We start from the raw sequence: 576,716 nt of genomic DNA, 5'->3' as shown, positions 1-576,716 counted from the left end.
GGTTTCCTACGGCACACCGTAGTCAACCTTTACTGATGTGCTCCTCCTACAATACTGTGGCAGAAATTTAGACTCTTGATGTTTCCACCAAGAAGTGCCCTCATTTGAGCTTCAAGAACCACTGGAGATACTCAGAATAGTATAAGGTCACTTTACACAACTTTGGGCCAGATGTTCGAAAGCATTTACTGGTCGCAAACCATGCAATTCGGTAAATCAGAGGGTTTACAACCAGTAAGTGTGGTCACCTCACATTAGTGCACTTCACTTGTCAATAAGGCAAGAATAACATCCAGTGTGCAAGACAGGCAACAAACTTGCAAGCATAACACATACACTTACACACTAACACACTCTCACACACTCATTCTCTCACACTCAGTATTACACACAAACTAGGAGTGCTGCTGCCCCTACTATACCTGGCTTGCCTTTTAGTGAAGTTCGGATAAATCTTTTTCTCCATACAATATTCAAAAATCAGTGTCAATGCTTGTTACAAGTATGATGTGAATAAAAAAGTGAACTTCCTTAAAATAGCTGTACAGGGCTTAAGTTTGGTTTCACATGTGACTCAAGCAGTTACAGTTATGGAAAATGAACTCATCTCTTTTCTAACATGTAATATCACAGCATCCAGTTGATCTTATGAAATACTTGACTCCTTTGGCAACCTTTAATTTTTACCCAGTAACACTCTTTCAGACCTACATACAATGCAAAAAAATTATAACTACCCGTCCCAGAATGAAGCATTGTGGTGAAGGTGAAGGGAGAGCAAGGACTGGGTAAAGGTGTCTCAAAAGACAATGGGCAACTATGTTAAAAGTTTATTAATAAGTTCCAGGTTGTGATTTTCCGACTATATTTTTGGAAACAATCAAAGACTAATCAGTGAAGAGGTGAAAGTGCGAAGATTAGGAAGAGGCTCATGAATTAGCATAAAGTTCCAAACGGAGGAGCAAGATGGCGGAGTGAAGCCGCAATGGAGCGCAGTCGAGTGGAGGCTTTTCCCGCACCTACGGCAGAACTGGAGATAAGCGCTTAAAGGTTTAAATGGATTCCGGACAATAGACGCATTGCCAACTGAAAATTAAAAGTTTAAGACTTTTTTCAATTCGGAGCACGAATGAATGCCACTTATGGCTCGGATCGGGCGGTTGCTGTGGGCGTCTCGGCTGCCTACTTAGAGACTGGCTGGCCGGTCGGCGCTTGACTGGTCGGGCCTGTTCTTCACAGTGGCTCCGGCAGTGGTTCCAGTGCCTGAGGCTGCGGTTTAGGCTAAGAGAAGGATGGTGCCCCCTAAAACTGCCCCAAGAAACACCCGTGCCGGTAGGAATGCCGCTGCAGGGGAAGCAGGCACTTCTGACGCAGTGAGTATTTTATTTATGTGTTTTTATATAGCGCGGACTTTACCCAAAGGCGTCAGAGCGCTTCACAATAGGAACAGAAAATTACAAATGAACAAAATTACAAAAGCAGACGATAAGTTACATGAGGTAAAAGTGACAATTGTGAGCAAAGAAAATACATGAGGTAGCAAACAGAGCAATACAGGAGGAAAAAGTGACAAGTGTGCAGGTTACGTCGAGTATGGCTCTCGGTAAGCCGCTATAATGTTTGCTACAGGTGAAAGTAGCAGAGCTTCTTGCTGCTAACTCAGGGAAAGATCTCACTGGCAACAAAATTACTGAGGCTTTACGGTGATTCCATACTGCAACAGTGTCACCACTGATACTATTATTGTTGATATGACCCCACTGGCGGCTGGAACTTTGAACACGGTACAAAAGGGGGTGGTGATGGACGGAGCATCTGAATCAATCAAACACTCACACCCAGTCAAAAGATCTGTGTTTAATCCATCACCGTTCTTTAGCCCACTCTGCCACCCCTGTTCAGACATGGCTATATGCAAATCAGTCTGACCCTGTGCCTCATGGGAACAGTCCAGCCCGAACTGCCAAGCCATGTCTTCCCTGGACCGGAAACAAGCTTCTGAGGACCGGTTTCTGGCATTCCAGCCATCTTCAGCCCGCCTTGCTCACTTTGCCACTGGATTCAAGCAAGCCCGGCTGAAGACGGTTGTAATGCCAGAAACCGGTCCTGGGAAGCTTGATTCCGGTCCAGGGAAGACATGGCTGGGCAGTTCGGGCTGGACTGTTCCCATGAGGCACAGGGTTAGATTGATTTGCATACGGCCATGTCTGAACTGGATTGGTGGAGTGAGCTAAAGAACGGTGATGGATTAAACCCAGATCAATTGACTGGGGGTGAGTGTTTGTATTGTCAACGCTCTGTCCATCATCCCCTTTGGGCTTTCTTTGTTCGCCCTGAGTTGGCAGGGTATGCTCAGACGTGAGTCCCTTGCTCACTTTGCCACTGGATTCAAGCAAGCCCGGCTGAAGACAGCTGTAATGCCAGAAACCGGTCCAGGGAAGCTTGATTCCGGTCCAGGGAAGACATGGCTTGGCAGTTCAGGCTGGACTGTTCCCATGAGGCACAGGGTCAGACTGATTTGCATACGGCCATGTTTGATCTGGGGTGGGGGAGTGAGCTAAAGAACGGTGATGGATTAAACCCAGATCAGTTGACTGGGGTGAGTGTTTGTATTGTCAACGCTCCGTCCATCATCCCCTTTGGTTTTTCTTTGTTCGCCCTAAGTTGGCAGGGTATGCTCAGACGTGAGTGCCTTGCTCACTTTGCCACTGGATTCAAGCAAGCCCGGCTGAAGACGGCTGTAATGCCAGAAACCGGTCCTGGGAAGCTTGATTCCGGTCCAGGGAAGACATGGCTTTGCAGTTCGGGCTGGACTGTTCCCATGAGGCACAGGGTCAGACTGATTTGCATACGGCCATGTCTGAACTGGGGTGGCGGAGTGAGCTAAAGAACGGTGATGGATTAAACCCAGATCCAGTTGACTGGGGGTGAGTGTTTGTATTGTCAACGCTCCGTCCATCATCCCCTTTGGTTTTTCTTGGAACTTTGAACAATGGCAATACAGATTCACGAGATTGGAGTGGAGCTGTAGTGGCAGAGTCCTCACCTCTCACACTAGCTCAGCCCGTGTTCATGCCTGAGGTATCCTGCAGGAGCCCCTCTAATACACTTAATTCTTCCAATACACTCAATGTATCTAGTATATATGAACCTGCCAAATCTGGGAGACTGCCCCATTGATATTCTGAGAGTTGATGAGGTGGCGGAATTAGGGGCAAAGGTCTGTGCTGCTATGGCATTCTGGAGGAAGAGGGTGAAGGCGATGATTGGGGCTCAAGTGAGGATTTTGAAGAACTAAAGGAGCTCTCCACACAGGCTCCTACAGATATGGCTAAATCACTTATGGGTAAGAAAGGGAAAAGGAAGGCCAAAAATAAAACAAAAAATCATTTGGTGGGCAGAGCACGACAACTCCACGTGGGAAAGCCGTTTCAGATAATAGCCCTGTACGGAAATGGGTGCAAGCAAAGGGAGGCGTTAAGACTATGGCATTACGGCTTTCGGGCACTAGTACCACAGATGGCAATCTAATGAAGGCTCATCCTGAGGTTCTGTGATTTTGATCTTGTCCCGTGAGGTTATGGTTCCGTCACGATTTTGGTGATGTCGAACCGTATTTAGTAAGTTCGGCTAATATGGAGTGAATTTGTCACGTTAACTAGCGAGTTCATTACGTATTCAGAGACTTTGTCTCGAATATGGGTTCACATTTTGTTTGAGCCTCCATTTTGTGTTGCCATCACGCAGGCCGATAAATGTGGTCGAACGAATGAAGCGACCTGGCCTTCTCGTGCTGGTATACATTGACTAGGTTCTTCTTGACTTTAAGGTGAACTTGAGGACCTGACTCCTTCACCTGAAACTGACCCTGCCAAGCCAATTTCCTTGGTTGATCATTGTCTGAGATTGCCAATCAATGTTCAGGACATTGTTAACCTTTAGGTTCTCTACACATGCCTTATCTTGCTCGCTATCTGTCATTGTTTCCTTTTCTATGCTCCTTTATTACATGCATTGTGCTTTCAATTATGGCTTTGTCCGGCTTGTGGAGATTGAATTTGGGACATTCCTAATAATTAACTTTGGTTTGGGACACTGCAAACTGAGTTTTTTGTCATGTGATACTTTTTTTGAGAATGTACCTTATTGGTTAGAATTTGGTGCAGTGGGCGTACATTTATAATGTGAATATTGTGTATAAAAAGAGATGTCTTGCCTTACAAAATTGAGCAGTCTCCTGAGAACTTACGCCATACTGTACTTATAGGATCACTGTTACTTGCTGCAGCTAATAAATTTGGTCTTTGACGCCACCCAGAAGTATTCCGAGTCTCTGTATACCAAGACAGGTGAATCCAAAGACTTTGGGCGTGCCCCTGGCGCCGCTGGGTTTAAGACCCGGTTCTTCAACTGGCACCCAACGTGGGACGACTTCAGCGGTACCGGTCCAAGCCTGAAAATTGTGAGGAGCTTCGTGAGGAAATTCTGGAGGAGGGCCCCCACTTCATCGACCCCTGCATGTCGAATGTGGACTGAAGGTTTTTGCTGCAAAGCTTCTCCTTTCCGACTGCTACGAAGGACTGCTGCCCTGACTGTCGCCCTGTCTTGGACCCTTTTGTGATGATTTGTAAGGCGAGACGATAGACGGTCTTCTGGTGGCGTGACAGACATTTTGGTTAAGTATAAGTGGGTAGCTCCCACAACTTTGTTTTGTTTCTTGGGTTCTTAGATTTGGTTTTTGCAAATACCAAAGCCGAGGGGCTCGTATATTTACGAGTGTATCGTTTTTGATAAACCCTTGAAGTTTGAAGCTAGACTAGTGAGCTATAAGATGCCTGGTCTTAGCAAATTGAGAAAATGGTTTTGTTGTAGTTGTAACACGGATTCCCGATTGGAGGACTCGTGTCTGATACCTCTGGTTGGAACTCCGACTTATGAGCTCTATTCAAAGCATGGCTTGGGTCCCATTACGTTTAATGAAGTATGGGTCCGCTATACAAAGAAAGATGGTGTCTTACAATGGCCCCAACACGGTAGTTTTGAGTCAGATGTTTTAGACAATCTAGACGTTGCGCTATTTAGGAAGAAAGCACGGCCGGCGATGTTTGACTCTTTCCGCCTCCGGCGTAAGGAAGCCAAACAATCTAAAAGAGATAGGAAGCAATCTAAAAGAGATAGGAAAGAAAAGAATATATCGATAATACAAGCTGCTAGGCAGTTTAAAGAAGATGAAGAAGATTGTGCGATTGAGGTGTCAGATAGACAACATTGCATGGCCATTGACAAATGTTATCCGGCTTTGCCACCTCTTCTTCCAAATGTGACTAATGACCCTGAAAAGGATCCTTTGATGTCGCATTTGTTGAGATTACCACCCCCTTATGTGCAGTGTGCTACGGCACCTCCGCGCCCCCCAGTTGTTCAACCCCCTGCTGTTGTCCAGCCACCCGTTCCTCCACAGGTGTTTCTTCCTTCCCCGGCGCAGTCCTCTATAGGGCCGCCACCTTTGCTGACAGTTCCGCCTCAAACTCCTTTGTCTTCTTCTCCTTTACCTTCGACTTCCTTTGCTACTGACCCTACGTCTCTGTCGCCTCAAAACACTTTGTCTCCTGTCCTCATGTCAACCTCTTCTCCTTCTGCTCGACAACGAATGGCTGAGACTGTCACTAGCCTTTTGTCTCCTCTCTTTGGGTCACTGAATATGACCCCTGTTTCTGTATGTAAACAAATGCGTAGTCAGCTCCCTAGTTCCGAGGAGCGGACAGTGTTAGATCTCCTTGCTCGTAGATGGGTTTCGAATGCCTCCAAGTATAATTTACAAACGGTTATGGATGTCTTCCTGCAGTGGGAGGCATCAACACAAAGGTATGTTTTTGATATTATGTGTACTTTCCTTCGTGAAGAATGGGAAGATAATGAATTGGGTCTAATTCCATCAGAACTACTTAATGTTCAGTCTGAATTTGCTAAAGGGACGATAGTGGGTCCCAATGTTGAGGAAGCGGTAGAGACGCTTCTTGCATTTAGGTGTAGACTTCCTTCTCAGTCGTTGTTTTAAACTGACCCTTCTGTTAGGAGAAAAGTGAAGCAGTACCCGATGAGAGAGGTTCCCCCTGTATGGAGAGAGGAAGTTGTGGCTAATCTTAATCAGGGTATTCAGGGAGTACCGGCTCATTTTCAGCGATTGTGGGTACATGTTCCTTGGAAGAGGGCTGAGGTCCTGGCTCTTAAACAGACTCTGCCTGACCCCCGTAAAAATCTTGCTGGTTATTACAAGGAGTTGTCCCAGACAGTTGATGCGTGTGTTATGAATCTGGCTGACATAGATATGTTGTTGGGTAATGTAGTCCCTCAACCTTTGTGGGCGAAGATCCGTCACGAGGATCATGCGGTGGAGTTAGGAGATACGTGGGTTAATATTGCTGCTGCAGATGGTCGGCAGGTAGGAGGAGCCAAACCGGAGCCTTTAGTTGCAGATCTACCTGGTAGGATTATTAATTTAATGAAAACTTTGATGCCTCCTATGCGAGTGAATTGGGACAAGTTAGCAGCATGCATACAAAAGAAAGACGAGAATGTGTCTGATTTCTTCACTAGGTTTGAAGAAACATTCATTGATCATAGTGGTCAGGACATGAGTACAGAAGGTGGTCAAAGGTTGCTTGTAGATAAGTTTGTCTTTAATTTGCTTCCTGAGCTTTCTAATAAGTTAAAGGACTCTCAGAGTTCATGGGCTGTTTCTTCTTCGGCCCAGATATTGGCTACTGCACAATATTATGAGAACAGGGATAAAGATGAGAAGGAGAAAGTAGAGAAGAGGACTAAAGAATTAAAAACGAAGGTTCTTCTACAGCAGGCGTATCCGCCTCGCCCTAATCAGCGTCAGTTCCAGCAACCTTCCCAGTTTCAGCAACCCCCACAGTTTCAGAGATTGTTGCAGAAGCCTGAGTCTTTTCCTCCGCGACTTCTGCTAGGTCCTAATCAGTGCGCTTATTGTAAAGCGGAAGGTCACTTTAAGAATAGTTGCCCGATTCTGCTACAACGTACGAATGGTGTGTCTGGTTTGAGAGGTCGTGGTGTCCAGCAAGTACCTAGGGGTAGTGGACGTGGTGCGTTTCCCCAAAACGAACGTTCCTTTCCCCCTCAGAATTCTATGAATTATTTTGATCAACAGAATGTTCCGTCTGTTCAGTCTGCTCAATATTACACTGATGATTATTATGTTGAAAGGAGAGGGCTGATTTTAATGATAGCTAGGACAGCCATGGACAAAGGGAGGGAGTAGTGTCAGTTCCAGTAGACCAGAGTGGACCTTATGTTGAAGTAATTACATCAGGTGTGGCAGAACCTTTTCTTTTGGATACTGCAGCAAAGAGTTCTATCATGCAATCTAAACTCCCTGGCGCACCTTTGTCTGGCTTGATGACTGTCTCGGTAGGATTTTCTGGTGCCCCAGTTCGTAATCCGGTTTCTTGTCCTTTGCCTCTTTCTATTGGGCCTTGTGAATTGGAAGCACCCCTTATTCTAACGACAGATTGTGGTGAGAATCTGTTGGGTTTGGATTTGTTGAAAAGATTAAATGTATTTGTCTAAAGATTGGGTTCCACTGGAATTGCGTTCTCTCCCTGATACTCTCTGGGCTACAGGTCCTAATGATGTTGGCCTTTTGCAGATTCCACCCTACGTTGTTACCCTCAAGTCGAATGCTAAGTTACCTCGCATTCCCCAATATAAGATCTCTAGTGATGGTGAAAGAGCTCTTTTAGCGATTATTTATGATTTGGTTGAGAAAGGTGTGATTGAAGAAACTAGAGGTAATGTGTGTAACAGTCCTGTTCTGCCTGTTCTTAAGCGTACTGACTCTTCCCAGCCACCTGTGTATCGGTTTGTGATCGACCTTCGAGAGGTCAATAAGATTGTTGTGCCACAGTTTACTGTTGTCCCGGACATTACTGCTTTGCTGACTATGATCCCTGCCTCAGCTGCTTGGTTTTCTGTTATCGATCTGAAGAATGCTTTCTTTAGTATTCCAATTGCCAAAGAAAGTAGGGATATTTTTGGCTTCTCTTTAGGAGGCCGAAGTTTCCGGTTTAAGCGCGCTCCTCAAGGTTATTGTGAAAGTCCCTCCATCTATAGTCAGGCTTTGAAAACTCAGCTTGATACTTTTGTCTTGCCTTCTGGTGCGACTCTTATTCAGTATGTGGACGATCTGTTGGTCGCTGCTGATGATGAAGAGATTTGTAAAGAAGTTACCCTTTCTTTGTTACGCCACTTGTCTGACCTTCACCATAAAGTGTCACCTTCGAAGTTGCAGTATTGCGACAAGAAGTGACCTACTTAGGTCATCTCTTGTCGAAGGAGGGAAGACAATTGACCCCAGAGCGTATACAAGCGATTGCTCAAATGACTGTGCCACGTACGAAGAGAGAAGTGCGTGCTTTCTTAGGTATCACCTCGTATTGTAGACAGTGGATTCCGAATTTTTCTTTGTTAGCGAAACCTCTGTTGGCACTTACTCTTAAGGACATACCGCACCCTCTTCCTTGGTCTGACGAATGTCGGAGAAGTTTTTCTGAATTGCGTGATGCGTTGTGTTCTGCGCCGATGTTGGGTACTCCCGACTACAGTAAGCCTTTTACACTTTACGTACATGAGAGAGAAGGTTGTGCGTTGTTAGTGTTGACACAACAGTTTGGAGACAAGCAGCGCCCTTGTGCGTATTTTTCGGCTACTTTAGATCCGGTAGCTAAGGCGTTGCCTAGATCTTTGAGAGCTACAGCGGCAGCGGCTGTTTCTATCCGACAGTCTGCTGGTTTGGTATTGGTTGTGATGGTGCCACATGGAGTGGATACCTTATTGAATAAAACAAAGACTCAACATCTTACTAGTGTGCGTTTGTCAGGTTATGAGTTGACGCTTTTGGCTAGTCATGTGCACATAAAGCGGTGCAACACATTGAATCCAGCTACGTTGTTGCCGATTTCTGTAGAGGCAGATGTTCAGGAACAGCATGACTGTTTTCTCCGGACAGAGGAGGAAACGAAGGGTAGAGTTGATCTGAAAGATACTCCTCTTCCGGATCCAGATGGTACCTTATGGGTAGATGGTTCGTGCTTTAAGCTTCCGAATGGCGATACGACTGCAGCGTATGCGGTTCGACTTTGCACACGATTGTTGAAACTGCACGTATTGCACAGAATTCAGCTCAAGCAGCAGAGTTGATTGATTGCACTGACGAGAGCGTGTGTGTTGTCGAAAGCAAAGAGAGTGAATACTGATAGCCAATATGCATTTGGTGTTGCTCATAGTTTTGGGTGTTTGTGGAGAGAGAGAGGATTTCTTACTTCCTATGGCACGAAAATTCAGCATGGGCAGTTAGTGAATGAACTTCTTGAGTCACTTACTTTGCCGGCACAAGTTGCGATTGTGAAATGCAGTGCACATAGGAAGGTTACGGATGATGTTGGTCGTGGCAATGCGTTTCCGGATGAAGTAGCGAGAGAAACGGTGAAAGATGCGACGAGCCGTATGTATGTTGCAGGTGCTGCTAGATGGGTTATGGCAGGAGGAATGTGTGAAGACAGTAGAAAGTGTGAAATCGATTCAGGCTGAAGCTACTGAGAAAGAATTGAGTGTGTGGAGAGAGACTACAGGAATGTTGGATTCGACTGGCTGTTGGGTTGAGTTGTCAGAACACCAGCGATGGTTGTTGCCTGATGCGTTTCCCACCAGTCCCAGGCATCCGCCGATGTGGGGAAAAAGTGAGTCTTGTCGTCCACTACGACTCTCAATTTAGCCGGGAAGAGCAGGGAGTATCTAATTCCTTCATTTCGGAGCTCCCGTTTTATAGACAAAACGGACGCCCGCAGCTTTTGAGTCTCAAAGGTGTAGTCCGGAAATAAGGTCACCTTGCTGTTTGCCACTTAGAACGGCCCCACTTCCCCGGCCCGCTGGAGCAAGAGGTCTCTTTTCGGCATCCTCGGCCCTCCTCTCCAGCATTTGTATCCTCTCCATGGCGTCCGAGAGCCGTGCTTCCATTGTTTTGTGGGCCGGGGCCAGGACCTCCAGAGTCACTACCGTTTCTTTCACTCTGTCCTTGAGTTTATCATGGTCAGCTCGCAGGAGCCCCAGGCCCGTCACCACCTGCGCAATGTCGTGTTGCAAAGCATCCATGGTTGCTGCGATAGCCTCAAGGATGCGGTCCTGAAGCTGTTGTAAGTCCGTTGAGCCCGTTGCGCCCCCTTTCAGGGCCTCGGCGGCCGCAGCCCCCTCGGTCTTGCCCTTGACTTTCCCCATGCCGCGATAGGATCGTCGGACCTCCGCACCTCTCAGACTTCTCCTCCGCCGCACTGCACTGGCAATTTGCTATCAAAGGAGGCCGTCTTCTTTCCCAGCCCAAGGCGGTGCCGTGGTCAGCTGGAGCCCCTCCACTCCGTGCTGCAGTGCCCGTGGGGGGTGTCACCTCCCGAACGTTCGGGTCAATAGCAGCCCTCCATGTAGTCCTTCATGGGCATAGTGCGTTATCTCGCCTCCCGCAGCACGGGACCGTCCTCTCGCGCAGCAGCTGCAGTCCAGGTCCCCACGATCCCGGGCACCTGCTCACCATGCCCGGCGGGGCGGCTCTCCGGCGGCGTCCCGCAGCCGCCGGGCGCTTCCAGGACAATCCAGTCCAGTTCCACCTCAGGGTCTAGTTCGCCAGGCCTCGGTCCTTCCCTCACTTGCAAGCGTGGCCCCACTGTCCAGGCAGCCCCACCTCTGCTCGGCAGAAATCCGCGATCCCCCGCCCGCTCGAGGTGCGTCGTCGCCTGGGTCCGAGGTCGCGGGAATCCTCCGCCGCCGTGTTTTGTCTGTCGGCCTTTGAGGTCTCCGGGTCTCGGGAGCCAGTCCCCGCCCTCGGCAGATGTTCCGGGTGTAGGACCCCTCTCCGCAGCCTGTCCTCCACTAGGGCAGGTGAAAACAACCTCTGCCCCCTGGGATGCTGATGCTAGGGAGATCCGCCTGTGCGCACCGTCGGGCTCCTGCCCTCTTCGCCTGAACAGCGGTCGTCTCCTGTGGTGCGTGCCAAGGCGGCGTCACGAGCACCCCCCGCACCCCAGGCGAGCCAATGCAGCGGGCCGCTCACCTCTGTTCCCGGTGACCGGGGGGGGGGGTGTCGCCTTCTCTCGAGAGCCTCCTCTGTCAGGGGGCCGGAAGGGATCACCGCCCCCGACACCCCTCGGTGTTCTCGCTCGTTCGTCCGGCGCCAGGTCCCAGCTCAGCCCAGATCAGAGCGCCTCTTTCTCTCCGCCGATGCAGGGTCCGACCCCCAGGTCCGAGTCCTCCTCGCTGCCGGTGGACCGCAATCCCGCAGCCCAGTTCCAGCCTGCACCACTCCAGTCACTCTGCGCTGATGGATCCGCTTACGGGGGCATCCGCCATTTTGTTCAGCGGCCCGTCCCGGCCTGCGACGAACTTGCCTCGTCCCGGGGGGGCCAATCCTTCTCTCCTCCACGCTACCGAGGGTGCCTACCACGCCTCTCTCCCCTCCGGTCTGCTTGGGGAGGCTCCTGCGAGCGCCACCGCACTTTTATCAGGATGTATGCGGGGATCAGGCGCGGAGCTCCGAGCTCACGCCGCCATTTCCCTCGGCTCCGTAGCCACGCCCAGGAAGCTGCGCCTTTGTATGTTACTCATAGAGGTGAGGGAACAGATGATGATAAAAGTTCTGCCGATTCTAAGGATATTTGGATATTTGGAGGGGTATTTCTAAAGCGCAGACGTTCGCTCCGGAGGGAGCATCATGGCGCTGTGAGTCCTGAAACCAGTTCCCAGAGTGAAAGGAGGGGGGGGCTAGATGGCAGCTTTAGTCCAGTTGTCGGAAAGATTAAAAATCCATGTTTTGAGGAGCTTCCTAAAAGGCTTCTCGAGTGTCTGAAGTCTGAGATGCCTTGGCATGCTGTTCCAGGCTCTAATAGCCAGGGTGCTGAGAGTTTTTCCGCCTTTAGACTTCAGGTTGAATTTGGTGGGGGTCATGAGGTTTTCTTGTGAGGATCTGAGGGAGCGGCAAGGAGTATAGTGGGGGAAGCGTTTAGACAAATAGGACGGACCGGATTTGTTGAAGGCTCGGAAGGCTACAGTGAGAATTTTGAAAAGTATTCTCTTGTGCAAGGGGAGCCAATGTAAGGTTTTAAGGGCTTTAGAAATCGAGGATTTGCGTGGAAGTTTTAAAACAAGACGGGCGGCAGTGTGCAGAACACTTTGAAGTTTCAAAAGAGTGGACTTTTTGGTCCCTGCCAGGAGACCATTACAGTAGTCTACTCGAGAGAGTATAAGGGCCACTGCCACAGTCTTTCTGGAGTCAAGCGGGAGGAAATCAAAAAACTTTCTCAGGGACTTGATTATGCCGAAGCATTTTCCTGCTACGGTCGATACGTGGAGGTCGAAGGAGAGCTCAGAGTCGAAGAGGACCCCGAGGTGTCTGGCCGATGAAACTGTCTGAGGTGGAGCAGCAGAATTATCAGGCCACCACAGGGCAGGACAGAAAGAGGCATTCTTTCCAATGGGAAGGATCTCGGTTTTATTCGAGTTGCAGCGGAGGTGGTTAGCGTCCATCCACTGAAAGACTGCTGTTAGGCAGTGTTTCAGATTGAGCTCTGCCAGGTTGGAGTTGTCGTCAAGGGGGATGATAAGCTGAGTATCGTCGGCATAGGAGGTGACGGTTATGCCGAACGATTCTATGAGGGTAAGAAGAGGGATGAGATAGATATTGAAGAGGAGGGGACTTAGGATGGAACCCTGGGGGACTCCACAGGACACCTTTTTCTCATTAGATTGAAAGGGGCCAAGGGTGACTGTTTGGTACCTGTCGCTGAGGAAAGAACTAATCCAAGATAGGGCAGAGTTGGTAACGCCGATGTCCATAAGTCTATTAATCAGAATGGAGTGGGAAATGGTGTCGAAAGCTGCCGTGAGGTCAAGAAGGATCAGAATGGCCTTCTTCCTTTGATCTTGAAGGATTTTGATGGTATCGGTCAGTTCGATCAAGGCAGTTTCAGTAGAATGTTTAGACCGGAACCCGGATTGCTGGGGGTGAAGTAGGTTATGGGAATCCAGAAAGGTCTTGAGCTCCTTGTGGACTACCTGTTCAGTTATTTTACCCAACGCAGGTAGTAGGGTGATGGGGCGAAGGTTAGTCAAATCCGAAGGGGGTTTGTTCGCCTTTTTCATGAGTGGCTTGACCACACCTTTTTTCCAAGAGAGGGGAACAGAGCCGGAATTGAGGGACAGATTGATTATTTCATTGATGATGGGGTTGACTTCATCAATGATGAGGTGAAGGATCTTTGGGGGACAAGGGTCTGAGGGGGAGCCAGATTTGCAGGAAAGGATCGCTTCTCTGGTCTGAGTCAGAGTCACCGGGGTAAAGTTTTTGAGATTACTTTATTTATTACTTTATTTATTAAAGGGTTACTTTATTTATAATTGGGTCTATACTCCTTGGAATAGAGCGGATGTTATGGCCCCTAAAAATGCATTGCCTGATCAGCGCAAAAATCAGCAATAATGAAATTGCTCACACAAGTTTGGGAGCATCCAGAGATTGCCGGTACAGCAAAAAGAATAGTACAATCCTGTTTGATTTGTTGGCAGTATAATCCTGGAAAAGGGACATGAACTCCTACAGGAGGGTTTGCTACACCGACTGCACCTTTTGAAGTCTTGCAGATGGATTACATCCAACATGAACGCTGCATCAATCTAAAATATGTCCTAGTGGTGGTATGTGCCTTCAGCAAATGGATAGAGGCATACCCTACAAAGGATAATACAGCTAGTCCTGCATTTAAAGCGGCCCTTCAAGCGCGCAGCATTTGCGCGTAGCGTTTGTGCCGTAGTAACGCCGGAGTCACGCCAGAGTTCAGCCCGTCTGCGCCCGTCCGCGCAAAGGACGGGATAATGGACGGGACTTATGGGGAGGTAAGTGGACCTGGTGTAGCTACCCACATAACCTTTAAATATTCCCATCAGGATATATGTGCCTATAAACCTTTTTGGTTATCATGTCATTTTTCTTGCCCACCGGAGGTTTTGCAAGATTCCCCCTGCAGCGGCTGCTTTGCTAGTCATTGCAAGTCCCCGGTAGGTGATCTCCCTACGCCTCCCCCTCCTATAACTCTGTCCCACATCACTAGTTCCACGAATGAAAGTGGTTTTCTTATTAACGCAAGATCCTTTGGTGAAAAACAACATCGCCTTTAGTGACTTTGTTTTGGCAAGAAGGCCCACATGGGTGTCCATTACTGAAACCTGGGCATCTGACTCCTCTGGCCCTGATCTGGTGGCTGCGATTCCGGAAGGATATGCGCTTGCCAGACTGGACAGAGTTGGGCGTAGAGGAGGGGGATTAGGGCTCCTCTATAAGATATCCCATACTTGTCGTACCTCTGAACTGTCTGGCCCTTCAGATCCCTTTCAAGCTCTTCATTTCTCAATTAATTCCCCCTGTGCTGCCCCTTTTATGGGCATATTGATCTATAGACCTCCGGGTCCCAGAACTGATTTTAGCCAGTCTCTACTTAACATTCTGGAACCCTATTTTGGCTGTTCCCATCTGACGATTCTGGGCGACCTAAATTTTCATCTGGACAATTCTGCTTCCAGAGATTCTCTTATCCTCTTGGACTCTTTGTCCGCCTATGGCCTTCAGCAGTTGGTTAAATTTTCCACCCACCAGGCGGGTCACATCCTGGATGGGGTGTTTACAAATGATTCTAGGTTAAAAACCGACCAACCTATTCCATTGATTTGGTCCGACCATCTGGCCGTTCCATTGGAAGGCTCATCCTATGAACCTTAAGCTGACTGGTCCTAGTAAAATGGAACCTAGAAGAAATTTTAGGAAGGTTACTAACTCCTCCCTCGCCCAGCTAATTCAAAAATCTGCTATTGACTCAGCCAAAGATGTTAATATAGCTGCTATCGAATTAACAAATGCTATTACGACAGCAGTAGATCTACTAGCCCCGGTAACCCTTCGTTACTCCGCCCGAAAGAGACCATCAGCCCCGTGGTTTTCTGAGCCTTTAAGAGTCCTAAGGCAGGGGTGTAGGAGGCAGGAAAGGCTATGGCGGGTGAGTTGGAGCCCCCTAGAGAGGGAGAAGCACAAATCTCTCCTTAAGGAGTATAAGGTGGAGGTTATTAAGGCGAAACAAGAATACTTCGCCCATCTAACGACTACTCTTACCTCCCCGAGAGAACTCTTTAAGATAGTTGACTCGCTATGTACTTTACAGATGCCTGATCTTATTGTGTGCTCACAAGACCTCTGTGATAAAATCGCAGGATTTTTTCACACGAAAATAGCGGACATTTATTCGGCCCTTGATTTACAAAAGGCCCTAATGCCCCCCCTTCTCCCAGCCCAACCCTCCTCCCTCCCGAAGTTGATGCCCCGACTACCACAATGATTCAGAAAAGGGGGTGGTGATGCACAGAGTGTCTGAATTTAGCAGACCACTCTTACCCAGTCCAAAGATCAGGGCTTGATCCATCACCGTTTTTCAGCTCACTGCACATTCCCAGCTCAGAACTTGGCTATATGCAAATTAGTCTGACCCTGGCCCAATGCATCATGGGAACAGGGCAGACCAAACTACCAAGCCAATCCTTATACTGGGAAGGAAACAAGCTACCGGGGACCGGTTTCTGGCATTTCAGCCGTCTTCGGCCCGGCTTGCTTGAATCCTGATGGTGCAATGAGCAGGGACTCACATCTGAGTATACCCTTCGACGCTTATGGTGGACAAAAATGATTCAGAAAAGGGGGTGGTGATGAACAGAGTGTCTGAATTAAGCAGACCACTCTTACCCAGTCCAAAGATCAGGGCTTGATCCATCACCGTTTTTCAGCTCACTGCACCATCCCAGCTCAGAACATGGCTATATGCAAATTAATCTGACCCTGGCCCAATGCATCATGGGAACAGGGCAGACCAAACTACCAAGCCAAACCTTATACTGGGAAGGAAACAAGCTACCGGGGACCGGTTTCTGGCATTTCAGCCGTCTTCGGCCCGGCTTGCTTTAATCCTGATGGTGCAATGAGCTAGGGACTCACATCTGAGTATACCCTTCCACGCTTATGGTGGACAAAAATGATTCAGAAAAGGGGGTGGTGATGAACAGAGTGTCTGAATTAAGCAGACCACTCTTACCCAGTCCAAAGATCAGGGCTTGATCCATCACCGTTTTTCAGCTCACTGCACCATCCCGGCTCAGAACTTGGCTATATGCAAATTAGTCTGACCCTGGCCCAATGCATCATGGGAACAGGGCAGACCAAACTACCAAGCCAATCCTTATACTGGGAAGGAAACAAGCTACCGGGGACCGGTTTCTGGCATTTCAGCCGTCTTCGGCCTGGCTTGCTTGAATCCTGATGGTGCAATGAGCTAGGGACTCACATCTGAGTATACCCTTCCACGCTTATGGTGGACAAAAATGATTCAGAAAAGGGGGTGGTGATGAACAGAGTGTCTGAATTAAGCAGACCACTCTTACCCAGTCCAAAGATCAGGGCTTGATCCATCACCGTTTTTCAGCTCACTGCACCCTCCCAGCTCAGAACTTGGCTATATGCAAATTAGCCTGACCCTGGCCCAATGCATCATGGGAACAGGGCAGACCAAACTACCAAGCCAATCCTGATACTGGGAAGGAAACAAGCTACCAGGGACCGGTTTCTGGCATTTCAGGCGTCTTCGGCCCGGCTTGCTTGAATCCTGATGGTGCAATGAGCTAGGGACTCACATCTGAGTATACCCTTCCACGCTTATGGTGGACAAAAATGATTCAGAAAAGGGGGTGGTGGTGAACAGAGTGTCTGAATTAAGTAGACTACTCTTACCCAGTCCAAAGATCAGGGCTTGATCCATCACCGTTTTTCAGCTCACTGCACCATCCCAGCTCAGAACTTGGCTATATGCAAATTAGTCTGACCCTGGCCCAATGCATCATGGGAACAGGGCAGACCAAACTACCAAGCCAATCCTTATACTGGGAAGGAAACAAGCTGCCTGGGACCGGTTTCTGGCATTTCAGCCGTCTTCGGCCCGGCTTGCTTGAATCCTGATGGTGCAATGAGCTAGGGACTCATATCTGAGTATACCCTTCCACGCTTATGGTGGACAAAAATGATTCAGAAAAGGGGGTAGTGATGAACAGTGTGTCTGAATTAAGCAGACCACTCTTACCCAGTCCAAAGATCAGGGCTTGATCCATCACCGTTTTTCAGCTCACTGCACCATCCCAGCTCAGAACTTGGCTATATGCAAATTAGTCTGACCCTGGCCCAATGCATCATGGGAACAGGGCAGACCAAACTACCAAGCCAATCCTTATACTGGGAAGGAAACAAGCTACCGGGGACCGGTTTCTGGCATTTCAGCCGTCTTCGGCCCAGCTTGCTTGAATCCTGATGGTGCAATGAGCTACGGACTCACATCTGAGTATACCCTTCCACGCTTATGGTGGACAAAAATGATTCAGAAAAGGGGGTGGTGATGAACAGAGTGTCTGAATTAAGCAGACCACTCTTACCCAGTCCAAAGATCAGGGCTTGATCCATCACAGTTTTTCAGCTCACTGCACCATCCCAGCTCAGAACTTGGCTATATGCAAATTAGTCTGACCCTGGCCCAATGCATCATGGGAACAGGGCAGACCAAACTACCAAGCCAATCCTTATACTGGGAAGGAAACAAGCTACCGGGGACCGGTTTCTGGCATTTCAGCCGTCTTCGGCCCGGCTTGCTTGAATCCTGATGGTGCAATGAGCTAGGGACTCACATCTGAGTATACCCTTCCACGCTTATGGTGGACAAAAATGATTCAGAAAAGGGGGTGGTGATGAACAGAGTGTCTGAATTAAGCAGACCACTCTTACCCAGTCCAAAGATCAGGGCTTGATCCATCACGTTTTTCAGCTCACTGCACCATCCCAGCTCAGAACTTGGCTATATGCAAATTAGTCTGACCCTGGCCCAATGCATCATGGGAACAGGGCAGACCAAACTACCAAGCCAATCCTTATACTGGGAAGGAAACAAGCTACCAGGGACCGGTTTCTGGCATTTCAGCCGTCTTCGGCCCGGCTTGCTTGAATCCTGATGGTGCAATGAGCTAGGGACTCACATCTGAGTATACCCTTCCACGCTTATGGTGGACAAAAATGATTCAGAAAAGGGGGTGGTGATGAACAGAGTGTCTGAATTTAGCAGACCACTCTTACCCAGTCCAAAGATCAGGGCTTGATCCATCACCGTTTTTCAGCTCACTGCACATTCCCAGCTCAGAACTTGGCTATATGCAAATTAGTCTGACCCTGGCCCAATGCATCATGGGAACAGGGCAGACCAAACTACCAAGCCAATCCTTATACTGGGAAGGAAACAAGCTACCGGGGACCGGTTTCTGGCATTTCAGCCGTCTTCGGCCCGGCTTGCTTGAATCCTGATGGTGCAATGAGCAGGGACTCACATCTGAGTATACCCTTCGACGCTTATGGTGGACAAAAATGATTCAGAAAAGGGGGTGGTGATGAACAGAGTGTCTGAATTAAGCAGACCACTCTTACCCAGTCCAAAGATCAGGGCTTGATCCATCACCGTTTTTCAGCTCACTGCACCATCCCAGCTCAGAACATGGCTATATGCAAATTAATCTGACCCTGGCCCAATGCATCATGGGAACAGGGCAGACCAAACTACCAAGCCAATCCTTATACTGGGAAGGAAACAAGCTACCGGGGACCGGTTTCTGGCATTTCAGCCGTCTTCGGCCCGGCTTGCTTTAATCCTGATGGTGCAATGAGCTAGGGACTCACATCTGAGTATACCCTTCCACGCTTATGGTGGACAAAAATGATTCAGAAAAGGGGGTGGTGATGAACAGAGTGTCTGAATTAAGCAGACCACTCTTACCCAGTCCAAAGATCAGGGCTTGATCCATCACCGTTTTTCAGCTCACTGCACCATCCCGGCTCAGAACTTGGCTATATGCAAATTAGTCTGACCCTGGCCCAATGCATCATGGGAACAGGGCAGACCAAACTACCAAGCCAATCCTTATACTGGGAAGGAAACAAGCTACCGGGGACCGGTTTCTGGCATTTCAGCCGTCTTCGGCCTGGCTTGCTTGAATCCTGATGGTGCAATGAGCTAGGGACTCACATCTGAGTATACCCTTCCACGCTTATGGTGGACAAAAATGATTCAGAAAAGGGGGTGGTGATGAACAGAGTGTCTGAATTAAGCAGACCACTCTTACCCAGTCCAAAGATCAGGGCTTGATCCATCACCGTTTTTCAGCTCACTGCACCCTCCCAGCTCAGAACTTGGCTATATGCAAATTAGCCTGACCCTGGCCCAATGCATCATGGGAACAGGGCAGACCAAACTACCAAGCCAATCCTGATACTGGGAAGGAAACAAGCTACCAGGGACCGGTTTCTGGCATTTCAGGCGTCTTCGGCCCGGCTTGCTTGAATCCTGATGGTGCAATGAGCTAGGGACTCACATCTGAGTATACCCTTCCACGCTTATGGTGGACAAAAATGATTCAGAAAAGGGGGTGGTGGTGAACAGAGTGTCTGAATTAAGCAGACTACTCTTACCCAGTCCAAAGATCAGGGCTTGATCCATCACCGTTTTTCAGCTCACTGCACCATCCCAGCTCAGAACTTGGCTATATGCAAATTAGTCTGACCCTGGCCCAATGCATCATGGGAACAGGGCAGACCAAACTACCAAGCCAATCCTTATACTGGGAAGGAAACAAGCTGCCTGGGACCGGTTTCTGGCATTTCAGCCGTCTTCGGCCCGGCTTGCTTGAATCCTGATGGTGCAATGAGCTAGGGACTCATATCTGAGTATACCCTTCCACGCTTATGGTGGACAAAAATGATTCAGAAAAGGGGGTAGTGATGAACAGTGTGTCTGAATTAAGCAGACCACTCTTACCCAGTCCAAAGATCAGGGCTTGATCCATCACCGTTTTTCAGCTCACTGCACCATCCCAGCTCAGAACTTGGCTATATGCAAATTAGTCTGACCCTGGCCCAATGCATCATGGGAACAGGGCAGACCAAACTACCAAGCCAATCCTTATACTGGGAAGGAAACAAGCTACCGGGGACCGGTTTCTGGCATTTCAGCCGTCTTCGGCCCAGCTTGCTTGAATCCTGATGGTGCAATGAGCTACGGACTCACATCTGAGTATACCCTTCCACGCTTATGGTGGACAAAAATGATTCAGAAAAGGGGGTGGTGATGAACAGAGTGTCTGAATTAAGCAGACCACTCTTACCCAGTCCAAAGATCAGGGCTTGATCCATCACAGTTTTTCAGCTCACTGCACCATCCCAGCTCAGAACTTGGCTATATGCAAATTAGTCTGACCCTGGCCCAATGCATCATGGGAACAGGGCAGACCAAACTACCAAGCCAATCCTTATACTGGGAAGGAAACAAGCTACCGGGGACCGGTTTCTGGCATTTCAGCCGTCTTCGGCCCGGCTTGCTTGAATCCTGATGGTGCAATGAGCTAGGGACTCACATCTGAGTATACCCTTCCACGCTTATGGTGGACAAAAATGATTCAGAAAAGGGGGTGGTGATGAACAGAGTGTCTGAATTAAGCAGACCACTCTTACCCAGTCCAAAGATCAGGGCTTGATCCATCACGTTTTTCAGCTCACTGCACCATCCCAGCTCAGAACTTGGCTATATGCAAATTAGTCTGACCCTGGCCCAATGCATCATGGGAACAGGGCAGACCAAACTACCAAGCCAATCCTTATACTGGGAAGGAAACAAGCTACCAGGGACCGGTTTCTGGCATTTCAGCCGTCTTCGGCCCGGCTTGCTTGAATCCTGATGGTGCAATGAGCTAGGGACTCACATCTGAGTATACCCTTCCACGCTTATGGTGGACAAAAATGATTCAGAAAAGGGGGTGGTGATGAACAGAGTGTCTGAATTAAGCAGACCACTCTTACCCAGTCCAAAGATCAGGGCTTGATCCATCACCGTTTTTCAGCTCACTGCACCTTCCCAGCTCAGAACTTGGCTATATGCAAATTAGTCTGACCCTGGCCCAATGCATCATGGGAACAGGGTAGACCAAACTACCAAGCCAATCCTTATACTGGAAAGGAAACAAGCTACCGGGGACCGGTTTCTGGCATTTCAGCCGTCTTCGGCCCGGCTTGCTTGAATCCTGATGGTGCAATGAGCTAGGGACTCACATCTGAGTATACCCTTCCACGCTTATGGTGGACAAAAATGATTCAGAAAAGGGGGTGGTGATGAACAGAGTGTCTGAATTAAGCAGACCACTCTTACCCAGTCCAAAGATCAGTGCTTGATCCATCACCGTTTTTCAGCTCACTGCACCATCCCAGCCCAGAACTTGGCAATATGCAAATTAGTCTGACCCTGGCCCAATGCATCATGGGAACAGGGCAGACCAAACTACCAAGCCAATCCTTATACTGGGAAGGAAACAAGCTACCGGGGACCGGTTTCTGGCATTTCAGCCGTCTTCGGCCCGGCTTGCTTGAATCCTGATGGTGCAATGAGCTAGGGACTCACATCTGAGTATACCCTTCCACGCTTATGGCGGACAAAAATGATTCAGAAAAGGGGGGGTACCACAATGAGTCTGTCTGCATTTCCACCGCTCTCTCTGCAGGAACTTGACTTGCTTTTAAGCAATATGAGGTCAGGGTCTCCTTTAGACCCTTGTCCTCTCAAAGTTCTCAAGGACTGCAGAGATACCTTGCTGCCTCTGCTTCTGGACATCATGAACAGAGCAATGAAGGATGGGATCTTCCCTTCCCAATGGAAGAGTGCTGTAGTCAAGCCCCTCCTTAAGAAGCCCACATTAGACCCTGAGGTACTTAAAAACTTCCGCCCCATTTCTTTGCTCCCTGCACCTGCAAAGATGCTGGAGACCCATCTAAACCAGCATTTGGCAGCGTTTTTGGACTCCTCGGGTCCTCTAGATAAGTCCCAACACGGTTTCAGGAGAGGACATAGCACAGAGTCGGCCCTTACGATAGTGCTTGATAACATCCGCACTGAGGTCGACCAATGCCATACCTCCCTGCTGATCCTTTTAGACCTGACAGCCGCCTTTGATACCCTGTCCCCCTCGGTTCTTACATCTCGGCTGAGGGAGATAGGGGTAGAGGGCGCGGACTTGAGCTTATTAGCTTCTTTCCTGGATCAGAGGGAGCAGAGGGTCAAGCTGGGAGAATGTCTATCTCCTCCCACACCTGTGCAATCTGGGGTTCCACAAGGGTCGGCATTAAGTCCGACCCTGTTTAACATCTATGTGGCCCCACTTGCCAGGCTTGTGAGATCGTTTGGAAAGGAGGTAGTCTCCTATGCCGATGATACCCAGATACTGGTGTCCCTTTCTCACTCAATGAACGCTCCCATTTGTAATTTTAGAAACTGCATGGAGGCGGTTTCTAAGTGGATGATTCAAAATTCACTTAAGCTGAATGGGGAGAAGACCGAGATTCTGGTCTTTGGTGGAAATACAAACATCTGGATGGCCGAATGGTGGCCCCCCTTGCTGGGAGTCTGCCCCACACCAACAGATTCTGCGAAGAATCTGGAAGTGATGATCGACCCAGCTCTCTCAAATGCACACCAGGTCAATAGAACAGTTGCTACTTGCTGGGGCATCATTAAAATTCTCAGGAAAATTAAATATTATTTGTCCCCTCAGGCTCGCAAGCAGGTCGTTCTTGCACTTGTTGCTTCGCGACTTGATTATTGCAACGCCCTATACGCTGGCGCTAATAAAGGTCTGGTGCAGCGCCTTCAGACTGTTCAGAATGCGGCGGCCAAATTTGTACTGGATGCTCCTAGACTCTCCTCCGCCACGGCTGCCAGGAAAAGCCTGCACTGGCTTCCTATTGAGTCTAGGATTGTTTTTAAGACTCTTTGTTTGACCTATGGGGCGCTTACTGGCAAAGGGGCTGATGGCGTGAGGAAACTGTTGCGCCCATATGCACCGGATAGAGTCCTCCGCTCCTTAACGAAGAGCTTGTTGGTGGTGCCTCGTGTTCGAAGAAGTAAATGGGGCGGGAGGGCGTTTTCAACGGTAGCCCCCAGGTTGTGGAACAGCCTGCCTATAGAAATTAAATCCCAACCGTCGGTCCTGAATTTCCTGAAAGCTCTGAAAACGTGGCTATTCTCAAAGGCGTACCCGTAGTGCTGGTTATTTGGTCATTCTGATTTCTTTTATGTCAGGCGTCTTGATGCCTTCGGGCTTAGTAGCGCAATATAAGACTCATTTCATTTCATTTCAGCTCTCACTACAGCGAAGGCGCTTCTGAAAGAGTTTTTCCCTAGATATGGTGTTTGTAAACTTTTGTGGAGTGACAACTGACCTAATTTTATTGGGCAAGTTGTTGAGCATGTCCTGAAAGGATTAGGGATCAAGCAGAAATTCCATGCAGTCTTCAACCTGCAATCAGCCGGATTAGTGGAGAGGTACAACGCTACTTTGAAATTGAAGTTGGCCAGATGCACTACCCTTGGCATTGTTGTCAATAAGATCTGTGCCACATTCACGATCTGGCCTTACCCCGTATGAAATCGTATTTGGAAGACCAATGAACATTTTGGGAGTTCCTAAGCCACGCCCCATACATGATATACCTTGTGTTCTGATGAATGATTATTTGGCACAGTTAACCGACAGTTTAATTTCTATTCATCAACAGGTTCGAGAAGCGCTTCCTGACAGATCTACAGGTGAGGCCCACGAACTCCGTCCTGGAGACCATGTGATGATCAAGTCTTCGAGAGGTCGAACAGTTTGGAACCAAGGGGGCGAGGATCGGAGCAGGTGCTCCTAGCAACAAGAACAGCAGTTCGAGTGACGAACAAGAAGAACTGGATCCACAGCACACATTGCAAACGTGTGTCGCCTACCTTGGTGGAAGTGGAACCTGCTTTATTGACCATTCATCGAGAGATCCTAGAGATGGAGAAAGGTCAAGGCATCTCACCTGACGAATATGCGGAAGTCTTCCCGGACCACGCGATCGCTGGAGAATCCCAATATCAGCTGTGACCAAGGAAAGAATCTGCTTTGCCAAAAAAGAGTGGTTGAGCTACAACCCTGGGTTAGTGAAACGGAACGCCAATGCGGCAAGGGGGGGGATCAGTACTGCGTAGTGTAGTGACACCCGTCTTGTCCCGTGGTGAAGAAATCAACGGCTGCCCAGGGATAAGAGCTCCAACGATTGTTTAAAGGAGTTTGTAGGTAGATCAATTACCGCTGTTGTTAAAATGCATAACAAAAGAATCATTTGTGCTGTAGTGTTTGTTGTTGCTCTGGTGGTTATGGCAATAATCACCTGGTTTGTTGAGAAAGTGGCTTCTGCTCAACAGCTTTTACTGAACCTTCAGATTACTAGTAGGAGGCCTAGGGGACTCGGGTGCATAGTGTGCACTCTCACGCGGGATGCGGGACAAAGTCTATGGAGGCTAGTAAAAGCAAAGTTAGTGTTCTCGGGCGAACCCGACTAGATAGGCTGAAAAACGAAAAGGATCTGGACCCTTGGATAGTGAGGCTATGCTGGGGCACCGAAATGCAGAAGTTACCTAGCCCAGGGGCTGCAGCTGCATAGGTCTGAAAAGACATCGGGAATCCTCGTTGCAGTCTATGGAACCTGAAGAAAGAAGTTGCTGGCAGGCGACCAGTGAAGATTGTTCGATGGATCCAAGCCTGGATCGAAGATGGATGACACCTGAAAGCAGAGGGGACCAAGTTCTTTAATCACTAGCCAGTGATTGTGTGGGCACCAGGATCAATCAATCAATCAATCAATCAGTGACACTTATAAAGCGCGCTACATACCCGTAGGGTCTCAAGGCGCTGGTGGGGGGGGGGGGGGGTGCCGCTACTGCTCGAACAGCCAGGTCTTCAGCTTCTTCCTGAAGGAGAGGTGGTCTTGGGTCCGGCGCAGGTCGGTCGGGAGGGAGTTCCAGGTCTTGGCGGCCAGGTAGGAGAAGGACCTTCCTCCTGTAGTCGCTCTTCAGATGCGGGGGACGGCGGCGAGGGCGTGGTTGGCTGATCGGAGGTGGCGTTTGGGAGCGTAGAAGTTGACTCGGCTGTTGAGGTAGCTCGGGCCTTGGTCGTGTAGGGCTTTGTGTGCGTGGGTGAGGAGGCGGAAGGTGATTCTTTTGTTGACGGGGAGCCAGTGAAGGTCTCTCAGATGTCCGGAGATGTGGCTGGTTCGTGGGATGTCAAGGATGAGTCTGGCTGAGGCGTTCTGGATCCGCTGGAGTCTCTTCTGGAGCTTGGCGGTGGTACCGGCGTAGAGGGCGTTGCCGTAGTCCAGTCGGCTGGTGACGAGGGCCTGGGTGACGGTCTTCCTGGTCTCGGTGGGGATCCACCAGAAGATCTTCCGTAGCATGCGTAGGATGTTGAAGCACGCCGAGGAGACGTTGTTGACTTGCCTGGTCATGGAGAGGGAGGAGTCCAGGATGAAGCCCAGGTTGCGTGCATGGTCTGTCGGTTTGGGTGCGGTGCCCAGGGCGGGAGGCCACCAGGAGTCGTCCCAGGCGGAGGGTGAGGAGCCCAGGATGAGGACCTCCGTCTTGTCCGAGTTCAGTTTCAGGCGGCTGGTCGTCATCCACTCGGCTACCTCTTTCATCCCTTCGTGCAGGTTGGCTCTGGCGGCGGCGGGGTCGTTGGTCAGGGAGAGGATCAGCTGGGTGTCGTCGGCGTAGGAGATTATGCTGAAGTTGTGTTTGCGTACGATGGCCGCGAGGGGGCTCATGTAGACGTTGAAGAGGGTGGGGCTCAGAGATGATCCTTGGGGGACGCCGCAGATGACTTCGGAGGCCTCTGACTTGTACGGTGGTAGGCGGACTCTCTGTGTTCTTCCGTCGAGGAAGGAGATGATCCATTCCAGCGCCTTGTCCTGGATTCCGATGTTGCTGAGGCGCCGTACTAGGGTGCGGTGGCAGACCGTGTCGAATGCCGCGGAGAGGTCTAGGAGGATGAGGGCCGCTGTTTCTCCATTGTCCATCAGGGCTCGAATGTCATCGGTGGCGGCGATGAGGGCGGTCTCGGTGCTGTGGTTGGCTCGGAAGCTGGACTGTGAGGGGTCGAGGGATCCGTTCGTCTCGAGGAAGGCGGCCATCTGCTTGTTGACGGTCTTCTCGATGACTTTGGCTGGAAACGGGAGGAGCGAGATGGGGCGGTAATTCTTGAGGTCGGTGGGGTCCGCTGTTGGTTTCTTGAGTAGAGCGCTGAGTTCGGCGTGTTTCCAGCTCTCAGGGAAGATGGTGGTGTCGAAGGATGTGTTGATGATGTCTCGCAGGTGGGGTGCGATGACAGCGTTGGCCTTGTTGAAGACGTGGTGAGGGCAGGGGTCGGTCGGTGATCCGGAGTGGATGGAGTTCATCGTGCGGATGGTGTCTTCGGTGCTGATCGGGGTCCAGGCGTGGAGGGTGGTGGTGGGGGGTGGTTGTTCGGTCATGGTGTGCGTTGGTTGGTTGTTGAAGCTGTTGTGTATGTCCGCGATCTTGTTGTGGAAGTATGAAGCGAGGGAGTTGCAGAGGTCTTGCGATGGGGTGATGTCGTTGTTTCCTGCGCTGGGGTTGGAAAGCTCTTTCACGATGTTGAAGAGTTCCTTGCAGTTGTGTGCGTTGTTGTCCAACCGGTCCTTGAATGCTGTTTTCTTGGCGGCGCGGATCAGCTGGTGGTGTTTCCGGGTGGCATGTTTGAAGGAGGTCCTGTTGTCCGGTGTCGGTTCCCTTCTCCAGACTTTCTCGAGGGCTCGGCAGTTCTTCTTGGAGCTCTTGAGTTCGTCGGTGAACCATGGGGCCTTCTTGCTGCCGGGTCTGCTAGGCGGGGTCCTCAGTGGGGCGAGTTCGTCCGCGCAGTTGCTGATCCACTTCGTGAGGTTGTCGGCGGCCTGGCTGGGGTTCGCTGAGCTGGCAGGAGGGTGCTGGCTCAGGGAGGTGGCGAGCTGGTCTGCTGTGATCTTGTTCCAGCTTCTGCGGGCGGCCTGTTGCTGGTGTTGGTGGGTCGTCGTTCTCTTGAAGGTGAAGTGGATGCAGCTGTGGTCCGTCCATTGAAGCTCTGTGGCGTGGCTGAAGTCGATGTCTGTGCTGGAAGAGAAGACTGCGTCGAGTGTGTGTCCGGCGAGGTGGGTGGGGGTGGACACCAGTTGCTTGAGTCCCAGGTTGGCGAGGTTGTCGAGCAGGGTGCTGGTGTTGCGGTCGTTGTTGTTCTCCAGATGGAAGTTGAGGTCTCCCAGGAGGATGTAGTCAGCGGAGGGGAGGGCATGCGGGCTGACGAAGTCGGCGATGTCCTCGCTGAATTGCGTGCGTGGTCCAGGGGGTCGGTAGATCAGGGTGCCTCTGAGGGGGGTGTTCGGGTTGGTGTGGATCTGGAAATGCAGGTGTTCGGCGCTGGTCAGGGTGTTGTCGGTGCTGGTCGTGAGACGGATGGTGCTCCTGTGGATGATGGCGATGCCTCCTCCCATCTGGTTGGCGTTTCGGTCCCTCCGGACGATCTTGTAGCCATCTGGGATAGCGATGGCGATGTCGGGAGCTGAAGAGGCGTTCATCCAGGTCTCCGTGAGGAAGGCAACGTCCGGGGCTGTGGCGTCTAGGAGGTTCCAGAGTTCGATGGCGTGTCTGTGGACGGAGCGGGTGTTGAGCAGGATGCACTTGAGGTGGGTGCTGCTGGTGTTCGACTTGGCGGGTGCTGGTGCGAGGCTCGTCCGGATGCAGGTGAACTTGCAGGCGTGGCAGCTGAAAGGTCCGTGGGTACGTCGTGGAGTGGCTTGATGGCATTCTGGGAGTCGGCCGGTGTTGAGAGCGGTGAGGGTGGCGGCGGAGTACGTCAGGCGGGTCGGTCGGGGTCCTCGTGGGCCAGGGGTCCTGGCACTGGGTGCGGTCCAGGCGCGGACGGGCGTAGACGGGCTTACCTTTGGCGCGCCTTCGGTCGCCATTTAAGGCGAAGTGCGCGGGTGGGTGGAGCAGCTGGGAGGCGGGAGCGGGGAGGGTACAGAATAGAAAAAGGGGCGGGGAAAAGCGGCGTTGGCGGGAAGGGAGGGCGGAGGGCGGCGAGGTAGGCGGACAACAAGGAAGGAAAAACCAAAACACGGGCAAAATGAAATATAAAAACAGGCACAAATTATCGACAAAACAAGGCAAAAAACAACCGCAGCGGAGGCAGCCGGCAACCGGCAAACGAGGCAGCAGCGAGGCAGAGGGCAGGCGAGGGGCACACGCAGCAGCTGGTGGCCGTGCGGCGCGGGGGTGTCCCACAAGTGGGTCACACTCACCTGCGTCGCACGGTCGCCATTTAAGGCCAAGTGCGCGGGTGGGCGGAGCAGCTGGGAGGCAGGAGCGGGGAGGGTACAGAATAGAAAAAGGGGTGGGGAAAAGCGGCGTTGGCGGGAAGGGAGGGCGGAGGGCGGCGAGGTAGGCGGACAACAAGGAAGGAAAAACCAAAACACGGGCAAAATGAAATATAAAAACAGGCACAAATTATCGACAAAACAAGGCAAAGAACAACCGCAGCGGAGGCAGCCGGCAACCGGCAAACGAGGCAGCAGCGAGGCAGAGGGCAGGCAAGGGGCACACGCAGCAGCTGGTGGCCGTGCTTCGCGGGGGTGTCCCACAATGGGTGTCCCAAAAAGGATGGCACCGGGCAAAGTCACCTCGACCAGGTGAGTGGGCGACGCTGGGCTCTGCAGTCTCACGGACCAGGAGGCGTTGTCGGCGACCAGGATGGAGGTGCGAGCTGTCCCACGATGGTTGATGCTGTCGACGTCGTTGGACCCAGGATTGGGGCAACAAGTCTTGGCAAATTCAAGCCCACGCGGTGGACCGAAAATGGCGTCTGGAGTGGACCAGGAGGGTCCGGGGTGCTCCTCTTTTGGAAGGGAGCAAGGGCCAGTCTGGAGCAACCAGACCAGCAGTGGTGATGTCGTCGGTCGTCGTCGGGAAGGCCACAAGCCAGCAGGCTAGTAGCCAGACAACGCGGTGAGCAGCCACAAAGCAGAAGGTACCCACGCAGATCTCGGGGAGGCTGGGGGGCTGGACTTCGGTGCAGGAGCTGCTCAGGGTCGGGGCTTCTCGGACCCCAAAGCACTCACCAGAGGATCCCTCGGCGGTCGTGCTGGATAGAAGTTGTGCAGTTCTTATGATGGCCGGTCCCTCGAGGTCTCGTTGCACCTACGGTTCTCAGCTTAGCTGTAGAGGTAGGTAGAGGTCAGAGGTGCCAGGGAAGCCGGGTCTCATTGAGCTGGTCAGTCGGATTCCGGAGGAAGGGCGTGCAGCAAACGGCAGAGTTCTTAGATGGTGCCTGCGGGTGCAGGGTGACTACTCCTTAGTCACAAGGGAGAAATCTTGAGAAGAGTCGAGAGTTCCTTTCGTGGAAAGTAGTTTCTTGATTCAAAGATGATCTAATTTGGAAGGGTCCCCGCTCCTGCCTTTATCCTAAAGAAAGGAGTGGGTACGCGACTAGGTCCTGCCCTAGGGGTGGGACCAGGAAGGGGGGTGGTTACACCCCTCTCCCATGCCGGGCTTTCCCCAGGCCAGGGGCTGGTGTGCCCCTGGAACTGGTTCTAGCCGTCAGATGCGTAGTGAGCACCGGGGTGCCACTTGCAGTCACCTTCCTGTAAAGCCCTGCCTACCCTGGATACACAAAACCCTGTCTGGGATGTTGCTAGCACCGCCCCTGACAGGAAACCCTTTGTCCAAGCTCTCCTCGCTGGAAGGACTCCCAGCAGCAGGAGGTCAGACTCGTGTCTGTGGTGGCAGCATCCATTTTGTGGAGCTGAGGCTTGAGTTAACTTTAACCGGGGTTCACAGTTACATACATGTCGTGTCCCTCTAGAAGGGTGGAATGCTAACCCCGCCGCCAGAATTGGCGAGGGGTTAGTATTCCAATTCGTATGACACCTTACTCGACATGTTTTGATAAAGCGATACCAAAGATAGCATTTAACCGCGAGGATTATAATGCACTTAAGAGTATATGGTATGCGTTATCATGGAACAGCTATTAGGACTTGGTTCCGCAAGCTGAAAACGGGCTCAGCTCATGCCAGAGCACCATCTCACACGATTCCAAGCACTCTGCCTTCAGGATTGTCAAGGCCTGCCATAGGAGTGACTGATAGGAATCTGTGTGTCCATTTTTAGGGTTAGATATAGGTATACTATATCTAAAGCAAAGGGTGATTACACCACCTTGCCCCAGCTGTCGTGCAGCCAGTTGTGTCAGATTTAGATGGCCATCCAGGGGTGGCATAATACATGCTTCAGCCCCTGGTAGGCCCTGGGAACACCTATGCACTGAGTTACAGGGTCTGATAAGGTGGCCCAGTACCAATTGGATAATGCACCTAAGGTACACATGTCAATTTAGTGAGAGAACAGCTAGGCTGTGGGTCTGATTAGCAGGCCCACAGCCAGAGAAAGTCGTAAACCAGTGAAACAAAAGCAAAAAATCTGGGTGATCATAGGATTGCAGACCCTACTCTCCTACAGGAGGGCACTGCGAGAAAGCTGCAGTAGTGGCTCACGGACCGCGATTGGGTTAGCGGCAGATCCCATTGGGTCAGCAACAGATCCCTCTCCATTCCCCAGCCGGAGCACGTGGTTGTGACGGACTCGTCCCTCCAGGGCTGGGGTGGCCACATGGGAGAGAGGGAGATAAGAGGCCTCTGTTCTCTGGCGGAGTCCCGGCTCCAGATCAACCTTCTGGAGCTGCGGGCGATCCGTCTTGCACTGAAGGCATTCCTTCCCTCTGTTCGGGGAAGTGTAGTGCAGGTGTTCATGGACAACACCACCACCATGTGGTACTGCAATAAACAGGGCGGGGTGGGGTCGTGGACCCTCTGTCAGGAGGCTCTCCGCCTCTGGACATGGCTGGAACACTAGGGCGTCACCCTGGTGGTTCAACATCTGGCAGGTTCCCTGAATGCCAGGGCGGACGAACTCAGCCGCAGGTGCATGATGGATCACAAATGGCGTCTGAACTCTGGTGTGGCGCAAGGTCTCTTTCAGCAGTGGGGAGAGCCTTGGTTAGATCTATTCGCCACCGAAGAGAACGCGCAATGTCATCAGTTCTGCGTGTTGGAATTTCCAATGCGGCACTCGCTCAGAGACGCTTTTCGTCGCAAGTGGAGCTGCTGTCTGTTGTACGCCTTTCCGCCTATACCACTTCTGCCCAGAGTGCTGAAGAAGATCAGGCGAGACTGGGCCCAAGTCTCTGCCAATGTGTCAGCCATGTTGCCACCCCTGGGAGGGTATACTGGGAACTGATGCCAGTGTGCCTTATACAGACCAGTGACGTTATATTTTGGGTGGATCCTTGAGCAGAGTCAGAGTTTAGGTGGCATCTATTGGAGAGTTATTTCAGATTTTTGATCTAGTCTGGCACCTTGAGATTCAAGAGATGAGAAATTCATAAACATGCATAGTATCCACAAGAAGAATCATCACAGATACTAACTAACTTGTTCTTTGTACTTAGAGCAATCATAATTCTGAAACTGACACGGTAGTTGTTGCTTTGTCTTTCCAACTTCAGATCTTTCTGGAGTGTGCTTTCGAAACAGAATAAGACTGTTTGATTCAGATTTTAATCACTCATTATTTAAGATGCTGAATTAATAACTGAGATCACTGCACCCTCGTATCCCACACTTGGTTTGAATATAGTTCTGCTAACAAATGTGTTGGGCTTCAGCCTTCCCACAAGCAATCAGGATTATTGATTGAGCAAATGTTGCCTGTTCCTTGACTAAAATGGTAATCAAAATGAACATGAGGCCAGTTTTTCCCTCAGGATAACAAGCAGAGTAGCATAGTTCTTATTCAATTGGTCGGTATCAGTAGGGACTGCTTTAGAATGATAAACCTCATCAGTTTAGTTTGCTGTAAAATGTGATAACAAAATAACTAAGTAAAACGATTGTGTCCAGCAATAGATCATCGTTGGATTTTCATCATTAATGTGTACATTTTGCTACTGTGTATATTTTACAGAGGATAACATCCTGTTTTTTGCGCACCTAGTGGCCTATAGAACAGAATCAGCCGCATGCAACAGTGTTTGAATACTTTGATTAACTATTTTGGAAAAAGCAAGCATTGCTACAAAAGGTTCCCCAATAAAACTTACAATTAAGACATGCCATTTACTTAGTTTGGTACTTTATCTGCAAAAATCAGTAAACAATCTTTTTTCCCTGTCCGTTTATTTTTAAAGAATGAAGAAATGGAAGTAGATCTTCTTTTGAATGACTCCTAATTGTGTTATTCATTACTGCCAGGCCAACAGTTGTTAAAATGGACAGCATGGTGCGTTATTAAAAAGATAATTTTTTTAAGAACAGTTCAGTAGCTCTGGATGTTATGAGGTGATTGGCCTACAATATTGTTGTTTTCAGGTGAAAGAATTGTTCGAATATATAAATAGCTTTTTATAGCACCAAAATCATGTGGGCATCCAATACTTGTGTGTATGTTTAACTTATGAATAAAGGTGGAACTACACTAAGTACAAGTATATTCCACTGAGCACAAACATAAATATAACTAAATACAGTGACAGGGCCAAAAATAAATCTAGATACAGACCGTAATGTCAGAAAAATAAATATTTTTAGCCCAGAGTCCTACTTATAAGATCTAAATTAAAGAGAAATGCGGTCAACACACAGCCTTGTCTCGCGCCACTCATTGATCTAAAGTGTTCAAGTAGCTGTTTACAGTAGCTGCACACCTGATTATAATTTATAAAGCTGAATGTAAGCTCAAACTTAAAATCAGCAAAGATTTTTTAATATAGCTATGTCTGTGAATATTATTTTTCCTATTAACCAGTAAAAAGCAGAACGTGGGTCGGTCCATTAGTGCGAGGTTCAGTGATCCAGCTATGTTGACAGTCTGTCTGGCCACCAATAGAAAAATGTATTTATATATTGCTCCTACATTACTTGGCCTTTATAAAGGTATATGTTTATCATGGGTACTTCTTCCCACAGATTCCATATATTAAGAAGGTACTCCTAAAGTATGCTGGGATCCGAGAATGTTTTTCCCGGTAGTAGCTCTCCAGTGCACCATGCCTAAGATTTTGTGGTTGAAACCCTGTTGCAGAAGCCTTAAGATGTCCCTGTTGGATCCAATCAACATCTTAATTGCAAAAAACTCCTCCTCATCCTGTGACTCCTGTTCATTGAAAGACCCGAAAGCCAAGAGAGATAGCGAGAGGCCTATGCCGCTGGTATGCACTAAAGCTCTCTTCTTCCCTTCAAGTGCCCCTGACAAACAATGACCTCCCAAGTTAACTTACCACAAAAAACATCAAATGTCATAGATAGGAAAACCTATTTTATTCTGGGTGAAAATGGTCCCGCACAATTGTGCTCTCGGGACAGTTTACATTTCTGATGCTGTTAACCAGGTTCTTCCTAATTGGAGTTTATTCTGATGTTGAAAAAGAGTAAGACAGAATTCCCATCAGTCAGCACAGAGCACGTCTTCTGGCAGGTCATGTTCTATATTATCAAAAGGGCCTGTTACCCCCTGCAAGCTATTCCGAATGGGTTTGGTGATATTAGTGTCTTTGACGAAGACACAAGTCACTTCTGAAACTCCACAGGTGCTGACAAAGCATATGCCCTGCTAGGCACCCAACCCTGTGCACATGCCGCCACCTATAGCACCGGCATCTCCCTCTGTGCCCATTTCAGCTCCACCTTCAAAAGCCTTGAGGTTGGCAGACATTAACACAGTCCCAAAAGACAAATGTTCTGGTCAGTTTTTGATGATGAACATGTGGCATAACCCATCCCTGTGGTCAAAGAATGTGCTCTTATGGAGGAACTCTTTGAATCTGAATGCAATGCTTTAGTCATGCAGAATAAAGATTCTTGCTGTTCAGAGGATGATGATTGAGAGGCAGGCGATCATCTTCTTCCTTCTTGCTACGCAGATGCTACCCTTTCTCATGACTCACAAAATGCAAGTGGTTTGCATACATCTCCAGAAGGGGTTAACTCTTAACCAGTTGATCCACCTACTTAAAGTTCTTGTGCAACACCTTTGAGATGAAAGTCCTTGGGAGACTGCATTAGTTCTGTCTGTGATAGATGGCCTCTTACCCTCTCCATCCTTAAGACCACCATAGCTAATACAAATAATACCTAGTACCATTATTAGAGGAATTTTAGGGCAATGTTGAAGACATTGAAGCAGGTTAAGGGTAGGAGTTTGGCTGAGCAGTTTTTCCAGCAATGTTCAACTTCTGTAATTGACCAACTCAAGACTTTCCAGAAGACTTATTATTATATTATTATTATTATAGGAGTTTATAAAGCGCCTGGTGACGCCTCCCGGCGTGTCCCCGCGCTTAGGAGAGAGTATTACTTGGGCGGAAGAAGAGACAGGCAGCAACCAGTGAAATTAGCTGATGAAAAGATGTGTTTTTAGAAGTTTCCTAAAAGATGTTTCGCTTTTTTCCTGTCTAATATTCATGGGGAGGGTGTTCCACTCCTTGGCCGCAAGAGTGCGAAAGGACCTGCCTCCAAGTCTGGCTTTTTTTGGGCGTGTGGTTTTAAGCAAGCCTGTTCCCTTAGAACGTAGAGATCTGGAGGGTTCATAACGGGAAACTAGGTCGGACAAATAGGAGGGTGCTCTCTGATGAATGATCCTATGGCACCAGAGGAGTGCCTTGAAAATTAGCCTCTTTCTAATGGGCAGCCAATGCAGAGCATCCAAGGAAGGTTTAGATGGAGCTCTGCGCGGGAGTCTGAGCACAAGGCGTGCCGCTGAGTTTTGCAGGACCTGCAGCTTTCTAATGTTTTTTTCAGAAGTGCCCAACAAAAGCACATTCCCGTAATCAATGCGGGAAGTGATCAGAGCTTGTGTCATGGTGCGCCTGGAACTCAATGGGAGTAGGTCCATGGTGCGGCTGAGCGTCTTCATAACTCCAAAACATTTTCCAACTGTTTTTCTAACATGACTGTCATACGAGAGTTTGTTGTCAATCCAGACACCCAAATTCTTGGCCTCCTGACTGGGGGTAGGTATTGGTCCGAGACATGTAGGCCACCAGTCTTTGGTCCAATTGGTGTTGTTTCCCCCTATAATGAGCACCTCTGTTTTTGTTCCGTTTAATTTGAGACAGTGCTCATTCATCCATATGGCCAGCTTGCACATACAGGATTTGAAGTTATCGGCCTCCGAGGAGGGGGATTGGGACAGGGAGATCAGGAGTTGTGTATCGTCGGCGTAGGAGACAAGCTCCACGCCGAACGATTGGACCACCTCTGCCAAAGGTGTCATGTACAAATTGAACAGGGTGGGGCTCAGGGCCGAGCCCTGAGGTACCCCCTGTTCTAAGGTTAGGCTGTCCGAGAGACAGGTCCCTCTTTGGACCTGAAAGCTTCTGTTGGTTAAAAAAGCTTTCAGCCATCCTAGAGCCTCTTTTGTGACTCCCGCTCTGTTTAGACACTGTAGCAGTATGGAGTGGGCTACAGTGTCAAACGCGGTACTGAGGTCTAGCATGATCAAGGCCATGGTTTTGCCTATGTCCGCTCCCTCCCGCAGAGTTTCAGTAGCTCTTAGGAGTGCTGTCTCTATGGAGAAGCCTGATCTAAAGCCCGATTGTGAGGGATGGAAGGTTTCTTGTGTTTCAAGATGTCTCATAAGTTGGGCATTAGCTACCTTCTCAGCTAATTTAGCGAGGTAAGGGAGTAGAGAAATTGGACGTAGATTCTCCAATATATCCTGGCTCAGGTTAGGTTTTTTCTTAATAGGGAATACTATAGCTCTTTTCCAGTCCGCGGGGAGAGTAGCTGTAGAGAATGATACTTGCAACATATGTCTGAAATGCGGTTCCAGGGCCGGGAGACTGGCCGTTAGAATTTTAGGAGGGGCGGGATCGCGTGGTGAACCAGACTTAATACTCTTACAGATTTTAGTTAGAGTTTCGGTTGGAGGTACAGAAAAGGTACTTAGATGGATGGGAGTGCTTATATAAGCATCATTCTCTATGAAGTCATTGCCAGATTTTATGTTGCTAGAAAAATTAGCATAGATGTTGGTGATTTTGTCGGAGAAATACTTGGCAATCTTATTGCAAATATCCACTGAATCATTCTGGGGAGTGGGGTTGGACTCAACTATAGAGATCTCCTTATAGATCAGAAAAAGCTCCTTAGAGGAGTTCTCAGCTTCCTGGATCCGCTTATTATAGTAGGAAGCTTTAGATGTACGTACCATTCTGTAGTAATCTTTTTGTGCTGTTTTATATCTGGTTTTTATTTCAGGGCAGAAATTGACACGCCAATCTCTTTCGAGCTTTTTGCACGCTGTTTTCGCGATCTGGAGCTCCTGACTAAACCATGGGGCAGTTATGCAGCGTCACAAATGGGAACAGATCCACAGACATAGACAGAAACAACAGAGGCTAATGTCTTATGAGGTGAAACTAGAACAGATCGAATCACAACTAGCTGTCACCAAATATACCCCTGTTTCTGTGATCAACCCCAACCACTCAACACTGGGCGTGAGGCTGCCTCCTGTGAAGACTTAGCTGCTTTCTTTATCCAAAAAACTGACAACATAAAGAGCGATCTCCTCATTGACGCAAGCCTCTATTCCAAACCCCAGTGCCCAGCAGCCACTGAACCAAAGAACAAATTGGCAAACTGCTCAGCACCCTGAAACCATCCAATCACCTCACGGACCCCCTTCCTGCTACAGCAGTAAAAGACTTTACCCCGTTGCTTATCCCTCTCTGGACTAAAATTATCAACAGCTCTCTCCAACAAGGAAGCATACCTGACTCCCTCAAAGTTGGTCAGGTCACACCTCTACTAAAGAAACCTACAGCCGACCCCTCTGATTTCAACAATTACCGTCCCATTACCAATATTCCCACTCTCGCCAAACTGCTGGAAAAATGCGCACAACTACAATTGACTAAACACATTGAACAATTTGATCTCCTCAACCCTCACCAGTCAGGCCTCCGAGCAGGACACAGTACAGAAACTGCTATGACTCACATAATTGACGATGCACTTCAAATGCTAGACCAAAACGACACCTGGAGGCAATTAGCAGCAGGTGTCCAAGTTGAAGTTAATTTGTTTGTAACCCTTTTGTAAAAGGTTACAAAGAAATTAGGTTCAACTTTTGCACCTGCTGCTGTAACCCTTGCTTGGCTGAAAATTCGTCCCCGCTGATTCGAGGATTTTACCGCGATTTCTCAAGATTTGCGGATGGCGAAATCGCGGAAAATCCGCAAATTCGCCCGCGAAACGGATTTTACGCCCACCCTTAATGGTGCTTAATAGCAATCTCACGTCATTCATTGGGGGTGGATATTGACCATTGCGCAGTGCCTAGGGGCTTGCATGGTGTTAGTTGCTGGTTTTGAGCCCTCGCGGTCAGGAGGAGGGTACAAACCCCAAGGCCTCCGGCAGGGCCACGGGACAGAGGCTGGGAAGCACATGGCCCAAGCGGCGCATGGCAAGGCTATGCAGGCAGGCATACAGGCATACCAGGGTCGGTAAATGGAGAGCTGTGGGTTCGACACTGTTTCTGGCAAGGTGCAACCACATCGCACGTGTTTTGCCTTTATGTCCTCGATGGGGGTTTGTACACCCACTCAGATCACGTGGGTTTGCAAGCATGTAATTTGGGGGTAGGGAGCATAGTTAACTATGGTCTGCAGGTTGCACGTACACCCTACTGGCATTTCTTCACCAGTGACGCCAGTGACGCCTGAATCGGGTTCGTTCAGGGTGCAGACTGTGTTTTACTAGCCCTTCTACCCCTCGAGGTGAGCTCGGGACCCGTTGAGGCAGTTTAATTAGCCTCCTGTGGCTGCACCTCTTCCCCCCAATCCTCCCTTTCCGGGCCTGCTTCACCAGCAGTATGGGGGAACAATTCAGCTCTTTACTTCCCATGAGCAGCAGCTCCAAGGCAAGGTTTCTATGCTGGTCCACAGGAAGGGTTCAGGTCCCACTGTGGGCAGAAATATGCGGAAGGATCATCAGAATTTTTTTTCGGGCCAAGCTACTTCTAATCCTCCAATCCCCCTTAGAAGTCTTATTTGGCTCTCTGCATTCAGTAGATGCACTCTTGCGTAATCTCCTGTTTTATTTGGTTTCCTTACTGTGTCCTCCTGACTCCATGCAATACCCTCAGAGGAGACTGGAGATCTTTCCACCATTTGTGGAGCATTTTCACGTGCGGTTTTGCGGTCTCACTGTCCGGGTCAGTATACATGGCCAGGATTTGTAAAGGAAGGAATTCATGACCCATAGTGGTGTGCGCACACTTTTTTTCTGCACTTTGCAAAAACTAGGGAGCGCAGACTCTCCTAAGCGGTGGGGATTGTTCAAATATGCCAGTTCGGTTCTGGAATGGGTAAGTAAGGGATTAATCTTTGTGGAGCCCGTATACCGCACAGTTGAATTATCCTATTTATTGACAATGTTGTTAAAACTAAGGGTATATCAGGATGTCTATGACTGTTACGCTTAGGAAGGCCAGATGGAGCATTGGTAAATTAGTGTGCCGTTAAGTCTGCAGCACTTCGCCCGTTTAAAGCTGAGACACATGACAGGGATAGTATACACCCTTTCAGCCCTACTGGCTTTGCGCGCCTGGTCTACACTCATCAGCTGGACTGTTCCTTCATACTGGACAGTGCCACTCTCCGGGAACAGAATTCACCAACACACCCTATGATGTCCCCTCTGCCTACAGCAAGTGGTCGCGTTTGCCCAGTTGGTGCGGTGACTTCTCTTGAGGTCTTGTGGCGTTGACAGTCCGACATGACTTCTCCCCATTCCTTACAGGAGCTTCTTTTCCTGCCTGTTCATAATTCTTCAATCTGTCTCAGTGGCTGCTTGGAGCTTTGCTTTGATCGTCTGGCTTGCCGCGTCGCGATCTTTCACCTGGGTTGTTTTGTCATGCTCATTCAACTGAATTGTACTGTCACTCTGTCTCTTCTAAGTTGCCTTGTCATGTTACCTTGGCTAGGTTGCTGTGTCATGCTGTCTCGTCTTGGTTGCCCTGTCATGTTGCCTTGGCTAGGTTGCTGTATCATGCTTTCTCGTCTTGATTGCCCTGTCATGTTGCCTTGGCTAGGTTACTGTGTCATGCTGTCTCGTTTAGGTTGCCTTGTCATGTTGTCTTGGCTAGGTGCTGTGTCACGCTGTTTAACCACAGTATTGTCTGTTCTATTAGGCCATGAGAACATAGCTGGCAGTACTTCTTAAGCACAGGCAGGCCTCTTGTTTTTTTGTTTTATATATAGCAGGAACTCGACCCAAAAGTATTGGAGACCTACACGTGCTACACGTGTGCCTCAGATAAATTACACAAGATCACATACATTTTTTTTAAGGTACAAAGGAGATACAGGAGCATATTAAACAAAAGGTCACGCAGCACCGTGCAACACACCACTTTGCTCTGTGTATGACAGGGAAAGGGCAGGAATGTGTCGTATTTAACATAATACGGCCATTTCTGTTTTGATGTACCATTTATTGCCTAGTGCCAACGTAAGCACCCTTGCACCCTGGTGCAAGGGTGTCTTTTTGTAGGCAGGCTTATAAAACAATCCCGTTAGGCATTTTCCTCTTTCTATATGTGCTGTAGAATGCAGTACATATAGAAACAGGTAAATAAATAAAGATATTCCTCCTATTTACGCCTCCCCTGGGAAGGCGTAGCATTCTGATGCATTCCCAGGGCTACCAGTAGAGGTAAATCTGGGAATGCTTCAGAATCCATTGGTGGATGAGTGGGAACACCCAAGCTCCACCCACTGAAAGCCCCCAGGGGCAGAGTAACGCAACACAGCGATTTGCTCTGCTTTGCGTTACTTGCCATTTAGGGCCAAACAAGGTGGCCTTGTGTGGCTTGATAAATCAAGCTAATGAGGGGTTGCATCACTTTTGTACCCCATTGCGTGATACAACTGCAATGAAACCCTATGATAAATATGCCAATAAGTGATTTTCCCAGATTCACAGGGTGTTGATCTGATAACAAGACTTGAACCTGGTTCCCCAGGTCCAAAGTCGACATCTTAAGCCATAATGCCACATCCTCTCCCTGAGATAAAATAAAAAAAATGCATCTTGAGTAACAGGTTGCTCTCCTAACTGGATATATGGTCAGAAGAATACATCTAACTCTCCTGACTGCACGCTGATAATCCACATTTATTGTGCCAAAGTGCTTTGAAGTGCCTGAAAAGATTTGTTGGATACTAAACAAAACATGTACTAAATATGGCTCAGAGCAGAGAGGCAACAGAGGTAGAGAGAGACCCCTCCAAAAATGTGCCTGAACCTTACCTGGAGCTGGGAGTCTTGAAACCGATGTATCGTCCCCTTTCTAGGGCCTTTTTCTCACAGACTGGGGTAATCCAGCACCTCACGTTGCTCACAAGTCTGCTACAAATGGAGTTGGGCAGTCAGGTCTGTGGGGCTGTCAGGAAAGGAATGACAGTGTTTCATGCCATTATGGTGTGTGTTGGGAGAGAGTGAGTTTGTTTGGGCCCAAATGATTATCCTTTTCAAGGTTGCTGAAAAACACTAGGGCTAGCTCTGGGCACGCGTAGATAGCAAATCCATGTGGGCCTTGCTGGGGCTGCTGAACTGCAATGGAAGGCCCAGGGTAGGTGTAGGGTAGAAAGTGTTTGGTCTTCTTTGGATCTGCCAAAATAGGGGAGATGGGTAAGCCCTTTGTAGTCACATCTCTGATCCTGCCTCCACATTGTACTCAGATCACAGTTCCCATAGTTTTTGTATGCATACAATTGCTCCGCTGTTCCCTTTGGGGCGGGCCTTCGTAACAGCAATCTCATAGTGTGACCCGCAAGGTAGTCATAAGTACTGCAAGCTGTGTCAGGCTGGGACAGAAAACTGGCACGAGTACCAAAATAAAAGTAGACCCAGTAGCGAATCAAGTAGCAAAAAAAGTATCACACATTTGCAAATCGTGGCAGAACTATATTTGTAAAGATGTTTTGCAAGATATGGCCAGGGCCACAGGAATTATGCGACAGGGAGGGCCAAATTACGTGGCAGAGTTCAGTAAATTATGTAGCAAGAAAAAGCTAATTATGCAGTGTAATGCAGCACATTTTATAATAGTATTACTTAATTATTATGTCCTTTTTGGGCTTAACCCTGTCTGGGAATTGGTTGCACCTCATTATTACCAATTAAAAATTTCCAAATACAGCAGTAAGCAACAAAAAGGTGACCAGTCAACTTTTGCAAATCATGTCACTGCGGTTTTAGTAAGTTTTGAACAGTTTGAGCTACAAACAAATTTCCTTTTAATTAAAATCTACAGATTATGCAGCAGATGATGGATTATGTGGCAAGTGCGGCAAGTCCATGATTATTCGAAAAACACTGCAGCTGCGCAAGCGCATAATTTCAGTGTCTTTGGGTATGGCAGACTGCATGCATGTGCCCATGCGACAAGCAATTTTTGTGATATCAGGGAAATCCACAATAAAAACCAGCAACCAGACCATAAAATCGGCCCACAAACAGCCAAACACCAGCCTGTTGGACCAGCTCTTCTGGCACTGCCAGATTGTCCTAAAGACCAGTCCAACCCTGCCAACACACCACAGCAGAAAGCACTTAAATCAGAGAGATTTGTTAACTTTTTAACCCCTTGCATGCTGGTGACAGCTCCCGTCCGTCATGGCACACAGTGCTCGTGTGCTGATGACGGCGGGAGCCGTCACGACCACGCCCGCGATCGGAATGTGCCGCACAGGAGCGGAATTCCGACCGCAGGCAAGGGGTTAAACTGCAGGCCATCAGTTTCACTTATTTGGTTTGAAAGTGCTTTTATCCCAAAAAGGAGTACATGATCAAAATGGAATCTGTTTGATAAATCCAAAATGCTTTATTAGGGGCATCTTGGTCGACTTAAGTAATTGAATGCTAGACTGCTGTACCCCTAAGGCACAGCAAACACATTGCTCAGGGCATCTGTTGGCCATGCACTTCCATTAAGTGTCAAATATGAAATAAACATAGTGCCGATATCAACAGCCCACCCCTGCAAAATGGTAAATGACTACTTAGCACACAAAGAATAAAATAAATCAAACAACAAATGGCACATGGCTACTTAGCACACAATGAATCAAATAATTCACACAACACATGGTTTGGTGGAAAACAGTTTGCTGCAGGTTTATTTCATAAATGAAATATGCCAACATGGTGTGTTTACCCACATTGCCCTTATGTACCAGACTGCTTCCGGATCCTCCTGCCAAATGACCTGCAACCCGCGCATACCGGTGCCTCTTGCAGGGCCAAGTCTATATCAACCTCTGACAGGCGTACCCCGTCCTTATCAAAGTATAGTGGTACTTAAATTGATTAGGCCATGCCTTATGAAACCAGAGTCCCTCTGCTCAGTGAACTTGTGCTTGGCTCTATTTACCCTTCTGCGGGGAACGTTCAACAGCATCCCCAGATCTGGCCCTTGCAATACCCTGTGCAGGATTATCTCGGACAAGCCTAACTCACAGGGACCCATGAATTAGCAGATTTCACCCATGGTAGACTTCATTGACTTGATTAGCACCCAGCGCCCCAGGGAGGTGAGGACCAGCCACCAAGGTGAATTACTAAAACTAGAGGTGGGGACCCCACCCCCCCCTCCGCAAATCTCTGCTGCAGCTTTGTGACCAAACAGCACCAATGCATGCGGGGGAGACTCAGTCATGCTATCCGAGTGAGGGAGAACGCTTCAAAGTGTCATAACCAAATTTGTTCATAAGTTATTGCTTGCAGTCACCCAAATCCTTTATCTTTACCCGCCACTGACGTTTGTCCGCTTGATCAGGAGTCCCCTAGGGACCAATTTGGAGCTACTGTTCTATTTGTTAACCACAGTTTCGTGTTATATACTGCATTGCATTGCTCACTGTGTGAAAGTGTGTGCCATTTCATTTAGGGATTGACTATCCCCTATGTATACCCCCACACTTGACAAGGCCCAAAGATCTGGGTTCAAACTGATAACCATTTGCAGCACCAGCAAGTGACATAAGGACCCACTGGAGAGGGTCAATGGGATGGGACAGGGTAAAGTCTAGTGCCAGATAGTTCCCGCATTGCTCGGACTGGCACCTGAGGCATGGCCCTCCCAATCATAGGAATTTGATCATGTTCTCAGAGAATTTAAACTGTTTCATGTCCTTTCAAAGACATAGCCTCATGCTCGCCCTGTGCCTTTAAAGCGCAGCAAACATGACAAGTCAAATACAGAGACGTGTATGTGCGTGTGTATGTGTGCCTCACCCTCCGTAGCTTGTCGTGGCATTGTCAACTCAGGCTCTCAAAGTTAAGAGGAGACTAGATGGGTGGCTTTCGAATTTTGCTAATGCTAATTGTTTCCAAACCTGTTTCAGGAAAGAACTTTGGATATAACTTGATGTATAAATAACACGTTGCATTACTAAGGAACAACTCATTCTCTCCACCCTCTTGTTACAGTGTGAAGTTGTTCTTTCTCCTTGCAAGAAACAAACTCCCACCTCCAGTACATCACAGCCAGGCACAATTCTATCATATGGAGTGCTTCTCATCTGCAAGTGCTGACTGTCACAATAGAAAGGCGCCTGGGGAGCAGTTCCTGTGCAGACTCCTGGGCTCCTCAAATCCCCAAAAATGCTAACCCAGTGAATAGGTGAGAGGAGGGGAACACACTGGTAAGGCAGACTAAAAACATACCAACGCATATAATGATCGCATATCCCAGCAGTCACTATTCAGGCGGTTCTTCTCTGAATTGTGATCTCAGGTGGCCCCACACATGTGTATACCTGGTATTTACTTGCCGGTAAATGACAAAGGATGCTCAGTGGTGTTAAAAGGTGGTGTGCACCAGTAATGTCTGGGGCTGTAAACTTTGACAAGTGGGTGTAACTCTACTCCGGGATTGTACAAAGTTATCCCCTGTGCTTAGTTTCATGTTTGGTATCGTCTTTTGGGGAGACAGACACTACAACGCGGCTTTTACTACGCATGCCATTACGTCGCTGTAACAACGCATACACATTACGAAGCGGGCCATTACATCGCATGCGCATTTAAAACGCATGTGATGTGATGGCGTCGGAGCACAGACGGCTATGCTGGGAACGGGAACGGAACACAGGAAACAGGAGCAGAGACGACCACGAGGAGAGAGAGGTAAGGGGGATTAGGGTTTAGGGTAGTCTCAGGTGGTAGTAGTGTAGGTTTTAGGGTTTAGGATAGTCTCAGGGAGTTGTAGTGTAATCTAGTGCTTTAGGATATAGGGCTTAGGGTAGTGTCAGGGGGTTGTAGTGTATGCAAGTATTTTAGGATTTGGGATATAGGTTGTAGTGTAATTTAGTGTTTTAGGATTTAGGGCTTAGGGTAGTGTAAGGGGGTTGTAGTGTATGCAAGTATTTTAGGTTTTAGGGCTTAGGGCTTCGTGTAGTGTCAGGGGATTGTAGTATATGCTAGTGTGTTAGGATTTAGGGTGGTCTCAGGAGGTTGTAGTGTAATCTAGTGATTAAGGCTTTAGGGCATAGGGTAGTGTCAGGGGGTTGTACTGTATGGCATTGGTTTAGGATTGTGTAAGCAGGTCCGGTATGGTAGTGTTTCATGTAAAGGGGACAGTTTGTGCATAGCGGTAGGGTCGTGTTTTGAGTGTACTGTTTTTTACTGTAGGGTATTACTGTGGACTGTGTGTTGTGTAGGGTAGTGTGTTAGTGTTTGGGGGATATTTTGCGTTTTAGTATGCATTTCAAAGGAAATGCAAACTAATGCCATGCGATGTAAAGACATGCGTTGTGACGGTACATGCGAACTAAAAACCGCGTTATAAAAGCACGCCTTGTTTTAGTTTGCGATGTATCGTCATACATCCGTCTTTTCCTATCTGTGTGTCTCAGCCCTTGAGACTGCCTCCGTGTAATACTGTAATCTAGTGTTCCTACCACTGGCTAAGGCAACAACTGTTTTGCTTTAACCAGTGCTTGCTTTCTAGCCTGTGGTATCTTGTGCTTAGCACCAGCACTTAATTGTCAAAAATCGACACTGACGGTCCGCCCCTGGTGGGACTGTTTTTCTCATGTACAATTAAGTACAGCATCAGTTGTTTATGAATTTAATATACATAAAATGACTAATACCCGTCACCAAAGCCATTGTTATAGCTTGGTGGCCTGATATAGTCCTAATTGTTCCATTTGTAGGACTGTGATTGTTAGTGGTTGTTGTGGCACTGTCATTGGTAGCACTGGCCGGTGCAATAGGTGGTGCAAGGTAAAGAGGCCTCCAGACTGGCCCTAACCCATCTGCATGTGCAGAGTTAAATTACAAGAGGGGGTTTTCCCTTGCCTCTGTGGATGTGGTTGTTCGGTGGTTTTCCTGCCACTTGAGTGAAGAAAAGTGAGTCACCTTTGTTTGTTAATTTGCATATGACCTGCTTCAAATAATTGCATGTGTGTTGGTCTATAAATACATGACAGTGGGCCCGATTCACAGAACTAACTTAAGACAAAATCCTAAACTTTCTACTTTTGGTATTCACAGAAGTTAGGATTTTGTCTTAAGTTTGTCTTAAGACAGATTTAAGACAGGCTTAAGTTAGGATTGTGTCTTAAATCTGTCTTAATTCTGTTTTAAGACAAACTTAAGACAAAATCCTAACTTCTGTGAATAACAAAAGTAGTAAGTTTAGGATTTTGTCTTAAGTTAGTTCTGTGAATCGGGCCCATAATAATATGTAACCTATAGCTCAACAATGATAAAAATGGTGGCAAGAGCTGCCCCTCTGCAGCTGCTCAATGCCAACCTGGTGGGCCAGCCCCACAACAAGAGGCTAAGAATGTTCTCTGCGACACATCAGCATGCCAAGAACCTTGATAACCCCAGTATGACTCTTCTCGCCTGGGCTGAGGGGGCGGGTAGTGACTAGCCGGTACCCAAGTGAATGCTTCACCCCTATCTCTTATGTGCCTGCCCCATGATAAACTTCCACCCTATGCCTCACGCTGAGGGGGGAAAGGCAGGGCCCGGCTGAACTGAGTCTGTGAGACCCAAGGGGAGGCTTGTAAATTCAGAAGTGATGCAAGGAATTTGCCTACTTTAAGTGGATTCAAGCTCTCAGTGGAACAGCAAACTACTGGGGCCTGAAGACCAATGTTGCTATCCCAGCACCACAAACTGTGCTTGATTCACTGATCTTTCAGTGTGTAAAACTGAAGCTGGTGTCCCCTGGAATGTCTCCAGCTCCAATGAACCCCCCACTGATGTGTTGAACTAGTATTGCAGAATAAAATGACAGATACTCTGAGGTAGTAGGGTGCAGAACGTATAATGAGGACCACAGAATAGCTGTTGGCCCTTACTGATGAGGGATTTGGCCCAGAGCAGAAGATACTGTGTTCCCATGGCGGTGATGCACGCTTTGCACAATGAAAAGCATTTCTGCCACAGGAAAGATACCAAATCAGCTTTATATCATGGTGCCATACAGGTGTTCATGAGAACATTAAACTTTAAGTGTCTCTGCAGGTGGGGCAGCTGAAGAACATAGACACAGGCAATATGCAAGAAAATTAGGATATAGCAGGGAGGGATCTCCTTCCGTTTGCAAATTGGTTACCACTACTTTGCAGGAATCAGTAAAATATTAACGTTTTGCAAATGGATTTCGGTCTCAAAACATTACTACTTACCACAAGGAATTGGCATTTAAAAGGGACTCCCTGAACAGGGATTTCCAAGTACCGGTTCAATATTGTTTCCTAAACCAATTTAGAGAATTGGCAAGCTGTTAACACAGGTTTACTACATTTGAAAAACAGATTACAGGGCTAGCGACCAGTATCACTCATAATTCAGCACCACCTCAGTATCACTCAACATCACCTCAGCATCAGCACAACACCATCTCAACATCACCACAGCACAACCTCCATCAGTGCACCACCAACTCAGAATCAGTAGAGCACCAGCGCAGCACCACTTCAGCACCAGCGTAACACCACCTCAACATAAGCACAGCAACATCTCAGCAACAGCACAGCCCCACCTCAGCACTAGTGCAGCATTACCTCAGTAGCAACTTAGCACCAATGCAGCACCACCTCAGCATCAGTGCAGCACCACCTCAGCATCAGCGCATCACCTTAGCACAGAACCAACCCAACATCACTAAGCACCACCTAAACACCAGCTCAGCACCAGCACAGCATGAATCAGCACCACAAAAGCATGACTCAGAACCACCACAGTATTACTCAGCACCCACCATCACAGAATCAGTACAGCACAATCTCCGCATCAGTGCACCACCACCACCAGCACAGCCTCACCTCAGCAGCAGCGCAGCCCCACCCAAGCATCAGAGCAAAATCACCCCAGCACAGCACCAACTCAGCATCACTCAGCACCACCTAAGTCTCAGCTCAGAACCACCTGAGCACCAGCGCAGCACCACCACGAGAGACCTATTGCATTGCAAATGCTTGTTCTAGGTGGAAGTTGGAAGGGAAGTTGCCATGGTTTGACGAAGTTTATAGTTGTTGGCAGTTCAGGCTGAAAGGGAATGGATAAGCAGGTTCACAACTAGATGAGTGCAAAAGAAACTATTGATATACGGAATGCTGGACAATGCAAACATTGACCCCCAGTCACAAGGATCTGGGTTTAATCCATCATTCTTTTGCTCACCACACCACCCCAGTTTCGACCCAGCCATATGCAAATCAGTCTTGACCCTGTTCCTTGTGGGAACAGTCCAGCCCGAACTGCCAAGCCAGGTTCTCCCTGGACCGGAAACAAGCATTCTGGGACTTGTTTCAGGGCATCACCCTTCATCAGTCAGGCTTGCTTGAATCCAGTGTTGTAGTGAGCACAGGACCAACGTCTGGGCATACCCTTCCCACTTAGGGTGACATATGCAAAAGAAACTATTGATGAACTGAATGCTGGACAATGCAAACATTCACCCCCAATCACAAGGATCTGGGTTTATTCCATCATTCTTTTTCTCACCACACCACCCTAGTTTGGACCCGGCCATATGCAAATCAGTCTTGACCCTGTTCCTTGTGGGAACAGTCCAGCCCGAACTGCCAAGCCAGGTCCTCACTGGACCGAAAACACGCATCATGAGACAGGTTTCAGGGCATCACCCTTCATCAGCCAGGCTAGCTTGAAACCAGTGGTGTAGTGAGCACGGGACCCAAGTCTGGGCATACCCTTCCCACTTAGGATGAGATATGCGAAAGAAACAATTGATGAATGGAATGCTGGACAATGCAAACATTCACCCCCAGTCACAAGGATCTGGGTTTAATCCATCATTCTTTTGCTCACCACACCACCCCAGTTTGGACCCGGCCATATGCAGATCAGTCTTGAACCTGTTCCTTGTGGGAATAGTCCAACCCGAATTGCCAAGCCAGGTTTTCCTGGACCGAAAACAAGCATCATGAGACCGGTTTCAGGGCATCACCCTTCATCAGCCAGGCTAGCTTGAAACCAGTGGTGTAGTGAGCACAGGACCCACGTCTGGGCACACCTTCCCACTTAGGGTGACATATGCAAAAGAAACAATTGATGGACAGAATGCTGGACAATGCAAACATTCACGCCCAGTCACAAGGATCTGGGCTTTATCCATCATTCTTTTGCTAACCACACCACCCCAGTCTGGACCCTGCCATATGCAAATCAGTCTTGACCCTGTTCCTTGTGGGAACAGTCCAGGCCGAACTGCTAAGCCAGGTCCTTCCTGGACCGGAAACAAGCATCCGGGGACCAGATTCAGGGCATCACCCTTCATCAGCTAGGCTAGCTTGAATCCAGTGGTGTGGTGAGCATGGGACACACGTCTGGGCATACCTTCCCACTTAGGGTGACATATGCAAAAGAAACAATTGATGGACGGAATGCTGGACAATGCAAACATTCACGCCCAGTCACAAGGATCTGGGTTTATTCCATCATTCTTTTGCTCACCACACCACCCCAGTTTGTACCCTGCCATACGCAAATCAGTCTTGACCCTGTTCCTTGTGGGAACAGTCCAGTCCGAACTGCCAAGCCAGGTCCTCCCTGGACCGGAAACAAGCATACTGGGACAGTTTTCAGAGCATCACCCTTCATCAGCCAGGCTAGCTTGAATCCAGTGGTGTAGTGAGCACAGGCCCCACGTCTGGCCATACCCTTCCCACTTAGAGTGACATATGCAAAAGAAACAATTGTTGGACGGAATGCCGACAATGCACACATTCATCCCCAGTCACAAGGATCTGACTTTAATCCACCATTCTTTTGCTCACCACACCACCCCAGATTGGAGCCTGCGTGCTCTCCATGCCACTGGATTCAAGCTATCCTGGCTGATGAGGGCTAAAAGCCCGAATCCGGTCCTAGGATGCTTGTTTTTCAGTCCAGGGAGGACCTGGCCTGGCAGTTCGGGCCGGACTGTTCCCATTGGGCGCAGGATCTAGAATCATTTGCATATAGCTCGGTCCAAACTGGAATGGCATGGTGAGCAAAAAAAACCCTGGATTTATACCCTGATCTCCGTACTGGGGTGAATGTATGACATTGTTCTGCATTCTATCCATCAATTGTTCTTTTTGCATTTGTCACCCCTAGTGGGATGGGTATGCCCCGCGTGGGACCTGTGCTCTCCATGCCACTGTAGTCAAGCTATCCTGGCTGATGGAATGGAATGGAATGGAAATGTGTTTTGTAAAGCGCGAATTGCTGCCCTGAGGCGTCCAAGCGCTAAAAGAAAAAGGTGCTAGCTGAAGAGGCCGGTGGGCCAAACAAAAAGAGATTCTATTTGGTGAACAAAAAAGTTTTCAGTTGTTTGCGAAAAGAAGGCAGATTAGGGTTAGATCTCAGGTGAAAAGGGAGTGAGTTTCACATCTTGGCCACATTATAGGAGAATGACCGACCTCCTGCTCTTGATTTCCTAATTTTGGGGACTGTGGCAAAAAAGGAATGGGAAGAACGCAACTGTTTTTTCGGGTGATATGGAGTGATTAGGGAGTGATTGATCACTGGGCCTGTTTCCCAAATGGCCCGATGAGCAATGCACAAAGATTTGAAGTTAATTCTCTCTCTAACGGGAAGCTAATGGAGGCTCCTCAGCCCGGGCTTGGCTGAGAGCCTACGGAGGAGCTGATGCAACATGCTCGCAGCACAATTTTGAATTAGCTGGAGTTTCCGCAGGGTGTAATCAGGGGCTCCTAGATACTGAGCATTGCCAAAGTCGAGGCGAGACTGGATCAGGCCTTGAATCACAATTTGTTTGGCTTCAAAAGGTAGAAGGGGCAGGATCTTCTTGAGAAGTCTAAGAAGACCAAAGCAAGTGGCAGACAACCTGGTTGCCTGGCTGTCAAACGTCAGGGACTGGTCCAACCAGACCCCAAGACTCTTTATGGTGTCTTTAGGGGCTGGTGGCAGACCCAGACAGGGAGGCCATATAGAATTAATTGTAAGTGGAGCAGAGCGGCCAAGAAGCATAAGCTCAGTTTTTTCTCCGTTGAGCTTGAGGCATGACGCGGTCACCCAATTTTTCACTTCCTCTAAACAACCTGCCAGGTCAGTCTTTGCTAGTATGTTGTCTCCCTGCGCAAGGGAGACCACCAACTGAGTGTCGTCCGCATAGGTAATGATCTTAATACCGTATGGGCGGACAATCGCAGCCAGTGGTCTCATATATACATTAAATAACGTAGGGCTCAAAGATGAGCCATGTGGAACCGTTTGCTAAAGGAGATTGTGTCTCCTTAAAAAACTTGAAATGATCTGTCGCTCAAAAAAGATTTGAGCCAGGTTAACGCCCTGCCTGATACTCTTAGGCTAAAAAGTCGCTGCAATAAAATGCTGTGATTTACCGTGTCAAATGCAGCGCTTAAATCGAGGAGGATGACTGCAGCCGATCCCCCTCGATCTAAGACCTCTCTGGTTTCCTCCATCACTGCAAGCAGGGCGGTTTCTGTCCCATGCTTGGGGCGGAAACCCGTCTGGGTGTTATCAAGTAGATGGCTGCTCTCGAGGAATAGCGTTAAATGCCCATTGATATATTTCTCAAGGATTTTGCTCATCCAAGGAAGCAGAGAAATAGGACTATAGTTGTTAAGATTATTAGCGTCCAGATTGGGGTTTTTCAAAAGGGCTCGTACCATGGCTTGTTCCCATTTAGGCGGTACCATGCCTGAGGAGATGGATGCATTAGGTACATCCAGCATGGTAGGGAGAATAGTATGGGTGGCGTCGACCAGAGTGCGGGGAGGAGCAGGATCGAAGGGAAAACCTGATTTTACTTGCAGCATTAAGGGTGCAAGTAATTCTAGATTTGACAGGGGAAACTGATCCAGGATGGGTGATAAATGACACATAGTTTTCTGAGGGGACGGAGATAGTACTTCAATGTGGATATTCATATCCACACCAGGAAATGATGAGTGTATTTGGTAGATTTTTTGGGAGAAGAACTCTGCCAGATCATTGCAACGGGATTGTATATTATAGTTGGCTGGAGAAATTTGGGGAAGCTTAGTGAGGCTTTTCACAATTTGATATATTTCTTTAGGTTTGGAGCTTGCCGCAGAGATTTTACTGGTATAGTAGCAGATTGCGCCATCTTTATCTCCTGTTTATAAAATCTTATCGCCTCTCTATAAATAATGTTATCTGATGTGGCATACTCCAGCCGCCATTTCCTTTCCAGTCTTTTACACTGGCGTTTTATCTCCCTGAGCTCTGCTGAATACCAGGGGCAGTGTTCCTGGATTGTTTTACAATGGTTTTACGAAAGGGGAGTGTAGCATCGAGGGAATTCAAAATCCAATCATTGTAATTATCATTGGCTGACAGGGGCTCCTGATTGGTAGGTGGTCTGGACAACTCTAGATCTTTGGTCCATTGTTCTAGCGGGAGTTTGGACCAGTTCCGTGTTTTTCGTAGTGCAGGGTTAAGGAGGGGAGTTTGTGAATATCTCAAATAAGAGGGATCAATGAATGATCAGTCCAGGGGAGATAAATAGGAGAGCCTACCTTAAAGTTCGCACAATTGCTGAATACAGGGTCCAGAAGATGGCCTTTGGTGTGGGTAGGGAAAAGGACGAGTTGGTCCAGTTGTAATGCGGAGAGACCAGCTATCAACTCTAAGGCAGTACGATCAGAGGTACTATCAAAATGAATATTAAAATCACCCAGCAACGTAAAGTTGTAGGGAGTGGTTGCTAGATCGACAACAACAGAGGGAAGAGACTTGTGGAACTGATGAGGGCTGAAAGCCCAAAACCGGTCCTCGGATGCTTGGCAGTTCAGGTTAGACTGATCCCACTTGGCGCAGGGTCAAGATTGATTTGGATATGGCTGTGCCCAAACTGGAATGGCATGGTGAGCAAAAAAACAATGGATTTAGGCACAGATCTCTGTACTGGGGTGAATGTATGACATTGTTCTGCATTCTGTCCATCAATTTTTCTCTTTGAATAAATAACCTATAACATACCATAACACTACACTAACAGTCCTTTGTACAACCCCCCTCAGGCCTAAAAGCTTTGGGTAGACTATGCTTCTGAGACACCTTTATCTAGCCTACAATATTCCCCTCAGGCACAATTGTATGCCATTAGTATGAGCATATTGCCCAAATGTCACTGGGCTGCAGAGTCCAGCATAAGATAAGTAGGTACCAAATGATGGATTTAGACCCAGATCTCTGTACTTGGGTGAATGTATAACAATGCTGTACATTCTGTCCATCAATTGTTCTTCCTGCACCAGTTTAACTATGGCCTAATGTATGCCCCCCTAAAATTTGCTTCTAAGGACACTACAGATAGTTCCACTAGTGATATTCTAGACAATACATACAATAAAAAACGCATGAAGAACATAGTGCAGATGTCTGTAATAATCCACACAGGCATGGGTAATTGCTGATTTGGGTAATACATTTAAAATACTTGTACTTGTATTTCCTTTTCAATGTACCTGCTTGGAATGAAATATATTACGTCCCCACACAACCAGTGCTTAATTTGAGCTGCTGGTTTCCGGTGGTCAACACTGGATCTTAATTTGTTTCCGGTGCTCCGCACCGGCACTTAATTGTTAACACCACACTTAAGACAGTCTGCCACATGGTGGCGCTGCTCCTCTAATTTAGAGATGAGCAGAACAGCGGTTGTTTATATATACATAAAAAAATTATTATTATCTGCTGCCATAGTCATTCCTTTAGCTTTGGGGTCCTCAAATAATCCGAACTGTAGCACTTGCTGGTGAGAGAGATGGCTATTAGTTGTTTTGGCAGAGATGACAGGAGCGATGATTGGTGAAAGTTGCAGTGGCCTCCTGGTTAGGGCCCTAGCACTTAATATTTTACAAATTAAGCACTGCACACAACACCTCCCCTTGGGTGCAGAGGACACCATGCCTGCATTTAACTATTTAAAACAATGCTATCCCTGTCCCCTTACAGCAGACCATTAACAAAACAAGATCCCTGTGCAAGGCACAACTGTGCTTGTCATTGAGAAAAAGGCTGGTGTTGTAGGAGAGCCTTTTGGGGGAGGGGGTCCACGTCCTTAGCGCTCACCTACTACAATCACTCACATGCAATCACCCCTCCACATCCTTCACCACTTATTCAACATTCCAGCTATATTTTGTCCTTCCATTGCCCCTAGGTAGAGTCCTGGTTATGTTTCTGCAGTTGCACACATACTCTTCCTATGGTTGCTATCTAATGGGTTTTATATGGGTATGAGCTGTATTTTAATGTCCCGGATGGTACAACAATTAGAAAAATCAGATTGGTATTTTGTTCCCTTATTAGTTCATAGTTTAAACAGGAAATGTAAGAAGAAAACACTTTAAGTGTGCTCTACAGCTGCCCTGGTGACCCCGGACTGACAACGCCAGAAATGCCATATTCAAATGAATCACCATGATTTTTTATAAAGTTCTATTTCAGAACCATACTGGGGCCTTTTTGCAGAATGTTAAATTGTTAACAGATGACTATATTTGTCTGTAGCAATTAAAGGTAGCAACCTTATCTCTGCCCCAATAAGTTCTGTGCATCCTCTTCCCCTCTCAAACAAGCAGTGCTCTAAGGAAGACGCTTTCTTGAGGAGGAGTGGGAGGGAGGAGGGGGGGGGGTATCTGCTCTTGTAAGGTGCCTGGCAGGCTGTGAGTGAAAGAGAAACAAAAGTTGTTATTTTGTTTCTCTTCACTTCTGAGTCAGCGCAGAAAAAGTTCCACGCAGGCTGCAAACTACATCTGCTTTACAGGAGATACACGCTGGACAAATAAACTGAGGGGGCCCCCCTCCTTATATAGAAGAGTGCCCCTCTCTCCCCTCCCCCCTCTCCGCCCCCCGCACTGCTATAACGCCATAGCGTCCATAACGCCACTGGGAGCAACCCAGAAATAAGCAGACATTTGGTCACACACATTAATTTGTTCAAATACCTTTCACTACAAAGCAGCATTGTTTGTTTAAAAAGTTTACATTCGACTGTTTATTTGAAGAGCATGTGCATTTCTCAGCAATGGGGCAATATATTCAGGGGCAATGGAATTATGCGATTCTGTGGCCATTACTTTTTTAACGCATATTTATGCATGTTCCTCATTTGCCACATAATCCATCATCTGCTGCATAATCTGCAGATTTTAACCAAACTTTAGTTTGTTTCTAGCTCAAACGGATCAAAAGTTACTAAAAACGTGTCAACGTTGGTTCAGGTAGTGGAAGGCTGTCTGCAACAATTTACTGGTTATCTTTTGGTTGTTTTTTCGGTATTTGGTTGCTAAATTCGTACTAGTGAGGTAAAATCTAAGCTTAGACAATATTACTGTGTGTAAAAATGATAAACGAATGAAGTAATAGTACCAAAAGTTTGCCTCAATATGCTGCTTAATGTGCCTTTTCTTCCTGCACAAATTTAGTCGACCCTGCCGCATAATCTTGTTCACCCCTGCGGCATAATTCCAGTCAACGGGAATATATTTAAAGGGAGAGTACTAGAACTTCTCATGAGCACAAAGTGTGAAGTCTGTCTTAAATCCGCGGGGATATTATTATTTATTTTGTGTCTTTTGTAAAGCGCTCAGCTACCGCAACGGGGTGTCCCGGCGCTGATTGATTGGAGATCTCAGAGAGGAACCAGAGATGGGCGGTAACCCACAGAAAAGAAAAGTTTTCAGAGCGCGACAGAATTCTGATTCAGTCTCACTCATGCGTAAATTGAGAGGCAGCTTGTTCCATCGCTGGGCGGCGCCTAGTTCAAAGGTTCTTCCTCCAGAGTGATTTTTTTTATTAAATCTTGGCGTGACCAGTAGACCTTTAGAGTTGGAGCGAAGTGAGCGGAGAATTGATCTGAGATGAGCAGATCCGTTACCCTGGGTAGAGCAGTAGGCTAGTGTCATAACTTTAAACTCAATGCGTTTGCTCATGGGTAGCCAATGCAGTTCGCGGAGGTATGGAGATATATGCTGTCTACGTGCAAGGCCACCTATCAAGCGACCTGCAGCATTTTGAACCGTTTGGAGTTTGTGACAGAGGCCAGTGGGTAGTCCTAAATCGAGTCTATTCGCGTAGTCAAAGTGGGAGATGATCAACGCGTGTCTTTCCATTGCAACAAGGTAGGTAATTAATGAGTTTTTTTAGGATTTTAATCTTGGATAAACAAGCGGCTGAGACTGATTTGACTTGATAGTTCAGCCATAGCTGTTGGTCCCAGCGTACTCCAAGATTCCTAACTGAATCTTTAGGGGTGGGAGCTTGACTCAGATCTACCGGCCACCAGATGTTAGAGTCGAGAGGGGAGGGCTGATTGAAGAAAAGCACTTCTGTTTTAGGTGTGTTCAATCTCAGGGAGTTAAGATCCATCCAGTGAGCGATGTCTCTGATACAAGATTTGAGGGGATCAAAGGTGAAAGTAGATGGGTTGTCGAAAGTAAAAAGCAGTTGAATATCATCGGCGTAAGAAGTGGTTTTAATGCCGGTGTTGGAAATCATGTCAGCAAGCGGGGAAAAATAAACATTGAAAAGTAGAGGGCTCAGAGAGGAGCCCTGGGGGACACCTCCTTTCAGTGGCTTGGGAGTGGAAGTGAAAGGGGGAGTGTGGACCAATTGTGTGCGATTTGACAAAAAAGAGCTAATCCATTTAAGGACATTGCCCTGGATTCCCACGGCTTTCAGTCGATCCAGTAAAATTGGATGGGAGACGGTGTCGAATGCTGCTGACAAATCCAGCAGCACCAACACCGCCCGGGATCCTCGGTCCAGTGCCCATCGGACAGAGTCCGCCATCTCTATAAGGGCCGACAAAGACTGAGGAGAAATGGTCCTGGAATTGATGCCCGAGGCACCCAGCAAGGATAGGGTGTGTTGTTGAGCATTCATGTCCTATGGTCACGTGAAAGATGCGTTCTTGCAAGTAATTAGTCAAAAGCTTTACCACGTAGGTCGGAAATGTGAGCTAAGTGAGGTTGTAGGCCAGTGTCATACTTGGTCAAAGGCTTTGACTACTTATGCCAGTCTGTGCATCAATTTACTGGCCTGGTGATGCATAAGGAGTACCTCAAGCTTGAGTTTTCAAACAGGGGTTTGAGACTGCAGAGGCTTGACAACATACCAGGTAGCACAGACACCCAGGAAACAAGCATTGGCAAAGACAATCAGTTTGGTATTAGCTTCCAGACTTTTGGTTTCGTCACTGCTTGCTTTGCCATTTTTTTTATAGAACATTATTGATATGGGTGCTGCCGTGTTCTGGACAATATAAAAAAAATTGGAAACAAGCAAACCTATTTTGTTTGTCTCCAAAAGCACATATTGCCCTATTAGTCCCTGGAAATGAAAGAAACTAATTTGCTCCGGGTATGCTCCTTGTGGAAGAGCAGAAGGCTTTCAATCACAGTGAAGTGGGCTGACCCACTGCACCCTGCTGTATGTGGTAGTGGGTGGAAGAGAAATCTGAACTACTCAACAGCAGCCCAATGCATGAAGAGGGCTGGCTGAAAACCCTTATTAGTAAATATATTATATGTGGAATTTTACTAAAATCTAAAAATCTGGACTGTCGTCTGGCTTAAAAAGGCTGCATTTACAAGTAGCTCCTGTCGCTGCATTGAAGCAGTGGCCTCTCCTCCGCAATGGCAAACGAGCACCACCCCACTGGCTCAGAGCCAGCACCTGAAAAATAAAACAACATACTATAATCGTTTTATTTTTCAGTTGCTGGCTGAGCCAGTGTGCGTGGGGGGGGGGGGGGGTCAAGGACATGGGAGGAGGAGTGGTTGAGCACTTCTAAGTGCTCATGTTTCTTTGGCTGGCAGTCTCAGGCCGGCCTAACACACATGCGCACTTAGGTTTCTCCAACCGGGCTGTATTGAACAGCTGGGTTGGAGAAGCAGTGCAGACTCCCTGTCCTGAGTGGAGCGTCAAACCAGCCCGCTTACGCCAATCCCCGCACTGCTCTCCTTATATGAGATCAGCGTGGGGATTGGACAGGGAGTCTGTGATGCTGTCCCAGTGTCTGCTGGGACAAGGAAGACCGAGGCGCGACACGGGAGGCAGCCGGCAGCTTTAGGTACGAGTTCCTTCCTTTATTACATTTTTACTAACCCTCTTTCCCATGATCCCTGTCCCCCCCTCCCGCACCACCTCCACCCGCCACCACTTTAGTTTGTGGCGGCCACCACTGAATTGAAGACTCCGCTCTGTCATGTGCGACAGGGCTAATAGTGGATTAAAAAGAAAGGCCAACCGGCCCACTCGGATGGCTTTGATTGTCCCTAATTAGGCAGCAAAATTCCCACCTGACACTCTTTAGACCATTAGGTGGAACAAATGGAGGCAAACTGCACCATGGCTTCAATAGTTGTCCAAGGTATAACACAGATAAGAAGGCTTTCTACATCACCAAAAAAAAGAGTTACAAAGAAACCGTGTGCCTTGATACCAGAATAAGAGCTGGAGCCGATATCTGGGATCCTTTTTCATTCCTTCAATAATATCCAGTGCATCACCATGATATTTATAATCATTTCAAGCTGTTATTTGTATAGCGAAAACGTTTTTTTGGCACTTAATAACACTGACTTTAGATGCAATGGTTTTCATGTTTTCAACGTCTAATGAATGACGTTTTATAAGGATTCAGACTCACGCCACACACATTAGGCGCAGATGTCTGCATCACGTGCAAAACCCATAGAAACATTTTCTCAAAACTGAAACCTGTCACCTGCAGCTCATAGAAGGTACTGTGCGGGAAGCATTCTAACATTACTACTACAAGCCTGTAGTGACGAGTGCTGTTTTCAAAAGCACGCACACTCACTGTGTGAGATTGGGGGGGCTTCAAGTCTGCATTTGATTTGTAGTAAAGGCAGAAGGAGGTTTGGCAAACTCACCATGCAGCCAAGGCCTCCTGCTCATGGCCTTCATCATCAGGCAGTGATGGCTGGCTACAGGACCGGCCCTATACCCCATCCTCACATGCAGTCCACCAAGCTGCCAAACCCTGCTGTGGACAGCCTTTGATACTGTGCATCAAACCTATGTCAAAGGCTGGCTACACAACCTCTGCTGTGCACTGCCCTCTGGCATCTGCGTTAGACTGCAGGGCCCATTCAGAAGTGGTTGACCAAAGGGCCTGCCCTGTGGCCAGACCCTTTCATCAACCCAACATTCAGTCAACCTGACAAGAATGACCGAAAGCAGGGTGAACGACAAAAGTATTGAATCAAAAATACGGTGTGACATCCTTTTTTTTGCTTGTCTTGTTTAAAATTGAAGTTTTTTTTACTTTCTCGTGATTGCATCATTTGTCACCTGTTTTGCTTAGAAATTTGTGGTTTTTACTTGCCCGTGCCTCTTTAATTTTATCTGTTGAATTGTGGGGTTTGCAGTCCAAAATCTGTTGTTTGCTGCACTGATAGTTTTTTTTAAAAAATGATAGTTTCCAAACATATATTTAGAAATATTCTTGTTTCCTACCACTCAGACAACAATGCCAATAGTGAACTAAGAGGCTAATCAGTTGTCATGTGCATCCTATCGGTGGCCTGGGTTGCTATTAAACATGGACAACATTATGATGTAATAAACTAAACTCAAGAGAAGGTTTTCTACTGCATACGTCCTAAACTCATCTATTTTGAGGATCTCTTATATGTGATAATGAAGAAAAATGAGGCAAAGTAAAAAATATAATTGCCAAGGATCACACAAGTTAGTCAAGTGGGGAAGCTGGGTTGATCCCAGGTTTTCTGATTTAACATTGTGCAATTCAGGCACTAGCTGTACCCACCTTACACACATTCCTCAACCCGACCTACACCTTGCTGGCATCAGTGCGGCCCTTAGTCACTTCATAGGCCATACTTTGTGGCACCTGGAGAAATGTTTGGAAATACCCATGTCTTACACTAACCCGCCTCTATCCACAACCCTAACTCCGGGGCTTATTACCAAGGCGGGCGATATGTGATTATCGCCGCTTTTGCAGCTGTTTTCGGCCGCTAAGCAGCGATAATTTTATTGCCCTATTAGCAAGCTGTCGCTAACAGCAGTTAGCGACAGCTTGTAGGCGATAGCAAGCGGTTTGGGGCCCGCTTTGCATGTCAGCGATATTTATCGCTAATGACATGCAAAGTGGGCGTACCCAACCTGTTAGCGACTGAAATCAGTCGCTAACGTCGCTATCGCCTATTAGCAAGGCAGGCGTAGCGATGGAAATATTTGCGCTAAGCGGAAATATCTCCAAAAACTAAAGCCTGCTCAGGCCAGTTCTTAGCCATTATATCCAATGGGAGGTGGATATAATGGCTAAAACCCTGTTAGCGATAATGGGTGAATATCGCTGTATTCTCAGCGATATCCACGGATTTCGCCGCTATCGCCAGAAATATTGTCGCTTTTGAGATAAACGTTGCTAATAGCACGTTATCTCAGCGATAATATACGGCGATGCGCGGCGATAAAATAATTGCCGCTAAGCCAACTTTGCGATAAATATCACCAGTTGTTGGTAATATGCTCCTCCATTCCTAATAGTAGCTCTTACACCATCCCAAACCATCACCCATTACCATAAGATCTTATCTTAGACTACCACTTACTCTGACCATAATTGTAACCCCCAAAAATTAACCCATGGTTTACATTTTCCCAGATCCTAACTCCTACAACTTACCTTACTTAATACAGAATACACTAACCCCAACCCATAAACATAACTTAAACCTACCATTAAACGTCTTCGTAACACCAACCGATACCCACATTCATTTTTACAATAGTTTTTTAAAATACTGCAAATTGTACTTTTTTGTTACAAACTGCTTTCATACTTCTCTACACTTACCATTTCTCATCGTGTGTGCAAAAGTCAGCTGACATCTGCTGTAAAATAAATGTGTTTCACAAAGGGTTAGTTAGGTGAATCCCAAAACATTCACCTCCATTTTGTGTGCTGCAGTTTTCCTGTGCCCAGGATTGCTGTGAGCCAAGGCCCACAAGGTAGTAAGAAGGCAGACTAGTGCTGTCTCTATCCCGAAATTTAAAAAGCAATTTCCCCTTCCTGTGTTTGCATAATTTACACCTTTTTTTTCTAGATTAAAATTGACGTTTTTTTACCTTCCCGTGATTGCATCATTTGCCACCTGTTTTGCTTAGAAATTTGTGGTTTTACTTGCCCGTGCCTCTTTCTTTTTATCTGTTCAATTGTGGGTTTTGCAGTTAAAAATCTGTTGTTTTTTTACTTTGCCCGTGACTACCTGTTTTTTCCTCCTACTTTCTCTCCTGCTCTGTGCTCAAACCTGTGTGTTAAGCAATCCACCGCCAGCTTCCTTTTTGTGTTAGCAAGTAAGTGAAACTGGATCCCCCCCACCTCCTTAGCAACAGAGATATTATACATCAGAGAGTGAACAGAGCGTGCTCTGTGACAGCAGTCATCTGCTGTTAGCTTTTTAAGATGGGTTTTTTAGGGATGGTACACTTGTTTTTTGGCTAGGAGAGTGAGTAAAGTTTTGTACAAACAGTATTGTTAGAGGGCAAAGTTTGCTAGGCCCTTACCTGCAGTACTCGAATGTGTGGATTGAGCCTGTCTGTCTCCTAGGAAATTCTTAATTGAAGAACAGCTTTCCAGCCCTCCTGGGCAGCAGCCTGGGCTTGCGGGTTTGCTCCCTAGCTACCAAGCAACCCTGAGTCCTCCTCTCACACCTGCCCGGGCCCCTTGAGGGTTTGTTGGGTGAACCCCAAAACATTCACCTCCATTTTGTGTTCTGCAGTTTCCCTGTGCCCAAGATTGCTGTGAGCCATGGACCAGGAGGTGGTAAGAAGGCAGACTAGTGCTGTCTCTTTCCTGAAATGTAAATAGCGATTTTCCGTACCCGTGATTGCATCATTTACACCTGTTTTTCCTTGTGGTTGTTACAGTTTAAAATTGAAATTTTTTACCTGCCCCTGATTGCATCATTTGTCAGCTGTCTTGCTTAGAAATTTGTGGTTTTTACTTGCCTGTGTTGGTTTATTTTTAGCTGTTGTATTGTGGGATTTGCAGTCCAAAATCTGTTGTATTTTCACATTGCCAGTAACTACCTGTTTTCTCTCCTATTTTCTCCCTTGCACTGTGCTCAAACCTGTGTGTTAAGCAATCAACCCCCAGCTCCCAATTTGTGTTGGCAAGTGAGTAAAACCAGATTCCCCACCCCTCTTAGCAACAGAGATATACATCAGAGAGTGAACAGAGGTTTCTCTGAGACAGCAGTAATTTGTTGTTAGACGTTTAAGATGTGTTTTTAAGGTATTGTACACTTGTTTTTTGGCTAGGAGAGTGAGTAAAGTTTTGTACAAACGGTATTGTTAGAGGGCAAAGTTTGCTAGGTCCTTACTTGCAGGACTCCAAAGTGTGGATTTAGCCTGTCTGTCTCCTAGGAGATTCTGAATTGAGGAGCAGTTTTTCAGCTTCACTGGGCAGCAGGCAGCGCTTGCAGATTGGCTCCCTAGCTAGTCCTCCTCTCACACCTTCCCATGCCCCCTAAGGGTTTGTTGGGTGAACCCCAAAACATTCACCTATATTTTGTGTGCTGCAGTTCCCCTGTGCCCAAGATTACTGTGAGCCTAGGACCGAGAGGTGGCAAGAAGGCAGACTAGTGCTGTCTCTTTCCTGAAATGTAAAAAGCAATTTTCCCTAACCATGATTGCATAATTTTTAACAGTTTTTGCTTGTGGTTGTTACAGTTTAAAAATGTACGTTTTTAACCTGCCCATTATTGCATAATTTTTCACCTGCTTTGCTTAGAACTTTGTGGGGTTTACTTGCCCATGCCTGTTTCTTTTTACCTGTTTAATTGTGGGATTTGCAGTCCAAAATCTGTTGTTTTTTCACATTGCCCATGACTACCTTTTTCCCCTCCTAACTTTTAACGACATTCCTGTGGAAATAGGAGCTTCACCTTATTAATAAGGTCCCCTTTCACGCTTCACTTAGAGTGAAATATTAATAAGGTACCCTTTCACGCTACACTTAACGTGAAAGTGGTGGGCAATGGGTGAAAAACCTGGTCTTAACATGGCGAAACGAGGAGAATGCTTTATTTTTCCTCATTTTTTATGTTTCTATGTTTGTTGCATTGTGCAGCACACATGGAAATAGCAAAATGCCATGAATGATTGTTTATGTGCAGGAAGGTGCCCCTTCCTGCACACAAACATTTATTTAAAAATTACAATTTGCAACTTCTATGTGTGCTGCACAATGCATGACACATAGGAGTTACAAATCACCATTCTCGATTGTTTATTTTCAGGAAGGAACACCTGATTTTAGTGCCAGCGCATGGAGAAATGCAGGGGTGAGCTGTATTATTGTAAATACGGCGCATCTCTGCTTTTCTAAAGTGATGGAGCACGGTGTCAGCAATTTTGGAGCTTACCCGTGTTCCACCACTTGATTGTAAATATTTCTCAAACTGTTTGTATTCTGACGTCAAGCTTCATTTTACCTCTGTGATGTTTTTCCAAACCGCTTCTGGTATACCAAAGCCTCCCCATGCACCTACCCCTGTTACTATCCACCAAAATAGCTGACATTTGTACAATGTTGTAATCTTAGGTGCGGCCTATGTATTTTTTAATGTTGAAAACACAGTTTAAATCACTACACCATGTCTGTTCTGTACACCTACGTGCTCAGGGTAGAAAGGATGCACGAGCCCTGGGGGCTTCTTTACAAGCCCCTTGCACCACCGGTGCCTCACTTTTAATATAGGAAAAAAGTGACATACTGGCGGCTTTACAAGCCCTGTATACCGCTGTAATGTCACTTTTGAAAATGGGAAAAAAGTGACGTACCAACGGCACAAGGGGCTTGTAAATAAGTCCCCATGTCTCTGCAAGAGGGCTCACGCAATCGTGAGAGCTGTTACTCGCTTTGTCAACCAGCCGGCATCACAGGCCCTTCGTGACTTGGGAACCACAGTAGTGAAAGGAGACTTGGACAGCCAGAAGAGTGTGGAGGAGGCCATGAATGGGGTCATGGGTCCTTTTTGGTGACCGGCTTCTTTGACAGTTTTAGCAAGCAGAAGGAAGTGCAGCAGGTAAGACCAGAACATCTTCCTTTAATCATCGTGCAACATGCCAGGTACCGCCCTTCCATATCCTATGATTATTTAAATTGCCATCAATGGGAAGCTTTGGACATGTTGCACCCTGAGATGTGTCAAGTAATTAGTGTTGGACCACTTCCAACTATGAAGCAGCCTTTTTTTTCTCTTTGATGTACTTTTTGGAATTAGTTTTGTGTTGATAAATTCTCCCTCTAGGGTTTGGTACTCACACAACGTATTCGGTTCACCTGTTTTACACTATTTTATTCTGTATTATTACGATATTTTGTTGCAGTAAGTTATATGATCTAATATATTACTTCTATATCCTGCAGGAAAATACTTCTTTGTAAGCGACCCTGTCATCTTTTGTGATTTGTGTTCACTAAACTGATACTAAATTAAAACACATGGCATGTTTTACAATGGACATGATGCAGTCACACATGCAGTAATTATAAATCACCCTCTGGCCTTAAGTTGTGAATAGGAGATTGGTCAGTATGTATCAAAAGGGAGCCAGCTCTGCACTAATTCAGCATGAACGTTGTGTATGGCTATGAAGAACTGAAGGGTTTCTTTGAGGAGAAACCCAAGACAGCAATATCAAGAGTGGATTGGAAGAGACTGTGTAGTTTATTCACTCAGGTCTCCTTCTAAGAGGCGGAGTCATAGCTCAGAAGCAACTCAAAGGTTAGCCCCTCTCCCCAGGTCCTATGGATAGATTACTGAGTTTAAACAACGTTCTTCTCCTTAGGCATGGAGGACAGAAATTACGCTTTCACAGTATTTAAACTTCAGTGCCCAGATCCGGTTTTGGTGGTGATTTTCTGAACTTCCAAAACTCATAGCTAGATGTGGGCCTAATTTTTGGGCTAATATACTAGCCCCTTGCACCGCTGGAGTGTTACTTTTTATGATGCTCTGGCAGCTCTGAGTGCAGACCCATATCAACACGGCCACGCAAAACCTCTTTGCGTGGCTTTTCATGACTTCATAGATATGGTGAAAGGCAACGCAGCACAAGTCAATGCGTTGCATTACACTACACTGTGTGTCAGGGAGCAGTGTTCCATGGGCATTGAGGTTATGTTAGTATGAATTTGTAGAGCGCACTTTCACCCCAGGGTTTCTTGGTGCTGTGTGCCGCTGGGGAACCCGTCCTGGCTTTCCCTGTGAGATGGTCCCTAGTGGGCATCCCCAAGGTGAAGCCAGGCATCCCCGGCAGCGAGGGGGCCGTTGTGGAGATTAAGCAAGCTATTGCCCAGAGTTGCAGCGTGGGACCCATGGTTAGAGAGGCACCGAGGCCAGATTTATCGAGCCCGCTGACATTGGTTCCGTACCCTGCCGCGTCGGGAATTGAACCCTGGTCCCGGGCCGACCTCTGCTTCTGGGTCTGCCGCCTCTAACCGGTGAGCCACACTTCTCCACTTTTTCCCATGCAACACCCATAGGTTTTGACGCACTGCAACACAGATAGAAAAGGGAAAAAGCCTCCATGGATTTTATTTGTGCAGGAAGGTGTCTCTTGACCTGCAGACCTTCATTGCCTTGACAGTGGCTTCAAGGGAGCGCCCTAGTAAGCGAAAGGTTGTGGTAAGGCACATGCCACCCTGAGGGAAGGAAGAAGGGGATGGAGAGTGGTACTGGTTTGTTATACATAGAAGTCAATGCCTTTCACTGCTAGTGTCTGTTCACTTGGGCCCAAATTATGGACTGCAATGACCGTATAAAATTATACTATGCCTGATTCGGAGAGGGTCAGTGTTCCCACACAGGTTTTCCCAGGTGTTGGAACACCAGACCATATTTTTCCACATGATAATTCCATCTGGAAAAATTGCATACAGCTTTGTTTGCAGCAGCAACCAAGCCAATTTCTTGTTTTATGTATGCAGTGCACCCCCTACCAGAACTTAGCTTTCCCTTCCCCTCCCACTCCGATAAAACCTCCTAAGACCCTCCACTACCCCAACCAGGAGATGAAGCGTATATTTACTACCTGCTTAGGTAACTTACACCTTAAAGGTATGTATATTGCTACCGTATTATATATATGGAGTGAAGTAGAGTAAACATATACATACCTATAGGTACTGTTGATATTTTGGTCTTCAACATTTTGGCTACAATATTCTAGACAATAAAGAGTCTCTTCAAATCTTAGTATTTATGTGCAGGCCATGTCAAAAACAGTGACATCACTGCATTGATATCCCACAACATTGTATTGTGACTTATGAGGCCTTTTCAACCTCACACTTTTAAGAACCCTGCATTCCATAACATTTCTGCCCATTGTTATTTTATCTACATGTTCATGACCCGCTGAAACTGCTGACATGTGACAATTAATTTTTTCAAGTCTATTAACCCCTTTTCAAATGTCTCCACTAAAAAATTAATTACCTCAACTACAGGTGTCTCCATGAGATCCAAACTCCTTTTCATGCACCAACTAGCCCTTATTCTCCAAATCCCACTATACCTACTTCTAGTTCCTGGAGCCCAGGTTTCTTCTAGTAAACTGCAGCCTTACTCGCAAGTCACTTGAAACAGTTCGATCTCCTGATACCTTCCAAACAAGAAGGTTCAGCAGCTTGCTCTGAACTAAAGGATGTCCCTCTCCTTCTGCGTTCCGTAGAAGTTCTTCCCTTGCAAGATTAAAAAAGGCTCTGCACAAGCTAACTCCATCACCGTCGGAAACCAGACCTGCGACACCCAAAATGGTGTCACCGATACTATCGGACACTTCGCCTGTCTCAGTTTCAGGAGCACACTCTGTAACATTGCAAAAGGGGAAAAAGCATAAGCTCTCCTCCCTCTCCATCTTGGAGCCCACTGCAGAAGCTAAAGGATCTGCTCTCAACTTTGAAACTCCTTCTACTGGTAAATCAACTGATCCGCAAAAAGGTTCACATCCAGTGGACTCGGCAAATGGTAAAAATAACTCCGGTCTAACGTCCAATTGCTGAAATCCCTCATGTTTCTTGAATTCCAATCTCAGGTCAAATTCAATTTTCCAGAAAGTACTTTGCCTTCACTAATATCTTGTGCTCCAAGCAAAAATTCCAAAAATCCTTTGGCAAATCATAGGATCTCATTCCTCCCTAATCTCTTGACATATGTCACTGCTGACACATTGTCCATCCTCATTAACACAGACTGTCCTTTCAGTTCTTTCTTTCTTGAAGCTCTTTAGTGCATATAAACCTGCTGTCAGTTCCAAGCAGTTTATGTGCCCTAACTTCTCTTCTCTTGTCCAAACTCCACCTGTTTCTACTCGCCCTAAATGTTCTCCCCATCCACTCAAACTTGCATCTGTCTCTAAGACAAAATCTGGAGCACTTCCAGATATCGCACGCTCATTCCAGGCCTCCCCATTGTTCATCCACCAGAGCAACTCTTTCTTTGCCTCTACACTCCAAGAGATTCTGTCTCCATACCACAAACCTTTCCTCAATGCTTCCCCTTTCAGCCTCTGCAATGCTTGATAATAAAGGGGACCTGGAATAATGGCCTGTATTGAAGAAGAGAGTAACCCTATTATCTGTGCCAATTCTATCAACTTTAAAAACTCTCTTTTCAAATTCTGATGGATCTCTGTCTTTAAAATCTTTCTTTCCTTTTCTGGTAACTGCAAAAGACACTCCACTGTATCCACTTGGAAACCCAAAAACTCAATTCTCTGTGACGGTCCTAAAACAGATTTTTCTTCATTCAGTAATAATCTTAAGTCGTTCCCAGCTGCCTACATCAACTCTCTTTTTTCCTCTCCTTCTGGTCCTGTGACAACATGAGAATGTAATGTGAGAAACTTATCATGCAAACTCCCCTCTGATGGAAAAAAGACACATCCACCATCATCACCTTCGTGAAACACCAAGATGCTGAGGATAATCCGAAAGGTAGACACAGAAATTGATTAATCTTCAATCGGAACTGCAAATATGTTTGACTCTCCTTCTCCATTCCAACAGTGAAATAGGCAGCTTTTACATCATCCAACTTCACTAGCTATTCCTTCTCCATCAACAAGTCTCAGATAATGGATTCCCTCCATTTTGAAATGTCTGTAAATTAAAAACATATTCAGCTCTCTGAGATTTATGACCGGACGTCATCCTTTGTCCTTCTTCACCACCAAAAATATGTTGCTTACAAAGCAATTTGCTGACTCTTCTACATGCTCTATCGAACCCTTCTGTCTAAGGGACTATCTCTAAATCTACAATTTCCTCTTGATCCTTTGACAATCTTATCTCTCTTTGTTCTCCTTCCTGTTGTGGACAACCCACAAATTCAATTGCCTACCCTTGTATCGTTTCTAACAACCAAGGATCCTGAGTTAAGTTCTCCCATTCTTATTTGAAAATGTTAAATGTCCCCCTACTCTATTCTGGAAAGTACCAATAAAAGTTCCCTGTACTCCCCTTGTCCTCCATTCTGCAACAAGATTTTGGCTTTCTCTACCTAATGATGCCATGCAAGGGAGTTGCCAGAAAATTAAAATGCCCCCCTTTTTAGGTCGAGCCTGGGAACACGCATCCGAAGGATGCGGTCCAGGTGGAGAACTATAGCTAGCTGACACGGGGGAATGACAGACAAGAAACTGCCACGCGCTTCTCCCCGGCTGGATTCAGCTGCGTGCACGCGCACCCACACTCACGCATGCGCACATCACAGCCACACGCATACACAGCCACACGCATACACAGGTAACCCCCCCCGCACCTACACACACACTAGCGCACCTACACGTACACACAGACACCCCCCACACACACACCAGCGCACCTACACACATGCACGCACACATACAAAGACCCCCCTCCCCCCGCCGCCGCCGCAATCGCACACGCACACATACACATACACACACACACACACACCAGCACCGGACCCCACTCACCGGCTACGCAGGATTTCTCTTCTCTGTGGCGGCCCCGGGGCTCTCCGTAGTTCCGTAGCTCACGGGAGCCGCGGGAGGACTCGGCTTCTTTGCTCCATCCCGGCGGGCAGCCAATCATAGCCCAGCAGCAGGCGGGACTTCCTTCTTTCTTCTGGCCCGGCCTACGTCTTCTCTCCCGTTGCCTGGCTTCCTGCCTCAGGGGTCCACCAATGGCAGCGCTGCCCCGAGCAGGGAGGCAGTCTGCACTAAACTAAAGGGGGCGGGAGGGGGAGCGAGAGGCGGTGAAGGGAAATACTGCGGGAGGAGAAAAGTTCAGAGCGAGAAAACACACGCGAGGGTCGTGTGATGTCGCAGCATGCAACTGTTTGTGGTCCTTGTGTTTGAGACGGTGGCATGCTGCTAAAGGGATCCGCTTTGGAGTGCTTTGATAAGGGTGGGGCGCAGTCGGCCGGGCTGTCTCCCTGCCCTTTGAAGACCAGGTGCTGCCTGACCTGTGACTGACCCTGCTCCAGCCCTGCCGTCCTGTAAGTAAATCTCTTCGTTTCTCGATGGGTCGGTTTGTTGTGTGTTTCCGGTGTGATGCACGGTGGTTGGCTCTGTCGAGGAAGGCCGGCCCTTGTGCCGGGCAGCGCACCGCTAACAGGACGGGCAGCCATCGAGCCACCAGTTGTCTGTCGATGGCATGCCAGGTCTGTGCCTGGGCGCGGTTCAGCAGCCACAGCGAAGCATAGCCCGTGGGAGTTCTTAATGCCGGCGTGGACTGTGTGAATACGTAACAATATTATCTGCCTGCAGCAGCGGGCGCGGCCCATCCGCAGGGTGAGGGGGCGCTCGGCAGGCATGACCCCCAGAAGCTGCTAAAGCCAGGAGTGTTCATTGGATAGCGTGTTTCTGATGGTCTGGGCTATTGGACAGGGTAACATCGATATCCAGCGGCAGTGCACTCGCTTCATCCACCTCGTGAGCATGAAGGGCTGAGTTGGCCCTGCCAGTGTCACACCTGTAAGTACTGATCCTGGTTTACACGTCTTGCATCAAACTGCACCAGTCACCAGAATGCAGATGAGGAAGGAAGCTGAGTTTCTGACAATCTTCATAATTAAAGGGTCAACTGAATGTTCAGCTTTTTTGCCCCTCCCCCCACCCCCTCACAGATTTCTAAAGTGAAATCCCTGGTCGCCCATTCTTTACTCCTGCATCCAACCACATCTTAATCCTGGGACGTCTCAAAATCTGGTCCTTAAATGTCAATGTTTTAGAGATCACTCAGGGACTTGCATGTCTGCCTGGCCCGATTCCTCCCCAGCTCCTCCAGCCCACCAAAAGTCCGCCTGCCGCAGCCTATCAGGACTTGTAAACACTCACTTGGTATGACTGACTCTTACCGCAGCCCTCCTGGCCTTGATGGGTGAGCCTAAGCCCTGGCTGAGCCAGGTAGAGAATGGAGATTCATTTCAGTTTCACACTCACAGTGTTGCCGGCCCGGTGGGCGGGACCCTGATTTTGGTTCTGTGGGGGTTGGGCCGGGCTGTGGGGCATCAGGCAGTGTGAGGCGGCATGCGCAGATTGTTTCAGATTGCGCAGCCGTGCCCCAGCATAGCCACAGGGTCGTACCCCACCACCGAGTCCCCAACGGCTGTTGTTAAGGTCTGGGTGTGTGTGTTCCAGGCAGCCCGACCTTACCCGACCGTCCGACGATGGCGTGAGGACTGGGACTGTCCCTGGCACATTAGCAATAGCGCCCTGGCCCCCGCCAGTACTTGCAACAGCACCATATGAGGCTGGCAGGCGGCAGGCCTAATCAGTTAATAGTTGAAGCAAGGCAGTACCCCGGCCCACCCTGAGCGAACCAGAACCGGTAAGTCACTCTGTCTTAACAAAGAGCTGCAGTACTGAAGAAGACATTTAGTGAAGTAACTAGTAGTAGTGTAGCCCGGCCACAATGATCCCAATAATATGCCGTGGGTGGGTGGCAGAGGCTGGTGTGAAGTTGTTGTGTATTTCACCTCTTTATTGTGTGTGTGCGATTAAGTGCGTACCCGGGCCATGCATTTTGCACATGTGACGTCACAGCCGCCGCAGAGGCTGATAATATAATATCCGATGTTACTGTCGCTCAATTTGCCCCATTCAATTCACCCACTTTGGAAGGATTAACAGGCAATGAACAAAATAAATTATGCATTCTGCAATTAAGTTAAGTCAGAACATTCTAGGGATCATCCTGCTTAAATACATGAACTCTGTGTTTGTAGATGGGTTATAGGCCAGGGTGAGTGCTGTGTGAGTGCAGGGTGAGTGTTGTGCCTATATGAGTGAAGGGTGAGTGCTGTGTCCTGTATGAGTGAAGGGTGAGTGCTGTGTCCTGTATGAGTGAAGGGTGAGTGCTGTGTCCTGTATGGTGTGAGTGTTGTGTCCTGTATGGGTGGGCGTGCTGTGTCTTTTATGGGTGCAGGGTGATTTATGTGTCCTGTATGAGTACAGGGTGAGTGCTGTGTCCTGTATCGTGGGAGTGCTGTGTCCTGTATGGTGGGAGTGCTGTGTCCTGTATGGTGGGAGTGCTGTGCCTGTGTGGGTGGGAGTGCTGTGTCCTTTGAGTGAAGGGCGAGTGCTGTGTCCTGTATGAGTGAAGGGTGAGTGCTGTGTCCTGTATGGTGTGAGTGCTGTGTCCTGTATGGGTGGGAGTGCTGTGTCCTTTATGGGTATAGGGTGAGTGCTGTATGCTTGTTTGAGTGTAGGGTGAGTGTTGTGTCCTGTATGAGTGAAGGGCGAGGGCTGTGTCCTGCATGGGGGGGAGTGTTGTGGCCTTTATGGGTGTAGTGTGAGTGCTGTGTGCTTGTATGAGTGTAGGGTGAGTAGAGTGCCTGTATGAGTGTAGGGTGTGTAGTGTGGCTGTATGAGTGCAGGGTGGGCGGTGTGTGCCTGTATGCTTGCAGAATGATTGCATTACAAATGCTATAGGTGTCACATTTGCGAAAGTTATAACTATTGGCATTGTAAATGACAAAGCTATTAATTTAGCTATTTTCAAAAACAACACATAAATAAAAAAAATTGTCATTTACAAGACCAATAGCTCAAACTTTCCTAATGCGAGACCTATTGGATTGCAAATGCTTGTTGATCCTTTCCTCTGAAGCAAGTGATTGTAGCGAGCAAACTCTACCCAGTCTAGGTGAGATACCTTCATACTGTCTTCCATCCTTCTATCTCTCCATCCTTTAAGCCTTTCATGCATCCATCCATCATTTCATGTATCCACCCCTCCTTTTACCATTCCTTCCATCTACCCTTTCATCATTGCAGTCTTCCATCCTTCCACTCATATGTCCAACCATTCATCCATATCTTTCCCATCCATCCGTCCATCAATTCACCGTTCTTTTATCAATCAACCAATTTATCCTTTCAACCTTCCATTCAGCCGCCCATTCATCCATCCACCCATTCTTCATCCTTTCATCATTCCAGCCACTTTCTCACACCCACCAATGCAAATTTTGTTTTTCCCTTCCATCCATCAATCCTTTTACCTTTGCATCCATCCTTTCATACCGTTTCTTCCTTATTTTCAAATGCCCTTCCTTTCACTCTTCCTCCCAGTGGAGAGTTTGATGTCACCATGTTAGGCTTTTTTTATGATGTATTAACTATTAAAGGTAGGTCTGTAACAAACAAAATATAAGTTACAGAACGCGGAAGGAATATTGTTGGATGGAAGAATTTGGCGAGTCTGGGAATTATTTTAAAACCTGGAGCAGATGACCCTATTGTTCTGGGTGAACTTGATATTGCGAATGTACATATTTCTACAGTAATCAATGATTGAAAAACAGTTAAAAAAATATGATTTATTATTTGAAGACCTTATTGGTTGTGTGAATGTTTTTTAGCATTCTTAAAAGTAAAAAAAATGCCATTCCAGTTAAACATAAAGTAAGGACTGTCCCATTATCTGTCAGGAGTGATCTGAAGAAATTACTTAAGAAATTAGCAGATGAAGGAGTCATTGAACAAACAGACTCTGCAGAGTGGGTTTCTGCTATTGTAATTATTAAAAGAAAATGGAGAAATACGTCTCTGTGCTGACTTGTCGCAGGGATTCCGTGCTCAGACAGAACTGTACATAGAGGCTTGGAACCTCAGTGAATTAGGGTGTGCCAAAACTCACCTTAGTACCCACAAATCCCCTACCAGACTAGCTAAAGTATCTCATTGGTTATCACAAACTCCCAATGCTTTAGACAAACCAGAACATGGACTTTGTACACCTCAGGTAACGTGGAACACATGAACACTCTTTCGTTATACAATCATTTCAATCCAGAACAAGGAGTAAAAGAGGACACGTGCATATTTGAAATGTTTATTCACTAATGCAGTGTTATCAAACACAGTATCTTAGCTAATACAAGCAAACTTATTACAAGAAACAAAGTAATCAGCATAGTCACTAGTCCACAGAACACAAACGGTGCAAGCATAGTATTATGCTAAAATGAATAGGGTTTAACAAAACCTAATTCTCACCCTCCCTAGCTAGTATATTATATTATATCATATCTAAGAAGCTCTCTTTGGGTTTTAGCAGAGCGGCCCCATACCTCAAGATCCTAGTGGTAAGGGATCACATCATCAGCAACCAGCTCTTCTGCATGCGAAGCACCATCAAGTGTGTGTGTATGCTCTTGTGCAAAGCAATATAAAACGCGCCTAAAGTCAGAACTTGGCTGCAGCTGCATGTATGTTATGTCTAGGAACGTGCGAAGATCAGTGCTCACAACAACTACTGTGTTGAGATATCCTTGAAGGTTTCAGCACTCACTGTACAGACACAGCTTGCCAAGCAAGGTTGATATCAGTGTAACAACATATTATTCCCGTATGAACCGAAAACATTCTACTAGGCTCAAAGCTAAAGCAGCAGCTTATGTGTCGTGTGCAAAAGCAGCAGAAAGGTAAAATGGCATTTAAACTCCTAAAAAGCTCATGCTAACTTAACACAGCATACAGGCTCTATATATCTATATATCACCCTCCCTTGATCCGAGCACGTATCAGATAAGATAAGATAAGAAAAGGGACTCAATTTGTTGAAAGCAGAGTTCAATAAAACTTTCAGTTCGAAATTAAGTAGGTGAGGAAAAAAATAATTTAGTCCGCTTAAAAATCCCAAAATTTTATCTGCATGACATTGTAATGTCCAATGTTAGTAAAGCCAATAGGTCTGATTTAAAAAAAAATATCCATCATAACTCGAGAAATTGGAGTCAGCCTAAAACCGAGTATGCAAAATAATCAGCAACTGCTTCCAAAAGGAAGTCACTGTTATCATCCGAAAGTAACTCAGCCATCCAATTTAATAATGAGAAAGAACATACATGCTCTTCAATTACCGGAGCCTCTTGTACCATCAGAGGACAACTTGGTGGGTTCGCAATGAAGCTGTGTGGCAAGAAATCTTGCCCCACTGCGAATATATTCCAACGACCCAGAACTCCATGCATCGCTGCAAAAGCCATAATCCCTCCGTCTGAACAAAGCAATTCATGAGTAACTAAGGGACTCATGAGATGATCATAATCCACATCAGGAGACACCAAATTGCAGAGACACAAATCCAGGGCCCAAATGAAATCACAGCTCAGGCAATGAAACACAGGCTGGACACAGGTGAAATAGGAAAATCGAAACGATAATCCATACGATGCACTTAAGGTGACAAGGGGCAGCACACCATAGTATTCAAGCATCCTTTTGCGAAACAGTGTTAACTGCTCCCGCTCGTTTGCAAAGACAGGACGGGCATCCATTCTGAATTAAACAAAACAGCAACAAAAAGCCAGCAGCCAGCGCCAGTATCACAGGAAATCCACCAAATAGGCTGGAGAATATCGAATGGAAGAAAGCAAGAATGACTCCATATATCTTTTGGAACGAAGTCACTAGATCACTGCTCACTACTTTAAAAAAATGAGCCAGCCCCGAAGTGGAGGATGCGTTAAAGATTGTATGAATTAGCTCACCAAAATGTAAAGGAAGGTCGGTATTTAATAAGGCATGCACTTCTGTGCAAGTGTTAGCCATGTGAAGGACAAATGTTTCGCGAGCTGATGTCAGGGCAACTTCTTTTTGTGACAATAAGGCTCTTATTCTGCTCATCTTATTGAACTCAGACTTCAAGGCCGGAATTCTCGGCCAGATGGAAACATCCAGGTTCCCATGCGGGAGTGGATACAGCACATTTTTACAGCAAACCACACGCTCACTGACTGTTACAACAGAAGCTATGCCTTTCAATAACCCACAACAATCCTCATTATTCAAAAGTAAATAACTCCCGTTTGCTAACAAAGTGAAAGTCGGGACTACAGCAGGCACTGGTGTAGCTTTCAAAATACAAGCCAAATTTGGGCGGTCCTGGTTACAGGAACCATGGAATTGGATGTGGCTACACATCAATGAGTGATCTGGTGTTTCTGTACACTCATCTCCTTTCAGATAAACCTCTTTCCCGTCCCTAAGACACCTATAAGTGAAAGGGAGTGACCAGGCTTCATGTAAGTAGGAGGTGCCGAGCAAAATAATTCATGCAATTTGTAAACTGAAAAAGTGCAAAAGGTAAAGTTATTAACCCGTGGATAAGCCACGTTGCAGCTGTGGCCTCTGCCACCGAAAAAGGCAAAGACTCCAAGCGTTCAATGTTTAACATGGAAAAAGAAGCATCTCTCATTGAAAGTAAACGTTGTTTTTCAGTTAAATTAAAAGGTGCAAACAGAGACGTGACATTAATGTAATTCCAAGGCACTGTTCCATTTTTTAGTGTATGCAGGGTCCACGCAAACTGAAAACAGAACGCAATTGATTTTGACCATGGTACAAAACAGACACTTCATCCTGAACTATATCAACAACAGATGAGACAATATTATCCAATGTATAAATTCGGGAGGAAAGGGTATTTATGCTATTATCCACAACCGCAAGCACTTTTTCTAAATTAGCTTGATCAATAGCCCTAAGGCGGGTAGCCGCTTCAATTTGTGATGTTTTCCAGAGTTCATTATAAATGGCATAGATCCATCTTTTAGATCTACCTGTAGCCGGGCCCTTTATGAAATCATTTAAGTCAACTTCGTCAGTCAGCTTAGACAAATGTAATTTTACTGACTCCAATGTAGAGTGTTTGAGCCAATTCTGACATAATTTACCAAGTGAATAAGTGGTTACAGAATGGTCACTCTCAAAACGGGGATCTACTCTGACCTGAGCAAAACCCTCAGCCAGACCCAAAAACAATGTTGGCACCAATCTGCACTTCTGTGCCACATCAACCAACCCTTGGGATCCACACTGGATATGTTAAAGGATGAATTTAGCAAAAGGGTCTGCAACTCTCTAATTGAAAATGTAGTTGAATTTCCCCAACCCGAATATTCTTCCAAATCAGGGAAGGAAGGAGTATTTAATTTTTAAGAAGTAGCCAATCCAAAGCATGTTGTCTGTGACATGCTAGAATTCAAAAACAACATATGATTTGGGATGAGACATGCAGGGCGCAAATCCTCGGTGCCTTGTACCTGCCAATTCTTAGAACCCCAAACTGATTTAAGGTCAATGGTTTACTTCCACAACTTGTAGCCACAGACAGCTAGCCGGTCTAGTAAGGACTTTGAATATAATAACTTAGTATCGGTAAGTCTAACCTTGGACATGGATTTGTCTGTCATTTTAAAATAAAATGAAGCGGGATTGGACTGATCAAAGTCAGTAAAATATGTGTTTGAGCTGCCTCTTAAAGGAGCTGGGCAATGTTCCCATTGGGTGTAATTCACAGTATCTCTCCTAGAATTAGACTTATGCAGGAAGTGATTGCCAAAATGTTGGAAGCAACACATATCACCATAATTAGCAGATTCTAAATATAAATCTTCAGCATCAAAGGCAGCATAATACTTTAAATCAGCAAACAAAGCCTCTACGGCCTGAACATCCCAATCATCAGAACGTATGTTTTTTGAACCACATCCCCCATGTTAACTCTAAGCACATTAGGAACATTAATAACTTCAGTCGGACCATGGATTTGAAATTTAACTGCATTCCAGACTATTCTATCCAGTCTCTTTTCAATCTGTGGGCTGAATGTAAAGAGGAGAGAGGAGCCAATGTTCCATTTAGATGACTAATGCATGTTCTCTCTTCGACATAATGTCCATTTATAAATTGAAAAAAATAAAACACAAAACTAATTGAAATAAAAAGATAGAGAGCAAAAAGCCCCAGCCAAATGTAAGTCCAAGGGAGTATTAAAAAATGTTTTTTAAACAATGTTGCGTAGGCTCGTAGCCTTGTGGGCTTCTCCGACGTATGTGAAACAGTGTCAAATGAAAATATGGATTCTGTGGCTAAACAAGTTTGCAAATCAGGCATTGATAAGTCAGTTGGATAGGTGTAGTCTGTATCATCAAGGCGAGTACCAGGCAAAGCATTCAATAAAGGACTGGAAATCGCAGGCATCTCGAGGGCCACCTCCGGTGCATGATCTGAAGCAGTTGCCAAAACAGAATTTCTCACTATCGAAGGACATGAGACTGGCGGTGTCATGCTAAGAAGAATCGGCCACTCTGTGTATTTTGACATTGTCAATGGAGATATACCTGTTCTCTTTACGACCTGGAAGTGGTGGTAAAATGACTGTTCTTGTGCCCTTCACTCCAAGCACGGGAACCAGAGCACGGTACGACCAAATTCCTTTTTGTTATCGATCTTCTCCCAAACCAGTTCTCCAACTTGGGGTAGCCAGCCAACTACCGGGATCTGCAACGCATCATCCGAGGTGGAGGACAAGTGTTCCTTTGCAAGACTGTCTCTGGTCTCTTGTAGAGTCTGTAAAACATTGCAATGTTCATCTACGTCAAATGAGACAGCCGAACCGACCGCGTCTAGACGGTCAAGGTCCGGGACATACATCTTGATACCAAAGAGCATTTCGTATGGGGTCCGCCCACCCAGAGACCTTCTAGGGAGATTATTAAGGGTACGCTGCATGCCATTAAGATGGGCCAACCAGTTTCTGCCAGTGCCTATAACTCAAGCTGTCAGTGATTGCTTTAAGTCACGGTTCATTCGTTCCACAACACTATTACCCTCAGGTTGGTATGGAGACTAAACTTGACTTGGACCCCCATCGAAGTCATGGCATCCCTATACGCCTTAGAGGCGAAAGCAGGACCCTGATCCGAATGAATCAGCACTGCGATGAGGCCAGACCCAAACAAAGCGTGTGCATGTATCAACTGCTACTAAGATGTACTTATACGCAGTATCAGAAGAAATAGGACCGCAGTGATGTAAATAAACACAACCAAACAGTTTATTAGAAATGAACAACTGTGTTTGGGGCGGACGCGTAGCAGTTGAAGGCTTAATCTGCTGGCAATTGTCACATTGAAGGACATAGTCACGCGTCTGTTTGTACATTCCCCGCCACCAAAAACGTTGTTGCAACTGAGACACAGTAGCTGAAACGCCCGCATGCGCAGACGCAACCCCTTCATGGGCCGCTGTGATCCGTGTATGTCTGCGATCAGAGTTGGGAATCAATCTCTCTCAAACTTCAGGTATTTTCACATAAGGAACCTTATCAGGACTTAAGTGGCATGTGTACTTCGAAGGGAACCCCGTAGGATATTTATCTCCCTTCTCAGTGGCAGCAACAGCCGCCAAGATATCATCATCAATCTTACTTTTGGACTGTGTGACTGCTGCAACTAAATATGTTGATACCGCTGATTTCGCTGCTTCATCAGCGAGCGAGTTGCCGACAGCGTGGACTCCAACGCGCTGGTGACCGAGAGTATGAATTACAAACACGAGTGGCAATTGCTCTTTAAGTTCAGCCACTCGGACCCAGATCATTTTATGTTTTATTGTGCTACCCTTGGAATCACGAAAATCATTCTGAATCCAAAAGAACAAGTTCTCATTGTAAGACTGGGCACAGTAGTAAGAATCACTTACGATAAGTGTAGTCACACTAGGATCAGCGTACTCCAATGCAAGCATCAAAGCACGAAGCTCTGCCAATTGTGCAGTGCAGTCCCCTAGAGTCTGCGTATGCATGACCCTGGACTGGAACTCATCGTTCACCATGGCACCTACCACAATGGCGCAAGCGGAAATGTAGGCGTGTTTAGAACCATGCGCAACCTGCGCCGAACCTTCAGTGTATATGATGCAATGGAAATCCTCCAAAGGCCACATAGCCAAAGGAGCAGGATGAACAAACTCATATTGCAAAAACTCCTGCGACCGTAAGGAGGCATAAAAAATGAACGTGACATCCGGAGACGTCAATGATGCAGCCCATTGTATCCACCGAGGATGCAAAGCTTTAGAATTTGGTACACTGGCTTTCGTAACTGCTTCCAAAGCAGGACACGGGTAACAACCAACATGCGTTTTCCCTGTGACAGAGCGCGTTCCTTTAGAATCGCCATCTGCACCGCCGTCAAAACTTTTTCCACAGTGGAAAATCGCATTTCAGCCGAAGTGTACAAGTGCAACTTGTAAGCAATAGGTACTGTATCTCCTTCATTAAAAGTAAGGTATGTGAAACCCACCGTCCCAGGGATGATTCTTATCACCAGGTTGGTGTGATTATCACAAGTCAATAAGTATTTAGAAGCGAGCAGATCAGCCTACAAAGACTGCAGGATTGCTGAGTGCTCAGGCAGCCAGTTCGATTTTGTAAAATTCGGTTGTATCAAAGCATACAAGGGCTTGATACGCTGAGCATATTCCGGAATGTATGTCCTCCCGAAATTCAAAAAGCCCAGCAAAGATTGTAATTTTTTCAGAGTTGTCGGAGTGCACAATTGTGCGAATTTTTCCAAGAAGTGAGGAGCCAATCCTCGACCTTCATTGTTGAGCTCGTAGCCCAGGAACAACACTGTGTACTATGCAATGTGCGATTTTGCAAAGTTGAATTTGTAACCAAAGTCTTCAAAGCTACAAATTAAGCGGTCAACTCGACACAGATGCTCCCACAGTTCGTCAACCGTGAGATAAATGTCATTCACATATGAACAAGCATCTGGGTCAACTCTCTCCAAGAGAAAAACTATGCGGGCAGCAAACACTCCAGGACTATTCTTGTAGCCCATCGGTAAACGTTTGAAATGTTGTGGACACCGCCGCAAGTAAAGGAGGTCCATTGAGAACTAAGACCATCCAAATGGTGGGCATAAAAACCGTTGGAAATGTCAAGCGTGGTTTTAAACCGCTTACGCACAAGACTATCCACTAAAGCAGAGCCGTGAGTATTCTGTACTGCACAGGTACAGCAATGCGAGTTTAAATGCCGGTAATCCAATACCAAACGATACGAACCGTCAGGCTTGGTTACAGTAAAAAGAGGGTTATTCATTGGGGACACACAAGTTTCAAAAACACCCTGATATTCCAATTGTTCAAGGATTTCCTCAACGGAAGCCTTCGCTTCGTGCTTCAAGGGATATTGAGGTTGAGGCTGAGGCATGGACTGTAATGGAATCTCATGGTGAGGGGAACATTTATCCCATCCACAGTGAGTACGGTACAGAGCCAGCGCAAGGGCCTTAGCCCACTCTTCTGCAAAATTCAGCGCATGCTCCTTCGAGACTGTGTGCGCGAAACTAGGGAGGATTACCTCCTCCCCTCTCGGAGCTGCGAACACAAAAGGGGGAGCTCCTCTCGTGTCAGCTGTCTCCACAACAACATAACGGTCAGTCGCTGTCACCTTCAGCAGTAGACGCAGGGCCTCTCGCAATATGGTAATCTCCGCTGCGCTGTCCAGCAAGGTCAGAGCCCATGTCAATCAATCAATCAATCAAAGACATTTATAGAGCGCACTACTTACCCGTAGGGTCTCAAGGCGCTGGGGGGAGGGGGGTGCCGCTACTGCTCGAACAGCCAGGTCTTCAGCTTCTTCCTGAAGGAGAGGTGGTCTTGGGTCAGGCGCAGGTCGGTCGGGAGGGAGTTCCAGGTCTTGGCGGCCAGGTAGGAGAAGGACCTTCCTCCTGTAGTCGCTCTTCGGATGCGGGGGACGGCGGCGAGGGCGTGGTTGGCTGATCGGAGGTGGCGTTTGGGAACGTAGAAGTTGATTCGGTTGTTGAGGTAGCTCGGGCCTTGGTCGTGTAGAGCTTTGTGTGCGTGGGTGAGGAGCCGGAAGGTGATTCTTTTGTTGACGGGGAGCCAGTGCAGGTCTCTCAGGTGTCCGGAGATGTGGCTGGTTCGTGGGATGTCGAGGATGAGTCTGGCTGAGGCGTTCTGGATCCGCTGGAGTCTTTTCTGGAGCTTGGCGGTAGTACCGGCGTAGAGGGCGTTGCCGTAGTCCAGTCGACTGGTGACGAGGGCCTGGGTGACGGTCTTCCTGGTCTCGGTGGGGATCCACCAGAAGATCTTCCGTAGCATGCGTAGGATATTGAAGCACGCCAAGGAGACGTTGTTGACTTGCCTGGACATGGAGAGGGAGGAGTCCAGGATGAAGCCCAGGTTGCGTGCGTGGTCTGTCGGTTTGGGTGCGGTGCCCAGGGCGGGAGGCCACCAGGAGTCGTCCCAGGCGGAGGGTGAGGAGCCCAGGATGAGGACCTCCGTCTTGTCTGAGTTCAGTTTCAGGCGGCTGGTCGTCATCCACTCGGCTACCTCTTTCATCCCTTCGTGCAGGTTGGCTCTGGCGGCGGCGGGGTCGTTGGTCAGGGAGAGGATCAGCTGGGTGTCGTCGGCGTAGGAGATTATGCTGAGGTTGTGTTGGCGTGCGATGGCCGCGAGGGGGCTCATGTAGACGTTGAAGAGGGTGGGGCTCAGTGAGGATCCTTGAGGGACGCCGCAGATGACTTCAGTGGCCTCTGACTTGTACGGTGGTAGGCGGACTCTCTGTGTTCTTCCGTCGAGGAAGGAGATGATCCATTCCAGAGCCTTCTCCTGGATTCCGACGTTGCTGAGGCGCTGTACTAGGGTGCGGTGGCAGACAGTGTCGAATGCCGCGGAGAAGTCTAGGTTGATGAGGGACGCTGTTTCTCCGTTGTCCATCAGGGCTCGGATGTCATCGGTGGCGGCGATGAGGGCGGTCTCGGTGCTGTGGTTGGCTCGGAAGCCAGACTGTGAGGGGTCGAGGGATCCATTTGTCTCCAGGAAGGCGGCCAGCTGCTTGTTGACTGTCTTCTCGATGACTTTGGCTGGAAACGGGAGGAGCGAAATGGGGCGGTAATTCTTGAGTTCGGTGGGGTCCGCTGTGGGTTTCTTGAGTAGAGCGCTGAGTTCGGCGTGCTTCCAGCTCTCAGGGAAGGTGGCGGTGTCGAAGGATGTGTTGATGATGTCTCGCAGGTGGGGTGCGATGACAGCGTCGGCCTTGTTGAAGACGTGGTGAGGGCAGGGGTCGGTCGGAGATCCGGAGTGGATGGAGTTCATCGTGCGGATGGTGTCTTCGGTGCTGATCGGAGTCCAGGCGTGGAGGGTGGTGGTGGGGGGTGGTTGTTCGGTCGTGGTGTGCGTTGGTTGGTTGTTGAAGCTGTTGTGTATGTCCGCGATCTTGTTGTGGAAGTAGGAGGCGAGGGAGTTGCAGAGGTCTTGCGATGGGGTGATGTCGTTGTTTCCTGCGCTGGGGTTGGAGAGCTCTTTCACATGTCTGATTCCGAAGCTGGGTTCTCACTATCTGTGGCATATCTGTGTGCTGTTAAAGCAGCGACTTTCTTTTTCTGAAACTGGGGTCTTTTCGGTGTAGAATTGTCCTGCTTGCCTTTGCCGTCTTTTGGGCGGGGCTGGTCGCGTCCTTGCTGGCTGCCCGACCCCTGCCGCCTCCTCCACCACCGGATGAAAAAGCTGCTGACTCCTGAAAAGAACGAGGAGAGCGTTGATCAGAAACCTGAAAACGATCAGGTGATTTTATCATCGCGCGATCGCGCAAGTCATAAACACGTTCTGTGGGCGCAGGCAATGGAGACGCCGGACGTGACTCCTGTTTCTGTTGTTGTTGTTGCTTTCCCTGTTTCTGTTTTTTAGGCCAATTCTGTTTTTTGGACTTGGGCTGTTCATCGGTTTCCGACTTCTGCCCTTGGGGTTGTTTTTTCTCTTTAGTAAAAAAAGGCTTGAGACCCCTACTATTGCGGCCCACAGTTTTATAAGCCGCCACAATAATCCTCGCCAACTACCGGGGGTTTTCGGCATCGGGAATCGCCTGCAAAGCATTGGCAACCGGAAAGTTCACCGCATCTCCCTTGACATTAGCAAGTATGAGATCGGAAACCACATCAAAGGTGCCACAAAGACGCATACCCAATTCAACCGCAGCCTCCGGTCTGTGTTCATCTTGAACACGTTTAAGGACTGTCGGCAGGACAGTCATAGACGGAGTGCCGTAACACCTCGCGTAGACCGCCGCAAACGTTTTTCCCCAGGTCTCACAGTCACCGATTTCAGGGGTTAAGTCCTTTGGTAAGCTAATTGTCAGAAACCTGTGTTTTTCGCCAGGAGACGTGTTAGGAAATACTGCTTCCAGTTGGTCAAACTTTTCGGCAAGCCAGAAAGGAAATTCATCCTGCTCCTGGGGACGCTTGCCCATCACAGCGTTGACCATAATGGGACTGAGCTTCATTCCGCCCTGTCTGGCAGGAAGTGTCGCACCACCCGGGGCCCCGCCCGGGATTTTGCAGGTAATGTATTGCACTAACGACCTAATCACGCTAATTGCGACCACATGTAGTCGTCTTAACTCAGCTATGTTACATGCTCCATATAAAGGATGAGGCGTAAATCCAGCCAAAACATGCCAAGTTGCGCCTGGAATGGACAAAGGACCTAACCTCGGAGCTGCTAAAGTATGGGGTAGGATGCCATTAAACCAAACTCGATGCTGCCAAGTATCAATAGGAATCTCCTGTGCCCTATATGGTGCATATTCTGCTGGCACAGCCGTGGGAGTGTACGTGTCGAACACACGAGTATTTGCATTCATAGCTGGGAAGGTCACCCATGAGTAGAAAATCTCATACGGGTAAGCCACCTCTGCACTCACTACCATGATCACGGCCATACCATCTTCGGGGACATTATAAATCTGCAAATGATTGCGTACCGCTATGCGGCTATGTTGCGCAATGTCCACCGCAGCCATAGTGACACAGAAAGAAAAAAGGTACAAAGGAAACTTTGTAGCACAACTGGGTAGTAACTCAATGAAATCGTTTAGAAAGATTCAAGCTTGAAAGGACCTATACGCATACAGGTAGGTTTGTCCGACACCACTGTTAACTGGAAACATTAGTGAAGGGGTTAAGGACCGAATGATGTACTACTCAAGTATCATGCTATAAGACCACCAACGATTGGGCGCCATGTCGCAGGGATTCCATGCTCAGACAGAACTGTGCATAGAGGCTTGGAACCTCAGTGAATTAGGGTGTGCCAAAACTCACCTTAGTACCCAAAAATCCCCTACCAGACTAGCTACAGTGTCTCATTGGTTATCACCAACTCCCAATGCTTTAGACAAACCAGAACATGGACTTCGTACACCTCAGGTAACGTGGAACACATGAACACTCTTTCGTTATACAATCATTTCAATCCAGAACAAGGAGTAAAAGAGGACACGTGCATATTTGAAATGTTTATTCACTAATGCAGTGTTCTCAAACACAGTATCTTAGCTAATACAAGCAAACATATTACAAGAAACAAAGTAATCAGCATAGTCACTAGTCCATAGAACACAAACGGTGCAAGCATAGTATTATGCTAAAATTAATAGGGTTTTTATAAAACCTAATTCTCACCCTCCCTAGCTAGTATATTATATTATATCTAAGAAGGTCTCTTTGGGTTTTAGCAGAGCGGCCCCATACCTCAAGATCCTAGTGGTAAGGGATCACATCATCAGCAACCAGCTCTTCTGCATGCGAAGCACCATCAAGTGTTTGTGTATGCTCTTGTGCAAAGCAATATAAAACGCGCCTAAAGCCAGAGCATGGCTGCAGCTGCATGTATGTTATGTCTAGGAACGTGCGAAGATCAGTGCTCACAACAACTACTGTGTTGAGATATCCTTGAAGGTTTCATCACTCACTGTACAGACACAGCTTGCCAAGCAAGGTTGATATCAGTGTAACAACATATTATTCTCGTATGAACCGAAACCATTCTACTAGGCTCAAAGCTAAAGCAGCAGCTTATGTGTCGTGTGCAAAAGCAGCAGAAAGGTAAAATGGCGTTTAAACTCCTAAAAAGCTCATGCTAACTTAACACAGCATACAGGCTCTATATATCCATATATCAGACTTGAGGTCGTTAACTAAAAATATAGTGGTAGACTGCCATCCTTTACCTAAAATACAGGAATTATTGGCAGCTGCTTCTGGATCTAAATATTTTTTTTGATAGACCTCAAGTCAGCCTACCATCAAGTACAATTAGCTCAAGATTCCAAAGATTACACAACTCTTGTCACACCCTTTGGTGCATATAGATTTATCTGACTTCCATTTGGGCGTGCTCCTCCAGCTAGCGTATTCCAAAAAATGATGGAACATATATTAAAAGATGTTAAGGGAGTTAAAAAATTCCAAGATGATATCCTTATACATGCAAGCACTGTAGAAGAACATAATAGAATACTTGACTCTTTTCTTCATAATTTAAATAAAAGAGGCATGACAGTGTCAAAGAGCAATTGCAAGTTTCTAAAGATTTTTTTTTGAATATTTAGGACATGTTCTAATTTATGATGGAATAAAACCAAAACTAGATTTGGTAAAAGCTATTTCTGATTCTCCTAGACCTGGTGATAAAGATTTGCTAAGATCTTTCTTGGGTCTTAGTGAGTATTATTCACGCTTTATGGAGAATTATGCGGATAAGGTAGAACCCTTGCGTGCTTTATTAAGAAGAGGCAAAAAATATATTTGGAAGGATGAACATGAATTTGCATTTTGTGAAATAAAAAAAGCAATTGTTGAAGCACCCACTTTAAATCCTTGCAATTCAGAAGGCAATAATATTATTACAGTTGATGAAAGATCAGTTGGTATAGGAGTCGTTTTTACTAAAAAAGTAAAGGAACGTGTACATACTGTAGCATTTATTTCCAGCTGTTTACACAAGGCCGAACTCTATTATAGCACAATAAAGAGAGAAATATTGGCTTGTGCGTGAGTTGTGGAGAAATTTAAAATATATCTATGGGGAAAACATTTTGAATTAGTAACAGATCATAAGCCTTTAGTATCCATGATGGACGGATGTGGAAGAGGTAATGAGAATGCATTTTCTAGACTTGTAAGATTGTTAGCTAAATTACAAGAATTACATTTGACTATTAAACATATTTCAGGAAAAGAACATATTAGAGCAGATTGCTTATCAAGATTACCAGTAACAGATTTGGAAACAAACATTGAGGAAGACACTGATTGTGTAGTAGCAAGTATTGAACATTTTAATCAAACAGATTGTACATATTCTGAAACAGAATGGATAGATTTGAGTTAAAATACCCAATATTAATTAAAGTTAAAGAATATGTCACAAGTAAATAGCCACTAATAAGAAATTTACCATCTGAACTTAAAACATACCCTAAATTTTCTGACAAATTGAGTACTGAAAATTGATTAATATTACGTGGAGATCTTATCATACCACCAACTAAACTAAGGAAACATTTAGTTGATTTAGCTCACAGAAGCTACTCAGGTTCTTCTTCAACCAAAAAGTTATTGAAAATGTACGACTGGTGGCCAGGACTAGACACAGCTGTTAATCTATTTATTGACAAATGTTCCGTTTGTTTAAATTCTGATAAACATTGGAAACCTAGAGTAAATGAAATGCAATTAGTTAGTATTCCAGAAACATCCTGGAGTACAATTACGATAGATTTTGCTGGTCCATTCAATCTTTTGGAAAGAGATAGTAGATTCTTAATTGTTTTAAGTGATTATTACAGCAAATGGATTTATTTAGAATTTTTAGATAAGATTGACACAGACTTACTGATTACATTTCTAAAGAAATGCTTTGCTAGTGAGGGTTTACCACACATAATGGTAAACCATTTACTTCAGAAAAAACGTTTTCATTCTTACAAAGTAATGGAACTAAACAGAAAAAAACACCATTATATTCGCCCAAATCTAATGGACAAGTTGAATGAATTAACAGGTTCATCAAAGAGGGAGTTCAACCTGCTCTTGAATCAAATTTCCTGTAAATGAATTTATACAATAAAAAGTGATTTGTTACAACAACACAACCAAGAACGTTAATGGTTATACTCCTTTTTTTCTTATGAGAGGCAGAAAAGGTAATACACACCTCACATCCAAATTCAGAGCTAACATCAATGAAAGTAATAAACTTGTTATAATTGATGATGAAATTCTAGAAGTTAAAAAGAGAATTCAAGAAAAACAACTTATGTCTTAAATTTACCATGACAAGATTCACAGAGCAAAAGACAACATTTTTGAAAAAGGTGATTGGGTTATTGTGAGAAAACCTTATAAAGTACAAAAAGGAGAATTTAAATATTCTGATCCATGAAAAGTAGATGAAGTTGCTAGAGGTTCAGTACGCTTAACTAATGAAGGTTTGAGAAACAAAAGTGATGTAATTAGGCTTAAACCTGGTCAAAAAGAGCCTATTGATACTCAAAAAGATACTTATTGGAGGCGAATGATGGATATTTGTGGCATGAGTTAGTTTCTATTGATAACTCTAACAAGATTTTCGTAGCATTCCAAATTGTGAAAATTCGGTTGCATCTGCGTGTTCCAGAAATATTGACAAATGTATTTCTAACACTCCAATACTATTCATAATGATGAATTTAAAGATATATCAGAACCTAGTATGAATAACATGCAAGTAATTTGTTCATCTATAACTGAGCCTGGAAGCTCCAATGTTATACCTGACAACTGCATTTCTGATTACAGAAGGTTATCATCACAAACTATTTATGACACTACGTCCACCAATTCCGGAAGGATTTCTCATTTTCCAAATAAGTACAACGATTATATTATGTTCTAAATGCCTTTAAAAACAAGCATTGGCATAGCCAATAGGTCTCGCTTTTGGGACCTTATAAGTGTTTAGCCATGCAACACTTGATGTTGTTGCACCAGGATATTGTGCTGGATAACGAAACACTTATAAGGTCCCAAAGGTGAAACCTATTGGCTATGCCAATGCTTTTGTAATGTGTAAACAATGCGCTTTCAAAGTGAATACTGGCATAGCTCTAAAAATCGCTATCGCTCTTGTGACTTGCATCTGGGTCTGTTTTCGGATAGTAAAGATTCAATGAAATGCCCTTAATTACAGGATTGGAAGCTTCCCACCGTGGGAGGAAACTTGTTTTCAAGTAGTAACTAGGTTTGATATTGCTATTAAGCCTTATGCTGTGTTCTTTTTGTATAGGTTATTTTTTCAAAAGTAAAATGTTAATGTGCAGCAGAGAAAAAAAGAGCATGCTTACACTTTGCTACAGCAGAGGCACAAACAAAAGGTGGTTGTATTTTACTAACCCTTCATTTAAAGGACAACCTATGTGCGGATATATACGGATGAAAGAAGCATGTCTTTTTTGTAGTGGTTTATTTGTTATATGCTTTTTGCAGATAAGAAAGAAAGCTTGTCTTTTGTTTCTAATGTATGTATTTTATTTGCTAGGCAGTCAAGGGGTGGTCTGAAAACGCCACCCCCAGCCCAAGGGGATTTCAATCACTGGTTAAGCCTGCTGAAAGGCACACGTAGATTCTTGTATGTAAAGCATTAAAATCTGCATATTATACCACATTTTTTAAGGTCAGACTCCAAAGTCAATAATTACAGTCCCCGATAGCTACAGAGCTGCGGCTATCGGATTTTATTGAGTCTAATGACTTTTATAAACAAGCAGAGTGAAGAACTATAACAGGAGGAAGCATACGTTATATGCTCTCCGGGGCATACTAAGATGGAAGAAAGATGAATATCGAGAAGGCATTGATTCCAGAGGAGAGTGACAAGCTCATCGAAGAAGCAGAAACAAGGTGAGACACAGGAGGAAAGAGTACAACAGGGCGAGAGGGACAGGTTGGCTAGCCCGGGGGATGACTGTAAACTGCATATCTTAAATCAGCATATTTGAAAAGAGCTGCAGATATACTTGAGGATGTATGTATATGGTATTTACATAACACAGACCTAGTAGAGAGGTCGAAGTGAGTATAACATAGAGGACAAGGCAGTGGGTATTCGGGTTATTAAAGCTAGTTTAAATGTAAATTAATACTTGTATAGCGCACTACTCACCCGCAAGGGTCTCAAGGCGCTTGTACGAATGCCGCTGTGGAACCCATCCTGGCTTTCCCTGTGAGGCATCTACTCCTGGGCACCCCCAAGGTGGAGGCCAGGCATCCTTAGCGTTGTGGGGGCCGTTGTGTAGATTAAGCAAGCTATTGCCCAGAGTTGCAGAGTGGGACTCCATGATTGGAATAGGCACCGAGGCAAGAATTATCAGGTCCGTGGAATTTTTGAGCCCAAGACCCGCTGAGGCGGGGAATTGAACCCTGGTCCCGGGCTAGACCTCTGCATCAGGGTCCGCCGCTCTAACCATTGAGCCACACTTCTCCAAGTGTGATAAAAATGTGGGGTCAATAGAAAGGAAAGCACAGAGTGCTTAGGTTCAGAAGTTTGAATCTGCAGGAAAAGGGGAGGGTGGGAATGTGAGCAGAGAAAAAACTACATTAGAGAGAGGGAAGACGATAGATAAAGGCACAGAGGAAGGAGGGGTCAACAGGAGATGGGAACTTAATAATTTCAGGAATGGTTTGTGCTGAGCTACAGTAGAGAAGCTGCAAGCATGATAGAGTGGGAACAATGGATCCCATACAACAACGAGAGAATAAGACATGTGAGGAAAAACTGAGTCTACCCGGGGTTTGGATCAGGAAACTGGGCAAGAAATAGCACAATAGCTAGATGTAGCACAGAGCTGTCAAGCATGGCTCCAGGAGGGATTGCCACATTCTCAAGATATTCACATAAGAAGATACATTTACATATGTTTAATCGAACAGAATTAATTTACAATGTGTTGTATTCCTAAAGATATGGAATTTATTAGGAGGTCCTGGGGTCTTTATTGGAAGCCATTTTTGAAATAAAAGTCAAAACTGTTTTTAATAAGGAGGGAAACACATCTCAAGAAAGAGAATGTTGGCCAATGCAAATTTCCCAACTGGGAGCACTAAATCATATTTCTTAGAACAATAAAGTTCATGTGCCAACTCATTTGCGCTTCCACAACCTTTTGGAGCGTGGACTCACCTGGTAATAAGCCACTCATTGCGTTGGTGATCTCACAATTATTTGGGGGAAGCTATGATCAAAATAAAATTTGGGGCAATTTTTCAAACAGGCAAGTACTGTAAGTGAAGTCACAGTGGCAGCTCTGGCATTCCCTAAAATACTTCACAGTTTTTGACCAAGACGACAAAAGACAGCATATGCCAGAAGAAATTTCTCATAAGCATTTTTTGGTAAGCAACCCAAACTTCCCAGACCAAACAAAGGTAAATACTTAACTCACGTTGGGTCTACAAGATGACTGTAGTTCTTTCTTACTCACACACCACAAAGAAAACAGCACCTGCCATCATTTCGTGTTTTGAAAATCAAAGTAATCAAATATCGGTAATTAATCTAGTATAACATGCAGAGCAGGACAGTTGTTCTTTGAGCATCTTTACCATAAGCTAAAAGAGAAAGCAGTCAGATAGTTATCTACAAATGTATACAGGTGGTTCACATTCCCGTTGGAATCAATGCGTTGCCGACACACGTGGCACGTTACATGCATAGAGACCCCATCAGTATAATGAAGGGGACGCGTGGCCAAGCCCCGTCTCTTTTTCCAGCAAAGATGAAAGCCGGATGTGAGACTGCATTATAGTGGAAAGCAGATGCTAAGAGGGGATTTCATCGGGATGCACTGGTAGATAAACCTGGGGAGCTGTTAATATTTGTGCTGAAAGAAGTGCTGGGGTCCTTTCAGAGAGAGCAACCTGCTATTGAGGAATGAATCAGACCTCTAGTGCGTTGAAGCGCCTTCTCTTGCCCATGCCCCGCCATAAACCACAACCAACAGATACAGTGAATGCAGGCCCAAGAAACAAGCAGCTAAAATACTGCACCAAGGGAGAGTGTAGTGACCTTCTCAGAATAATAGCAATCCACGAAGTAGTTGTGAAAGTATTTAATTCAGAATAAGTAGAAAACAGGAAAAGTGCATGCAGCAGATCAGGCCGGTAACAGAAGAATGAGATGATAACATTCTTGCAATCTCTACAGTAACTTACATTCCATTCTATTATATACTACGATTCTAGCATTTAAAGAGACATGAAATTACCACAGAGAGCGTGGAAAAGGCTGTGCACTGTCATGTACACAACCGCAAGTGTGTTCCCTCAGTGGTCTCCAGTTACTTTCCGTGTGCAGCATTTTCACCACTCACAGATGTGAGACTGCACTGTGTAAAGTAAAACGGCAAGCTTCAGATGCATAGGCATGCTCCTTGCAGAGGTACAGGCTGTTCGCAGAGTCAGCTGCCCCGGGTCGAGTTGCTGTTTTTGTTGGCAGCAGAGAAACGTGCCATTTGCAGTAGATAATGAAAGGCAAAGATATGGTCGCCAAAACGGCTATAGAATAAGTTGGAAAGCCGAAAGGAAAATGCAGAGAGAAGACTGTAAAAAACATGCCAGAGCACTCGTCAATGAAACAAAATGGTCGAGCCACGCATTTTGGAAATATTACGCGCGCCGCCATTGCAAATGCGCATTATTGCTTTGCTTTTCTGTTTTTCGAGGAACTCTGCTTAGCACCTTTCATAACTCCTGTATCTGGAATGTTCAAGATCAACAAGAGAGACAGAGGGCATGTGAGATGTTTTCAGCCTATGTAAAACATACGTTATTGGCAGCCTCGCAGAGGCCCTGCACCCTCCCTGTTCCACCAAAGGAAGTTTGGAGGTGCTTTACTAACCTGCACTTTTATGTCCCGTGTCGCCGAGAACAGGGGTGTCGTGGCACCAACACTGGGCCTCTTCAGCAGTAGGAGAAGGCTGCACCTCCTGTGCATGTGTGCTAAGAAGACAATGAACTTTTCTATATGGCTGAGATACCCGCCACCCCCTCTCAACACACTCCCCAAAGGAGGGAAACCGGAAACAGTTCTTGAAGTTTTTGGAAGAGGGAGGGAGTGACCCTCCCCGGCCGTATTTATTAAAACAAAAATTATAACATTAAACAGTTTCATATTAATGTACAATTTCATTACCATATTGCGATGTTTGGCTAACCTTAACAGATTCTCTAATACAGAGGTTCTCCTAGCCGAACTAACAACCTACAAAACATTTTCTTGAAATATTGAAATTGTACATCCTAACGTTTAAGGGCCAACGGCAAGGTCGTAACCGGTGTCAAGATCCCTAACCAGAAATACCCCCCCCCACTTGGGAGGGGCGACAGCACTGAGGCGTACCTCAAGTGCAACTACCAATTTCCCTTGACTTGACGGGGGCCCCAATAAACTCGACGCCACTTAAAGGTCGTTCGAGGACTCGTGTGAGTATCTAGAAGGTAGCGTAGACCTCCCCCCAAACCCCACACAACTTACCACATCTGCCGTCGCAGACGTCACTGGCCCCGGGAAATTCCCCAGGAGGGGGCTGTAACCCCTCCTACACAGGAAGGGGCCTTGACCGCCTTTCCTTTCCTTCCGGCGGCCTCTCCTTAGACAGGACCGCCTCCCCGTTGAGGGGCCAAAGGCCACCTCTCCCGAGCGCTCCCATCCGTGTTGGGTGACGCCCACTCATAGGGATCTTCCAATTACTGCTCACCGATCATGACCTTACCGCCACAGGCCGGATAGTTGACCGGCTATCCGGACCCCCCAAAAAGCTCCTACCTAAAGGTCATGCTTTAACGTTTTCAACCATGCTAAGAAGTCTCCTATGAGTAAACCATTCCCCACCCGAGACAAATGCACACCATCCCCCGAATACATACTGTCATCATTAATACAGCCATGCGAAATAGAATGCAATGTCCTGGAACGGAACAACCTACTCACTTTGTTATTAAGCTTTCTAACAGACTGATTCAAAGCAGGAATAGAAATAGCCCCCCGCCACACCTTTCGTGGGATCATATGGGACCACGCAATTGTGCACCCCGGAACTCTCCGCGCCAACCAATTTACAGTGGAAAGCATTGCCTCCAGGAGAAGTCGTCTACCGGTGGTGACCAAATCATTGCCCCCTAAATGCACTATGACTATAGACGGCGGTGACCTCGTCCGCCCTAACAAAACCTCAAAATATGCTTGAAACTGGTCAATACAGAGACCGCCTCTTCCGTAGAAGGACACCCTGTACCCGTATTCCCCAGCTACGTGACTCATATCACCTGCTTTGAATACGTCCGCGGCACGCCTCACGTATGAGTGGCCCACAACCCACACCTCCTTTTTCACAGCCGGTGATGTCTGACCGCTGGCCCGGTGTTGGGTCGACTGCATAGTCCGCCCCGCCTCGTAGGCTTGCGCAACTGAAAACCAAACAAAAACAAGAGGCGTGAGTACGACATTACAGCTTTACAACATGTGCAACCGCACATACCTCTTATAACAATTGGAGGACCAACGCCCCACTCGTTTCACTTGTTCAACATTAAAACCCCTGGCTGTAGCTTCCGCAGCAGCCCCTATCCGAAAGGAATGGGTCCCAAACTCGCCCGGGTTCAAGCCCGCAGCGGCAATTGACATCGCAAGCACCCGCTGGAACTGAAATTTCGTCAGTGGGGTGGCGTCCGCGTGTCTCAACAATGTCCCCCCCCATAGTGCCACCCTTCGTGCTAGGTAATCTTCTAAACACTTTACCGGACACATGGAGGACCCGGGAATCCTGCGTATGATTATGCAGTCACCCATCCCGTCTTGATCGGTCTTGGACCTGACAAAGGAGATAGTCATTGCTTCTCCTCTGATCTGAACGTGTTCTCGGCACAAACCCCCCGCCACATCCTGTTTGTTCCTTGCCACCAGTTCGCTTACCCGCATCGCCCCGTGAAATGCTAGCGTAAAAGCGGCTCGGAACAATACCGCCTCGAACTGAGATGAACATGTGGCAGGGAGTGTAGCCAACAACTGGGTCAACCTATCCAAACCTATCGGGCGCCTCTCATCTACTCTGCGGCCCTCAAGGCGTTGCCACCCACGCAGCGCTTTCTGTACAACGAAAGACGCTGTCGGGTCCTGGATACTATGAGCCCTGGCAACAAAGGAAATAGCAGCACGATGCCTCTGGGCCGTAGCCACAGATTTCCCAGCCCTACGTAAGGACATTAGAAAATTCACTACCCATTCCTCGTGGCCCCAAAGCCTCTCTCTATCAGTCCCTAAAAAGGCTACGTAGGACCTAAACGCCCCTTCATATGCTTTCCTCGTCCGTGGTGCTAGACTCTCTCCCACGAGGTGACGAAGTTCGGGGCACCGAGAGACCAGAGAGCTTCGGGGAAGGGTGCCGGCTCTGGGTCCGCTGAGGGAAGGAAACCCGAGAAAGCCTGCATATGAAAACGAGACAGTGCATCAGCCGCCTGATTCATTACCCCTGGGACATGTTTTGCTCTGAACAGCACATTCAGTTGCATACACAGTAAAACAATTTCTTTGAGCAGTCTTAAAATCAGTTTACATCGTGCTGCCTGACTATTGATGCACTCGACCACGGTCATATTGTCAGACCAAAATATCACAGAGTGATCTTTGAACCCTTCTGGCCAGGTTCTCAGGGCCACCAAAATGGGAAAAAGTTCCAGGAAAGCAATATTACTTGTCAAACCATTGTCATGCCACCATGTCGGCCACCTTTGTGCCGACCATTTTGTGCCGAAGATGGCACCAAAACCTACGCTACCTGCTGAATCTGTCCATAGCCCCAGCTCCTCAGAGGATACGGCTGGTTTGTTCCAGATGATTCGACCATTAAAGCCCGCCAGAAATGCTAACCAAATACGCACGTCCTGGCGGACCTCAGCCGATAGCCTCGTGCGATGATGGCCCTCCTTTAGGCCGACCATAGCTTGGGCAATTGAACGAGAAAAGGGGCGGGCCATCGGTATAACTCTCAGGGCAAAATTCAACTGTCCCACCAACTGCTGTAATTGATGCAGCGTAACTTTAGATCCATTTAGACACACTTGCAGGGCTGCCCTGAACTTCCACACTTTGTCAGTTGGCAAACGAAAACAACCTTCTCTGGAGTCTAACTCGATCCCCAGAAACTCGAGGCAAGTCGCAGGACCCACCGTCTTACCTGGTGCCAATGGCACACCAAACTGCTTCATTAATACACAAAATTCGGCCAAGGCCCGTCCACATTCGAGATCCCCGGCTGCCCCAAGGAACAGAAAATCATCAAGGTAATGCATTACATGTTGGAAACCCGTCTTCTTTGTGAAGACCCATTGTAGAAAACTACTGAATTTCTCGAAATAGGCACAAGATATAGAGCACCCCATCGGCATACACTTATCCATGTAATAATAACCCTGAAACATAAAACCTAGGAGACGCTGATCGTCCGGGTATACCGGGAGCAACCGGAACGCTGACTCGATATCTGACTTCGCCATCAGCGCCCCGGGCCCCAGGCGATTCAAAATGGCTACGGCCTCATCGAAGGATGCGTACCGCACCGAACACACTTCTGGGTCTATTGCATCGTTTACAGAAAGACCACGTGGAGCTGACAAATTATGAATCAGTCGAAACTCACCCGGGTCCTTCTTGGGGACCACCCCTAAAGGAGAACAAACAAAATTCTGTACCGGGGGTACACTAAATGGGCCGGCGACCCGACCTCGAGTAACCTCTTTCCGGATCTTTTCCTGAACCACGGTCGTATGCTGCAGGACGGAAAGTTGATTTTTACACTTCTCCACACCCTGAAAGTCCCCTACCGGGATGCGGAAACCATACGAAAATCCGTTCCGCAGCACCCCAGCAGAAGTACGATCCGGGTATTCACTGAGCCAGGGAATCATCGCCAAGGTATCAATCGGGGTAGGTAAAGGCGCCCCTCGGACTACGTTAGACCTGTTTGGCGCCTCCTCTCCCCCCGTTATCACCCGTTTTGGCTCTGCACGTGGACTCAGGATGGGACGACCCGCACCCACTACATTCATGTTTAAATTTACACGATCCCTGGGGCCTGGTACATTTACCTTTGTTGAAATTGAAGCAGAACCCCCTTTTTCCTGTATTGCCGGCAGGTCTCGAGTAATCGTCGGTACTCGTACCTGACCGAAAGGGCGTCCCCCCATAATGGCGGGAGGATTCGCCAACATTACTTCCTACCAATGGCATTTTCAACATACCTGTCTCCTTCATTTTATCCCATGTCAAAGAATCATAACAATCCCAGGTTAAGCTTTTATTATGCTCTTTTGCCTTTCTAAAAAGATTATCGTAGCAGAACCAATGGTTACCCTGGTGTGATGTCGAGTACCCCATGATTCTTGACTGATAGGTCGGCAACTCGGAAAGCAACTCGGGCCTACGTTCCCCCAAGATAGACGTAAAAATTCCCCATGCATTGCCCCAATTGCCGATAGACTCATTTACTTTAAAGGCGGCCATTTTTGCGCGCCAAACACTCGGATGCATAAGATCTTTCTGACCCTTAACATGCTCCACCTCATAATGATCAACAAGCAACGAGAAGATGTTCACGTATTCCCCCGCCCAAATCTTCTCCTTAATTGCCAAAGGCACATGTTGACCCAACCTTTCTCTACGAGAGGGTGCTGACTCATCCCTCGCAATCGGCAATGGCCGCTTACCTGCACCGGACGCTGCCTCCGCGGTCACAATCGTCCCTTGTGGCTTGTCAACTGCTGCAGCCGGCGCGGACGCCTTGGCTGCCTCCCGTTTCTCGCGCAATTGCTTCATCAGCGCCTGGGCCTCGGCAGCCGTGGCGCCCTCACTACTGTCGCCCAACCACGCTGCAAGTTGTGCTGCCAGCTCGGGCGGCATATCCTCTTTGGATACTGGGTTGACCACCACAGGAATCCGATTCCCCTCTACTGGTACTGGGGTTGGCGCTTCGAGCGGGGTACCGGGAACCGGGGCGTCTCCCCCAGCTGGTACCTCCTTGGCCTCTTGGCTCTTCCTCCTGGAGCTGCTCCAGCCGCCGGACGCTCCGGCCCCCCTTCCCCGTCTCTCTCCGCCACCCGCTTCTTCAGCTCAGTCATCTCCTTCATGAGGACCCGAACCATCTGTTCGGTCGTCATTCTCTTCCCGCCTTTCTTGGGCATTTCTCCGACAGAGTATCTGTAAGACAAAAGAAAGATTACAACGCTCAAAATTGGCTCTTCGTTCCGTCTCGAGCTCACGTGCAGCGAGGAGGTGCAGCTTCAGAGCACAGGAACAAGAGGATGTCTTCTGGTCTTGCGTCTCTTTTTATCCGTCTTCGGGGCGGGCGTAAACCCGCCCCTGCCTGCCCCGAGGGCGTGGCCAGCCGCGTCAGTGTCTAGGCCAGCCCACTCTAGGGCGGGAAAGGGCGCGCCCCGGCTACGCCGCTTCGGGCATACCAGCCGAGACGCGCCTCCCGCCCAAAATGGCTTCCCGGGGGGATCGAGGTACTCTGCCATACGTTCGGGGGGACCGAGTGGTCGCCCCTTTCCACATGAGGGCATACCTCACAAACAAGCATTGGCCACGAAAATCACATCGCGATCACGATCGCTGTAAAAGCGAAAGTGATTGAGATGACACGCTAAAACACGCAAGGGATGCGCGCTTGCGCGCATTCTAGCAAGCAGGTGGGCCTTTGGGAGCACTTCCCAAAGCCTCTACTAAATGTCTCTCCGAGCAGCTCATGCGCGCTGACTCAGCAAGATGTTGTATATGTGTGTTATACAAATTACTAATAAAGCTACTGATGGAGCAAAGTAAAGAACAACATTTTGTTCAAACTTGTGAAGTTCATCTTTCATAACAAAAGTTATCAGACTAATAAGCTTGTGGTAAAATTATGAATCAACTTAGTTTAAAAGATACATTCACGGATATACACGGGACTGATGTGCTTTATGTTGCAAACACAAAGAAAAATAATAAACTAACCTTGTCTATTGTCTTTGTCAGTATTAAATGCGGCAGTTTTATTAAATGGCATGTGCTTATTTTATGTGCTTATGTTATGTCTTTTTGTGATAAAAGCTCTTGGAGTTCCTGCCATTCGAAAAGGACAAGTAAATATAATGCTGTCTTTGTGTGCTTTGCTAGGTAACATAATTAACAGAATTAATTAGTCATGGAGAGGGTAACAGAATGGGTCTCAATTCTTTAATTAATTGATGTTTTGTGTTTGTTTAATAATAGTTTCCAAAGTGAGGCCTAAAGATGATGCAGAAAAATGGCTGACAGAGTTACAGACGCTAAAGCTTGACCAGAGTGATTTCTTTTCATGCGCAGTTGTGAAAACTTGTGCTGCAAAGTCATTATGAATTTTGAATTACTTCTTTGGTCGTGTTGAATGTGCTCATGTATGTATTTATGCATGTATTGGCATTTATATAGCGCACTACTTACCCGTAGGGTCCCAAGGCGCTTTGACCGCTGCGAATCCCTTCCTGGCTTCCCTGAGAGATGGTCCCTTAATGGGTATCTCCAGGGTGAGACCAGGCATCCCCGGCGGTCTGGTGGGGCCGTTAGTGAAGATGAGGCAAGCTAATGCCCAGAGTTGCCGAGTGTGATCGCTGATCAGAGTGGGCACCGAGGCGAGAGAATTATCGAGTCCGCTGACCCTGGTCCAGAAACCTGCCGCGCCGGGAATCGAACCCTGGTCCCGGGCCGTCCTCTGCTCTCAGGTCTGCCGCCTCTAACCAGTGAGCCACACTACTTCACTCATGGAGAGACAGCCCAAGGACAGGAAACCGATATGCCTGCCAAGGTTATGAAGCAAATGTCCGAAAGCTCGAAGTAAAGTAACATTTTAAGGAAGCAGAGAGAAACGTGGAAATGAAAGACAATAGAGCTTATTTTGAAGCATGGATTTTGGTCAAGAGTCGAATGAATTAACAAATTCTTAATCGTGGACTGACATGGAACAGCCAATGAGAAGCTTGGATTGGTACAAAAGAATGTAAAATGTAGAAAGTTTAGCTAGAGAGAAAGGTATAAATTATGACACCATGAGCAGGGAAAAAAACTCTTACTTTCCGATTCCTGAGTGGTGTGTCAAGCCGCTGGACCTTTGGGGCATGTAAGGACAGCAGTTTTTCAATTATTTATTCTTTTCTAGGTAAAGTGAGATTTGGACAGGGAAATAGATTCAGGGAATGGAAACTGGTATTTTGCTAATTCTTCATGTTTCTGAGCTTGCTTTGAAATGTCAGTTCTAATTTCATTTCCTTATTAAAATGCTGTTTTCTAATCCGCTTTTAAAATAAAGTTTCTAAAACGTAAAATGCTCTTTTATTATGAAAATAAAGTAAATAAAATTTGATTCGAAAAGACAAGCTGGTCTTGTTTATTCATGATCTAGTTTCCATCAGTTGATCCATTTGCCATTAGTGGTTTGATTTTAGGTAACAAATGATTTAAACCTATGATAATGAAAAATAAACTGCAGTTGTATATATTAGTGCAAATATTATGTGAATAGATTATGAATCAAATCACCTGATTCAGTTGCTAAAAAATTGTCTCATTGGTGTTATGGGCCTGTATATGTGTTTAATAATTAATGGTGAGTATTGAGGTGATAGGTTGCGTTTGTGAGACAGTTTTTCAATCTGAGCACTGGTTCAATTTCTTGGTAGCAGAGGTACGGTTACTATGGTAACTAACATGTTACATGGTAATTACATAGGATTAATGTCTAAAACATGTTAAGTTTGTTTAGTTGTTATATGTAGTCGAAAGGTTTTTTCCAGCAGTGTGAAAAATCCTGTTTGTGCCGGCATGAGTAGTGTGACAGGTGAAGTTACACAGTGCATTTGTTCTGTTTCAAAATAGTGGTATCGTCGTATATCACTAGTGTTGCGGCGTACAGCACAAGTTTGGGGATTTTAGGTGTGTAAGGAAGAATGTATAGTGAGGATTATCTATGAAATCGTAGCTTTCAAGTATAGGGACCTCTGTCCTGTTTTAAAACTCACTGTGAAAAGAGTAGTAGAATTCATTCAAGCTTGAGTGAAGGGTAAGGAAGCGTTGTCTATCTTACTGGTGAGTAAGGATTTCTATTGGTGGGTTAAAGTCCTACTAAAGAATTATGTATGCATGGTCAGGGATTTTTTTTTTCCCGTATGAATGTGTGTAAATGAATTTGTAATATACGATCGAGTGAAACTCTAAATTGTCTCTAAGGAGGTATAAAATCTCTGTATGTGCATTTGGAGAGAAACAAGTTTGTTATTACTTGCTAGAAGGGTAAAGTAGCCTTACTTTATCGATCAATTTGAATATTCTGTGAAAATAGCGTCATATATTTCACGTATAAGAATACTTGAATGTTTGAGAAAGCTATCACTTTATTTTAGCGAAACAGTCAAATGCTTTGTTTTTTGTGGAGTTATTAACTGAATTCAATTGAAAGTTTTGTAAATATGGCGCTGTGACATTTTTTTGTAAAGGAGGGGTCAGAGTAAGGAGCGAGAGACAGAGAAGCTGCAGCGGTAGCATACGTCACTAGTGTTGCGCTGTGATTGACTAACATACGTCACAGTACTCGTGCAGCTGATTGGCTTATTTTGAAAAGCAATAAATCTATTTGTTGAGCAAGATAGTGACAAAGCTTAACCTGATTGGTTTGTTGGTGAGTTTTGCGCACGGATTGGTTGGTGATACGGAATAACAAGGAAATTGTTACGATCATTTCCGAAGCAGAGGAAATTGTTTAAAAACATGGATTATTATTTTATGAAAGAGAAAAAAAAACTTTCATGGTTTCAGAAATTGAAAAATAAAATTAAACTTGACAAGAAAATTTCAACGCGAGGCGGAAGATTAATTCATAAGTACAAAACACCTGCAGCTTATATGCTAGGTGAATATGGTTATCATACTTGTCTCTGGATTGAGAATTGGATGAAATATACTGAAAATGATGGTGTGTTAGCATGGCCACAAGACGGATCATTTAACATAGCGGTTTTAAAAAACTTAAGAGAAAGAATAATGAATCTTGTACCAAGGCCTAGACCTACTCAATTTGAAGCTTTTGTTGAATGGAAAGATGAAATGCATGAATTAGAATGAGAGAGTAGAGGAATACCAAAAAGATTAGATAGAGAAACACATCAGGATAAAATGCGTTGATGGAGAAGTGCAGATATGTGTGATGGTTTGTACCCAGTGAGATTAATTGATGAGGTAACTGTAAAAAACATTCCTGAAAGAGAAATAATACTAGAGAAGAGAGTGATTTAGAAGATGCGGTATTAGAAGAAATTTATACTAAGAAACCGCCACCCTATCAACCAGTTCGCACATGGACTTCTCCAAGTGCCCCTCAAAGAGAAATTATTATTGAGACATCTCCTGAAACAGATCTGAATAAAAGTAAAACACCTGAAAAAGTAGAAACAGGACGAAATTCGAATATATCAACAGAAAATAGTAATTTTACTGAAACCCCAGTTCAAAGAAATTAAACCCCAAGAAGTGAAATTAGAACAGAAAGGTATGAGGGATTACCAATACCAGATACTTCAGAATATATTTGTTCTGCAAATGAATGAATACAACAGTTAACTAAAAGCATGGAAGCCTGTAACGATTGGAACTGTTCTTCGAGTATTTGATCAAAAAGAAATTAGACATTCAGCTTTAACAGTTCCATTAAATTCTGAAATACAGAAAGTGACTGAAAAATTTTATTCAGATTTGTCTGAATTACATCGAGAGAAAATAATGATGCCCGACCTAACTTTTAATCAAAGTTTGTCATGTAAAACTCCTACTGGTACAGATTCTGATTCTGGAACTCCGGAAAAGAGTTTGAATAAAATAGATTTAACGGAAACCTCAGAATGTAAATTACTTGGGGCCCGATGTAGGTAATCTCAGATTACCGATTCTTAAATACCGAATCATACCGATTCGGTATTTAAGAACTGGCAATCCGGATGTAGGTAATTTTACCGATTTAATTACCGAATCGGTATGATTCGGTAATTACCGAATCGGTATTTACCGATTTGGTAATTGCCATTCATTCCTATGGGCCTGGAGGCCCATAGGAATGAATGTCAATTACCGAATCAAGATACAGATTCGGTAATTTTACCGAATCGGTATTTTACCGAATCGGTAAAATTACCGATTCAGTAAAATTACAGAATCTGTATCTTGACATGCCCCTACATCCCAAACTCCAAATACCTGTCAGTAACGGCCAAAATCGGCCGTTACCGACCGGTATTTGCCGTCCTACATCTGGCCCTTGATGTTGGAAAATTGAAAGCAGATTTAGAAGAATTAATAATTGGTACTATTGGAACTGACAGTTTGAAGGCATATAAGGATGATTAATTATTATTTCTTTGCAAGAGCATAACATGGAAAACGAAAAACAAATATGATCAATTAGAAGATATGGCTGCTGAATTAGAAGTAGATCTAAGTAAGCAGAAGAATTTGCAGAAAATTACAGGGTGGATTTCTCTGAAAAAGACATTGAAAATATGAATACCTCAGGAAGAATTACACATATAAAAGATTTGATTGTGATTTTGATAAATGGAGAGCGAAATCGACAAAGAAAAGAGATGAAGACAGAACAAGTTTAGCTTTTCCTGTCAGAGAAAAAGAAAAAGTAGTAAATGAGTTTCCAATGAGAGAAATAGCTGGAGAAGGGTATGTACATGTCCCATGGACAAGACAGGACATTTTACTGTTCACAAATGATTTTCCCCGATTGAGAGAAAAACCTGTGGAATGGTATCGACAGGTAGAAAGATTTGTGAAAGTTTCAAAAGTGTTGTGGGTTGATCTTGATGGATTATTTGACATAGTTGTTTCATCAGATCTTTGGACAGAATGTAAAACTGCTATAGATTGGCCCAGAGAGGAATATGAACGAGATAAAGTAACAGGTGCTCCTTCTCCAGAGGTAATGAGAGAGTACGAACAAGTAATTGTGTTTTTGAAAAACAAAATTCCTCTAAAAGAAATAGATTGAGTTAAAATAGATAGAACAATTCAAGAGACAAATGAATCTGTACATTCATTTTATAAAAGACTATTGCTGGTATTTAAACAATACAGTGGTTATGAGCATTTAAGTGATATGAGCCATTTTATATACAGATTTGTGTATGGCTTGAGACCTGAAATTAGTGAAATGGTAAGAACTGGAATAGTTGGTTGGCAATCACACACAGTAGATGATATTTTGAGAAAATTAAAATACTGTAGTGATGAAATAGAAGCTAAACAAAAGAAGCTGAAAGAAAAAGCAATGTGGGCACAGGTTAAAGTGGCTGAACAGCAAATAGCAACTTTAGGAAATAAAAATGTTAATCAGAATCAAGGAACATTTAAAGGTAATTATAATAAACCAAAATTGATGGGAAATATAGAAGAGTTGAAACAGAAACTCCCATGTTTTAATTGTGGCAAAATTGGACACTGGAAACGTGAGTGTAAGAATCCGCCCCGAACTTATGTAAAAAATACATCATTAAATCCACAGATGCAGAATGAGATAAATGAGCAGCAACAGCTACAGCGACAGGTAGTGAATCACCAAAATCAGTGACCACAACCGCCACTTCCAAATTGTGTAAATTTGCAGAGATACAGTGCAGAATCAGGATTCAGCGGAGGTGAACAGGTAAACAGATCATCAAGAGTGAATGTGTCGAACGTGTCTCAACAATATTGGTTGAAAGAAGATGGAGGGAGTGAATCTGAGGATTACTTCTGACGGTGTCTGAGAGAGGAGGAAGAGTGTGTGCTTGGAGCCACCCTTGAGGTAGATCAATCTGGTCCATTTGTAAATGGTAAAGTGAATGATGTAGAAATTGCTTTCCTAGTGGATACAGGTGCTACCCGTTCTACTGTTAGATCAGTGGAAATAGAAAACCTTCCTCTCCCTGGTGACAAAATCCAAGTAGTAGGTGTAGCTAATCAGCAAATCAAAACAGATTTAACTGAACCAGTTGAACTTGAAATAGGTAAATTTAAAGACATGCATAGATTTGTAGTTTGTGACAGCAGTCCTGTAAATCTGTTAGGTAGGGATATTCTTTGTAAAATGAACTGCGCAATATATTACTCACCGGATGGTATAGAGCTTCAAACTCCAGAAGAAGATGGATTTTACAAATTAACAATGTCAATGGTTGAGGCAGAGGAAATATTTCCTGTGTTTGATAAAAATAATTTACCAGAACAATTAAAAGACACAGTGAATGTAAAAATGTGGGATTTCACTGGAGATGAAATGGGCCTGATGAAAGTGTAGATCCAGTACAAATAACAGTAAAACAAGGAGCAGACTATCCAAACATTCCACAGTATAAAATGAAAGCAGAAGTGATTGAAGGAGTTAATCCTGTAATTAAGAAATTCATAAAACAAGGTGTTTTAAGAGAAATCAAGAGTAGCCCATGTAATTCACCGATTATGGATATCAAAAAGCCAAACGGAACCTACAGAATTGTTCAGGACCTGAGAAAGATTAACAAAATTGTTGTTCCATGTTGCCCAGTTGTACCAAACCCAGCGGTAATTTTATATCAGATTCCGCATGATGCAGAATGGTATACAGTTATTGATTTATGTAATGCATTCTTTACTGTTCCATTGCATCCAGAAAGCCAACATATGTTTGTGTTCCGGTTCAAAGAGCGTATCCTAGCATGGTGTAGAATCCCTCAAGGGTACACTGAGAGTCCATCTATTTTTAATCAGTTGTTAAAGAAATCATTAGAAAATCTGAATTTGCCTGGAAAATCTACGTTAGTGCAGTATATTGATGATCTCCTTGTTGCTGCGAAAACAAGAGATGATTGTGTAACAGATACCATTACTCTTTTAAATCATCTGGCAGATGAGGGACACAAAGTGTCTCCTGCAAAATTGCAGTTTTGCAAACAAGAAGAAAAATATCTTGGTCACAGAATTGCAAAAGGAATCAGACAAGTGACAACAGAAAGAATAAAAATGATTCAAGCAATGCAACCTCCAAAAACACAGAGACAGGTTAGAATGTTTCTAGGACTGGTAGGTTATTGTCGCCAATGGATTAGTGGATTTTCAGTAATTGCAAAATCATTGCAGAGACTGACAAAAGCAAACATAAAAGACCCGATTAGCCTAACAAAAACTGAATTAGAAGCTTTTGAACAGTTAAAAAGAAGTTTGTGTGAAGCTCCAGCATTGAGAATGCCTGATTATAAAAAAGAAATTGAGTTGTATTGCAGTGAGAGAGAAGGATGTGCATTATCAGTTCTGATTTAAAGACATGGAAGAATGAGAAAGCCAATAGCATATTTCTCAGCTGTTCTTGACCCTGTTGCAAAAGCATTACCAGGTTGCTTAAAAGCAGTAGCTGCAACAAGTGTATGTTTGGAACAAAGTGAAGGAATAATAATGGGATTTCCTGTAAAAGTATATGTGCCACACTCAGTTGAAATTCTTCTCACTAGAAGCAAAACACAGCATTTGACAAATAATAGGCTGACAAAATATGAAAAGGTGATTCTTGGATCAGACAATGTTTCAGAAGACTGAATCTCCTGAGGCAGAAGCCGGGAGCTTGACTGCCTATCTTTTTAATCTTTGAGAGTCACTATTTGTGTGTTGTATTTTAACATAATCTTACCTTCAAGCATGCTCCTAAGAAGCCCGTGCAGCGGATCTTAGCGCTGCTGCGGGAACCTAAACAAACTTCATTTGCCGCCATTACCGGCGCACCCTCAGGCCATGCCCCTTTCCTGAGGCCACGCCCCTCCTTGTCGTCTCCCATCCTCTATAAATTATGTGCTTCTACCGAACGCGCAGCGGACGAGTGCACGGGGTGCGCCATTTGCGCGCCGAAGGCAAGCCCGTCTGCGCCAGCTCCGGGCCAAGGGCCATGCTGTCAGTCCTCATCCTACACAGAGGCTGATCTGGACCAGGTCACAACTTATAGACCTAGGTAAGACTATTTGCACTTCCTCTACACCGTGCAACCTCTCTCTGACTAGCCCTCTCCTGTAACTGTTCAAATGTCATAGTTGCCCTTTTATTTTTTCCCCTTACTCTAATTGCCCCCATGACTCAGCAGTCAGACATCCCACACCCATGAATACATATTCTATGGGATTGTTGAATTGTCACTCTTTAACATGCCACGCTAGTGACATTTGGCTGTTACTGTCTTCCATGTCCTGGGACCTATTGTTCCTGACTGAGACATGGATTAAAGACTCCTCCAACCCTGACATTTCCCTTGCCTTGCCCTCCGGCTACCGCCTTACAGGAATAAGCCACGAGGGTTCTAAGACGGGAGGAGGAATTGCGGTAATCTTAAAGACTCACCCGACAATCACGTCTAGAAAAATTACGAACATAAAGCCCATAGAGGCACTATATTTCTCCGTCTCGGACTCTACTACATCCATTTTTTCAGGGATCCTGGTCTACAGCCCCCCTAATACCCCACATTTTGCCATTTCTGAACTACTGGCAGTCACCGCAGATCTGTCTCTTAAATACGCTCACTTTACGGTACTGGGAGACTTTAACCATCACGTTGATGTAAGTAGCTGCAATCGCGCCACTCATCTCCTAGACTCCATGCAAAGTATGAATTTGATACAAGGGGTAAGGGGTCCCACACATGTTGCAGGACACACCCTCGACCTAATCTTTTCCAACTGCACGAAGCTAAAAATCCTTCCTTCCACACCCCTGACATGGTCTGACCATTCTTTGATTCCACTCGAGGTATCTTTAACTCAAATTGTTAAGAAGGAATATGCCATCAGAACACAAGGCAGAAAATGGCACAAGATCTCATGTACTGCCCTAGAGCAATCGTACAATAATAGCTTAGACCCACTCCCTGACGATCTCAACGGAGTGGTTACATTTAATAAAGATCTCACGACTGCCATTGAGAAAATTGCCGCCTTACAAACACTTAGCTCCCACAGACTAAAACCATCAGCCCCCTGGTTTACCCTGGAACTAAGGGAAAACAGAAGCAGATGTAAAAAGATGGAGTGCCAATGGCGTCTGACATATGACCCTGCAGCCAACTCTCTTTACAGACAGGCCCTTAAAGAGTTTCATAAACTCAAACGTAACTCTATGAGTGTCTACTTTGCAGAAACTATTGCCAATGCAAAAAACTCTACTAAGGCCCTCTTTAACATTGTTAAAGAGTTTTCTAATTCCACTGCTCTGTCCTCTCCAGTTTCCCCTTCCCAAGCATTTAGTGAAGATTTATCAGACTTTTTTGCGAATAAAATTGCCAACATCACGGCAACAATTCTTCAGAATGGTACAGAGATCACTGAAGTCCCTATCACCATCTGCACCAAAGCATTCACTACTTTTAAACCACTCACCAAGGAGCATGCCCTGAACCTATTTTTAAAATGTAAATCAGGCTCACCATTGGACCCAGCCCCGGCCCTGATCATGAATGAAATTGCCCCGTTAGTTATTAACCCCCTGCTTGAAATCTGGAACTCCTCCCTATATTCAGGTGTTGTCCCTTCCGCTTGGAAACACGCATTGCTAATTCCCATTAAAAAAAAAGCAGGTATCGATCCAACTTGCTTGAGCAATTACCGACCGATCTCACTCCTACCCAAGCCAGCCAAAGTGCTCGAGAAGGCGGTACAAGAGCAGCAGTCCAACTACCTAGAGTCAAACTCGCTGTTCCATGACTCTCAATCAGGATTTAGGCCGGACTTCAGTACCGAGTCTGCTCTACTTGAGGTGTCTGAGTCGATTCTGGAATGCATGGATAGAGGAGAGGAGGCCATGTTGGTCCTCCTCGACCCATCCGCAGCATTTGATATCATCTCCCATGACATACTACTCACACGCTTGCTAGAGGTAGGAGTCGGCGGGACTCCTCTCTCTTGGCTTAAATCTTTCCTTACGGAGAGATTTCAACAGGTGATGCTGGATTCCTTCCTTTCTACCAGGAAACCATTGATTTGGAGGGTTCCACAAGGTTCTGCCCTTAGCCCGCTCCTGTTCAATGTCTACCTGAAGCCACTGGCAAAAGTGGTGGAATCCTGGGGCGTTAGAGTAATCTTTTACGCTGACGACACTCAGCTGGTGTTCTCCTTCGGGGATCACTCTGAAAATTCATTTCACAACTTTCACCACTGCATGGTGAATATTGCCGCCTGGATGTCCTCTAACAATTTAAAACTCAATACAGATAAGACGGAAGTCCTCTTTTTTAACCAGAAATCACCCATTTCTCCCAGTCTCTGGTGGCCGACTGAACTAAATCCTCCTCCGGTACCAGTCCAAGATGCCCGCAATCTAGGCTTCCAATTTGATACTACCCTCTCCTGCAAGACCCAAATTAACAAAGTCACAGCGTCTTGTTTTGGAAAACTCCGTATGATTAAAAAAATCATCCCTTTTCTGCCATTAGACTCATGCAAGACAGTAGTCCACGCCCTCATTACCGCTCATTTGGACTACGCAAATAGTTTGTATGTCGGAGCCCCGGCGTATCTCATAAATCAACTACAGACAGTTCAGAACTCAGCTGCCAGGTTGATTTGTAACATCCCCTACCGTCACTCCATCTCACCTCATTAGATTAAACTTCATTGGCTCCCAGTGAGATTTTGCATTCAGTTTAAATCTCTGACCCTGGCTTTTAGAGCTCTTAATGGTCGAGGCCCTGCCTACCTGAGACGTAGACTGAAGTTCTCACATGCACCCTGTAACCTCAGATCTAACCATCTCCACCTTATGATCTGCCCCCGTTTTCGCCTCGTACAAATGGGAGGAAGAGCCTTTGCAGTAGCCACCTCCAGACTATGGAATCACCTTCCTACAGAACTGAGATTCCTGACTTCAGAGCCTCTGTTTCGAAAAAAACTCAAGACCTGGCTCTTTTCCCTAATCTAATCTACTCCCTTCCTCCTGCACTCCTCTGAACCTTACGAGATATTGTCTTCAGCGCCGGGACACCTCCGTTGGAGGTAGCTGTGCGCTCTACAAATCCCTAAATAAATAAATAAATGAATACATTGCGAGATGTGTAAATTTAAATCCTTCCACATTGTTACCTGACACTTCTGAAATGGAAATCAGAGATGAAATCATTGATCATGAATGTCTGGATGTATTAGAATATTGCACAAAACCAAGGCAGGGCATTAAAGATGTACCGTTGCCTGAATCAGACTATGGGGCTCATTAGGATGGCGGACGGAAGTGCCTCCGCAGACCCAGAGCATGCGGAACATGCCTATTTTCCGTGCGCCCGTCGCGGACACTCCGTCCGCCAAATCAGGATACGAAATACGGGCCAAAATCGGTCCGCCGCACCACCACACCCAACCACGCGGCGGACGTAATCTATCCAGAGACTCCGCCGTACGGACTGACGTCTAGGACCGTCCTCCAAATCAAGATGGCGGAAAATACACATAAAAGCGCTGCGGAAAAACAACCTGCCTGAGCACTGCGGATGCCCCACAGCGACCATACCCACCACGAGCCGCTCGCCGACATGGACCCTGCACTACACGCTTACCCGATACTCTTCGCGATCCACTACGTCCTAGTCTTGGCCCACCATCGAGGACGACGCAGGTAGGCTACAAACCATTCGCTGTCTGGAGTACCTGCAAGGGCCGTGACGTAGGGAGGGGGGAGTGACATGTCCCGGAATCGACATATTCTTGTGTACGGCAACGCCTCCAAGGGTCGTGACCCAGGTAGGGGGGAGTGACATGTATCTGAACCCACCGCCCTCAAGTAAATACAAATCCACACTAGCATCACACACGCAAGAATGACTCCGACAACCCACGACACATGATTGACAATTTTATTTACGCATAATCGGAGTAACATCACAGTCTAGGATCGAGCATGGGCAGTGTGGACACCAGAGCAGGTACATCAGATGCAGTACATCAGTATGAGAATAGCAACAGGGCAGTGTGGACACCAGAGCAGGTACATCAGAGGCAGTACATCAGTATGAGAATAGCAACAGGGCAGTGTGGACACCAGAGCAGGTACATCAGATGCAGTACATCAGTATGAGAATAGCAACAGGGCAGTGTGGACACCAGAGCAGGTACATCAGATGCAGTACATCAGTATGAGAATAGCAACAGGGCAGTGTGGACACCAGAGCAGGTACATCAGATGCAGTACACCAGTATGAGAATAGCAACAGGGCAGTGTGGACACCAGAGCAGGTACATCAGATGCAGTACATCAGTGTGAGAATAGCAACAGGGCAGTGTGGACACCAGAGCAGGTACATCAGAGGCAGTACATGAGAGGGGCTAGGTGCATCAACAGTCCATGGCATCGAACAGCTACATCAGAGGCAGAACATGAGAGGGGCTAGGTGCACAAACAGTGCATGGCAAGGCACAGGTCCATCAGAGGCAGCACATGAGAGGGGCTAAGTGCACCAACAGTCCATTGCACTGAAAAGGTCCATCAGAGGCAGCACATGAGAGGGTCTAAGTGCACCAACAGTCCATGGCAAGGCACAGGTCCATCAGAGGCAGCACATGAGAGGGGCTAAGTGCACCAACAGTCCATGGCAAGGCACAGGTCCATCAGAAGCAGCACATGAGAGGGGCTAAGTGCTCCAACAGTCCATGGCAAGGCACAGGTCCATCAGAGGCAGCACATGAGAGGGCACAATGCAGTATCAGAACAGCAACAGGGCATTGTGGACACCAGAGCAGGTACATCAGATGCAGTACATCAGTATGAGAATAGCAACAGGGCAGTGTGGACACCAGAGCAGGTACATCAGATGCAGTACATCAGTATGAGAATAGCAACAGGGCAGTGTGGACACCAGAGCAGGTACATCAGATGCAGTACATCAGTATGAGAATAGCAACAGGGCAGTGTGGACACCAGAGCAGGTACATCAGATGCAGTACATCAGTATGAGAATAGCAACAGGGCAGTGTGGACACCAGAGCAGGTACATCAGATGCAGTACATCAGTATGAGAATAGCAACAGGGCAGTGTGGACACCAGAGCAGGTACATCAGATGCAGTACATCAGTATGAGAATAGCAACAGGGCAGTGTGGACACCAGAGCAGGTACATCAGATGCAGTACATCAGTATGAGAATAGCAACAGGGCAGTGTGGACACCAGAGCAGGTACATCAGATGCAGTACATCAGTATGAGAATAGCAACAGGGCAGTGTGGACACCAGAGCAGGTACATCAGAGGCAGTACATCAGTATGAGAATAGCAACAGGGCAGTGTGGACACCAGAGCAGGTACATCAGATGCAGTACATCAGTATGAGAATAGCAACAGGGCAGTGTGGACACCAGAGCAGGTACATCAGATGCAGTACATCAGTATGAGAATAGCAACAGGGCAGTGTGGACACCAGAGCAGGTACATCAGATGCAGTACATCAGTATGAGAATAGCAACAGGGCAGTGTGGGCACCAGAGCAGGTACATCAGATGCAGAACATCAGTATGAGAATAGCAACGGGGCAGTGTGGACACCAGAGCAGGTACATCAGATGCAGTACATCAGTATGAGAATAGCAACAGGGCAGTGTGGACACCAGAGCAGGTACATCAGAGGCAGTACATGAGAGGGGCTAGGTGCATCAACAGTCCATGGAATCGAACAGCTACATCAGAGGCAGCACATGAGAGGGGCTAGGTGCACAAACAGTGCATGGCAAGGCACAGGTCCATCAGAGGCAGTACATCTGAGGGCACACAACAGCAACTTACATCACACTATCAGGTGGATTGCGTGAAGTACCCGCATCGGACAGACTGCCAGCACCAGAAACCGGAGTGTGACACACAGCCACAGATGTAGTGACTGACACGTGAGCCACAGACCCAGATACACTGCCAGCACCTGATACATGAGTGTGAGACACAGCCACAGCCCGAGTGACTGACACATGGCCCATAGACCCAGGTACACTGCCAGCACCTGATACAGGAGTGTGAGACACAGCCACAGCCCGAGTGACTGACACATGGCCCATAGACCCAGATACACTGCCAGCACCTGATACAGGAGTGTGAGACACAGCCACAGCCCGAGTGACTGACACATGGCCCATAGACCCAGATACACTGGCAGCACCCGATACAGGAGTGTGAGACACAGCCACAGCCCGAGTGACTGACACATGGCCCATAGACCCAGATACACTGCCAGCACCTGATACAGGAGTGTGAGACACAGCCACAGACCGAGTGACTGACACATGGCCCATAGACCCAGATACACTTCCAGCACCTGATACAGGAGTGTGAGACACAGCCACAGACCGAGTGAATGACACATGGCCCATAGACCCAGATACACTGCCAGCACCTGATACAGGATAGGTCTCGACTGATACACTGCCACTAACAGACACATGCGAGTCAACTGCACCAGCGCCACTGGGACCACTGAAATGATGAGCCACAGGGCTGTATGGTCCAGGAGGCAGGGTGGCTCTGGGAGCGGGGGATAGTTGCAATTGTCCGACATCGGATTGTGCATGTGTCAATGCTGTGTGTCTACGTTTCTTTTAGACATGTGCCTGCACCCTGGACAGGACAGGACTGACAAGTGGGCCGGACTGAGAAGAAATTTCACCCACCCTGGGAGGTGCATCTGCTGGGGGGGGAATGCTCTCTGGGGACGTGCTGGAGCCTGCTTGTTGTTTGCTGTGTGGCTGCCTTGTGGCCTCTGCAACATGTGTCATGGGGGATGCTACTACAGGGTCCACCTGCATCCGTCCCTGACGGGCCCTGATGGGAGTGGAGGTAAGTGGTGACTCCACTGCGGAGACATCTGTATTCCGTTTCCCAGAAAACAGCTGCCTCAGTGCAACAATGGGTGATGTATGCCTGTCCCTGACAGCGCCACTGTCCATGGGAGATGCCTTGGGCCTTGGATGTTCCATTTCCGTAGGAGTACTGTTGTCTGCGGACTTTCCCTGTTCCCTGGATGGTGCCCTGTTCCAGGCAGCAGACTTGTCGTCTGTGGTGTACATATCCCCAGGACACACCTTCTCCCCGTGTGTGCCCCTGCCCCTGGGAGTGTCAGTGCTCTTCTTAGGTGCGTTTGTCTTGTGACTGTCCTTGTCCCTGCCCTTGGGAGTGGCTCCTTCCTTTCTAGTTTCCCTGCCCTTGGTAGAAGCTCCTTCCTGCCTAGTCTCCCTGCCCTTGGGAGTGGCTCCTTCCTTCCTAGTTTCCCTGCCCTTGGGAGTGGCTCCTTCCTTCCTAGTTTCCCTGCCCTTGGGAGTAGCTCCTTCCTGCCTAGTCTCCCTGCCCTTGGGAGTGGCTCCTTCCTGCCTAGTCTCCCTGCCCTTGGGAGTGGCTCCTTTCTGCCTAGTCTCCCTGCCCTTGGGAGTGGCTCCTTCCTTCCTGGTTTCCCTGCCCTTGGGAGTGACTCCTTCCTGCCTAGTCTCCCTGCCCTTGGAAGTGGCTCCTTCCTTCCTCGTTTCCCTGCCCTTGGGAGTGGTTCCTTCCTGCCTAGTCTCCCTGCCCTTGGGAGTGGCTCCTTCCTGCCTAGTCTCCCTGCCCTTGGGAGTGGCTCCTTCCTGCCTAGTCTCCCTGCCCTTGGGAGTGGCTCCTTCCTTCCTGGTTTCCCTGCCCTTGGGAGTTACTCCTTCCTGCCTAGTCTCCCTGCCCTTGGAAGTGGCTCCTTCCTTCCTGGTTTCCCTGCCCTTGGGAGTGGTTCCTTCCTTCCTAGTCTCCCTGCCCTTGGGAGTGGCTCCTTCCTTCCTAGTTTCCCTGCCCTTGGGAGTGGCTCCTTCCTTCCTAGTTTCCCTGCCCTTGGGAGTGGCTCCTTCCTTCCTAGTCTCCCTGGCACTGGGAGTATGCGAGCCCTCAAGAGATTTATTCGTCTTCTCAATGTCCTCGTCCAAGGTAGTGTCAATGGAAGTGGGAGTGAGGCTTGGCTTGGTACTACCTTGTGTGTGGGATGGCTGTGCAGCATGTGTAGCCATTACACCCAACCCCTCTTTTGCTTCACGTGTGTGTACTCCACTATATCTGACGTTGTCCTTGTGAACAGATTTACCTGACCTAGGGGATGGGGTTTGAGGCCTCCGTGCCTTGACGTGCTGGCTGACGCTGCTTCTAGTGCAATAACCTGTATTAGAGTCCTGGTCAGAATATTCACTCCCCCCTGAGACATCCAGTGTTGTAGATGGTGGAACAGAAGTACCACCCAGTCCATGCGACTGTACAATGGCAGACGACACACTGTTAGCCAATGACTGCAGTGTCCTGTGTACACCAGCCAGATCACCATGCATACCTTCCATGAATGCCACCACCTGCCCCAACTTCCTATCGTGGTCTTGGAAAGCATTTATCATATTGGTCTGCCCCACACACAGCTGTCGCAGCAGATCAACAGCCTCTGCACAAAGTGCATTTTGGCTCACCGAGGCTGGGGCAGCGGTGCCGACACCGAAGGCCACTCTGCTCCCCCTACTCCTGCGTGCACGAACAGCACATGGTGCAGTTGGCGGCAGGGTGGGCCCTGTGTGCTGTGTCCCGACCGAAGGTGTTGATTGCCCACTCCCAGTCTGTGACAACAGTGCTGACTCACCAACACTGTCGGAAGATGATGACGAATTTGTCTCCACATGCGAGTCCTCCGGGACGGTCCTGTCCCCCTCTCCGGCGCTGGCCCCTTCGGTGTCAGTCTGCGTGTGCGCGACGTCTGATCAGGATGCATTGCCTTCTATCATCTCCGCCGTCTGTGGCTGAGTGCCCTCTGCCAAAACTGAAATGCACAGGAAATTGGTGTAAGTCATGGGCACACTCACGTACAGTACTGCTACGGAATCCCTAAAGCCACTGATGACAATGTCCATCGATCCCCCAACCTGCACACGGCCCACCCCAACCAGTCATCCTCACAGGAATTAAGTGGCGTTGGCCGTAATACATGTACAGCATGCACACTGGGCATGAGGAACTACATCTGCACACAAGTGTTGCCAAGGGGTGACCGAGCACTACAGCATGTGCATGAAAACTGAACTGCTTAGCGGGTGCCGTCTCAACATGCCGCATCGGGAAGTGAAATTTTACTGCGCCAATGTCACCAACATGCCATTGGAAAGAGCCTCACGATCAACGGAAGTCCCTAATGTGTGTGGGCAACAATACATGCATTGCACTCACAAGCAACATACACTGACAGTATGCTTACCGCCACGTTGCTGTTCATCCACACGCAACCGCTCGGACAGGTCAGGATGCGTCACAGCTATGATACGGTGCATGAGAGAGGTCATTGAGCGTCGGGCCAGACGTGCCGTCCTTGGAATCATCCCTAGTGTCACTTCCGCTACATTCTTGCTCAGTCTGGAAATGTCGTCCCAGCGTTTGTGGCAGTGTGTATGTCGTCTATTGGACACCCCCGCTGCTCGTACATCACGTGCAATGCTCCTCCACACGTCCTTGCGAAGGTGCAGCTTGACCTACCATGATGGGAGACAAAAGGGTGGAAGTCAGTGGACAGTTGGCCAGTCACACAGATAGGGGCAACACATTTCTCTCTGCAGCCATGCACATTTCAAATCTTTTGTTGGTCACACATCACACCGCCAAGTTTCCAGAGCCCAGGTGTCATAGGACACCTCATGCACAACAACTTATCCCCCACTGCACTTACCACCTGTCCGGGTGCGCTGTACAGGCGTCCGTAGTTGCGGAGCACACCGTCCACGAGGACATCAAGCTTCGCGGCGGTGAAGGGACGAGACCGGATCTCTTTGAGTCTCGACATGCCAAGGTCACGGAGTATGGCACTAGAGCGGCAGTCGGTGGTCAGCTCCGCAGCAGCAGGTGGAGGTGATGGTCACAGGCAGCAGTCGGTGGTCAGCTCCGCAGCAGCAGGTGGAGGTGATGGTCACAGGCAGCAGTCGGTGGTCAGCTCCGCAGCAGCAGGTGGAGGTGATGGCCACAGGCAGCAGTCGGTGGTCATCGTAGAAGGTATGCTTTTGCACATCACACATATATAGGGCCCTGTGGCCATGTCAGTGGCATACGGCGCCAGCCATTGGTCAGCCGTGGAAGCGTGTTTGGAATTGGGCCAATGATTGGCCCTGGTGTTGCGGTGAACAGCATACGGTACTTACTATTGGGCACACGTGGCCCATGTCCACACCTCCCATTGGCTGCACGTGCACAGACCGTCACGCTCACACACCGGCAAGTGCATGTGCTAGACACCGGGACGGATGCATCATTTGCAACAAAGTTCTAACAGTGGCGCCACCATGGCGGGGCACGTATTCGGCGGGGGAGGTGCAGGCCAAAACATCCATAAGCTGATGTCAATGCACATGGCAGTTCATGACCCCCCTTACAGTGACATTGCATCAGCCAGCCTACACCGGCCGGCCCAGCCCTGCCCATGACCGCAGTGCCGGCCATGCCAACTACCGCCGTTTCAGGCCCCCTCCACTACCGCCGTGCCAGGCCCTGCCCATGACCGCCGTGCCGGCCATGCCAACTACCGCCATTTCAGGCCCCCTCCACTACCGCCGTGAGGACCGCCGTGCCGGCCATGCCAACTACCGCCGTTTCAGGCCCCCTCCACTACCGCCGTGCCAGGCCCTGCCCATGACCGCCGTGCCGGCCATGCCAACTACCGCCGTTTCAGGCCCCCTCCACTACCGCCGTGAGGACCACCGTGCCGGCCATGCCAACTACCGCCGTTTCAGGCCCCCTCCACTACCGCCGTGCCAGGCCCTGCCCATGACCGCCGTGCCAGCCATGCCAACTACCGCCGTTTCAGGCCCCCTCCACTACCGCCGTGCCAGGCCCTGCCTATGACCGCCGTGCCGGCCATGCCAACTACCACCGTTTCAGGCCCCCTCCACTACCGCCGTGCCAGGCCCAGCCCATGACCGCCGTGCCTGGCCCGCCAGGGCACGGCGGTAGTGGAGGGGGCCTGAAACGGCGGTAGTTGGCATGGCCGGCACGGCGGTCATGGGCAGGGCCTGGCATGGCGGTAGTGGAGGGGGCCTGAAACGGCGGTAGTTGGCATGGCCGGCACGGCGGTCCTCACGGCGGTAGTGGAGGGGGCCTGAAACGGCGGTAGTTGGCATGGCCGGCACGGCGGTCATGGGCAGGGCTGGGCCGGCCGGTGTAGGCTGGCTGATGCAATGTCACTGTAAGGGTGGTCATGAACTGCCATGTGCATTGGCATCAGCTTATGGATGTTTTGGCCTGCACCTCCCCCGCCGAATACGTGCCCCGCCATGGTGGCGCCACTGTTAGAACTTTGTTGCAAATGATGCATTCGTCCCGGTGTCTAGCACATGCACTTGCCGGTGTGTGAGAGTGACGGTCTGTGCACATGCAGACAATGGGAATGTTGAACGCGGGCCGCGTATGGCCAGGCGTAAACAGCGGAAGCAGTGCACCGCCATGGCGGGGTCAATGATTGCATGTCAGCTGACGATGCACCTTGTTTCATTGTCTGCAGCTGCATGATGACGGTTGTGTGCGTGATTGCGTGACTCCACACTTCATGCTCTATCCCATGTGTGTCCATACCATGCCCATTGGTGTGCCACAAATGTCCATCACATGTGCATGTCGACATCGGTTATTTCCATACACAAGTTTATCGTACCTCACATCTACACAGTAGATCCCGGATGTATTGCCACATTGTGATTCAGTTGTCTGTGACTGGTATATGTGTGATATTGACTATGGTGGGGGTTCACTTGTGTTCAGTGCATGCGTGTTGCCTATTGGGTCACCATGCATGTGATGTCCGTTTGGTCACCATTATTGGTGTTGCCATTGGTGCATCAAGAAATGGTGTGTGTATATTTTCGTTTGTGTGCATGCACTTGCATGTGTGTATGTCATGTTGCGCATACACATGTGGGTCATGTCACATGTCTTGTTGGCAGTAATGTTGAGGTGAGACAAAGTGCATTGCACATGTTGCAACACATCATGTAGCTAGTGGGTGCACATTGTTGCTACGTCAATCCATGTTGTTGTGACAATCAGAGATGTCACACATATGCTAATTGAACACTGCCTATTACATGTTGGATAGAGTGCGATGACATGTGAGTGAGTTGCACAGACATGCGTTGTATGTGAATTTACTTCCATTCCATTTACTCCCACACAGGAGGGCTCAAAATGTCCATCGCCCATACACTGTGCTGGAGGATATGGTGGACGAGGAGGTGATCAGGAAATTCAGGCTTGATCGACGTCGATTGCTGGAGCTTGTGAACCAATTGTCTCCTCACCTGCAGCCGCGAAGAACCTATCCAGGCTCCATTTCACCCACCCAAAAGGTGATGGCGGCACTCAATTTTTTTGCAACAGGCCCATTTCAGTACACTGTTGGACATGCCGGGGGAATATCACAGGCCATGTTCAGCACGGTACTTCGGGATGTACTGACAGCCATGATGCTGTACAAGAATGACTACATACATTTTCCACAGGCGGCAGAGTTGGCAGCGGTCAAAGCAGACTTCTATGCACTGGGTCGCATACCACACGTTGTGGGTTCCATTGATGGCACGCATATTGCGATCATTCCACCACGGGCACGTGAGCAGGTGTTTAGGAATCGAAAGCACTTCCATTCCCTAAACGTGCAGGTGGTGTGCCAGGCCGACAACATAATCTCACATGTGTGTGCAAGATTTCCTGGCTCTGCACATGACGCCCACATCATGCGGAGCAGCATTGTCCCCCAACTGATGGCAAATCTGCGTCCGGCACAAGCGTGGCTTGTTGGTGAGTATGCTGTGGTGACAGGAGTGATATCTGTGTGGCTTGGTGTGCCCACATGTTCAGGTAGTGATGTTTCTCTCTCTCTCTAATTTCCACAAACACAGGCGACTCGGCTTACCCAAACAGGCCTTGGCTTCTGAGTCCAATACGCAATCCCACTACAGCGGGAGAAATGCGATACAATGATGCCCATGGAAGGACACGTCGAGTGGTGGCACCAACATTTGGCCTGCTTAAGTCTAGGTTTCGGTGCCTGGATAAGACTGGAGGGGCCCTGCCTTACTCACCAGGCAAAGTATGTAAGATTGTGATTGCCTGCTGCATGCTCCACAACCTGGCCGTGCGCAATAACATTGAACTGCTCTTGGACCCAGATGAACAGCAAGTTCCTCGCCCTCCCGACCCACCCATGTCGACTGATGAGGATAGTGGTGAGGAGGAAGGTGTGGACCAGAGGCGCCAGCTCATTGAACGCTACTTCCCTTGATTGTGAGTGTGCCCCTCTTGTGCTGCTTGTGTATGCCCTGTGTAGGTTTGCTGCTCTTGTGTCATTGTGTTGGGCATCATCTATGTGTTTTGTTATGTGATGTATGCATGTGTGTGTGTCTCTTCATTTATGAGTACATGCACTTCTCCATGATGTGTGTAGTCTCATCCATTCCTGTAGTGATGTGTGTGGTTTGTTGAAAGTTGCACTGCAGTGCGTTGGGATGAGTGTGATGGTGTTTCCTAACGTGTGTTTGCGTTTTCTATGTTTCCCTAGGTAACTCCCTTGTGGCATGATTCTGTACCAGTTGGATCCCTGAACCTGGTTACGTCTGTTTCTGATGCAATCATGTGAATAAACATGGAGGCAACACATCATTGAGTGAGTAAGTGTTATTTATTTACAGATTGTGCATAGGTGTAGGTGCATATTTACAAATGAGTGAAGGGGTGGGGGAGTGAGTGTCAAAGGTTATGGCAGATGAGATGTCCGTGCAGACACCACATAGGGTGGTGTCTGCCTAGTGCAGCAGGCCTGTGCCAGGTGGGACCGGATAGTTGGCAGGGTGAATGGCAGGCTCAGGTACTCAAAAGAGTCATTGTCGGCTCCTCTTGGAGCGTGTGGCAGGAGCTTCGACACTGCTCTTGCCCACTTCCAGCCTCGGACGGCCCCTCCGTCTTTGTGTCGGGACGGAGTCAGCTGGGGGCGCTGGCTGATCAGGTGCCCCATCCGCCGCCAGGGGCGCAGGTGGCGGTGGCGTTGTTGTTGGCGGTGGCGTTGTTTGAGGGGGTGTGGGGAGGGTGGTGTTGGCGGATATCCTCGTGCTAAAAATGTCCACGAGTTGGCCAAGCCGCCTCTCGATGGCCCCCAACATCGCTGTGTTGTCAACAAAGTCCTGGTGGGCCCGGTCTGCCTGTGCCTGGCCACGTAGATAGTTTTCCTCCACCCTGGCTAGTGCTTCTAGACACTGTTGCACGGCATTGGGTGTAGTTGTTTCATCATGCCTTCTTTGTGCTGTGCTCCTGCCTGCAGGATCTGGCCTTGCATTTGTGGTTTGCCTCACACTCTCCCTGCGTGGCTGGGATGGCGCTGGCCCAGCGTTGGGCGGTGGGTTGGGCAGGGTGGCAGGGGCAGAAGTGGTGGTAGTAGTGGTGGTGGAGGTGGTGCTGGAGGTAGCTGTGCAGGTCACAGTAGCCGGTGTTGTGGTAATGCCAGAGGCCGTAGTAGTTGTTGGTGCAGGTGTGACCTCGGAGCCAGATGTCCCTGGCTGGCTGCTTGAGCCGGCACCATCCTCAGCCCCAGAGGTGGCTGGCCAAACGTCCCCTGAAACCTCTGAGTGTGGGGAGGCTGGAGGCCTGGTGTTTATTGCAGCTGTCAGATTAGGATCCCCTGCAAAACAAAAATGTGAGGATGAGTAATGTGGCCATTACGTGTACATTTATTTATATTTGACATTCAGTCGGCACTGGCACACACCCCACCAACCACCACCACCACCCTCTCTATGGACATGGGGGCCTGTTGGGAGTTGCAGTTCCGTCCCCTCACGCACCCCACCCACCACCACCACCCTCTCTATGGACATGGGGGCCTGTTGGGAGTTGTAGTTCCGTCCCCTCACACACCCCACCCACCACCACCACCCTCTCTTAGGACATGGGGGCCTGTTGGGAGTTGGTCTAGTGACCTGTAGCACACCCCTCCCACCACCACCACCCTCTCTTAGGACATGGGGGCCTGTTGGGAGTTGTAGTTCTGTCCCCTCACACACCCCACCCACTATACCACCCTCTCTATGGACATGGGGGCCTGTTGTGAGTTGTAGTTCCGTCCACCTAACACACCCCACCCACCACCACCACCCTCTCTATGGCCATGGGGGCCTGTTGGGAGTTGTAGTTCCGTCCCCTCACACACACACCCCACCCACCACCACCACCCTCTCTATGGACATGTGGGCCTGTTGGGAGTTGTAGTTCTGTCCCCTCACACACCCCACCCACCACCACCACCCTCTCTTAGGACATGGGGGCCTGTTGGGAGTTGGTCTAGTGACCTGTAGCACACCCCACCCACCACCACCACCCTCTCTTAGGACATGGGGGCCTGTTGGGAGTTGTAGTTCCGTCCCCTCACACACCCCACCCACCACCACCACCCTCTCTATGGACACGGGGGCCTGTTGGGAGTTGTAGTTCCGTCCCCTCACACACACACCCCACCCACCACCACCACCCTCTCTATGGACATGTGGGCCTGTTGGGAGTTGTAGTTCCGTCCCCTCACACACCCCACCCACCACCACCACCCTCTCTTAGGACATGGGGGCCTGTTGGGAGTTGTAGTTCCGTTCCCTCACACACCCCACCCACCACCACCACCCTCTCTTAGGACATGGGGGCCTGTTGTGAGTTGTAGTTCCGTCCCCTCACACACCCCACCCACCACCACCACCCTCTCTTAGGACATGGGGGCCTGTTGGGAGTTGGTCTAGTAACCTGTAGCACACCCCACCCACCACCACCACCCTCTCTTAGGACATGGGGGCTTGTCGGGAGTTGTAGTTCCGTCCCCTCACACACCCCACCCACCGCCACCACCCTCTCTATGGACATGGGGGCCTGTTGGGAGTTGTAGTTCCGTCCCCTCACACACACACCCCACCCACCACCACCACCCTCTCTATGGACATGTGGGCCTGTTGGGAGTTGTAGTTCCGTCCCCTTACACACCCCACCCACCACCACCACCCTCTCTTAGGACATGGGGGCCTGTTGGGAGTTGTAGTTCCGTCCTCTCACACACCCCACCCACCACCACCACCCTCTCTTAGGACATGGGGGCCTGTTGTGAGTTGTAGTTCCGTCCCCTCACACACCCCACCCACCACCACCACCCTCTCTATGGACATGGGGGCCTGTAGGAGTGGTTTAGACGTTGGTGAGTATGTGGACTGCATGCATGGCTTGGGGTCTGGGAGATGTGTCTTCAGAGTTGTGTAAGGCACACCGTGTTGGTGTGTTTGTGGTGCTTGGTTGGTACTTACCAGCCTCTTCTCCCTCATCAAGTCCATCAAGGGTCTCAGGGTGCAGCATGGTCAGCACCTTCTCCTCCCACTCGGTGTACGGTAGGGGCTCCGGGGGGGTTCCACTGCCTGTGTGGTTGGCCCGGAGAAAGTTCTTGGCTCTGATGGATTTCACCCGGGTCTTGAGGTCGTGCCACCGCCTCTGAATTTCCTGCTTCGTCCTCGGGACGGTCCCGGAGGCATTGACCCTGGTGAGGATCCGGTCCCACAGGCTGTTCTTCCTAGCTATGCTGGTCTGCTGCACTAGGGCCCCAAATATGTGGGGTTCGACACAAATAATCTCATCGACCATAACCCTTAACTCGGTGTCGGTGAATTTAGTGTTTTTCTTGGTTGCCATGGTGCTCGGGTGTGTGTTTGTGTGAATTAGGAGGTGCTGGTGTGTGGTGTTTGGGGATGGTGTGGTGGGTCTTTGTGTACAGGGTGTGTTTGGGTGTGGGTTATGTGTATGATATCTGTTTTATGCTGTTGGCTAAGTGGTGTCTCCTGCTAGCAGCTAGGCTGTGATGCAGAGGATTTCTGGAGTGGGTGGGAGTTAATTTATAGTCTGTGTGTTGGCCCTGTGTGAATGTTGATTGGCAGTCAGGTGATAGGTGGGTGTGTTGGCAGGTGTGGTTTATGCGGTTCTTGGGGGTGGGTCATTGTGTCTTGTGTTTGGTTTAGATGTGTCAGGTGGGTGGTCGTTCATTTTCCTGTGTTTGGTGATGAATTATGTCGCAATGTATGGCATTGGTTTGACTGTAGGGATGTTGTTCGTGTTGGACTTCCGCTGTGGTGCACGGTTTCTCGTAGCATTGGTACCGCTGCGGACGTGGATCGCGGTGGCTACCGGGGTACTTGCGGAGTTATCCTAATTGCGGACACGGACACTACGCAGGTATCGCGGGGGAGGTTGTTGTTATCCTGGTCATGTGCGTACGCGGCGGTCGGTGTTATTTAGGTTCCGCCCACCTGCCGCGGCCTCAGGTGTACTTCGACCGCCACGGACGGAGATTGTTGTGCTCCGTCCGCCGCGATCGGCGTTTCTATCAGATTTGATCCTAATCGCTATTGCGGTTTTTCCACGGACAGGTCCGGAGTATCTTGCCACCTTCCTCGGCGGACGGAACACGTTTCCGTCCGCGATCCTAATCGACCCCATGTTTTGTTTGTTGATGGTTCATGCTTAAGAACAGATGAAGGTGTTCTGAGTGCAGCATATTCGGTGTGTACGGTTGCAGATGTGATTGAAGCTTCCAGTCTCAAAGGAATTTGTTCAGCTCAAGTAGCGGAATCAATTGCTTAGATTCGTGCATGTGAATTGGGAAAAGGGCAAAAGATTACCACAGTGACTGATAGTCAGTATGGTTATGGTGTAGTCCATGACTATGGCCAGCTCTGGTCTCAAAGAGGTTATTTAACTTCTGCGGGATCACCAATAAGAAATGCTAAGTGAATAAAAAGATTGATTGATGTAATTCAATTACCAGAAAAAATTGCAGTAGTTAAATGCACGGCACAAAAGAGAGGAGAGGACTACATAACAAAAGGAAATTCAAATGCTGATGACACAGCAAAATGTTGTGCAAAACATAATGCATCAGTTAATCGGGAAAAAGAAAATTAACATGTTTTGAACTCACTTATGCAAATATCTGTAGTGGAGACTTGGCAAGGAGTAAAACAGTTGCAAAATGAGGCAAGTGATGAGAAAAAAGACACATGGTTAAAAGCAGGATGCAGACAAAGAGAAGAGGATGAGATTTGGGTTTACAAAGATGACAGAGCAGTAATGCCAGACAGCATGATTTCTGACATGGCACGCATGTACCATGGTCCAGGACATATTGGCAGAGATTCTATGATCAGGTTATTTAGGCAAATATGGTACAATCCAAAATTCAGAATAATTGCAGAATCCTTTTGCCAGAGATGTCTTATCTGCCAGCAAATCAACCCAAACAGAAAAACTGTTGTGAGCATGGGAACCATAGGACCGGAGGGTGGTCCATTTACCAGAATACAGCTTGACTTCATTGACATGCCACCTCACAACAAACTCAGATATGTCTTGGTGATTTTTTGTTTGTTCTCAAGATGGGTGGAAGCATTTCCAACATGTCACAATGATTCAATTACTGCTTTTGAGAGAGTTCATACCAAGGTATGGATTCCCGGTGTCGGTCGAGACAGATCACGGCACACATTTTGAAAACAGATTGCTAAAACTGATTTGTGAAGCATTGGGCATAAAGCAAAAATTACATTGTGCATACAGAGCAGAAGCATCAGGTGTTGTTCATCAAGTGAATGGTACAATAGAAAACGGATTAGCTAAAACGTGCTTAGCAACAGGAATGAAGTGGACAGATGTACTTCCACTTGTTTTGATGTCATTGAGAAGTATCCCAGATAGAAAAACAGGTTTGAGCCCTCATGACATTTTAATGGGCAGGGTCATGAGGCAAGCATTTGTTCCAGTGGATAAACTATTGAGTATAAATGATAGCGTGATTATGGATTACTGCAAAAATCTATCTGACGTGGTGACGTCTGTGTTCCATCATGTAGGAACTGAAGTACTTTCAAAAGAGAAAGAACAAGCTCATGATCTGTTACCAGAAGACTGGGTAAGGACAAAAGTGCATTGAAGAAGAAATTGCCTAGTACCAAGGTGGCAAAAGGCAAGACAGGTGATTTTGGTAACGACAAATGCAGTAAAGTGTAGTGGATTGAAAAGGTGGATTCACGCTAGCCACACCATACGTGTGCCAACACCTGAAAACCCTGACGAAGAAGGTGATACACAGCTGATTCAGATTCAGAAGAAGAGCCTGAAAGAAATCCAGATCCTGAAGATCGACAAGAAAGTCGACATCTGGAAGATTCAAATGCGAATGAAGTTTTCAATGAAGAAAATGAAGAAATTGTAATACAAGAGTCTGAGGAAGAAAATGACACGGTTCTGCTAGATCAAGAAGCAGAAAAAGAAACTGACCAAGAAGTGATTCAAGATCAAGATCAGGAGAGTATTGAAAAGCAGATTGAAAACTTTGGAAGAAGGAACGTAAATTCTGAAACTGGAGGTTTGGAAGTAATTGAAGAAGAAGAAGAAGAAATTCCAAGTACCAGCTATAAGGATGTTGTTCCTAACAAAGTGAAACTGCTGAGTAAAGAAGTACCTGAATCTGAAGAAGAAGAATCTGACTCAGAAAAACTGATCATTAATGAATCAGCTGAAAAGACAGAAAGTGAAACAGATGACAGTGAAGATGAATCTAAATTAAAAACATCAAGTAAAAGAGCTTGGAGAGTGGAATATAATTTGACAGAACCGAAAAAGAAGCTAACAAGAAAAGGAGATAATTGGCCAAAAGAAACTGAAGGCCTAAAATTCAAATTAGTAAATAGAGCTAGGGAACAGGTGAATGAGATCACAAGTCAAAAAGAGGAAGACTTGAATGAGAAAAAACAAGCAGGAAAGAAAATAGAAGTAATAAAAAGCAGAGCAAAAAGAGTTATAAAGCCAAATCAAAAGTACAAGTCACCTGAGTGGACCTACATAATCATCCCACCAGTAGTAGAAGTAAACAGTAGTCAAGAAAATGTTGATGATGCAAGTGACAACGATTGATTTTATTCGTTAAGTGACACAAGGTTGAAGAAATTGTGTTAGGAGACACAAGGTCGAAGAAATTGTGTTAGCTGGAAAACACATTTGATGTATGACATAAGGTCGAAGAAAAGCTGTTAGAATAAAGGCTATTAGAAAATAAGGTTATCTGTTAAAAAAAGAGGGGAGTATATTTAGTAATTTTTAATTTAATTTTTTATTTTTAGCTGTTATTTTGAAAGTAAAGGTGCCTTATACTAATAATATTTTGAGATGTTCAATTCTCATAAGATGTTGTAAATTGTCTTCAATATGTTTAATACTGATAATTTTAGTTTGGTTAATTTTAGCTGTTGTTTTTCCTTTTGGAATAGATAAAGAGAAGTATAAATCTAATATGACAAGTTAAGTTGTGATCAATTATAAACTGATGAGACTAATAGAATTATTGTACATAAACCAGAAATCCATCAAGATAGATCTGTTGGAGATTTTTCTAGCAATAGCTTTTCAAGACTTTTATCTGAATATGTTAAGGTGATGGATGCAAAAGATTGCTACATCTGTGTGAAGTTACCTACTTCTGTGTCTGAAGGTGTAACATATAATATGCTTCCACTTACTTATGGTATAACATGTAGTGTAATAGCTAGTTTGTTTTATAAAACTGGACGTTTGTAGTACTATTACTCAGATTTTGATGAGATTTTTGCAAATTTAAAAGTTGAAAATAATTTGAATAAAGTGACACCTGGTAAACAGATGAGGGAATTTTTTCTAACAACTAGTGAACTTACTTATGAGTATGCGTTTAGAAATAATTTGACATGTAAATTGAAAACAGAAGAAAAGTCATTCTTAAATATGGTTGAGGAGAGAAGAGCAATTTACAAGCGAAATGAGATGTTGAAAACTACTTCGTCAAAATTTTGTCAGATTGAACATGAAAAACTCAATGGTAGAAATGAAAATGTTGCAATTCACATAGATAAACCTGTTAGTGGAACATTTTGTAAATGAAGAGATAATACTTAATATGATAATTATTTTGTAGGTGCAAATCAATGTGAAGATACATATCGTATTATAGGGGGTTGGGGATTTAAAGGAGGCAAGGATCCAATTTTTCCTGGAATTTATTTTGTTTGTGGGAATAAAGCTTATTACAGTCTCCCTGATCACTGGTACGGGACGTGTTACGTAGGTTTAGTTTTTACAATTTTTTTTCATGTAGATAGAAATGCAAAAGGTTCATTTGAAATTAGCAATCATTTGAATAGATTTAGAAGAGAAAGCTTTACAGAGGTAATGGGAGATATATTTGGTGCATTAATACCTATGGTAGGAATAACCCTGAATGCAAACAAGATTAGAAAAATGTCTAAAATTGTTGATAGATTTTCAACAGACACTGCAAGCGGATTTCAATTTGTCAACACAGAACTTATTGCTATGAAGACAATGGTGATGCAGAATTGTCTAGCACTAGCCATTCTGTTGGCAAAAGAGGGTGGAGTCTGTGGAATTTTGCATGTTCAACACTGTTGCACATACATACCTGACAAGAGCCAGAATATAGAAATGTACATAAAAAATATAACCGAATTACATGAGGAGGTAGAACCTTTAGTAGATGAGATTTTTTCAGAACGTTTAAGTAAAAGATTTGCAGCAATTAAACACTGGTTTCAAGAGATTGGTAGTTCAATTATAGGTAAAATAGTTTTCCCTTTAATAATTATAGCTATAGTGTTACTTTTGTTAAAAATTTGTTGCATGTTACATAAGAGAAGAAAACATGTAATAGAAAAGAAAATAATTTATAAACTAAGAGAAGAAAAGGAAAAGGAAATAGAATTAGAAGAGTTTCGTAGAACTCAATATGAGAAATGCAGAAAAACAGATGAATCAAAAGTTTAGAAACACTAATATTAAGAAAGTCCAAAACATGTTCAAGGGTTAAAAATGTATAAAATTTTTGGGTATTGTTTGGTGATTAAGAAATCACCAGATGAGGGAGTTGATGGAGCAAGGTGAAGAACAAAATTGTATTCAAACTTGTGAAGTTAATCTTTCATAACAAAAGTAATCAGACTAATAAGCTTGTGGTGAAATTATTAATCAACTTAGTTTAAAACATACATTCACGGATACACACGGGACTAATGTGCTTTATGTTGCAAACGCAAAGAAAAATAATAAACTAACCTTGTCTATTGTCTTTGTCAATATTAAATGCAGCAGTTTTATTAAATTGCATGTGCTTATTTTATGTGCTTATGTTATGTCTTTTTGTGATAAAAGCTCTTGGAGTTCCTGCCATTCGAAAAGGACAAGTAAATATAATGCTGCCTTTGTGTGCTTTGCTAGGTAACATAATTAACAGGATTAATTAGTCAAGGTGGAGGGTAACAGAATGGGTCTCAATTCTTTAATTAATTGATGTTTTGTGTTTGTTTAATAATAGTTTCCAAAGTGAGGCCTAAAGATGATGCTGAAAAATGGCTGACAGAGTTACAGACGCGAAAGCTTGACCAGAGTGAATTCTTACACATGCGCAGTTGTGAAGACTTTTGCTGCAAAGTCATTTTGAATTGTGAATTACTTCTTTGGTGTGCTCATGGAGAGACAGTCCAAGGACAAGAAATCCATATGCCTGCCAAGGTTAGGAAGCGAATGTCCGAAAGCTCGAAGTAAAGTAACATTTTAAGGAAGCAGAGAGAAACGTGGAAATGAAAGACAATAGGGCTTATTTTGAAGCCAGGATTTTGGTCAAGAGTCGAAGGGCCTAACAAATTCTTAATCGTGGACTGACATGGAACAGCCAATGAGAAGCTTGGATTCGTACAAAAGAATGTAAAATGTAGAAAGTTTAGCTAGAGAGAAAGGCATAAATTATGACACCATGAGCAGGGAAAAAACTCTTACTTTCCGATTCCTGAGTGGTGTGTCATGCCGTTGGACCTTTGGCGCATGTAAGGACAGCAGACTTTTAATGATTTATTCTTTTCTAGGTAAAGTGAGATTTACACAGGGAAATAGATTCAGGGAATGGAAATTGTTATTTTGCTAATTCTTCATGTTTCTGAGCTTGCTTTAAAATGTCAGATCTAATTTCATTTCCTTATTAAAATGCTGTTTTCTAATTCGCTTTTAAAATAAAGTTTCTAAAACGTAAAATGCTCTTTTATTATGAAAATAAAGTAAATAAAATTAGATTTGAAAAGACAAGCTGGTCTTGTTTATTCATGATCTAGTTTCCATCAGTTGATCCATTTGCCATTAGTGGTTTGATTTTAGGTAACAAATGATTTAAACCTATGATAATGAAAAATAAACTGCAGTTGTATATATTAGTGTAAATATTATGTGAATAGATTATAAATGAAATCACCTGATTCAGTTGCTAAAAAATTGTCTCATTGGTGTTATGGGCCTGTATATGTGTTTAATAATTAATGGTGAGTATTGAGGTGATAGGTAGCGTTTGTGAGACTGTTTTTCAATCTGAGCGCTGGATCACTAGCTATATCCCATTAGTTTTCACCACACTAGCACATTAATTTGTTTGCGCATTGTGATGTCATTATAGAACCTTTTATTTGTATACAATGTGATGTCATAGAATATTGAAGCAGATTCTGCCAGCTGCTCTACTTGTTATCCACGCTTGTTGCTGGCTGCTTGTAGGCCTTAATATCAATAGATTTTTATTGATTTTACTTATGGTGTGTAGACCCTCTTTTTTCTGATGCTACAAGCAGCTCCCTCACCTCTCCTTGGCAGTGCTCCATGTTTCCAAAGGGGATGAACTTTGCAGAACAAGCAAAATGGCAGCGAAGAAGCTGATCACAGTGTTTGAGGCGACAGGTGAGAACTGCAGACTTGAGAAAAAAAGCTGAATGTGGATGACGAAGGCTTTAGATGTGTACTGTACAGGCAAGATTAAACAAGGGTGTAGGCCTGTGCAACCGCACTATTAGTCCTACCCCCCAACAGCACCATCGCAGCTGTTCAATGGGCCAGGAGCAACACAGAAAAAAGTTTTAAGAAAGCAGACGCTGCACCTTTGCCACACTTGACTTTGTTTAACTAGCTTTCACTGCAAAGCTGTGGTATTTGCTTATAATGTTTAAATCTTACTATGTATGGGGAGAATAAGTGCATGTCTTAACAATGGTATAATACTTTGAATGGGAGTGTACCACCACTTCTCCTTAGCAACCAGACACTCTGGGATAGTAAGTACCTAAACTTGTTTATTTCTATTTAAAACACTGGCACACACACATGCGCACACACACAGCTGAATGTGTGAAAAGTGATCAGGTGTACCCGTTGTTCTGTCGCAAAACCCATTTCATATTTTTTTTTGCTGCCATACGCAAGTTGACATTTTTCTGCAGCATCACAAATGGTTCATCTTTTGCAAACTCCTGCCCTCTAACCTGCCCGTCAGGTTTCATTTTGATAAAACATCAGCATAAAGTGTGAAGTCGGTCTTATGGCTGTTTGTCTATCGTTTGCAAAAAGATTGTAGATAAATGGTCCAAGAATTGATGCCTGAAGCACCACAGCTAGGATAGGGCATACTGTTGAACATCCCTCAATTCAGGCAAGTGAAAGGTGCATTCCTCCAGGTAGTGTCAGTGTTGTAAATAGGATGGTAAGTGATGACAGGATACTTCTAGTTGATTACATGTAGATTTATTGTTGGACACAGCTGAGCACACAACCTCGCTAGCTGACCAGACCACCAACTGACACTAGTGGCATTCTCCAAGTAGAAGTCAGAACATACATAGGCATTGTAGTAGCCAGAGAACAAGAAAACACAAAGAAAGGACTAAGACAAAATACAACAGTCAGCAGCTTTACTAGCTAGTTCAGAAACTTAAGCTAAATGAGCGTGTGAAACAGTGCTGTGTGTCGTACTTGGTCAAAGGCTGTGACTTCTTATCTCACTCAGTATATCAATTTACTGGCCTGGCGATGCCCAAGTAGTGCCTCAAGCTCAAGAGCTTTCAAACCAAGGGGTGAAACTTGAGAGGACAGACAGAATGCCAGGGAGCACAAGACACCCAGAAAACAAACTTCAGCACAGCCATTCAGTTTGGCATTTGGCTGCCAACCTTTTGTTTAGCTTGTTTTGCATGGCTTCTAAAGGATTGTATTGTATTGGGAGCTGCTGGGCCCGTACCGATATAAAGAAAAACATATTGGTAAAAGTAAACATACATTTTGTCTCAAAAACCCCACATTGCCTTTGTAGTACCCGGAACTGAGGGGGACTATGTTGTGCTCAGCTGTGTTCCTTGTGAAAGAGCAGAATGTTGTTAGTTACAGTGAAGTTAGCCAATGTCTGAAGTGGGCTGACCCATTGCACCATGCTGTTTGGGAGTGGGTGGAAGAGAAACTTGAATGACACAATCGACCAGTGCATGAGAAGGGTTGACTGAAAGCCCCCATAAGTGAGTATATATTTTGGAGAATTTGGCTAAAATCAACAAGTCTGGCCTAATGCCAGATTTAAAAAGGCGGTCCTTACAAGAAGCTCCTGTCGCTGCATTGAAAGCCCTGCTCTGTGCTATAAAACAAGGCAGAGAGTAGATAAAAGTGAAAGGACATGCAGCCCACTTGTTATTGGAAGGCTTTTACTGTTCCAAAATAGGCCTCAACATTCCAATCCAGATTCTTTAGGCCATTAGGGGAAACAAAATGATTCAAATTGCCTCATCATCTCACTAGTTGGCCAAAATATGACATTGGTAAGAAAGAAGGAGTTACTAAGAAACTGTGAGTGTTGATACCAGAAGAAGAGTTGAAGCTGATATCTGGGATCTTGTCTTCATTCGTTCAATTATATCTAGTGCATTATATTCATATGTGCAATTACACTAATCGGCTATTTATATGGCACAAATTATGTTTTTTTGGCACTTAGCAATATTGCTTTCAGGTTAAATGGATTTCATTTTTTCAATGTTCAAAGAATGAAGTCGTGCAAAAACAAAGACCCACACCACACACATCACAAGTAGACTTTTGCTAAAATTTGAGAGTAGATCTCAACTGGGAGGCCTTCTGGCCCGGCTGCCTTCCTGCCTTCCATTTTCTGGCATTGCACCCTAATATCCTACTCTGTAATCTCAGCCTCCAAAACCCTCTTTTGTTTGTTTCTTAATCAGGGCAGCTACGTCCTCTTTAGCCAAGCCTCTATACACTCTTTCCTGGGTTGTATATTGTTATGATCTTCTATGTCCATTATGGAGCATGGAGCTCTGTGTTGTTGCATTCTAAGTTCTAGTTATGTGTGGATGTTCTCTACCTTGGCAGTTGCTGTCTGACTGGCCAGGGGAGAGCTACGCTTTTCTTACTCAGGACAACTTATGAGAATAAAGCTTTTATTCTTACTGCAATACTTTGTCTTGCCTTTGGATTTAACTACAACATTTTTGGCGACGCTTTGGCCAGCTTTGCACAATCCTGAGTAGGAGTGGCGAGAGGACCTACGCGAAAGAAATATTAACAGAAGTGAAAGTCTTCGTTTTGATTCTTACCAGCACTTTCCTTCTGTAAAACGGACTCGTTGTGAGTAATTTTATCCTGAATTTCTTCTCCGTCAAGTTTGGAGTGTGACCGTTGCTTTGAAGCAGCTTGTGCGTGTTATTGAAAAACGCTGTCTCGAGCGGTTTGCGATCTCAACCTGTGTTTCTTCTACGTCACAGTCATCGCATCCAGTGTGCTCGATCAGCTGTAGAAACAACGCCACGCACACTACGCTGCTGCAACAAGGCCAACTTTCTTTAGAAACCAACGTCAAAAAAAGTAGCGGCCAATTTGTCATGTTGGTATTTTTAGCGTAACTCCAGATTTTTCTTTACTTTCATGAGGAATGAGGAGAATCGTCAGATAAACAGGTATTACTTGAGGGATTTTGTTTATTTTTGCAATTGACTTATATTCGCTCCAGCGTTTCATTCAAGGAAACAAATATTATTCTCTTCGTGTTGGTGGAGTTCTTTCTTTAAAAAAAAACTTGAGACTTTGGATTGTTTCATATATACACAGGATTACTTACATTTACCTTCCTTTTATAGTTTATCTTCCTGGGGTGCTCATTTAATGTATTGACTACATTTTTGCATTGACTACATTTTTGCATTCAGTTACTTACCTGCATATTTTCTATACATTATGGAAAGTCAAAGTTCCACAGTTGCTCCTCCTATTCAATACATTATGGAGAGTCAAAGTTCAATAATTACTCCTCCAATTTTTCTAGCTTCACCTGGACCTTTGTTAATAAAGTGGGAAGATTGGCTACCTATGTTTGAAAATTACTTAGATGCTTTAGATGGTTCAAAGTTCAGTGCTGCAAGAAAAAAAGCTCTACTTCTAAATAACATAGGCAAAGAAGGTCAACGCATCTTTAAGTATTTACCGGTAGCGACTTTACCAACTGGTAATGTAATTGAAGATGTTTATGTTGAAGCTAAGAAACGTTTAGAAGTTAGGTTTGCAAAGGAGATAAACATTGTCATGAACCGATACCAATTTTACACCCATAGGCAGGAAGAGAATCAATCCATAGATGAATTTGTATCCAAACTTAGAGAGTTATCGCTGAATGGCTAATTTGGAGCAATGACAGATGAGTTAGTAAGAGACCAACTCATAGTACAATGCAGATGTAAGAAGACGCAGGAACGACTTTGGGCAGCGAAGAACCCCTCCTTGAAGGATGCTATAGACATAGCCAAAGTTCTAGAACACTCTCAATATTGTATGCGTGAGTTGAATAAAAAAGAAGGAGGTAACGGAGCTGTCTCTTCAGTTTCCAGTGCAGATTCAGACGTAGCAGCTGTTTCCAGATCAGGAAGATTTTCCCAAAGAGGAAGGCAACAAGTTAGATCTTGCTTTAGGTGTGGGAACTCGTCTCACAATGCCCTGCCTTAGAAAGGAATTGCTTGAAATGTGGACGTAAAAGTCACTTTTCTAATATGTGTAGGAAATCTTTTAAACAACGAGTAGCAGTCATAGATGATGATAATGACAACTTAACCCAAAATGTTTATATTTCTGGTGCTACTAATGATATTCCTTTACAGGTTGACCGGATTTTACTTGTTAATGATCCCAGTGATGATCCCAGTGATCAGAGTGGCAGGAAAAATAGACCTAAAGCAAGCTTTAAGATTAATGATGTCTCTGTAGACTTGATGGTTGATTGTGGTTCAATGTACACCATCATACCAAAACATATTTATGACAACTTGTGGCCTAATAGTGCATTATTACCTAAAGATATAAAAATTGGCTCTTCGTTCCGTCTCGAGCTCACGTGCAACGGGGAGGTGCAGCTTCAGAGCACAGGAAACAAGAGGATGCTTCCTTGGCTTGTCGCTCCTTTTATCCTTCTTCGGGCGGGCGTGGACCCGCCTCCATCCGCCTCCGGGGGCGTGGCTGGCGGCTTCAGTGTCTAGGACAACCCACTCTTGGGCGGGAAAAGGCGCGCCCCGGCTACGCCGCTTCGGGCATACCAGCCGAGACTCGCCTCCCACCCAAGATGGCTTCCCGGGGGGATCGGGGCACTCCACCATACGTTCGGGGGGACCGAGTGGTCGCCCCTTTCCATATGGCTGAGATACCCGCCACCCCCTCTCAACACAATCCCCAAGAATGGGAATACGGAAACAGTTCTGAACTTTTGGAGGCGGGAGGGATTTACCCTCCCGGCCGTATTTATTAAAAATATGAAACAAAATTAAAACATTAAAATAACAGTTTCATATCATGTACAATTTCATTTCCACATTACGATGTTCTTGGCTGACCTTAACACATCTCTAATACAAAGGTTCTCCTAGCCGATACTAAACATCCTGCAAATGCATTTTTCAAAATTGAAATTGTACATCCTAACGTTATGGGCCAACGGCAAGGTCGTAACCGGTGTCAGATCCCTAAACCAGAACTCCCCCCTCACTTGTGAGGGGCGGCCGCACAGAGGACTGCACCTCTGTGCCCATTCCAATTTCCCTTGTCTTGACGGGGGCCCCTGTTAACTCGATGCCATCTTAATGGTCGTCCGAGGACTCGTGTGAGGTGTCTAGAAGGTAGCGTAGACCCCCCTCCCACCCCACACAACTTACCACATCTGCCGTCGCAGATGTCCTGGCCCCGGAAAAATTCCCAGGAGGGGCCCGTAGCCCCTCCTACCCAGGGAGGGGCCTTGGCCGCCTTCCCTTTCGGCGTCCCATCCTTAGAAGGGACCGCCTCCCCGTTGAGGGGCCAATGGCCACCTCCCCCCGGGCGCTCCCATCCGTAATGGGTGACGCCCCCCCCTAGGGATCTTCCAATTACTGCTCACCGATCATGACCTTACCGCCACAGGCCGGATAGTTGACCGGCTATCCGGACCCCCCCACAAAACTCCTACCTAAAGGTCATGCTGTAAACTCTTTAACCAGGCTACGAGGTCTCCTATGAGTAAAGAATTCCCCACCCGGGACAAATGGACCCCATCTTCCAGATACATATGGTCCCCCCTGATACATCCATGAGGAATCGAATGCAATGTACTTGTACGGAACAATCTACCAAGTTTGTTATTCACTTTCTTCACCGACTGATTAATAGCAGTCACAGAATTAGCCCCCCGCCACACCTTCCGTGGAATCATATGGGACCATGCAATCATGCACCCCGGAACCCTTCTCGCCAACCAACTTACAGTGGATAGTATCAACTCGAGAAGTACTCGTCGACCAGTGGTCACCAAATCATTGCCCTCAAGATGTACTATGATTATAGCTGGCGGTGACCTTGCCCGCCCTAATAAACCCTCCATAAAAGTTTGAAACTGGTCAATACAGAGCCCGCCCCTTCCGTAGAAGGTCACCCTGTACCCGTATTCCCCAGCCATGTGAATCATGTCACCTGCTTTGAATACGTCCGCGGCACGCATCACGTATGAGTGGCCCACGTCCCACACCACTCTCTCCTCAGCCGGTGATCTTTGACCGCTGGTTCCCAGGTGTCGGGTCGACTGCACAGTCCGCCCCGCCTCGTAAGCTTGCGAAACTGTAAACCAAACAAAAACAAGAAGCGTGAGTGCATGATATCAGCTTCACAACATGTGCAACCGCACATACCTTTTGTAACAATTCGAGGACCAACGCCCCAACTGTTTTACTTTTTCCACACTCAGACCCCTGGCTGTAGCCTCTGTAGCAGCCCCTATCCGGAAGGAATGGGTCCCAAACTCGCCCGGGTTCAAGCCCGCGGCTGAAATTGCCATTGCAAGTACCCGCTGGAACTGAAACCTCGTCAGTGGGGTGGCATTGGCGTGTCTCAGCAAGGTCCCCCCCCATGATGCCGCCCTTTGCGCCAAATACTCCTCAACGCATGCAACCGGGCACATGGGAGATCCGGGAATCCGCTGGACCACTACACTGTCCCCGATCGCTCCCTGATCGGTCTTGGACCTGGCAAACGAGACAATCATCGTCTCCCCCTTAATTTGAATGTGCTCTCGGCACAGACCACCCCCCGTATCCTGCTTGTTCTTTGCCACCAGTTCGCTAACCCGCATAGCCCCATGGAATGCTAATGCAAAAGCGGCCCGGAATAGCACTGTCTCTGACTGAGATGAACATGTTGCAGGGAGTACGGACAGCAACAGGGCCAACCTTTCCAGACCTATCGGGTGCCTTTCATCCACTCTGCGACCCTCAAATCGTTGCCACCCACGCAGCGCTTTCTGTACCACAAAAGACGCCGTGGGGTCCTGGATACCATGAGCCCGTGCCATAAAAGAAATGGCGGCCCGATGCCTCTGGGCCGTAGCTACCGATTTGCCTGCCTGATGTAATGACAGCAAAAATTTCAAGACATACTCTTCCTGGCCCCAAAGCTCCCCCCTAGCAGAACCCAAAAAGGACCAATAGGAACGGAACGCCCCTTCATATGCCTTCCTTGTCCTGGGTGCTAAACTCTCTCCCACGAGGTTTTGTAGTTCGGGGCACCGAGAGACCAGAGAGCTACGGGAAATGGTGCCGCCACCGGGTCCGCTGTGGGCAGAAAACCCCAGAAGGCCTGCATACGGAAACGAGAAAGCGCATCAGCAGCCTGATTCAGCACCCCTGGCACATGTCTTGCCCTAAAAAGCACGTTCAATTGCATACATAGCAAGACAATTTCTTTGAGCAATCTCAGAACCCATTTGCATCGTGCTGCCTGACTATTGATACACTCAACCACAGTCATGTTATCAGACCAGAACACCACAGAGTGATCCCGAAACCCCTCAGGCCATGTTTTCAAGGCCACCAGAATAGGGAACAATTCGAGGAACGCAATGTTACCTGTAAGCCCACACTCATGCCACCATGACGGCCATGTCTGAGCTGACCAGTGATTCCCAAATATGGCGCCAAAGCCCATACTCCCTTCCGAGTCTGTCCACAACCCCAGTTCTTCGGAGGACACCACCGGTTTGTTCCAAACCACACGCCCATTGAAATCCGCCAGGAATGCCAACCATATGCGCATGTCCTGGCGAACCTCTGCCGAGAGCCTCGTGCGGTGATGCCCTTCTATAAGGCCGACCATGGCCTGTGCAATCGAGCGGGAGAAAGGGCGAGCCATTGGTATCACTCTAAGGGCAAAATTCAGCTGACCCACAGTCTGTTGTAATTGATGCAAATTTACCTTTGCCTCGCTAATACATGTTTCGAGCGAGGCCTTGAATTTTATTACCTTTTCTTTGGGCAACCGGAAGCACCCCTCCTCGGAATCGAGCTCTATTCCAAGAAACTCGAGCGAAGTGGATGGCCCCACAGTCTTACCTGGCGCCAATGGCACACCAAAATGTCTCATGAGATCGCAAAACTTATTCAAAGCCTGTGCACATTCAGAGTCCCCGGCTGCCCCCAGGAACAAAAAATCGTCAAGATAATGCATAACATGCTTAAACCCCGTTATTCTTGTGAACGCCCATTGAAGAAAACTACTGAATTTCTCAAAATACGCACAGGATATGGAGCATCCCATCGGCATACATTTATCCATGTAATAGCGTCCCTGAAACATAAAACCAAGGAGACGCTGATCGTCTGGGTGTACCGGGAGCAACCGGAACGCTGACTCGATGTCTGACTTGGCCATCAGCGCTCCGGGCCCCAGGCGATTCAACATGGCGACGGCCTCATCAAAAGACGCGTACCGCACCGAACAAACTCCCGGGTCAATCGCATCGTTCACCGAAAGACCTCTCGGGGCTGACAAGTTATGTATCAACCTAAATTTGCCCGGGTCCTTTTTGGGGACCACTCCCAGGGGTGAACAAACAAAATTAGGAACTGGCGGTATGTCAAATGGTCCAGCAACCCGACCCCGGGTCACCTCTTTCCCAATCTTTGCTTGTACCACCGCCGTATTCTGCAGGACCGACAGTTGGTTCCTACATTGTGTTTTACCCTGAAAATTCCCCGCCGGGATGCGGAAACCATACGAAAAACCGTCTCGCAACACCCCAGCGGAGACATGATCCGGGTATTCAGTGAGCCAAGGAATCATTGCCATGGTATCAACCGGGGTGGGAAGAGGCGCCCCTCGGACTATTTCAGACCTGTTTGGCGCTCCCCCTACTTCCCGTGTCACCCGTCTTGGCTCTGCACATGGTCTCGGGATGCGAGGACTGCCCACACCCTCCACATTCATGCCTAAACTTGTATGACCCCTGGGGCCTTGTACACTTGCCCCTGTTAAAACTCCAGCAGACCCCTTTTTTACCTGTGTTGCCATTAGACCTTGAGTGGTGCTCGTTACCTGATCCCGCCCGAAAGGGCGCCCCAGACGAGTGGCGGGAAAACTCGCCCCCGTTCCCCCCCAACAATGGCGACTTTGCCATACCGGATTTCTCCATTTTCTGCCAGGAAATGGAGTCGTAACAATCCCACGTCAGAGATGTGTCGAACTCCTTGGCCTTACGAAATATGTTATCGTAACAAAACCACTGATTACCCTCATATGTCTGAGAAAACTCCATGATACGTGTCTGATACACGGGTAACTCGGCCAACAGTTCAGGCCTTCGTTCCCCCATAATTGCAGTGAATATCCCAAACGCTCTGCCCCAATTACCTATCGTTTCATCAACTCTGAAAGCGGCCATCTTAGCGCGCCAAACACTAGGGTGCAGAAACTCCTTTTGAATTTTCACATGCTCAATCTCGTAATGATCCGTTAATAAAGAAAACATGTTTATATATTTCTCAGCCCATATCCTCTCTTTGATTTCCATCGGGATATGCTGAGCAACTTTCTCCCTTCTCGAGGGTACTGACCCCTCCCCCGCAATCGGCAATAGCTGCTTACCTGTACCGGTAGCTGTGACCGTAGTCGCTGCCGAACTCACGCCCGCTGCGGGTTGTCCTACTGGAGCCTGCGGAGGAACAAAAGGACATGGTGCCTTCGCAGCCTCTCTTGATTGCCGCAACTGCCTCATCATTGCCCTGGCGTCATCTGCCGTGGCCCCCTCACTCTCTTTCCCCAACCATGCTGCCAACTGTGCAGCCAGTTCGGGAGGCATATCCTCCCCATTCACTGGGGTGACTACAACCGGAATTGGTTGCCCTTCATTCGGGACCGGGATCGGAGCCTCAGTCGGTGCATCAGGGTGCGCCGGCGGCGCCTCGGGAACCGGGGCCTCCCCCCCTGACGCTCCCTTCTTGGCCCTTCTACCTCTCCCGTTAGGGACTACTCCCGGCAATGCTGGTCCGACGACTCGCTTAGGTCCCCCTACACCGTTCATTGCCGCCATCTGTTTCTTCATCTCGGCCATGTCTTTCACGAGCATGCGGAGCATCTGATCGGTACCGACCCGCTTTCCGACCTTCTTGCCCGGCATCGTCCAACGCTGATCTTCTGAAAGAACAAAGACAAAATTAAATCGTTCAAAATTGGCTCTTCGTTCCGTCTCGAGCTCACGTGCAACGGGGAGGTGCAGCTTCAGAGCACAGGAACAAGAGGATGCTTCCTTGGCTTGTCGCTCCTTTTATCCTTCTTCGGGGGGCGTGGACCCGCCTGAAGTAAATCAGGGTTCCCAAGGCCTACACGCTCCGAAGATAACCCACTTACACTCAAGAACTGTTGGCACGGAAACTGTAAAAGGCAAAGAACAAGTTTATTAAAACCCCATGGGGTGGTGGTACACTCAAACAGCACCCTTCGGTAATGCAAGAGGTATCACACCGAACACCGGTGTGACCCCGTTTTATATACAGTTTTTGGGGCAATAAAAGATAGGCGGCACAAGTTAAGACACATTTTAAGGACATATATGGTCATGTTTTGGAATACTGCCAGCTCATTGGAGGGGGCACAACTCCGCTGGTCAGTTTGGTGCACATTCCTGAAGGCTTACTGGTCAGCTAGAACTGCGCATGTGCGGCTTGACCAGTACTAAAAATAGCCTGTTGCTGGGCAGACTGGAGTGGTCAGTGGAACGGACAACGGACTAAAGGGCACGCTGGCCACGAGGCCGCTTATGATCTAAGATGGCCGCCGCAACATTCAAAATGGCGTTTTCGTATATAGCCAAGTTAAGGAGGACAACGTGTAGGTTCAGCTAATCGCTAACGCGGCCAGGCCAATTACGACAGACGACCCTTTTAGCGTTTAGCTGAATCTACCTCATAGTGAACATAATCAGGATGTTCGTCCTCGATGTCTATTAACATAATTTGTGTTACCTCTTTGTGAAGCATCATTTTGTCATGGGCAAGAGCTCGTCTTGATGGTATGCAAGCTGATAAACACATAGAACATAAAGCTGGGCCACATTGAATACATAGGCATATGAAAAACATTGCTCCCACAAGTATACACAGAATCGTCAACAGTTTCCAGCCCCAAGTAGCAAGCATGGACCAGAACCATCCCGAAAGTGTCCAAGTTCCATTGTCCGGGTGTATTTCAGCTGCAATTTTGTGAAGCTTGGAGATAGCATCATAAACGGATGGAGAATTGTCCGGAATATATACACAACAGCTGCTTCCGATAATTCTACATGCCCCCCCCACGATCAGCCAAAACGACATCCAACACCATCCTGTTTTGGAGCGTAACAATCCTGGAAATCTGTAGTTCCTCGGTAATGTTCCCCAGGGCAATGGCAGTGTCATTCGCTACAGCCTCGACAACACGTGTCAGTCGTCTGATTTTCCGGCTGTTCAGTGCAGCCCCCACAAAGGAGAATAGTCCTAAATTAAAGTCCACATACTGTTGCAAAGCAGTGTCTGTCTGGTCAATGTCATCCAGAACAACAGTTCGCTTAACCCTATTCAAGACGAAGTCGTGATACAAGGTGTAATCATTGTGATACATTGGAGGGGCAATGAATACAGGAGGTAACACAAACGATACGTAGCACGTGCCCAACCACCCCAATGGAAGCTGATGGTAGCCCTTCGTTCCACAAATAAAATACGTATTTCGTGATGCAACAAATGAAATGCCATTCGGGCTATCAAAAGTGAGAGTAGTATTACATTCGCTTTTCCCCACTGCAATCGAGCCCTTATTCCTGATACATAAATCGGCTTTTGTAGCAATGACATTTATAACATGTGCACTAGATACATTAATATTTCGCTGGTTGCTGTACACACGTGGGGCAGACACATTATCAGGCCTATACTCCTCCCATTCAAATCGAGTGCCCTCAGCCCGTGGAAACCCATCCTTGTCATGGGAACATACTTTATTCAAGCGGAAAAGCACCCCCCCTTTAGTTGGCCATCTCAAAGTAAAGAGGAGGGTGTACCAAGCGTTGCATGATCCATTATGTGAAAACGGGAGTGGAATAAGTGGGGTGCCCCCTCTCTTCTGGTGCCCTGGCAACATCCCACACACCCAGCAATTTGAGGTATTGGTCATGTTATGTGTGTGGTGAAGAATCTGAATGAAGCTGTTATTTAAATACGTTTGTCGGTGTCGTTCTTCATGGAAGGGCAGTGTAAAATGAAAATGTTCAGACGGAGCCGGGGTAGTCGGCAGCAAATGTTCACGTACAGGCACCACAAGTTCGACTACCCAGGCTATGACAGCTATCACCACAATAGTCAGAACAAAGAGAAATGCACCCAATATTTTCTTATCACGAGATGCCGTTGATGCCATAGTTCAGAAATGTTCGTGCAAAGTCTCAAATAGCACAAATTGTTCACAAAGTCTCAGATACACGTGCGTGTATACCTAAAAAAAAAAGAAAAATACGGTGCTGAACTCCGAGGTAGCCGTTGTTTTCTTCTCCGGGCCAAGACGGGTGTTGCTACACTGGCAGAACTGATCCCCCACCCCTTGGAATTCCCGGTTTCCGTTTCACAAACCTGGAGCGGTAACCAACCAGTCTTAAAATGCAAAAAAAATCTTCTTATCGAGGACGCAAGTTGTAGCGCTCTCGTCTGGCAGCAGCTTGGTCCGGGAAGGCTCCCTCAACTTCAGTCGACGTCACAGCTGGGCTCTTTTCTTTCTCCAAGATCTCTTTGTAATCAGTCAGCACAGCAGGAGTCACCAGATCCGGAGAGACACGGCGACAATGTGTCGAATGCACCCACCGCTTCCTGTTTGTCACTCGTACAGCGGTGCGGGTTGCAAGGAGGACCTGTTCGGGGCCCTTCCACCTGGGCTCCAGACTGCTTGCTCTCTCAAACGAGCGAATCACCACGTGGTCACCAGGGCGGAGATCATGGCCCTCTCCAGTAGAGTTGTCAGGGAGCGCTTCTCGAACCTGTTGATGAATAGAGAGCAAATCATTTGTTAATCGTGCCAGATAGTCATTCATCATAACACAAGGCGCATCATGTATTAATCGCGGCTTGGGCACCCCCCAGATATTCATAGGGTGCCCAAACACCACCTCATAGGGTGTAAGGCCAGTTCGTGAGTGGGGTACTGATCTAAGAGAGAGTAGTGCTAGCGGCAAAGCATCTGGCCACTTCAACGATGTAGACGCCACAATTTTGGCCAGCTTAAGCTTCAGCGTCGCATTGTACCGCTCGACCAGACCTGCTGACTGAGGGTGGAATACAGCGTGGAACTTCTGCTGAATCCCTAACCCCTTCAGTACATATTCCACAATCTTTCCAACAAAATGAGGCCCATTATCGCTCCACAGAAATTTACAAACTCCAAAGCGAGGAAAGAATTCCTTAAGCAACACCTTAGCTGTTGTCAAAGCCGTGTTGTCTTTCGTGGGGTAGGCCTCAACCCATTTGCTAAAAGCACATACCACCACTAGGACATACTTCAGGTTATTGCAGCGCTCGAGTTGGATGTAATCCATTTGGAGTACCTCAAATGGTGCAGAAGGTGGAACGAACCCTCCTTTCGGAGTATGGGTCCCCTTTCCAGGATTGTGTTGCAAACATACCAGGCAGGTCTGCACTACTCTCTTTGCAGTATTAGCAATCTCGGGATGTTCCCAAACTCGTGTTAAAAGCCGAGTGATTGCAAGAGCTCCAACATGGGCCAGTCCATGTGTCATCTGGACCATCGCCTGTAAGTAAGCCACAGGCAATTTCCACTTCTCCATGTCTTTGCTTCTCCAACAACCCTCGTCATCTAGTACCCCATCTGCTGCCCATGCCGCGAGTTCAGATTCAGTAGCTGATTTTTGAATATCCAGTATTTCTGCTCTAGCATCACTCCATCGCTCAGCCTGTGATTGTACCACGTACATGGGGGAGCTAGTTCGGGACATAGCCGTTTGTCTTGCTATGCTGTCTGCAAAGGCATTTCCTTGGCCCACTTTATCCGTGATCTTTTTGTGGGCACTGCACTTCACTATCGCTACTTTCTTTGGGCCAAGCAACGCATTTAGGAGATCACGCACTAGCTCTCCGTGCATAATGTGCTCTCCGTGTGATGTCAAAAACCCACGTTCTCTCCAGAGTAGCCCGAAGTCATGGGCCACTCCAAAGGCATACCGGCTGTCCGTGTATATGTTCACACATAAACCGGCACTCAATTCGCAGGCTCTTGTTAAGGCTATCAGCTCTGCTGCCTGAGCCGACTTTTGTGGTATCCTAGCTGTTTCTACCACTGTCTTAAGCGTCGTGATCGCATAGGCTGCGAAAGTCGTACCATCTGGCAGCCTTAAACACGATCCATCAACCCACAGTTCCCCATCCACATCTGGAAGTGGCACATCCTGTAAGTCGACACGACCCTTTGTCTGTTCCTCGGTCAGGAAAACACAGTCGTGATGTTTTTCTTCCTGACCCTCCTCGGCCGGATAGGGCAATAAAGTGGCAGGGTTCAAAGTAGCGCATCTTTTCAGTGTAATATGTGGCGCCAAAAGTGTCAGCTCATATCCTGTTAGCCGTGCACTCGTAAGGTATTGGGACTTTGTTTGGTTTAGCAGGGCATCTACTGCGTGAGGAACTAACACCAACAATTTGTGTAATAACACTATTCCCTCACTCTGTCGTATAGCCACTGCTGTTGCTGCTACCGCTCGAAAACACCCAGGCAACCCTCGCGCTACAGGATCCAGAATGGCAGAGAAGTATGCACATGGTCTCTGCTTATCCCCATGTAATTGTACTAATACTGACAATGCGCACCCATCATTCTCGTGCACGTACAATGTGAAAAGTTTCGTGTAGTCTGGTGTACCTAACACGGGTGCGGAACAAAGGGCCTGCCTCAACTGCTCAAAAGCCTTCTGACATTCATCTGTCCACTCAAGGGGCATTGGTGTAGCTTTGGACAGTAACGCTAGCAGAGGTTTTATGATATGCGAAAAACCCAAGATCCATTGCCTACAAAAGGACGTCAACCCTATGAAGGCACGTACATCTCTCTGCGTGCGGGGGACTGGTGTGTCTAAAATTGCTTGAATTCGATCAGATGTTAATGCACGCCCCTCCTTAGACAACAGATGACCGAGATAGGTCACCTGGGGTCTACAGTATTGAAGCTTTTTCTTGGAAACCTTATGATTGTTTTGTGCCAAAAAGGAAAGCAACGCAAGTGTACTCTGTTCACATTGTGCATAGGAGTCAGCGGCAAGCAGAAGGTCATCCACGTACTGGATGAGCGCAACGCCAGACTGCAATTTAAAAGAATCCAGCTGCCTTTTCAAAGCCTGGCTGTAGATGCTAGGACTTTCAGTATATCCTTGGGGAACACGACAAAATCTATACGATTTATTATTGAGCGTAAAGCCAAACAGATATCTGCTATCAGGATGAACAGGGATGGAGAAGAACGCATTCTTTAAATCAATAACGCTAAATGTGGTGGCTGTTGGTGGAACCAAGGTAAGCAAGGTCGTAATATCGGACACCACCGGGTATTGGGGAATGACAATTTTGTTGATCTCTCGCAAATCAATAATAAATCGATAGACTTTGCCGTCAGTGTCTCTCTTAAGAATCGGAAGAATAGGACTGTTGCAAACATTATAAGGGACCTCCTCCACAACCCCTGCAGAAATCAAATCCTGAACAATATGTGTCAATGCAATTTCACCTTCTTTCGAAATCTTATACTGTGGCACTCGTGGTAGAGGGGCCCCCTCCTTAACAGTAATGTGTATTGGTGGAATACGCATCTCTCCCACATCCGTATCTGAGGTCGCCCATAATGTATGCGGTAGAGAGGCCAAAGCTGGAATATCTAAAATAGCATAAAACCTGTCGGGTCAGGATAATTGTCATTCAGGATAACCCGCACTCCCTCCGGAGCGCAACGTATTGTCGCTCGAAAATATTTAAGCAAATCAATACCCAGGATATTGTCTGGGGTATGGGGTGATAACAAAAATTGGCCAAAACTAAAGTATTTGTCAAGACATAGTGCAAGGGGCTTGGACAATGGGCTGGTCGAGGGTGTGCCATCAAACCCTACACACGTAATCATTTCGCCAGACAGGGGAGCCCTCGGAACCAAGTTTTTCGACAAAGCGCTACGAGTAGCTCCTGTGTCGACTAGAAATTGATCAGTAGAACCCAGAATGCCCGCTGTTACATATGGACCCTGCTGATCTACCAGCACTTCAACTGATTCCTTACCCCATCCTACGCAGTCCTATGCATGCACATAATCCTGGTGTTCCACATTCTCTCCCTCCGAAATCTGATATTGATTCCGCCTATCAAACGTATTTCGTTCATCCTGGCCACGGCCCCTCTCCTCAACCTTCCTACGATCACCTCCGCCACCTCTCGCTCCCGTATAACCTCCTCTTGACCTTCCACTTCCTCGACCACGCTGACTACGCTGTTCACGAAGTACCGGACAATCTTCGGCCCAATGCCCAAACTCCTTACAATAAGCACACTGATCCTCCGCTATGTCCGTACGACCATACGACATGTTTCCTCCACCCCGTCTACCTCTATCGTTCCCTCTACCCTGTGTTCCCCGAACCTGCGCCAACATCACCTTCGTTTTCAATTCCTTCGCCTTTTTCTCTACACTTTCTTTAGCCTCCAATTCCTGCCGCTCATAATACTGAGCCATAGTTAACAAGGACGCAGGGGTCGCCGTGGCCCAGGAACTTTCACTCGACTTCAATCGCTTAGCAATCTCTGGTAGGAGATTAGCCACATACTTATCTACAAACAGATGCCGACCCGTATCGTCTGTTAAAGATTGACCACTGTAATCATGAAATGCCTCCTCGAAGCGTGTAAAGAAATCTGAAACCGTTTCATCGGGTTTCTGTTTGCACGACGTTAACATGGTCCAATCAATCTTTTTAGAGGGAACAAGCGTTTTTAATTTGATCAAGATAGCTGCCGGAAGATCTAGAATTAACTGACAAGGCTTACATGCTGGTTCCCTCTCTAAATCTGCAGCATTGATATCTTTCCATGTGGCCCCCAAAACCGTTTCATCATTATTTTTACGAATTTGCCTCCACATATCGGGTGGTAGAATTAACCCAAAGAACAAATCTATATCCACAAGAGTCATCACACAAGACGATATAGCCCCTTCCACCCCTTCATAAAATGACGCCGGATTTTTTCGAAGATCAGGTAAAGAATTTTTCAATGCCATAACATCTGCTCTATTCCACGGCGTATATACCCAATTATACACAAAATACCCTTTCGCATCCTTTGACGATTTATCATCATCCGTACCTTCCCCTTTAGGTGGAACATACAAAGGCGCGGCTTCACGCATAGGCATAACATGCAATGCAGAACTCTTATCTGAACCACGGAGAGAACACTCCTTAATCTGCCCATTATCTCCCGAGTCGGACTCCTTTTGCCTCCTTTTCCGCTCCTCCCGCAATCCGGCTGTCTCATCCCGCAGCTTGATCAGTTGCTTGAATAGGTCGTCAACATCTGAAAGATCAAAATCACCTTTAGCCAAATTCTCACGATACACTGACAACGATTTAGGCTCTAACCTGTCTGAAAGGTCACGATACGCGCCTACAACTTCATCCGCCAAACTAGACAGAAAATACATTAATTCAAGATCCGACCACGCTTTCTTTTCCGTTAGCAACTGCTCCTGAGAAACACAATTCTTATTCACTTTACGGGCCCAACTACGCAAATGAGCGGACCTCGCCGTAGTAAACCTGAGAGCAGATATACCCTTCTTGTCCGACTTATCCTGTCCGTCGTCCTCTGAATCCGCAGCCGGAGCCGTCGGCGAAACATACGGAGGCGGTGACCGATCTAACAAAGAAAAATCATCAATTTCATTATTAAGGACAGGATAAAGTGGTCGGCGGATAGGGAATTGACCAGTCGTCTGCAATTTACGTTCCCGTTCCTCCCTTTCTTTCTTCTCCTGAGCCTCCTTTTCCTCAAGCTGTAAAGCCTTATCCCGAGCAGCCTTGCGCTGCTCTTTGTCCGCCAAGGCAACCTCACGCTTCATTCGCTCGCGCACCGCTTTCTCCCACATTCGCACGCAATCAAACATATTTTGTCTAGACCTGCGTTGAAACAAACATTGCTCTACAAACTGTACTTTACGTAAATCGAACGACCCATGTAGAGGCCATTGCAATTCAGGATCGGCCTTGGTGTACTTATGCCACAATTTACTGTACATAATAGGGGGAAGGCCATGTTTGATGTACATCTCCCGATTTGGTGTTCCCTCTGGGGGAGCCGGCTGTGCTTCTGCTAACCTAATTGAGGTACCCTCTCCAAGACAGCACATTCCTCGGAGTGTGCTGAAAACAGGCATGTTCGAAAAGTATCACGAAAGCGTGACACCGGACAAAATGGCACTTACAGTACTTCACACGATTGTGCCGCTCAGAGGAAAAAAACAAAGTTAGAGAAACATCTCTACATGCCTGCCTATGTGAAGTGCACTACACATATAAGTTCAAATATCACAAATTCACAATGTTAGCTAACTCAGATCAAAACGTATATCGTAGGACTTCGGCAAGCGTCCGAGGACTACCTTACCGATCACAAATCACAGAATTTCAGTAAGCGTCCGAAGACTACCTTACCGAACACAAATCATAGAACTTCAGTAAGCGTCCGAAGACTACCTTACCAAACACAAAGCTTACCCAAATTCCCAAATGTCCAGATTCCAACTGCCAAGGTCTTGTAAACCAAATCAGCCAAACGGCACTTTCTCAGCGATGCAGACACTCGAAAACTCAGTCGGAGACCGGCGCCACCTGGAAGGTCAGATCGGAAGGAAAGGAAAAGACACCGTGGCAGCCAAGACTCGGGTCACTCGTGGCAGCGCGCGTCCATGGCGAGTTTCCAAGCCTTCGTCACGACCTCTCCTTCGGGCATCCGAGTCACCGATGAGTCCCTTCGTAGTCGCCAATTTGAAGTAAATCAGGGTTCCCAAGGCCTACACGCTCCGAAGATAACCCACTTACACTCAAGAACTGTTGGCACGGAAACTGTAAAAGGCAAAGAACTAGTTTATTAAAACCCCATGGGGTGGTGGTACACTCAAACAGCACCCTTCGGTAATGCAAGAGGTATCACACCGAACACCGGTGTGACCCCGTTTTATATACAGTTTTTGGGGCAATAAAAGATAGGCGGCACAAGTTAAGACACATTTTAAGGACATATATGGTCATGTTTTGGAATACTGCCAGCTCATTGGAGGGGGCACAACTCCGCTGGTCAGTTTGGTGCACATTCCTGAAGGCTTACTGGTCAGCTAGAACTGCTCATGTGCGGCTTGACCAGTACTAAAAATAGCCTGTTGCTGGGCAGACTGGAGTGGTCAGTGGAACGGACAACGGACTAAAGGGCACGCCGGCCACGAGGCCGCTTATGATCTAAGATGGCCGCCGCAACATTCAAAATGGCGTTTTCGTATATAGCCAAGTTAAGGAGGACAACGTGTAGGTTCAGCTAATCGCTAACGCGGCCAGGCCAATTACCACACGCCTCCATCCGCCTCCGGGGGCGTGGCTGGCGGCTTCAGTGTCTAGGACAACCCACTCTTGGGCGGGAAAAGGCGCGCCCCGGCTACACCGCTTCGGGCATACCAGCCGAGACTCGCCTCCCGCCCAAGATGGCTTCCCGGGGGGATCGGGGCACTCCACCATACGTTCGGGGGGACCGAGTGGTCGCCCCTTTCCATAAATCCAGGAGGATATCAAGGTGAAACTATAAATATTATTGGTTATATGAAGTCTGTCATTGAGTTCAAAGGCAGATCCGTTGTAGGCAAGGTTTATGTAGCAAGTGATGGTCCACCTATCTTAGGTTGGGTGCACCAATTTGATCTATCGATCATTATTGATCCCAGAGCTCCAACTCAGGTTCTGGTGGTGGATGACTTGCCCTTAGAGAAGATTTTGAAAGAGAACAAAGAGGTGTTTAAAGATGAATTAGGGTGTTTCAAAGGGTATGTACACAAGATAGTGTTGAAACCCAATGTTGTTCCAATACAGCATAAAGTGGGAAGGACACCTTTAGTATCTAGAGAAGCAGTTAAAGAGATGCTTCAAGAGATGCTTACCTCTGGAGTGATTGAGCCGGTTGAAAGCTCATCATGGGTTTCTCCAGTAGTGATTACAGAGAAATCTGATGGCAAATTTAGATTTTCCATTGACCTCAGGTCCCTCAATCAGAATGTGGTTGTTGACACTTTTCCACTCCCAAATATTCTCTACCTTGGCAGTTGCTGTCTGACTGGCCAGGGGAGAACCACGCTTTTCTTACTCAGGACAACTTATGAGAATAAAGCTTTTATTCTTCCTGCAATACTTTGTCTTGCCTTTGGATTTAACTACAACATATATCCTCTCTATAAAGGCTACTCATATATCTTCACCACTAATATCTGCGTTTGTATTCAACAACACCCCTGATTCTGCATTGATCAAATTCCATATTGAATTTTTGGCTTTATGAGTTTTAGCTTTCCAAGCCAAAAGTGAGCTACGCCTTTCATCATATGAGAAATGCTGGAGCTTACTCACTTTCAAGTTATCCAATAATCTTTTATCCAACTGCCCTTGATATTCTGCCTGTAGCCCCTCCAATTCTCTACTAAGTATGGAAACTCTACCTGATCCCTCCATTGATGCCTTCTGAAGATCACATTCTCTGGCCTTGATCTCTTTAATTCGCTCTTCGTCTTCCTGCCTCACCGCTCGCCTCTTACCTACTATTATGGAACTTAATATTGCCCTTAAATATGCTTTAAAAGCATCCAAGGCTGTTTTTAATCTTGCAGAGCCTCGATTTGAGAGAAAAAAGTCAACAGTCTTATCCACTAAGTTAATTACCACCCTCTCATCTAATAGAATAGTCCTATCGAAAGTCCACATTTACATTTTCTGTCCTGTTTTTTGATAGTGTCTTAAGGATGAGACTGGTCTGAAAGAACAGCGGGGGCATCTTTTACTGCTTCCACATCTGCATACAGTTCCTGATCCACCAAGATATAATCGATGCGGGAATGATGCCCATACTTTTTACTGTAGAAGATAAAATCCCTTGCTCCCTCCATCTTACTGCGCCAAATATCAATCAGGTTAAATTCAGCCATCATATTTTTCAATCTAGTAGATTTTCTAGGGGGGGCTAACATATTTAGGCTGTAGCTATCAGCTCCCCCCTCCTCATTTACCAGACCATCTAGACCCTAACTATGTTCCACATCTTGCTTCGGACAATACTTCATTGCATGGTTGTCGAGCTGCATTAATTAACATGCGCTCACTCCCTTGTCAAGCTTCCAGGTTAATGAGTTTATTCTTGCTCATGACCTGGATTTATTGTTTGCTACTGAGACCTGGGCAGATGCCGGGTCAGGGCCGGATTTCTGCGACGCCATCCCGGATGGATATAGCGTCGTCAGACACGACAGGCCTTTAGGAAGAGGTGGAGGCCTCGCAATTATTTACAAGGATACACATCACACTACGCTCGACCCTATAAACTCTGCTAATTGTGAATCAGCTGCCTTTGCTATCAGCATCACCCCTAAGCAAGCTTTTAAGGGTATAATATTATACCGCCCTCCTGGCCCCCGTAATCTTTTTCTCTCCACTTTTTCTGACCAGAACAACAATGTCATAGGTTCAGACAAATATACCATACTGGGAGATTTTAACTTTCATCTGGAAGACCAGGATAACGCAGACACTATCCAACTTATTTCTGACCTCTCTAATTTAGGACTCCATCAATTAGTTAAGGGCAGTACTTATCAAGCTGGACATACCCTTGATGGTCTATTTACTAACGATCCTGACATCTCTGTGTTGGATATCATTCCCATCACATGGTCAGACCACAGGGCTATTATATTCCAGCTAGATAAAAAATCTGTATATCCCTTATCTTCCAGGCCCGGAAATAGGGTGGGGACCCGTGCCTGGAAAAATGCAGACATCCCTTTGATACTAGATTCCCTAGCCTCTTCCTGTACTTGGGACGGAAATACTCCTGCACTATCAGCTTCAGACTTTCAGGATTGGATCCGTACCGCCGCTGATCTAGTGGCCCCAGAAAAATGCACGAGACCTAACAGAGCATCCCCTTCGGCTGCCTGATATAATGAAGATCTCAGACTTCATCGCCAACATTGTAGGAACTTAGAAAGGCGATGGAGGAAAGCCTACTGTCCTATAGCTAGGCAAACTTATAAAGATGCCCTTGCAGTTTATAAAAAGGCGGTTATAACTCAAAAAACGTTTTTTTTCTCGTCGCAAATTGAGACTGCTGCTAACTCTGCCAGAGAGTTGTTCTCTGTTGTCACGACTCTGTCCACACCCCCCTCTGGCTCTGGAGTTGAGCCCTCACAGAATTTTTGCAATGAACTATCCACTTTCTTTACTTCAAAGGTGGTAGACATATATGCATCTTTTAAAGGGGAAACTGAAACTGAATACAGAGGCTGTATTGGGGAAGAAGGCTCCCACCATCATAATCATGATCTCTTTTCATGTTTCTCACTTGCCTCACACGATGATGTCACCAAACTCATTTCTCTCATCAAATCGGGCTCCCCTTTTGACCCATGTCCCCCCTCAGTGATGTCAAAACTCACAGAAGTGATCTCACGCCCCCTTATGGAGATTTGCAACCTTGCATTTCAGACAGGCCAGTTTCCCAATATATGGAAGAAGGCTGTCATAAAACCTCTTCTAAAAAAACCTTCCCTAGATCCTACGGCTGTTGCTAGTTATAGACCTATTGCGTGTCTGCCCTTTCCTGCCAAAGTATGCGAATGCCTGATGAATAGACAGCTCTCAGAGTTCGTCGAGATTCACCATCTTCTAGACGAAACGCAATTTGGTTTCAGGAAAGGGCATGGAACAGAGACCGCTCTGATAAAGGCCTCTGATGAGATCAGGGTGATCATGGATCAGGGAGGAGCGGCTGTCCTGATCCTTCTGGATTTGTCAGCGGCCTTTGACACGGTCGACCATGTCACTCTAGTCGACCGTGTCACAGCCCTGGGGATAAACGGTTTGGCCAGGGATCTTATTTCATCTTTTCTCGCAAACCGTACCCAGACGGTGAAGCTGGGAGAATTTTATTCACCTATCTCTGCTCTCCCTTGTGGAGTCCCACAAGGCTCCTCGCTAAGTCCAATGCTATTTAATATCTACGTAGCGGACTTGGCGAGGGTAATAAAGGCCTATGGGGTACGGCTTACATCTTACGCAGATGATACCCAGCTGGTCCTGGCTATCCACAAGGACGGCCTTGCTGTGGCAGCTAACTTCCAGAGAGCTATGCTTGAGGTCAGTACCTGGATGACCTCGAACTGTCTTAGGCTCAACTCGGACAAAACCGAGATTATGACCTTTGGAAAACTCTCCCCTGAATGGTCCCCCAGTTGGTGGCCGGAAAAGCTTGGCCATCCACCTGTTCCAGTGGACAAAGCCAGAAATCTGGGAGTGATATTTGATAGCAAGTTGGCTTTTGACCTTCACACTAACAAGGTCATTTCGTCATCATTCTTTGTTCTGAAAAAAATAAAGAAATTACTGCCTTATCTTCCTCCCTCAGCTGGGAAGACTTTGGTCTCCACCTTAGTCTTCTCAAAAATAGATTATGGGAACGCTCTCTTTCTTCATACTCAGAAGCGTGTCATAACTAAGCTGCAATCCATTCAGAATGCGGCTGCCAGGATTCTCTTAAACATTCCTCGCCGCAAATCCACTACTCATGGCATTCGTCAGCTCCACTGGCTGAGAGTTGAGAGCCGTATAAAATTTAAGGCCCTCTGTATTGCATATAAGGCAGTACATGGCATAGGACCCAGGTTCCTGACTGAAGCCTTTCAGCTTTATGTCCCCAGAAGGCAATTAAGATCGGCTAACATCAGTCTCCTCCCTGTGCCACGTACAAGAACGGTCACTTGGGGAGACAGGCGTTTTCTTGTAGCCGTACCAAAACTTTGGAATCTCTTGTCACATGCCATCAAAACTGCCCCGAATCTGATGAGCTTTCGCAGGCTCTTAAAAACATGGTTGTTTAACCAGTAAGAGGTTAGCTGAATCTAGTAGCTCCACAGCACCGAGACACCTCAGGGTATTTGTTGCGCTATAAAAGTTGCGTAAATAAATAAATAAAATAAATAAATAAATATTTAACTTTTTGATGTTCTGTCGAATTCCTTATTTAGGACTATATTAAAATCCCCTCCAAGTATAATTGGGCCGTAGTCCCCAAAAGGCACGTTTCCAACTTCATTAGGGCTTCTGGAGCGTCATTGTTTGGACCATAATACATAGCACATGCTACTGGCATACCCTGAAACATTACATTTGCCACTAACAATCGGCCAGAGAGATGTGATTTGTGATGTGATTCATGTTTTACAAGCCTTATTCCTGAGTTGTTTCTAATGATTAAAGCCACTCTTCTAGTATAGCCTCTCTGGTCTGAACACACTACCTCCTGGACCCAACCTAGCTTGCTAAAACATAACCCACACTCCTTCCGTTCCAAATGGGTATCCTGAAGCAGTATAATTTGCGCCTCACTATTCTTGAGGTAGTCTGTCACCCGGGACAATTTCTTCCTAGACCTCAAACCATTGACGTTCCATGATATAAATTGAACTATATTTGACTTATTCATACTCAAATCTCCACACTCTACCCCCGTTTAGCTCCTTTTGCATAGATTCATGTTTGAACCTCCCTTCCCGATAGGACCCAAAGACGACTATAACCATACAAAAATACAGCGAAATGAGGACCATTTTTTTCTTTTTTTACCCATGCTCCCACCACCCTGTGCACCCCGCCACCCACCCTCCCTGGGGTACCCTCTTTCTTATTCCTAGGAGATGAACTCCTCCCTTCACAAGCCCCCTCCCAAAGAGAGCTAATTATACGGGCGTATTAAAGAAAAAGAATAGTATTATTCTCAATATGTATTGACCCCTTTATTCGCAGACTCGAAAATAATCAGATAATATGGTTGCAAACCTGGGACACAAAAATATTGGCCTATGCGGATGACATCACGCTGGTTATGAGTGATCCAGGCACCGCAATAAAAGGAATAGAAGAGGAGGCCAAAATCTTTGGAAAGGTATCCGGGTATGAACTGAATCCGGATAAACCCCAGATAGTTCTTAATAACAAATTTACGATGAGGGATGATCGTGTAGTGGAGAAAGCCATATATCTGGGAGTCAACATAACAGTTAATCTGGACAACCTGATGAAGGCTAATCTGGACCCACTAATACAACAAACCGAAAAAGATCTTAATAGACTAAACAACTTACACCTAACTATTGGAGGTAGGTGTAACGTGATTAAAATGCTTTTTTTTCTCCAAAATGTTTGTATTTTTTCAGGACAATATGTTTGGAGTTTACACCACAATTGTTTTCGCGGTTCATATGGGGATACAAAAGACCTCGTAGGGCGCTTCGATATATTTCTCTCCCGAAAGATAGAGGTGGCCTAGCCCTCCCCAATTTTAAACTCTATTGTTGGGCTACGATTTTTAAATATTGTAACGTGTTATTGACTCTAAGCAGGGACAATAGGCCAAACAGGGGACATACCAACACCACAAGAACTTATTTTGGGTAATGAAGCTAGTGGGTATTCATGGTGACATGCATATGACTGTTACTTCAAAAAAGTGCGCTTCAAAACCCTGGTAGGTATACATAAAGCTTGGAATAATGTGCACAAACTTCTGGGAATCGGAAGGTTCTCTTGCTATGCAGTACTATCTAAAAACAATAATCTCCCAGAGATATTCAATGATGTTTGTATGAATAGATGGGTAAAAGAAGGAACCACTCAATTAGGCTATTTTTAGTCTACAGCATGGCTAAAATCATTCGAAGAATTAAGAAATAAATATATGCTAGACCATAGGGATTTCTTCAAATCAGGGATTTTTTAACAAAGAAGGGGGGATATATTAAAATTTCAGAAAATCCAAACCCTCGAAATAATAAAAAAGAATAAATCAGAGAAGATTGGTGAAATCTATGATAGTCTGATTACCATACTCCCTGATGATATGAATACATTTTCACTAAAATGGCAGGACAAACTGGGGATAACGGCAGACTCATGTCTTAGATCATATGAATTATCTCAGTCTATATTAATGTCTGCTAGATTACAAGCCCAATACTATAAGACGTTTTTTCAACTGTATTACACACCAAGTAGGATAGCTAAGTGAGGATCTGGCAAAGGAACAGAATGCCCGCGGTGTGCCTTGTACGAAGTCGACATTGTACATATAATTGCAACATGTGACGCACTGCAAGAACTGATAAGGGATATATCTAGCTTTTTATCTGAAATCTGTAATGTAAGAATAGAAATTACAATGGGAGGAATAATGCTGGGTATAGATGGAGATCTTCCACCAAACAATATAAGTGGATTGATATTCATGTCAATGGCAGTATTTAGAATATGTATGGTTTCCGCTTGGCTGGATCCGAATCCGCCCGTATTCCAACAATGGCGGGCGCGACTGCTGGCATCTTGCAGCCTAGTGGTAGCCATATATAGAAGGAAGGGACGGAAAAAGGGGCTGGAAATTTGGGAGACCCTGCTGCAGTGGATGCAAAGTCAAGAGAGTGCAGGTTACACTCCCAGATGGACCCGATTGTATAAATAATAAAATGCACTACGAAATGTTTTGGATCTATCGACAATTAATTGCTTTACAGAAACTCGCTATCAAGATGAACCTTATATGTGACACTGCAACGTCTCTGATATATGTAATATAATGAAATGGATGTGATATCTCAAATATATCTGAGCTGTGCAATGAAATATGATGCCTGAGTGGGGTGGGGGGGAGAAGGGGAGGGAAGTAACGTATATGAAAAATGAAATAATAAAGATCATTAAAAAAAAAGAAAGAAAAAAAATAGAAGAAAGCCTAACTACTCATAATAAACTTGTTTTGATGCACCTACGCTAATTCGCCTCTCAGGGGACCCATCGAGAACCCTACAAGCCTGAACTAGAAGCTGATCCCTCCATTTGAGCCAAAAGAGTGTCCACCTCCTCTGAATTACTAATATTGTGCATCTTATTTTGCCACATTATTTTTAACATCGCTGGGAATTTCATCTGGACCTGGGCGCCTTTACTCCGTAGGTCATTCATCCTTTTGCCCAGTTCCCATTGTCTCTGTGCAGTTCTCTTGCCCATGTACGATCTCACTTGGTAACTGAAGTCTCCGTATTTCAGTGATCGTTCCTTCAGAGCACGTCCCAACACCGGCTCTTTGACTGCATATGTAAGAAAATTAATCAGAATTTTTCTGGGAGTCTTCCTGACAGGATTTAACTTAAAGGGATCCCTATGCACTCTTTGGATCTCCTTTTCAAGATCAAGGTCCGGTCTATCCTGTAGAATCACCTTTCTTAGAAGTTTACAAATAAAACTCTTAGGGGTCGATTCCGATTCGGGGAAAACCGCTCTGAATAGCCGTTCGGAGCGTTTTTCCCGTATGAATCGTACCCTGCAACGTCCCCCGTATGTACGACGAAGTACGATTCGTACCAGGAGCTGGACTCCGTACGAATCGTACAGAGACCATACGAATCAAATCCCCGCACGAATCTTCCTCGGAACCAGCTGTAAGCGACATCTGTATGGTTCGCGGCTGGTTTTTCCGACCCAGCATGTACGATTCGTGTCGGGTATGCACCGTACTACCCTTTTTCTATGGGAGCTGAAAACAGCCGTAAAAGCACAAGTTCGCCCCGAAACAGGTACGGAACACCCCCCCACCCGGGTACGGTGCATACACCCCATGATCGCAGGGGTATGGTGCATACCCCTGTGATCATGGGGTGTACGCACCGTACCTCTGCGATCATGGGGTGTACAGACCGTACCCCATGTTCGCTGGGTGTATGGTGCGTACACCCTGCGATCACAGGGGTACAGTGCATACACCCCATGATCGCAGGGGTACACACCGTACCCCGAGATCATGGGGTGTACGGACCGTACGGTGTGTATGTGATTGTGTGCTTTTCCGTACAAATCGCCCTTTACCTGACGTGGACCGTACGAATTGCGTCCTCATACCCCGGTCCGGATCGTACTCGTCGGGTCGTACGGCATGTTTACGATTCGTACGGAGAGGGCTCCGGATACGAATCGTATGGACTTTTTTTTCCAGGATCGGAATCCACCCCTTAATGTCACCTTTTCCTGTACCTTCTGGAACATTGAGCAGTCTCATGTTGTTGCGCTTGGACTGAGTTTCAAGCTTCTCCAAGTCGTCCTGTAAAACTTTACTTTGGGATTTCAAAACCTCAATATCTCTAGTATTCTTGGACATAACTACTGACAGAGCCTCCACCTCGCCTTCCAAAATTGTAGTACGTTGTGTAAATGCTATCTAGTTTTTCCTCTAATGCCCCATATTTTTCTTGGATACCTTTTTGGTTACCCTCAGAGATCTCAAACTTCATAAGAATGTCCTGTGTCAGATTGAGTACAATTTTTTCCAACTGATTTTCCGTCGCACCTTCAACCCGAGAACAAGTCTCTGCTTGGCTTAGGTTACCTGCTGTATACAGTCCACTACTATCCTGGGGTTGTCTCAAACTTAGACTTAGAGCCCCCCCATCTTGGGCATCAACAGCCAAATTGTCCAACGGAGAGAAACTGTTTTCTAAAGAGAGCGCCGCTGTCTGGGTCTGCGTCTGATTTACACTACTCCTCCCTCCCTGAGTAGACGCAGTAACCTGCTTGATTATTCTGAAATAGGAACTAAGAGAAGGTGAGGGTTTTGGTAGTTAGCGCACCTCTTTTGGCCCGCACTGCTTTGTTTTCCCTGCGACTTTCACCACCTTTTTTACAGGGGAAACAGCTACCACCTCCCACACCGTCAGCTCCTTCGTTATCCCACTTTTATCTTTCCTCTCAGAGACTGGCCACCGTTGGTACCGATTTCTTACTTGCGGTACTCTATTAGCAGGGGTGTTAATTATGGGGTTTTTCTCCCTAGGTTCACTATTTGCTCCAGCACTCTCTACCTCCAATTTTTCCTTTGCATAGACCTTAGAGGAAAAAAGTACCTGTGGGCGGGGGTAGGATCTCTTTCCATCAGCCCCTACAGTAATTTCTTTAATTTCAAAAGTTGTTCAGCGTTCTACCCTACATTCTTCTCAGCTGCACCAGGATGCCCCATCTGCCCAAGCAGCTCCTCCACCAAGCCCTCAGCATGGCCAGCACGCTGTCACTCTTCCACATGCTGCAACCCTGTACTGCCTCCACCACGTCCAACCCGAAAGCCGGCCAAAGCTGTTGTGCGCGGGATCTCCACCAGAAGGCCACCGCCCAGCACCAGATCACCCGATGGCTGCCGGCGTTAGTGCACATACGGACTTTGCTGTTCCTCACACCAGGTAAGCCTACACTAATATCGAGTTTTTAATATCGTAGAGACAGAATATCGAAGTCAAGAATATCATAAAACAGAATATCGACTTTAAGGTAAGTAATATCCATTTTTTTAATAACGAAGTCAATAGTATCGTTAGCAAAAATATAGTTGTAAATAATATCAAATTTTTTAAGTGTTATGTGTTTTAGAATGTATTTTATATGTATGTTTAACATTTCTTTAATGGTGTTTTCATTATTTTTAAATATATGTATTAAATGTTTAGAAAATAGTAATTTAAGTAAATATTGCTTTTAGTATCAGTGTGGGTTTATAGGGGAATAGGGTGGGAAGTAATTTAATTATAATTAATTAATTAATGTTTTTATTTATTGTTAATTAATTATTAATTGGTAAATAATTTATATAAATTGGTAAATTTATAAATGTATTAATTATAAATAGTTTATTATTAATTTCTATTTATTGTTAATTAATGTATCGTAAATTAATTATTAATTGGTAAATAATTTTTATTAATTGATTAATTGATAATTAAATTAATGTTATTTTTAATGTGTGGCGAGTTGTGGGTTTATAGGGGAATAGGGTGGGAAGTAATTTAATTATAAACAATTAGTTAATATGTTTTTATTTATTTTTATTGATTATTATTTGTTAACTAATTAATAAATAATTACTTTTTATTAAATGGGTAATTTAAAATTATATGAATTATAATTAATGTATTATGTTCTATTTATTGTTATTGTTGATTACTTTATTGGTAATTAATAATTTATTGGTAATTCCTTTTTATTCATTGATTACTTGATAATTCAATTATTTGTGTTATTTTTTATGGGTAGCGTGTTGTGTGTTTATGGGGGAATAGGGTGGGAAGTAATTTAATGTTATTTAAGTAAATATGAATTTAATTCAATAGGTGTTTATTATTAAATTTGTTTGTAAATTAATTATTAATATTTCATTTATTTAAAAAAAAAGTGGATAATTATGTTAACTTAACCCCTACGCTATCCTACATTTTCCCTACTGTTGCACTCACTGGAGTTGGAATAGTAATTTTTACCCCTCTGCTATCCAACACTTTCCCTACTGTTGCACTGACTGGAGTGGGAATAGTCATTTTTACCGCTCCGCTATCCACCACTTTTCCTACTGTTGCACTCTCTGGAGTAGAAATAGTAATGTTTACCCCTAGGCTATCCAACACTTTCCCTACTGTTGCACTCACTGGAGTAGGAATAGTAATTTCATTTCTTCCGCTATCTAATATTATTGTATTATTTTAGCTAATGTACTGTATAATTAATTTTAAAAGGATTACAAATGATTTTTATTTGTTTGATTTGTTACATATTGTTGGGGTGAATGGGTATCGAGGTCACCCAATATCCTCAGGAGCGAAGACAGAATTCCAACTCTCCCCTAAGGTACAGCCAGATCCCACCCTAAAAAAGTTAACAGAAAACTGGCTAGTACCCCCAGGTAGAGAAGAGACAACTCAGGACCACCAGAAAGAAGGTGCAGCGTCGTTAGCCAAAGGACGGGAATGCTAGGGTTCAGGACTGCAGGACACAAAAGGAAAACAAGAAGAGAAACAAGTGTTTAAGTGCAAAACCTAGCTATCATCAATGTCTAAGCGAGGTTAATTAAACGTGTTTTTGCAAGCAGGTTGTGTGCCCCCCCCCCACACTCACCATTATGAAGAAGTGGTCCGCCCAAAAAGAAGTCTAAAAAAAAAACAAGAGAACGAGTCGAATTGCAGACAGTGCTCTGTAGGAGAGCAGTATTCCTTTAAGTAGCAGCTGTCATTAATTAGCAACAGGCTCCGTCACTGAGAGTGCTCTTGAGGAAATAATGAAGGTCAGTTTCCTGACTGACGTATTTAAATAACCATAAAAGAAGCCTTGTTCACAAAGCCTATCTAGCGCACATCAAACAAAGAAAAAACAGAAGAAGCTGCTATTTCAAGCAGCTGTGAGAGTGTTGAAAGATCTGAGGTTTTTGCGCATTTGCGTGCTGCCTTCACACATGATTGACGACGTATTATCCTTAAAACAAAAGACGTGTTGCCACACTCTTCAATGCGGTAGTGCTATCACTCAGGGTACTAAACTGAGGAAAACACATAATGCCAATTGCTAACACGCCCTCGCGCAAAAGGAAAACAAACAAGCATTTACAATGCAATGGTCTCGGCATTATTAAAGGTAGAGCTATTGGCATTGCTCATGACATTTTTTTTGTGTGTTTTTTTTTTAATCATAAATAAATAGCATTGCTATTTACAATACCAATAGCTTAATCGCTCGCCAATGCATGACCTATTGCATTTACACCCACACAGAGCCACATACACAAAGCACCCCACACACACATACAGAGCCACCCACACAATCTGCACTCTGCACTCACAATCTGCACTCACAATCTGCACTCTGCACTTTGAATCTGCACTCTGCACTCTGAATCTGCACTCACAATCTGCACTCTGCACTCACAATCTGCACTCTGCACTCTGAATCTGCACTCTGCACTCTAAATTTGCACTCAGCACTCACAATCTGCACTCTGCACTCACAATCTGCACTCTGCACTCCGAATCTGCACTCTGCACTATGAATCTGCACTCTGAATCTGCACTCTGAATCTGCACTCTGCACTCTGCATTCTGCACTCTGAATCTGCACTCACAATCTGCACTCTGCACTCACAATCTGTACTCTGAATCTGCACTCTGCACTCTGAATCTGCACTCGGAATCTGCACTCTGCACTCTGAATCTGCACTCTGCACTCTGCACTCTGCACTCACAATCTGCACTCTGCACTCTGAATCTGCACTCTGCACTCTGTATCTGCACTCTGCACTCACATACTAGAAATCATTAAATCTCCTACCGGAGACTGCGCAAGCGCAGCCTTACGGTCCTCGACCTAAAAACCACAGGAGAGGCGACGGAAGTATTTCTGAGTGCAAGTTCGCCAGGTAGCGCGTCCTCGCGCAGGGATACGATTCAAGAGGTACGGCTAAAATGTAACAGTATGTATTTTTGGTTTCATTGCAAATGAGGGAAACTTGGAAATCCAATTCCGATATTCTTGTTAACGAAATCCTGAGGTCATGCAAGTCAGAAGAGAGTACAAGATGAAAGGCAGTTCACCCATGCAGGCCTGGTCCATCAGGAGAAAGAAAGCCAAGCATTTGAAATTCTATGTCAGGACAGGAGGCTCTGATTATGCTTTCTCATTTCTTTATTAGAAATGCTCAGCAGCCAATTAGAAAACAGTATGAAAAAACAAAACTACAATACCCATGAATACTAGGGTATCACATGACAGATCATAGAGTCACCAGTATAAAACGTCACACAGAGAATACCAAATCTTCTTTCTTTGCTGCTCCGCAGCCAGTTAAATGCATTTCTACATTATTGCTTTGCTCTGTGTTTTCATACCTTTGTTTATGCTTAAAATGCTTACTGCTTCGACTGCTTTGTTTGCGCATTGCTAGCGCTGTATCTGTGTCATATTTCAGCCGGCATTTTCCATCATTTGTTGCCACTTTTCATTCACTGTTCGGCATTTGTGCTCGGCGTTTTTTCCGTTGCAGGGGGCGTGTGCTCGCCTCCCCGGTTCGGGCGCTACGCCTGCTCCTATTTACCGTTGTGGAGCAGAAGATTGGGGCTGAGACGCTCTTCCTCTATGCGCGAGTGCTTCTACTGTATTCATTGCGGGCGGCCGTTACCGGGCATGCGCGGCGGCCATTTTTGGGGTTTATCTCCTTTCTCACACGGAGTGCTTCTGAGATACCGGCGTTTTATCACCTGCTTTGCCCACTGCCTGCATATTTGCCCTAATTTACGGCCGAATACAAATTTATACATTGGGCTGTATAATTTTCATAGGCTTTGTCTAGAGTGGCTCAAATTAGCAAGCCCTCCCTCCACATTTTATTTGTTGTTTGCTCAGGTTTCTGCCTGTGTGCTGTTGGCTTGCTTTGGGGTTGGTCACTCCCCCTGCATTGTGCCTTTGGCCACTTTGATTTACACTCCTCTGTGGGCATTATTTATTGCACTTTGTGTAATTATGGAGCATTATTATGAGGAGGGTGACTATTACTATGATGATGACGCCTCTGGCTCTATGGAGCCGGATTTAGTTGAGGCATTGGACCAGGGAGTTCAACATTCTGTCAACAAAGTGCTTGTTCAAGCAATTGCTCCCTTGAAACGTCATCTTTCCGACTATGCACAGCAACAGGGTTGGTTGCCGTCCTCTTCCGGTCGTGCTTCTTCTAAGTCTCCCAGTAATCCCCATAAGTCTGATTTCCAAATGTTAGCAAGAGCTTTATCCTCTGACCGGTCTGGTAAGTCCTCCAAAGGGGCTTCGATGTCGCAAGTTCAACACACTGATACTGATGAGACTCATTCTACTTCGTCTTCTGATCAGGAGAGACCTCCTCTGTCAAAGAAAGCTCGTAAAGAGCATTATGTTGATGCTCCAGCGCATCCTCAGCTTCTTACTTTTGAACCTTCTGATATCGTTCACCCGAATTCTTCCTCTTGGCTTCCGTCCCCAGCTGTGTCAAGCACATATTCGTCAGCCTTTTGAGAAGGATATCAGAGCTCGCCTTCGTTCAGAGTGTTCACGTCCTGACTTGGCGGATAAGTTGGCCGACACTCCGGAGGTTTATCCCACTATGGTGACATACCTTAAAAAATATGCAAAGGAATTGACAGGGCGTGGTGTTCCTGCCAAGATAAGCTGTTGGATCTATTGGGTCCTCTTATATAGATCTTGGACCTGGGTTTTCAGGCCAAGGGATTATCGACTGTTGTGGATCCAGATGACTTAATTGAATGGTCAAAAAGGGCTATTTGTCAATTGGGGAATGCCAATTGCGTGATGTCATGCGAACGTCGCCGCTCTATTTTATTTCAGTTGGATCCGAAACTAGCGGAACTATCCTCATCTGAATCCGGCCCGTTGGCTCAAGGCTTATTGTTTGGCCAACCCTTCCTGAAGGAATTGACAAAATTTGTGGCATCCTTTAGTGGCCTGGATAAGGCTCAGGCATCTCTTTGGAGGGCCTTTCGCCTGGGTTTTGCAAGGGCCGGACGATACAGGGGACGATCGTTCGGCCCTGGGTCCAACCAGAATTCCCAACGTGGATTCCAGTCCTAACATGGCGGCGGACAAGATTCCAGCAACAATAGAGCCTCCTTCTATCCTTCCCGAAAAGGGAGAGGTCAGTATAAGAAAGGACGCTACGGCGGTAATCAAGGCGGACATCAGGATTTTAACACGTCAGGTGAGGTTGATCCCGGCTTATGAAAGTTGTATTAGGGGGCAGGATGACATTTTTTCTACCAAATTGGCATCTGATCTCCAACGATGCATGGGTATTGGAGACTGTTCAGGGTTACAGGGTAGAATTCTATCATTCTCAACATCAGTCCCACCCTCCTACCCCTCTAGTTTTTTCCCTTCAGGATCAAAAGTTAATTTCAGCGGAAATTGATTCCCTTCTGAAAAAGGGGGCAATTCTTCGGACTTCCCGTCATCCTCAGGGCTTTGCGAGCACAGTTTTTCTGGTCCAGAAAAAAGGGGGTGGGTCCCTGTTGGTACTCAATCTCAAGGATTTCAATGGAGGGGTGGTTTATCGCCACTTCAAGATGAAAGGCACCCATCTTTTGCGAGATCTTCTTCGGGAAGGGGACTGGATGGTCCGTCTCAATCTCAAAGACGCGTATTTGTAAATTCCCGTTTACGGTCCACACCGTCGGTTCCTGCAGTTCCAATGGCAGGGGATGTGGTTCGAATACAAAGTTCTCCCGTTCGGCCTCTCATCAGCACCTCGGTGCTTCACAAAGCTTCTGAGGTCCATTGTAGAATCCTTGCGAGCCCGGGGTGTTTGTCTAATTATCTACCTGGACGACATTCTGATCATGGCAGATTGTCCTCGAAAGTTGATGACGCACTTGGAGTGGTCCATCACTCTCTTACCGTCTCTGGGTTTTCTGGTGAATCCTCAGAAATTGGTTTTCCTTCCTTCTCAGGTGATAGAATCTCTGGGTTTCGAGGTCAATTCCCTCTCTTGCCAACTCCTCTTGCCCAATCAAAAGATTAATTCCATCAAGAGGGAGTTGAATTTAGTTTTATCCAAACAGAGTGCGTAATTGAGGTCTGTAGCACGGATTGTCGGTCTTTTGGCTTCCTCGATTCAGGCAATTTTCCCGGGCCCCCTCCATTACCGGGTTCTTCAACGTTTGAAGATCCCTCATCTCCAGAAAGGCCTTTGCTATTCGGATCTGGTCCCTCCTTCAGAGGAAGCGAGGTGGGAGATGCTATGGTGGTTGGAAAACATGGAAGCCTGGAATGGGCGAGCCCTGTTCGGAGTATCCCCAGAGGTGGTGATAGAATCCGATGCCAGCCTGTGGGGCTGGGGGGCCCGTTGCGGCCTGTTGTCGACGGGAGGTCGGTGGTCTCAGGAGGAATTATCTCTCCATATAAATTGCCTCGAGCTACTAGCGGGGTCTTTTGCGATCCGTTGTTTATCTCCACGCCAGACCAATTGTTGCATACTTCTCCGCATGGACAATGTTTCAGCGGTTTGGTATGTCAACAAGTTGGGCGGGACAAAGTCCAAGATTTTGGCGGAAATTGCCAAGGATTTCTGGCATTTTTGTCTTCAGAGGAAGATCACAGTTATTGCAGAATATCTTCCCGGTCGCAACAATCTTATTGCGGACTGGACTCGTGACATCTTCGGGACTTCAGCGATTGGAGGCTTCACCCTTGTATGTTCCGCTCTCTATCCCGTGTTTGGGGCCAGTGTCAGATCAAACGGTTTGCATCTCGTCTCAACGCTCAGCTTCCCCTGTTTTACAGCTGGAGACCAGATCCGGAAGCCCTGGCCACAGATGCATTTCTGCAGACATGGCCATCGCTCCTGTGTTACGCCTTTCCCCGTTTCTGATGATTCCCAGGGTCCTGGCTGCCACAAAGCATTATCAGTCCGAGCTGATTCTGATCACTCCTCTGTGGAGGGCTCAAGCTTGGTTCCCAGTTCTCCTGGAAATGTGTTGTGCAGTGCCGTTCCTTCTTCCACAGAAGTGGAATCTCTTGCTGGACCCTCTCGGCAATCCACATTTTCTGATCGAGTCAGGCCATCTTCTCCTAATTGCATGGCGAATTTTGGGGATCGCTGGCAGGTCCCAGGCCTTTCGCAAGACGCTACCAGATTTATCAGCAAGGCTTGGTCACCCAACACTCACAAACGTTATGCAGGGGCATGGAAACGATGGTGTGGTTGGTGTGCTCAACGGGAGGTGGATCCCGCTTCGGTGCGGAACTTGGGCATAACGTTGGATTCCAACCTGTCATACAAACCTCATGTGAACAAAATCACAGCTAGATGCTTCAGCATACTGAGGGTTCTTCGGAAGGTCCTTGATCTTCTTCCCTTAGACTCAAGAAAGACAATCGTTCATGCCCTGGTCACCCCCCATCTGGACTATGGGAACGCCCTGTTATTGGGTCTGAGCCAGAAGAGCACGCACCAGCTCCAATGTGCACAAAACGCCACTGCGCGCCTTGTGGCCAAGTTACCTCGAAGAGCCTCAGGGAGAATGGCCTTGACTAGACTCCATTGGCTCCCCATTAGGGAGCGAATTAAATTGAAGGCCCTTTGCTTCGCCCACCGCATAGCCCATGGAACTGGCCCAGACTATCTGCACAGTCTACTTACAATACATCACCCTACCCAGAATCTTAGATCTTCTGGCACGATGATGTTTAAAATTCCTAAAATAACCAGAGCCAAGATGGGCGGCTCCTCGTTCCGATACCTGGCTGCCAAAGGCTGGAACGAACTCCCCATCGAGTTGCGGGTGGAACCTTCTGAAACAAGATTTCGAGGAAAATTGAAAACTCTCCTCTTTCCCTGAATCTGATCCCCCTTTTTTTCTTCCCCTTGGCCCTGTCCGTTGTCCCCTGTATTCATTCCTCCAGGCTCCTTTGCAGTTTTCAGTCTCACTCTGTTTTGAGTAACCAGGCACTTTACAAATGGCTTCTATTCTATTCTATATAATTGCTCTACAGAAGCCTTTTCGTCCTGTGACCCCAGCTGTGTTGGCCCATTGGGTCAGATGGCTCATGTCTGAGGCTGGTATTGATGTATCTGTATTTGGTGCACATTCAGCACGTGGGGCTATGGCTTCTAAAGCCTTTTCGATGGGTATCACTTTAATTGACATCATGAAGGCCGCTGATTGGTCGTCTGATTCTGTGTTTAAAACCTTTTATTATAACCAATTGCACATATTGCTTCTGTTGTAGTGGATCAGCTTTGAACAAGCATAATCAGAACCTCCTGTCCTGACATAGAATTCAAAATTTGCGAACATAGGTGACAAGAATTTTCAATTCTATTAAGGACACGGAGGCGAGGATTATCCCACCCATTTTCTGCATTTTGCATGTGTTACCTTGGTATTTGATTATGGCTAATTGCATTTGGTATTTTGTTTATTACTGTTCCTTGTTTTTACCCCCCCCCACTAATTATTGATCTTCTCTGCACACAAAGAATGTGTATTACGGCTCTATATCTCTTTCAGGTTCTGACCCTAAATAGCGGCTTCTGTCCAGCCTGGTTCGTTCTGCCTGACGGTTATCTTCATTCCCCAGTTGTCTACGGCTGCAAGCATCCATTTCTTCCTCTCTATGGATTTCTGGTGCCGCTGGTTACTTCCTTTTGATCTTCATATTGGACTGCCTGTTTTTCATTTTGAACTGTTTTAGTCGCCAAAGAAAGAGGATTTTGTATTCTCTGTGTGACGTTTTATACTGGTGACTCTATGATCTGTCATGTGATACCCTAGTATTCATGGGTATTGTAGTTCTGTTTCTACATACTGTTTTCTAATTGGCTGCTGAGCATTTCTAATAAAGAAATGAGAAAGCATAATCCTCGCCTCCGTGTCCTTAATAGAATTGAAAATTCTTGTCACGTATGTTCGCAAATTTAGAACTGTAGGCGGGCTTCCTTTAAGCAGTGAGGTCAGCTGATACCTCCTCGGTGCACCGTGGGCTTACACACAACCTGACCTCCCACCCAATGCATTATGGTACTGGTAATGCTGTTCAGGGACATATAGACCAGGAGCAGGAAGCCTGACGTGTAACACATATATTTATTTAATTTTTAATTATATTATTGTTTTATGTTTATAGATGTATTTATAATTTTTTTTAATTAAACAATTTATAAGTTATTAAAATAAATATTAAAACATATCAATAAGTATATATATATATATATATATATATATATATATATATATATATATATATATATATATATGAGAGCACAGGATTCCCTCTCTCCAGCTCTGCGTACGCGGTCAAAGCCTCCACGCCAACCACAGGAAGGAAACACGGACCACCAATCTAGCAGGCAAATAATGTTTATTGCAGTTCACAAGCCATATACCAGCGACGCGTTTCGAGCACGGATGCCCTTGCTCACGCTGCAGTATATATATACAGATGTATTTGTTGTAGAGAGCAAGATCTGAGTGAGGCAGAGGAAAGTAGCAGAGATTCCATGAGAGGGGATACTCTGAAAAGATTATAACCAACGCTATCAATAAATCGGTGGTGCACAGCAGGGAAGAGCTCATCAAAGATAAACATCTAGACCCACAGGGAACAGTGGAAAAAGAGAGGGTAGAAGAATCCAACCAGTTTAGAGTCATAATGAGATATATCCGACAACAAAACAGTCTTCATAAAATCATCAACAAAAATTGGCCCTCGGTCTTAAATGACCTGGCGATAGGATCCACGTTACCATGTAGGGTGTCCATCACCTAAAGTAGAGCACCATCAATGAGGGATTCACTTGTGAACACTAGCCCAGAAATAATAGAAAATCAAGTTGGCTGCAGACCAACAAAGGGTTCTTTAAATGCAAAACTTGCAAGGCTTGTCAACATGGGGTGAATACTAAAACCTATAAAACCCCTTTTAGCAATAAAGAATTTAAGATCCAGAAACTCCTTATGTGTAAGACGGAATATGCGATATACGTACTGATGTGACCGTGTGGCCTCCAGTACGTGTAAGTACTAAGTTACCAGTACATAAGCACATATTACAACATCTCCGTGCTATTTCCAATTAGGATAATACGTATCCAGTAGCACGGCACTTAGGGACTTACATGAGAGTAATAATGAAGGATTGAGATTTTTTGTCATAGATGCAATTACACCAAGTAGGAGAGGGGGAGATAGGGAATCGAAACTGCGAAAGCAAGAAACAAGATATATTCTGCAATTCAATTCCAAGACCTTCTTGTGAATTAAATGCCATGGAAGACTTGCATACCTGCTTAGGATGAATGAGCAGACCACCTTGCGAATTACATACTACACATGGGGCCCTTTTAGAACTTAACATATTAGCATCTATGTAATCATCTATCAATTACAATCATTTTCTATTTAAGAAATACATTTTAGATGGTAAACTATGAAATGTTTTTATTCATTTTTATGAAAACGGTATTTATATTTTTGGGTAATTTTGTATGTCATATTTATATATTTATTTATTTATATGAGAAACAAGTTTGTTGAATATAAACCTTAGGTAGAGTTGCGATAGGAATATTTGTGACATAGATGTTAAAGCCAGATATAGCTCGATGGTATACTGGAAGGGATAACTAAGGTCAACAACATTATTGAAATATTTGAAATGTACTAATTATGCAATTAAGATATCTCTTGAATGGGATTACAATGACTGATCTAGATGGACCCACAGGCACGCAATTAGTCGAAGGTAAAGCACTGAACTAGCATTGGGAAAACAGAAGGTTTTTTAACAGATCCACACGTAAGGTTGAGTTCATCATACACAGTTTTTTACACCCAAAACTAAAATACACATCAAGTTTTTATGTAATACATTTACTACTTAGACTATGTGCATTTAACCACGATATTAAAAGTCGGGTACAGTTATAGGTGAATTTCATGCAATATTACAATAGGGAACAAGATGCCGCCACGGAAAGGCATGCAGTCTGACCCCAGAGTGAAGGAGAGGTAGGGGGTGCACATGGGGGGTACCTGTGGTACCCCCCAGCGTTTGCATACATGAAGCAGCAGGTACCGTGCGGTGCCTGCCGCTTCGTGTAAACAAATGCATACATGCATTTTTTGCATTGTGACGGGTGGTGCAGAGAGCACCGCCCACCACAATGTAAAAAATGAGGGATGCGCCCGCCACTGTGGCGGGCGCATCCTAATCCCCACCACGGGACCCCCGCCCTTATGGCTGGCGGTATCAATCCCCGTGAGGATGGCGGGCGGGCAAAGTCTGCCTGCCATCCTAATGACCTCCCTTGTTTACGTGCGTGAGAAACAGAGTTCAGTATCCGGAATGCTTAGGGATACTTTTACTCTGCAGAAGTGCAAACACATGTTTTTAACATCTTGTACATGAATTCAATATATATATGCCAACAATTAAGTGTTGTTCAATATATCACGCCATAAAAGTATTTAAACCTGTATTTAAACTTGTATTTAAACTTAGATTTTAATTGATATTGTAAAATAGGTAACGATTAATGAACATGAACTTGTCACTTTAAAACCGGTTACAAAATGCCAGTACAATGTCATGTGATCATGGCTCGGACGAGCCGAAAAGTTATAGCGGCATTGCAAAAATATAATACTAAAACAAGCACAAATTTGATGGTCCGTGTCTGTGTTGGAGAAGGAATTCTGATAGAAGCACGGAGTGAGTTGATATTATATATTATATGTATATGTTTAATGTATTTTTAAGTTATATATACATTACTTATAATTTTTAAGCATTTTAAAATATTTTTTAACTATGTTTCTTTTAATTATATGTAATATTTACTTCATTTTACATTACTTTTTTAACTTAAATAAAAAACGATATTTTTAACAACTATATTTTTGACATCGATATTTTTTTCCAATATTTTTGTACTTACCATGATGTAGATAGGATGTCGATATTCTCGACTTTTTGCTGCAATATTTTTGTAGGTCGATATTGTGACCTTCGATATTTTGTCAGTGATTCCCCTGCCGCATATGCTACATACAGAAATGTTTACAGAAATGTTTACATATCTTTTAGCGATTTCTGCCTTCTTCTTTTACTTTTCTCTCTCCTCTATCCGGGAGCCCCCGCGACGGGCTTCAGCCTGCCAACATGTTTCCCCCCCCTATTATTAGATTCAATGCAATATATATATAGAAGGTTAAACAGTTCCTAGCTCTTTGGCAGAGGAAACAGTAACGATGAAAGTAGACTCATACAGACCAATATCGCTCCTGAACTCAGATTACAAGATTTTTTCAGGGATAGTAGCCTCAAGAGTAGCAGGTCATCAGGTGATTATACATTTGGACCAAAGAGTTTTTATTCCTGGGAGGCAGCTCAATGAGCTCACGTACCTGATGTTGGGGTTTATAGACATTGCAGAGGCCCGAATTTGCCTTTGACTGCATTGGCTGTAGATGCAGCTAAGGATTTCGATCAAGTACATTGGGCCTATCTTTGGGAAGCCTTAAGAAATATGGCAAGGGCTGGGCAAAACATATACTATCTCCCCAGGGCTAAAATGTTGGTGAATGGAGAGTTGTCAGAGTGGCTTGACATCACTAGGGGTACAAGACAGTGTTATCCCTTGTCTCTGCTCCTATTTCATCTGTACATAGAGCTTTTAGCAAATCTAATTAGAGCGGATCCCACAATCCCCCCCTTTAAATCTGCCGGTCTACTGGCGAAATGGGCTCTGTACGCGGATGATCTGATTCTCCACACTATCAACCCTCAGGTGCAATCCCCAATTTAATGGCAAAGGCGCAGAGTTTTGGTACAATATCCGGATACAAGATGAACGTAGAAAAAAACTGAAATTATGGAACAGAATCAGGATAAGAGTAGTTGGAAGCAAAATCTCAATGCATTACCTGGGTGTATTAATCATGCAGAAACTTGAGGATGTTCCCAGAATAAATTGGAAAAACGTCAGCCAGGAGATAGGGAGCTTGTTGGTTAGATGGGCTAACTTACCTTTAATATATATACGGCAGTGTGAATCTTATTAAGATGATTGTCCTCCCCAAAATTACTTTCCTTTTTTAACTCTATACTTCTAACATTTGGGAGAGAAGATATATCAGATGTGAATAAGATGAAGAAGATAAATAAGATGTGAATAATATCAAATTGATATTGCATGAGGCGAGAAACCATTTTTACTATCCTAGGAGTGCAACAATTATTGGTGCTAAACCAAGGATATTGACCAAAGGCTTGTGATCAGTTCTTAACAGAAAACGTTAACACAAAACATATGGGCGAAACTTTTCTACAGCCCAGAGACAAGCCAAGACGGCCTTCTCAATGACGGAATACTGCAATTCTGCATCTTTAAGGACTCTCAAAGCAAAAGCAACTGTATTTTCATCATTAAACAAATTTTGCGTCAACAAAGCACCTAAACCAACATGGCTGGCATCAACAGTTATGCACAAAGGGAGGTCAGGATCAAAGGGCTTGAGGGCTTTACTTTAGCTCAAAAATTCCTTAACACTCTGGAAGGCAGAAGCACACTCATCAGACCAAACAAATGTCACCCCTTTCCTGAATAGACTGCTATTGGGACGCACAATGGTAGCAAAATTCAGAATAAATCTAGAGTAATATTCAAAAAGTCCAAGTAGTGATTTCACCCTAGTTTTGTCAACAGGCGTGGAAGCTTCAAGAATGGAATCCAAAAGACCCTTCCTCAGTCTAATCCCTTCTTTCAAAATGAGATGCCCAAGATATTCTATTTCCTCACTCAGAAACTTACATATCTTGGACTTAACCACAGCACCATTTTTCTAAAAAATGTCTTAACACATTGCACAGGATGTTGTCATGCGATTTAACATCCTTAGAATGAATTGAAACGTCATCCTGAAAAACTAACGCACCTTCACTACCACCCAAGAAATTTTGCATAACTCTCTGAAAAACAGAGGCAGCTGATGCCAGTTCAAAGGGCATCTGCATATGCTGAAACGTCCCTAAGGGTGAAACAAAAGTTGTCAAGGGACGTTAATCAGGATTCAGCTCAAACTGATGTTAAGTGCCAGCAAGATCTAATTTGGAGAAAAACTTTGATCCTCTAACATACACAAATAGGTTGCAGATCTTGGGTAAAAGATTGGAATCCACCCATATTTCCTTATTCAAGGACCTTAAGTTAAAACAGACGCGTACTTTTTCACACCTGTTGCGCGCTACAACCAAAGGTGATAGCCACAAAGCTGACTCTGTAGGTTCGATAATTCCTTGGACACACAAAGACTTCAACTCTTTGTCTAAGTCATCTTTGACGCTAAATGGGACACCTCTCAATTTGTGCTTATCTGGCAAAGCACCATCTTTCACAATGATTTTGTAATTGAACCTTTAGATCTTTCTTAGACCATCACCAAACACAAAGGGAATCCTTTCCTTCCACTTCCACAGTTGATCATCACTGTAAACCACTAAGACTTGTTCCTTGGAACCTGGTCTGAGGACCATACTGAACAACCCTTGATGATACCAGCCTAAAATATATATACCCATGAGGGCAACATAAACTTTGCCTTTCATCTTCCAACCTTTGAAAACAAGCACATCTTCCAAATAGTCTAGAAGTTCAATCCTCCGCCCTTCATATTAAACCGGGGAACGGTCAGAAGGTTTGAGTACTCTCTCACCCAAAGTCTCTTTGAACAGGTTGTGAGTAATCATATTAATCCTGGCACCAGAACCAACAAGTAATTTGAGGGATTTACCTCCGACACTGATTTCAACAATGGGATCAACACAGCTTGATGGATCACCCTCCAAAGGTTCAGAGTCATCAGACAACGCACATACATCAGTGACAACTGAATCTGCTTCTGAGTCAGATTCAGAGTCAGACTCTAGCACACATGCTACAGCCTTCTCTCGATTCTTTTTCCTCAGACACACCTCAGCAAAATGTCCCATTTTCTTACAATAGTTGCATACAAAATTTGCCCCAGGACATCTTCCTCCTTTTTGATGGGGGGGATTACCACAACAAAAACACATAGGTTTTGAACTGGTATTGTCAAATGGATTTCTACTTTTGACATTTGCTGGAGTGAGAGTGCGAAAATGGTTTTTCTTCCCTTTTCCATTTCCAATTACAACATTAACAGATTCAAGAGTTTTGCCATCTAACTCCTTCAGAGAGATTTGTGAAATTTCAATGCTCTTGGCAATTTTGATCGTCTATTCTAATGATGGGTTTCCCAAAGATAATTTTTTTTATCTGATTTGCTTGTCCTTACACTGGCAAACAAATTGATCTCCGATCAACTGGTCAGTAAAAGTTTCAAACAGACAAACATAAGGCAGTCTACGTAAAACTGAAATATAAGCATCCACATCTTCACCTTGTTGTCTTTTGAAAAATGTGTGTCTAAGGACCATGAGACTTGGCTGCTTATCGAACCTGGTCTTAAGTTTTGTCATAGTATCTTGATATTCGTCTAGATTGTCCTCATGATGATGTATCAGCTGGGGTAAATGTTTAAAAAAGGACCTTCCCTCAAAACCCAAGAAGTGGAGAAGAAGGCATTTTTTCCGTTCAGCACTGAATCTCAAAGCTCCAATAGCCCCAAGATAGGTTTCAAAAGCATCAAACCATACCTACCATCTGACAGAAGCTTCGTCAGGACTATTTAAAAATGAAGGAGGAGGAGCAACAGCTTGCATGGTACACATTATAAGAGAAATAGAAAGAAAGAAATGGAAGAACGAACAGTAGATGAGACAGGAAGCAAGGTGCAAAAAATGTGTGGAATTGATGTAACAAAATGGAAACAAACAACAAAAGGCTAGTCAGACACCTTGAACCCCAACAAGGGCTGGCAAAGGCCAGCCTTTGCCATGCTGTTCACACCAGTAAGAGAACACATAGGCCAGCTAATGGCCAGCCTCTAAAGCGAGCAAAAGTGTAAACATTTTTTATTGCATGTAGTTAATTAAAAACATTACAAAAATCACAATCAGCAACGATGTTTAAATTGATAGAAAAGAATAGAGGAGCATATGGGTGTTTCCCAAAGATCGGAATTCATCATAATTAGTCAACATTGATCAATGCACAGGTTATTACTCAATTTTTGGCTTCCTTTATCCTGTTACTGAAAACGTGTGCAATATTGTGTTTAGTACCAGGTTTTGCTAGTCTACTACATCATGGCTAGAATCGGGATTTTAAAGTGCAGTCCTATGGTGCAGTATGTCTCTCATTGCAGGCGGTCATCATATTTCATTGCGGCAGTTATATACGAAAAGTGCTGGTGTGCATGAATCCTTGACTACGCTGCTGTGAACATGGACAGTGTGCAGATATAAACTAGGTGTTACAAGATCTCAGATCGCTGTGCAGTACCATGTGCATTGTGAATTTTAAAACAAGTTGATTTCTAGAAATTCACAGTCGTTTGTCTCCTGTTTGAAAATCATGTGAAAAATACATACATGTTGGCTCTATGTCTTTGATTTAAAAATATAAAGGGCTGACCTTCTGCAAAAATGTGGTTGCCCTGCAAGTGGTCTGAAGCGAATTGCAGTTCAATAGTTGCATGATGGTCGGTCGACAAGATCTAATTTGTGAAACGCGAAGTGTATGGAGTATATATTGCCGTCTCAGCGTATTCACAGCTGAGCAAATGCACACTAGATGGATGAGGGACTCCTCGGCTTGGCCACAAAGCCCGCAAAACATGGTTGGCCATGACTGTTTGCATTTTTGAATCTGGTCTTTTGTGGTAAAGGCTCCCAACCTGATCAAAAGTAGCTGATGCTGGGTCCTTGGAATGATGTTCTGGTCCGAAGTACGGTTGAGGCAATTGCATCTCATATGAGGATCAGACCATCCAGCCGTGTTTTTTCTTTGAAAGGGCAGCTTTATCCATTATCCAGGCCTTTTGCTTTGCTGCCTTTTTGATTATTTTTGGAATGCATTGAAACTATTATCTGTCTTCCAAGCGTCATGCGTGTCAAGCGTTGTCAATGCTTGTTCGACTCCGGTGTGCAAAGCTTTTCCTCCTTTGGGTTGGTTCTTTATTTCTGTCCAGCTGTACCCCAGCAGGGAGTCCTCTGGTGCTGCTTTTAATTTCCAGCACATTTTTATCACTGCCACTTGTGTAATCGGATGTTGGTTTAATAACTCTAATTCCAAGCGGACTTGGGCTTGAGATGTTACTGCGGAATCCAGAAGAATTGTTTAAATAGGTGTAATTGCAATAGGTTTAAGAAGTTGGCATCTTGTCCTTTGTAGGATTCAGAGCCATATGTGAGAGTTGGAACTTGGCAGCAATGACTTTTAATAGATGAGCGTTAGATGGACACTTTAATTTCAGTTTTAGCATGTTCAGTGCAAACCGTAATTTATTTGCTTGCTTGAGCTTTTCTGGTGTTTAACCCTTTAAATGCACCCGTCGGCCAACGGCCCTCGCGAGCACTACCTTGGTAGTGCTGCGCACGTTCGTTTGCCGACGTGGCCCCACCCACTCAATGGATCGCCCGCACCGCGGCGAAATTGCAGCCGCAGTAAAAGGGTTAAGTGGTCTTTGAGTGTTAACCTTGTGTCCACTACTACTTCCAGGTATTTATAGGAGGCACTCTGCTCAATTCAATTTCCTGCTGCATGCCATTGGTAATTTCCCCTATTGGGCACCGTTTTTGCTGAGAAACACATGACCTTAGTTTTCTTGTAGTTGAGAGACAACCCAAGCTCCTTGGTGTATTCCACCAACTTTGTAATCAAGCGCTGGAGTCCCACTGGCGTCTGACTGCATAAGACGATGTCGTCTGTGTACTGCAGACTTCTTATTTTGCGGTTTGGGTTTTTCTGGATGTCACTTTGCACTTCTGATAGCCTCCTATCTAAGTCTGTGGTAAAGATATTAAAGAGACTAGGTGCCAGCACGCATCCCTGCTTTAAGCCGGTGCACGTAGGAATCCTTGCTGGGGTACTTTCTCCATTGCCCAGTTTTATCTGGACCTAAATGGATGTGTACAGTTTAACGATAGACCGTAGTAGTGATGGAGGAACACCCCATTTTGCCATTTTTGATCCACAGACGTTCTCTAGGTACCATGTCAAACGCTGCTTTTAGATCGATGAAGCAGGTGTACAATTTGGTGGATTTTCGTTTGACATTTTCTACGAGGAGATTCAAAGCCAAAAGATTGGACAAAGCATTTGTACCGGCTCTAAAGCCTGTCTGTGTGACTGGGATGATCTTATTGGAGGAGACCCATTCTTCCAGGGCTATCAGGAGGTTTGATGCATATATTTTTGCTTCTACGTCGATTAGGGCGATTAGCCTAAAGTTCGCAGTGTCTGACCTGGCGCCTGCTTTGAATATCAGGTGCAGAACGCTACCTCTCCAGGATGCTGGTATACTATTTGTTTGGAAATCATGGTTGAATAGTGGAGTGAAAAATTCTCAAACAACAAAAGGAAAACGTCACTGAACTACAATATATACAGTAGCAAATAGTGTGCAAATGACTGATCAGGAAGAAGTGTGCGAATCACTGATCCGCAAGAAGTTAAGACATATACAAAAACCACAAGTGTGCAAATCACTGATTTGCCAACTGCACGTAATAAATTGTGTGGTGGTAAAACAATAATTAACGCCACTGCACACTACCCTGCTGCAATCTACACCACACCACTCTAATCTATGCCACTGCACGCTACTCTACATTACTCCACTTTCCTCTACGCCACTCCAGTCTACTCAACTCCTCTCTACTCTACTCTATGCCACTCTGCCCTAACCCACTGGATCCTATGCCATTCCACTGTACTCTACGGCACTATGCAGCATTTTACGCCACTCCACTTTACGCCACTCTTCTTCAATCTGTGATTCTCTATTCTGAATCACTCCACTCTATGACACTGCACTCAACTCTACACTACTCCATGCCACTCTACAAAATTCTACTTTACGCCAATCTACACTACTCCACTATACACCATGCCACTCTGTGCATACCTCTATACTCCACTCCAAACCACTCAACTCTTCACCATTGTATGCCGCTCCACTCTGCACCACTCCATTCTACTCTAAGCCTTTCCTACACCACTTTGCACAGCTCAACTATACACCACCCTACTCCATTCCACTCCACTCTACGCCACTCTACTCTATGCCATTCTGCTCAAAGCTACTCCACTGCGCACAATGCTACTCTATCAACTCCACCCAGCTCTACTCTATGCCACTGTACTCAAATCCACTCCACTCTACAGCACTCTTTGTCACTCCATGCCAATCTACTCTGCGCCACTTTACGTCACTCTACCACACTCCACTCTATGCCACTCCACTGTGCACCACTGTACTCTATGCCACTTCATGCTACTCCACTCTATGCCACTCTACTCTGTGCCACTTTACTCCACCCCCCTCTATGCCTTCCCACTTATTGCCACCACACTCTAGTCTATACCACTCTTCTGTGTGCCACTCTACACAACTTCATTCTAAGCCTCTAAGCCACTCCACTCTATGCAACTCCACTCTGTGCTACTCTGCTCTATGCTACAACACTCTACACTACTCCACTTTGTTTTCGTGCCACTCTACAACTCTTCACTCTGCGCCACTCCATGCCACTCAACTCCACACGACTCTACTTCCATCCATCACACTCCATGCTCCTTTATGAAACTCTACTGTACACTCCTTCTACTCTTCAGCACTCTATTCAACTCCACTTCATACCAGTCTACTCTATGACACTTTAAGCCACTTTATACCACGCCGTTCCACTCCAGTCTATGCCACTGCATGCTACTCCATGCTACTGGACACAATGCCATTCTGAACCACTCCACTGAATGCCACTCTACTCTGCACCACTATATTTTACTCCACTCTACTTTACTCTGCTCTGAGCCACTCCACGGTATGCCATGCTACTCTAAAGCACTCTACTCTATTCCACTCTGCTCTATGTCGCTCCACTCTATTCTACAACCCTCTACTCTTATTTATTTTATTATTTATTTAGCTTGTAAAGCGCACTGTCACCTAGCAGGCATCCTGGCACTGGCAGATTCAGACTAAAATGAAACCGTGACTAACAACCTCCTAAATCATAGGAAACAACCAGGTTTTTAGTCTCCTTCTAAAAGGGAGGAGATCACTGACTTGCCTGAGCTCCAACGGGAGTTCTTTCCACAGTTTAGCGGCAGCTACACCAAAGGATCTACCCCCTGGCTTAACTTTCTTGAACCTTGGTATCCTCACCAGTCTCGCCGATAAGGAGCGGAGATTTCACGCAGGGACATACCACGCAAACGTCCTCTGCATGGGAACTAGTCCCAGCCCATGGAGGGCTTTAAACACCAGCCAGAGAGACTTGACCTGGACTTTCTATCTCAATGGGAGCCAGTGCAGCTGTGCCAAAGCCATGGAGGAGGAGGACCTTCTAGGCCATCCAAGGGCTAACTTGGCTGCCTCCGACTGGATTCTCTGCAGTCTGTCAAGAAGATATTTCAGGGACTCAAGCAGAAGGGCATTACAATAATCTAATCTACTAAGCATGGTGCTGTGCACCACTACTGTTCACGCTGGAGGAGGCAGCAAAGGTAGAATTTGCCTAAGTAATCTAATAATGGCAAGGCAACAGGCCACCGTTTTCAAAACCATAGTAAGTTTGCTATTAAACATTACGCCTAGGTTACGAACCGTATTCACTGATTGAACCGAAGAAGAAGTGTCAGTAGGCCACAAATTGCTGTGCAGCACAGAATGAACCCTGTCCCTTGAGCAGTAGAGCACCTCTGTTTTACCTGCATTAAATTGCAGCGAGTTTACCTTCAACCAGAGCGCCGTATCTCGCAGGCAGTTATGAAACACTTCCAGTGAAGTCGATTGATCTCCCTCAAGGGAGAGGATCAACTGCGTGTCATCAGCATAATTTACGATGTCAATGTTATGTTCTTTGATGACCGCAATCAAGGGTTTCATATAGATGTTGAATAAAATAGGGCTGTTTGCCGAACCCTGTGGTACGCCATGCAAGATATTAGTAAAGGCAGATTGGTAAGGAGGGAGGGACACAGCTTACTGTCTATCCAGAAGAAAGGACTGGAACCACCTAAAGGCGCTGTCCGTAATCCCCACCTCTCTCAGCCTTCTCAGCAAGGTCCCATGGTTGACCGTGTCGAAGGCGGCAGACAGGTCACGCAGGATCAGCACAGCTGCCTGACCCCTGTCTGCCCGCCTCCGCAGCTCATCCATCACGGTCACCAAGGCTGTCTCGGTGCCATGGGCCGGTCGGAAACCAAACTGAACTTCTTCCAAGAGTTTATGCTGTTCCAAATACTTGGAGAGAGTACTAGCAACCACACATTCCACAATTTTAGCTGGAAAAGGCAAAAGAGAGATGGGCCTATAGTTCTTCATACACCCAGGGTCGAGAGAGGGCTTTTTTAACAAGGGCGTCACCATTGCTTGTTTCCACTGAGGTGGAACCACTCGGGTAGAAAGAGACTGGTTGCAGACCATGCGGAGTGTGGGAAACAACTCTGCCCCAAACTCTTTCCAGATTTTAAGAGGAAACGGATCAAGCAGAGACCCAGATGGAATACCAATTGCCAGCCTACTAAAATATTTTGTGTCAGAGGCGCAAACTCAGAGAGATAATTAACGCCCACCTGTTCAGAAATGGAACCGGGATCCACCAAGCCCTTCTCCACAGTATCCCCTCTGCCAATAACCACTGAGGATTCAGCCCCAGGCTGTTGATGCCCCCCCCCCCCAAGTCATCAATGATGGTTTTGATTTTATCATGGAAGAACCTAGCCAGGTTCTCGCAGAGTTCTTGAGAGGGAGGTATCTTCGTTCTTAATACCGTCAGGACTAATAAAGCTGTTCAGGATGTTAAAAATACTTCTGGAGCTGTCGGGGGCATTAAGAATCGCCTTAGAAAAGTATTCCGTCTTAATCCTGTTAATTTCCTTTTTGTAGTACTCTATGCCTCTCCATTCTACTCTGCCACTCTAATGTATGCCATTTTACGGCACGACACTCTAAGGCACTCCACTCTACGCCATTTCACTGTACTCCACTCCAATCTATGCCACTCAACTGCCCTCTATGCTACTCTACTTTTTTTTGTTAGCCCCCTCTACATGTCTCTCCTCTATGCCAATCCATGCCACACCACTAACTTTTAGCCATGCTAAACAGCACCCACCCTTCTATACAATAATGCTAAAAGAAATTGGTAAAAGCAGTAGCTCTCACATAGGCAAGATCTATTGGCTTAAGTAGTTCTAATGGTTTACTGCAAGCTGCTTTCATTATTCTCTATACTTTCCTTTTCTCATCGTGTGTGCAAAATATTTTCTTGCACTCGCCTAAACCTCAAATTTAACATAAGTTGTGAACTCTTTTTTTCTTTCTTTTTTTTCTTTTTTTAAAGTTGTGAACTCTTATTTCATGTCATTATATTAGTCTTATAAACACTTCACTATCCCTGGAGTGCCTGATTCTATTTTATTCCTGTCATTATTTGTAGTTTGTCTTATACTGTCTTATACTGCTTTGATATGATGTGGACATGTTTGTATAAGGTCTGTGTAGTTGAATGAGTCTCTGTGTTAACTCTGCATATTTTCTGTGTCTCTGAGAAACTTCTTCAGATGTTCATGCTGTGAAATAAATATGTTGTTCCACAAAGTGTGCTCTCTCTTACTGTGTTGTAAACCATATCTTGTAAATGTGGTACTTGTACAATAACCTACATTTTGATTTCCTGATGGTGGGTAAGTGGTTGACTGTGATTTTGCCGAAAAATTGTTTTCTCAAAACAGTAAAAAAAATAAAAATTGCTTGATATAATGCTGGGGCGTAAGTAACACAATCTCTTCTTTCCCAAATGTTTCTATGCTCCGAATCATATGGGGAGCCCTCAAACTCTAAGTACCTTATTTATGAAGGCTTTGCGCCACCGGTGCGTCACTTTTTCCCATGTTAAAAGTGACGCACCGGCGGCGCAAGGCCTTCATAAATGAGGCCCTACATTTTTGGGCAGTTTGGAATTATTACTATCCAACCTAACAGCACCAGACTGTCCTTACGGGACCACTGACACTCTGTAGGCTAATGCACCCACACAGCCCCATTAACTGGCTGTGGCTCTTTCTTGCGTCTCTTTATGGGTGGACGGCTACAAAGCTGGCCCCATCTGCACTCACTTCTCTAAGCTGTTTGCCTTTGTACATCTCAGTTTCTTGCCCTGGCACCTGTGCTACCACAGCCTGCCCATGCACCTACCATTGTTACTGTGTGCCAGACTACCTGACATTTGCACAACTTGCTCTTAGGTGTGGCCTCTACATTTTTTATGTTGAAAAACACAGTTTACAACTACTACACCAGGTCTGTTCTCTGCACCCAGGTCCTGAGGGTGAGGTGGTCACCCGAGCCCTCTTGCAGAGACCTGATTTTGCAGTGAGAGCCGTCACTCGCTTTGCCAACCGCCCATCATCACAGTTCCTTCGTGACTTGGGAGCCACAGTGGTGAAAGGAGAACTAGACAACCAAAAAAGTGTGGAGGAGGCCATGAGCGGGGCTCATGGGGTCTTTTTGGTGACTGACTTCTTTGACAGTTTCAGCAGGGAGAAAGAAGTGCAGCAGGTAAGACCAGAGCAGCTTCCTTTGATCGTCGTGCGGCATGCCAGGTACCGCCCTTCCTATAAAGAGCCTTTTCCCGTGATTATTTATGGGACCCTCTAGACAGGTTGTACCCTGAAATGTGTAAAACCCTTAGGGGCATATTCACAAGACCCTATTGCCACCACAATATCACTTTCAGTGACGTTGTGGTGGCGATAGTGGCTTAACGCTGCCATGTGAATAGGCCCCCTTGAAGGCTGTGTTTAGCATGAAAGGGGCATGGAGTGGGTGTTGTGGTGGGCGTTCCACCACAACACCCATTGATATTTATGCTGCCCCTATTCACAAGGGCAGCATAAATAGGAGCTAACGCCAAACTCAAGACCAGGAAAGCCCTGGTCTTAAGTTGGCGATACGAGGAGAATTGCTTTATTTCTGTTCGTCTTTGCTTTTTCCATGTGTGCTGCCTTGTGCAGCACACATGGAAAATGCAAAATGCCATGGTTTGTTTATGTACAGGACGGTGTCCCTTCCTGTATATAAACAAACCTTTTTTTTTTAAATGCCTTTTTGTAACTTATATGTGCGCTGCATGAAGCAGCACACATGTAAGTTACAAACTAGCAGTTCAGGTTTGTTTATGAGCAGGAAGGGACACCATCCTGTACATAAACAAACCTCCCTGCTTGCAGACACCCTTGCACTCTGGTGCAAGGGTGCTTGCGTTGGTGCTAAGTTGTGAAACTCAGCGCCATCACAGGGGGAAAAGCAAGGCTGAACCATGTTCTTGTGAATATGGTGCAGTCTTGCTTTTGACGAAGTAGGGGAGAGAGGCTTTAAGCTAAGAAGACTAACACCTCTCTCTGCCACTTCATTGTGAATATCCCCCTTAATGTTGCACTAGTTCCAGCTTTGAAGCAACCTTTTTATCTTTCATGGAACTTTTGGGATGAGTTTTGTGCTGATAAATTCTTAACCGAGGGTTTGGTACCCCTTATGCACATTCGGTTCACCAGTTGTTTCTGTTTTACACTATTTTATTTCATATTCTTAAAAGTTATTGTGTTTTATTGATGTAGCTAATATGATTATATATATGACTACTATATTTTCTACTGCCTGTAGAAAAATGCAACATTGGTGGGTGGCCCTCAGTTGAACGGGTATGCCCAGACATGGGTCCCATGTACACTGTGCCACTGGAAACAAGCTATATCTGGCTGATGAGCCCATAACTAGGGCTAAACCGGTGCTGGGTTGCTAGTGTACCAGTGCAGGACCTGGCTTGGCTGTTCGGGCTCTACTGTTCCCATTGCAGCAGGGTCAAGACTGATTTGCATATATAACTAGGTCTACACTGAGGTGGTGTGGTGGGCAAAATAACAATGGGTTGGGATGCGGCCCGAACAGATGCCAGTGGCTGAGATTAATTCAATCATTGCATCCATCACTATTGTATTCTTTACTAAACCTATACATACCTATAAGTACTGTTGATATTTTGGTTTTCAATATTTTGGCTGTGATATTCTAGGAAATCAATATTCTCTGCTTGTTATTCGTTACAACCACCCTTCTCAAGCAGCAGGTTCAGGATAGAAGAGCACCAGTGGGCCTGGACATTTTTTTATGAGACCAAAAGTACACAAAGTAGAGCTACTCAGGAGAATCATTTGTATGACATTCAGATTACATATGTGTTTGTAAGTCTAAATCAGTGCAGCAGAATTAAACCAATCTAAAAAAGAAAGTTTCTGCTACAGGTTATTTGCATAGAACACCCCACACAATCTACATCAACACGTCTTACTCTGCAAGAGCAGTTTCAATGGAGGATGGCTGGCCTTGGACAGATGGACGTATTTGCAGTTACAAAGTACTTCTGCACTTGGTGTAGTTTCTCCATGCTGCATTGTCTTCTATGATGATATAAAGTAGAGTTGCATCTGCAGTGAAGTTGCATGTAGTGGTGATGTTGTGAGAGGTGCTATATCATTCACTATGTTTGCATAGGTGAGTCAGGCATCTGCAGAGATGGCCCATCCAGTGCTGTGAGCTTTCTTTGTAGAAGGGCCAATATTGTCAGTTGGTTGATGAGCTCTAAAGTTGGCATACTCTTTCAATGCCTTTTTTTTAATCAAAAAAATCCTTTTTATATACGTCAATGCTGGAAGTAATTCATAACATGTTCTCTAACTGAAGATATGTCTTCTTTCTTCTACAGGGCAAAATGGTGGCTGATATAGCGAAGCGACTTGGCACGAAGCATGTGGTATTCATCGGGTTTGAGAATGTGAAGGCGCTCACAGGCGGAAAGCTGGAAGTGTTGCATTTGGACGGCAAAGGCGAGGTGGAGCAGTACTTTTGGGACATAGAGGTGCCCATGACAAGTGTCCGTGTCAGCTTCTACTTTGAGAACTTCTTCACTAACGCAAAGCCATTGAAGGCAGCGGATGGAGACCATTATAAACTGGGTATGGGACATACAAGGTCCAGGTTCTAGAGCTTATGTAGGCAGGACCGTAATGATTGTGAGAACCTTCCCACGATCCAGGAGAAAGTTGAGCAGTCGCTCTCACTTTACCCACAACTCTAAACTATGGGTGCATGAACCTTTGAAGTATATAACTGACCAGTACACATAACATGGTACAGATTTTGAATGGCAATATCACAAAACAAAATGATAGACGGATTGTTGAACAGATCTGGGTTTAATCCATTGTTATTTTGCTCGCCATGTCACCCCAGTCTGGAGCCCGCCATGTGCAAATCAGTCATTACACTGCTCCCCATGTGAACAGTCCAGCCCAAACATCCAGGTCAGGTCCTCCCTGGACAGGAAACAAGCTTCATGGGACCGGTTTCGGGGTATCACCCCATATCTGTCAGGCTAGCTTGAACCTGGGGACGCTGAGGAAATGGAAAATCTTCATTCTCAGGGGTCTTACTAATATCAATAAAGAACTTGGCACAGAAGCTGAAATATGAAAAAGACATCTTTATTAAACTTAATTAAGTGAGGCCACGTCACACAGAAGCCGTAGCAAATGAATGAGGTAGTCTGAGGTATACAGAGAACAGAGGCCTTTTATATGCTTAGGGTTACAAAACTCAGCATAAATGTAAGGGGCAGTCCTAGCTTTTGCAAGCATGCAAAAAAAAAATTCCTTCTTACACATGCCGGACAAACCCATAATAAAAGACCACAACCCATAAAAGGAAGGAACAGAAACAGATGAGAAGTAGGATAAGGGGTGTGTGTGTGCATACCAAACTTTACAATCTCCTGTGCTCTGATCCTTAATCTTGATCAACTACTGGCCAAGGAACTGGTCTAACAAGGTCAGCTTCAGGCAACAGGGTCAGTTCACTCAGGTTATCCAGAAGTCAGCTAAAGTCATCAGCCCATGTGAGGGCAACCACAAAATGGCTGCCATGCACAAAATGGAACCCAAGGTTTCAGAATTTACAGAACCTCAGACCCTCCTTTTGCCCTTACATGGGCAATAACCTAAACTCACGTCAATCTGAATCCAGGTCTATATTCATCAGATCATCAAGATGTTGCTGGAGCATAATCCTATTACTTAGTAACTCTCTCGGGACAGGTCTCCTTACACACGTAGTAGCACAAAGGCCACATATCGCAGGACCAAATAGGGAATACCTCTATCTGTAGTGTGTGGCATAAGACCACACACCTAACAATTAGTGATGTTCGCTACTAACTGGTGTTGGTGCAGAAGCTGTACAAAGGAATTATTTGTGAACTCTGACCTCCTAACCAGTTCATGTTCAGGTAAAGTATGGAAAGAATGCAAAGAAGTAGTAGTAGGAAGAGACGTAGGTTGGGAGGTGGGTGCAGAAGTCAATTGAGTAGAAAAAAAACAATCCCACCGATAGAAGACAACATCATGTTTAAAAAAACACTAGAAAACACGTTATTAAGAACATATAGACAACAGGAGAAAGTAGTGACCACTATTACAAACAGAATTATAATTTTTCACAACCCTAAGCAAAAAGCAAACCCTAAAATTATCTAGTAACATTTTTATGGCTCCTATGCATTTCAGTAACCCATCACATGTTCAGGTGAAACAGTGGTGATCCTCATCAATGCTCTGAGGTGAAAAAGGGGATATTCTTCCACAGAGAATGGACTTTATTCTGCTTTTACTAAACAGAATAGTACTTTAAAATAATGACAGCAAAACAATCAGTCTCCTAACACCTAGTCTATAAATCACACGGAAACCTCTTGTGAAACCAATTATGCCCAGAGTTCGTTCAAAAAGCCTCTCTGGCAGACTTCTATTGTCCATCAAATCTGCTCCTGTTGTTGCATGGGCCTCTTGATTCAGGCCTCCCATGGAAAAAATGCTTCTCAGTATCCGTTGAAGTGCCCTCCTGGCAAACACTCATAGCTTACTTAAAAGTCTCAATGTCTCAATGCAGTGCACCAGTATCTCTCCTCTGCGGCAGACACTACAGATATTGTGCTCTTCATTGATCATGGGTGCAGATCATCTCGTGCAGACCCGGGACCATTCTCAGGCTCCAACACTCATCATTTAGTGTCAGAGGACGCTCAGGCTGCTCTTTCATGGGCACCAGAATGTAGTGCCTTTTGCCAATCTTGGATCCTCCTGTGCACTGCACTTCCGTTGGAGCAAAGGAAAAGGGGGGTGCATGTGGCCAAAACTCAGGCCAAGGGGCTCAAGGGACTGCACACTGTCAGAGGTTACCAGCACATGACAGGCGCTCTTTTGCACTGAAATTAAGGGGCTCAAGGGACTGCACACTGTCAGAGGTTACCAGCACATGACAGGCGCTCTTTTGCACTGAAATTCTGGTTCTGTGATGTCCAATGCCGTCTGATGGAGCAAGTGCGATGCTTTAAACAGTTCATTGTATAACAAGGGGACTGCAAACAGGTGGCCTGCGATCTTCAAGGGAGTGGCCACACGCCATGGGACAATTCTGGTCTAGAATACACTGTCATTTTCAAAAAAACAATATAAATAAAAAGGCAGTAGGCAAAACAGTGCCTCTAGATTTTTTCAATTGGGTTTCCGTGTGAGAGCATTTCCTTCATCATCTAAGGGTAGATAGCGACATGATTAAGTCTAAAGAAAATTCTTAAAAAACAGTCTGGTCATACAAAAGGGAATTATACATAATATGGGGGTCTCTGGTACATTACTGTAATCTGGAAGTGTGAACCTGAACAATACATCAACAATAATAAAAGCTGACTAGTGAAAGAAATATGGAAAAGAGAAATGGGACTAGGTCACAGCTAAAATCCCCAATAACTAGGCATGATGCGACATCGGGGGAGAAGTGACAAAAGAAAAATGTATAGGAAGAACAAGAAATTACTTGGGTAATAGTCATGCATGTGACACAATACCAAGAGTGTGAGTGATACACACAAAAAAATCACAATAGTTTAAAATGTTAACTCTACCGCTGGCCGCTACACCATATACGGTAACCTCAGCTAATGTTCCAGTTCCTTCTTCAGGGAAAAAAATGAAACCTGGTTTCCTTTATGGTACAAAGCCATACGCTACTTAGGAAGCAGAACAAAACTGACTAATGTAATATAGAAATTAGGTCACCATGTACAAGAGTCACAAATCTATAATTTATCCTTACATCCAATCAGGATATATAAATTTAGGGCTGCCTGTTCCTTTAATGGAAGAGGGGGCAAGTGACACATTTTGATCCTGTATATCTCTTTTATTTTTCTTGATTACTATTTATAGCCAAATTTGACATACACTGGTGAAGTGTTGTCTGTGTCGTGTTCACAAAAATGAAAATATCATATTTGTGAATTTTAGCAAATCAACCCAACTGTAGTGTAGCGATACACATCGTCATGTATATCCCTTCACAACACAGGTAAACATAAAACAAAAACATGCATAACGCACATATCAAGCCATCAGATATACTTGCTGTATATCAAGCACGAAAAGCATAGACAAAACAATAACATATGTAAATGAGCGGTGACGCACAATACCATGTCTCAAAACCCAATATTCGGGCCATTCGGGCCTTCTTAATTTGTCAGGTTGAAAATCCTTACCCTCCTTTTGACAGTAGATCACCAGTTAGTGGATATCTGCTGTCAAATACAACTTTCTAACATACAGGACCAGCAAGAACAATTCATGATAGGACCAAATACACAAACATAAAAAACACATGAACATTTCTTTCCAAAGGAGTTACGCAAAAACACATATCCTTTCAACCAACCATACTCACGTGTCTTGACAGCTTTAAATCACCCAGAACAATCCATGAATGATCTGTAGGCAGAAGCAAAAAAAAACATACCCAACACACAAAAGAGAAACATTTCTCATAACAAACAATTATCAATTATAACTTTTAATCAGAAGACAAAACATGATACACATTAAGAAACACAAAAGTAAATTTCCATTACTTAACTGTTACCATCTTGTCAGTCAGCTTGCAACATCAAGCCACCTTAGTTTTGCCTGCAGAGCATTTAACATGATGTTGGGACTTTCAAAGAAACCTTTTTTTATATTTACCTTTGGAATTAAGTTCTTTAATTTTATTGATGTTCTTATGGAGAAACCAGAAACCCCACCTTTTAGAGGCCTGTTTAGCAAGGTCATTCTGCATTCCACAGAGACAAGGCCCTAATTTAAAAGGTCACAAATGTCAACATGAGAGCCTCCTTCCATTGTTTACAGGAAAACTAAAGATAGCATCTCAGCGTGACTTCACAGAACCTTAATAACACACATACCAGTTTTTAGAACAAATGCTTGTTGCAGTGGTACTCATTTCATCTACCTTAAATGGATCTCACTGGGTCATTAAAAAGGAAAACCCAAATGGGGACAACCTGCAAATTTGTATTATACCTACATGTATGCTTTTACTGAAGCCTAAAGCACTTTAAAGCTATTAAAAATGGCAAGAATGCTGTTTTAAATGGTCTATTTTACCTAAATTCGACTTTGATATTAGGGGCACTTAAAAATAAATATCCTTTAATTGTTTTACATATTAATCATCCTCAGAATGTTCTCTACAAATTGCAGAGATTGGACATTAGACATATCTCATGTAAATCCTTAGAAAAATGAGTTTTGTACGCCTGCGCTAAGTGAAATTCCATATGCTAATGTTCTCATTATGCAGTGTAACACAACTTAAATTAAATTATAATGGAAGGAGGTCACATTATGAGCATCAAGCTTCATGAATAGTAAAAAACGAATTTTGTAGCACTTATTTTTAATTATTATTTTTCAAAATGTATTAATTATTTTTAATAAACCCAATCATTTTTGATAATTCCACATGTAAAAGCGAGCTGCATCCCTTGCCTATCATTTTAGACGCATTCATTTATAAGCCTAAGCACAGAAGCCTAACTTATAACATGACAAAAAGTTTGCGCCACTTTAAAAGGACAATTTTTAATTAGCAACAGACCCAAGAATATGCTTACAGAAATGCTTAAAGGAGAAGAAACCCTCAATTGAAATACCTTCCTGTAATACAAAATAATGAACCTTAGTTTTGGAACCTTTTTAAAACAACATTCTGAAACGCAAAGATTCAACCGTGCAACTAAGGGCAAAGTCCTGGTTGAATAAATATTCCTGTTTATTTAGCTTGTCTCTGAATGTTTTGTAACATAAACACGGTGGCTGTCTATTTAAAACTAAAACATTTTTAGTTTCAAAATGTGTGTGCAATACAGCAAGGTCCAATGTATTTAGATGTTGTGTTTGCCTGTTAATATCTAATACAATGTATCTAAGGAAAATGCCATAAGTTTCTTTTTCTACATAACACAAAATTTTCGTTTTTGAGGCTTTTTTTTCATTCCTAGTGAATGTGAATTTTAATTTTATGTTTTTAAGCATTTAGACATTTTGCTTAATAGACTGAAAACATCAAGAAAACAACAAACAGACAGTGAGCTTGTGGCATCCTGGTTCTCTGTGTCTGTGCTTCATGACATAGCTGTGCTGATGTCATGAGGCACTAGAATCACCTGCACATCTCATGGAATGTTATGCTTTGTTCAGCAGGCAGTTTCAACCAGGCTTTGATGCTGACTGGATGTTCACCTGTGGATGGGATCTTTATTCTTAATAAACCACTACTTATAATCATCATCTTGTGGATGTCTATTTTACATTGCTCATTTCAGACATAAACAGAAAGGGGTCAATACACTCAGGACACACAATACAGCGCGCTTTAGCCATGTATTTTCGTGAATAGTGCCATCGCTATTCACTTACAGAAGTTGCACCAATGGGAAAACCACATAGATATTTAAACACACATTTGACCCACAAATCAATACTCAGGACAGAAACGAAGAACAGCCCACAGACTGTACTTGAACCAAACCATTTGCAAATACTAGCTGTAAGTCATATTTACAAGAAACGCTTCTCAATAGTGTTCCAAAAGACTGCAAAAACAGCCCAACAGACTGATGTATGTCCAAGAAGCGAAAATACACTCACTCCACTAGCTCTGGCTAGCAGAGCATCAAACGAAATCGTTCTGCATATCTTCATTCATAAAACTGCGCAGAACAAAGGATCCTTGTTTTGTATTGTGTCATATTTTAATTCCCTGGGGATACAAAATCACCAAGGAAGAAATATGTTTTTAAATCTAACCTATTTAGATATTCCCTTTAGGGGAAGCCGGCTAATTTACTTCACATCATACTATGGTACCTTTCAAAGAAGCAACACATTGTTCATGTGAGCTTAAAATATGCATGCCCAAAATACTGCAGAATACGCAAGTATTATAATCAAAGTAGTGCTTAAGGTACTTTTTGTACGTGCATCGTTCCTAAGGACCAAATAGAGAAAATTCTCCTCATTACCTGTTCTACACAAATTACAATACGCATATCCAAACCTATACAAACATAAAGTTGGCCAACACAAATTCCAACGTTCCAAAGCTACATTTCCAAATTTGAACAACCAAAGGACTGGGAGCGACCCACTTATACTTAACTCTTACTTTTACTAAACAAAAGGTTATCCAAATTCTAACTGTCAAGTTCTACATGACCTAATGGTCTTTTTAGAATACTCACGCCAAAAAAGGTTCTCAGTCAGGAGTGACATCATGTGGAGGATCAAAATCAGGAAGATCAGAAATATACTGGGCTGCAGAATCCCTGTGCACAGAGTACCTTCTTAGTAGAATCCTGTTCTGTCCTCCTCAGTAGATTTCAGTCTCCTGACAAGATCACTCCCACAGAAAGTCACTTCTCTGATGAGCCCCGCGTTGGCTGCGCCATTTGAGGAAATGGAAAATTTTCATTCTCAGGGGTCTTACTAATATCAATAAAGAACTTGGCACAGAAGCTGAAATATGAAAAAGACATCTTTATTAAACTTAATTAAGTGAGGCCACGTCACACAGAAGCCGTAGCAAATGAATGAGGTAGTCTGAGGAATACAGAGAACAGAGGCCTTTTATATGCTTAGGGTTACAAAACTCAGCATAAATGTAAGGGGCAGTCCTAGCTTTTGCAAGCATGCAAAAAAACAACATTCCTTCTAACAAAAGCCGGACAAACCCATAATAAAAGACCACAACCCATATCGTAAACAAGCCATAAAAGGAAGGAACAGAAACAGATGAGAAGTAGGATAAGGGGTGTGTATGTGCATACCAAACTTTACAATCTCCTGTGCTCTGATCCTTAATCTTGATCAGCTACTGGGCAAGGAACTGGTCTAACAAGGTCAGCTTCAGGCAACAGGGCCAGTTCACTCAGGTTATCCAGAAGTCAACTAAAGTCATCAGCCTATGTGAGGGCCACCACAGATTGGCTGCCATGCACAACATGGAACCCAAGGGTTCAGAATTCACAGAACCTCAGGCCCTCCTTTTGCCCTTACATAGGCAATAACCTAAACTCACGTCAATCTGAATCCAGGTCTATATTCATCAGATCATCAAGATGTTGCTGGAGCATAATCCTATTACTTAGTAACTCTCTCGGGACAGGTCTCCTTACACACGTAGTAGCACAAAGGCCACATATGGCAGGACCAAATAGGGAATACCTCTATCTGTAGTATGTGGCATAAGACCACACACCCAACAATTAGTGATGTTCACTACTAACTGGTGTTGGTGCAGAAGCTATACAAAGTAATTATTTGTGAACTCTGACCTCCTAACCAGTTCATGTTCAGGTAGAGTATGAAAAGAATGCAAAGAAGTAGTAGTAGGAAGAGACATAGGTTGGGAGGTGGGTGCAGAAGTCAATTGATAGAAAAAAACACTAGAAAACACATTATTAAGAACATATAGACAACAGGAGAAAGTAGTGACCACTATTACAAACGAACAAGGTCAGATTCAGGCAACAGGGTCAGTTCACTCAGGTTATCCAGAAGTCAGCTAAAGTCATCGGCCTATGTGAGGGCAACCACAAAATGGCTGCCATGCTCAAAATGGAACCCAAGGGTTCAGAATTCACAGAACCTCAACGCAGCAAGCAAGGGACCCACGTTTGGGCATACCCATAGCCACTTAGGGCGTACATAGCAACATCGCAAAATAAAATGATGGAGGGAGTGTTGGAACTTTTCAAACTTTCACCTGAGTCACAAATCTGGGTTTCATCCATTGTTATTTTGCTCGCCACTGGTCCAGTGGAGCTCTATAACAACCTTTAATACTCATCTCAATTTACTCAGGAGCAATTTTATTTTACACAATGGTGGGGTCCATAACACCGCGAGTCACACACACACACAATTACTCCTAAATCAGTGATGAAGAAGGCGAGCTGCTGGTTAGGGGGGTACCTAGGCTCATATTTTGTATATTATATACATTATAGAATTTTCTTTACATATGCTAATCTGTTACCTGGAAAACTCTACACCAAGGTACTCCACTATTTGGTCAATAGATCATCTAGTAGAAGTTAGTTGATGGAGATTAAGACCAGCTTAATCATAGTAATCCTATAACTTTAGCATTTTATTCTGTCATAACATATTAATAAAATAAAAACCACAACTCGAGTTTTAAATTTCAATTTTGAATGTATCTACTTCATTTAAGAAAAACTGAACTTGAATTTATTTTAGACAAGCAAGAAATTAAGCATTTATTTAGTACATGTTAAAAGAAAATTTAATTTAGAAATCATTTTATCAAGTTCTGTTATATGAAAATAACAGAATTGCACGAGTCTCAATCTGCCTCTCTATTTTCCTCTCAACGCCTCTCTTCAAAATATTGCATTCGATCATCTTCATTGGTCCAAAAAGTTAAAGTCCAAAAATATTTAAAAGTTTCTAACACCATAAAATTGTTCAAACCAAAGGAATGTCATGGTGCAAAATAAATCCAGGACAAAGCTTTTTTTTTCCATCCTTTCGAACAAGCTCTTTTATACCCTTTTTCACTAACTATCTAACTTAAAATTGAAACTTTTAGGGTCCACAGTTTATTCTGATTGGTCCATCAGAGAGATGGCTATGATCACCTCATCCCGTCCTTGCACAAACCAGTTTTCCAAAACGCGTAGTCATCCTTAACATCTTCTCACTGCAGTCATCTCCGTTTATGCTTGTCATTCACTTTTCATTACATGATTTGCAATTCTCTTCCATTCAAAAGTTCCATTCCCATAGTCTTAGATACAAACATCCCTTGGCACTCTTCTGCGCCCTAGGCCAAGCTGACCTTGACATCACTTCACCTTGCGTACCAGCCATTCTGCTTACTCGGCTTTTCATTTATGCGCATGCGTAGAGGCTCTTTCTCTCAAGCTGATGTCAACGCCGCAGTCAGCAGCCATTTTCAACAACAAGGCCGCATAGGCCTCAATGAGAACTAGTGCGAAAACAAACACAACAGATGTTAGATTTAGAATGATAGTTTTTCTGTTTACCTCCCACCATTTTAATATCCCTAATTAGTGGTTACCTAGCAAAAGCGTGACATATAGCTTAATTTTACTTACTAAGTGCATTTCATTTTCTCTTGCCACGATGAATACATACACTTTAATGAAGCCTAAACACACATGCTTCTTTAATTAATGTCTATTAATATAGCACTACATTAATACGACTTGTTCACAATTGTTAGTATGTCATTTAAGCAAATGGCAATTAGTTCCCACTTGTAATGTAAAATGTCTAAATGCTTGTTGTTCGTGAGTTACTCATGCTTCATCCTTTAATTCTTCAAGCTCAATTTCACCCATTTCGCATTCCATTTGTTTTCTTTTTTCTGTATTCTTTTTCAATTTTCTTTCAGCTCTTTTTCTTCTAATACAAATACATCCTAATCTTATCAGTAATACTATCATTATTATTATTGTTGCTGGTATTAGTATTTTCCCAACTAACTATTTCAGCAAATCAATTCTTTACATTAGAAAAACTTTCACCAAGTTTCTCTAAAACACCATCAACCTTCAGTGGGATAATTTATTTATGCAATTCAGTAATATTTTTTAATATACCGTTGCATATTCCGACTTTTGTCAGGAATATAAGTACAACAATGTTGCACTTTCAATATTCGACAGAGTCCTCCTTCTTTTGCCACTAAAATATCAAGAGGAAGTCTGTTTTGCATTACCATAGCTCTCATGGCAACCATTTCTGTATTTATCATGACATAAATGATCTACTATTGTTGACAATTTCTGATTTTTGTTTGCATTAAATGATATACCCACTGCTGATGTGTTCCAAAAATATCACCTACAATCACTAGAAAGGTTTCCCTTCTTCTTCGTGTTAATGGTTTACCTATTTCACGAACTCCATTATTACCTCTATCTACATGATTTTTTTTAGGAAAGACCAAACCTACATAACAAGTCCCATACCAATGGTCTGGCAATCTATAATAAGCTTTGTTACCACAGTTAAAATACAATCCAGGAAGTGCAAGATCTTTTCTCCCTTTATATCCCCATCCCCCAATAATTCTGTAAGTGTCTTTGCAATTACTTGCTCCCACAAAATAGTTATCATACACTATATTGTCTCTTCGAATACAACATTTTCCCTGTTGGGGAAGATCTATTCCCAATGCAACATTAGTATCACTTTTTACAACATTTTCTTCATCAAAATACAATGAGGATGGTTTCAATTCACTGGCAGTAGCCTTTCCTTGATAAGCTAATCTTCCATCTTTTGCCATTTCTAAAAAATACCTTTTCTGCCTTTTTCAATTTACATGATAAATTATTTTTGTATGCATATTCTATTGTTAGTTCATCAATTTCTAAGAAAAAGTCACCTAAAACATTAGCAGGTTTGACTTTGTTCATTCTATGTACTACAGGAATGTTAGCAAAAATGTAATCAACATCAGAATAATAATACTCTAATTTCCCAGTTTGATAAAATAAACTAGCTATAACACTGGAAGTCATTCCATATATCAAAGGAAGGTGATGGTAGTTCACACCCTCTGATACAGATGCAGGCAACTGCATACAGACATAGTAGTCTTGTACATCCATAGTTTCTACATATTCTTTTAATAATCTAGAAAAAACATTCTTCGAAAAATCATTAATAGATCTATCTTTGTGTAATTCTGTTCTATCTATTAGTTCTACATTATTCTTTGCATCATGTATTTTCTCACTCTTATCACTTCTATTTCTATATGAATTCTCAAAATTTGAATGATAAGGAATAAATATTGCTAAAATAATCCATATCAGCTTTAATAAAGCAGTACATATTAACAACATTCTACATCATCTGCGGAACATCCCACATTTAGATGTATTACTTGAAGGCATTTTTTTAAATATTTTTTTTTACACTTACAAAGTCTCTTTTAACACTTACAATGTCTCTTTGCCACTTTCCGCACAAAATATGTGTCCTTTAAATACCTGTTAATTTTAGTTATGACTCTTTCTTCTTATTCCATTTGACCTTGTCTTTCCATTTGCCACTTATATTTCCTCAGTTTTGAAATCAATATTCAATAAATCTCCAAACGAACCTATAGAAACCATAACTCTGCTACCAAGAAATCTGATTCAGCAGAGCTCTATAAAAACCTTTAATACTCATCTCTCTTTACTCAGGAGCAATTTTATTTTACTCAACGGAGGGGCCCATACCACCGCGAGTCACACACACACACAATTACTCGTAAATCAGTGATTAAGAAGGCGAGCTGCTGGTTAGCAGGGTACCTAAGCTCATATTTTGTACATTATATACATCATAGAATTTTCTTTACATACGCTAATCTGTTACCTGGAAAACTCTACATCAAGGTACTCTACTATTTGGTCAATAGATCATCTAGTAGAAGTTAGTTGATGGAGACTAAGACCAGCTTAATCACAGTAATCCTATAACTTTAGCATTTTATTCTGTCATAACATTTTAATAAAATACAAACCACAACTGGAGTTTTAAATTTCAATTTTGAATTCATCTTCTTCATTTAAGACAAAACTGAACTTTAGTTTATTTTAGACAAGCAAGAAATTAAGCATTTATTTAGTACATGTTAAAAGAAAATGAATATTTAGAAACCATATTACCAAGTTCTGTGAAAATAACAGAATTGCTCGAGTCTCAATCTGCCTCTCTATTCTCCTCAACGCCTGTCTTCCAAAACAAAAACTCTGCATTCGATCATCTTCATTGCTCCAAAAGGTTAAAGTCCAAAAATATTTCAAAGTCTCTAGCACCATAAAATTGTTCGAACCAACAGCATGTAGTACAAAATAAATCCAGGAGCACGCTTTTTTTTCCATCCTTTCAAACAAGCTCTTTTGTACCCTTTTTCACTAACTATCTAACTTAAAATTGAAACTTTTAGGGTCCACAGTTTATTCTGATTGGTCCATCAGAGAGGTGGCTATGATCACCTTATCCCATCCTTACACAAACCAGTTTTCCAAATGCGTAGTAAACCTTAACATGTTCTCATGGCAGTCATCTCCATTTATGCTTGTCATTCACTTTTTGTTACATGATTTGCAATTCTCTTCCATTCAATAGTTCCGTTCACACAGTCTTAGATGCAAACATCTCTTGGCACCCTTCTGCGCCCTAGGCCAAGCTGACCTTGACATCACTTCGCCTTGTGTAACAGCCATTCTGCTTACTCGGCTTTTCATTTATGCGCATGAGTAGAGGCTCTTTCTCTCAAACTGATGTCAACACCGCAGTCAGCAGCCATATTCAACAACCAGGCCGCATAGGCCTCAATGAGAACTAGTGCGAAAACAAACACAACAGATGTTAGATTTAGAATTATAGTTTTTCTGTTTACCTCCCACCATTCTAATAAGCATGACATATAGCTTTATTTTACTTACCAAGTGCCTTTTTTCCCTTGCCACAATAAATACATACACTTTAATGAAACCTAAACACACATGCTTCTTTAATTAATGTCTATTATTATAGCACTACATTAATACGACTTGTTTACAATTGTTAGTATGTTATTTTCGCAAATGGCAATTAGTTCCCACGTGTAATGTAAAATGTCTATATACATTTTGTTGGTTAGTTATTCATGCTTCAAACTATTATGTTGGTTATAGTTATGCGAGTTTAACTTCACAGGGGGCACACAAAAAAAATGTTGTCTCACCCCTGCTCCATCACCACGTCACCCCTGTTTGGACACAGCTACATGCAAATCAGTCTTGACCCTGTGCCCATGGAAACAGTCCAGCCCAGACGGCCTGGTCCTCCCTGGACGAGAAACAAGCATCCTGGGACCAGTTTCGGGGTATCACCGCTCATCAGCCAGGCTAGCCTGAATCTAGTGGCAAAGCGAGCAAGGGACCCACGACTGGGCATACCCTTAGCCACTTGAAGGTTGGAGCTTGAATACAGGGAGGTGAGATCCAACGGACCAGCCATTTTAGCTATGCACTAAGCTCCATGTCTGTGCCTTCAAGAAGACTACTGCGGCCTTTTGAAAGCACTTCATGAACTCATACATGGGGTGGACATATTATATAGAGGGATGAAGACCAGACACCTCCTTGATCCTCTAGGAATCTAAAGCATCTGCAAAACTTTGCAAGAGATTACCGTGTTCCTTATTCTCCCCACTCACCTTGCTTACCTTGTCTCTGCTCACACTTTATCTACTTTTGTCTTTCCACACTAGTGCTGCCCTTGGCGGACATTCCCCTGGATGCAATATCCATAGATGACATTGGACCTGTCGTGGCAAGCATCTTCCATTCCCCTGAAGGTTACCTGGGCAAGGCCATTGGACTGAGTGCTGAACGCCTGACAGTCCAGAAGTATGCAGAGATACTTTCCAAGCACATGGGGAAGACAGTGCTGGATTCCAAGGTGAGAAGCATACTGTGTGCAAATAAAATGTAAGAGAAAATTGTAGGATATTTTCTAGCTAGGTGGCAAGAGCAGATGCCAGAACAACCCAGTGCAATCCATCTGTTCCAGGTACGGTAACTATCTCCCCGCCAGAAACAAAAAAACAGGAGAATGCATACTTCCAGTATTTGTGTTTTTTCTGTGCATGTGAAATCCCCATGTTGTGGAATTGGCTCAGGCAGTTGGCACCAGTTAGCAGCTGGTAGTGGCTGGGAAAAGATCCAGGAAGCACAATTTCGTTTGAGCTCTTTGCATTAAAAAATGCTGAAATAGAGACAAATATAATTTCTACCCATACTAGCCCTACTGCCGTGCTCTAATTGTCCTCTAAACCAGCAGCTACCTTTGTAAAATAACAATACAATTAAAATACTAAGGCCCTCATTATGAATGGCCAGGTTTTTGATGCAGCGATTTAGGTAACACAGGGGCATATTACCAAGCAATAGCGATAATTATCGCTATTGGTTGGTTAGAGACAAAAATTTACCGCTGAGCTGCGGCGATTTTTATCGAGATAAACCTTGGTATTACCAAGGTTTATCGCAAATGTGATAAAAAACGTCCGCAATGCATGAATATCGCTGAAAAGTCCGCGATATTCATGCATTACCGAGCTAATGCTCTTAGCCATGTTATCCACCTCCCATTGGATAACATGGCTAAGAACTGCTCAGGGCAGGTGTTAGCTTTTGGAGATATTCGCGCTTAGCGCGAATCTCTCCAAAAGTTGGTAATAGGAGATAGCGATGTTAGCGACTGTTTCCAGTCACTAACATCTTGGCACGCCCACTTTGCATGTCATTAGTGATAAATATCACTGACATGCAAAGTGGGGCCCAAGATGGTCGCTATCTCCTACTAGCTGTCGCTAACTGGTGTTAGCGACAGCTAGGTAATAGGGAGATAATTTTATCTCCGCCTTCTTGGCTTTTAAAGCCAAAAAAGCGGAGATAAACCCCCTTGATAATATGCCCCACAGTGTTTGGAATTTATTGGTTATGATAAATATCCCCTATAACTAGTTCCTGTGGTGTATCTTCAAGAGTTCTTGGAGATGCGCCAAAGGAAGGGATTTTCTGATCAATATAGGCAATCCCCCCACCCCACTTGAAGTGAAGGGCAGTAAGAACCTTTTTATAAAGTGTGTTAGGCCAATAATATTCAATGAAAGGATGAAGAGGTCTTTTGTTTTGCTAAAAACATTAACTGACTACATCCAGAAAAGCCGTACTGAGAAGAGAAGTTACTAGAGATGACACCACGCCATAGTATAGTAGAAAGAGAAGGTGCATGTCCACAGGCGTGGAGTGCAAGTGCTGAGGGGTGGCAAGGACTCGGTATCGCTGAGAAAGGCTTATTCAAAGAGATGGTGATGGTAAAGGAGTACGCTGAGTTCCTGTTAAATTTGTGAGTTGTGCACAGGTGGAACCCAACTGTTTTTCAAGAGTGAAGAGAAACTTGAGGAAAGTGGTGGGAATAGAGACCGAACACAAACAGGATCAAGACCGACTAAAAAAAACGCTCAATATGGTCCTTCAGCCAACAAGACCAGATATTTAGGGGAAAGTCAGGACAGCGAACCCAACTGTCATGAATTCGAACATGAAACATAGGCCGGAAAGTCAAATCAGTACCTATTGTTTAGTGTTACAGTCTTATAGTGGCATTGGAAGCACTCAACCAGTTTGGCCCAAGCTAATGAGTAGGTGTTTATCACATGAAGAAAAGCCGATTGTCATTCTACATCTATGTATATCCTAACCAGGGTCAACAGCAATTAAGTTCTGACAATGTGCCCCTATATATGTTTGTCCTCTGTGTAAGGTAGACAAAATTCCACCTCCTCCCCCTATATGACACAACATAATGAGCTAACATTAACAATTAAAAAGCACATATCACATCACCATTTGGTGTACTTCTCATGTCAGACGATCCATGGGACCAGCTATCTGATTTATCACACAGAGAGGGCCACGGGTGCAGTGTCTGTTATGATCAGGAGTTCTTAAGAAGTTATTTTATATGCCTCTGGGCTCTTCTTGTCTTCCATTTCTGTTCCTGTCCCCAAAATTCCATGGCAGACGACAGCATACGGTTGCTCTGTTTTCCTTAGGCGCTGCTCCGTTTGATCACAGGTCTTGGTAGTTTGTGGGGTTGGTAGGGATTTTCTGGCTGAAACGTCTGCATCTTTGATGAATTCAGGGAGTCCGGTAACATTTCCAGTGAATCAGATCTTTATATTTTGTGATCTTCCCATCAGTCATTACCGGAATAGCAGCTGAATCAAGTAAGCCAAAGCTGATATTTCACTTTCTCCGTCGTGACCTGAGTCGATATTTCTTCTGCTTTCGAATGGTTGTACATCAGACGTCCTGTGCGATCTATATTTTGTGTCCTTGAAATGAAACGTGCCATGTTTTTTAGCCAGCTCAATCACTTGATATCCCTGTTATTTATTTGTCTTGGTCCAGGTCGCGTGTTACATTCGTCATCAACGCTGAGAAGTCTGTTACCGTTGTGCTCACCTTCGAAGGACCGCCTAACTTTGACAGCACATCGCCACCGTTCAACGTTCTTATCAACTGCAAGACCGACCTCAACGCTGAAGACAGGTACAGCACTGCCGTCATGCTCTTTTTCAGTGTCGGCATCTACAGCAAGACCTCGATCAACGTCCAGATCTTACTGATCGATGTCATTTGCCGTCAGAGTCACATCATTCGACGTCAAGATCACGCCACTCTCCAACGTGATCAAACTCTGCTTCAAAGAGGCATGCCTCTCCTACAAGACCTCTGGTGCAGTCTAAAAGATAGTGTATAATGTTGAGCACCTCTTCCTCGACGTCAAACATCATTCAGGTGGAGATCGTTTCATCCTCTTCTCGCTGGTCTGGTTCACCCCAGCATATGAAGCCTTCCTCACCGGAGCAGGATACAGGTCTTCTACCAATACGACCTGTTATCTTTTCCTCTGATCCTCTTCAGTTTTCTTTGCAACCTCTTGATATTTCGCCTGTGCAGCGACACTCAAAAGCTACATCAATGTCGCCTATCTGCAAGTGGAAACTCCTTCACCTAATAAATCTCCCACAAGACCCAGAGTTCCCAATGGCCCACTATCACGGTCATCATTATCACGAACAGGATCTCCAGATTCTTCTTCTTCTTATACACCAACATCTCCATCCGGATCTTCTCCTGTTGATGACTGTCACTTTTCAGGATGCTCTATCCAGAGGCACTCCTAAGCTCAAAATACAAGTTGATACTGCCCAACCATCAGTATTGGTTATACTAGAAACTCTGCAACCTAGAGCTACACTGAGGCCTCTTTTACCTCTTCTTCCAGGCCTATAGACATCGTACAGAAAACGTTTCTGACTCCTGCTACAATGGAATCTGCAACTCAGAGGCTATTAAAGAAATACAATACTCCTCCTAAGGATCCAGAGTTCCTCAAGTCTAATCCGAAACTGGACTCCGTGACTGTCACAAGAGTACACAGGAAACATGCAGCTGCTCCGAAGACCACAACTCCACCTGACCAAAGATTCAAACAAATAGATGCAATTGGAAAGAAGATGTGTGGCACAGCATCTACACGTTAATGCAATGCCAAGTCAGCAGCGCTATTGGGTAGATATCACAGGAAGATTTGGGAAGGAGCAAAGTCGTTCTTATTGGATCTGCCAGATCACAGACAATAAGAATATATAGAAATGATCAGAGAGTACACTCTCATTTCTAACCAATCCATCAGCGCCACAGTTGAATAACCTGTTGATCTGTCAGCTACTGCCTTTTGCCATGGTATTTCCCTAAGACGTAAAACATGGTTGAGACTCTCATCTTTAGATCCAGATGTACAACTGAAGATTGCTAATCTGCCTTTCTCCAGATCCTCTTTATTTGGACAGCATACAGAAGAGGAAATGTTACGAAAGAAAAATTAAGTGAAAACGCTTAAAGCAGTAGGTTTAGAAGAGCAGGAAACATTCTTCCGACAATTAAACACAAAGACGAAAGACATTTCTACCAAAGGGTTCAAAACCCTAGGTGGCCTTACTAATGCCAACATGTAAATGTAAATGTAAATGTGTTGTATTTGTATAGCGCGAACAGTAACCCGTAAGCATCCCGGCGCTTGTACTCCTACCACAAGGGAACCCCTCCTGGCTTTTCCTTGTGAGGTGTCCACTCCTGGGCATCCCATGGTGAAACCAGGCATCCCTTGTGTATCGGGGGCCATTGTGGATACTAAGCAAGCTATTGCCCAGAGTTGCAGCGTGGGGCCCATGCTTAGATTCGGCACTGAGGCGAGAATATCCGGTCAGAGGAATTTAAGCTCGATCCCGCCGAGGTGGGAATCGAACCCTGGTCCCTGGCCAGCGCTCTGCATCAAGGTCTGCCGCTCTAACCATTGAGCCACACTTCTCCACAACAACAGAGACAGCCTCCGCGATCTTTTCAAAGTTGATACCAAAGACATCGATCCTCTCTGCACAAAACTTCTCAAACTAAGGGAAAAAGTTTCTCAATCAAAACAATGAGGATCACATACTCCCTCCAGAATTACCCACTCTGGTGGGGGAGCAGTACAGTCTCATTGAGAAGAGTGGACAAAAATAACAACAGACAAATTGGTCCTAAATATTATTCAGAACAGCTACATTCTACATTTCACCAGCGCCCCACCACCAGCCCCTTCACAACAAACCATAATGGCCCATTTGCATCAAGCAAGAAACATCTGAAACTGCACAAGAAGGCCATAGAGCTCGTGGACGAACCAGCATACAGAATGGATCGTCATAATATGCAACCAGGTGGCCATCTTAGAGCAATCTATGGGGGGAAATCCAGAAACGCCTTTCACACCCTGACTTCACCACACTCTAGATATGGCAGAAGGGAACAAAGGCATTGGGTTGGCAAGACAAAATCACCTTAATGATCTCATTGTGGGACTCCAATAAGCTGGGTCTGATGGCGCAACACAGTGGGACATGATTGGGATCTCCAAGGAAGGTGACCTCTGGGAGGGATGAGACGTCCTACAGAGGGACCACCAGATGTCGCGGTTGGGGACCTTTCGGTATCTCCGGATTACCCATGCCCTGAAAGCGGCGATACCTAAGGGGATGGCGCTGCCCAAATCCTCTCACCTGGAGGACAGACTGTAAGATGAATACTTAGATAAAAAAGCGATCTCCCTAGTGTACTGCAAAATAGTAAACAATGTTCAGAATCCCCTCTCAACTCTTAGGATTCGATGAGAGGAAGACCTGGGCACTCTTGAAGATGGAGAATGGCTGGAAGCTACTGTCTTTCCCAGGGAGGTTTGATTGAAGTGGGTGGAAAGCGAACTCAGTTAGAGCAATGATTGCTGCTTTTTTGTCAATATGTGTGCTGTGTTAGAAGTATGTCTACCGGACATATGTACGTAAATGAATGTGAGTGGCCTAGCCCCTGAACAGGCAGCTAGGACTCTAACATGCAACAACAGCAATAATTAAAAAAAATACATTCAAATGAAAGACTCTGTACACATAAAGTTAAACCATAAGCTTTTTCTTTGAGATCTGGTTTCTAATCATACATCTGATTACTGTGATGAAACCCTTGATAATACATTGAAAATGTAACAAACAATACAGAACATTTTAGACCATACAAACGAGAGTATTCAAGAAACCAACAGACAAAATTACTTGAAAAGATCAAAAGAAAACCAAACACACAGGTTGTGTTTCTTTCTAAATATTCCACTGCGTCTAGAGACATCAAGCAAATCATCATGAAATGCAGGGACCTCCTGGAAACTGAATTAGACTTCCAGAAACTATTCATGGAGAAACCCATTTTCGCGTACATCAGATCTCAAAACCTCAAAAAAATTCTTTCTAAGAAAAGCAAAACAGTATCTGATAAAGTATCCTCAAAACAGGGTACCCATAAATGTTGGAATTGCATCTGAAACTGCACAAGAAGACCATAGAGCTCGTGGACGAACCAGCATACAGAATGGATCGTCATAATATGCAACCAGGTGGCCATCTTAGAGCACTCTATGGGGGGAAATCCAGGAATGCCTTTCACACCCTGACTTCACCACACTCTAGATATGGCAGAAGGGAACAAAGGCATTGGGTTGGCAAGACAAAATCACCTTAATGATCTCATTGTGGGACTCCAATAAGCTGGGTCTGATGGCGCAACACAGTGGGACATGATTGGGATCTCCAAGGAAGGTGACCTCTGGGAGGGATGAGACGTCCTACAGAGGGACCACCAGATGTCGCGGTTGGAGACCTTTCGGTATCTCCAGATTACCCATGCCCTGAAAGCGGCAATACCTAAGGGGATGGCGCTGCCCAAATCCTCTCACCTCGAGGACAGACTGTAAGATGAATACTTAGATAAAAAAGCGATCTCCCTAGTGTACTGCAAAATTGTAAATAATGTTCAGAATCCCCTCTCAACTCTTAGGATTCGATGAGAGGAAGACCTGGGCACTCTTGAAGATGGAGAATGGCTGGAAGCTACTGTCTTTCCCAGGGAGGTTTGATTGAAGTGGGTGGGAAGCGCACTCAGTTAAAGCAATGATTGCTGCTTTTTTGTCGATATGTGTGCTGTGTTAGAAGTATGTCTACCGGACATATGTACGTAAATGAATGTGAGTGGCCTAGCCCCTGAACAGGCAGCTAGGACTCTAACACGCAACAACAGCAATAATTAAAAAAAAATACATTCAAATGAAAGACTCTGTACACATAAAGTTAAACCATAAGCTTTTTCCTTGAGATCTGGTTTCTAATCATACATCTGATTACTGTGATGAAACCCTTGATAATACATTGAAAATGTAACAAACAATACAGAACATTTTAGACCATACAAACGAGAGTATTCAAGAAACCAACAGACAAAAATAATGCTCTTCTTTTCAGTAGTTTTCATCATCCAGCTCTTCTGAACAATTTCCCGGTATCTCAATTTTTACTCATCCGATGTATCTCATCGGATCCCAAAGCTTGTGAAGACACTTTCTCACAACAGAAATAAAATTACCTGTACAGAGGATACCCTGAAACTTTACTAGATAGTAAAATGGAGAAAGCAAGACGGATGCCAAGGGCACAATTACTTGAAGAGATCAAAAGAAAACCAAACACACAGGTTGTGTTTCTTTCTAAATATTCCACTGCGTCTAGAGACCTCAAGCAAATCATCATGAAACGCAGGGACCTCCTGGAAACTGAATTAGACTTCCAGAAACTATTCATGGAGAAACCCATTTTCGCGTACATCAGATCTCAAAACCTCAAAAAAATTCTTTCTAAGAAAAGCAAAACAGTATCTGATAAAGTATCCTCAAAACTGGGTACCCATAAATGTTGGAATTGCATCTGAAACTGCACAAGAAGACCATAGAGCTCGTGGACGAACCAGCATACAGAATGGATCGTCATAATATGCAACCAGGTGGCCATCTTAGAGCACTCTATGGGGGGAAATCCAGGAATGCCTTTCACACCCTGACTTCACCACACTCTAGATATGGCAGAAGGGAACAAAGGCATTGGGTTGGCAAGACAAAATCACCTTAATGATCTCATTGTGGGACTCCAATAAGCTGGGTCTGATGGCGCAACACAGTGGGACATGATTGGGATCTCCAAGGAAGGTGACCTCTGGGAGGGATGAGACGTCCTACAGAGGGACCACCAGATGTCGCGGTTGGAGACCTTTCGGTATCTCCAGATTACCCATGCCCTGAAAGCGGCAATACCTAAGGGGATGGCGCTGCCCAAATCCTCTCACCTCGAGGACAGACTGTAAGATGAATACTTAGATAAAAAAGCGATCTCCCTAGTGTACTGCAAAATTGTAAACAATGTTCAGAATCCCCTCTCAACTCTTAGGATTCGATGAGAGGAAGACCTGGGCACTCTTGAAGATGGAGAATGGCTGGAAGCTACTGTCTTTCCCAGGGAGGTTTGATTGAAGTGGGTGGGAAGCGCACTCAGTTAAAGCAATGATTGCTGCTTTTTTGTCGATATGTGTGCTGTGTTAGAAGTATGTCTACCGGACATATGTACGTAAATGAATGTGAGTGGCCTAGCCCCTGAACAGGCAGCTAGGACTCTAACACGCAACAACAGCAATAATTTAAAAAAAATACATTCAAATGAAAGACTCTGTACACATAAAGTTAAACCATAAGCTTTTTCCTTGAGATCTGGTTTCTAATTATACATCTGATTACTGTGATGAAACCCTTGATAATACATTGAAAATGTAACAAACAATACAGAACATTTTAGACAATACAAACGAGAGTATTCGAGAAACCAACAGACAAAAATAATGCTCTTCTTTTCAGTAGTTTTCATCATCCAGCTCTTCTGAACAATTTCCCGGTATCTCAATTTTTACTCATCCGATGTATCTCATCGGATCCCAAAGCTTGTGAAGACACTTTCTCACAACAGAAATAAAATTACCTGTACAGAGGATACCCTGAAACTTTACTAGATAGTAAAATGGAGAAAGCAAGACGGATGCCAAGGGCACAATTACTTGAAGAGATCAAAAGAAAACCAAACACACAGGTTGTGTTTCTTTCTAAATATTCCACTGCGTCTAGAGACCTCAAGCAAATCATCATGAAACGCAGGGACCTCCTGGAAACTGAATTAGACTTCCAGAAACTATTCATGGAGAAACCCATTTTCGCGTACATCAGATCTCAAAACCTCAAAAAAATTCTTTCTAAGAAAAGCAAAACAGTATCTGATAAAGTATCCTCAAAACTGGGTACCCATAAATCAGAGGTCTTCAAACTGTGGGGCCCGACCCCTAGGGGGGTCCTGGAGTCCTAGGAAGGGGGTCGCAGATTCCCCAGATTCACTTGTCCCTGTAAAAAGACAGCCCTGCTGTTTTGGGATGGCTAATTGAGATCGTTATCAGCTGTTTGCCTGAATGAAAAGCAAACGCACTGGTAATCTGCCAGTGTAAAGGATGTTTGGGAGCAGTTCTGGCTCTTTGTGAAGACAAAAATGTGTGTTGTTTTGAGTTGAAGTGCAAAGAGTTAACTACTGGGCTGGAAAGTTCTTTCTTTTACTTTTGACTGAATTTACACTGCCCTTTGTGCCCCTAAAGAGGTGTTGAAGGGACAGTTATGTAAAAAAAATAACTGCATTACATATGGTCTGGTATTATTGAAACCTACATTTTGAAAGCACCATTTTATTTTAAAACTATTCACACATTTTGCAGCATTGTATCTTACCCTGTGTGTAATGCAAGTATAAAAAATTGACTTGCATATTCACAGTGCTTTCTGTCACTGGCTGTGACTTTGTAGCACTAAAAGTATACATCACTATTCTCCACTGCATCAATCAAGATTTAATTATGTGGGTATCTGGTTACACACACACCCCTGCAGTGCTTCAACTAATAGATGTTTCCTAATGTACTACAGTGCATTTCCCACTGAGCAATAACTCATTTTATTTTATTTTTCATTTACACTGCCCATTATTTTATATGTAGATACCTATAGGTGAAATACCAAAAAAACGTAAGAATATTTTAGGCTTATTTATGAGAGGCTTGCATCGCCAGAACATCACTTTTTTTGATATTCTGGTGGCGCAACCATCTCAACCATACCTATGAGGCAGTGCAAAGTCACCCTGCATGGCTTTGCATTGCCTCATATGGATTAATCAGTAAGACATAGCAGCACAAGTCACTGCGTTGCTTTACTCTGCGTCAAGGAGGTATTCCATGGGCTTTGCGTGGGGTTCCCACGCAAAGCCTATGGATTTTGATGCTGCCCCATATTTACAAAATCATGTAAACCTGGGGCAGATCCAAAAACTGACACCTCTCCAGTGGAGGCGTAACAAGGAGAAATGTTCTATGAGAGCTGCCTTCTGCAGCTCTCATAGAAATAGGAAAACACCCCTCAGTATTGTTTTCGTGAAGGAAGGTGTCTCTTCCCGTACAAAAACAATTCTGCCTACGGTAGTGCTAGACAGCAATTTGTGAAGGGAAAAGAACTGGAATGCACCGTATTTCATAATTACAGTTTATTCCTGCCCTTTCACATTGGAATTGGGCAGCGCCGCAAGAAGACTTGCAGCGCTGTCCTTCGCCAATTCCTCATAAATAAGGCCCTTTGTTTTAGCTACACCTTTGGCTACACCCCTACACTCAATGACCTTTGGTTTTGTATATGCTCATATAATGTTCTAAGTAAACTCCCATTCTATCCTATGGGACAGATAGCCTTCCCATAGTGAAAAATGAAACACACTGTAATTCACTACCAGAAAATGTCACACACACCAGTACATGTCTTACCTAATAACATACACAGCACCCTGCCCACAGGGGTACCTTGGGCCTACCTTAGGGGTAACTTACGTGTAAGAAAAGTGAAGATTAGGGCTTGGCAAGTGGGTGCACTTGCCAGGTCGGCATGGCAGTTACAAACTTCACGCAGACACTGCAGTGGGAGATATGATAACCCTTTTAAGGGCTGCTTGGGTGAGTGGCACAATCAGTACTGCAGGACCACCAGCACCATTTGATTTACAGGTTCTGGCACCCTCAGTGCACTTTACTAGGGACTTACCAGTAAGTCAAACATGAAATCATGGAAACAGCAGTCCATAATACAATTTATAATAGGAGCACTTGCGCTTTAATACTGAACAGCAAAAAGGAAGTGTGCAGAGACACTGAACCAGCAAAAACAGAGTCAAAACTAGGTCAGAAAGGAAAAAAACAAGAGAAACATGCCAAAAGATGGCAGGTATAACAGGGGCATTTATAGTTATCGATATATGTTGATGACGAGAAGAACCAGTTTCTAGAAATTTTTTGTCAGAAGGGGGTCCTTACATTTAAAAAGGTTTGACAAGGGGGTCTCGACATCAAAAAGTTTGAAGACCACTGCCATAAATGTTGGAATTGCATCTGAAACTGCACAAGAAGACCATAGAGCTAGTGGACGAACCAGCATAGAGAATGGATCGTCATAATATGCAACCAGGTGGCCATCTTAGAGCACTCTATGGGGGGAAATCCAGGAATGCCTTTCACACCCTGACTTCACCACACTCTAGATATGGCAGAAGGGAACAAAAGCATTGGGTTGGCAAGACAAAATCACCTTAATGATCTCATTGTGGGACTCCAATAAGCTGGGTCTGATGGCGCAACACAGTGGGACATGATTGGGATCTCCAAGGAAGGTGACCTCTGGGAGGGATGAGACGTCCTACAGAGGGACCACCAGATGTCGTGGTTGGAGACCTTTCGGTATCTCCGGATTACCCATGCCCTGAAAGCTGCAATACCTAAGGGGATGGCGCTGCCCAAATCCTCTCACCTCGAGGACAGACTGTAAGATGAATACTTAGATAAAAAAGCGATCTCCCTAGTGTACTGCAAAATAGTAAACAATGTTCAGAATCCCCTCTCAACTCTTAGGATTCGATGAGAGGAAGACCTGAGCACTCTTGAAGATGGAGAATGGCTGGAAGCTACTGTCTTTCCCAGGGAGGTTTGATTGAAGTGGGTGGGAAGCGCTCTCAGTTAAAGCAATGATTGCTGCTTTTTTGTCGATATGTGTGCTGTGTTAGAAGTATGTCTACCGGACATATGTACGTAAATGAATGTGAGTGGCCTAGCCCCTGAACAGGCAGCTAGGACTCTAACATGCAACAACAGCAATAATTAAAAAAAAAATACATTCAAATGAAAGACTCTGTACACATAAAGTTAAACCATAAGCTTTTTCCTTGAGATCTGGTTTCTAATCATACATCTGATTACTGTGATGAAACCCTTGATAATACATTGAAAATGTAACAAACAATACAGAACATTTTAGACCATACAAACGAGAGTATTCAAGAAACCAACAGACAAAAATAATGCTCTTCTTTTCAGTAGTTTTCATCATCCAGCTCTTCCGAACAATTTCCCGATATCTCAATTTTTACTCATCCGATGTATCTCATCGGATCCCAAAGCTTGTGAAGACACTTTCTCACAACAGAAATAAAATTACCTGTACAGAGGATACCCTGAAACTTTACTAGATAGTAAAATGGAGAAAGCAAGACGGCTGCCAAGGGCACAATTACTTGAAAAGATCAAAAGAAAACCAAACACACAGGTTGTGTTTCTTTCTAAATATTCCACTGCGTCCAGAGACATCAAGCAAATCATCATGAAACGCAGGGACCTCCTGGAAACTGAAGTAGACTTCCAGAAACTATTCATGGAGAAACCCATTTTCGCGTACACCAGATCTCAAAACCTCAAAAAAATTCTTTCTAAGAAAAGCAAAACAGTATCTGATATAAAGTATCCTCAATACTGGGTACCCATAAATGTTGGAATGGCATACACTGCAACAACGCAATCTTAGGTGACATTCTATTACACCCACGTACGGGGAGCAAAATCAAACTACAAAATCACACCACTTGTGATTCGGAACACGTGGTATACACAATCAAATGCCCATGTGGTCTATTGTACGTGGGGAAAACTGAAAGAAAAATGAAAACACAACTCTCAGAACATAAAAGCAGAATACATACCGGTAACTTAACTTCTCCACTGGCTACTCATTGGGCTGAACAACGGCACACGATAGCCCAATTGAAATTCCAGATTATAGAACAGTTCACCAAATTACCAGGAGCGGACAACTCAAAGAAACTTCTCCAGAGAGAATTTTTTTGGATAAAAAAACTACAAACTATGATTCCGTTCGGATTAAATGGCAAATTGGAAATGTCGTGCTTTCTCTAACATTCCTCTAATATTCTACTGCCTTTCCTAAACATATTCGATTTAGGCTCTCACACAGTATGTCATAGACACACATCACAATTCTTGAAACACATCAGCCAGGGATTCATTGATTCAGAGATTGTCATAATATTATTCATAACGTTTTTTTATATACACTTTTGATAATGTTTATATGTGATTCAGTTGATTACCCACACTATTGTTGCATTTGTTTGTGATAGTAACTCAGGGCACAATATGTGACTTTTTATAATCTGTCACTAATATCTGTTCAAACTAGTCAAGTCAAGTCAAAAATTTATATAGCGCACTACATACCCAGAGGGTCTCAAGGCGCTTAGGGAGGGGAGGAGGATTACTTGTCAAATATCCATGTTTTAAGTTGCTTTCTGAATGCTAGGTGGTTCTGGGTAAGGCGAAGGTGAGTGGGAAGTGAGTTCCATGTTTTAGCCGCCAGGTATGAGAAGGATCGACCTCCCATGGTGGTCTTGTTGATGCGAGGTACAGTGGCGAGGGCTTGGCTGGAGGATCGTAGTTGGCGGGGGGGGTGTAGAAGGACAGTCGTGAGTTGAGGCATTCTGGTCCGATTTCGTAGAGTGCCTTGTGTGCGTGGGTCAGAAGTCGGAAAGTGATCCTCTTATTGATGGGTAGCCAGTGGAGGTTTTTCAGGTGACCAGAGATGTGTTCGTTACGCGGGATGTCCAATATGATCCTGGCTGAGGCGTTTTGGATTCGTTGGAGTTTTTTCTGGAGTTTAGCGGTAGTACCTGCGTAGAGGGTGTTTCCGTAGTCCAGTCGGCTCGTGACCAGAGCATGGGTGACTGTTTTTCTGGTTTCGGTGGGGATCCAGCGGAATGTTTTTTTGAGCATGCGAAGAATGTTGAAGCAGGATGAGGAGACGGCGCTGACTTGTCTGTTCATTGAAAGTGAAGAATCCAGGATAACGCCTAGGTTCCGTGCGTGTTCTGTCGGGATGGGTGCTTTTCCAAGGGCTTCCGGCCACCAAGAGTCGTCCCATGCAGAGGGGGATGTACCTAAGATGAGGACTTCTGTTTTATCTGAGTTCAGTTTCAGACGGCTGTGTTTCATCCATTCGGCAACTTCTTTCATTCCTTCGTGTAGGTTAGTTTTGGCGGTGCTGGGGTCATTGGTGAGAGAAAGGATCAGTTGAGTGTCATCCGCGTAAGAGATGATGTTGAGGTTGTGTTGGCGGGCGATGGCCGCGAGGGGGCTCATGTATACGTTGAAGAGGGTGGGACTGAGTGAGGATCCTTGTGGTACGCCACAGATGACTTCAGTGGCCTCGGACTTGAATGGTGGGAGGCAGACTCTCTGGGTTCTTCCGGTGAGGAACGAGGTGATCCATTCAAGTGCTTTTCCTTGTATTCCGATGTTTCTGAGGCGTTGTAAAAGGGTGCTGTGGCAGACTGTGTCGAAGGCTGCAGAGAGGTCGAGTAGGATGAGGGCGACTGTGTCTCCATTGTCCAGTAGAGTTCGAATGTCGTCTGTTGCTGCGATGAGGGCGGTCTCAGTGCTGTGTTTTGCTTGGAAGCCAGACTGTGAGGAGTCGAGGGATTTGTTGGCTTCGAGGAAGGCGGCGAGCTGGTTGTTGACAGCTTTCTCAATGACTTTGGCCGGGAAAGGAAGGAGCGAGATGGGGCGGTAATTTTTGAGTTCGGTGGGGTCCGCTGTGGGTTTTTTCAGAAGGGCGGTGAGTTTAGCGTGTTTCCAGCTTTCGGGAAGGTGGCGGAGTTGAAGGAGCAGTTGATGACGTCTCGGAGGTGCGGTGCTATGACGGAGTTTGCTTTGTTGAAGATGTGGTGAGGACATGGGTCTGTGGGGGATCCTGAGTGGATGGAGTTCATCAGGCGGATGGTGTCCTCAGTGGAGATTCGGTTCCAGTCGTTAAGGGTGTTCAAGGGGGGAGGATGTTCAGCATATGGTTGGGTGGGTTGGGGTCCGGGTTGGTTGTCGAAGCTGTTGTGGATGTCTGCAATTTTGTTGTGGAAGAATAAAGCCAGGGAGTCGCAGAGGGCTTGAGAGGGGGTGATGTCGTTGGAGTTGGCCGAGGGATTGGTAAATTCCTTGACGATGTTGAAAAGTTCCTTGCTGTTGTGGGCGTTGTTGTCTAGTCGATCCTTGAATGCTGTTTTTTTGGCCTTTCGGTTTAGTTGGTGGTGTATGCGGGTGGCGTTTTTGAAGGCTTCCTTGGTGCTGGTGGTTGGGTCTTTTTTCCAGGCCTTCTCAAGGGAGCGGCAGAGTTTCTTGGACTTCTTAAGATCATCGTTGAACCATGAGGCCTTCTTGTTGCCAGGTTTGCTTTGACGTTTTTTCAGTGGTGCTAGGATGTCGGCGCTGTTGGATAACCATAGGGTGAAGTTGGCGGCGGCTTGGTCTGGGTTAGAAGAGTGGGCGGCTGGGGTGTTTAGAAGGAGCGATGAGGAGATCTGGTCGATGGTGATTTTGTTCCAGTTTCTTTGCAGAGTTGGTTGGGGGTGGTTGATGAGTTTAGGCTTGTTGTAGGTAAAGTGGACGCAGCTGTGGTCAGTCCAAAGGAGAGCCGTGGTGTGGCTGAAGGAGACGTGGTTGCTGGAGGTGAAGATAGGGTCGAGAGTATGACCTGCTATGTGGGTGGGGGAAGTGACCAGTTGTTTAAGTCCGAGGTTGGCGAGGTTGTCCAAGAGGGTGGTGGTGTTGCGGTCGTTGTTTTTTTCAAGGTGAAAGTTGAGGTCTCCCAGAAGGATGTAATCTTTGGAGGGGAGCGCGTTTGGAGTGATGAAGTCCGTGATGTCTTCACTGAATTTTGCGCGGGGTCCTGGTGGTCTGTAGAGGAGGGTGCCTCTGAGTGTGGTCTTGGGGTCGATGTGGATCTGGAAGTGAAGGTGTTCAGAGTTGGCGAGATTGGCGTCAGAGCTGGTTGAGATGTGGATTGATTTTTTATGGACGATAGCGATTCCTCCTCCTGTGTGGCCGGTACGGTCCTTGCGAATGATCTTATAGTCTTCAGGGATGGCAATGGTGATGTCTGGGGCGGAGGAAGCGTTCATCCATGTTTCTGTTAGGAAGGCGACGTCCGGAGAGGTGGTGTCTAGTAGGTTCCATAGGTCAATGGCGTGCCTGTGGATCGATCGGGTGTTGAGCAAGATGCATTGTAGGTGGTTGGGGTCGGGAATGTGTGGTGTGGTCGCAGCGGAGATGTTGTCGGTGCCGATGAATTTGCAGGAGTAGCAAGAGAAAGGTCCATGGGTGTGTCCAGGAGCGGCTTGGACGCAGTTGGGGGCGCGACCGGGGTTAAGGGCTAGGAGGGTGGCGGCATCGTAGGTAATGCGGGAGGGCTGGGCAGCGCGAGGGGCAGGGGGTCTGGCGCTGGGCGCGGTACAGGCGCGGACGGGCGTAGACAGGCTTACCTTTGGCGCACCTTCGGCGCGGGTTGGGCGCGGTTGCTGCGCGTAAACGCTGCACGTTAGACCATTGGTCATAAATGGATGGTGGAGGGGCGGAGCGTGGGAGGGGCAGCAGCTGGGAGGCGGTGGCGGGAGGAGGGGCGGCAACAACAACAACAACACGAAATGGAGCGTCAAAGGCGAGAGCCTTACACGCACTATCAGCTGTATTTTATTTAAATACAGAGTAACTGCCTCAGCGACGTCGCGTTAATAATTAAATAAAAGCGACAGTGCGACGCAAATTAAATAAGTGATTTAGACAGTGCAGCACAATTAAATAAATAAATAAATAAATCCGACAGTGCAGCGCTATGAAGCGATCGTGCAGCGCTATGAAATGAAAGAATAGCCAAGTCAATGCAGCCCTAGTAGCTCAAGAGCAGGAGGTCAAACGATACCAGGCTGGAGCGTGGGGGAGCAACCGGGCTGAAGGAGGGTCCAGTTCCTGTATGCACTTTTCACAATAGGTATAAAGTTTTCTTATTTGATTGGTCTGGCGACTTGGGCGCCATCTTTGGGTGTATAAATATGCCCTGTGACTTTGCCGAGTCCGTTGTTTTTATTCGCTTGTCACCGTCTCGCACCACTCTTAACACCGTTATATTTGGACAGTAAATTGTTTACTTTGGGATTCGACTTCTCAGAATCCATTGTATTTCTTTACCGATACTGATTCATCGATATTTTCTACATTTTCGCTGCAGAACATAGCTCCCTAGTCTGTTTTCTATGTTATTATCTCTGGATGAAGTTACTACCCGCGTCAGGTATTTTTACCCGATCGGGTTTCCGTAAACAACATGGCGACCGCTAGGCTTTGACACAGCTCGTCGAACATCGCGTCTTTTCTGGTAAGACCATGACCGTTTGATATTACACTGGACTCTTTTTTTTTAGATTGTTTTGTTTTCGATGGCTATGCTATTATCTTGCAGCATTCAATCGTTCACTCGCGTAGAGTTTCGGCATTGACCCAAAACCCTTGCCGGTATTCACGCAACTCGCTAAGAGGTAAGCCTGCACCTACGTGGCAGAGCTACTGCATATTATGCTGTTCTTTTAGCCACATGATTCTGAAGCCGCTTTTGTTGTTCAGCAGGATACCGCCACTTTACAGTACAGTTTGAAAGTAGGATGGCGTATCTTCTACAGTGAGCACTCTATAAGAATCCTGTAAGAGTCTAGGGGCTAGATGTAGGTAAATCAGATTTACCGATTCATAAATACCGAATTTTACCGATTCGGTATTCATGAATCGGTAAATCTGATGTAGGTAATTATTCGGTAACAAATACCGAATCGGTAGGATTCAGTATTTACCAAATCGGTAATAACCGAATCGGTATTTGCCATTGATTCCTATGGGCCTTGAAGCCCATAGGAATCAATGGCAAATACCGATTCGGTAATTACCGATTCGGTAAAAATACCGAATTGCCAAGGGGGACAGGGTGTCACTTTGACACCCTGTTGCACCCCTGTTTCTGGCTTGTGTGCCATGTGGTACACCTGTGCCATGAGGCACACATACATGCCCTAAGGGCATGTATGTGTGTCACATGGCACAGGTGTACCATGCACAGATGTGCATGTACACAGGAATTCATTATTTACCACCCAATAGTATTGGGTGGTAAATAACAAATTTTTAAGGGCCTGTGGCACTGTTTACTGTGCCACCTACATATTGATTTACAGAATCGGTAAATTTACCGATTCTGTAAATTTACCGAATCTGTAAATTTACAGATTCTGTAAATCAAAGGCCCCTACATTACAAAATCCAAATACCGGTCGGTAATGGCCGAAATCGGCCGTTACCGACCGGTATTTGGTCTCCTACATCTGGCCCTAGGAGTAGACATAGAGACGCTCATGACGTCCGTGTACATGTATTGTGATTTTTCCCCTCAGATCGTCACTGAGAGTAACTACCTTACGTCAATTGTCCCACTGATTTTTGATATAAAGGTATGTTCTGCTTAGATTCCACCTTGTTAACGATTCTTTTCCGTTCACATGAGGATGCCCATCATTCATTCTTGTCGTTTTTTGTTTCTACAGTTGCAAGCTGCAACTACTCCGACATTCCCAGTAAGTTCTGGCATCACTGCAGTCACTTTCACACTCCTTGGTGATGGTTCATTTAAACACTGTGTGGAATACTTTATTTGTTCCTACTAACACACATAACATAGTTATCTTGTGCTGAAAATGAATTTTCTTTTCTTTTATTCTCTTGTTGTTACAGATAACCCCTGACGAAGGGACGAAGGTCCTGAAATGCATAGGGTTGGATTGTCTAAAATGTTCTGTATTGCTTGTTACATTTTCGAAGTATTTTCAAAGGCTTCATCACAGTAATCAGATGTATGATTAGAAACCAGATCTCAAAGAAAAAGCTTATGGTTTAACTTTATGTGTACAGAGTCTTTATTTTGAATGTATTTTTTTTAAATTATTGCTGTCTTTGCGTGTTAGAGTCCTAGCTGCCTGTTCAGGGGCTAGGCCACTCACATTCATTTCCCAGGGAGGTTGCCATACATCCACGCTTTAGACTGGTTTAGCTTAAGATCTTACATAGAGTCTATTCTGCATGTGCCACTTTGGGGAAAATGGGAATAACGGCCTTGCTACTGTGCCCTAGAGGGTGTGGATGGGAGGGTACTTCAAGCATGAGAGAAGCATGTATGGTAGAGGACACCAAATCACTGAGGTGGTGTCTTCTAAATGTATGGGGAAACTCGGACCTCACAAGGAGCAAGCGTTTGTGGATGAGGTTGGGATTCATGGTTGCAAAACGTAACATCTCATGATAATGGAGGGCAGTGCATGTTGGCGGAGAGAGCAGTCTCCAAGAGTAGGGACTGCCTGCAAAAATGGAATAAGATTTGGGGGACCTGGAATGAATATCGAGGATTGTTGTGCAGGCTGGTTGATAGACTTAGATACGACCAAGCAGCAACAGAACCGGATAATTGAGAGGAGGGGCTGGGGGGAGGATTTGAGAAAAATCAAATATGGTATGCAATAATAGCATTATTAATCAGTACAAAACTGTTTTATCAAGCTATTGTGATATCACTTTTTTAAATGTAAGTGGCAAGCTGCTGTTTCAATACAAGATTTGTTTTTAAAAGGCCATATAGATTTTCCCACTGCATAAGAGAGACAAAGGAGTCTATTTGAGATACTTCTTGGTCAAGAAGAAAAATCACCTACACCAGTTTCAGCCAATCCTAGACCTCGAGTTCCTCAACAAATTAATAAAGAGAAATTCAGAATGCTTTCATTGCTCCAATCTTCCTGCACTTGAGGAAGAATGATTGGCTCTGAACACTTAATTAACAGGACATGTATTTTCATATTTCCATACTTCCATGTCACAGACAATTTTTCAGATTTCTAGTGGACTCTCACCACTATCAATTTGCGGTGCTACCCTTCGTAGTTAAATCATCACCAACATCTTTTTCCAAATGTATGGCAGTGGTGGTGGCTCAACTAAGAAAACAAGGTATTTTCTATATCTATACCTGGACGACTGGCTCATCAGAGCAGAGTCTTTTCACAAATCAAAGGAGGACTACACCGCTACAACATCTCTACTGGAAAAATGAGGTCTCCAGGTCAATCCACAGATATCCATCACAACACCGGTGCAGTGCGTCACATTTCTGGGAGCTACTCTAAACACTCCAAAAAAGTGTGTATCCTTCAGAGTAGATAGTGTTTTCATTTCAGACGAAATGCTCCTAAATTCAACATCAGACTAGGCCCACAGTTCACAAGGCAGTGCCTCTTCAAGGATCAATGGCATCCTGCATCAACATTGTACCTCACGCCTGTACATGAGACCTCTACAGGAATATCTGGAAAATCAATGGTCTTAAAGAACAGGCCACTGGGAATTTCGGATCCTTCTGATAACCAAGGTATGCCAATCCTTAGCATGGTGGACCAACCCGAACAATCTGCTGAAGGTAGTTCCATTTCAAGAAACAACCCCATCTCAGAGGATGGTTACAGATGCATCTCCAACAGGACGGGGGACCTAGAACTGAAAAAAACAGTGTTACTGGCCCTCAAAGCATTTCTCCAATCCCTGCAATCGTAGGACCTCATGATTTAAACAGTCAATGCAACCTAAATATTTTACATCAACAAACATCGTGGAACAAGGTCCAGACAGGCTCAAACAGTGGTCTCTAGCGAGAGGACTCGCCATTACAGCCTTTAACATCCCAGAAGTTCTAAACACGGAAGTTGATTTCCTCACCTGCTTTAATGTAGAAAACCATGAGTAGGTCCTCAGTGACAAAGTCATAGATGCTATCTTCCAAGAATAGGGCTCCACCAACTCTGGATTTGTTTTCAACCGCCCTAAACTGAAAACGTCAAGACTTTGCATCCATAGCTCCTGAACCGAAGTCTCTGGGCCATGCCCTTTTTATAGATTGGTTGACTCCATTTCTGTACACCTTTCTGCCAATTCTACGAATTCCGAGGGTGATTCAAGAGCGACTGAAATCGTGCATCACAATGATCCTCATAGCTCCAAATTGGCCAAGACAATGGTGTTACACTGACCTAATCTACTTATTCATAGCCCTTCACAAGCGTCTCCTGATCAGATCAGACCTGCTCTCCAAACACCAGTGCAGAATTCTCCATCCCTCGATGCAATCATTGAATTTTGCAGCATGGCTTCTGAGGTCATCCAGTATGGACATCTACTTCTTCCTGAAAATTGCATGGACATTCCTAAAGAAGCCAAGCACCTTTACACAAGGGCTTGATACTCCTTGAAATGGAAATGCTTTTGTTTATGGTGTCATTCAAAGAACTATGACGCCATCACAATGCAGGAAGACATAATTCTACCTTATTTACTACAGCTAGCCAAGTCTAGCCTACAGCTGGCCACTTTAAGAGTTCACTTAGCAGCAATCACTGCATACAGAAAATATCTAACACAAGAATCTTTTTTCAAGATCCCATTCATCAAGTACTTTCTTGGAGGACTCAAAAAAGTTTTTCCTCCTTGCAGAAACCCCTCTCCTCCTTGAGAGCTAAATATAGTACTATCCAAATTAATGGATCTGCCCTTTGAACCGATTCATAAAGCATTGCTGCAACACTTATCATTGAAAACTGTCTTTTTGGTTGCAATTACCTCGGCTCATAGAGTCAGTGAATTGCAAGCTCCATCCTCTGCAGAACCATTTATATTTTCCACCACAATGGTTTTGTTTTACGTACACACCCTTTTTTCTTGCCCAAGGCAGTATCATATTTCCATCTCAATCAATCTGTCACTCTTCCTACCTTTTTCCACATTCCACGTCTGAGCAGAGAGAACATTCCACTTCCTAGATCTTAAAAATAGTCCTTTGTTTTTACTAAGACAGATTGAACTCTAATAGAAAATCATCCCAACTGTTTATAAATTATGAGACCATGAGACAAGATTTACAAACCACAGGTGGATAGTTTCATGCATTACCCTATTTTACTAGATTGTCAAAAAACCTTTACCAGGCAAACCTAGGGCTCACTCAACAACAGGAAAAGCTGCAACCCCAGCTTGGGTGAGGCAGGCAAGTACCTATTCAAGATTGCCAAAAAACCTTTACCAGGCAAACTTAGGGCTCACTCAACAACAGGAAAAGCTGCAACCACAGCTTGGGTGAGGCAGGCACGTACCTATTCAAGACATGTGCAGGGCAGCAACCTGGAGCTTTTACACAAAACATTACTGTTTGGAATCGGGCAATCAAGGCGACTCTAAGTTTAGGCAAGGTACTTTAAGAAACCTCTTCAAATAGGTTTTCTTCTCCTTATATGTTTCTCTACTATCTTTTTCAAAATAGCCTCCCTTGTATGACCTTTACAGTCTCACAGGACAGCCGCTTTATGAAGTTTGATTAGCTTGCCATTCTATTATGACTATCAAAGAAGATCCCACAATGCAGAAGGAAAGTTTAAATACATGTACATATAGTTCTGCATTGTATGTATTTTCATTTAAGTCATAAATACCCTCCCTCCTTCCCGACTGTCAGGTTGTATTATTATCCTGTTCTTCCCATAAAAAAGAACTGACTCTCACAGGCAAACTGCCACTGCAGGGCATTGTGGGATGGGTCCCTCTGAGATTGTTAAAGGTACAGGTTTCATTTTGTACTTTCTAGTGTTACCTTATTAGGCTGTATTTTCCTTTGCACTATAGGCTTTCTGACACATCCCCTTTTCCTTTGAACTGTGTTGTAAGCTTTGAATGTTCCTGCCTCCTGCAGTCCCTACCAGCATGCACCAGGAAAACAATGCTGACAGTCTACTCTATGAAGATACATGTGTTGCAGTACTATAACAACAGGTATGTAACTTTTGCTTTCAGTAATACACGTGGCCAAACACTGATACTGCAACACCATCTCATAGAAAATAATGAAAGTGGGTACAAAAAATAAAACTGTATGGTCCAGGCTATCTTTTGCTTTGCACTGTAAGCTTTCTGACACAGCCCCTTTCCTATGAAAAGTGTTGTAAGCTTTGCAGTTCCTGCCTCCTACAACCTCTACCAGCATGCACCAGGAAAATACAACACTGACAGTCTACACCACAAATAAATGAAAAATGTCTTTTAGCGATGAACACTATACAGATCCTTTTTCGGGGATATTCTACATATATGAAATAAAGTGCCCGCCAGGCAGCATGGAACTATTAAAGGTTTATGACTTCAATGAAGATACCTATGATGCAGAACTTTACCATAGGTGTGGAACTTTTGGCTTGCTAGCACTTCCAGTTGTATACATGGGCAAACATTGATACTGGCAAAACCCTCCCATAGTTAATAATGAAAGTGGGTACAAAAAATAAAACTCCATAGAAAATATTAAATTAAAATATTTTAAATACATATAAATGAATATATCAAATATTAATATAGTATATCTTTATTATTTAACAAATAGTTAACATGTGTTAAAATTCAATAATAAATATGTTCTCTTTGTTTAGCAATAATTTACTAATGTGAAATCTTTTCTAAGACAGTGCTAAAATGGTCAAACAAGTCAACCTTATTAATTATTACTCGCAATTTGTGTTGCATTACACCGCATAGTTTGTTTTTCATGCCCCATAATTTAGTCAATCCTGCCTCATAATTTGATCTTCTTCTGCCATGTAATTACAATTGCCCTGTCGATAGGTTTGCAATAGAAAGTTTATAAAAATACCCTTTACCAATCTGCAGTTATCAAACTATACTCCAATCTTGCACCAGCCCCAAAGCCCTAGAAGCCTTAGATGCCATTACAAATTTTTAAGAGTGAATCTCAAACTATCTGTATCTATCCCTACCATGACCATTATAGTTGTAACCAATTGATTATGGGTAGTAGAAGACACAGGCTTAAATGACTTGTGCAAAGCGGTCAAAAGTTGCAGATCAGATGTCCTCGGACTCTCTGTTGCTTGTACATACTTCTTTAGACATCTGACCACATACAGCTTAGGTTGTAGAGGAAAGGCATGGATGTCAATGGAAGTAGAGGCATTTTTGGTATGTCAACCAGTCTCACAGGAGATAAATGCAAAGCAGAAAGATCTAGCGCCCTATTATTGAAAAGAAGCTAAACATAACAATATTACCAATTTTTCTGACAACAGTTTCAAGATTAAGCGGTCATTGTCTTCCAATGATGCTATAAGCTGTAGAACCATCTCTACATCCTATTAAGTGGAAAATCTAGGTGGATTTGTGTATTTGATCATCTTCAATAATTTACAAACCAGCAGGTGCTCCCAAACAGGTTTACCTTCAACTTTCTGAAGTTCTGATGATATAGCGATCTATATCCATTAAAAGTTCTGTTAGCTTTCTGTCCTTTTGCTAAGGGTTTCAGAAAATTTAGAACACTTGTGATGTGAGAGAAAACGGGGTTGATACCCCACCCACTACTTTAGGTTTCCTAAGCTGACTTTTCAATATATGTTGTATCTTTCCCCCAGGATTCTCTGATATAAGTAGAAGCTGATTCAAAAGGCCTGGCCTGCCTGTGACCACTCCAAAAGATTCTATGCCACCAGAGTGAACTTGCCCTCCAAAGCAGGTTGTGAAGCCACCCACAGGGTCCCTCAACAGCTGAGGAAATGTTTGAATATGAATTGGTTGATTTACTTACAGTTTTAAGAGTGCCCTCCACAGTGTAGTTACAAATGTGGTCCTTTCCAAATAGCTACAAATCTGGAAACACATCTTGGAATCATGAGAAATGGTGGAAAAGAATAAGGATTCCCCCTGGACAAATCCTAGAAAGCATCCATTGCTAGAGCTTTGTAAACTTATCTCGAGCTGTAACATCTTCCTTACTGAGCTGTCAAGCTAGACTCAAAAGAGGTCTGAAATACGTTGCGATCCAGACACCAATCTGCTACTATATTATCCGGTCCCGGTAAGTATTCTGCCTCCAGACATATATGTTCCTCTGAGGTAAAACTTCCCAAATGGACCTGGCCAAACCAGTCAATAGCTTTGAACTAGTTCCTCCCAGTCTATTTATTTACCTGACATCTGTAATGTTGTCCATTCAAAGGAGGATTGCACATTTGATCCTGTTCTTTGCAAAGCTCTCGATTGCAAAGAAGCCTGGAAGAAACTCTAAACAATTTATGTGCATTAAGGATTCTTTACTGGACCATACTCTCTGCTCTTGCACACCATACTTCCAGACTTGCATCATTCTGATTCAAAGACAAGATCTGGGGACGTTGGGAATATAGTTTGTCCATTCGGTGTGTCTACACAATTTAGCCATTGCATTATCTCCATCTTTTGACTCCTGGTTTAAAGGTTATGTTTTGGTAAAACAATTTATAGTGCACAATAATACCCGGAGGTGTCTAGGCGCTCATGGTCTACAATATTGTGTCAGGTGAAGCTAATTTCTAAAAAAGCCATGTCTTGAGCAGTTTCCTGAACTCAAGCAGAAATGAAGTATTTCTAAGGGAGAGTGGAAAGGAGTTCCATTCCTTTATTGTATTGTAGCTGAAATTCCTTACCCCCAGTTAGTCCTTTTGACTCTGGGGGTGGACATGAGGTCATTGGCTGACCAAAGCGATCTGTTGGGATAATACCGACTAAGAAGGTCCCAAAGAAATTGTGGTCCCTATCTGTGCAGTGCCTTATGTGCAATACAAAGAGCCTTAAATTGGACCCGCTGACCAACTGGTAACCAGTGCAATTCCTGAATGCCTGTTCCAGTGGACTGGTATTTGGGTACATCCAAGACCAGTCTAGCCGCAGCATTCTGTACTGCCTGCAGCCTTCTAAGTAAATTGGATTGCAATTTAAGATACAATCCATTACAATAATCGAGTTTGGAAAAAAACAGTGAGGTCAGTACTATTTTTCTAGCATTTATGGGAATAAAAGGCAGGATCTTACATACAATTCTGATAGTCAGGATGGAGCAGGACACCACCTTAGAGACTTGGGACTTAAGATTGAGTTTTTCATCTATAATCACCCCCAAATTCTTTGCCTGGGCTACTGGCATAGGAGGGTGGCCCAGGGTATCTGGCCACCAGACTGGCGACCACGGAGGCGCAAGGTTTCCAAACAGCAGTACCTCAGTTTTGCTTGAGTTCAGCTTCAAGCAGTGCATACCCATCCAGTTGCTCAGAGTGTCCATACAGTCATGGAGTTTGATGGAGTAATTAATGTCCTTGTCCACTGCTGAGATAAACAACTGAGTGTCATCGGCATAAGAGGTGGGTATTAAGTCAAAACGTCTAATCAAGGAAGCTTATTCGGAAACATAAATATTAAATAGCATAGGGCTTAACAAGAACCCCTGAGGTACCCCACATGGCAGGACAAAAGGAGCTGATTTAAAATTGCACAAATGCACAGATTGAGTTTGGTCTGAAAGGAATGAAGTTAGAAGGGAAAGAGCCTGTCCTATCCCTATGGTTTATAAGCCTTTGACCAAAAGTATATGGTCCACGGTATCAAATGTGTGGACAGGTCGAAGAGAACAAGGGCTGCCGACCCTCCACCATCTAGTGCCTTACGGATTTCCTCTGTGGTTTTCATTAGAGCCGTCTCGGTGCTTTGACCCCCTCTGAATCCAAACTGACTCTGGTCTAAAATTTTATTTTATGCAAAGTAAATGGAAAGTTCAGTATTTAACAGTTTCTCCAAAATTTTAGCAGGAAGTGGGAGCCTTGCGATAGGACGTTAGTTGGCTGGACTGTGAGTATTCTAGTCCTCTTTAAAGGTGCCTTATCTGCAGGTGCTGGAGAGCTCTGGTACAAAGGGGTCCTGGATATATAATGGCATGGAGTTCCGTAGATAATGTAAACTGTTCTCTCTTTTCAGTACAACAAGACTTTGATTGATATTTGCCATTTGCTCCTTTGAATAGGGATGAGTTTTAAGAATTATATTTACGAGAGACTTCTGTAGTCTTTGTTCCCCCATTTTTCTCTCCTCCTTGGATAACTCTGTATTTGCTAATTTTGCAATATCCTGACATTTTCCATTTATATGTGGACAGTGGGGAAGGGAAGATGGACATCTCGACTTAGACTCCTACTTGAATGTGTTGTCTATGTGATATCCCTATATACCAATAAAGCTATTTAAAAAAAGGGGGGCCTGGAACAATTGCCTAAACTGAGGAAGGGAGCTGGCCCACTAGCCTTCTCAAGAGACAGAGAGGAATCTGATGTTGTGTACATTTCACCCTCAACTCCTTCTGTATCTTCTTTAATTTTTCTTCTGCCAACATAAAAATGTAATTTTTGTGATCCATCAGAAACCGCAAGAATTCAAGACACCAACTTCCATTTTCTCAAATCAACTCTATGGCCACCTGAACTTGCTCCACCAACATCCTTCTCTCCTTTCCCAGAAATATGATATTGCCCAAAAACACCACCATCCTCAGTCCCTGTGCTCTGAGGGCATCTGCTGTTAGAGCCTCATCAACTTGGTGAAACACCAAGGAGCTGATGATAGACCGCATAGATGGGACTTGAAACTGAATACTGTCCTTGCCACAGAAAATGAAGGTACTTTCTTTTCTCTTGACATTTTGGTACAATCAGTTAAACATCTTTTAAATCCAGATGCACCATCCAGTCCCCAACGTTTGCTTAAAAGTGTTACAATTTTGGCATCCAACCCAGGAGTTGTGGCCAGTTTTTCTGATATTAATCGCCTTGGTTAGCCTGCTCTCCTCTTAGATCTAACACTCAGGTCCACTAAACGGATCACTGACATAATATCGATGTCATAAATATCGATGTAGCAAAACATCGAGTAAAAAATATAGAATACCAAAATATCGACTTCCTGTCTCCAAACAGGTAAGTACAAAAATATTGAATCAAAAATATCGATGTAAAAAATGTAGTTAGTTAAAATATCGAATTTTTTAAATATCTTAAAAGTAATGTAAAAGTAATGAAATAATAAATATAATTAACTTAAACATATTTAAAATACTTAAATAACCTTAAAATGTATAAATAATAAATTTAAAAAAAATAAACATGCAATGAATTTTTTAACACACACACATATATATATATATATATATATATATATATATATATATATATATATATATATATATATATATGCAACAGTGGAGAGAGCATTGGATAGCGGGAGGGTAAAAATTACTATTCCCACTCCAGAGAGTGCAACAGTAGGGAAAGTGTTGAATAGCGGAAGAGTTAAAATTACTATTCCCACTCCAAAGAGTGCAATAGTAGAGAAAGCGTTGGATAGCGTAGGGGTAAAAATTACTATTCCCACTCCAGAAAGTGCAACAGTAGGGAAAGCGTTGGATAGCGGGAGGGTTAAAATTACTATTCCCACTCCAGAGAGTGCAACAGTAGGGAAAGTGTTGGATAGCGTAGGGGTAAAAATTACTATTCCCACTCCAGTGAGTGCAACAGTAGGGAAAGCGCTGGATAGCGTGGGGGTAAAAATAACTATTCCCACTCCAAAGAGTGCAACAGTAGGGAAAGTGTTGGGTAGCGTAGGGGTAAAAATTACTATTCCCACTCCAAAGAGTGCCAAAGTAGGGAAAGCATTAGATAGCGCAGGGGTAAAAATGCCTATTCCCACTCCAGTGAGTGCAACAGTAGGGAAAGCGTTGGATAGCGGGAGGGTTAAAATTACTATTCCCACTCCAGAGAGTGCAACAGTAGGGAAAGCGTTGGATAGCGTAGGAGTAAAAATCACTATTTCCTATTCAGGGAGTGCAACAGTAGGGAAAGCATAGGATAGCGTAGGGGTAAAAATTACTATTCCCACTCCAGTGAGTGCAACAGTAGGGAAAGCGTTGGATAGCGTAGGGGTAAAAATTACTTTTCCCACTCCAGAGAGTGCAACAGTAGGGAAAGTGTTGGATACTGTAGGCATAAAATTTACTATTCCCACTCCAGTGAGTGCAACAGTAGGGAAAGCATTGGATAGCGGGAGGGTAAAAATTACTATTCCCACTCCAGAGAGTGCAACAATATGGAAAGCGTTGGATAGCGGGAGGGTTAAAATTACTATTCCCACTCCACTGAGTGCAACAGTAGGGAAAGCGTGAGATAGCGTAGGGGTAAAAATTACTATTCCCACTCCTAAGAGTGCAACAGAAAGGAAAGTGTTGGATAGCGTAGGAGTAAAAATTACTATTCCCACTCCAGTGAGTGCAACAGTAGAGAAAGCGTTGGATAGCATAGGGGTAAACATTACTATTCCCACTCCATAGAGTGCAACAGTAGAGAAAGCTTTGTATAGCGGGAGGGTAAAAATTACTATTCCCACTCCAGAGAGTGCAACAGTAAGGAAAGCATTGGATAGCGGGAGAGTTGAAATTACTATGCGCACTCCAAAGAGCGCAACAGTAGCGAAAGCATTGGATAGCGTAGGAGTAAAAATGACTATTCCCAATCCAAAGAGTGCCACAGTAGGGAAAGCGATGGATAGCGTAGGGGTAAAAATTACTATTCCCACTCCAGAAAGTGCAACAGTAGGGAAAGCGTTGGATCAAAAATTACTATTCCCACTCCAAAGAGTGCAACAGTAGGGAAAGTGTTGGATAGCGTAGGGGTAAAAATTACTATTCCCACTCCAAAGAGTGTAACAGTAGGGAAATCATTGGATAGTGTAGGGGTAAAAATTACCATTCCCACTCCAGTGAGTGCAACAGTAGGGAAAGCATTGGCTAGCGTAGGGGTAAAAATTACGATTCACACTCCAGAGAGTGCAACAGTAGGGAAAGTAAATACTTCATATATGAATACAAATAAATTAAATATTAATACCAAATATAATTTAATTAAAAGTAATTAACAATTTTATATAATATAATAATTAATCAATTAAAAAAATATTATTACAAATAATTACCTATTAATAAAAATTATTTACCAATTAACAATTAATTAATTAACAATTAAAAAATAATTAAAAATTACAACAACACAAAACCAATAAATAAATGTAAATATTTAATTAATTACAATTAAATTACTTCCCACCGTATTTCCCTATAAACCCACAACCCGCTACAGAAAATAAATTAATAAAATTAACATAATTATCAATTAAACTATTAATTAAAATTAATTACCAATTATATTTTAATTAATTACCAATTACAAATTTAAATATCAATTAATTCAAAATAAATACCAATAAATAAATTTAAATATGTAATTAATTATAATTAAAATACTTCCCACCCTATTCCCCTATAAACCCACAACCCGGTACAGAAAATACTTTAAGAACATTTACATAATTATCAATTAATCAATTAAAATTAATTACCAGTTATATATTTTTTTTAAAACAAATTTTATTGATAGATCACATTGAAATCGCAGAGCTGTGTTCCCCAGGGGCAACTGCCAACCATTTGAATGTACATACCGCATTGCAATCCATCATGTTTTTTACATAAAAAATAAGTATAAACTGTATGCTGTTAACCCCCCTCCCTCCGCCCCCCACCAATTATATTTTAATTAATTACTAATTATAAATATAAATATCAATGAATTCAAAATAAATACCAATAAATACATTTAAAAATGTAATTAATTATTTTTTAATTACTTTCCACCCTATTCCCCTATAAACCCACAACTCGCCACAGAAAATACATTAATAAAATTAACATAATTATCAATTAATCAATTAATTAAAATAATTACCAATTATATTTTAATTATTTACCAATTAATTATTAATTAACAATTAATTCAAAATAAATACCAATGAATAAATTAACATTTAATTATAATTAAATTACTTCCCACCATATTCCCCTATAAACCCACAACCCGATACAGAATTATATTACGCAAAAATTAAATACCATAAAATTAAATAATTAAAATTATTTATAAAATAAATATACACTTTTCACACATATACTAACATAAAAATACTTTAAAAAATTAATATTAACTTACTTACCTCAAATTCGATATTTTTGTAGTCTATATTCTGTCCATTCTATATTTTTGTTGTCTATATTCTGTCCATTCTATATTTTTGCTGTCTATATTCTGTCCATTCGATATTTTGTCCATTCTATATGTTTTGATTCAATATTAATGCTATTCTATTCAATATTTTTGTAGTCTATATTCTATCCATTCGATATTGTGTCCATTCTATATTTTTAACTCGATATTAATGTAACTCGATATTAAAAACTCGATATTTTGAGTGTATACCCCACTGAACATTTTATGTTGGATTTAATGTATTGATCAATAAACGGTAGAGGAGTCCACTCCCTGATTTCATATGCTGAATGAGCCCAGGTTCAATCATGGCAGTACCTACCTTGTACAAAACAATAATATGAGACTGATCCCCAGTTTTCATCTTTATCAGAACATTAGTACCATCATCTACAACATCATTGTAATGATTGCCATTGTCATATAATTCATCAAAATTCTAGGAACATAACTATTCAGAGGGCCTCTTACTCTGCCCCCTCCCCATATTAACCACAATATGGATTTGAGATATTGACATCAAATTATTATCTACCTGCAAATGTGAACTGCCACCAAATGTATCTCATTCATGCCCATGAGGGGAAGTATCATTTTTCTTCATCATTCATTTACCGCCATGGCTACATAATTCCCCTTGTGGTCTATTTAACCTAGAAAAACGTTTGCCACTAAATTTTTTATAATAGTGGCCACACTTCTAAATGATGAAGAGCTCTCTTTATGAATGGAATTAGAAGCAGCCTTGCACTGCTTCAATGTACTTATTCACACATGAACCATGACACCAGGCAGATTTGAACGTAAATAAATAAACCAGCTACAGCATGCAGAAACAATGTAACAATTTTGCACACAACTGAAAAGCGGTGAATGTGACTTAAAAGAAAGTATTAATCAAATCAAAAGCTCACAGCTGCTTCTTAAGAGGTGTCCCGGTGCTCAAGCAGAGAACTGACCGCCAATGAATCCAGTGCAGATAAGAAAAAAGGTGGGGCTAGCATTTGCCCAAGAGAAAGGTTTTCAGTTCTTTCTTGAAAGTTGAGATAAAGTCAGCTCTTCACAGATTCACAGGGAATGTATTCCACAGATTGGCTGTCAAGACTGCAAAATATATTTTTCCTTATCTTGCTTGGAAAACTTTGGGTATTGCAGCAATAGAAGATTGTTTGATCTGAGTGATCTACATTGCATATATATAGAGACACAGTCGCTTTGGCAGATAGGCAGGACCCTGAAAGTAAACAGCCTTTACACCGTGGTCAAAACACTGCGGTGCCATTACGACGCGTCTTTTACAACGCAAGTCGTTACCACGACTTGCGCTGGAGGGCGCTCTAGACCAAGGAATAGTAGATTTACTATTCCAACACCTTCCCTACCCTACGTAGGCTGGAGTTGGAATAGTAAATCTTACTATTCCTAAGTCCAGCACCCTACAGCGCAAGTCGTGGTAACGACTTGCGTTGTAAAAGATGCGTTGTGATGTACCGGGATCTTTTGGATTGCGTTGTAACATCATACAACCGGCCCTGACCTGCAAAAGCTCTAAATGCTAGTGTTAGAGCTCTAACCTTGATCCGATTTATTACTGACAGCCAATGCAGTTGCTTCAAATAGTGAGATATGAACTGCCTATATGGGACTCGTCGAATCAGCCTTGCTGCTGCATTTTGCACTATCTGAATTCTGTGAATTAAAAAAGCAGTGAGCCCCAGATACAGAATACAAACTTAGTACAGATGGAAGGTTATCACGGTGTGAACCACCGTCTTGCAAGTCCCATCTGGGATCCAATGCAACATCTTTCTCAAGGGTCTAAGTTTTGAAAAACTAACTGATGACACCTGTTTGATTTGCGTGGGAAAGACTTGAATCAAACATTGTTCCTAAATTTTCCGTGTGGGCTGTGGGGGCTGATGGGGAACCAAGTTTCTCTGGCCACCAAAGGCTTGAAAGGGAAGGAGAACATGTACCAAAGAAAACAACTTCAGTTTTGTCTGAGCTTAGTTTGAGAAAATTGCCATCCATCCAGCCTGTGTCTCTTTTAAGGCATTCCTTGAACTTAATCAGGACAAAATCAGAATTTTCCTGGAAGGACAGTAAAAGGTGTGTTTCATCCACATAGGACACCACCTGTAGCCCCCAAGATGTAATCATTCGAGCCAAAGGAGCTAGATAGAGATTAAACAGTGTATGTCTCAGTGCTGAGCCCTGGGGAACTCTGAATAATAGGGGCTTAGGGGCAGACGAAAAGGGACGGAGATAGACCTTCTGCGATCTGTCCTGTAGAAAAGACTTCATCCTGGAAAGGGACTTCCCTTGAATACCTGCCAATCTGATTCTGTCTAAGAGAGTAGCATGTGAAACCGTGTTGAACTACCATCACAGAGCATCTGCCATCAAGATGTTCTTCTTTGATGTATTCTGTTACTTCAAGTAAGGCCCTTTTAGTCCTAACCCGTTATTGGAAGCCAGATTACAAATCATGAAACAGGCCATTAGATTCCAGGAACCAGTTGCTCAAGTATTTTACCTGCTGCATGGCAGTATTTGATGCGATTGATAGAAGTAAAAATTGGGTCCAGCATGTGTCCTGCGATGTGTGTAGGACTGTGGACAATATTTGTCAATCCGAGGCTGCTTATACTGTTGAAGCGATGTCCAGTGTTTTTGTTGTTGGGGTCATCAATGTGGAAATTTAGGTCACCAAGGAAGATGTAGTCCTTGGAGTTTAAGGCAAGGGAAGCAATGAAGTTTGCGATGGTGTTACAGAAGCTGGAGCGCAGGCCTGGGGGTTGATATGTGAGGGTGCTTCAGATGGTTCTCTTGTCATCTGTGAGATGTTCCGTTGGGGTGGTAGTGTTGTCGGTGGTGATGGTACACTGTATGGTGTCTTTGTGGTTGATGGATGTTCCTCCTCCCAGCTTGTTGGTGCGGTCCTGGTGAGTGAATTGATATCCGTCAGGGATTGCAGTGGCAATGTCTGGGAAGATGTGTGGTCAAGCCAGTGAGAAAGACTATGTCAGGTGTGAGGGTGGCGATGAGGTCCCATAATTCAGTGGAATGCCTGAAATTGCCCAATGTGGCCAGATCAACAGTAGGTTTCTTCTATATCAACCAATCAATCAATCAGGGAATTGTAAAGCGCGATACTCACCCGTGAGGGTCTCAAGGCGCTGTGTGGAAGGGGGTAAGCAGCTCCGGTCAGTCGAAGAGCCAGGTCTTGAGGGTCTTCCTGAGAATGTGCAGAGAGGGGGCGCGTCTGATGTCGATTGGAAGCTCGTTCCAGGTCTTGGCCGTGATGTATGAGAAGAATCTTCCACCCGTTCTGGCTCTGCGGATGTGCAGGGTTTCTGCGAGGGCGAGGTAGGCAGATCAAAGGTTTTTATAGAGGCCCAAGAGAAGCATATTTCCACTCAGTGGGAAAAAGATATACTTCTAGGGATTGGTTCAGAATTCTGTTGAACACGGGGTAAATAGGTGGGGCATCTTGAGTTCTTCCAAGAAACTTCCTCAGAAATTGTTAGGAAATTTGATAGTTCATGATTGTGGGTTGTCACCGTATCTGTCAACGTTTCTACTCTAGAACTCAAGAAAAAGGTAGCATAAATCTTTTGCATTTTTTCATCAGAAAATGTTATTTTATGTTATGTTATAACTATTTATAGAGCGCACATACCAACAAATGTTTCTTCTGCGCTATAAATCATCACAAAGTTTCCTGGAAGGACTAAAATTACTATTGACAGCCTCTGGAGGGAAAAAAGAATGAACAATTTTAAATCCTGTGGAGTATTGAGCACCACCCAAAAATTTGTGAGGAGAAATACTTTCTCTGTGCCTCACGGGTAGATTTATGATAGTGTCTTAACACTTCTTTATATTGGATCTTAGCTTCCATTCCACAGGATTTCCTCCAAACTCACTCCAGCTTTTTACAGTGGCTTTTTTCTTCTCTTCGTACAGGTGAAAACCATGGAGTCGAAGTTTGCTACTCTTTGCTATTCGAGGTATTAATGGTACAGCCTAGTCCAGGGCATCGGTGATCCATTTATTAAACCTGTCCACATCAGTGTCAGGACTCCCAGTTAGAGACAGGGTTGTGGATTGTAACTTTTTTGAGAGGGAAAAGGATAGAGGGGAGACTACCGTATTCCGATTTGGCAGCTCATTAAAAGAAAAGGGAATGTAAAAATGATCAGGGGAAACCGAGAGATTGAGCATATGTCCTGCCTTGTGTGTGGGATTGAAACCATTGAGGAATGTTCATACCTGCCAGAGTAGCAATAAGGTGCACTGCCTGAGAGCATTTCGGATCATCCATATACAAATTAAAATACCCAAGAACACTGAAATTTGCATAATGCAGAGAAAGTTGGAAAATCCTGTAAAATAGTATAAAATAGTAGTGGAAGACCATTCTTTGTGCCTGGAGTCTATATAACAGAATGCCTGAGAAGGAAAAAGAGGGAGCTAATTAAAAGCGGAAAATCAGACCCCCAGTACCTTTGTTTTGCCCTAATGAGGTAGAAGTACCCTCAAAAGTATACCTAAAAATAACAGAGCCCCCCCACACACTTTTTTACATTCTCGGTTGACCAATAGAATGCGTTATCTTGGGACAGTAGCTATTGTGTCGGGATTGCCAGTAGCGCAAATATAATGAAACGCCACTAACCTTTACTTGTGACTAGCAGAGACGATGATAGAAGATATCCCCCTAATTCCTCCTAACACAACCCCCAGCAGAGGAAGGCAATCCTTCTGCGTGATTTTGTGCCCAGGGGAAAAAGGGAAGTGGATAAAATAATAAACTCGCGGTATATCGGTGATCCCCTCAAGGTCTGGTCTGAGTTACTGTTAGGCACCAGGAAGGATGACCTCACTGCATAATAGGATAACAAACAAAAGATAATGATACCTGCCCTCTCCTCCAAATACCTGGTGCAAACGTATGTCACTGTAAACCAACCCACCAGTATATCTATACAGCTAGAACTGAAATATGCACATACTTAAGCCCAAACGATCTAGGGTATGATATAACAACTAATAGTTCCTTTTTTTTTTTTTCACAACCAATTTTATTAAGCAAATGATCATCACAAATGTGGCATCTCCACACATCGAGAACACCACAACAAAATCAATATAGCAATTACACCGGCAGCAGATAATAGAGCAGATTCAGAATAGGCTTAGTATAGAAATTCCCCAACACCCTACCCTAACCCCCAACGCTACCCCCCCCCCTTCTAAGAACCCCCCCCCAACCCCCCCTACCACACGTGTATACATAGCAACAAGGAAGAAATATGTGGGTGTAATTCCACCAGGGCGTTACTGCTGCGGGCCAAGATTGTCACTGCGATCAAATGTCCTCCTCCTGCTCCGCCGGGGGGTCCAAGGACAGGCCACGGTAGTCGGCCCAACGCTTCCAGATTTTGTAGTGTTTGCGCGGGCACCCCCTCGCCTCAAAGATCGGCCCCTCCAGACCCATGAAATAATCCAGCCCAGCCTTCCACGCCGACAAGGGGGGAGCCCTCACTGACTTCCATGCTCGGGCCAGGTCCCGCTTAGCCACGACCAGCCCCAATAGCAACAAGTGGCGCTTATAAATATTGCCACCAATCCCTTCCATGACATGCAAGAGGCCCAGCCGGTGGGTACGGGGAAGATCCCAGCCCAGGACCTCAGCCAGACAACTCCACACGCCCCTCCAGAACCCAGTCAATCGGCTACACGACCACACCGTATGCACCAGAGAGGCAGGCACCACTCCACATCGCAGGCACTCCGAGGACGCAATCAACCCAGCCTTCCACAACCGCTCACGGGTATAATAGGCCCGATGCAGGTATTTGAACTGAATTAGCCGGAGCCGGATCGCAATGGCGGTTCCACGTGGGGATTCCAGTGCCTCCCTCCAATCGTCTTCATCAAGGGGGCCCACATCCACTTCCCACGCCTCCCGAAGGGAGTGTAGGGTGGAGGAGCAATGAATTACAAGTGTCTGGTAGATCCTAGAGACCTTCCTGTCCCCCAGGTCCCCCATAAATACCTTGGCCTCTACTGGACTAAAGTCCGGCAGGGAGTCTAGACCGGCGATGCTCGGGGCGAGGGCATGCCGCAGCTGGAGGTAGCGGAAGAACTGGGACTGAGGCATCTGGAACTCTGCACGGAGCTCCTCGAAGGATTTGAGGGTGGTGCCCGACACAACCTGGCCCAGTTGAGTAATCCCAATGGTCTCCCAACCCTCAAACCCGGTTAGGGCCGCCAGCTCCGGGAGCAAACCATTGTGCCAAAGCGGCGTCTCAGCCGTCAACCTGCCCCACCATCCCATGCGGCGCAATGACTGTCGCCACACCGCAAAGACCACGCCGGTGACCGATGGCAATGCACGGCGTAAGCGAGCGGAATAAAGAATCGTGTGGAGCGTGCGGTCGCCCATGAGCAACCGTTCCAGGGCATAAGCCGGATCTCCTCTATCACCGTACCACCATTCATTTAGGACCAGCAGGTGGGAAGCCTGGTAGTAAGAGAGGAGGTCCGAGGTGGCCAGGCCACCACTGTACGTGGACAGAAAGCACGTCTTCAACGCCACTCTGGCCGCACCACCACCCCACAGGAAGCGGCCCAGCACTGAGTTAACCTGACGGAACCACTCCAGGCCAATGGGGTATGGGAAGTTCTGGATTTGGTACAGGAGCCGTGGAAGCGCCACCATCTTGAAGATGGCCGATCTCCCAAAGATAGTAAGCGGCATTCTAGCCCATGTCTTAACATCAGCCTGAACCCGCTCCCACACCGGCAAGACTCCACGCGCCCAGGCCACGGCCCGCGACTCCGAGAGAAAAACTCCCAGATACTTTAGGCCATCCGAGGCCACTCGCAACTCAGCAGCCCAGGGGTCAGCAACCACGCCACCGCCCAGCACCCACAGGGTCGATTTATTCAGGTTAAGGTGAAGGCCCGAGACCCCGCCAAACTCCCGCATGATTTCCAGAACTCGGGGACCTGAACGCCGTAGATCCGTAAGGAAGAGGAGGACGTCATCCGCATACAGTGCAATTCTATCCACCAGATCCTCACTCCAAACGAAACCGCGCAACCGGTCATCCGCACGTATCCGCGACGCCAGAGGTTCCATGGCGAGGGCAAACAGGTACGGGGACAGCGGGCAACCCTGCCGAGTACCACGACCCACATGGAAGCGCCTAGAGGTAGCACCGGCCACGCGGACCGAGGCCGTAACGTTGGTGTAGAGGAGACGAATGTACGACAGGAAGACCGGCCCCAGGTTGAGGCGGGCCAACAGTGTGAACAGATATGCCCAGCTCACCGAATCAAAGGCCCGGTCCATGTCCGCCAGGAGGAGTGCCGCCTGTTCATCCCTAGTACCCATAGCATCCACCGCTGCCTGTGCCCGCCGAATATTATGTCGAGTGGCCCTGCGAGGCATGAATCCAGCCTGATCGGGGTGGACTAGGTCAGCAACGTGGGGCAGGAGGCGGTTTGCCAAGGCCTTAGCCAGAACCTTGGCCTCAATGTTGAGGAGGGAAATCGGCCTGTACGAGTCATGCCGGTCCGGTGCCCTGCCCGGCTTCAAAAATACCACGATTTCCGCATGTCGCCAATCTGGTGGCAGCTCTCCCCGAGCCCGTGCCTCTTCTAGAGCACAGCGATAGTGGGGCCCCAGCTGGACGTGAAACTTCTTGTAGAATTCACTTGGGTAGCCACTCGGGCCGGGCGCCTTACCCGTATTCAGTTGACCAAGGGCCTCTCCGAGCTCGTCAGCCGTAAGCGGGGCGTCCAGTGCGGTTCTGGTCTCATCGGGAACGGCTTGCGGTAGTAGGTCGTCAAGATACGCGGAAATCTCGCTCGCCTCCAAATGATCCCGGGGAGCGTATTGCGCCTCGTAATAACGGGCAAAGCTAGCCGCCAGCAAGTCCGGGTCGGTCATGACCGAACCGTCATCTGCAGTAAGGCCCGGCAACACTAGGGGCTGGAAGGTCGCCTGGCACAATCTATGCAGCATAGTACAGGACTTGTCGCCCCACTGATACACCCTGCTGCGCGTGGCAAGCCACGCCTGCCGGGCTTCCTCATAAAGAACAGAGGCGTACGCTTGCTGGGCCTGCAAGAGCTGCCTCACAATGCCCTCGTCGCTCCCAAGCCGGCCACGCTGCTCCAGCTCCTCCACGCGGGCCGCGGCGGTCACAATGGCCTCCCGATGTTTTCGTCGAGCAGCCACGCACCAAGCTATATCCACGCCCCGAAGCGTGGGTTTCAGCGCCTCCCACACCACTACTGCACTCACATCTCCAAGCAAGTTCTCGCGCCAGAAATGATCAATCGCCTCACGCAGGTGATGCACATACTCAGGCCGCTGCAACTGCCAAGAGGACATCCGCCATCGAAACGGCTGTCTCGTGGAGGGGAGGGTCATGGTAGCTAGGACGGGGGAGTGATCAGACAGGCCTCTGGGAAGTATCACAGCATCCCTGACCCGACTCAGACAGGCACCCGGCACAAACAAATAGTCCAGTCTCGAGAAGGATCCATGCACCGCCGACACATATGTGAATTCACGCACAGCAGGATGAAAGTGCCGCCATACATCAACCCAGCCCAGGCCACTCGCAGTCGCACGCAATTTGGTGGGAGCAATAGTGGGGGGGGGATCCGACACCACAGGCACCCGCCTCAGACGATCCAGGCCTACATCCATAACCTCGTTCCAGTCGCCCCCCACCATGGGTAGGACCTCCGGAATCTCATCCCATAGCGCGAATAGCCGCTCAGACAAAGCCCACTGCAGAGGGGGGGGGGCATACACACTACCAAAAACCACCTGTTCAGTACCCAACCGGCCTTTGATGAAGATATATCGGCCCTGAGGATCAATCCACTGCTTGTCATGCACATAGGCCAACCTGCGGTGTACTAAGATAGCCACCCCCCTAGAACCCCTCGTAAAACCTGCATGGTACACCTGCTGAAACCCGAACCTCTGGAGGCTAAGGGCCTTAGAGCCTAGCATGTGAGTCTCTTGAAGCAGCAGCACATCCACCATCTCTCTTTTCCCCCAACGCAGTACAGCCCCACGCTTGATTTTGTCCAGAATACCCCTCACATTCCACGTCACAACACGCAGGGTCTTTTGAGGAGGTACAGTCGCAGTATCAGCCATAATCAAGACAGTATCCAGCATCCGGCCCCCCGCCCCACCCTGGCGCACCCCACAAAGCAACAAAATCAAAAGCCAAAGACACGTGTGGTCCCACCCTCCCAACCCAAACACCCAGTACCCCAAAACCCACCTGGCCACCTCCGGCCCCGACCTCCCCAACTCCCAACAATAAGACAACCCCCCCCTGCGCCCCACACCCCCCACCCCAATACCTCAGAAAACAGTGAAGTATCTGTCGCGGCATGGAGAGACCTGGGTCCAGAACAGAGAACCCAAGGCCCACCATACCAATGGATCCCAACACCCCCGTCAACACTCACTCACCACCCCCCCAACAACACCCACTACTCGTGAGGGTCTAAGGCCCATAGAAGCCGCCACCCGAGCCCCGCAGTGGCTCTACCCAGAGCCTCAGAGTGTTTTAGGAGCATACAGAGAAGCTCAGGCAAAGTCACATGGAACAGTCTCACCAGTCGGTCCATTTCGGGCAACACCAACAGCCAGGCACCACCAGGGTTCAACTGCCAGCATCAGAGTGTTCAGAGTCAATTGTGCCGTTCGTCTGCGTCGCACTGGCGGAAGCTGACCGTTTCTTAGATCTGGACCTTCGATGCCGTCCCTTCCGGTTGGTGCGGTCCGTCCGCTCCGGTGATGATCTCTGGGACCCGCCAGGATCCAGCCCCGGCTGGGCATGGGGCCGAAGTCGCACCGTCTCATCGGTCCAACGAAAAACCTCCTCTGGTGTATCGAAGAAGTGTATACCGGGACTGGTGTACAACCCGCAGGCGGGCCGGGTACAGGAGAGAGTATTGAAGCTTCAGGCCCGCAACTTAGCCTTGGCGGCCACAAAGGATTGTCGCTGCTGCTGAACCATTTTCGTGTAGTCCGGGAAGATCATTATGGCATGATTCTCATATGTAAGCGAGCCCTTGGTCCTCGCCTCCCGCAGTATGGCATCGCGGTCATGATAGTTCAGCAGCCGAGCAATGACCGGCCGAGGACGTTCCCCCTCAGGCGGCCGCTGAGTCAGGGCCCTGTGCGCCCGTTCAATCACAAAACACGCCGACAGTGTCCCCTCGGGGACCCAGCTCTCCAACCAGTGAGTCAGGAAACGCTCCATGCCATCTTTCTCGCACCGCTCCGGAAAGCCAATGAAGCGGAGGTTATTTCTCCGTGCGCGCCCTTCGGCATCCTCCACGCGGGCCGCAAGCGTCTTCTGGACACACTCCACCTCCGCCATTCGTTTCTTCAGGGCGCCAATGTCTGTTTCGGTCACCGATACCCGAGATTCAGTCTCAGTGATCCTCGCCACTGCGTTTCGGAGGTCCTGGCGAAGCAGTGTAACGTCCGCTCCCACCGCCCCTATTTTGGCGTCCAGCATGTCCCGGGATTGAGTAATGGCCGCCAGGATTGCAGCGTTGTCTGGCCCTGATCCGCCACCTCCGCCAGACGCCCCGGCCCCACCACTGGGCCCGGCAAACTTGTCCATGGGGCCCTGCTTGGGCGGGCCCCCTCCGCCACCCCTGGTCATGGTCGCTCACGGACACAGCGGATCAGCACACTGGACTGGACGGGTAGGTTCAGCAGGCCCGGGGCAGTGAGTCCACCACAAGAAGCACGGGACCACGTTCGGACAGCGGGTCCGGCGCCCGCGCAGGAGGGGCGGCGGGTCAATACTACTCCAGTGGCACGACACACAAGGCTCCAGACCAGACAGGACCCCACGATGCCCACCGGTACCTCCAGGATCCAGAGGAGGCCGGGCACCTTCAGCAGTATCCTCATGCAGTGGTGCCCCCAGGCTGCAGCAGTGTCCTCATGCACCGGTGGCCCAAGAATACAGCAGTGTCCCCACGCAACGGTGGCCCGGGAATGCAGCAGTGTCCCCACTCACCAGTGGTCACCGGGTGAAGCGTTCGGCCAAAGTCTGCGCTGTTGACGCCACTCGCCGCGGCGCGCCCACTGCCACCTCTCGGCTGTCTCAAAATCGAGGTCCCCGGCCCACAGCCAGCTACCAGGCCGCCGACCGCCGTCAGCGCCACAGGGTCCCAGAGGGGATGGAGCCGCTAGAACCCGGCACCGGAGGAATCAGGGCCCACTCACGGACCGACGGCGCCCGCCCGGCACCCACCACGGGCTCAGGGTCCAAGCGCTGCAGGGACGTCCGGGATCCGCACCACAGATGGCACCCTCTGCCGAGCTCCGACAGCCGCCACACAGCGTCACCAAAATCGAGGTCCCCGGCTCACGGCCAGCCACCAGGCCACACTCCGCCGTCGGCGCCTCAGGGTCCCGGCGGGGACAGAATCGCGGGATCCCGTCACCGGAGAGAACAGGACACACTCCGGAGTCAGCACGACTCGCCAGGGATATTCTGCGGGCTCGGGGGCCAGGATAAGTGTCTAAAGTAAGTTCGGGCCGGCGGGAGCTCTACTAAGCTGCGACCGCCATCGTCGCCCGTCAAGCCACGCCCCAATAGTTCCTTTTTTGGCACAGGCTCTAAGCATATGTGCAGCGTAACTATATACATCCGAGTACTGGAGCACAAGGTAAGCAGGTATATAAACAAGTGTTCGAAATAGATTAGCAAAATTATGTACTCGTTCCCCAGAGAGAGTGTTGTTTAACTTCCTCACAACACAATGTATCGAGGTTCTGGAAACACGATAAAGGCAAAAGGAGAATGTCATAAACACAACACTTTGGCAAAGTACAGAGCAGCGTGTGGTAGTTCCTTTCTCTTTCAAGTAGATAGTAAGTAGTGGTGAGGCTGAGAACAGGATAGGTAAATACACCAGAACACTGCTGAAGAGAGAATTGCCGAGTACGCGTCTTCAGTTTCAGACGCGTACACATACAAAAACTCTTCTACGACTCGCGCAAACAATTAAACGCGCATCGAGCGTTTAAAAGCACTGCGGCTTTTCTGCACAGAAAACACGAACAACGTTGCAAATGCAGAGGAGGTGAGCCTGCGCTCCTTCCGCGTAATACCTGAAATACCAAGGGACAACCTCCGTAGGAACTGGAGTTGCTGAATGCATGAACTGGAACATGGTCATGCACTTTGCCAGGGCCGGTTTTGATTCCCAGTGTGGCCCTGAGGGCAATCCCACAACTTTTATTTACATTTAAACTACAAGTTCAAAACATGCGTTCTAACCAAGCAAACAGTGAGTAGTTGTAATAGTCATTAGTAAAGCAGATTTTAGCTGTGCGGTCAGTCTCCGCTCTTATCAATTCCACAGAGTGCCTTGAAAGCAGATACTTGTGGGAATTTACTTAATTCAAAACTTCTGTTTAAACACTACACAAACTTGAAATAAATCTACAGCAAATCACAATCCCATGCTAACAAATAGCACTTATCTCTAGCAGTGAGGAAAGAGGAAATGGTGTACTGACTATTGCTCTTCATAAGCGGGGGTGTACTTTGTTTGTGTTAATGACGTCCTGCCCTGGAGAGCAGAATTATGAGTGTTGTAGTTGTAAATGCTGTATAAAATAAATTAAGAAGAGCGACTGCATAATAAAGGCCCCTAACGTAATAAAATTATAGTTGAGTTGCTCAACCTTCTGGAATGTGCACCTTGATGAGAGACAGTGCAGATAGTCTCCCTGCATGCATACAAGTCTCGAGCCATTGACCTCTTGCAGTCTTTTGTTGTAGTCTTATTTTGGTGATATACATGTCTTTCATAACTGCCCTGAAAGGCATAACTGGTAATCGCAACTGAATATGAAGATAATTGTGTGTTTTTGCTCTGTGCTCTCTTTTACAAGATTACTCCTGAACAGTTTGAGGAGCTGGGATTCCCTGGGGCCAAGCAAATGGCTAACATGTTCCGTTTCCTCCGCACAAAGTTAGACCGCGACATTGGACTAACACATCGACTCAACCCAAAGGTCAAGACCTTTGATCAATTCCTCTCAGAGAACAAGGAGACCTTGAACAGTTTATAGGAAGCAATGCTATGTCTTTCTCTATTGGAGTCTGCGAACAATAAAGATTGTTGTGGCCGATTACTTGTCATTTTGTAACACAGTGTCTTTATCATCTCAGTATCTTAGTCTCTGTCTTGTCCTTTTCTGTGAAATCCTCTGATTTCCTGGTGCTCACTCCATTCATTTATCTTTCTAAATGTGGCTTATGACATTCTATGCATGTTCCATTCCTCTAGATTCCAAGGGAATGGTGGGAGATATCCTGTTCTCATTTTACCCTTGTTTCTTCTAGGATTGTTAGCACGGCACCTTCCCTTAATTACATTCTGCTTTTCTGAGGCATGTTGTGTGACGTCCTACATTCAGTTAGAGGATAGATGGCTTGTGATGTCTAGCTCATTCCATTGCTATTCATTCCTGGATGTGACATTGCTGCATGGAGAATATGGAATCTAATGTCAAGAATTTGTCGAAAAATCCTCCAATGAAGGTAATGTACTGGGATAGTTGGTTGTACAGACAGACCTCCACATCTCACTGACTTGGCAGTGCGCAGCGCCTCGCGACATGTACGATCATTTGCGGTGGAGGTGATCCACCATCCTGAGCATACAGAACCCTGGCTCCTGACACGGGAGCTGCGCTTTGGACCTTAAAAGTGGGCCTCCGTTGGCTTTTGGAAGCGTCGTTGGATCCTCACCATGAAACAACTTTGGTCCCATGTTGGGGCCCGAGAATGGGTTCCTTTCGGTTTAGTGATTGGATCCAGTCCTAGTTGACATGTGGGTGCAGGTGGCTGGGTACCTGCTTTTAAGGACTGGATAAGGAGCCTCCCTGCCCCCCTCATCTGACAGTCCTTCCCCTCGGGTGTGGTCAGTCTGCCCCGCCTTGAGAGATCAGCAGTAGAGAGGGGCTTATGCTACCATGGGCACTCGGAATGGCAGACTCTAGTGTGGATACCCAATCGTCAAACCACATCCAACCACCCTGAACTCCAGAATGAAAGGAAAGACTTGAATTCATAATATTAAATGTATGTGTCTTGTAAAGCGCACTGCTGCCCTGAGGTGTCGTGGCGCTGTAGACCGCTGGGGAACCCGTCCTGGCTATCCCTGTGAGATGGTCCCTACTGTGTATCTCCAAGGTGAAACCAGGCATCCCCGGCGAATGTGGGGGGCCGTTGTAGAGATGAGGCAAGCTAATGCCCAGAGTTGCCGAGTGTGATCCCTGGTTAGAGTAGGCACCGAGGCGAGAATTATTGAGTCCGCTGACCCTGATCCACGACCCTGCCGTGTCGGGAATTGAACCCTGGTCCCGGGCCGTCCTCTGCTTCCGGGTCTGCCGCCTCTAACCAGTGAGCCACACCACTCCACTGTGTGTCACATTGGTCCTTCTTTTGAAGTTTGGTACCATGAATTGTGAGATGGGCATGAAATGGATGGTTCATTTTTGGGGATTTTGACTCGCTGCATATTTGAGTTTAGCGTTTGCATGAAGGTATTCCCTCCCCAGACATTTAACTCTCCCTCCCATGGTTCTGGCCCCGGTCCCTGTTGGGCTGGGTTCCCTGTCTGTTGTTGATATGCGTTTGCCCAATTACCTGACCCCCATTGCAGTGGCGTTGTAACTGGCTGACATACATGAGGCTGTGTGTATGGTTGGTTCGGGTCCCCCTGCATTTGGTTTTGTGGATGGGGGTTTTGCTGGGACTGGTCCATGTCTATCAACCTTTGTCCATGATAGGCTTTTAGCTCACATTGGACGGCCATGTGGCCCATCCTGTGGCAATAGTTTCATTCTTTGAGGTCTGGCTGCTGTCAACCTCCTTGACTCCTGCCATTATAGTTAGGTTAAACCATCTGGTGTTTTGCGACAGAGCTCCCTTCAAGACTGGTGCCATTTGTATGCTGGCAGCCAACACGGCCCCCATGAGGGCCATCTTTTTTAACTTGTGTTGGACCAACTTAGAGCATTGAGACATCGATAAAAACACAATATAAAAAAAAATACTGTTTCATTAATATACCAGCACCATAGTGTCAAATCATCAAATACCTTCCATCAATTTCAATACTACAATAAGGAGAAAAACTGGCAGAGAATTTTTTTTTACTTTGTCAATAATACCAAAAATACCTTAGCCCTCTCCTAGCGCATGCTATCCTGTGACCAGGGGAAGCTGCACTTGGGACTAAGTGAGCCTGATAGTCTGTCAATATCGGCTCTGCGACAAAGAAAATGACAATTTTTTCACTGACAAAATGAAGAACTTGAAGAACCACAGGCCCCTCTTGGCCAACACAAGCTACACCTGATCTTTCAGATCCAAATCTTTCCCTAACATACAATTTACACTCTGGTTCATATTATGTGTTTCATACCCAGAAGTCCAAGCGAACAGTACCTCTCTCTTCTTGCAGGTACCAACAGCGTTTAAGAGACCAGCAGTACTGATAAAACCCTTTTAGACTAAAAAATAAGATTGAGGTGTAGGCCTTATATCACACCCAGGGCCATACGTACCAACTGTGTAACACACACCAGTTCAAGCAGTGAGGCCTCAGTCCTGTATCACACCATCTGTTTCACGCCCACCAACTCACCCTTCCTAGTGTGCTGACCATGGAAAAAAGGCGACATCTGCGCAAACGCCTCCAAGGCTGCCTTGCGCTTCTTCCTAGTTTGCTATATGGGAGTAAAGCTTACAGAAACTTGTCTGAGGACTGTCTCAAAGTGCAATCAATCTGACTACGTTTTTATACAGTTTTTGGTATCATATAAGTACATCTGGTGATCCTTGTTTGGTAAAAAATGGTGGGTCTTATCGGTAGAGTCATAAACTAAAGGTCCCTGATAATAAATGCGGGTGGACCTCGACCTTCATGGACACAATGTGGACTAGTGGATAATTTGTCCGGATTTCCGCATGAGGAGAGTGTGATCACTGCGATTACTGTGTGTGCTGTGTCCTGATTTGCTGTGTGTTCCTAACTCCATGTGACATCTGACTTTATGGTGTTTTGGGAATGTGCTCACCCCTTTGGCCATGTGTGGTTTATTAGGGCCAACTTCCCTGAAACATTTTAGCGTTGCTGCGCTTATCTGGGGTACGGACCTGAGTTACCTGTTTGCGCGTTTGTCCGCCAGCTATGTGCCACCCCATTCCACCTGCAACCTGTCAATCAGTTACCATGGGCGTAGGTTGCAGAGCCTGCCTGATTGCGCATTTCTGAGTGGGGTTAATGTAGAGTTCATGACGGGTGAATTTGATAATAGTGTTGCGATTTTATTTGTGTATGCTAGTGTATCATTATAAGCATTGGTATCGATTTTATCATTATCAACATTATCCATTCCTATGTCTTACTAATGCATGTCTATAATGTTCTTAGATCCCCTGCCTTCCCGATGCATGATTTTTGATGATCTTAGATCATTCCCTCCCTTTATCTTCCAGAGGTATGAACTGTGAAGTTCCTAGCTGATTCAATTCCTCTGCCTTCCTGTCGCATGGTTTGTGGTCTTTTTTAGAATATTCCATTCCTCTTCGTTGCCGCAATTTGGTGTGTGATGCTGTTAGATCTGATGTTTATAGATCATTTAATCCCACTTTCTTCCTCATGCATGGTATGTGATGTTCTTAGCTCTAACCAATCTGTTGTCTTCCAGAGGCATGGAATGTGATGCTCTTAGATCATTCAATTTCTCTGCCTTCCTGATGTATTGGGGTGATGTTTTTAGATCAATTGATTCAATTGCCTTCCAGAGGATTGGTATGTGATGTTCATAGATCATTCCACCTTCCTGATGCATGATTTGTGATGTTCTTAGCTCATTCCATTTCTATGCCTTCCTGTCACATGCTGCGTGGTCTTTTGAGATTTTTCGCAGTATGAACATTGATTATTCTTTAAACTGCATACATACTAGATTTAACACTGATAATAACGTTCACTTTACACACATTGACAAAAAACATCAGAGAAACTGAAAATGTTGAATTATCAGCACCATAAAAGCATGCTTATTTAGCTAGAAACAGAAGGGGAATCACATAATAAGAATAGCAAGATGTTATGAAGACAAATGAGTAGTTTACCATTTCTACTGATTTCAATTGCAGGGTGTCTTCACAAACTTGAAATTGGTGCAAATCAATGTTGGTAAAGATTTGAGGTTTGAAACTTTCAGAATAAGTACGTAACACCCTAAAGAACATGTATTTATGAAAACTATTTTGTTTTAATGATCTTTAGAATTATTTTACATGTTGCTACTTTTGGAATTTGTGTAGGTAGGCCATTTTCAGGATTGTAAATTTTTATACAATAATCACTGACAATATTACCATTATATTTTTAACTAGCAGCCCGTCCGACCTTGTCCGGGAGCAATCAGGCTTCCCCGAACCCCGCCCGCCCCGACATTGTCCAGCAGCCCGGGCCCCCGTCCGCCCCGTCCCCAGCCTGCTTCGACCCCCGCCTGCCCCGACAGCCAAACCTATGTACATTGGGCCCAAAAAACAATGAGTCAAGATGGTGGTATTGCATGCATTTGAAAGGGAGTGTGCATTTTGTTAACTCTTCTCAGTGCTAGTTAAAGAACCATTTGCGAACATAATTAAGTAAATGATGCACTTGGCTTCCCCAAACCCCGCCGCAGCCCGGACCCGCACTTGGCTTTCCCGCCCGCAGACCGGACCCCCACCCGCAGCAGTAAATGATGCACTTAATTAAGTAAATGATGCACTTGGCTTCCCCGACTCCCGCCCGCAGCCCGGACCCGCACTTGGCTTTCCCGCCCGCAGCCCGGACCCCCGCCCGCAGCAGTAAATAATGCACTTGGCTTCCCCGACCCCCGCCCGCAGCCCGGACCCGCACTTGGCTTTCCCGACCCCCGCCCGCAGCCCGGACCCCAGCCCGCAGCCCTGGCAAACGCTCGCCCCATCCCCCGCCTGCCCCATCCCCCGCCTGCTCTGACATTGTCCGTGGGTCCCCGGAGCCTTACCTCATCTGCCCGTCCTCCCCGGCGCTCCTCAGTTCACCTCACCGCTGCTCCTCACCGCCTGTCCGCCGGTCATCACCACTCCTCCCCCGCGCCATGTCCGCCACTCCTCCTTGCGCTCCTGGACGCCGCTCCTCCCCGCGCTCCTGACGTGAGCACGCAGGTCGCGGCCGGCGCTACTTCTCAGGGACTACTTTTTTTTATGTACATTTTTTTAAATATAACGTATTTTTTTACTTTATATAGCCTATGTCCATCTGCACACCCTGAGGATTACAACAATGTATTGGGTGTGTGGATTGGCGCTGCGGTTCTCAAGTTTACCCGCCTCAAAGGCTCAAAGTTCTTCCTTTATAATAGTAGTATAGATATAAAACGTTTGATTCACTTTATGTTTTAAATAGTTATAAATAAGTTGATTCACTTAAAGATGATTTTAATGCATTGAAAATCTCTTGCTTAGGCTGCATTATTTCATGACCTAGTGAAATTAACTTTGACATGTTTCTTTCAAATGTTGCTTTAAGCGTTCCTGCCTAATGTAACAATTCAACTGTGAATTAAGCTTATTCCTTGTGTGTCGGAATTGGTGGGAACTAATCCTTGGACTGTACCCATGATGGAGCTACAAATAAATGTTTCTTTTTGTAACTGACCTGTGAGAATGGCAAAGACTGTGGTTTCTCATGACTAGCTTGGGAAACAATGCTGGAGTAGCAAAATGTACCTGACAAACGGTCGGACCACAAAAAGACAAACTCCCTGAAGGAGGGGTAGAGGATGATGATGATTTTGGAATTAAATGCATTCCAACTCCGGACAGTTTCCCTGACTATGTTACAACATATTCCCAGACTGGTGTAGATCAGATGTGGTATAGCTGATATTCCCAGCCCCTAGGGACAGCACGCTGGGGGCGGCACACAGACTCCACCTATAGGCATTCCAACATCCCCAGATATGTTTTCACTTTTGAGGGCAGCCCCTGCTTTCATACACCCCTTTCTGAGCCACAACTCACCAGTCCATTTCTCTTATCTAAACTCTGAGACGTGGAGCAGATTCTGCCCCCCATAGACAAGCAATTTTTTGTTTAGCAGTCACCATACCCTTGGCCACCCAGATTTGTTCCATGCGATTCAAGTCTGTGGCATCCCAAACATTAAGAAGACACCACTTGGCGAATGTGTGAAATTGCACCGACCCACGCTATTCTTACAAGTTAACACTGATCCCCAGAAGTCCTGGATTGCTGGGCACTCCCAAATGATATAGAAACCCCACTCACGCATTGCCTTCAACAATTTGAATCAGTCACCCTGCCCATCTTAACCATGAAATTGTGGACAAATAGGATCTGTGGAGTATTTTAAGCTGAACTCGTCGAAACCATGCTCTGACTGCCTCTTCTTTGGGGGATGCTCTGGCCTCCAGCCAGTCTTCATCAGCCAGGCCAACTAGATCTGCATCCCAGTGGTGGCACAAGGGAAGTAGTATGTCTGGGAAGTTATTAATGAACTTTTTATAGGTACGGGAGAATGCCCCTTGGCTCGTGTGATTGTCTAACAATCTATCCTCTAATGATGATGATTCCTGAAGGACCTCCCCACGAGGGATTGCCGCCAGAAGGGCATGTCGAAGTTGCAGATAACGTAACATCTCGTCAGTTCATATTCTTTCTTTAGTTCAGAGAATGGGACCACCCTCGCATTGGACAAGAGAGACCCTACCTTGGAGATACAAATAAGGTCTCATTTATCAAAGCTTGGTCTTTCCCTCAGTGTGCCTAGCTTCGCAGAGTCCCAAAGTGGTGTGGCCTGGGTAATCTTGCGCCCTACCCCAACACAATGTAATGAGTGTTGTGTGCCAAAATGTGGACCGTGAGTGTGGTCTGTCCCATAAGGGTCAGACATTTTGGGTGTATATGATGGTCCATATGGTACGTTGGGTTGTCTGTGAGTTGAGGAACTCATTCATTAATTACCTCCATTTGCGCCTTCCAAAAGTATTCTTAAATGTCGGGTAGGGCTATTCTTCCATCATAACAATCTCCTGTGATACGAGGGGTCCCCCCACCCACTAGCATGGTTCTAACTTTGCCCTCCATGGTTTTGAAATAGAGTGCAAGAATGGGGAACGGTATATTCTGCAGCGGGTACAGAAACCGTGGCAATGCCATCAGTTCTAACAAGGCCTCTCTGCCAAGCAGTGAGAGTGAGAGTGACCTCCAATCTCGAATATCAATTTAAGGATGCTGCAGGGAGCCTTGGAGACTATTAGCTTAAAACAGCACATGATCTGTGGTGACGTAGATTCCAAGATAGCAGAATCCGTCTGTCAATATACGTGCTCCACAGTAAGGTGGTAGGCTTGGCTTCTTACCATGTAGAACAAATACTGTGGATTTGGACCAGTTAATGGTATAACCAGATTATTTACTAAAATAGTTGAAAATATCTAATATTATGTAGATGAAGGATTGCAGATCAGCGATGTTGTCTGCATAGAGACATATCCTATCCTCCCACTCCTCCTCCCAAAGCAGGCCGCAAATCTACTGCACCCATGCAGTCAAAGGTTCTAGGATCAGAGCAAAAATAAATGGCGAGAGAGGGCATCCGTTACTTGTCCCTGGTTGGATGGGGAACACCCGGGAAGTCCGAATATTCACAACCACCTGAGCTAAATGTTATGCATAAAGTACTCACAGCCAGGACAGAAACTTGGGACCAAAGCCCATGCACTGTAACACAGCAAATAGGTATGGCCATTAGATCGTGTCAAAGGCGATACGTGCATTAAGCAACAGGACCACCGCATCTTCTCAAATTCTGTCAACGCAACCCAACACTCCAGGTCTAGAGTGTGTCTAGCATCCCCGGTCTCGTCCACTATCACAGTAGCTTCAAGATCTAAAATGTCAGGTTCAAACTTCTCTATCGTGGCCCTTTTCTCTTTTTTGTGCCCGATCGTCAGAGAGAGGGCCTGTCCCTTAATGTTTTGTTTTGTAAGCTTCCCAAAGTATTTGTGAGAGTCCATTGATGTCACATTTTCTGTGAAATATCACTCTGTGGCTTTTACAAATCCCTCCGCATGCTCGAGGTTTTTAAGATACCAGGGATTTAGTGTATTGGACCTTGAGGTTGCGGCCCGTCTCGACTGTAGATCGCCCATCCTGGAAAGTGATTGGAGATCCCCCTTACCAAGTCCAGAAACAAGCATCCTGGGACCGGTTACAGGCTAACAGTCCTCATCAGCCAGGCAAGTTGGAATCCAGTGGCAAAGTGAGCAAGGGTCCAGGGAGGATCTGGCTTGGCAGTCCAGGCTGGACTGTTCCCATGATGCACAGGGTCAAGACTGCTTTGTATATGGCTGGGTCTAAACTGGGGTGGCATGGTGAGCAAAAGAAAGATGGATTTAACCCAGATCTCTTGACTTGGGTGAATCTTTGATTTGCTGCATTTTGTCCATCATCTGCACATTTTTAAATTATCGGTCAGGTCACAATATTATTATAGACTCAACCAAAGGTAGTAATCGCTAATTGTAATCCAGGGGGATACGTGTGTGAGTCCTCCCTCCACAGGCCTTAAAGGTTGCAGAATAGAATTTAATTCAGGCCACTATTTAGTAGACATTATTCATTAAAACCAAACAATCTCAGAGGTCATAATAAGCCACCCTGCTTTACACTTGAGTAGATCCAAGCATAGCAGTATAGGGTTAATTTACAGAGTTTGCAATGTATGATTTATAACACCAAGGGTGAGTTAGACCACCACCCTTGCATTGGAGTATGCAGTCAATCTCATTGGTTGCCCAAAACTGGGTACAGCGTAGAAATATATATTGTGGTATTATAAATTAAAACAGAAAAACAAATTTGATCATCATAAGCATCATTAAGACCTCTTGTTGGGCTTTTCAATAAGTCCATCCATCTCCATTCACGGGTGTCCACTAGCATGGCAAGCTTGCCACCTCCTGAGTCTATCTTCACCACTTCTATTATTAGTATTTATCAGTAGACTTTATTTTCCATGTAGACTTCTTCCATGTGGTGCCTCTCCAAGGGTGCACCTTCTACTTTGCATTTGACCTGCCTGCTGTGTTGTGCCATCTGTGATGTCTGTCCCACACACAGTTTATTGCACAGACATTTGACAACATACATCATGATCTGAGTGTTACATTTAGGAAATTATTTCAACATATATGTCTTTGATTCACCAGCAAAAGCATTTGTGTTTGTTGTATATTTGCAGTTACCACATTCGAAATGTCTGGAGCAAACCCCAGAATGTCCTAATATCACTTTGGCTCGTGGTGCCTCTGAGTGCTCTTACCACAAAGTCTATGACGTTTCTATTACGTTTAAAGGCAAACAGGGGGTTTTCTATGTATGTCTCATTGACCAGAGACCAAATATAATAAATGATTTTTTGTATTTCATTGCTGAATGTGCTTACTATTACAGGACACTTCGATAATCCTCTCAGAATTTTCTTTCAATTCCCATGGTTAAAAAAAAAAATACTCGGCGGGTAACGCTACTCTGTCCTGCCTCCCCAAACCTGGAACTTCTTTCCTCTTAACATACAGATGGCCCCTAACCAGTGCTTAGTTTGTCAGGCAGAGCAAGGGGTACACCGCATGCAAATCTCCACGTCGGACTAATTTATATCACAGTTATCACCTGGTCCTCAGCCTTAACCTAAGGCACTACAAGTCTTTTATATCTGGGTTGGAATGCAAGATCGGAATAGGGTGAATATCTTTAGGTACTATTGACCTTTTAATCACCATTAGACATCATTAAACAGAACCCAGTTATTATAAGTTCATATACCCCGACCTGAGTAAGGGTAGGGATAATTGATTCCATTGGTACTGAAGAAACACCATGGATCCCTCCTGGACCATGAAGGTGTGAAACATGTCGACCTAAGCACCTTAAACAAGATTGTCATGCTTCGTAACCCTGCGTTGACAATCAACCCATTTAAAATCAACGCTTTTAATCCTGCCAAGGGGACCCCTGATTAAATATATCTCTCTGTACCTCTTAGGTAGTTTTAAACCACTTTTTTTACTACACTCACTACTAAGTCCCCACACACCCGCACACATCATCACAGCTAAAATATAAGATCTCCCCTAAAGAGCCGTATTGCAGGGCCCGTGGGATACTACAGTGCTGGCCTCATGAGGAGCTAAGCCTGATGATGAAGTATGACACCCACATGGGTGTGTGAGGGCTATACCTTCCAATAAGGAAGATACCCTGTATATAAGCTACAATCAGATGTCTTCTGTGTAGGAACTGCCATCCCCTTTTGTCCATGTTTCTATTTCTATGTAGGAGCATAGATGCTGGACCGTGAACTGCTCCTTATTCCTCCCTCTCGTGATTAATGATAAAAAAATAGGTGCCAGCGCCCTCGTCAGGAGGACATTGAAGCATGCACCATCCATTGTCCCTGCCAGAGATGCCAATGATAGTACCAACAAAACTACTAGCCATCACATTCTTAAAAGTGTGACTATTCCAGGCCCCCAAAGCTAGAAAAATAGCTTGAGTGGCAGGTATTACTCATTGTTGATGTATATTGAATGAATAAACAGGTTTTGCTGTGCTCATACCTGAATTAGGCAGAGATCGCCAACATGTGGCAGACTGTCATAAGCACCAGTGCTGACAATTAAGTGTTGGTGCTGAACACCGGAAACCACCAGCTCAAATTAAGTTCTGCCCTTAACTATATAAAGTTTAGACAGGCACATAAGACCTAGCTTTTCCCGCAAGCACACAATTAGGGCATTACTCTGTTTTTTACAGCAGGCGGTGGTTGTTATGTTCTCTGTTGCTATTTAGCGCCATGAAACTTTATGGTGTACGTGGGTTTTATAAATACTTTTAGCATAACATATTATTGCTATCCTGCCCTCTGTTTTGTTTCTCACCTTGGGGTGAATAGACCTTCCTCGGGGCCAAACCATGCCAGTTTCATGGCTCATAAGCTTTCAGGAGTATTATTTATCGTCCACCAGGACCACAGAATGACTTCCTGGAAAGTCTTGGGGAAGCTCTCAGCAACCTCACTCTCAAATTTGCTAATTTCACTTTACTAGGCGACTTAAATCTCCATCTTGATGAGGCTGAGGACCCTAACGCAGTATGGCTGAGAGATCTAACTAATGTCCTGGGACTCACAATACTGACTAAAGAACCCACACACAAAGCGGGGCACATCTTAGACTGCATCTGCACCAATACTAAATCTATGAAAGTTGATTCCCCCCGTATCCAGACCTGGACTGACCATTTGCTGGTCCCCTTTAAACTGACTGTAGAAAGGAAAGGGATCAAAACGGAACATATGAAAATCGAAGTCTATACAAAGAAAGACTGGAAAAAGATTAGAGACACTCCCAACTTGTACCTAATCGCCGAGGATAGTAAACCCCCTTTGACTGGAAACACAGAGACAGATTATAATAGCTTCTGTAAATGGGTCACAGGATTCTGCGGGCCAGTGGATTCCAGTTAAGTGATCAAAAAGCGGAATAAAAGGTCCACTCTCTGGTTCTTCCTCCCCTTAAAGGAAAAACAAAAAGAGGTCAGAACCCTGGAAAGGAAATGGCGTCGTGCATATGAAAAGGAAGAACTCATCATCTACAAAACATTTAGAAGGCGGTACCATGCAATGATTAAAAGTGCCAAAAAAAACTACTTTTTAGAAGCCATAAACTCCTCCAACAACAAACAAAAATAAATCGTTAAAATAGTCGATGACTTCATGAATCCTAAGATTCTCAGACAAGAGATCCCCCCTTCACTTCCATTATGTAATTCAATCGCTAACTGCTTTGAACTGAAAATATCCGATCTCACCAAAGATTTCCCAGATCCACCAGCACCCCCCCTCGTAGAAGCCATAAGACTTAACAATGAGAAGATCCAGCTTAACAGATTCACTCATGTTAGTCTGGAAGAAACCCGCCAGGCTATTCTATCCAGCAAATCCGGTTCCCCATTTGATCCCTGCCCTCTCTTGCTGCTACATGCTCTTGTGGACACAGTAAACCCGAGCATAAATGCCATCATTAATTCATCCCTGGCTACTGCTGCCATTCCACCCGAATGGAAATTAGCCGCTGTTAAACCTCTGCAAAAGAAACCCCTAGTAGACCCCACTATGCTTTCAAACCTCCGTCCTATTTCGCTGCTCCCAATTCTCTTCAAACTTACGGAAGCAGCGGTGAATAGGCAACTGACTAGGTATCTGGAGGAAAACGACATCCTGCATCACAACCAAGCGGGTTTCAGGGCTAAACACTCCACGGAGTCAGCACTACTACACACGGTGGAGACCCTGAAGACTGCTATGGACCAAGGAAAAAAGGCTGTTCTGGTTCTGCTCGATTTATCGGCGGCCTTTGATACAGTCTCACACTCCATATTAATTGGCTGCCTAGCGGAATCAAGAATAGCAGGAGTTGCTCTTGAATGGCTAAAAAACTTTCTCAGCCACAGGAAGCAAGTCACGGTACTAGGGAAATACTGCTCAGAGGAGAAAGCATTAAAAACAGGGGTACCACAGGGCTCTAGTTTGAGCCCAATACTATTTAACCTGTATATGACCCCCCTGATAGAGCTTATTACATCTTTTCACAACAGCACTATATCTTATGCTGATGATACTCAGCTCATCCTCGTATTACACAGCAATACAACAAAGGCAGAGGAAAATCCGAGAGATTGTCTTACCGCCACATTCGACTGGATGAGAAAACACCATCTCAAATGTAATTCGGGCAAGACTGAAATTCTTCCTTATGGACAACAAAACCTTTTCTCCCCCAAATCATGGTGGCCACAAGATGAAGAAGTCCCCCCAAACACCATTACTACGGCCTGCAACCTTGGGATTAGGTTTGACGAGGCCTTGTCATTTAGGCAACAAGCAGGTGCTGTGGCAGGGTCCTGCTTTAGCATAATCAAAGGCCTCAGAAGATTCTTCGACCTTCTCCCGTTGACAGCCAGAAACACGGTGGCGGTGGCTCTTATTACATCACGCCTGGACTACTGCAACAGTCTATATGCAGGCTCCAGTAAAGCAGTACTGCAAAGACTGCAGATGGTCCAGAATGCCACCGCCCGCCTTGTGCTCAGATGGCCCAGGAAGTCGTCTGCCTCAGCAGCACTTAAGATCCTGCACTGGTTGCCCATCCAAAAAAGGGTGCTATTCAAAATCTTAGTAATCACCTTTAGGTCCTACCACCAGCTGGGTCCTACCTACCTGTCAAAAAGGTTTGGAAGATATGTGCCTTCTCGCTCACTCAGATCTTCCAACCTGAACTTGCTGGTGACTCCCAAATTTAGACTAGCTACGAAAGGAGGAAAATCCCTTGGAGTGCTGGGTGCTAGAGCCTGGAATAAACTACCACTCTAATTGCGCCAGATCCCGTCAGAGAACCTTTTTCGAAAGGCTCTGAAAACATGGATTTTAAACTTACAGACACAGCCTGTTTAGCCCTAGTCTAAACCCATTCCCTAGAGACACCAGATACTGTCTTACCGGTGCCTCACTGGCTCCCTGGCCAAACACCTCTTAGACATGAGTGGTCAGCGCCAAGATGCTCCATGGAGTGTAAGTCGCGCTTTACAAAAATAAAATTACAATACAGTACATTACATAACGTTGATTGGTTTTCAGGTTCTAGATTTCTATTGACTCTAGAGATAGGGTTTATTGATTCCAGGTTTTAGGGCAAGGTGTTCTATTGCTTCCTTGCGATAGGCTTTCTATTGGTTCCTAGACTTTAGGGCGAGAATTTCTATTGGTTTTTACGGCTAGGGTTCTACTGGTTCTAAGGCTCAGGACTAAGGTTTCTATTGATTATTAGGGTTTTTATTGGTTCTAGGGCTAGAATATATATTGGTCCCTACGACATGGGGTCTATTTGTTCCTGGGCATAGGATTTCTATTGGTTTTAGGCCTTAGGGCTGGGATTTCTGTTGGTTCTATGGCCAGGGGCAGCTGGTGTTAGTGAGCATGATGGGCAGGGCCCCACCATTCCTGAGAAATGAAGGGAGGTGGGCATGCAAGGCGAGCTGAGCCATAGGCTGGGAGCTGTATATTGAAATATGTTGGAGATTGTTTTTTGGTGGGAGCATGTAACTGCACCGACTCAGGTGAGGACTCTCCTCGCTGCTGGTGATCAAGCCAGGGCAGTTAAATCAGCTGTGGGGCGTGGCCTTCTTTTAGCAGTATTTTGCTTGGTGCAGAGTCAGCAGAGCCTATGAGTAGCATAGACAGGTAGGGGGAGGGCATGAGGTAGAGTCAACATTGGGGTGGGTCAATGGTCGAAGTAAGCGGGATCAGCAGGGCACGGCGTACCCCTACTTCATTAATTTAATAGATTCCGTTCTCCTACTTTTTTATTTTGAACATGCATCCCAGGATGGCAGAAATAGCCATGACCTACAGAAAAGGCTCATGTTTGTGGCTGTTCGGGGATGGGCAGAGAAGGAAATGGACTCTTTCTTTTCCTTCTTGCCCAGAGAAGAGAAGGACAGTGTCCAATTCTCCAGCTCCGCCGCTGGCAGCTGCCTCCCACCCTTTCTTATTCTTCCTCCCTCTCTTTCTGTCTTGCTCCTTCTCACTTACTGAAAACCGTGACTTCAAGAAACTGTTATTACTCCCTCGTTCCTCTCCTTTCGTTTATTTGTTCCACCATGAAATGGATCCAAAAAAGAAAACACTTTTTCTTGAAATATCGCCTTTCTCTGACATTTTTCTATTGCAGCCTTGGGACAGAGAGAAATAAAAGGTTCAAAATGTGAAAACTACTAAATAAAGCAAGATAGAGTGGTTGCAAAGTGGCCAGATTGCTTTTAATCACACCCAAACACATTAGCTCCACTTTACAGAGTTTGCCAGTGAAGTGCTACTTTTGTTTTCTCGTCTTTCTTTCAACAACATTGTTTTCTCTGGGTGGGGATGTGCACCATTCCTGGAGATACTGTGCAATGCATGCTTGATCAGTGGATTAGAGAACAAATTGTGTATTGCGGCTCTGTGTTCAGGTATATGGTCTTTTTAAACCATACTGCTTATGTTTTGTAAGGATATAAGCAATGGACATTGAAACAGTTCCCTTCTGGGCCCTATAGTCAGGCAAAACCACTCCTTGATTTCTGAATAATGAGTGTAAATGAGTTAAGGTAACCATTTTTTCCTTATTACATTTTACATGCTTTACTTAACCTTGCATTCCTTATGAGTGTTTTTTTCCAGGATGTTGTTACTTTTTTTTTTAGGCAGCATAATACCCTTGTCTAGTGCGTAATTGAAATTAATTGCATTCAGGCGTTTATAGATGGCACATTTGGATTGTAGTTGAAGGCAGTACGAGTTTCTCTCCGTGGGGCAGTATGGTGTTCAGTGGAAGAGAGTATGTGGCACTATGGTCAGAGCTGCCAAATCTGGAACTGGAGAACCAGGTTCAGCCTTCATGACCAGTCCACCAGGCTGCTTTCCTGAGGGAGCACATTCCTGTGCTAGACCTTAGAAGTCCCCGCAAAACCTTAGAAGCCCTTGTGTCTTAGCACCAGCAGGTGGACTTTAGCAGTGGGAAGTGTGGGTTAACCTTGATAAATATCTACCACAATCCATACTGAAGTTCACCTCCAGTCGTGCGGCAGGCCTATGAAGCAGCACACCCTAGAGCGACATTAACTCTGTCACTGAGGCAGGCACGCAACACCCATTGGGCTGAAAGGGCAGTGTCTGGAGTCTTTTTTTTTTTAATTTCTAAAACCTTTATTCAAAAAACAGTGCACACAGCTATTCAGCCTGACATCCCGGAGGCGAGGCAGCATGTCAAATCAGGGAAGTAAAGTCAAGTCAAGTCAAGTCAAGTCAAGTGATTTATATAGCGCGCTACATACCCATAGGGTCTCAAGGCGCTTGAGGAAGGGTGGGGAATTACTTGCCGAATATCCAAGTTTTAAGTTGCTTTCTGAATGCTAGGTGGTTCTGAGTAATGCGAAGGTGAGTGGGAAGTGAGTGCCAAGTTTTAGCTGCCAGGTAGGAGAAGGATCTACCTCCCATGGTGGTTTTGTTGATGCGAGGTACAGTGGCAAGGGCTTGGTTGGAGGATCGTAGCTGACGGGAGGAGGTGTAGAAGGACAGTCGTGTGTTGAGGCATTCGGGTCCAAGTTCGTAAAGTGCTTTGTGTGCGTGGGTTAGGAGGCGGAAAGTAATTCTCTTATTTACGGGGAGCCAGTGGAGGTTTTTCAGGTGACCAGAGATGTGTTCTTTACGCTGGATGTCTAGTATGAGCCTGGCTGAAGCGTTCTGGATGCGTTGGAGTTTTTTCTGGAGTTTTGCGGTGGTACCGGCGTATAGGGTGTTTCCGTAGTCCAGGCGGCTCGTGACCAGTGCGTGGGTGACCGTTTTTCTAGTTTCGGTGGGGATCCAGCGAAATGTTTTTTTGAGCATGCGAAGAATGTTGAAGCAAGATGATGAAACGGCGTTGACTTGTCTGGTCATCGAGAGTGAGGAGTCCAGGATGACGCCCAGGTTCCGTGCGTGGTCCGTCGGGATGGGTGCTTTTCCAAGGGCCTCTGGCCACCAAGAGTCATCCCAGGCAGAGGGGGAGGTGCCTAAGATGAGGACTTCTGTTTTGTCTGAGTTCAGTTTCAGACGGCTGTGCTTCATCCACTCGGCTACTTCTTTCATTCCTTCGTGTAAGTTGGTTTTGGCGGTGTTAGGGTCTTTGGTGAGTGAGAGGATCAGTTGAGTGTCGTCAGCGTAGGAGATGATGTTGAGATTGTGTTGGCGAGCGATGGCCGCAAGGGGGCTCATGTATACGTTGAAGAGGGTGGGGCTGAGTGACGATCCTTGTGGCACGCCGCAGATGACTTCAGAGGCCTCTGACTTGAATGGTGGCAGGCGGACTCTCTGGGTTCTTCCGGTGAGGAACGAGGTGATCCATTCCAGTGCTTTTCCTTGGATTCCGACGTTTCTGAGGCGCTGTAGAAGGGTGCTATGGCAGACTGTGTCGAAGGCTGCGGAGAGGTCGAGGAGGATGAGGGCGACTGTGTCTCCATTGTCCAGTAGAGTTCGAATGTCGTCTGTTGCTGCGATAAGTGCGGTCTCAGTGCTGTGTTTGGCTCGGAAGCCGGACTGTGAGGAGTCGAGGGATTTGTTGGTTTCGAGGAAGGTGGCGAGCTGGTTGTTGACAGCTTTCTCGATGACTTTGGCCGGGAATGAAAGAAGCGAGATAGGGCAGTAGTTTTTGAGTTCGGTGGGGTCAGCTGTGGGTTTTTTCAGAAGGGCGCTGAGTTCTGCGTGTTTCCAGCTTTCCGGGAAGGTGGCGGAGTTGAGGGAGCAGTTGATGACATCTCGGAGGTGTGGTGCTATGATGGAGTCTGCTTTGTTGAAGATGTGGTGAGGGCATGGGTCAGTTGGGGATCCTGAGTGGATAGAGTTCATCAGGCGGATTGTGTCCTCAGTGGAGATTGGGTTCCAGTCGTTAAGGATGTTCAAGGGGGGTGAAGGTCCTGCAGAAGGTTGGGTGGGTTGGTCTCCGGGTCAGTTGTCGAAGCTGATGTGGATGTCTGCGATTTTGATGTGGAAGAAGGAAGCTAGGGAGTCGCAGAGGGCTTGGGAGGGGGTGATGTCGTTGGAGTTGGCTGATGGGTTGGTAAATTCTTTGACGATGTTGAATAATTCCTTGCTGTTGTGGGCGTTGTTATCTAGTCGGTCTTTGAATGCGGCTTTCTTGGCAGACCGGATTAGTTGGTGGTGTATGCGGGTGGCGTTTTTGAAGGCGTCCCTGGTGCTGATGTTTGGGTCTTTTTTCCAGGCCTTCTCGAGGGAGCGACAGAGTTTCTTCGATTTCTTAAGATCATCGTTGAACCAGGAGGCGTTTTTGCTGCCTAGTTTGATTTGACGTTTTTTCAACGGTGCTAGGATGTCGGCGCTGTTGGATAGCCATTGGGTGAGGTTAATGGCTGCTTGGTCGGGGTTTGAGGAGTGGGCGGGGGGGTTTAGAAGAAGCGATGAGGAGATCTGGTCGGTGGTGATTTTGTTCCAGTTTCTTCGCAGGGTGGGTTGAGGATGGTTGTGGATTGTGGTCTTATTGTAAATAAAGTGAACGCAGCTGTGGTCCGTCCAATGAAGAGCTGTGGTGTGACTGAATGAGACATGTTTGCTGGAGGTGAAGATAGGGTTGAGTGTGTGACCTGCAATGTGGGTGGGGGTAGTGACAAGTTGTTTGAGTCCGAGGTTGGCGAGATTGTCCAGAAGGGTGGTGGCGCTGCTGTCATTGCTCTTTTACAGGTGAAAATTGAGGTCCCCCAATAGAATGTAGTCCTCGGAGGGGAGGGCGTGTGGGGTGATAAAGTCAGTGATGTCGTCACTGAATTGTGCACGGGGTCCTGGAGGCCGGTAGAGGAGGGGGCCTCTGAGTGTGGTCTTGGGGTCGATGTGGATCTGGAAGTGGAGGTGTTCGGCGCTGGCAAGGTTGATGTCTGAGCTGGTTGAGATGCGGATGGAGTTCTTATGGACGATAGCGATGCCTCCTCCTGTTTGCTTGATGCGGTCCTTACGGATGATCTTGTATCCTTCCGGGATGGCAATGGTGATGTCTGGGGCTGAAGAGGCATTCATCCATGTTTCTGTTAGGAAGGCGACGTCCGGTGAGATGGTGTCTAGTAGATTCCAGAGGTCGATGGCGTGTCTGTGGACCGAGCGGGTGTTGAGCAGGATGCATTTAAGGTGGTTGGTGTCAGGTCTCTGTTTGGTGTTGGTGGATGAGGAGTTGGTTTTGGTGCCGTCCAACTTGCAGGAGTTGCAAGAGAAGGGTCCATGGGTGTGTCCAGGAGCGGCTTGGACGCAGTTGGGGGAACGGCTGGGGTTAAGGGCCAGGAGGGTGGTGGCATCGTAAGTGATGCGAGTGGGCTGGGCATTGCGGGAACCAGGGGGTCTGGCGCTGGGCGCGGTCCAGGCGCGGACGGGCGTAGACGGGCTTACCTTTGGCGCACCTTCGGCACGGCCGTAGCGCGTGGACGCTGCGCGTTGGGACATCTGTCATAAATGGAGAGTGGAGGGGGCGGAGCGTGGGAGGGGCAGCTGGGAGGCGGGATCTGGGAGGAGACACTGGCTCACACACGTAAACACTCCACAAAATGGTAGCCCGGTAACTGATTCGAACTGGGGCAAAGCCGGAGTGCGAGTCAAGGTACAGGAAATGCCAGATAAGAACGATTGAGGTTGATTTTAAATTTTGTATAAGAATAACGTAGAAAAGAAAAAGAAACGAGAAGAAGAGCGCCAAACCTGGCACATAGACTGAGGCAATGGAAAGCGAGAAACAGCGAGGCGTTGTGAGGGGGTCAGGAGGGCATAGTGAGCACAGTGAAGACCAACGAAAGAGACTACTATGAGTGGGAAGGGAGGAAAACACAGGATAACAACGTAAAGTTTTACAGTTGGAGTCTCAAGCTACGGCGACAGATGCTCCTCCCGCGGGGCGGAGTCGGGGGGCACGCAGATGTCCCCTCTGTATGCATTCCAGGCCCCCCACAGTTTCTGCCACTTTTTAGGCTTACCCCTGGCAAGATACACAGTATTTTCCCGGAACATGCACCAATCCATATTGGCCTTCCACTGTACCACCTTCAGGGCCGCTATAGCACCCCACTTCTTTGCGATGTCCCGTTTAGCTACCATGTTGCAGAGGGTCACCCACTGGGTCTGGGCCACGTTGTGATCTGTCGGATCCCAGATGTTAAGGAGACATCTCCTGGCTTCCGCAAGCATCTCCACCCCGGTCACCTCACTCATGACCGAGTGCACGCGTCGCCAGTAGGAGGCTACTGCAGGACATTCCCACAGGATGTGCATAAAAGTGGCAGGGGCGCCACAGCCACGCCTGCAAAGGCCATCAACAGAGTATCCCATGTGCACGAGCCTGGGACCGGTAACATAAACCCTGTGCAGGATTTTAAGCTGGACCAAAAGGAAACGGGAAGAGATAGCAACCTCCTTAGGGGAGGACACTGCACTCTGCCAATCTTCATCATCAATTTCAATCCCATCCCGTGTCCACTGGTCCCTTACACCCAGAAGGAGGTCGGTACGGACATTAATGAGTTTTTTATAAGACAGCGAAATGGCGCTGTCCAGCATATGGCCGTCCAGCACCCTGTCCTCCAAGAGGGAGCTGTCAGGAATCGCCCCTTCATCATGTTTGGCGGACATCAGAGCATGTCTTAACTGAGCGTACCGGAAGAATTCCGCTTCACCCAGCTGGAATTCTGCTTGCAACTGGGCGAAAGTCTTCACCTCACCACGTAGCAACATATCTTCCACCCTAGAGATGCCAATCAGATCCCACTTGTCAAAGCCCTTGGTATGCCACAGTTTGCCCAGGATGTCCGAGTCGTACAACGGGGTCAACTTAGTCAGTTTATCCTTCCACCCCTGAGCCTTAGTGATTGCCCTCCAAATATGGACCGCGGTTTTCGTTGGACCAGACATCCGCCTATCGAGAGACCTCGAATAGAGCTCCCTGTAATAATTCCCGCCGCCCAGCGGCCACCGATCCATGGCGTAACCTGGGTTGTTCTCCGGACCATACAGGCCGTGGTTGATAGCCGCCAACTGGGAGGCCCAGTAATATCATGGGAAGCAAACAAGGACCCCCTGATACAGATTGATTTCCTGGGTCAGGGCAAAGAGCAAGTGTGAGTAGATTACCCAGGCAAATTTTTAAACCAACTAGCACATGAAAAGTAACACAATACACATTAAAAACCCAGGAAATCAATCTGTATCAGGGGGTCCTTTTTTGCTTCCCATAATTATACCCACGGTTCATCCGTGTGGGACCTATTGTTTGATGTATAAACACATATGCCGTTACAAAATATAAGTGGTTACCATATTTCTGTACCGAAAACGTATGTATTAATTTGTTGTGTTTTGGAAGATAGTATCTCTCTTTGTTTCAATAGAACCTTACCTTTCTCAATTTTCACTCCTTTCCGCACATCTTACACTGATAATAGATCATGGCCCAAATGGAAACATTTGGTTTCTCAGATGAGGACTTTGCCACATTAGTTGGCATTACAGCACCACAGAATCAGAGTTCAGCTCCAGTCTTTCACAATAACAGCGATATAGGGAAATTATCTAATCTAAGGAAGAAATTAGTAAGAATAGAAGCACATGGCGAGTTCATGTTGAATTACTTAAAAGCAGGCATTATTCCATTAGGCCTCAAAATTAGAAATATCCCAGGACTGTTTGTGGATGTTAAAACGTTTCTCCACAAATGGAGTATGATCGCGAGCAGATGCTCGCGAGATCTCATGATCCTCATCATAGCGACATCTAAAGAATTAGCTACAGATTTAAAAAAGAGATAGACGAACTGGAGGACAAAATAAAGAAATCAACTACCTTAGAGGAAGCAGAAAAGCAACTAGAGGCTCTAAAAAAGGATATTGTATCTTTCGCGGAATATCTTGCAAATAGAAAACAGGAAAAGTTCTCTAAAGATAAAAGATTTTACACAATAGAACAAACCTATCCATATCTGGGTGAGGGTTTCTATAAAGGGGAATACCAACAAGGGGGTAGTAACTACAATCAACCTAAGGTCAACACCTTCTCAGACTCCTCTGATCCAGAATCAGATGGTGACTCAAACTATCATGAAGATGGTCCATATAACCCTAACAATGGCCGTAGGAACCAGCGCCAACCTTTTTTAGGGTACCGCGGAGCGAAACGAGGGCGACAACGAGTACGATCTCAGCCCCAATCGAGAGGCCATTATCAATCCCATCAACCTCATCATTATCCTGCGGAGCCCCAACAATATCTGGAGACCCGCAACAAACAATACCAGAGACAATGGCTATAATACCCATTTTTAACCTTTCTAATTATGTTCTCTCTGAATCAGATGTATCTATTCTAACAAAAGGTCTTTCATTTGTACCCCATTCAAGTGTCAACTTATTTGAACTGTATCAGGATATACACTCCTTTTTTAGAAAAGTTAGACTACAGAAGTTTTTTGCAAACAAGGAAGAATTACAGACAGACATATGCACCAATAACATCGTATCCTTACCATCTACTTTCACCCCCTACTTAGATCAGCTTGGTCCTGAGATGGCCATATTTGAAAAAGTTGTTATCAACAAATTAAAATCGGCTCTTCAATATGTACCTAAGCCCATATACAACATCACGAAAGATGAGCATACAGCTCTCCAAAATTTAAAGAATAACAAATCAATCACAATCAAAAGCAGTGATAAGGGAGGGGGCATTGTTTTGATTGATTCCATCAACTATGAAGCAAATATGCTTATGATGTTGAATGACCCGATTTTCTATAAGAAAGTCACAAAAAATCCTACAGAGAGAGTAACTAAATCTATTCAAAGAATAACAACACAAGCTTTGAATAACAATATCATTACCAAGAAAGAGCATGAATTCTTGAATAAATCAGAAAGGAAGGTAGCCCAAAATGCATAAAAATGAAGAAAATCCGCCCTACCGTCCAATTGTTTCTACTATTGGCACCCCTACTGAAGCACTATCAAAATATCTAGACAATATCCTAAGGCCATACATCCTGTTCACCCCCTCCTACATAAAAGACACTGGGGCAATCATCTCCAAGGTTGAACATTTACCCTTTGATAATAGAAAAGATCTGCTAGTCACACTGGATGTTGAAGCTCTCTACAGCAACATCCCCCAAAGAGGAGCTATAGAGGCCACTAGCTGGTTTATTGACATGCATAAGATTCCATGCCATAAACCTTTCATTCTTAATTGTCTATCAGTGGTACTTGAGGAAAATGTGTTCCAATTTGGAGAACACATGTACCAACAAACAAAGGGCGTAAGCATGGGGGCAGCAATGGCCCCGTCCATAGCCAATATTTACATGGCGAGATTTGAATACCACCACATACATAATGAGATGGCACCTTTCTATGAGTCTGTTTCCCATTGGTACCGGTTTATTGACGATATCTTTTTCATATGGACCAATGGGGAACAGACTCTTAAACAATTCTTGGAATGAATTAATCTAGCAGATAGCAACCTACGCTTTACTGCACATTTTGACGCTACAAAAGTGGAATTCCTTGATATATACATCAAGAATGAATCTAAGAATCTAACAGTTGATCTATACACCAAGACAACAGCAAGGAACACATTACTCCACTTCAGCAGCTACCATACGAGAAATCAAAAGAATGGGATACCCTTTTCGCAGTTTCTAAGAGTGCGGAGAAACTGCACTAGTATTAGGGACTATGATAATCAGGCTGAGAAAATGAAGGAGAAATTTCTTGCTCGCGGATACCCTAATCGCTTGATACGCGAAGCATATAAGCGAGCTCGATATTTCGACCGTGATGTTCTTCTTAATTCTAACAAACAACAGAAAGAACAAAAGTTGGTTTGTATAACAAAACATTCCCCTCTAAATGAGACAGTCAGGCAAATTATCAATTCGAATTGGCACTTATTAAATGTGGAACCAACACTACCTAAAATACCAAAACCCATGTTTGCGCATCGACGCAACAAAAATCTAAAAGATCTAGTGGTTAGATCACGTTTCAGCGGAACTACTAACAATGTCCCTTTTATACAAAAATCACTCAATGGAGAAAATGCCATTAAGGGCACCTCCAGATGTGGTTCATGTCAGTCTTGTGATGGCATAATAACAGGTGAGACATTTACGTTCAACAAAGTAGCAATACGTGCTCAAGAGCTATGGACGTGTAACACCACCAACATAGTTTATCTGTTACTATGTCCATGTAACCTAGGTTATGTTGGAGAAACTGCAAGAACTATGAAACTCCGCCTAACAGAGCATAGATCTGCAATCAAAACAAAAAAACTAACTGCGCCACTAGTGTCCCATTTTACAGATTTCCATCATTCCCCGTCCCAGATCCGCTGGCGTATCTTAGAAAAGATTCATATGACCTGTAAAAATGGTGGAGATAAAATCAGAAGAAAAAAGAGAGGTGTACTGGATCTTTACTCTGGATACATTTACTCATGGGTTAAATAATGATCTTCCATGGATAAATGCCGTATTATGAAATAGAACCTAGAGATACCTCTGTCTGCTATTCTTCAAATTGAGGTAAATGATGAAATTAGGGAATAGCCATATAGCCCTTCTGAAATCATGTTTCCTGTATCTCTGATAATAATAGTATTATGTAGTCATTCTTTCAGTACTTTTTATTACACTCTCATTTTTACCAAGTTATTATATTCCTGATACAGCTACTAACCAGATTAAATTAAGAATCAAAATAAATACCATAAAAATCAAGTTAAGGACACTTCGAGGAAATATACTGCAAGACGGCAAACTTTCCATTTACGACAAACCGGAACACCTAGCTAATATAGAACTATGTCCCTTTAAGAAACGTGTACTCTCTCAATGGACCAATGATCCGCCTTAATATAAAGGCCAATAGGAAACTGTTAGACAAATTCTTTGCCGAATTGTCAGATACCGCTGAAACGCCGCTGTGTGCGGTCCGCTCTGGAAAATACAAACACAGGTGAGATTCAATAGAGCCATAGACTAAATGCGTAGAGTTTCGACTAAATGTGTTAAGTGTTAAGCAATGGGTAAAAGGTAACGCTAGTGTTACTGTGTTGTTTTAGACTGCAGGAACCGCCCAACCGCTACAACTGCTCGTAGTCACTAATGAAGAAGTACGAAAGACTAACCTGTTAAATAAGCGTTATATTAAAACTAAATGTAGCCTTAGACTTAAATGCGCAAAGCCTTAAAATAAAGGTAAAGAGGTAATGCTAGCGCTGCTTTGTCAGATACCGCTGGAACGCCGCTGTGTGCGGTCCGCTCTGGATAATACAAACACAGGTGATATTCAATAGAGCCATAGATTAAAGGCGTAGAGTTTCGACTAAATGCGTTAAGTTTTAAATAATGGGTATAAGGTAACGCGAGTGTTACTGTGTTGTTTTAGACTGCAGGAACCGCCCAACCGCTGCAACTGCTCGCAGTCACTATTGAAGCAGACTTTGAAGTACGTAAGACTAACCTGGTAAACAAGCTTTATCTTAAAACTAAATGCAGCCTTAGACTAAAATGCGCAAAGCTTTAAAATAAAGATAAAGAGGTAATGCTAGCGCTGCTTTGTTGTTTTAGACTGCGAGAAACGCTTAACCACCGAAAACATCTGAAGCGATTATCTGCAGTAGGTCGTGGACTGCAAGAGATTAATAATTGGTAAATAAGATAGCCGACCTCATGAGGTTAAGACGTTACATATCCTTTAGTGCCTAGCCAATGTATACTTAATATCTCTTATAGGTGGGCGACTGCAGCCAGTCATATCATTAGAAGATATATTCAGAACACGGCTCACAAACGGATGAAAACTAGGAATATCTAGAAACATATGGTAAGAAATATAATAAAAGTAACGTGAACCCAATAGAGTAAACAGGCAATGTATTAGCTTGAGTACTACAGAACTTGAGACATAGCTAACAAAGTTGTGAACTAATGAGATATCTGTGAAGCAAATAGATAGACGCTTCTGCATTCTTAGGAATAAGCACAACATAGAACTAATTAGCGTAACCTAACAAATACGAACAGGTTGCTGTTAGAAAGAAATGAAGACTCTTTTTGAGGGATTAAAAATGCTTACTGCTTATTCCAACAATTCACCATGAAAAATATTATTACTGTTTAAGTAATTGGATCCTCTTTATCCATCCCCAGTGGCATTTTTATTCAACTTTACTAAATTAATCCTGCGCTGCGTTATGAAGTAGCCCACTGTATCTAGGAGACCATCCGAACTATTTAACAGAAAAACTTGTCAATTTGAGCGTCATTCTAGAATCAGGTAAGCACACTTACCATCTTGCGGTGCTTTACCTCACTTTGCTATGTCTTAAACGCTAATCAAAGACAAAATGTTTTTATTATGCAGACACGGCTTATACCAATACTTACACTGACCTAGATGGCATATTGATCTCTATCTCCCTTGCATCAATCCGGTTCTTTGCTTATAATAGGTAAGCTCTTCCTCATAATTAGAAATACAAATGTTAAAATTAGGATAACACTAAAATATACCAAGAAATGTAAGGAAGGCACACTACAATCCTACCTAGATAGAAGAGCTATGTATCGTTATGCAATATACAAATGATGTATAAATGACACTTTCTATGTGGCATTACGAAGATTAGTTTAGGACAACGAGTGTTTAAGATGTAGTTAAAATCTTGAGGAATACTTTCCCTAATATGTTGAATAGGGGCCATACACCCACATTCTCTCTGTTACTTTCTATCCCAACTAGGCCACGTGTCTGTTTTTCCTGTGTATCTGTTTCTTCTCTTATTATCTGTTCTTATTCTATTACAGTGAGGCGTCTGAAGTATACATATAATGTTATCATGAGAATGAAATGGACAGTATAGTCTTTGAAATAGAACAAGATCTATCTAATAATTGTCTAATGATGTTATAAGATAAATATTCTGTATCGTATGCAGCTTATTGGCAGCTCCATCTAAGTGTTAGAATATTTAAAAGCGAGAAAAAAGAGAGGAGCCAGGCCCTTATGGACAGGTGAAGAGGCTGGACCCTATTATATTCTGAACACCAAAAAGTTGCCTCTTACACCTATATTTTAAACCACATTTGCGGAAAAGTTGAGCACACCAATAGTTGTGATCAACAAGGTATTTTTATTTATACCGAACCAATCTAGGAATTAATCAAGTTTAAACAAACATGTTTTCACACATAAAGACACATAGATACAAAAATTATTTACAATGTGAATATGAAATACATTCAAAAGAACAAAATATGATCCTGGTTCTATTGAGCAAAACCATTTGAAAGCAAAAATCAGTGATAATTCAGAGACAAGACAAAACCATTATAAGCATGTGTAACATACAGTGAAACATTTTGGACTGTGGATGATAGTTAAAGCAAGCAAAGTAATAAAGAAAAAAGGGGGGAGTAGGAAAGAAGCAAAGTAAATTTGTGACTTTTGCAGTAGCAAAATAACTACTGCCTCGAAATGACTCAAAACAACTCCTTTCTAACTGGCCGACGCGTTTCGATTCCAGTGAAAAGTTTCTGGAATCTCATCAGGGCACAAGTGAAGTTCTGTCTGTCGGGAAAGAACGTTCTTTCCCGACAGACAGAACTTCACTTGTGCCCTGATGAGATTCCAGAAACTTTTCACTGGAATCGAAACGCGTCGGCCAGTTAGAAAGGAGTTGTTTTGAGTCATTTCGAGGCAGTAGTTATTTTGCTACTGCAAAAGTCACAAATTTACTTTGCTTCTTTCCTACTCCCCCCTTTTTTCTTTATTACTTTGCTTGCTTTAACTATCATCCACAGTCCAAAATGTTTCACTGTATGTTACACATGCTTATAATGGTTTTGTCTTGTCTCTGAATTATCACTGATTTTTGCTTTCAAATGGTTTTGCTCAATAGAACCAGGATCATATTTTGTTCTTTTGAATGTATTTCATATTCACATTGTAAATAATTTTTGTATCTATGTGTCTTTATGTGTGAAAACATGTTTGTTTAAACTTGATTAATTCCTAGATTGGTTCGGTATAAATAAAAATACCTTGTTGATCACGACTATTGGTGTGCTCAACTTTTCCGCAAATGTGGTTTAAAATATAGGTGTAAGAGGCAACTTTTTGGTGTTCAGAATATTTAAAAGCGGCATTATCATCCTTGAAGATAACCAACATTGAGCACATGGTAGAAAAGTCATTGCACTAGTTGTTATGTACATAGCAATATAACATTGCAAAATTATCTTTTTTTAAATCTTTTACAGTGTGATGGTACAGTCCTGAGGAAGACACATAAGTGTCGAAACGCGTAGACATAAAACAGGAAACCATCTAATCTTTTATATCAATGAACGACTTATATGATTTAAAATATGCATATGTTTAAATGCTATAAATCTTTTTATCCTTTGTGTATATTTATGTACTAATTTTATTGAATATCATGTTATTAAATTTGTATCTTTATATGTACATGCAATAGTGTATTATCATTTTTTTAATGTGTATTGTGTTACTTTTCATGTGCTAGTTGGTTTAAAAATTTGCCTGGGTAATCTACTCACACAGGCCCAGTAATATCTACGGACATCAGGTAGCGCTATCCCCCCATCGTACCACGGTAACGTAAGTTTTGTGATAGCGATGCGAGGGCGGCCGTCCCAGAGTAGGGCACGTAGCAGGCTCTCGATCTCGCCGAAGTAACGAGCTGGGACCGGATCCTGCGTGTTTTGCAGGGCATAGAGGAACCTGGGCAAGGACATCATTTTAAACAACGCCGCGCGCCCAAGCAGAGAAAGCGGGAGTTTGCGCCATCCCTCCACGTCACGCCGGAGGCGGAGAAGAGGGGGAAGCAAATTGTGCTAATAGCGCGCTTTCAAATTAGTGGAGATAAAAATCCCCAGATACTTGAAGCCCTGGCTCGCCACCTGTATGCCGCAATCCCTTGGAAGGCGCGGCGTTCCCCCTTTCAAGACGTATAAGTGCGACTTGGTCCAGTTAATGACTAGGCCGGAGTACCGACCGAAAAGTCGCAGCACGTCACAGGCCACAATAAGGGATTTGCAGGGGGAGGTGAGGTACAGAAGAATGTCGTCCGCGTATAATGAAACTCTGTCCTCGAAGTCAGGGGCCCATCTAATACCATGTAGGTCGGGATGGGTCCGCAACAGGGCCGCGAGTGGTTCAAGCACGAGTGCAAACAGGAGGGGCGACAAAGGACAGCCTTGCCTGGTGCCCCTCTGAAGAGCAAAAGTCGCGGAAACTCGGCCATTGACAGCCACGTTAGCCAGCGGCTCGGCATATAGGAGTTTGACCCACCCCACGAATTCCGGTCTAAAACCGAGCTTCGCCAACACTGCCCACAGGTAACTCCACTCGAGGGAGTCGAAAGCCATCGTGGCATCCAAGCATGTCAGGACAGCCGGCTCCTCAAGTGTATGGGCCCTAGCCAGGGCACCGTGAAGTCGACGCAAGTTAAGAGCAGTGTTGCGGTGTGGAATAAAGCCCGACTGGTCCGGGTGCACTAAGTCGCCGATGACGCCAATAAAACGATTGGCGAGCAGTTTGGCAAGAATCTTAGGCTCCGCATTCAAAAGAGAGATGGGACGATACGATCGGCACAAGTCTCTCGGCTTCCCTTCCTTGTGGATGACCACAATGGTGGCCAACCTCTGGTCAAGGGGAAGCAGGCCCTTCTCCCACGCCTCCAGGAACATATTGCGCAGATGTGGGGAAACCACATCCGGTTTAATCTTATATAGTTCTACCGGAATGCCGTTGGGACCCGGTGCCTTGCCAGACCTCAATGAATGGATTGCAAGCGCAACCTCATCCGAGGATATGTCCCTGTCCAGGTTCTCCCGATCCGCATCGGATAGACAAGGGAGGTCGATGTCAGAGAGGAAGCCTGCCGAATCGGCCTCGGACCGGTCCGAGACAGAGGCGTAAACGCCCTGAAAGTAATCTGAAAAGGACTCAGCAATGGCGCTCGGGTCAGTGACCAACACTCCATCTTCTCCCACTATCTCAGGGACGACGCGGCTGGCCCTCTCTTTCTTATCGAGCCAGGCCAGCAACTTCCCGGCCTTGTCGCCAACGTCGTAAATCCGACCCTGCTGTTCCCTGCCCAGGACGAGAGCAGCGTCAGTAGCAAGGTCGCTGTAGTCGGACTGTTTAAGGGAGAGGTTGTGTAGCAGGACTGGCTCGGGACCCGCCTCTAATCGGGAGTCCAGCTCCATGATCTCAGCCTCGACACGCACCATGTCGGCATCTCTGAGTCTACGGGCTTCCGCTATAAGAGTAAAGGCCTCACCCCGCAAGACAGTTTTATAGGCCTCCCACAAAGTAACATCCGATGCAACCGACCCCACGTTCTCCGTGAAGTAAAGGTCGATAGCCTTAGCCAGGAGACCACGAGTCTTAGGGTTCCGGAAGTACCACGGATTGACCACTACTGGTCGCTCCGACATAACGATATTAAGTCAAAGGAGACCCACAGCGGGGAGTGGTATGAGATGCCCCTCGCCAAAAAACGAGCCTCGGAGATCGCCGGTGCGTGAGCCGCCAGAGTAAGGACGTAATCGATCCTGGAAAGGCTACCTTGAGCACCAGAGTGAAATGAAAATTGGCTCTGGGTGGGATGCAAGAGTCTCCAACAATCAACCAACCCCAATGTATCAAGGAAGGTGGGCAGCCACAGTTGAGTGGTACGGAGGTCTCTAGGCGGATGTCTGTCCAAGGATCCAGAGCAAACCGAGTTAAAATCATCCCCACAATCAATGACCCTGCGGGCAGATTCAAAATGGCGCTACCAAGGTCCTGGAAGGTGGTATTCTGCAAGCCGGAAGGAACATAAATCGAAACCAACGTAAGGGCACGCCCCTCCCAACGCCCCGCAACAGCAGCGTACCGCCCCCTCTCATCAACCACAGTGGAATCAATCTCAAAGGGAAGGGACGTACGCAACATGACTCCCGCTCCCCGGGACCCCGAAGAGAACACCGAATGAGCCACCATTTTAAAACCTTTCCGATTGAGCGCTCTACACGTGTTCCCCACTAAATGTGTCTCCTGCAAGAAAACAACATCCGGCATATGTCTTTTAAGCAATTGCAATACCAATCCTCTTTTAATACGGTCACCCAAGCCATTGACATTCCAACTAAGAACTTGCAATTTCCTACCCCCCATCATCATGTCTCAAGTCCCTCCCAACCCCAAAAAGCCTCAAAGACAAGCGAAACAGAGCAGAGCATACGACCCATTGCCTAAGAAATAGAAGAGAAGAACAAAGGAAACACACAAAACCATCCCCAACACCACCCCCCACCCTGCACCCCTGCAGCAGACAGAAAGCCCCCCCAACCAGCAGTGTGCCTTTTGCCCCATAAACTAAACTACAAGAAAGACCCTAGAGGAGTAAGGATCCCCCGCAATTCCCCCCTGCCACCCTCCATGTAAAAACCAGAATAAGCAAAAGTACAAAAGCTTGGCATCATCAGTCACAGTCGACGGGAACACCAACCGCCAAAACAGTGCCAGGAGCACTATTCTTGAGGATCATGGCCACCAGAGGCGCCTTCGGATTGTCCCTCGTGTTCTTCTTGGCGCTGTGGCAAAGTGTCCAGCCAGTCACTCGCAAACTCGGGCATGTCAAAGAACAGGGCTCGGCCACCACGTTCAACACGCAGCTTAACGGGGAACAGCATGGAATACTTGAGCCCCATGTCCCTGAGGCGCCGTTTCACCCTGGCAAAGCTTTGGCGCTGTCTCTGAACGGCCCTAGTGAAGTCCGGGTAGAAGTTCACATCAGCATTCTGAAACTTAAGAGGCCCATGTCACCTCGAGGCCTGAAGGATCACGTCCCGATCCCTGAAATTGAATAGTCGGGCGATGATGGGTCTCGGCGCTGCACCCGTCTTCGGGGGGCCGCCGGGTATCCTGTGGGCCCGTTCCACCGAGAAAAAGTGGCTGAGCCCGGCCGGGGCGAGATGGGTCTTCACCAAGTCCTCCACAAAGAGATCGACAGCCGCTTCCTCGCTCCCTCCGGTATTCCAATAATTCGGACGTTCTGCCGTCCTTCAAAGTCCTCCAGCCGTCTCGAGAACTGGTCATTAACCGATCTCAGGTTGCGGACCTCAGCTTGCAGGTCCGAGACATCAGTCGTAAGGCTGGAGGTCTTGATGTCGAGGGATTTTACTCGGTCATTGGTTTTGCCTAAGTCGGACCTGGTCAAGTTGAGGTCAATGGCCAGGGTGTCCACCTTATGTGCCAGGACCTCGTGCTGCTTATGCATCTCAGTCCTGATGCTTGTAATGGCTCTCATGATGTCCCTCAAAGTGGGCTCCGACCCTTCGGGCAAACTCGTGCGCACGGAGTCCTTGGACTGAGTCACCACCGAGGGCGAGGTCCTTTGTTGGGCATATCGGTCGATCTTATTGACCTGGGGCTGGATTGTCTTCCTGCTAGCCCGGTTCGCCGTTCTATCGGGGTCACCCCTGCCGGCCATGATGGGTTCGGAGAGAACAAAGGGTGACCCGGCAAGATCGCGGCAGGCACTGGCGTAGGTACGAGGTGCAGCTTCCACGGGAGCCAAGGCAGCAATAAGCAACTCCGCAGCTACGTACACTCCGCCAGTAGGAACAGAAGATGCTCGCTTTGCATATCAGTCATGCTCCGCGTCGTCCCGATCATCAGCTGCCCACCGAACAATGGCGCATCCCTGGCACAAAGTTCAACACAACATAACTTTGCCTAGAAATGTCGGATTTGGTAGCGGAAAGCAGTTCCCACGTCCATGACCATTCGCCAATTGGAATCCACCACCGTGGAACAGGATTTCTACCAGGATATTTGTGGAGGGTCGGAGGGTCCGCGGAGCTCCGAGCTTACGCGGCAATCTTGCTTGCCCGCGAAGCTCCTCCCCCAGTGTCTGGAGTCTTATCTCAGTTTTTCACAGGTCTTTAAAGACCATTTGCATATTTACATACCTTTGTAAACTGGTTACCGAGGCTTAGTTTTTTATGGTTCCAGTACCCCCTTGGTCCCCAATCTGCCTATTCCTTTGCTGTAGTGTGAGGATGCATTTCATGAGAAGGAATATAAAGTAGTGTTGCCAAAATAAAAATACCAGCCATGTGTTGTTTAAGGAGCCTGCAAAGATCTCGTCTTGACTAAATAGGGTTTTAAATAAAAAAGTTTGCATTCATTTGTAATGTGACTTTTCTGTCTTTGTTCCCTTTAATTATCAATTAAGGATCATACAGGCAGCCCTAGAACACAATAAAAAGGGCTTTTTGTTTATATTTGTTGTTCGAAGTATGCACAGATAAGTGCTGAAAATACGACTTTAGGCGACTGTTTTTGTACCGTCTGGGACATCAAACTACTACCTAGCTGGCAACCCTAATCATAAGACTGGAAGTTTGTTGCAGGATCAGCACATTATTTATTTCCTCCACCCTCGATCCCTGATTAATGCCATAATAGCAATAGTTGAACTTGTATCTTAAACCCTAAGCCACTGTCAATAACATGCTGAATTACTTCAAGTGTTGTCTCAATGCTGGGTGCATTCCCAGACACACTCCTCATTCTCTCCCTTCACTTTCAGGCTCACCCTGCACTCACAGCGATCACAATGCACTTACACTGATCACCATGCACTCACACCATAAACCCGCTCAACCTGCTCTCACAGTGATCACTTTGCACTCACAATGCACTTACGCTGTTCACCCTGTACCTTACTCTGCAGTCACATGAGCACACTACTCACCCTGCACTCATGTTACACTTAACTCACCTGTCCCCTCACTGCTCACCCTGCAATCTCATTCAAACAAGCCCATCACTAACCATGCATTAATGCGTGTCATTCTCTACTTACATCAGCACCCAAATTCATATGGTCACCTCAGTCACCTTGCACTTACTCCTCTTACCCTACTCTCACGCTGTTGTATCGCTCACCGTGCACTCACTTGGGCACTCCTGCCACCCACATAGTATAGAGGGTTATAGTGCCTGCTACAAAGAGTGTGGACCATGCAGATCACAGAACTGAGTGTGAGTAAACTATGATTAGCGCTATAAAAAAAGAAATGTTTGTCAGAAAGGTGCTATAGAGAAATGAGGTGCATTGTTGGTGCGTGGTATTGAGGGCATTTATGGAGAAGGAGGAAATGGGGGATGGTTCCGTCACGATTTTGATGATGTCGTACCATATTTAGCAAGTACGGCTAATATGGAGTGAATTTGTCATGTTAACTAGCAAGTTCATTACGTACTCAGAGACTTTGTCTCGAATATGGGTTCCATTTTGTTCGTGCCTCTATTTTGGTGTTGCCATCAAGTAGCCCCATGGAGGTAACTAGACGAACGAAGTTACATGGGCTTTGTTGTTCATGCACTTATTAACTAAACCTTTTCTTGACTCTAAGGTGCATTGTAAGGAACTGACCTCTTTATCTGAAACTGACCCTTTGTGAGGCCAATTTCCTTAGTTGATCCTTGTCTGAGATTGCGAGTCAAAGTTCAGGACATCGTTAACTTTTAGCTTTTCTACACATGCCTTATCTTGCTCGTTATCTATCATTGTTTCATTTTTATGTTCCTTCGTTACATACATTGTGCTTTCAATTATGGGTTTGTCCGGCTTGTGGAAATTGAATTTGGGACATCCTAATAATTAACTTGTGGGGTTGGTACAATGTAAAGTGAGCCTTTTTGGAATGTGATAATGTATAGAAATGTGTTTCTATTGGTCAGAATTTGCTGCAGTGGGTGTCCATTTGTAATGTGAATATTGTGTATAAATACTGATGTCTTGCTCTACAAAATTGAGCAGTTTCTTGAGTTGTACACCGTGTTGTGTTGCTGGGATTACTGTTACTAGCTGCAGCTAATAAATTTGATCTCTGACGCCACCTAGAAGTATTCCGTGTCTCTGTTTGCCAAGACAGGAGAACCCAAAGACTTTGGGCGTGTCCCTGGCGCCGCTGGGTTCTAAAAACCCGGTTCTTCACTAGGACCAGCACTGGCTATGATTGTTAGCCCCCAGAGACGGCTCCTCCGCTATGGTGAAGGAGCGTCGCCCCACTGCTTTCGAGCAGTGGAAAGGATTTATAAAATGATAATAAATGTAAGTTATTATGGGTGGGTGGGTGGGGCAGCTCTGCTCAGGGAGCAGAGTAGGGGAGGAGTGGTATGCCCACTCCCAAGTGTGCAATGACTTTGTGGTCGGCCCTCTTGTGTCGCCCAAACAGTCATGTGCATTCTCCCCTTCTCCATGCAGGCTGCATTACAGCCTGTGTGGAGAACATGCCCAACCCTACAGCCCCTGGCTGAGCGCCATGTAACGGTGCTCAGATCAATCACAACGCTGCATTGCAGCGTTGTGATAGGCTTAGAGGAGGGAGCCTGGCTGCCTGCTTCCTGTTCCTGAAATTGGGAGCAGGAGAGCAGGAGGAAGACCAGAGGCGTGGGATCCGGCCGGCGGAAAGGTATGTTTTTATTTGTTTTTATTTTTTCCCTTGCATATCCTCCCCACCCCAAACAACCCCCCTGCGACTCCCTGGCCCGCAACCCCACCCGGGAGCCATGCCAGCCAACCGTTAGCCCACCCCCAAAGTTTGGGTCTAGTTGTGCCCAGGCACTGAGGTTGCAGGACCCTTGAGCAGGGCAGCCCTAGGGGGCTGTGACCGGTGCCATTACATCAGGCGCTGATATTATAGTATATTATGTTTCTAACAGCACTGGCTGCCTCCTTCCTGGCCTCCAGCAATTTTCGGCAACAATAGAAATGTGATGATAACTCCAGTGATTAAAGTTCTTCCTAGCGAGTGATGCAGTTTTGTCAAGTGGAGGTTTTGACTTGTGGAAAGGTAGCGTAGAGGGTTAATGTGCCTGCTGCAAAGAACATGTACCATGCAGATCACAAAGTGCACATAACGTAAATAAGTCAGTGGGTTACTGCTTTTGTCAGTGAGATCCTTTTGTTACTTGCAGTTTATGAGTCAAAATCCTAACATAGAATTGTGAACTAGTAACTGTTGTCTAAGAGCTGCATGCTAACTGCAAGGTATAATTAGAGCGTAATGGTTTTTTCCCTAGTCTTTGACTATCCTAATGTTGCAAAATGGGTTCATTTGATATAAATCAATTCTGGTTATTCAAGAGAACCCTCAACCATGGTATTACGTTTTAAATTCTGAGTATTAAACTATATTTCAATATCAAGGGAGAGAGTCAGGGAAATTTTACATATACTATGTGAGGTGGGAACTCCCGGTCCCCGGGACAATTTACCAAAACAATGGAGGAGTATCCCCTCAAAAAGGCAGAGAACAATTTCTCTGAGTCTAGCGTTAAGCGCTTGAGTCAGCACAATATTCCCCAACCCGTTGTCGGATAATGCATATCCTTATAGAAGACCCCTCACTCACCAACCTGGTTGGTGACATGCTCCATCATCGGGGTCCCACCCCATAGGCCGAGTGCCCACAGGGTGTGCTGCGACACCTGACTACAGTGGAGCTGGTTAGTTTTTATTTTTTGTGTGCATAACTATCAAAAAGTGTATTAAAAAAGGGCCAAAACTACTCACTTCAAGTATTTATTCTTGAGTGTTTGAACCCTTGTAAAAACAGTGTGGCACCAGTGCCTAATTAGGTAGGCTTTTGTGTCTTGAGAAGTATAGTGCGTTAAAAATAGCGAAGTGTGCTATGTGAGATGTGAAACTTTACAAAAACTACTGATAACTAGGTCTACATGTTTCAACCGTTGAAGTGATTCTTTGGTTTTCGTCAGGACCGTGAATTTTGAACTGGGTGGTCCGCACACGCTAAGGCGCGTCCTGCCCTAGTTCAAATTGGAGACCGCAAATTGCGATCTCGTGTAAAAAGGTGCGTTTATCCTTATTCGGGAAAAAACCTGTAAGACAAACGGGGGAACAAAAGAAGGTTGGGATCACATACCAGGGTGGACGAAACAAATGAATTACATTTAACACATATGTTACTGATCATCATCACAATCGAAGGATCAACAGATGGAGCCATGCCAGCGTTTAGATTAAAACAGTACGGTCCATCTATTGCGATCAGGCAAAAAGTGCTTCAGTGATTTTTACCGGACTGTGCCTGAAGTACAGAGCCAGCGCCAAAAGAGGAGTCGGACTGGTTTGGCGTCTGGGGATATAGTGTAAAATGGGGGGCTGTAATAAGGGAAAGTGATCTCTATCGTGCTGCGATACGGACGGCTACATAGGTTTGTTTGTGAGCAGTGGTGATGTCGCTATGGTGGATCACAATGGCGACTTTGTTAAGCTTACGCTAAAGGCGGAAACTACCGCTTCATGGGCACCAGCATTTCCAAGACGGCAAGTGTCCGTCACCTGTAAGTGGTTAGAAAACAGATGCAAAGTATGAGCTACGAGTTGCCCAGGTCGGGCAGTAAAGTAAAACCAATGCAATCGTGCGGTCGGTTTTTGTCCCGCACTCAGGTCAGCCTGATTGCACTTACTTGCGACTTCTGTTCGTCAAGCGGTAAACCTACTTGGTTTCTGCTGGAGGTGCCCCGTGGAATAACGGAATTGTCCGCGGGATACCGGTAAAGTAAACTATTTGCATTTCCTGGTTGGGCATGGCCTCGGCACGTGGTTCTACGTAAGCCAATCAGAATGCGTTAGCGGGGAGGGAACTATTCCTTCTGCCCGAGCGCGGATTGGCTACAGCAAGATACCCGGTAGTTTGGTTGCCTTAGAGATCATGCTGGCCACTTCTCTTTTTTTACGGGAGGAGAGGGTTTTAATATCATACGGACTCCTGCCCTGAGCCAAAATTAATTGGATAAATGGGATTTAAACAGAGGAAAGAATGGCAGGTAAACCACAGAGGTTGGTCTAACAATGTTGGCTGGGTATTTCAATAGAGAAATATCGCGTATAAGTGGGGAGCAGCCTCCTGGTTCGTAAGAGCATGCTCTGCTCGGATTAGCATGAGTAAAGAATACAGTGCTTAGCCCATCACGATATTTCACGGGATGTTATCGTTCAAACCGGACTTGTGGGTGGAGAGTCTATATACCCACCTCTGTTCTTTCTCGAACAGGCGTTGATTCAGATTTGCTCCTGGTTTGATCTGTTCAATAATTGTCCATTATAAGTCGTCGGGTGTGTGACCCGCCGACAAAAAATGTTCAGTGAGTCTTGTATTGTTTTTTTTGCACCTGATGGTGCTCCTGTGCTCTCCAATGGGTAGTTTTACTTTCCTACTGGTCATTTCTACATAGTGTAGGTCACAAGGACATGTTAATCTGTAGATAACGTTTTCACTGTTACAATTAGTCTGCCCTCTGATAGTCCAGGTTTTATTGGGTTCCAATTGTAGTATCTTGGTGTTCTTGGTATATGGGCAAACGCTGCAACTTCCACATTTAAAGTGGCCTGTCACTCTTGGTAGACCCCATAGGTTGGTTAATGTTTCTCTCTCTGGGGACTCCTTCTTGGGCCTTGTATTGACAATTGCATCTTTGATGCTCCGTGCCTTCCTGTATGAGAAGAGGGGTTTTTCCCATCTCAGGTTGCCTTTGTTAAGGATGTTCCAGTGTTTCCCTATTATTCTGGATACATCATTGGAAATGGTGTTATATGTAGTAACACAGGTCAGGGGGATTTCATCCACTGTTTTGTTTGTGTTTTCCAGTAGGGCTGCTCGTGGTTGATTTCGCGCTCGCTTTTGGCTTTTTTGGAGGATTCTTTCTGGATAACCCCGGTTACGCAATTTTTGGGTAAGGTCGTGGGATTGTTTTTTATAGTCTTCCAGTTTGCTACAATTTCTGCGGATCCTCAGAAATTGCCCGTAGGGTAAGTTTTCACGTAATGGTCTCGGGTGAAAACTTTCAAATTGTAATAGATTGTTTTTGGCGGTTGGTTTGTAATGGGTGACTGTTGTCAGTTTTCCATTTTCTTTTGTAATCGTCACGTCTAGGAAGACCAGTGTGTCCGTATCTTTTTCATAAGTGAACCTTAAGTGATCGTCACATGTGTTGATCCAATTAAAGAAAGAAATTAAGGTTTCTTCGGTGCCACTGAGAAGCGATATTTATCGCTAATGAGGCTTTGCAACGATTTTGTTATCGCTAAGCATCGCCGGAATTTATCGCTGAGATAACTTGCTATTAGCAACGTTTATCTAAGAAGTGATAAAAATCCTCACGCTAACTGCCAAATGAGAGATTATCGCTGGAAAACCAATGATAATCTCTCGAAGTTTGGCGTTAGCTTGATGATAGGGGCTCACAAACTTAGCCATGATATCCACCTTCCATAGGATATCATGGCTAAGTCAGGAAAATACCAGGTGTAAAAAAAGCAGTGCTAACCGCGGTTAGCGCTGCTTTTTTTCATCACTAACAGGGTTAGCGATATCCTTGATAATAGGAGAAATGTTGCTTAACAACATTTCTCCTATTAATTTTCTCTGGAAAACCCCCTTTGCATCTCATTAGAGATGCAAGGGGAAAAGTACCGAAAAAGGGTGCTAACATGCAAATTTGCGTGTTAGCGCCATTTTGCTGATAGGGAGATAATTTTATCTCTGCTTTCTTGGCTTTTAAAGCCAAAAAAAAGAGAAAAATCCTTTGATAATATGCCCCTAAGTACCATACAAATGGAGAGCATGTCTGATTTATCCTTCAGCACCGGATAATTTCTGGGTAGCATTTCTAGTATTTTAGTGTGATGTCCACAGTGGCCACAGGGTGGCAGCATTATTCCATAGCATACAGTGTTGCTTCCCATCTTGGTGAGACACCACCGGCCTCCCACGCCAGGTGCTATTTACAGTTGCACATGCTTAGAACGAGAGCCTTCACTGTGCTTCCCATTGGCGTTGTCATCAGTATTGGACTCTGGTCTTCCACATACCAGGTTCTGTCTCAGCTGCACCGCATGCACCCGTGGGAAACAGGAAGCGCCCACCTCTCATCTCTTTTAATATGAAACCATACTCAGAGCACAACACACGTTCTGTCCTTAGACATGAATGGTTGAAGCTGGTTCGAGGGCAAATCGAGCTAATACTCAATTCCAGCCGATGGAACTCCGGTCTTGTCCTGCAAGGATGGGAGAGCTCCAAAGGAAAGGACTATGGGGCATATTACCAAGGGCCATCACACTGCTTTTTTTGCTTTAAAACCCAAAAAAGCCGCGAAAATCACATCGAGGGGCAGATTTACAAGAAAGTGACACATCTGTACAGATGCGTCACTTTCCCTGCGCCACCCTGGGAAACACTTGTGCTCCCATGGATGCGCTGTATTTACAATATGGCGCAAGGATTGACAGATGCGTCAGAAATTCAGACACATCGGTTAGGGCAAAAGCCATGCACTCCTAGAATTGTGTCGCAATAACAACCAACTCCAGCAATGCATTTTGAGGCCTAATCCTACTACACTGCGTCACTCCTTACGGTTTTGACACAGTGGCATCCTAGAAGTGACGCAGTAGTGTCAATTTTACAAAGCTTTCCTGCGTGGGAACGCCCACCTTGCATACATTATACCTAACACAGGTATACGGCAACACAGGGCTTTACAGCCTGAGGTATCTCCCTAGATGCATCACGTTGTAAATTGGCTGTATTTTTTACGCCGCTGCTGCGTCACAAAAGTGACACAACAATGGCGCAAGAGGCTTGTAAATCTGCCCCCCAATTTCAATAAGCGTTATTCGCGCCTCATTCTTCATCAGGACAATATAAGGTGAGAGCACTTCAAGTGTGGACGACAAATGACCGACAGTACTGGACCTTTGGTAAGTTCCTCGCTTGTTAGCTTGAGCTTGATCTTCAGGAGAGGACTTTGTTTGAACCGGTAAAGAATCACCGTGTTCCCAAGCTTCTATTCGCTTCAATCAACTGGCGTAATTAATATGCCATCTCGGGGTGCCCGATCAATCAGGCCGCCTGGCTGAGTCTATGGGCTTCCACCTCCGCCTTCACTGCCTTTCACAGAGCGCCTGACCGGACATACATGCGTCATACCGGCAACTTGTCATTGCTTAGAACCACAATAGGAACATAATCAATAATCAGGGCCACTGGAATTATGTGGGTTGGGAGGACCACATTATGTGGCAGGGTTGACTGAATTATGCGGCACGGAAAGTCAAATTATGCAGTGCAATGGCGGCACATTTTGTGATATTGTTTATTTTGTCATGTTTTCACGCGTTTACACTGTCTGGGCGAAGATTTTGGAATATCAGCACCCATTTAATTCCCAAATACAGAAATACTTTTTCATGTATCACCGCTTTTTTAGTGACTTAACCCTGGGCGTAGTTTGCGTAGTCGCGCTATGCGTAGCTACGCGAAGTGCACTTCACACTAGGAAAGCTACGCGTAGAAACGCGGACTGCGTAGTTAGGTAGGGAAAATGCTATTCGCACTGATTGCACAGTGCCAGATGCTTGTCCGCACTGTGCAATCATTGTAAATGGCATCTTGCACAGTGCAAGTGGTCGTTTTCTGCCGCTCAAGTAGATTTGTACTCGAGCGGCAGTTTTCTCAACGCGGACTGGTAGTTTCTCATCGCGAGCGGTCGTGAGCATACGCGACCGGTCGCAATTAGAAACCTGACCTCCCCCGTTGAGAATCTCACCGGGAGGTTTATTTTCCACGCTCGCGATCGGCAACTTGATGTTGCTGATCGTGAACAAGGAAAAATTCTCGCCGGGATGTTATTTTGCTCGCTCGCTGTCGCCATCTTCACATTGAGGACTGCGTGCAAGCAAAAAATGCCCGCTACATGATGCTACGCTATTTGTTTTTGCACTGTGCTACGTGCAATTCGTGTAGCGCGTAGTTGCGCAAAGTACACAAACTACGCAAGGGTAGTGTAGAGCTACGCCCAGGGTTACTTTTGATCCATTTGAGCAAGAGGCAAATATGTTTTGATAAAATCTCCAGATTATAGTGCAGTTGATGGATTAGAAAGTAAAGAGGAAAATCCATAATTTTACAGAGAACGCTGTGACCCAAAAATTGCATAATTCCAGTGGCCCAGCCTATTATGTGACTTTTGTGTAAGTAGGGGCACGAAAATATGTTTGTTGAGTGTGTGCATTATAACAAATAGGAAGGGGATGTTTCTTGCATGCACCATGATGTTTTGAAATGTTGTGCCCTTGTTTTGAAATGTTGTACCCTAGTCCATCATTTTTTCATCTTTTAACTTTATTGATCTAGCATGCCAATTGCAAATATTGAAGTTAACCAGCGGCAATAAAACCCACAGACTAGGTTCCTTCATGGTTAAATGCGGAATCACTACATATGGTCACAACGCCCTTTTCCCTTCACCAAAAAAAGACCCCTTCCTCTAGGAAGCCAATAAAACTCGCTAATGCTTGACTGTCGCGACTAAAGATAAACCTATCCTAATACTATAATGCACCAATTCTCTCTCACCGGGTGTTCTGGATTTCTAGTAACAACCTAATGCATTCTGGAAGATGTAGTCCTGGCTCAAACGAAGTGCATCCTCTGAATTCACAAACCTGAAAACAAGGATTTGAAGGAAAAAAGGCTTCTAAAAGAGCATTGAATCCTTGGACCATGGGACAGCTGACCAGAATCGAAAATAAATGGCATACACTGTTAGGTAGATAGGACCTGGGTCGGGGTACAAGCTTGACTGCCTCCTCTCACCTTTGTTATTCGCCATAGCAGTTGGACTTTTGGCATGTTGGTGAAGAGGGACCCCGCTATCAAGGGACTTAGAAGGGCTGCCTCCTAGAATGAAAGCTTTTCGATGTACGCTGCCGATGTTCACCTGTATGCAAGTTTGGCTTTAGCACTGCTGGCGCCCAGTGCGACAATTTTTGGTGCTCCCCCTATGACTAAGCATGGGCGGAAAATCCGTTTCGCTCGCGGATTTTGCGGATTTTCGGTAAATTCGCAATCCGCGAGATTTGCGAATCTCCCGCAAAATCCGCAAATCCGCGAGCAGCGGATTTTGCTCGCACTGTTCGCGTGAGTTCACGGCTTCCCAGTACAACTTCGCGCCCCGCGAATAAGTGCAAAATTGCAGAAATACGAGCAAAACTGAAACTACTTACCAGGTTCAAAAGTTCAGGCTCATCATTAGTAGCCATTTCCTGTAGTGCTTCCTGAGGGGCCCCTCCAGAGTTCAGTTGCCAGTTGCAACTATTATGTGACCCTGCTCTGAACCTCAGAATAGTTACACATATGCCACAAAGGTCCTGAATTACAGCTAAGGGAGACAAGCAGGAGCCAGGCTGGAAGTTCATATCCATTAATCAGCCCCTAATTCATTATTGTCAGTTGGGGCAGGGCAGGTGTTGTAACTAATTTTGCAACAATGAAAGCACTTAGCAAGTGCAAAAGATCACTAATCAGGAAGCACTAAGGAAGCAGGTGCCAGCTAAAAAAATATTCTGTGACACATTAATCAGCCCCAAATTAATTCAGGTCACTTGAGGCAGGGAAGGTGTGCTTGCGTTGCCACAATAATGTACACTGACTGGACAACCAGAGGGTGCTGTGATGAAACAGAGGGTGGCATGGGTGGGCCAGAGGGTGGCATGAGTAGTCAGAGAGTGGCAGTGGTGACAGAGAGTGGCAGTGATGAAGAAGAGTGTCCCAAACAGGCTGGACACGTAGAAACAGCAAGTTCGCGAAACTTGCGACCCGACAGGTAAGTTCGCAATTTGCGACATTGTACAAAACCCTCGCGAACTGGCAGAAACCCGCGCAAACACAAAAAAAAATCCGCAAATTCGCGAGAATTCGCGGATTTTGCGGATTGAGAGTTCGCAAATCCGCAAAATTCGCGAACGCGAGATTCGCAAAATTCGCCCATGCTTACCTATGACCTCCTTCTCTATGAATTCCTTCACTACCACTCTCCAACAGTGTACCTCATTTCTCCATAGTCTCTCTTTAGCTGGCATTTAATTGTTTTATAGTGCTACTCATAGTTCTCTCACACTCAGTTCTGTGATCTGCATGGCATACGTTCTTTGCAGAAGGCACATTAACAATCTGCACTACCTAATGATGAGCTACAAATGCCACTAGACACAATTCTGATCTCTCACCAGTTGGTACATTAATCACCAGCAGTTGGTACATTAATCACAAGAGTTATCCTGACATTTTTATTGTTCCCTGAAAAATGTTGGATGCACAAGGACGTTTGCATGCATTTAAACCAAATGTTATTTCTAAACACAGCCCCTCCCCCCCATAAAAGGCAGTGCCAGGTGCCGCTGCACCTGTTGCACTGCCCTAAAGCTGGCCCTGCCTATATGTGGAGAATCCAGAGTACTCTATAGATAGAGTATTGGGAATATTTCGATTCAGCCTTATTTGGAATAGATTGGTGGGGTTCCCATTTACTTGTGTTGGCCTTTCTACATTATGCCAAGTGCTCCTGCAAAGTTATGCTCTACAGCTTTTGATACCTAGTATAGACATCACTCAAGATATGGAACTGTCTTATGTTATAATCTATATATAGTGCAAAAAAGATTTAAGACAGATGTATAGCACTGAAAATGTCTGCCTCTTTCTTCTTGGGCAGCCCTGCCCTTTATCAAATGATAATCCTGGCCAGATTTCTGCATGTCCTTCCGAATGCACCATATATGGGGCACCCTAAGAGTTCTTTACCTGTCGAGATGATACCCTACAAACTTAGTTATGGGGCAGGGCCCTTTCAGAAAAGCCCTACTAAAGTGTATAGACCAACCTAAAACAGAGGAAAGCACTTCCTGACCTGTGAAAATATCATGGGTCTTCCCATGTGGTTGTGGTAAATGTGTACACAACCCTCTGTCCTGGTGACAGTCTGGTAGTGTTTACAAACTTGCAGGTATTTAAAAAATGGGAATTGTTTGGATATCTCTATTAGGTGATGTGAGTAAAAACTGTTTGAAAAGCTTTTAACAGCTTTGAATTTACCACAAAGGGGCTGATTACGATGTCGGACTGACTACACCGTTGCAGTTTGGAACCGACCGAACCTAGGTCGGCAGTTCTGACTGCATGTTTACAATGCGACCACCCATAGGGCTGTTTCAAACATCCTTTTTTCAATGTAAGCTTATGTGGGAGGTGGGAAACGCCTGCAGCACAAGCTTCCATTGAAAAATGGATGTTTGTGAACACCCCTGCATCTTGTAAAAATCACTGGAAACGGAAAAATGGGAGCCTTAACTCTAATTAAAAATTCCCCAGGGGGGCGTGGCTAGCAGCCGATGGTAATGGCGACGTAGCTGCTGAGCTCCGTAGACAAGGCACCCTTCTACGATAAATCCGCACATTCATCCGTTACATCTTACCCCCGAGGTGGAGTTTGAGGTTCGGAGCGGAGCCGGATATATTTGGGGAGTCGAAGGACGCTCTGCGGTGGTAATTTGAGGAGGGAGAGGGACAAACGTTAAGGGCCTTCCTGCCAGTGAAAAGCCGCGACCTGCCACATCGCAATAGCCGGGCGGAAGTGAGAGGAGATCGGGCGCCGCAGACCCGGAAGGACCCTTACTGCGGACCTCCGGTGCGTATTCACCTACAAAACCAAGGCACACACAGTGATTGAACGCTCGCTGCCTCCGAACTCTGTACTGAGGCATAGGTGTGCTAAATTCGGCAGCTAGAGACACTGGGCACAGGCGTGGGTGGTGCCCGCTGGCACCGACAGCATTCTGCACGGCACCTCCTTACCGGAAGGTATTTCTCCCCCCTTCCTTGACAGCGCGGTGACGCCGATCGGAATCACGGAGGCACCTGCCACTTGCCCGGCGCGCTGCACTGTACACGCGGCATCACACACTCCAAAAGGACGAGCTGCCAGCAGTAACTGCGGAAAAGACCAATCTTTCCACAAGTGCATGGAACGGGACGCACAGGGAGCATAGCAAGCAGCATGAAAGCCTGATTGGAAGTCTAGGGGCTTACGGTGTGGTGCGCTTACCGGTTCATGGTGAAAATATTGATGAAGTGATCCAGTTCTCCCCCCTTTCATTTCCTGCACGCGGGATGCCATATCAGTCAAGGCGGCCTGGACTGAATTGCCTGCCAAGCGGCTGCAGCGTGGCCCCCTGCCTGAAGTATCGAGACTAACACTACACTAGGATTCGGGCGGACACCTGCAGTGAGGCGTGCGGCCCTTCCACACCCTTCAATAAGCAGACTCTCTCGCTAAATATCACCGGTGCGCCGCTACAGTGACCACACCTACACTACTACTCCTCGTCGAAGATTGACCTTCCTCCCGGTTGCCCCCCACACTAACCACGCCGCGGAGACCCTACCGGTGTTGGCAGTATGGCGGGTAGGGGTCCAAGAAACCAGTCAACCCAGGCAAAATTAGACAAATATGACTACGAAAAAAGCAGCTCACAACAGTTGGATGGACGAATATTCACGGGGAAAACGCCGGAAGGAGATGGGGCGAAAAAAATCACTTGGGAGGACATTATGAAAGCACTGTCAGCGGTCCAGGCGATGGTAGGAACAATATCAATGGATGTCTCCTTACTAAGAGCGGACTTCCACAAAATGTCTGAGCGAGTCAGAGAAGTCGAAATTGTTGCGAAATCGCTAGTGGAGGACACATCGGAATTGCAGAGAGCGATGGCGCGGATCAAAACAGAAAACAAACTCCTGAAAGAAAAGCTGGATAATCAGGAAGGGCGATCAAGACGGAACAACGTGCGAATTCTTGGTCTTCCCGAAACAGAAGGAACTCAGGCAATGGACCTATATGTAGAGGAATTAATTAAAACCAAATTGCAACCCAAGGGGCTGTCCCTCTTCTTTTCAGTTGAAAGGGCCCATAGAGTCCCGGGAGGTAAACCAAAGCCGGGGCGCCCCCAAGACCGGTGCTTGCCAGACTGTTCAATGTTCGCGATAGGGACGCAATCCTACAAGCTGCAAGGACATCCCAACCGATCCGCATACAAAACTCCACACTTGCGTTCTTCCCGGACTACACGGCGGAGGTCGCCCCCGTCGCAGGAGAAGTTTCCTGGAAGTCAAAAAGGAAATGAGGACGCGTGGCCTGCCCTACTCCATGCTGTTCCCGGTTCGACTCCGAGTTGTAGTCGACGGTAAAACATGGTTCTTCGACACACCAGATATGGCGGGATGGCGGCAGGCGGGAACACAGCGACACACCAACAGGAACCACCGACAGCAACATGAAGGCGACCGCGTTGGAGCACAGGAACGTGAGCGAGAAGGTCCGAGCCGCTCCCCCCGACTGGGGGCAGATGAAGACAGACTTGAACAATGAAAGTTAGCCTCTGGGCTCCAGCCGGTTCCAATCACTGCACCGGCTATTCGAAATGGCCTGACTCAGGCTTCTGGACTGAGACATGCCCGGGGGGTATGCGGGGTGCAAGTACTATGGTTTGGGTTTGGATAAAGCACTCTGCCAAGTTGGGGTGGCGGGCAGTTCTGAGTCAGTTGAGCAGGGAAGCAGGGCGATGGAGGGGAGGGACGGGAAAGTTTTGGTTATTTTATGTTTCAATGTAATGGCAGGAATAGATGACAGGCACACGCTACAATCACGAAGGGAGAACAGTTGCACTATGACTGAGATAGTGGGAACACACACGGTGGGACTGCGACAACACCGCAGACGTTTAGATGTCGGCACACGTCAGCGCATCCCCAACATCTGGCAGGCATTCCCCGGCGCGCAGTCCACGAGGTAACGTCAGTTGCAATGCGACGCAGGACTCCCCCGTACCGCCCCTGAGAATACTGACATGGAATGTGAGAGGCCTGGGAGACAAAATAAAGAGGGGTCTGGTACTGCAGGCTCTGAAAAGGCATAGCCCAACTATAGTCCTTTTACAGGAGACTGATCTCATGGGCGAGGCCTGTTTGGCGTTGGATAGACGGGGGTACAAGATGGCGACACACGCTGAGTTCACTTCAGGCTCAAGAGGGACAGGCATTCTCCTTAAAAAGACCTCATCGTTTATACCACTACAGACTAAGACAGATGACCAGGGTCGTTTCGCAGCGATCCAAGGCCAATGGGATGGAAAACTTCTCAACATAGTCTCGGTGTACGTGCCTCTGGCATTACAATCGGTGGCATTACCTGCACTGGGGGCATTTCTCCTAACTCTACCGGAAGGGGAACTCATTTTGGGGGGGTGACTTCAACACTACCATGAACACGACAGTAGACAAATTTCCAGTGCAGCCATCGACGTCAGGCTGCTCCCGCTTCCAGTGCTTTACTGAGGCAATGGGATTAACAGACATTTGGCAACACACACACCCAGCAGCGACCCAGTACACATACCACTCCACAGTAAACAATAGTTTTATTGAGGATTGACTACTTTCTAATGGTGGGGTCGAGATTACAAAATGTCGAAGATGTAGAAACCAAACCCAGAGGCATCTCAGATAACTCGCCTGTATTGCTGACCCTCTCTTGCAGGGAGAAAACACGCAAGCGAATTTACCCCATCTACCCTAATTACTTGCAAATCCCAGGCGTACGAAAAGAACTTAAAAACACTACTAAGCATTTCTTTGCTGAAAACACTGACTCAGTGGACTCACCGTCCACATTATGGGAGGCATATAAGACGGTCCTTCGAGGACAGGCCATAGCCTCCATCACAAAACATAAACGACTATGACAAAAGGAACTGTCTGAAATAGAGCTCGCCCTACACACTGCACATACAGCACACATGGCAAATCCCTCCTTGGACTCGGCCCATGACCTACAGCTGCTGCGGCTGCGCTACCAGGACCATTTGAAGCACCAGACCATACACTACATCACTGCAACAGCACACAGAGTGTACAACATAGAAGATAAAGCGGGGAAAATGTTGGCATGGCTGGATAGCAAACAGGCTGGGCCTAGAGGGATACAACAGTTATACTCGACACCAGGCATCTTCCAGACGCACCCGGAGGAGATAGTACATACCCTGGCGGACCACTTCGAAGACGTCTATACCCCAGAAAGGGAAATAACAGAGTCTGAGGCCCTCGCCTCACTTAGCCACATAGCAAAGCACACCCTCCCACCCCAGGCAGTCACAGACCTTGAAGTCGACCTTACGGCCGACGAACTGCAGTCTGCTATAAGAACCATACAATCTGGAAAAGCAATGGGCCCCAACGGGATCCCCATAGAATGGTATAAGCTCATGTCTGACACACTCAGTGCACCGCTGTTAGCAATCTATAACGATTGCCTGAAGGTGACTGTGCTCCCGCTTAACCAACGCACAGCAACGATAGTGGCGATTCCCAAGCCAGGAAAACCCCCAACAGAGTGCGCCTCATATCGCCCAATGTCACTCCTTAATGCAGAAACCAACATTTTAGCAAAAGTCCTAGCGAACCGATAATGCCTCACCTCCATCAACTGATCCACCCGGATCAATCTGGCTTTATGCTACACCGAAACACCGCTCTTAACCTCCGGCGGGTACATGGGATACTGGCGCGTGCTCCGACACTTTCGGAGCCTGCAGTGATAATGTCCCTGGACGCCAAAATGGCTTTCGATCTGGTGGAATGGCAATACCTCTTTGCGGTCCTCAGACATATGGGCTTCGGCCCTAAATGTCAGGCCTGGATACGGCTCCTTTACCCTCAACCGGTGGCCCAAGTAGCGGCCAATGGTCACATATCGCGTACTATACGGCTTGCCAGGGGAACGCGCCAGGGCTGTCCGTTGTCGCCGTTATTGTTTACATTAGCGCTAGAACCATTGGCCACTTTAATTAGAGCAACCCCATTATTAAAAGGCATTCGTTGGACAGCGGGATGGGAAGATCTTGTCTCCCTCTACGCCGACGACATGCTGCTCTACTTGACGGATCCTGACCATTGTATACCAGAACTTCTTGAACTCTGTAAGACACATGGGCACACATCAGGATACACAATAAACTGGTCCAAATCGGTACTGTTCATCTTACGAGGTCCAAATCCTTTGCTCCCCGCCGACTGCCCGATGGTAATAGCTAGCGACTCCTTTAAATACCTGGGTATACATGTCACTAGGGAAGCCGCGGAATTCATCAAAATGAATCTGACACCTCCTCTAGAGCGCCTAAAGCGTGACGTCAAGCACTGGGCGTCTCTGTCTCTAACATTACTGGGTAGAGCAGCCTTATATAAAATGATGGCTCTACCGAGATTCCTCTACGCTCTCGATAACACGCCATTTCCGATACCACCACAGTATTTTAGGCAAGCTGCAGCACTAGATTCGGCCCTATTTTGGGGCAACTTGCCGCCATGCATAGCCCAAATTAAACTGAATAGGAGCTGGTATGACGGCGGAATTGCACTACCGAACCTGCACTTATATTACTAGGCGGCACAACTTAAAACCATCAACCAGTGGATTCATGCACCCCAAGACGATCCGGCATACCGAGCAGATAGAATACAATTAGGCACAAACAACATGCTGGTGGTACTATACAATAGAAGTCAGGCAGCGAGACTAATAGGACCCACGAGGCAGACGGTGGCATTGTGGTATGCAGCACAGGCAAAATTGGGGTGGAAGGGAATCATTACCAAACTCACCCCGCTTTGGGACACCAGGGCATTGGGGCAACTAAGAAACAGTAAAGGCTTCACACAATGGGATAATATGGGAATTTCCACAGTGGGTGACATGTGGGATAAGGGGACGGTGATTCCTTTTACACAACTACAACAACAATTTGATTTAGGGCTGACTGAAACGTACAGATATGCGCAAATTAGGCATACTTTACTAACAGCGCTCCCGGTCGATACCGACGTCCCAGAGGCTTCGCCATTGGAGGACCGTCCGCTCACAGACTTCATGCAGCAGCGTGCTACATCCCTCACTTACCGTAAACTTCTTAATAATATGCCCGACCCTACATTTAAACTTCGAGACCGATAGATAGTGGAGGTGGGAGATATGGATGAATCGGAGTGGTTTGCTGCCCTGGCGTCCCCTACGGAGGCGGACATCTCGGCTAAGTTCCCTCTTGTACAACTAAAAATATTACATAGTGTGTATTACACCAGGACCACCTTACACAAGATACACCGCGCGACACACCCGTTCCGCCTCAGGGGGTGCGGGAAGGAGGGCACATTTTACCATACCCTGTGGGATTCCCCTATCATAGTGGAATACTGGCAACAGGTCCTGTGCACCATTTCACAGACATTAGAAATCTTCGTTCTGCCCGAGCCACGAAAATGTCTCCTCAATTTCTGAGACCCCACTGACCTCACTCGATATGGCCAGGTCTGGTGTACCCTCGGTGCATGGTAGCGAAGAAAGACATAGAGCTGAGATGGAGCGCGGCAGACCACCCCACATTAGCATTATGGTGTAGAAACATGGATTTAATCATGGTAACCGAACGCACAGTATATGAAAGCAGGGGAAGTCCGCGTAAATGGAACAAAATCTGGGCGCTGTGGAACACTGTGGAACACTTTCAGAGGGGACTTATGTGAACCACTGCCAGAGGTTGACCTAGAAAACTCAGATGACGAGGACGATGAGGTTTAGAGAGGGGATGCACTTGGGTTACAGACTAGCTGGACGTAAATCAGGAGTGATAATTGTCAACTTGATTCCTAGCCTAATTCTTTTATGTTTAACTGCATATGCTCCAAAACGAAATAATTGAAAACGCAATTCCTCTTGATCTACTGTAACGTGATTGTGCGCTTACTGTCATTGATGCAAATGTTGTATTTTGCAAACGTTTCAATAAAAACATGTTTAAAAAAAAAAAAATCCCCAGAAACCCTGGAATGACATAAAGTACATTGTAGAGAAAAAATACTTTGGGGAATTATATGGTACAATAGGAGGAAGCTGTGTGGTATCAGAGAAAGGCGGCCTTAAGAGCTGGAGTCAGACTTGTGCAATTTAAGAGCATGTGCAGGGAAGATTTAATTTACACTGGTGTAATTTTGCATTGTATCTGGCATTTCACTTCACAATTGCTACATGAAATGACTGAAATTATACCATTATGACACATCGTGTAATTGAGACTTTGGGTCACAAGAAAACAGGAAGAACACGAACGAACCAAACATTAGCAACTATTGTTCATGCTCAATGCCATTCTCCATGTCATTAGCGCAAAATGCTTCCTCGTGCAAAAAATGGACTCAACTGCACTAAAAATGTGTATAATTAGCGTGTAATTTCACATTATTTTTTGGGACATTTCACATAATTTCCACAAAGGACGCAGTGCAAATATTACTATACTAAATAGGACTCATTACACATGTGTTTGACTTTAAAAGATTGGGAAGTAATAATAAGTGGAGGGTAGGATGCTTATACATAGGTCTGAAGCCACACAGGTAGGTGGCAAGTTCTTTTGTATGGCGCTATAACCTGCCATAGCAGAATATAAAGGCTATTAAAGGACCACTCCAGCGTTATAGGCCCAAGCTGAAGGCAAGGGCCTATAATAAGGGAAGCAGCCTTTAGTGGCTGGTATAGCTTGCTTCAGCAGACCATAAGGCTATTAGAGCATTCCACCCTATGAGGGCGTAATGTCCTAAAACACCCCTTCGCTGCTAGGCCTTTTCCCCCCTGTGCTAAGCCTTTATTTGGCTATTTGAGGTAGTTTGCGCTTAGGCCCCTGTAACTTTTTGACCACATAAGGTATCCACACCAAATTTGCGTCCTTTTCTTCCAACATCATTGGGATTCTAAAGGTACCCAGGGTTTATGGATTCACTGCAGGGGACCCCAAAATTAGACAAAATACAGCAACATTTTGGTTTTTTGGGGGAAAATGGGAGAAAGGTGCAGCAAATGAAAGCAGCTGTTTATTTTCCCTGCAAATGGTATAAAAAAGGGGTTGTTGGGCTGAAATCACCGTTTTCCAATCTTTTAGGAATTATAGATTTTTGTCAGAAAACCAAAATGTTTCACACAGTTTTGGCATTTTATCGAGATAAAGCCAATTTTTGCTATTTGTTGTGCTTTCAACCTTCTTCCATGGTAGAAATGGGTATGAAAGCAACAATTTATCCTGGAAAACTATACATTTTAAAAAGTAGATACAATTCTGAATTCAGCAAGGGGTTGTTTGTGTAGATCCGTCAAGGTTTCTTTATAGGAGCTAACAGTTAAATATAGAAAAAAACAGCCATTTGTGTCAACGTTTTCACCTGTAACTTCTTTTAATTATGACAACTATTTGAAAGCAATATACCGTTACATCCGCTGGACCTTTCTGGTTGTGGGGATATATAGGAATTGTAGGTTCACCAAGAACCCGATGAACCCAGAGCCAATAACTAAGCAGCGTCTTGCAATGGTTTTTTATTATGTTCCGGGTATTTAGCAATTATTCTGGGAAAATGTATACATGGAAAAATCGGTATGAAAGACACCTATGTACTTCTGAAATGGGAACAAAATATGGAGTTAGACAGTAGATATTTGCACATTTCTGAAATTGGAAGTACCCATACTAGCATGAGAATTATAGGTTATTTTTCAAAATGACTTCTTTTTTACACATTGTCTTTAATTTGGAAGGCAGAAATGCATCTAAAGTCAATAGGTAATAAGAGTTGCTCTACAATTTTGTGTTACTCTAAGTCTCCCAATAAAAATGGTACCTCACATGTGTGGGATGACCTCATGCCCACGACAGGAAACAGCACAAAACGCAACGTGGACACACCACATTTTCAGAATGAAAAATGAGCCTTTTTTAGGGAAAGTGCCCAGCTTCTGCGGGCACCTAGGGAAACCTAGCAAACCTATAAATTTTTTTAAACTAGACACCCAGGGGAATCCAGGATGGGTTGACTTGATTGGCTTCCACCAGGTTCTGCAACCCAGAATCCCTTGCAAACCTAAAACATTGTCCCCGAAACACATTTTCCTCACATTTCTGTGGTGGAAAGTTCTGGAATCAGCGTGGATCCACAAAATTCCACCAACCCCACGTTCCCCAAGTCTTCCAAGAACAATGGTACCTCACTTGTGTGGATAGAACTAGTGCCCGCAGCAGGAAACGGCGCTAAAACGCAACGTGCACAGACCACATTTTCACAGTCAAAAATGACCCTTTTTTTGCAAAGTGCCTAGCTGTAGTTTTTTTACCGTAGCTCTGCCAGAACCTAAAGAAACCTAGCAACCCCTTACATTTCTGAAAACTAGACACCAATGGGGAATTCAAAATGGGGTGACTTGACTGGCTCTCACCAGATTCTGTTACCCAGAATCCCTTGCAAACCTAAAATTAAAAATTTCTTTTTAAAAATCCTCACATTCTTCAGTGGAAAGTTCTGGAATCTGCGTGGACCCACAAAATTCCACCCACCCTGTGTTCCCCAAAGTCTTCCGAGAACAATGGTACCACACTTGTGTGGTTATTGCTAGTGCCAGCAATAGGAAACGGAGCAATACGCAACGTGGACACACCACATTTCATATTGAAAAATGACCCTTTTTTTGCAAAATGCCTAGCTGTCGTTTTTTAACCATAGCTCTGCCGGCACCTAGGGAAACCTAGCAAACCTATACATTTTTGGAAACTAGACACCCAGGGAAATCCAGGATAGGGTGACTTGACTGGCTTTCACCAGGTTCTGTTACCCTGAATCCCTTATAAACCTAAGAATTGTCCAAGAAACACATTTTTCTCACATTTTTGTGGTGGAAAGTTCTGGAATCTCCATGGATCCCCAAAATTCCACCCACCTTGTGTTCCCCAAAGTCTTCCAAGATAAAATGGTACCTCACTGGTATGTGTAGGGCTAGTGCCAGCAATAATAAACAAGGGAATTTATTTACAGATCAATTATGTTTTTTTTGCAGTTCAATTAAGCGAGTAAGTCAAGTAAGATCAAACTCAGACGTGTCCACAGGACAACAACATCAATTATAAATCGGGGAAAAAGAGCACATGGAAAGTCCTATTAGTATAAAAAAATACTTTATATATTTTTTATATCAAAAATTGATTCAAGGGGATATGTAAAGACAAATAAATCAACAGCAAAACATGTCATGAAAAGATGTGTAAATCAATTAAACAATCAGTTCATAACAACCATTCAGCTCCTATAGTAAACAGATAGCAACTGTAAACCAGCCGTGAATAAACGTTGCTATTCAGACAATAAATTTCTTTGAAGATGACGGAGAAGTCAACGTTTCGGTCTTTGCAGCATTAGTCTATAAGACCATCATCAGGACAATTGATTTTTGCAGAAAGAGCCCCTTCTATTGGGATAGAGGTTGATATAAAAATAAGTCTATAAGATCTTGATTACAAGATTGCAGGCAGGACCACAACACTGTCACTGTTGATCTATCAGAATTGATTTTCTTCAAGGAGAAAAACGACCCAGCATCGATGTTAGAAAAGTTATGGAGTACGTAGTTACTCGAGATTATTTCCAGAAAGGCGAGATACGTGGTCTGGCAGTACGAGATGCACAGATCATTTTTATCCTTTAGCATGATTCCCTACCTGTACGTGCATCCCACCTAGGGGCAACTCTTTCTTTTTTTGATAGCGGCCAGCCCGGTCGCGGGATTGCACTACCGCGAAAAAATTACGGGTCCATAGCTACCTTATTTGGCAGCTAACTGTGGAACAGGAGGTACCCTTTATTAGCGGGGTGCTTGCGGGAACATCGGCAATCCATTTACAAACTTTTTTTGAATGTGAGTGGCGGCGGCGACCCACTCTGGCTTTACTAAACCACCAGTCCCAGAAAGCATTGCTTCAGGTGTCACACCTGAGCACAATTATTGTTGGGATTTACTGGTGTTTGCCGCATGCCGTCATGTCAGATGGTCTACCACTAAGGAGGTCGTTGGCCCGAAATGCGTCTGGCAGGAAAATCGAAAAGGAATTTGTTCACAGCTCGTGCCCTTGCTTTGGCATAATTCCCTACCTGTAACTGCATTCCACCTAGGGGCAACTCTTTCTTTTTTTTGATAGCGGCCAGCCCGGTCGCGGGATTGGACTACCGCAAAAAATTGCGGGTCCAAAGCTACCCTATTTGGGCAGCTAACTGTGGAACAGGAGGTGCCCTTTATTTGCGGGGTGCTTGCGGGAACATTGGTAATCCTTTTAAAAACTTTTTTTGAATGTAAGTGGCGGCGGCGACCTACTTGGGCTTTACTAAACCACCAGTCCCAGAAAGCATTGCTTCAGATGGTACACCTGAGCACAATTATTGTGGGGATTTACTGGTGTTTGCCGCATGCCGTCATGTCCCATGGTCTGCCACTAAAGTGGGCGTTGGCCCGAATCGCATCTGGCAGGAAAACCGAAAAGGACTTTGTTCCCGGCTCGTGCCCTTGCTTTGGCATAATTCCCTACCTGTAAGTGCATCCCACCTAGGGGCAACTCTTTCTTTTATTTGATAGCGGCCAGCCCGGTCGCGGGATTGCACTACCGCGAAAAAATTGCGGGTCCACAGCTACCTTATTTGGGCAGCTAACTGTGGAACAGGAGGTGCCTTTTATTTGCGGGGTGCTTGCGGGAACATCAGCAATCCTTTAAAAAAAAATGTTTGAATGTGAGGGTGGCGGCGGCGACCAACTAGGGTTTTACTAAACCACCAGTCCCAGAAAGCATTGCTTCAGGTGGTACACCTGAGCATAATTATTGTGGGGATTTACTAGTGTTTGCCGCATGCTGTCATGTCACATGGTCTGCCACTGGAGAGGGCGTTGGCCCGAAACGCGTCTGGCAGAAAAACCGAAAAGGACTTTGTTCACGGCTCATGCCCTTGCTTTGGCATAATTCCCTACCTGTAAGTGCATCCCACCTAGAGGCAACTCTTTCTTTTTTTTATAGCGGCCAGCCCGGTCGCGAGATTGCACTTCCACAAAAAATTGCGGGTCCACAGCTACCTTATTTGGGCGGCTAACTGTGGAACAGGAGGTGCCCTTTATTTGCGGGGTGCTTGCGGGAACATCGGCAAACCTTTTAAAAACTTGTTTTGAATGTGAGTGGCGGCGGCGACCCACTTGGGCTTTACTAAACCACCGGTCCCAGAAAGCATTGCTTCAGGTGGTACACCTGAGCACAATTATTGTGAGGATTTACTGGTGTTTGCCGCATGCCGTCAAGTCACATGGTATGCCACTGAAGAGGGCGTAGGCCCGAAACGCGTCTGGCAGGAAAACCGAAAAGGACTTTGTTCACGGCTCATTCCCTTGCTTTGGCATAATTCCCTACCTGTAAGTGCATACCACCGAGGGGCAACTCTTTCTTTTTTTTGATAGTGCCCAGCCCGGTCGCGGGATTGCACTACCACAAAAAATTGCGGTTCCACAGCTACCTTATTTGGGTAGCTAACTTGGAACAGGAGGTGCCCTTTATTTGCGGGGTGCTTGCGGGAACATCGGCAATCCATTTAAAAACTTTTTGGGAATGTGAGTGGCGGCGGCGACCCACTTGGGCTTTACTAAATCACCAGTCCCAGAAAGCTTTCCTTCAGGTGGTACACCTTAGCACAATTATTGTGGGAATATACTGGTGTTTGCAGCATGCTGTCATGTCACATGGTCTGCCACTGAAGAGGGCGTTGGCCCGAAACGCATCTGGCAGGAAAACCGAAAAGGACTTTGTTCAAGGTTCGTGCCATTGCTTTGGCATAATTCCCTACCTGTAAGTGCATCCCACCTAGGGGCAACTCTTTCTTTTTTTTTTATAGCAGCTAGCCCGGTCGTGGGATTGCACTACCGCGAAAAAATTTCGGGTCCACAGCTACCTTATTTGGGCAGCTAACTGTGGAACAGGAGGTGCCCTTCATTTGTGGGGTGCTTGCGCGAACATCTGCAATCCTTTTAAAAACTTTTTGGGAATGTGAGTGGCGGCGGCGACCCACTTGGGCTTTACTAAACCATCAGTCCCAGAAAGCACTGCTTCAGGTGGTACACCTGAGCACAATTATTGTGGGGATTTACTGGTGTTTGCCGCATGCCGTCATGTCACATGGTCTGCCACTGAAGAGGGCCTTGGCCCGAAACGTGTCTGGCAGGAAAATCGAAAAGGACTTTGTTCACGGCTCGTGCCCTTGCTTTGGCATGATTCCCTACCTGTAAGTGCATCCCACCTAGGGGCAACTCTTTCTTTTTTTTGATAGCGGCCAGCCGGTAGCGGGATTGCACTACCGGGAAAAAATTGCGGGCCCACAGCTACCTTTTTGGGCAGCTAACTGTGGAACAGGAGGTGCCCTTTATTTGCGGGGTGCTTGCGGGAACATCGTCAATCCTTTTCAAAACTTTTTTTGAATGTGAGTGGCGGCGGCGACCCACTTGGTCTTTACTAAACCACCAGTCCCAGAAAGCATTGCTTCAGGTGGTAGACCTGAGCACAATTATTGTGGTGACTTACTGGTGTTTTCCGCATGCCGTCATGTCACATGGTCTGCCACTGAAGAGGGCGTTGGCCCGAAACGCGTCTGGCAGGAAAACCGAAAAGGACTTTGTTCACGGCTCGTGCCCTTGCTTTGGCATAATTCCCTACCTCTAAGTGCATCCCACCTAGGGGCAACTCTTTCTTTTTTTTAATATCGGCCAGCCCGGTCACGGGATTGCACTACCGTTTAAAAATTGTGGGTCCACAACTACCTTATTTGGGCAGCTAACTGTGGAACAGGAGGTGCCCTTTATTTGCTGGGTGCTTGCGGGAACATCGGCAATCCTTTTAAAAACTTGTTTTGAATGTGAGTGGTGGCGGTGACGCACTTGGGCTTTACTAAACCACCAGTCCCAGAAAGCATTGCTTCAGGTGGTACACCTGAGCACAATTATTGTGGGGATTTACTGGTGTTTGCCGCATGCCGTCATGTCACATGGTCTGCCACTGAAGAGGGCGTTGGCCCGTAACGCATCTGGCAGGAAAACCGAAAAGGACTTTGTTCATGGCTCGTGCCCTTGCTTTGGCATAATTCCGTACCTGTAAGTCCATCCCACCTAGAGGCAACTTTTTCTTTTTTTTTTTATTAAAAAAAATATGTAAAGTATTTTTTTATACTAATAGGACTTTCCGTGTGCTCTTTATCTCTTTATGCTCGATTTATAATTGATGTTTGATCTTACTTGACTTACTCGCTTAATTGAATTGGAAAAAAAACAAAATTGATCTGTAAACAAATTCCCTTATAGACTACTTTTACATTGAACTGTCCATTGCCCAAGCCTACAAGGGTCGATTGGGTTTCCCTAATCTCTTAACTGCAATAAGAAATGCACAAAACGCAACATGGACACACCACGTTTTCACAGTGAAAAATTACCCTTTTTTTGCAAAAGTGCCTAGCTGTAGTTTTTTGACCGTAGCTCTGCCGGCACCTAGGGAAACCTAGCAAACCTATACATTTTTTTAAACTAGACACCCAGGGGAATCTAGGATGGGGTGACTTGTCTGGCTCTCACCAGGTTCTGTTACCCAGAATCCCTTGCAAACCTAAAACATTTAAGAAAAAACACATTTTCCTCACATTTCTGTGGTGTGGTGGAAACTTCTGGAATCTGCGTGGATCCACAAAATCGGGGACCTGGGGTAACACTGGATGGGAGGAAATGTGTGGATCCACGCAGATTACAGAACTTTCCCACACAGAAATTGGAGAATTTTTTTTTTTCAGCAAAACTTGAGGTTGGCAGGGGATTCTGGGTAGGAGAATGTTGGGGGACCCACGCAAGCCACACCTCGCTGGACTCCCCCAGGTTTCTAGTTCCCAGAAATGTGTGGGTTTGGTAGGTTTCCCTAGATGGCCGCCGAGCCCCGGGCCAAAAATTCATGGGACCCCCTTTGAAAACCAGGTTTGTTTGTGATAGGTAATTTTGATGTCGCCTCACTAGGTATTGGGACCTTGCCTGTCGCGGGTCCTTGACCCACCCACGCAAGTGAGGTACTGTTTTTATCAGAACTGGGGGAACGCTGGGTGGAAGGAAATTTGTGGATCCACGCAGTTTCCAGAGCTTTCCCAAACAGAAATTTGAGAAAAAATGCTTTTTTCAGAGAAATTTGAGGTTTTCAGGGGATTCTGGGTAGGAGACCCGCCAAGCCATACCTCGCTGGACTCCCCTGGGTGTCTAGTTTCCAGAAATATGTGGGTTTGGTAGGTTTCCCTAGATGGACGCCGAGCCCTGGGCCACAAACTCATGGGACCCCCCTCTTGCAAAACCAGGTTAGTTTGTTATAGGTAATTTTAATGTGGCCTCAATAGGTTTTGGGCCCTTCCCTCCCGCAGGTACTTGGCCCACCCACATAAGTAAGGTTCCAAATTTGTCGTTATTTTCTGCAGCATGAACATTTGAGCACAATAATGCAAGGACAACGTGACAGTCACATTTTGAGGTTTGCAAGACTTTGTGGGTAAGATAACTTGTTGGGACCCACAAGAGATACATCACCATGTACTCCAATGGGTGTTTAGTTTACGACAAAATCTACAGTTGGTAGGTTATTTTTGTCACTCTGGCAAGGTACACCTTGGCAGAGTGACAAAAAAGACAAAGATTACTGCTCAGCCATCTATTCCTCAAGCACACACACATATTGGTTGGATTTGGCACGAGGGCGAGTGATTGTTCAGTATAAAATAAATTATTAACAAGAGATTTCACAAAAATGAAATGCACTGTCAATAATTAAAAGGACACAACATTGAACCAGTGACTCGCAGCTTATGAGCTGTAAAGCCACATCAAGGCACCAACCGCTTTACAGGCCCTTCACACACCTTTCATACATGATACACACAAGACCATTCTCACCACCAGGCACGAAACCATCACATTACAACATTCACAAAAAGGGACAAGGTACACCCTGCTTGACATAAACAGAAAAGAAAAATATTTCTGCACAACCACCTATTCCTCAAGCACACATACATACTGGTTGGATTTGGCGCGAGGGTGAGTGATGGTTCAGCATATACAGTTGTATTAACCAGAGATTTCACAAAAATGAAATGCACTGTTAATAATTGAAAGGACGAGAAACTGAACCATTGACTCACAGCTCATGAGCTGTAAAGCCACAACAAGGCACCAACCTCTTTACAGGCCATTCATACCCCTTTCATACGTGTGACACATACAAAACAATTCATACCATCAGCCGCATGCCCAGCACATTACAACACTCACACCAGCAGACAGCGCCATTCAAGGGCCTATCACTTTCACACGCCCACATTCCTGACACAGCAACCACACCAGCTCACGGATTGCATGGAGTGGCGTTTAGCTAGCAGTGTGTGTAGTGACCAGCAGCAAGACACTACTCACACACTGCCACCCAAGCGCCAGTCCATGCACACCGCCAGCCAAGCACCAGTCCACGCACACTGCCAGCCAAGCACCAATCCACCCACACCACCAGCCAAGCGCCAGTCCACGCACATCACCAGCCAAGTGCCAGCCTACACACACCGCCATCACATTTAGGATTTTTTAAACAAAAAAGAAAACACGAACAAATTGCAAATAGATACAAATCTACTAACACACAATCTGAAACTAAATACATTGCACACATGCCAACCTTGAAATTGAACAAAAAGTATAGAACAATAGAGACCAGGCAGTTCACTTTACCACTCATGGATGCTCCCAAAAATGATTTTGCGTGTGGTACATTCTAAAACAAGCAGACACACACAGCCCAGGGTTAGAAGGACACTCTGGGCAGTACATACGAGTCTCCGTCCTCATACCTCTTCGCCAATAGACTCTACATCTCCTACTGGGAAAGTCTTTTGAGGGTGTGGGAGGAAAGTGATCAAGAAAGTGGCAATCTTTCAATCTAGCCAAATCCTCCACCACTCCAACTCTAGGAACACTTGTCTGTTCCACTAAAAGAAGAACAAGGCTGACTATTGCAGACTCCTGAAACTTAGCAAAAGTAATCTTTGACTCAGGACAAGAATCCTTGAATACAACAATACCATTAAAGGTTGCCAAGTGGAAAAGATGGATAGCCAACTTCTTATACTAAAAGTAAGCCTTATGTAGAGCAGTGTAAGGTTCCAACCTCTGATCTACTCTGCCAACACCACCCATGTGCCTATTATACTCTAAAATGCACACAGTTTGCCCGCTTCAGCAACCTGACCCCAAACAGTCACAGGTGAAGTGCTTTCATCATGGGTGGTAGTCAGCATGTAGACATGTCTCCTGTCTGAAAACTTCACAGCTAGAAGTTCCTCGCAACGCACTGCACTGCCCCACACAAGCCTTTGACAAACTTGTTCTTTTGGGAAACCTTTAAAGTTAAAGTGGATTGTGCCACAAGCAACAGTGTCCACTTTGGTCAATTCTATAAACAACTGCACACCAGTGTAGAAGTTATCTACATATGAATGGTGACTTTTGTTACAAAGTCATCTACCAAGTTCCTATACAATTTTCTCAGTCATTCCAAAAGTGGACGAGCAACCAAGGGATTAATACTGGATTACTTACCGGTGTACACCCTGAAATTAGAGACATATCCAGTCCTACTGTTATACAGCTTAATTCCATAGCTTGCCATCTTACTAGGAATGAATTGCCTAAAAACCAAGTGGCACTTGAACAAGACCAAAGACTCATCTACTGCTATTTCTTTCCCTGGAGCAAAGATCTCAGAAAATTGATCTACAAAGTGATCAAGGACAGCCCGAATCTTAAAAAGACGGTCACACTCAGGGTGATCTTGTGGCAACGCTAAATCATTATCGACAAAATGCAGCATCCGAAGCAGAAGCAAATACCTATCATGACTCATGATTGCCGGAAATGTAGCCGTTGCCATCAAGGGACTAGTAGACCAATATGAAGACATTGATGGCTTCCTTAGCAAGCCCATCAAAAAAGTTAAACCCAAGAACTTCATCTCTTCCAGATTTGTGGGAGTACACCGGGTAGCTCTAGAGTGGGGCCTAAGGCTGGCACTGTTGTCCCTAAAAACCTGTTCTGCATACAAATTAGTCTGCTTATCAATCTCTGCCAAAAATACATCGTCCATAAACCACTGAAAACAATTTATTGGCAAACAAATTTCTGCATTCACTTTACACCCTGGAACACCAGTAAAGTCTGGCAATGCCGGCTGCAAAAAAAATATGGCCGCTGGAAGCGACCATTTCCCAAGGGGTTGCTTCCATTTTATATTTTAATTATCCCTGGCCCTAGTAGGATTTTCTGCCCACCCCTCCCCCGGGGCCAGAAACGGTGAAAAAATCAGGCGTTCTGTCCCCCGGTGGGCCGGGGGGGCAGAACAGTCTTCAAATTATTAGGCCCCCTAAGGAAGTGACCCTTGCCCAAGGGGTCGCTTCCTTTACATAAGAAAACATCCCTGGTGTCTAGTGGGGGTATTCCTGCTGCACGATCGCAATGCTGTGAGCGATCGTGCAGCAGGAATGCCATGCATTGAGACATCAGGGAAGAGGAAACACTCTTTGCTCTCCCCAGATGCCTCAATGTTCAACAAATCCCCGCCCCGCCCCACCGGAGCAGCAAACACTAACCTTGCTGCCTGGATGCAAATGGCTTCCAGGGCTTCCTGATGACGTCGGCGCACACTGTGCACGCTGATGTCATGGGATTGCCCGGGGGCCGGGGTGGCAACAGAAACTCTTCCGCTGCCATCCCCCTCTTTGGGGGCTAGATTGGCTGCCCATGGGGGGAGTGCCAGCACTTCCCCCATGGGTGGGTGCCATGACGGAGCGGTTCCAACATGAGCACATGCCGACCGTGGCTCATGACGGAACCGCTCCGTCATGAGCACTGAAAGAGTTAAATCGTGATCACATTTGTATAGGCAGCCAGTGAAGGCTTCTTAGGATGGGCACTGAAGATGATAGTGGTGAAAGATGGCAAACAATACCTGCTGCTGTATTTTGGACCACCAGACGTTTTGAGAAAATAGAGGCCATTGACGCATTCCCATGGTCCAAGTGACTAATTATAAGGGGCTGTACTAGGGATTTTCTTGAATGAAGTGGCATCCATTGAATTAACGCACGCATAATGCCTGTGATGTCGTTAATATGTTAATTCATAGACAATTTCTCATTCACCATAATTTCTACGTTTCTCACCACTGCCTTTGGAGTTGTAACTATACCCAACATCTTAGGCCACCAGTCTTCTGACCAGATCAAGTGGGCTTTTCCAATCATTACAACCTCTGTTTTGCTTGCCTTAAGTTGCAGACAATTCTGCAGCATTCACATAGCAATATGATCCATGCAGTATTGTAATCTTACTTTGGTATATTCCGGATTTGGTCCCATAGTGATGACAAGCTTAGTATCATCTGCGTAAGAGATGACCTCGAACCCACATGATTTTATCACTTGTGCACGTAGTGTCACGTAGATATTAAAAAGATAGGGACCCTGTGGCACTCCTCTGTCCAAGGATATGGTTCTGGAGACAAAGGACTCTAACTGCACCTTATCAGTACGTCCACTCAAACAGTTCTTTCTTTAACCAGACTAAGGCTTTCCCGCTGACACCTATCTCTTCCAGTCTTTTAGTTAAGACGGCGTGGGAGATGGTGTTGATCGTCGCAGATAGATCCAATAAGACCAGCGAGCCCATCATCAAGGGAAAGTCTTACATTGACTAAGACCTCTACCAGTGCCGTCTCCGTGCTATGCAATGCACGGAAACCTGACCAGGAAGGGTCGAGCCGATGGCGGCTTTCTAAGAATGCCGTCAGTTAGGTTTTCACCAATGTTTCCATAACTTTCCCCAGAAAAGGAAGTAGGAAAAGGGGTCTAAAATGTCCTAGTTCTTTTTGATCTGCCATGGGCTTTTTAAGAATGGGTTTAACCCTCGCTGATTTTCATTTTGCTAGGAGTAATTCCAGGTTGAAGGAAAGATTAAACAGGTCTTTAATATTGTGAAGGAGGGCAGGGGCCAGGGTGGCCATAATATAAAGGGGTGCAAAGTCTTCTGGAGTTCCTGACTTAACTCTGTTTATCAAAGAGCTAACTTCCTCTTGGTTACCATAGTGAACCTCTCCAGTAATACTGCACGAATGGAGTTCATACTAAATATCAAAGTGAGAATATAGAGGGCATTACATATCGAGGACATAATATATTTAATAACAATATCAACAGGTAAGTCTATATATTCTATACCTAACTCCACAGTATGTACATAGACGGAACATATATCTTCAAGGTACATATATGTGGCTCTAGGGGGATAATGAAGCAGCAGCAGAGCATGGAAGCCTCACTTCTTTCAGGGGATGGGGAGGAACACACCAGAGCCTCTCCCCTGCACCATCGAGTTCTCTTCAGTCATTCTGCTTTTTACACACGAAGAATAACAAACAACGAATCAGCGTGTGATTTTATAGTAATTTACACACGACACTATGGTTTCAGTGCGGTAGTCATCTATATGGGTTGCAAAGAAAGGTCATTCCGAACAAGGTTTCAAGGTGGAACTGTAGTAACAAACAGATCATTTCCATGCAACATGCCGTCTCTTTTTAAGTGTGTTATCCATAGTGTACATTGGAGGGCAGCATTGCTACATGGAGTGCTGCTATTGATCCTGTCAGGACACCTGCAGCCTCCCCCTCCACGTGCTGTTATTTACAGCCCTGAAGGATTAGAAGCAGAGAGCTTCACTGTCAACATGTGCGCGGTCATCACTATTGCAGCAGCCTCTCTCGGCTCTATCTCTGCACTGCATGCACTCGTGGGGACCAGGAAGCGTACACCCCCATATTTGTAATGCCAGTACGTAACCTGCGCTAAGCGCGTGCATTACTGCTCTTAAGGATGCAGACAGTGACCGAAGCAGGGTCGAGATCTGATCATGGAAGTATTCGAGTACACAGCTTTATGAGTGCATGTCTGACTACAAAATCAGATTTCAAAGAGCGCTTAACCAGTTGCATCAAGGCGCTACATTGAACCTGATATGAACAGCTGTGTGTCATACCAGCGCTTTGTTGTTAAGAACCTCAATATGGATGAAACTTTGTGACATATGACCTTTGTGTCAATGGGGCCTCAAAATGGCCTGGTTGATTGTATGACGGAACCAAACATGCGCTTAGCCTGTTTAACGCCGGCTTTAGCGCGTTGTTCGGATGCGTTAGCTTTGCACCAAGTCGTTACAACAACTTGACTTAAGGGGGCGCTGGTCTTTGAATTACTATCATTTACTCTTCCAACTCAAGTCTGCGCAACAGTAGGTGAAGGTGTTGGACTTTAAATCTAACACCACTCCACCAATGCGCCCCCCCTAAAGCATGTCATTGTTAAGGAACAGGGGTGGGAGCACGCCGCTTCACCTCCCAGCAAGGTTCGCCCCTGGCATTGTGGTAAGTGCAGTTTCTGGTACCTGACCTGAGAAAGATGTTGGCAGCCTACTCAGCAAACCCCAAATTTCAAAGACTGTAATCTCTACTGATGACAGTTAAAGAACCAGAACCCCGTGTCTAGAGATCAGCACTATCTGCGCCAACTGTGGCGAAACACTCGAACACTCTTGAAGCAAGTAACCGAAACTGCATTTACCACAGTGCCATGGGTGAACCTTGCTGGGAGGTGAAGCGGTGTGCTCCCACCCCTGTTCATGTGATTGTTAAGGCTTGTGTGCTAAACAAATGTGTGCTAATGACCCGTTCATTCTAATGCCGACTTTGTAAAGGCACAGCGTGATTCCGACGTCATGATAAAGGATGTTTCCTGCCTAGTTACTTACTGGTAATGTTCATCACTCCGAGTCTGGGTCTTCCTCATCAGGGCCGAACTGGGAACGCAAACCAGCCCTGGCAATTAAGTCAATCATTCACTCTTTTACCATCACTCCCATATGTTGTACTTCTGCTACATGGGAGGCTATTCAAAGTCGGGTCACAATTAGGAGAGGGCGTAACTCGCGTAATCCAATGTATGATAATCACATGAAATTGCTTGTGAGTTCCACAAGATTGCATATAATTACATGAGAAGTGTAATTCTGCACTCAGCTCGAGTTTCTTAGCGCAACATGTGCCCTCTCATCCAAAATGGACACTAAGATGTATTTTGCACCAAGAAATAGTACTAAATCTAACAGAACATGAATAGCAAGCGCAAGCTCTTGAGCTAAGATTTCTCTTACCCAAATTACTCTTAAGTACGCGAGGAGTAATAGCATTATTATTGCTAATTCTACATCAAAGAGTAAAATAAAATTATCGAAATTACTCCAGTGTAATTGAAATTCCACACAGGCCTAGTCATAATCACTAGCAGAGAATAAGAAAGATGGAGACTCCTGAAAGTTTGTTCTGATGACCTGAGACTTCGCTAGGAATATGGAGAGTCCGTATGTTCCTCAGGTACGATGTATGTTTATTGTCAATTGGAAATAAGCGTATCTCGAGATGGCTCAGGGATTTAAATGCTCCCTGCTGATAGCTGTCAACACAGATGAGGGTGTGAATGAGGCAGAGTGTTTGTAAATTGAGTTTTTTTCTGACTGCTAACCCTTGTAATGAGTTTGTGCCCAGCTGATTGTGGTCGCGATGGGCCAGTCGAGGCTGGATCAGTCATGGCTGCGCAAGGTAGATGGTTTTCAGTGATCCAGAGTTTACTAACATGAGGTAGGGAACAGGCCACAAGTCCTAAAAATCGAACTGGGGGGACACTGACGTTACGACAGAAAGTGACGTCACGAAAGGTCACTTGCCCTCAGTTGCAGTTTATAGTTATTGAGCTGCCGGTAAAATAAGTGGGGGGACGCCGTCCACCCGCGTGGTACCGTGACTCGAGCCCTGGTTGGGACACTGGTGTAACGATAGTCCCCGCAGCCCCCGTGGTGCGGGGGCGCCCCACCGGCACTGAGCAATGTGCAAGGGTGGTGGGCTTGAATGGGTCCGGAGCATGGAGAGCCCCATCCATGTAGCTTGCAGGGGGGCCTCAAGTTTCGTTACTCCACTGGGTTAGGACAAACCGGATTATAAACCATTGCATTCATGGCATAGTGCTATGGCAGTGTCGTAGAGGGTGAAAGAGGTGTTTTGTGTAGGAAAGTGAGGGTGAGAGAATGTCTTTTAGCATCTTGATGTCTTGGATGTTTAATGAAGCCACCTTGGTGAGTTGCATGGCTAGGGAGATGGAAGATCTGAGAGAGACGTCCAGGTGTCTCACTCTGTTGGCCATTGACGGAGGCTCTTCAGAGACTGATGGCAAAGGATGAAGAGGGAAGGTTGAGGCTGACGTAGGTCAATGGAAGGATCTCTGATTTACTTTGGTGTAGACAGATCCACTTGATTCACACACATACATCTATTGCGTTGAGGCAACCAGTGTATATACCATCCCTGGAGATCCTCCCATAATACATAGTCCCACTCCTCCCTGATTATTTGGATTCTTACATTTGGAAGCAGAGTGGGGGCTGTGGGTTCTTCTTCCCTCCCTTGAGACTTAGAAATATAAATAACTGACACTAATTTTGCTTCAAACGACAAAAATCAATTTGCTCGACTAATTATAAACAAATATGTATCCTACTCCTCATGGGCGTAGGAAATGTGGGGGATGCGGGGGATATATCCCCCCAGATTTTGGAGTGGGGGGGACACGGGGGACAAGGGTGGGGGGGGGCGAAGGGACAAAAGAATTTCCCCTCTCTCTCCTGTCTGTGGCAGGGCCATTAAGCCATGAAAGCGCTACTTAATGGCCCTGCACTTGACCTGCCTGGAGTCAAAGAGGCCCCGCCCTCTGCCCTTTGTTATGCTGCAGGAAGGCTAGGTGTTGTTATGCTGCAGGAAGGCTTGGTGTTCTGGGAAGGGCAGAGAAGGGGAAAAAACTGTCTCTTTTCCTTCATACCCATTTCTGTCTCTGTCTCGCTCCAGCTTAAGTTCTGATTTCAAGAGCTCTTCTGTACTCGCTCTTGCATCTCCTTTTCTTTATTTGTTTCTCTGTGAAATTGATCCAAAATAGGCGGACACTGGCTGGATATTTCCTCGTTTGTTGACCGTTTTATAATTCCAAAGAAAAACCTCGGGACGGAGAGAAAAAAAATGAAATACCTAAACTAAGCAATACAGAGTGGTCAGCAGACAGGCCAGATTGTTATTTACATCCACACATATTAGAACCACTTTACAGAGTTTGCCAGTGAAAGCACTTTCTTTTTTTCTTCTTTCTTTGACCAACATTGTTTTCCCAGGGTGGGGGAGTGAACCATTCCTAAAGGGACTGCAATACCTGGTTGATGGGTGAAGTGGAAATGTTTTATTCAATCGTTTTCAACTGTTTTAATTATTTTAGCTTATAAAATGTGTACTGCGGCTCAGTGTTGGGGGATGTGATGTATTTCTTTTAAACCAATCTGCTTACATTTTGAAAGGATGTAAGCAATGGACATTGAAACGGGTCCCTTCCTGGTCCCGTAGCCATGTCCTGAATTTTTCAGGAAAAATCATTTAAATTTCTGAATAATGAGTTTAAAACTGTTAAGGTAACCATGTTGTTTCTGAATACATTTCACATGATTTGCTTACTCTTGCATTCCTTATGAGTGTTTGCTTTTTTCAGGGTGTTCTTAAATTTTTTTCAGGCAGCATTTTACTGTTGTCTAGTGCATAATTTGAATTTAGTTGCAGCACAATTGAGTTGTAGCTGAAAGCAGTGCAAGTTTCTCTCAGTGGGGCACTATGGTGTTTAGTGTGGGAGAGGATGTTGCACTCTGGCCAGAGCTGCTGAATTTGGAACTGGCGCACCATTTTCAGCCTTCATAACCAGTCCACCAGACCGCACTCCTGACCGAGCTCATTCCGATGCTACACCTTAGAAGAACCGATAGACCTTAGAAGCCCTGGTGTCTTAGCAGGTGGACCCTAACGGTGGCAAGTGTGAGTTAACTTTGAAGGCCTGTCCACCACAATCCATACTGCAGTTCACCTCCAGTCTTGCGAGCAGGCATACGAAGAAGCACACCCTAGATTGACAGTGATTGTCACTGAGGTCACAAGATCCTTGAGGCCAGTCCACCGCATCCATTGGTACCTCCATTGGCCTTTTTCAGCAGTAGTGGTGCAACTTACCAGGGGTTGGCAATGTTGGATTTGCATGCACGCCAAACTTAGGGGGTGATTATAATGGAGGTGGAACTGCCACATCAACCCGTCAGTGGCGGTCCCACCTCCATTGGTGACTGCATCTACGCCAACCATATTACAATGGCGGGTGGTTCCCTGGTGGTCGGAAAGACCAACTGCCACGCACCGACTGGCTCCTTGAGCCCACCAGTGCGAAGGAGGGGCTTGTGGTTCCTACAATGCTGGTGGTACCTACCAGGCACCACAGTAAGGATTACGATACCCCTTACCCACCAGCCTATCCATGGCAGTTCACCCACCATGAAATTTTGGTGGAAAGGGACATTGGAGGCTCATAGCGGGCCCCTTTCCCCCAGCCCCCAGACATGGGACCTGGGGGGCATCTAAGAAGCCCCCCTACATATCACTGCACCATGTGGCAGGCACCGCATTGTGCCTGCCACGTAGTGCAGTGATGCAGTGATATATGTAACATGTCAGTTTTTACATTGCGGCAGATGATGCAGCCAGCAGCACCTGCTGCAATGTAAAAGATAGGCACGGCGAACGCCATAGTGGCGGTCGCATTGTAATGCATATCGTGGGGCCGCCACCTTGAAGGCCAGCGGTGCCATTCCCCGATTCGATGTCGGACAGACTGAAGTCCGCCTGCCTTGTAATCAGCCCCTAAGTTTACAAACTTCATGGTCTCTGCTCCATGCGCAAACACTTTTAACATGTGCAGCCTTCTTTCGGGCCACTGGAGTTATGCAGCAATGAAGGCCAAAATGATGTTACAGTGTTGACTAAATGATGCAACAATAAAAAGGCTGCAGTGTGATGCTGTGCATTTTATGATACTTTATTATTTTAACATATTTATACATAGTAACAGCCTCTGCAAAGCTTTTGCCTCATTAGTACCTGTGTCATATACAAATGCAGCAGAGGGAAAGGTGACCAGTCAACCTTTGCAATGGGCCCTGCACTTCACAGAACATTAGTCACATTTCTTTTAGTAATTTTTGATCCGTTTGAGCTACAAAATAGTTTTGGATCAAATTGTTAGATTATGCAGCAGATGATGTATTATGTGGCAAATATGACACAGCCATAGCTAAGTTGAAAACATTTTTTCCACTTAACTTAATTTTGCCCCAGCATTGTAGTTGATCAATTTATAAGTTCCCCAAACCCAAAAGTCGAGTTTGGGCACAATTTGCATTTTAAAAGCAGTCCTACAACACAGGGCTACTTTTAAACTGACCTCAGGCTTCAGCAGTGCACACATGCAAACGCAGAAAGGGCTGCTGGCCTCTAAACTGCCATGCCCTATTATATTCTAGGGACTTAAAGGTAGTTCTAATCTCCCTGCCCTATTATGAACTAGGACCTTATAGGAGAGGTCATGCCAATAATAGGGGTACCCTAATCCATAGTGCACCCTAGTGTATGTTGGTGTTTCAAAGTATCTTTAAGTGTCTCTTTCAGAATAGCACTGGCCCTGTGCCTGTTCAGGCAGAGGCCAGGGTCAGTCAGAGTCAGTTAGAGTCAGGTACCACCAGTACCAGTCAGCAAAACGTTGAGGAGGGCACAGGATGGCTTAGCAACACTAAAGAAGCACAAACTCATAATTTAAAACATAACACCATAGTTGGGGGGTTCTCTTTAATAATCAGAATTGATTTCTATCCTAATGAACCCATTTTCCAACTTTAGGATAAGGAAAGACTGGGGAAAAATCATAATGTTCTAATCTATACCTTGAAGTTTTCACGCAGCTCTTTGTTGATGGTTAATAGCTCACTGTTCAATGTTAGGATTTTAACTTATAAACTGCAAATACCAAAATAATCTCTCAGACAAAAGCAGTAACTCACTGACCAATTTACATGATATGCATTTTGTGATCTGCGTGGTACACATTCTTTGCAGCAGGGATATATGATGATACAACGCATGTTATTACAACGCATGCTTTTACATCGCATTTTTTACAACGCAAAAACTTTTACAACGCATGTATTTACAACGCATGTTTTTACAACGCAGGTACCTTTACAACGCATACCATTACAACGTAAGTATTGTTAAATATAGTTTATTTTTTTAATCGTAAATTAATTGAAAAAAATATAATTTAATGTAATTTATTTTAATTTAATTTCATTTAATTAATTTAATTTAAATATAATTTTAATTTATTTTTACCCTGTACCCCTGTACCCCAAAAACCCAAAACTGACCCTGAACCCCAAAAATACCCCTTTACCCAAAAACCCAAAACTGACCCTGAACCCCAAAATACCCCTTTACCCAAAAACGAAAAACTGACCCTGAACCCCAAAAATACCCCTTTACCCAAAAACTAAAAACTGACCCTGAACCCCAAAAATACCCCTTTACCCAAAAACTAAAAACTGACCCTGAACCCCAAAAATACCCCTTTACCCAAAAACTAAAAACTGACCCTGAACCCTAAAAATACCCCTTTACCCAAAAACTAAAAACTGACCCTGAACCCCAGAAAATACCCCTTTACCCAAAAACTAAAAACTGACCCTGAACCCCAAAAATACCCCTTTACCCAAAAACTAAAAACTGACCCTGAACCCCAAAAATACCCCTTTACCCAAAAACCCAAAACTGACCCTGAACCCTAAAAATACCCCTTTACCCCAAACATATAACATTTAAAATATAATTATATACTTACCAATACTTACGTTGTAATGGTATGTGTTGTAAAGGTACCTGCGTTGTAAAAACATGCGTTGTAAATACATGCGTTGTAAATGTTTTTGCGTTGTAAAAGATCCGTTGTAATGGTATGTCGTTGTAAAAGTTGTGTTGTAAGTGATGTTTCCCTTGCAGCAGGCATATTAACCGACTGTGTCTACCATACCAAGAGTCAAAACTTCCACTAGACAAACCTCCGATCTCTCTCAATAAAGAACATTAATCATCAAAGTTATCTTCACATTTTTATTGTTGCCTGAAAATTGCTGGAGACCAGGAATGCAGCAGCAGGTACTTTTCAAATCATAATGCACTTGCAAACACGACGCCCCTACCCTAAGTCAGCGACCTATGTTTGCTTGGTGTAGCAAGATTCATATACATGGTTCTTTAACATTTGGTCTGATTACTATATGAATGTAAATAATAATAAAGCATACATGAAAACTGTGACAACATGCCTACTTTTCTCAATATTTCACTTCGAAAGTATGCGATTGTATTTGTTTAACGGGCAGTGATTTGTAAAGGGTCAATGAAAAGTCCACAAGGTTGTCCCTGTCCCCCCCAGACTTTTTGTGTCCCCTACGCCCCTGCTACTCCTGTTGGGACCAGAAGGGTTCAGGAGATGCTTAGGGATGAAGGTGGGTTTGTGTCCTGAGTAGCATCTTTGGGGGAAACACTGCGCCTTGAAGCTGCTAGTGGACGTATGCTGGTACTTAAGGCTCAGAAATCTAAATAATTATGATACACTGCGTAATTAGGCAGTAATGATGAAGCTGCTAATTACAGCAATTTACCATGTGTGCAGGGCTGTAGCAGAGAATAACAAACATTATAGGAAAAAATATGGAAGGTAAGGAGATGTAAATCAAAGAGGACCCAGGCAGATTTTTGGACAAATGCGCCCCTTTTCTATCATAAACAGAATCATCCTGGAGTTGGCGGGTTGATTTATTTGGGTTATTGCTGACCCGCATCCGCTGCGCTAGTGAAGCTTGTGCACTCTAGGAAATGCCAGAATAAGTGACATTCAGCCCCAGATTTACAATTGTTTTGCACAGACGCTTACGTAATGCAATTTATAGTGTCATTCAACAAATATGTTTTGTGCCGAAAGTCTCTGCTAGCGCACCTCTAAATAGCATCGCATCTCTCTAGACCCTTGATAATGTACGTAGAGTGGGTGTTACAGAGCGCAAACTGCACAAGCACCAATATGAGCGAATGTAAACTCATACCTATCAAAGCCACGCAAAGTAGCAAAAACTACCATAGTGTGGAATCATGATGCACAACTCTGTGTGAAAGTCTCCTCTGCTTCAGACATCCAGTGCCTCAAACACTGCCTGCACATCATTCAGATCTGGTTGTCCAGACCTACCTGAAGCTCAACCCAAACAAGTCAGAAATCCTATTATTTTCGAAGAACAACAAGCACGATACAGTACAAACCTGACTCAATGACATGAACCTTGATGGTTTCGAACCCCAACTTTCATTGAAAGCCAAGTCATGTGGAGTCACTCTGGAACACACTGCCAAAGAAACAAAGATGGCCTGGTTCCAGCTTGCTCTTCTAAAGAAAGTTTAACCACGTCTTCCAGAAAGCGACTTCAGAACCTTGTATTATTGCATCTGAATGTGGTAATGCCCTACTCTGTGGCCTACCGGACTCCATGCTGAAACCCGTGGCATCATACAAGGATCCGCATGTCTCAACCAGGGCCTGTAGAAATATGATCACATCACTGCACCCCCTGCCTCCCATTGGCTCCCCTTCCCAGCCAGCAGTGCCATCTCAAGAACTAACTGCATCATTTACAAAGTCACCACACCCAGCAACCTCGCTTTTCTTGCGGACAAGCTCACCATCTCTGGTGGTTCTTGGCACTCTCATAGCCAGGACACTATCAGTCTGTAGACTAGGAAGTGTACATAATGAAAAAACAAAACAACATACCTTTCCCATGTATGCGCCTAGGGTCTAGAACAACATCCCAGTACCTACCAGGAGCACCCCAACGCTGCTCCAATTTAGGAAAGAGTTGAAGACTCACCTCCTTAAAGAACATCTGATCACAATGCATTAACCATCCACAACTCCATCACCTCTTGTATTTCTAGCTGTCTTTTAAACTTTCCTTTCAGCATGTGCTGCACTTCACTGCCCCTTGGCTAGATTAGTGCTATAGAAATACCATATACATACATACATCCTAACATGAACGAAAACATGCACAAGCATTGGGCGGAGGTTGAAGTAGATGACATTGCATGGTTTTTCAATGTGTAATTTGTGTTACATTCACGAACATACACATATTACCTACATACCTTTGGGCTGTTATCAGCACAAAGATAATTGTCCTGAGTTTGTGGCTTGGGTACAAAGATCATGCACAACAATGCTCAACAGAGTTTATGCCATGTCATGGTGCCAGCTGTTGTGTGTTGTGGGTGCAGCTTTTTTTGCTTTTGCGTCTGTAATATTGTGATTCCAGTGAGACACTTGGTAAATATGCCACTGTGTTAAATTTGTCGGTTTTCACTTAAGGATGACAAACCTTAGTAAATTTGCTCATTTACTATTATCACCATTTAGATGCAATTTGCAAATGTGCTACACTTCTTTCAAGAACAGGGTATCTGAGTAACCCAGCATAGAAAGGCCCAAGATCACAATAACAAAAATGTTACTCCTACCTTCCTTTACTTCCCCCTCCCTCCTACTTACTCGTCCTGCTTTCCCTCTCTCGTACCCCGTTCTGTAACCCTGTGCTACTCTTTCCGCCATGCCCAGACTTCTGAGGACCACAGGGCTAGGTGCTGGTCATGGTACTCACAGTTTTTTTTAATTTTTTTTTTATTTAGAGCGAACTTGACCCGAAGGTATCAGAGTGCTTTACATGGGCACCAGGGTTGGATTGGGATTAAAAATCAGCCCGGGCACGCTATAAAAAAAAGTGGCCCACGTTTGCATATTGTCTTTCGCAATACACTGCTTTGGCAAAATGTTATTTAAAAAAAGAGGGGAGGGTAAAAAAAATGCACGGATTGGTTTACACTAGTGAAATACACCTGAAAACAAGTGCATAGATTGGTTTACACTGGTGAAATACACCTGAAAACAAGTGAGGCAGGCCCCCCGCCCTCGCTCAGTATGCACACATTATTTGGCCGGCCCAGCGAGAGAAAGGAAGTGACACCTCTGCCCTTTGATAACAGGGAGGTAATGGACGTCCATCTGCTGCCAGAAAGGCCACTCAGGCACCCACTTGGCCGGTGGCAGTATCCGAACAACGCAGAAACCATCCATATCGGCCCCCCAGACTGCTCAAAAAAGCAGCCCACAGCTGGAACTGGACACCCTCGTTACCAATCCGATCCTGATGAGCACCAGTTGTGTTATAAATGGACACATTCATTTTTAGACACAGTTAGGCCATTAGCCTAGAATTACAAGGTGCTGAGCAGATGCCGAGACTCGAACCCGGTTCCCCAGCTTCGATGTTGACCGCTATAGCTGTTAGTCATTAACTGAATGCGACAGAACCAGCGTTGGCTTCCAGGAGACGCGGTTCCTCGCCTGTGTAACGGCCATGTGTGATGTCCACAGAACAAGGTTCACTCTAATGCCTCCACCTGCCTTGCAGCAGTCCAGGAACTACATTACCTTTCCTCGCAGCTCGCACACATACCCGTTGGCTGCGTTAACCCCTTGTATGCTCATGACGGAGCCGCTCCGTCATGAGCCGCGGTTGCACTGTGCTCATGACGGAGCGGTTCCGTCATGGCCCTGCCGTGCGTTCTATTGAGCGGGCGGGGCCATGACGGAACCGCTCCGTCATGAGCACAGCGCAACCGCGGCTCGTGACGGAGCGGCTCCGTCACGAGCATGCGAGCGCCGCCGCCCTCCCCCCCCCTCCAGTGCTGCTGTGGAATTGCCACCGCAGCGAAGGGGCTAAACCTTATTTTTTGAAAATACATAAACAATAACTTGTGTGTTCACCCCTTGGCTCTGAATAATCGCTGTTCATTTTTACCCATCTCAATGGTACGCAGAAGGACCACAGAGGCGGAGTCTGTCCCTGTGACCTCGAGGTCACACACAGATTCTTGCAGTAGATGCATTAGTCCACTGAGCCACCGGACCAGGTATGCGGTGTACTTCAAGAGTAAACACGCGGGCCACCCCCACCCCACCCCACCCCCAATAGACCGACTACAGCAGTCTACCTAGAAGGTAACAGAAGCACGAACACAGAGGGCACCCCACCACCCCCTCCAAATACTGTCATTCACCCTGAGCCCCAAGTACTGTGCTCATCCGACAGTGACCGTGCAGGCAATGATCAGTGCACATCCAGCCCCTCCCTTGCCTGCCGAGTTACTGAGTCCCTTCTTTATTTCTTATTTCTTCATCCATTCATACTTTCTTTTATCCTCTTTTCCTTGCTGTCCTTCCTTCCTTTCCACCTGCCGAGCGTTTCTTCTTGATCTTTCAGTCCCTCTTTATTCTTCCTCCCTTCATCCCTCGTCCCTCTCCCTTCTCTCCCGACCCTTCTGCTCTCCCTTGCTTCTTCCTCACATCTCCCAACCTCCCGCTCTCCTTCCTTTATTTAATTTTTCCTTTATTCTCTCTTCCCTCCCATCTTCATTGGCTCTTTTTGTCAGTGCTGCCTCCTTGCCCCCATAATTCCTTTCTTCTTCCATTCCTTCGATCCATTTTTCCTTCTTCCCATCATCTCTCCCTTCTTCTTCCTCTGGCTCTTTACTCTCCTCTTCCGATCTCCTCCCTGCCTCAATGTTCTTCCACCGTTCCCTTCATCCTTACCGGCTTCCTTCCCTCCTTAGCGTCGGGCTGGCATGCTTTCTCATCCCGTCTCTTTGTTCTTTAATTTCCTCCTTCCTTTCTTCCTTCATCATTGCTTCCTTTCCATAATTCCCCCCTCCATTCTTCCTTCATCCACTCTTTCTTTTCTCAGCAATCTGTTCTGCTTAGCTGCAGCCTTCCTCCTCTCCACCCTTCATTCTAGTGGTGTATTGGGCGTAAGGGTGTTACCTAACGGCTAGAGCGGTCGACCTTCGAGTCTCTACGTCGGCTCAACATCCTGTGATTCTGGGCAAATCCCTTAACCTCCCTTGGTCTAACAAAATTGGGGCAGATTGACAAGCCCCCTGCGCCACCAGTACGTCACTTTTCGTGACGTACTGGTGGCGCAGGGGGTTCCTCCATATTTACAAGGACAGGAAAAGCCATCCTGCATGACTTTTCCTCTCCTTGTAAATACTGTCCCTTCACACGCAGCACTTTGCGTTGAAGGCGTGTTCCATGGGTGTTGATGTGAGTGTTCCCACACAACACCCATGGAACAAGACACATCTCCAGATTTACGAGAAATCGCAAATCTGGAGATGTGTCTGAATGCTATGCCACCCTAGAGGTGGCGTAGGGAGGCGCAATGAAGAGAAATGTTTTAATGTCTCCTCGTGTTTCCTCTTACAATGCATGCTGCATTCTACAGCATGCAATGAAAGAGGAAAAAGCCTTTAGTGATTGTTTTTGTGCAGGAAGATGCCCCTTCCTGCACAAAAACAATCTCCCCATGGCGCAGGCATCCTTGCACCATGATGCAAGGTGAAGGCGCCGGTACTTGGCAGCTGTTTGTGTGCCAGTGCAGGGGAGAGCACAGGAATGCGACATATTCTTGTAAATATGTTGCATTCCTGTGCTCTGAAAGTTCTGCAGCGTGGCGCAGCCAAAGTGTTTGAGGTGCCATGCTGCCGCACTTTCTTGTAGGTCTGCCCCTGCATGAGTCCTGTGTAACGCAACTGGCGCTCATGTAGAGAACTCTGACACCTGCAGGTCAAGTTCGCGCTATATAAAACTAGTCCTCCTCCCCCAAAATAGTGCGATGGGGCAAACTCCTGTTTGCTGCGGAGTTGTGCAGCTGTTTGCACGCCGTGAGTAGGGACTTCATTATTACCACCTTGACCTTTTCCTACCTCTAAATTCCAAAGTCACAAGGGGGAAAATCCCTAACATCCACTTGTTGCAAAGTTGATCTGGCGAGAGCATTTAGAGGCATATTACCAACGTTTAGCGATTATTATCGCTAACGATGCTTAGCAACAAACTTTTGTCGAACTTTTTAACGCTAAGCATCGCCGGAAATTATCGCAGAGATAACTTGCTATTAGCAAGGTTTATCTCAGAAGTGATAAAAATCCTCGCGCTAACTGCCAATTGGGAGATTATCGCTGGAAAACCAACAATAATCTCTCGAAGTTTGGCGTTAGATTGATGATAGGGGCTCACAAACTTAGCCATGATATCCACCTTCCATAGGATATCATGGCTAAGTCAGGAAAATAATGCAATGCTCCCTCTATTGAGAGAGAGCGCCTCTGAGCACAACGGTGGGGACCAACTGGTCTTATTCCATAACACAATAGGTAAGCCAAAGGTTAATGGCAGAAAGCACCAAACTGTTCTTTCAATATTCAGAATTTATTGAGCTGATGTTAAAGTTGCAGCTTCATGATTCAATGAAAGAAAAGTATTCAATAACATGTCTCCATCACTGGAAAAGTTTTTTAAACAAATGATCACACATCCCACTGCATTTCGGGCCATGTGATGTTGCTCAAACTTCGCGGAGTTCCACGGAGAGAATGATCAGTCTCTCCGCGGAACTCTTCGAAGTTTGAGGCGCTCTCTCTCAATAGAGGGAGCATTGCATTAATTCCTTCGGATTTTGCACTGCTAGGCCAGACAGTGTTTTCCTCTTGCAGCACACTATACCTCTTTGCAATCCATCACCTTTTGCATAACCAGCTGTGCGAGTTCCTCCGTTGTAAGTCAGGAAAATACCAGGTGTAAAAAAACAGTGCTAACCGCGGTTAGCGTTTTTTTTTTATCACTAACAGGGTTAGCGAAATGCTTGATAATAGGAGAAATGTCGCTTAACAACATTTCTCCTATTATTTTTCTCTGGAACGCCCCCTTTGCATCTCATTAGAGATTCAAGGGGAAGCGTAGAGGAAAAGGGTGCTAACATGGGAATTTGCGTGTTAGCCCCCTGTTGCTGATAGGGAGATAATTATATCTCCGCTTTCTTGGCTTTTAAAGCCAAAAAAGTGGAGATAAATCCCTTCATAATATGCCCCTTAGGTTGAAAAGAGAACGCACATTCCTAGCGTTCGTGCATTGGTGCATCCTTTCAGCAGTTGAGTGCTGCCCCCTCGATGGCCACACGAGGGCACTGTTGCCACTCTCGTCGAGTGCTGCCTGCATTCCGTTCGCATCCCTTGCACTTGCCCGTGCTGTATTACAGGCTTAGCGCGCTAGCGCTTCATTGTCAGCATGTGCGATGTCATCACTTTTACAGCAGCCTCTGAACTCGGACTATCTCTGCTGCGTCTCAGCATCGCCGCAGGCGGACCCCGGAGACGCCTCGCGCTTTTATCATGAAAACTCAATCAGTGCAATGCACGGGTGTATCTGTGAAAGAAACATTAGTGAACTAATGCCTTTCAAAGTGCCTAAACTGTGACAGTCCCTTCCTCTGGACCGAGGAGATTTAAGTGCGAACTGAAGTTTAGGTAAGCACTTAATTTTGCTATTTCAGATAGAACTCTTCTGCTCTTTGGTAAAGTGTCATTTCAGCGCCAAGAAGTGTTCGAGTAGCGGGCGCTATAAAAATCCAACAAATAAAGTAATAGAAAGGGGCAGGGTGAGAAACTAAAAAAGCATTTAATGGAAAACATCCCGCCCTAGTCTGGCCTCTCGCGTTTCCCAGCGTTTCAAATATGTTGTCTTTATATTTATATGTAGTCCTATTTTCAACGCCATGTCAGCGCTACACTAACACAATCACAATGTGTGCATTCTAGAAAGTGGATTACACGTCCTAGAATGCAAAGAAAACCTGAACTGGCCACACTGTTTAGCTATAGATCTGGAAAGCTTGTGTATCCCTCCTTGGCGGACATAGCGCGTGAAAAATGATAATATTTATTATGCGGTTCGTTTTCCCGCGAACATCTCTCACAACGTGTCTGCTGATGTTTGTTTCCCGGGGTCAGAAGGGGCAGAACCCCTTCATATTAAATGAAGGGCAGCGGATTGTCAAATGTGGCAAATGCACATCTGCGTCACTTCCGGCATCTCTGTGTGGCTCATTAAAAAACAAAAATGTGCTCCGTTTGTTGGAGTTTCACACAAACTATGGAAAGAATGTAAGTCGTGTGTGATTGTCAAAATCAAACAGAAACAATATCTGGGGAAAATGGAATTTTAATCATTTTAGATAAAATGATACACACAATTTTTATGATTTTTTTTATTTTTTATTTTAGTCAGGAATGCTTTCCTAAATGTAGACAACTGTCCACAATAAAGGGAAACAAAGTAGACAAATGTAAAAGACGAACTCAAACTTTTCAGGATACCTGCAACAATTACGAGCATATAAAGGAAAACATTATGTGGCAAGGTTGACTAAATTTCGTGGCAAGAATAGGCACATTATGAATATGAGGCATAGTGCAGCACATTCTTTGTGCTGCAGCACATTCTTATTATTTACCTATGTTGTCATTTTATTATATAATAATACTTTATAAAGACATATTTCTTCTCATTTTAACCTGTTCAGCACCTGCATACAGATATCAATAATGAAAAATGAAGTTATCCTTTGAAAAGGGTCAGCCATTGCATGGAACCACGTGGTGTTATTTAAATAACTTTTCATTGTTTGAGCTAGAAACAAAAACATTCTTTTGATGAAATACGCAAACTATGCTTCCATTGGTGCGTTATGTAGCAAGTGCCGTATACTCATATTATATGGGATAAATTACCCTCTGCCGTACACTGTAAGGATATTGCAAGTCACTGAGGAGTTTCATGACTGCACAAATGAACAACACTGAAGACAGAGTTTCTTAATAAGGTCAAAATTCCAAGGTGACTCGCAATATTTATTTTAAAGTACAGCAGAGAATATGTTATTCACTATAACCAGGGCCAGTGAAATTATGCAATTGCGCAGCCACTGCGCTTTTCGCATAATTATGGATTAGCCGCCTTTGCCACATAATCTATCATGTGCTGCATAATCTGCAGATTTTAACCCCCAAGCAAAATTCTTTCTAGCTCAAACGGCTGAAACTGTACTAAAAATGCAGTGATACGTGTTCCCATGCAGTGGAAGACCCTTTGCAAAAGTTGACTGGTCACCTTTCTGTGGCTCATTGTTGTATTTGGATAAAAAAAATGATACTATTGAGGTGCAACCAATTCTCAGACAGTGTTACCAAGTGTAAAAATAATGAAGTAATACTATTACAAAATCTGCTGCATTGTGTCACATAATTTGCTTTTTCTTGCTGCATAATTCACTCAACCCTGCTGCATAAATTGTCTCTCCCCTTCCACATAATTCCAGTTGCCCTGACTATAATACAAGTGCGCGTCGTCAATCTTACCACAAACCTCTTGAATCCTTAGTGTCTTGCTCCTTCATATGATGAGAATGTATGGTTGCAGACATGACAAATAAAAGCAGAATCTACAGTGTGAAATTTAACACACAAGAAAGTAGTTCGTAATTTGTTGCAAAATCATAATATGATCACTTTGATGTAAATCAGAATAAAAAGGGCTGTAGTTCGGAATGAGTGGTGATATGTAGACATTCTTTTTTCTTGTAGTAAAATATGTTAAAATAATAAACACATTTGTATAAATCTCTTTTCTGCTAATCACTGTTCATGTAAGAAAATCATTAAAAACCTGAAATAAGTCAGTTCTCACATTCTTTGTTTAAGTTGCAGCTGTAATAACTCTCTGTGACTTGCCTTTTACCTTGGCTGCTGACTTTGGTAGCAAGCATGACATCACAACTCAACTGTAATAAGTTATTACAGAGGAGCAACTACATACTTTTCTTATTTCATGTAACTAAAGAGGTCACAACCACATAATCCTATAATGCCAGTGTCCCAAATTATAAATTAAGATTAAAGTAGATACAGGAGGACAAGGAGGTGAATGTATTTAAAATATATGCAAAGGTATACTGAAAATGTAAGTGCACAGGAAGCCACTCTACGTGGATAATGTCTGGTGAGAAATGGGATGACTCAAAAAGACCACAAAAAAAGAAACAGAAGATTGAAAGACAGACTAGAAAAGTGAAAGAGCCGTCGCGGAAGACCAGCAGTAATGCAGCTGTGACAGAAACAACGTCTGAAGCATCATTCAGTACAGGAAAAGTGGTGCAATTGTCAGGATTTGTCATTGTAATTGTATTTATATAGTGCTCAGTACCTTTGAAGAGGCTTTAAAGCGCTTTACAGCAAGTAGCACGCTAATCAAGAACTCAAGATTGCAGGTGATATTAAAGAGGTGAAAATGGCAGATATTACTAAATGTAGAACTTCTTGGAATGAAGCAGAAATATTGAAAAGACTGGAAGGAGTGACTACTGGTGTGAAAGAAGGGGGGAAGGAAATCGATGAAAGTGTAACAAAAAAAAAGATGCTGGAAAGCAAGGGATCTCAGCCTTGGATTGGTCAAAATGAAGCTCGTGCCTACCCATGGGTGCATGGACAGCTGTAAGACATCCATTCGGACACAGTTGTGGGGAATCAATAAACGAAGGATAAGGGCAAATATGTGGGTACCACCTGCATAGAAATCCCCGTTAAAGTCAAAAGATGTAGTGGCTGATGCCAAAGGGGCAGAATGAATTGAGACCAAGGCTGACCAAGGACAGAACTTTGTCGGACCCCACAAGAAACAGAAGTGGTGCTGAGAGGGGAGCCCTCTGCATTACAAAGAGAGGATGAGTGATTAGACTAAGTTCAGCATGTCGTTCACGCCACAATGCCCAAGAGCACAAGCACCCCGAGCAGAGCAGTGACATCAAATGAGGTCCTAGCAGCAGACAAGATAAGACAAACTAGAATAGAGATCAGACTGTGCTGGCGACTCTGGGGAAAGAAACCAGAGGCTGCCAGAAGAAGCGCTGCGTCTGTGGAAGGACTAGGATGGAAACTGGACTCAAGAGATGAAAGAACATTGGGCCTGATTCACAGAACTAACTTAAGACAAAATCCTAAACTTACTACCATTTTGGTATTCACAGATGGCACTTACTTATTTCGGTATACACAGAAGTTAGGAGTCCTAACTTTAGGACTCCTAAATGCCTTCTGTGAATACCGAAAGTCTTAAGGTTAGGATTGTTCTCAGTTTAGGAGTAGTAAAGTTAGGACTCCTAACTTTATGACTCCTAAATGCCTTCGGTGAATACCGAAAGTCTTAAAGTTATGATTTTTCTCAGTTTATGAGTAGTAAAGTTAGGACTCCTAACTTTAGGACTCCTAAATGCCTTCGGTGAATACCGAAAGTCTTAAGGTTAGGATTTTTCTCAGTTTAGGAGTCCTAAAGTTAAGACTCCTAACTTTACCACTCCTAAACTGAGAAAAATCCTAACTTTAAGACTTTCGGTATTCACAGAAGGCATTTAGGAGTCTTAAAGTTAGGACTCCTAACTTCTGTGAATACCGAAATGAGTAAGTGCCTTCTGTGAATATCAAAATGAGTAAGTGCCTCTGTGAATACCAAAATGAGAAGTGCCTTATGTGAATACCAAAATGGTAGTAAAGTTAGGATTTTGTCTCAAGTTAGTTCTGTGAGTCGGGCCAATTGTTAAGGATAAGACAAGGAGACCATTGTGAGTGTTCAGTTGACTTCAGTATACCTGAGGGATGCTACAGCCTCACCATACTGAATGGGATATATCCAATGACAAAAATATTACTGCAACGTCATAACCATCTATGCCTAGATACACACATATGCAGTTAAGAGTAGTAAATAGATAGTTACCTTGATGATTCAGTGGTAGGTGTTGTATTGGTGTAGTAGGCTGATGTGGTCAACCTCAATAGAGTGACCTCTAACCTGGAGGGATGGTTCGGATATCGTATGATTGGCTGCAGCGGCTGTGAATGATGAAGTCAAGATGGCTGTGATAGGACAGGATTGAAATAACAGGGACAGACAGACAACTAACAGGGTGCAGGTGGTTGTGTAAGATCTCCTGGACAGAGGGTCTCCTTTAGAGGAAGCAGCAGGATTGGCTCTGGTGAGGGAATGTTGAGTTCCTGAATCTATTACTGTGGAGACATCAGTGCAGAATGAGTCAAGAGTCAGCCGAGGATCAGATGGTCTTTGGAATTCCATAATCCAATTTCAATAGCAATCAAATATCTGCTTGCATTTTCCACTGCATATGTTTGTGTTAGTTTTTAAAGTCTTTTTACACATTCATTAAATTGGTTGATCTCAAATATTGGACTTGTATATGTACTAAGTTATGTTATGTTATGTTATAATATGTTATGTTTTGCATATTTGTATAGTGCGCTCACTCAGGAGGGTATCCTGGTGCTGGTGAACATCAAACCACCATGCCCTTTCTCTATGCACACACCCCATCTGTTAGCGATTCGTTAGGCGATTCGCCAGTCATGAATAGAAACAGTACATGGGAAGCAATTCAGCAAGGTCTGTGGCGTCATCATGTGCATCCGTGCCACTCAAACCATAACTAACAACTATTCCCACCACCTTCCACCCACTACTCAACCTATCCCCCTCCCACTGAAGCAACCCCAACTTGCCAGAGTAATCTGCCCACCCATCCCCCACAGTCCCCAACAACAACTCAGTCCCTCCCCAAATAGCATAGTCCAACTTAGGGGAATACCTGAAGGGGGTCATTCTAGAGTGCCTCACAGCCGCTCTCCTCTCCTCAAGCCTCAGGACCTGTACGACCACCAGGCTCTATCTGAGGGAGGACAGCGGGTCCTGGAATACATTACCACTGGAACCACTGCAAACTTTGTCGGTTCCACATCCACGTGGCACTCTTAGGCACAGTTCATCATTAGGACCTGATGACACCATCGGAGTTGTCCATTGAGTAATGTTCAACGGCTAATGCCACAGTTCAAGCTTCGTCGTCTGTGCCTTGCTCTGGATCTCGTTGTCCTGCATCACGTACATTACCTCCTCGATGCGTCTGCTTCAGCGATCGTAGGTAATCCTCCACTTGCTGTAGGTTGGTAAAGAAGCGCTGCTTCCCCTGGTGCGTCACGCGGAGGCGCGCGGGATACAGCAGGGCGTAATCAATCTGTGCTGTACGCGGTTTCTTTTTGACCTCTATGAATTTGCGTCTTTCCTCCTGCATCATCGGAGTAAAGTCTGGAAAGATCGAGAAGGAAACTCCGTTGTACACCAGAGTTTGTTTGGTGCATGCAGCCCGAAGGGCCACATCACGGTCCCGGTAATTTAAGAAGCGTGCAATAATAGGTCTCGGAGGAGTGCCAGGTTTAGGTTTAGGCCCGAGAATACGATGCGCGCGTTCCACGATGAACTGCGCGGAAAATGCTTCAGAGCCAATGGAGGTCAGCAGCAGTTTTTCAATGAAGTCTTCTATGTGCCCAGTGTCCGCAGACTCCGGAATACCCGTCACTCGGATGTTGTTGCGTCTGCCACGAGCCTCCAAATTCTCATTCTTCGCGGCAATGACAAGCAAGAGCTTGTCCATTCTGGCCAATTGCGCCGCGTGGCTGGCAGTGGTATCCTCATTGTCCGATATCCTCCTCTCGGCCTCCTTGATCCGTTCCTCATATTAGTCCACCTTATGCACAATGGCATCCATTCTGGAGGACATGCGGTCCACTTTGTCAACGACAGTGGCGAAACCGTGGCGCATTTCTTGCAAAATCTGTCGCTCTAGGTCTGGAGGCGCAGCGCCGCCGCCCGGCATGTCCGCATGATCTAGGGCAGCATCCCCTGAGGGCGGCTTAGGCCCTTTTCTTGCAGCCTCAAAGTTCAATTTTGGTTGACAGGTGTCCGGTTTTCCCATATCGCCGTCGGTACCAGATCTCCGTGAGCCAGCCGGCGGCACACAGGCCCAGCCTCTCGTGGTTATCTTACTGACTGTCCCCAGCGTTCAGGGAGCGCGGCTAGAGCGACAGAACCTGCCTCTGATGCAGTATATAATTATTGTGCACTGCCTATGCAGCACCCCCTGTTGTGCAAGCCAGCCTGTGGTGGGTGTACCATCTGCGTCCTTCTGCCCTTTTGAGTATAGTCACAGCTGATATGGGGCCTTGTGAACAGCGGTTCCTCGTCACTGGCGTGTGCTGCGCTGTGCGCTGTCAGAGAGATCACTGCGGGATATCGCTCCACTAATAGCAGCCCTCCGCGTTACAAAATGCCAAAATATTGCAATAGCCTGTACTCATGTGGTACACTCATGTGGTACACCAGGCCTCCGTGCCAAGTCTCGTCGCGTTAACACCGAGTGCGCTGATCACAATCACAGCGATAGTAGGTAGGGCGCCTAGTGTCACAGCGCGTTTCTCAGCACTATATATGGGCGCCCCCACTCATCGCCTGAAGGCGGGGAAATGGCAGAGCCGGGTCTCACTGTTGAGGATATAGGCTTGAAAAACCGGGATTTAAACCCAGCGGTGCCAGGGGCACGCCCAAAGTCTTCGGGTTCACCTGTCTTAGAATACAGAGACACGGGATACTTCTTGGTGGCGTCAAAGATCAAATTTATTGGCTGCAGCCAGTAACAGAGGTCCTAGAAGTACAACACAGTGTATGTTCTCAGGAGACTGCTCAACTTTACAAAGCAAGCCATCCCTTTTTATACAAAAAATTGTGTTTCAGGCAAACATTCCTTATTTACAGTTTGACCACTCACATGTTGACTTTGTTGCCCTTGCTGTTCTGGAGCATAGAAACGCTGCCTGCGCTACAGGAGTAGCTGAATCACTCTCACCTTGCGTTGCTGGATCGGCGAGGACGCCGGTAAACACCGCGTGGCCGCAGAGGAGGGTGAGGCGCCAGCCCCGGGACTGCGAGGACCAGCATACAACAGCTCCAGCTGGTCCTCTTCCCGCGAGAGCCGCGCCCCCTCACAGTGCCGCGCCCCCAGCCAAGCCCTTAACATCTCGCGGCACCCGCTTCGCGGGTGCCACTCGCAAATTGACTTTGTTGCCCTTGCTGTTCTGGAGCATAGAAACGCTGCCTGCGCTACAGGAGTAGCTGAATCACTCTCACCTTGCGTTGCTGGATCGGCGAGGACGCCGGTAAACACCGCGTGGCCGCAGAGGAGGGTGAGGCGCCGGCCCCGGGACTGCGAGGACCAGCATACAACAGCTCCAGCTGGTCCTCTTCCCGCGAGAGCCGCGCCCCCTCACAGTGCCACGCCCCTACAACCAATCACACTTTAATAGCAACCCTTGGAACGCGCATCGCGGGACGCGCGCGGTCGCAGCCCGGGGCGAAGACCGGGCAAAGAGCGGGCCGTTTGAGGCCGTTCGAGAACGTGAGAGTCCGGTCCGGCCCACCCCCCTAAGCATTACATCCTGATCGTCCTAATACAGGTATCTATCATTTCCTGGCTTCTCCTATAACCCGACAATCAACACAGAAAGATCTCTTAACAATCAATCATTGAAAAATGAATACGAGATCTAGCAAGCAGAAAAAACATAAAAAGATCGGGATAGGAGAAAAACTGTTAGGTCCAATGGATGATTTCTTGGCCAAAGCAAACACATTCATTGACCAGAGCATAAGTCTAATTGAGGGGAGAGTTTCAACCGAACTTGCAATCGCACGCCGATCCTCAATGGGGCTACTAGCAACCGCAAGAACCCCAGAACTACAGTCAGTGCCAACCCAAACCTCGGCGACCGCAAATAGACGTAGTCTTCCAAACAACGTAGACCTTTCAGCCTCCCAACTCTCCATAACTTGTACAGAGAGCGACTTAGAAAAAACCCCTGATATCTTCCCCGACCCAACTCCTGAAGAAATAAGGCAAATAAGAGGGAGGCGGGAGGGTGCCATAAAGAAAAGGAATGCTAGGAAAAACCCAGACCATACCGAAAACATCAAAGCGACCGAGCACATAGTCTTGGTCGGTGATACAAACCCGGCAGCGCTACCCCATTACTCTGCCCCCCCAACCAATAATATCGTAACAATACATCACTTACCACACGACCTTCAAGATTCCTCAATCCCAGATCCTCCAAGCCCACAACAATCAGGGAGAGAAAGAGAATCAGCGAGGCTAATTAAGTAGATAGCCTCCCTCCTAAATTCTTACATTCGTCCCCTAGAATCCAGACTTAGCAATATTGAGAGTCAATTAACAAAAATTTTCCGCTCTCTCAAACCTACACCCCCACAACCCCATCCAAAACCAGCCCCAAACCCCACCACCACACTTTCTGCACTTAAGAAACCTGTAACCTTACTTCCTCCCCAGTCTAAAAAACAAACTACAGTAAAACTCCCTACAGTAACAAACCCACCCACTGCACAAAAAACAATTCCCAAGCCCCTGACCATTCCCCCGCAAACTAACTCCCACTCGACATCAACAGTAAATACCCCAATCATAAACACACCCGCTCCTAAAACCCCTGCTACAACAACCACAAATCCTCCAAAAACAAAAGGAGTCCCGAGAGGGACTATTGATCAAAGACCTACCTTAAATATGCCTCCCGAAAGGCATCTCCATATGTGGTAGTTATGAAGGGGGTCCCCGAACTTACAGGTGAGGGGTCGGAACCCAACTGGTCGTTAAAGAACAAAGTCCAGTATTGGCTGAATACAAACCGCCCCGTCCCGCCTCCCTGGAAAAGCAGAATAGCATCAGTATGCCGGACCTCGTGGGTAGGCCATAGGAAAAAAACGATCCGGGGAGATTGCATAGTAATCACGTTCGAGGACCCCAGCATAGCTGAATACATCTGCTCCTGGGAATATAATAACACCTCAGGGGGGATCGCAACAAGACCATTGTCGTACTTCTACCCAAAAAGGTACAATAACAACAATTACATACGTGACACTGATAACATCTGGCGGAAACCAATCCCGCAGCCGTGGGAATTAGACGTCACTGGTCCAAAACTGCTACAGCGACTTAATGACCCCGATAACTCCTGGTGGCCAGTAAACCAGAATCACCAGCAGAGAGAAGTCCCATGGCAGTTTACCGGCCCACAAAACAGAGTTAGAAACTGGGAGCAGTGGGAGAGACCACCCCACCAACCATACGGACCCAGCTATAGAGATACCATCAATGGGCAGAACTGGTTAGGCATACCAACCATGAATCGCTTTAGCGGCCTGGAAATGGTCGATTGACCAACAATCACACCCCCAGAGCCCCCACAAATAACCTTGGCCCCTTCCATTTCCATCCCAGCCCCTCCACAAATGAAAAATACAGCATCAGACAACACATCCACTCAGCTTTCTGTGATCTTCTGGAATGTGGCTGGCCTCCGAAACAAAATCGAGGATGGTTCGGCCGCCGGTTTCTTGAGGGACACTCAAATCATCTGCCTACAAGAAACCTGGGCAACGACGCCCCTTCACCTTGCAGGGTACAGGCCATTTACATCCCCCGCTCTTCCCAGCACTTCAGGTAGACCTAAAGGGGGACTGGTAATCTACCTGGCAAATACAATCTCAGATATGAAGATTCTCAAGGTAGATCTACTATCGAACTTCCAGATCCTCACTTTCATAATTGGGAAAAAACTCTTCATCTCAATAATCAACATATACAATAATCTAGAGGATGACAACTTCCTGAGCGTTCTTTCCCTAATTCAGGAAAAAATAACTGAACACTGCCACTCCAAACAGAAATTGGAAAATGCCCACATAATCTGGGGAGGAGATTTTAACCTACATCCCTGCCCCAACAATGACACCTGTGGCATGGTGGACGAACACGACAACTCCTTAGCCCACTTTATCCATTCAGGTGTAGGGCCAGCCATGAACAAAATAATTTCTGATTTGGATTTGCAAATCATAAACCCCATTCAACAGTCAAACAACATATTAGAACCTACTTACAGAGGAAGGGGCCACAAGACTACCGTGGACTATGCAATAGTCGCAGAAGCTTTGAAAGGTCAAATCAATAACATTAAAATTTTGGAAAATAATCTCAGTGATCACTCCGCCATAAGCCTAAATCTTCAAACAAATCAACCAAGAACATTGATGGCAACCATAGCAACCGCGCTAACGCAGAATAGGCTCTAACTGGGTAAAAGTAACGGATTTACAATAAGATGGGAAAAAGTGGACCCCAATATTCTCACAAAACGGTTAATAACATCTGCCTATAATAACATTTTGATCTGTCTCGACCCTCACGCGGAGCCAAATCAAGTTCTGGAAAATTTTGGCATAATAATAGAACAAGTTAAAAAATTGCTAACCAAAACATCTAACCAAAACAGCTCCATAGGATGGTTCAACCGAGACTGTACCAAAGCGCAGACCAATCTGAGGAAAGCTCTCGGAAATCCAAACAGAGTCAAAACAAATATCCAAGCTCTTCGACGGGAGTATAACACCACCAGAAAAACAAGGAAAAAAGAACTAAAACAATCCTTGTGGAACGCTCTGCACCAGAGTGCACTCCTGAAAGACAGTCAGGCATTCTGGAAAACAGTAAAAACCCCATTTCTAACCGACTCCAACGGTCCAAAAATCGACGTGGCTATTGATGAGGACACGTGGGTGAACCACTTTTCGAAAATCTTCAAAATGACACCTACTAGCGCAGAACCCCAGTCTAACATCAATCCAGTAGCCTATCCTATACTAATGGAGGTGGATCTGCAGGACTTTGAAATGGCGCTATCCTTAAGCAAGAGTGGGAAAGCCCCCGGCCCTGACGGGGTTCCAGTCGACTTATTCAAGCATCTTCCTGACCTTTGGGTACCAATAATCACAAGAGTTTGTATGGCAACAACGAAACTCGGCCTGCTAGACTCATGGTCATCCTCCACCATGGTCCCAATCTTCAAGAAAGGGGATCGACAAGACCCTAAGTGTTACCGACCAATCTCGCTCCTTGACTCCTTGGGCAAAGTAGTGGGCAGAGTCCTTCTCGAAAAACTACATCATTGGGTAGAAGACAAAAATATCCTCTCGGACCTACAGTTCCGGGTTCAGGGAGGGCTTTGGAACCATCGAACAGGCCCTAAATCTAAGCCTGTTAACATCAAAATATACCCACGCCAAACCTGGTGCCATTCACATGGTATATGTGGATCTGTCCTCCGCATTCGATTGCGTTTCACATGCTAAGCTTTGGTCACTGCTGAGCTCAATGGGGGTAGATCCTCCTCTCTTGGACTTTTTAAGGGAGCTTTACAGTGAAGCTACGGCGAGAGAGAGGTACGGGACAAGAGGGGAACTGACGAGGCCATTCAGAGTAGAGCGGGGAGTGAGGCAAGGCTGTGTCCTGGCCCCCTTCCTCTTCTCTCTGTACACCAACGGCCTAGAAGAGACCATGCTGAGAGGGGGGAGGGACCTCCCCAGAGCAAAAAATCGCTTGATCCCCGCGCTACTTTACGCGGACGACGCAGTCATTCTAGCTCGAACCCCCATTGAACTGCAGAAATCTTTATCTAAATATGCAGATTTTATGGGCGACTTGGACTTGCACATCAACATCAAAAAACACTTTTGTCATGGTAGTCGGCGGACCAAGAAAAGCAACTAAGTCCATCTTCTTGAAAGATCAAAAAATTGAAAAGACCTCACAATATCCCTATTTAGGGATTATGATAGATGACGCCCTAAACTGGAAAGCGGCGGTTGAGGCTAGGAGACATCTATTTAAACGAGCAATCATGGCGTTGATGAACTTCTCAAACAAACTTGGAAAAAGACCTCCAGTAGAACTGCTACAGATTTACGCTGCGAAATGCCAAGCCATCGCACTATACAGTGCAGGGATCTGGGGACATATACCCACTGGCTCTGTACAAAAAGAGGAAAATATCTTCATGAGATTCCTTTTATCACCTCCGCGAGGCACCTCCACCTATGCCTCACACATAGAATTGGGAATCCCATATATCGAAGATTTAATTAAAATTCAACCTCTTTTGCTTTGGAGGCGAGTCTGGTTGTCGGAAAAAAATTGCCTGACCAAAAGCATTCTACAGGACATCATGGAGTTGGACCACGCCCACAAAATAGCTTGGCTCTCCTATATAAGACATTTCTTTTCCGACCTGGGCTTACAACAATATTACTATAAACCAGAAAACCTAAAAGATATATCCAAAAAAGAACTGAAACAAACGGCATTGAGCCACTTGGAATCCCTGAGACTGTCTTCGCTGATTGAAAAAAAATCTGTTATGCACGCAATCATGATACAGCAGTCTCCGAAAATCCAGTTATATTTGACTTTAGAGATCACCGCATATGAAAAGCTGCTCCTAACAAGATTCAGAATGAACCTTTTTTTTAGATTAGTGACATTTCCGGAAAAGAAATAACTGGAAAACTCAGATGGACCCGTGCCCATGCGATGATCTTTCTCAACAGACCACCATGCACACAATACTGTTTTGCAAGTTTTTCCACACCCACCGAAAAATATGGCTTAGCCCTTTATTAAAAAAATGGGGCTACAGACAATGTCGCCCAGCTATGTTGGCACTCCAATCTTTGGACTCTGAATCCACTGTGTACCATGTACTAAACTTTCTAAAGTGCATTATTAGGCACAGAAACAATCTGTAAAACGAAGGATCAATGTATATCTCATGTAAACTGTTGGCATTTTCACTTCTTTTAAACTGTATATTCAATTGTACTTTTTTACTGTGAATGGTTGTATACTATGACATCTTTTATGGTTTTTCAAATGCTAAAAAACTGAATAAAGATTATTATTATTATTATCACTCACATGTTTCCACGACAAAAAGCATTGCATGATGACAAACCCATTTTTCAGTTTGTCCAGCCCAAAATTAATCATCAAACAAACCCAAGATAAACATTCTTCTTTAGACAAGCCGGACAAACCCATAATAAAAAGGACCACAACCCACATCATAAATAGACCATAAAGAAAGAAACAGAAACAGATAGAAGTAGGATAAGGCATGTTTGTGTGTGGTAAAACTTTACGATGTCCTGTGATCTTGATCAGCAAAAGGGCAAGAACTGGTTTGGCAAGGTCAGCTTCAGGCAACAGGGTCAGTTCACTCAGGTCAAACAGAAGTCAGCACAAACTCAAGCTAAGGTGTACGTGTCCTAAAGACTCGTTTGGCCACAGTCATCGGCCTATGTGAGGGCAACCACAAAATGGCTGCCATGCACAAAATGGAACCCGAGGGTACAGAACGAAATCTTCAAATACACAGGGAATCCATCGGTGTAACATGACGAAAACACTCATACTTGCTGAACTCACTGTTTACGGTTCGCTGTTACCAAAATCGTAACAGAACCACGACCTTTATGACCCAGGTTCAAAATTCACGGAACCTCAGCCCCTCCTTTTGCCCTTACATAGGCAATCACTCAGTCTATATCTGAATCGATGTCAATATTCATCAGGTCATCAAGGTGTTGTTGGAGCATCATCCTATCTCTCTGTACTTCTCTTGAGACAGGCGGTCTCCTTACACACGTAGTAGCACAAAGGCCACATATGGCGGGACCACACTGTACACAAAGACAACACGAGAAAAGAATCACTAAAGCCACACCAATGACCGTCAGAATCTTCCATCCCCACGCGGATAACAGTTCCCAAAACCATCCAGTTAACGGCCAATCTCCTTCGTCCACATGTATTGACTCGGAGATCTTATGTAACCTGAAATGGCCTGGTACACTGTCGGAGCATTATCTGGAATGAAAACGCAGCAACTTGATTGGATTACTTTACATACTCCACCTCGATCCGCAAGTATGACATCTAAAACCATACAATTCTGTAATGTCATAAGGCGATCCGCTTGAAGCTCAGCAGTCAAATTACTAAGGGCACCAGCAGTTTCGTTTACAGTGGGCTCAACCACTCTAGTTAATTGCCGCAGATTTCTACTGTTAACCATAGGCCCCCAAAACGGTAGGAAACCCTTAACCCCTTCAGTGCTGATGACAAAGCCAGCTCGTCATGGGTGTTACCTGCCCTGTGCTTATGACGAGCTGGCTTTGTCATGAACAATGGGAAATGAGAGGAATCAGCACCCAGCGGGAAAACCCTTAGCACCCAAGGTGTTAAAGAAGTTTCCCACTTCTTGTCCAGCAGTATCTTCCTGATCGAAGACACCTCTAACAACTCTCGTCTTGTGGTAATCTGCAGGAGCAGTATACGTAGGAGGCAACAGATATCCAACATAACATGTTCCCGAAAAATCAGGTGGCAACCATGTATATGCTCTGTTGTAGCAAACAAAATACGTACCCTTAGCTGCCAAAAAGGGCAGGGAAGACTGAGACGCAAAAACGTACGTCTGAGTACAAACACTCTTCCCTAACTGAGCTTTCGGATTCTTGCCATTACCTTGCAGACAAAAATGAAATCGGAGGTGATCTCTTTTGTCTCTGCTTCTCACTCAGACTAATACTATATCCGGTCGCGTTCCAACCAACATAAGCTAACAACTCATCCTTGGGAATGGTCCTATACGTATTAATATCTCTACTCATATTCGTAATTCCCTTCACCAAGGCTTTATTACTTGAGTTATCTCTCGTGGAACGCAGGGGATAGAATTCGATGGCATAAATGAACATCGTCTGGAAAGCCCATAAAGACCCATTCTGACTAAACGGCAGAAGCAGATAGGGAATACCTCTATCCGTAGTATGTGGCATAAGACCACACACCCAACAATTAGTGGTGTTCACTACCAACTGGTGTTGATGCAGGAGCTGTACAAAAGAATTGTTTACGAATTCTGATCTTCTAACCTGCTCATGTTCAGGAAAAGGGTGAAAAGAATGCAAAGAAACAGTAGTAGGAAAAGACATAGGTTGGGAAGTGGGTGCAGAAGTCAATTGGGTAGCAAAAACAATCCCACCCACCAAAGCTAACGTCATACTAAGGCACATCAGAATACATGTGATCAGGAAACATTTGCTATGCATTATACTACGCATTTTCATTTTCAAGTTCATATTCTCAACAGCTCTCTCAAACTCAAAAAACTCCATCCTCTAACGTGCTGTTCGCGGCGGTTGGTTTTCTTCCGCTAAGGAATGCGTCTGTCAGTCCAGGGAACGCCCTAGGACCAACCAGAACCTCAACCTTGTGTCTTCAACTTGCACTCCTAAAGTCTTTACACCGCGACCCTACAGCTGAACCCGGATGGCGGTTCGAAAAAGAGTTTCTTGGCTGAGAGAGTGCAGTTATCAAAAGGAAAAAGGAAAGATTATTTATTTATTTGTCCATTTTTCTCGGTCTCAAGTTATAACGATCTTTGCCAGGTACTGTATGATCTCGGAACAAAGTTTCCGGCTCAGGGGTGTCCAGTCTCAAAGATGAGGGCACAGCTGCTTGCAAGACATCATCATCCTCTTTCTCATACCTCATCCATATCAAGTGTGCATCACTAAAAGGCATAAACTTCGGCACACGCTCTGTTTCTGAATCACCAATTCCTTTCTGGACCCACTGGTCGAACGGCAGAGGTAAAGGTACCCTCTTACAGTGTAAGCCGTGGATCCAGTTTCTTTTACCGAAGACCTTCACAGATGTTCTCGTGGACAAAAGCACTTGATGAGGGCCTGTCCAACGGGGCTGATCATTCTTGGTCCGTTGAAAATTGCGCGTTAACACCCAGTCACCTGGATTGATGGTGTGACCTGGGTCCACAGACGCGGGTGGGAGGCTATCATGAACCTGTTGATGTAAGACACGCAATTTAGCCGTCAGGTCATACAGATAATCCACCAACACAGGATACTCAATGTCACTGAACTTTGTTGGTCTCGGCACTCCCCACACATTTGCCGGGCGACCAAAAACTATCTCATACGGACTGAGTCCAATTCGTGAATGCACTGTGGTTCTAGTTGACAAAAGTGCCAACGGCAAAGCATCGGGCCATTGGAGACCAGAACTCGCCTGAATCTTAGCCAGCTTCAGCTTTAGGGTGCCATTATAGCATTCCACTAAACCAGCTGATTGGGGATGATTAGCAGCATGAAATTTTTGTCTTATGCCCAAACCCTCACACACTCTCTTCATGATCTTCCCCACAAACTCACTTCCGTTATCACTCCACACCATCCGTGGCAAACCAAATCTAGGGAAGTACTCCTTGAGCAAGACTTTAGCTGTCGACAGGGCAGTATTATCTTTTAGGGGATATGCCTCTACCCATCTAGAAAAGGCACAGACAACTACAAGGACGTATTTCAAATTGTTACACCTTTCCATGTGGATAAAATCCAATTGCAAAACCTCAAAACCTCAAAACCCTGAGGCACAAAGTGACCAGCTGGAGTTGGGGTTCCCTTGCCAGGATTATGCATCAAACAAACCATACAATTCTTAACCACATTCTCCGCACATTTAGGAATCCCACCATTCTCCCATACTGGAGCCAACAACTTACAAATCCCTTTCGCACTAATGTGAGACATTCCGTGTGCCATCGTAACCACTGCAAGCACATATGCATCAGGCAACAACTATCTTTGGTGTTCAGACAACTCAACCCAACAACCATTCGGATCCAATCTTCCCATAGTTTCTCTCCACACATTCTTCTCACTCTCAGTAGCTTCAGCTTGAATCGATTTCACACTCTCGATCGTATCCTCACACATTCCAACTGCACCAATCCATCTTGCAGGGCCTGCAATATACATTCGACCCAACATATTCCTCACTGTTTCTTTCGCAACTTCATCCGCAAACGCATTACCACGGCCAATATCATCCGTAACCTTCCGGTGAGCACTACACTTCACAATCGCAACTTGCTTCGGCAACGTAAGCGACTCAAGAAGCTCATTCACCAATTGCCCGTGCTGGATCTTAGTCCCATGCGACGTAAGAAATCCTCTCTCTTTCCACAAGCGTCCAACACTGTGTGGTACACCAAACGCATACTGACTATCGGTATACACATTCACTCTCTTTCCCTCAGACAAAACACACGCTCTTGTTAATGCAATCAATTCCTCTGCTTGCGCAGAATTGTGACTAATTCGTGCAGTTTCCACAATCGTACTCAATGTCGTCACCGCATATGCTGCAGTCACATCACCATTCAGAAGGTTATAGCATGATCCGTCAACCCATAGCGTACCATCCGGATTCACAAGAGGAGTGTCTCTCAGATCTACTCAACCCTTCGTTTCCTCTTCTGTCCTAAGAAAGCAATCATGCTGTTCCTGACCATCTGTATCTACAGAAATCAGAAACAATTTTGCAGGATTCAATACATTGCACCGCTTTATATGCACATGACTAGCTAAAAGCGTCAACTCATAACCCGACAACCTCGCACTAGTAAGATGCTGAGTCTTTGTTCTATTCAATAAGGTATCCACTGCATGTGGAACCATCACAACCAGCTGATTATCCATCACCAAACCAGCAGACTGTCGGATAGAAACAGCCGCTGCCGCTGTAGCTCTCAAGCAACTCAGCAACGCTCTAGCTACCGGATCCAAAGTCGACGAAAAATACGCACATGGATGCTGTTTATCGCCGAACTGTTGCGTCAAAACTGACAATGCGCAACCCTCTCTCTCGTGAAAAAAGGCTTACTGTAGTCAGGAGTACCCAACACCAGAGCCGAACACAATGCATCACGCAATTCAGAAAAACTTTTCTGACAATCGTCAGACCAAGGAAGAGGATTCGGTGTATCCTTACAAGTCAAAGCCAACAAAGGCTTCGCCAACAAAGAAAAATTCGGGATCCATTGTCTACAGTACGATGTGATACCCAAGAAAGCACGCACTTCTCTCTGTGTGCTTGGCACAGTCATTTGAGCAATCGCTCGAATTCGTTCTGGGGTCAACCTTCTTCCCTCCTTCGACAAGAGATCACCTAAATAGGTCACTTCTTGGCGACAATACTGCAACTTCGAAGGTGACACTTTATGATGCAAGTCAGACAAATGTCGCAACAAAGAAAGAGTAGCTTCTTTACAAGTTTCCTCATCATCAGCGGCAACTAACAGATCATCCACATACTGAATAAGAGCAGCACCAGCAGGCAACACAAGAGTATCAAGCTGAGTTTTCAAAGCCTGACTATAGATAGAGGGACTTTTGCAGTACCCTTGAGGAGCGCGCCTAAATTGGAAGCTTCGTCCTCCTAAAGAGAAGCCCAAAATGTCTCTACTCTCTTCGGCAATCGGAATGCTAAAGAAAGCATTCTTTAAGTCTATAACTGAAAACCAGGCTGCTGAAGCAGGAATCAAAGTCAACAAAGCAGTAATGTCCGGAACAACAGGAAACTGTGGCACGACAATCTTATTAACCTCTCGAAGGTCGATCACAAAGCGATACACAGGCGGCTGTGACAAGTCTGTGTGCTTCAGAACAGGCAAAACAGGACTGTTACACACATTACCTCTCGTTTCTTCAATCACACCTTTCTCAATTAAATCATAGATAATTGCCAAAAGTGCTCTTTCACCATCACTAGAAATCCGATATTGGGGAATACGTGGCAATTTAACATTCGATGTGAGCGTCACAACATATGGTGGAATCTCCAAAAGACCCACGTCATTAGGACCAGTAGCCCAAAGTGTATCAGGGGGAGAACGCAATTCCAGTGGAAGCAGATCTTTAGACAGATACATCGGAGAGATCACTTTCTTACCCGATGTAAGATGTACTCCCGAAGAAGAACAATACAATGTCGCATTCAATCTCTTTAACAAATCCAGACCAACAAATTCTCACCACAACCTGTCATAATGAGGGGTGCTTCCAATTCACAAGGTCCAATAGAAAGAGACAAGGGACTAGAAACAGGGTTACGAACTGGGGTGCCAGAGAATCCTACTGAAACATTTGTTAAGCCAGACAAAGGTGAGCCAGGGAGTTTAGAGTGCATGATAGAACTCTTCGCTGCACCAGTATCCAAAAGAAAAGGCTCTACCACACCCGATGTAACTACTGCAACATAAGGTCCACTCTGATCTACTGGAACTGACACTACTCCCTCTCTTTGTCCTTGGCTGTCCTAGTAATCATTATAATCAATACTCTCACTCTCAACATGGTAATCATCAGCGTAATACTGTGAAGATCTACCAGTCTGTACATGCTGTTGATCAAAATAATTCATTGAATTCTGTGGGGGAAAAGAACGTTCGTTCTGAGGAAACGCACCACGTCCTCTACCTCTAGACACTAGCTGGAAACCACCACGACCTCGAGGAACCGACATACCACTCGCACGTTGGCGCAAAGCAGGACACTCATTCTTGTAATGACCTTCCTCTCTACAATACGCACACTGATTCAAACCTAACCGAGGCCTTGGAGTAAAATACTCAGGTTTCTGTGATATTCTTTGAAACTGTGGCGGTTGCTGAAACAGTGGACGTTGCTGTGACTCTTGCTGAGTCGAGCGGGGCGGATACGCCTGCTGTAAAAGAACCTTAGTCTTTAAATCTTTCATCTTTTTCTCTACTCTCTCTTTCTCGTCCTTATCCCTATTCTCGTAGTACTGAGCAGTCGCTAGTATCTGGGCCGACGAAGAAACAGCCCAAGAACTCTCAACTTATTACACAGTTCAGGAAGTAAGTTAAAGACAAACTTATCCACGAACAATCTTTGGCCACCTTCCGTACTCATATCCTGACCACTGTGATCTACAAATGTTTCTTCAAACCTAGTGCAGAAATCAGACACGCTTTCGTCCTTCTTCTGCTTACATGCTGCCAACTTGTCCCAATTTACTCGCAACGCTGGCATCATCGTTTTCATAAGATCTATAATTCTGCCAGGTAAATTTGCCACTAAAGGCTCAGGTTTAGAACCACCAACTTGTCTAGCATCTGCAGCAGTAATATTGGCCCATGAGTCGCCTAATTCTATCGCATGATCCTCATGACGAATCTTAGCCCACAAAGGTTGAGGAACTACGTTACCCAACAGCATATCTATGTCGGCTAAATTCATGATGCATGCACCAACTGTCTGGGACAATTCCTTGTAATAGCCAGCTGGATTCTTACGGGGATCAGGTAAAGACTGTTTAAGAGCCAAAACCTCAGCTCTCTTCCAAGGAACATGTACCCATACCGTCTGAAAATGTGGCAGAATAGGTGGATTAGCGGCTGCATCTCCTTCTCTCCAAACTGGGGGAACCTCTCTCATCGGATATTGTCTCACTTTTCTCCTAACTGCAGGATCAGGCTCAAACAAGCGCTGAGAAGGAGAATCGCTCCTAAACGCAAGCACCATCGCAACTGCTTTCTCAACTCCGGGACCCACTATCGTCCAGTTCGCAAACTCGGACTGTACATTTAGCAACTCCACTGGGACTGAACCCAAATCATTATCTTCCCATTCCTCATGGAGGAAAGAACACATTTCATCAAACACATATCTTTGCTTGGGTGCTTCCTACTGCTGGAAAACATCCATAACTGACTCTAAATTATACCTCGAAACATTCGAAACCCATCTGCGAGCCAAGAGATCCAACACTGCCCGCTCTTCGGGACTAGGTAACTGACTACGCAGTTGTTTACGTGCAGAAACAGGGGTCATACTCAATGACCCAAAGAAAGGAGACAAAAGACCAGTAACAGTTTCAGTCATTTGCTGTCGAGCAGAAGGAGAAGCTGTCATAAGGACAGGAGACAAAGTATTTTGAGGCAAAGTAGCAGAAGTCAAAGGTAAAGGAGAGTGAGGCAAAGAAAGTCCAGGCAAAACTGATAGCAAAGTCGGCGGCCCCAGAGGAGGCTGTGCCGTAGGAGGAAGAACCGGCTGAAGAGGAGCCGGTGGCTGAACAGCAACAAGAGGTTGTGCAACTGGAGGTTGCGGAGGTGCCGTAGCACTCTGTGCATAAGGGGGTGGTAATCTCAACAAATGTGACATCAAAGGATCCTTCTCAGGGTCCTTCGTTGCATTCTCAAGAAGAGATGGCAAAGCTGGATAACATTTATCAATAGCCATATTATGTTGCCTATCTGACACCTCAATTGCTTTATCTTCTTCGTTTTCTTTAAACTGCCTAGCAGCTTGCATTATTGATACATCCTTTTCTCCTTTATCTCTTTTAGCTTGTTTAATTTCTCGTTGTCTGGCTTCTTTACGCCAAAGGCGGAAAGAGTCAAACATTGCCGGCGGGGCTTTCTTCTCAAATAACTTCGCTTCCAGATTATCAAAAATCTCTGTATCAAAGCTACCATGTTGGGGCCATCGTAAGACACCATCTTTCCTAGTGTAGCGGACCCATACTTCATTAAACGTAATGGGGCCCACGCCGTGTTTAGAATAGAGCTCATAAGTCGGAGTTCCAACAGGAGGTATCAGACACGAGTCCTCCAATCGGGAATCCCTGTTGCAACCAAAACAAAACCAAGTATCAAATTTGCTGCGACTAGGCATCTTCGCTCACTAATCGAGCTTCAAACTTCAAGGGGCTATCTCTATCGATACACTCGTAAATATACAAGACCCTCGGTTTTTGAAAATTGAAATCTTCAAATAAAAACTAAGGACCAAACAAACTAAGAACCAAACTAAGGACCAAGCAAAACTAAGAACCAATCTAACTAAGGACCAAAGAACCAAAAACTAAGGACTCAAAGAACCAAAGAACCAAAGAACAAAGGACTGGGAGCGACCCACTTATACTTAACTGAATTGTCTTTCACGTCACCAGAAGACCCGTCTATCGTCTCGCCTTACAAAGCTTCACAAAGAGGGTTCAAGACAGGGTGACAGTCAGGGCAGCAGTCCTTTCGTAGCCGTCTGGAAAGCGGGAAACCTCGTGGAAAAGACCTTCGGTCCACGTTTTCGACATGCAGGGGTCGCTGAAGTGGGGGCCCTCCTCCAGAGTTTCCTCACGAAGCTCCTCACGATCCTCGGGCTTGGACCAGGTTAAGGAGTCAGAACAGTTTACATCACACATACATTGCACAACAATCATAGGTGTGTAAATCAGTGTATAGGAAATGTTACATAAGACACGGGCCTACAAGGTGTAGGAGTCACATGTCATGCATACTGGTAGGTAGTATAGTGTAAGAGTCCTTGGTCTGGAAAAGCACACATTCAGAATTTAAAATGTAACACCATTGTTAGGGGTTTTCTCCAATAATAAGAACTGATTTCTACCCAAATGAACCCTTTTTGCAAGATTAGGATAAGGAAAGACTGAGCAAAAAAAACATGTGGCTGTAATATATTCCTTGCAGTTTGCATGCAGCTTTTTGACCACAGTTGATAGCTAACTGCTCTATATTAGGGTTTTAACTATTAAACTGAAAGTAACAAAAGGATCTCTCTGACAAATGCAATAACCCATTGACCTAGTTATAGTATATGCACTTTGTGATCTGAATGGGACAGGTTCTTTGCAACAGGCATATTAACCCTCTGCACTAGGATGAGTCAAAACTTACACTAACAGACAAAGCTCTCCACGGAGAATATTAATCCCCGGAGTTATCTAGACATTTTTATTGATGGTGAAAATTACTGTTACAAGGAACGTGGCATCAGGTGCTTTAAAAACAATAAACATAACTCCGCCACCCCAAGTCAGTGCCCAGTGCGGTGGCACTGATCGCACCGCCCTAGAGCCGGCCCTGGGTGCAGATGCCACTGGGCCCACTGTTAGTCAATGGAGACTGGGGGCACCCACAAGAGGTGCTGGTTGCAGGTAGGTACCCCTGGTTTCAGGGCACAGGCCCCGGGAGTTAAGGTGGGTACAGAGGGGGCCCCAAGGCAGCACCATAGCTACACCACTAGCGGTACAGGGGCAGCCAGGTGCAGGATGCAAATCAGTGTTGGGCGCCCAAGGCTTTTCAATGGGCAATCTCAGTCGCACAAACAGGCGGCAGGCTCAGACCAAGAGGCTGGATGAAGGTGACCACCAGTTGGACAAGTAAGTTGGGATGTTGAGGGAGGTCTGAGCACCATTGGTTAAGCTCCCTAAAGCCGGGGGCTGAGGAAGCTGGGGTACCTTTTGGTATTAGATTTTCTTTGTCTGAGCCAGTCGCGGTCAGGGGAACCCTTCGTGTAGGGGCTGCAGGTGACTTTGTAGGGTACAGCAGAGGTCAGCCACAAATGGATTTGAGGTCTCGATAACTGGAGGACGTCACAGGACAGGTAAGCCACTCAGACTCGGGTGTAGGCGTCGGGTGCAGAGTGGGCAGGGATCACAGGTCCGCCTGGATCTGGAGGCCCTGCAGTTTGAGTTTTCTGGACAGGGCGACCGTTCTCAGGAGATGTGGTCTGTGTTGAAGAGTGGCAGTCTTCCTGGGCTTCTTGGAAGTCGCTGGCCACAGGACTGGCATCTTTTCCTTTGCAGGGTCTCAGAGCAGGAGACAGGCCGGTAGGGCTGGAAGCAAATCAGAAGTTGTCTTCCAGGCTCAGCTGCATGGCGTCTTATTTAGTCTTTTTCATCGTAGGTCACAGGAATCTGAGGATCAAGGTTCAGAGATTCCTCTAAATACTGAATTTAGGGCAGTTACAGGTACTGGCAGCTGGTAACCAATTGGCTATTTGCCTTTAGGTTGACTACACCCTTTGTATGTCCCTCCCTTTGGGGAAGGGGCATCCCCTAACCTGATTGGGTAGACTCCTTCCATTCAAGATGGAGGATTTCCTAGCGAGGGGGTCACATCGGGCCAGGACACCTTAGGGGTGATCCTGGCAGAGAGGGGACACACCTCTCCTGACTACTAATTGTCCCGCCTTCCTTGCTGCCAAAAGTGGGGCTTGGTCAGGGGGGCAGATATCTCCACTAGTTGGAGAGGCCCGGGTCAGCATAACAAAGGGCAGGAAGCCTTTAAAGCTCACCGGTCTAAATGCGGTTCCTGCTTGGGGATAGGTGAGAAGCACCTCCACCCCAAACAGGCTTCGTTCCTGACCCACAAGATAACAAGGGCTCCCACCTCAGGGGTCTGAAACGTCTGCGTGTAGCAGGATGGTGCAGACCAGTCAGGTGCACGCTAGAGAGTTGGTCATTTTTCAGAGGACATCTCCAAGAAGCCCTCTGAGTGCATTTTGTAATAAATCCAACACTGGCATCAGTGTGGATTCATTATGCTAAGGAGTTTGATACCAAACTCCTTAGCATTCAGTAAAGCCATATTGGAGCTGTGGAGTTCGTAATGACAAACTCCCAGCCCATGGACTCAATATGGCTCCACTGCACTTACAATGTCTGTGAATGGGCACAGACGCTCTAGGGGCATATTGCTCATGTAGCTATGCCCTCACCTGTGGTATTGTGCACCCTGCCTTAGGGCTTAGAGGCCTGCTAGAAGTGTGACTTACCTATGCCACAGGCAGTGGTGTGTGGCAATGGCACACAGGGATGTGTGCCATGTTGACTCTTAAGTTTCACCTGCACCAAAACACACAGGCTGTAATGGCAGTGGGCATGTATTTGGTGAGGGGTTTCTGAGGGTGACACAATAGGATCACTGACAGAATTTCGACCTCAGAAATATCGACCTACAAGAATATTGAGTCAACAATATCGAGGGCAAAAATATCGACATCCTATCTACAACATGGTAAGTACAAAAATATCGAAAAAATAATATAGATGTAAAAAATATCGACGTTAAAAATATCGATTTTTTTTCTTTTAATATATAAATGTAAAATTAAGTATATAACACTAATAAATAAAATATACATATTTAAAAGTATGTAATAATGTTTACAATTAATAAATAATTAATATATATTAATAAAACATTAATTAAATATATACAGTAAATATATAATATATATGTACTGAACAATAAGTATTAATAATTATTTTACTAATTTATAAATTAATGAAATATATTCTAATTTACTAATACATTTACAAACATAAAACAATAACATAAATAAAATGTAAGTAATATAAAAAATTAAATAAACATTTGATATTTTAACAATTAATTATATAAAACGTTGGATAGCGTAAGGGTAAAAATTACTATTCCAACTCCAGAGAGTGGAACAGTAGGGAAAACTGACCCTGAACCCAAAAAATACCCCTTTACCCAAAAACTGAAAACTGACCCTGAACCCTAAAAATACCACTTTACCCATGAACTGAAAACTGACCCTGAACCCTAAAAAAAAAACCTTTACCCATGAACAGAAAACTGACCCTGAACCCTAAAAATACCCCTTTACCCAAAAACTGAAAACTGACCCTGAACCCTAAAAATACCCCTTTACCCAAAAACGGAAAACTGACCCTGAACCCTAAAAAAAACCTTTACCCATGAACTGAAAACTGACCCTGAACCCTAAAAATACCCCTTTACCCAAAAACTGAAAACTGACCCTGAACCCTAAAAAAAACCCTTTACCCAAAAACTGAAAACTGACCCTGAACCCTAAAAATACCCCTTTACCCAAAAACTGAAAACTGACCGTGAACCCTAAAAAAAACCCTTTACCCATGAACTGAAAACTGACCCTGAACCCTAAAAATACCCCTTTACCCAAAAACTGAAAACTGACCCTGAACCCTAAAAATACCCCTTTACCCAAAAACTGAAAACTGACCCTGAACCCTAAAAAAAACCCTTTACCCAAGAACCCAAAACTGACCCTGAACACTAAAAATACCACTTTACCCAAAAATCCAAAACTGACCCTGAACCCTAAAAATACTCCTTTACCCAAACGTAATTAATATTATTTAATTAGCAATTAATTATTAATTAACAATAACAATAAAGTAAATATATTAGCACATTAGCTGTAATTAATATAATATAATAATTAATATCATGTTTCCCCAATTAATTAATTAACAGTAACTAAAAATTATATATATAAATAAATTACTCTAATTAATGTAATTAACTAATTAATATTATTTAATTACCAATTAATTACTAATTTAAAATATGTACAAATTTATATTAGTTAATTAACGAATTAATATTAATTATTTGCCAATTAATTAATTATAAATATTTAAAAACATATATTAATTAATTAATTATTATTAAATTACTCCCCACCCTATTCCCCTATAAAACCCACATCCTGCAACAGAAAATATATATCAATTAATCAATTAATTTTTTTCCCTATTAATGATTATTAATTAGCAAATAATTATAATTAATTAATTAATCCTACTAATTATTAATAAACTTACCATAATTAAATTACTTCCCACCCTATTCCCCTATAAACCCACAACCCGCTCCGGTACTAAAACATGAAATTTACTTATAAACTTATATATTATTATTTAAAATTTATACACATATAATAGTAATTATTTTAAATACTTAAATTAAACATATAACACATACATAATAAAATACTATAAAATAATACAAATATCGATATTAGTGTCATCGAAATTAGTAACATCGATATATATGCTATCGATATTACTAACTTCGATATTACTTACATCGATATTAAGTATTTCGATATTACTTACCTTGGGTCGATATTCTGTCCTACGATATTCTTGCCTTCGATATTATGCTCCTTCGATATTTCAGACTCGATATTATGGTAGGTCGATATTTCCTACTCGATATTTTGACTGTGTACCGACACAATACATGCTGCAGCCCTTAGAGACCCTCTATGGTCACAAGGCCGTTGATACCAGTGGTACCTTTTACAAGGGACTTACATGTGGGCTAGAGGTGTGCCAATTGTGGAAACAAAGGTACAGTTTTGGGAAAGAGCACATGCCCAGGGAACCTGCTTGGCAGGGACCCAGGACACATTCAGTCAAAGTGCATCAGAAATCTGGCAGAAAGTGTGGGGCGGCTACTGCAACTGAAACCCACTTTCCTACAGCTGGGCTTCGGTGAGTTCAGAGCGAGGCCTCGATCAATGTTGAGACGTGTTTAGTTCAGAGTCGGAAACCACTGTAGACTGTTCCACTTCTTCCGACAGCATCTGCACCAGCATCAATGTCGAAGGCAGCTGCTGGAGAACTGGCTTCAGGGCCAAAGTCTACACCAAAGCTCGGTGCTTAAGAAACCAGTTCAATGGGAACAGGTTAACCACAGACAAAAGTATGACTGGAGGGTCCCTGGTGCCAAAGGGCACCACAGGGAACTGATAGCATGCTGAAGATACCAAGCATGGCCTTCCTACTTGCTGCGATGTTGCCAATGGACCTGGAAATTCGGGCTGTATCCGGACCCTATTTGGCTCTTCAGGAGTTTGGGCGTGGGACGAGTGGCACACCGTCACACAGACACATCTTGAGACTGAGGGTGGCGGGCAGGAACAAATTTCCATTTGGATTTCTTATGCTTCTTTTTGGACTTATCCAAAGACTTTGACTGCAATAAAGATCTGCAGTGGGAATGGCTTTGCGATTGTAAGGGGACCTTCCTTCAAACTCCACTGGTCATGGCATGGAGTCTTGTGGTGTTTAGCGACAGAGAGCTTTGCTTTGCTGTCTATATGGCCTTCGAGTTCATTTTGGTGTATTTGTCACAGTTCCTAGAGTTGTAGTCGAACCCCAAACACCATAGACATAACTAGAGAGTATATGACACAGAAGTCTCCTACAAGGTGTAAACCCTTTTACAGTGCCATATTTTCCTTGCATAGTGGTAAAATTTGACGAAAAAAGTTAGGAAAATCTCCTCAGAGAAAAAAAGAGTGAAGTCCTGGATTACATCCCAGGGGCGCGAAGAGAAAGGAACTGATGTCAGTGCAGGTGGGTGAAATATGTCGCTCTCTTCACTTCCACAGCGGGCCATCATCTGTTCATTACCTACCGAGCAGATATCTGTGCTCTGGAGAGACGGCCCTTCTTGTTATCCCTCGGCTTAACAAACTTTGCTCCAACTGACTTTGCTCCGGTGGCCAAACCTTCTCCTACCTTGCCCCTCAATATTGGAACTCGCTCCCTGTCCACTTACGCAAGTGCTTGAATTTCCTTAAGTTCAGGAAACTCCTGAAAACTGAACTTTTTAACAGGTGATCGCCTTTTTCAGCCTCCATATCTCGGTATATAGTGCGGAGATACTCCTTCTGGGGTGAGTCCAGCGCTTTATAAGTTCTTCATTCATTCATTCATTCATTCATTCATTCAACATCGTCAACACAGAGCCATGATGCCACTTACCGTCGTGCAGGAGATTGAGATTTCGGGCTCCAGTCTGACACCTGAGTAATATTTACAAGGCAGGGAATCTGCGGGTAGAAGGATCCATCAGTTTCCTCTGCTTGCTTTCCAGGCCTACTCACCTCCTTCCGGCCCTCCCTGGCCTTTCACCTGTGCTTTGCGTCTTATTTTGACTGGACCTGGGATCCTCTGGTATTGATAATGATGCCCTTGGCTGGATTGGAATAGATGGAGGGGCTATCCAGGAAGCACCAGCTGAGGCAGCTGCGCAGCCGAGCGCGAGAGCGTCTCATCTGCGCACTCGCGGAGGGCGCGCGCCCGGCTGCTGCAGGGCGAGCCACGCGCCACCTTCCCTCCTCTCTTAAGGCCCATCATTATTTCATGAGCCTCCCACTCCGAGAGTGCAGCGGCAGCGGATGTCTGCACAGATAACAAAACGGCGACATGATGTTTTATAAATATAGGCAATGCCTCTTCCTTCCGTCGAAGCCTGAAGAGGCACGAAGTACACTTCACCGGCAAACGCCAGGCACTGCTGCCGATCTGGGGGCCACGCCGTCCCTCACGGTGACCCGCAGAGCCTGAAACGTCAACAAATTACGCTGCACCCCACGGATGGGACCTTCTGATACAGTGTCTAGACCCACAACTTCTCCATACGAACCTGCCTTCTTAAAGTAGAGGTAACGTGGGAACTTGTTTGCCTTTCTCTAAAATATGACGCATTTGCTTTTAATTATCTAATGGACAAGTGACGAGAAAGAGCCACACAGCAATATAATGGTGCGTTGCAGTGCAAGACTTGCATAGTGCCCAGGGAGAAGCAAGGTTCATCAACATTTATACATAATCTTAGGCCAAGATTTAACATTCATTTGGGTGGATGCTTAAGTGATGCAAAGCGGTGGAAATGGCAGCATCAGTGAACTGTCCAGTGAAAGATATATTTTGGGCCAAAAAGTTGATGTAAAACGCATCACACACAATTTACACCATAATTTGTAACACCCGCCTTGTTTCATTCTTGCTCGGTTGCCTTTTTTCAAATTACATTTTCAAATGGGTCCCTAGTACATGGCAAGGGACGAAAGTTATGGAGTGCGTTCTATGTTGTACACCATAAATAGTGAGTTTTAGCATTTTGTTGGTTTGAGCCAGAACCATAACTCCCTTTTAAACAATGACTTTTTCAGGGAATTGTTACAACAGTTCCGAAAAATATCTCAAATAAGTTAAAAACAATAGCAGCACTTCAATGTATCTGTTTTAAGAAAAGTAGATAAAGCATTGTGTTGAATGGTGGTTTTGATGGTCCAAATTACATCCATGCAGACATTTCACATGATAATGGGGGGTTAGGAGGAGCACCATAAAAAAGTCCAAAACTTTGGGGCATATTTACGAAGGGCAATGGAGCGCCACTTTTTCCGACTGCTCCTTACAAGGCGGTGCTAAGCCACTTTGCGTGGTTTAACAGCACCTTGTAAATACGGGCCTCTTCGCCGCAGTTTTCTGCAGCAAAGGGGCGTGCAATAGGTGTTGCTGTTGGCGTTCCCACGCAACACCCATTGCTCTTTGATACTGCCCCGGATTTACAGGAATCTCTAAATCTAAGACAGGGTCAAAAGTTAATGGCTTTGAAAAGGAAGCGTTAGAGTGTCTCAATGAGGAAAAATAATTTTATTTCTCCTCGAGTTTTGCTCTTTCTATGTGTGATGCATTCTGCAGCACACATAGAGGGAGCAAAACGCAGTTAATGATTGGTTTTGTCTGGGATGGTTTTCCTTCCTGCACAAACACAATCATCCCTGCAATGGTGCAAGGGTGCCCGCGCAGGCGCTGGGCAGCTTTTTTGGCACCGGTGCAAGGGAAAACACAGGGTGCTCCGTATTCTTGTCAACATGGCGCATCCCTGCGTTTTTTAAATGACTCAGCCTGGGGCTGTTAAATTGCTTGCAGCGCCGCACCATTCAGTGGTATTTATGCCCCTATGTTCTGTATTGCTTTTCGCATACAATGAAGCAATACATGAATTACTTATCATATAGAAGAAGCCAAAATATCAGATGAGTATTGGGGACTACAGAGGATTTATATCATCCAATATTATTTTAGTGGATCGTCAGACACTTCTTTGTGCCTGAGAATCAATGGCAATGGATCAAAGGAATCAAAGGAAGACCTTCCTGCACATAAACAATCATTTCCCTTAACGCAGGCACCCTTGCACTGTGGTGCAAGGGGGCCTGGGTTGGTGCTAGGCAGCTATACTCAGCGCCAGCGAAAACACAGGCGTGCGTCGTATTCTTGTGAATACGGTGCACCCTTGTGTTTTGAAAATGTCAGAGCACAGCTCTGTGCTTTGACGAATAACGTGCATAGAGGGAATTGCCCACATGCAGCACACAACACAACATAACTCCCTACGTCCTCCATGTTCAAAGCACCAATTTACCAATACCACAGCGACACAAAAAGAATTATCGGGAGAACAGCATGGCCGATGATAAGAGTAATGGCATGTGTTGTGTACTTTGTAGCCATAACTTGTGAATTTTGGTAAATTGTGTAGTTAAAGCCAGAAACATAACTCACTTTTTAACTAATGTTATTTCAGCGAATAAATATAAATATTTACCAAAAAAGCAGAAGTTAAGGTGAAGCTATGGTTACAAATCAAAACCGAAAAAACACTGAAATTCACAAGTGTTTGTGACTTCACCGTCAGTGATACAGATGCAAATACAAATGTTGTAAATCATTTTACAGATTACATTACCTATTACATTACCATTACTGCTTTGACAAAGACGACTGTGAATGTACTTGTCATATTTCGAGTTCTTGTGGGTGCGCGGTGTTCAAGAAAACACAAAGTAAAACAAGCATTTACAATGCAATGGTTTCGCCTTTGGAAAAGTTAGAGCTATTGGCATTGTAAATAACAAAATTTGTATTTATGTGTTGGTTTTGAAAACAGATAAATAAATGGCATTGTCATTTACATTGCCATTAGCCTCGGCAGTCACTCAGCAGTCCCTAACACTCCATAGCACTCCCTAGTCACTCTGCACTCCCTAGTCACTCTGCACTCCCTAGTCACTCTGCACTCCCTAGTCACTCTGCAGTCACTCTGCACTCCCTAGTCACTCTGCAGTCACTCTGCACTCTCTAGTCACTCTGCAGTCACTCTGCACTCCCTAGCACTCTGCAGTCACTCTGCACTCCCTAGCACTCCCTAGCATTCTGCAGTCACTCTGCATTCCCTAGAACTCTGCAGTCACTCTGCACTCCCTAGCACACCCTAGCACTCTGCACTCCCTAGTCACACTGCACTCCCTAGCTCTCCCTAGCACTCCCTAGTCACTCTGCACTCCCTAGCACTGCTTAGTCACTCTCACTTCCTAGCACTCATTATTTGCATATTGTGTGCTTCAATATAAAAGATGGTTCCCACTCCTGGCAAAATGTTGTACCGGGCATATTGATTGGAATTCTTAGCGTATTGATGGTTCCCACCTTTGGTATTGGTGGCCATGGCATACAGGTGGAAATGCTTTGCATAATGTGAGAATCAATTTCATGATGGCAACGGCTGGCAAATGCCACCTCTGACATATTGATGTCAATTTTTGAAATATTGGTTTCCACCACTGAATGATATTGCTCAACCTAGTATAGTGGTGGCCAAGGTATAACCGTGGCAATTACTTGCTTCTTGTTGTTGGCACACCTGGCATCAGGATTCCCACCCTTGGTCTAATGTTGATCCAAGCATGATGATTCTTGGCATATTGTAGACCTCCATGGCATGAGATAGTGATACATGGCATTCATGTGTGGCAGTGATGGCTGTGAGTATGTGATGAAAATGACAAATTGAAGTTTGATTGTCAAATGTGTATTTACGAAAAATGAAAAGATATTTGTGACAAAACAGGTTTCATTTTATTTTATTTTTTCTTAATAAGCTTTTGTCATTTTGTTTGCTCTTTTCAAAAAGAAAATGTGTATTTGATAGCAACATATGGCTATTTTCAAAAATTGATCAGCTGATGTTTGGGGATAACATGTCTGTTAGCCAGCTAGTTGAGTAAGAATCAGTAACACTCTGTATTGCTTGGGCCAGGGAGACACCCAATTTGGATCCCGCACCCTCCAACTCAGCTGAGTCACTGACAATACTGAATATCTCTAATTTGGATTCATCACACAGGTTGTGTTTATTCAAACATTATTATCGAAAATCAGCTCTTAGCAAACAATACAATATCTGTACAAGATTTAAACCAAAAAAAATAATATTGCATCTTAAATCCTATACCAAACACAACACTGCAGTATTTACACCTAAAGCGCCTCTACAGGAACAGAAAGTCACTAGCTCCCTCTCATTGCTGTATGCCCAAGTCTGTTTACAGCATTCTAGCCCAGCTGTGTGCAGCGCCCACGTGCACAGCTGTATCGTGTCACGGGATGCACTCCTGTCTCAGGTCCATAGGCCTTTTCTACCACAGCTGCACCTCTCCTCCCACACAGGGCCCGCCTTTTAAAACAACACACTGGTTGCATGCATCACTTTGTGGATGTTTGCACTGCCTGCACAACTGCATGGATTGGTTCCTGCACCTCTACTTCCTCGCAGGGCCTCAATTTAAAACGAAACACTGTTTGCATCACTTTATGGCGGCTTGCATTACCTGCACAACTGCATGCAGTGATTCCTGCATCTCTCCTGCCTCGAAGGACTGCCTTCTGAAAACAATGCCTTGGTTGCATCACTTTGTGGCGGCTTGCACTGCCTGCACAACTGCATGGATTAGTTCCTGCAGAATACCCCCCTTACTTTTCTTTCATGCGCACGTGCATCCCGCCCTCCACCCAGATGGTGCTGTTTGTATGTAGGGTGGAGACGTGTCCTGCAGAGAGGACACTGAGGCAGGAAGTGTTCCTGTAGGGAAAGAAGTCCTGGGGGAGGCATGCTGGGGAGGGGAGGCATGCTGGGGAGGGGAGGCATGCATGCTGGGGACGGGAGGCATGCATGCTGGGGACGGGAGGCATGCATGCTGGGGACGGGAGGCATGCATGCTGGGGACGGGAGGCATGCATGCTGGGGACGGGAGGCATGCATGCTGGGGACGGGAGCATGCTGGGGAGAGGGGCATGCTGGGGAGAGGGGCATGCTGGGGAGAGGGGGCATGCTGGGGAGAGGGGGCATGCTGGGGAGAGGGGGCATGCTGGGGAGGGGGGGCGTACAGGGGAGAAGGGGAAATACAGCGTCTGAATGTGTGCATGGATAGGGGGGGGAAGTGTGTCCTGAGGGAGAGGAGGCAGAGGGAGTGTAAGAGACAAGGGGCGACACAGTGTCTGGGTGCGTGCATGGATAGCGAGGTGTGCCCCGAGGGGGTGTAAGGGAGGGGGTGTCACACCACCTGAATGTTTACATTCATGGGAAGCAGTACCTGGAGGGAGAGGGGAAAGAAGGGGTGATGTGCTGTCTGAATGCGTGCGTGATGTGGGGGGTGGGGTACCCGGAGGGGCTGGGGAGATGAAAGGAGGAGGGCGAGGGCAGAGCTGCAGACAATGTGTGTGCGTCGACAGTGTGCCCCCCCAAAAGAATGTGCACCTAGCACATAGGCGTGTTGTGCGAGTACTGGGGGAGGGGGGTGGGGTAGGACTGCGCAGGAAGTTCTCCACCGGCATAGTACTTGGGGTCAGAGGGGGGCTTTATTAGGATGTAGTAAGGGGCTGTGACGACAGAATGTGAAGGATGCACGTGCACTAACACTAACGGCACTGTGCTACCTGCGCAGACACGAAGATCGGGGGGGGGGAGACGGAGACGGGACGTAGTCAACGAAAGGGCTGCACTGGCGGCGAATGGAAGGTGCACAGGACTGCGTAAAGTTTTGCCGGGCCAGGCTCCGCAGACAGAGGACAGACAGTGTGCGGGGGGGGGGTCTGCTGTGGGTGTGCTCAGGAGGGTGCTGCTGAGTCTGTGCAGACCGTGCATTGAAGTGCTGTGTCTGTCTCTGCAGACAGGGCTCGGGAGGGTGCAGTGTCTGTGCACGGGAGGGGGCTGTCTGTCTACAAGACGTGTACTGGGGTGCTGTGTCTCTGCAGACCTGAAAGGCTTTAGTTCTGAAATGGTGAGACTCTGGGAGTCCCATGTCGAGTCTCTGTGAAGTTACATCAAAGGAAGTTAAGGGAAATACGGTTGCAGAGTTCAGATTCAAATTTTTTCATCCTGAGGGTGAGGGGAAATATTGGGAGCCCGATAAGGACCCATTTCAGCGCCTTCTTTATGGAACTGTCCGAGCTGCGCGAGACCCGGCCCACTTAAAGCCCTGATTGTACCCTCTGAGGATTTAAAATCTTCAAATCAGAAAGGGACATTTGCTCACTGCATTCTGGAAGTACCTCGCTTAGATTATGTCTTAAAATGAATAGCTCAGTCTCTCACGAGTTTGATAGAAGCAGACAAAGTACGTAAATGATATGGCATAGAGATCCACCCCACAAGGGCAGCCAGCAGTGATCAACTGAAAGTAGTGGAAACAGGAAATGGGAAATATCTCTCGATCGTAAATGATAGACACAGATGCAAATCTGCGAAGTAGGAATACGCAAAATCGGAGCATCTGAATGTTGAACGTTGTACCAAATACGTAATGGTTGCACCATAGCAATTGTGAGTGCACAATTGATATGAGGTACCTACTCTCACTTCTATTTTACAGACAACCTTAGACCTCATTTTGAAACAATCTGGGAAATCACAGTCAATAAAAGAAATACTCTTCAGCTAACTACTATAACAAGCAATGGAGAGTGAAAGGGGAGGGGGCGGAACGGACACACGGGGAGGGGGCGGAACGGACACACGGGGAGGAACGGACAGCGGGGGGGGGGTCGGGGGGGAGAACGGGGCACAGGACAGCGAGGGGGGGCGGGAACAGCACACGGTCAGCGGGAGGGGGGCGGGAAGGCAAGGAAAAGGAAAAACAAGCACTCACCCACCTGGACTTCCTCCAACGTCGGTCGGCCGCAGAATGAGAGCATCATGGCGCCGAAAAAAACAAAAACAACTCCGCCCACCGCCGCATGACTACACAGAGGGAACGCACAGCCGGGAGGGGGCGGGAACGGGCACAGGACAGCCGGGAAAGGGGGGGGGGGGACATTGCGTGTGACGTTCCACCATTTCCATCTCTGGAGAGTTCTTATCGGCTGGCAGGTGTGCGTCATCTTGAACGTGTCCTTTTGTAAACATATCCCTGCAGTGTTATAAGGCAGCAGAATGCTTCGACTCGTAGTACTTTCTTCTCCGCACACACTGAGGGCAGGATGGTACTCTGACCTTGCAGGGACCATGGAAGACCGTTTTACATTCCGTACACATTACCTCGACCTAAAAAAGGAAGGGTGCGAGATAAAAAAAAATGGCGGCAGCACCTACGAGGACACGGGGGGGGGGCGGGAGAGGAACGGACGGCGGGAGGGGGCGGGAGAGGACACAGGGGGCGTGAGGCACGAAAATTGGCACAAGTGCGGCGTGGGCAGCCGCGGATTAAAAAAAAAAAAAAAAAAATGGCGGCAGCACCTACGAGGACACGGGGGGGGGCGGGAGAGGAACGGACGGCGGGAGGGGGCGGGAGAGGACACAGGGGGCGTGAGGGGGGCGGGAGAGAACACGAACGGCGGGAGGGAGGCGGGAAACGTGCCGGGGAAAAACACTCACGATGCCCAGGACAGCAGCAAGCACGGCCCGGCCGGACCAGACTCGGGGGCGTTCCCCGCGTCGCGTGACGTCGCCAAAGCCAAAGAATCTCGGGAACGCCCCCGTGTCTGGTCCGGCATTGATGGACAGGCCCCTCGTCCAATGGCTAGGCTCCATTTATGGAGCTAGCAAATGGGACGGGGGGGCGTGTTCCAGAGTGCTTACTGTACTCAATAGATTTCTCTGGAGGAGGAGCCTAACGGCTCCGCCCCCCAGCGAAACCTAAAAAGGCTGTGAGCCAGGATGTGTCTGGTTCTTTTCATTTTGCTTCAACACATCGAGAATATATATATCGTTCCAATATTTGTCTCTCAGTTCTAGCTATGGTCCAACTGCGGTTAAGATGTGTCCTCAGACATTTCCAGATTTGAATTGTCTCTCTTCTTTCTTCCCTGGTATCGCATTAGACAGGGAAGAAAGAAGATTAGAAAGAATTAGAAAGGAACCAAACCCTCGGTAAGTAATCATCTCCAAAGGGAAACCAATAATATTGAACAAGGGGAAGAAAACTCTTTAATCGTTTCTGTCCTGTGATTTCCTCTCTTCTGAACAAATCTATATCTTAGTTCTCGATAAAAAAGTAGAAATAGTCAAGGAAATGCTCCCCTGCTTTACTATTTCTAGAGCTATTGGCCTCTTTGTCTTTTTGTAAACTTTTGGCACTTTTAGCAAACTCCCGGTTAGAAAAAAAAAGAAAAAAAAGAAAGAAGAGAGGTAAAGAAACTTACAAACAAAAAAAACAATGTCCTCAGACTTTTTCTGACTCCTGGTTTCTCTCTGCTCCTCCATGCAAGTCACAGAGTTATTGTAAACATAATTTCATACAAGGCTTATTTGTCTGTCGCTCACCTTGTATCGTTCCCTTATCAGAGATTTACCAGCTCCTTTTCTGTGGCTCATGTCCAGGTTTGGAGCCTGGCACCCACCTGAGATAGCCGCGCCCCTCTTGGGAGATGGCGGGTCTAGGCACGTCTCACATCTGGGTGAAGACCATACTCGTGAGAGCGGTCAGACCCGTGTCTGCTCCCCTGGCTCTCTTGACTTCATAAAGGTTCTGGCTCTAGTGGTTGCTTTCGGTTTGCCCCCCAAAGCCCCATTGGCCCACAAGAGGTGTAGCACAAACCACATACACACTTTTTGTGTGTAAAAAGGCAATGTTATTGAAGACAGGGGCACATCTCAAAATTAAACCTAGGCCTTTACCTTACAAAAATGAACCTCATGATGCAACAAATTACTACGTTCACCTACCTCCCACCCCAAATATTCACACCCTCTTACAGCCTAATCTTGCAGCTATATAACTCCTACCCCGGTATTGAACTGCTGACGTTTAACTCCCGTAACACTTTTACTTACGACTATTCACATCTATCTAAGTATCCTAACTCTTCACCTTTTATTTGTTGCTTCAACCATGCGTAACTTTATTACCAGCCCCCGCCCAAGTGTCCTGATTCAGCTATGTTGACAACCATAATCTTAATCTATAACCCTGAGAATTTAGATGTCAAATGCCTTGCACTTGCTCCGAGTGACAAACAAAAACAACATAACCCTACCCTGTGTACCTGTGCTAAACTACAGGAAAAAAAACAGCTGTCAAGGAATTAAAAGAATTTCCATGGCCCTACTGAAAAAGAGGGGGGTGATTGGAGGGGGACTTTTTTTTTTTAATAAATCTTTTTATTGTTTAAAAAACAAGGAAAAGGAATAGACATATCTGGTGCCATACATTCAAACATAATAATAGGCGAATCGGTACAAAAACAGGGTAAACACGATGCGATAAGGGAGTAGCTGAGACGCCTGTGCTGATAATTACAAAACAGGATTTACAACATTTCAATCTACCACCCAACTCAGGCACTAATCCTCAGAACTCACCCACCCATAGAATTAGGATAGTAAAAGAAGCACGTTCACCAGATACTAGAATATATACAAATATAGGATAATTCCCAATATTATTGAAGAGAAACTGAAAGAGAGAGTGGGAAAAAAGAAATCATAAAAACTAAAGCTAAAACAAAATGAAACAATAGACCCATCCCCCCACCCTGCACCCCTGCATATGGCTATCGCCTAACCCCAACTAGCAGTGTGCCTGTTGCCCCAACTAACTAGGTTCTAAACGTAGAAAAGAAAATGTAGGAGGAGAGTTTCATACAGGCTCCCGGTCTCCCTTCCCCCCGCCAGCAACGAACAACCCCTGTAAAACCCAAAAAGTAGCCAGAAGTTATAGACAGAGCTAAACAGGGGAGACGTTAAACACCGCCCAACATTCCGATAAATCATGGTAACAGATCCCTTGTCCTCTAAAGCCCCGAAGTCAGACCCAGGCAGACAATCTCATCCTTGGCCCTTCCGATCCCTCATGTGAACTCTGTCTGACAACACCATCACAATCCCAGGAGAATCAAAGTTTGGAAGGAGTTCAATAAAAATCAGTCTGGGACAAGTCAAGAACGATGAGTCTTTGCAAACCTCAGCCATACTTATGATCTCCCTCACCGACATTAAGTCCAGATGTTGTTTCCTCCGCAGATGTAGGAAAACCGCTAGGGAGGGAAAAGACGTCTTTGCCTTACGATAGTCACTAGTGGAAGTCCCCAGGAGTGAAAAGCCAAGTAGATCAGTCGGCAGCGATGGTGATTGCTGCGATACTGTTAGAGAACCAAGTCCGCAAGCACTCTGCGTTCTAGCCAAGGACATCAACACTTCTTCCAGCGCGGGGTCCTCATCCTCCGGCACAGGGTACCTCGTGGGAGATTCAGGACGTTGTTGTTCTTGCGATAAATCAGGGTCCGGACTCGGTCACCCAGTGTCAATGATACCAGCGATCATTTTATGAACAATGGCTTCCAGATGTGAATGGAGTGCCCCGATGACGGCCAATACGGTCTTCAATGACGGTTCACAGCTCCGCCGACCCATCTCCGCTCTGTCGATTTCAATCATAGGCATGTTCCCCGGAGAGCCCGGTTTCTCCGGGGGAATAAGAAAGAGCGGAGAGGATGGCATTGGAGGGTGCACCATCGGACAAACAGCCTCAGTGTGTGTCCCGCTACCGCAAGCAAGGGCCCCAACTCAGCAGACCCCGGGGCGGCAAACCGGGGCGCCGGGACGGGGACTCTCCCCCACAGAGCCACAGACAAAAATTGACACCACTCCTTCGATATCAATCAGGCCAAACGACCGCCATCAGAATCGGCCAGGATAACCTCCACTGCGAGAGACCGGACCCTGTCTGAGTCCCATGGCCGATGTTGTTCAACTGTAACACCGCTGGGTCAGTACTCGAGGCCCCAGCTCACACGTATGATCAGGATATATGACAGGATTATCTGGCTGAAGACGGAAGTCGGCGGAGCCTGGAAAGAAAGCGGTCATCTTGGTTGCTAGCTTAGCTCCTCCTCCGAGGGGGACTTTTTTAATAACCGGTCACCGTGTCACCTTCCCAAAAAGGTGATGGGGCTTAAAATGGCAGAATACATAATTGGGCTACCAGCCCAACTCAGTATAGCCCAAAAAGAGCCCATATGGGTTTGGGCTGATCCCCTGGGCCAAAATCCCCGGGGGGCAAACTTTCCATGGGTCGGCTGCTCCCCAAAGCCCCATTGGACCAAGATCAGCCACAACAGGTCCATTGGGACTGAGACGCCACCCCCCCCCCCCCCCACCCTGTGCAGAACAAAAGTCAGCCTAACAGGCAATCAGTTTTAAGCCCTGACGCGCCCAGGGTTGAGTGTCAATCAGTGACATTTCATTACAGAGTGAGGTGGGGTCAGCAGTCTCACTGACCCCATCCCACTCTGTGATCATGTTAGGACTGCTGCCTTCCCTCATTGGCTGACCTATGGTCAGCCAATGAGGGAAGGCAGCAGTTCCAAGCCTCATGGGACCTCTGAGGCAGAGCTGTAGGTGAGTGTGTATGTTGTTTTTAAATGAATGTTTTTTGCAAGAGTGCGTGTATTTATGAATGTTTGGTAATGAGTGTTGTGAATGGACATGTTTGTTTGTGTGTGCCCACGTGTGAATGCATGGCTGTGAATGTGTATGTGTGCATGTGTGTCTCGTTAGCCCTCTCCCTCCTAAATTTACCGGCCACCACAGGCCAAAAGAGGAGCAGCACAAACCACATACACGCTCTGTTTGTGTGAAAAAAAGCTGCTTTATTTAGGACAGGTGCACATCACAAAATTAAACCTAGGCCTTCACCTTACATAACTGAACCTCACTATACAATAAATCCACTATGTTCACCACCCCCACCTCTAATATTTCCACCCCTTACATCCTAATCTTGCAACTGTGTAACTCCTACTCCAGTATTGAACTGTGGACGTTTAACTTCCTTAACACTTTTACCTACGTCTATTCACATCTATCTAGGTATCCTAACTCTTCACCTTTTATTTGTTGCTTCAACTACGTGTAACTTCATTGCCACCCTCCATTGTCCTGTTCAGCTATGTTGACAACCATAATCTTAATCTATAATCCTGTGGATTTAGATGCCAACGACCACTCAGAAAAGGCTACCCATCACCCCCAGACTTTTCTGACCCCTCCCCATGAATCTCTACCCATTCTCATCTTCAAAGCTTTCTCTATATCTTCCCTCATCTGCATCAAATAAAGCTCCATCCCATTGCTAGACAAGTGTACTCCATCTCCCCGGAAGAATTCCACTGCTTCCACTCAACCAAAACCCTCCTCTCTGAAGGAAACGCAGATGTCCCTGTTGATTTTACTCCTGGCCTTGTCCATGGCGGAGGGCATCTTGACCCGCCTCCACTTTCTCCTTGAGATGAATTCCATCCACATGACGAAGCATTCAGACCACTGCCGTCTAATTTCTATAATTTCCTTATTTATTTGTTTTAACATAGCCAATCCCTTACATATCACACGTCTTTTTCCTCCAGGTGTAGAAGTAAAACATCAGGACATCTGTGCCTTCGCAATAACTAATTCAAGCATTGTAACAGCTCTCTGCATCTCATACCACCTTTCCAGTGCCACAAGACCTTAAAGAAACGATCATCGAACCCGAGATTAGTCGCTTCGACCTTTATGGATAACGTGATTTTCCCACCACTCAACAAACGAATGTCCTATGATCCAGATAAACAATTTGGCTGTTTCTGAGCCTGCCACTGCACCTGGAAGGAATAGCGCATGTAAGAGAACGAAAATTATGACATCATCAACATCCCCTTTTTTCCCAATTTCACATACCACTAATTGCACTCTGACGACCAACGCCCCAATTGTATAATCCTACCCCGGTCCCAGCCAGGTCAAGCGGCCTCCAGAGCTATGCCAATCCTGAATAAATGAGTTAAAAACTCTCCCGGGGAAACCCCCAATTTCGCCAATTCCTTGCGCAACACTCCCCACAACTGGAAAGCGGTCTCCCTCGCCCCATCAGAGTGGCAAAACCCCGGACCTTGCCATGGCCCACTAATAGCCCTGAGCTCTGCTGCCCAGTGCACCGGGAATTTCGTCAGCCCCTCTCTTTTCCCCTTGCATCGTTGGTCTGTCTTAGAGGGCTAGAGGCGCAGCTCTAGGCTGCTGTCAATACTACTCACATCTCCCCTTTCCAAACCCGTGGCTCCTTCCCTCCCCAGCAGTTCTGAGACCCTGAATGCTCAAAAAATATCCAAGACATCAACGTTGAAAACAGCAGTCTCCTCCAGCCTGCTGCATTTTGCCAGCAGAGCCCGCAACACTTTCCCAAACAGGAGATACATAAAGCTCTCTCGAGTCCGCATGCCCACTATGCTGACTTGGGCTTAAGGCCATCTTTGCTCAACCCCATGCTCTGCATTGCCAAGGGCCGTAAACAGCTTGGAGGCTCCGCTGTCTGCAGAGGGTTGGGTGCAGGGCCTTGATGCAGGCCAGGCCATACAGCCAAGCCCGCACTGTGCATGGCCATAGGTTGTATGTGGTGGAGGTTTGCTGCCTGTGGGTGGTTGAAGCCCAAAGCCATGCTGCACACGGCCAAAGACCTATAGCGGCTATTAATGGCCGATATAGCCTTCTACAACATGCTAGAAGGGTATGTAAGGACATTGTGTCATCACAGAGCCAAATGGTCTTCTACCTTTATAGTCTGCTGTAGCATGCTTTTGTACCCATTTCATGTTAAATGTTTTCACAATTAGGACCAATAACAGTAGAGTGACATGCTTTGTTTCAGTATAAGGATATATTACCATTAAAAGACATACATGACAAACAACATAACATATTTTCTTATCTTTTACCAATAAACAATGGCTGTCACAAGTACCTTTTTTTTAAACTTTTTTGGGGATTCAAATAAATTCATGAAAAATATATCAAAATTTGGATCAAACAAACAAAAACGAAATTCTTTAGCACACCTGCTTGTGTGCAGTCAAGAACTGGTCCTTAGCTAGGTTACTTTGCTCCTTCGCGGATATAAATGACCCGCAAAACACACCGAAGAGGGAGATGCGGTCATACAGGTGGTTCGATTGCATGCTGTACTGTCACCTGCTTTCTCACTGTGCCCTGGAGCACTTGATGTTGAGGCTCCTTCGTCCTCCTTCCTCTTCCTCTGTGCAGCACTGAGCTGCCCGTGGGCTACTCCTTCAAGTGCTTTAACATCCCAGAGTTACCGAAAGACTTCTTCTCAGTATGTCTGAAAAACTGCTGATCACAGAGGCTGCACATGACAAACTTAGCAAAGATCTTCGTCTCACTGGGTGATATGGTGAAAAGTCCCAAGTGACTAATTGGGAGATGGTATGTGGGTCGTTTTGCTCCTCCTCTTCTTTACACAAGTAGTCAGTCAATCAATAAACTTTATTCGGTTTTTATATGCAAAAACCATAAAATTTACACAGATACAATACATAAAAATAGTCCGATATTGACATAATTTAAAAAAGAAAAAACCCATACTCCATTATTACACAGAAGATCATCTACAATCTTGTCATAGTTAATAGACTCTACATGGCCATAAAGTGCCTAGATTTCAACAATGCTTTTAAAAACCCTATGATAATAGTACAATCATCCTTGAACAATTTTAGATACATAAGTGCTGGTCTGACTTGATTAAAACTCAGTTTCTTTAAAATAGGAACTAGAAAATGCATCCTGGGGACTTCATACAATCTACAAAAAAACATGAAGTGCAGCAAGTCCTGAGGAGACTTACTGTCGCAGCCACAGGCAGCTAGCACTTGACCTCTTGAAGCCCCCTTGGGTCTTGCTAACAGAAGGTGGAAAAGATTTAACCCGAACCTTGTTAAAAGAAATTTTTCATGTGACGTCAAGGATCCCATAAGGTATGGTTCTGATAGAGGCTTCGATTTAAGTAGAAGATATGCCCGGACACTCGATTTCTGGGCATCTACTGCCTCTCGATCTGCACACTTTCGGTTCAAAAAGGCTACCTTGGTGAGTTCCACGTCCTTTTTAGGTTTCGCCTGGCATCCGCGCAGGTGAAATCTTATGTTACAACAGTATGTGGCTTTGTCCCGCCTCTCTCTTCCATTGGCTAGCTCCATAAATGGGGGCTAGCCATTGGAAGAGAGATCTGTCTGTCATTGTCCGAGGCGATTCGTGGGCGTTCCGCGATTTTTTCCCTTTCCACCCCTTTTTAAAACGTCATGCGGCAGTGGGCGGATGTTTTTTGTTGTTGTCAAGGTTTGTTTTTCTCATTTCTAATGTGTCTGTTGCCGGGATGGACATGTCCCGCTCTCCCCCGCAGCCCTGCAACCCCCCGCGGCTCACTCCCGGAACCCTGCACTCGTTTTTTAAATCTTTTGTTCGAGGAACGTTGTGCTTGCTCTGCACTTCACGTCTGTTCCTCCAGGCGTGTTTACTAACCAGGGAAGACGGGATTTGATACAAAGTTTCATGACTGAGGGAAGGCATGCAGAAATGAGGGGTCACAGTGGTACACTGGGCAAAGGGCGGCTGAAGACAGGTGCAGGCACTAGACTGAGTAAAGAACTTCAACAAGAGGTGCTGGATCTAGACTGGACGAAAGGAGGAGCATCTAGTGAGCTGGTCGGGCTATCTGCAGAAAGGGACAAGAGCTAAGAGCGGAGACTTGCCAGTGGTCAGGGGACCTATGTTCTGTGCTTGCGCCCGCGCTACTGCTTTGGCTGTGGTTTAAGTAATCCACATTTTAAATGGTGGATGTGTTAGTTGTGCTTAGTGCTTTTGGGGAGAGAGCGTTCTTACGAAAGATCAACCTCGTGTGTCAGACCTGTACCCTCCCGTCTGCCACAAACTACCTACAGGCCGCCCATCAACCCGTGCCCTCGAAGAAATGCACCGCTGCGTTGATCGCCGCTGCCCCCTCCTTCTGCTGCCCCCTCTGCGCCTCACACGCACCAGTGATCCTGGACACCCGTCTCCGGGAACGGGTCTGGGTTCTGCCTCCGCTCGCTCCTCCATGGAGCCGGTGAGGGTCCTTGCGCGCCCGGTGCCGGGTACTCTGCCAGGATGCTGAAGTTTCGTGCAGACCGCCGGAGCAGGTAGGAGCCTGGGGTGGGGGCGGCGAGGCAGAGGGTGAGAGAGGGAGTCAAGGGTACCGGCGTGAAGGTGAGTCCCGGCTGAGAGTGGGGCTCCTGCTGGCGGCGGGAAAGCAGCTGCTGCATTGCAGTGCTTCTGTGGGACATGCTTGGCTCAGGGCTTTTAGAGCTGGGCCTGACAGCAGCGGTGACATTGACACCGGTGCACCCACCCGTGTGTGGGTCGCTGAGTTTTGACGAGGCTCCTTTCAACTCGTCAACTTCACGAATATTGTCCATGCGGTGCCTAGTCTTTCGTTCTTTGTACAAACAAACATGAAAATACAAAACCGGGCAATCTGAAGATATCTTAACCTCGCTTCAGGTCTTCGCAGGCACTATTGCCTTTCATATCACGCACTAAAGCATTCTGGGTGGTGTAGTCCTGCTTTGCTCCCATTGAAATAATCAGACAGACTAATAGACCCCGCAGTGATCATTTTAGCGAACAGCTATGGTCTAGCGAACAGTATCTGTGCTCAGATTCGGAGTGAGGTGGCCACATTCACTCTGATGGAGACACTGATGGGCTGCAACATCCAAGTCAAGCTACAATTGTTCACAATGATGAACCAAGACTTGTTTACATTGGAGAACAGAGAAGTGTGGGCTTTCATGATTCTAAGTCTTAACAAAGGCAAACCAAGAATTATTTGCATTGAGCTGTCGTGTTTACACTGGCGAGCCTCGAACTGGGATTGGGCTGGATTGGGCTGGGCCTGGTCTGGTCACCTGCTGCTCACCTGGGATTGGGCTGAGCCAGGTCTGGTCACCTGCTGCTGCCGTGGGATTGGGCTGAGCTCGGTTTGGTCACCGTCTGAACCCCTGGGATTGAGTTGAGGCTGGTCTGGTCACCAGCTGCTCCCCTGGAATTGAGTTGACATGGGCCTCGTCACCTGCTGCTCCCCTCTGATTGGGCTGAGCTGGATCTGGGTGCCTGCTGTTCCTCTGGAGCAGGGCTGAACTGACACATAAATACAAATATTGTCATTGCCCCCTCGTTGCTTGTGCTTGCTCTCCTGCCCTGCTATTGGCATTGTAAATGATAATGCCATTTATTTATGTTTTACAAAAAAAAACATAAATAAAAATAATGTCATGAGCTCTAACTTTTGCAAAGGCGAAACCATTCCATTGTAAATGCTTGTTTTTAATACCATCTAGCTTAAAGAATACATCGCCCCTGCCTATCCACTCAAATCCTCTTTTAATGTAATTAAGCCAGGGAATACGGGCCATGTTATCTAGGGACAAGCATTCTTTTAAGATCAATTTTGTGAGGATTAAATCATCATTAAGCCAACACTTTAACCAAAAAGTCAAGGGGCGCAGAGCAAGAGTGTCACATTAGTAGGAGACCCCCAACTCCTCATGTACTGCCATATTCGAAGTTCCTTTCGGGACACAAAATAATCTTTTTAGGAACCCATTTTCCACTACCTGGAGGGGTTCTATTGCTGAGTGTCCCCAAATCTCGTACTGTAGCTTGCTCTGGCTAAGCTTTTTGCTTGGTACACTTGTAGCATGGCTCCTGTCGGTTTCTTCCCCACTTTAGAGGCAAAATTTTAAATTGCTGCATTAATCCCCTTTTTTTCTCTAGATTAAGGGGTCCCATTTAAGTTAATCGTCAAATAAGACCCCTAAATAGGGAAAAACACTTGTACGGGGAATCTTGTCATTGCCAGTTCTGAATTAAACACTCTTTTTCTGGTGTTTCCCCACTTTCATAACATAGGACTTCGCGTTATTGATGGCCAAGTCCCGTTCCGACACAAAACCCGAAAATGCAGTTAAAAGGGTTTGTAAGCCCAGTTCAGTTCTAGATATTAGGACGGCGTCATCCGCGTAGAGCAAAACGGAAATGCCCCACCGTCCTACATAAGGGAAGTCAGCTCCAGTTGCCCTCAGCCCACTTTCTAATTCATTTATATAAAAATTCAATAAAAAAGGCACAAGAATGCAGCCTTGCCTGACTCCCTTCTTAATCTCAAAGTCCATTGTTACCTGCAGATCTTGTGAAAATCTGACATTGGCTTTGGTCGATGAGTGCAGGTCCTCAAGAAAAATGACAATGCTATCTTCCACCCCCATTGCCCTCATGGACTGTCACAGCTTAGCCCTGTTTACACAGTCAAAAACGGATGACAGATCCATGAATGCAAGGTGGATGGTTCCGGGACGCGCAACAGTGTATTTGCTCAATACCATATATAAATTGAGACACTGGGCAACGGTGGAGCGCCCCGGCCGGAAACCATACTGAGCATCCGACATAATCCTGTTCTCATCTGCCCAGGTAGTTAATCTCTGTAAGAGGACCTTACCCACCACTTTGACCACTGAGTCAATAAGTGAAATTGGTTTAAAACAGTGGGTACTACTTCTATCACCCTTTTTAAAACCAAGGACTATGGTTGAGGAAGCCCAAGACTGAGGACACCCATTCTTTGCTGCAGCATTAAATAGTGACGCGAGAACCGGGGCCGAGAACAAGGGGTCTGACTTGAATAAATCTGGGGGATCCCGTCTGAGCCTGGGGCTTTATTAATGGTTAGCCCCAGGATTCCGTCCATGATTTCACTCCTGTCAAAACTTATCACAGTGTCCTCGCTGCTCCGGGTATCTCAATGGGTAAGCTCCAGTGGGCAGTCAAACATGGTTTTAAAATGGAGTACCCACTCCTCCTCAGTGATGTGTGCCACCAGGCCGCCCGCCTTCTTTGTCAAACAGGGGCCCGTTCACAACACTCCAAAACCTTGCGCTATTCCTCAGGTTGCTAGAATCAATTAGCTCCTTCCAAGCGTCATCCTTCAGGGCACCCTTTCGTTTGGCCAGAGCTAGCTTGTAATCCCTACGGCATGCACTGACCAGAGATCGTACTCTTGGTTTGGGCGCCAGAGTTTCCCTCAGCCACTTACCTGATTTGGAGCAATGGGCGTCAAACCATCTTGGGCCATGTGGTACAGTGCCTCTGGCTGGAGCACTTAGCAATTCGCCCACTTTTTGCGCTATTATCTCGTAGGCGCCAAGGATCTCATTAGGGGTGGACCTCACGGATGTGCAAAGTGACAGTTCATAGGCACAAGATGATTTCACATTGTTGTAGAAACTGTCGGGAGATACCTGGGACCACTTTAATCTACCCTTTCCATCGGTCAGTTTCAGGGTACCTCTTTTTGAGGCCTCTCCAATTTTTGTCGAAAATGGGCCCGACAGATAGACTGTTAGAGGATTGTGGTCACTGCATTTACTTTCTAAAATTTTTAAAGTGTTAAAAGAGGGTTGCAACGACGAGGAGATTAGGATAAAATCAATAAAAGATCCTCTTCCATTTCCTTTAAACGTTGGTATGAGGAAATGGGTGCATGGGTCAGTTAGGGACATCATGACCACCATATCTAATTCATTTAACTGGTTGTTTAGCTGGTCCCCTTGAGAGTGGCGTTCAAAATGAAAACCCGTCAAACAGGGGCAGCCCAGCTCCGAGATGCGGGAAGTAAAAGGGTTACCACAAGGGTGTATATTAAAGTCACCAGAGACCATAAAGTTATAAAGTCCAGAACCCCTAGATTGTTTTAAGATTGCTCTCAGGTTAGTGATGTTGCACTCCTCTTGTGGGCTAGCCACCGAGTTGTAGAAGTTAAAGATTCCCCATCTGGTATCTCCCCTCAACGCTGACAGTGCCAGAATTCCCGGGTGTGTAGTTGGAATCACCTGCAACTTGCAATCTATTGCCACCGAAATATAAGTAACTAAACCACCCCTTGGTCTTCCACTCACCGATGGAGTGGCCGGGACAAAGAATGCCTTATAGCCTTCCTGGAAAAGATTGAAATCCACTGACCACGTTTCTTGTAGGCAAATTACAGAATCTTGTTTCACATAACGTACAAACCGGGGATCTTGGAGTTTGCTGACCAACCATGCAATATTCCAAGATATACAATTGTTGGGCCTCACAGCTGTCTGCCTAACAGCGAACACCCCCTGGGTCCAGGGGGGTGTAACTGTGTGTGGTCCTGGAGGTACTGGGGCCCGCAGTCAGTCACAATTCTCCAGCCCAGATAGAACTTCAAATCTATTATCTAGCGCTAATGCATGGGTACTATTAGACTGTACAAAAAAACGGAGGAGGGTCCTAGGGGATATTTACCGACCGGGCATTGCTATCACCCCTAACAACTATAAATACCAACAACAAGGATAGCACTGGGTCAAAAAACTAAAAACTATCTGTGTGTCTATAGGGTACAGCCGTGAAACCTATTTAGAGTATTTCGTAGTGAGAAAATTATTCCCATCAGATTACCGACCAGTACCGCCCTACATCATTTGGGATCCTTCACCATGAAGGCAAGTGGTTTTACCCACAGTAGATTTGGCAGGTTGTAGTCTAATCTATTGGATATGTCTCAAATGTGAGTGTGGTATACTGTAGTATCGGATGGTAATCTGACTAGCAGTGCTAACTGTGATAAACTAATATGTGCATAATGTGAGAGAATCTTAAAATTGGGTAGTGAAAGTGGAGAAAAAGAGCAATTTTAATGAGTTCCTATCCACTCCCAAAGTAAAATCAGTGCATAGTAGTGTAAACAAATAACTACTAAAATAGATGTTTGGTCGACATGTTTCTGCAGTAAGGGCGGAGCCAGTTGGTCTCCTACTGCTTCTTCAGGACCTTAATTTATGCTACTGCTTAGTGTAAATTAAATCAGTGAAAATAGTGAAATATAAAGGAGATATATTATTTCACCTGAAATTCGCCTAAGTTTAAGGGAATGTATGCCCCACCTCACCTGGCCACAGCGCAGGTAAAACGGAGCACCGCTCTGTCCGTCGGTACCCCGGACGTCCGTCTAGGCTGTCTATTGAGTAGACGAAGCTCAGGGTCACCCGCCATGACAACCACATAAGGAGCAGCTTCAGGCGGTAAGTCCACTATTCTACGTGTTTGCCAGTTTGTGTTGTGCGTTTTCCTATCCCCATTATCCTTAATAGCCTTACTTTGCGGGAGTTCTACCTTATCTTTTTAAATCAAATTATTCCCCTCAGTCGGCGTCTGATCATTCACTTTAATGGTAGGTTGAGCTATAATTTCGGACTTCTTCTTTGCCAGAAGCGGTGCCTGAACCTTTTTGGGGGGGACACTGGGTGTTTTTTTCCCGCCAAGGCAAGCTTTTGCAGAGAGGGTAGGATGTACTGGGACTTGTTCTGCTTGTGGCAACATTTTCCCGGGCTTTACTATAGTGTTTATATTAATCAGCCCCTTCGTCAAATCTGACAGTAGAATTGTGTTACGTTCTACTTTTTTATCAATGAAGTCTACGTGTGTGTTAATCATCCTTGTCTTTTGTAGCAGGGGGTGCATAAATGTTTTTATTAGAGTTTCAATTTTTTTCCAACAGGTCATCCTCCCCAGAATGACGATTTGTTGTTATTAGGGCGGTCGAATCGAGGGTCAGTAAATCAACCGCATTCAGCGATGTTAAGGTCAATGCCTTCTTTTGTATTTTAGCTTTTCTAGTTTTTAAGGGTCCACCCCCTCTTTTTTTAGTTTTCACCTTGAGTGGTGTAATGTCGCTGATATTGGAAGGGGATGGGAATGGGGTAGAGAATCTCAGGGAATTTGACAATCCTTCGTCATCAATGCTATTGTATGAACCTAGCATGGACAAGTCGGGAATGATGGGGGTACACAACAGAGGAACGTCAATGTTAGGGTTAGAAAACATTTCTACTTTACCCTCCATATCTCCAGGATTCGCCAACCCACTATGTCCTCCTGCATAGTTTGTAGGATTTGGTGACATCATAATCCCTATTTGCCCCAAGGATGATTGTTTTCCAGTCATTAACTTCAGAGCAGGTCCCCTCTTTGTTTCAGCTACATCTACTCTTTTCTTACAGTGCTTCCCCCCACGTCTCACACGCGCTTTTCTGTATTTTCTCACCGATTTTGGGGCTAACGGAATATGCTCTGGATCTTTAGTAGCAATCTCAGGCCGATCTTCATGCCTCTCAGCATGCACTTGTGCTACGATCGTCATGACCTTCCTTACTCCGATTTCAGGATTGGTTGGCGCAACTTTATCCACCACTATAAGGGGGGTTTCTTCCTGTACCATATTAGGACTCCCTCGGCCTAGTGATGCCCTTCTATCATGGTTGATCTAGTTTACCTTTTTAATTAGGTAATTGTCCATAGTGCCTAAACCAGAAGCAATTTTATCGTTCTTTGCCCGAGACATCTAGAAGCCTTATAACTACAATTAGTATGTTTTCTAATATAGGAGTACGGCACCAAATCGAGCAACTACACTAATGCACCAACACCATATGCAAGATTGAGTCTCACTTCAATATATGTGGTTCTTCCCAGCAGGATCAAAGTCTATGGCCCAGTCCAGTCTCTTCAGGCCTTTGAGGGCCTAAGAGGGCCCGCCCTTTGCCCGGGCTTAGCCCGGCGTCCGCCCACGCGCGTCCCGCGACGCGGAGGGAGCGTCCTGATTAAGTAGCGCCTCCGGGCGCGCTGTGGCCGAAAGCAGGAAGTGGACGCTAAGCTCCCTGGGAGCTGTAGTCTCTAGCCGCAAGATGGAGTGCAGTAGCGGCGAGACCACAGCGTTTGGGCCCCAGGAGGGAGCGAGCGAGCGTCTGTCCAGCAGGTAGGGTGTCCTCTCACTGGATGTTTGGATTAGCCCCCGCTCCACCAAGGGAGCGTCCTGATTAAGTAGCGCCTCTGGGCGCGCTGTGGCCGGAAGCAGGAAGTGGCCGCACAATTCCCTGGGAGCTGTAGTCTCTAGCTGTGAGATGGAATGCAGAAGCGGGGAGACCACAGCGTTTGGGTCCCAGGAGCGAGCGAGCGAGCGTCTGTCCAGCCGGTGTGGTGTCCTCTCACTGGATGTTCGGATTAGCCCCTTAGTGTATTTAGGGGTCCACCTGACCCCCACTATCACAAAGCTATATGCTGCCAACTTTCCCCCACTCTTGACGAAAATTCAAGGTGACCTAACAAGCTGGAAACCGATGTTTATCTCGTGGCTAGGGCGGATCCACGCGATCAAAATTTCTCTCTTGCCCAAACTGCTATACCTTTTTCAGGCCCTCCACATAGTCCCCGAAGGCGACTTCTTTAGCCGCCTCCGTTCCATGATGCTTCGCTACATCTGGCAGGGTGTCGTGCCCGATTCTCCTTCGCTACCCTCCGGCACCCTCAGAGGAAGGGGGGAGTGGGCCTTCCGGATATGCACTTGTATTACAAGGCGGCACAACTCCGGGTCCTTGTGGAGTGGTCGCAGCCCAAGTCTGAAAAGCATTGGCTACATATGGACCGTTCAGTGGCGGGGAGGACGATCTGGGACTTAGCTTGGAAGCCAAAGAAGGATAGACCCAAGAATGCATACGTCGGTACCCCCACGAGTACCACCCTGATGGTATGGGACTCGGTCTCCCATGATGAACGGTGGATGTCCTTCCTGTCCCCATACACACCGATTCATTTTAATCCCACCTTTCCCCTTGCGGAACTTGAGGGCCCTTTCGACGCTTGGAGGGCCGGGGGCTGCCACGCCCTTACACACCTCTTTCATGTGGATGCGCCACTCACGTTCGCCAATTGTATGCGGGACTATTCGGTCCCGCCACTCGAGCGATTCCGCCATGCCCAGATGCTTCACTGGGCACTATCACCATCAGTCAAAGACGCGGCTAGCAGGACACCCACGGTCTTTGAGGCATTCCTTGCAAGAACCTCCAGCAATCGAGGTACCATCTCCTTCCTGTACGACCTCCTGCTCTCCACCTCTTTATCTCCTAGGCCAAAATATATGGGGCTCTGGAAGGACCTCCTGGGCCACCCCATATCTGATGAAGAGTGGTCTCATCTGTGGCATGACATCGCGAGGCACAAACACTCGCTGGACCTCCGGGAGGCCCATCTTAAAACCACGATAGACTGGTACATGTACCCTTCCAAATTGAAGAGGATTTTTCCGGACTCTTCGGATAGGTGCTGGAGAGGCTGTGGAATGTTGGGCGACTTTCGCCACATATGGTGGGATTGCCAGATCATCCGTCCTCATTGTGTGGAAATCCTCTCCCACATCAAAGAGATCTTGGGCTATCCTATCAAGGACATGCTTGACCACGTTCTGCTAGGACTTCGAGACCCTGACCTCGAACACCAGACACGAGCTGATAAAAAGATTCTTTGGCTATATACGGGCGCTGCCAAGTTTACCTTGGCTGCGGCCTGGAAGAAAAAGGAGGCTCCGGCACTCGCTCTATGGCATGCGAGACTTTGGAGGTTACCAAGTATGGAACGAATGGCGGACATTTTTCGTGGCGATTTCAAGAACTTCACCTTTCGCTGGGGCCCCCTGGTCCGTTTTCTATCCAGCGGCTTGCCCTCTGCGGTTTGTCCTCCCTCCTTGCGAGGCCTTCATCTATTCCAGACCTTAGTTGTTCTGACTGTATGATTCTGTGTATGATTGTGTGTTACCACCACTGGGGAGCAGGGTGGGAATGGGTGGGGGGTGGATGGGGCTGTTGGGGGGGAGTTTTGGCGACGACCACACGGAAACTTGGTGGAAGGGTAAGGGATGCAGACTATGATTGCCAAGCTGTCTACTCGGCGAGCTAGCGGTATGCCGCTCTGAACTGTAACCCACTGCGGGCCTTGGGCCCCTTGAGCCCGATCTGAACTTTTTCCTATGCTCGATGCGCAGCTTGCGGACCTTGGGCCAGTGCTACTATTCAGCCGAGTTCAACGACTTCTGTGTACCCAAATAGTACCCCCCTGCGAGGGAAGTTAAGCGGGATTGTCGCTATCTGTGGTTTAATATTCTCAAAATATCAATAAAAACTACTTTTACAAAAAAAAAATAAGGATAAAGTGCAAAGTGCAGTGTAAAAGTCAAGGCACTCAGGACGGAGTCTTTAGTCCAATATGTCTTTCAAGAACAAGAATAAAAAATAACGGGTCGATCACACTTTGTCCTTATGGATAGAGAATATTCAAAATTTGCAAATCACGGGGCACCACCTTACTGTCAGCCAAATAAAGGATTAGTAACACAGAAGGACAACAGTACCTTTATGAAGGACCTTGAAAGCAGATGAAAGGGGGTGGTCCTGCCCTGCCTTTTCCTGGTGATGATGGGCGCAGGACGGGCCCGCCCTTGGCCCAGGCTGTGCCTGGGCATGTCCCGCGCTGCGGGAGAACCGCTCTGCTTATGAGGGCCTTTGGTGCCTTCAGGTGACATTCTTCACCAGCGCCGCTTGGGGGCTCCTGGGTGTTGTTGTTGCCCGTTCCCCTCAAGGCGCTGAGCAACAGGGCAGGAAGCAAGGCTCCAGGGCCGTTCCCCTCACGGCGGAAAGGAGCAGGAGAGAAGAACAACAAGCCGTTCCCCTCACGGTGTTAAAACTTAGGCTGCAGCGTCAACATTATCGGCGCCATCTTGCCCCCTTTTCGAGCCCATTCGTGCGCGTAAGCGGCAGCCATTTTGAGTACCATGGCCTCTCTGCCCATCGCTGATAGCCAGCGCGTCTCTCTCTCTCTCTCCTGACCTCGCAAACATCCCCCGCATGCTGACAGCCCCCGCTCTCACATGCCTTGGGTCATAAACCCCTCTTCAGCGCACCTCTGCCTCGGAACCCCATCCTGTTCCCAGCGCGACACCTCCCTTCATTCCTTTCATGGTCCCGGGTCCTTTTGATAAAACCCCCTTTCCTGTGTGCCCGTTTGTCTTACTCGTTCCCAGGCCGCCACCTGGCCCTGCGGATACTGTTTATTGCCCCCCTGTACAGTAGGAAGCTTCCCCCATCAAAGGATCCACGAGTTGATCAAAGCCCCCACCCTATGAGATCCGATCAATCTCATACATTCCGTGAATCGGCGGAATGTCCAGCTGCGCGATAATCATCACCTGTTGTGACCGGGGTGGGGACTCCAACTGTAAATGTGTGTGGGAACGGGCCTGAAGCGGGGATTCCGAGGATGTCTTTCCGTACATCAAAGTATTGACAGAGATGTGTTTCACGCAATAAAGCAATAAACTTGTGTATAAGAGGCCAGGCCTCAAAGATGCGGTTAGAGCACCTCGAGAAGATACCCTGTTGTCTGATTTGATGTGTTCTGCTCCGTCGGAATAAAACTTCTGTTTCCTGCCTTCCAGTCTCCAGCGCCTGCCTCTTTGTTTGGTAACTTGAGTGGGTATAGAGGCGGCTAACGCCGGGCAACTCAGAAAAAGGTCATCGGCCCTACCTTTTTTCCACAATTGGCGTCCCAAACGTGGGGCCCATCAGCGACTCGTGGATCCAGTGGGCGAGGTCCCGACGACAGAGTGAACGACTGCAACGATCGGGAGAGCTCCTGTCCGATAGACCCTCGTCTGACAGCCGATCATCCGAACTTCACTGGTTCCGAACAGACCTCTCTCGAGTGATCTACGGTCCTGACTGGGAACCATAAGGAGTGCCGCGAGGATCACGAAGAATAGAGGACGATCGGGCGCTGGATTCGGAAGACAAGAAACTGTCCATGCGGTCCGGGTAAGGTCGTGTAAACACGACGAATTGCGAAATGATTGTTTGATTGTTTGGAAAATACTAGTATTACTCTTTTGTTGATTTGTTTGGAGATTCACTGTCTGCAAACGGAGAAACAACAGGCTCTCTCTTTGCAAGCAGTGAAGGATAGGTAACGCAGACTTTTGTCCCCGTTGTAATCCGTCATGCCTATCTTCCTCCCCCACTCATTGATTGTTTGGCCCGAACTGTTGTTCGCGGATTGTTCTCTGGAGATTCTCTGTCTGCAAACAGGGAAGAACAGGTTCTCTCTTTGCAGGTAGTGAAAGGGTAGGTAACGCAGACTTTTGTCCCCGTTGTAACCCGTCGTGCCTACTTATTCTCCCCATTGATTGTTTGATTGACCGAACATTGACTGTTCGATATTGGTTCTTTTGAGGTATTCACCGCCTGCAAACAACGAAGAATAGAAATATTCTGTCTAGTCTTTGCACGCAGTGATAAGATAGGTAGTGCAGACTTTTGTCCCCGTTGTAATCCGTCATGCCTGTCTTCTCCCCACTGATTGGTAGCCTGTTTAGCCCGGACCGCTTATTAGAGATGAACCATCCGGCTCCACTGGAAGGCACCCCTAATAAGGACATGTTCATGAAGCATGGATTGATCGCTATAGCATATAGCAAGCTGTGGCATAAATATACGAAAAAGGATCGAGAAAGTCAGTGGCCACTGATAGGGTCCTTCGATGAGGATAAAATAAGCGCGCTAGAAACAGCCCTTGGTAAACACAAGACAACGCCCACTATGCTTGATAGTCTCGGCATGTGGCGCAAAGAAACCGAACAGCGTAAAAAGAGAAATGAGAGTAGGTTGGGAAAAGAGCTGCGAAAGGCAGCCCACCTAGCTGCTAAGAAACTAGAAGAAGAGATTAAGGAAAGAGAGGAAGCCAAACAGAAACTAGAGGTAGAAACATCAAGCCAGTGTCCGGTTAGAACGCCCTCTACGCTCTATCCTGAATTGCCCTTGAAACAGCGGGCCACCGATGATCTTTTGTTAGGTCCTCCGATCATCTACATGCCCCCTCCATATGCCCCTTCCCAACCTTTAACACAGCACCCACCACCCCCAAGCACAGATGAGAGTAGTACCAGAGTTTCGGCCCCCGTGGCCTCTGTGCCGGCCGAGCCCCTTGTATTAGGTACAGCACAAGCGACAGTGTTAGATGACCCAGAGACTCGGAAGGCAGATTCCACAAGAACGAACAGATTAAGCAAGGATGAGCGAGCAAGGATTGACAAGGTAGTGAGGACATTGGTAGAAAGAAAAGAAAGTGAAGAGCACGTCACGGACATGTTCAACATGTATACAGGGAGCCACAGACGACATTTTGCCGTACGACTGTGTTACCATGTCTTGAATGCGTACGAGGACCGATATCGAGACAAAGGTCCCGAGAGCCTAACGACTCTGTACAGGAAGGTCGATATTCGGGATGAGGGCGAGTGTGATGTGACAGACCTCCTTACGTGTACGCTTGAGGTTTTCCGCCACCTCACTGAACAGGATTCGGAAGCTAAACCCACGACACCTGTAGCAACCGAATCACAAACTGAGCGAGCTAGCGCCATGATGCCAATAAGAGAGGCTGCCCCTTACTGGGTTCCTCCACGAGGTCTAGGAACTCACGATGACGTCAACCACAAAGATGCAAGAGGGAGGGTAGTGTACAACTGGGTCTACCAGCCATGGGATCGGCAAGATATTCTGACGTTCCGGAAATCTCTGCCCGATTTACGTAAAAACCCCACTGCCTTTTATACTGAATTAGGTACAGCCCTAGGTTCGACGATTATGACCCTGGCTGACATCGACTTGTTTTTCGGGTTATGTCTACCAGCTGATGTGTGGAAGCAAATCCGGAAAGTCGACCACCTTGAGCTGTTCGGACATACCTGGTCACAACTCGATGGCATAGATAGGCAACGAGAACCTGGACAAAAACCTTTGAAATCCATTTTAGACCTCCCAGATAAAATCGTACAGAAATTGAAAACCCTGATTCCAGAAAAGAAAGTGGACTGGCCGATAGTAACGGCTTGCCGTCAGAAACCCCAGGAGGACGTATCAGACTACTTCTCCCGGTTTGAAACGGTGTTCTCCGATTACAGCGGCCAGGACATGACCACTGCAACCGGACACCATCTGTTTGTCCAGAATTATGTTAAGGGTTTGTCACCGGAGGTCTCCCAGAAACTACAGGCCAGCGAGAGTAGTTGGGCGGCCTCCAAACCTGCGGCTATCCTTCAGATGGCCCAATATTACGAGCACCAGAAAAATGAAAACGATAGAGCAACAGAGAAAAGGAAAAAGGACTTAAAAGAGAGGGTGATGATCGCACAATTGCAAGGGTGACTATAGGACGAGAGCAATACAAAGGAAACTATCAGACAAATGTTCCTAAGAACGCACCTCCTAAAGACCGCACCTCGACACCCCACATTGGACGTACAGACATTAGAGAGGACCAGTGTGCCTTCTGTAAAGGATTCGGCCATTGGAAATCCCAGTGCCCGGTCCTGTTGGAGATGATCAGGAATAGGGACCCCAGGGACATAGCGGGTGGACCGAGAAATAGAGGACAGCAACGAGGGCCCGCAAATGACACGACTAACGATAAATCAAACAGACCAAATACATTTGACCGACCCAGACAGAATCAGTACCAACAGTCTGACTGTGACGATGCCCACGACTTCGCATAGGACTGCCAAGGGCAAGGGAGGGATCCAGTCGAGCTCTATGTTGACCAGCAAGGTCCTTATGTCACTGCTAAGGTCCTGGGTACAAAGTCTCCATTTCTGGTAGACACTGGCGCAACACGTAGTGCGTTATCTAAACGATTGATTCCAAGGGCACCCTTGTCTGGCTCACTTGTGACATCGATAGGTTTCGATGGAACGCCCTCCACTAACCCTTTGTCCACTCCGATCCTCTTCGACTTAGAAAACAATACCACTGACACGACGTTTTTGCTTTCCTCCAATACTCCTGACGCCATTATGGGACTGACTTACTGAAGCACTTCCGAGCGACCATTAGATGTTCCCAAGACAGAGTTCGAGTCTTCCTGTACGACAACCCCATTCTGCTTAGACATTGCTCTTCCCGACGCATGTTTTCTATCAATGACGCTGACACGTCCCTGCTTGACACTCTGCCTCCGTATCTGTGGGCCAAGACAGATTCGGACGTAGGGCGCATGATGATTGACCCAGTGCACATTACTGTCCGGCCGGACGCAATACTCCCAAAACTTCCACAATATCGGATATCGCCCGAGGGCGAGAAGGCATTGGTAAAGATTATTCAATCACTGATAGACGCAGGAGTGGTAGAGGAAGTGGTTAGCAACGTTTGTAACAGCCCTATCTTACCCATCATCAAGAAACAAGGAGAGGGAGATGAGAAAGCATACCGCTTCATCATTGACCTTCGAGAGATCAACAAGGTGGTTGTACCCCAGTACCCCGTGGTCTCAGACATCACCACTATCCTGACTTTGATTCCTTCTACTGCCACCACCTTCACTGTCATCGACCTCAAAAACGCATTTTTCTCTATCCCCATCCACCCAGACAGCCGATATCTCTTCGGCTTCACCCTAAAAGCCCGCTCATATAGGTTCTGCCGAGCACCCCAAGGCTACACAGAAAGCCCCAGCATCTACAGTCAGGCCCTCAAAAGACAGCTGGATCAGGTCCAGTTACCCGATGGAGTGGTGTTAGTACAATACGTCGATGACATCCTTTTGGTGGCCGACACCACTCCACTAGCAGTCACAGCCACCATCCAACTCCTGCACTTCCTTGCGGAAAATGGCCACAAGGTCTCCAAAAAGAAGTTGCAATTCTGCCAACCCCAGGTCACTTACTTAGGCCACCTCCTGTCCAAAGACGGAAGGAAACTTACTCCCGACCGGATCCAAACCATTCTTGACACCCCTGTCCCTAAGACTCAGAAACAGGTCCGCTCCCTACTAGGCCTCACCTCCTTCTGCCGACAGTGGTTACCAAACTTCAGCCTCATTGTGAAACTGCTGCTTTCTCTGCAAGCTAAAGATGTCCCTTTCCCCCTCCCTTGGACCACTGAATGCCAATCCTCCTTCACGGAACTACGAGATGCCCTTTGTTTGGCCCCTGTCCTAGGTACCCCCGATTACACAAAGCCCTTCTCCCTCTACACTCACGAAAGGGAGGGGTGCGCTTTATCTGTCCTGACCCAGTCCATTGGCCCAAAGCAACGACCGTGCGCTTACTTCTCTGCCACGCTTGACGCCCGTAGCCAGAGCCTTACCTGCCTGCCTTCGAGCTGTAGCTGCCGCTGCTATCTCTATCCAACAGAGTGAGGGGATCGTGCTCTCGAATTCCCTCACGGTATTAGTACCCCATGCAGTTGACACCATCCTGAACCAAACCAAGACGCAACACCTGACGAGTGCACGACTGACTGGATACGAACTAACTCTGCTCGCACCCCACATCACCCTGAAAAGATGCACCACACTGAACCCAGCAACTCTGTTACCCCTACAGAGAATGATCCCGATGTGCCCCCTGTACACGACTGTGTGACCCTCACGGACGAACAGACTAGAAGTAGAGTTGACCTCAGAGACACAGCTTTTCCTGACCCCGACGGAGAGCTGTGGGTGGACGGCTCTTGCATCAAACTCCCCGATGGCACCACTTCAGCTGCCTATGCAGTCACCACAGCCCGAACTGTAGTAGAGACAGCCCGCATTACACAACGATCTGCACAGGCAGCGGAACCGATTGCCCTGACACGAGCCTGCATCCTAGCAGCAGGAACCACAGCGAACATTTACACCGACAGCCAGTATGCCTTCGGGGTGGTTCACCATTTTGGGCTCCTTTGGAAGGAAAGGGGATTCTTGACCTCACACGGCACTCCCATCCTACATGGAGATCTAGTCTCCGCCTTGATCGAAGCTGTCCTTCTCCCCAAAAGACTTGCGGTCATCAAATGCCAGGCACACAAGAAAGTGACAGACATTATTGGACAGTGAAATGCACTAGCCGACCTCACTGCTCGAACGACAGCTGAAAATAGGACGACAACACGCATGTACGTGACCAGGTCACAAGCAGAGAAATGGACCGACGCTAGGGACACTATTAGAGACATTCAAATGGCTAGCACACAACACGAATTGACTGAATGGGCACGGGTGGGATTGAAAGAGGACGAAGGCTGCTGGCGGACAAAAGACACAAACAAATGGTTGCTACCTGACTCATACCTGATTCCCATACTGACTATGGCACACTCCCCTGCTCACATAGGATCGGCCCCCATGATTGAACTTGTATCCAGAGTTTGGCACAACGATAAAATCACAGACTCCGCCAAACGTCTGGTCCAACAATGCCTGATATGCCTGCAACATAACCCTGGGAAAGGAACTGTGGTCCCCCGGGAAGGGTTTGGGGTTCCCAGTCACCCGTTTGAAGTCCAACAGATGGACTACATCCAACTAGACAGATGCCAAGGCCTGAAATATGTGCTTGTAGTGGTGTGTGCAGTTAGCAAATGGGTGGAAGCATACCCAACCCGTGATAACACTGCTATGGCCACTGCAAAAGTACTGCTAAAAGAATTCTTCCCTCGCTACGGCCTTTGTCGAATTTTATGGAGCGACAATGGCCCCCACTTCGTAGCTGAAGTCATCCAGCTCATCTTAAAAGGGCTGGGTATCAAGCAAAAGTTCCACGCAGTCTTCCACCCCCAGTCCGCTGGACTTGTCGAGCGACACAATGCCACACTAAAGCTCAAACTGGCCAAAATAGTGGCTACCACGGGACTGAAATGGCCAGACGCTCTCCCACTGGTATTGCTTTCGATGCGTTCCACCCCCACCAAACACCACTTGACACCTTATGAGGTTGTTTTCGGCCGACCCATGAGCGTCTGGTCTGCACCAAAACCGACTTCCATTCATGACGTCCCGGACGTCCTAATGTCTGATTATTTGTATAAGTTGACTGAAACTCTGTCTGTCATTCATCAGCAGGTGCAGCAGGCCATCCCCGATGCTTCCAGGGGTCCGGGCCACGACATCCAACCGGGGGACTATGTGTTAGTCCGGAATTTTCAACGGGCGAAAAGTTTGGAACCCCGGTGGACGGGCCCCTGGCAAGTACTGATCACCACCCGGACGGCTCTTCGAGTGGAGGGGAAACGGCACTGGCTGCACGCGCACCACTGCAAGAAGGTCTCCTCGACCCTGGCCACAACAGAAAACATTGACAACCAGGAAGAGCTCCTGAACAAGGATCGACCATCACTGAACTGCTATCCTGATACCGAGGCACTTGAACTTGCAAAATTCTCTGATCCCACTGTGCCATCCAGAGAAGGGTATTTCCTGCGTCGAAAGGAGGGAGCTTCGGCTAAGTAGACCACGGACTAAGTTAAATCTCAGAACGGTGACCTAAACACCACCAAGGGTTACCCGGAGAGAAGCTAAACGAAGTCTGTGGTTCTGCCCGCTACCGAGCACCTTGAAGATGATGGAAGCGCCAGATAAGAAGATGATGGAAGCGCCAAATAAGAAGATGATGGAAGCAACTGGAAATGCCCACTACAGGAACCCAAAGACTGACAATATGCACAAATCAAAGACAATCGCCTTCTTCATTGTCTTCCTCTTTTGCCTCCTCCTCATGACTTCCTTCTGGATCTTGGAGGAAAGCACACCTGCTCATCAGATATTGCCAACCACTGCGCAGTCTACTACCATGAAGGAACATTATTTGATCTCGCTCTCTCCTCAACTCAGAGAAAGGCGAAAGGAGTTCTGGAACAACTCCTTTGTACAGCTACTGCACCAGCACAATCTCGCCACCAATGCCACCAACTGCTGGATCTGTGGGTTGCTACCCCATGCCACTGGACATTCGATACCTTTCATCCCTTCACCCTTCTCAATTCACGGCTCCTGCCTTGCTTGGCTGATCCTCTTGAAAGAGAGCTATAAGGACAATGCCACCTCCAGCAAAACCATGACGCATTTCTTTCATGAGGTCTAGATAAACAAAACAAAGACACATTTCTGCCCGCAGACCTCCAACGACTCTATCCACATGGACATCCCTGCTAAAGAATGAATTGAAATGCAGGTGTTCAACAATCCAACCAGACCCACCTTCTCCTACCTACGGAAACGAACGGCTGCCACTCTGACTGTGGCTCTATCTGTCATCAACGTCACAGGCCACATGTGCATAGAAGGGCTTGGGACACAGCTGGTAGGCCGCAGTGCTTGCCGTTTCACCAGAACTTTGGACTCTACCGATCCACCTTCCTTTGTATCCTCTCCAAATATGTACTTCGCTTGCGGCACAAAGGCTTACACCTGGCTCCCCAAAGGCTGGGGGGGGCACTTGTTTCATCTCCTTCATCCTTCCTCCGACCTATGTGGCCCCAGCAAATCACCATAGACAAAAGCGAGCCAAGGACATTGAACAAGCCGACTCAACAGGAGCACAGTTCCTCGATGCTATGAAGGGACTTGTTCCACTCTGGGGCCCGATGGCAAACAGCCGTGCCATCCGACATCTGACTCAGGCAGTCGAGACAACAATGAACATCACAGCTGGTATCCTTGCTAACAACACAGCCGAGCTTCAAGCGGTCCGCCTGGTGGCTCTCCAGAACCGCCTTGTTCTAGATGTGGTTCTTGCGGACCGTGGTGGAGCATGCCGCATTATTGGGTCCAGCTGCTGTACATATATACCGGACAACTCACCCTCAGTGTACAAGGCCATCGAACACCTCCACAGACTGTCTTCAGAAGTCCACCAGGAGCAGGAAGAATGGTCGCTTGGTGGATGGTTCTGGAGTACTGTTAAGAACTGGGGCTGGAGATTGTTTACCATTATCCTGATTCCTGTAGTTGTAATATGTGGATTATGCTTAGGAATTCAATGCCTGCCGCCTCTGTGTTCATTATGTACGAGTTGTATTTGCCCTAAGACTGTGGACTTTGGAAATGAACGCATGGGAGCATTATATGATGCCGAGGTTAGGAATTTAATGAAGATTGAGTAGACAAGCTGGCTAGATATGTTGAAAAGGGAGGACTGTTAAAACTTAGGCTGCAGCGTCAACATTATCGGCGCCATCTTGCCCCCTTTTCGAGCCCATTCGTGCGTGTAAGCGACAGCCATTTTGAGTACCATGGCCTCTCTGCCCATCGCTGATAGCCAGCGCGTCTCTCTCTCTCTCTCCTGACCTCGCAAACATCCCCTGCACGCTGACAGCCCCGCTCTCACATGCCTTGGGTCATAAACCCCTCTTCAGCGCAGCTCTGCCTCGGAACCCCATCCTGTTCCCAGCGCGACACCTCCCTTCATTCCTTTCATGGTCCAGGGTCCTTTTGATAAAACCCCCTTTCCTGTGTGCCCGTTTGTCTTACTCGTTCCCAGGCCGCCACCTGGCCCTGCGGATACTGTTTATTGCCCCCCTGTACAGTAGGAAGCTTCCCCCATCAAAGGATCCACGAGTTGATCAAAGCCCCCACCCTATGAGATCCGATCAATCTCATACATTCCGTGAATCGGCGGAATGTCCAGCTGCGCGATAATCATCACCTGTTGTGACCGGGGTGGGGACTCCAACTGTAAATGTGTGTGGGAACGGGCCTGAAGCGGGGATTCCGAGGATGTCTTTCCGTACATCAAAGTATTGACAGAGATGTGTTTCACGCAATAAAGCAATAAACTTGTGTATAAGAGGCCAGGCCTCAGAGATGCGGTTAGAGCACCTCGAGAAGATACCCTGTTGTCTGATTTGATGTGTTCTGCTCCGTCGGAATAAAACTTCTGTTTCCTGCCTTCCAGTCTCCAGCGCCTGCCTCTTTGTTTGGTAACTTGAGTGGGTATAGAGGCGGCTAACGCCGGGCAACTCAGAAAAAGGTCATCGGCCCTACCTTTTTTCCACAACGGCAGCCGGTAAAAGAGTGGCGCGTCCCGTTCTTTCCCAAGTAGTTTTCTGGGTCTTGTCTTCCAGATGTTTTTGTAGAAACTCCCCAAAAACTTTTGAAAAAGCAAACACATGCATAGACACTGGACAGGATGTGAATAGTGTGAACTGCTGCTCCCTAAAAGTAAGGTGTTTCTCTGTCTGCAATACTGTTTTCGGTACTGCGGCACACCAACACTTAAAAATGCAAATATTTCATGAAAACCTTCAGGACACAGTTCTTATTTGGACCAGCAAGGAATTCTTGGGGCTAAAAGTTTAAATAAAACACCCCTTCATACTGAACACAACATTTTTGTAGACATCCACAGGATCCAGAACAGGAAATAAAATCGATGTAGGCCTCTTGCAAGACACTCTGATTGGTTCGTAGGGCCCCCACTCGAATACTGCTGTAGCTATGGGAGTTAACAATAAAATATGAAACCTGTCATTTGATTGGAGATTCAGGAGACTCTTCTAACAAAAGAGTTAGTGAAAGAAGGGGGTTCCCCAATGGGTTTTAAGGATGTAGGCAGTCTGTAGGGGGAAAGAATCTGAGAATAGAACACAAGAGAGCAACCCTGCCTTATGATATAGTGGTCCCAAAAATGGGATCCAAACAATATAATCGGGGTGATTTATCTAAGAGCCAGCATTGCACATAACAAGAAAGGGATCAATCCAAATATACTCAAAGAAGATTTTTTAGAATATATATGTATTCACCCAGGCACTTCTAGAACACTCCCACAAGCAAGGCAGCAAATGAATCACGAGTATGGCAGTTCTTTGAACTTTCAGCTGGTGAAAAATAAGTGCACAGGAGGTTTGTGCATTTTGTGTCAGAATGTGCTGCGTAGAGGGAAGACTGGAAAGTATTTAATGGGAACCACGTGAATGTGGGATCTTGATACATCAAGGCCTTCACCTGGGGAAACCACTCAACTATAATTTTACTGAATTATAAGAGCTGTTACCAGGGACGTCACTGTGAAAGTGAGCATTGACAATAAGCCATCCCCTTCCGTGGTGAGTGTGAGGGGGTTCACACGCAATTTAGAACAATTAGAGCTAAATAAACACACTTTTCGAATATATTGTTTAAAAGGTAGGCTAGTAACAGAATGATGTACCACTGGGACTCACTATGCGGATTTTACTGTTGCTGATGTCTGCAGAATGCCGTTCTGGATTGCTCTATACATTGATGTAAAATTAAAAAAAAATCAACGTATTTAAGCATAAATACAACAAGAACTTAAGCTATGGAGAGAGTTTTCATGGATAGTTCAATGAAAATGTTCTCATTATAAAACACGCTTCAGCAGAATGAAAAGAAATTAGCAAAAAATAACAAGTGATAGAAAAATTATGTTACGCTTGCAAAATCTGTAGCACAAACAATTATCAAAAGTCCCCAAACCTTAAAAGTATTTGTGCTAGTATCTAGCCCGTGGGACCCTCAGGCGGGGTCGCAGTGGGGGGACATGGGGTGACTCCATGATGCGATGTAGTCGAAGATGCAGTGGCGTACCTGTACTAGTTGCTGCCTGTGGCGGTCCCTGCGGCGGCCGCCCCTCGGCCATATGTAAGGGGGGCAGGGATGCTGGCGATAGCTGCGGCGGAGAAGGCGATGCCGCAGGTAACTGTGGGGTGGAGGGAGGCCGCTGCCCCCAAAACTCATACCACCAGGGGCGGACACCCCCCCCCCCCCCCCCCCCCCGGCCGAAAATTGTTTTCCACTCGTCGTAAAAGCACTTTTGAGAATGACAAATAAGAGGGTGTGTGAAAGGGGCGTGCCCCGACGGTCTCGAACTCTGAAAGAAATGTATCATTGGCTTTCAACCACAATTGCAGTCTCAAACTATTGAGGAGTTACCTGCACCTGAGTTCGGGTGGTAACGGATACCCAAAGAGGAAGGGGTCTCTGAGGACCCCTTTCCATTTAGGAATTGTCTTGGCAGCCTGAGAGGGAGAAGGCAGTGATCTAGGTAGACCACTTCCTGCTTGCCAATAAGTTTTTTGAAACAGACTTTTTTTTGGTAGCTGCACCATTTCCTGTAACACAACATGCATTTGTAAAATACACGTTCACATCTTAGCGCTGAATAACAGATGTTTATTGTTACCCAACACAATGGTACTCATTTTATCAACCCCAGAAGGATGAAAGGCTGAATGAACCCACTAGGATTTGAGCCTGTGATGATGAGGTCAAACACAGACCCCTACAGTGGGCACATTAGTCCATTAAACCACCCAGACCTCGCTTAAAGAACACATGCTACTTTTCAAAAAAAATATTCAGTTTTGGAATGCAACGAAATTGATTGAGATTTTCCGTTCCTTGCAGGCCACCTTCCCTGTGGTTGTAGTCAATCACAAAGAGTTTCAAATTGCAAACTGCCTAATGAATATCAATTCAGCGACCTGTTAGCACATAGGTCAGTTCAAAAACAATTCCGTTTGCAAAATTCTGATGTGCAATTTGCAACTACTTTTTGTGAATGAAGTAATAGTGCATAAGGCACTAAATGAACACTGCACTATATGCTCTTTATTGAGGGTACTCAACCCTTAGGATGAGTGGAGGCCTTCCAGAACTCATTCTTCATTGTACACATACAGACAGGGAAAGAATTTTCTCTCCCTCTCTCTTTCTCTCCCCCTCCTCTACACCCATGACCTCTTTGGGGTTTGGAGGGAGAGAATCTAACCTCTGGATTCCTTTCCTTTTAGGCGTTCTAGGGGATCAAACCCCTTGTCCTAGTGCCTTCCTCTAATGGTACCTTCCTTGGCTAGAAAATACTTTCTTATGGATACTGCGGGTGCTGTGGTCCACTGTGAGGGTGCGCTCCCTCTCACTTACCATAAACTAGGAAGATTGTCTGAAACTGTTCCACTATGACCCCTGTACTAGGTTCTTATATATGTTAATCATTCAGACTGCGGCAAGACCTGTGGCCATCACTCACCCGCACTCACTCAGTAGGCTCAGACACCCACAGGGTGTAGATGACCACACAAGGCCATACATGTTCTTAAGTGGTGGGGGGACAATGCCCCCCAAGAGAAACACTAGCCAGAGAGAATCAGGATGGACTGAGTATCTATCTATCTGGCTTATGGGCTTTAAGTCTAAGCCCTGAAGTCTCACTAGAGGTGTCTTCTGTCTCAGGTACCAAGCTCTCATCCTATGAACCCTTAGCAGGACATTCCTTCCAGGACAGGCTTCAGCAAGACCCTCCATCTACCACTGTCCTTGCAGTCCCCTCATGAATAAATTCCTTCCGTAAGTGGCATAGGCTTTCCTGCCCGATGTCATTGTGCCTACTTTCATGGTACCATGGTACCATCATTTATGACTATGCTTCTTCACGACAGACTATGCACCTTTTAATATTGTTTAGTATAACCACCTTGTGGTTTTTTGCGTGTAACCTGTGATCTTTCTTTTTTTTTAAAACATTTTTATTTGCATTTTAATAGAACTCAACAATACAAGCATGTCGTCAGCATCGCACGTATCCCCTCCTCCCACGTTCCACCCCCCCCCCACATACATCTCTATCTCGCTCCATAGCAATTTAAACCAGTGCCCAATGTGATATTGTACAGTTGTCCTTGGTATTCAGCATCCAACGGCTCCCAAGTTGACGTGGTCACGTTCTGCAGTCCTTGCTAAATGAGCAGATCACATCCCACCATCCATACCATGATATTTTCTCCACCTGCCCCATACCTTACGGAACTTCTTCGGGCATCCCCTTGCCTTGTAAGTGACCCTTTCAGCAGCCATATATAGGTCCAGCCCTCTCCTCCACTCCTCCACTCCCGGTGGTTCAGGCGCGCCCCTGTGCTTAGCTATGTCCCTCTTGGCCACCACCAACGCCAGTACTAAAAAAGGTCAGCAGGGGACGCACCAGGTCCACGCCATTGGTCATGCCCAGAAGGGCCAATTTGGGGTCTAATTCACTAGGGGTCTCTAATACCTCTCCTAACTCTGTGAATATAGTGCCCCAATAATCTTGAATTATTGGGCATGCCCACACAATATGATAGAAGTCTCCCCCCTCATCTCTGCACCTGAGGCACCTAGCATCTTCCGTCCGTCCCATCTTATGCAGCCTGACTCTGTCGTAATATGGTCTATGCAGGACATTAAACTGAATGAGTCGCAGTCGGGATTTAATAGCTACCTCCCTGGGATGCATTAAAACCATATCCCAATCTATATCTTCCATGTCCCCCACCTCACTCTCCCATGTTCTCCTAAGCTTCTCTAGGTCTCCTAGCATATTAATTGTTAGTGTTCTATATGTAAATGATACCGCTTTTTCCTGAACCTGTTCCTGTAGCAGCCTACCCTCTAGAGGTGCGTACTCCGGGAAGTCGTGTATCTGGATTTTTTCCACTCGCCAGGCATGTTTTAATTGGGCATATTTGAAGAACTGCGTGCGGTGGAGTCCGAACTCTGCCCTCAAGGCCGCGAATGAACGTAGGTAGGGTGATCCACTGGCGTATGGAGCCAGTCGTTGATCGGGGCTATGTGTTCCGCCCAATAGTAAGCCTCGAGATTCGAGAGCGAGATCCCACCACTGTATTGATGTCGTTGGACTGTGCTGAGTGCCACTCTGTTTTGTTTGCCCAGCCACAGGTAGGATCTAAGCTCCGCATGTATTTTCTTAAAGAGTGTGTTCGAGAGAGGGTAATACTCGTTCTGCAGGGCATATAGGAATTTGGGCAATGTGATTATCTTGAACATAGCTGCCCTGCCCAACAAGGTGAGAGGGAGCTGCCTCCATCGGGCCGCGCCCTCCATGAAGTTCAGTAATATTCGTTCTACATTCCGTTGGTAGGACTGATTGCGATCCAGGGTAATATATACTCCGAGGTATTTAAACTCCTCCAGTGTTGTCAGCAACCTTCGAGGAAGGTCCGGCCAGCTTCCCCGTCCCTTAGGATCATAGAGGACCGACTTGTGCCAGTTCACCTGGTAACCGGCATGCCTGCCATATCGTACCAGTTCCCGAAAGATCTCCAGGGTCGTGGTATCCTGCCGTGTAATGTATAGAAGAATGTCATCCGCGTAGAGCGATATTTTTTCCTCCGTGGAGTCCATCTCACTCTGCTTAAACCCCTGATGGCCACATTCTGTCTTGCCCTAGCTGCCAGCACATCTATCGTGAGTGCAAAGAGGAGGGGAGGACAGCGGGCAGCCCTGTCGGGTCCCCCTTTGGACTGGGAAGTCCCTTGATGTAGCCCCATTCACTCTGACTTTCGCTCTGGGTTCAGTATACAGAAGCTGGACCCAATTACAGAATTTTGGGCCGAAGCCGAATTTCTGCAGGACACCCTCAAGAAATGACTAATGGACCGCGTCGAAAGCTTTCTCCGCGTCGAGGGAGAGGAACCAGTGTGTATCTTCCCTTTCATTTACTTCCTGTAACCAATTGTGGGTGCGCCGGAGGTTCAATCTAGTGGCCCTATTCAGGAGGAACCCTGTTTGATCCAGATGTATCAGGTCCGATATCACCTTGCGGAGGCGCAATGCAAGGATGGTTGCCAGGAGTTTCGCCTCTATATTCAAGAAAGAGATGGGTCAGTAGGACGCACAATCATCGTGCGGTTTCCCTTCCTTATGGATCGGGACTATAATCGCCATACGCAGGTCCGGAGGAAGTTTCCCCTCTTGCAGTGCCCCTTCAAATAAACCTTTCAGATGACGTGAGAGGATGTCCGCCGTGCGTATAAAAAACTCGGCCGTGAACCCATTTGGGCCTGGAGATTTACCCGGTCTGAGCCGAGCAAGAGCTTTGGTGATATCATCTATGGTGATGTCCGCCTCAAGGCCCTGACGGGCCTCAGAAGGCAGGATCGGTACTCAATCGTTTCCATATACTGCAGCGCCTCCTCAGAGGTTCCTAGGTCTCTAGACCGGTAGAAGTCTTCATAATGGGTCGCAAACGCCTTGGCAATGTCAGCATCCGTGTTAATCGGTGCTCCCGTTGGGTCTCTAATGCACTCTACCCATCATGCTGCACGCTCTTTTTTGCTAAACCACGCCAGTAGTTTGCCCGACTTATCCCTACATCATACAGCCTATGCAATGTGGCTAGTGTCTGGGTTTTTGCCTCTCCCGTGACCATTTCTCGGTAATGTCTTTGTGTGTCTGTCAGCCTCCTGAGAGTTCCCGTCTCTTTCGAGATCAGGTATTTCCTTTTCAGGTCAAGAATGTTCGCTTCCAGTGCCACTGTTTCTGTGTGAAGTTTCCTCAGTTCGGCCGCTAATCTATCTTGTATCCTGTCTCACATCACCGTCTTGAGAGCCTCCCAGAATATTACTTTGGAGTGGACCGTCCCTTCATTGTCAGCTACATAGACCCTCATGTCTGCTCTTAGACCCTTCACTATGCTCACATTTTGTAGACCCCACGCCGTCAGTCTCCAGGATCCTGTAGTCCTATTCCATCCCATCCCCAATCTCATTAGGAGTGGGGAATTATCGGAAATCCCCCTTGCCTTATATTCCGCCGTATCATCTATTGCCAAGTGTTGCCTGGACAGAAAGATATAATCCAGTTTTGAGTGCACCTTATGCAAGCCCGAAAAGAAGGAGTAGGCCTTCTGGTCTGCGTGCAACCACCTCCACACATGCGTGAGTCCCATATTGTCAACCATTCGTGAGAGGGGGGTTCGGGTCCGATCTCTGACCATCGCTCCCGTCCGGTCCCGCCCCGGGTACATCACTTCATTGAAGTCCCTGCCTAGAATCTGTATAGTGTCTGCCGTGTCAAGGAGTATATCTACCACTTTCTTAAGCGTATTGGACTGCAGTTTTGGGGAGGCATACACTGAGAGTATTGTGTACTCGCGCCTATTCCAAGTCCCCCTCACCCCCACGTACGTCCCCTGTATATCTGTGCATGTTTGAGCTATGGAGAACGGGGTAGTATTTTTCATAATTATGGCTACTCCCCTCAATCCTGTAGTGTATCCTGCATGTGCTAATACCCTATATTGTCCCCTAGCTAGGAAGGCACATTGTGTCCCCTTGAGATGCGTTTCCTGGAGTAGTGATATATCGGAGCTCATCCTTTTAATGTAGGAATTTACCAACCCCCTTTTAATCTTGCTACCAAGTCCGTTTACGTTCCGCGTTAGGACGCTGAGTCCCCTTTGATCCCTGTGTGTTCCCCTATCATCACCCGGCATCCTGGTGTATGTGTAGCTTAGTGCAGTCAAATTCCTGTACGAAGGTGTCTCCTGGAGAGCTGGAGCGTGCGACTAACATGACATGAACTTTCCCCCCTCTCCTCCCTCCCTCTTCTGCCTCCCCCCCACCCGCGTTGACTCAGTGAACTTCCCCAACTTCCCCCCCCGCACCCCCATCCCACCTTCCTCCCCCATCAGTCCCACCATCCTCCTTCCTTCTATGGTAGGACTTATTGGCTGGAAAAGGTCTGTCGCCCCCCCAAAGTCTCCCTTCTTAGCCGATCTACCCCAACCTGTCACTCAAACAACGATCAAAAAAGAAAGGATATGGTCTACAGAGTCCACAATATTGTATGGCAGTTCGCTGCACGAAAAGAGATGAACGAGAACTAACAAAGAAAAACTGTATTACAATAAAAGAAAGAAAGTAGGAGGCGAGTAAGGCACTTGCGTGATACCATGCGGCGTAGCCGATATCTCCTCAATCCAGCTCCTGTCTCTCTCAGGTGCTCAAGTCCTACCCCTCTCCCTGTGTTGGGGCTGTGTCCTTAGCGGATTCACTCTCCATCTCCTGTATGGCTGCGACCAGCGGGTGGAGTGATTGGTCCTCCTCCTCCTCACTTCCGGTCGTGCCACCAGCTGTGTCATTCTCCCCCTCGGTGTGGTTCCCGTCCGCCAAGGCCCGATATCTAGATCCTGCCTGATTATCCCATTATGGAGAACCAGGGTTCTGTTGTCTCCTTATGGACCCATTGAGCGAGGCGTACGGCGTCGAGTGTGTCTTCCTTGCTCCCCGTAGTCGTCGTCTCCTCTGCGGCTGCACTGTCTCCCAGAGGCTGCCGGCTCCAGGACCCTCCAGGGCCGTGCTACGTACCGCCTCCTCTCGACTCCGGAAGGGTGGTTGTTCCTCAAGCCACTGCCATACGTCGACCGGGCTCTGGGCTCCCAGGTGGTATCAGCCGCTCCTCTCCCTCCTGACCATCAACCGAGAATAGCAAGTGCAGACGCCGGGATCCACCAGGTGTCCGGTGCCGTTCTCGGGGGTTTTAAAGTTGCTGGATGTTGTCGGATCATTTTGGCTTGCCGGAGCAGGCACAGAGTACGTCCTACTCCGCCATGCAGCTAGCCACGCCTCAACCTGTGATCATTCTTGTTTTTATCCCTACCTGATGTTGTTTTTGCATTATTGTCCTTCCTTCCCTTCCTAATGTAACGCGCTCTGATATCCTCTGGGATCTTATTCACGCTATATAAAACTTTATAAATAAATAAATACATTCAGCCACACTCCTGTTTACCACATCGCTCCGCTTGATTACCCAGACTGCTGTTGCGGTGCCTGGGACATCTGTTTGGCTGGCAGGTACTACTTGGTCTATGCCTGGTGATCAGGCGCAGAACAGCTGGTTTGTGGTGACCTCAGCTTTGGATCGTCTTCCTGGCTTTTGTGTCCAGATCCTTTGGTGGTGCGGACTCTGCAGTAAGCTCGGTCCAGGATTGTGGTGGTGCAGGTGGGTGGGCGCTGTGTTTCTGTTCGTCGGAAGTGCAGTTTATTTCACACAGCGTTAAGCAGGAGCAGAAGACCAAGTGGTTGGACAAGGGCTCGTGGTAGGGCTTGTTGGGCAACAGGTGAAGGGTTCAGCCTGGGAGTGGAGCAGGTGCACATTATCCAGACCTTGCTTGCATACCCGAACTGCAATGTCTTCTAAGGTGGGCTCTGGTGTGTCTGGCACTTGAACTTACTCATTCCATCCAGTGCTTTAAAGAAATGAGGATTCTCTCCTTACAGCTAAATCAGACGGAGGCTCTCATTTAACTTTAAAATGGACCTTCAGAGCTTTCACACAACCAACAATAATCTGGTTACAAATGTGCAAGAGGTGCTGGCCCCTGATGGGTAGAAGACCACCACCTCTATCACCACTGAAACACAAGAGATGATGCATGGCAGCCCCTTACCCCAGTTCACACCAAGAGACCCAAAGGTGGGTTTAGAGACACTTACAGGAAGGTCAGTGAACACAACCTTATTCAAATTACTTCAAGCCCTTTGGAGGCCCAAATAGCCATACTATATTGGGTAAGATCCGACTCCAACAAAGATTCAAGCCAAAATCACACCTCATACAAATTAACCCTCTACTTAGAAAGGAAACAACATTTGTCAGTCTGAACGTTATGTTGCACAATTTTAGACGAACTTCAGCTCACTCAATTGAAATCAGAAACACTTTGACTCATATTGCCTTAAAATTACTTATTCTCACCAAAACTTGGCATGACAGCCACTCCCAAACTTTAAATGATCTCTTGTTACCTCCCGGGTGTTTCATCCTTAGAATACACACTGAAAATACAACGCGGGGAGTGTGGGGGACTGTGCAGTTGTCTCACAAGTCAGAATAACTTTCAACATTTCTAATACTTTCTAACAGAAATGAATCCAAACTCAACAACCTTAGATCCTTGATCATTTGCCATATTATTTTTCACAGTCACAGCCAGAATAACCTCTTTCTAGATGAACCCATGGCATTTATCCTGTCTCAGGACCTGGAAAACTCAAATAAAATTTTGCTAGGAAATGTTCAAATCCACTGGGGTGACAACACCAATACTGCGGCAAAAAACACCGTCAACATTTCTACAAGAATACCATCTGTTGCAATTCACTACCTGCCCACTCACATAAGAGCAAAAACAACAGTTGATGGACAGAATGCAGAGCAATGTCATACATTCACCCAGTACAGAGATCTGGGCCTAAATCCATCTTTTTTTTGCTCACCATACCATTCCAGTTTGAACCCAGCCATATTCAAATCAGTCTTGACTCTGTGACCCATGGGAACAGTTCAGCCCGAACTGCCAAGCCAGGTTCTCCCTGGACTGGAAACAAGCATCCTAGGACAGGTTTCGGGCTTTCAGCCCTCATCAGCCAGGATAGCTTGATACCAGTGAAATGGAGAGCACAGGACTCCATCTGAGCATACCCGTCCCACTCGGGGTGACAAATGCAAAAACAACAGTTGATGGACAGAATGCAGAACAATGTCATACATTCACCCCAGTACAGAGATCTGGGCCTAAATCCATCGTTGTTTTGCTCACCATGCCATTCCAGTTTGAACCCAGCCTTATGCAAATCAGTCTTGACCCTGTGGCCCATGGGAACAGCCCAGGCCGAACTGCCAAGCCAGGTCCTCCCTGGACTGGAAACAAGCATCCTAGGACCGGTTTCGGGCTTTCAGCCCTCATCAGCCAGGATAGCTTGATTCCAGTGGCATGGAGAGCACGGGACTCACGTCTGTGCATACCCGTCCCACTCAGGGTGACAAATGCAAAAACAACAGTTGATGGACAGAATGCACAACAATGTCATACATTCACCCCAGTATGGAGATCTGGGCCTAAATCCATAGTTTTTTTGCTCACCATGCCATTCCAGTTTGAACCTAGCCATATGCAAATCAGTCTTGACCCTGTGACCCATGGGAACAGCCCAGCCCGAACTGCCAAGCCAGGTCCTCCGTGGACTGGAAACAAGCATCCTAGGACCGGTTTTGGGCTTTCAGCCCTCATCAGCCAGGATAGCTTGATTCCAGTGGCATGGAGAGCACGGGACTCACGTCTGAGCATACCCATCCCACTCGGGGTGACAAAGGCATAAACAACAGTTGATGGATAGAATGCAGAGCAATGTCATACATTCACCCCAGTACAGAGATCTGGGCCTAAATCCATCATTCTTTTGCTCACCATACCATTCCAGTTTGAACCCAGCCATATGCAAATCAGTCTTGATCCTTTGGCCCATGGGAACAGTTCAGCCCGAACTGCCAAGCAAGGTTCTCCCTGGACTGGAAATAAGCATCCTAGGACCGGTTTCGGGCTTTCAGCCCTCATCAGGCAGGATAGCTTGATTTCAGTGGCATGAAGAGCACGCGACTCACGTCTGAGCATACCCGTCCCAGTCGGGGTAACAAATGCAAAAACAACAGTTGATAGACAGATTGCAAAACAATGTCATACACTGCGTCGGTGCCCTTGGATGCAAAAAGAAACAGATCCATGGCCCTGTTCACCATTCATCTGGTGAGCAGTGCCATGGATGTGTATTCCATACAAGTGCACAGACAGCTGGGGGAAAGGGATGGCAGTGCAGGTGACGCTTTTCCTTTGTAAAGTAATTCCTGCTGCCAGCAGAAATTCCTATACAAAAGAAAAGCGTCACCTGCACTGGCCATCCCTTCCCCCTGCTGTGCACATCTGCCCACTACCACCCCATGAGGAGGCAATAAGAAGTTGTGATTTGTCATTCTGCTGGGTGTGAATGTTATAAGAATGTGTGTGCCTGGCTGAGACAGCTTCCAGGGCACACACACAGCCGCACCTGAGTACTTCACACAGGTCTTTAAAAGATCATTTACTTGGTAATGAGGCGTTGTTGTGTTTTCACCCCTACTTAGAGCCCCTGCATCTCCACTATGTACATGGCTTTGGCTGGATGAATTAGCGCCCCCCCTCAAACCCCCCAACCACTAGCACCTTGAGGGGTCGCCGTGATGTCCTGCCTGAGGACAAGCCCCGGTGTCAGGCCTCCCTCCAGGGTGCATTTGTGCACATGGGCATGTGCAGGGGGGCAAGGAGGGGTGCTCCAGGGGGGCAAGCGCCCCTCCTTGCCCTCCCCTGTGGATGCCCATGGACTCCGGACAGCTGTGCGCTCGAATAAAGTGAAAGCGTATTTTGTTGGTCCACAGCCCTGTCCAGTCATCTGTCCTATAACTGTTTTTTTTGCAAAATGTATGAGGAAGAGGATATCTCTGTCACAGACTTGGATACCGTAAACTGATAAAGCAGCATCTGGAGGCAATAGGGGGGACAGTGTATAAGTTACTCTTGGCAACACGGCTACTTGTGTGCCCGGAGGCACCACTCAACCTGTTTTACCTGGGGCAGAGTTCCCACACTATTGTGTGAGTAGGTGTTTCAGGGGGCTTCTTTCTGTCAGCCAGCATCATCTGGCTACTGGGGCCAGAACTAAACGCATGTGTACTAGTAACCTGTAGGGACAAAAAGCAAGCACCTCTCCCACCTCCTTCATCATTGCACCCAACCTCCATTGACAGGATGCTACAGAGGGCCAGAGGTGTGGTGGCCACAGAAATTGGACTAACCAAAAGGCTGCTGTCTCTAACTCCAGATCTACACTTCTCCCCAATGGGCTCTGACCCCCAACGTCCTTCCCTGTCCACGATCACCAATTCTCCCATGGTTCAGTCAACGAGCCACGCAATGGTGCACAAAGCTTCCAACGTCCACCGGTGCTAAGGGGGTGCCATCCCAGGCCCTGCTAAAAATGGGAAAACCAAGCAAGCAGTTAGGACAGCGGCCAAATGGAAGAAGTGTGCCAATGGGACACCAGACTTTGGAGACACCCTGGAGGCCCCTAACAGGGGATCGGCAGGCTGTGCGCGAGCAGCCTTGGACTATCCAGAATGGATGGCAAACCTGGTAGTGGATCGCCAGGTCCAGTTCAGGTCTATTGTAAAGGATGAGCTCAGCTCTTTGGTTGCACAGGTAGACACGTTGGCTGAACTGCTTGAGGCAAGGGTAGGCTGCCTAGAAACAACTACAAGGGGGAGGGGACAGGATGCTAGTTCCAGGTAGACATTGTTTCTGCCTCTTTTAGAGTAGGACCGGAGCCTCCACCCCTTCAAAACTTCACTCCTACCACCAACATCAATCAGGTGTACCATGAAGACACAAACGGTCGCAGAGTATACTCTAACATGCCAAGCGAGCAAGACTGTACGCATCGACAGGGGCCCAGGTGCAGGGAGGGGGATGGTCCCATATCCAGAGGCCAGGAAAGAAAGGTCAGTCTTCCCTTGTATTAATCTACCTCCCGCTTCGTCCCTGTATGTTATTATACTAGCAGGCGTACCCGAGCTTATAAAGGGGCAAAGGGAATCCCACCATGAACTAAGGAACAAGTGCTTGTTCTGGCTGGCCAGGCAGAGGCAATTTGCCTATAAATATGCAGGTGAGATTCTCCTGACACGTAGGGTTAGCTGGGTGGGAAACAGACTGAAAGATGCGCAAGGAGACTGCATTGTGATCAATTTTAAAAATCCAACGTTTGTTCAAACCCTTCTAGAGAGAAACTATTATAGGCAGGAATGGGGTATCAGGTCTCACTGGGATTATTCTACTCCCCAGGTCAAGCCCCAATAACCAGAGAGCAAACAAATCAGGAGCTGGGGGTGTGGAATCAGAATGGTCAACTAACCCAATTGTGGCAGGAACCCCCTAGACCTCTGCTATTAAGTTTTCCGACAGCAAACAGATTTGGGGCTTTGAAGGCAGTTGATTGACTCAAACCCCTGAGTTAGCAGGAAAAGAAATCCTGCAGTCAGGGGGAGCCCCGGGAGAGGGACATGTCAACCAGAGTATTCAATCATTCTAATGTGCTACCTAGGCCGGGGGGTGGTGGAGGGAAGGTGTACCCAAAGTAATGGAGGGAGGAATTAATTGGGGGCAGCTGTCCAAGGTTGTAATAAAAACTTTTCTGATAAGTCCATCCCATTAGGTAGCACAGGCCAATAATGCATTCACCCTAGTGGTCCCACATTCCCCTCCACTTGCAGATGGCCAAAATGAGGTCAGCATCAGATCTAGGGTGAAGAGGGGGAAGAGGGGAAGTGCATCCCAAAGGGAAGGTGGGCCGCCGGAGTTAGATACCCGTCCCCAAGCACAGGCAGACACTCAGACACATCAAAGATGCGGGTACTATCATGGAACACTGCGGGCTTAGCTCTAAACTGGATAATCCTGACTGGGGTCACACAATGTTTGCATATTCCATGAAACCTGGGCTAGAGAGGACCGGTAACGGCTGGGTTATGCGTCACTTAAAACAGTCGCCACTTCTAAGGGAAAGGGCAGGCCCTCAAAGGGGCTCTGCACTTGGGTGAGCATGCACCTGGGTTTCACAGCCAAGCAGATAGAGACATCCTCCAATGACATTCTGTGTATTCTTCTTACCTTTCTATCAAGGGTCAGAATTGCTCTGGTCAATGTTTATTCTCGCCAGGTAATCAATTGTCACGAATCAGTGACCATAGATCAGCAGACCACATTTTTATCTACCATCCCTAATAATATCTTAGTGATCATTGGAGGTTAATTTAACTGTAAGTTTGAGCCCCTGGATGGCCTGAATGGAGGAAACCTGAGTGAAGAGGACCTCCACTGGGCAATCCCCGAACTTAACATCCCGCCAACTAGGGCCTGGGCTTCGCTGGCACTTCAGATTAAATCCCTCACACTGAAATGTTCCTTAAGAGCATGCTAGGGCCGCACCAAAATCGGACTCACCGGGGAATATACTTTTAGTAGAATAGGACATTCCTCCATCCTAGAATATATCTTGGTAGATTTGAGGTTTTGGTATGGGGTGGCTGATTTTGAGATCGTGCCTCGCCATGACAGTGATCACAATGCTCTGATCCTAGAGGCGGCTATGCCGACCCCTGAGACTGCCCGACCCAAAATCTATGTCCGATGATAGATTAACACTTATCAACAGTAGGAGGAGAGTCCGGGGGACAGATATAGACCAATCTTTTGGCAAGATATCCATTTTATATGTATCTGTTGTTCTGATCCTAACAGCCGCAGAACACTCTATTTCTAACGATGGCATATGCATCTCCCTTATGCAAGTCGTGGAAATTCACAAAAGCACTGACATCCACGTTGGCTAATATTTTCTTCCCAATCAGTAGAATCTGCAAGCACAAAACGGCCTGTCATTCCTAGTTTAGTGACAGCTGCCGAATGGCCAAGCTAGCCCTCATCGATGCAATTAAAGCCAAGGATAGACCTCTAATCAGAGAAAAGAGGGTGTTATATAAAAGCACCATTGCCGATGCCAAAAAAACATGGGAGCATGATAAATGGGACTTCCTGAGAAGGGCCTTTGCCAACCATGATATGAGGCTTTTCTGGAATGTTGTAAATACGGGCTGTTATGAAGGGACATTGTCCATTGAACCTAACATTGGGGCAGATGTTTCGAAGACATACTTTGAGACCCTTTATTTAATGTTTGAGGATGAGTGTGGTTTCTCAGCTAACGAGTTCCCTCCTTTACAGATAACCCACACCGATGCTCCCAAGATAACTCTTAAAGAGATCACCAGTGCCATAAGCAAAGTAGGCCCGTACAAAGCCCCGGATGTAGACAAGATCCCAGTTGATCTCTTTCGCAGTGAATCCATCATCTGGGCTCCTTATTTGTGGACCCTGTACAATGCCATTCTACTGGGTATAGCGATCCCTGCAACATAGGCTGGTGCGGAACTCCTTCCAGTATACAAAAAGGGCTCACCACTTCTCCCAACAAACTGCATACCTATAAGTCTTATTGACGTCAGTCAAAAAATATTTGCCCATATACTGTTGGGCCGACTCCAGACATGGATGGAAGAGTACAAAGTCTTGAGTCCATTTCAAGCTGGTTTTAGAGAAAAGACATCTACAATAAATCAAATCTTCAGGCTCCCAACTCCTGTATTGGAAGACTGCATCTATTGAGGGGGACAGCCTCTAGCGAATCTTTGTGAACTTAAAATCTGTGTTTGATCTGGTGCCAAGAGATAAACTTTGAGTAATTTTAAGGAATTCAGGGGCTCCAGCCTATTTATGCCACCTGCTAAAGCGGCTTCATGAAGGCAATTATGCCCACATCAGGTTTGGCAAACATGGAGAACTCACCGCCCCATACCCATAGACAGAGGAGTCCAACAAGGTTGTGTTCTCGCCCCTACACTTGTCTGCCTATTTATAAATGCACTTTTAGAGGCATTGGTTGCGGGGAAGGACACTGATGCGCCTAAGTTGGCAAACCGCAAAGTGCCTGCAATGATTTTCGCCGACGATAATCTTCTGCTCTCTAAATCACCTGTGGTCATACAGAGGACCCTTGACAACTTCAATGACTTTTGTAAATGTACGGGGGCTCGAGATCAATACCCAGAAGACCAAATAGCGTGTCTTCAACCCAGTTAGCAGTACTCGAACTAACCCTTGTTTACAAGGTATCCCTCTGGAGAGGGTGTCCATATTTGAGTATCTGAGAATCTTGGGGTCACCCTATCTGAATAAATGGATTGGGGAGCTCAAATTAAAAAAGCCAGTCTAAAGCTAGCCCAGCTCACGGGGGCTTGACCAAGGTATTTAGAAATTATACTCATAAACCTGTTGGTCCGATGGTCAAAATATATATAGTGCAAGCCAGGAGTACTGCCTTGTACGGAGCTAAAATCTGGGGGCATTGCTCTCCCTGTAACATATTCAAGACTGAGCACACGTTCGTCAGGTAGATATTTGGTCTTCCCCTTAGCTCCCCCCTTACACTGCTTCGTTTGGATCTTGTGTTAAGGAAAATTGCTGATGAAATTGCTCTCATACCCCTTACATTATGGCATCGTCTGTGGGCCACCCCGCAGTTGACTGAATACAGGGCAGACTTAAGAGAGATCCTCAGCCTCCAGGGTGCGGGAAAATTACCATGGGTGGCTCACATTGGGGATACATTCTTGGCCATGTGTAGGGCAAACCTGTGATTCAATGCTGAGGTAACCTGCCCCATAATATCCAGGAAGGATCTGGCACGGAGCTACAGGAAAAGCAAACTCTCCCACCTGCAGGGGAGCTCTACAATTGGTTCTCCTACTGTAGTGTTCCTGGGAATTAAAGATCAGTACAGGTTAGAGCATGTATTGGATGACATTCAATCCGCTCCAGCCAGGAAGCTATACTTACGATTCACGAACGGGGCCCTCCCGCTGCGTATCTTTAACCGCATCGCTGCGGCGGCTTTTCCCGCTGTGTGTGGCAATTTTCAAAAAGCTGCGTTACGTGACGAGCTCAGCTCGTCATCAGCATAGCAGCGCCGTAGCTGATGACGAGCTCAGCTCGTCATCAGCAGCGAAGCGGTTAAAACAAATGGGCTGGCGCACCCATTTTGGGTTTTGCGGCCTGCGCTCATACAGAAAAGCCAGAATACCATGTATTTTTCTTTTGCCCAGGCTATAGGAAGGTTAGGCACTGGTGGTTGCCCCAGCTATGTAGAAACTTGGGAACCCAGCGCTGCACAGAGGCTTTTAGACTATTAAAATACAACACTCATCTGCCCATTATATTTGCAGTGACCCGTTTTTTATTTTCTATTTGGTGTGTACGTAGAACGCTTTTGAATACCAATACATAGGTTTTAGTTGATAACCTTATAATGCCTTAACTGGAGTTGGTTCATTTTTTTCTTATTTTTAATACTTATGTTTTTTTGTGTGTAATAAGTGGTTGTAATATGATATATTTCTGCTTTTAGAAACGTTTTATATTTGCATATATCTATGACCACTGTATGGGGTGCTGGCTCTCTTGTTGGTAACTTTAATCTAGAGCCATGGGGTCTGAGCATGTGCCCACTTGGATTGTTCTAATGAAATGTTATTGTAAAGCACTTGCACTTTTATGGTCATCCGTTTAATTGAATAGAATGGCATGAATGCTTCACATTCTGTGGCAATGAGATTTACTATAGTGCATTACATGCTGAGGCAATGCACATACTGGGCTTGCAATGGTGCATACTGTGCTGGGGGCAATGATGATACCTGATTGGCAATGGTGCTTTATGTGATGGGAGTTGTTTTGAATACAGGAATGGGAAAGGTCATGCATGGAGGATTGTGGCTGCTGGAAATACAGTGATGTCTTGCATGTGGGTGTAGGTAATATGGATACTGCAATTTCAATGGCGCTTTACAGGCCGAGCAATGATAATTACTGGTGCGGCAATGGAGCTTTACATCATCTTTCAGAATTTAAACTGGCATGAAAATTGATCTTTCTGTGCCAAGGGTACCAAGTAACTCACATCAGGCTTGGTCAATACTCCCACTCGTTCACTATAACACGGAGTCAGTGTGAATGGTTTTCAAGGGCTGCTCTTGGTTTCTCACTCAGCCCTTTCTCACTCTGTCAATCTTTGTTCCTCATCAGGGTAAGACTAGGAGTAATTTGTTGCTATTTTCATCACATAAACAAGAGGCTCTATGATCACTGACGCCATCAGTGGGGACCCATCCGTTCATTCTGAGAACGCCAATGGACGCAGTGACTTTGGGCCCGATTCACAGAACTAACCTAAGACAAAATCTTAAACTTACTACGATTTTAGTATTCACAGAAGGCACTCACTCATTTTGGTATTCACAGAAGTTAGGAGTCCTAACTTTAGAACTCCTAAATGCCTTCTGTGAATACCGAAAGTCTTAAAATTTGAATTTTTCTCAGTTTAGGAGTAGTAAAGTTAGGAGTCCTAAGTTTACTACTACTAAACTGAGAAAAATTCTAATTTTAAGACTTCCGGTATTCACAGAAGGCATTTAGGAGTCCTAAAGTTAGGACTCCTAACTTCTGTGAATACCGAAATGAGTAAGTGCCTTCTGTGAATACCAAAATGGTAGTAAATTTAGGATTTTGTCTTGTTATTTCTGTGAATCGTGCCCTTTATTTTATTTTTGCTCCTGAGTTTTGATCTCCTCTGGGTGGTGAATTCCTTATTCATTCGGGACACCACGTACTTTCAGCTTTTTCAGGAGACTCTTCCACAGTTGCTTCATCTGATTTTGCCTGCATTACCATAAACTGAACTCAACTTTTTTCCCAATCGTCCTATTCCCTATTTGAGTTATGCTCTGCGCATAAACCATTTGTTCTGATGATGACTCTCTAATTAGTTACTGGTCAAAACGCCTTCATTGCCTTTTGCAATCAGACCCATTGACAATTATTTTTTCTTTGCTGCACTGGGGGCAAAGGATTTTAATTGAACAAAACAGCAAACTAAATCTATTAGTATTTCACTGCCACACCTTTGTATTATACACACATAAGTTGTTCTTTGTGTCGCCCTCTGTGCGATCTCTTGAGCACTGGTTGTTAGGGGGCACTCATGTAAAAATGCTTCCCTGGATATGAATGGCTATAAACTACTGACTACTAATGTCATTGTCCCACTTTGATTGATTCTATGATAAAATATTTTGTACTTTGCTGGAATACAACTGTTATTCCGCTAGGAAGCATTTCTCTTTAATGTGTGCATCTTTGGGGACAGATCGGAGTATTTATAGATCGGTACATTAATGAAACACACATTGATAAAATGTACCCCATACACTTACCCATCTACAATAGGCCTATAAGTTGATGACTACTGGTGAATCCTCAATAAAACACTTGAATACAAAAAAATAACCCCCAGATGCATCAAAGTTAAGTTTTGTGAGTCCTTAATAGCGAATTTTAAGGAATCGATATTAAAGACTCGCAAAACGGGATGCATGTGGGTATCGCAATAATATTTGTGATTTCTACTGATTCCTTATTTGCGATTCGCTAATTGCTAATCGCAAATAGGGAAAGGCTTTCCCATTCATTCCTATGGGCCCAAAGGCCCATAGGAATGAATGGGGAGTCATTCCTTATTTGCGATTCGCAATTAGCGAATCGCAAATGTGCCGCAATTTCAAGGGTGCCAGGGTGTCCAAAGGACACCCTGTTGCACCCCTGAAATGGTAATGTTCACTGGTGTTGCGCACAGACATGTCCCAAGGACATGTGTCTGTGTAACATTCAACTTAGAAAAATGCACTAAAGTGCATATTTCTAAGTTTTTGCTATTTACCACGTAGTTTGACTTCGCTGTAAATAGCGGCCCCAGATTGCGAATTCGCAATCTTGGAATGGTTCATGCATTGCATTTAAGGAATCACAAATTGCGATTCCTTAAATGCAATTGCAAATTGAGCACTCGCAATTATTTGCGAATTCTTAAATTGCGAGTGCATGAACCCTTGATGCATCTCAAATGCCATTTTTGCGAGCGCAAACGGCCAAATTTTGCGATTCGCACGTTTTGCGCTCGCAAAAATGCTTGATGCATCTAGCCTTAAGTGTAGAAAATAGCACCACATCGGACATCTAGTCAAGGATGAAATCGACACTTCACGTTCTTTTATTTTTTTCATGGGGTATTGTTGCGTTTAATTCAATCACACTTTAATTGACGACTCCTGAAATGAAAACTTGGCCTCGCCTGAACGACTTTGGACATCCCCAGCTCTCCCTGCATGAATAAAAAGAGAAACATTTAATGGGCTAGCGGCGAACAGCAAGCTGGGCCGGCTGCCAGGCCTATTATTAAAAGCCATTTTCAATTTTGTGTCCTTTTTGGCTTCCTTTGGCGCAAGTACGCTAAGTGTTACTGGAAGGGCCAGGCAGGACAAGTGTGTGGGGACATTTAATAGGGGAGGAAGTGACGAGGAGTCAAATTGCTGCTGAAATGTTGACTGGCTCATAGATGGACCTCATTGGTCACCTGTCTCCACGTAAGCCCACGACCCCTGGGCCCTGGAGGGTCGAGACACAACCATTGATGCCATGTAGGGGAGCCAGGGTTTGCAGCTTCGCCCGGGCTTGCCCCTTGCGACCTCTGGCACTGCCTTTGCGACCCCTGGTCTCCGAGATGGCAAAATCAGTGCCAGGAACACAAGTGCTAAACAAGGAAATGATGGACGGAATGTTGAATGCATCATACATTCGCCCCCAGTCAATAGATCTGGGTTCAATCCACCGTTCTTTTGCTCACCATGCCACCCCAGTTTAGACCCAGCCATTGCTTATTTTAGGCCAGTTTTTCTTTTTACTAATAGTTAATAATATTTTATTATTCACTACCAGTGTAAAAGGAGCACACTTCGCTGAAACAGGACCTTTGGTGGCAGCTGTGGTAAGCACAGATGTTTTTAAATGTTTGTTGTGTGCATGCTGGCAAAAGAGAGATAGTGTGTTTATGTGAGAGTGTGTGTGTGTGTGCGAAAATGTGTGTGTATGTGTAAGCATGTATGTGTGTGAGGGAAAGTGAGTGTCAGTGGCAAGTAGTGAGTGTGATTGTGTGAGACTGAGACCCAGATTAACTATTCTTTGATGCAATGCAACGCTGTACCAAAGATGCTGCGCTGCCTTGCATCAAAGGAAGGGAGAAAAAATGCACCATAGGTGGGAAGCGGCCTTTGCAACGCAGGTGGAGGCTCGCATGCTGTTTCCCCGCAAGTGTAACCACGCTTGCCTAAACCATGCATCTTCCTTAATCACATATATGCTTTGATAAGGCAAATAGCGCTCTAGTGTCCAGATGGACGGGGAGAGGAAGAGGAAGTGTTGAAACAAAGCTCCAGATGTGGACAGGTAAGTGGAACTGGGCCGGTTTTGGGCAGGTAGTTTTTAGGGGTGGGGGTCGGCTTTAGGTCTCAGGGAGGGGAGTCACAGTTGTTTTTGAAATGGGGCAAGGTTGGGATAGTTTTAAGGGCTGGGGCCAGGTTTGGGGGGTAGTTATTATGAGAGGGTAGTTTTAGAGCTTAGGGTGGGAGGGTAGGCAGTCTTTTTAAAAGGGGGCAGGGTTTTAGGGCTCAGGACGGGGGTAGTGTTAAGGGGTGGGTTTGGGAGAGGAGTTTTTTAGGTGAGGGTGTTGTATTCAGGGCTCAGAGCGTGGAGGGTCAGGCTCATTCTTTTTAAAGGGGGTGGGGTTTTAGGCCTCAGGGCGGGGGAAGGGGCAGGGGTCATTTTAAGGGCAGTACAGGGTACGTTTTAGGGTGGCGGGGAGGTAGGGTCAGGGTTACTTTTGGTAGGAGGCAGGGTTTAGGCATCAGGGCGGAGAGAAGGGAAGGGATAATTTTAAGGGCATGGTGGGGTAGGTTTTAGGCATCAGAGTGGGGTACAAGGTAGCAGGATAGCATTTTAGGCCTTGGGGCTGGAGATGGGGGGCCTCGGGGTAGTGGTGATCTTTCCCACGCATACCCTTTACCAATCATGCCTTTACAATGAAATTGCATGGTAAAGGCATGCGTGGTAAAGGCATGTGTGGTTAGATGCACTCGTGGTTCGGACTGGGTTGTAGAGGCATGCATGGTTCAGCCATGCATGCCTCTGTCACACAGCACCATACGTACATAGATATGGTGCATTGTTTCTCAGTGGGCTAGTGCACTTGTGGCAGCCATGTGCCAATGCACACACACTTGAGCTACAGGGCAAGGGTGCTTGCATTCTCTGCAGCATAGGATTTGTACTGGAAGGAGTACTTTCCAGTACAACAAGCATTTGCAATGCAATCTGTCTCGCCTTTAGCACCTTATATGTATTTAGCTATGCAGCCCATTAGCCTGGGTGATGAAACATCTACTGTTCTTTAACATGGAGGGAAAGTAAGCACCAAAGTGCGTGACACGCCATGTATGGGAACACATGGAGAGAAATATTGCCTTTCAGCAGGAAATGGTATAGTCCAGAGCTCTATTTTTTATTTTAAATGAGGTTCATTGGTGGTCATATCACTGAAAATACAATATTTAAAAATAATATTATTGTCTACGGGTGCTCGTGGAAGACAATTTCTATGGACTGGAATCTAGAGAAAGCTAAAATGATTCTGGTATTTTACTGACCTCTACTGGTCGTTTTCTATCAAGAAAGTTAAAAGGAGGCAGGTGCCCGAAATATTAAAAAAAGAAAGTCCCTCAGCAGAAACCAGTTCTGGTATTTTACTATCCTCTACTGATCATTTTCTATCAAGACAGTTAAATAGAGGCAGTTGAACAGAAAAAAAAGACAGAAGCAGACAAGTCCTAGGGCTGACCTCCAGAGCCCGCAAAGTACATAAACATATAGGTATATACTAAAGTATATACAAGAGGTCTTGAATGCTCGACCTAAAAACTATGCTTTCACATTTTGTATGTGTACAGTACAATGCAGCACAATGGCAACGTTGAAAAATTAAGAAGAAATTATAAAATTTCTCCTCATTATGCCTGCCAGGAGGAGTCTAAGGTTTGGCACAAATTCTGTCCTATTAATGTTTGTAGATTGGGATTTGCATCAAACTCATGGGTGGTTTCATAAAACCACCCATGAACAACTGCTGGAATGTCAATTTGTAGCAAAAAAACGCATTGCAGTGTATGGCACAATTATGCGGTATTTTGGAATACTATCCAATGCAAATCAAGATTTGTGTTGGATTGTATCCCACCCTAACACAAACGTGACAGAAACACGTTGCAAAGAGTTAGTAAACCTAGATTAAGAGTGAAACCATGTGAGTGAGTGATAATGAATAAGAATGAGTGTCGGGTGGAACAGAGGGTCAGTATGATGTTAGGGTCATGTGAAATGCCTTCATGAAACAAATCAGAGTCAAGAGTCATATGATGTCACTTCCTGTAATTTCATTAAACCCTTGGCCGCGGGGGTAATTCCGCCGCGGCGCTGGGGGGAGAGGGGGCCGTGCGGCGCCGCCATGCTCGTGATGGAACCACTCCGTCACGAGCCAGGGGCGCGCTGTGCTTGTGACGGAGTGGTTCCGTCACGGCCCTGCCCGCTGATTAAAACTGCTGCGCAGGCGTTGAATTCCTGCAGCGAGGGCGGGGCGGCCGCTCCGTGATGGAACCACTCCGTCACCAGCACAGCGCGTCCGTGGCTCGTCACAGAGTGGTTACGTCAAGAGCATGGAGGGGTTAAGGCCAAAGGTTATATGATGTCACTTCCTCTACCCTTGCATTGTCGTGTCTCGACGTCCACAGACACACCTTCCATTTAACCAGGGCTGGAGCACTAACCTGTATTCCCCAGGCCACCGCACAGTATTTAGAATTGTGTGTTACATTTTGTACATTTACTGTCTATGTGCAACTGTCCTGTGCGGAAGTGACAATTGTTTTGCACCTACTTTAAGCGGACGCATACAAGGGTTTTGCATGTGCAGGACCAGCAGGGCTCTTTCTCTCCCGATGACCACTGGAACTGGACCTGAGAGGCATGAGTGGCTGTCACTTCCATCCTGATTCCATGGGGGCGGAGAAGAATAGGCGGGGAGGCGTGAGTAAATATGAGAACACTGCTGTTGAGACTGCTCAAGAGTGTCCCCTGCAGGCATCCATCCCTTCCTACTGAAAAAACATTTCTCTGAAGCTTGCTGGGCTTTTCTTTGGCTTCCGCGTGCACGAACATCATGCATGTGTGCTGAGGGTCTGCTGTTTAACAATTGCAACTCAAATCTGAGCTCTGTTGTTTGATGGGACACATCAAGGGCCGCTTCTTTTTCAATGTGCATGTTTAACATGACAAGCCATTTCACCTGTTCAGGAGAAGCTGCCTGAGGGCCTCTCCTGCAAGTGTTTGTCAGTTCTCTGCAACCAGCTCATGTACTACATTTAGGTGTGCATGGATACAGCAGATATACACAGCATGTGCCTGGCAAGAATAGCCTGTGTATGTCAAGGTTCTCTGTAGGTAGAACAGAATCCATTTGGCATTTACATTGTAAAGATCGTATACAAAATGGAGGGTGGAGGTAGCCTGCAAGAGGAGCCATGTATGTTGGAAGTCTCCTACTTTGCACTCCTGAAGCCTTTGTTATTTTTCAGACTCTGGGGTAGTGGGAGCATAGGAGACAACTGTTTCCATAGAAGCTAAGGGTTAACCTTTGCTCACGAGCCCTTCTTTTGCCGGAGACTTTCTATCATTAACGGTTTGCACCACGAATATCGAACCCACACAATATCATGGAAATATATATATTTTTAAATACAGACAGGTGAGTATGTCTACATTTTCTGCACCTAACTCCACATATATGTAACTACGCGGTACATATATCTTCAAGGTACCTAAATATTAAGTTAGGAATAGTAAATCTAAGCTTCTCTACATGCACTTACCTTTCGATATTTCGTCTCTCAATATTCTGCGTTCGATATTCTTGCACCACAATATTCTGGGGGTCGATATTCAGTAGTGCAATGACCACTAACAAATTCATGCGCCTTTGTGTTCATATTCTGAGCTTTCTGAGATTAAGACGTCCAGCCTGCCCCTCCTTTCCAGAGGCATTCGAGGAGAAAGACAGTGGCTGGACTGCACGAAGAACAGCACACAAAACAGCAGAAGGACCTAAAACCAATCCAACAGCTGTGCGTGAAGAATCCACAAATTGTCTGCAACTATGGTATAAGAGGCAACACCCCATAGGGAGAGGATGAATCCTTCCCGCCCAATGAAGGGCCATCACCTAGGACTGTGGGGCTTTCTGCTGGAGTTGTAAAAGGTCAGCCCATACTAGTATCGATGCCCGAGCTGCTGGCGCAAGACGCCTCTTAGTTCCCATTCTGAATAATTACCAAATAAAAGAGACGGGCGCTGGAAGCCGGAATCAAAGAACAGAGTTTATTTCTCATGAGGAGAGCCTGTCATTTCAGACACGAAACAAGGTGCCATCGGGAGGTGCTCTAACAAGTGAGCTGAGACTCAGTCTTTTATACCTTACAAAACACTTGGCATTACAATCAGGACATTGTGACACAAAGAAAAGACATCCCTATAATCCTCGTGCCAATCCTACCCCACATATGTTATCAATAGAGACCCTTGAACTGTCGATAAGGGAAGGGGCCATGACGCAGCTGACTGTTCCGCTGATTATTAGGATGTGTGCGCCTGATCGTAGCCCAAGGGGTGGGGAAGTCAGGATCAATAGTGGGTTCTTTGAAGAGGAATGACTCCATACAATAAAGGGTAGTAAACAGTATCTCCCGGCTTAGGCGATGGCCTCGGACAGGTGCGGACAGTCCATCGCAGAGGGAGGGTTTACTAACAGAGGGGTTATTCATGAAAGGAAAGGAGGTGTTGGTCAGGCGCGGCCGTGACTCCCAAGGACAGGGTCTTGCAGAGGAGGAAGGTTTATGACTTGTCCATGTGAGGGAGAAGGAGGGGGTCAGGGTGCGCGCAGGGTCAGAGTCGCACAGAGAGAGAGAGAGAGAGAGAGAGGTCTTATGACCCGTACATGAGAGAACAGGGGCAGTCAGATACAGCTGGGGGGCTATGTCAGCTGAGGCGAAGGATGCTTCTTCAAGAGGGAAATGGGGGGGTTGCCTGGGTCAAGCAGGAGGGTTGCCTTTCATAGCAGGGTCGCGCAGAGTGCTGGGTTTCATGGTCCATGCATGTGAGAGTGGGAGGGGGGGGTGCTCAAATGCGCGCAGGAGGGAAGCCGGGGATTTTATAAAAACGGACAGAGAGGCCATGGCCTAAAATGGCTGTCATGTACATATGGGCACGGGCTTTCATTGGCAGAATGATGCGGTCAACATTTCAGGGTATACGTGGTGCCTACAGGGAGGGGACGGGAGAGGGCAAATGAACGCCGCTTAGGTACATTAATTTTGCTAATTTCCACAGTCGCCGCTTTTAACATAAGCGAGTTCATTTTCCTATTCTTCCTAGTTGATGGGCGTACATATAAACATGTGGTTGATGAAATAGCATTTGTCAATACTAACATATTGCACAAAAAATCATGAACAGTTGATGTGATGGGCAGAATGCAGCACATAGGACATTGCATTTGTCGAGTTCCTATCATTTCAGAAGCACTTCATAGCATAATTGTTTCTGACTTAAAAATGTGACCAATGAACATTTTGACCAAGCAGTTGAGGGCGGAATCAGTTCAATATACAAGGTTTCTTCGTCACAGTGTCTTTTAGCAGTGAGCCATCACTGGTAGGCTCTTGTCCGTGTCCTTTCGTTGGCGCTGTTGAGCACCGGCGGTGGAGCTATAGGTCCAGCTCGGGTCTATCCTTACGCGTTGCAGGGTGCAGTCAGTCCTCTGCTGTTAGACCACAGTCCTGTTCCCTAACCAGTCCCTTTAGTGGTGCCTTATGCTCGGCACCTATATTTCCGTGGCAACACCCTTTTCCCATCTGAATGCCGTTCTTCCTTTTGGCGTGAAGTCATATGGAAAAGAGGGGGTGTGTATGGTTCAAATAGTTGATAGGAGAGAGAGCGGAGTTGGGTCAGAGTTCCTGGGACACACAAAAGGGACCAGGGGAGCAAAGGATAACAAGCAGGCAGGCCCATCAATCGGGCCCAAAGAAGGGGGACGGAGACTCCAGGCACACGTGGGTTAGCAGACGGAGGGCTTCAGGGCAGCCCATCAAGCTTCATTTTCCACGTTTGAAATTGCTGTCTCGTCCCGTATCTTGTTGCTCTGCAGCTCCACCCTTGGTCGAGGTCACATATGTCTCAAGATCTGCAGCCAGGCACGTCCGACCCTTCTCCTCCGGTGATCGCAAATCTTTGAATAGGTACAAAACAAGTTTTTAGAGAACTGACAGAAGAAGTCATTTATGCAGGTGAATTCCTCCCTCAATCCTGCGCACTTGGGAGATATGCTCATCGGTCAGTCAGAGGTCTACTACCAAGCGGTGCATATGTCAAGATTCCTACTGTGTTCATGCCAAGGGTCTATTCATGACATAAATTTATAAAAATAATATTCTCATCAACTGCGTATTTCACCAATTTCAACATTTTTGGAACTTCCAGTGTAGACTTGCCTTTCAAACCCAAGCCTTTATCAGTCTACCATTTCCCTTCAAGGCTGGCTAACCCTTCAAAACAGGGCGGGGGCGCTATCATCGAGAGTCAGGTAAAACACGTTTTTCTCGAGGGACGACAGTTATTCATGGTCATCATGTTTATATCCGGGACAGCAGCTGGGGTCTATCAAATGGGGCGGGGATGCTTCGGGCGTTCGCGCTTGGGTGCAGAAAGAAAGGGGGGAGGTGGGGCAATCTGGGCATTGGGGGGCAATCTGGACGTTGGCGTTCGTCTCTGATGAACAGAAAAAATAAGGTGCCATTGACATACAGTTCCCCTAAAAAGGGCCAGATTGGGGGACCTTAGTCGTCTTACCTGTCCTTTCCTTCTCAGCCAATTCAAGTTCATTCATTTTGCAGAAAGGAGAGGTAGTAATATGGCGAGATACAATCATTTTAGTTTCGGTCAATTTCGCTGAACACCTTCGCGTTCAATAAGTATCCAATCAGACTGGTGCCAGCGAGGCACGGTTTTACCATAAAAAGGAAGAGGAAATAGGGAGACTCTCAGAGAGTGAGAGTCGTCCGCAATCTAAACGAGCCATTTGGTACACGTATGACATGTAGAGAGAGAGAGAGAGACAGAGTGAGGGAGAGAGATAGAGAAAGGGAGAGACGTGTACAAAAATAGGTCATTTAGTGCGTTCATAACAAAGAACAGTAGGGTGTCAGGTAACGGAGAGACGCAAACAGAGGGAGAACATAAACCCCTACAGTACACATACACACACAAAACTCAGACGAAGGAAGACAGTATCTGTATTACATATATAAGACATTCATAACAAAACAGAAAACAATAGTTGGCCAACAAAATCTTCTTTTTAAATCCCATTTATCTTTTACTATCCTATTTACCTACGTGCTCAGCTCCTTCTACCTTTCTCTCCTTTTCCCTCCTTTTCCTTTTCGTTTGTTATCTCTTCGAGCGTTCTCATTTGCCAATACTTACACCTCGATTAGTCAATCAGAAATTAACCTGGTCGCGCTATTTACCCATGGTTGGATCTTAAACCATTTTTCAGTTCCTCCCTTTGGTGGGAAGTTCTCCAGGCTGAGGCAACGGCAAGTATTGATCGGGAGAACAGTCGGACAGCTTGGCTAGATCTATAAGAGTGTGAGAAGGGGGGAGCAGTATATTTTGAACATCAGCAACATTTCTAACTTCCCAGACGGCAGCAGCCTTGGTAACCCTTACTCTTGCATTTTTCTTTTGTCCTTTCCCTACCTAGTCAAACGTCTAGTTACATTCTTTAACGTGTTATTTCAAGTCAATTTTCGTCATACAGTACCCGTCAAGTCTCTAGGTCAGTCCATCCTCCACGTCGCTTTGTCCTAAGGAGGAACAGTCATGTTTAAGTCTACGTCTTTTTTAAAAACTTATCGTCATAAGGTCTATGCTCATATTCCCTCCTTCCCTCTTTCGTCGGTGGTTCGATCATCGTTCTCCCATACTTCAGCCGATGTTCCAACGCGACCTGCAGAAGGGAGGAGAAAGAAGGGGTGGGGGGCAGCATTCAAACCTCATCAGCATGCAGTAATCCGGAAATGTTTTTACCTACCACATACTCGACCTATCTCCACGTAGTGCATTTCTTTGCCATCTCGGCGTTTAAGCCCAGAGGGACCAGTAGCGTCAGATAGATAATCATTGATGATCTGCGTATCTACATGAGTTACTTGGTCGCGACCCCTTTAGGTTGCGTGCAAGGGTGGCGGTCAGGTGGCATTTCTGTGGTGTCGTTTAAAAGCGTCTAAAACACTTTTCCGGCTGCCTGTCACACATAATGTAGCTGCTAAATATCGGGTCCTTTTTAACCTTCAGCCTTCATCATACTTTCTCGTTGCTCACAGTAGTAATACATTCAAAAACTCATTAATGCAACCGCTACAACTATGCTTTCTTTTTCAAAAATACTTTTAATAAAAAAAGTGCTGGTGTATAAATACAGGCCTACAACCCAGTGGACCGGCCACGGAGCAGATTGGAACTGTACATAGGAAGAAAGAAGTTGGTGGCAGTTCATTGCATAAAGTGCCGCAGTGCAATAAAATCGTATCGAACTTTACTACAGAGCAGGCATGATGCATATCAAGAATTCAGTTTTTCAATTAATTCATTAATTCATTATCCAGATGCTCGTTCACTGTCTAAATTACACCAATCCATAGTTCCCATTCATAATTAGTACCCACCCTAAATCAGTTCATTGTCCAAACACATGATCAATATCGGTATTGCTTTTCTTTTCTAAGCACATAATCACTATCCATCTTATCGACTTTCATTGTCCAAAAATGCATACATATCTCAGAGCATAAATATTCGAGCAATCCGGGTGAACAGGGAGTTCGAAAGTTTTCGTTTCGTGTATCGGCGCCATTTTGGGCGAGGTCAGGCAGGTTCCGGTATAGTCAGAATGTCTCCAATGACTCATGGTTGGACCAGAACCTTCCGTTGGCAGTTCAAAAAGTTTTTCGCAATGTGGTAACAGTCTAACAATATGGACCATCAGTCAAAGAGTGGGGAGGGCAACAACAATTCTCCTACCGGGTCATTCTGGTGCTCCACCGGAACTGAACAAGTCTGCACCTTAGCTGTGTTTTAGCCATTTCCAAACTGAGGCTGGCGCCGGCAGGAGTGCGTCGATGTTGCGGGTCCCAGTGAGGGGGACGGGGGCGCCCATGTAGAGGGGTCGGGGGGCCCCCCCGGCTCTCATAGAATCTTCAAAGTCGAGGAGAGAAGGCATGGGGCGTGTGCCCGCCCCGGGCAAAGGACCGTTTTTCGTTGTGGACCCTCTTTAAGTAAGAGCGTTGGGGTGTCGCTGGAAGCCTCCACCTGGAGGGAGGTGGGGGAGGCTCGTTCGCACCACCTCCCCCTTCCAGCGACCCCTCGCCGATCCTCGGCTCCGCCGTTTCGATATTGGCCGTGCCGGCTATTGAAGATGGGGGGGGGGGTGGTCGGTGGCTGAGGCAAGACAGCCCCCCCCCCCTTTTGACATTGTGGCGGGACTGCCTCCAACTCTCCAGGGGTAGACATGTGGCGGGGCTACTTGCACTTGTCCAGGCGTTGGCATGTGGCGGGACTACCTGCACTTGTCCAGGCGTTGGCATGTGGCGGGACTACCTGTAACTATGCAGGAATTTGACATGTGGCGGGACTACCTGTAAGCGCCGCCGTTCTCGCTTTTGGCTTCGGCCTTCTTCGTGGGTCGGACCAGGCGAGAGACAGAGGGGGGGGGTGGTCGGTGGCTGAGGCAAGACAGCCCCCCCCCCGTGGCCTGCAGGGCAGCAGAAGAGGAGAGAAGGAGAGGCCATCACGGTTTTCTGGGCCGTCCGCCCCACAGGCTCCCCTTCCGACTGCGTCCAGGCGAGCCCCGCATGCCTCGAGGCCTCGCCTACCGGATGGGCGTAACCGCAGACCTGTGGCACTTCGGGAGTTTTCCGGAATGGGGGTAGGTACCTATTGATTTGTATCTATTTCATGTGACCGTTATTTGGGCGTGGTGGGCAATGAGGCAGACATGTTTGGGGCAGGAATAGGCAACGGAACCTAGCTACCTCATGGCTTGCCTTGATGTCAAGCTTGTCTTCCCTCGCCATTTTTATGTTTCTTATTGCGAGTTATTTCTAACGTTTCTTATTTTATTTTTTTAGCGAAGTTGATAACTCATCAGTGGCCTACTGATTTCGCTCAACTCTTTTTCTTGTATTTTTATGCCATAACTATTATAAGCTATAGCGACTAGTCCACACTTAATGAACAGGTCCTTATTAGGTGTGCCCTCCAGTGGAGCTGGATGGTTCATCTCTAATAAGCGGTCCGGGCTAAACAGGCTACCAACCAGTGGGGAGAAGATAGGCATGACGGATTACAACGGGGACAAAAGTCTGCACTACCTATCTTATCACGGCGGGCAAAGACTAGACAGAATATTTCTATTCTCCGTTGTTTGCCGGCGGTGAATACCTCAAACGAACCAATACCGAACAATCGGTCAATCAAGCAATCAGTGGGGAGAATAAGTGGGCACGAAAAGTTATCGTTACCCACTCTTTCTCTACCTGCAAAGCGAGACCTTGTTCTTCCCTGTTTGCAGACAAAGAATCTCCAGACAATAATCCACGAACGACAGTTCGGGAAACAGTGGGGGAGGAAGATAGGCACGACGGATTACAATGGGGACAAAAGTCTGCGTTACCTATCCTTCACTGCTTGCAAAGAGAGAGCCTGTTGTTTTCTCCGTTTGTAGACAGTGAATCTCCAGAGGTTTCAACAAAGCGTAATACTAGTATTATCCAACAAACAATCATTTCACAATTTGTCGCATTTACGCGACCTTACCCGGACCGGACCGTGTGGGCAGTTCTTCGCCTTCCTCCTTCCAGCGCCCGATCCTTCTCTTCCTCCATGATTTTACCGCAGCAGTCCTGTGGGATTCCAGTCAGGACAGTAGGTCACTCAAGAGTGGTCCGTTCAGAATAGGTGAAGTTCATTCAATCGGCAGCCGGACGAGGGCCCTCTCAAGGCAGGTATACTCCGATCATTTAGATGTTCACCTCATCGTCTGGATCTCTCTTACTGGACCTTATGTCACTGATGGGCCCCGCGTTGGGACGCCAATTGTAAAAGGTCAGCCCATACTAGTATCGATGCCCGAGCTGCTGGCGCAAGACGCCTCTTAGTTCCCATTCTGAATAATTACCAAATAAAAGAGGCGGGCGCTGGAAGCCGGAATCAAAGAACAGAGTTTATTTCTCATGAGGAGAGCCTGTCATTTCAGACACGAAACAAGGTGCCATCGGGAGGTGCTCTAACAAGTGAGCTGAGACTCAGTCTTTTATACCTTACAAAACACTTGGCATTACAATCAGGACATTGTGACACAAAGAAAAGACATCCCTATAATCCTCGTGCCAATCCTACCCCACATATGTTATCAATAGAGACCCTTGAACTGTCGATAAGGGAAGGGGCCATGACGCAGCTGACTGTTCCGCTGATTATTAGGATGTGTGCGCCTGATCGTAGCCCAAGGGGTGGGGAAGTCAGGATCAATAGTGGGTTCTTTGAAGAGGAATGACTCCATACAATAAAGGGTAGTAAACAGTATCTCCCGGCTTAGGCGATGGCCTCGGACAGGTGCGGACAGTCCATCGCAGAGGGAGGGTTTACTAACAGAGGGGTTATTCATGAAAGGAAAGGAGGTGTTGGTCAGGCGCGGCCGTGACTCCCAAGGACAGGGTCTTGCAGAGGAGGAAGGTTTATGACTTGTCCATGTGAGGGAGAAGGAGGGGGTCAGGGTGCGCGCAGGGTCAGAGTCGCACAGAGAGAGAGAGAGAGAGGTCTTATGACCCGTACATGAGAGAACAGGGGCAGTCAGATACAGCTGGGGGGCTATGTCAGCTGAGGCGAAGGATGCTTCTTCAAGAGGGAAATGGGGGGGTTGCCTGGGTCAAGCAGGAGGGTTGCCTTTCATAGCAGGGTCGCGCAGAGTGCTGGGTTTCATGGTCCATGCATGTGAGAGTGGGAGGGGGGGGGTGCTCAAATGCGCGCAGGAGGGAAGCCGGGGATTTTATAAAAACGGACAGAGAGGCCATGGCCTAAAATGGCTGTCATGTACATATGGGCACGGGCTTTCATTGGCAGAATGATGCGGTCAACATTTCAGGGTATACGTGGTGCCTACAGGGAGGGGGACGGGAGAGGGCAAATGAACGCCGCTTAGGTACATTAATTTTGCTAATTTCCACAGTGTGCTGAGGATCTGTCTTGGACAAGGACCCAGCCTTCCTGCTGAGAGTGATGCTCTGGAAGTTCTGTGGTAGGAGAAGACTGCCCACACAATAGTCCTGGGTTAGCTGCCTGGGGGAGGAGCTGTGATGGTCAGGTATTAGGAGCAACACCTCCACTGCACAGTCCGGGGGAGTTTAGTGCTGCAAAAACTTTTGATGACCCTCAACAGCATCTCAGCTATCATCCTGGTCTTGGAGAGTTCAATGGGGTTGCCAGTGCAGGCTGTAACTACACGATAACCACAACGGGGAGCCCTGCTGCTGTGGGACTCTCTGTGTACGCCCTAAAGCTCACCGAAGCGCGATATCCTTCCCCGAAGTAAGACATGCTGAATCCTCTGGATTGTAACAAGGGGTTCCTACTCTTTGCTAAATACTGTGCGCAGTGCTTGCAAATCAGCCCTGTGACTATTGTCCCCTTGACATAGCCCAAACCTATAGATCCCGAAGAGCGGTCTTGCGTAACCACTTTATTCCCCCAACTATCATCTGCATTTATAGAGCCTTGAGGTAGGCTCTACTCTTTTTAGGCAGTGGGTTCTGTTTTGTCTTTCTAGCCGTATTGCAACTGCTCTGACATCCGCAGAAGCATTTGAGAAAAGTTAGGACTGTGTAGCAAAGAAGCAGAAACAGGTAGATGCAATAGGCAGTTCTCCCTGTGAAATGATCAAGAAGTAACAATCCGTTTCGGACTGGAGAATTGGGACGCACTGGTGGGGGAGCAGAGTTAGAACTGCTGTGATTGCATTGGGTGCAATATTTGGCACAAGAGAGGTTAAGGACAGATCACAAAGCCACAGACCTAAATGGAAGCTGAATAACTAGATTCATAGTTAAGCATTTCCTATCTGATTACTGTGGTTGCTAGTAATTCATGTAGTTATGTTTCAAATAATTTCTGTGGCTGCTAGTAAATGTATGCAGTTTCTAGTAATTCCAATTTTTGTTAATTTCTAAGTCAATCCTGATTTGTTTGTATAGTTTTGTGTTCCTGGTAGAATAAAGTACTTTTTCTTGGATAAAGCACTGACTATCTGGACAACCTAATTATTGAGGGTTACTTCATTAGTTATTGAGCTCTGAGTCTAACTTCACACCACCTTCATGGTTAACCTTGGGATGTATGATGTTACAACGCATGCTTTTACCACGCATGCCGTTACAACGCAGTTTTTACAACGCATACCATTACAACGCATAGCGCTTTGGGGTGCTGGATAGTGAATAGTTTAATTTACTATTCCAACTCCAGTCCCCGTGGATAGTAGGGAAGGTGTTGGATAGTAAATTAAATCTATTCCCTATCCTAGAGCGCCCCCCAGTGCAATGCGTTGTAATGGTTTGCGTTGTAATGGTTGCGTCGTAATGGTAGTGCGTTGTAAAGGTTTCGTTGTAAAGGCTGTTTACCTAACCTTGGATTGCTCACATCACTACCCTGAGAGACAAGGGGTGTTCTTGGTAATCAGTCTTCAGATTTCATAGTAGTCTAGGTTTGGGTTGGCAAGATATAACACTTGGGACGACAGAGTGATGATAAAAACAAGAAATAAGACTGCCAAGGGGAAAGGGTCTACTTTCCAGAATGGAGACAGCAGTTCCAGTCTTTGGAGTCCCGTGCTCCACCTGTGGAAAGAGAAGAAAGACTAGGAAGGGAAAGAAGGAGAATGAACAGAGACAGAGGACTAACAATTGTCTCACAGGAAGCGATTCAGAAGGAAGACGAGTGAGTACCAAGGCCGCAGGTATGCCATAATAAGGGGGGGAAAGCTAGATGAAGGGGCTGTAAGTGGTAGTAGCAGTATTCATGAGGGTGAGAGCGTGAGTGGTGTCAAAGAGGAGTGAGCGATCTTGGCTCACTTCCACACAATGTTTTGATTGACCCCTCCACCTGGCCACTAGTCTTAACTGGGATATTAACACACTGTTTTCTCTGCTTTCTTTCAACATTAACTGCATCCATGTAGCTGTAAATTAGCTTTACCATTTATTGGCGTCTTTCAGCCAGTCTGAGAAGCAAGTCATTCAGTGACTACATGCCCCATTGCCCCAGATGAAGGGAGTCACTACCGCCCCATATAATGTAGGAAGATAGGATCCTTCTGCATGCTTATCGCCACTTTTTGCCTGGTGCTAAGCTGTTTTGACTAGTCTGACTGGGATCCTGCTAATCAGGACACCAGTCTCTCTGCTTTCTCCCTTAAATTGTTGTGGTAAGTACTTAGGTACATCCCAGATTGGATACTGAAGTACCCTTATAAGTCCCTAGTATATGGTACTCATGTACCCAGGGCATAGGCACCCCAGAGGTCTCCTATGGGCTGAAGCATGCATTATGCCGCCCATGAGAGAACATTCAAAATGGAACTACAGACCTGCCATTGCAGCCTGGGTATGTTGGTGCTTGCACCACTTACTAAAGATATAGGTTTCCTATATCTAGGGTCACTGCACTTAAAACCTATAAGTCACCCCTCTAGCAGACCTTTGCAATCCTGAAGCCAGGGTGCTTGGTTCTAAATGAGAGGGTGCCCCGGCATGAGCAGGATACCGCTACCGCCCATGGGGTCTATTCTCCTGGGTTGTCAATGAAGCAGCCATCTATCTATACTACTATTATAAAGCGAGAACTGTGAACCTTTGAGGGGGGTAAACTCGGGAACCACAGCGCCAATCCAAACACCCAATACATCATTGGAATTGTCAGGGTCTGCACAGTGACATAGGCTATATACCACAAAAAAATATACGTTCCTTAAAAAATATACGTTCCAAAAAAAAGTAGTCCCTTGGAAGTAGCGCCGGCCGTGTGCGCTAACGATGTGCGTGCTGACATCATCAGGAGCGCTTGGAGGAGCGGCGGACTGGAACGCGGGGAGGAGCGGTGAACTTTGGCGGACTGGAGCGGGCTGAGGTAGGTCAAGCAAGGGGAGGAGCGGTTAACTTAGAAGCGCGGTAAACTTTGGCGCACTGCCTGCGCGATGCCTGATTGCCCCCGGAGGGTCAAGCAAGGGGAGGAGTGGTAAAGTTTGGCGGACTGGAGCGGACCGTTTGGAGCGCGGGGAGGAGCGGTAAAGTTTGGCGGACTGCCTGCTCAAAGCCTGATTGCCCCCGGAGGGTCAAGCAAGGGGAGGAGCGGTAAACTTTGTCGGACTGGAGCGGGCCGTTTGGAGCGCGGGGAGGAGCGGTAAAGTTTGGCGGACTGCCTGCATGAAGCCTGACTGCCCCGGACAACGTCGGGCCGGGCTGCTAGTTCTAATATAATAAAGAGAGAGCCCAAACATTTGAGGCGGGTAATCTCAGGAACCACAGCACCAATCACAACACCCAATACAGCGTTGGAAAGGGCAGCTGCAGCAGAAGGACATAGGCTATGCAGACGCCCACCATATACATTTAAAAGGTAAAAGAATCGTGCCAGCAAAGTAGTCCCTTTTGGGCGTGTCTGCGTTGTGCTGTTGGCGTGTGCTGGGGGCGTGACAAACGCTGGGGGCGTGTGGTACATTCCGCCCTTCATGCCATGTCTCATATCGTGTGCTAATCCCACCCTGCTCCCTTTAAATACCCCTGCACCCCATAATCATAACCCACCCTTACTCCTTAAAATACCCCAACACCCTTAAACACTAACCCATCTTAACCCTATAAATATACCCTGTACCCCAAAACCCAAACCTATCCCTAAACCCTAAAAATACCCCTGTACCCCAAAACCCAAACCTAACCCTGAACCCTAAAATACCCCTGTACCCCAAAATCCAAACCTAGCCCTGAACCCTAAAAATACCCCTGTTGCCCAAAACCTAAACCTAGCCCTGAACCCTTAAAATACCCCTGTACCCCAAAACCCAAACCTACCCCTGAACCCTAAAAATACCCCTATACCCCAAAACCCAAACCTAGCCCTGAACCCTAAAAATACCCCTGTACCCCAAAACCCATACCTATCCCTAAACCCTAAAACTACCCCTGTACCCCATAACCCAAAACTATATCTGAACCCTTAAAATACCCAAACACCCGAAACATATACCTCAGTACCCCAAAACATATACCCCTATACCCATACTTACCTTATCCAAACATTTTTAAAAAACATGCTTTTACCGTTCATGCATTTACAACGAATTTCGTTGTAAATGTATGCGTGGTAAAAGCATATAAAATGTAATGCCATACATTATAATGGCATTGCGGGGTCATGGTACTTTCGTAATGAAAGTATGCGGAGTGATGTATGCGGAAAGAAAATTGCAGAAAAATGGGTGTTTACCCTCCCCCGGTAAGTACATTGGTGGCACGGCGGCTCACATCTCCAGCAACATACTCATATTTTTTCACCACCCATTTGAAAAATGCACAGGTCTCTCTCATTGATGGCCAGCACCGACATACACTTTTAGACACACCTCCCGCCACAAGTTCTAGAATTGCAAACTTTAGAGCTGGGGAGCTACGTTCGAATCTCGGCATCAGCTCAACATCCTGTGATTCCAGGCAAATCGCTTTGTCTCCCCGTGCCCACCACAAATGAATGTGTTCTTCTGTAATGTAAATTGTGCTCATGCCATGTTGTCGAGTTCGCGCTATATAACATTGCAAGGAAAAATAAAGTAGGGAAACTCGAGTTCCCACACTACTGAATGCGCACTCTTAAGTGCATCAGCAGTGCACTGTGAATTGGAGCGTTTCACAGGCCTGTCACAGATAAGAAATGCTATCAAAACGAAATCCTACAAAACAATATACTACTGGCCGGCAGCAATTCATGCCCGGACAACGTCGGGACGGGCTGCTAGTATACTAAATAGAGGGGCACCGCGTAATTACGCGATGACCATCTCGAAAACGGCTGCAACGAATCCTATCATGTTTGGTATCAAACATGATGGAATCATACCTCCCACACCGTAAACAGTGCGTGAGGTATGATTCCAAGCACCCCCTGTTAGGCTCTCAGTGTTCCCAGTGCCAACCTTCTAGACCTGGACAGCACAAAATGGTTGCTGCCCACCAGAGGCACATTTCTGCCCTCATGCTGCTGAGCCAAGCTCAAGCAGGGGAAGGCAGAACAATAGGCATCCTGCCACAGGGAGGTGTGACCCCCTCCCAGACAGGATTTAGTGTAATGGGACCGTGTGGGTGCACTTGCCAGCGCAACAGAGTTTGCAGGAGGGGCACATTTGGTGTCCCTGTGTAAAGTCCAGTTCAAACCCTTCCTGGGAACCGTTGGCTCCCGCTCTGATACAAAACTGGACAAGGGACATGGGAGTAACCTCCCCCCTGTTCAATCCTTCCCCTGGTGGGGTTCCCTGAATCTTCCCAACCCTTTCTCTAGGGTACTTAAGGGGTTACATGGGAGTAGGTCCCTAGATTTGTCGTGGGATACGATTTAGCTCAGACACCACTTCTACTTCTACCGTCTGGGCCCTCTGGACTTCATTTGGGCAGGACATAATCTCCCTTCCAGTTTGTTGCAACGTCTGTGCCTGATACCGGAACCTTCTAATGCCTGTGAAGCATTAAAGACACTTGAAGAAATCTCCCTTGGAGTGAAGGAATCACTTCCCTGCATTCGCAGGCACCACAACTGAGTTGACCGGTCTGCAGATCCTGAGCTCCTCTGGACTCGTGAAGGTTCTGAAATACAGGTGGTGGTTTTCCACAGCTCCCGAGGCCTGCCCTGCTCTCTCACCAGGTTTGAGGCCAGTACCCCTTGTGGGGGTTGTAATACCCGAACCCTTGTGCACCGCGTCCAACTTGCAGTTGCAAAGGCTTGTTGGCTTCCTTCCAAGATCTTCAGGCTCCAAGTAGCCCCAACCTTGAGCACCTCCACTGACCATAATCTTCAGCCACACCGCATCGTCTGCATCGTGGCCTGCATCTTTTGGTGAGCTGATTGAGGTCCTATCGCGACTCCAGTGCCTCCGGCCTGTGGGTCCATTGAGGGTCACCTTTGTTTCCTTTGGGCTCCCCTGATTGCTTGGAGCCTGCCCTGACTCCCCAGCTTTTGGTGAGTCCCCTGGACCTTGCTGGTCCCAACGTTGCTCCTTCTTTGATTCCTTCATTAGTTGCATTTGCCAAGGCTTGCACTCGACATCCTTCATGAGACAGCTTGTGCACAGCTCCTGGTCCTCCTCAGCATCACCTGGTCATCACAGCTGCAGAGTCAAGGACATTGCCACGATCCTGAAAAACCCGACATTGAAGGGCATTCGTCTTCCAAGTCTCCTGTTGACTCCTGAGTGACATAGACTCTGTCCCTTGTGGTTGCAGATACCTCTCACCCACCTTCGGATTCCACTGGACACTTTCTCCTTCTGCAAGAGGCACTTTCCTGAAGTCCTACACTGGGATTGACTGCGGTTTCCGACACCAGTTCACACATATGCACCAGGCTTCCATGGTGTTGGTAACAAGGGTAATAGGGTATCCACGGGTGGGGTGGCTCTCCAACCTTCTGTCTTCCACAGGGTTTCTAAAGGGTCCACTGGGGAGGGTCCTTAATCTTTAAAAATCCAACCGTGACTCACACGTAGAGTTGTACGGAGCACGCGGTCATGTTCCCACACTGCACACGCTCTGCCTGGGGTCCCTATCTACTTACCTTGGGTGGTTCTGTGGGTCCCCAGCACTTCTACGTCCTCTCGACAGTGTCTTGACTCGAGTCGTGGTTCTTCTACCACTTTTTTAGTATTTGGTTTATTCCCTCCCTGGGGTCCACTGTGTACTATGTGCTATTTACTGTGTTTCTTTGCTAAAGTATTGTGTGCATTGTGCATATCTCCAGGTAGGAGATATCCATATGTGTTAGAGAGTATTATAGAATAAACACATTTTTATAAATACTTTGTGTGGTTCTTTTTCACTTAATCTATACTATAAGATTGCATTCTGGTGAAACAAGCTGTTTCAGACTCCTTCAGGACTAAGCCTCAAGGCTGCTCTCCACAGCTACCACTTAGAGAGCTTTCTAAAAGTTGTCTAAGACCTCTTAAATCACCATAAGGGTTGTCTGAACTGGTGCACTGTGCCCACTTACATAAGTGGACGTCATATACCAGACCAGCTTCTCACATATAGTATCTCCTCAACTGTAGATAAGAAAAGATATTGTGTGTCACCTCAGTTCTGTGACCTTATGAAGGCTCTCTGCAAGAGTATTTATGGCCATAGAAGTTCTCTTTTTAATATCCTAAAAATGTACATTTGGAGGTTCTTTATCCAATATTCAGCATACGGAAGTGTTACAAAGTTGCTGTGCTTTGCTGGAGCTGAAGAGGGTTTGAAGAAGGCAAAGAAACCAGTAAAGACCTACCTGTTTGTACCTGTACATGTCGACTCTGGTCGCTTTATTGAAGAATGTAACACCAAATGTCTTGGGTTTCCGTGCACCTTAAACTAGGGTAGAAGTCAGGAGGTGTATAGGCAGTACCTGTGTGTGTAGTTGTCAGAGGAGGAATCTAGATTATATGATTTGCCAGTGGCGAGAGAGCACTGGTGGGAGAGGCAAGGCTGGGGGATGGACTTGGGAGAAAACAAAATGCTACATGGTCTCCCCAAGTGATGGAAATAGACGGGGAGATGGCCGGGGAGAAAGAGAGAAAATAGCACCCATAGTGTGGCCAGCAGACTGGGCTGGGCCCTCACTAACGGGAAAAAGTGGAGTCCTCAAAGTTCAGTGTACAGTGAAGTTTCATTTTTTCTCCTGTAGAACATACCATTGAGTTGGGTCGTGTGTTTGGGTGATCCAGAAAGTTTGACGTGTTAGCATCACAAAAGGACTCTACAAGACCTTAGTACGCATAGTGGGCCAACAGATGAAAAGAGAGCAGGGGACACTGTGGAGGAGACTCTACTGGCTTTAACGAGGAGGCACCAGCAGCTTGGAGGGTTAAGCTCTTCTGGCAGAAGGAGGCCCCAACGAGGTGGAGGACGACGACTAAGCGGTGAATTAATTGATGAAATAAGGATGAGAGAAACGGTGAGCCAAGAGGAGAGGGAGTCACCACTGTTAACCCCCTAACTTCCCACCGCATTACAAAATCACCAGACAGGAGAGACCACACAACCCCAAAGGTGGAATCACCTTCAAAGAATCCATCCGCTGTGCCACCACCTCGGAAATGGCCCCAGCAACATCAAGAACCTGACCTTTAACCTCGACATCACCTCCAACCAAAACCTGAGCAGCATTCTCATCTATCGCCTCCAGGACCACAGACCAACTATTTCGGCACCACTGCAGATTTCCTCTCATCCCTGATCCTTAAATCCAGTACCTTTATCCTCTACCACTTGGAAGACTACTCTGATCCCAATTGTGTCCTCCGTCCTTGAGGACCAATCGAACCTTGCCTCCCCCAGTGAGTGGAAAACCACACACCATGCAGTCTATCCACTCAGGAGCTCCCTCAGACCCCTGCCCTCACCAACTGCACCCCATATTCACCGGCTTCAACAACATCACAGTAGACAAGCTCAATCGAATCCCCTGACCGCTCCACACCCTCATCAACTTCAGCGTTCCGGTTCCAAATCACCACAAAAACACTAAGGGTGGACAGAACTCAGGAAGTTTCAATCTGTGGAATTCTGTGGTGTTGCACAAAAACTCCACGAGATTCCACAGAGTTAAGAGAGTGGGCGAAATTCAGCATTTCGGGCTGATTTTTAGTGCAGGGAGCTTGTTCTGCGCTATAAAATCACAGCGAACTGTCCATCCTTGCACCAAAGGCTGCTGCTTCTTTCTACCACTCGAATGCATTTTCGACTTAAGCGGCAAGTTTCTCAACCCGCAATAAGAAATTTAGCTGGCAGGTATTCTAGCGCCTGAAAAATCGCACTAGGGGGCGCAAATTATAGCTCGCTAATTTAGCATTTGCCAAGCCGCACATGAGGAAAAACTCTACTACGCAGTGGTTCTCAGAGTTTTGCTGGATCTCCACGTTCCAAGTGAAACGCTGAGTGGGCAAAACTGCGTGAACTGCACTGGTGCAGCAGAATTTTCGCCCACCCCTAAAAAACACTGCCACCAAATCCTCATGTCGAGTCGAACAAGACCTCAGAAGCATCCTGTCTTAGGACTTCCTAGAACACTGGCCATGAAACAGCAGCCTACTTGACTCCATTTCCAACTTCAATGCATGAATCACCGCCAGCGCGGACACTTTGTCTGCCATAATTGTCTGCCATAAAAACCCAACAAGACCATAAGAACCAGACTGCAATCTAGCTGGTACATGGAAGAACTCAGGATGACCAAGTGCCACTGCAAGCAACTTGAGTGTAGATGGAAATTAAGCTAGGATAACATAGACAAGAACACCCACAAATCCACCCTTAGAGATTGCCACCAGCAGATCTGAGACACAAAATCCTCCACACTCACAGCTCGCGTTCAAGGCGGCACCTACTGTGCAAAAGAATTCTTCACCATCGTGAAAGACTTCACCTCTCCGGAAGCCAACTCCACAAGCATTACCTCCTCTCAAGACCTCTGCACCAAGCTATCCCTTTTCTTCAGCAGCATCATTAGCATCTATATCAACTTTGAACCTCAACCAGATCCCCCCACCCTCGCAGCACTCCTGCCCTCTTTGACCAAAAGACAAGGAACTACCCTAACCCCCTGGACCGTCATCACCAAGGAAAAAACTGCCACCACCATACAGTCTACTCACTCTGGACCGCTCTTCGACCCCTGCTCTCACCATGCCTTCATCAAAGAACTGGACCCCATCAATACAGCAACCACCCCAATTCTGAATGCTTCCGTCACCACTGCCTCCTACTCAGATGCCTGAATACATGCCACTGTACTCCTCTCCTCAAGAAACCCCCCAGCAGAACAGATGATGCTAGCCAACTATCGACCCATCTCCCGACTGCCCTACTTTAAGCACTCCTAAAACTACTCACACACATATTCAAAGCCTTACACAACATAGCTCCTGCATACCTCAACAACCGCATCAGCTTCCACAAACCTACCCGGCATCTCTGCTCAGCCAGACTCCTGCTCATACACATCCACTAAAGAACCAGAACAAGCGGTCTTGCTTTCTCCCATCTTGCTCATAAAGCCTGGATCGACCTGATCCCTGCACATCAGTGCCACCTACCCACTTCTTGAATTCCCCACGAAGCTGAAGATTTGACTCTTCACCTAGGCCAGGCCATGGCTCTGCCCAGACTACTACTGCATCTGCGCCCGGATACTCTTCTGGTAAATCACACGCTCTATAAATACATATAACACAACAGCTCTCCCGCAGGTTTTAATACTCCCCTCATTTGAGTGATTAACAGAACAGAAGTCAACCGTGTGGGATGCTCAATATCTTATCAAGTGTCAGCAAGGAGCTGAGACCACAAACTTGAAGCCTTAATTCACTAATTAGTTAACTCACTAATTCACTAACTAACTTTGGCTCTGCTACCATGTGACAGATCAATGGCTTAAGAGACCAAAACCTCTGGAACTCACCTCTGCCATAGTACAAGGATACTTAACTCACTAACAAGTGAACTCACTAATTCACTAGCTTCTGGTCTGCTAAGAAGTGACAGCTCAGTGGTGGAAGAGACCAAAACCTCTTAAACTCACCACTTCCCACTATCAGGAAAGGTAACTCGCTAAATCATTAACTCACTCATTCTCTGACTAACTTCATGTCTGGGAAAGCTCCAGGGTGAAGGGGACAAATGCCTCTGAAGCTCACCATGGCCCACATACCAAGAAACACAACTCACTAAATTGTGGCGGAACTCATTCACTAAAGACAGGTTTGCTAAGTGACAGCTCCATGGCTCCATGGCTCGAGAGCAGAACCTATGAAACTGACCTCTGCCCTAACAAAAGGATATGTAACACATGAATTTGTGAACTTACTGGCTCGCTCATTACTTACATATTTTACTATACTAATTCAACACTAATCCTTTAAGGGTCCCGGAGTAGCGTGCTACTCGACAAAAAAGCACTTCAGCATCTCATCAGGGGTTGTAAGCGCTATATAAATACAAACATTTTCCCTCTTTGATCCCTCCACTATCTTTCTCAATCCAAATAACTGACTAACACATCCACCACTCAAATTACTTTCATATTTCACTATACCAATTCACCACTAATCCTTTATGGGTTTCGGAGGACCATGGTAATTGCTGAAAAAGCGCTTTGACACCTCGTATGGGGTAGTAAGCGCTATATAAATGCAATTACAATACAATAGCTCAAAGGCTGAAGGGATGTTAAACTTCAACCCTCTCCTCTGCCTGAACAGAGGAAAAAGTTGGACTTGCAAACCACTTGACAACGTGAACTGACTCCTTCCCTAACTCCTGGGTCACTCAGTCTCCTCAGGGGCCCGCCTGCCTGCCTTGACTCTATGGGGCCAGACTAAGATGCACAGCCCTGCCTCGAGGGATGCTACAGAGGTAAGTCAGATTTACCTCTGGAATCCCAGGGATGCTCCAGACCAGCCCAGAGGCCACCCCCATGGTTCCCAAGTCCCTTTCCCCTGTGGTAGCCCAGAGGCAGCCCTTCGGTAGCCAAGGGCTACTCCACCGCCAGGGCTGCTCTCCCAGTCATTAAAGGGGCCCCATCCACCGGAGTCCGGCCTGAAATGGAGCCCAGGAAATGGCTGCTGAATCTTTAATAAAGACAACATTGTCCGCGCCATAAACATGTGATGACAGCAGCCTGCTCTCAGGCTTATTACCGCCCGCCGCTTCTTTACTTAACTCTAGCAGAGCGGCTTAATAGCCCGAGAGGGAGCTGAGGTGAAAGTCCTATTAAAAAATGTATTTCCGAATTTAATTGAGGCTCCATCTGTGGGGAGAGATGGAAGAGACGGCAGGTCACCCCACAGGAGAGCCATGAAACGCTTCTCTAAAACCCTTGGCATGTTAGAGCCGCGAGAATAAAAACATGCATCCGAGGAGCCGTGTACGGGGTGCTGGAGAGAGAGAGGAAGAGGATAGGGAGACAGCAGAGGAACAGAGGAGGGAGAAAAGGAGTGAGTGAGACGGAGGCAAAAATATAGAGGAAGTAGTGAGGGTGAGAGGGGCAGAGTGGGAGAACAGAGAAAGAAATCGATATAGGAAGGGAGCGAGGGTGACAGACAAAGATAGAAGACAAGAGGCAAAACGAGAGAGCGAGCAAAAATGGAAGAAAAAAATAAAAAGACATATAAAAAAAGCGCGTTACTTTATAAAAACCTCAAAAATGTAATGTATTTAAAATCGTGAATTGAGGCCGTGGTTGCAATGCACAACACAAAATCTGGAGAAATGTCCTAACCAGTGCTTGGAATGGAAAAATAGAAGTGCAGGTACTCTGTGGCAGACTACCTGCTTGTTTCTGAGAAGTGTTGGTACTCTCCAATTAAAAGTATAGCATTTCTCTTGAGAAGTGCCGGTACTCTCCCTCTCTAAATAAAAGTGACGGTACTCCGTACCGGACAGTACCGGCCTATTTAAAGCACTGGTTTTAACCATATCTGCCGCAGCTGCCACGCGCTGCTAGTGCTACGTTGATGGGGCGCGCCAATGGATAGACTTAAAAGGAGTTGTCGAATATTCATTAGGGACCAACTGAGCCCTGCAGCACAAGATGCAGAGAGAGAGACCCGCCATGTAAGGGTGTGCTTCAAAGCGGCATGCACTGAGTTCCAGGCACTAACATAGCGAACGTGCTTTGCAATCAGAGAAAGGAGTTAAAAGAGGAGCCCAAGTGTGTTCAGAAGGTCATTCAATTATTTATAAAGCACAAGCTAATATCAATCTGAAGGCGTCTAGGCGCTGGAAAACCTGGGCCGAAAAACCAAAAACTAACGTCACTCAATCCTCGCGTCATGGAAAGGAGGACTAATGGGTAGGGTGACCAACTGGAATGGGTGCAAATTCAGGACGGTGAGTGTCAAAATTCAGGACAAAGGGTCAAAATTCAGGACAAAAATTCAGGACAGGAGGTCAAAATTCAGGACAAAGGGTAAGTTTTACAGACACATCAGAGGAGGTCGCGGAATAGTATATAAGTAAGCCTATCCATATCCAAACCTATTCAACCATTTGCAAACCTATCCATCATGTATCCTTCCATCCATCTTTTCACTCATCCATCCCTCCATCCACCCTTTCACTCATCCATCCACCCTTTTACCCTATCCATCCGTACACTCATTCATCCACTCTTCCACCTATCCATCTATTTACCCATTCACCCATCCAGCCATCCTTTCACTTACTCATCCATCCACCCAGGCACTCATCCTTCCACCCATTCACCCTTTCAGTCATCCATTCATCCTCCCTTTCTCTCTCCATCGACCCTTTCACTTAGCCATCCACCCACCCAACCGGCTACCCATCCACTCATGAATCCATCCATTTACCCTATCGCTCATCCCTCCTTTCTCTCATCAATCCACTCTTTTACTCATCTATCCATCCTTTTGTCCATCTACTCTCCCTTTCACTCACTCATTCATCCTTACATCAACCCTTTCACTCATCTTTTCACCTTTTCGCTTATCAATTCATCAATCCATTCTTCATTTCACTCATCCATCCACCCACTCAATCGCCCATCATCCACCCTTTCACTTATCCACCCACCCTTTCACCCATCCATCTACCCATCCACCCATGCATCCATCTATTTACCTTTTTTCTCATCCATCCTTCCACTTCCTCATCCATCCATTTATCCTTTCTCTGATTATCCATCCATTCACCCGCTCATTCATCCATTCACTATTTCACTAATCCATCCAGCCATCCAGCCATCCACCCATCCCTTCACTTACTCACTCACTCACCTTTTCATATTGATTATGAGCTGAGCCTTTGTCTGCAGAGTTGCAGACAGTGGAGTCCCATCAAGAATGTCACCCTTGCTGTAGTATCTAAAGCAAGGGGTGGGGTAGGGTTTACTATGTCCCTCTACATAGGCACTCTAATCAAGCATTGGCATAGCCATCTTTAGCCCCAAAGCCCCCAAAGTCCCCAAAACAGCAGTCAAGGACTTGTAAGTTTACCTAGATGACAAGCTGTCTTTACATCACTAAATGAATCAGGAAGTATCTTCCTGCTTTTTCAATCTCAGAGTGAAAATCTTCCTCTTTCGCCCTTTAGAGGGTTTAAACATTCGAATTGCGCTTTCCTCTTCTGAGGAACCATTGTAAAATGACTAGGACCAGGCCCGTACTGGCCATATGAGGGCACCGGGCAATCCCCCGGTGCGCTGTAGGGTGGGGGCCGGTTTTAGGCCCCTGGGGGCCGTTTTTGTTACTGTGCCGTTTATGCAGCATAGCTGCAAAATCGTCCCTGTAGCAAAATCGGCCGAAAACCGGCTCCGGGTAAGAACTCAGTGGCACCCCCAAACTCCCCCTCACTGGGCTGGCCGAGCACATTGCAGGGGCCGGTTTAGGTCCCAGTCCGGCCCTGACTAGGACTTAATAGGGCCGAGATTAAGACGCTCCAACCCATTCTCAACTAAGCAGTTTGCTTGATTTTCTAGCTGAAAAGATATGCACACATTGTATTTTACACGCAGAAATACCACTCGCCACGAGACGAAAATAGAGTCCAGTTTAAGCTTTTACAACTTGTGCATCAACGAGGACAGAAAACAGGCTCCTTACACCTTCAAAAGAGAATTCAGGAATACCCCAACGTTCTCTCCCTTCAGCATCTGATTAGAACCGGAGAACCCCAGCTACAGACGCATTAGCTGCGGGCGGGGGGGGAAGGGGGGGGGGGGTTGGGAGGTTGGGGTTTGGGGGGTTGGGGCGACCTTACCAGCTCTCATTGCGTAGGGGTGAGACATTCAAGGACACTGCATTAAAAATGAACACAGTGCATAGTATACCACAGGAGAAGAGCGCTGTATTTCAGAATTCCTCTGTCTTCCCAGAAGTAAAACAAGCCTCCTCCCCCTCACCCTCCCCCCCCCCCCCCCCCACCCCCTCCGCACCTCGCCAGTATTGAGTCTTCCAACTGACAGAATGCCCTGCCCTAGACCGAGGCTGGGGGAGGCCATCACACCACCACATGCTTTGTGACCCAAACTGCCCCATTGTCATTCTGTATGTGGCAATCAGCCGCATACAGAATGACAAAGGGCGGGTGGTGCTGCTCTTGTACCTGAGCATAGGTGCAAGGCGTCCCCCTCAGGGGGCTGAGGCTTCATGCAGGGAACAGTGCTGTTCCCTACAATGCCTAAAATTACGGACAAAAGGCGTCCGTAAAAGGGATCCTCACGGACAACGGACGTGAGGCCCAAATTACGGACTGTCCGTGAAATTTACGGACGGTTGGTCACCCTACTAATGGGAGAAAAGCCAGGTCTGCCAAAAAGAATGACCTGTCATCAGCTGGGGCTGGGCTTCCTTAACTCTGAGACTGGGGTATTGTAAGGCGGATGCCGAGCACCTAAGGACGTCCTAAGGCCAAGGTAAGTGAATAATGTGTGAGAGAAAAAAAGTGCACGATTACCAGAGGCTCAGCGAACTGTTCGGAGGGCGGTGGTGGGGGCAACACAGTGAGGAAAGAGTGCAAACTGTGGATTAAGCCTTTGGCTACTTAGGTTCTGAGGCTTGCTGCTAGGTTTTTGAGTAATGAACAACCCCCTCCACATGGGAGAGCAGGTGTGGGGTAGAGGCGACAGAATGCGGCTCAGCAACAGAGGCCACGTTAGTGATGTTTGTTAAAATGACACAAGCAATGTCATGTATGAGGGCAGCAACACGAACAAACTGATGGGTGGGATGCTAGAATTAATCTTAGCCTCTGGCAATCGCTCGTGCCGCATCTCAGACCATCGTTTTTCATCCACTGCGCCACTATAGACAGAGATTGGTCATATGCAAATCAATCTTGACCCTGCTCCAATAGGAACTGTCCAGCCTGAACTTCCAGCCCATCTTCCTTCCTGTCCTGGTTTGTCAGTGAGGTATAGCTTGAGTCCTGTGGCATAAGGAGCACAGGACCCACATCTAAGCATACGCATGTATGTGGCATTAGCATAGCACAAAGCTAGTCATTGGAGTCTCTTCAGGTCCCAATGAAAGCATTCATTTAATTAGTGACATGTAATATGTAAATTGTTACTGCACTGTGATGTAGTTTTCGTTAAGAGGTGCGTCTTAATCTCTCGGCTAACATGCAGCTACATTGGGTTGATCCTGTTGGATACGAGAATGTTGTTCCAGATCCTGGGGGCATAGACGAAAATGGTCTGCAGTCTAGTTTGTTTCCTTTGCACTAATCTACAGTCAGATGGTGTCCTGAGAGCCACGAGTGATGGATGGTCAGCTTGTCTACAAGATAAGGATGTGTTGATAGTGAAGGTTTGTAAATGATGCCGCTTGTTTTGAATATGGTACCAGCCAGCAAGGGGAGCCAGCAGTGTTCCATTAGGCGGTGATGTGATCATATTTCTTCAGTCCTTGGATGAGACGTGGTGCACCCTGTGGGATGTCCTTAAGGAGTACCCTTGTGGAGTCTGGAAGGCCATGGAGCAGGGCGTTACAACCATCCAGACTCGGGAGCACAGGGTTTGAATAGCAGTTCTGAAGTCGCTTTCTGAAAGAAAATGTTTTACTCACTTTATTGCGCACTACTCACCCTTGCGGGTGAGTAGTGTGCTATACAAGTATCAATTTACAATTTACAATTTACTTTCATTAGAAGACAATGCTAGCATCAGGAAATCTTTGAGTTTTTGGGAAATCTGGTCCTTGAGGGCGAGGTTGGTGGCCAGGGTGAATCCAGGTGACTTGGCATTCGGGGGAAGTCGTTTAGGTTCATGCCATTGAGCCAGGTTTGTACTATTTTTCGCTTGTTGTTATTGGCAAATAAGAGGAATTTTGTCTTGGCTGAGTTGAGCTTCAAGTACGTGCTGGACATCAAGGTCAGAATGAGGTAGAAAGGGTCTTAACTAATTGAGTTCATGATTGGAACCTGTATAGTGTCCCAGAACATATATACCAAGAGGTTATTGAGGAAATAAACGCAGGAGAAGAGAAGGAAGTGGAGATTTGAAAAAAGAAAGAAGATGTACCCATCAGCCCACTCAATAGTGGAACTTCGTCATCTGGGTTTTCACGTTGAAAGCTGGTGTCCAATACGCTCTTCCTCAGGAGAATCCTGAGGCTAGCTGATCTTGGACCCACCGGTTGAACCCTCAACCGAAGGAGATGAGAGTAAAGAGGCTGAAGGGCCAAGTTGCAGTGCTCAAAATTGTGAAAAAAGAAGAAGAAAAAGAAGATAAATCCAAGTGATTAAAAATACCTGTCTAGATGTCTTGAGAAACTTTATTAGGTGTGTCCATCAAGACGGTATGATTAAAAGCAGAGTGACAATAGTGTGTAAGGAATTACTATTCACCATGAATGATATCTGGTCAACATGTTTCAGCCCTTAATGTCACGATTCTCGTTGCCTCAGGATCAGGGTGATGCTGAAGGGGGTCCACCTCCTGATTTCCCCACACTCTGACTGTACAGAAAACACAGAGCGTAGAGGTAATCAAGCGAGGGATAAATCAGGGAAGGTAAGGAAAGGGACTGGAACGGATGGGACAGCTGAAATGACAAGAAGAGAGAATTATCACAACAGTTCTAACTACTCTCATTCAATTCTCGCTATTGAAACAATACATACCAAATAAATCAGGAGGGGACCTCTGTCTCTCTATACCATAGATACTTCTCTATAGACCAGTGCCGCCTGCAAGAAAACCACTGATTACCAATAATTCGAACACACATCAGTATACATCAATGATGTTCTCATACCACACACATACCCATCTTAATCTTCCCTTTGATTGATAAAAGTTCTCTCCAGTAACCCAGCAAAGTAATATGTCGAAAGGGAAACTTCAGTCCCGAAACAATAAAGGGAAAATGGCTTCTAGATAGTCTTGCAAACGGACCAAGTTCCTTTTGAACAAAAATGTAGCACACGAAAAAGTATTCCTAGTTGGGCCCAACTATATAGGGAACACTAACAAAAAGAGAAATGAACAAAAAGATTCCTCCGTAGAGGCCTACCAGTTCGTAACCGATAGAGGCACAAGTCAGGGTTCTTTGGATGATAATCCTCCAATGGCGGTTCTTCCTCGCGATGATTGCTCGTGGAAAGAAACAAACCCTAACCAGTTTCTTCTGTTCAAATCCCCAGGTACTCAATCCAATCGGTTTCTGGAAACAAAGATCCAACCACGATACACCTTCCCTCGCGGCAGCCGCACGCGAACGGGTAAGGCAGGACAAGGAAACGCCCTCCGTAGTCCTCGCTCACAAAACCAAGTTCTTTGCCGCTCCTCAATACCTTTCCCGCGGCAGCCGCTCGCGGAAAGATAACGGCAAACTCCAAATGTTCCAAAGTCTTTGAATCCTGGATAGTAGTTCCCAAACGTAGACCTTAACACCAACACTCACAGGTTCAAAAGAGTAATCACTTACGAAGCCCCCTAGTGGAAATCCTGAATATATAGAATCAGTTCTCCACCCATTTAGCATTATGGGAGTTGTAGTTCTGTAGGCGCAAATACGCAAATCCTGACAGTATGCCCTCCTTAGCGGCGCCTTCTAGCCCCAGGCTTCCCCGGATTCTGGGCATGGAGCCGTCGAACCGCAAGAGGGGCATGCACTTCCGTGCACGGTTCCTAGGAGTCATCCTCCGAAGTGTATCCCTTCCACGAGATTAAATACCACAGCTTCCCTTTTTGGTATTTGGAATCCAGGATACGACGCACCTCAAACTCCCGCTGGCCGTCTCTCATCACTGGAGGGACCTCTTGATGTCGTCCCGTTTTGGCTGGTTTCAGTAAACTGCAATGAAATACCGGATGTATCCGTAAGGAGGCTGGCAGCTTCAGCTTGTATGCCACAGGATTCACCACCCGCAGTATTTCATATGGTCCGATGAATCGAGGGTGGAAGATGCTGCGGTAGCGAAAACGAATGTTTTTTGTCGACAGCCACACCTTATCCCCCACCTGGTATACTGGACCCTCCTGACGACGCCGATCTTCCCACTTCTTGTACGAGTCTTTCGCCCTTTCCAAGTGCAGTTGTACCCGGTGATGGATCTTCAACAATGCTTTCATCCGGGCAGCAACGGTAGGATGGTTTTGCACATCGCTAGGGATAGTAACAGGCAAGGTGTCAGAATGAACCCGTGTTGGCCCGAAACGGAGATTCTCCCGTAGAACTATGCCAGGCATTGTTGTAGGACAATTCGGCCAGCCACAACAAGGAGACCCATGAGTCCTTAGCCTCTTCTGCGTAGCATCTCAGGTATTTTTTAAGAGTTTGGTTCAGCCTCTCCGTTTGGCCATCGGACTGGGGATGGAAACTCGTAGGCAAAGCATCCGTCACTTGTAGCGCCTTACACCATGTATGCCAGAACCTTGCGACAAACTGCGGCCCACGATCCGAAATGATGACTTTGGGGATTCCATGCAACCGCACCACTTGGGTCAACAACAACTGCGCTGTTTGAGCAGCTGTAGGGAGATTTCGACATGGAATGAAATGTCCCATTTTGGTCAGGCTATCCACCACTACCAAGATGGCATCACAGCCTTTTTCCATCCGTAGTCCCAGCACGAAATCCATGCTTAACACCTGCCAGGGCCTAGAGGGGGTAGGTAGTGGCATCAGCAACCCCTTACTCCTGGTTTGTTCGCTCTTAGCTCTTGCACATGTCTCACACTGATCAATCCAAGTTTTTACGTCTTTCATCATTCCCTTCTACCAGAACTGTCTTTGTAATGCCTGGATGGTCTTCTGATGTCCCAGATGACCAGCAACCATGGCGTTATGACACCAATTAAAGGCCATCAAACGCAATTCATGCGTGGGAAGAAACAAGGCGTTATTCCGCATTGGCAATCCATGTTTCAGAGTGAGTTGCTTTTCTTTCCCAGCCCACACCTGCCATTGAGATACAGAGCGTTGTTTCCGTACTGCTTCAATAAACAGCTCAACTGTAGTGGCACACACCACCCTCTCGGGAGGTAGAATCGACAACTGCTCTCCCTTTGACGATGCTTCGGAATCCATTTGACGGGACAACGAGTCCGCTTTCTTGTTGTCTGCCCCGGGACGAAAAGTAATAGTAAAATCGTACTCCGCGAAGAACAACATCCAACGCATTTGCCGTTGCGAAAGGTGCCTAGCAGTCTTCATAAATTGCAGGTTTCGGTGGTCAGAGAACACTGTGACAGGATGTTGTCCCCCCCACAAGTAAGGCCTCCACTCCTGAAAAGCCCTCTTCACGGCCAGTAGTTCTTTTTCCGCCACTGTATAATTCACCTCTGCAGGATTCAGTTTTTTAGACAAAAAGGCAACAGGGTGCAGCTGACCGGTGTGTTTGTCTCTTTGCGACAGAACCGCACCTATGGCGATGTCCCAAGCATCAGCTTCCACTACAAATGGAACATCAGATTGTGAGTGTCTCAAAATAGGTGCAGAACAGAAGGCCTTTTTGAGCTGTTCAAATGCTTCTCCTGCTTCCGAGGTCCAGCAGAAGGTAACACCCTTTCTCAACAACCGGGTTACTGGAGAGGCTAGCTGCGAGAAATGGGCAATAAAGCTCCGATAGTAATTGGAGAACCCTAGGAAGCATTGTACATCCTTCACACACCTCGGAATGGGCCATTCCTGCACTGCCTTTACTTTCCGATCTGCCATCCGAAAACCCTGGGGATTCAAGATCACACCCAAAAACTCCACTTCAGTCACTCCGAACTCACACTTGCTGAGTTTACAATACAAGCAGTGTTCCTGTAGTCTTTGGAGGATCAACATGACCTGACTAACGTGCTGAGATGGGGTTTCTGAATAAATCAGGATATCATCAATATAGATGACAACAAAGCGGTCAATGTACTCCTTCATGATGTAATTAAGAAAGAATTGGAACGCTGCAGGGGCGTTGCAAAGCCCGAACGGCATCACCAAATACTCAAACAACCCAAAGCGCGTCTTAAACGCCGTCTTCCACTCATCTCCGGCCTGAATCCGTACCAAGTGATAAGCCCCTCGCAGGTCCAACCGGGTGTATATGTTGGCCTCTTTCACCTGGTCTAGCAGGACGGGTATGAGTGGAAGAGGATAACGGTTTTTAATTGTGATCTTATTCAGCTGCCTGAAATCAATGCAAGCGCGCAGCTCACCGTTGGCTTTGGAGATAAAGAAAAGAGGCGATGCCGCTGGGGAACGCGATGGTCTTATGAACCCCAACGAGCACAGATGTTCTAGATACTCTTTTAAATATCTCGTTTCGGAATCAGACAGCACATAAACCCTGCAAGTAGGTATCTTGGAGCCTTCCACCAAATCTATCCGACAGTCATAGTCACGATGAGGTGGAAGCTTTTCAGCCTCCACTTTACTGAAAACCGCTCGGTACTGATGGTATTCAACAGGCAACGCCACCTCTTTCTCTGCTGCGGTCGCCACCTGAAACACCTGTGCCAATGATAACGTATCTGATGCCCCATCCTCCTGCAAACATTCGGACACACAATGCTCCGATGTGAATTGGATGGTTTTTAACTTCCAATCCATCAAAGGATTGTGATGCCACAACCACGGCATCCCTAGAATAATTTCGTACTGTGGAGCCTCAATCATATTCAGCACGATATATTCCACATGATCCCAGGGCTGTCCACAAAGAGTCAATTCTAACACTTCTATGTGTTCTACAATGGGGCCTGATTTTAGTGGTGTACCATCCACCGCCAAAACCAGCTCTGGTAGGTGAGTGGGAACTTTCTTTAATCCTAGCTTCTTCACCAAACCATAGTCGATAAAGTTCCCCGTAGCCCCGGAATCCACCATAGTTTTCACGGGAACTTTGTGTTGTCCTGAATAGGCATGAGTGGGAAATCCGTTACGCCCGCGGATTTTGCGGATTTTTGGGAAATACGCAATCCGCGAATTTTGCGGATTTCCCGCAAAATCCGCAAAAAAAAATCCGCGGACGTAACGGGTTCAAAAGTTGAACCCCCACTCATGTAACTATTTTACAATGGCGCCAGCAAGCTGCCAGCGCCGTTGTAAAATAGTTACAAAGTTAGCTTGCACAGGAACCACTAGATAAAACGAAGCAGGTGCTGCTTTATTTTATCTAAGTGCTTCCTGTGCAAGCTAACTTTGTAACTATTTTACAACGGCGCTGGCAGCTTGCTGGCGCCATTGTAAAATAGTTACATCATACATGCCAACATTTCAGAAGAGCAAAGTGGGAGATTTAAAAAAAAAAATCGGGAGAATGGGGCCTTGAATCGGGTTACTGGCATGTTTGCACGGGTTTCTGCAAGTTCGCAAGGGTTTTGTACAATTTCGCAATTTGCGAAATTGTACAAAACCCTCGCGAACTTGCAGAAACCCGTGCGAACACAAAAAAAATAAAAAATCCGCAAATCCGCGAGAATTCGCGGATTTTGCGGATTTTCGCAATCCGCAAATTCGCAAATCCGCAAATTCGCGGATTGCCAATCCGCAAAATCCGCCCATGCCTAGTCCTGAACCTAGATACATGGGCAAGATTACATGAGACACTGCTTCCATACTATCCACTACTCCCAAGGACGGTAATCTCCACTCCTTAGGGGGTGTTGGCATACTCTCAGCCCCCTCGCCTGCCTCCTGTATTTCATAAGTATCTTCCGCTACCACAGCCACCATTTTCTTAGCAGGAAAAAACAAACTCCTTTTCTGGGGTTTCCTAGTACAGTCCCGCACATAGTGCCCTTTTTTACCGCAATACATGCATAAACCTTGGGCACGTCTGCTCTCTCGTTCGGCCTTGGTTAAAGGAGGACAAACAGCCCCTATTTCCATAGCCTCAGGTCCTGAATCTTTCTTTTGGGTGACGCTCTCCACCTCAAACCCACTCCCTGATCGACCACCTCGTTTACGCTCTCCTCCCCTCTCAGAGAGACGGTGGTCCAACCGCAAGGTAAGATTGATCAACCCTAAACAACTCGTGGGTTGGGGGTCGATTTGTGCCAGGACGTCTTTCATGTCATCATTCAACCCCTGATAGTATAGTGCCATTCTTTTCTCTTCGGGCCAGGCAGTTTCCCCTACCAATCTGTTGAATGTCGCCATATAAGTTATCAAATCCATTCTCCCTTGGCGTAGCCCCAGTAAATCGCGGTCTGCACTAAGGGTGGTAGCCCTTCTATCAAAAACCCTCTCAAATTCCCTTCGGAAGGCCGCCCAATCTGTTAACAAAGGATCATCTTTGCGCACTAAAGGGACTGCCCAGTCTGCTGCCTCTCCCGTCAAATATGATATCGCAAACGCCACCCTAGAGTGATTGGTAGGGAAGGAAGCTGGCCTACACGAAAAATGCAAGGTGATCTTAGTCAAAAACGTCTGTATTTTAAGAGGGTCCCCTGCATATCTCTCCGGACTAGCCAGTGGTATCGGCGGGGGCACAGTGACCTGTATCTGGGGGACTCCTGCCGAAGCATCAAAAGGGTTTCGGGCTTGCCTATCAAATCTTTCTTTAAGAGCAGCGGTTACAGCACGAGAATTCACTAACTCCTGCTGTACAATAACTAGGGCCTGCATCACTTCTTCAAGTGTAGTCATCTTTCAGCACACCCTGACCGGGAGGTTCTATATTTTCTTGGGTAAGTGATTCTGTCACGATTCTCGTCGCCTCAGGATCAGGGTGATGCTGAAGGGGGTCCACCTCCTGATTTCCCCACACTCTGACTGTACAGAAAACACAGAGCGTAGAGGTAATCAAGCGAGGGATAAATCAGGGAAGGTAAGGAAAGGGACTGGAACGGATGGGACAGCTGAAATGACAAGAAGAGAGAATTATCACAACAGTTCTAACTACTCTCATTCAATTCTCGCTATTGAAACAATACATACCAAATAAATCAGGAGGGGACCTCTGTCTCTCTATACCATAGATACTTCTCTATAGACCAGTGCCGCCTGCAAGAAAACCACTGATTACCAATAATTCGAACACACATCAGTATACATCAATGATGTTCTCATACCACACACATACCCATCTTAATCTTCCCTTTGATTGATAAAAGTTCTCTCCAGTAACTCAGCAAAGTAATATGTAGAAAGGGAAACTTCAGTCCCGAAACAATAAAGGGAAAATGGCTTCTAGATAGTCTTGCAAACGGACCAAGTTCCTTTTGAACAAAAATGTAGCACACGAAAAAGTATTCCTAGTTGGGCCCAACTATATAGGGAACACTAACAAAAAGAGGAACGAACAAAAAGATTCCTCCGTAGAGGCCTACCAGTTCGTAACCGATAGAGACACCAGTCAGGGTTCTTTGGTTGATAATCCTCCAATGGCCGTTCTTCCTCGCGATGATTGCTCGTGGAAAGAAACAAACCCTAACCAGTTTCTTCTGTTCAAATCCCCAGGTACTCAATCCAATCGGTTCCTGGAAACAAAGATCCAACCACGATACACCTTCCCTCGCGGCAGCCGCACGCGAACGGGTAAGGCAGGACAAGGAAACGCCCTCCGTAGTCCTCGCTCACAAAACCAAGTTCTTTGCCGCTCCTCAATACCTTTCCCGCGGCAGCCGTTCGCGGAAAGATAACGGCAAACTCCAAATGTTCCAAAGTCTTTGAATCCTGGATAGTAGTTCCCAAACGTAGAACTCGACACCAACACTCACAGGTTCAAAAGAGTAATCACTTACGAAGCCCCCTAGTGGACATCCTGAATATATAGAATCAGTTTTCCACCCATTTAGCATTATGGGAGTTGTAGTTCTGTAGGCGCAAATACGCAAATCCTGACACTTAAGGGCTTTCGTTAGGACCTATGATGCACTACTGCAACACTTACCACGTGCTGTGATTGATAGTTTTCATAGTACAGACATATCCACTATGCAGTTGTATGTCTAATTTTGTAAACCTTCTCCTGTGAATATGGTGAGAAACACAAAAAGACAGAAAAAATTGTCAAAGTTAAACATCTCTAATGTATTCATGTTTGATGTTTTCGTTGTGTTTTCACTTTTAACTCACCCAAATTTTAGGGAGGAATAGCCTCACCTCACCTGGCGCTCGCTCAGGATAAAGGAGGCCACGCACTAAAAATTAAGAAAAAGTATCATGTTTATTTATCATGTAATTTAGACTAAAAATCCAAATCTTTCCTGTGTGACGGAACAAAGCAGAACGGGCAGCCATAGGTTAGAATTAGATGACACCTCTAAATAAGTGGCAAAAGCTATGTTGTTATTGTAATGTTGCAGTTTCAAAGAAAGGGAGGTTAAGCTTCGCTTATCTGAGCAAACTGCTTTCAAAACTGGAATTCAAAACTCTGTATTTGCAAGAGGTGGTAAAGAAAAGCAAGTGTTCCATTCCATGTGGATAGAAGCGAAAAAATGGAATTCAAAACTCTATATTTGCAAGAGGTGGTAAAGAAAAAGCAAGTGTACTCTTCCATATGGATAGAAGGGAGAGTCATCCATATCTAAAAATTGGAATTAAAGGTACTCGCTGAGTACATGGAGTACTGAATAAAGGGCTCGGCTTCGTCCCCACTAATAGTGGAGACTCTTTTCAACTACAAGGTGAAATTGAAAGATTTTTCAGAACAGTCAGACTACACTTCTTTTTTAAAGACAAAGACCAAGACATACCGATCACAGATACCAACACAGGGCTGAAAACCAAGTCTACTTTCATGCCTCTGCTCCAACAGGTGCCATCTAAAGTGGGTACTTTTGAGGCAGCAGTGCTACATGAGATGAAATCCCTTGATTTCTCAAGACATGATGATTATCAGAATTTATCAAAAACTGAGAGGAAGGCACTCAAAACCTTGTCCAGAGACACCAACATTGTGATAAAACCAGCAGACAAGGAGGGTGCGATAGTCATCCAGGATACCACCTCCTATCGGACTGAATGCCTGAGACAGCTAGGGAACACTCACTTCTACACACCCCTAGACGAAAATCCCACTGCAAGACTTACTAGCGAAATCAAACATCTAGTAGAAGAAGCCAGTACGGAGGGTTGGATCACGTCACAAGAGGCCACCTTCTTGGTCACCACATATCCTATTACGCCGTACTTCTACACATTGCCCAAAATTCATAAACCATCTAGACCACCTCCGGGTCGTCCGATAATTTCGGGCATAGGGTCTCTTTTAGAACCCTTGTCATCATTTGTAGATGTTTTTCTCAGTCCACCTGTTAAGACCATGCCATCATACCTCCAAGACACTAAAGATGTCTTGCGTTTACTACCAGAGGTTGAGTTTAATATCGATTCTGACATACTGGCGAGCCTGGATGTGGAATCGTTATATACATGCATACCTCAAGTGGAAACTCTACACACAGTACAAGAGCTTTTAGAGACTTCTTCTCTGGACAGCATTACACCCATTCACTTCATAATGGATTTAGCAAGAATTGCTATGACAGAACATTTTTTTGCCTTTGAGGACTCTCTGTACCTACAGATATCAGGGACGTCTATGGGTAGTAAATTTGCGCCCAGTCTTGCGAACCTATATGTCCACCATTTTGAAACTCATCATGACCTCAACCACAACAATCCGTACCATCACCAAATGATGTTGTGGAAGAGGTACATCGATGATATTCTAGTGGTCTGGCGTGGAGATGATCAATCCTTACTGTCTTTTCAGACCTGGTTGAACAGTCAAAATCCTTTTCCAAGGTTCACCTTAGATTACAGTAAAACCAAACTTCCATTTTTGGACTTACTGATCTTCCCACAAGGAGGTCATCTGGCAAGCACTTTATATCGAAAACCCATGGCACGCAATTCTCTGCTCAGATTCGGCAGTCACCACCCACGTTCCCTACGAGAGAACCTCCCATTTGGGCAGTTCCTCAGGGTTCGTAGGAATTGCTCTGAAAGAACAGATTTTCAATTCCAGGCAAAAGATCTATCACAGAAATTGAAAAAACGTCTGTATCCTGGCTCATTGATCACCAAGTCCCTTAAACGAGCTGCCAATACCACCGTGAGGCACTCCTAGAACCTCCTGTTGAAAAACCTCCCCTCAACAGATTGGCATGCGTCACCACTTTTAGTACTTCATCTTCCAAGATTCAGAAAATCATTAGACAGAAATGGCGCATTTTGAGCAGTACTGGCGATAACATTCCTTTGCCACTGTTCTCATTTAAGAGAAGTACAAACTTAAGAGACAAACTGGTCCATACCAGACCGCGACACACCACGGAAGAAACCACATCGACTTTGTGGAATCTCCCTCCAGTTCAGGGACATCACCCATGTGGGAACTGCTCGGTGTGCGCCCAGACTAAAAAGACCCTATCAGTAGACATTGGCACCACTCGACCTTGGTTGCTTAAACGCCACACCAACTGCAACAGTGAGAAAGTCATTTACCTAATCACCTGCCCATGCAGTTTGCGATACATAGGTATGACAACGAGAAAGATCAAATTGCGCATACAGGAGCACAAGAGCACAATCAGGCGCAATAAGCAAGCGACTCGGCTGACGTCTCACTTTCTCACCAAGAAACACCATGCAGATGATTTAGAGTGGGTAGTTCTGGAACAACCCTTTATACCCCAACATGTCACTGACATCTCCCAGTTTCTATTGAGGAGAGAACAAAAATGGATCGATAAATTAAAAAGCGACACAGAAGGGTTGAATGATGACATCCCATGGATGCAGTTGTGAGTCCTTTATATGTCAGGGAAGGACCGATAATCGCTGGCCTTCGTTGGTTCATGTGTGAGACCATTTCTACTCTACACACATTTTCTGCTTACAACTCTCTGAGAATACAGCCTTAGCTCTTATGCCATTATCAACACCCTTCACAGTTTACAATTGGTTTGTCTAAATTTCACATCAACCTAAACAAGTCTGCACAGACATAAACTGGTCTGCTCAACATTATATTACAGCTCCACATGTAATTTTAAATACAACAGAGTATTTTTCTCATGAACACATTAAAGCCTAGACACAATACTCTATACGTACACCTCTCAAGCGGTGGGTGTGCCCATGTCCTGCCGGCAATGTTTATCACGAAGGGATTCATCATTTCCCTTCTTACTAGTTACTGTTAGGACAACAGATTGCAGAGTACTCCAAATATATGTGCTCTAAGATTATCGCAACACAATAATATTAGTTAACAGTGAAACCAAATAACCAGCGCGATCGAAAATATGTCGCGTTAGAACGGGAACACTATTGTGTATTTGAGCTCCACTTCCGGTTCCAACATGACGGACCAATTATCTTCTTGGGAACACGACACGAGCATGCCAAACGTCCTAATGTGAACAAGAGCTGGTGCCCGTACATTTTTGAATACCTTTTCGAGTTCAAGGCATCTAACACTATTTTTTCGAACAAGTATTACATTAATGTATTCCGTAATGTTTTGAACGTTGGACAAGAGGACCGATATATATAAACAAGATAGACGCTTGATTCATTTCCGGATCTGGGTCCAGCAGTCCAATCACTGTTCTAGGCTGAATTCATTACACGTTCCCACATCGGTCCGCCAGCACGTATTTTGTCCACGCATGCGCAGTGTTCTTTTTCCTCGCAATTTAGCGACTCAACGTATGCATGCGGAGGTGGTGCATTATGGATCGATTTAGACCTATAGCGAGACGCGCGCAGACCTTTTTCCGAGCCTATGAAACAAGTCGCACTGATTACAAATAGCTTCCTCTCTGGTCCGCCTTTGAGGTAGATATATCCCAGCACCACACAGCCACACCACCTTCCCCTCGGCTCAGCTTTCAAACCGAGGCAACGACGGAGAGGTAAGTGTCGGCTGAGCTGTGGTGCGAGGGATATTTTGTAAACTTAGCAATTTAATTGAAGATAGGGAAAACTTTCCCTTTTATTCATATAATAGAGAATACTTGCTCTTCTTTTCCATTTTTTTGCAATATCAACCTCTTGCAAATATAGAGTTTTCGACATAAATACTTTGTAACTCAGCGAGTACCTTTAATTCCAATTTTTAGATATGGATGACTCTCCCTTCTATCCATATGGAAGAGTACACTTGCTTTTTCTTTACCACCTCTTGCAAATATAGAGTTTTGAATTCCATTTTTTCCCTTCTATCCACATGGAAGGGAACACTTGCTTTTCTTTACCACCTCTTGCAAATACAGAGTTTTGAATTCCAGTTTTGAAAGCAGTTTGCTCAGATAAGCGAAGCTTAACCTCCCTTTCTTTGAAACTGCAACATTACAATAACAACATAGCTTTTGCCACTTATTTAGAGGTGTCATCTAATTCTAACCTATGGCTGCCCGTTCTGCTTTGTTCCGTCACACAGGAAAGATTTGGATTTTTAGTCTAAATTACATGATAAATAAACATGATACTTTTTCTTAATTTTTAGTGCGTGGCCTCCTTTATCCTGAGCGAGCGCCAGGTGAGGTGAGGCTATTCCTCCCTAAAATTTGGGTGAGTTAAAAGTGAAAACACAACGAAAACATCAAACATGAATACATTAGAGATGTTTAACTTTGACTATTTTTTCTGTCTTTTTGTGTTTCTCACCATATTCACAGGAGAAGGTGTACAAACTTAGACATCCAACTGCATAGTGGATATGTCTGTACTATGAAAACTATCAATCACAGCACGTGGTAAGTGTTGCAGTAGTGCATCATAGGTCCTGACGAAAGCCCTTAAGGGCTGAAACATGTTGACTAGATATAGTTCAAGTTCAAGTTTGGGCATTTGTATAGCGCACTACTCACCCAGAGGGTCTCAAGGCGCTAGGGGGAGGGGTACATTATTTGTCGAATAGCCAGGTTTTGAGCTCTTTTCTGAAGGAGATGTGGTTCTGAGTAAGGCGAAGGTGGGTGGGAATTACTATTCACCATTCATGGTGAATAGTAATTCCTTACATACTATTGTCACTCTGCTTTTAATCATACCGTCTTGATGGACACACCTAATAAATTTTCTCAAGACACCTAGACAGGTATTTTTAATCACTTGGATTTATCTTCTTCTTCTTTTTTCACAATTTTGAGCACTGCAACTTGCCCCTTCAGCCTCTTTACTCTCATCTCCTTCGGTTGAGGGTTCAACCGGTGGGTCCAAGATCAGCTAGCCTCAGGATTCTCCTGAGGGAGAGCGTATTGGACACCAGCTTTCAACGTGAAAACCAAGATGACGAAGTTCCACTATTGAGTGGGCTGATGGGTACATCTTCTTTCTTTTTTCAAATCTCCACTTCCTTCTCTTCTCCTGCGTTTATTTCCTCAATAACCTCTTGGTATATATGTTCTGGGACACTATACAGGTTCCAATCATGAACTCAATTAGTTAAGACCCTTGGTTTCTTTCGCGTGGTTTACTGTCGAGTTGAGGGACAAGATACAAGCAGGTCTAAAACTAAACCATCCCCTAGGGCCCCCCATTACCCCCATTTTTGTTTCCTGTCAGAATGAGGTAGAGGCATTCTTTGAGGTAGTAGCTGTCGGCAAACTAGCAAGTAGAGATGTGTATAATCATCGCAATCCAATGTTTTAGGTCAGGTACTTTTTTAATGGGTTTCGTGAATTGTTTTCTTGCCTGTGTCCAAGGCTCCTCTCCATTTTCATCTCTACATGCAGATGTCCATCGTGAGAAGGATCTATCCTCCTCAGCTTAATATGAAGCACATTTTTATGTCTATAGGTTGTTCAAGCATGAATCTTTTAAAAGGATCACCCACTGTAGTGTTACCTTTTTTTGAATACCATTCATGTAACATGGCGCAACAAGTGGTTATTCCTGTTAACTGTAAAAAATGCACAGTTAACTGCACATTGGCCTGCCAAAGGCGGGGGAGATGTTACCTTCATGATTGAGCCACATGAAGCTTATAAATGCTAAGTTTACCATTTACTGGGTAAACCTTCCTGAAATTGATGCTAACACACACACATTTCACACATACTCTAAGGCAGTAATTCCAGCTGCACGTAAACATTATGAATACTTAGAAATACCATTAACATACCAAAAACATCAAAATTAGTTCCAAGGCGACCTCCTAAACACACTACAACATGCAAGACTGAGTCCTCTCAGTAATGACGGGGCAATCTGGCCAGTCTTAGCCGGCTACACACCATTTCCAAATGCAGGTGCATTAAATATTCGTGAATTGTTTGATCTTTACACTCACTTAGCCTGTATCAATGTCTGATACAGTTTGTTATGTGTACAATAACAACTGTCCCCGCAATGGCTGTTCAAGCTGAGAAGCAACAGATAGCTGTGTCTGCCATTAGTCCAGTTACGATTAATGCAACTATGAGTAAAGTACACACCAAACAGGAGGAAATTCCGTTTTTGGAGAGCACAAAAAACAAATGAGCTTGAAGCAGTGTTTCCCCATACTGGACCACAAGATACATTTAGAATTCCCACTGTGTGTCTTCCACATGGTACGGTCCCGCCAACTGAAGATTGTGAAATGTGGCACTGTCTTTCCGGCCAAATATACCATAGCACACAGCACCCCATCAATTGCTGTTTTGCCTGAAGCGCTAAAGTAAACTCAAAATGAACACAAGGTAGCTCCTGCCCTAGATCTGGGATGAAATTAATTGCCAACTTTGCCACAGTATTCTCAATGATTTTAAGTACCATTAAAGAGGAGGTAGCATCATTAGTGATAAGCCAACAGCTCGCAATGGTTCCCACTACAAATCAGGAACGCAAGGTACCTAAAATTATTTATGAGACATATGATTCTATAGGTTGTGGTAATTCAGGAACCTGGCCTGATTACTCACATCTTAAAACAAAATCTGATACAGTTGCTACCAAGCAGACACCCGAGCCTTCAAAAAAACACTGGGATAAAAACAATAAAAAAGATAAACTGAATCACAGAGTGGATCTCCACAACAGGAGTCCCCAGAAAAATGCTATAGTTTAAATATATAATAATAATATAAATAATAACTGTGAAACAGTTAAACAGCCTAATAGGTATCAATATTCCGATACATGTCCTTCTCAATCCTTTCAGGACTCTTCAGACAGAAAGTCTTAGAGAGGGAGATGAGGTGATCAATGATAGGTGGAGGACATGAAACCGAAAAAGGACTAAACGCTCCTCTGACATCATAAAAAATGAAGCGAAACCTCGACAACAAAAACCACACTTTAAAAAGAAGAAAGTGTTAGGAATTTCCGCTAAATATGCTACAAATACCCAGGATACTTCTCCTGAAAAAAGACGTGGGTGAAAATAAAGCGCAACAGAGGTCACAATAGTTCGCCAGACTCTCCAAGAGTTTCTGGTGGGGAGACAGACTAATGACTATATTCAAGTTTGAATTCCAAATCAGCGGTTAAGCCCTCCCAATATACTTTATGATTTGGAAAATTGAGGGTGATATACCGTGCACTATTAAAGTAATATTCTGGCAGAACTTGTCTAATGCTTACGACATTCTCTTGGACTCCTGAGTTTGTTAGAAAAGCCCTACAAAGGGAGGAGGTAATACTACCATCCTTTTCAGTTCTTGTTCCTCAGGAAGTTAAAGAGGCAAATTACTATTCCCACTCCAATGAGTGCAAAAGTAGGGAAAATGTTGGATAGCGGAGGGGTAAAAAGTACTATTCCCACTCCTGCGAGAGGAACAGTAGGGAAAGTGCTGGATAGCAAAGGGGTACAATTTACTATTCCCACTCCAGTGAGTGCAACAGTAGGGAAAGTGCTGGATTGCGGAGGGGTAAAATTACTATTCCCACTCCAGTGAGTGCAACAGTAGAGAAAGTATTGGATAGCAGATGGGTAACAATTATTATTCCCGCTCCTATGAATGCAACAGTAGGGAAACTATTGGATAGCAGAGAAACAAAAAAATACTAATAACTTTTAAACAATAAAAAAAAGGAATAATCTTAAAAATAAGTAAACAATATTTAAAAAATATATAATTAAATACATTGAACATGTAAAAAGAACAAATATTATATTGTTAATTACATATAACAAAAAGGTACAGATATTATATAAAAAATGTATTAAACAATATTAATTAAAAAGGCGCAAATATTCACTAACAAATTATTTAAAACATAAATGTATTTTTTTCCTACCCTATAACATCATACCAATAAAAAAAGGCATCCACGTTTTTATTTTAAATTATTTCCATAATTAACACAATTAATAATGAATTTAAAATACACTATTAATAAAAAAGATAATAAACATTCATTGAGTACACATTCTTTAACACTATAATATCCACAACACACACCTAAAATTAATTACACAATTACCATAATTAATGTCTAATTAATTAATTTAAATGAATCAGCAAATAATTAATAATTCATCAATTAAAAATAAATTACTTCCCACCCTTCACACCATTAACACCTACAAACACCACAACACATGCCTAAAATTAATTACGCATTTACAATAATTAATTACTAAATAAATCATTAAAATTAATATACAAATAATTAATAATCCATCAATAAAAAATAAATTACTTCACACCATTTACACCTATAAACATCACAACACACACCTAACATTAATTACACAATTACCATAATTATTTACTAATGAAATAAATGAATTCACAATTAATTATTAAACAAATATTAATAAATTATTTACACATTTAACACTATTACATCACAATTAAACAAATATTAATCATTAAAATGATTCAATAAATTGTATATAATTAAATTACTTCCCAACCTACTGTCCTATATTCCTACAACCCGCTACGGAACTAAAAACGCAAATTTCAATTAAAAAATAATAATAACTACTATAAATAATCAATACATTTTATATAATTACATTACTTCCCACCCTATTCCCCTATAAACCCACAACCCGCTACGGAACTAAAAATGCAAAATTAAATACATTTTATTTTATAACTACTAAAATTTTCACACATTAATTACAATTCAAACAATTCTTATAGAAAAAAACAAACATCCCACACATATAAGATATGTACTAAAATACATAACATTAATTTAAAAAAATCGATATTTTTAACAACCATGGGGCCTATTAGCATATCGGGCGGATTGCGATCCGCCCGCCAAATGTCACAGGTACACCCCCTGCCACATTAATATGGCAGGGGGCACAGCGGCGGACAGAAAGACCGTCCGCCGCTTTTCCACCAGTCGGATTGCCGACCGGGCGGAAAAGGGACACAATATGGTGGCGGTGCATGCAGGCACTGCCATTCATATTACTAATGGCTGCGGTTGAATGCATTTCCATGTTGGAGATTCTGCCACCGGAAGGCATGCAGGAATTCCCTGTTGGGGCCCGTTATGGGCCCCCGAGAGGATAGGGGGGTGGGGAGCTGCACTTGGGGGGGTACCACATGCTACCCCCCTACATTGTCATGCACAATAAGGCAGGCCCCATGCGGTGCATGTCACATTGTGCAGGCCAATGCACAACATGCATATTTGGCATTGTGGAAGGTGCTGCACAAAGCATCGCCCGTGTGAGAAGTTGGCCTGATATGCAGTGCTCACTATTCTAGTGATCACTATGCATCAGTCCAAACGACCCTTATGGTGATTGGTTGTAAGTCAACCTTAGACCAGGTATCCTAGTAGCGTGGATGCGAGCAGTCTTCGGGCTAAACTCTAGAGGGCGTGTTAAGCCAGCTGTTATACCATCACATATTATTATTATTATTATTATTATTATTATTATTATTATTATTATTTATTTTTGTAGAGCGCGTAGTCACCCAGAGGTATCCCAGCGCTAGGAACCCTAATTCTACAATTCAGCGGGCAAGGGGCAGAGAAAAAGGAGGTGGGGGAGGGGGGGTGAGGATTCAGAATAAGGGGAGGGCATAGAAAAGACATTAGGGAAAGAGATGAGTCTTTAACTGCTTCCTGAAGCGCAGGTATTGTGATTCACGTCGCAGGTCTCGGGGGAGTGAGTTCCAGAGGCGTGCAGCTTGGACCGAGAAGCGTCTTCCTCCTGCTCGGGCTTTCTTGAATCTGGGGGTGTTGATGAGGTTTTCTGCGTCTGAACGGAGGGATCTTGTAGTTTTATAGGGGGTGATGAATTTGCTCAGGACTGGGGGGCCTTGATTTTGCAGTGATTTGTGGACTAGGCATAAGGCCTTGAATTTGACTCGCTCCCTTATGGGGAGCCAATGGAGGAGTTTGAGAGCAGGTTTGGCAAAGGTTCTGGCCGGGCTATTTGTGATAATCCGGGCAGCGGTGTTCTGGATTCTCTGAAGCTTGTTGAGGGTCGCTTCAGGGGCGCCCAGATAGATCACATTGCTGTAATCAAGCCTCGATATTATTAGGCCTTGGATTAGCACTTTTTGGGAGTTGAAGGGTAGGAGGGGCAGGACTTTCCTCAGAGATTTCAGGAGACCAAAGCAGGTCCCGGCTACCTTCTTTGCTTGTATGGTGAATGAGAGATCAGAGTCGATCCACACACCCAGACTTTTTACCTCCGTTTTTGGGTCAGGGGGAGGGCCCAGACAGGCTGGCCAGATGTCTGGGGAGAGTGAGGTTCCTTTCGGGCCAAGCAGAAGGACCTCGGTTTTCGTCCCATTTAGCTTTAAGGCTGATCTATTCATCCAACGGTGGACCTGCGTGAGGCAGTTGAAAAGGTCAGCTGTCTGTTGTCTGGGGTGGGACAAAGACACCACTAGTTGCGTGTCGTCAGCGTAGCTGACGACGCTCACTCCGAATGGGGTGATAACCTCCTCCAATGTGGACATATAGATATTAAATAATGTGGGGCTCAGGGAGGAGCCCTGAGGCACACCACATCGGAGGGGCATTTCGGAGGAGCGGGCGTTCTTCTCCCAGATCTGGTAGGTCCGTTGGGCCAAAAAGGATGAAAGCCAGGACAGGGCTGTGCCTTCCATGCCAACTCTTTTGAGTCTTTCGATGAGGAGTTGGTGGTCAACGGTATCGAACGCCGCGCTAAGGTCGAGGAGGATCACTGCCACTGATCCTCCCCCATCCAATAGCGCTCTGGCCTCCTCTACCGCTGCCAGGAGGGCGATGTCAGTGCCCTGCCCTGGTCGGAAGCCCGTCTGGGAACTTTTCAGCTTATTGTTGACCTCCAGAAACTGCGAGAGTTTCCTGTTGACCAATGTTTCAGCGATTTTGCTGACTCCTGGGAGTAAGGAAATGGGCCTGTAATTAGCCAGATTCTCAGGGTCGAGGGATGGTTTCTTCAATAGGGCTTTTACGATGGCCGTCTTCCAACTCCGGGGTACAACACCTTGTTGGGGTGAGGCGTTGATCAGATGAGTGAGGGGGGGGGATGATAGTGGGGGCTACTTCCTTGAGGATCCGGAGTGGAGCAGGGTCCCTAGGGGATCCGCTCTTCATGGAATTAAGCGTGTTTCCTACTTCATCTGTTGTAACTTGGCCCCACGAGGAGAGACAAGTAGGAGGTAACGGGCGTGTGAGAACGGTTTCTTCACATGGGCTCGAAGGGGGAATTGAATCCAGAATTGTTCGAATTTTATCGTGGAAGAAATTAGCCAGTTGTTGGCATTTCTCCTGATCGGCTTTAGGGTCGGAGGGGTATCCCGGTCCCTGTTCTGGGGTTTTTAAAAGCTCTTTAAGGATGACATATGATTCCTTGCTGGAGCATCCCGCTTTCTCTATTCTCTCCTGAAAGAACGCTCTTTTGGTTTTTCGGATAGCGGTTTTATAGGATAGAAGAGAAGTAGAGTAGATGTTTTTGTTGATTTCCGATTTGTCTCTTCTCCAGGAGCGTTCCATTCTCTTACACTCCTGGCGTAGAGCTTTGAGCTCTGGGGTGTACCATAGAGCCGGAGATAGTCTTTTAGGATGTTTGAGGGTCGCAGTTTTTGGGAGCACAGTATCTAAGGATGAGGTGATCCACTCACTAAACTGTTTGTCAGCCATGGTAGGGTCAGAGGCGAGCTCGGGGATGGAGTCTGTAAGGGCGGCGGCCCATTCCTCAGGTGACAGTTTGCGCCATCGTCGGTCCGTTACCTGGATTTTAGAGGTTAGGGGGTTCGACGTGGGAATTTCCCAGGAAATAGGGACCAGAAAATGGTCCGTCCATGGGAGGGTCACGGGTGATTTGGTGGAGATAGTTGCTATATTGGTGAGGATGGGGTCCAATAGGTGTCCCTTCTCATGGGTGGGCTCGTTGTTCACCAGTCGGATATTTAGTGAGGTAAGGTCTTGCCGAAGGTCAGAGGCTAACCGATCCGTGGGGTCCATGAAGTGGAAGTTTATGTCACCTAGCATGAGAAAGTTGGAGGTGGACGAAGCTAGTTGTGATACTGATTCGACGACGGCATTGATAAAATTCCCGGGAGCCCCTGAGGGGCGGTAGATCAATAGCCCTGCCAGGGAGTGAGCTGGGGAGGTTTGGATGGAGAATTGACAGCTCTCGCAATCCTCGATACAGGCGTTGGAGGTTCTACAAGTGAATTGTTCCCTGAAAATTATAGCTACCCCCCCTCCTCTCCCTTTGGGTCTGTGTAAAGCTTGGCAGAGATACCCTGTGGGGAGGGCCGTGACGATGTCCGAATCGGTGCTATCTGATAGCCATGTTTCCGTTAAAAACAGTAGGTCGAGATCCTGATCTTGAATTAATAGATTTAATTCGATCGCATGTTTAGGGAGGGAGCGGCAGTTAAGAAGTCCCATCTTCAGTGCAGGTTTTGTAGATTTCAGGGGGGTTGGATTGCAGCGCGAACAATTCGAGAAGGTATTACCTTCAATATGCGTGTGGTAGCAGGCAAGGATTTTCTTAGGTTGTAGTGTGAGTAATGCATCTCCCGTATACATCAGTCGACCCTGAGGGCCAGGCAGAGTCACTGGGCCTGGGACCGTCTGGGCGCCCGCTGCGCCCGTCCGCTGCGCTCCCTGAACTGACACATAATTTATGGGCGGAAGGAGATTTGGTCGGAGGTGGGCGTGGCCACCCGGAGGGGGCGTGTCCTAGTCTCCTCGCTGCCGGTAATGGCGGCGTGCGCGTTGGTCCTGGGTTTACACAGCGTTCAAATCGGCTGTTGCCAGTGCCACAATTGAGTGCAGGGGGAGGGGTGCAAGTGATTTTTTAAAAACACACAGATTCAACAATTTTTTAAAAAGGTCAATCAAATTTGCTCTTAGCGTCGCTACCGGCTTCCGCCTCAGGAGAATTAGGGTCAAGTGCAGCTCTTGTGATCAGAGCGCGCTTTTAACTGGTTTTGGTCGGAAGTGGGCGTGGCCACCCGGAGGGGGCGTGTCCTAGTCTCCTCGCTGCCGGTAATGGCGGCGTGCGCGTGGGTCCTGGGTTTACACAGCGTTCAAATCGGCTGTTGCCAGTGCCACAAGTGAGTGCAGGGGGAGGGGTGCAAGTGATTTTTAAAAAACACACAGATTCAACAATTTTTTAAAAAGGTCAATCAAATTTGCTCTTAGCGTCGCTCCCGGCTTCCGCCTCAGGAGAATTAGGGTCAAGTGCAGCTCTTGTGATCAGAGCGCGCTTTTAACTGGTTTTGGTCGGAGGTGGGCCCCTTGAACACCAAGTGAAAGGACACCACACAAGTGTTATGAAAATAAACAGTGTATTTATTTAAATCACAACAGCCCTGTACTCTTTATGAGGACAGAGTACTAAGCACACAACAAAAACTCTTAGGAAAATACTTCAAGCGCACAATCTACACAAATGCCCGAGGGCACGGAAAGTTAGAGTTCTCGGGCGGACCCGATAAGGTAAGTCGGAAGCGACAGTGACTCTGGACCCTTAGATAATGAGGCTATGCTGGGGCACCGAAATGCCGAAGTTACCTAGCCCAGGGGCTGCGGCTGCATAGGTCTTTACAGACGTCGGGAATCCTCGCTGACGAACCAGTAGCCTGAAGGAAGGAGTTGCTGGCAGGCGACCAGTGAACAGAGTTCGAAGAGATCCAAGCTGGATCGGAGATGGGTGACACCTGAAAGCAGAGGGGACCAAGTTCGTAACTACTAGCCAGTAGTCAGAGGGCACCAGGAGGGCACCGGATGGTAGTCACCTCGACTAGGTGAGTGGGCGACGCTGGGCTCTGCAGTCTCATGGACCAGGAGGCGTTGTCGGCGACCAGGATGGAGGTGCGAGCTGTCCCACGGTGGTTGATGCTGTCGGCGTCGCTGGGCCCAGGATTGGGGCAACAAGCCTTGGCAAATTCAGGGCCACGTGGTGGACCTAAAATGGCGTCTTGAGTGGACCAGGAGGGACCGGGGTGCTCCTCTTTCAGAAGGGAGCAAAGGCCAGTCTGGAGCAACCAGACTAGCAGCGTTGTTGTCGTCCGGCGTCGTCGAGAAGGCCACAAGCCAGCGGGCTAGTAACCAGACAACGTGATGAGCAGCAAAAATCAGAAGGGCCCCACGCAGATCGTGGAGATGCTGGGAGGCTGGACTTCGGTGCTGGAGCTGCTCAGGGTCGGGGCTTCTCGGACCCCAAAGCACTCACCAGAGGATCCCTCGGCGGTCGTGCTGGATAGAAGTCGTGCAGTTCTGATGATGGCCAGTCCCTCGAAGTCTCGTCGCACCCACGGATCTCAGCTGAGCTGACGATGTGGGTAGAGGTCAGAGGTGCCAGGGAAGCCGGTTCTCGTTGAGCTGGGCAGTCGGATTCCTGAGGAAGGACGTGCAGCAAACCGCAGAGTTCTTAGATGGTGCCTGCGGATGCAGGGTGACTACTCCTTAGTCACAAGGGAGAAATCTTGAGAAGAGTCGAGAGTTCCTTTCGTAGAAAGTAGTTTCTTGATTCAAAGATGATCTAATTTGGAAGGGTCCCCGCTCCTGCCTTTATCCTAAAGAAAGGGGTGGGTACGCGACTAGGTCCTGCCCTAGGGGTGGGACCAGGAAGGGGGTGGTTACACCCCTCTCCCATGCCGGACTTCCCCCAGGCCAGGGGCTGGTGTGCCCCTGGAACTGGTTCTAGCCGGCAGATGCGTAGTGAGCACCGGGGTGCCACTTGCAGTCACCTTCCTGTAAAGCCCTGCCTACCCAGGATACACAAAACCCTGTCTGGGATGGTGCTAGCACCGCCCCTGACAGGAAACCCTTTGTCCAAGCTCTCCTCGCTGGAAGGACTCCCATCAGCAGGAGGTCAGACTCGTGTCTGTGGTGGCAGCATCCATTTTGTGGAGCTGAGGCTTCAGTTAACTTTAACCGGGGTTCACAGTTACGTACATGTCGTGTCCCTTTAGAAGGGTGGAATGCTAACCCCGTCGCCAGAATTGGCGAGGGGTTAGTATTCCAATTCGTATGACACCTTACTCGACATGTTTTGATAAAGCGATACCAAAGATAGCATTTAACCGCAAGGATTATAATGCACTTAAGAGTATATGGTATGCGTTATAATGGAACAGCTATTAGGACTTGGTTCCGCAAGCTGCAAACAGGCTCAGCTCATGCCAGAGCACCATCTCACACGATTCCAAGCACTCTGCCTTCAGGATTGTCAAGGCCTGCCGTAGGAGTGACTGATAGGAATCTGTGTGTCCATTTTTAGGGTTAGATATAGGTATACTATATCTAAAGCAAAGGGTGATTACACCACCTTGCCCCAGCTGTCGTGCAGCCAGTTGTGTCAGATTTAGATGGCCATCCAGGGGTGGCATAATACATGCTTCAGCCCCTGGTAGGCCCTGGGTACACCTATGCTCTGAGTTACAGGGTCTGATAAGGTGGCCCAGTACCAATTGGAAATGTACCTAAGGTACATGGAATCCATTTTAGAGAGAGAGCAGTAGGCCTGGGGTCCTGATTGGCAGGGCCCCAGGCCAACTAAGTCAGAAAACCAGCAAAACACCAGGAAAAAAGTTGGGGGTAACCGTAGTCAGGCATCTACCTTCCTACAGCCGCCACAATATTAAATATGCAGGATCCGACCACCAAGGTGGCGGTCGCATCCTAATGGGCACAGTGGGGCCGCTGCACCTCTGGCGGGCGGTCCCGTTTACCGTTACGGTGGCAGGCGGAATTTGTCCGCCCACCATCGTAATATGCCCCTATTATTTTTTACATCGATATTACTTACCTAAAATCGATATTCTTGACCACAATATTTTGTCTGACAACATTTCTGAACCACAATATTTTTACTTCGATATTTGTGCAATTAAATATTTTTACATCAATATTCTTTGCACCGTGAGGCTCTTGCCTGCGAACAACTGTCTGTTGCCTAAGGCGCTGTGTGACTGCAACCCCTACCCACAGCACCATACTAAACTCAAATGACCAGGTAACACAAGGCTTGAATCTAGAAACTGAGAGACTGTCTTGGACCCAGAAAAAAAGTTTGCACTTTAGAGAGATTAACAATTGCCATTGAGAAATCATATTGATCAAGAGATTAAACAAACTGACCTATGGGATACTGAACAGAGTATCTGTTCATGCAGCCAAATTGTGAGCTCACACCTATGATCTTTTTTACTGCAGCTATAACTCTATTGTATGATGTGATTTGGGGAGAGGTGTGGTGCAGCGGCCAGAGTGGCTGACTCCAGAGCTCGGGTTCACAGTTCGATCCCTGGCAGAGGTTCAGCATCATGTGACTGGGCAGTAACTCACTTAATCTTCCCGACCGCCCCCCAGCGCCTGGATACCCTTAGGGATGATAAGTCACGCTTTACAAATGTGGAATTATATTCCTGTAGGACTCCTCCAGAACCCTAGAGGAGTGTTTTGTAGAACCCTGTAGCTGAACCCCCTATTGATGTGTGTAGAATTTCTTTTTGCTAAAACATCAAAGTGCTTCTCTTTTTAGTAAGACAAGCACCAAGTTCAACTGTGACCAGTAGAAGTCAAAGGCAGTGTTGCCAATGGCTCTGGCACATCTTCTCTTAATGGACTCCAGGCTGCAGTATCAATGTGACTAGTGTTCTGTCAATTACTTGAACATTTGGTTAAAGATACTTGCTCTGGCTTCTGGTGACCAGATAGTATGCCAGTCGCTCAATTTTGTCTTAGAAAACTACGGTAACCAGCTCACAGGTAGCATAATGTAACAATGTGTTTACTTACAATTCATTTCGTTATTCATTATGTATATTGTATTGCTGCTCCTTTAAGAATGGGCTCATGCTTATACTTGTTGTATGAGAAGCTCCATTGTGATGGAACACTGTTGAGAGTGGATGAGTCAGTTGCAGCTGACAATCTTACCTGATGGATGGGATCCTATTTCTCTTCATAATAAACCTGAATTTCCTTTTAACTTCAATCAAGACCAGCTCATTATTAATTACATCTTGATTTTACACATAACCCGAAAAACCAACAAGGAATCACAGGGAACAGCGACATTTTAAGAGCTTTCCAAAACTTCAGGAATGAAGGCTCTGTGTACAAGGATACGGTAAGAGTATTCTAAAGTTGCTGAGTCAACAGAGAAGGCTCTTTCTGCCATCCAAATAGATGCAGTGCCTTATTTAGAGTTTGGGAGACAGGATACTCTGTCACAAACGTGCTGTATGTCCCGCCCGCTGTAATACAACAGCATTACAGCCTACAGCACTTGTAATACGATATATCTGCCAAGTTTTGAATATCTTGTCCGCCAAACTCTAAAACAAGCATTTACAATGCAACGGTTTCGCCTTTAGAAAAGTTAGAGCTATTGGCAATGTAAATGACAATGCCATTTATGTATCTGTTTTCAAAACCAACACCTAAATACAAATATTGTCATTTACAATGCCAATAGCTCAAACTTTTCCAAAGGCGAAACCGTTGCATTGTAAATGCTTGTTTATCCTTACATTTAGGGCATTTGTCCTCATTGATCCCTGCCCACCTTGCGGTAAATGACCTAATGGGAAGGGTACCTACCCTGAATTGAAAATAGAGCTTGCGATCTAATGGTTTCTCGATTGCGTCCCAATATGGTTCCAGTGCTGGGAAGGCCTTAAATTCAAGAAAGCGCTCTGTAAGGTGGGTTGAGGCTCTCGTTGCACATTTCTCTGAGATGATCATCTCCCAATATATCCTCTTCATTTCTACCTTAGAAGGGAAAACAGCATTTGTTGGGTCATCCCACAGGCCAGTCAACCTCATTCTCCCTAAAAGAGATTTAATTGCTTTCAGCCAGCTAATTTTGTGAAAGCGATCTTTCTCTATAATTTCCTTGAGTCCCCTAGCATAATGATACAATTCCTCGGTTGTCCATATTCTGCGCCAGTATAATACTGGGCGCAGCATGGCCAAATCTTGCACTGATATTTTACCAAGATCCCAAAACAGAGGAACTAGAGGGGTACTTTGGGGAACATGAGTAGCTTTCCCTCAAAAATTCATTTTCCAATAATGTTAGCTCTTTAATAATTTAATAATTTTAATAATTGAGAACCCCCACAGCTCGGTACCATAGAGGACGGAGCCTAAAACTTTCATCCCATAGATCTCCAATAATGGTCTAATAAAGGAAGACTTAAGTCTTTTAAGAAGAATGCCCGCTTGTTGTTTGTGCCTTAGTACAGTCATGTCTAGCTGGGTATTCCAGCAAATGTTATCTTATTTTACGTGGTTTATTGCATAATTTGCATAATATTTCAGGGCTCGGCTCGGCTCGTGCACGGGATCTAAGAGCCGAGCCAGACCCTTGGTTCAGCTCTGGTCGAGCTCTTCCTTTCATTTGTTAACTCGCCCACATTTACTTATACATCCCCAATGCCCACTCTAAACACACATTCCATCTCCAAAAAGCTCCAGGGCCAGGCGTCCCACACAGAATGCTCCCGACCACCACCTGCAACCACCCACAGCATGGCTCCAAACAAACACGGTATCCCCCATAACCCCCCACTGAATCCACCATCCTGCCCATAAAACGCCCGCGACCACACCGTCCCCAGCGGTTCACTGCACCAATCAGTTTCTTCAAGTATCCGAACGATGCACCTGCTATGCTACCTTTCTGCCGCTAAATAACGTGACAGAAACCGCCGCCATGTTATTCATCTGTAGCGTTCCAGCTGACCCCGCTTCAAAAATCAGGCAGGCGAATAAACACAACTAGAAAGGGAAACATCGGCACAACGTCCAGCCTGCCTCTAGCGGAGCGGAGAGGCCCAAGTGCATTTGCCTCCGAATGTGGCAGACATGTCCAGCACCTTAAAGCCCTGCTGCATGTTTCCAAGCGTTCGCGTGCGCCTGCGGTGCTCAAAAAACACTAGTGTGAACACGATGCAGAGGCGGATGCAGAGGCGGATGCAGAGCCTTGCGCGAGGATACGGAATAATATTTCCGGATGATGAGGGTGGGGCCAGGGGGGTGCTGCAGCTCCCGGTGTCGAACAACACCTGCCAATCCCCTCTGGGACCCACAGACACATCCATGTGTCTGTCGAGCAGGTGCAAGGGGCCCAGAAACGTAGGGGAGGAATATTTCCTGGAAGGGGCGGTCCCAAGGAACGGTGAGAGCACCCCCCAAGGGACCCCACCGTGATCAGGATAAATCACAGATCTCGGTCCACAGAGGCTCTGGCCAGGTGCGAATACCGCACCCATTCCTGTAATTTTCTATGCATTGTGGGACTTGTAGTCCGGCATTCACACAGGGAAAATGCCAGAGTACAAAGTGCCTTGCCACGCCGAAGAGAAGCAGTCGCGCCTGTAAAGGAACACCATCAGAGCTCTGCACAGAGAATGTCAATCGTAGAATCAAGAGAATGTACATTTTTTTTCTTATAACAGCGATATTTTCAAGAGTAGTATTGACCGCTCCGCGGAGCGTGATAATGCATACACATAGGCAACAAAGCATGCTTTCCATATAGTTCCCACACTGAGAGAGCTTCGAAGGCACTTGCCCCGATAAAGGGTGGCGGATTATTTATGATAGGATATAAAATAATAGCATTGATTTATTACATGTAATTAGAGCTGTCGCCGTGGTTCACATTCCGCAGGGGTGTTTTTCTTTGGGATGGGGAGGGGGACCAGTGAGGGCGCTCTAAGGGGGCGGGAAGAACATGCTACCCTGTTATTGAACGCGTGACGTCAGCTGCAGCCAGGAATGAAGGGTTTGGGTGATGGGGTTTGGTACCCAAGGTCAAGGATATGTGAAGTAATAGTCTGTGGTAATGTGTGTGCAGTAGAATTGGTAAAAGAGGGTGCTCTGCTGGGGCTCGGAGGGACCCGAGACTTGCACTGAACGCCGGTGTGTGGTTAGGGTACTCAGTTTAGGTGAGAGGATACAACGAAAGTGTGAGGGTGGTCAGAATGCAGCTGTGAGTAGGGTTTAGTGCGCTCCCACTACGGTTCTTGGTGATGGCTGTAAGGGCCACATAGGGACCTCGGAGCGGACACTATGGTTCTAGGATGCTCGGGTGTGATTGGGGTGTGGGAGCCGCGGACCCTAGTCCGGGTGCTCTGACATTGAACCTCGCGGCTCTCAAAGGTTTCTTGGCGCTGTGGGCTCGCAGGCATGGATCCTACGGGCTGGCTCGAGGGGTGCTGTCTCCGGATTGTCACTGGGTGTTATCCGGAGGTGCAGCGAATGCTACCGGTGCTAGACTTAATCAGGCCTGGGTGCAAGGTACAGACGCGTGACTGCTAGGGGGGTCTGGGCGTTGCTCGTAGGGACCTGCCCCACATGTGATGTTACACAGTCACTCTACGGCGCCCGCACTGCTCAGCCCGCGTTCAATGCTGATCCGCAATGCTAGTGCTATGCCACCGACGGCATGGGCGAGCTGGGCCCAGGCCCAGGGCGCCAGTCTTCAGGGAGGCGCAGGAAGCGGTCTGAGAAGTCCCTCTCACTGGACTCAGGATTCAGACGAATCTGCTTTTAATAAGTTTTACTTGCCGCAGGTGCCGTTTTACACCCGATTATCCCACTTAATTCCCTCTCAACTCTTTTTCACCCCCCCTGCAGACACCCCCAACTCCGGCCATTCACGCCACCAAGAACGTGGCACAAGTGTGATCGAGCCATGCTGTGAATGAATCGGAATGTATGGCGCTACATCTCTTCCCCGCCAGGGCACTGTCCGTGCAAGGGCCAAGACTAAGTTTCGGAGCCCTGACCCTAAGTAGCAACATCTGCAAATACTCGGGTCTTGGGCGCCAGCCCTAAAGAAGTGTAGGTGCACACACCTGCTGTTCCCGTGGGGAAGCACCCACTATACCTCTTCATCACAGCGGCGACTGCAGCACCACAAATAACACCACCTGCTGCAGGAGCACCAGGACGGATCAGCACCGCCAGTATCCACCTGCAGTCGACTGCAGGAAACCCGCGCTTGCAGCACCAAGCCACAGACCAACCACGCGCACCCGAATGCTGTTGCACTGACCGCCACCTGATACAATATCATCACCAGCCCTTACTGCAATAACCCCAGCAGCACCTGACGACAAACCGCCAGATCCCGCTCTGTCCTTCTGATCGACCCCCCAGCGCCTGCTGAATAACCCGATCACCTGCTCTGTCCCTTCTGATCAACAACTTCAGTGCTTGACACACCACATATTTAACTAATAACTAGTTGGCCAAAACCCCAGACCCGCTGAAGCAGCCGGGGCACACCTGTCACGCGCCACAGCGGCCACGCTCCGTCACAGAAGGGTGGCACTGGAATGGTGAGGGGACAAGACAGGCAAGTGTGTGGGGGGCGCGGACAGAGGCAACAATCCACGCACATACCTCTGCTAGAGCAGTGGTGGCGTACGGTGTGAAGAGCCCGTCGTCTCTCGGGAGCAGCCTTCAGATGTCAGGAACGGGGGCTCTGCTCTGCCACTGGAACCGCTCTAACAAAGAGCGCCACACGGAGAGCGGGACCGGGCCGTCAATGGCTCGCGCTGTTTGTTTCTTTTTCCCCGGCGGCAGCGAGCAGCCAATCGGTGCGCGGCGGCAGGCGGGACTTCCCTCCAAATGCGGAAGTCCCGCCCCGCGTCAGGCACCGTAGTGCCTGGCTTCCTGTTTTGCTGCGCTCGGGCCGCGGCGGTGATTCTCGGGCATTTAAGAGGGGTGGACACCCTCGAGACCAAAAGTAAACAGTGAAGCGAGGTGGGCACTCGCAAAGGGCGCCATAATCGGGGTGGCACCCGTCAATTAAGAATAAAGTGCAACGAAGCACTGGGGGTACCAAATTACTGCAAACCCCGGAATCCAATCACCACACGGCAACAGTGGTGACGCTGCGCCGCACGGGCCAATCCCGTCGCGGCGTTTGGTGAGGGGGCTCGGCTCTCCCGTCCAATCGGAGAGCAGCGGGCTCGTTTTCGGTCGCGTTGGTACCGGCAAGGTACGGGGCCCTTCGTCGGGGGTTTACTGATCCCGGGTTGCGGTGGTGAAGCTGCACAAAGGTTATTTTAGTGCGCTCTGCTCGGGGAAGGCTCACAAACCTTCAGTCTGCACCAAACACGTGTCGATGGATTCGGGGGCGTTCCCGGCGTCGCGTGACGTCAGCAAAAGCCAAAGAATCTCGGGAACGCCCCCGTGTCTGGTCCGGCAATGACGGACGCCTCTCTGTTCCAATGGCTAGCCTCCATTTATGGAGCTAGCCAATGAAGCAGAGAGGCGGGTTAAAGTCACCCATACTAGAAACTACAGATTTCGCTGGAGGAGGAGCCTAACGGCTCCGCCCCCCAGCGAAACCTAAAAAGGACCTTCCGGGCAAGGATAATACTCAGTGTACTATTAATCGATCTAAGGGCTCTACATTAGTTGAGCTGCTGCATTTTCAATTAACTTTAACCTATCTCAGATAGATGCTGTTACCAGAGTGAAGCCGCAATTGAATAACACCATGAATAATTATACATGGCACTTACGTTTTTGAAGTTGCTAATTTTATTTGTGCATCTTTAAATCCTGTTTTACATCTTCTCTAAATTTTTTCTTTCTAGGCTATGCCACATTTATTCAATTTCCAATTGTCACTTATCAATGTTTTGGTAGGTGAAATGTCAGTGGACTAAACCAAGGGAACAGGTATTTAGTATGCCATGACCTTTTCTTATTAACCCCTTATAACTCCTGCACAGAGTTGTCTTCGCTGCTACCCTCAGAACTTCAGATTATTCTGATAAAGTTAGATCGTGGAACTTCTCACCTACCTCTCGTAGAATCAGGTATTCCAATTGATTCAAATGTTCTCAAGTTTGTATCTTTTGCTTGTGTCTAATGCTAATGACAAAAATGTATTAGCCTACTCCACTGGAAAAAAAACACGAGATCTGCCTTTTTCGCCATCAAGCAGCCAATCTTCTCAAAATACATCACTACTAAATGACCGTCATATCTGTGGTACTGAATGATATATTGTTATGATAGGTTTCAATGTAAAACAATTTCCCAGCACCTTTGTCAGCCTTGCATCAGCACCCCAATGCTCATACAGTTTATAATAATGGAATAATGTGGTATCTTCCTCAGTACTACCACCCTGCATGTCAGTGAATAATGAGTTGTGCCCTTGGCAGTGGAGGGCCACATTCATCAGTACGCAAAATGCCTACTCACATTTCAATAATGTTTTCTATTCCTCGATCCAACGTAACCTTTCCAAGTCTTGGGCTTCACATCAATAAATTCACTTTCCACATATTAGTATCCATAACTTTCCAATTCTTGGGCTTCAGATCAATCAATTCACTTACCACATATTGGTATATGTACCTTTCCATTTATTGGGCTTCAGATCAATAAATTTGCTTACCACATATTGGACTTTTTAGGCTTCAGATCAACCAATTCATTTACCACATATTGGTATCCGTACATTTCCAATTCTTGGGCTTCAGATCAATAATTTCACTTGCTACATATTGGTATCCGTACCTTTCTAATTCTTGTGGGCTTCAGATCAATAAATTCACCTACCACATATTGGTATGAGTACCTTTCCAATTCTTGGGCTTCAGATCAATAAATTCACTTGCCACATATTGGTATCCGTACCTTTCCAATACTTGTGCTTAAGATCAATAAATTCACTTACCACATATTGGTATCCATACCTTTCTAATTCTTGTGCTTCAGATCAATAAATTCACTGACAACATATTGGTATGAGTACCTTTCCAATTCTTGGGCTTCAGATGAATAAATTCACTTGCCACATATTGATATCCGTACCTTTTCAATTCTTAGGCTTCGGATCAATAAATTCACTTGCCACATATTGGTATCTGTACCTTTCCAATTCTTGAGCTTCAAATCAATAAATTCACTTACCACATATTGGTATCCGTAACTTTCCAATTCTTGGGCTTCAGATCAATAAATTCACTTACCACATATTGGTATCCGTACCTTTCCAATTCTTGGGCTTCAGATTAATAAATTCACTTGCCACATATTGGTATCCATACCTTTCCAATTCTTGGGCTTCCGATCAATAAATTCGCTTGCCATATATTGGTATCCATACCTTTCCAATTCTTGGGCTTCAGATCAATAAATTCACTTACCACATATTGGTATCCGTACCTTTCCAATTTTTGGGCTTCAGATTAATAAATTCACTTGCCACATATTGGTATCCATACCTTTCCAATTCTTGGGCTTCCGATCAATAAATTCACTTGCCACATATTGGTATCCATACCTTTCCAATTCTTGGGCTTCAGATCAATAAATTCACTTACCACAGATCAGTGTCCATCAGTTCTTCTATTCCTTGTGGCATTTATTCCCTAAAAAGGGTCTTACCACTGCATGCTTCCTTGGGTTTCCTCACCTTTGCCTGGATCCATGCATTTCATAGAAGAAAGTCCATCCGGTCACTTTATCAGAGTAAGAAACAACACTCTCAAAGAGACCAAAAAATCTCAGTAATAATTTCACAAAAGAGAGTAAACATAATGTGGCCTAGGACTGCAGATTTCTGGTTGGCCGGAATAAAATAGTAAGTTCAACCAGGAAGTCCTGGGGATAGCTTGAGCCTGGTCAGGGTTAGACCTTCTGAGCCAAGGTGAAAGAAACAGGAAGGATATTGTCTTCAGAAGAGTTCGCACAGGGTTCCCAGCTATAGTACTTTACTGCATGAGGAAAGTGAGCCTCACCACCAAAGATAATATTCTAACAAAGAGATACATTTTTGGGGCGAAGTGAGTTCACAAACACCTGAAAGGGGGCGGGGGGGACATTACTTGGCATGGTACACACCTGTGAGACAAACCAACAGAATAAGGCACACACATGGAACCTTCGTCTTCACCTGTGGGGAAGCAAATGACAGTGCAACATGGAGCAAACATCTATACAAGCTGACCTCAGGCCTTCAAGCAATCCCTCTCTGACGGTTTGGCCATGTTGGTATCACACCTGTTGTCATTGTAAGGAACTACAATGTCCCCAGGATATGAGGCGGGTAAGCGGTAGATTTTACTGTTTGTGTCCCCCACTAGATGCTGAGCTTGTGAGAGGCTGTGAGCGGTGTGAGGAGCTGCCTGGTCATCTGCACAGATGGAGCAGTCTTGGTGATCCAGAGCACCAGAGATGGTGCAGATGGTAGGCCAGGCAAAGGCCAATGAATGAGTGAGGAATGAGAGTGAGCAACAGAGCGGCTGACATGGGGTCTGGAGAGTGGGAAATGGAGTGGAATCTATTGGGTCCTATCTAGCAGGTGTCCATGGGTATGTGTATAAAACCTTCTACGTGTAAGAGCAGAGAGTACATTAAGTGTAAGAGCAGGGGTGTGCTGGAGCAGGGGTCTTCTAAGAATTGTCACCCGGTGATATGGAATTAGGGTCAGAAGCATCAAAGGGTTTTGCCCAGTCTGTGTCTATGGGAAAATGTGTTCATGCATATGGCCCTTTGAGTCTTAAGAACTGTGGAAGTACTTGAAAGTTCTCTGCCGCAGACTCAGCTTGTCTCTTGGAACTTTACCCAGATGAAGGATTCATTTCAACTTGCTCTATTCATATTGCCAATCAGCCTGAATTTGTTTATGCACTTTATTGTTGGCAGGCTCGATTTTTGTTAGGGGAATGCTTTTATGAGGTTTATGGTGTTTTATAGTATGTTGGTACGCTCGCTACCTCTGGGTGATTTGGGAGTGACTTAGGGCTCATTAGGATGGCGGGCGGACTTAGTCCGCCCGCCATCCTATTGGGTATTGGGACCGCCCGCCATAAGGACGGGGGTCCCATGGGGGATATTAGGATGCGCCTGCCACTGTGGCGGGCGCATCCTGCATTGTTAGCATTGTGGCGGGCGGTGCTCTCAGCACCGCCAGCCACAATGCTAACAATGCACGAATGCATTTGCATTAACAAAGCGGCAGGCACGTGCGGTGCCTGCCGCTTTGTTAATGCAAATGCAGGGGGGTACCACAGGTCCCCCCCCCTGTGTGCACCCCCACCTCTCCTTCACTCTGGGGGCCCGCAAGGCAACCGGGCGGAAAAGCAGCGGACCGTCTTTCCGTCCACCGAGGTCCCCCCGCCATACTAATATGGGGGGGGGGGTCATTTATGTGAGGATGGCGGACAGATAGCCCCCGCCATGCCAGTGGTGGCTACCGCCAGCCATCCTAATGACCCCCATAGACTTCAACATTTTCAGTATGCGCGGGGTAGCGGACCAGTGGTGAGTTAGGCCACTGTGTTTCACCCCTAACCCTGGCTACAGTGTTTTTTTTGGTTGATGCCATTTATGGGAGTGGACGGAAGGGGCAGTGTGTGTGGTTAGCTGTCTAGTGGTAGACCAAGCAGATGGATTTAAAAGCAGGCGCTGAGTGGCCTGATAAGGACTACATTTTACTTTTTCGTTACTCATCTTGCCAATCAGCCTGAATTTGTTTATGCACTTTATTGTTGGGACTTGGGACCTTGATTTCATTAGGAGAGTGATTTTATGATTTTTAGTGAATGGGTACTCTTGCTCACTCTGGGTAATTTGTGAGCGACTTAGGGACATTTCAAATTTTTTGGTCTGTGTGCGGTAGCAGATCGGTCATGTGTTAGGCCACTGTGTTTCACTGCTAACACCGGCTACAGCAGTTTTTTGGCCTTAACCATTTTTGGAGTAGGCTGAAGGGAGGAGTGTGTGTGGTTGGTGGTCGACCGACCACATGGATTTAAATGAGGGTGCACATTGATGGCACGCCTGTCTGCGCCCGGCCGTTTCTAGTCTACAGGACCCTTGCCCATTTCACCACAGGTGAGAGACCTCTGGTTAGCTTCTCTTGAGATAGGCTGCTTGCACTGGCTCTTAGAGGTGCCTATACGGCTAAAGGCTGTAAAGGTGCACCTGGGTCAAAATTTAGTTCCTTCTCCTGTGTAAGTTGGAGATGGGGCTGCTCAAGTCCCCGAGAGATGACACAAATAAATCCTGGGCTTAGATGGAAGGGAGAGGATATGTCACCCCCCGTACACCTGATGGAAGCGAAGGGCCATCGGAGCCCGAGGCAAATACTAGTGACTCTCATATTAGCTGTATCTACCATAAAATCTCTGCCCAAAAATTGTATGGAAATTTGGGTCACCATCCATGGCTCCAAACCTGATCTAGTTTTTATCACTGATACTTGGTTTAACAGCCATTTGATAACGTAGTTAGCATTGGCAGTACCAACTGGCTATAAGATTTTGATGAGCAATCAGGAAAAGAAGCAGGGGGAGGTGAAGTTGCAATTATTTTAGAGACATTTTCGAATGTTCAGATACAAGTAAACCCTCAGTAGGAGAGAGCAAAATTCTGATGTTTCAGCTCTCCCTCAAGTCAACGACTATCTTGAGGGGAGCAACTCGCTATACACCCTGGGGCTTTTAACCTCAGCTGGCTGCTAAGCTATCTTCTTTTTTATCTCCTCTGATCTTAAAGTAGATCTATTTTTATTTATAGGAGATTTTAATATTCATTTTGAGAAGGATGGAGATTCCCTTAGTAGGAATCGAGAGAACGAAATGCAAAAGATTCAGTTGAATCAATAGAGAAAGGGTGCGACTCATAAAGCAGAACACACTCCGAACTGCTGTTCTCTAAACATTATTACATTTTTTTTCAATCTAGTGACCCGATTTTGTGCACTGACCACCTTAATAAAAAATTTACTTTTGTAGCTCAAAGTAGGATTAATCGTGGAGCCACCCTGGTCATGATGAGACCTTGGAGAGGTAATCGTGAGTCATTCTCCAACAATTTCAGCCCTCCTGTATTAAATGCAGACCTTCCTCTGGAAATTTTTGTTAATGCATTGGAGAAGGTGCTATTTGAGGCTTTAGATAGATGCGCTCCTCAGAAATTGAGGAAGTCACGAGATCCTCTCCATCTGAGAAGTGGTATATTAACAAACTTAGAATAGCGAAGAGGATTGCAAAGCCTTGGAGCGTCGCTCCCGGCTTTCCGAATGCCATGCTGAGCTCATGGCTTTTGGAACTGCACTAAAGATTTATCATAAGAAGCTTAGACAAACCCGAAAAATGACTTCTTGCGAGGAGAGTGGAAGAGAATAGTCGATTATCCAAAGAACTAATTAAGATCATCAAAGAACTGCCCCCCCCACCCCCTCCTTAAATCAAACAACTTCAGCCTCAGCAAGGCGATGGGAGGAGTTGGTGACATTTTCTAATGACAAGATTGATAAAATCACTCAACATGAGTCCCAACTCTCTGTTAGGGGAGTCTTTCCTTAAAGAGGCTAACTTGCACTCTGGGACATCAACCTACTGGTGCGAGTTCTTGGACCACACACCAGAAGTGGTGGAAAGAAGTAAGAAGGAAGCAAACTCGGGCTCACCGCTGGGCCCTTGTCCTAATTTTATTTTCTCAGGACTGGTCTCGCTTTTAAGTACCTATTTCACCCAGCAGTTCACCATTTCATTAAAAAACACAGATTACCCATCTATTTGGAAATAATAATCAATCAATCAATCAATCAGGGAGTTTTAAGTGCGTTATTCACCTGTGAGGGTCTCAAGGCGCTGGTGGGGGGGGTTCCAGTCAGTTGAAGAGCCAGGTCTTCAGGTCCTCCTTTGGATGCGCGGGGGTTCAGTGAGGGCGAGGTTGGCGGACACAGCTTGACTGAGAACCACAACCGGCCCTGGCAAAGTGCTCGGCCACCACCCCTCCCCACTCGAGGGGGGTTGGAGGTGCCGTCGAGCTCTTTGCGGGCCGGTTTTCGGCCGATTTTGGTACAGGGCCGATTTTGCAGCTTTGCTGCAAAAATGGCCCTGTAACATAAAAGGCCCCCAGGGGCCCAAAACCGCCCCCACCCGTGTGGCGGGACGGGGGATTACCCGGTGCCCGCTATGGCCCTGTCGGCGGATCAGAGATTCCTCTTGGATACGTGGAAGAAGATTCTATCATTAAGATATTTGGGGTCCGGTGTTGTGGAGGCATTTGTAGGCGTGGGTGCGTATCTTGTAGGTTACTCTCTTTTCAACGGGAAGCCACTGGAGGTTACGCATGTGTTGGGTGATGTGTTTGTGTCTAGGGATGCCGAGGACGAGTCTGGATGCCGTGTTCTGTATGATCTGGAGTTTGCAGATTCCAGCGTATATATGCCCTGGTACTGCCTTTGATGAAGAAAGATGAATGGATATTGCTGTCCTTTCCAACTATCACCTCATTTCTAGCTAAAGTGCTAGAATGGTTACTTGGTGATCAAAGCTCTCAGTTTCTGGAGAATAATAACCTTTTGGATGTCACTTATACAGGACTTGGAGTTAACTAGCCTGCTGGTGGTAGTGGATAGAATTAGATCAGAGGCAGATCAAGATAAGGCGGTCGCCTTAATCCTACTAGATCTGCGGTGTTTGATACAGTTTCTCATTTTCAATTAATAAACAGATTGTACACAGTTGGTCTGCATTCCACCACTCTGCAGAGCTGTGTTTCTTTTTGTCTAATAGTTCCCATTCTGTACAACTGGCCAGTTCAAATCCACCCCCCGGGTCCAAATACGCGGATCCCCAAGGGTTGTTTCTTATCTGTTCATACTTTAACATCTATGTCACCACTCTGGCGAGCATTGTTAAGTCCTGGGGCTTCGAGACTCTCTTGTATGCTGACGACACCCAGTTTATAATCTCTATTGACGAGAGTCAGTCAGAAACCCATGGGAACCTGTTGGGCTGTCTATCATCGGATTTTGGCAGTTGGATGCGGCCACACTGTTTGACAGTGAATGCAGATAAAACTGAAATCCTGCTGTTTGGCGGAGCTAATAAAGCGTGGTATGAAGCATAGTGGCCAGTCTCCCTTGATTCCGCTCACACGCCAAAAAAAGTGTCTAAGAACTTGGTATTTCTGCTAGGTGACTCTCTCTCTCTCTCTCTCTCTCTCTCTCTCTCTCTCTCTCTCTCGATGCAAGACCCATTGAACTCGGCGTGTTGGAGATGTTTTGGTCTCCAATGCATGCTGCTAAATCTGTTTCAAGGGATCCCATCAACATGGCATGGGAATATCACCCAGGCTTTGAACATGACAGTCTAGATTACGGCAATGCCTCGCATTTAGGAATGGATGACTATTTGTTTAAATGTCTGCAACTCATACAAAATGACACAGCTAGACTCCTCCTGTACCTAGCGCTGGGACACCTCATTGTGGTAGCTACACACTTTATAAAATGCGTTATTATTATTACTATTAGGTTAGACTGATCTGTAATAGTTCAAGAAGAAGCTCGGTCTCCGTTTGCCTCATTCATTGCACTGGCTCCCAGATCAAAAAAGAGCCAAGTTTAAGTTAATTTGTGTCTTGACGGGTTTTTTGGCTCTGTTTCGGAGTGATGAAGACTTTAAGCTTGCTCACATCTAGGATCTGTATTCTTACCTTGTGTTGGCCCTTTTAAGCCCTTTTTCCAGACCTAGAAGAGGATAGCTGCTTTATATGATAATAGATCCCTTATTCTTGACTCTAATCCATCTATTGCCTATTGGCTTTGACATAATTATGTGTCCTTTCATTATCCTGCCTATAGTAGAGGGTGGATCCTGTGGTCCTGACTTTATTTTACACATTGGTATGGTTTGTGTAGGTACTCTGACAGAGCTAAGGGTTATTTCATCCTTCTCAGGCCTACAAGGCCCAGAACTAGAGAGACTCCATTTTGCTTTCTATCCCTGCAGAGCTGAGATGCTTGAAGGGTAAAGGTAATGTTTATAGTTAAAGCTGTTGTCCACTTGGAGAGAACCGGTCTGGGCCATCCCTTATCGGTAGGCTGTATTATTTTCTGTGTGGAAGACACCACAAAAGGCTGGCCGGCTGGGTGTGTGTCCTTGACGCGGAGTGGTGCAGAGATCTGATGGGCGGCGGGCGGATGACTGGAACTTTCCATGAGGAAACAGCATTCTATATTAGTGAAGTGCAGAGGCGGAGTCAGTTAGTTGAGTTGGAGTTGCAGAAAGAGCTTGAGCTGGAGAGAGTTCGAGCGAGAAGGAGTTGAGCTGGAGCTGCAGAGTTAGTTGAGTTGGAGGAGCGGAGAGAGTCGAGCTGGAGTTGCAGAAAGAGTTCGAGCTAGAAAGAGCTGAGCTGAAGTTGCAGAGAGTTGAGCTGGAAAGAGTTTATGCTGAATTGGAGCAGAGTAGAGGAGTGGAGTTGCAGGAGGAGAAGAGACAGAAGATGCTTGGAACAGAGAGGAGACAGACAGACAGTCAGTGAGCTGGAACTGAAGGAAGCAGTCAGAAGCAGTTACTTATCAGGAGGAGTTGTGAATAGCTGGAGTCTGAAGTAATGCCTTTTAGAAGAGACTGAAGTTATATCGTGGATTAATCTGTGGGAGCAGCTGAAGTAAATTGGACATTGGCATGGAGACAATCAGATAGAGTGAAGAAGCTAGTGGAGCGAACGATTATCAGAGCGGCAGAAACCATTAGACTGAAGTTGGAAGGTGGAGAGAGTTCGTGGGGGAGAGGAGTCCAGTGCAGAGTGATCAGCGCTGATGTGTGTCCAAGAGTGCAGGAGAGAATCTAAGACGAGCTAATGCACAGACGAGAGAGGAGCCCAGATGACAGCTAGAGCAGGACCCCACACTCCCTAGGTGATATGGTTCCTTACTTTTCAAATATTAACCTTGTCCTTATATTGTATGTCTAATCCTTTTCTTTCAGCGGTGTGTTATAGTTCCTGTTAGTTACAGAGACCCCACAGATCTGTGTATGAATCCTTTTCTATTGTTATTGTAATAAAGATACCCCAGTTCTTAGTGAACCAGTGTGCATGTGTTGTTCTTATGATAGAGAGCGTTTAAATCAGGTAATAACTCTTGCATACAGTGTGTGTCTCTTGTTATTAAAGCACAGGTAACCTTTCCTTCTAGTCAGGTGTTACAGCCAGAACAGATGCTGCCCCTGATCAGGTAAGTAGCCACTGAATAATTAGGGAGAGAGAGGAGCCCTTGGGCTAGAGGAACATCCAGACACTAAGTAATTCGGCCATCCCATAATATTATTGTAGTAGCGAACCTTTAGTGAATAGTGAGAGAGACTTCCCAACATAGAGAGAGAGAGAGAGAGCTGAAGGCATTCATAGGAAAGTGATCGTCGTTGGTAAGCGGCGTTAATGAGAACTCCAGGTGGGAGACTGGTGTGTAGGTCCGCCGGATTGTGGACCGGGCTGTGAGTTAGAGAACACTGGGGAGGACACCAGTGCTTAGGTCCGCCGGATTGTGGACCGGATTGTGAGGAAGAGAGCACTAGGGCTGCAGCCTAGTGTGTAAGGCACGCCGGATTGCGTGTCGAGTGAGCACTGATGGTGATCAGTGTGTAATGGTAAATAATCAGAACTGCCCCAGGGTAGATTAGTCCGGACCCATGTGGTCGCGAGACTATGAGGTATGAGTGTGGTGTAGGGCATGGACGTCCTTAGTAATCAGTGAGTATTCCTAGTAATCCCTATAGATTTAGTGGTGTTCCTAATGATATGAGCTTGTATATTGCGAGTTCCCCATCCTCAGGTAGGTACCCAGGTGCCTGGATAGATGGGTCCTGAGGAGGGAGGTGGTTACGTTTTGGCCAGGTTGGTGTTGCTCTGGTGAGCTGGTTCTATCTGGTCTGAGAATCTGGTCATAACAATTTGCTATGTCCATAAGTCACTCCACGATTCAGGGCCTGCCATATTGCGTTGCAGAGTGGCTTTTTGCAAACCCACAAGAGCGCTTCGATGTTCAAGTCAAGCCTTAGTTTGCAGCAGACAAATTAAGAAAGCCAGAATGGGTGGCCGCTCCTTTAATCATCTAGCGACGTTGGAATTCTCATACCCCAGGAAGTTCGTCTCACAGACCCCCTCCGTGTGTTACAGAAACGTTTGAAGATTTGGCTATTTCCTTTTTAATGGTATGGAGCATGCAGAGTTGATGCTTTTTGTCCAGAGCCGGGATATCCCTTAGGGAATTATGGTGACCTTTATAAATACTTTCAATAAATAAATGCAAATTAAGGATCATCCCCTTGGGCGGATGTATGTGGTTGTAAGATCCATGGGCCCTCCATGCTCAAAGGGGAAAATGAGGCCACTCTTAATTCTATTGCTGGTCACCCGGGTGAAAGGTCATCCACTGCCATTGCACATGATGCTTTGGGGAATCAATGCTCTTTTATTGTTTAGGTTGAATCATACCAGACAACATAGCTGGCTGGTTGCAAAGACATACAGAGGACATGCTGAAAGCTTCCCTGGGAATGCATTTCACCTATTACTTACCATTGGCTTGGTGTTTTGTGACTCACATTTTCTATCTATTTGCTGGCTTCATTTGTATTAGGCTGTCCAGCATGTCTTTGTCCCTCCCGAGGAGCATGGCCTTTTTACCACTTCCCTGACTGGGGCCCTGTATTCTTACACAAGTGTTTGTTTCCTGAGAACTCTTTTTTCTTTTTTGTGAGCCACATGAGTTCAATTGTCTCATGTATGCTAGTTCACAGCAGTAAATGTGCTGTATTTCTTTGGAAAGGTTATCTGGCTCCTATCTTTCTGCTTGACTGACTCTACTTATCTCTGCCAGCACATCAGTCTGTGAGGAACAATGTTCTGTCTACAAACTTGTTTATTTTGATCAGTGCTCTTTACCAATAGAATAACTTAAACACTCATCTTCCTTAATTTAATGCCCATGCCATAGTTGCTGGAAGTAGGGAGGTGGTGGTGCTAAAGTAACTTCAAAATTACCATGCTGGATTTCAGAAGTGAATGAGCAATAAACAAGCCTTTAAATTTTGTTTTCACCTTGTCATATTTGCTGCACAAAGATGGAGGTCAAATATTAGGCTTTGTCTTGTGGGGGTTGATATTTACTTTTCTTTCATTGACTGCAGAATGAGGGAATTTATGTGACAATCTTGTGGGCGACAGAAAGGCTTCAAGATGCTATTTTTTTTGTACCACATAACAAGATTTAAATGGAAGTAAATGAACTGTGCAAATATTTCTGAATATATCAGAATTAGGACAGCAAAAATGAAACATTTTTTGTAACTATGAAGTTTGGTGGAAACATATATCTGAATACAATCAAAACAAATCAGTACACAAGGTGATGTCAATTTCCACACATTATAATATTATCGGTTGTGTGCTTTATAGTTTTATCAGTAAAACTTTGTCGGCAAATGTAATGTTCATTTCAATTGAAAATGTGTTGTGTGTAATAGCAGTCACTACTATACCATGCATACTCCACTCTATGCCACTCCACTATACAACACTCTACTCCACTCAACAACACTCTATCCACTTCACTCTACTCCAGTTCACTGTACTCCACTTCCCTCAATTCTTCGTCACTTCACTCTACTCCATGGCCCTCCACTCCACAACCCTCTAGGCCACTATACACACTTCACTATATGCCATTCCATTCTAGGCAGCCCTCCATGCTATGACATGAAGCTGGAGCCTTTCCTAGAATTGTAGTTGGAAAACATACTGTCCCAACCCCAAGGAAATCTCCCCCTGTTGTTGGGATCAATACAAAGGGACAGTGGAAGAGACAGAACGTAGTGAAAGAGGGAGAAGTAAGGTCAAGGGAGGTCCCAAAAAATAGAGGGAAGAGTAGGGGGAAAAAGCTGGTTGGTTTAAAACTCAGAATTACACCCTCGCTGAAAACATATCAAAGAGTAATGTCCTCTGCAACAAGTCCGAGTAAGGCGGTTGAAATGTGTTGTCAAGGAGAGCAGGAAGGTGGGACTGCTAAAACTAAAACCAAGGTTAAAACAAAAACACTAGATGCCTATAAAGATTCAACACCTTTGCTGACCCGGTTTCAGAAATGTAAACAGAGTGGGTCTAAGCTATTTAATGTAATTAGCCATACAGATCCTCCTCCAGGTCCTCCAGCTCTGTCTGAACTCCAGCCTCCTCTAGCTATGTTAGAACTCCAACCTCACTCTGAAATACAGCTGTCGAATAGATTTAAGGCCCTGGAAGTCCAGGATCAGAGCATTCCATTCCCCCAGGGTATGACGGATAAGAATGATATTACTGAACCGGAGCCTGAGCCTAGCTTGTGTATGAGCCTGTGCTGGATCTCGAGCCTGGGGAGGCAGAGTTGGAAAAATCTGGGGCCTCTGGGGGTAAGATACTGGCGGTGCACTCCCTTTCAGACATCTTAATGGCAATGAAAGGGGAAATGATAGCAGGCTTTAAGATTTCAGAGATGAATCAAGCTGATCTTGCAAGTAGATTCTCCGTCTCTGAGGCTAATCAAGCAGTGATAAAAGCTTCTTGTGAGCTGTTGGCACAGAAACTAGAGGATGTGGTAATACGAACAGATAAAATTGAGGCAGAGATCCCAATCATCAAGAAAGCAATAAGCTCGGCCTCATCAGGGATGGCAAAATTAGCGGCTCAGAACAAGACATTGAGAGAGGATCTGGAAAGATTGGAAAACCATCCCCGGAAGAACAATTTAAGACTTCTGAATGTCCCGGAGACTATTGAAGGGACCGATCTGCAGGGATTTATTATTTTATTGTTACAGGGGAAAGTGCTTAAAGGCTCTGCAGATGTAAATCTCTCCCAAGAAATTCAAAGGGTTCATCGGGACCCCTTTAGGAGGAAGCAAGGCCAACTCAAGCCCCGGAAGATCTTGGTTAACTTTCTTTCTTATGCTGTCAAGGAGCAAATACTGTCCGCAGGTCTTAGGGCAGGTTCAATATCTTTTTCCCTCACTGGGCAAGAACCAATTAATTTCCAAATAAGATCGGACATATCCCATACGACAGCAACAAGGCAATGGGAGCTTGGGAGCCGTTTAGAAGACCTAAAAGGACTGAGGGTTAAGGCCCAACTAAAATTTCCAGCTCAATTACGGTCTATGTTTAATAACAAGATGCATCAGTTTCGTACAACAGAAGAGGTTGGCGACTTTATAGCAGAAATTAGAGGTGGGAAGCCTGGGATCTGAGTGAGGGAGTGTGTTTTATGGGGGAAATAAGGAAGAAAAAAATATAAATACAACAGGTATAGCTCCCTATAGGTGTAGTTGAGTTTGTGTATTCATCTCTCTTTCTGTTTCAGTTAGTTAGTTTTTTCTTTTCGAGGTTGAGGTGGGCGGGACTAAATAGGCTTTGCCTATCTGGAAGGGAGGGTTCCTCAAGGGTGTGAAGGGGCACAGGTGAAAGGGATGGGAGGGAGGGGGCCACATGGGGGGGCGGAGGGGGGAACCATGGGAAAATACTCATCTCACTTTAGGATTTGGATTTATGGGCCGTTGGTTCTAGCTCCAAGAGTCAGAAGATATGGTGGGAGTAGCGACTCAGGGTAGGAAGAAAAGCTTTGTCTCTTGGAATGTTAATGGAATGAGGTGCCCCAGGAGACAGAGATTAGTAATGAAATATTTAGAACTCTCCGAGGCTCAGATATGTATTCTGCAAGAGACACACTTGATTGCTGAGGAAGCTAGGAAACTGTTTGCAAACTTCTTTTGGGTTGAAAGCTTCTGCACTTCCGGTCAAACTACAAATACCCGAGGAGTTACAATTTTAATAAAACGGGGGTCAGCATGTCCGATAAAATCTTTCCAGACAGACCATACTGGGAGATGGGTCATCGCACATTTGGACCTGGAGGGTATGGATTTGGTTTGTGTGTCTTTCTATGGCCCTAACGTGGATAATCCAACATATATTAATAAAATGTATTCCAAGTTAATCTTGGAGAATCTCCCTATAATTATAGGAGGACTTTAATGTCCTCCTAGACCCTAATAAAGATAGGTCAAACCGGTGCCACTATATAGGGGCACCTCATATTCGGCGTGCAATGAAAAATGTAATGCACAATATGGGGTTGGTAGATGTTTGGAGAGAGGTGAGGGGAGATGATGTTGGGTTTAGGTTTTATAGCAAAAACATCACCATTTCTCAAGGATTGACTACATACTTATGAGTAGAGATCTTTTGTCTAGAACAACTGCTACATCCATTCTCCCCATTCAACTTTCGGATCATGCCCCTGTTTTATTTTCTTGTAAAAGAATTATGAAGGTAGCCCAGAAGAGATGGACTCTAAACAGGAGAATGTTATCTGACCCTGAAATCATCTTGGCAATTAAGGCCTCCTCTTTGGAGTTTTTTTTAAATCAATATCGGCTCAACATCTAATGGAATAGTATGGGATGCCTTTAAGGCCAACCTTAGAGGTAGGCTACATGGGCTCATATCCGCCAAAAATAAAACTGAAGGCCGTGAATTAAAACTGAGAGAAGATAATATTAAGAGGTTGGAAGTGGATCTTCTCCTTGTAGGGAATGATCCTCCCGAAAGGGTTGGTAAAGTGCAGGAGGATCTTGAAACAGCTAGGTCAGAATATAGAGGTAAACTAGATGAGAAATGTAGGGCCCAAAGGCTGAATAAAAACATGGATAACTTTGAATATGTCGAGAAGGGCGGTGCCTTGTTGGCATGGAAGGCCAGAACCTACCGCACAAAAAACAACATAAGCGAGTTAGTCATTAGTATCAGCGGAGATAAATCCACAGACATAGAGGACATAAAAAACTGCCTTCTCTCGCGTTTCACAGACCTCTATAAGGAGGACTTGAAGACCTCAAAAAATCAAATCCAGACCTGGCTGAGTTCTAAATCATTACCATCCCTAACGTAGGAGGGTAGGGAACTCCTGGACTCCCCGATCTCGTTGGAGGAAATTAAAATGCAAATCAACCTATCAAAAAACAAGAAAGCAGCAGGCCTGGACGCCCTCCAGAATGAGATCTATAAACTTCTCGAGGAGGAGATTGCACCAACATTGGGTTCCCTATTTCAATCAATTTATAGCCTATCGGGGCAAATACCAAATTCATGGAAAGAGTCGATCATCGTATTAATACTCAAACCCGAAAAAGGACTCCTATCGGCCAATCTCCCTGCTAAATTCCGATTATAAAATCTTTATGGGTATCTTGGCAGGGAGATTGGCCAAATTGGCACCTGGGTTGGTCAGCTCCGACCAAAAGGGGTTTATTGGTGGGCGTTTTATTCAAGAACAGACACAGCTCCTCATTGGCAATATCGATTTTGCCACAGTAAGATCTGAACCCTTGGCGGTAATCGCTCTAGATGCCCCCAAGGCATTTGATAGGGTCTGTTGGTCCTATCTTTGGGAGGTCCTGGAGGTTATGGGTATTGGTCCTGTGTTTATTCACACGCTTAGTAAAAAATATAACAAAAGGGGTAGTGAAGAGGTGGTGCTTAACGGCACCAAGGTGGGCGCATCCTCCTCTCCTGAAAGTACAGATCATCAACAAAGTCCACCTCATGTAGAGTTAGTGTATATCCTGGTGTTCATGGAATACACAATGCGTGTTAAACTACCCCTCACACACCAAAAGGGCCCTTGGTGTCATGCTTCATCATTGGGGTCTTCCCGCCCCGCTGCGGAACGGGGCAGTGCTACGACAAGCGATTACGCTGGAGCACCTTTTTATTGTGGGTGCTATGTAAGTGAATAGGAGTGAGTGTCCGTAGGGTCAGGAGTGATAATAAATAAAGTGATGTTAAAAAATACCTCGCCTAGTGGTAGAAAAAACTTTTTAATTGACACTGGCTGGTATTGTTAAAAAAGTGATGCGGAGAGATAAAGCAAGTTAATGGGCTTACTCTCCTGTGCGGGTCAACATGTTTTGGGGCGCCATGCCCCTTCGTCAGGACCGGGGTCAGAGCCCCCTGTCACTCACTAATGTTTTACCACAGAAAAATTAAGGTGTATGTACAAAGAAAAGTGATAATATTCTCTTTATCAATGTGTATAAATATAAATTATAGATATACGTATCCCTAGCTTATCAGACGTTTTGATGTAGTAAGCTTAGGAAGGTTGGAGTCAGTGCCCCATGAGCCAAGACTGGGCGAAGGGTATTTTGAGGGTCCAATCAACCCCCAACACATCGGTGCTTCTTCCTTCGTTCGTGGCTTCCGTGTTTAACAACACTCACATAGCACCCACAGTAAAAAGGTGCTCCAGCGTAATCGCTTGTCGTAGCACTGCCCCGTCCCGCAGCGGGGCGGGAAGACCCCAATGATGAAGCATGACACCAAGGGCCCTTTTGGTGTGTGATGGGTATTTTAACACGCATTGTGTATTCCATGAACACCAGGATATACACTAACTCTACGTGAGGTGGACTTTGTTGATGAACTGTATTCACACGCTTAGACAATGTTATCAAGGTGCCTCTGCAAAAATCCTGATCAACCGGACTCTTACTCCTAGTTTTGAGATTCAGAGGGGGACCAGGCAGGGCTGTCCGATCTCTCCCCTGTTGTTCGACATATATATAGAGCCGTTGGCCCAGGCAATAAAGCTCGATGCCCAGATTCACCCCTTTAAATCTCAACAGTATACATCTAAAATAGCATTATATGCGGACGACATTATCTTGTACACCAGAGATCCAGAAGCAACAATGCCAAGGGTGGAGGCCCTCCTGGGGGAGTTTGGCTTAATTTCTAGGTATCTAGCCAACCCCACCAAGACGGAGGTAATGTGCTGGAATATATCACAATGGACGGGGCAGACCAGCACAGAGTTTAAATACCTTGGCATTGTTATAGTCAACGGCCTGGATAGAATTGCCCCTTTCAACCTGAAAAGGGTTACTAACGAATTGGATTGTTTATTTGCAAGGTGGAAAAATCTCCCTTTGACTATCTTTGGCAAGGTGAATTTAGTTAAAATGATTGTCCTCCCCAAGTTAACATATATCTTTAATGCTATTCCCCTGAGGTTTTTCTCAACATGACATTTCTAAAATACAGGGAAAGATCGGGAGCTTCATTTGAGGTGATAAGGGAGTGTGGTTGTCCTGGAAGAAGTTGAGGTGGAAGTTGCTTAAAGGTGGGTTAGCCCTTCCAGATATTAGTTGGTATCTGGTGGCATTTCAATTTAAAACCATCAGCATGCTTCTAAGGAAGCCCCTAACTTCATCCTGGGGGTCTCTTCTCAGGGAGCAGATAAACAATGTTGAAGGAGGTAGAACTGAAGGGTTTCTTTATAAATTTGGAGAAAAAAAATCTTCAAAAAGGTGCGCCTGAAGGTCCTGAAAAATACGCTAGAAATCTGGTGCAAAGTAAGGTCTAGGTGCGAGATAGGGTACTATTCTGACCACGCCCCCATATGGGATTACCCGGGGACTCCTCTTTGTCTTAAAGATGGTTTGGGCGCCCCTATCAGGGAGGCAAGAGTCTCCATTTGGTCGGATCTGGGGGATACCAATGGGATTTATTCGTGGGAAATACTTAAAGCTAAGATAGGCCCTGGGCTCCCTAAATTTACGTTTTTACAATTGAAATCATGGTTTGAGGCAGAGAGTGGGGGTATAATGGGAGACTGGGAAACTGAGAATCTCTTCATGTCAGAACATCAGATTAAGAGAGAGGTATCAATTTGGTACAGGAAAATGGTTGAAGCATATGATAAAGACATTCCATCGCAGGCTCTGGTGTGGAGGCAATCTCCTTTTGAATCCATAGTAGAGGAATTATTAGAACCTTCTTAAAACTTTTATATAAATACACCAAATCTGCCAGCCTAAAGAAAAAACATTTATTTGTAATTAATCACATCTATTATACCCCAGCTAAAATAGCAAAGTTCGCCCCAATCCCGAGCCGAAATGTTATAGATGCATGGCCTCTACAGCGAATGATATACATTGTTGGAACCGGCCTCGTGGCGTGGTCCTCGCTGATCTCCGCAACCCCAGATCTACGGGTGGAACTGATTCCCGTCCACCCAGAACTGTACATAATCCTCCTACACTGGACCTGAGACGATCCCCAGACCGCGTACCTGCACCCGTGCACGTGACCATCAGACTCCATGTTTGGCCATCCTGGCCGGCTGGCCGCCTTCTTTCCTTTCGGCAGCCCTGGCCGCTCCTGACTGCCGCTAAGCCTGCGCGTCCGGCGCGCCCAGATCCACCCGGGGGGTGAACGACTCATCAAGTACCCGAAACCAAGACTTCCATCACACCTCCGGCCCCCGTCCGAGGAACTGGTTCCCCTCACACCTCTGAACTATCCCCGGGGGCTGGTTTCAATTGCACCTTGGGCCTCCTAGTGAGCTGGCTCCAAGTCCTGATGGGCGTCTGGGATTCCATGGGCGCATGGTCCAAAGCATCAAAGAACCAACCGCCCAGACGATCAGGCACCTGGCCCTCGGACCTCCGGCCTCCTGCCTATGAGGGTCCGGACATCAAAGAGCTTGACGACTATAAGACAGACTGCCTTCCACCTAATCGGAGTGGTATCCTGGACAAGAAAGCCCTGCTGATCTGATCGCGGCTGACTTCGAGGAGAACAGACTCTGACCCACCGAGCCCTGCTGATGACGTCGCGGCTCTTCCTAGAACCTACGGAACGGAACCATCGGGGCCCTGCTGACGCTGTCGCGGCTCCCTCTTAAAGCACAAGACCTGAACATCGGAGCCCTCGTCGTGGCTTGACAAACTCTCTGGTCCGGCTGGACCATCGACGCTACCTCACGGACATCTTGAACCAGAAGTGAGTAGGACAGCAATCACATCGCCAGCACCCGTACCCCCAGTTCGAGGATTGAGAACTGTGCGCCGAGTACGTGGTGTGCCAACTGGCCTCCTAAGACTGTCCCGCTTCCCCGACCCCTCGTTACGAGACTTTCGCGATCCTTCGATCACTATGAAATGCTCTTTAATTGATCTTGATAAAGTCTTTCTTGATAAAGAATTACGGTGTGGTGTCCGCTCATAAGTGTGGTGTGTCGACAGTGTGTACGATCAGTCCTCCTCGGTGGGGACTCCCCCCTCGATAAGACTCAGCAGTAATTGTGGGAGAGGAGGTTCCAGGGGGTTAGGAGGGTCTACTTGACCCCTGGGGTCACCGCCTTCCAACATTGGTGGCAGCGACGCGATACGAACCTACGTCTAAAGATCGTACTACTGACACACTACCTGAGCCTACACGCAGCAAACGCACAAGGAAAGAGCGACGATGACGACTACAGAAGCTGGTGTAAAGACAACCTTCGACAAGGACCTCCTGGAAGATTACACACATAAAGAGCTGAAGCAGTTCTGCAAAGAACTAAGTATCCCGAGTACCGGACTAAGTACTAAGGAAGATTTCCAGAAAGCGCTGACCGCCTGGGTAGAGTCCGGAGCATCTCTTCCCCCGATCGAAGACGAGGGAGGGAGGCCACAGACCGAACCCGGTACACCGACCGGTGAGAGAATCCAGCAATCAACCCAGAGCCCAGCAACCGGGAGAAAGCAGTCATCGGAAGAGATGACCGAGCGAGAACGTGACCGAGGCGACGAACTCGAACTAGCACGCCTCAAATTAGAGGGTAAACTCAAGCTCGCAGAGAAAAAGTTGGCGGTGGAGCAATTGCGGCTCCAGGGGGAGCTAGAGGAGAAGAAGCTCCAGAGGGAGCATGAAGGACGGAAACTTCAGCTCGAGCACGAGCGCAGCCTCAAAGAACTCGAATTGAAAGCCAGAAAAGAAGCAACCGGATCACCGGGCTTTGGGGGAGCAGGTGGTCCCCAAAGAAACGAAGGTGCATATCCCCAAGGACGTTGTAAAGGAATTCTACAAAGGAGACGACATCCAGCAATGGTTCAAAGCATACGAGGTGGCCATGTCCGCTCACTGGGTCCCGGAAAAGGACTGGGGGGCCGGCCTGTGGAGCCGCTTCCTCAGCGAGGAGAGAGATACCCTGCTGGACCTACCGACGGCACACATGAACGCCTACCAACACATGAAAGATGCTCTTTTATTCCGCTACGGCCTGACGCCGGAAATGTATCGCCAGCGGTTTAGGGAGTGCAAGAAGCTTCCTGGCACCACATGGGTGGACTATGTGAACTACTACACCCGGGCCCTAGATGGGTGGATCAAGGGCAGCAATGTGACCACCTTCGAGGGCCTAGTCGACCTAGTGGCTTACGAACACTTGTCCGCAAATTGCTTTGTGGAACTAAGACAGCATCTCCTGGACAGCAAGCTCGCCAACCCACGGAAACTGGCTGTGGAAGTCGATCGATGGGTGGCCACCCGAGTCCAGAAGGCGCCCGAGGGAGACCCCCCAAGGAACGACCAAGGATCTTTCCGCGAGCGAGGTGGAGGAGGTCGAGGCAAGCAGCAAAATTCCCAGTCAGGGCCTCAGCGTAGTCCCCCCTGAAACCAGACCCCGCGCTCTCCTCCCGCGACGAGAGCCGCCCTGAGTGCAGGACCCCTGGGGCTCCACCCCAGCTCCACGTGCTTCAAGTGTCAGCAACCTGGGCACTATGCCGGTGACCCCCGATGCCCCCTGACCCCGAAACCCACTCCCACTGGGCCCTCCTCTAGACAGATATCCTCCGTAGCCTTAGAAGAGGAAGAGATAGAAGAACAAGGGGAGTGGGAACCCGCAGCCATGGTCTTAGCCTCCCTGGGGAATAGCGAGATGATCCCAGGAGATTACCTGCCCGACAACACAGAAAAGTACCGCCAGACAGTGAAGGTTAACGGGCGCAGCATAGGAGCCCTTCGGGATACAGGAGCCAGCATCACATCTGTTAGGTACACGCTAGTCCCTGAGTCCATGATCATCCCCCACACCTCCTGTCGGGTGATAGCAGCCGATAACTCTGTCCGCAACTGCAGGATAGCACAGGTCCCGTTTGAGTGGGAGGGGGTCTCGGGCGATCTGCGGGTCGCAGTTCGCACAGATATGCCTGTAGGCTGCCTCCTGGGGAATGACCTAGAGAGTTCCCCGTGGAAAGAGGTGGAGAGAAGGACCCATTTAGCCATGTTAGGACTGCCCCATTGGGCCTGTGTGAGCACCCGGGCCATGGCCGCCAAAATGCCCAACCCCGAGAACGAAGAGCCTGAGTTCCCCAGTTCAGCCCCTCGCTGATCTCCGCAACCCCAGATCTACGGGTGGAACTGATTCCCGTCCACCCAGAACTGTACATAATCCTCCTACACTGGACCTGAGACGATCCCCAGACCGCGTGCCTGCACCCGTGCACGTGACCATCAGACTCCATGTTTGGCCATCCTGGCCGGCTGGCCGCCTTCTTTCCTTTCGGCAGCCCTGGCCGCTCCTGACTGCCGCTAAGCCTGCGCGTCCGGCGCGCCCAGATCCACCCGGGGGGTGAACGACTCATCAAGTACCCGAAACCAAGACTTCCATCACACCTCCGGCCCCCTTCCGAGGAACTGGTTCCCCTCACACCTCTGAACTATCCCCGGGGGCTGGTTTCGATTGCACCTTGGGCCTCCTAGTGAGCTGGCTCCAAGTCCTGATGGGCGTCTGGGATTCCATGGGCGCATGGTCCAAAGCATCAAAGAACCAACCGCCCAGACGATCAGGCGCCTGGCCCTCGGACCTCCGGCCTCCTGCCTATGAGGGTCCGGACATCAAAGAGCTTGACGACTATAAGACAGACTGCCTTCCACCTAATCGGAGTGGTATCCTGGACAAGAAAGCCCTGCTGATCTGATCGCGGCTGACTTCGAGGAGAACAGACTCTGACCCACCGAGCCCTGCTGACGACGTTGCAGCTCTTCCTAGAACCTACGGAACTGAACCATCGGGGCCCTGCTGACGCTGTCGCGGCTCCCTCTTGAAGCACAAGACCTGAACATCGGAGCCCTGCTGACGCTGTCGCGGCCCCCATCTACTTACGAGTACGATGGAGTACTCCTGCCCAAGCCCTGCTGACCTCGTCGCGGCTTGACGAACTCCCTGGTCCGGCTGGACCATCGACGCTACCTCACGAACATCTTGAACCAGAAGTGAGTAGGACAGCAAGTCACATCGCCAGCACCCGTACCCCCAGTTCAAGGATTGAGAACTATGCGCCGAGTACGTGGTGTGCCAACTGGCCTCCTAAGACTGTCCCGCTTCCCCGACCCCTCGTTATGAGACTTTCGCGATCCTTCGATCGCTATGTAATGCTCTTTAATTGATCTTGATAAAGTCTTTCTTGATAAAGAATTACGGTGTGGTGTCCGCTCATAAGTGTGGTGTGTCGACAGTGTGTACGATCAGTCCTCCTCGGTGGGGACTCCCCCCTCGATAAGACTCGGCAGTAATTGTGGGAGAGGAGGTTCCAGGGGGTTAGGAGAGTCTACTTGACCCCTGGGGTCACCGCCTTCCAACATACATGGTTTTTTTTTATGTGAAAAATTGGTATCATTTTGGGAAGGGATCAGAGGCTACGTGCGCAGGATTTTTGGTACCAACATCACGGTTAATGGGCCTCTAGTCTTTTTTGCTGACGACCGCCTATCAACAAAAACTTGGCTGAAAGAGATAGAGGACTATTACTGTGTCTGATCCTATTAGCGCGCAGGGAGATCTGCCTGAAATGGAAAGACGCTAACCCCCCAAGAACGGAAGAATGGCTGAATTCTGAATTTGCTATGGCTCGCCTTGATCTAACTTGCGTCGGTAACATCTTAAACAGCCTCTGGCAACCCCTTATCGCCATGGGCAGAGAGCTGAGACTGTGTAGATACTGAAGTGCGAAGGCTCCCAGTCCTATGATTACACCTTAAACTCCAGTATAAGGAGTTGGTCTGGGGACCTAAGCATCCGCAGTTGGCTGGAGGGAGTCCAGGTTAAGTGTGAGAGCAAAATCCGTTCCGCTCGCGGATTTCGCGGATTTTCGGTAAATCCGCAATCCGCTAACTCCCGCGAATTTACCGAAAATCCGTGAGCGGCGGATTTGGGGGGCAAAAGTTCAAGCCTGTTGAACTTGTAACTTTTTTAGGATGGCGCCGGCAAGCTGCCAGCGCCATCCTAAAATAGTTACTAAGTTAGCTTCAACAGGAAGTACTAATAGATAAAATAAAGCAGGTGCTCGAGGCTGGCGTTTTTCTCTTTATGATTGAAATCTATATTTTTATTCACCAAGAGAGAAGCTAAGTTGGCACATATGTCTTCAAATGAAGAATCTGACTCTGTTAAATTAAAAAGAAAAGGCTCACTCTTTAAAAACAGAGGATCGTACGCTGCTCAAGATCAATCAGGAACGCAGAACGTTGAGGTATCTCAGCATGGACATCATTTAGGGGTCACAGCTGCGACCGCTGGCACTGCCTTTGCGACCTCTGGCAAAATCATGGCCCGGAGCACAGTGGCAGTTCGCCCTTATGGATGTTGGTTGGGGCCCCATTCTCTTGGTTGCCTCTCAATTTATTTTATTACACACATACTAAATAATGTTTTATTATTCACCAGTATAATTATCTGGAATATGACTTTCCCTGGCACTGGGGATTGTGTGTAAGTGTGAGTGTGAATGTGGTATATATATAATCATGTGTGAGTGAAATTGAAGGTCAAAGGGTGTGTGATGTCACTTCCGCTACCCCTGGCATTTTGGTGAATTGACGTTCATGGGCCTCAGATTTCATCATCTAAACCAGGTGTTTTTCTTTAAAATCTGGATAGAGTGACACTTTGTACTCTTTTATAAAAATGAAACCCACAAGTTTCAGAATGAAAAGGCAGAGCTCTCAACTTTTCAACTTCCATGCGTGAGTAGCTCAGCTGGTCCAGGTTTTTTTTTGCATTCTGGGATTTGTAGTGCTGATTTTATAATAGAATAAACAATACATCAAATACTCGAATGCAAGGGAAAAAGCAGGACTTGTAGACCTACTCACGCATGGAATTGGGAAGCCTTAGAGCTCTGCAAATGCAAAATCTAACCTGGATAAGATATTTGTGTTCTTCTGCACTTCTACAGTCACAGCATGATGGGCCACCCTCCATGAGTGCTAATGTAAGGTATTCACGTTGTTCTAATCAGGTTCAACTTTTGCCCAGATAGCTTTATTGTATAGAAATGACAAAATAGTAAAGCTGTACTGTCCCATTGTAAGAACTGGGGTCACCAGTTTTATTGGGGGTAGTCTGGCACGAGCAGGTAGGCACCCGAAATCTCAGGTGTTAAGTGACTATACAACACGCATCCACTGAGACAATAAATGCACGCAAGGACTTAGACCACACCAATTACGTTTGATTCAATTCAATAAGTTTCTATATAGGCTTGAAATCAAGGCAATCAATAGTCACGGTATCCAGAACTCATTTAAGCATTTCCTTAGGGGAGCAAAGGGAACATGTCAATCCTGTAAACCAACATTTCAGTGGGAATGCATCAACATTTCATCCGGTAAAACTGGTTCAATTCATTAGGCAAGGACTACAACCTCTTCAGGTGAACTAACATTCCTCCCGGTCAGAATAAACATTTGGGGAATCACTTCCAGTAAGTATAAAATTTCCTGGATCAGGACTACACATTTCATTAGGCAAGGGGAATCATTTCATCAAATATGAATAAGCATTTCCTTAAGCCTTTGTACCCCCCTCTTTATGGGATCACAGGCAAGGGCAATCATTTCATCAAATATGAATAAACATTTCCTTAAGCATTTGAACCCCCCTCTTCATGGGAGCACAGGCAAGGGCTCATTATAGGGGAACTCGATCAATTTTTGCATTAACAGGTCTCTCATATAGTTACCACAATAACATCACTGTAGCCTCAGAAAGAGCACTGAAACATCATGACCCTTCAATAATGCTTCTTCTACTCCTGCCGTCTAATAGTAACAGACCCCGAATCAGGGGTGAACTCAGTTGGCCACAGTTACCCAAACGTCCACTGGATGTTCGAGCCCAGGTCGGGTCACAGGGGGGCCAACGGGGCCCAGCACAGTCTTCCCTCGGATAGGGGCGACTTTGGGGCCTTCCTGGGGGTTACCTTGTGCTTCGGCCTTCCTGGGCCTCTTGCGGTGGTTGTCGGGCTCAGGGAGGGCTCTCCCTCAGTTCGGAGCCATCCGGTGACTTGCAGGCCTCGGAGTTGGACAGGGGAGGCCCGCGCTCCTCCATCGCTCGTCTCGGCCTCCCTACGACCCCGGGGCAGTTCTGTCTTCCTTCCGTCAGGGGAGGGAGGGCTCTCGGCAATCTCCGAGCCCTCCGGGGGGAGGATTCCCTGTTCCCAGGCTCGCGAGGACGTGAGCGGCCCGGGAACCAATCAGCAGGCGGGCGCAACCGCGTCAGCCAATCGCTGCGCGGCGCCAGATGCGGGCGTGCCCAGGAATGCCGCGTCCCCATCATGTGGCGGTGGGAGAGAGGCTTCAGGTGGCTTCAGGCCCTGTCAGGCCTAGCGCGGCCGGACAGGAATTCCGGCCGCCCTTTCCTGACACCGGGGGCCTCCGCAACGGGACACTCGGGCAGGAGGCTCAGACGATTGCGGCGGCCTCCCCAAGGCTCTGGGGGCTGCCGCAAGGTCTGCACGCGATTGGGCCGGGCGTGACCCACAACTCCACGGCGGCGGCCCTCTCCTGGCACCGAGGGCCGCCCGGGGCAAGTCACCACGCCTGACAGGGCAGCCCCAGCTGCACGGACGTCCTGGGCTGCGGCGGTGAGTAGGGGGCAGTTAGCGCTTCGAGGAGGCAGCGCTTCCAGGCACACACACAGCTCTGAGTAGATATAGCGCTTGGGGCAGTTAGTAGGTTCAAAGCGCTTCAGGTAGCCACAGTCTCTAGGTTCTCAGCGCTTCTCAGGGCACAGCAGTTAAACACGCAGGACAGAGGTTCAGGCAGTTCAGTCAGGGGAAGTTAGGTAGGACAGGGGCCCAGGTTGAGGAAAAGGGCGCATAGTGGACACAGCCCTGTACCTGGTTGATCCCCAGTGGTCCTGCTTAGCGCAGGGGAGTCTCTTCTCAGCGCTTGTTGGTTCCTGCGCCCTTGTGAAGCAGATACTTGGTTTCTTGAGGGGGGGTCTTGGGTTGAAGGCTTGTCAGCAGGTCACTTCAGATGGTCCCTGGGTTCCCCTCCCGCCGGGCCAGATCAGTGGGCTAGTTCAGGGTTCCTCACTCTACTTGGAAGGCAGCACCTAAGCCCTGTCACTCCCAGTGGCATAGGTCCCTGACTAGGCCCTACCGCCTAAGTCTCCTGCGTGGGTCCCCCAGGTCAGTGATGCCCTAACTGACTAAAAAGTTTCCCTCCTTCCCTTATATATGCCCAGGTCAGGTGACCACTCTCTGAGGCGGCAAAAATAGGCTCTGCCTCTATTTTGGAAGGTTCCAGGAGCTTCCCCACTCTAACTATGGGCAGGCGATGGAAGGCTGGCATTGCAACAATGTTTGGGGTCCCAGCCAGCTCCTGGCAACTAGGGTGCTACACAAAAAGACCACGCTGCAGTAGCAGGGGCCAGTGGCTGTCATGTTTGAAGTAGAGAGCACCTGCACCTTAACATTGATTGGCAATGGGAAGGTGCCCAGAGACCTAAGGCCAACAAAAAAAAGGTGGGAAAAATAAGGCAAGGACGAAAAAAGATAGGGAAAGACCACCCTAGGGCTGACAGGTCTAACACCCATGATATGCCAAATCATGATTTATAAACCACCTTTACTTCCCACATAATTTCACCAAACCCATCCCATTATTTGATCCTCCATTGCTGCATAAATCGAGTCACCCCCCACTCGGGCCTTTTAATAGTATTCTAATATTTCTAGATGAAGTCTGTAATGACAATGCAAATGTACTGACAGATCATGACTGTCGTTGAATCTGCCCCTTCTGACTTCACCCACTTACATGCGCCACCACCTCACCTAATTTATAGGTTTGAGGTGGGGGGGTAGTTTTTTCATGGCATTAATGGACTGCATCCTACAAATCCAGGACTTGGTGCTCTCAGGTTTCCAGTTCCATGCCTGAGTAGCTCCTCTATTCCACTTTTTGTCTTTGAATATTGGGACTTGTAATCCTAGTTTTATAATGTGTTAAAAAGGACTACAAATCCCAGCATGCAGCTTTAAAAACTTGCATGGATGAGCTAGGTATGCCTGGAAATTAGAACTCGAGAGCCCTGCTGGCCGGATGATGTTGCTCTATTACACTGGGCCTGCTGCTGCAGGCAACTCTGCCCTTAATGTTTTTTGTACACTCAAAAACTCTTCTGGGATTCTTTAAAAAAAGCACAAGCCTTGGCAAAACCAATAGAGCTCGGTCAACCCCCCCCCCACCCCTCTCCCAGGGGGGGAAGGGGGAGGGCCGGCCGAGCACTTTGCTAGGGCCGGCCGAGCACTTTGCTAGGGCCGGTTTTCGTTCCCAGTCCAGCCCTGGCAGTGACAACAGGCACATTGATGTGTGCTTGCTCACACTGCTCGCTAGGGGAGAAGTTACGGCATGACGTCATGACGCCCCTATCGGGATTAGGAGGGCACGAATGGGAGCACGCTCCTTTGGCTATCTGGCAGCAAAAAGCTGGAACTCCCTTCCTTTGACACTGAGGGGGGAATAATTGGAGAAACTTTTCCGAAATAAACTAAAAACCTGGTTGTATACACAAGAATAAATTAGCAAATGAACTGACGATACAACGTTCTAGAGGAGGATTAGTGGTCTGTAATAGCACGGGGACACACCAGTGGGTATAACCAGGCACTACAAATTTAGAAATAAACTAGCAGCCCGTCTCGATGTTGTCCGGGTATGAATTGCTGCCGGCCAGTAGTATATTGTTTTGTAGGATTTCGTTTTGATAGCATTTCTTATCTGTGACAATCCTCTGAAACGGTCCGATTCACAGTGCACTGCTGATGCACTTAAGAGTGCGCGTTCAGTAGTGTGTGAACGCAAGTTTCCCTACTTTATTTTTCCTTGCAATATTATATAGCGCAAACTCGACAACATGGCATGAGCACAATTTACATTTCAGAAGAACACATTCATTTGTGGTAGGCACTGGGAGACAAAACGATTTGCCTGGAATCACAGGATGTTGAGCTGATGCCGAGATTCGAACGTAGCTCCCCAGCTCTAAAGTTCGCAATTCTAGAACTTGTGGCGGGAGGTTTGTCTAAAAGTGTATGTCGGTGCTGGCCATCAATAAGAGAGACCTGTGCATTTTTCAATGGGTGGTGAAAAAATATGAGTATGTTGCTGGAGATGTGGGCCGCCGTGCCACCAACGTACTTACCGGGGGAGGGTAAACACCCATTATTCCGCAACTTTCTTTCTGCATACCATCACTCCGCATACTTTCATTACGAAAGTACCATGACTCCGCAATGCCATTATAACGCATGGCATTACATTTTATATGCTTTTACCACGCATACATTTACAACGAAATTCGTTGTAAATGCATGAATGATAACAGCATGTTTTTTTATGTTTGGATAAGGTAAGTATGGGTATAGGGGTATATGTTTTGGGGTACTGAGGTATATGTTTTAGGGTGTTTGTGTATTTTAAGGGTTCAGATATAGTTTTGGGTTATGGGGTACAGGGGTAGTTTTACGGTTTAGGGATAGGTATGGTTTTTGGGGTACAGGGGTATTTTTAGGGTTCAGGGCTAGGTTTGGGTTTTAGGGTATAGGGGTATTTTAAGGGTTCAGGGCTAGGTTTGGGGTACAGGGGTATTTTAAGGGTTCAGGGCTAGGTTTGGGTTTGGGATGCAGGGGTATGTTTAGGGTTCAGGGATAAGTTTGGGTTTTGGGGTACAGGGGTATTTTAGGGTTTAGGGGTAGGTTTGGGTTTTGGGGTACAGGGTTATTTTTAGGGTTCAGGGCTAGGTTTGGGTTTTGGGGTACAGGGGTATTTTAAGGGTTCAGGGCAGGTTTGGGGTTTGGGGTACAGGGGTATTTTAGGGTTCAGGGGAAGGTTTAGGTTTTGGGGTACAGTGGCATTTTTAGGGTTCAGGGCTAGGTTTGGGTTTTGGGGTACAGGGGTATTTTTAGGGTTCAGGGGTAAGTTTGGGTTTTGAGGTACAGGGGTATTTATAGGGTTCAGGGCTAGGTTTGGGTTTTGGGGTAGAGGGGTACTTTTAGGGTTTAGGGATAGGTTTGGGTTTTGGGGTACAGGGTATATTTATAGGGTTAAGATGGGTTAGTGTTTAAGGGTGTTGGGGTATTTTAAGGAGTAAGTGTGGGTTATGATTATGGGGTGCAGGGGTATTTAAAGGGAGCAGGGTGGGATTAGCAAACAATATGAGACATGGCATGAAGGGCGGAACGTACCACACGCCCCCAGCGTTTGTCACGCCCCAGCACACGCCCACAGCACAACGCAGATATGCCCACAAGGGACTACTTTGCTGGCACGGTCTTTTACCTTTTAAATGTATATGGTGGGCGTCTGAATAGCCTATGTCCTTCTGCTGCAGCTGCCCTTTCCCTAGACAAATTTGCCTGCTGCGCTAATCACATTTGTTGGTTCTGCCTGCTTGTAAGCCTATATGTGCCTCTGCCCACTTTTGTAAATTAATTGCCTACTTGTGCCGATCTCGTCGTGTCAGCGCTGTGATTTGCGGCCATTTTGTTTGTTGTTGTGCCTGCCAGCCCGCCCCTCCACCCCGATCAAACCTCCCTGAGGCCCCTCCCTCCCACGGATAGTTTAGAGCTGACCCGCCCGAGCCTCCGCTGTGACCAGCCTGTCTCGTGCAGCATCGGTCGCTGCCCCAGGCTCCCTGCACACTGGGTATCGTAGCGCTTTAACCGCATTTGCCACCAGCAGTGTCTATGCTCTGCATTTCTGTAGCGCTATTCAGCTGATCTGTTAGCCCACATCGCACGAGTGTTAATTATTCCTGTAGCGCGAGTTTAGACGAATTTGCCTGCTGCGCTAATCACATTTGTTGGTTCTGCCTGCTTGTAAGCCTATATGTGCCTCTGCCCACTTTTGTAAATTAATTGCCTACTTGTGCCGATCTCGTCGTGTCTGCGCTGTGATTTGCGGCCATTTTGTTTGTTGTTGTGCCTGCCAGCCCGCCCCTCCACCCCGATCACACCTCCCTGCGGCCCCTCCCTGGCCCCTCCCCCTCCACTATCCATAAATGACAGTTGCCTACGCGCGCAGCGTTTACGCGCAGCGATCGCGCCCCAGTCGCGCCGAAGGTGCGCCAAAGGTAAGCCCGTCTACGCCTGTCCGCGCCTGGACCGCGCCCAGCGCCTGTCCCCCTGGTCCCAGCCGCACCCAACCCACTAGAAACACTTATGATGCCGCTACTCTCCACGCCCTCAACCCCGGACGCACACCACAATGCTGCGATGCCACCCCAGGTCATACCCACGGCCCATTCGCCTGCCTCTCCTGCAAGTTCAACTGCCTCAGGACCCTCACCAAACCCACTTCTTCCACACACTGCTCCGACTCTAACCACCTGAAATGCATCCTGCTGAACACCCGCTCGGTCCACAGACACGCAACGGAACTCTGGGACCTACTCGACACTGCGTCACCTGACATCGCCTTCCTCACAGAAACCTGGATGAACGCATCATCCGCACCCGACATCGCCATAGCCATACCGGATGCTTACAAGATTATCCAAAAAGATCGCACCAATCAAACAGGAGGTGGCATCGCCATCATCCATAGAAACATCATCAAAATCACGACCAGCTCCGACGATAATCTTGCAACCGCCGAACATCTCCACTTCCAGATCCACACCGACCCTAGGACCACACTTAGAGGCACCCTCATCTAAAGGCCACCAGGAACCCGTACACAATTCAGCGAAGACATCACCGACTTCATCAGCCCACATGCCCTCGCCTCCGAGAACTACATCCTACTAGGAGACCTCAACTACCACCTTGAAAACAAACACGACAGCAACACCTCCACCCTTATGGACAACCTGGCCAACCTCGGACTCAAACAACTTGTTGATACCCCCACCCATACAGCCGGACACACGCTCGACCCTATCTTCACCTCCAGCAAGCACATCTCCTTCGACCGCACCACAGCTCTCCACTGGACGGACCACAGCTGTGTTCACTTCAACTACAAAACCACCCTGACCCACAACCGCCCACAACCTATTCCTCGGAGAAACTGGAACAAAATCACCTCAGACCAACTCCTCACTTCACTCAACCAAAACCCTCCCACGTCCTTACTGGACCCAAACCAAGCGGCCACCAATCTCAAACAATGGATCACCCACAGTGCTGACGAATTAGCACCCCTGAAAAAGCACCAGATCAAATCAACCAGCAAAAAGGCTCCCTGGTTCAATGATGACCTAAAACAATCCAAGAAGCTATGCCCACCCTGGAGAAAACATGGAGAAAAAACCCAAACACCGACAACATGGCCACCCTCAAGGCAGCCACCCGCAAACACCACCATCTGATTCGAGCCACCAAGAAATCAGCATTCAAGGATCGTCTCGACAACATCACCCACAACAGCAAGGAACTCTTCAACATCGTAAAAGAATTCACCAACCTCACCGCAGCATCTAACGACATCACTCCCTCCCAAGACCTCTGCGATGCATTATCCTCCTTCTTCTACAACAAAATCGCCGACATACACAACAGCTTCAAGAATACTCCCAGCGATCAACCCTCCCCACCCCCCTCAGATCCTACGCCGCCAACTATCATCCTTAGCGCCTGGAACCCAGTCACCACTGAAGACACCATCCGCCTAATGAACTCAATCCTCTCTGGCTCGCCAACCGACCCCTGCCCCACCACATCTTCAACAAAGCCGACTCCATCATCGCACCCCATCTCCGTGATGTCATCAACTGCTCGTTCAACTCTGCCACCTTCCCAGAAAGCTGGAAACATGCTGAACTCAGCGCCCTTTTTAAGAAACCCACAGCAGACCCCTCTGAACTTAAAAACTACCGACCCATATCCCTCCTTCCATTACCGGCCAAAGTCATTGAAAAAGCCGTCAATAGCCAACTCGCTGCCTTCCTTGAATCCAACAACTCCCTCGACCCCTCTCAGTCCGGATTTCGAGCCAAACACAGCACCGAAACCGCCCTCATTGCAGCAACTGATGACATCCGAACACTTCTGGACAACGGAGAAACAGTGGCCCTCATTCTACTCGACCTCTCCACCGCTTTCGACACGGTCTGCCACAGCACCCTAATACAACGCCTCAGCAACATCGGCATACAAGGAAAGGCCTTGGACTGGATCATCTCGTTCCTAGCTGGGAGAACTCAGAGAGTCCGACTTCCCCATTTAACTCATAGGCTACTGAAGTCATCTGTGGAGTTCCACAAGGATCATCACTCAGTCCCACCCTCTTCAACGTTTACATGAGCCCACTAGCATCCATCGCGCGACAACACAACCTCAACATCATCTCCTACGCCGATGACACCCAATTAATCCTCTCCCTCACCAAAGACCCCAACATCGCCAAAACCAACCTACACGAAGGCATGAAAGAAGTAGCTGAATGGATGAAACATAGCCGCTTAAAACTCAACTCAGACAAAACGGAGGTACTCATCCTAGGATCTTCCCCCTCTGCCTGGGACGACTCCTGGTGGCCTTCAGCTCTGGGCACAGCACCCAGACCCGCAGAGCATGCACGTAACCTTGGCTTCATCCTAGACTCCTCTCTCTCGATGTCCAGACAAGTCAACGCAGTCTCATCCTCCTGCTTCAACGTACTTCGCATTCTCTAAAAGATCTTCCGCTGGATCCCCCTCGAGACAATAAAGACTGTCACCCACGCACTGGTCACAAGCCGACTGGATTATGGTAACACACTATACGCCGGAATCACAGCAAAATTACAGAAAAAACTACAACGCATCCAAAACGCATCAGCGCGACTCATATTGGACATCCCTCGCCGAGACCACATCACTGGACACCTAAAAGACCTCCACTGGCTTCCCGTCAACAAAAGAATTACATTCTGTCTTCTCACCCACGCACACAAGGCCCTCTACAATCTGGGACCCGAATACCTCAACATTCGACTGTCCTTCTACAAACCCACCCGCCAACTAAGATCGTCCAATCAAGCCCTCGCCGCAGTCCCGCGCATCCGAAAATCCACCATGGGAGGAAGATCCTTCTCCTTCCTTGCAGCCAAGACCTGGAACTCACTCCCCACTCGCCTCCGCCTTACTCAAAACCACATCTCCTTCAGAAAATAACTTAAAACCTGGCTATTCGACAAATAATGAACCCCTTCCCAAGCGCCTTGAGACCCTCTGGGTGAGTAGTGCGCGATATAAATGCCCAAACTTGAACTTGAACTTGTGGTTCCTGAGATTACCCGCCTCAAAGGTTTGGGCTCTCTCTTTATTATATTAGTATGGATAAATGCCAGGTGAGCGTTGTAGGGCAAAGGAAATCCTTTAAAGAGTCATTTTCTCTCTGGATTTCCCTTCTCTTTTTGAAACGCAGGAGCAGCAATATTGTTGTGGTGTCACCAGGGCTTTAAGTGGAAGCTTTTTCAATTTTATATACAAGCCACAGCTTATTTATCTTAAGCAACTAACAACCATTGACAAAGCCAACAGTCCTGATTTGTGGTAGATATGATGTTACATGTATCATATATCTGGATGCAATGACAGAAACAGCAAAATGCAAGTCGGGCGGCGCACTATGCTCGGTTTTCCATCCCACTTAAAGCCCTTGGAACACTGTATAAGTGTTTTGCAGGGTATGAGAGACTGCATGGCTTTATGCTTTCTGCAGGGAATGTTTGTGATAATAGAGAAATCAACAGTAAAACAGGCCGACAAACAGGCAAAAAGCAGTCCATCCGCTGATCCGTGAGACAAGCCCTTGGGGGCCACTAACAGACTCGCCCGTCCGACCATCCTATAGGCATAGACCGAAAAAGGGGAGCCCGATTTACCCAGATTCAATCAAAAGTACATTTTAAAAAGTCCTTTGGGAGAAAGAAGAGTTGTAAAAGGTCATGCAAAGAAACAACCACTAAAAAAAATCTGCACTGCGCGTGATCTTTAAGTACAGAGACTTAGCTTTAATTAAAAAAGAGAAAACTTTTTATGAGTGAGTTACACAACGGAGTAAGCAGTTATCTCTGCACCTCCCAAAGGAGCCGGGGGTGGCTGTTGTTTGTAAACAAGCGTTTTAATTAGCGGTGCGGAAAAAATAATGAAAGCTTAAATACGTTACCCTCACAGGCTCACCCCACCCCTTCTGCCGAGAACCACCCGGCGTCAGCACATCCGCCGGGGTCAGGCTGCGCCTTTTATTAATCTGATTAATAAAAACGTACGTCATGGAGGTGATTACCGAGTAATTGGGGGTGACAGGCCTGTCGGAGTGTGTCTCTCGGAGGAGCCATTGGCGGTCCCTCCCCTCCACTTCCCCGTGCGCGCGCTTCAATTGTGTTAATTAAAAATCAGCGAGCCCTCTGCAGCCAGGCTCAGCTGAGGCTTGTTAAAGATACATGTCCCCCCCCCCCCCTTGCTCCACGGAAGAGGTGGGGTGAAGGGGGGTGGGCACGGGGCTGTTCTCCCCTCCGTGGAAGCGTACATCACACCCCTGGCCAGGGCAAAGGTCTTTTGTCATAAACAGGCCTATTCCCTACAAAATCACTAACCCTAGGTCACCTGGGATTTTCCAGGTTTTACAACCTAAATTAGCACGATGATGACGTCACTGGAAATTACGTCAACCTATCTTTGGCCTGACGATGAATTTACAGAAATCGCCTTACATGCTTTCTCCCGGATCATGGAATTGATCCTAAGAGTTATAATTAAATATCACCATTAAAATGATAATACCCATGCCAGAGACGCCTGGCCTTTGCGCACTGTGGCCAGTTTCTCCTTGCTAACACATGTCTTCTTCAACAAAGGTGCCCGTGTGGTGATGCTGTTCTAGTCAGTTACTGTAAGCTGTCAATGATCTGCACATCTCATAACATACTCTTCTTTCAGAGACATGTTGGTAACTCTCTTCCTGCTCAGAGCTGGGCTGCATCCCAGAAAGTAGCCATATTGTGAACGGAGTCACAGTGCCTCTCAAAACACAAGTTGACATCATCAAACCAAGCAACACTCAGGATCGCTTATTTTTGATGACTGTTATAGATGCAGAACTGAGTGAACAGAACTATGTTTTTAGGTCTTTCCTCCCAGGCAGCACACAATGTCTGGTGGCGAAAGACCTATTGTTGGTGTGCTACATCTGCCCTTTACTTACCGTTGGTGCCTTTATTGTCACTCTCATTTCCTTGCTTCTCATTCAATGACTTTTTGTGTCAATCTTGTGTTTGTTCCTCCCCAAGAGCATAGACACGTTACCTTTCTCTTGACTGGCTTACTTGCATTCTTTCCACTACTCACTTTTACAGAGCTACTTTTAGGTCTTGGCTAGCGTAGGCTGCGCACATGCTCAGTCTCGCTGGTGAGATTTAATGAGATAGAGGATTGTTCACCAGCGAGGTTAAGCCCCGCCCCTCTAATCCATTGGCTGGCCTCCTAAACGGTGGCCAGCCATTGGAGAAGAGGTCCTAGTGACGTTCTTCTTTCTCAGTAAGCCCCGTCCTTTTCAGACTGGGCTCCTTGACTTACTGCTGGCATAAAAGGTTTCTTATCTTCTTTATGGGTCCAGATGGTCCCATAAAGAAGATTAGGAACCTTTTATGCCAGCAGGAAGTCAGGCGCTTGTTCCGAGCACTTGTTGTTCTCACGCGCTAGAAACTCAATAAGGAATAAGGAATGTATGTTTCTTGATTCAAGATCTCTCTCCCAGAGCCAGCAGCAGTTTTTTATGTTCTCGACAGGCCTGACAATTTCTTCTAAAGCACAAATTCACTTGTCAAATTGTAAAATGATATACGGGCAGTTTTTTTATTTCTTTTCACAAAAAATGAAAAATACAATAGCTTTCTGGGGCAATGAAGGGGTGTGCATTCCGGCAGTAGTAAAGTGGAGCGACGAGGGAGGAGGAGGGGGAGAGAGTAGGCTGAAGGACCCCCTTGATTCAATGAAAAGCTGGTGGATGAGAGGGCGGCGTGAATCGTGATGAAAGGAGACGTGAATCGCGATGAAAGGGAAGGCCAGGAGTGACAGGGGGCACATGATTACATAAGGAGAGAAGATACAGGGAGCCTTTAATGAAAGAAAATACGTGAGAGTATATGAATTCGATCACATTTCATTGGACATCTGCTATGAGTCAATATCTGTGAAACTGCTCGCCGCTCTCGCGATATGATGTCATGTTTTATCGTATGTTATATGTGATGTGGTGTTTTCTCATGCGGCTCCGTTATATGTTATATATTCTACTGCGTTACCTTAGTTTGTATGACACAATACTTTGTGGTGTACTTTGTGTAGTCCTATGCTGTGTTTCGATCTGTTGTATGAGCTATACATTGCCCTTTATTGACTATTGTTGTGCGATGTATTTACTGTTGGGCCTGACCGTCATGTCACTCATCTAGATGTCTACGAAAACACTGTTGCAGAGTTTGTGAGCGAATAGGCCTAGCAACATTTATCTTCTACATTTGTATGCATTATAGTCCCCATCTTCTCTTTAGTATGGTGGGAAGAGCCATTTTATTGCCCCCTAGTACTGGAGGTTATTGTCAATGCTCCTTATTTGCGTGGGCTTGGAGTGTCAGAGTTTGTGTGTGTGTGGCTCTGTGTGTGTGTGTGGTTCTGTGTGTGTGTGTGGCTCGCAGTGTGTGTGGCTCTGTGTGTGTGTGGCTTTCTGTGTGTGTGGCTCTCTGTGTTTGTGGCTCTGTGTGTGTGTGGCTCACATTGTGTGTGGCTCTGTGTGTGTGTGGCTGTGTGTGTGTGTGTGGCTCGCAGTGTGTGTGGCTCTCTGTGTGTGTGGCTCTGTGTGTGTGTGTGGCTCTGTGTGTGTGGCTCTGTGTGTGTGTTGTCTCTGTGTGTGTGGCTCTGTGTGTGTGGCTCTGTGTGTGCGTGTGGCTCTGTGTGTGTGTGGCTTTGTGTGTGTGTGTGTGTGGCTCACCGTGTGTGTGGCTCTCTCTGTGTGTGGCTCTGTGTGTGTGTGTGTGGCTCGCAGTGTGTGTGTTGCTCTGCGTGTGTGTGGCTCTGTGTGTGGGTCTCTGTGTGTGTGGCTCTGGGTGTGTGTGTGGCTCTGTGTGTGTGAGGGGGGCTCTGTGTGTGTGTGTGGGTCTGTGTGTGTGTGTGTGGGGCTCTGTGTGTGTGGGGGCTCTGTGTGCGTGTGTGTGTGTGGGTGCACAGTCAAAATATCGATTCCCTAATATCGACCTACAATAATATCGAGTTGTAAATATCGAAGGTGAAGAATATCGAGGTCAAGAATATCGTTGGACAGAATATCGACCCTAAGGTAAGTAATATCGAATTTTTTTATATCAATGTAAGTAATATCGAAGTTAGTAATATCGATATCATTTATATCGATGTCACTAATTTCTATGTTACTAATATCTATATTTGTTTGTTGTTATGTATTTTATTATGTATTTTATATGTATGTGTTATATGTTTTTGTTAAGTAGTTTATTTGTTTTAAATTATATGTGTACTATTTATTATATATTATAAATGTTATTTTTAAGATCAAAATGATTTTATTGAAATATTTTGTAAAATCATTTTGAACTTAAAAATAACATTTATAATATATGTTTTAGTACTGGAGCGGGTTGAGGGTTTATAGGGGAATAGGGTGGGAAGTAATTTAATTATATTAAATTAATTATATATTTTTAGTAATTGTAATTTAATTTTAATTAATTTTTGCGTTTAAGTTCTGTAGCGGGTTGTGGGTTTATAGGGGAATAGGGTGGGAAGTAATTTAATTGTAATTAAGTAAATATGTATTTTTTATTGGTATTGATAAAGAAAGTATTTCTAATTAATTATTAATTGGTAAGTAATTATTTTAATTGGTAATTAATTTTATTAATTGGTAATTAAGGTTTGTAATTTGTAATTACATTTTTTAATTGGTAATTAATTTTATTCATTGGTAATTAGGTTTGTAATTTGTAATTACATTTTTTAATTTGTAATTATTTTTTTAATTGGTAATTAAGGTTTGTAATTGGTAATTACATTTTTTAATTGACAATTATTTTTTTATTGGTAATTAAGGTTTGTCATTGGTAATTACAATTTTTAATTGGTAATTATTTTTTTTAATTGGTAATTAATTTTTGTAATTGATAAATAATTTGTATTGTTAATTAATTTTTAATAATTGGAAATTTATTTTATTAATTGGTAAATATTTTTTAATAAAAAGTATTTTTTATTAAAAAATAAATGTACTGTTTACCATTTTTTAATTGTTAATCAATTTTTCATGATTAATATGTTTTTTGTTTAGAAACATTTTAGTGTTCAATATTATTTGGTTATTTATATTATTAATTAATATTTATTGGTATTTATTGTTCATTTATTGTTAAATAATTATTTAATTGTAATTATGTTTTTAGTAATTATCAATGGGGATTAGCAAATGATGTAGTTATTTAGAAATAAATATTTAAATTATTTTATTTAGAACAATTATTTATAAGTTTGTTTTATTTATTTCTACACTATCCAATGCTTTCCCTACTGTTGCACTCTCTGGAGTGGGAATAGTAATTTTTACCCCTACGATATCCAACGCTTTCCCTACTGTGGCACTCTCTGGAGTGGGAATAGTAATTTTTACCCCTACGCTATGCAACGCTTTCCCTACTGTTGCACTCTCTGGAGTGGGAATAGTAATTTTTACCCCCAAGGCTATCCAACGCTTTCCCTACTGTTGCACTCTCTGGAGTGGGAATAGTAATTTTTACTCCTACGCTATCCAACGCTTTCCCTACTGTTGCACTCTCTGGAGTGGGAATAGTAATTTTTACCCCTATGATATCCAACGTTTTCCCTACTGTTGGACTCTCTGGAGGGGGAATAGTAATTATACTCCTACGCTATCCAACGCTTTCCCTACTGTTGCACTCTCTGGAGTGGGACTAGTAATTTTTACTCCTACGCTATCCAATGTTTTCCCTACTGTTGCACTCTCTGGAGTGGAAATAGTAATTTTTACCCCTACGCTATCCAACGCTTTCCCTACTGTTGGACTCTCTGGAGTGGGAATAGTATTTTTTACCCCTACGCTATCCAACACTTTATTTACTGTTGCACTCTCTGGAGTGGGAATAATAATTTTTACCCCTATGCTAGCCAACGCTTTCCCTACTGTTGCACTCTCTGGAGTGGGAATTGTCATTTTTACCCCTACGCTATCCAACGCTTTCCGTACTGTTGCATTCTCTGGAATGGTATTAGTAATTTTTACCCCTACACTATCCAAAGCTTTCCCTACTGTTGCACTCTCTGGAGTGGGAATAGTAATTTTTACCCCTACGCTATCCAACGTTTTCCCTACTGTTGCACTCTCTGGAGTGGGAATAGTAATTGTTACCCCTACGCTATCCAACAGTTTCCTTACTGTCGCACTTTCTGGATTGGGAATAGTAATTTTTCCCCCTACGCTATCCAACACTTACCTTACTGTTGCACTCTCTGGAGTGGGAATAGTCATTTTTACCCCTACGCTATCCAACGCTTTCCTTACTGTTGCATTCTCTGGAGTGGGAATAGTCATTTGTACCCCTACGCTATCCAACGCTTTCCCTACTGTTGCACAATTTTTACCCCTACGCTATCCAACGTTTACCCTACTGTCGCACTCTCTGGAGTGGGAATAGTAATTTTTACCCCTATGCTATCCAACACTTTCCCTACTGTCGCACTTTCTGGATTGGGAATAGTAATTTTTCCCCCTACGCTATCCAACACTTTCCTTACTGTTGCACTCTCTGGAGTGGGAATAGTAATTTTTACCCCTACGCTATCCAACGCTTTCCTTACTGTTGCATTCTCTGGAGTGGGAATAGTAATTTTTACCCCTACGCTAGCCAATGCTTTTTCTACTGTTGCACTCTCTGGAGTTGGAATAGTAATTTTTACCCCTAAGCTATCCAACGCTTTCCCTACTGTTGCACTGTTTGGAGTTGGAATAGTAATTTTTACCTCTACGCTATCCAACGCTTTCCCTAATGTTGCACTCTCTGGAGTTGGAATAGTAATTTTTACCTCTACGCTATCCAACGCTTTCCCTACTGTTGCACTTTTTTGAGTTGGAATAGTAATTTTTACCCTTACGATATCCAACATTCTATATAATTAATTTAAAAAATATTAAAAGTATATTTTTATTTTTTTATTTTTTACTTTTTATTTATGTTTTTGTTTTATATTTTTAAATGTATTTATAATTTATTATATTTTTTAATAATGTATAAATTAGTAAAATAATTATTACAACTTATTGTTAAGTACATATATATTATATATTTTCTGTATATATTTAATTAATGTATTATTATTATATATGTATTATTTATTAATTTTAAACATTATTAGATATTTTTAACTATGTTTATTTTATTTATTTGTGTTATTTACTTTATTTTAGATTTATATTTGTACAGAAAAAAACGATATTTTTAACATCGATATTTTTTACATCTATATTATATTTTCTATATTTTTGTACTTACCATGTTATAGATAGGATGTCGGGTTCTTGCCTTCGATATTTTTGCATCGATGTTCCTGTAGGTCGACATTTTGTAGGTCGATATTTTGTCAGTGATCCGTGTGTGTGGGTCTGTGTGTGTGTGGGGCTTTGTGTGTGTATGTGTGGGTCTGTGTGTTTGTGTGTGGCATTTGCGAGAGATTAAGCTATTGGCATTGTAAATGACAATGCCATTTATTTATCTGTTTTCAAAACCAACACATAAATAAAAAAATTGTCATTTACAATGCCAATAGCTCTAACTTTTGCAAAGGCGAGACTGTTGCATTGTAAATGCTTGTTTTCTTCTTGGTGAAGCACTCCACCAGAGTGTGTGTTTGCCAGCATTTTCCCATGTTTTCTTCTCATCCCTTCCCCCATGCTCTGTGTTGTTCTTTCTCACTTGTGTGCCTCTCCTCACCCCCTCTGTGTTGCTCTGTCCCTCGTCTGCTTCTCCCCTGTATTTTTCTGTCCCTCATGTGCTTATCCTTCCACTCTCCTTGTTACTTTTTTCCTTGTGTGCTGCTTGTCTGCTCATCCCCCCACTTTATTTTTTACTCTAGTCCCTCCACCCGCTTTCCAAACCACTAACCCACGTGGTATTTAAAAACAAAAGTGTATAGTTTTGCGCAAGACGTTTAGCTAAATGCTGCCAGCCCTTGTGCTTAAAAAAAAGAGTTTTCACCATACTTTTTATAAACAAGTCTATCTTTGAATGGTGAAAAAAAAAATGGTCCCTACAACATTTTGTAGGCGCATGCTTGCTTGATAATACATGTGCGTCAATACAAAGTGACGCAGCCACCGATAGCAGGATCATCTTGCTTTTTTAGGTCGAGCGACCTATCTCAATGCGCATGCGCATTGAGCGGGAGCTCGATATATAGGGGCTTAAACAGAGCTTACCGAGATCAGGCGATTCCCAGGCGATTTCTTGCAGTGCATGTGAAAGCGCGTGCACAATGCCACCAGCCGCTTGCCTCGCATTACCACATCAAAGGCGGCCGCGTCTCAGGCCCCTGCTGCTTCACACCCTCATGCCGCTCTCCCCGCTCCGCCCCCTCCCCTGCCCGCCGTTTCGCATTTCTCCTCGTACTTTATTCACGGCCGGCCGGCCGTACTTTCTCCCTCTCCCCATCTCTCCATCTCCCACTCTGCCTGCTCTCCTCTCTCTCTCTCCCTCCCCCCTCTCTCCCCTCCGTCCTTCGCACTCGCATGCTCAAAACATGACATTTAACTGTCACATTGGCAGAGATTCTATGAACCTACAGCAAGATATCTTCTGTTTATCAAATGTTGGCTATGTACATGCGAATGTCAATTAAAAAAAATACTAAAAGTAGCCAAAGTGACAGAATAAATTATTTCAGCCAAGATGATCTCACAAGAACGGCCACTTCTATTGCTCGTAGCTCCCTAAATGTTTCCTATTTATTGCAGAGGCTAATGGAAACGCAGTGAGTTCAAATTACGAAACGTAGACAGGGTTCTTGGCATGGTGTTTACTTTCTGTTCTGCACTGCTTCTTGAACACTCGGGCCATAAGTATTAAGGGCAGATCTCGAGGTAAACAAACAGTAAGCCAGAGGTAACAACACCTGGTAACCCTGACGAATCTCAATTGTCGTCTATTTATGAACACAATCAGACTTTGAGATATTAATTGCATAATTCAAAGGTGCAATTTATATTTGAGGAAGGTCATGATTACGTGCCACAGGCAATACAGTGGAGAGAATGTGTATGGTGCATAGCCGTTTGAACTAAAACCGACTTCTGTGCAGGCATGTGCTTAAGAACAAGAAAGCAAAGTGGAAATGCATACTGCGAGTTAGAAGAGTGAAGAACTTACCCGTCTCATTCTCCCATTGGACACTCCGCCCCCTCCCCTGCCAGCCGTGTCGCATTTCTCCTCGTACTTTATTCACGGCCGGCCGGCCGTACTTCTCCCTCTCCCCATCTCCCCCTCTGCCTGCTCTCCTCTCTCTCTCCCTCCCCCCTCTCTCCCCTCCGTCCTTCGCACTCGCATGCTCAAAACATGACATTTAACTGTCACATTGGCAAAGATTCTATGAACCTACAGCAAGATATCTTCTGTTTATCAAATGTTGGCTATGTACATGCGAATGTCAATTAAAAAAAATACTAAAAGTAGCCAAAGTGGCAGAATAAATTATTTCAGCTAAGATGATCTCACAAGAACGGCCACTTCTATTGCTCGTAGCTCCTTAAATGTTTCCTATTTATTGCAGAGGCTAATGGAAACGCAGTGAGTTCAAATTACGAAATGTAGAAAGGGTTCTTGGCATGGTGTTTACTTTCTGTTCTGCACTGCTTCATGACCACTCGGGCCATGAGTATTAAGGGCAGATCTCGAGGTAAACAAACAGTAAGTCAGAGGTAACAACACCTGGTAACCCTGACGAATCTCAATTGTCGTCTATTTATGAACACAATCAGACTTTGAGATATTAATCGCATAATTCAAAGGTGCAATTTATATTTGAGGAAGGTCATGATTACGTGCCACAGGCAATACAGTGGAGAAAATGTGTATGGTGTATAGCCGTTTGAACTAAAACCGAATTCTGTGCAGGCATGTGCTTAAGAACAAGAAAGCAAAGTGGAAATGCATACTGCGAGTTAGAAGAGTGAAGAACTTACCCGTCTCATTCTTCCATTAGACATGATGTCTGCAATTCCTTTCGCTGCATCGTTTTTCTCTGCAACACAGAGGACTTTACGAATCTGAACTCTGCGAGCCTGCAACATGGCGGAGGATTGACAGAAACTACTACTACACTTAGATAAAAACCTAAACCCATAGGAGGCTAAAATTGCGGGCTGAAAGATCATCCCTTACTTAGGGGGCGCCTCCAACTCCCACTGACTTTATGTCATATAGTACCCCCGCTCAATCATAAATGATTCCTGATTCCTCAAACTCCCTCTTTTAGCTTATATTGCATAGTATGCTTATGGTAGCGTAGTGTACACCTCTATATCAAAATGGGATTAATTACTTTTGACCTGTCATTGCTTTCAAGTATTTAAATATTTGTGAACTGCAGCCATTCTAATTCAGTACTAACAGTCAATTCCGTCATCTTCTTGGGTCTCCATATCAGAGATGCACTGGTATTTTCACTAACACAGGCACTTGTCACCACTGCCCGCGGCTGTTACCTGCAGCACTAGATACAGAGGGGCAGCAAAGTTCAGGGCAAACCCAGACACACACAACTACCCAAAATGTATTAAGGAGCGCCCCTCGTCCCAGCCCACTATAACCTCAATTCTCGCAGTCACAAAAAGCGGGTAACTCTCCCTATTCCAAAACAAGGCATGCGCAACCAACCATCTACAACCCTTACATTAACATCGGTCAGTGATTGGTACAAAATAAGTACCCCTCTGTATATAATAAAAATGTCATGCCACATCCACCAAAAGAGAAACACCCTGTCTTAGACGTTTTTAGGTACGGTTTCCTACCATATGAACACAGAGAGTTAGATACTTAGGAAGTTTGTAAATCTATAGGCTCTCAGGAATCAAATGAAATAAAGCTTATGCAGGGCAGTGCTGGGTAGACAAGTAGACAAAATGAATAAAGCAAGATAATAACACCAAGTGAGAAGATATGTCAGAATACAAACAATAAAATTTATTACCTCCCGAACGGGTTACAATCTAAAAGAATATTTAAAAACCACTATAAGCCACCCAAAAGGTGGATAGTTCATAAAAACAATCATATACAATCAAGTGAACACAGTCGACGCAGCGTTTCGGTGCTTAAAAGAATCTTCACACCTTCCTCAGGATGTTCACACTAATTTCATATCTGTTGGTGATGTGGGATGAATGTATCAATTTTTTCACCCAGAAAACAAGAATTAATCTTCAGCGGAATTATTCTCGCTCAAGCTTCTATACGGATGCACTTATTTTCTAGGTGCACGGAGGGGCCACCGATGGATAGTCTCAATACCTGATAGTTACTCAGGCTATCAGTGAGAATTTCACGACTCTTGTGGATTGTCGCTTCTGAGGGTACTTCGTACATTTAGAAACCCCACTTTCTTGGCTCAATATTTACTGACTCGGCCTCCCTGCTCCTCCGTGCTGTCGCGGTTGTCGATGCCTTCGTGATGGTGCAAAAAAAAAAAATACCACATCCACCATCACCACCACATCTACCACCACCACATCCACCGCATCCACCACAACCACATCCACCGCATCCACCACCGCATCCACCACCACATCCACCATCACCACCACATCCACCATCACCTCCACATCCGCCATGACATCCACCGCCACATCAACCACCACCACCACCGCATCCACCACCACCACCGCATCTACCACCACATCCACCGCATCCACCACCACTACATCCACCGCATCCACCACCGCATCCACCACCGCATCCACCACCACATCCACCACCATATCCACCATCACCACCACATCCACCACCACATCCACCATCACCTCCACATCCACCATGACATCCACCGCCACATCCACCGCCACATCCACCACCACATCCACCACACCCACCACCACCACATCCACCACCACCTCCACCACCACATCCAGCACCACATCCACCACCACATCCACCACCACATCCACCACCACATCCACCCCCACATCCACCCCCACATCCACGCCCAAATCCACACCCAAATCCACCCCCACATCCACCACCATCACCACCACATCCACCACCACCACCACCATATCCCCCAGATCCACCACCACCACATCTATGTGTGTGTGTGTGTGGGTGTGTGTGTGTGTGTGTGTGTGTGTGTGTGTGGCTGGGTGTGTGTGTAGGTGCAAATGCAATGTTCTTGGATTTTCGTCACAATAAAATACACTGAACATAATCTTCACAAAAGTTATTTACAAACGTTTAAGCTATTTCCATTATAAATTACAATACATTTTATTTAAGTATTAATTATTTACAAAATTAAAAGCCATTGTTATTTGCAATATCAATACATCTAAGTCACGTAAATACAACACACATTGCATTACAAATGCTATAGGTGTCACATTTGCGGAAGTTAAAACTATTGACATTGTAACTGACAAAGCTATTACTTTTGCTATTTTCAAAACCAACACATAAATAAAAAAAGTGTCATTTACAATACCAATTGCTCAAACTTTCCTAATGCGAGACCTATTGCATTTCCAATGCTTGTTTCCTTTTGGCGATGCTGCACAGCATAGCAAAAACGGCCTTTTGCCAATGCTTGCCTTTTCTTTCATAGGATGGCCTTTTTAACAGTCTTATTCAGCAACTATCCCCAAAATGAGTAGGGTGGCTTAAGTAACCTCTACACTGTAGTTTTGCTTAGGTTTCCCCCTAAATCAGTACTGTTTGACAGAATTGCAGTCTCACTCATGAATATTTTAATGGAGACACTCGCCAGGGAATCATTACACCGGGACAGATTTCTCCAGCTTAGCTATGTTTTACCAGATGCCCCTGTGTCTCTGGAAGACCTTGTTTGGACTTCTGGAGTTTTGCTAGACAAATCAGATGTTCATGTTCCCACCCAAGAATGAGAACACTGAGTGTAGCCTAAGTGGTCACAGGAGACTTCCTATTTTTGGATTGAACACTGAAAACCAATTAGCTCGGAATACACGAACATCACTCTGCAGGGAGAAACATGTTTGATTCTTCTCATCCCAAGCATAGGCTTAAAAATCCAAGCATGCAAGATGAGGTCGGCTAGAAAGCCGGGAGTGGCTGAACGTGTCAAACATTATACGTGGCCACATACAGCCAGATTCATGAAGCTTAATTGTGCTCGCAAAGGGCCAGATTCTCAGAATCAGGCACTTTGCGAGCGCAATTTTTGCATTTGTGATTCATCATCCCAAATACAAAATTCGGTAATAGCGAATTCGCTAATTAGCGAGGAATTACATTTAAGGAATCTCTATTTGAGATTCCTTAAATACAATTCATTATCCATTTTTAAATTGCGAAATCGCAATTTCGGCCCGCTATTTACCGCGAGGTCAAACCTCGTGGTAAATAGCGAAAACTTAGAAAAATGCTTTTAAAAGCATTTTTCTAAGTTGCATGTTGCACACACACATGTCCTTTGGAAATGTGTGTGCGCAACACCAATGTAGGTTACCTTTCAGGGGTGCTACAGGGTGTCCTTTGACACCCCTAGCACCCTTGAAATTGCATCCTTATTTGCGATTAGCAAATTGCTAATCGCAAATAAGGAATAACTCCCCATTCATTCCTATTAGCCTTTAGGCCCATAGGAATGAATGGGGAGTTATTCCTTATTTGCGATTAGCAATTTGCTAATCGCAAATAAGGAATGTGTAGGAATCGCTATTTATTTTGCGATTCCTCCATGAATCCCGTTTTGCGAGTCTGTAATAGCGATTCCTTATGAATCGCTATTACAGACTAGCAAAACGGGTCTTTGATGAATCTGGCAGTAAGCTTCTATGGATGGGTGGTCCTCTCACATCCATAGCATGCTCCCCTAATTTCATTTTTTTTCAAACTACAATCATGTTTGGTGGTTCCAATTTAGCAATAGCAAAGACCAAGCACTCCACAGAAGCAATCCTGCAAACACGAAACTGTTTAGCTGCCGCCTATTTGTCTCCTTTATTAAAGTTGATGTCCTGCCATGCTTGAATTGTACTAAGTTTCTTTGAACACTTAATTGGTTGGGTATTAATTAATTTGATAGTGGGACAGAGTTCCATGTGGCAGTGGTTATCCAGATTACTTACTGTTAACCCTCATTACATTGGCTCCTTTGCCAGATGATTAATAAAAAAGGACTAACTCTCCCATACAGGCCTATTAACATGCAGACAGAGTAATAAGCACATGAACTCCACCCCTACTACCAATAAAAAGGTGCTACTCCTTGCTCTTTGCATAAAATTAGTAAACCCCAAGGTTAAATCACTGAACACCCACCCCACCATTATATTGCAGGATTCTGACGAGAAAGAGTAGAACTCAGTGTAATGAAGATTACCAATATATCAATCTCGCAGTCTCACCTATAAACTCTTGATTAATCTACGCACGAGCATCTCTTACAAAGGTTCCTTCTCACTTTTTATTTATAAAGGTTTACATTCCATGGTGTTAACGAACAAATATGCAATATTGGATCCACTAGACTTACATTCTGTGAATGTGCATAAGTCTATGTTGCTGAATGAAGTTACTGTTACGGTTTCTAAATTGGTTATAAGTTGTTAAATGCTTTCGAGCGGCATGTATTATTGAAACTGAGTATATACAGCTTTGATGTGAAGCGCTCTGATACCCCACTGGGTCAAGGTTGCGCTATATAAAACAATACCAATAAATAAATAAAATAAAAACATCACCACAGCCCGATCCTCTCATCCACTCTTCCCACTCCAGTTTTTTACGTATATAGTCCTTGACAGATAGTATAGGCAAGTCTGATATATATTGGATCTTTTTAGTCTTGCTCGGAGGATCTCTGTAAACAGAAACGTGATTACAAATAATTAAAATCTTAAGGAAAGGAAAGACAGTAGACACTTATAAATGTACATGGGTAGAAACCTTTGCATTCTGATCACCTGTTGTATTTTCCTATGTCTTTTGCTCCTTCAAGTGACTGATACTAATGTGTTACCAATGCATCTAGCTTGTCTATAAGTGATTCTAGGTGTAAGACTAATTTTGTTACCAATGACAATCTGTGTTGTCAGACTGTAGTGTTTGTTTAGCAATTTAGAAATAGTTCCTAACTGTTGAAAATTATTATAAATGTAGCTTCATTGTACAATCTGCTACTTCTGTCTCTTGGTCTTAACAATTCTTTCCTCTCTACACCTGCCGGTCTGTTAGAAGCTTTGATGACTGCACATTCAGGAAAACCCAGCTCTCTGAAACTATTCAGCATTTTTTTATTTACTTCCTTAATGATCTGCTCTGTTCTGCATATTCTTTTGGTCCTTAATAGTTCTCCCTAAGGGTTGCGTCACTTTCGTTTCCCTAGATGTTCGCTGAGTGCCTGGAGCAAACCGTTACATACAGTAGGTTTTTGGAAAAGAGTTGCCCTTAAGTCAATACTTTCATGTCTAAATATTCTATTTTATTCAAATTCAGTTGAGAAATTGTCAAATTTAAGGTGTTCTTATTTAAAACTTTCACAAATTCTACTTCTGTATTTCTTGGCCCATTCAAGGTAATAAAACGATTGTCTATGTATCTTAGCTGTATTTTTACATGTTGTATATGGTTCTCTATCTTATTTGACCAAGCAAACTGCTCCCCCCACCAGTCTATCAAAAGAATGACATAGCTGGGGGTGAAGCAGGTTCCCATAGCTGTACAATGGTTCTGTCTGTATGATTTATTCTGAAATTAAAACATATATTTTTCAGACAAAATTCAATCACAGCCATAACCATCACAGTATGTACATGTAGCTGTATTTTTCTTGACCATAAAATATTACGACAGCACCCACCTGCCATTCCTGTGTTGGATCCTTGCACAGAATGAATTAATATCTGAAGTTATTAGCCAAACAATTGCGTCCCACACAATATCTTCAATTTTAATCAGAAAGTCAAGACCATATATAGCATACGAGGGTAAGGCCGCAACGAAGGGTGGCAGGAAATGCTCTATGTACCCTCAGTTTTTTTTCAAAAGACTTCCTCAGGCAGACACTATAGGTCTGCCTGGTGTTTTCCTCCCATTTTATGGCTATAAGGAAGTAAGCACAGTGTGGGTATTGTTGTTTGTTCACATTCCAAAAGAACAATATTCCTCATTTTCAAACGACCCTTATCTCTCCAATGTATAAAGAAATCCAAGAAATTGTGTTCAGCCTTATTGAAATTCTCCTTAGCTATCACCCTATAGCAGTTAGTATCACTCAATTGGTTAATTGATTTTTCAATGTACATCTCATGTGGCCAAGTGAATATGTTACAACCCTTATCTCAGGTTTTAATTGAAACAATTTTCTTTTTTTTACAACAGACTGATCTCTCTTCAAAGAATGCAAAAATCCTATTTTCTGGCATATTATTTAGCGGTTTAGCTTAGTAATTTTTCCTCAACAATTTATTCAATTCAGGGATTATAACAACCTGGAATCAATGTAGGTTTTCAAATTATATCTTTATTAAATTTTGATTTTTAACTTAAACCTACTTTCGCAATGTGTCAGTACTCAAATCCTGAAAAAGGACTTTTTTTTTTTGCAAAGGTAAACCTATATGTGAGTGAATCTACACATGTAAGACTTTTGAGTAACTTCACTACGTTTGGTTATTCACCATTTACAAGTGTAAAATTACAAAATAGTGTAGCCTTACATATCCCAACCATAGAACCAGGGTGTGGAGTCAGTAAAAACATCATATACAACTGTAAAGTTCCTACCATTAGTGACTTTATGACTGTGTTTGGCGTTCCGCACACTTGGCAGAGACCCCTGGTATCAGAATGGAGATCTTCCTATGGTAAAGTATGGGGAAGAGTTTATTAAAGTTAAAACATAGTCACTTTTTCATATTAAATAATAATGAAAATTAATTTTATGTATTTATCTCACAAGAACAAAATTAAGAAATTCTATCCTACTATTAACTTAATTTTGAATTTAAAATGTACATTAATATAAGTATATTAAATAAAAATTCTAATTATTTTGTAAAGTTTTTTTAAAAAATATTCTCCAGCGTAAATGTTTTATATTTATTTATCATGCATTAAAAGTTACTAAAAGTTATGTTAAGAATTCATTTTAAATAATTTCATTACTTTTTAAAAAGTTAAAAAAGTAATTAAAATATTTTAAAAATACAATTATATTTATTTATAATTTATATTTGATAATATTAAACTAAATGTATATGTATTTAAAAAGGATTTTTAAAGTCATATACATATAACCATACCTATGGGGGTTTATTTTAGGTCCCTCCCAACATTATTTTCTATTGGAGGGTACCAATGTTTGACCATGTGTCGCACTAAACTTGAAGTTGGAGTATATTTATGAATGTTTAGGGTAATTTTTGGCTGCAGTAACTATAGAAGTGCAGTTTGTGAATAGGAATGGGCTTACTCATTTAAGGGAGTAAAAGTGGGTAGCTGCCGGAGAGGCAAGCAAGCATCTGCGCCACTTCTCGCTGTCCATATGGCACGGAGGAACCACCGCTTGAGTGCACCCAGAGCATTGGTAGGGCCCCAGGCAGGGAGGAGGTGAGGATGGACTGTGTCGGCACCCAGTGCAATGGTTGCAGTGGCTAGCTGACAGGGGCGCATGAGAGTATGCTGGCAAGCACTGTTCCTTTAAATGCTTTGATTTAAAAAGAGTGGCTCAGCGGGATACATTTAATAAGCTGGGCAGCGAGTTTGAAATTCCTGCGAAAAGGAGGTGCAGCACCCAGCAATCACAGGGCACACAACTGGCATTAGGGCATACGCTGGGGTGATTGGTTTTTCAGGCATGGAAGTGCCAGAGTAGCGGCAGGGTAACAAAAATGAATTATAATTATTGGAGGCATGGAAGGCTGTGCCCAGGATGAATATGGCAGTCGCAAAAGGAATATAGAAGCTGTGGAAGGTTCACGCCCCAAAAGGGACAATGCACAATAGAAGGAGACAGTGGTGCGGACTATAGGGCTGTCAGTCGCTGGCAGCCAGAGAGGAGCGTTGGGTGAGGAGTGGAGGGGAAAGGGGAATGGGTCTGAATTCCAGCTGAAGAAACTCTGTCAAGAGGTGAAAGGCAAGATCAGGAGCCTGTCTTTTTAAGCAGGACCACAGTTGTTCCTGATTGGAGCACCTGGGGGACAAGCCAGGCGTATGAGACCATGAGAGAAGAGCAGCACTCGGTAAAGTCTGAGGGGGCCTGGGAACACCAGCCCGAAGAGAAGGAGGGACTCGGGGTGGCCCTACCAACAACGAGGAAGAAACAATTGTTCAATAAGGTTTCAGAGGATGTACAGTGGACTGGGATGTGTATGATGGTACATGAGGTGGGTTATGAGGAATGGGATTTGGAATAAGGGGAAGATATAAGGGTGGAAAACGACTACACTACAACCATACAGGCAGGTTGGAGGGGTTAATGAGAGGGACTCGGCTAATAGCAAGGTGCAGTATCATTTTTTGTAGAAAGGATCTGATGTACCTGTAAAGTATGAGAGGATGACTGCAGAACGTAAGCGAGCGGAGGCAAGGGACGACGGACACCAGATGCGAAGTTTGACAAACTTTCTATTGGTGTTGGTTGTGAGGGTGAAGTGGATGCAAATGCCTCAAAGATTCAATTGAAAGCACATAAAGCAGTAGGTACAGGTGAAGATGTGGTTGAAGTGACAGATGACATACCACAAAACAAAGTGAAAAAAACAGAAGAAAAGAACAGGGGAACATATCGTGCTAGTACTACAGAAAAAAGAGACTAGTTGGTGAAGGAACATAGACTGATAAAGAAAGCACAGTGGGAAAAACTGAGGGGGCTGGTGGGAGAAAGAAGTTTCCCTATATGAGCATAACTTGGCCTTTGGGATGTCATTTGTCTATGGCCACTAAGGAGAAAGGGGACTTTATCAATGTTTACAAATTGCTTCAGAGGGAGGTCCAGGCAAAACAGGGGTTGAAGGAGGAGGCTTGGGAGTTAGGACAGGAGCCGAGGGCACCAATAAATGTGGACACAGAAACATCTGTCTTTTTCATATATGCCAGTATATATTGGGAAAAATATCCAGAGGAATTGGTAGTGATGTTTAAATATATGGACACTGTGAGAAAGGCCCAGATGGATTTCCGAGGTTTTGTTTGGCTTTGTTATGATGAAGTTCAGGCCAGGTTGTGCACTGCCCCTAAAACGTCATGGGGGATTCAAACAAGTAGAAATTGATTCAGATAATGACATCAACAATATCGGCATTGACTTTACACACGGCCAGTGGTTTGCTTGCATATTATAAACCCTTTCTTGGGCGTCACACCCTTGTAGAGTGAGATCACATGTAGGGTCAGACCTTCAATTCAGGCATGTGCTGGAAGATCAGAAGGAGCTTTATGTAATAATCTCCCCTGTAGGTAGCATGAATTCCCACTTTGTGTTGATAAGCACCCCATTGTGCAATGTTTGGCTAAGTCAGCTTTCCCAAGCCATGGTCCTCTAGAGGGAGGAAGTGGGTCACAGCTCTAATTTGGCAACAAGGGCTTTTACACCAATTGACATGCAGAAGCTCGGGAATGGTCTGCTTACTATCCCAAGAGAGAGGCAGCAGCAACATTGGAATAGGGGTTCAGAGAAGGATTCAGGTTGGGATTTCAGGGTCCCAGAATTTGAAAAGTTTGCTGACAACCAGAAATCTGTTAGGAAGATGCTACACATTGTCTGGATTTTGAATGAGGTGGAAGAAGGGAGAATAGCTGGTTCTTTTGCAAGTTGGCCAATGGAGAATGTATTGGTTTCCCCTTAAGGTGCAGTACCAAGCGCCGCGGGAGTTCTGGATGAGTCACCACTTATAATGGCTGGAGAGCCTATCAGTGAATGAGTTCATTGTGAAAAACAATGTGATGGTGTAATATATCTCCATGGATGTGGATTTTGGAACAGGGTTTGTAAGTCAATGTGCAGAATTGAAAAACTGATAGAGAAGATTCATCATTAAGCGTTTAGCCACTTGATTATATTATTGTTTTTCGATTCATTGTGTTTTTTGATTCTTTTTTTTCAATTGAACATATTTTTTGTCCAGCTATAAATAATTTATTTGAAGATGAATTATCATACTAATTATTTTGTACAGTAGATATGCACATGTTTGTTGGTGTATTCTATTTGGTCCATTATGGAGGTCATGTTGTGATGTTACTGTTCAGCACTTATGTTTCTGGAGAAGTGTGGCTCAGGGGTTAGAGGCGGCAGACCCGGAATCTGAGATCGACCCTGGACGAGGGTTCAATTCCCCGCCTCGGTGGGTCTTGGGCTCAAAAATTCCACGGACTCGATAATTCTCGCTCCGGTGCCTTCTCGACTCACGGGTTCACACTCTGCGACTCTGGGCAATAGCTTGCTTAATCTCCACAACGGCCCCTCGTGGCGGGATGCCTGGCTTTCACCTTGTGGATATCCTGCTGGGGTTATCTCACAGGGGAATACCAGGACGGGTTCCCTAAGCAAGCGCCGGGAAACCCACTGCGGGTAGCTGTGCGCTATATAAGCTCAAATACATACATACATACATGAAATTATTGAAACATTTGCAATGACAATTTAAAAATAATTTGTAATAATGAAGGGAATTTTTATTGATTTGGACTGTACTCTTAGTCCCTAATATTATGCTTGTGCTTAATTAGGTCTTATCTATTGTATAGACCGATAGTTTCCTATGGGTTTTACTTCAATGTATTTTCCCTGACCTAGGAACCTACATTAGTAGCACGGGGGCCTTCTTTTTGACATTATATGAATTGACAAACTGTGACATAAAGTCACCTTTCAGGTACTTCCAAGTACAACCTTAGGATTTTTAGTTGTTGGGTACTTATTTTTAAGGGGAGTTTTTTGTAGACAAAGTATTGCCAATGGGGTGAGTCATCTCTGTCAAACTGTTCTAGTCCTTTAGCTGTTTTACACAATGGCTTTTTGTTTCAGGATCTGATCACGAGTGGATGACTCACTACCTAGACAATTTTATTTTTGTCAGAAAACAACAGAAAGGATCATGTGTCAGACTGCTTGTAGTGTGTGAGGCCTTGGCAGAGGAATTGGGTGTGCCATTAGTACCAGAAAAACCTGACGGGCAGAGTACCAGACTTCGTTTTTTGGGCATTGAACTAAATACTGTGTCAATGTAGGCTATGTTACCAGATGTCAAAATGGAAGAGTTGATTTGTTTTGCTCTAGGAAGCAGTGGTAGCAAAGGAATTGGAGTTAAAAGAATTGCAAAGACTGCTTGACCATCTTAGTTTTGTGTGTAGAATGGTCAGAGCTGGCAGATGTTTTAAAGGCATCTTGGTTTTGCAATGTCAGGCCAGTGTTCCTTCGTCATGGAGTGAGCATTTCGGCAGCTACTAGAACTGACTTGTAAGTGTGGTTTATTATCCTATGGAATGTGGTAATTGGAGGATTAATTCTTCTGGCAAGTTCACATTTTGTCTGACATAGCCAGGGCAGATGGCTTTGGACTGTTTTGGGGTGGCAGAAGGTGTTCTGATCTTTAACCCCAGACATGGCATAAAGATGGTTGCAGCATAGCCTTCTTGAAACCTTTCCCTTTACTGGTTGCATTATCATGTGGGGACAGGATTTGGCGAACAGAAGAGTTGTTTTCAATGTGGATAACCAAACAGTAGTTTCCTTGGTGAATGGGAAAAAAGCTAAATACATTTGTTTGCAGCGATTACTAAAGAGGTTTATTCTAGGCTGCCGTATGCTCAATATTGTTTTCAAGGCAAAACATGTGTTAGGTGTGGAAAATAACAATGCAGGTGCTTTGTCTTTTTCACAGTGGCAGAAAGTCCATGGACCGAAGCCGGGAGTGGATGCACAGACGACAAAGATACCAGCAGAGATCAATGCACTAGGGCCCACATGCATCAAGCATTTTTGTATTCGCAAACGGTGCGATTCCTTAAAATCGGCCGTTTGCGAATGCAAAAGTGCTTTTTGGGATGCATGAAGCAATTTTAGAATTCGTAACATGTTTGCGAGTTCTAAAATTGCGTGTGCTTTTAAGAAGTCGCAGATGTGCGATTTCTTAAAAGCAATGCATCATTAAATTTAAAACTGTAAATTCGCAATTAGGCTGCCAAATTTACCGAATGGTTGAACCACTCGGTAAATTTGGAAAAAGTGTTTAAAATGCTTAAAATGTTTTTTTTTCAACATTCATGTTTCACACACACATGTCCTTAGGACATGTGTGTGTGAAACATGATGCGAAAAATACATTTCAGGGGTGCATGGGGGGGTCCTTTGGACCCCCCCCCCCTGCACCCATGAAATTTTCAAAATGCCACTCGCAATTCCCATTGACTCCTATGGGCCTTTTGGCCCATAGGAATCAATGGGAATTGCGAAAATTAACTTAAGAATTCGGTATTCATTTGGGATTCGGTAAAAATTGCGATTTTTACCGAATCACAAATGAATACCGAAAATAATGATGCATAGCATTTTGCACTTCTTAATTTGCGATTCCTTATTTTTCGCAAATTAGGAAGTGCAAAATGTCACAATGATGCATGTGGGCCATTGAGACTTGGCAGCCCTATTTTAATGTCGGTCGGAAAGCCTCCGACTTGCTGTTGGAGGCTTTCTGACCAGCATCTTTGGTTTCAATTCAGACTGGCGTATTATGAATATGGCGGTCGGTATTGAAACCGGACGGTCAGACCGGCTGGCTTCCAACGGGTTCAAGGAGCCCGTCGGCCAGTCGGAACCAGCATGTGATCCCTTAAGGACAACACTTCCGCCGTTGGGATTATGATGGCAGTTTTCTACATGCTTTTCATGTCGGGATTTCCGACATGAAAAACCTGGCGGAAACAACTTTAGGGGCCCCTAGCAGTGCCCCCTTGCAAAAGCGGCCTCCGGTTGTGGGCCTGGGGGGCATATGTGTTGCCCCCCTGTCAATCTCTGCACCATGTGGCAGGCACCTTATGGTGCATCGCCATGCGGTGCAGGGAGTAACAAAAACAAAATTTCTCTATGGGTGCTTGTGCTGTGGCCAGTTTACAGCCGTAGCACAAGCTCCATAGAGAAATGGGAGTATGCGACCGCACTATGTGCGGTCGCATTGTAACAGCGGTGTCTGAACTGCCGACCGTTGGTCGGTCGGTCCCGAGACCACAACGCATCCGTCTGACATCGTAATGAGGCCCTAAGAGTTTTACAGCTGATTGGAAGATCTTTAGCACTATCTATGAGAGTGCTTACAGACAGTTCTTGCAAGAATTTGTGTTGGATGGGGACAATCACAAGATAAAGTGGCTTGGAGGACAGAGGAATGATTTTAAAAGGCTTGTCACAAGGGACTATTGAAGGCAAGTTATCCGGAATTGAGTTTTATGGGAAAATGTTTCAGGGCTATGAGCCTTCTGTGGGTAAGTTAGGTATGCACATTTTACAAGGTTGGAAAGAGAGAGTTAAAAGGCCACGTGTGAGGGTGCCTAAATCTGCTGACCTGCTGGCAATAATTTTGTGAGGTATAGAAAGTATATGGATGAATTGCTGTTGTTTAGACTTTGTATGTTCTGGTTATTCTATGGAGCTTTCTGAGTTTGCGAGCTGGTACCAATTTTCGAGGCATTGGGCATGCTGAGATGAATACACAAGTAGATGACTTGCTGTGGCTAAGGCGGTCAATAACAGATCAGAAAGGTAAGTGGAGGTTGGTGGTTTTGAAAAGGAGTGATGGTGAAGTCTGTCCAGTGGAGGCATGGCTGCCTTTCAAATGTACAGTTCAAATGTCAGAAGGTTTGGTTTTCTGCTATGATGGAAAACGATTGATGACTTTCCAGTTGTTAGCGGTATTGCATAAGGTTTTAGCATGTTTGAATAGAGACCCCAGACTTTATGGGACACAATCTTTTCACATTGCTACAGCACCTGAAACACACAGAATGGGTTTTGGATTTCGGAATGTCAGACAGTAGATGGGAATCAAATTGTTTCTCTTGTAACATAAGTTGATTGGAAAACCTTTTTAAAGGGTTTTGCGCTTTACTTTGAACTTAGTGTTCATTTTTTGTTCCTGTGCAAAATGTGTGGCCAGGCCATTGTCTGGGGTTTTCACAATTTGTATCATCTGATAGGCGGAGAAGCAAGCACAAAAAATACTTTTTGGCCAAGGCTTAGCACTGCTCATGGAAACCTTTGTAGTGAACTGGTGGGAAAACTGGTATGTGTTGAAGTCAACTGTTATCTTTGATGTCTGAGCTGGTGTTGTTGCATGCATGTCCATATATCCTGATGGTTCATTTAGGTGTCACATTTTGGTCTCCTGAAACTTACGGAACAGGACTTTGATAAGATCTTGAAGGCATGGTCAGGACTTAAGTTGGACGGAGTTGGTACCAAGAAGAGCGTTGTGTGGAGCGATAAAGCTCGTTCTATAGAGAAGGATGGAAGAAAGGTGAATAGGGAAATTCGTTTTTTGTGTGCAGCTAGAGGAATACGTGTTTTGAGGTATGATAGGATCATCAAGAATGATTTCTCTCTATTTAGGTGGGATCTAGTGCATTTAAGTTTTTTAGGTGCTGTATATTACTCTTTAGAGTTAAGAGAGTTATGGACAAAGAAGTTGGTGGTATGATTGTGGAGTTAATAAATTTTTTGTTTGGGAGGATTGTTGGCTCTACAGTCATTAGTTAGCAGGAGGATGTTGCAAGTTTCAACTGTTTGAGTGAAAGCTCGAGAGAGATTGAGGCAGTGGAGACCAAGAAAAACGCCTTGTCGGGGTTTTTCTGGGTGGCACGAGGACAGAAGTCTGTGAGAGAGGCAGTAGGAGAGCATTGGAGGATGGGACACTTGTAGGCAACAGTTGAGGCATGTTGAAAGCACATGGTTGAAAGGATGTTTGATGGGAGAGAATATTGTTTGGTGGGGAAGTTTATCATGGTTGGGGGAAGGATTTTGGGTGGGAGGGGATAGGTTTTTTATGACTGTACACGTTTTAGACTAGTTGCAGACCTGCCCCAATAAAGAGGTCTTTTTCTATCCATGTCTGGGCCTGGTTAATATGTCCTGTCTTGCCTGATAACTTGTAGAAGACTTGGTCACGCTCTTTGACATTCAGTTTCAGTCACTCATTCGCTTCTCTGTTCACATGAGGTACTGTTGGGTCTCGTGCTCCATTCTACCTTGGAGTGTTTATTGTATTGGTTCGAATCCTTGGGGTTCCGTGATGGGCAGTTGCTGCTGGGGAGCCGCTGTGAGAAGTTGGCCTGGTATATGATGTTCACTATTCTAGTGAGCACCTTGCACCAGTCCAAACAACCCTTATGGTGATGGTTGTAAAGTCAACCTTATAGACCAGCTATCCTAGTGGTAGCATGGACAAAGCAGTCTTAGGCTATAATACTCAAGAGGGCATGTGAAGCCAGCTTTTTTACCATATGTAACCCCTTTAATACAAAATGAAAGGACACCACACAGGATATATACAAAATATATATGTATTTATTTCTAGACAATCCCTCTGAACTCTTTATGAGGTCAAAGGCACAGGCACATAACAAGATACTTAATTAAAATACAATAAGTTGCACAAAATACAGTAGGGCCCTAGGGGCATGGTAAACCATATACTAAAATATTGGTATAAGTACCACTGCTCGGAAAATGAATAGACCTAGGGCCTGGGGAATCGCTGGGGCTACGCTGTACTATCAAGGGATAGGAAGCAGGAGGCCCACGGGAGGCGTGTGCAGAGTCTTTACTCACATGCAAATTACCATAGAGAATGAATGGGAACGAAAGAGCTAGAAACTAGTTCTTTTAGGGCACTTCTGACTGGACTCGATGAAAGTTACTTGAAACCTAGACAGTTGGATAGTCAATACCCACAGAAGCACCGGAGTACTCGCGTTACCTCACCCACAGGAAGCGGGTGCATAGGTGTTAAAGTGTGTCGGGTTTCGTCGCTGAATCCTATGGAGCCGTGAAGAAAGATGCTGCAGGCAACCAGGAGAGAAGTGTCCGGTTGGATCCAAGGGCGGATCGAGGATGAAGAGTACCTGAAAGCAGAGGGGACAGAGTCTGGGTCACTAGCCATTGACCAGGAAGGAACCAGGAAAGAAACAGGCGATGTCGTGAAGCAATCAGGTGATGTCATGAAGCTTGTCTCTGCAGCCACGTGGACCAGGAGGCGTCGACAACAACCAGGTGTCAGGCACGGACTGTCCCACAAATCTCTCGTAGTCCGAATTGGAGTCAACAAGCCTTGGCAAAGGCAACCCACGCAGGAATCAAAGTTGGCTTCTTAATCAGACCAGCAAGGTCTGATGGGCTGCTTCTTTTCAGGGAAGCAGGGGCCAGTCTGGAGCAACCAGACCAGCGATGTAAATTCAAGGTTTCATCGTCAAGATGCCACTAGCCAACGGGCAAGTGACCGGACAGACGCGTCAAGCCGGAAAATGCAGAAGGGGCCCACGCAGAACTCGTGGAGTGTGCAGGGCTAATCTTCGATGCAGATGATGCTCGGGGTTGGGGCTTCTTAATCCCCAATGCACAGCTTGGAGGATGCCTCAGAAGCTGCACGGAAAGCAAGTCGCTGACTTTTCAAGATGGCCGGTCCCACGTCTCGCGTCACCTCCACGGGTCTCAACTTTGCTGGGACTGTGGATCGGGCTGAAGGAAGGAAGTATGGAAGTCCGGTTCTTGTCAGGCTCTGTGCTCGGGCTCCGGCGGGAGCGTCAACAAAGCAAGCCGTTGATCGCTGGATGGTGCCTGTTGTGCAAGGTGGTCACTCCTTGACCACAAGGGAGTTTCTTCAGTCTTCTATCTTCAGGTAGAATGTCGATGGTCCAGAGTTTCATTTCAAGTTTCAGTCAGGATAAATCTGAAATCTTGGGACTCAGCTCCTACCTATATACCAAATCTAGAGGCTGGATTACCTGCTAGGTCCCTCCTATGGGTGGGACCAGGGAAGGGGGTGGTTACACCCCTTTCCCTTTGTCCAGTTTCGTGCCAGAGCTGGGTCTGCAGTGCCCCAGCACTGGTTTGAACTGGACTATGCATGGGACACCTTGTGTGCCCCAGGCAGTGTCTCATTTCTTTCAGCCCTCCCTGCCCCAATACACAAGAGCCTGTCTGGGGTGATGCTAGAACCTCCCAAGACAGAAAATCTATTGTCCAAGCCTCCCTCACTGGAAGGACTCCCAGCAGCAGAAGGTCAGACTCGAGTCTGTGGCAGCAGCATCCATTTTGTGATGCTGAGGCTCTGGTTAACTTTAACTGGGATTAGTATGAACAACATGTCTTCTCCCTCTAGAAGGGTGGAATGCTACCCCCGTCGCAAGAACTGGTGAGGGGGTAGTATTCCAAAGCGTATGACACCTTACTCGACATGTTTTGATAAAGCCAAACTAGAGTTAGCATTTATCCGCGAGGTTCATAATGCACTTAAGAGTATATGGTATGGCTATATCCTACAACAGCTATAAGGACATGGTTCCGAAAGCTGCAGACAGGTTCAGCTCATGCTAGAGCACCATCTCACATAAAACCAAGCAATCTGCCTCCAGGATTGTTAAGGCCTGCTATTGGAGTGACTTATATGTATGTATGTGTCTAGATATAAGGTTAGATATAGGAATACTATATCTAAGCAAGGGGTGATTACACGACCTTGCCCCAGCTGAGAGATCAGCCAGTTGTGCCAATGTGAGTGGCCAGCCAGGGGTGGAATACATGCTGCAGCCCCTGGTAGGCCCTGGATGCACCTAAGCCCTGGGTACCTATAACACACTGTACAGGGGCTCATAAGGTGACCCAATGTCCAATTGGTAATGTACCTAAAGTACATTGTATTGAATTTAGAGAGAGCACAGCTGGGCTGTGGGTCTGATTAGCAGGCCCACAGCCACATTAAGTCAAAAACCAGTGAAGCAAAAAGCAAAAAGTGGGGTGACCATAGGAAAGCAGACCCTACTCTCCTACAGCCGCTGTAACTGGACCGAATAAAGCAACCTCATACCTGACGGACTTCTTTTCAGGTACCATAGTGAGAACATTGCAATTGTGCTTCAGTGCCTGTGGAGTATCGCAAAATGATGGGGCCCTTATGCAAAATATGTCATGTGGCCAGTGAAATTTCCTCCACCTGTGGCATAACTGCTCAACCACAAGTATGCCAGTCACAACCCCCCACCCCACCCCCCTATTTTAAATGTCAGTGTAGCTCTGGCTGGCTGCCATTTCCTGGGTGGCCTCAGTTTTAATGACAGTGGTGTTTTGCCCCACTGGGTGCTCTGTAGTGATGGAAAAAGGTTGGAGGCGTGGCACACTTAGGAGACAGACCTTCCCCTCCTGTCCCTTTACCATTGGCGATGGGACGCCCTTCCCCAAAGGAGGTTTTATTCTGGCTTTATGCATTTCGGTGGGCTCTCCACTGTTTTTTATGTCGAAGCCTACCACACAACTCAGCTCTCTGGTTTGCCAATGACATCTTGGGGACATTCGGAAAGCTTCCCTGGGAATGCATTCCGCTGGTTGTTTACCATTGGTTTGTGGTTTGTAAATCACTTTTGCTTTCATTCTAATTGTGGGCTCTATTTGTTTTAGGTTGTCCAGGTCGCGTTCGTCCCTTCCCTTGCCCAATCCCTATTGATGTAGTCATCCACCAGTGCTCAATTTGTATAAACAAGCTTTTAAATCTTGTTCTTAACTTGTCACTTTTGATGTGCAATCAAAGACAGAGGTCAAATGCCAGGCTCTGTCTTCCAGGGAGCTTGGTGTTTACTTTTCTTTCTCTGACTTCAAAGTGAGAGATTTTATGTGACAATCATGCTGGATCCTGTGTGCCCAAGGAAAGCTATACAGTGTTATTATTTTTTCTAGCACACAACAATCATGCTGGCTCCCGGGTGCTTGAGGAAGGGCATACAATGTTATTTTTTTCTTGCACACAAAACAATTTAAAATGTCTGTAAATGAACTATGCCGATATTTCCGAATGAGAAAAGTCCAAATTCAGCAATTTGTTTGGTAATCTACAGTGTATTGGAAACACAAGTTTAAACAACCAAAAGAAAATCAATACACTAGATGATGACATTTCCACACATTATCATTTGTATGCCGTATACTTTTGTCAGTGTACATGTATGTCTGTGCAAATGTAATGGTGATTTCAATTGAAGGTGTGCTTTCTGTAAAGGAAGTGTGCTACCACACCATGCATATTCCACTCTACTCTGCACCACTGCCTGCCACTGCACTTTACTCTGCACCACTCCACTTTAAACCAAGCAACTGTACTGCGCACCACTGCACTCAATTCCTCTCTGCACTACTCCATTCTACACCACTGCACTTTATGCCACTTCACTCTATGCCTCTCTACTCTACTTTGCACCACTGTACTCTATGCCAATACATTCTACGCTGCTCTACTCTACATTACTGCGCTCTTCGTCACTCTTTGCCACTGCACTCTATACCACTCAATCTAGGCCAGTCTACTCTACTCTGTACAACCCAACTCTACTTCACTTCACTTTATGCCACTCTGTAACACTTCACTCTACGGGACGGCACTCCATGTCAATACACTCTACTCCAATGCACTCTACTCTGTACCACTCTACTCTATTTCCCTGCACTCTATGCCAATTAACTGTACACTACTCTAACCTACTCTGTACACCTGCCCTCTACACCACTTTATGCCATTACTCTATGCCACGGTACTCTACATCACTGCAGTGTACCCTGCACCACTCCACTCAATGCCACCTCACTCAACCCTGCACATCTCCACTCTACATCACTTCACTCACCTCTGAAGCAATCTACTCTATGCCACTGCATTTTACACCACTCCACTCTATGCCATTGTACTTTACACTACTCTACTCTATGCCACTGCACTCTACTCTGCACCACTGTAGTCTATACCACTGCTCTCTGTGCCACTCTACACGACAGGACTCTACAACACTCTACTCAGCAACACTGCACTCTCTACCACTGAACTCAATACCACTCTACTTTGCACTACTGCACTCTACGTCACTGCACTCTGCAGCACAGCACTCTATGCCACTCCATTCTACGCCACTTTACTCTACTCTGCACCACTCTACACCCCTGCACTCTATGCTACTCTACTCTGCACCACTTTACTTCACTGCATTATATGCCACTCTACTCTGCACCACTCTATGGCACTGCACTCTGTCACTCGAAACAAGCACTACTCCACTCTGCACCACTTCACTCTACACCACTACACTCTACTATGCACCACTATAATCTACACCACTGCCTTCTACGATGCTTCATGTATTCTGCTGAATTCTATGCTGCTGCATTCTATGCCATTATACTCTGCAACACTCTATGCCAATGCACTCTACACCAGTCCACTATACTCTACTCTACTCTAAAGTACTCTGCCACTGTATGCCATTGCACTCTACTCTACAGTGCACTACTCTACTCTACACCACTCTACTCTACAGCACTGCACTCTACTCTGTACCACTCTACTCACTACTCTACTCCATTCTACTCTATGCCACTCTACTCTACGCTACTGCACTCTACACCACTGTACTCTACACTGCAATACTGCACTCTACTCCACTTTTCTCTATGCCACTCTACTTTGGATTACTGCATTCTTTGACAATGCACTCAACGACACCCCACTCTACACCACTCTACTATGCATCAGTCCGCTCCTTTCTACTTCACTCTGCTGCACTCCACTCTATGCTACTGCACTGTATGCCACTACCCTTTACAGCACTATACTGTATACTGCACCCCACTGTGCCACTGCACTCTATGCCACTGTATTCTGTACCACTGCAGTCTATGCCACTCTACTCTAAACCACTTCACTCTATGCCATTGTACTCTATGCCATTCTACACCACTGCACTCTATGCCACTGTACTCTACTCTGCACCACTGCACTCTGCACCACTGTGTTCAACTATGCAACACTCCAATATACGCCACTGCCTTCTACGATGCCGCATTTTACACTGCTTTACTGGGTGCCACTGCACTCTGCGCCACTTTACTCTGCGACATTCTACACTATTGCACTCTACACCAGTCCACTCTACTCTATGCCACTCCACTGTATGCCACTCTACGAGACTCCACTCCAATGCACCACACTCTATGCCACTCCTACGACTCTCTACTCCACTCTTCGCCATTCCTCTCTACAACACTCCACGGCACTCTATGCGACTCCACTCTATGTCACTCCAATACATGATAACTATGCCACTGCACTCTATGACACACTACTCCACTCTTCGCCATTCCTCTCTACAACACTCCACACCACTCTCCTGTACATTCTTACTTTTAGTCATGTTAAACAGCAGCCACACTGGTGTACAACATGGCTAAAACACAGTGGCAAAACCAATAACTCTTGCATAAGCGAGACCTATTGGCTTTCCCCCAATGCTTGTTTATTTGGGTATCTATTTGTCTCTCCTTTTGATGTTATTACTTTGTTTTTACCTCTTTGTACACTTTGTATTTAGCGCAAACTTGACCAGAAGGTACTGGAGCGCTTTACATCAACACCAGTTACGTTAACACAATTACACATTCATTTTTGTTAGGTACCGGGAGATTACATGATTTGTTTAGAATCACAGGATGTTGAGCCGACGCCGAGACTCTAACCTGGTTACCCATTTGCAAAGGGGGCAGCTCTGGCCATTACACTCTATTATTACCATATTGTGATAAAATGACATTACTTGAACTGCGAAAACATGCCCAAATGGTTTTATCACTACAGATTGTTTCGAAGCAGAGCTTTCAGATTCGTATTTCCTTTCGGTGCCTGTTTAGATCTTGCTGCGTGTTTAACAGCTCAATCTGTTGCCACTGAACTGCAAGGAAAATGTCCATTTAACCACTATCACTGAGCTGGAAAATGGGCCTTCTGTGTCCCTCCGAAGCGTGCCTTGTGGGAAAGTCTCTTCCAGCTACACCTGTAAAAAACACATCCCTGGCAGAGTAATTTGCTGACTACGCAGAAATGTTCCTGGAACAGCCGCCATCTTAGACATCAGAAACTTTCTGATTACATCTGTGACCACGCGCGCGGAGAGCGTCGAAGCGAATCACGTCCCCGACACGTCAGGACGGCGTATCCTGTGAGCCAGAAAGCTGGAGAAGGGAGACGGTAACCGGCCTTGACAACCAGACAAAAACAGACAAGAGAGTCCTTCTGAAAGTGCAGGGCACTCGTTGTGTTAGCAAAGTGCGGACGCAGCAAAAACTCCAGGCCAACAAGGAGGGGCTGGGACGAGAAAGGAATGGGGACAAGTGGAATACACAAACATGTGGCATAGATGCCACGGCTGACTTTGTAAATTGGTTCAATATACACACAAGCATTAGCAAAGCCAATAGGCAGGGGCACCGCTGTCAATTAGGGCTGCTAGGAAGTCTAAGAAGCTTGAGGAGCCTGCCGAACCCTAAATATTGCTGTCTTCCACCAGCCACTCAGCGGTCAGGGGTCCCATTGTTTGCACTAGTGCCCAGGGCACCTTCACTACATCGCTGCCTATAGGTCTGGGTTTAATGTCAGAGCTGCACTGGCTTTTTATCACATTTGGCATTTTCCAGGTGGCTGGAGACTCGGAGGCCTTTTTTGAGACCCCAGGGCGGCTCCCGGTGTCTCTGCCAATTTCCAGAGCTCCTAGAGGTAAAGGGGGTGAGGGGAGCCGGGAGACAGAGACAGACAGGGACAGAGACAGAGAGAGCGCCACGGCTCGTCCACATGGGCACAGGGGCCACGCCCTCACCGTTTTGCATAGAAGAAGAGTGTCTGTCAGGCTGAGAAAAAGTCTTCTTGATAGACACTCTTCTTGTTCAGGTCACAAAGCCAGGAGCTAGACATGCACTAAATGCGCAGGCTTCTGGCTGCCTGAGCTGAATTTTGCCAGGCTAAAGATTTCACTGCTCTGTGGATATGACCTCCTCAGCCTGGCAAAAGTGCCTCGAGGCCCTCCCCCTCGTAACGAGGAGGAGCGTCACCGATTGCCTCAGACCTGGGCTCTTCAGTTTTAAGAACTGAAGTGCCCAGGGCCAAGTGTCAATCAGTGACAACTCATCACAGAGTGGGGTGGGGTCAACAAGTCTCACAAAACCCATCCCACTCTGTGACGAGTGAGGGACTGCTGCCTTCTCTCATCGAGGTAAGGCAGCAGTCCCAACCCTCCTGGGACCCCTCAGGCTTTCTTCTCCCAGAGCTGTAGGACAGGTAAGGTTTAGGTTTCTGAATGTTTGGTGCATGTTTGCGTGTATGTATAAATGTGTGAATTTGTTGTGAGTGTTGTCAATGGTGTATGTGCACCCGTTATGAGTCGCATGAGTGTGATAGAGAGATTTTATATGTGTGCATGTGTGTCCCGCCCATCCTTCCAAAATTTTCGACACCACTGGAGAGAGAGGGAGGGAGAAGCTTGAGAGAAAGCGATCAGAGGGGGAGAAAAGAGAGAGAATAGAAGGATAGAGGGAGAATGGATGGTTAAAAGGAGCAAGCTAGTTCGAGGAGACAAAGGGAGCAGAGCTAGTTTGAGCATTTTTGCCAGGGCTGCTTTTGGTTCCCCACTCTGGCCCTGTTTAATGCGCGAGCACATTAAAGAAAGACACACTCGAAAGCCAACCAGAGCAGCTAGAGATTTCCTCAGTTCAAAGCAAGAATTCAAGTTTAGGTGAAAGGATATACCCAAACAGCAATAGCTGATCCAAGACAGGATTGACTAAGTCGCAGCTGAACGAAGCTGGTAGAAGAAAACCAATAGTGGAAAATGGCAGACCCATAGTGCATTCTTTTTTTAATTATTAGCAATCAGTGACGGACAGTAGTTCGAACAGGAGGATGGGGCAGGTGGTCCGCACACACACATACACTCAACCATCTACATGCACACTCATCACAACCCCACTCAGTCACAAGTGTTCATCCATACATCCACTATTCACAAGCACACACACACATACACAGCACACACTCACAAATACGCGTGTATATTCATAAATGCACACATGCACTCTGAAAGACATTCAATGAGAGGAGGTGGCAGTCCGGTACTCGTCATATAGTGGTATGGAGTTAGTGAGAGTTGCTGACCCCACCCTGCTCTGTGACGATGTGTCACTGATGGACACTTGGCCCTTGGTACTTTGGGGTTTAAAACTGAAGGGCTTAGCTCCGGGGCTATGAATGACACTCCCCCTAGTCATGAGGGGGTGGTCCTGCAAGTGCTTTGCTGGGCTAAGGAGGTCATGTCAACAGGGTTGTGAGATTTTAGGCCCGGCAAAGTTGAGCTCAGGCATCCAAGCGCCTGCGCATTTAATGCATGTATAGCGCCCAGCTGCTTGACCTCAATATAAAGAGTGTCTGTCAGGCTGAGCCTGATAGACACTTCATATCTACCAAAAAGTGTGTGAGCTGGGCCCTCTGCCTTTAAGGACGGGCCCCTGCAGTAAGCAATAGGTCTGTGGTTGTAATAACCAGTCGTGAAAACAGGAGAACCAGGTAAGTGACCAAAATAACACAGAAAGTAGCACTGGAAGGAACCCTTGGCCAGCAATAAACAGGCAAACTGAGCCTACAGATTCATTCAAGGCTATATTTATCTAATTGACTATGATGCAAGTTATCACTTAAAAGCTAAGGGACCGTCCTTCACTGCATTGTTATTAGCTGGAGAGCTCATGCTTAAACCAACATGACTTTGGTTTTACGTGTGATATTCAGACAAATGCATTTCCCCCCCCCCCCAAAACAGGTTGAGAACTTTTTAGTAGTGCAGAGTAAATATCCCAAAGGAAGCTAAATGTAGGGGTCATGGAGTGATGATTGGAGAGGGAACAGACTGCGTTCGTGGTCACTCGAGGGCCTGAGCTGGCTACGGCGGACTTGGTTGTATGCCGCTGCCGCCGTCCCGGCTTGGAGCGCTGCTAGAGTACTGCTGCAGGGCCACTGGAGCTCGTCTCAAGAGAGGCCGCTATACTATCGCCCCATGCCCACCCTCTATCGCTGGTTGGCAATGGAGGCTGAGGAGTGAGAGGGCTGTGAGAAACGACTGCGAATCCGGCCCTTCGGCCCTTGTGGTGCCCAACTAGAAAGTGTGGGGGGGGGGGGGGTGAGTTCCCTGGCTTTGGAGACCAGGCTCGGTGTACCAATGGAGACTGGTGTGGCCAACTTCCGCCTAGAACTCTGATACCCATAAACTGTTGTTGCTTTCACAGAGTGCCATGCTAGGCAATACTTGGGGGCCCTGCAGATCCTTCCAGGCTGACCTAAGAATGGTGTGGTAAAAGAAGATACATTACCCAACTGTATTGTTGAGTAATCCATTATTGTAGCTTGGTTCCAGAATAAGAGAGAAGGAAAAGATACATGATACAAGCACAGACCCACCAGGAACAGGCTCCTAGCAGCTCAGATTGAGATGACCAACTGACACTCTAAACACAGATAGGCACTCAGGCATTCTACGATGTCATGGTACATTCCAACAGAGCAGTACAGTGGGGAATAATAGAGAAGTAGTTTACCACACACAGCAAATTGGAGGAACCGGTGCTCAGGAGGGACACACTGGGCCCACATCTCCTGGCGCCTCTAGCAGCGCAAGGGACTTGAAGAAAGCAGGATTTGAGTGCGTGGCGCTGGGGCTGAATGTAGTCTGAAGGGGTGCTGGGCATGAGACTGCAAGGGGAGCCCTGCAAGGACATGGTGATACAGCTTCAGACTGACATTTACTGAAGGGTGGTAGCTGGTTGCCGTGATTTTTGGGAACCCTGGAGGGAAGGCGGGCTCAGCGGCTGGAATATTTTGGAAAGTGGCAACCTTGCCGGGAGCGTGAATTCGTGTGGGATGGCTGGCACCCTACAATAGGCCCTTGGACTCTCAGGGGACCTTCTCCCACAGCACATCTTACTTTTCTGTGCATTAAGCTTCAGTGTGGAGGTACTTTTTGATAATGTTGAAAGACAAAGAGCCACATACGTCCCTAGAAACAAGGATAGATCAATATGTTTCCAGCCTTGGAGGAGCCTCCAATCGAGAGCCAATGGATGGACCATTGGGGGCACAGATGTTAGCGGCAATGGAAAAATCTAGCCAAATACTGGAAGCCAAATTTGACGCTGTTTCTATTGATGTAAATCTCCTCCTTGCAGATCTCTTTAAGGTCAGTGACAGGGCGAACTAAATGGAGGAAACATTGCGAGGGATGAAATTAGAGGTGACTGATCTGCAAAAAAGGATACGATCATTATCATTCGTTGTCCACCAATTTGACAATTGCATTGAGAACGCTGAAGGCGGAGCATGCCACACTAATCTGCAATTATTGGCCTTTTTAGAGGGTGTGAAGGGTAAGCACCCTGAACAATTCCTAGAAACCTGTATAAAGATCTCTGAACATCAGATTGCTTTGTCATCATGTTTTGCTGTGGACAGAGCTCACAGAGCACTGATTCCCCTCTTCCCCCACCTCCAGGATCCCCTCCTTGGGCAATGATCACCAAAATTCTGAATTACAGAGACAGGGATTCAATCCTATATAGAGTGAGAGAACTTTCAGAAATCCACAGCGAGAAGTGGATTTCTTGCTTTTTACTTTAACACCTTGTTACCCCTCTCTGGCTATGACAATTTGGCAGCAGTAATTAATTATGTTATTTAGAATGTTTTTGAAAATTTAAATATTCATTTGTTTTTTAATTTCAGTGGCCCCCGAAGAAGGGACATTTGTCCCGAAATGGATCAGGCTCATTTCTAATGTCTTGGTGTTGAACATCAAATATAAATGTACAAATATGATGTATTTTTGAAAAAAACTATTTTGATTGTTTGATCTTGTGTCATCAAGTATATTTAAGTATTTACTGTGACAATAACAAACTTAAGTTGTATATTTGGTTTCCATTTCTTTGTGTACTTTGTTATCATTTTTGGATGATAAAGTTGAAACCATGTCAAGAATGATTATCACACAGACATTTTCACAGTAGTGCACACGGGTTTTCAGGGGAGAGTTCTCTTGATTTTTTTCCTATTCATTACTAATGTGGGTTTGGCAGTCTACATACACTGTGTAGCACACTTATAACAATTTCAGTCAGAGTAAGTTGACGCAATACATATTGAGTAAGCATTGGATTCTAATCCTGAAGAAGGTGTGCACCGTCTTCCTCCTTTTCTATGACGAGTATATGTGCCAGCTCACCGGCACTTTCTTCAGCTGGAGCATGAGGAGAAGACCCGACTTGGTCACAGGTCACAATCGATACGCATGACAGATCTCAGCTCCGGTTGATTTCAAGTACCTAACAGGGCTTTCCCTTGGTAAGAGTGTGTTTCTCATGTTTTGTGTTTTTAGGGCTAGATAGGGAAGCTGAAGCTAGTATTCTTCTCTTTTGACCTTGTTTTTGTCTGTGAGGTCAGTGGGAAGCATATCAATGCTCCTGCATATTAATCATATGTAGTATAGTTTAGGTTAGTGGGTACCAAGTATCGGACAGATTGAGAGGTGGCTTTCTTTTCTGCCGCTGCCCCTTGCAACTGTTGGTTAGAAGGTAAAATATATTGGGTACACACTATTCAGTTCCCCACTTGGAGACGGGAGAGGAGGGCATTTGCTTTGAGTTTGAATCACACATCAGGTAACAAGATGCCATATAAACTATTATCATGGAACGTCAGAGGCGTGGGCACGTTTAAAAAAAGACGTAGGGTGCTCTCCTTTTTGAAGAGATACAGAGTGGCGATAGCCTGTTTGCCAGAGACCCATCTCTTTGACAAAGAAGCCACAAAGCTGTTAAGGAAATGGAGAGATCAATCTCTGGGAGTGTAGGGGGAAGGATAAGGGGTAAGGCTGCCCCCCACTCAAACTACTATAAATCAACGAAAGCCTTACCTAATCCACAAGACATCAATATACACGACCAGTAAAAGGGGTCTGATATATCATTACCAATATATATCCCCTGAATGTGTGAAATAACACTATTCCCCAGGTCAAGATGTATAAGTTTGTAAACAAAACATATAAACACAGGTCATCACTCAATAACACCAAAAAAGTGTGTAGAAAACAGAGAGAGTGCCTCATGGTCTAAACACCCGAGGGGGTTCCCGGCTAACAATAACCGGTATACCCACTTCTCATCATTGGTCACTCTCTCTGTGTGAAGACAGACAAGTACACAAAGAAACAATTAAATGCGCACAAATGAGAATAGTAACATATAAACAAACAGTGGACAGTTACAAACACTATTGTGAAAATGTGTATCAATCCACCTATAACCCCAAACAAGAAAAGGATAGGTTTTGCCGGCAAACTATCTTTTATTCCAGTGCTGCAAAGCCTCCCAATTAAAAATGGTTAAATGTATACCATCATTGTGTTTTAAGAGCCGACATGTTAGTTGCTCCATTTTCAGCAACTTCATCAGAGCAAAGAAGGGGTTCTCTATTCTCAATCTTCACTCACTATTATTAGAAAAGGAGACCTGTGTAAATGTAAAAACCATAGCGCATCGATGATTACATTACAACCCTTCAAACGAAGGTGTTTCAAGACACATAAAACCACACATTGAGAAAATTCCGGACTATTATTTACCTTATGATTGCCCAGTCCTCACGTACCAGCAATCATGAAGCGGACCCCGTGTCAGGTGATCACGTGTCCACCAGGGGTTCGAAATTCTTCGAGCCTCCTAAATAAAATCAACATGTCAAACAATTACTACCCGTCATTAATGTGCTTGCATACATTCCCTTCTGCAGAGTGATGACAGGACCTACATTTGTGCCGGCCTTCCGGTATCAAGAAAATATATCCCTTTAATATAGCACGGTGCGGCACTCACTGTGCTCAAGAAGCACACACAAACTTTGTGTACCCCGGACGGCGGTCAGAAAAAGCGTGACTGTAACTTGGATAAAATATTATGTGTGTTCACATACCGGACATCATCAAAAACAGGCCACAATTCGCACAGAGATGTCAGCACTTGACAAGGTACAGCCCGTATATCACACACCGCGCTGTTGCACTCATACACACGCAATGCCCTCTGTGCCCACAATCAATCTGTCTTACTAAAGCCGAATACCTCCGGTGCTTCCGACAATCCTCGGTGGGAGCTTGCACGAAGGATTCGGAAATAGTCGGGGGGTTGGCTCCACCCACCACGTTACGTGGCACGGCCATCTTAGAATGGGTTGGCAGCGAAAGCGGATCCAATGTACCGGGAGTCCCGAGGTGTGCGTGCAAGTACAGGGGACGAAGGCACTCCTCTCTTCACGCTGTCTAGCACGGCCATCTTAGAATGGAGTACACAACCACGGGCCGGTGTCATAAAAAATCTAAACCGGCACAATGCGAGGGGCAAATCATGTGATTGAAATTCAGAATTCAATTTCCAACAATATAATGTAAGTTTACCCCGAAAAAAGAAAGAAAGCGAACGGAAAAAAGGGGCAGAGGGGAGACCAAGCACATAAGCCACTAAGTCCCACTATTACAGTGGAGTGGTGTGGCTTACTGGTTAGAGGCGGCAGACCCGGAAGCAGAGAATGGTCTGGGACCAGGGTTCAATTCTCGACGTGGCAGGGTCGTGGACCAGGGTCAGTGGACTCGATAATTCTGCCCTCGGTGCCTACTCTAACCAGGGATCACACTCGGCAACTCTGGGCATTAGCTTGCCTCATCTCTACAACGGCCCCCCACATTCGCTGGGGATGCCTGGTTTCACCTTGGAGATACCCAGTAGGGACCATCTCACAGGGATAGCCAGGACGGGTCACCCAGCGGTCTACAGCGCCACGACGCCTCAGGGCAGCAGTGCGCTTTACAAGACACATACATTACAGGTGTGTGTAAGTGTATGTGCAATAATTTAAAGGCCATAATAGGTATTACAGGCCAGGGCGGGCAGAGGGTGGCAGATGTAAGTGAGCGAGCGATGGTACCGTACAGCTGAAAGTGCGCCCCACTTAGGCCCTGGTGCATTGCATAGAATTTTAGGTTTTTGTGTCAGTGGTGGTGCCATATGTCAGATTGATCCAAGCATGGGGCCACCCCCATGCAAGATAATAAATGTACCTATCTGGTTCACCTCCTACTGACTTTGTTCCATTCAATATTTTCATTCAGCCCCTCTCGATCTGCCTTTTCTGAGAAAATCCATTTAGCCTCTTTTCTAGCCAAAATATTGTCCAAATTGTGTGTGTCGCCTACCACTTTCTCTAGGACTGTCCATTTCAGGTCTCTCTGATCATGTCCCTGGTCTGTGAAGTGTTGCACCAAATGGTTGGTAAGTTTCTTTGCCCTGATTGTGCTCAGGTGTTCTTGTATGCGGATCTTCACTTTGCGAGAGGTGAGCCCAATATAGTGTAGTCCACAACTACACATCAATCTGTAGATCACGTGATGTGTTACAATTGCTGAACCGGTTAAGGAACCAAATTCTGCCATCATGCAATATTATACTTTTTGTCGCTGACGTGAGACCACATACAGAGCAACAACCACATGGGTAGTGTCCCGTGGGAATGGTACTGGTCTGGACAGAGCAGGGGTGTCGGGTATGGACTAGCTTGTCACGTAGATTAGATGCCCTTTTAAAAGCAAATCGCAGAGCCGGCATTTTGTCAGTGGCCGTGTTCAAAATAGACCAGTTTCTTTTGATGATTTGTCTTATTCTGGTCGAGAGTGGGTCAAACGTGGTGACCACTGGGAGGCAGGTTTGCTTTTCTTTCACATTCCTTTCTAAAAGGGCTTCCAGCGGTGTATTCAGTGCCCTCTTCCGTGCATGTTTAATCACCTTCACTGGATAGTCTCTTTGTTTAAGTTTAGTGACAAGTTCTTCTGATTGCTCCAAGAAGGCCTCAGTAGTCGAGCAATTTCGTAGATATCGCAAAAATTGTCCCACCGGGAGATTATCCCGGAGTGCCCTAGGATGAAAGGAGTGGTAGTGGAGGAGGGAAGTCCTGTCAGTCTCCTTGTGGTGCACACTGGTCACCAATTTATGGGCCACTGCCACAATGTCCACATCCAGATAGACAGCTGATACACTGCTGACAGTCCAAGTAAAGCGCAGGCTGGTGTCAACTTGATTCAGCCACTGTAAAAACATATTGAGCCGGTCCTCTGTACCTGTCCAGATACAGAGGACATCATCAATATAACGCCTCCAAAAGGATATATTCCCCATGTATGGATTGGAAAGATGGTGGACCACATATTCCTCAAACTGGCCTACATATATGCAGGCCAGACTAGGAGCAAATGTGGTGTCATATGGATACTTCATTACATATATTGCGTTAAGTTAGCATGAGTGTATTACATGTTTAAACAGCCGGTTTTGCCTTCGGCTTTAGTTTTGCACACGACACATACTTGTTGTTGTAGCTTTCACCCTAGAAGCGGTGAGGTGGTTTATTTGAGAATAATATGTTATTTCTATGCTATCAGCTTTGCCTGGTACACTTGGTACAACTGTCTGCACACTGAGAGCTGCACACTCTAAGATTAACCTAACACAAGGTTGCTGGGAGGCCTGATCCTCGCACCACATTAGACATAACACAAATAATGTTGATGCCAACATTTTGGGCTCTACGCGGGTTTAAGATAGAGTTACACGGAATGAACGTAGACACTTGGTGCTGCGCATGAAGAGAGCTGGTAGCTGCTGATGTGAACTGCTCCTACTGACATTGAGAGGTATGGGGCCGCCCTGCTAAAGCCCGAATGAGACCTTCATATATATATAAAATAATATGCTAGATAGGGTGCGCGAAATATAGGTGCTATAGATTTCTATAGAATTTGCATTATAACATGCTAGCACCTTTTGCTTACTATGGATTAGTGACTATGCTGCTGACTCTGATTTTTATAATCTGTATTTTGGTATTATACAAGATACTGCGTTTGAGAACTTTGCATTGAATAATAAATATTTCAAACTTGCACTTGTGTTCTTTGGCTCTCAGTTTTGGTTTGAAATGATTATATAACGAAAGAGTGTTCATGTGTTCCACGACTCCTGAGGTATTCTAAAGATCATGTTCTGGTTTGTCTAAGACATGGCTCATTCCATAATGACCCATGAGACACTGTAGCTAGCTAGGTAAGGAGATTATGACACTGAGATGAGTTTTTGGATCATCCTAACTCACTGAGGTTCTAGATCTCTATGCACAGTTCTGTGGGAGAACGGAAACCCTGCTACATGGCGCCCAACGGATTGGTTGGCCGTATTTCATGACACTCGAGTAGTATATCATTCAAACCTTAACACCTTCATTCCCGTTTCCGGTAAACGGTGGTGTCGGAAAAACCTACCTATTTTTGAAATAGGTCTTTTCAAGCTTGAATTCTACTTTAAACGGTTTCTTTGAATTACTACCCAGTTGTGCTACAAAGTGTTCTTTGTCTTTTTTTTAACTTCCGGTGCTAACATGGCCGTGGACATAGCGCAGCATAGCCGCGTCGCGGTTCGCGACCACTTGCGGGCATATAATGTCCCTGCGGAAGGTTTGGCTGTGGTTCTAGTGGTGAGTGCGGAACATGCGTACCCATACGAATTGTTTTATTCCTGGGTGACGTTTCTGGAAGTAAACGCTAATTCGGGCATCTACCACTCATACACTGCCTCGGCTGTTCCGGCGGCTTATGCTCCGTCCGGAGCAATGGAAGTACCTATAGATGTTTGGCAGCACGGAGTTTGGTTTGGTGGCGCCCTACCTCATTCTTTAACGGCTCCGAGGTTAGGTCCGTTGTCCATTGCGGGCACGGCCTGGCCTGCCTTGGGTGGATTTACTCCACATCCTAATCGCGCCACTTGTAATGTGGGTGATCTGCGGCGACTGCATGATGTCGCGGTTGACGTGATTAGAGCGCTTGTTCATTACATTGGTCGTAATATACATGGCGCAGCTCCCGCAGGTGCGCAGCTTCGAGCGGAACAGGCTGGTATGAAAATCAGTCCTGTCTTGGTGAATTCCGTAATGGGCAGAAAGCCAGAAAATAAGGATGATTTTCCTTACTGGCTTGCCGAGAAATTCGACCAGCTGGAGGCTGTGTTTCCTAATACGACTCCGGGTGAAAAACACCGGATTCTTACGCTTAGTTTACCGAAGGATTTAGCCCCTGAACTTGCTGACTGTGAAACATGGGGTAAGACTTTTGCAGCGGTTTACTCGAGGTGCTTTGGCACACCGACAGTGTCGAACCTGTCTGCGATCCTCAAACGTGTTCAGGATGATCACGGACCTGAGTCGGCGGTTGAGTTGGGTATGCGCCTGAACGGTTCATTTGAGACAGTTTGCGGTATTATCCTTGCCAATGTAAAAGGGGATGCTGTGAACTTTCAGGTGGCCAATGGTCTGGCGTTAATTCCCGATGCCGAGAAACCCCGTCAGCTGGCAAGAATTATTGTGGCGGCTTATAAAACGGTTGGCCGCAATTCTAAGGGTGCAAAGGTTTTTCTTGAAAAAGAAAAGAAGCAACCCCAGGGACAGTCTTCGGAAACAGGTGGACAGCCCAAGTCCAAAAAACAAAATTGGCCTAAAAAGCAGAATCAGGGTAAGCAACAACAACAACAGACACAGGTTTCGAGTCCGGCGCCTTCACAACCTGCGCAGTCGGAGCGAGTTTATGAATTGCGCGATCGCGCTACGATTAAATCGCCTGAGAGGTATCAGGCTTCTGACCAACGCTCTCCTCGTTCCTTTCAGGACTCATCGGCTCCGTCAACCGGTGGTGGAGGGGGCGGCAGGGGCAGGGGTGGCCAGCAAGGACGTGGCCAGCCCCGCACGCGAAGTGAAGGGGATCAGCGGGACGACTCTACGCCAAAGAGACCGCAGTTTGCCAAGAAGAAAGTCGCAGCCTTAACGGCGCATCGATATGCCCCAGATAGTGAGAACGCGGCTTCGGAATCTGACGTGGGCTCTGACCTTGCTGGACAGCGCGGCGGAGATTACCATAGTGAGAGAGGCCCTCCGTCCACTGTTGAAGGTGACAGCGACTGAGACTTTTATTGTGATTGAAACAGCTGATACACATGTTGCTCCCCCTGAAAGACTTTTTGAAATTGTCCTGTTAATTGAAGGTGACATGCAGCGAACTGTAAAAGGGGTATTTTGGGAGAATCTTTCGGATACGTATGACATTTTGCTTTCGGAGGCTGATTGGCCCCCACCTTTTGTTCTCGCAGCTCCGCGAGGGGAGGAGGTAATCCTCCCCAGTTTCGCGCACACTGTGCCGAGAGTGGAAGCGCTGCATTTTGCAGAGGAGTGGGCTCTGGCGCTTGCGCCGGCTGTGTACCGGAATCAGTGTGGCTGGGATAAATTGTCCCCTAGCCATGAGATTCCTTTACGGTCACAGCCGCAGCCACAACCCCAATATCCCATACGGCGTGAAGCTAAAGCTTCGGTCGCGGCTATCCTTGAACAATTGGAATATCAAGGTGTAATTGAAACGTGTGTGTCACCAATGAATAATCCCCTTTTTACTGTTAACAAGCCGGACGGCTCATATCGTCTGGTTTTGGATTACCGGCATTTGAACTCGCATTGCCGTAACTGTGCAGTACAGAATACTCACGGCTCTGCCCTAGTGAATAGTCTTGAGCGTAAACGGTTCAAAACCACGCTTGACATTTCCAATGGTTTTTATGCACATAGATTAGATGGTCTGAGTTCCCAATGGACCAGTTTTACGTGCGGCGGCGTACAAAAAAAGTTTAATCGACTCCCAATGGGATATAAAAATAGTCCTGGAGTGTTTTCCGCCCGCATAGTCTCTCTTTTAGAGAGTTTCGATCCAGTTGCATGTTCGTATGTGGATGATATTTATCTCACAGACGACGAACTTTGGGTGCATCTGTGTCGAGTAAACAGCATAATTTGTAACTTTGCAGACATGGGTTACAAGTTTAACTTTGCAAAATCGCACATTGCGGAGTACACAGTGTTGTTTCTAGGTTATGAACTTAACCATGAAGGAAAGGGATTGGCTCCTCAGTTCCTGGAGAAGTGCGCGCAGTTGCGCTCTCCGACAACGCTGAAAAAATTACAGTCTTTGCTGGGTTTTTTAAATTTCGGGAGGACATACATTCCGGAATATGCCCAGCGTATCAAGCCTTTATATGCCTTGGTACAACCTTCTTTTTCCAAATCATGCTGGCTGCCTCAGCATTCAGCCATTCTGCAGTCCTTGCAGGCTGATATGCTAGCTTCTGACTACTTACAGACTCGTGATAACCAGACCAACCTGGTGATAAGAATTATCCCTGGGACAGTGGGTTTCACGTACCTGACTTTTAATGAAGGGGATACTGTACCTATTGCTTACAAGTCGCACTTGTACACTTCGGCTGAACTGCGTTTTTCCACTGTGGAGAAAGTTTTAACGGCTGTGCAGATGGCAATTCTTAAGGAACGTGCCCTGTCGCAGGGAAAGCGCATGTTGGTTGTCACCCCGTGTCCAGCCTTGGAGGCGGTCACGAAAGCCAGTGTACCGAATTCTAAAGCTTTGCACCCTCGGTGGATTCAGTGGGCTACATCCTTGACATCTCAGGATGTCACGTTTATTTTTGACGCCGCTTTACGGTCGCAGGAGTATTTACAGTATGAATTCGTTCATCCTGCTCCTTTAGCAATGCGGCCGTTGGAGGATTTCCATTGTATCATTTACACTGATGGTTCGGCGCAGGTTGCGCATGGCTCTAAACACGCCTACGTTTCCGCTTGCGCCATTGTGGTCGGTGCCATGGTGAACGATGAGTTCAAGTCCAGTGTTGTGCACACGCAAACGCTAGGGGACTGCACCGCGCAATTAGCAGAGCTTCGTGCTCTTATGCTCGCATTGGAGTACGCTGACCCTAGTGTGACGACTTTAATCGTAAGTGATTCTTACTACTGTGTCCAGTCTTACAATGAGAACTTGTTCTTTTGGATTCAGAATGATTTTCGTGATTCCAAGGGTAGCACAATAAAACATAAAATGATCTGGGTCCGAGTGGCGGAACTTAAAGAGAAACTGCCGCTCGTGTTTGTGATTCATACTCTCGGCCACCAGCGCGTGGGGGTCCACGCTGTTGGCAACTCGCTTGCTGATGAAGCAGCGAAGTCAGCGGTATCAAAATACTTAGTTGCAGCGGTCACGAGGTCCAAAAGCAAAATAGATGATGACATCTTGGCGGCTGTTGCTGCCACGGAGAAGGGAGGTAAATATCCTGCGGGGTTCCCTTCGAAGTACACATACCACTTAAGTCCCGATAAGGTTCCTTATGTGAAAATTCCTGAAGTTGGAGAGCGTCTAGTTCCCAACTCGGATCGCAGAGCTTCTCTGATTACAGCGGCTCATGAAGGTGTGGCGTCTGCGCATGCGGGCGTCTCAGCCACTGTATCTCAGCTACAACAGAGGTTCTGGTGGCGGGGACTGTACAAACAGACGCGCGATTATGTCCTTATGTGTGACATTTGTCAGCAGATCAAGCCTTCTACTGCTGCGTGTCCGCCTCAGACACAGTTGTACATCTCTAATAAACCACTGGGTTGTGTTTATTTGGATCACTGCGGTCCTTTTTCTTCTGATACTGCGTATAAATACATCTTAGTAGCAGTTGACTCATGCACACGCTTTGTATGGGTATGGCCGCATCGAAGCGCTGATTCGCGAACTGTCATTAAGGATTTGCGTGTCTTTGTGGGAATCTTTGCTTGTGGTACTTTCCATTCGGACCAGGGTCCGGCTTTCGCCTCTAAGGCGTATAAGGATGCTATGGTTTCGTTGGGAGTACAGGTGAAGTTTTCAAGCCCCTACAGGCCTGAGGGCAATTCTGTAGTAGAAAGAATGAACCGCGACTTAAAGCAATCTTTGACAGCCCGTGTTATAGGCACTGGTAGAAACTGGCTGACCCACCTCTATGGCGTGCAGCGTGCGCTTAATAATCTCCCTAGAAGGTCTCTGGGTGGGCGGACCCCATACGAAATGCTCTTTGGTATCAAGATGTATGTACCTGACCTTGATGGGCCGGACTACAAGGCCCAGGCCGGGGCCTTTGATGTAGATGAACATTGCAATGTTTTACAGAATCTACAAAAGACCAGAGACAGTCTTGCAAAGGAACATTTGCCCTCCACGTCGGATGATGCGTTGCAGATCCCGGTAGTTGGCTGGCTACCCCAAGTTGGAGAACTGGTTCGAGAGAAGATCGATAACAAGAAAGAGTTTGGTCCCTCATATCGAGCACCAGTCCGAGTACTTGGAGTGAAGGGCACAAGAACAGTCATTTTACCACCACTTCCAGGTCGTAAAGAAAACAGATTTATTTCTATTGACAATGTCAAGACACACAGGGTGGCCGATTCTTCATAGCATGACACCGGCTGTATCCTGTCCTTCCATGGTGAGGCACTCTGTGCTGGCTATTACATCTGGTGCAGATCAGGAGGTGTCCCTCGAGATGCCTGCCATATCCAGTCCTTTATTAAATACTATTCCTGTTACTAACATTGATGAGGTGACCTATGCAGATCCTGCTGATTTATCCATGTCCGATTTACAAGCTCGTTTGGCTAACCAATCCAGATTCTCTTTTGACTCTGATTCGGAACTTTCAAAGAAACCATCGACTATTGCAAAATATGCCACGTTGTTTAAAAAACATTTTTTAATTCCACCTTGGACGTACATTTGGCTGATACTATTTTTATTTCATCTTTTTATGTCGATTGGTTTTGTGTTTTATTTTTTCCGACTGATCGATGGCCATTATGTGAAAGAAAGAACAGGAATTCGGTACCTTAATGGAACATTGGCCCCTCTATCCTCCTCACATTCAGTACACAGACTAAAGAGAGACTTACATTCAGTACAGATTACTGCTTGGCCAGTCCTTGATGGGATTGTGTGGGATGCGGTTAGGTTTCAGATACATGGCCCCACAGAAGTTATTAATGTTCCTAATGTGCTTAGAGTAAACATGGGAGATGTGATTAAGCAAAATGTTCGTTCTGATGATTGGGATCTTCAGGCCGTAGAAGCATTGTTCTCTGATTTGAAATATTATGCGGCCTTTGATGCTGAGGATTTGTACTTAGATTCTGTCAATTATGGAGATTTGTTTTGTTATCAACATTATGGGAATCATTTCTTACACAAGACAAGTTCCAGGAGGGTTCCTGTGAATTACACTCAGTGGGAACATTGCCCTACTCCCTTACAGGGGAGTTCAAGTACATTTCTGGGAAAATACTCTTATTTTACAGATTTTAATCAATCGAATCCTGAGTCGTTTTATTTTAAAGTGAACCAGAAATGCATGCCCAAAGTTAGACTTACTGATACAAAATTGCTGTATTCAAAGTCCTTTCTAGAAAGGTTATCCGTGGATGGCTATGAGTTATGGAAGGATGCTATTAACCTTAAATCGGTTTGGGGTACCAAAGATTGGCAGGTACAAGGCACTGAGGCTTTGCATCGTGCATGTCTCATCCCGAATCACATGTTGTTTTTAAATTCTACTGTTTCTCAAACAACATATTTTGGATTGGCTACATCTAAAAAATTAAATACCCCTACTATCCCTGACTTGGAAGAGTATTCAGGTTGGAGTAATTTCACTACAATATCCATCAGTGGGATACAAGCGCTTTTGCAGAATTCCTCCTTTAATATTTCCAGTTTTGATCCGGAGGGGTGGCTTTTGTGGCAAAGAAGCACTGATGCTTGCCAACGTAGGTTTTTGGGTTTATCTGAAGGTTTTACGCACATCAGGCCAGATCCCAGGTTCGAAACAGATCACACTGTTACCACTTATTCAGTAGGTAAATTGTGTCAGAACTGGTTACAACATTCCACTTTGGCTGCAGTTAAACTGCATCTGTCCCAGTTGAATGAGAATATAGAGCTAAATGATTTTATAAAAGGCCCGACTGGGGGTAGATCTAAACGCTTTATTTATGCTGTATACAATGAAATTTGGAAGTTTTCACAGGTTGAGGCAGCTAAACGCCTGAGAGCGATTGATCAAGCAAATTTGGAAAAAGTGCTAGCAGTAGTAGATAACAGTATTAACATGCTTTCTTCCAGGATTTACACGTTGGATAATATTGTTTCTTCTGTTGTTGATATTGTACATGATGAAGTGTCCACGTTATACCATGGTCAAAATCAATTACGTTCTGTAATGCAGTTTGCCTGGACTCTACAGACAATTAAGGCTGGTCGAGTTCCCTGGACCTCATTGAACGTTTCATCCCTTTTCGCCCCTTTTAATCTTACTGAAAAACAGCGCATGCTTTCAATGCGTGATGCATCATTTTCTATGTTACATATTGAGAAGCTAGAATCCTTGCCTTTTTCTGTTGCTGAAACCACTACTGCCGCGTGGCTTATTCATGGTTTAATTACATTACCATTTCCTTTATATAAATTTACTAACTGTATGCGGTATATTGCTATAGGACGATATGAACCACTAGGCAATGCATTCCTACATGAGGCATGGTCATTACCATACACATACAGATGTCTGAAGGATGGGAAAGAAGTGAATCTTAATGGTGAGGAATGCACACAGTCGCCTGACCAGTCATTAATATGCAGACATATTCAGTTACACGGTTCTTGTAATCAGGACCGCCCAAATTTAGCATGTGTTTTAAAAGGCACGCCAGTTCCAGCAGTGGTTCCCACATTCACATTATTAGCTAATGGTAGTTATTTGCTTTTAAACAACGAATTATGTTGTGGTTTATTAATTGGTGTGGCATATGTGGTAACTGTATCAGAGCGTGTAGTGTGCTGCAAGAATGTTCTATACCCACCCACGCATGGCTCTTCAGATGTCTCCATCTGGCCACGGATCCCAACCTTGGAAGCAAAATTCAATGGTTTAAGCAGAATAAGGGCCCTTTTGTCTCAAAAACAAGTGACCCTGAGTTCGGCCCGGGAAACTTATGTCCTTCACATAGCCAACACCCGCACAGAGGTGCAGGCGCTTTTAAATACTGATTTGCCGTTTCATTTCTGCGAGCTGATACACCAGATATTTAATGCTTCTTCAACGACTGGGCTGGCACATTTTTTTAAGTTAGTAAGCAGTGGCCTCGTGACTACGTTTCAAAAGGTTTTTGGTATCATTCCCACGTTTTTCCACACTATTTTTTCGAGTCTGTTTGGTGGACTACCTGTGTTGCTGGCTGTAGCAGCAGGCATTCTGTTGGTGTTTTTCTTCGTAAAACATGGATGCCCATCCTGCGCAAGACGCCGTTCAACGCCTCCTGACACTGTGCCGTAATCGGATGCTCAATTACTATGGAACATTGCCGCTTGCAGCATTAAGCACGGCCTATAGATTGTCATTTCGGTTCACCGACTTCACGTGTGTCCAACCTGTGTTTCACTGCCTGAACTGCGAGTTCGATTGGGCCATTGATTTGTGCCTATGCTTGAGGACTGCTCCTGACGTCGATTTTGATCAGCTAATGCGTCCCGTGGTGGCTCACGAGCTGATCTGTTCTGGCGAGAGAGTTATGGCCTTGGCAGCGATAAATGGAGTTCTGGGCCAATGGGAGATCTCTGCAGCGGCGGATGCCTTTCTGACACACAGCGATCTGGTGAACCCACCGAGTTGTCCTCTGACGTTACAGGAGGATCCGATGCTGGAGGAGCACGTATGTTCTTTCCCATTGCTAAATTGGATTGCTGAACTATTTTCGGATGATGGCAGTGATTTCATGCTGGAGGCTGTTGCAACATTCTTTGCATATACTTTCCAATCGTGAGATGCCTGGGAGGAATGCTTTGTTGTGAAATATGACTTTCCCCTCGCTGAGTTGGAGGGATGGACTATGTTCAGCTGATGGAGAATACAATCACGTGATGTCGCTGAGGATAACGTCAATGTGGCACATGACTTTGGAAATCGGATAAGTGCCGTGTTTTTCCTATTACAAACATTTGAATTGATGCGACCTGGTCCTACATTTCATATTTTTGCGACCTGGCGGATGACTTTTGGTTCAAAAGTTTTGTTTTTATTTTTTTTGATTTGAGGCCACTGTAGGCATTTCATACATATTCATTCATACATATTTTTAGCTTATTTTAGCTCAAGATTATTGAACTTTGCTTTCAATTTTTGTATCTGATTTAGTATTGCCTTTTTCCCTTATGTTTGACGGTGCTCGGACCAATGGGGGGGTGTCATATGGATACTTCATTACATATATTGCGTTAAGTTAGCATGAGTGTATTACATGTTTAAACAGCCGGTTTTGCCTTCGGCTTTAGTTTTGCACACGACACATACTTGTTGTTGTAGCTTTCACCCTAGAAGCGGTGAGGTGGTTTATTTGAGAATAATATGTTATTTCTATGCTATCAGCTTTGCCTGGTACACTTGGTACAACTGTCTGCACACTGAGAGCTGCACACTCTAAGATTAACCTAACACAAGGTTGCTGGGAGGCCTGATCCTCGCACCACATTAGACATAACACAAATAATGTTGATGCCAACATTTTGGGCTCTACGCGGGTTTAAGATAGAGTTACACGGAATGAACGTAGACACTTGGTGCTGCGCATGAAGAGAGCTGGTAGCTGCTGATGTGAACTGCTCCTACTGACATTGAGAGGTATGGGGCCGCCCTGCTAAAGCCCGAATGAGACCTTCATATATATATAAAATAATATGCTAGATAGGGTGCGCGAAATATAGGTGCTATAGATTTCTATAGAATTTGCATTATAACATGCTAGCACCTTTTGCTTACTATGGATTAGTGACTATGCTGCTGACTCTGATTTTTATAATCTGTATTTTGGTATTATACAAGATACTGCGTTTGAGAACTTTGCATTGAATAATAAATATTTCAAACTTGCACTTGTGTTCTTTGGCTCTCAGTTTTGGTTTGAAATGATTATATAACGAAAGAGTGTTCATGTGTTCCACGACTCCTGAGGTATTCTAAAGATCATGTTCTGGTTTGTCTAAGACATGGCTCATTCCATAATGACCCATGAGACACTGTAGCTAGCTAGGTAAGGAGATTATGACACTGAGATGAGTTTTTGGATCATCCTAACTCACTGAGGTTCTAGATCTCTATGCACAGTTCTGTGGGAGAACGGAAACCCTGCTACAGTGGCCCCCATTGAAGTCCCTGATGTTTGTAAATAGAGCTGGCCCCTGAACTCAAAAAAAAATTTATGAGTGCCAGCTCAATGCAGTGTAACACAAATGTCTGTGGTGTATCATAGAAAAATTCCATGGACCCCAGGGCCCTCGCTGCTGCCACCAGCGTGGCATCCTGGGGGATACTGGTGTATAACGACCCTATGTTGATAGTAACCAGCAATTGGTTCACAGGATCAAAATCAATTTCTTTTAGAACATTCAGGATATCGGTCGTGTCTTGTACATATGATTCCTGTGTGACCACAGCCTCCCTCAGAAAAAAATCTGCGAACTGAGATAAAGGTTCAAGAACCGATTGGATCCCTGAAACAATAGGACGGCCAGGGGGAGGACGCTGGGGCTTATGGATCTTGGGCAGAATGTAAAATGCCGGTACCCGTGGTTTGGTGTTAATGATGAAATCTGCTTCTTTGGGGGTGGTCCACTTTTTGGCCACAGCCTCTGCCACCATATTTTTGATGGTTTCCGAAAGTTCAGGGGTGGGGTCACGTGCCAGGGGATGGTACTTTGTACGGCTTCCAACAGTTTGAGTATCTCCGCTTCGTAGTCGGTGGTGTTTAACACGACTACGGCTCCGCCTTTGTCGGCTGGTTTGATGGTAATGACCGTATTTTGTTGCAGGGCTCTGACAGCCAGCCAATCTTCCTTAGTCATATTGTGTCCCTGCTTGCGCTCTTGATTCTGTTCGAGGGATTCTATCTCGTGGAAAATGCGTTGTTCAAATACTGCAACCAATGTATGCAAGCACATTAATGACGGGTAGTAATTGTTTGACATGTTGATTTTATTTAGGAGGCTCGAAGAATTTCGAGCCCCTGGTGGACATGTGATCACCTGACACGGGGTCCGCTTCATGATTGCTGGTACGTGAGGACTGGGTAATCATAAGGTAAATAATAGTCCGGAATTTTCTCAATGTGTGTTTTTATGTGTCTTGAAACACCTTTGTTTGAAGGGTTGTAATGTATTCATCACTGCGCTCTGGTTTTTACATTTACACAGGTCTCCTTTTCTAATAATAGTTAGTGAAGATTGAGAATAGAGAACCCCTTCTTTGCCCTGATGAAGTTGCTGAAAATGGAGCAACGAAACATGTCGGCTCTTAAAACACAATGATGGTATACATTTAACCATTTTTAATTGGGAGGCTTTGCAGCACTGGAATAAAAGATAGTTAGCCAACAAAACCTCACCAGGATTTTATCCTTTCCTTGTTTGAGGTTATAGGTGGATTGATACACATTTTCACAATAGTGTTTGTAACTGTCCACTGTTTGTTTATATGTTTCTATTCTCATTTGTGCACATTTAATTGTTTCTTTGTGTACTTGTCTGTCTTCACACAGAGAGAGTGACCAATGATGAGAAGTGGTTATACCGGTTATTGTTAGCCGGGAACCCCCTCGGGTGTTTCGACCGTGAGGCACTCTCTCTGTTTTCTACACACTTTTTTGGTGTTATTGAGTGACGACCTGTGTTTATATGTTTTGTTTACAAACGTATACATCTTGAGCTGGGGAATAGTGTTATTGCACACATTCAGGGGATACATACTGGTAATGATATATCAGACCCCATTTACTGGTCGTGTATATTGATGTCTTGTGGATTAGGTAAGGCTTTCGTTGATTTATAAAAGGAAATGGAGAGGGCAACTATTTTCATCTATGCACTCTGCCTATGCTTGGGGAGTGGCCATGTGGGTTTCACCGGGCGTCGCGTTTAAATTACAGTACTCCGAAGTGGACATAGAAGGGAGGACATTTTTGATATGAGGCATGCTAGATGATAGGACATCACCATCCTTACTGTGTATGCCCTGAAAACTAATGACCCAGCATTCTACCCCAAGATACAAGATCTGCAGGCTCAATACTTTGACACCCCGTTTATATGGGCAGGAGATTGTTACTGTGTCCTTAACAGGAATCTGGATCGATCCACCCCAAGGATGGATATGGTACCCAGTTACTCAGGAGGGTCATGGATAATTTTTAATGTGTTTTTATGAGGAGGATGCTCCAGCCAGTGACCCAGTATTGCTCCTGTGGGTCCCTGACCCATAACACACAAGTTTCAACCAGATACTGGTTGAAACTCATGATGAATGGAGGATTCAAACAGCTGCCTGCCTTAGTAGGTATTTCTCAGACCAAGCACCCCTAGTTGTAGAATACAGTACAGCCTGGACCTCTAGGACTACCAGTGAGTGGAGACTTCCGCTCTGCATGCTTATTGACCCTGAAGCCTTAGAGATCATAGGGACTGCCCTGGTGGAGTTTGTTTTTACATAAAATGACCATCAGTGCTTCCTGTGGTGATCAGTGGGAGGCCATGAAAGTGGTACTTAGTGGGAAATATACAAGCTTCAGTTGTGGGGATAGAGAGCAGTTGACCAAAGAATGGGAAAATCTAGAAACTGCATTGACCATGGCTCAGGCTAAATCTTTGAATAGCACAGATTACAATGTAGCCCGCCTTAAAGCAGAAGGAGCTCTGGGAAACCCTTGAGATAAGCTAGATAGCTACAAAGTGCGAGATTACAGACAACACCACCAAAGAGAGGGCGATAAACCAAGCAGAAAATTAGCTTATTTACTGCGAAATGAGCAGCAACATCTCCCGATCATCGCCCTACAACCACCAGTGAATCTATACACAACAAAGCAGATCACAATTAACAACACATTCTCTGTGCATCAACAACAAATTTACAGTAGGGTCGTCTGGTACCACCAAGCAACTTACTGACTTACATGGATGGTAGATCTATGCTGAGGCTCACTGACTCCCTTTGGGAAGAACTAGAGGGTGACCTGATGTTGGAAGAATTCAAGGAAGTAAGAATATATAAATACTTCATTTGGCAAACCACTTAAAACTCCATCATTTACATCATATTTCCACCCATTACCTTGATACTTCCATTCATACACCTATGTATTCTCACATTGACGAAGAGAGTATATCTATGTATACACTCCTCTACATATAGTGTGCCACTAGGCAAATAACTTATATATAAAAATACATTAATAAAAAATTATTAATAGTATTCGACACAGATCAAAAGGTTCATCAACAAATCCACAATACTATTGCTACATCAATCAGTTCACAGATACATAGGGTTAAAACAAATAAAGAATAGAAAAAGAAAAAGAAAAAGAAGAAAGAGAGTATTCATAAGACAATTCACTTTATCAGGAGAAAAGCCAATTTCTGTGACAATCAAATCAGAACTAGCATACGATAAATTCACAATATTTCATCTGTTGTGCCAACACATTTCACAGATTAGGCATCAAATCCTCAAATGCGTTGACGTGTTTTGATGGTATCCTTCTGGTTTACACCATATTTTTCAAGACCATAGCAATAACTCTCACTTTTATATTGAAATACATATCTTGCCCCTGTATATAAGAAAGGACAGTTACGCAATATGTTCATTGTCCAATCCGTGTTGCCTAAACACTCCTTTGTAGTACAAAAAACCTCATTCTTAAACATCATTATATACAATCACAAAAACATATAGAAACCTATCCATAAAAACAATTTTATAAATATATTAACATTACTATCATCTCCATTCATGCCTATGAATTAGTTGCATGCGTATATCAATCTCAAACATACATCCTGGATCATACCCATCTCATGTACTCATTTCAAAGTTCTCAAGGAGGCCTCAAGAGCATTGCTGAGCATTAAATCGCCAGAGAGCGATGAGTTCCCTATAGGACAATATCACATTTTATCCCCGCGGATCACTGACAAAATATCGACCTACAGGAATATCGATGCAAAAATTTCAAAGGCAAGAATATCGACATCCTATCTACATAATGGTAAGTACAAAAATATCGAAAATATAATATAGATGTAAAAAATATCGATGTTAAAAATATTGTTTTTTTCTGTTAAAATATAAATCTAAAATAAAGTAAATAACACAAATAAATTAAATCAACATAGTTAAAAAGATCTAATAATGTTTAAAATTAATAAATAGTACATATATAATAATAACACAATTAATTAAATATATACAGAAAATATATAATATATATGTACTTAACAATAAGTACTAATAATTATTTTACTAATTTATAAATTAATAAAAAATATTATAAATTACAAATACATTTACAAACATAAAACAAAAACATAAATAAAAAGTTTTAAAAAACCATTAAATATACTTTTAATATTTTTAAAATTAATTATATAAAACGCTGGATAGCGTAAGGGTAAAAATTACTATTCCAACTCCAGAGAGTGCAACAGTAGGGAAAGCGTTGTATAGCGTAGAGGTCAAAATTACTATTCCCACTCCAGAGAGTGCAACAGTAGGGAAAACGTTGGATAGCGTAGGGGTAGAAATTACTATTCCCACTCCAGATAGTGCAACAGTAGGGAAAGCTTTGGATAGCGTAGGGGCATAAATTACTATTCCCACTTCAGAGAATGCAACAGTACAGAAAGCGTTGGATAGCGTAGGGGTAAAAATTACTATTCCCACTCCAGAAAGTGCAACAGTAGGGAAAGCGTTGGATAGCGTAGGGGTAAAAATTACTATTCCCACTCCAGAGAGTGCAACAGTAGGGAAAGCGTTGGATATTGTAGGGGTAAAAATTACTATTCCCACTCCAGAGAGTACAACAGTAGGGAAAGCATTGGATAGCGTAGGGGTAAAAATGACTATTCCCACTCCAGAGAGTGCAACAGTAGGGAAAACATTGAATAGTGTAGGAGTAAAAATGACTATTCCCACTCCAGAGAGTGCAACAGTAGGGAATGCGTAGGATAGCGTAGGAGTAAAAATCACTATTCCCACTCCAGAGAGTGCAACAGTAGGGAAAGCTTTAGATAGCGTAGGGGTAAAAATTACTATTCCCACTCCAGAGAGTGCAACAGTAGGGAAAGCGTTGGATAGCGTAGGGGTAAAAATTACTATTCCCACTCCAGAGAGTGCAACAGTAGGGAAAGCGTTGGATAGCGTAGGGGTAAAAATTACTATTCCCACTCCAGAGAGTGCAACAGTAGGGAAAACATTGGATAGCGTAGGAGTAAAAATTACTATTCCCACTCCAGATAGTGCAACAGTAGGGAACGCGTTGGATAGCGTAGGAGTAAAAATGACTATTCCCACTCCAGAGAGTGCAACAGTAGGGAAAGCGTTGGATAGCGTTGGTGGTACAAATTACTATTCCCACTCCAGAGAGTGCAGCAGTAGGGAAAGCGTTGGATAGCGTAGGGGTAAAAATTACTATTCCCACTCCAGAGAGTGCAACAGTAGGGAAAGCGTTGGATATCGTAGGGGTTAAAATTACTATTCCCACTCCAGAGAGTGCAACAGTAGGGAAAGCGTTGAATATCGTAGGGGTAAAAATTACTATTCCCACTCCAGAGTGTGCAACATTAGGGAAAGCATAGGATAGTGTAGAAATTAAATATAACAAACTTATAAATAATTGTTGTAAATAAAATAATTATATGTATTTTTAAATAACTACATCATTTGCTAATCCCCATTGATAATTACTAAAAACATAATTACAATTAAATAATTATTTAACAATAAATGAACAAGAAATACAAATAAATATTAATTAATAAATATAAATAACCAAATAATATTGAAAACTAAAATATTTTTCAAAACAAATAACATATTAATCATAAAAAATTGATTACCAATTAAAAAATGGTAAACAGTACATTTATTTTTGAATTAAAAATATGTGTTAATAAAAATTATTTTCCAATTAATAAAATACATTTCCAATTAATAAAAATTAATTAACTATAAACATTATTATTTACCTATTACAACACATTAATTACCAATTAAAAAAATGTATTACCAATAAAAATTGTAATTACCAATGACAAACTTTAATTACCAATTAAAAAAATTAATTGCCAATTAAAAAATGTAATTACCAATTACAAACCTTAATTACCAATTAAAAAAAAACAATTGCCAGTTAAAATATGTAATTACCAATTACAAACCTTAATTTCCAATTAAAAAACATAATTGCCAATTAAAATATGTAATTACCAATTACAAACCTTAATTACCAATTAAAAAATTAATTACCAATTAAAAATTTTAATTACAAATTACAAACCTAAATTACCAATTAATAAAATTAATTACCAATTAAAATAATTATTTACCAATTAATAATTACTTAGAAATAAAATATTTATCAATACCAATCAAAAAAAAATATTTGCTTAATTACAATTAAATTACTTCCCACCCTATTCCCCCATAAACCCACAACCCGCTACTAAACTTAAACGCAAAAATTATTTAAATTTAATTTACAATTACTAAAAATATATAATTAATTTAATATAATTAAATTACTTCCCACCCTATTCCCCTATAAGCCCACAACCTGCTCCAGTACTAAAACATAAAATTAATTTTTTTTATTTTTTTTATATATATAATAAATAGTACACATATAATTTAAAACAAATAAACTACTTAACAAAAACATATAACACATACATATAAAATACATAATAAAATACATAACAACAAACAAATATCGACATTAGTAACATCGAAATTAGTGACATCGATATAATTGATATTGATATTACTAACTTCGATATTACTTACATCGATATAAAAAAAGTCGATATCACTTACCTTAGGGTCGATATTCTGTCCAACGATATTCTTGTCCTCGATATTCTTCACCTTCGATATTTACAACTCGATATTATTGTAGGACGATATTAAGGAATCGATATTTTGACTGTGCACCTATCCCCGCACCTTATGATAAAGATGCGTAACTCCTAAAGGGAAACCAGGGAAGTGCGGCCCATGCCCCTTCACAATGTGTAAGGGTATTGTGCACATACTTGTAAAGCCAAGAGGGATCCCTTGGTCCATTCCGCATACTGTCCCATCACCATGATCAATTCAGACACGAAAACCCGGTGTAAAGCATTAGCAATCACGCGGCACCACCGATGTTACCTGCACGAACCGCTGCTGCAAGAGTGACCTTATGAAAGAAGGGGGTTTAGGGTTCTGGGATCTGGAAACGTATGATTATGTAGCGCACGTACAACACATTCAGCCCATTGGGTGGCAGAGAAGGACTCTTGGGAAAAGAGACTGGTCAAAGGCACGTGCGGGGATGCCTCACTCCTGGCTCTGCTTATGAAAGAGGGCCTAATTCCTAGTGAATTTCTAACATAGCTTGACAGACGGGGTGATGTAGGAACAAATTGTGCATCACAATCTACAAACCCCTATTTGTAATAGAACTTAACATATGGGCCCTAGCACTCTTCCACCACAAAACTGAGGATGAACGGATGGTGTGATGGAGGCTGTAATACCTTGGGGGATCTCTATCCAGGAGACGGATTTATTACATTCCAAGAAGCCCACAAGGTTTTCGGGGTGAGGCCAGGATAGTTACTCTGATATGCCAAATTAGCAAAAATGGCAAAGGAAATCTGGAAGGAGTTTCCATCCACTCCTGTCTTGAAACATACCTTGAAAGCGATCCTACAACGCGGCAGGGTCTTGGGCTCAATGTCCACGGACTCGATAATTCTCGCCTCGGTGCCTACTCTAATCATGGGTCCCACTCTGCAACTCTGGGCAATAGCTTGCTTAATTTCCACAACGGCCCGAAAGCGCTGGGATGCCTGGCTTCACCTTAGGGGTGCCCAGTAGGGGGCATCTCACAGGGAAAGCCAGGAAGGGTTCCACAGCGGTATACAGCCCCAGGATGCCTGAAAGGTGATAGTGCGCTTTACAAGTATACATACATTTACATTTACAACTAGGACTGCCACTCATTTGTGTAGGGCAACATGGCAGAATGTGGCCGCTACACCACATAAGGGCAAGGAGGCACGGGAAAAGTCTCTTGGGGACCTATTCACCAAAAGGTTATGGGACACAATATGTGCACAGATTAGGGAGGTCTCCAGTATTGCTTGATTTAAATTGATCTAATTCAATTTCCTTCATAGAATGTACATGACCCTGGCAATTCTTGTAAAAATATATCCTGATAGAGCTGCTACTTGCCCCAGATGTCAATCACCTGTGGAAAACTTTCTGCACTTAGCTTGTAATTACCCCACATTAGTCCAATACTGGTCGTAAATCTTTACTACATTAGTGGGAGCCAGGGGCGCCATTTTGGAGCATGAACACGTACAGGGCAAACTGGGGTTAATTCCCAGAGCAAAAGGTAAAAAGATGCACTAAAAGTTTATTAGATTGGCATTGGTCCTCTCGAGAAGGAGAGTGGCGATGGGATGGACGAGTACCTGTATCCCTCAGCTAACCCAGTGGCACAGAGATGTGTAGGAATGGGCGAGAGCAGAGGAAAAACGAATCTAAATGACATGAAGGGACAAAAAAAAGTGCAGGATGACCTGCAAACAGGGGGGTGTTTGTGGATAGTTTCATAGAAGAGATAAACTCGGAGGCGGGCGTGGACACAACCCTCAACTACAGTTGAGGATTGGCATTCTTGCACTCCATCCAACCAACTCAAATTGGAGGGGGGATGGTCAGACGACTTGGGCGTCCAAACTTTGTGGCCCATTAGGATGGCGGGCGGATTGCCCTCGCCATGCTGGCGGTAGCCACCGCTGGGGGGCACCGCGCGGTGCCTGGCGCTTTGTTAATGCAAATGCATTTGTACATTGTTAGCATTGTGGCGGGCGGTGCTGAGAGCACTGCCCACCAAAATGCTAACAATGCAGGATGCGCCCGCCACAGTGGCGGCTGCATCCTAATAATTCCCAAGGGATACCCGCCCTTATGGCGGGCTGTCCCAATACCCGATAGGATGGCGGGCTAACTAAGTCTGCCCGCCATCCTAATGACCCCCTTTGTGTTCAGTAACAGTGGACTGGTGATAATGATGCAGATTTTTCCTTTCACTTTACTTGTGGATACTGTACAACAAGGATGTCTTATAGTTATAGTTGTATATGGCATAACTAAAACTGTAAAAAAGAAATTCTTTAAAAAACAATATAAGGGTATTTAAAATGAGTAATGCACTTGGCCAAATTACCCCTTCAACAGATGTCCCTTCATGCTAGCCTGCATTACTGCCATCGACAGTTGTTCCTTCATGCTGGCCTGCATTACTCCCATCGACAGTTGTTCCTTCATGCTGGCGTGCATTACTCCCATCGACAGATGTTCCTACATGCTGGCCTGCATTACTCCGATCTACAGATGTTCCTTCATGCTGGCCTGCATTACTCTCATCAACAGATGCTACTTCATGCTGGCCTTCATTACTCCCTTCAACAGATGTTCCTTCACGCTGGCCTGCATTACTCCCATCAACAGATGTTCCTTCTTGCTGGCCTGCATTATTCCCTTCGATGGATGTTCCTTCACGCTGGCCTGCATTTTTCCCTTTGATGGATGTTCCTTTATGCTGGCCTGCATTATTCCCTTTGATGGATGTTCCTTCATGCTGGCCTGCATTACTCCCATCAATGGTTGTTCCTTCACGCTGGTCTACATTACTCTCATCGACAGATGCTACTTCATGCTGGTCTTCATTACTCCCTTCAACAGATGTTCCTTCACGCTGGCCTGAATTACTCCCATCGACAGATGTTTCTTCACGCTGGCCTACATTACTCCCATCGACAGATGCTATGTCATGATGACATGCATTACTCCCATTGACAGATGTTCCTTCATGCTGGCCTGCATTACTCCCATCGACAGATGTTCCTTCATGCTGGCCTGCATTACTCCCATCGACGGATGTTCCTTCATGCTAGCCTGCATTACTCCCATCGACAGATGCTACTTCACGCTGGCATTCATTACTCCCATCGATAGATGTCCCTTCATGCTGGCCTGCATTACTCCCATCGACAGATGTCCCTTCGCGCTGGCCTGCATTACTCCCATCGACAGATGTTTCTTCACGCTGGCCTGCTTTACTCCCATCGACAGATGCTACATCACACTGGCCTGCATTCCCCCCATCAACAGATTTCCTTTCACACTGGCCTGCAGTACTCCCATCGACAGATGTTCCTTCACACTGGCCTGCATTCTCCCCATCGACAGATGTCCCTTCACGCTGGCCTACAGTACTCCCATCGACAGATGTTCCTTCACGCGGCCTGCATTACTCCCATCAACAGATGTTCCTTCATGCTGGCCTGCATGACTCCCATCGACAGATGTTCCTTCATGCTGGCCTGCATTACTCCCATCAACAGATGTTCCTTCATGCTGGCCTGCATTACTCCCATCAACAGATGTTCCTTCACCCTGGCCTGCATTACTACCATCGACAGATGTTCCTTCATGCTGGCCTGCATTACTCCCTTCGACGGATGTTCCTTCATGCTGGTCTGCATTACTCCCATCAACAGATGTTCCTTCATGCTGGCCTGCATTACTCCCATCGACAGATGTTCCTTCACGCTGGCCTGCATTACAACCATCGACCGATGTTCCTTCAAGCTGGCCTGCATTACTCCCTTCGACGGATGTTCCTTCACACTGGCCTGCATTACTCCCATCGACAGATGTCCCTTCACGCTGGCCTGCAGTACTCCCATCGACAGATGTTCCTTCATGCTGGCCTGCATTACTCCCATCAACATATGTTCCTTCATGCTGGCCTGCATTACTCCCATCGACAGATGTTCCTTCATGCTGGTCTGCATTACTCCCATCGACAGATGTTCCTTCATGCTGGCCTGCATTACTCCCATCGACAGAAGTTCATTCATGCTTGCCTGCATTACTACCATCGACAGATGTTCCTTCATGCTGGCCTGCATTACTCCCATCGACAGATGTTCCTTCATGCTGGCCTGCATAACTCCCATCGACGATGTTCCTTCATGCTGGCCTGCATTACTCCCATCGGCGGATGTCCCTTCATGCTGGCCTGCATTACTCCCATCGACAGATGCTACTTCACGCTGGCCTTCATTACTCCCATCGACAGATGTCCCTTCATGCTGGCCTGCATTACTCCTATCGACAGATGTCCCTTCGCGCTGGCCGGCATTACTCTAATCGACAGATGTTCCTTCACGCTGGCCTGCTTTACTCCCATCGACAGATGCTACATCACACTGGCCTGCATTACTCCCATCAACAGATTTCCTTTCACGCTGGCCTGCAGTACTCCCATTGACAGATGTTCCTTCACACTGGCCTGCATTACTCCCATCGACAGATGTCCCTTCACGCTGGTCTGCAGTCCTCCCATCGACAGATGTTCCTTCATGCTGGCCTGCATTACTCCCATCGACAGATGTTCCTTCACGCTGGCTTGCATTACTCCCATCGACAGATGTTCCTTCATGCTGGCCGGCATTACTCCCATCGACAGATGTTCATTCATGCTTGCCTGCATTACTACCATCAACAGATGTTCCTTCATGCTGGCCTGCATTGCTCCCTTTGACGGATGTTCCTTCATGCTGGCCTGCATTACTCCCATCGACGGATGTTCATTCATGCTGGCCTGTATTACTCCCATCGACAGATGTTCCTTCAGGCTGGCTTGCATTACTACCATCGACAGATGTTCCTTCATGCTGGCCAGCATTACTCCCTTCGACGGATGTTCCTTCACGCTGGCCTGCATTACTCCCAGCGAGAGATGTTCCTTCACGCTGGCCGGCATTACTCCCATCGACAGATGTTCCTTCATGCTGGCCTGCATTACTTCCATCGACAGATGTTCATTCATGCTTGCCTGCATTACTACTACGTATCGACAGATGTTCCTTCATGCTGGCCTGCATTACTCCCTTTGATGGATGTTCCTTCATGCTGGCCTGCATTACTCCCATCGACAGATGTTCCTTCATGCTGGCCGGCATTACTCCCATCGACAGATGTTCCTTCATGCTGGCCTACATTACTCCCTTCGACGGATGTTCCTTCATGCTGGCCTGCATTACTCCCATCGACAGATGTTCCTTCATGCTGGCCTGCATTACCCGTTCGACAGATGCTGCTTCATGCCGGCCTGCATTATTACCTCTTCGAAGCAACATGTCCCTTCCCGCTGGGCTGCATTGCCTATAAGGCACTCTTCTTCCACTCCTCTCAAGAAGATGCACAATTTCTGGGGGGGCGACATCTTCCCAGAAGAAATACTGTTCTATGCCGTGACGTTTCAAAACCCCCGAATATCAATTAATTGAAACAGGGCTGTCTGGAGTGGCTCCAAAGCCATGGAACGCCACTCTAGTTTTCCCTCAGGAACGATCCATCCGGACACCTTCAAACTGAACGCCAAAACTTGTGGATTAAGTAACAGTGCTGCCGAGATAAGGCCATGTTCACCCTGCAGCGCTGACATAGGTCTTGGTATTTCGGATGTATGGTCCCTGCTCCAGCTCACTCTATGCACTCTGCGGACACCCGGGCACTGTTCTCCTTGGCTCTTCTATGTTTTTGCGCGCATATTTGTGACGTACATTTAACTTTCCTTAGAATCCTCTGTGCATAAAAGGACGTGTCGCCTGCCTCCATCTGTCAAGCGGTCCTCCTGACTCAGTTCGTTTCGCTGGTGCACCCTGATTCTTATGTACACCGTTCACATGTGACCCATGACCCTCTGATCTACGAGGAAAACTCACAATCTGAGCAACGTCACTGATGCTTTATTTGACTGATCGCGTTTTACTCTTTTTCTTTCTAAGGTTGTATGTGTGGCGGTGCAGTGTGCAAGGTAAATTGTTTTACTTATTTAATTACTTACTTTACTCCTGTCTCTCATATGTCGGACTCTACTACCCGCCTCCAAGTACCTCCCCCGCCCCACTGCACAACAGCACTCCCTCGGCGAGCTGCCACTCTGTGTGCACGCCTCTCTGTAACTTTATGTTAGACTGCACCAACTATATATATCTGAGTGTGTGCGCGCTCGCGCACGCTTGCGTGCATGCGCTTCTGTGTGTGTGTGTGTGTGTGTGTATATATATCAATTCCTTTTTCCTGTGCAGCTCCAGGAGGCCCTCGATGCGGGTCCTCACTATAGAAGAACATGTAATTAACAAATACAAAATCTCCCCTCGTTCACAAAGAAGTGTCCCCAGACACACTTGTCCCACTCCCCGACCTTCCACGTTATTTAAGCAGACAACCCAGAACAGACTGCTTTAAACGATGAGTTTGTCAGATACAGCCCCAGTGCCCCACACATGGGTTCCGACAAGTTTCCAGCAGACCTGGTGTTGGAGGCAGCGAGACGCTCCCCAGGCCCGGTGCCGTGCAGGTCTGACAGCTAAGGCAGCTCTTGATTTGAGATCTGCGTCACTCCGGCCTGTTTCCGGTGGCTTGGCAGAGTGCTTTCTGCAAACATTGAAGCGTCCTTTATTGAACACTGACGGGAAGACAGCCCGGATTGACAAGTACCAGCCATTGCCCACAGCACCCTCCAGCCTGGCTCCCACCTGACGCTCTGGTACCATTTCTGTTTTATTCATTGCGTTAAGCTGTGACCACTTGCCTGCGCCATTAACAATCACCTCGGGTTCATTGAGGAGTTTTGCAGAGGCCGCCCCCAAAGGGTGCCTCCAGGGCCGGCACCATAACCAACACAGAGCCTTGGAAGGATCCGGTTCTTGGTGCCCTAAAGCACCCAGAAGGGGAATAGGAGTAGCCCGGCGCACCCCACAGGAACCAGAGAGGCGCCATGCCCCCCCCCCCCCCCCCGCCAATGGGGGGTTTGGCGAGGTACAAACGTCCGTTGAGGCGGGAAAGTGGAGGGGGGATATAACATCCATTTTGATTTTGTGTACCTGTTGGATCCTGGTGAGGCGGAGTTCTGCTGCGGTGACTTCTGCTTCGGGGAGTGCCGGCCGGGTTCTTGTGCGCCGAGGGACCTTGCCAAGAGGAGTTCTGGAACAGCGGCCTTTGCCAGCCTCGTAGAGCCAACCAAGCTTCGGTGCTTCACGGTGTTGTGACTGCACTGCAGACGGGCACTGTTCCGTGCCACGGCAGCCGACGGCGGGGGTCGTATCCTCTGCAAACTACGACTCACAAGGAGCGGCTTTGCATGCCAGGGGCCACGCAAGAAAATACCTTATCTTCTCCCTGAAATCCCTCACTTTCTCCTCGGGCAATCTAGATGCACCCGCAACTGAATCTAGCTCTATTCCCAGGTTTGCAATATTTGCTACGGGGCCTAATGTCTTCTCTGTTGCCACCGGGACTCCGAGCTCCCTGGCTAACTCCTGGAATGCTGCCAGTGTGTCACCACACTCTGTTGACCTTATGGGCCAGTGAAGAGAAAGTCATCTAGGTAGTGTAGTTTACCCCCGTGGATTGCCTATCATGCAGGGCCTATTCCAGAAAGGTGCTAAATTGTTCAAAGTAAGCACAGGATACTGCACACCCCATGGGCATTGCTTTGTCAATGTAGAGATCCCCGTCCCACTGGAAACCCAAGAGGTGAAACTTGAAGGAAGAACCGGAAGGAGGCGGAAGGTGACTCAGGTCCCCTTTTGCCATGAGGGCTCTTTAGCCCGAGGCCCTTACTAGTTCATTGGCATCATCAAATATCTGAAGATGCAGGGGGGCCACTATCCTCCCCAGGAATTTCTCTTTTTCTAGCTTTTTGCAAACCACCTGGGTGTTGCAAATCTGATGTTAAGTTTATATCGCCGCCCAGCGGGAGTGGGCCCACAAATGGTATAACAAGGTAGAGATTACCAAACCCTTTGAGGAATAGCTCAACCTCCGCTAATTTGGGTTTGACATCAGCTGCCTGCAAGCACCGCCCGCTGGCCTAGCCCTCCTGGGCGCTACTAGCTTGCTGAGGCGAAATGCCCCAAAGAATGGGGGTGAGAAGGCTGCCTTAAAAAGGTTGGGCTCAAAAGTGTCCCTTGTTATAGCAACAAACAAACAACCAAGCTTGTGTGTGTTGGTCATTTTATCTGTATTCACAAGTGTTTGCAGTACTTAATTTGAGCAGGAGATTTCCGGTGCTCGGCACCTGCACTTAATTGTCAAAAACACAGGTGTGACACTCTGCCACATGGTGGCGCTGCTCATCTAATTTTGAGATGAGCAGCACAACAGTGGTTGATGAATACAGTATACATTAAAAATGACTAATACCTGCCTCCCCAGCCATTCCTTTAGTTTTGAGGACCTGGAATATTTGAACTGTCGCACATACAGGCAAAAGTGTTGTTCTGGTACCGTCATTGACAGCGATGATAGGCAACGTGTAGTACAACCTCCTGTTCAGAGCCCTGGCACTTATTATTTTACAAATTAAGCACTGAGTGTTTGTGTTCAAACAAGTCTTCTGCCCCCTCCTAAATATTAATTCTTACCCAAGTACACACACCTCTCTGAGATTAGAGAGGGGCCAGAACTTTCCATGGAATCAGTACTTAACTCTTTCGATGCTGATGACGGAACCCCTCCGTCATCAGCTGTGGTGGCGCTGTGCTGATGACGGAGCGGTTCCATCATGGCCCGCTCGCCGCGCCTGCGTGGCGTGGATTCCGCGCCTGCGCTGGGCGTTCCATTGAGCAGGCGGGGCCATGACGGAACCGCTCCGTCATGAGCACAGCCCAACCGCGGCTGGTGACGGAGCGGTTCCGTCACCAGCATGCGCCCGCCGCACGACCGCCCGCCCCCTTAGCGCTGCAGCGGAATAGCCGCTGCAGCGATGTGGTTAATAAGAGGTGGTAGTAGCAGGAGGGTCCCACCAGAACTCTTTTTATAGGGCCAGCACTTATTTTCATCAGCAGAGTTTGATCCACAGCAAGGGAGAGAAAAACACAGAATGGGGAAAGGCAGACGAAGAGAAAGAAGGAAAACAGTGACAAAGAGTGAAAGCAGGGATGAAAAAGGACCTGCAAGATTGAAACAGAGTCAGAGAGTGCCTGGTGCTGATTTAATAGGCTTGAGTTGGAATCAAGACTACGCAGCTCTGCGATTCAACACATCGACACCCAACGATCCTGGACGTGGGCTCAGCAATAAAACTTTGGGCCCTAGCACCTATTCTTTTGCAAACTAAGCAAAGGTTCAGTGGTTTTTGGGCTGACATTTATAGGCTCCAATAAAATACGAGCCAGATGGATCAGAATTGATCAGGTCAGGTAAATAAAAGGAGTTACCGCACATATAACAGTTAACCAGGCACTGTCTAAGCCATCTAGTACTTGAAACAAAGTTTGCCATGCCTTAGCCATCTGGTGCCTCACCAAAGATAATTTTGAGACAAAGGCAATGAAGGAAGTGCCTTTTGCGAAGGATTATGAGAGATGCACTTGAGTAAGAGCAGACCCACGGGCACCAGAGCACTCTAGAGCACTGAGAGGGATCATAGGAGGCCCAGGCAGTTACATGTCCGTAGTCTTTTCAGACCCTTTGTAAATTGGTTAAATTGGGAATCTTCCTAATCTCCATTCACAAAATGTCTCGCAGCTAGAACGACCAATGGACAATCTGTGCCCTCCTGCATCTGGATGTAAATGCATGAGGTCCATGATGGAAGAAAAGATCCGCCCACCAAAGGGCCCATCCAGACACGTATAATACGATTTTCTTCCTATTATGTCGATGCCAAGTCTTGTATGGATAGAACAGTTGGATCCCTACGGGTATCTTCAATTGGTGCAATGCGCAGTGCTGTAGCGAGGAAACAGCAGAGTCCCTTTGAGATTCCCACAAACCACATATGCCGCAGCATTTTAAACCTCCAACAGAGGCTTAATTTAGGGCACTCAAATCCCTGCATAGATGGAAATTTTGAATCTTGCACCTCTTATTAAAGGGGAGTACTTTCTTTAAAGTTTGAAAAACATTCACCTGCTACCGCACGGGTCTTCCTGGTCCAATATGGATCCCAATGTCATTTACAAAAACTTTTTTGTAAAACTATGCAAGAAGCCAAAAAGTATTATATACCTCAGTCTTCGCAAAGGGTTATTCAAAAGATAGGCTAAGAAGCAGCAGATCTGTGTTTGACTCTCCTGGCTTCGGGCTAGCATCTCTCCGCCAATCAAAGACGGAGAGGAAACTTACCCGATTGGCTTAACACCTTCCTGTGCATCACTGGCATGCAAAGAATTCTGTGTGTTTTCAGCACAGGGAGGGAAGCTGATGGCACAAGCTGTTAGCAAATACACAGGGGGGTTAGATACAGGACGGGGCTGGGAGTGGGAGCCAACAGAAGCCCTGGCAAAACTATCCAAACCAGCCCCGCCCCTTTCCTTGACTCGCTCTCTTTTTCCATCTGTCAATTTAAACTTGTCTAATCTCTTTCCCTCTCTGTTAGTTCTCTCCACCGCTCTCTCTTCTTACAGCCATTCTATTTCTCTTTCCCTTATCTTTCGCTCTCTCTCCCTCTCTGTGTGCTTATGTCCCTCTCTGCCTGCTCAAAAAGCCCCAGGGAGCTCTCCGATTCACTGGGTGCCAGCAGCATTCCCGGGTCTTCAAAAGCCGACCTCCAGTGGGCCAATGCAGGCTTGATTAGGTGCTCAAAACTGCAGAAATAATGGAGAACCACAGGAACACCGCTACCCGTGCGCAGGCGCTGGGCACATTGCTATCCATGGGCAGCCCATGTACACTCGAACATGAGCGGAAACATATCAGAGCCACCTTGGTGACCCAGATCACTAATGTTTGTCAGGGATTCCTTGGGCTTTATCCACTGCATAGATGAACCAATGGGATGGGCACATAGAGGAAGCGCTGATTAACACATTTTTTTTTTTGCAGTTTCATATAGCGCGAACTCAACACAAAGGTATTGTAGCGCTTTACATGAGCACCAGTTCCATCACACAAGGGCACATTTATTTTTGGTAGGCACAGGGAGATTAGTGATTTGCCCAGAATCGCAGATGTTGAGCCAACGCGAAGACTGAAACTTGGCTCCAAAGTTAGCATCTCGGACCGTTAGCCACATCCTTCCCCAGCTACTTCCAGGCTATAATCTGTGAACGCAGGCAGGATGGTCTGCAGTGCCGCTAGGAACCAGCATCTCACCTAATTGCGAATAACAATGATAGTTATAAATGGTCTGTCGCAGAAATTGCAGCGGCAAACCATTAATCAGTTACCATCACCTCAAAGGAGGTGATAATAACTGATTCACAAAGGGCGAAATGTTCCCTGAGGTCACCGTCTCCTTTCTGAATCCTGTCAGCGGCCTTAGTGGGAGCACGCAGTAGTCTTGGGGACCTCTTACGCCTCCTCTTGGTATACTCCCATATGGGAAATATCTTTTTAAAGCAGCACTGTGGGATTGCAGCCTGCTGATTCTTGTAGGCTGCCATCCCTGAGTCTGCAGCCAATCGCAGGGGGTCACAAGTAGTTATTTGACTAATTTTGATTAGGCAGGTCATTCTGCAGCTAGAGATTTTTCAGCATGTCCAGTTAGTGCATAAGTCACATCGCAGAGGTAGGATCCATAAATTTGTCGTGCAATTTCCCACAACTTTTTGAAACCTGCCTGTGAGTACTTCGGGTCCCTTATAGAGCAGTCTTCGCCTTCATTAACAATATGTATTCCAGTGGAGGCGTAACCTCACCTGTAGCTTGCATGTGAATGACGAAAGTGGTGTTAGTGATGTCTGGCTCCCTCCACCAATGAGTGTTAAGGAACGAGATATGCCTGATTGTGTATGTCATGCCTGTCTCTTCGGTCCACCTAAATAACCTGTTCATCTGTCTGTTGCTCAGTAAATCAGTCTACAATTTTCCTGCTACTGATTTTTACTGTCATTGCTGTTTTCTCCTTACCTCTCTTTTTCTCATTGTTCCTTGCTCGTCTCCCTTTCTCTCTACCTCTTTTTTTCTCATTGTGTGCACTTTTTCTATTTCCAGTTTCCCTATCTTGTACTCTCTTGTTTCCACTTTTGTATTTTTCTCCTCTTGACTGCTCACTTCATGTCACCCCTTCTTCACTCTTTTTCTTCTTTTAGTCTTCTCTCTCCCTCTGCTTTCCTTCTACCTCTAAAGCATACCTGCACCTCTCACTTGACCTTCCCCACCCTCCTTTATCATCATTCTTCAGTCATTATATCCTGCCCCTTTCACTATCTTTTCACTCTTCCCCCTTTCCCTAGAAGGATCCTCACTTGTGTTTCTTCTAACCTTTTTACTCTTTCAATCCATTTTACTCTCTTCCACTACTCTTCCCTAATACATATCCCTGGTATACAGTCATAATATCAAATAAAAAATATCGATTGGCCAAAATATCGAGTTAAAAATATAGAATGGAAACAATATCAAATGGACAGAATATAGACTGAGTTACTGGGTTTTTCGGAACCAATACTATTACAATAACCCAGCGGTGTCAGGGCAACACCCAAAGACCCCGGATTCCCCTGTCTTGGCAAACAGAGACACGGGATACTTCTCGATGACGTCAAAGACCAAAGTTTATTGGTTGCAACCAGGGTCAGAGGTCTACGAAGTACACACGGGTAGTTCGACAGAGACTGCACCACATCAATGAACAAAACTCGGTTTTTTATGCCGAAAATTACGCCTCTGGCAACATCACAATTTACATTTGGTGCATACAAACTGACCAATAGCAATGTAGCATTTCAAAAGTAGCGAATGACGACAGTCAAAGTTAATCCCACTTTCCGTTGTCCAGCCCACCAAAACGATCACACACATGCTTAGTTTCCTGTTCGATCAGGCCGGACAAACCCATCAAAAACCCTTCAACCCAGATCAATGATCAAGTCGTAAAGGAAAGGCAGAAACAGATGGAAAGGAGATAGAGGAGTGGGAAAGGTGTACCATAAAATCGGACCACGTCCTATCCTTTGATCTTTATCAGGCCAGCTGTGGGATAAGGAACTGGCTCAGCGGGATTCGCCCCAGGCGAGGAGTCAGTTCGGCCAGGTCAACCAGAAGTCAACTAAGGCGAACGTGTCAAGGACTCGTTCGGCCACAATCATCGGGCCTATGTTAGGGCAACCACACAAGATGGCTGCCACATACAAAATGGAACCCGAGGGTTCAAACTAAATCCTCAAATGCAGAGTGTTCTCCTATAGTGATTCATACGAAAACACTCAGACACGTTACACTCGCCATTTGCGGTCTGTAGAGACCAAAATCATCCATTTCCGACGATCTTTATAAATTGGGTTCAGAACTATCGAACCCAATTCGGAACCACGGAACCACAAGACTACAAAAATATCGAATAGAATAGAAAAATATTGAATAGAATAGCATTAATATCGAATCCAAAATATAGAATGGACATAATATCGAATGGACAGAATATAGACAACAAAAATATCGAATTTGAGGTAAGTAAGTTAATATGAAATTTTTAAAGTGTTTTTTATGTTACTATATGTGTGAAAAGTATATATTTATTTTATAAATCATTTTAATTAATTAATTTAATTGTATTTAATTTTTACGTAATATAATTCTGTAGCGGGTTGTGGGTTTATAGGGGAATAGGGTGGGAAGTAATTTAAATATAATTATTTAAATATGTTAATTAATTTATCGGTATTTATGTTGAATTAATTGGTAATTAATTATTAATTGGTAATTAATTAAAATATAATTGATCATTAATTTTAATTAAATGATTAATTGATAATTATGTTAATTAAATTAATGTATTTTCTGCAGCGGGTTGTGGGTTTATAGGGGAATAGGGTGGGAAGTACTTTAAATATAATTAATTAAATATGTTAACTTATTTATTGATATTTATTTTAAATTAATTGTTAAATAACTATTAATCGGTAATTAATTAAAATATAATTGGTCAATTGATTCAATTAATTGATTAATTGATGATTATGTTAATTTTAGTAATTTCTTTTCAGTAGTGAGTTGTGCGTTTATAGGGGAATAGTGTGGGCAGTAATTGAATTATAAATAATTACATTTTTAAATGTATTTATTGCTTATTTTTGTTGTAATATTTAATTTTTTATTAATTTTTAATTATTTTAGTGTTAATTGGTAAATAATTTGTAGTAATATGTATTTTTTTAATAATTACATTTCATTTGT

The sequence above is a fragment of the Lissotriton vulgaris genome, chromosome 4_1 (genome assembly GCF_964263255.1).
Source record: "Lissotriton vulgaris chromosome 4_1, aLisVul1.2, whole genome shotgun sequence".
Lineage (NCBI taxonomy): Eukaryota > Metazoa > Chordata > Amphibia > Caudata > Salamandridae > Lissotriton > Lissotriton vulgaris.
This window is presented reverse-complemented; position numbering follows the sequence as displayed.